We start from the raw sequence: 573,987 nt of genomic DNA, 5'->3' as shown, positions 1-573,987 counted from the left end.
CTCTCCATGGTAGTCACAAATTTTTGAAGTAAAGAGATCAATCAAGCAAGGTGCTCACTTGCCCCACTACTAAGTTGCAATTGGTTCACAGCGACTTTTGTTTGCACTCAAGGACAATGATGCAAAAGGGAAGAGTCAAGGAAGCTCTCTATCATGGACAAACAATTGTTGGCAAAATTATTCGTTCATGATTCTCTAATCTTCATAAAAACCAACTTCGAGATGCTAAGAAGAGCACTCAAGATTGTCACGATCTTTACAACTGCATCATGCTCTAAGTGTAACATCAAAAAATCAAGATTGTTTTCACTCATTGAAAATGACTCGTTTGATCTCACTAAATGGTCGGCTATCTCAAAATGCAAAGTGTTCAGACACCTCGGTGCTCCACTAGGGGTTGACAGCTTAGACAAACAAAGATTTATCCCGTGCATATCCTTTGTCGTGCCTATATTGAGAATGGCCAAATGCAACTAGAAAGAATGTTTGAAACCCATCAAGCAGTTCCTATGGAAAAATAACATGAATGACACAAACTCCATGGTAGTGGAGGAAATGGGAGACCCAGGGACCAAGGTGGCATTGGGATCCTCGAGCTAGCATTGCACGCAGAAGCCTTGTGTGTAAAGATAGAAGTCTCTCTAACAAATCAAAGGCAGGATTAGGTGGTCATGGCTTGGGATATGATTGAAAAAGTGGAGCTCTCCTTACAAGGAGCCTTTGGAAGGAGGCAAAAATATATGACAAAATTATAGCTCCAAGCTAGAGTTTTTTGAAGTAGGGCCTGCTGCATAGGGGAGATTACTAAGAAAATGCAATAAAATGGCTTCGTCTTTGGAATGGGGGAGACCTTGAGATACTTGAAGTGCTCCATCTTACACTCGTCGCCTTGTCTCTTCATTCAAAATGAGGTTCCTTGAGCCTTTTGGAGGGAAGCTGCTAGAAAGGTGAATAAAAAAGGGATTTCCAAGCTAGCATATTTTTGGGATGACACCAACTTCTGATGGACGAAGGTTGACCACTTGGTGGTGCTACATAGTTTGAATCTGAATAAAAGACTATTGATTAGTAGTAGACTTGGAGAAGTTCTAAGCAACGTTCCAATGCCTGCTAGCCAAGGGCAGCACTTGTGTTACCATATACATGTGGTAGTGATGTGTGTGAACACACTAGGACCGCCGGGGCATTTTTTCCCTCTTTAGGAGGTTTTTTTCCCCGAGCATTGTATATACGCCCATCACTCTAGGGCACTCTTCTTTCCATTACACAATAAGTAATACACTCTCTATTGTGTGCCTTGAGCTTCCTTCGTCTTCTCCAAGCTGTGTGCATTTCTCTGCAACCCAAATTCCAACAATTGGTAACAGAGCAGGTTACCTCCTCCCAGGCTTAGTCGCCAGCTACTCCAGCACACACCTACTCACTTTCTCCAATTACAGTGAGGTTTGGCGAGCGTTCGCAGGTCGACAACTATTTCGGGTGAGTACGTAGAGCTCAGTCTGCTCAGATTTTTGACTCGAGCTCATTTCGGCCTCCGTTTCCACTACAGGCAGGTCTACACACGCTATTTCCTCATTTTGTGCAGAATTTATGTCAGTGCAACAGGTGCAACATTTACTATGGCTGACGACAACAGTTTTCACATCAGGTGCAACATTTACTATGGCTGATGACAACACAGATTTGTTCAAGATGTTCGCTGCTGAGGACAGGTTGGATGGGGACAATTACCCTATGTGGGCTTATATGATGCAACACGTTCTTGTATCGAAGGGCGTCTGAGGATGTAGGCGATGTTGAGGATGTTGCAGGTCTTGCTACAAGCATTGCTGCTATTAGAGTTGTTTTGCCTACGGCAGAACAAGCTCGTTGGGATGTAAAGGATGCGCAGGCTCATGCATTGATTGCGTTGTCTATGAAGCGCACCATTGTTCCTCGCATCTGTTCAACAAAATCTACAAAACAGGCTTGGGATATTCTAGCAAGTCTTTAGGCAAGCAGCACTGAGGCTAAAATTGCTTTGCTGCGTAAAGAGCTGGAGTAGAAGATTATGCATGAGGAAGATGATATGGACACTTTTCTTGCTGGTGTCAAGGATATCAATGAGCAACTTACTTCTGCAGGTGAAGTCATTTCAGACAGTTCCCTTGTGCAGACTGTTCTTGATGCCTTACCAGATTCTTACCAGACTTTTGCTAGTACTTGGAGACTTATGACCCAAGGAAATCCATAAGTTGTCAAGTTTGATGCATTATGCACATTGCTGTTGCAAGAGTCACTTTCCAGAAAAAATAGGACTAGACAGCATGTGCAGTTGAACAGGCTTTTATTGCTTCTCAAAGAAAGGGTGGTAACAGCAATGCAGCCACTTCTTATGGTTTTGCTGCGAGTGGCAAAACTTCTGTTCCCAATGCTTCTGCTGGCAGCACTTCGTCTGGCAATTCTAGTGATAAGGGAAAAAAGAAGATGTGTTGCCATTATTATAAAGCTAATAATCACTTGATCAAGTCGTGTCCTAAGTTGAAGGCCAAAGAGGCTAAGAAGAAAGAGGGTGGTTCCACTGCAAATGTTGGTTCCACTACAAATGCAGCCATTGTTGAGTCTTCTGTAAAAGGAGACTGTAATGTTCATGTTGATGCAGAATGGGTTTTTAGCGCAGAGTGCACTTACAATCCTGCTGTCCATGATGCATGCTTGTCAGTTGCTGCACATTCACATGTGTGGTATTTCGACATTGGTGCTACAAAGCACATTACCTCACATCGTGAATTGTTCACCTCTCTCGAGTCTGTCCCTCATGGGAATTGAGTCACTTGTGCCAACATTGCCTCTTATCCGGTTCAAGGAGTTGGAAAGATTGTGCTTACTGCTGCTAATGGTAGTTCTTTCACACTTGTTGATGCACTTTATGTAGCTGGGATCAAGAAGAATCTCTTGTCTGTATCCGCACTTGCTAGACTTAAACTTGTAGTCAAATTTGTGGATGACAGATGTACAGTTCATGATCTCAGTTTTGGTGATGAAATTGTTGCATCTGGCCTTTTGTGCCGTGGGCTGTATAAGCTCACTTTGTATGACAAATGTTGACAAAAATTTTACAAATGTTGTTGTAGATTCAAGGGCTATTTCAGATGCAAAACTTTGGCATGCACGTTTTGGTCATCTGAATTTTGCCAGTTTTCTGTGTTTGCAAAAATCTGATATGGTTGCTTCTTTTCCGCCTCTTGAGGTACCTATCAAACATATTTGTGAAGGCTGTGTTTTGGGTAAGATGCAACGTTCTAAGTTTCCAAAGGATGGTGCACTTCGGGCCACATGCAGGTTGCTGCTTGTGCATAGTGATGTTTGTGGGCCCATGCAAACTCCGTCCTTGGGTAATTACCTTTACTTTGTGACTTTCATTGATGATTACTCCAGGCATGCATGGGTATTTCCGCTTAAAGCGAAGTCCGAAGTTTTTATGTGCTTCAAACAATTTCAAGCTATGGTTGAAAATGTCTCGAAATGTACTCGGGAATGTACTATGGGCACCCTCCGTTCCCATCGCGGGGGGCAGTATATGTCTCATGAATTTAATGCATTTATGGCTAGTCGTGGGATAAAACACCAATGTACATTGCCTTATACACCTCAGCAAAATGGTATTGCTGAGAGGAAAAACAGGTCACTTACGGAAATGGAACGATGTATGGTCAAAAGTCAAGCTTTGCCGCATTCTTTTTGGATTGAGGCCATCATGTGTGCCACTTATGTACTAAACAGATGTCCTACAAAATCTTTGCAGTCTATTACTCCATATGAAGCATGGGATGATAGAAAGACTTCTATTGAGCACATGCGTGTTTTTGGATGTTTGGCATATGCTTTGTTGCCACAAACGCCGCGCAGAAAATTGGATGATAAGGCTGTCAAATGTATTTTTGTTGGTTATAGTGATGAAAGCAAAGGTTACAGGTTGTAACATCCGCAAACAAAACGTATTCTGGTTTCACGGGATGTAGTCTTTGTGGAAGATTCTGCTCAGCCCTTGCTGTTATGTACTAGAGACAGTAATGTACGCTCATAGGACATTTATGACACTTTGTTGCCTCTTTTCGGTGGTGGAAATGCGAATGTAAGTTCCAATGGGGTTCCAATGAGGCAAATGTACAGCCTATGGGGGTTTCTGAAAATGTCGTAGATCAGCCTATTACTTGATGAGGAAAGGGCTGAAAATGAGCAGGCTAGAGGTATGCCAAAATGGCTGGTGCACACTTTGCGTGACAGTAAATTGGATGCACCTTTGTCTAGTCGTACTCGTTCAGGCTCTCGCCATGCATCTTATGCATCAGATTGTTATGCTTTGGCTGTGTCTAGCTTACATGATGTTGAGGAGCCTCTGACTTTTGATGAAGCACAAAATTCAGAAAATTGGATGGCTGCCATGCAATCAGAATATGATGCACTTATAGAAAATGACACATGGACTTTATGTGATTTTCCTCCTGGCAAAAAGGCCATTGGTACGAAGTGGGTTTACGAGTTGAAACGCAAGCCGAATGGTGAGATCGATCGCCATAAGGCTCGACTTGTTGCAAAGGGTTATGCACAGCAAAAAGGCATAGATTATGAAGAGACTTTTGCTCCCACTTGTCGTATGACTACTGTGCATTTTCTATGTGCATTGGCAGCTCATTTTGGTTGGGATGTACATCAATCAGACATTGTTACTGCTTTCTTGAATGGTGACATACTTGAGGAAGTTTATGTAACGCAGCCTCGCGGTTTTGTCATAAAAGGACAAGAGGACAGTGTGCAGATGGAAGAAGGCTTTGTATGGGTTGAAGCAATCTCCTCGTGCTTGGTATGAAAAAGCTGACACTCATTTAGTCAAACGAGGCTTTCGTAACAGTCCAACAGAAAGCACATTGTATGTAAAGCGTGAGGGTGATGTACTTCTTATTGTGGTTCTTTATGTCGATATTTTACTGATCACTAGACCAAATGAGAGAAATATTGCTGAATTTAAGGCTGATTTGAATGCTACTTTCAAGATGAAAGATTTGGGGTGGTTGCATCATTACTTGGTTATACAGTTTAAGTAGTGTGATGATGGTATTGCCCTGTGTCAGAAAAGTTACATAGAGACATTGCTATGTAAGTTTGGACTTGAGGATTGCAAACCTATTGCCACTCCCATGGAAACAAATTTGAAGTTGAGTCTATATGATGCTGGCGATCCTACTGATGTCACTCTTTATCAAACTGCTATTGGCTGCCTCATTTATGTATGCAACACGAGGTCGGATATTCAGTTTGCAGTCTCACAGGTCATCAGATTTATGCATAGCCCAGGGTCTAAGCATTGGTAGGTTGTCAAGAGGACTTAACGCTACCTTGTGGCACTTTACATCTTGGCTTGTTTTATCCCAAGGGGGGATCATTGCCGCTAGACTTACATGCTTTTTCGGACTCACATTGGGCTGGTTGTTTTGACATGCGAGTGTCCACAAGTGGTTTTGTTTCATGCTTGGAAGTTCATGTATATCATGGTTGAGCAAGAAGCAACCTACTGTGGCCACTTAGAGTTGTGAGGCTGAGTACAGGGCAGTCTTCACAGCTACGGTTGAGTGTGTATGGCTCAGACGCCTTATGGATGATTTGGGTGTTGGAGAGGACACTGCCAACACTATCTACACTGACAGTCAGAGCGCATTGGCAGTTGCGAGGAATGCACTTTTTCATGCTCGCAGAAAGCACATTGAGGTGCATTACCACTATGTCAGGGAGAGGCTCTCAGCAGGAGAGATCAGCTTGGCTTATGTGCCAACACAGGAAAACCTTGCAGATCTTTTCACAAAGGCATTGTCTCGTGAGAAGCTTGAAGCTTTCCGCAAAGCTTTGGGCTTACTCCCCTTTGTCGACTAATCATTTCCTCAAGGCATGGCACTTCCCTTTACTCATGTGCCAGCTCTCATTCACCGCATCACTCCAGGGAGGATTTGTTACCATATACATGTGGTAGTGATGTGTGTGAACACACTAGGACCGCCGGGGTATTTTTTCCCTCTTTAGGAGGTTTTTTCCCCCGAGCATTGTATATACGCCCATCACTCTATGGAAATCTATCTTTCCATTGCACACTAAGTAGTACACTCTCTATTGTGTCCCTTGAGCTTCCTTCGTCTTCTCCAAGCTGTGTGCGTTTCTCTGCAACCCTAATTCCAACAACTTGATTCGGAAGCTTGGCATTGACACAAAGACAATATTTTTGCACTTCCAAAAACAATGGTAGCTTATAACAAGCTGATGTACAAAGCGGATTGAGACACCCTACTCATCAAATTGTTGTGGGTGAATTTTTTCAGAAGAGAAGTTGCTAAAATTCACAAACAACATTTGGGAAGTGAAATGGCCAAGCACAATGAAGATATTTTCTTGGAAGGTTCTATGGGGTGTTATCCCCACAAGGAATGAGATTCTTGCTAGAGGAATGGGCATAAACACTTGCTCTGGGTGCAAAGTAGCTTCAGAGGATCCCTTGTCTTCTACCAAAATTTGAAAATGGGTGCAAAGGATGTGGAAGGTATTTTGTTTAGGAATGACTTGGTTCTGGAAGAGAGAAGATTTCAAAACCAAGCAATCCTAGAGTGACACAAACTACCAGATATTGCCACCGGAAGCAGATTTGGAAAGCACAAAACGTTGGAGTCTTTGAGAGAAGCTTTGTGGTAGTTGAGTTCTATGATATCGTGTGAAAGCACTATGCTTAAATATAGTTAGTAAGGTCAAGCATAGGCACAATTGTGTGAGCCCAAGAATGGAAACAGGACTAAGTTGCATCAGATACTCAAATTGTGTCCTTTAGGGGAAAGTAGATTGTGTCCTTTAGGGGAAAGTAGATTGTTGATCGTCCACTAGAGCTACTGGATAAGGATAAAACAAAGTCTTTTACTAATGAATTGTACAACCCATTTTAGAAATGTTGTCCCCTCAAGGTACACGTAGTGCTTGAGACGCATTGTACATTCTTTGCTTCGTTGACATATGATCTCCACTCACAATCGTAAGTATAAATTTAAAAAACAAAGATGGCTTCATAGTCAATTTACATTTTAAACAAGCCAATTTTAACGATGCATTATGAAATGGATGAAGTGATTAAAGGCGTCAACATTGAATTTGGAACAACGAACGGTGCACAACTATGGGCATGAAATGCAATTCCCTGTTACAAATACTCACGTTTGAAATACAGAACAGGGATTCGATCGGAACGAGGTGTTGGAATGGCAACGAGGAATGGAGACCTGAAAATGGCCATCCTATGTAACTATGATAAGAACATTTGCATCTTTCAAAAGCATATGATTGGTAGAACAAATTGGTCCTAAATAGGCAAATTTTGTCCAAAGCTTTCAAAACGAGATGTTGGAATGACAACGGGGAATGGAGACTGAAAATGGTCATCCCATGTAACTATCTAAACTAGCATAATATGGCGGAAGGGGGAGCCCTTTACATGTGTCGAAATCTGCGACATGAAGGCTAAACTCCAAAATTGAGAGAAGCCTATGTGCATGCGATAAAGAGAGAGAGAGAGAGAGAGAGGCCGCCCTTGCCTACATCTCACACAGGCATGGGAGGAGATCGGATCTACAGTGGGATGATTGAGGACCGTAGATCTTGGGCAATGTAAACTCGGGAAAAATGTAAACTCGGGTACTCGAGTTTACTTCGCCCCTTCCCCCCGCCCCCCGGGATTGAACCCACAACTTGGGGTTTGAGGGCCATGTGGCCTATCCATCTCGCCCGCGCACATCACCTGTGGAATGTACACGTTTCCATGGAGTTTTGATGTGCAAGAGTATCGAGTCGAGAGAAAGTAAACTCGGGTATTTTTGTAAACTCGGGCATCCGAGTTTACAAAAATACCCGAGTTTACTTATGCGACAAGATCTACGGCGCACGCCTTATGTCACGGCCCAAAAGTGATGGAGCCTTTGATCCCATCTCTCATGCCCGTGTTAGATACAGCTGAGGAGAGGCCGCCGTGCGAGGGCGGCCTATCGTACTAGTGATAAAAACATTTGCATCTTCCAAAAGCATATGATTGGTAGGACAAATTGGTCCTAAAAAAGCAAATTCTGTCCAAAGCTTAAACGAAGGTTAACGAACAGAATGCAGTTGAAAGAACACGGGCGCTCTCTCTCTCTCTCTCTCTCTCTGCGCCACCCAGGTTCGAATCCTCCTTATTGCCAACAGCTGAGATCGTCTCTCTGTCTCTTCTCTCTCTTTCAGCGCGACGCGCGTAGTAGCCGTGTACCATCTCGCGATGGGAGTTGGGCCAATGGGCTCTCTCGAGTCTCATGTGATCTCGAGCCATGGGGAGCGTTAATTTCAACAGAGGAAATAAGCGTGCTTCAAGTAGCTGCTGCAACCCCCATTAAATTCAGGGCCGCCTCATCTCTTTGTTGTATGTTGTAGAGCCCAAGTTCTTGACTTCTGAGTCTTGACCAATGACATCATATTTTATGACCCTATGATAACACAGGGGTAATCGCGCATGATTTGATTGGCCTGGTTAGTGCTCACACATCACATGCAAGGGAGGTGGAGGTCACTCATTAAACAATTATCCACCTTCCGTGTGGTACCCATCCTCACACAGAGGGGGGTAATCATAAAACAACCGATGAAGTGATGGATTTGATGTTATTGGCCTCACATACACACACAGAGGGGAAGGGGGTAAAAAAATTGTCATGCGACTGCATCTCTTTGGGCTAGGTCGCATAGTCCTGCTCTGCTGTTATCCAGTGAGAGCATCCGTTCATTATTGAGGTCAACCTCTTTATTAGCAATGATTTGACATGCAAAGAGAGAAGGCCAGTGAATGGTGATCGGGCAGCAGGTTGGATACCAAGGCCATCTTTTACACTTGTTGATGCACTCTATGTACCAGGGATCAAAAAGAGCCTTTTGTCTATATTTGCACTTGCTAGACTTGGTCTTGCTGTCAAATGTGGATAAGAGATGTACAATTCATGATCTCCATTTTGATGATGAAATAGTTGCATATGGAATTTTGTGTCGTGGGTTGTACAAGCTCACTTTGTATTACAAGTGTGGGTAGAATTTTGCAAATGCAATTGTGATTCAAAGGCTATTTGAGATGCAAAACTTTGGTATGTACATTTTGAACGTCTAAAATATGCTAGTTTGCTGCATTTGCAAAAATCTGATAAAATTGCTTCTTTGTCACCTCTTGAAGCACCTTCTAAGCATATTTGTGAAGGTTGTATTTTGGGTAAGATGCAACGTTCAAAGTTTCCAAAGGATAGTTCAGTACGGGCTACATGCAAGTTACAACTTGTGCATAGTGATGTTTGTGGGCCTATGCAAACTTCGTCCTTAGGCAATTATCTATACTTCATGAATTTCATTGGTGATTACTCCAAGAATGCGTGGGTATATCCGCTTAAACCTAAGTCCAAAGTGTTCAGGTGCTTCAAGCAATTTCTGGCTTTGGCTAAAAATATCTCTAAATGTACTATGGACACGTTCCGTTCATATCAAGCGGGGGGAGTATATGTCTCATGAATTTAATGCATTTCTACCTAACTGTGGAATAAAACACCAATATACAATGCCGTATACACCTCAGCAAAATGATGTTGTTGAAAGGAAAAACAGGCCGCTTACGAAAATGACACAATGTAGGGTCAAGAGTCAAGTTTTACCACATTCGTTTTGGCTTGAGGCTATCACGTGTGCTACTTATATACTTAACAGGTGTCCTACCAAAGCCCTGCATTCTATGTATCCTTATGAAGCATGGCATGATAAGAAGCCATCTATTGATCACATGCATGTTTTTGGTTGTTTAGCTTATGCTTTGGTGCCACAAACATAGCGCACAAGATTGGATGATAAGGCTGTTAAATGCATTTTCGTTGATTACATTACTAAAAGCAAAGGTTAGAGGTTATACCATTCGCAAAAAAAACGTATTTTGGTTTCACAAGATGTTGTGTTTGTCGAAGATTCTATTCAACCTTTGTTATCATATACGAGAGACATGAATGTAAGCTCATAGGACATTTATGATACCTTACTGCATCTTTTTAATGGTGACAACTTGACTGTAAATTCCAATGAGGCAAATGTACAACCTATGGGGGTTTCTAAAAATGCTATGGATCAATCTATTACTGATGCAGATGTACAGGATGTACTAGATGTGGAAAGGGTTGAGAATGAAGACGCTAGATGTATGCCAAAATGGTTGGTGCATACTTTGCATGATAGTAAATTGGATGCACCTATGAATCGTATTCGTTTAGGTTCTCGCCAAACATCTACGTCAGATTGTTGTGATAAGGAAGAACCTCTTTCTTTTGATGAAGCACAAAATACAAAAAATTGGATTTTCATCAAAATTCAAAAAATTGGATTGCTGTCACGCAATCAAAATGTGATGCACTTATAGAAAATGACACATGGACTTTATGTGATTTGCATCAGGGCAAAAAGATCATTGATATGAAGTGGGTTTACAAGCTGAAACGTAAGCCGGATAGTGAGATTGATCGGTACAAGACAAGACTTGTTGCAAAAGGCTATGCACAGCATGAAGGCATTGATTATGAAGAGACTTTTGCTCCCACTTGCCGTGTCTATGTGCATTGATAGCTCACTTTGGATGGAATTTATATCAATCAGACATCCGTAACTGCTTTCTTGAATGGTAATATATTTGAGGAAGTTTATGTAATGCAGCCTCGCAGTTTTGTCAAGAAAGGATAAGAATATAAAGTGTGAAAATGTAAGAAAGCTTTGTATGGGTTGAAGCAGTCTCCTCATGCTTGGTATGAGAAAGTTCATGCTCGGTATGAGCAAGCTGACAGTCATTTGGTTAAATGAGGCTTTCATAACAGGCCAAAAGAAAGCACTTTGTATGTCAAGTGTGAGGGTGATATATTGCTCATCATCGTTGTATATGTTGATGATTTTTTGATTACCACTCCGAATGAGACACACATTGTTGAATTTAAGGATGAATTGAATGCTACGTTCAAGATGAAAGACTTATGGGTTTTGCATCATTGCTTGGGCATACAGTTTAAGCAGTGTGATGGGGGTATTGCCTTGTGTCAAACAAGCTCCATAGAGACATTACTATGCAAGTTTGGCCTTGAGGACTATAAACCTATTGCTACTCCAATGGAAACACGCTTGAAAGTAATTCTTCATGATGTTGGTGGTGATCCTGCCAATGTCGCTCTTTATCAAACTGTTGTTGGATGCCTTATTTATGTATGCAATACGGAGACGGATATTTAGTTTGCAGTCTCACATGTTAGAAGATTTATGCATAGCCCAGGGTCTATGCATTGCCAAGCTGTTAAGAGGATCTTTCACTACTTGAGTGGCACTTTACCCCTTGGGTTGTTTTATCCCAAGGGGGATCATTGCTGCCAGATTTACATGCTTTTTTGGACTCATGTTGGGTTGTTTGTTATGACAATGAGTGTCCTCATGTGGTTTTTGTTTCATGCTAGGCAGTTCATGCATGTCATGGTTGAGAAAGAAGCAACCTATTGTGGCCAATTTCAATTGTAAAGTTGTCATGGTATTTTTTCCCTCACTAGGAGGGTTTTTCCCCATGCATTCTATATACGCCCATCATTCTAGGGATAACTTATCTTTCCATTATGCACTAAGCAATATAATCTTTGTTGTGTTCCTTGAGCTTCTTCATCTTCTCTAAGTTGTGTTTGTTTCCTTGCAACCTTAATTCCAACACGAAAGGCACAGACAAGCAACCACAAAGGAAAACTTACAACCATTGAATAAGTTTGATACAAGAAAAAATGGGGGGAAGGAAGGGGATGTGGGGGGGGGGGAGGTTTTTTTGCCAAACCCACGATTGCTAGTGGATGTATGAAATTACTCATCAAATACAGCTTGATGTTTAACTCTATGTGTGTGTGTGTGTGTGTGTGTGTGTGTGTGTGGGGTTTTGGTTGGGGGGGGGGGGGGGGGGGCGTGTTAAGTATGGAGCCTGATTTACCCTTGTAATTTTCTGTGGTAAAAGCGCACATTTGTAAGGCTCCCATTATGAGGAGAAGCCATCGTGCGTGAAGGAAAATCACTCACCGGAAACCAAAATTTTCACGGACAAGAATCAGGGGCAACTTTAAAGGCCTCGGGGAAGGAGGCCCCCGAGACTTTTTTTTCGCCGGAATATTATGGCCGGACGGCAGCCGGAAAGTGGTCGGAAAACAACCGATCGGTTGGCCGGTGGCCGGTAGTCAATGGCCGATGGCCGGTGGTCGAAAGTCAATGGTCGGTGGCCTGTGGTCGGAAGTCAATGGCCGGTGGCCGGTAGTCAATGGCCGATGGCCGGTGGTCGGAAGTCAATGGTCGGTGGCCTGTGGTCGGAAGTCAATGGCCGGTGGCCGAATTCAATGGCCGGTGGCCGAATTCAAAAGCGGACTTGTCTTCTCAAAGGCGGCCACACATGGGCGGATTGGAGGGTCCGATTTGGACTTATTCGCACAAGGGCGGCTACACATGGCTGTCTCTCATTAGAGAGGGCAGCCCTTTTGGCCTATAAAAGGAGGCCATTTCTACACACATTTCATAGTGTGAAGTTGATGCAACAAGGTGAGTGTGAGGTGGTGAGAGTGAAGCAAGGCGGGAGCTCCATTAAGGGTATAATCCCTTTGTAAACTACTTCTTGTTTTGAAGTACTAAAGCCATTGAGTGGCTGCTTTCCCGTGGATGTAGCCCACATTGGGTGAACCACGTATATCGTGTGTACTCTCTCTCTCTCTCTCTCTCTCTCTCTCTCTCTCTCTCTCTCTCTCTCTCTCTCTCTCTCTCTCTACTCTATAATCTCGTGTATATCAATCTGTCTCTCTCCATTAAGTAATCTACTCAATTATCTATTTAGCTACGTCTTATTTCCTTACAACTGGTATCAAAGCAAGGTTTTCTCGTAGCTAAATTATCTCAAGGAAAGGATTCCTTGAATTGAGTGAGAGTTATGGCGGAGGAAGGGAAGCTCAAGACTGAGAAGTTCAACGGCAAAAACTACCAACATTGGAAGATGCAGATTGAAGACTATCTCTACCAGAAGGACCTCTATTTGCCACTAGGCGGTCTTGCGAAGAATCCCGCAACAATGGCAGATGAAGCATGGATTGTCCTTGATCGAAAGGCACTGGGAACAATCCGGTTAAGCTTTGCGTCAACGGTGGCCTTCAATGTTTCGGAGATGAAGACCACAGAGGACTTGATGAAGTCACTTGACGACTTCTACGAGAAACCATCGACATCCAATAAGGTATTTCTTATGAAGCGCTTGTTCAATCTAAAGATGGCAGAGAATGGTTCAGTTGCAGAACACCTAAATGACTTTAACACAAACATATGTCAACTTCGATCAGTGAAAATCAATTTCGATGACGAAGTGCGAGCTCTCCTTATACTATCATCTCTACCAGATAGTTGGGACAGCCTTGTGATGGCTGTAAGTAATTCTATCTCTGGCACAAATACTCTTAAGTTTGATGATGTTGTGGGTATTCTCCTAAGCGAGGAAATGCGAAGGAGAAGCACAGGAGAATCATCAAGTGTTGCACTATCAGTGGAAACAAGAGGAAGGCTTAAGGAGAGGTTCAAAAACCAAAAGGGTCGTGATCGCTCAAGGCGGAGCAAGTCACGCACAAAGTCAGTTCTTGAATGTTGGAACTGCGGCAAGAAGGGCCACGTCAAGAAGGATTGCTGGTCCAAGAAGAAGAAGGAGACAGAGTCTCAAAACAACAAGCCAACATCGCAGGCCAATGTGGCAGGTAAAGTAGAGCAAGATGCTCTAGTTCTCTCATTAGACAATGTGTCTAATTCCTAGATAGTAGATTCCGGGGCTTCATTCCATGCGACACCACACAAGCAACATTTCCAAGACTACACCAAAGGTAATTTTGGGTATGTATACTTGGGAGATGATAAAGCTTGTGCGATTGTCGGCAAAGGTACAGTTTCTGTCAAAACTGCTAACGGAAATGAATGGAAGCTTAAAGATGTTAGGCATGTTCCTTCTCTTTGCAAAAATTTGATCTCTACAGGACAATTGGACGATGAAGGTCACAACATTGCATTCGGAAACAAACGGTGGAAGATCTCAAAGGGATCTTTGGTGGTTGCCAAGGGAGAAAAAGTCGGTACACTTTACTTGTGTACTGTTAGCACGCAACCTTCAGCTTGTGCAGAAACTACAAAAGTTGACAGTGCGGTGTGGCACTACCGACTTGGGCATATGAGTGCCAAAGGAATGCAAATCCTTCAAACAAAGAAGCTTCTACCAGGTTTGAAAGAAGTGGACTTAGAGTTCTGTGAAGATTGTGTTTATGGTAAACAAAAGAGGGTAAAATTTCAAAAATCAGGAAATGAAAGAAAAAATAAAAAACTTGAGTTGGTTCATTCTGATGTTTGGGGTCCTGCAAGTACACCATCACTTGGTGGCTCATTGTACTATGTAACATTCATAGACGATGCGACTAGAAAAACATGGGTTTATGTCATGAAGAATAAATCCGATGTATTTTCCATATTTCAAAGGTGGAAAGCCTTTGTGGAGAATGAAACAGGTACCAAGGTTAAATGCCTCAGATCCGACAATGGAGGCGAATATTGCAGCCAAGCTTTTGAAAGCTTTTGTGCTAGCAATGGCATTCGGAGGCAAAGGACAACCCCAAGGACACCTCAACAAAATGGGATTTCGAAAAGGAGGAACAGGACAATCATGGAACGAGCACGAAGCATGCAGCTACATGCAGGCCTACCGCTTGAGCTTTGGGCGGAAGCTGTAAGTACGTCTGTGTACTTAATCAATCGGTCACCCTCAACGGAAGTGGATGGGGGAGTTCCAGAAGAGACATGGACAGGTAAACCGGTGAATTATACATTTCTCAAAGTGTTTGGGTGTGAGGCTTTCATGCACATAGATAGAAGCCTAAGATCAAAGCTAGATGCAAAGTCCAAAAAGTGTTTCTTCATTGGCTATGGAGAAGGAGACTTTGGGTATCGCCTATGGAATCCTGAAGATGGTAAAATCTTAAGGAGTAGGGATGTAATTTTTAACGAACAAAATATGTACAAAGATTACTTGGAAAGAAAACAAACAAAAGAAACAGGTGATGAGTACATGGAGCTTGAGGACGGTGAAGACTCAAGGACTGCAAACGGTGACAATGTGCAACAACGTCAACCAAATGAGGAGCCTCAACCTATTCCCCGAAGATCTACAAGAGCAAGTAGACCTCCAGAAAGGTTTGTTCCTTCCTTCAACCATCTCTTGATCTCAAATTCTGGAGAGCCGGAATCATATGAAGAAGCTATGCAACATGAATCCAAAGAAGAATGGACGAAGAGCATGCAAGTGGAGATGGACTCACTACATCGCAACCAAACATGGGAGTTGGTTGAGTTGCCTAAAGGTAAGCGGACACTTCAAAACAAATGGGTGTACAAGCTGAAGGAAGAAGAAGGTGGGAAGAAAAGGTACAAGTCTAGGCTTGTGGTAAAAGGTTTTTCTCAAAAGAAAGGTATTGACTCCAATGAAATATTTTCTCCTGTTGTAAAAATGAACTCAATTAGGCTTGTCTTAACCCTTGTGGCTGCTCATGATCTAAATCTCGAGCAAACGGATGTAAATATGGCATTCTCTCACGGTGACTTAGAGGAGGAAATCTACATGCTTCAACCAAAGGGGTATGAAGTAAAAGGTAAGGAGAAAATGGTTTGCAGATTAAAGAAGAGCTTGTATGGTTTAAAGCAAGCATCAAGACAATGGTACTTGAAGTTTGATCGATGGATGTTGGATCATGGATTCACAAGATGCAACTTGGATCACTGCGTCTACACGGAGAATTTGGGAGATGGGAAATTCATCATCCTAATGTTGTATGTTGATGACATGTTGATTGCAAGTGCTAACATGCAGGACATCAAAGACCTAAAAGAGGAGCTGTCCAAATCTTTTTCAATGAAAGATTTAGGTGCTGCAAAGAGGATACTTGGTATGAAAATATCAAGGGACAGGACGAAGAAGACAATAAAGCTATCTCAAGAAGATTACATCAAGAAGGTACTAGAAAGGTTTGCAATGCAAAATGCAAAACCAGTTTCTACACCTTTGGCTGGTCATTTTAAACTAACGAAGGATATGTGTCCAAGAGATCAGTCTCCAAGTGGGAGATTGTTAAGTATGGAGCCTGATTTACCCTTGTAATTTTCTGTGGTAAAAGCGCACATTTGTAAGGCTCCCATTATGAGGAGAAGCCATCGTGCGTGAAGGAAAATCACTCACCGGAAACCAAAATTTTCACGGACAAGAATCAGGGGCAACTTTAAAGGCCTCGGGGACGGAGGCCCCCGAGACTTTTTTTTCACCGGAATATTCTTTTTCGGACGGCGACCGGAAAGTGGTCGGAAAACAACCGATCGATTGGCCGGTGGCCGGAAGTCAATGGCCGATGGCCGGTGGTCGGAAGTCAATGGCCAGTGGCCGGTGGCCGAATTCAAAAGCGGACTTGTCTTCTCAAGGGCGGCCACACATGGGCGGATTGGAGGGTCCGATTTGGACTTATTCGCACAAGGGCGGCTACACATGGCTGTCTCTCATTAGAGAGGGCAGCCCTTTTGGCCTATAAAAGGAGGCCATTTCTACACACATTTCATAGTGTGAAGTTGATGCAACAAGGTGAGTGTGAGGTGGTGAGAGTGAAGCAAGGCGGGAGCTCCATTAAGGGTATAATCCCTTTGTAAACTGCTTCTTGTTTTGAAGTACTAAAGCCATTGAGTGGCTGCTTTCCCATGGACGTAGCCCACATTGGGTGAACCACGTATATCGTGTGTACTCTCTCTCTCTCTCTCTCTCTCTCTCTCTCTCTCTCTCTCTCTCTCTCTCTACTCTATAATCTCGTGTATATAAATCTGTCTCTCTCCATTAAGTAATCTACTCAATTATCTATTTAGCTACGTCTTATTTCCTTACAGGGCGGGGGGGAGACGAAGTTCTAATGTTGTCAAAGCTCCATTCGCCAAGTCGGAGAGAGAGGAAGTTTTAACGTTGTCAAAGCTCTATTCGACGAGTCTTGAACGCAAGGACTAGTATGAGAGAGAGAGAGAGAGAGAGAGAGAGAGAGAGAGAGAGAGAGAGAGTTTTATCCACGTTAAGTCTCTTGCTGAAAGTTATTTCATTCATATGAACGTGATTATTATTTTTTTGGGGTGGAGAGAAAGAGAGAGAGAGAGAGAGAGAGAGAGAGAGAGAGAGAGACCAAGACCGATTGTGTATGTGTGTGTGTGTATGTGTGTGTGTGTGTGTGTCTGTGTGTGTGTGTGTGTGTGTGTGTGTGAGAGAGAGAGAGAGAGAGAGAGAGAGAGAGAGATTGGTTTGTGCTTGGTCTCCTATTGAAAGTTGTTACCGATGTGTGTGTGTGTGTGTGTGTGTGTGTGTGTGTGTGTGTGTGTGTGTGTGTGTGTGTGTGTGTGTGTGTGTGTGTGTGTGTGTGTGTGTGAGAGAGAGAGAGAGAGAGAGAGAGAGAGATTGGTGTATGTTTGGTCTCCTATTGAAAGTTGTTGCGAATGCGATTTATTTATTTGTTTTGTTTTGGGAGACCGGGGAGGGGTCATTACGATACTAGCGTTTAGCATCCATTACCTAAGGACAACAAGATGGCGGATTTTGCTGACGTGGCAGTCAATTTTTTGCCAACGGCACTATGTGCGCTCCACAAGGGAGAGATAGTGAGCACATGCACCAGATCCGCTCGGATGGATGGCCGCTCGCAAACGTTAGCGAACGAATGACCACTACCTCTTGAGCACAAGCATCTACTTTCGCTCACAAACATGTTGACGTAGGTTGTAGCTTCTGACAGAGTTCGTAGAGGGGTGTTGCAGAGCTTTTGCAACCTTTAGGAGACCCTCTTGCCGACACAATGAATGCAGACTATCAAGTGAACAAGTTTCTAAGAGGCTTGAGAACTCGTCCGCTCAAAACGGTAGTCGACTGTAGTAAGGCCAAAAATATGGTATATCTCCACACTTTTCGGACATCAAAATGAATGAACACCCTTCATGTGCGCATCAGTGCTCACATATCCCAGTTAGTAGTGTAAATTTCCCGGTTGGAAATGAAAAATACCCGGTTGAAATTTGATTGGACCTTGAATTTCAAGGTTAAAAATTTGGGCATTTTATTTATACTAGTGCAGCCTCTCTCTCTCTCTCTCTCTCTCTCTCTCTCTCTCTCTCTCTCTCTCTCTCTCTCTCTCTCTCTCTCTGCGTCACTGCTCCCGGAGCTGCAGGCCACACCCGCCGCTTGAAGGACATTCTGACTCGTGGCACGGAGGGGGAACTGGAATTCCCTCCCCCTTTATCCTTACTAGCTCGCGCGCCCCGCCTACCGGCGGGCCTCGCTCGCTCTTACCACCTCACTCTGTATGTGTTTGTGTGTATGTGCATCTTTATACATCTCTCCATGACACACACACACGATCGATACTCACACGATCGACACTTTCTGTCTTTGGCCCCTTTAGACTATTCCTGGTACATTTAACCCCTTTTGCAGAGAGAGAGAGAGAGAGAGAGAGAGAGAGAGAGAGAGAGAGAGAGATAATATCATAGGCTACAACTGGTTTTCAAGTCATCATGCACGCAATCAACAACTTCCACTTAGGGGCTACAAATGGTCTGTAATCGAACATGCCAATTAGCAACTCCCACTTAGTAGCTCTCTCTCTCTCTCTCTCTCTCTCTCTCTCTCTCTCTCTCTCTCTCTCTACGCATTGATGTAAAGACAGAATTTTTCTGTGTAATGGAAGGCTTTACTGTAACAACATCTCAGAACTGAAAAAATTGTCAAAACTTTGCGTTTTTGTTGCCGACTTGAAGGCAATGTCAGACAAAACTTGCAAGGGTGGAAAAGCCACACTCGCCATGGAGAATGATGCAAAATCTCCAAGGAATTTGGATGCTAATCCAACCACATCATCTACAACAACGGAAGCAATGATCATGGCTTACTTAATCTCGTTACAAGAAACCGTCAACAAACAAGGTGAAGAGTTGCGCGCACTTGCAATGGAGAATGGTACTTTAAGAGTTCTCGTTGTGGAGAATGAGCACCTCAAGAAGGTTCTTGAAATGCAAACAACACGCTTGATGCATCTTGAGACTGAAGTTCAAGAATGTAAACGCTCTCTTGTTGACATGAATGTATTGAAAGAGCGCTTGAGCAAAGTTGAGAGTGATCATGTATTGAAAGAGGAAACAATAGATACAATACGACATGATGTATGTGAGATGAGAAATGCATCCAAATCATGGGCTGATATATGTAAGGATAATGTGGTTTCTACATCTCCTATCACGCAAGCCGTTGTCCAAGCAAAGAATGTAGAGAATGTGGACACTCAAGAATTGCACGAACGACAAAAACGCTCAAAGAACATCGTCATTCGTGGAATCAAGGAGGAAAGCATGGAAACACCCCAATCTCTTGCAGTTGCTATTGAAGAGTTTTTTGCTACACACTTTGGCATGTCACAATTATGGTGCACATCGAGTTGAAAAACAAGGAGTCCCTCGCTCGGGAGAAAGACCTATTGTATGTACCATGGCTGATGAGGTAAAGAGAAAGATCATCCTTGACAATGGTTGGATCTACCTCAAAGGAACAGGTTGTAATGTATATGAGGATCGCACTCTTATGCAACAAAATGTACGTCGCAAAGCATATGAGGAAAGAAGCAAGAAGGTTAAGGTATCACCTCAAGAAGAAAAGCCACTTAAGGAGGATGCAAGTCCACCCAACAAATAGGGACACATGATCTATGAGACCAACTCACGCTTGCGAATAAGCTTTTGGAATTGTAACGGGTATCCATGGAATGCGGGAATTGGCATTGATGAGCTTACCAATGACTCCGATGTGATACTTCTTGTCGAAACATGGGAGCATGATGCGCAACGAATTCTTGGATTTGACAAATACGATGTGCAATCTTTGATGTGGGCCAAAAATGCAAAGCAATGAAGAGGCCAAGGAGGCGTAGCATGTATGACTAAAAAGGGTTTGAAAGATGTTTCCATTGTCAAAGAAGATAAGTATAAACGCTACTTATGGCTGAAAATCAGCCCACCAAATGGTCAAGTCATGTTTGTGGCCGGTTGCTACATTCCTCACTATGACTCCAACTTTTATGCTTGCTTGAATCTGGATAGAGATCAGCCCTTTGTTGAACTAGAGGAAGACATTGCTCATTACAAGGATCAAGGTGAAGTCATTGTTTTTGGAGACATGAATGCTCGCACAAATAGCTACAACACGACACACAACAAGTAGACATGCCGCATGTCTCAAGAAGAATGGATGACTCATACATGTATAATCGAAGTTCTAATGATGCAAAAGAAGTGGATCACTATGGAAAGTCACTTCTACATATGTGCAATAGTACCGGAATGCTCATTGCAAATGGTGTATCTCTATGGCAAGGCACCAATGACTTTACATGTAGAAAGCACCACGGTGCTAGCGTGATTGACTATATGTTGTTCTCGGAAGCCACTCTAGAATGCATACAAAGCTTTACACTTGGTGAATGGAATCCGGAATCGGATCATAGGATGTTATGTATTGACCTCAAGTGTGGTAAACGGCCCGAGCATGTAGCCTCCAATCATGATGTGAATCATTTGTACCTACGTCTAGACTTCAAACGAGCACTTATATATGCTGATATGGTGGACCAAATGTTAAGCATGATAGAGCATCAAGAGAGCCCAACATTAGAATGCAAGTGCAAAGTTTTCAAAGAAGTAATTTTATCTTGTGCGAAGGAATGCTTTTCGGTGAAACACATGTCTTGCAAAAGGTCTAAGAAGGGTAGCACCAAGAAGAAATGGTTTGACATGGAATGTAGTCAAGCCCGAAAACACTTGCTAAGATTGGATGCAATCAAAGACAAGGAAGTTTACTTGGAATGTTCACACACATACAAAGCACTTGTTCAAAAGAAGAGGAGAAGGTGGGAAGTCGAAAAACAACTTCTTTTAGCACAAGAGAAAGCACATGCATGTGGCAAGTTTTGGCAAAATCTAAAAGGCAAGCGCGTTGAGAGCTTTGGTGACTTGACTCTTGAGGATATGTATATGCATTGTAAGAATCTCTATGAGCAACCCAATGTTGATAAGATGGAGTGTTGTAGCTCCCTTCCGTTTATGTCTCCCTTCTTTACCATTGAAGATGTATGCCGTGCGCTTGAGAAACTTGCTACTCGTAAGGCAGGTGACCTTCAAGGTGTCAAGGCTGAAATGATTAAATGGACAAGCAAGAAAACACGATATTGGATATGCGATATGTTTAACCTTGCACTTCAGTATGGCATGCCTCATGATTGGAGTGCAAATTGGATCAAACCTTTACACAAAGGAGGAGATGTAAACAATGTGAACAACTATCACACTATAATGGTTGGTTCTTTAATGGCAAAGTTATTTGGATGTATCATGGAGATGAAGATAAGTGAATGGGCTGAAAAGAATGGCAAACGTGCACTTGGCCAAGCAGGTTTTCGAAAGCATCATAGCACTATTGATCACCTTGTCACTCTTCGAGTTCTTATGGAAGCGTCTCGATTGAAAGGAAAAAAGTTGTATTGTTGCTTTGTGGATTTCAAGAAAGCTTTTGACATGGTACCGCGAGGAAATCTTTGGAGACGTATGCAAAGCCTTCAAGTGCCGAGAAAATTTATGCATGCAGTCTTTCGCATCTACCAAAAAGTGATATGTCGATACCGTATGGGAGATGGAATTTCAGAATTTTTTGCAAGCACTATTGGTGTCAAACAAGGATGCCCACTTTCCCCAACCCTCTTTAGGCTACTCATTGATGAATTGGAATGCATGGTTCTTGACTTTATGCAGCAAGAAGGCATAGAAGAGGTTAAGATTGGAAATGCGGTGATCATGCTTTTGCTTTATGCCGATGATGTAGTGCTCTTGGCACATACCTTAGAAGATGCACAAAAGCTTATGAGTGTCTTGGAACGCTTTTGCCTACATAGCGGGCTGATCGTGAATGGATCCAAAACCAAGGTTATGCTTGTAAAGACCCTCAATGATGAAAATCCATGCATTGTATATAACAATGAGAAACTTGAAGTGGTAGATCACTTCAAGTACCTTGGCCTTGAGGTTCCATCCAATCATAAATGGGAGGATTGTGCAATGCGTCGCTTGGAAGCCGGAAAGAGGGCCTATTATGCATTTGAGAACATGTGCAATGCAGGAGAGATCAAGTATTGGGCTCTCAAAAAGTACCTCTTTGACACATTGGTGACACCGGTGCTTCTTTATGGAGTGGAGGTGTGGGGTGGAAGCATCGGGAAGTCTACTTGGAAAGAGTTTGAGAATGTCCAAAAGCGTTTTCTCACCAAATTTCTCCAAGTCAAGACACAAACACCCTACATGCTCTTACTTCTTGAGTCCAGATTGCTTCCCATTGAGGTCTTGGGCATGCAAAGGGTTGTGGAGTACATGCGTAAGACACAACGTAGCCCTTTGCATCGACTTCCTAGAATCGCATATGAAGCAAATCAAATGGTTCAAAAGACATGCAAGAGCAAAATACTAAGTTCGGGGTGGATGCTTGATATCAAGAAATGGTTTGGAAGATGGGATTCATGTCACTTGGTCAAGGATGCGTCGATCGACTCCCAAGTTAATGAGGCCTTCTTACAACGTCAATGTATCACGGCTTGGGAGAAATCCGGAGGTTCTCGCTTCAGCCATTACACCACACACGTTGCCCCAAACTACAAATCTCTCTTCTTCTCGGAACGAGGTAACCGAACCCATTCCTACATCCTTGAGCCCATCCCGTTGAGTGCGATCCGCACCATTGCCTCCATTCGTCTTAGCTCCCATTCTCTACGCTGCGAGACAGGACGTTGGGGCACTGGCGAGGAGTGTCATCGACTTTGCACCTTATGCGCTCGTCAAGTGCGAGAGAGTGAGTACCACACACTACTTGAGTGCTCAGCTTTTGACCACATTAGGTCCTCTTTTCCCCATATATTCAGCCATGATCTCTCCCTACATACCTTCCTCTCCCAACCACGATGTGGACTCTCTATTGCGACGCTCATTTCAGCCATTTTTGAGCATCGAGAGTCACTTATGAACTCCACTCACACCACGTGACATGTTCATTTGGTCCCATAGGTCATATTTGACCTCCCAGGACGATAATAGAACTATCTATCTATCTCTCTCTCTCTCTCTCTCTCTCTCTCTCTCTCTCTCTCTCTCTCTCTCACACACACACACACACACACACACACACACACACACACAAACACATTTTTAAGCTTCTAACTAAAGCTACCATGGCTTCAGTGTGACTATTGACTACCTTGGCCTTTCTAACAATGGCCCTGAGTTGACAACAATCTCAACTACCCCCCCCCCCCCCCCCCCCTTTCTCTCTCTATGTCGTCGCAAGCCTTGATGCTTGTGCTATGGGGAACAAATGAGTAAAAGTGAATCACCTTTGAGACAAAGGCTAGAGCAAGAGAATGTTTGTGTGAGCAAGTGCTCATAACTCACATATATGAGAGCGGACGATTGCCCCACGCTAGGCAATTATGGTTTTTTCGCTTGGAAGGAAAGTAGATTCAGATTTTGCCACCATCCGGCATTGTTGTGAACGTAGTTGTTGCATACGCAAGAGTCCTTCGGCTTGGAGCTCCACTTTGTGGCACTCTGCACAAAACTTTAGTGCCAAAAAATGGTGTTATGTTGTTGCTCCATAGCAGCGCAACAAAATATGGGAGATTGAGCGTTAAAAGAGAAGCTGAATAGGTGCAAACGGTGTTCAGAAAAAATGTGTCTCAATTTATTATCATGCCATTTTCAATTTCAAAAATTTCGATTAAGAGCAAGAAAAAAAGGAGAAATTTCGCCCTAAAATAGAGGAAAATAGTGAAAAAAACCCAAAAAAAAAACCTAATTTTCTAAAATTTACTCTTGGCAAATTCAAGGAAAGGAATTTTGCATGTTTGAAAAAATGCTTTTTCCCCAACATTGGGTGCAATTGTTCGAAGGGTGGGTTTTATAAGATTTTTTGGCAGTTGTTGTGGTGGCTTTTAGAAGAAAAGGGTTCGGGAAAAGTGTGTCTCGACTTAATATCATGTCGTTTTTTATTTCAAAAAATTATAGATGAGGACAAGTGTAAAAGGAGAAATTCCACCCCAAAATAGAGTAAAAAAGTGTTAAAAAAACTATTTTTAAAATTTTCGTCTTAGCATTTATAAAGAAAAGGAATTTTGTATGTTTGGGAAAATGGTTTTTCCCCAACATTGGGTGAAACTGTTCGAAGGGTGGGTATTATAAGAGTTGTTGAGACGGCTTTTAGAAGAAAAGGGAGGTTAAAGCATTATTCTGGAAAAGTGTGTTTCGGCTTAATATCATGCCGTTTTCTATTTCAAAAATTACAGATGAGGCCAACTGTAAAAGGAGAAATTCCGCCCCAAAATAGAGGAAAATAGTGTAAAAACTAAAAGAATAAACCTATTTTTAAGATTTTCCTCTTGGCATTTATAAGAAAAGGAATTTTGTATGTTTGGGAAAATGGTTTTTCCCAAAGTCTGGGTTGAAAATTGTGAGAACTTGCCTAACGGCACTGATGACGACGACTCACGTTTTCAATCGCGATCTACTAATCTCGAGACTCGCAACAGCAGAGAGAGACCTTGCGAGTCTCCACCTGGCCTACCTCTTGCCTTAAGTCCTGCGGACGTGCACTCACTATTGAAATTATCCTGCATGCACACACACATCGTGCAGTGCGTTTCTCTCTCTCTCTCTCTCTCTCTCTCTCTCTCTCTCTCTCTCTCTCACACACACACACACACACACACACACACACACACACACACGTGCACGCGCACACACATACACAAAGTAGCCATAGCCAGCATTGTTCGAAGTCCCCCGTCTTTGTTCTATCACAAACCATTTCCTAACATTGCCTTCAAGTGTTCACTGCTTCTAATTTAATTCCCTTCGCAATCTCTGTCGATGTGAAGATGGCAGCTATGGCCAACCAAAGGTTGCTCAAGCAAGTGGTGCCTAACAAAACAATCTCTCTCTCTCTCTCTCTCTCTCTCTCTCTCTCTCTCTCTCTCTCTCTCTCTCTCTCGTGTGACATCGGGGGAAGACGATGCATGGGAGTGGCTCCTTTCAAGGGCATTTCTCTGCAAGTGCCCGCCGCTCCAAGGCAGTGCACACTTACACGCTGTGTAGCAGCTCTAGACAAAGAGAGAGAGAAGTGTGTGCGGATGTCTGACAATAGCCAGCAAACCAACCCCCCGCAGTGCAATTTGTCGCACATGTCTCTCTCTCTCTCTCTCTCTCCAAGTTCAAGCTCGAAAATGCCGACACCTGTAAAGGGCTCCCCCGTCCGCCATATTATGTTAGTAGAGTATAGAAATCCCAGCAAATACCCTTAGTTTTGGCACTAGTTTGCCCTTAAGAAACATGGCCGAGAAAATGGTTTTTTTGAGCACTGGCGCGTGGGACAACGAGGCAGTGTCATCCAGCGAGCGATAGGCCAGTCTCGAACTGTAGATATCGAGTCGTTATATCAAAGCCTAAAGGTCCTTCGAGATGTGACAAGGCCCAAGGGGAAATGGCGGCCAGCCTGCCAAAATATTCTCATTCCCTCGCCTGAATTGCCTCCATTACCGACTCCTCGTTGTGCGCAAAAGCACGTGTACTGTGTGTGTTCTCTCTCTCTCTCTCTCATGCGGCCATGCCTTCTGCTGTCAAAGCTCGCACCCAAAAGAACCCATAGCACACCACACATCATAACAGCCTCCACCATCATCACCTTCCCAAAACTTGGGCTCTCCGTCCAAGCAATTATATGAAAAAATTTCCCCATGGAGACCCATCATTTGCCAATGTACATGCATACATCAAATGATCAAATTTTGACATAAAACCTCATCATACATGCATTGGTTCTTTACTACAAAAGGCTTCACATCACATGCATGCCATGTGCATGCATGCACGAATTTGAACACATCAAAGCTGTAACTGACTTGCCCACTATGGAGTGAGAAAATGATTTCATATCTTTATATTGTAAGAATTGTGTACAAAAAAGCAAGGTATAGATCCTGTAGAGTTAAGCTTTGTACATGTAAAAGTTTTGCTTGGAGATCATGGTGATGTTAGATTTGCAGATGAAGCTTGCTTGATGACAATGAGCATACTTGTCAGTACACTCTAGAGCACAGAAGCCGTCGCTTCCTTGCCATGCCGCACGATTATGTGACAAAGCAAATATGGCCATGGCCCTCATAGGCGCCTCCGCCACACGTATTGCTAATTAATTTTATCCTGAAAACCCATCCAAGAAGAAGCTGTAAGCCTCCTTGCTTTCGACTCGACATGTTCAATGGATGTCATATTAAAGTCATGGCATTCAGGGATAGAATGTACATATGGCATCTAGGGTTATTGCACTATATCTTGCCTAACAGCTTGAACGGTATATTCCTAGAGCTAAAGGGATTTTTCTAGTTGGTATTAGATGTATTGATGAGTAAATATTACATACAAGTTCCTATCCTCACATTTCTTTTTCCCTGATGTGGAAAAACTGGTAATTGGAGCTCTGGTACGCTCTCGAGCCGCCTTGATTCCGCATATAGAGCAAGTCACTATCTTTTGCGATGCGGCATCAACATTCTCTCTACGTGAAGGACTCCTTGCCTAACAAAGCTTTGGACAAACTATCATCAGAGCTCAGGCACCGGCTTTGCCTTTTCGCATAGTCGAGTTTATCGGCAGCTTCCCTCATGCTGGGTCTGTCAGACTATCACAATAACAAAGCAGACAAGAAACTTCAGCATAATTAAAGTCCCAAACAATAAAATCCTCTCTTGCACATAATACAGACATTATATAAACAGGATTAGCACAGAGTCAAAAAATTTACCGGTTGAGAACTTGTGCACTGTATTGCCAACTTCAATAACAACAGTACCTCCAGCCTCTCTGCTTCTGTTAGCTTTCCGATCCGCGGATCGACAATAGCTTTAAGATTGTCGCTTGATGCCAAGCAAGACCTCATCCAAGCAACCATGTCCACTCCCTCTGCAAAGCTTGGATCGATGGGAAATTTCCCTGATACTAACTCCATTAAGACCACTCCAAAGCTGTAAACATCACTTTTCTCTGTGGCCTTCATGCTGTACGCATACTCTGCAAGCAAAGAAAGAATGAAATAAATCAGACTTCTGTACAGTGCAAATCCTCATTAAAGCATGCAAAAATGAGACTAAAATGTATAAAATTAAGGCAAATTTGTGAGAGTTGTTCACTTACCAGGAGCAATGTAGCCATATGAGCCTGCAAAAACCATAGAAGCTGATTGCGTCACCCTTGATGCATCCACATGTTTCGCGAGCCCGAAATCTCCGACATGAGCTTCCCCTTCAGAATCGAGCAAGATATTGCTCGATTTTATGTCACGATGAATGATTTTGGGCCTGCAATCATGGTGCAAATACGCAATGCCCTCTGCAACACCGACCGCAATCTTGAACCTGTCCTCCCATGGCAGCTTCTTTGCTAGCTGCCCATGAAGCCTATCCCACAAGCTCCCATTTGGCATGAACTCATACACAAGCAAGTTGAGTCCTCTGTGCGAGCAAAACCCGATGAGTTTCACCAAATGCCTGTGCCTCACCTTTCCCAAGGTCTCCACTTCTCTCATGTAGCTCTTGTCGTATATCGAGTCTTCGTCTGCTATGCATGCCTTTTTCACAGCAAGGACTTGGCCAGATTTCATCACTGCCTTGTAGATGGTCCCAAATCCACCAGACCCAATGATGTTGTTGTCGCTAAGCTCATCAGTTGCCTCCATGATCTCATTGAAAGTCCACGTGAATCCCCTCTTGCTAGGGAAGCTCTGGTCCTCTATTATGAGAGGGGAGCTCAGTTGCCGCCGCCTCTTCCTCAGCTTGAGCATGGCTATGGCAAGCAGGACAACAGCAAGCATGAGAAGGCCGCCGGCAATCATAATGCCAGCAAGCTGCCCACTCGATAGACTCTCCCCATTTGTAGTGGGGGATGCATTACACTCTTGCAGCACAAGGGGTGCACCACAAAGCCCTGGATTTCCTGCAAATGAGCTAGTGGGAAAGCGCGAAACCGTGTCCGGAATAGCGCCGCTGAGAAGGTTGTTCGACACATTGAGGCTTATGAGGCTGGGAAGATTAGCAATCACTTCTCCAATGTCACCAATTAGCTCATTATTGGACAAGTTAAGCCCTTGCAAGACTCTGAGGTTGCGGAAAGAGTCGGGAACAGGGCCCGACAAGTGATTGAAACTGAGGTCAAGGATGACTTGCAAGCTAGAGAGCTCACCAAGCTCAGAAGGGATGGACCCTGACAACAGGTTTTGAGACAATCTAAGCTCTAAGAGCTTATCCAAGGACCCCAAGGATGGAGGTATGGGTCCAGTTAGTGCATTTGCTTCCAAGTCCAATATTGTAAGCTGAAATAGTTGGCCGAGCTGCGAAGGAATTGGCCCAGAAAGCTGGTTCTCATTCAGCTGTAAAAGCTCTAGCTTAGACAAGTTGCCAATTTCTGGAGGGATGGTACCATTGATCCCACCATTATATGAGAGATCAAGCCTTGTCAGCTCAGCAAGAAATTGAAAGCTTGGGGGAATTGGTCCGGAGAGCTGATTATGATCAAGAAAGAGCTGCATCAACTCTCCGCATTTCGAAAGCTCGGCCGGAATTTGCCCCGTCAAGCTATTGTAACTTAAATCCAAAAGACCCAACTCAGAAATGTTGCCCAATTCTGAAGGTATGCTACCATTAAGCTTGTTATGGCCAAGCCTTAGCCTGAAAATGCCACTTGACTCTCCTAGCTCTTTGGGTATTGGCCCTTCCAAAGAATTGTTTGTCAAATCCAGTAAAATAAAGCCGCCATGGGCGCCGAATGCGGGGATGCGCCCATTCAATTGATTATTGTAGAAATTCACCCTTTGCAAATTCTTGCATTTTTCTAGCTCTGATGGAATAGGTCCTGACAGATAATTCTCATATAACATCAAGATGTTGAGCTCAGTTAGCATTCCAAATGTGGTAGGAATATTCCCAGTGAGGGCATTTGATGCCAAATTTATCATGATTAAGCTTTCACAGTAACCAAGTGATGATGGAATTTCGCCAGAGAGATTGTTTAATCTCAAATGTAGCCACTTTAGAGCCTTCATTTGGCCAAATGTGGGTGGGATAGAACCAGAAAGATGATTGCTGAAGAAGTCTACCTCTTTCAATGAAATGCAGTTGCCAATTTCCGGAGGGATCGCGCCACTCAAGTTGTTGGAGTATAGATAGAAGAACTCAAGCTTGTTGAGTTGGCCAAGCTCTGCCGGGATGGACCCAGAAAGCTTGTTGCCATTTAGAGCGAGGCTTACAAGCTTCTTCAGCTTGCCCAATGAGGAAGGGATTTTTCCTGCTAATGAGTTGTTGTATAGAAGCAAATCGGTGAGGTTCGAGAGGAGGCCGAGCTCCGGCGGGATGCGACCACTGAGCTGATTGGTGTCTAGATCGATTTGAGTAAGAGACTTGCAATTGCTAAGCTCACTAGGTATGCTACCAGAAAGAGCATTATTAGAGAGAAAAAGATTTCTTAGAGATGACATGTTTGATAAGCTCTTTGGAATGGGCCCAGAGATGGTGTTATTTCTCAATACTAAGAAGATAAGCTTAGACAGGTTGCCAAGAGATGGCGGTATGCTACCTGAGAGATTATTTACAGAGAGGTCAAGGATAACAAGATTAGTTAAGCTGCCTAACTCCGGTGGGATTGAACCACTGAGCTTGTTTTCCTTGAGGTTGAGATTCGATAAGAAAGCAAGGTTAGCAAGCTGTGGTGGTATCGTCCCCGTGAGCGAGTTGGTGTAGAGAGAAAGGTCGGTGAGCCGGCTTAGCTTGCTTAGCTCCGCCGGTATCGGACCCGTGAGGTTATTGTTCTCGAGTTGAAGCACTGTGAGAGAGGACATTTGTGAAAGCTCGATCGGGATGGATCCCGATAGATGATTCCCATCCAACCTAAGAGTGGAGAGGTTTGTGAGTAAGCCGAGTTCTGCCGGGATCGGCCCTGAGAGGTTGCAATCAGCCAATCCTAGGACTCGAAGGCGCAAGAGGCGGGAAAGGGAGGCTGGGATTGCTCCGGAGAGTGGGTTGTCGCCGATGCGGAGGATTGTGAGTGACGAGGAGAGAGGGAGATGAGGTGGAAGTGGGCCAAAGAGGCGATTGGAGTAGAGAAAGAGGCTTCGGAGGGAAGGGAGGTGGAAGAGGGAAGGGGGGATGGGGCCAGAGAGAGAGTTGGAGGAGAGGTCAAGAAGAGTGAGAGAGAAGAGGGAGGAGAGAGAGGGTGGAATGGGCCCAGAGAGGCTCATGTTGGGGAGGGAAAGAGAGGTGACATGGGAGAGGGAAGCATCACAGGAGACTCCAAGCCAGTGGGTGCAGAGAGACGAAGGTTCGGCCCAGGAGGCAAGGTGGGAGCGGGGGTCGGAGAGGATGCGTTTTGCGGCGAGGAGGGCAACAGCATCGCGAGAGAGTGTGCTTTGAGGTGGCAGTGTTGCTGCGGCAAGAGCTGGAGAGGTGATGATGAAGGCAGCTATGAGTAGCAGCAGCAGCTGAAGCAGGGGAATGTGGGTGGTGGGCTGCTGCATATACCTGCTGCTGCTGCTGCTGAGGAATGTTCTGAAGCTGAGAGGTGGAAGCTTCATTTTTGTTTGTTCTGCAGATGCAGAAGCTTGAGCTTGTTGTACTCTCTCGAGTCTCTCTCTCACACAAAACACACACACGCTTAACGACAATAGGGGACTGCCGCAGAAGACGACGAGAGGGTGACGGGCCACACTCTAACTAACGGACAAATATAACTAGCGCGCAACTCTCACACTCTCTCTCTCTCTCTCCCCGCAGCCCCCAATATATTCAAAATTCCTTTCCCACACACTCGCTCTCTTCTCTCTCTAGAATCTCTTCTCTTCGCCTTTGAGTGCATTTGAAGGCTTGCCTCGGGAAGGAGGTTGTAGCAGGGTGCCAGGGGCTGCTCTCTGCTCCTGTTTTTGTAGCAACCCAAAGAAGAAGACAAGGGCCTGGTGGGGTCCAGTCCTGACTACCTCCAGGATCATGGGGCCCTCTCTGAAAGTGCTGTCCTAGCCCCGCTGCCCGCACACGGCACACCAGTGCGCTTTCGCATAGAAGGTTCTCTCTCTCTCTCTCTCTCTCTCTCTCTCTCTGTCTTAAAGCACGTCTTGAGTTCAAAACTGTTCTTGCCATCTTTGGCGGTTGTCAACTTGTGTGTTTTTGTGAGTCTCGGTAACAAAAGAACTAGAATAGTCTTTCTATCACCAAATTGTGCAGGTTGAGTGGTTATCCCTATTTCCTCTTGTAAAGATTTGTGTGTTTTTGTGAGTCTCGGTAACAAAGAACAGAACTAGAATAGTCTTTCTATGACCCAATTGTGGTTGAGTGGTTATCCCTATTTCCTCTTGTCAAAATACGATATGAGTTAAAGACTTGTCGAAGAGGTCTCTTCGGATTTCTCCCACAAAAGTAAAACCTGATGTACGAACAAGGAAAGGAGTAGTGCGAACAACTTTTTGCCAGCGGGAGGCCCTTTCCCGACTCAAGATGTATGATTCTTTCAACCCTATGATGTCGCACGTCATTAACTTTTGATCTCGACTGCCATCACTTCAGGGTGTTGAGGTAACCTATGCTCTTCTCCCCTTCGGGGAAAGAAGTCATAGCCCTGCATGAGACCCTGGGTTGTGGACCATATTAGGGCTCCATGTTTTGCTCCAACGAATGTCCTCTCCGCTCAGATTACTCAAATAGTGTCTCCGAAGTCTCCTCGAGCATCCTTTGCAGAAGTTCTAAACAATAATACAAACCCCATTCCTATTGGAGGACAAAGGCCTATTAGGTGCATGCAAGCCACGGGGTTAGCAATGCAAAGCTCTATCAAGCATTATCTAAGGATTGTGAGCCCGCTTATCCACTTTCCCTCTATGGGTACTCAGCCAAATGTGCAACCCAACTCAATTGGATTTCTGTCTTCCTCTGAGCTTCCACTTTCTCACTATGGTCCTTCCTTCATGCTTGATTCAGGTATGCTTCACCCTTTTAATTTTGTGATTAACAATGTTTGGATTAACTTTGAAGGGGCGGACAAGGCAAGGAGTTACTTTGAGGGGCCAAACAAAGATCTCACTCATCTAGTCAAGAAAGCTCCCTCCAGAGTCTATAACCCAAGGGATAAAGACAAAAGTGTTGATGTGGATATCTCCAATGATGTCCTAGTGTCCCCTCTTGAAGAAGGCTCCCCCCATGATGTCCAGTGCCCCTTCTTGAAGAAGGCTCTGTTACTATATGTCAAAATAAGCTAGAGCATTGGTTCAAGTGGCTTCAAGAGAGAGTAGTGATTAAGTGTATCCCATGGGGATCACATGCTTCCTTTGCCTCCTTGATGCCAATGTGTGAAATTACATCATCGCCAAGAGATTATGCAATAACTTGCCCAAGTTCTAGCTCGTCCAACATACATAGCTATCATCTTATTTGTTTTCTTATGCTTTTTCTTTTCTTTTTGCAATTTAACTCTTCCATATATTTTGAATTTACATCTACATTTTAATTTTCCTTTTGTTTGAATTAACCAACTATGACCACCTAAGATCCTCTTGTTATGGATCAAAAGATTGATGTTCATTTTGAAGAGCTTTAAAAAAAACTCATGGACGTACTCTCCTTCAACAAAAGCTTGAAAAGTTACAAAAGGAGAGTTCCCACAAGCGTAATCACAACGAAGAAAAGCGGCTTATCAAGGTGATTAAGCATACTTTGGATGCTCAAGCCACGACAAAAGAAAAAAAGATCTTTAAGAATGCATTTACTTTCATAATGTAAAGCATGTATGCACGTATGCTTCTATCTTGGTTATCATCCTTGGATGACTACTTTCAAGGAGAAAAGTTCAGAGAGAACGAGACAAAATCAAGTGTGCAACAAACCAAATGATGGAACATGCTTCTCTTTGGTGGAATGTGACTCACAATCAACCACAAACCTGAAAATTTTTACAAAGAATGGTAATGAAGTACTTTCTCCCTTCTCAATACAAAGAGAAAGCTAGACATGCATGCGATACTCTTCAATATAGGACATCAAAAACTGTTACACAGTACACAAATAGATTTTCGCAAATTCTACTTTCTCTTCGAATTCAAAATGTAGAAAAAGTTTCTTGCTCTATTTACAAACAAAAATATATTTCCAGCTTGGAGTATACTTTGCGTGTTGAGGTCAACATACATTGGAAAGAGCTTTTTTCTTTTAACTCATGATGCTAAAGTTGTGAAAGATAAAGATTCAACTCCAGAAGGGCAACGGATTTTTAAAAAAAGTTATCTTTTTCTTTTACCACCACAATGTACAAATCCTACCACTCTTCAACCAAGGACCAACAACACCAATGAATAACGATGGATGCAACATGACAAAAGAAGGTTTAGGGCAAAAGAAGGTAAATAACAATGGTGAAATAAGAAATGCTTTTAAATCTCTATCTTTTCCTTTTTTGAACTCACAAAATAAGGCTCCACATAGTCACAACAACAACAATAAAGAAAACAAGAATAATAGAAAAGTTGATGTAAAGATTGTTATATGCTACACTTGTCACAAGATGAAACATACAACTAATAAGTGACTTGAAAGCAAATGAGCACTGTCCTCACACTTTATTGAGGGAATTGAAAAAGATAATGACTTTCAAATACACAACATGGACATGGATATCAACATTGCCAACATTTTGAAAGAAAACAATCAAGAACCTGAAGGTAACTCAGACTACCAAGATCGCACAGGTACTCCTATTTCTCAGCTACATAGTCTTTTATGTATGCACGTTAAGATTGGTGATGATGCTTTTAAGTTATAACATGATGATGGGAGCATGCATTATTTCAATTCTACACATGTTACACAAAAGTTGAAATTGCATATGACTCTCACGAATTATAAAGTAAAAGCGGCTTTTCAAGAAACCAAAATAAATTGTGTGTATATGGTAAAAGATTTGCAATACCAATTAGGAGACTTCTTTGAATCACGAGATTTTTTAGTAACATCATTGCAAAACACGGATCTAATTTTGGGTATACTTTGGAGACATAATTTTAATCCAAAGATTGACTATGATAAGCATACACTCATTGTCACAATTAGTGTGGATCTTAAGAAGATGCAATGCATCAAGGAATGGGATATACCTCAATCTATTCATGAGATTCGTTCTTTTCTTGGTTTGTTATTCTAGAAAATTCATTCAAAATTTTTCATACTTGGCTTTATCCTCACAACCTTTTGAAAAAGAAAAGATCTTTCACTTGGAATGATCAACATCAAAAATCTTTTGAGACACTCAAATATGGACTCACACATGGTCCTCTCTTACAAATTTTTTATTTCAAAAGACCCTTCTTTTTTGTTACGATTGATGCTAGTGGGGGTGATATTGGTATTGTATCAATGCCAAATAATCATCTCATTGCATACGAAAGCAGAAAGTTGAAACTCAATGAGCTCAATTAGAGCACTTATGACAAAGAATTGCTAGTTGTTGTGAATGCTTTGAAATTGTGGAAACATGCTTTATGAGATCTCAATTCTTGATTTAAATTGATCAACAATTTACAAAGCATTTTTCATTTTCTTTCACAACCAACTATCCCTAATCGTCACATTAAGTGAGCATCATTCAATTAAAGGTCTCATCCACTCATTCAATATCAACCAGGGTATGAAAATAAGGTTGCAGATGCACTAAGTTGCATGCCATCGATTAATGACCTTTCTATCATGTCTGCTAAAACTTTTTAAAAATTGATTGATACTTATGCTCATGACTTTGACTTTGCTAACATTTATGCTTACTTTTATAACCATGTAGCTTTTGTGCATGCACAATACTCTTTTCATGATGGGTATATGTTCTTTGAAAAGCTATTGTGAGTAATCAACATTGCATTTCCTCAACTTGTCCTCAAAGAGTGCCATGAACCACCTTATAAAGGCCACCGTGGGATTGCCACAACTATTCACATAGTAGAATCTCAATTTTATTTCCCATCCCTTCGAAAAGACGTTGTTACATCACATGTTTTTTTTGTTAATGAATCAAGCGTCATCATGGTAAGCAATATGGTTTGTTGATGCCTATACCTCTTTTTTACTCTCCTTGGCAACACATTTCTATGGATTTTATATTGGATTGCCACAATCGTGTACAAAACGATATGATTTAGCAAGCATGCTTACTTTCTACCTTGGAAGAAGACAATCTCAGCTAAGCAAGCGGCTCAATTGTTTCTTAAGCATATTTTTGTTTTGCATGGAATGCCTATATCTATCATATCTGATTGAGATAGACGTTTTTTAAATTATTTTTGGGTGACACTTTTCAAAAACTTAGGTACTCAAATATACCACTTCTGCATTTCATCAGGAATCTAATGGATAAACCAAAGAGACCAATAGCACCATTCTAGATCTTTTACAAACATACACTCATGAGAGACGAGGAGCTTGATACACATACATCCACTTGCTTCAATTTGTATACAACAACACTCCTCATTCATCCATTGAAAATCACCATTTCAAATTGTATATGGGTACTCATTGCCTACTCCTTTGTCTCGCATTTCTCATAAAATACCACATGCTTATGAAATCACTCGACAACACACCCAAATCTTGGAGCAAACAAAACTAGAAATTCACAAAGCACATTATGCATACATCAAACAAGAAAATAAAAAGAGACAACCCATGGAACTCAAAGATGGAGATTTTGTCATGCTTCGCAATGAAAAGAGACGTCTAAAGATCATAGAGACCGATCCTGTTATCAAGCTAGCACCAGGTTCCTTTAAAATCACTAATTGTATTAATGTTAAGTCCTTTTGATTAGCTCTGCTTGACTCTTGAGAATTTCACAACACATTTCACATAAGTCTTCTTTGTCCTTTCAAAAATTCTCTACCATCACTTTTGATTATTGAGAATCCACTATTTTTAGAAGAAGATTCTAAAATCCTTGTGTGTGAGACCATCATAGACTATCAAGAGACTTTGACACACATTGGTATTTTGCATTGCAAGTATTTGGTTAAGCATAAGAATCATGGCCTTGAAAACGCCAAGTGGATGCCAGAAAGGTTTTTTTGCTCTCATTCTAGTATCCTGGAAGCATATCAAACTTCAAAAAGCTTTTTTTAAAAATTCTTTACCTGAGGTTTTCCCTTTGGATGATGACTGTGGTATTTCATACCTAAGATTTGCACTTTGAAAGTTCATTCAGTGGTAATTTAATGTTGATGTTCGCCCTTTGATTATTAATCTATGGTATTTGATACCTAAGGTTTTCCCTTTGACAGTTATTCAGTGCATCATTTAGAGCAATACTTGACTCTGGTTTTTCCCTTTGAACGATGTAAATGGTAACTGCTTTTCATTGTTTTCACGCTATTCTTGTCTTTGTTAGAGGACCTTCAGGCTTCCAGATTCCTAGTTTTTTCTAGTTTTTGCAATTGAGGGTAGCTACTTTCCTATTGGGGAGGACTGTTATCACTATTACTACTTTTGGACATTTTCTCAATTTTCCTTATGGGCATGCAATGGTGGTACAAAAAGGATTGTCCTTGACACAACATAGGCTTGGTGGTTCATTTGTGTATAAATTGAACCTTTTAATTGGAAATGGAGAGGGGCCATATATTTCTTTGTTTTAAGACGTTTCACTATTTGGAGGGGCCACTCCAAGAGAGGAGGTGGGGGGAGAGGGTTGGACCCACATTATGGTTATTGGCTTTCACGACACCGCCTCTCTCTCTCTCTCTCTCTCTCTCTCTCTCTCTCTCTCTCTCTCTCTCTCTCTCTCTCTCTCTCTCTCCACACACACAGTTGTGTTGCTCCTGTGGGATTAAGCCAACTAGAAAGCACTAGTACCTTGCATACAATGCTTCATAGTATCGAATTAAGAACCTAAAGTGACGATTGACAATTAGGAAGGCATTTCCCATGGTATTAAGAGAATATCTCTAATGTCTATCTTGGTCAAACTAGCTTAGTCAGACTGCTTGATTCATAAACATAGACAAGGGACTCTGAAAACACAAGGAATACCTCTAGGAGGCACATCAGTGGGAAGAGGCACCAATGTTTATTGAACATAATCAAAACAACATAAACAACCCTAACCTAAGTATTTGCACCCCCCTAGAGGGTCAAGGGAACAAGATATTGTATAGATGGACGGGTAGCCCTAAGTCTAAACCCCTATCCTCGTCATCGTCAAGAATAAAGTCACCATCAGTGAGATCATACTTGCCATCCGTGTAATCATGTAAATATTCATCATCATTAGATGCACATATATTCACTAAGAATGTCACTAGGCGTGTATAGTCATCTTGCTCAAAAGGGTAAGATTGTGCAATTGAAGAGACGTTCTCTACTAAATAGGAATTAGTCATGGTCAAGAGACGTATCATCCACTCTAATTCCTCAAAATTTTTCTCACATGCTAGTGTATCTACCAAATCCCATTCACAGTCAAGCAACAGGTAGACTATGTGGAACACTTGTGAGAAGTAAAGAGGGTACCTCTCACCCAAGGTAGGAGTGGATGACTCTAGCATACTAGCCATATTTGTACACACAGATAGATTTTGGTTAGTGTGCAAATATTATAAGGGTCATGTCGAAAGGTCGTGTCCTTGTGCATAATGTGTTATTATGATTTTTGGGTCATGTACTAGAATTTCTACGTTTCAAGCTTTTTGTTTGGTGGCTCTTGCTCTTTCACTTTTTAATTTTTATTTTCTTGAGTATAGGGCTATATATATACATTCCCTAAGATTGGGAGATTGAGAGGTCAGGGAGGAAGGTTAAGAGTGCAGCAAGTGAATGATGAATATCAACAAACACTCCCCCCCTTCCTTGGGTAGATCATACCTTTTGGAACGATGTCATCACCTTTTGAAACCCATTGTTCCAAATGTAATGGGTCAGGACTTTGACCAATAGTTTTTCATCACCCTAGGCATTTCATCTAGTTGTAAGGGTGGTAAGGTACTCTCCCATGATTTTACTTGAAACGTTATTTTAGGTTATGAATTTACAATGAGAGGTGCTATTCTTTCCTTGTTTGTCTGTACAATTTTGGTGGTAGGTGAAAGTTGTGAAGAAGTTTGTGCTTTTGTAGAAGAACTACATGAAGAGCAAGAAGATTCATTTGTTTTTTGTATGTTTGAGCCAAGTGATACAAGTCGTTCTTGCTTGGGTACCCAAACAGCTCCGGATCAGGTGTATAGTGTTATGTGATCTTTCCCTTCCCACGATCTTCAATTGGCTTTATCGTTACAGAATTTGACTCCCGTGGGTCTATAGGTGACAAGTAAGAACAAAATTTACATTTAAGCACCTAGATTTGATCATTCCCTTCATAGTAACCTTGGGCTTCCAGTAGTCTTTTAGAAATCCAATGCAACGGTTTCTTACATTTCTTGGAGTGAGTGGGGCGTCTCTTACAAGACTTCTGTTTCAGTGTTAGAAATCGCTAAAGATGCTTTAGGGATCCATTTGTATGTTTTCTTTGTTATATTACAATGAGTCTTGTCTGTCTCATGCTTTGTTTCAACTACAGAAGTTGAAGCTCTAGAGGGTTGGGCTATAGGTACATATGATTCAATCCCTTGGACATGCAATGTTTTGGGTTGTATTTCCTCAAGAGGTGATATCTGAGGGACTATCACTTGAGTGGCACGGCTTAGAGTTGGTTTCTGTGTTGTAGCACTCCCAATCTCCCAATCAATAGTGCATTTGGTGACTATCATCCACGTGCGTCCTAGGTTTATATTACCTTCCATAGTTCCAACAAGCATGACCAAAAAGTCTTGAGTTACGACACCGTTGTCATAACTGACAGAAGTGTGTCAGGTTCAAAAATCGTAGTTTTTTTCTTTTTGATATCCTTGACTTGGATTGTACTCTCATATAGAGATGGTTTTTCTAACTGACACCACACTCCATATAATAGCAGATTATATTTAGCATCCGTATCCAATAAGGTGTTATATAGCACTTTCCCAAACTCAATAGGGTATTGTAGAGGTGTGTCAGAGTCCAACCAATCATCCTCTATTTCCAACTTGAAATGCATGTGTAACTCCAAGGTTGGCCTCTCATTGGCGTTTAATACATTGTTGTTGCTCCTTAGCTTCAGCTTGAGCTTTTTTCAATTCTATTTTTTCCTTGGTTGCATTTTTTTTTTAATGGATGGCACATAGATCCTCTCGGCTTAAAGGATCATAGTATCTTTCAAATTTACACCCATTGAGAAATCCAATGGTTTCAACTCCATCAAGAGTTTCCACACGAACGGTACCTTGTGGGGTGATTTTGCATACTCTATATGGTCCTTTTCCCACATATTTTAACTTTTTCTTCTCGTTACAAAGTCCATACATAAGGACTTTATCCCCAACCTTGATATCTTTGTTCTTTAAATGACGGTCAAACCATTTCTTTCTCCTATTTTTCTCCAATTGTGTATTTTGTACAGCTAATTGTCTTTCTTCATCTAGCCTCCCAAGGATATATAAACACTCAACTAAAGGGTTACCATGCCAACCTTCTTGTGAACCTACCTGCAGACTAAGAATTACAAACTCCCATGGCATAACTACTTCTTGGCCATATACCATCTTGAATGGTGTACAATTAATAATCAATTTGTAAGCAGTATGATAAGCCCATAGAGCTGATGTCAGCTTCAAATCACATATCTTGTGCGGCACGATATCAATGTCTATAGGATCGCCTGATTACCTTCAAACTCATGACCCAGGTCATAGAGGTCGAATACTCAACCAATCAAGTCAGGTGCTTTTCACAAAGCTAGCTGCATAAGACCTTAATAAAGGGTTATAATTTTTCTTTTAAAAAGTGCTCAAAAGAGCTTGAATTATATTAACATTAGAAGGTTACAATCTGCCCTAGCATATCCTTTGCACAGGGTTCTCCAAAATAAAAATACATCAACGTGGTGAGAGCTCGCTTACATTGGATAAAGCTTGTTTATTAGTGCTACATGGCAACAAACTTTATTTTTGGCTTTCTAAAAGAAGTCGTAGAAAAGTGTTAGGTTAGCATACTTTCAATGTTTTTAGCAATGATTGAGACTTACCTTAAATCTTAAATGTTAGTTTGGTTTTAAAGTATTAAATGGATATTTTTATTCCCACCTTTCATTTCACTTAGTCACATGGCTTGACTTCTCTTGCATTCTATTCTTTTATAATGATAAAGTGAAGCTTCACCTTGCTTATACATGCATATACATATAGACATACACACACACACACATATATATATACACACACAATATAAATAAATAAATATATTATATATGTTAATGACTTTTTGGCTTTCTAAAAGAAAGCTTTAGTGTTGTGTTGGGTTAATGAGACTTTCATAGTTTTCAGTGCATGATGGAGACTTACCTTTCATTTCACATCCTGCACGGCTTTACTTTTCTTGCATTCTATTGTTTTAGAATGCTAAAGTGAAGCTTCACCTTGCATAACTTTAATAAGTTTCTCTCTCTCACTCACCACATAAGTTTTTTTTTTTGCAATCTATTGTTTTAGAATGCTAAAGTAAAGCTTCACCTTGCGTAATCTATATTAATAGATAAAGGGGGAGGGAATTCCGGTTCCCCCCCGACACGTGGCAATAGCTCCTTCAATCGGCCAGCTCCGAGGTGTGTGTGTGTGTGTGTGTGAGAGAGAGAGAGAGAGAGAGAGAGAGAGAGAGAAAGAGAGAGAGAGAGAGAGAGAAACTGTTGAGAGTTTCGTGTGTCACGTCGACCTTGCACGGCTCGCCTCAATTCAATTTTCTTTTGCACTTCGGAGTCCGGACGTTTCAATTCGAGCTCATCCCCCCCGCACGAGAGAGAGAGAGAGAGAGAGAGAGAGAGAGAGAGAGAGAGAGAGAGAGAGAGAGAGAGTCCACCTTCGACGTTGGGCTCAATCAGAGGCAGGCCATAACTTGGGATTCCATGCAAGAAAGAACAGGGGACCCTGTTGCCAGCAAAAGCGGGCGGGCACGCTGGGCGGCACGTGAGTCCGAAAGACAGTGCTCTTGAACTTCTTGCAGCGGCTCGCCCAATACTCTTTTGAAACCACCCAAGCAGGAAGCAGAAGGATTGCCGACATATCCAAGCTGGTACAAGGGTGCAGACCGCGCGCAAGCTGATGCTGACAAACATCCGAATGAGGAGTCATTTGGGTAGGTAGGGCTCCTCGCTGCAGAGCGTGAGGCTTGGCAAGTAAGGCTCCGAGCTACAGAGCATGCCAGCTAGGGTTCACCATGAGCGCGCGCAGGCAAGGCGGGCACAAAGGACTTTGATTACATTAAAACTTTTTTTTTGAAGGGAACAGGACTGCTGCAAGCCTCACAGGTAGAAAGAGAGGCAGAAGTCCAAGTGATCCTTGATGGCGCCCAGCACAGGAAGCCCATACCCACCCGGAATGTCGTGAAGGGTAGCTGCTTCTCTACATCAGGCGCGAGGGGGGGGGGGGGCAGGAGCAGGAGTAGAAGCAGGGGGAGGCGTAGCTGCCGTCGATGTGTAGCAAAGTACTCACTGCACAAGATAATAACTAGCCTATCACGCGGAGTAGAGTAGGAGAGAGCTCTAGATATCCGAGCAGAAGAGACTAAGTCACTGCCCATAACCAGCCGCGACCTTTCCACCCAGCCGTAACCAGCTGCGCGCGACCTTTCCACCCATTGGCGGTTCCGGGCGGTCACTTTCCAGAAGTGGGACTGCGGCTGTCACACAGGCCGGCCATGCATGTTGCATGAGTGTGTGTGTGTGTGTGTGTGTGTGTGTGTGTGTGTGTGTGTGTGTGTGTGTGTGTGTGTGTGTGTGTGTGTGTGTGTGTGTGTGTGTGTGTGTGTGTGTGTGTGTGAGAGAGAGAGAGAGAGAGAGAGAGAGAGAGAGATGAAATGTTATATTAACATCGTGAGAGAGAGAGAGAGGGAGGGAGAGGAAATGTTATATTAACGTCTTCAAAGATCAAACGACCTATGAGATTAATTTAAAAAACTCAGGGCAAGGTCTCTCTATCCCCCCCCCCCCCCCCCCTTCTCTCTCTCTCTCTCTCTCTCTCTCTCTCTCTCTCTCTCTCTCTCTCTTGGGATGGTTTCCTACGACGTTAAAACTTTCTTCTTCTAAGTAAATACTAGGGTGGCATTGATCGGATCAAGATAGGGTGGCTACCTAGCTAGCGGGACGTTGAATCAAGGTCGATAATATGAAGAGATTAGGGGACATTACAAGAGGTTGCACAACAAGTAGCTTATTACAAAATGGTCGATCGAGGGGAGCGGCCTTGATAGTGGCAAAAGTCGAGGTAGGATTATGTTGGTCATGTTGATCAGCATTGTTTATAGGGAGAGAGCGGCTTTGATAGCTCATGCTACCAGCTTCATAAATCATTGTAGTATACTTTGATCAGTCGAGCGCAATTCCATTGCAGCCAAGCCGGCAAATGGTGTGTGTGTTGAGAGAGAGAGAGAGAGAGAGAGAGAGAGAGAGAGAGAGAGAGAGGTTTTAACTTAGTAGGAACAATCCAAGAGACCTCAAAGATCTATCCAACGAGGAGTGAGGGAGAGGGAGGGACAGAGGGGGGTGGCGGAGGAGAAGGAGAAGAGAGTTTTAACATCATAAGAACTATCCCAAGACATCTCATAGATCTACACACACACACAAAGAGAGAGAGAGAGAGAGAGAGAGAGAGAGAGAGAGATGAAATGTTCTATTAACATCGTCAAAGGCCAAATGAAATGTTCACACACACACACACACACACACACACACACAGGGAGAGGAAAGAGGAGAAGAAGAAGAGACTTTTAACATCATAAGAACTATCCCAAGACATCTCATAGATCTACACACACACACACACACACACACACACAAAGAGAGAGAGAGAGAGAGAGAGAGAGAGAGAGAGAGTAGCCTTTATAGACTCACATTTTTTTTGCTTTAAAAGCTCTAGGTTGGGTGATATCCTGCGGGCAAGATAATGCACAGCTTTGGTGGCACTCAAAGACTGTAAAAGAGGTACAGGGTATAATATCATTAGATACAATTCCAAAGGGGGAATGGAGAATGTCCAAACAAAAGTATACATCTATATCTATACATATATAATGGGGGGAGGGATTCCGCCCCATTGCTCCTCAGACACATGGCAAGAGCTCCTTCCTCTGATCAGTGCACACTGCAGCTCCGACGACACAACAGGCGAGAGAGAGAGAGAGAGAGAGAGAGAGAGAGAGCCATGCCGTTGGGCCGCTTTGAATATGACTTTTCAAGCCATGCCGTAGGGCCGCATTGACTCGCAGCAATACAGTAATTGACGCATGTAGGGGAGAGAGAGAGAGAGAGAGAGAGAGAGAGAGAGAGAGAGAGAGAGAGAGAGACCTGCCGGTAGGGGTAGAGAGAAATAGAGATATGGATGAGAGAGAAATGAAGGGAAGGAGGGATAGATATGGTGATATAGGGAAAGAGAGAGAAAGAGAGAGAGAGAGAGAGAGAGAGAGAAGGTGAGTATGAGAAATAGAGAGGTAGATAGGAGAAAAAGAGATATACAGAGGGGGATTCCTGCCCCCTGACATGCGGCCCTCTTAGGAGCATTTGGTGAGTGGGACGATTTTGAACGACCGCATCGGGTGAGAGTAAGAGTTGCAACCGGCAAGTGAGAGAGAGGGAATTTATGGATAGAACTATGATGGGGGCGTTCAAATTTACTTCGGGCGAGTGCTGAGAGAGAGAGAGAGAGAGAGAGAGAGAGAGAGAGAGTACTTTTCTTGATCTACTTTTATGAAATTTGTCAAGGGCAAGGGGTTTGAGGGTAAGAGAGGCCATGCCGCTGCCGAAGGCGGCGCCGTTTTACTAGTTTTAATAAGTTCTTTAGACACACACATATTAACTAGTTCTTTTTATTTCACCTTTCATTTCACAACTTCACATGGCTTTACATTTCTTGTATTCTATAGCTTGATTCTAATCAATGTTGACGTTCGAGAAAGTCGCTTTTATTAAGCGGCTGTTGATCGAGTTTCCTCCTCACAAAGAAGAAAACCGGAAATACTAGCAAAATTTTTATATTTGTAAAACTTTTAGACAAATTTCTCACATATTTCATCCGTTTTTCTTCCGTTTACCATGGTTTACAGCTAGCTAGTCTCAATTTTCAATCGGTTCAAGACTAAGATGAGGCAATCCTTTTCCAAACACTGATACTAGTTCAATTCTACCTAACAATTTTATCACTTTCTTATTGTTTTTGAAAGCCGTCGTGACCCTTTCACTTGTTTTTATTATAAATATACATTTATTTATTTATATATATACACACACACACATATATCTAATGAATTTTTTTATTTATTTATACACATACACACACACATATATATATATATATATATATATATATAAGAAAACCATGATAAAGAGAAAAAAAACCGGTGCAATGATGTCAAAACTTAGTTCAAAAATCTTACAAATTTCAAAAAAATTGTTAGTATTTTTTGTTTGCTTCTTTGCAAGGAGGACACTCAATCGTTTAATAAAAAACACATTCCCGAACATTGCTTCGCCTTATATAATTCTAGTTAAACTCAATCTAATGATTTTATCAATTTCTTATTGTTTTAGAAAGCCACCAAGAGTCTTTCACTTGTTCATCATTTGTTGTAGGTTGTTTGGAGAGGGTGTTGACATTTGTGTATCCCCCTCTTAAAAAGGAACATTGAGTATATACTGGGTGACACCTCACTCTGTTTCACCTTTTTTTTTTCAAGGTTTGCTACAATGGTTCCAAGTGCTTTTTCAGTCATTATTTTTATGCTTTTGAAAGATAATAGTTCATTGTTACTTGTTTTCAAAAACATAATATTTTATTGTGATAACAAATATTTTAAAATATTAGTCTCTCTTTTTTATTTTCTGTCTCACAAATAAGGTGCTTATTTTCAAATTCCTCTCAATAGCTTTATGTACATCTTGTTTCAATCATTATTTTGCAATGATTTTGGAATATATAATAATCTAAATAGTTCATGTTACACTTGTTTTTAAAAAATATATAATCTTATATTATGATACCAAATGTTTTAAAATATCAGCTCATTTCTTGTTTTACGCTTCTTATTATAAAATTTCCGAGATAGCCTTATGTAGGCCATAGTGAACTTTCACCCCCTTTTTTTTTTGGGTTTTTTTTGTGTGTGTTTGGTTTTGGGGGGGGGGGGGGGGGCTCTTCTCCATTGGAACCATAGTTAACACTTAGCTAAGAGGATGTTCCCATATTTCCTAACATAATTTCCATGTACAAATGTGTTTATAAAAAATAATATTTTGATGCATCACCTAATTTCTTTGTGCAATAAAGGTTGGTTCAAACATCCTATCGAAGAAGTGGCACAGCCATTATTGCTCATTCTTGAAATCCTCTAACCAGGCGGTTGCCCAGTTTTAACTCAGTAGCATTGAGAAGCTACTTGTCAACAGGGTTGTAGAAAGCCTGGACCGTGTTGTGATGCCGATCTGTGAATCTACTTTTGAGTGGAAATCTTAGAAATGGCCCATGAGTAGCCGATTCTCTAAATCCCATACCAAGGGCATTTACCAAATGTTAATTCATGATGCTCATTGGTTCACCCCTTAGTGGAAGAAGCAATGGTCGGAGGCTCGATGTATAGAGGTCACGAAGAACATCTAGAATCCACAGTGGCCTCAGTTTATGAAGATATTTTTATGGAAGGTACTTTGGGGGGCAGATTGGCTAGCGAAGACGTCGGCCACCTTTTCATGGAATGCTCGGCTATTAGAGGCCATGCAAGAAAGATGTGCAAATGGATACAAAGGACATAAAAGATAGGGTTTTTCAAGAGTGATTTGTGCCTTGACGACAAACAGTTTCGAAGTTTTGCACTGTTAATTTGTACTCAAATTGTCAGATAATGTTTCTTCAGTAATATCTGTAAGGCCAGGAGTTGTCGTGTCTTTGATAGCGACCTCTCTGTGGCTAGCTTCTCAAAGATTGTACAAGAAAGCAAGGAGATAATATATGTGGTAAGCAAAAGGCATGGCTCGGATGATTGGTTTAGGGTATCCCTCGCCATCCAGTCGAGCCCTACACAATAGTAAGCTACTAGGTACTTGTAACTAAGCTCGGTTGTAACCCTCTATCTCTTAAGGCTCGACGTGAGCTTGAGGCTAATTTGTATATCCGTTGGTAACTCTATAATACAATCAATCACAATTGTGAGTTTTGTATTTAAAAAAGTTGGTTAGAACATCAATACGAGCATCACCATAAAACTTACTTGCAAGGTGGGATTATTTTGTTCAATTGTCGATGCACATATAGAATGTCAAAAGAACTTAGGGAGTGGTCACACACGATTGCTTTTCGAATACTTGTGTCTCTTTTGTGGTCACATGAGTCACTTGCTTGGTCACATGTGGAGTAGTTATCTAAACTAACATAATATGGCAGAAGGGGGAGCCATTTACACGTGTCGAAATTTGCGACATGAAGGCTAAACTCCAAAATTGAGTAAAGCCCATGTGCACGCGATAGAAAGGGGGGGGGGGAGAGAGAGAGAGAGAGAGAGAGAGAGAGAGAGAGAGAGAGACCGCCCAAGGCGGCTGGTTTTACTAGTTTGTCTTATATGCAACTATGCAAGCCTTCTTGTAAATATGTCGAGTTTAGCATAGTTGCACTGAGTGTAAGAAAAAAACCGAGGTCCAGTGTATTTTAACAGGCTGAAATCCTAAAATCCTGGCTAGAGTTTGAGCTTACCTTGAAGAAAACCGGGAAATTTTCACAAATTTTAGTGTAATTACCGGCAAAAGCTTCAAAATTTGATCTGAAAACTCAAGTTTGCCCTTATTTTCTTCGATCAGGAAAAATGTATTTTTCTAGTCCTAGTTGCACTAATTATATGCTACTCATGACTAATGAACACTTGACCATATCTTTAAACTACACTCTGACAAGCTGTTAGCCCCGACGTGGACTACCCTAGGACTGGGGGGGCAGTGCAAGAGAATTGGTAAGAAAATGCAATAGAGCAGTAGGAGTCTTAAAATGGGGGGGAAAAACCAGATACTTCAAGAACTCCATTTTGCATTGGTCCCCCTGGCTTCCCAAAGTTGTAGATCCGCCACAAATTCCCTATTGGATAGAGACAGCCAGGAAGTTGAATAACAAGGGTCTGAATCGACTGGGGCACTTATGGGACAGTGACAACAAGAGTTGGAAAACCATTGACCTTTTGGTTACCCAATACCAACTGAATAGCTTGGAGGTCTTGCTGGTCCACAAAGTGAGGAAAGAGCTTGACAATATAGTGATGCCTATCTGTGATTCGGAGTTTGACTGGAATGCCTGGAAATGGCCCGGAAGTAGTCTCTTATGGAAACCCCATCCTAAAGACATTTACCAGACAATGATGCATAAGAAGAATTGGTCTAGCCCCCTTAACAAGATATGGAAAAAACAATGGCCGGAGGAAAGGTGGGAGCAAGTAATGGAGAACATCTGGAAGCCAAAGGTTCCACAGCACATGAAGGTTTTTTTGTGGAAGGTAATTTGGGGTGCTCTACCGACGGGGGTGAAGATTCAGGAAAGAGAGATTGGGTCAGATCGATGCTTGGTGTGCAGGTTGGCTAGTGAAGATCTGGCTCACCTCTTCATGGATTGCCCAACTATCAAAGGCCTCGCAGGGAAAATATGTAAGGTGGTCCAAAGAACATGGAAAATTGGTTTTTACAAGATTGATCTTTCCTTGGAGGGAAGAATTCAGGTGGTCCTACCATTTTCATCAGCACTCAAATCGTCAGGTACGTCTTCTTACATAATGTATGGCAGACAAGGAACTGCCGTGTGTTTGAAGAAGGTCTTGAGGTGGCAAGCTTCGCAGAAATTATACAAGAAAACAAAGTGCTAATATGGACGCTCGGACGCAAGCAACACTCGGAGGATTGGTCTAGGACTACTTGTGCCTTGTTGAGAGCAGAGGGCATGCCTAGGACGGGAAAAAATATTGGCTATCGGTTATTAAAAGATCTAAGAAGAACATGATAAGGGACCCTATGTATCAAGGATAAGGGGGCGAGTTGGGTGGGATGGCTGCCGTGATAGCCGATGTAATTATGGTCCCTGGATGACGTCATGGCTCAACATGAGCATGACAAGACCTTGTAATTATTTGGGTTGATAAATATAGTTCACTCACAATTGTGAGTTTTGCTTTTTTTTTTTCTTTTTCAAAGAACGTGGTCATACAAGAGGACGAAGACAAATGGAGGAATTAGGGACGGATTGAAATCACTGCATTGAAGCACGCATTCAGCATCAATAGATAATTCATTATGACATCATGCATCGATCAGCGTCAAGCATTGAGGAGCCAACAAGTTTGATGGAGCCAAGAAGATAACATGATTTAACCTATCAACTTGGGTGGTAGAGCCAAAATGTGGATTTTGAACTTACTCTCAAGAATATTGAATAAACTAGGCACAAGGCATACAACATTCCTAGTTGGACATGGTGTAAACGGTCAATAAAGCTTAAAGAGGAAAATTGAGGGCACAATAGTCAGTGTTCGGGGAAAATGTGTCTCAGGTTAATATCGTGCCGTTCTCAATTTCAAAAATGCCGGTTGAGGGCAAGGGAAAAAGGAGAAATTCCACCCCAAAATAGAGAAGCATAGTGTAAAAACCTGCAAATGAACCTAATTTTCTAGAATTTCCTTTTGGCAAATTGAAGGAAAGGAATTTTATATGTTTGGAAAAATGATTTTTCCAGAAGTTCAAGTAGGGGGACCTCAAAGAGAGAGAGAGAGAGAGAGAGAGAGAGAGAGAGAGAGAGAGATTGAGCTGCCCACAAGTGGCCAATCACAAAAGGAGCTTGAGCTCACACTTCATACACAAAGTGCAAAGGATTAAGGAATATGTATGCGTTGAAATTTGAGCTTCCCGCAAGCTTTGCATTTTGTGAGGAGTTGGTATCACTCTCTCTCTCTCTCTCTCTCTCACACACACACACACACACATATTCTCCTCTCTCTCTCTCTCTCTCTCTCTCTCTCTCTCTCTCTCTCTCTCTCCCCATACATACAACACATTCTCCCTTTTGTCAGCTTTCATTTGGATGAATAAAGCCACTACACAGCTTTGAGGAGCATAGATACTGGAGACTATCTTTTTTGTATCCACATGGCTAGAATCTAGATGCCCTCCTTTTGGCCAATGTGGGGATAAGTAAGTGCTTTTATGTGGCACCACTAAGAATTGGGAATCTACCTCTAAAAGCTTACCACACACAAGTCTCACCTTTCACACTACTACATGGCCTTTTGGGTGCATCACTTGAAGTAAGAATCCACATCTAAGGCAAACCAACTTTTTGTGGACTCTCGCGGCTTAAAGCGGCACACTTCTCCATCTCACTGATCTCTTGTGTATAATAATAATAATATTAATAATAATAATAAGGTTAAGGATCACATTTGCGTTCTTAAACAAGAAATTGAGAAGGAATTTAGGTACGTTTTGCATAAGAGTAATTGAGGTGGTGGCTAATTCTTCTCTTCTATTTGAATTCTCAAGTGACTCTATACTTCGACACGTGGTGTGGAGAGAGAGAGAGAGAGAGAGAGAGAGAGAGAGAGAGAGAGAGAGAGAGAGCCTCTGTGTGTGTCTTTGTCTAATGTAGCAGCCACTTCAACATCACAAAAGAGAGAGAATGGCTTCATTGAGGCAATGGCTGAGTTACGAAGGGAAGGCATCATTGATGAGCTCCACTGGCAAAGTTGAACTATGTTATGTGAATGCACCCTTGTATAAGGCTATGAAATAAAGGGACCATTGACATACTAAAAGCCAAAGAAAAGAAAATTTGAATCCTTCACGTGCAAAGCTAGGTCCACTAAGTATAGAAAATATTAAATTTTCACATGTATGCCTATCTCTCTTCTTCACTAAGGCCGAGTTCACACGAGTCGATAGTGTGTGTGAGTCCAGGGTAGCAGTTTTCGATTGGACAAAAACAGCTGCGAGCGTCTCTGGATCCACCAGTTTTTGGGCGGCATTCCCCCCTCAAAATTGCACGTGTACCACTCTCCTTTTCAGTGTGGGATGTGGGCAATGTAGGCAGGGTGCTGCTAATTGGCTATTGATTGGCTGGCCCTTGTGAAGGAGAATGCTACCTCCAGTCCTTGTGAATAGACAGAGTGGAGGTAGAAAAGAAAGCTGCTCCTTTCAGTCGGGTTTGTGTGAACCCAGCCTAAGGCACTTGCCACCCTCCCTCAAAGACAACCAAGTATGAATCTAGTTCACATATTCGCAAAGGAAATTTGGTGAATAATTTAGTCTTTTAATTTTATGACATTGTGTGAGTGGATGACTTAAAATAAAACCAAAAAACTTCGTGGAAGTCTATGCTCAGGACGACCATGTATGCAACAAACCGCACCACACCAAACCAAACCAACAAATACAAAGTTTCGGTACCTACTCTTACAAATAGCAACAAAATAAACATGGCTAAGGGAGTCACCCTGCAAAGAATCAGTAGACAAGAACGAGGAGAGTATCGCCGATTAAGGCGAGCTCCATCACCATAGAAGAAGGACCATTATCGCATGCCACCCGGGAAGCGTACCATCCACACCAAAGTTAAGAATCAGCAAGCCGAAAAAGGTGAGCAAAGCACCATCGAAAGAAAGGGGCCTTCGACAATTGGTGCCACCAAGGGACGACTCCTGCTACAGTTTATGACTCCTCTTAAACTCCTTGAAGCTACAAATTGAAGCATGTCCCTACTTAAAAACAAACTACTATTTTAGCAATGCATCGTTAAAATTAGCTTCTTACCCTGATTTGTTTTGAAAAATTAGTACCTTTTTTGAAATAGTGTTTAATAGTTGATGTGGTATGTTAGTTAGTGTCACTTAATTTTCCAAGATCTTAAGACTTATGCTCCTTTGTAGCCCAATAAAGGTTTGCAACTTTTTTTGCTAAGCTTTTCATTAAAGCGTGATATCTTAAAAGTTTTGGGATAAGGAGCACCTAGAAGTATGGGCAAGTTGGTCGCTATCCTTAACATAGCAAAAGCAAAATATAGTATTGTAGATTAAACTTCTCCAAGCTCAAAAATTATGACAATGATACACTTTATTGACCCTTTATAAAGCAATGATCCTCTTAAAAGCACTACAAATACAAAAAGACACATTTGACTCTCAAAAGCACCCTCAAGTGTTGGGAGAAGAGTAGCAATAAGCATCTTAATATATCATTGCACTTTGTTGGAGACCTTCAAAGAGACTTTACTCATGTTAACTTCAGACCAAATCTTTAAAATACCAAAATTGTAAGATCCTCTACAACTGGTGGGAGACCTCTCAAACTGTCACATTCCTCACAAAAATCTAGTCTTGTTGTGCAAGTGTAGCCAACATTTAAGTAGTTATCCATTTCAAAACCTTTTAAAACCGCTAAAAGTACAAAAGACACATTTGACTCTCAAAAGTACCCTCAAGTTTTGGGATGAGAGTAGGAACAAACATCTTTTGAGCATTTCCACATACCAATGACTTAGGGTTTGTGGGAGTTGTCCCTTCGCGTGTTTGCAACCTGCGAGGATTAAGCAGGCGGGAAGGCCCTAGTCAGCCTGTGGCAAGGTGGGGGTGTGGTGGGATGAGCTAGTGGCAGTGTCGAACTTGGTGACCTTGTCCGTAGCAAGGCTAGGTGTCCCTAGGGGACAGGGCTCGACAGTTCCGACCAAGTTCTTACGTCTTCATCCGAGCCTACCTCTATATTTTTGGTTATGGTGGAAGCCGTCTCCCCAAGGACCTTTTGCAGGCTGAAATGATGGCCGGCGCTTCTTCGAATCAGGTTTTGTTCGGCCTGCGGCAAGGTGGTTGGAAGGGGTGGGCTTTGCATATGCAAGATAAGTCTTCCTTAGACCGAGCAAGACATCAAGAGTTTCATCAGGACCTCAAGACAAGCATATCCACCAATACAGACACACAGAGACAATGCATTGTTGCACCACGCCACACCCCCTATCACAAGGTGGACCCTGCCCATCCAAGACTCGATATCTCAAAAAACTAAACTTTACAATAGAGATCACAACCGGCTAGAAGGGAGCCACCCACCAATAAGCACCATCAACATACCTAGTAAAAGCCACATAAGGGGGGAGAGTGGAAGCTCCATCACCTTGGAGAATAGCTCCTCCCCCTACCGAACAAGTAGGAGAAGACGAGCCATAGAAAGCCACATCCACCAAGAGTAGCAATAAGCATCTTAATATATCATTGCACTTTGTTGGAGACCTTCAAAGAGGCTTTACTCATGCTAGCTTCAGATCAAATCTTTAAAATACCAAAATTGTAAGATCCTTTACAATTAGTGGAGGTCCTCTCAAACTATCACATTCTTCACTAAATTCTAGTCTTGTTGTACAAGTGTAGCTTTTTAGTGCCTTCAACATTCACTTAGTTAACCATTAAAAACCTTATGGAGCATGTAGAAATAGTAATTACATCCCTTCCTCCCCCCCCCCCCTTCTCTCTTCCCCTCCCTCCTCATAAAACACAAAAATGGAAAGAATCAATCATCTTGGTCATAATCTATATTGTTATAAAAGGGGGAGGGATTTCTACTCCCTCCCTCGGATACATGTCGCTCCCTCCTCACTCCGGCCAGTGTGGTCTGAAACTAGCACGCTGAGAGAGAGAGAGAGAGAGAGAGAGAGAGAGAGAGAGAGAGAGAGAGAGAGAGAGAGAGAGAGAGAGAGGCGGCCTTTGGCTGCTGTCAATACTAGTCATCATAAAAATTGAACGAAATGATGAAGTTTGATGCCAAACATGAAGAATGGGATCATGTGGTAAAGGAAAGTTAAGTTGGAGATTGAAAACACACAGAAAGAAGTGGGTGGATGTCAAAACACTACAACACAGCAGGAAAAGTTTCGAAGGAAGAGTGGGAGAGGCTAGATCCGGATGATGTTTGTGTACGAGTGGTGGTAGTTGCATAAGAGTAGCTGCGTTGCGGTGGAGTATGCTCTGCGAGAAGCTCTTCAAACGAGGCGTGTTTCTGGCCATCTTTGAGAGAGAGAGAGAGAGAGAGAGAGAGAGAGAGAGAGAGAGAGAGAGAGAGAGAGTCTCTGTGTGTAGCAATTAATGTGTAATAACCGCCTATATAATTCACAAACAATTTCAGCCCCTCTCTCTCTCTCTCTCTCTCTCTCTCTCTCTCTCTCTCTCTCTCTCTCTCTCTCAAATGGAGTTGTGGGTCATCCTTTGTCAGTGCAACATATATTCAAGACCACTAGCTTCAAGAGAGGCAACTACGCCTTGCAAGCCATAGTGGAGAGGAAAGAAAATCACACTCGGAGTTGAGAGAGGGACGAGGAGAGAGAGAGAGAGAAAGAGAGAGAAACTCCTTCACGCTTGTCTTTGCAGGGTAGGCCCCATGTGCAGGAGATGGATGCGAGCATGAAGAAGGCTATGACACGCTGCCTCTATCTGTGTTTTGGTGGGGGGATTCAAGGAATGTCATCATACTCGAGCTTGTGCCTCGGGGGTGGAGCGCTAATATTTTGATGTATTGCCTAACTTTCTTTATGCAATGAAGGTTATTTCAAACATCAATATGAAAAGCACCATAAAACTTGCTTGCAAGGTGGGGGTATTTTGTCAAATTGTCAATGCACATATAGCATGTCAAAAGAACTAAGGGAGTGGTCATGGTCACATGTGCATTAGTTATTTCTCTTATATGCAACTATACAAGCCCTCTTGTAAATATGTCGATGTTGGCATAGCTGCACCAGTTATATGTTATTTTTGACTCATGCAAACATGACCACATCCTTAAACTACACTCTGAGCACAATGCACCTCATAATTGGTTGTATGGTTTGCCAACTTAGAAATTCGTCATGCAAGACGATCGAGACAAATGGAGGAATTGTGGATGGATCGACATCGTTCAGTGAAGCATGCATTCAACATCAATAGAATTCATTGTGACATTATGCATATAGGCTACGAGAGGTTGTCAATCCCTCACAAAACCTTGTCACAACTTACTACTCTTAAGTGTCAATCTCTAGTGAGGGTCAGTCACCAAAAGCTAGTCTTTGAGCCACAAGCATGCATACGTGTTTCACTTAGCTAAAGTGCTTCAAAAGAACCAAACTTGCTAGAATTGTATACAAGACCAAATAGACCCTCTGTATGGTCTCAAATCTTTGATCCAACACTCAAACAAATCATGCCTAGTTTTAGGGGCCTATTTTAGCAGGTCAATTTTGATGTCTAGTACACTCAACTATGCTTGAATTTCAAATGGATGTATAAATCAAGAAAAATGAGAAAAAATAGGAAGACAATAGCCACACCAAAAACACAAAAACTTGCAAGAGACTTACATTGAATTAAAGATCTTTCATCTGTGATCACAATGTCAGTCAGGGATTTTCAATAGCACTTCACACGAGGGAGATACGAGCAAGAGAAGCAAGAGGGCAAATAGAGTACTCAAAACAATAGAGCGCTCACTTTTATTATCCAAAACTTAAGTTCAATTTACAAAGATTGGCCTTTATACTTTGCCAATGGTCAAAATTTGTTCCTCTAGCCAATATGGCTCATAAAAATTGGCAAACTAAGTGCCTTGGGTAATTTAGTACAAGGTGGAAGCCACCGACCCCAATCTACTCATTAAAAGCTCACTTATACAATCATAAAAATAAGAATTATAATTATGAATCCTGTTTTAGACACATGTGGTCCCGCTTCCACTGGCATGTGTTACCTTAGCTATTAGCATCACCCCCTTTCTATCTCGTGTCATCCCATGACACTACCAAATGTAGGTTGGTCCGCTGGCTAGTTGTCTTTGGTGAGAGAAGCGTCAAAAGTCCTTTGCAATTGAGCAGACTTGAGGTCAGCTATTTGTGCCTTTGAGTGATTTCTTCCTTGGGGTGTTTCTGCTAGTCCAGACATTGTTCTTGTAATGATTAGACTCCAAAAATCCAAAATTCAAAAATCAATGCTTGTTAATTGAACATAGTGATGCACAACAATTGGATATACATGATATTCAAGGCTATTTGGCAATTCTTGAAATGTTTGGACCTTTTAACGAGAAGTGAGGCCCAAAATTGGCTTTGAGGCTTACTATTTCACAGGCACTATTGGTTCACCCTTAGATAAGGTTGGCACAATTAATTCTATCACGTTCAATGTTGGTTTCTTGGATAGTTCTCTCAAAAGTGATGCCTCCCTCTCTTACCAAGTTTTGACTCTGCTCTCTACACTCATTCTTCCATTGATCATGGGCTCCATAATTATAACGACCCTCTACCCCTTGTTCTGGTTGAGACCCAATTGCACCCAAGTATATTGGATTCTCTTTGATAGTTATATGATGGGCTAGCTTTACCCTAGGTGGTGGCATATACCAATTTTCATTAATTGGCATGGGAGATGTACTTGCTGCATAGGACATGATAGAAACCATGGCTTGTTAGCTCACTTGTTCTTTAGGTTGCATCGATTGAAGGGAACCCTGATTCCCACTAAGTAGATAGTGTTTTTGTCCCTAAGCCTCCATGGGTATATATTATCCATCTCCAAGGTAGCTTGGCCTATAGTAACACTTGTGGGTTGCATGGTTTGTCTAGTTGCCTTCCTTGACACCCCATTAAGTTGTCCTCCATGAGCAATAAGTATTTCTTAAGGAGTCCTTTGTCCAGACATTTGCAACAAAATTTGTATATGAAGAGTATGCATTAATTGACTCATTTTCCTCACTGCTTCTTTGTACTTTTCCATAGTTAAATTTTTTGTTGAACCCGCTTGCATAGGCATAGTAGCTTTTGAGTTGACAATCCCTATATCTACCTCTTTGGCATCTTCCCCATAGATCCCACAATTGTTCCTTAGCTCAATAGCATCATGAATGCAAGCCTCCAATGTGGCACTGTCTCATTCTTTACAAGCTTGCATGTAATTCTTTATTTGACAAACCTTCCAAGAAGAGCAAAACAACTTTCTCTTGTCTAGGAAGTTCTCTCTGTGGACATCTCGCTATGTACTGTCACCTTGCTCATACAATCTCTAACGGTTTCCCAGTTCTCTCATTTAAAGTTGTAGATTTGTGCCAATGAATCAAAAATGTGCAGCTATTGCCAGCTCATTTGAAACTCGTGTGTTTAACTGCAAAGGATGGGTCTATGGGGTTTCCGATATTACGTAGAGGGTGATCCACACCCTCCAACATAAAGGGGCTATGGGGAAACGCTCTGAAACTCCTTGAAGCTACAAATTGAAGCATGTCCTTAAATAGAAACAAACTACTATTTTAGCAATGCATCATTAAACTTAGCTTCTTACCTTGATTTGTTTTTGCCACATTAGTACTTGTTTTGAGGTGGTATTTTAGTATTGATGTGGTATGGTAGATAGTGCCACTTAATTCTTCAAGAACTTAAGATTCTTTACTTATTCTCCAATCTCTCTTTAGAGAAAAAAGAAGAGAAGACAATTAAGTTTTGCCATTAAGGAATGTCCAAGGATATGTGGCATGGCAGGGAAGATTTGCAAATTGGTGCAAAAGACCTTTAAAATAGGATTCTTCAAGAACAATCCCTTCTTGGGAGGGAAGGCGTTCAAGAGCCAAGCAATGCTTATCTCGAACAAACCGTGAGATTCAACTACTTCAAACATATTTGGAAGGTAACGAACTATCGAATTTTCGAGAGCACCATGAAAACTACTAAGTTCACCAAGATAATTCAAAAAAATTGAGAGGCGATCATCACCACTAGAAAATAGAATAACTCTGATGAGTGGAAGAGTGCCTTGGGCGCCGTACCAAACGGCTTACAGGAATAAAGGTGTGGGCTCGTCCCTTATCATTGAGTACCTTGTTTGGATAAAAGTATGGGCTCGTCCCTTGTGATGGGGTGGCTCCCTAATCAGTCGATGTAACTAGCCACCCTTGAAGCTGGCATGGCTCGTCACGAGCATGGCAGAAGCTTGTAAATTGTTTGGTTACGGCAATATAATCTACTCACCATTGTGAGTTACGCCCAAAAAAAAAAAAAAAAAAACCATTTTTTGCTAGGCTTTTCATTGAAGCCTATGACGTCCCAAAATTTGGCGCTATCCTTATCACAGCAAAAGCAAAATACAGTATTGTAGATTAATCTTCTCAAGGTCAAAAATAAAGAGAATGATACACTACATATATTTTTTATCCTTTCTAATATATTCATCGTGATTTATTTATTTTTTGCGAGGGCCGGGGGGGGGGGGGGGGGGGGGGGGGGGATTCGTTACAAGCAAGGATCCTCTTAAAAGAACTACAAATACAAACAAAAGACACATTGGACTCTCAAAAGTACCCTCAAATTTTGGGATGAGAGGATAGTTTTATCTAACGTTAAAGAGTACTTTCTCATTGTATTTTCTCTCTTCTGAAGAGAGATTCAAACAAACTCCGAAATTTCTTTAGAGTAAAAAAGGATACACGGTATATGACAACCGTCACTTTGTAGGTTAAGGATGAGACAAAGCATACACTTTTACAAAGAAAGGGTTCTGTAAAGGGAAGTCCCCTACAACACCTCCACAGATGAAAATCTTTCTTGGATACAAAATGCTTAAGAGTCTTGGCAGCCACAATTGATAGTTGAGGCATCACTTGTTGGCAAGGCCATCAAATAGAGTCTATAGATGTGGGTCCAACATTACATTCACGCTCAAGAATTGCAACAGCTTGTTGTGGACAAGTCGAGAAACATTTGAGGAGACGATAAAAACAAGGATAATATGATCCTCATGGAGAGCAAGCTCAAAGTGAGGTCAATCCCAACAAAAGAAAACTAATCTCTTATTAAAAAGATTGAAGCTATGAAAATGCTTCTGAAAAACCTTGCTCAATAATATTAGCCTCTTAGCTTTTGAACATTAGTAAAAACTAAAATGAGCCTTTCAATTTCAGCACAGAGAGAGACAGAGAGCTGTAGTTCTCATATACAACTAAGGTTATTTATAGCAAAAGGATGTTGCTTCCTAATTTTGAACCACAATTACTTCTTCTCAAAAGCTTGATGCTTCCCTCCCACTCTTTCCACAAAGAACGCTTTGGCCTTACTTTCCAGGCTACGCTTGTCACTACCCTGTGGACCACATGCAAGCAGGAAAAAATTAATTATCGGCTCCAAAGTTCCGACTCAAAATAACAAGCAATAATTGCAATCAGCAAGCATAGACAAATACGCAGATTGGTATCATGGACTGTCAAGGATAGAAATACATGCTTAATGTTGATCTTGTATTTCTTTACTTCATGGATGCTACTTTCTGTAATCAAATACTTTCATCTTATGTATGTATGTGTGTGTGTGTATATGTACGCGCCCACATAAGCGTGTGTGTGTGTGTGTGTGCCTAATTAGTACTTTAAAATAAAAGTATTTAACAAATCTCAAGTAATTCCCATATTTTCTGAGTTAAAGTAATCCTACCAAAACTGCACCATCTCATCTTAAAAACTACTTTTTAAAGTAACCTTTTACTGTATCAAAAAATGTCAAACCAACCATAAGTCAACCAAAATTGTATACGAAACTTCAAAGTGATTTGAGAAGCTTTGTTTTGTAACTACAACCATGTTGTATGGACCAGAGTCAAGCCCTTCAAATAGAGAGACAAAAACTACTCAAATGGAGGGAGTATTCCTAAAATCAACTATGTCTAACAACAACAACTAAGAAAAGCCAAAGCGCAATATTGCAAATTGATGAGTAGGTAGACCATATCAGAGTCATAGAACCAGATTAAAAGCCAGACCAATCTAGTCAAGGTTAGAAAAATATCAGATTTCAGAGAAACAATTGACTACAAGTTCCTAGAAGTGAAGTTCCTCATCACATAAAGCTCTTTGAGAGTTAGTGCTATCAAAGTCACCATACCAAAAAGTAGATCAAAACCCGTCAAGGACGAATTGTCAGCCAGTACCAACAAATCCGAGCCAGCCAAAAAGAAACACTAGGCCAGGAATATCAGACTAAGAAATCCCAAATGAAGAATTCTATAGAATTAGAAGGCAGTATTATATCCTAGCATCAGATTGAAGAGACTAAAACAGTTCAGGTCAACCAATGCATACTCAGCACCCTTATCTCATTCCACCATTTATAGGAGTATTAAGAAAAAAACATCCAGCAGATCAATCAAACCAACCAATTGAAGCAGCCAACCAATCATGAGCCAATATAAATCCAAAAGCACCATAAAAACTCACTAGCACATCAATAAAAACAACTAAGAACCATGAATTCACTGTTTTTTAATTTTGAATTAGGTTTCATGCAACAACTTATGAAGAATAGGCATCCACCGCATAATCTATTACCTTCATAAGTTCAGAATAGTCTGAACTCACGAATTATAAGAGGGACTAAAGCACTCATAAAACTATAAAAGCAAGGGACACAAGAAAAGAAAAGAAAAAACGAAAACAAACAAACTAACTAACTAGAATACTTTGTTTGCTACAAAACAAAACTAGATAAAACAAAACATTATTAACTTAAAAAAGTTTTTAGAAAAGGCATGCGTAAAATAAGTTGACGCAACTTACTTGGCTTAAAAAGTACTCAACTTTAAGCAAAAAAGGATAAGACATCTTAAAAACTTAATCCTAGAAATCAAACTTCACACAACTACTTCTAAAGGAACACATTCTTAAGTCTTCAGGTAATCTATGTTGAGAATAGAGTGGAAAAGTTGAATGTCTTCAAACCTCAATAGAACACAATCCCCACACTTTGAAATTACTCACTCAACCACAGACTAAGTGAGGGATTGAAATCCCTCACCTTTAAATAGAAAGAGGCAATAGGACAAGTCATCATCCTCCTCCTTTCACAGCTAGTGATTATGTTAGGCCATAGGAGTAATCCCATCTGCTTCTGTAAATGTACCTGTAAGAATATTTCGAGCAGGATTCCAAGCAATAAATGATACCAACCAAAGGATCTGCAAGAGAATGCATGCCGATGTACTTACTACATGAGAGTGGGTGCATAAACCATCCAGGCACTCATTGAGGAAGTGCAAAGTAGCTACCCAAGGTAATCACCCACCAGACAATGAAGCCATCAGCTACATCAGTAGTTGAAGTATAAATGTGTGTGTAGCTAGATGTATCAATCACAAGCAGATGAAGTGACCAAGAGTGAGTGTGTGTGTGTCGCTAAGGGTGAAATCTAGACTTACATACACACACACACTTATATACAGAAATTCCGAAAATTCGTACAGTTAGCCACATCACTTGTCCGTACAGTGGTCACGTCAACAGTCCGCGGGCAATCATGCCACGTTATCATTTTGTGACAGATCAAGACAACAAGAAGCCTTTGACAGGCTAAAGTATTCATAAAGCCATGGTCCTATTTTGATAGTGCCAAACTTAAGGAAATCATTTGAGGTTCATTGCGATGTTTCAGGTGATTTCATCGATGTAGTGCTTAACGGAGAAGCCCATGTAGTGGCTTATGAAAGTAGGCGATAAAAAATGCAGAATTGCATGCCTCGATCTACGAGAAGGAACCTATGGCAGTGATTCACGCCTTGCCTACTTGAAAGCATTATGTCACGATTGTGACTCTGTTACAGTATTACACCTACTCCTAGTTGCAAATACGAAAAGTGCCATGCCAAGGAGGACCCCTATGCTTGGATGGTCACGACCCTTCGCTTAAGAGACATGCCTCTTGGCCAAAAGCCACACTCCTTCTACCCTTGGTCACACCCCTTTGCTCTACGGTTGCAACTCTTTGTTCAATGGTTGCAGCTCTTCGTCTTGAGTCTCAGTTTGATCTTAAGTATGAAGTTCTAAGTCTTATTTATAGAATTAGCACCACTAATCCTCATAGTGGTATCAGAGCAATTTTTTTCCCCAGACCCGAAGCATGTGAGCCTCTCACCCTCGTCGCTACACACTAACCCCTCTCTCGGAGTTGTATGGAAGCAAAAGAAAGATGGAATGCAAATTTTCTGCCGGCGATATAGTGTCCGGTCAGCCCCTAAAATTTTACCTCATGTGAAATATCTTATTAAGTGCACCTCTTGTAGTTTACCTTACGTAACATCAAAAAAGACAATGCTAGCCAGTAGCGATTTTAGATTTTTCACGCTGGTCTCTCTCCCTCACCCTCTGGCGCTGGCTCTATGTGTACCCCATGGCTGACAAAGTTTTCAATGTGCCCACCTCTTTTCGCTCGTACATAACCGTAGTTCCGACGCAGATTTTACCAGCAAATTACACGGGACGTGATCATTATTCCGAATACTTCTCGTCCCTAAAGTACCCAAAACCTGCTCCTACACCTGTTCGAGTTCCCTTTGAGGCGTAACCATGCCGATTTCTCAGGACAGAGAAGATCAATCTGAAGACGCCCTTAACTTATCAAGGATTAGATGGTCACACTTTCCAGAAGCCTTGCATCACTTCACACTTGCTTGGATAAGATGCAGAGGCAAAACACTTCTCGGAGTCGTCCTACGACTTCTCGGATGACTAATGGTGCTTCTTCCACACCTTCCGAAGCTTCAGTGGACAAACCAAATGAACCAGATCCAACTGATGAGGTAGACAATCGCGACTTCAATTACTTTATAAAATTTTTAATGTTGCACAAAAGAAGAAACTGGATGTTAAACTGTCTGTGTAACCGGCCTGTTAACTTCAAAAAGGGCGGTAGACTTTACTTCAAACCTTGATTTAGCTTTCACCCATTATTAGTCGTCTATTCTACTTGTGCTATAATGACACAAGAGAGGGGAATGGGATACAGATGCTAGAATGCATCTGTATGCGAGTCAAACACTAGATTGGCCCCTAAATAGGCGCCCCTTTCGGTATTTCTTTATTCTTTAAAAGAGGGAATAAAAGTTGTGGTTCCCTTTAAGCTGCCCCGCACAATCTTGGCTGAATTTCAACTGTTCTGGCCTGATTTCGACAGCATAACTGTACTAGGACCGTTCACAGTCAGTATTCCCACGCATTGGATGACTTTCCCGACGCATACGGACACTTTGCAAAACCTGGCGAGAATCTGCAGCACGCTGAATTCTCTGTTTCTGCCCCGAAAATGCGCCAAATCACCTGTACAGCGGTCCCCTTGCGTCCCCGAACCTCCTGGGGGTATTAGGGTCCGTTGAGGGCCGAAACCCTAAACGTGCAAAAATACACAGCAGGCTGTAATTCACTGTTTCCGGCTCCGTTTCGCGTGCCGGTCGCATCCGTAGCAAGTCCTCGAGCTCCCGCACCTGTAGGGCTACTTGCCCTTTGAATCGGACGGGATTTCGCACGTGAAACCTCTCCGAATTCACATGTACCTGCGGGGGATTAGCCGCTAGCTAATCCAGTACCTGTGCAAGAGGCTCTTGCCTCGGCAATCGCGCATGAACCCACATAACTGTACATTGGTCAAATGAAAAGCCCACTAGAGGGGCATAACCATAAAGAATAGGGGAGAGAGAGAGAGCAGTGAGAGGTGTGCAGGTCATGACATTCTGCACCTCACTGTACATAGAGGGTAAGCCAGCACTCCATTGAAGCTCTCCCACCTGTGACAGCACTCAAAAACGAGCTCACAGCTGAAAATCACGTTTTTGCCTTCTCTTTAAGTAGTAAACTCGCCTCAAAGTGCCAAGTGTCACTCATTTGTGCATTTTCCCGCTTTAGACCCTCGGGTCTAAAAAATCTCACCTGCAGCCTCTGTTGACTTGGCCACAGAGTAACAAAATAATCCCCATGTCAAACTGCACGTAATGACGTGAAGACATTTTGCCGTCCAAAAATAGCAATCCCTAAAATTTAGGAGCTTCTGCCATTACATTCTTCTAGGTCATCTAACCCTCTTTGTACATTGCAGCCACACCCAGAACTGAAATGTAGCCTATGTAGCAAAGGATTCCGCTTTGGCTGGCCAATGACCCACTTTGGCTAACCATAGTCCTTGTCCAACCTTAGTGCTCTTTAGCCCTCAGACCTGGACTCTCTCTGAACAGTTCCACACTGGCTATGCAATGCAGGGCAGTTAGATTTCCAGAGGGATGTTTCCAAAAGGTAAAACAAACGAAATTCCCCAAAAAAAGAGAAAATAAACAAAAATGGAATTGCCACTGGCTGGTGACAGTCTGAGCCGTATAATGGTCGTCGCGACAGGCGCGTGCTGGACCAATGGTTATTCAAAATGGAGGTCTACTTGTCCAACACGGACTTAGTAGAGAGTAAAAAAGTTGCACTTTCTAGTTCTCTGCTCAAGGACATAACATTTCTTTGGTGGCAACGACGGTTTGCTGATGGTAAGCACACACCTTCTTGGGCAAATTCCGGCGTGCTATTCGGAAGGCATTCGAACTTGCCAATGCGGATTTTCATCTTTTGTCCTCTCTTCGCCGCTAGAGCCAGACAAATTCCTTGGCTGTGTATATCATAGAGTTTCAAAGACCAACTTTGGAGATAGAGAATCTCAACTTCTTTGATAAACTACACAGTTTCATTGATGGGCTTGAACCAACCCTGAAGGACGATGTGCACAAATACAACCCTACCACTTTGGATGCTGGAATTGCCTATGTGGAGCGTCTCGGTGCCTACACGGAATTTCTCCATGGAGACAGATCTTCAAATAGCGCTCGCTTTTCACAGCGTGATCGCAGAGAGAGCTATAGCCAAAGTCAACAGCAACAGTCTCAGTTCAGACAGCAATCAACGGAGTCTTATTCAACTTCAAAGTTCTACTCTCAAGATCGACAATCTCAAAGCAGATCTTCTTCAAATGTTCCTTCACTTGATCGTGGTAAAGGACGTGATTTCTCTCAAGATCGGCGTTCCAATACTCAATAATGCTCGTTCTCAAATGCTTCTTCGACTCCAAAGAAGGATGATTTATGTACAATTTGTGGGGGTGACCATAGATGGTATCAATGTCCAAAGAGACCAATTCCGTTTAGTTTGAAAAGAAATTCCAACCCGGAAGCATCATCGAATAATGAACAACAGGCTTTTGCTAAAGACAAAGAAAAATCTGTGGTCAACACAATTCGTGTCTCAGAGGATACGCCTATTCTTATGAAGCATGCGTAATGCAATTCTTCAGTTTTGGAGCCTCTCTCAAAGCAAGTTTTGAGCCTTCTTGGAGCTCTCAATGGTCGCTCCTTCAATATTTTGGTGGACAGCGGATGCTCGAATAATTTCGTCAACACTCACATAGTTCGACAGCTTGGCTTATCAACCCAAAAGGCATCTCACTTATATGATGTGGAATTAGCAGATGGTCAATTTTAACTTGTGATGAGACAGTTTGAAAGTTGCAGTTCAATATTCAAGATTATGCTGATCAACTGGATTTTGAAGTCATGCCTTTATCATACTACGACATGATTCTTGGTCAGCATTGGTTATACCAATATGATCCAACAATTAGCTTTCGAGGGCATATTATCAATTTGTTCGAAGAAAGACGTGAACTCGTTCTACGCGGGCTTTATCATGCAAAATGAGTGATTCAAGCCTCACGTGTACAAGTCAAACAACATGATACAATGGATTATGAAGCGAATATGATCTCCAATGCAAATGCATAAATTATTATTGATGAATTTTTGAGTTCATTAACTTCTCTTGAATCAATTGATGAAGACAAAGATGATCTCGAGCAAGAAGTTTTTCCAAGTGATACTTCGTTACCAGACAAAGATAAAAATATAGTTGCAGATTCGAGTCTGAAGACGACTATGCTTTCTTTGATTCTTTGTTGGATGATGATATGCCAATTGCAAGTCATGAAGTTGCAGTTTCTAAAGATGATTTTGAAGAATTTTGGGATTCATTATTAGAAGATGACAGGAGTCTTAATCCAAAATCCTCTTCAGTGATTCGTAAAGATGAAGTTACCCTCTCTGAAGAATGTCTTGAGAAGATTTCCTTTTCACCAAATATTTCACAGTTATTACAAGATTTTGAACCAGGAATCTTACATCGCATGAAGGATTTTGAAGATCAATCTCTTGTTGAGTCAACCTGATTATGCCAAGTTCCTCTAAAAAGTCTTTCAATAATGCAATGACATGAGATTTAGCAGTCAAAGCAGAAGGGTTTCACAAGAAGCAAAAGTTCAAGACAAAGGTTTCAAATAACTCAAAGATTGAAGATTTCTGAAGATTCAATGCTTTTCCAGAGTTCTATCAACATCAGAAGTCATTCCTTTAACCGAAGCTCTCATTTTAAATGGGAGGAAATGTCACGATTGTGACTATGTTAGTGTATACTCCTAGTTGCAGATACGCAAAGTGCCATGCCAAGGAGGACCCCTATGCTTGGATGGTCACGACCCTTCGGCTCAAGAGACATGGCTCTTCGCCAAAAGCCACACTCCTTCGACTACTGGTCACACCCCTTCGCTCTACAGTTGCGACTCTTCGTCCAATTGTTGCAGCTCTTCGCTGAAAGGAGATGCAGAGGAAGTCGACTGTACTTTGCTTGAATTCATAAGTGCTGCGTAAAAAGGATTGGATTTCCCGGTAGGAGAGTCGGCCGCATCCTCATACCACTGTAACAGACTTGGACACTCCAAGTCAAGAATCTACCGTGACAAGACAAGAATTCACTTCAAAACAGTTCACAATTAGATTCGACACCGGCCCGGTGGAGTTCCGTGCCAAGAGGTATTGGCCCCAACCCTTCGGTTTTTCTTTTTGTATTAAATCTGTTGCCAAAGTACAAGGGAGTGGTTGGGTCTCACTCTCAGACTCTGCGTCCAGATGCTCTGCAGAGTGGAAGCCCAAACCACACTTATAAAGGTTTACAAGGGATGCCAAAAGCAGAGCCCCAAAAACTGAAAATCAAAAGCTCTTCCCAAAAAAATAAAGCAAGTCTTCTCACCAACCATTGCTTGATAAAAATAAAGCAATAAAGCTCTCTCTTTCTCTTGCATAGAATAAAGTAGGCCAAAAGTTGCAGGTCCGTACGTTGCTGCCACGTCATCAGTCCGTACAGCCTTCGCAAAACGTGCCGCAATTTCCGAGGATGTCCGTACGCAGCTGCCACGTGGCACTGCAGGAATTTTCGCGTTTTTCAGCACTGCTGCCTGCCATGAGAAAGTGTGTGTGTCCGGTTTGCATGTGTCTAGGGTTATGCCACGTCATTGGTTTGTGACATCTACCACCACCAAACAATTTGCATGGTGGTGCCATTGAGGAAGAAAATCATGGATGAAGCACATGCTTTGCCTTATGTAGGTCACCTGGATATTCTCCATACGACCTTAGCATGGAAAAATATTTCTTTTGGCCAAGCCTTAAAGCAGACATCCATCAATATGCTAGGGAATGTTTGGTTTGCCAAAAAAGCAGGAAGATCGACATGAGATGCCTGAGTTACTTAAACCTTTACCTATGCCTAATCTAACCTTGGGAGAGTATTGCCATGGATTTTCTTATGGATCTCCCAAAGACTCATTTTGGAAATGATGCGATTTGGACCATTGTGGACAGATTTAGCAAGCAAGCTTACTTTATTCCAGTCAAGAAAACGATCAAAGCAGATCATATGGCTAGGGTTTTTCTAGCATAGATTTTCAAGCATCATGGAATGTCCAAGTCTATTGTGAGAGATTAGATCCTGGCATGATAGGAAATTTTACATAAGAAAGCTGGGGACAAGCACAAAAGGAATTTGGACTTGAGAGTCATTATCAAGAGCGGCCACTAAAGTCGTGAAAGATTAAACGGAAGTATTTGGTAAAGTTCAAGAATTATTCTACTTTAGACACTCAGTGGATGATCCAGCAAGAATTGGCATCTTAATCTCAAGATTCTGGAAGGATATGTTCAAGCACTACAGTTGAAGACTATAACAAACTGCTGACGTGTCAAAGCCTAAAGAATGGAGCCAACTTGCAGATGTTGGCCGAGGGGCCTAAACCCTAAGAAGAACAAGTAACAAAAGAAGAAGTCCTACCAACTTATGGGGACCCCGTTCGATGGGGCCCCAGGTGACATAAAGGGATTAAAATAAAGCAGGACCCGCATGCACGCAAAAACTGATGACGTGGCCGATTTTCAAAAATTGCGCTGACATGATGACGTGGCAGGCTGTACGGATTTTCGTAAATTGCGCTGGCAGCTTTTTGGCTTTGCTTTTGGACCAAAAGCTTTTGAGTTTTAAAGGCTTTTTACTGTAACTGCTTTTCAGGCCAAGGGCCTTTAAATATGAGGCTAGGGCTCATTCTCTGGCATGCTTCCTGGAGAAGGTGCAGAGTCTGGAGTACCGGCTTGTACTTTATTGATGCAATATAACGAAATACCGAAAGGGGCGCCAAGGTTTGGGGCCAATACTCTCTGGGGTGGAATCCCGCCACTCTGTGTCGTGTGTCAATCTCTCTCTTTCAGTTTAGTTGTTATTGAAGTGTTAAAAGTCTGTTCAGTCTCTTCTTTTCTATTGGCGCGTGGTGCCTGCCTTGTGACAGTGGTATCGGAGCATCAGGCGTGTGCTTTTTTGAAAGCATACCGGTCCTACAAAAGAGCAGACAGAGCTATTGGAATTTTTTTTGAGGTATCTTGGCCCTCCATCCCGGACTTACTAGCCACTCCCACCCTTACTTCATCGCGCATCGGACGCGCTCCCGTCTTCACCGCTCATGTCTTACACGGCATAAGCCATTAAGATCACTTGCAAGAGAAGGATCCAAGATTTGTTTCGAGCTGTTGTTTTTCTCAGAGGCGCTGCCATGCAGATGTTGATAGCTACCAAGTAGCATACTCCAAGTACCTGGCAAGCTTTCAAGAAAATTTTTGCCCGAAGTTATATGGTTTCTGACATCTTCCTTCGGAGTGCAACCTCTGGCAGAGTAGGGTATCCTGAAATGCTTACCATGGAAACGCTAGCATATTATAACTTGAAATTTCTCGACATCTCTTAGTAGATGTCTCTTCACGAGCAGATGACCTTGGAGGTCAAGTGCGATTGCTATCTTGGGACTATCATCGCCGCCATAGAAAACATTGTCTGTCAAAGAGCTGATCGACCATGTGGTGCTTGGCTACGACCTCATGGAAGGAACCTAACCCTAATTTTTTGGTGCAAGTTTCAGGATGGAAAGTCAGTCGACTTTTCGAGCTTGGCTGATGTCGAGATTGCTTTTTAAGTTTGAAATCTGTTTGAGAACTTGTTTGGTGATTCTGTTTGAAATTTGTTTGAAATGGATGGTATCTGTTTTTAACCTGTTTTGGTGCCGATTTGAAATGTTTGACTCAGGTTTTAATAGTGGTTTCATTGATTGGAGAAGCGAGAAATACTATTTTGGTATTGTTTGAACCTCGGAACGACGCAAGCCGATGCCTTGGGAGTGTTTTGTTGTATGTTTGAAAACCTCGGAACGACGCAGGTTGATGCCTGGGGAGCGTTCTGTTGTATGCTAGAAAACCTCTGAACGACGCAAGCCGATGCCTGGGGAGCGTTTGGTTGTATGCTTGAACCTCCAAGAGACGCAGACTGTGGTCTGGGGAGCGTTTGGCTGTACAGTCCTCTGAGCTCATGGCCCGGACCTTTTAGATTATTTGCGGGGGGGAGTGACGAGGTAGTCGTTGAGTAGCATGATACCGCAAACCGTTTGTCTCGGGGGAGTGCTCAACGACGCTGTTTGTTGTGTCTTGTAACATGCATATGTGGAGCATTTGTGTTGCATTGTGGTGTGCCAACCACTGAATATTCTTAATTGGATGAGATTGCCTAGGTATGTAATTTTAGTGCATCAAGACACCCATGGAAGATCAGTACGGTCTGGGTTGTACGGCCTGTGTGTGATCGCTAATTTTACTACGCCTGAATATCAAGAGTTCCGATCTGGACGAAAGGAGAAGCTAACTCCTTGATCAAAAGAGCACAAAGAAGAAGCTAACTCCTTGATCAAAACAGCCGAAAGGAGAAGCTAACTCCTTGAGCAAAAGAGCACAAAGGAGAAGCTAACTCCTTAATAAAAAGAGCAAACTGATTGTCCCTCGGAAATTTTTGAGCTAACTTGAGTTGTTTTGCAGATATGCTGTAATCGTGGACGATTACTCTCTTTCAAGAAGGGGAGATGTCACAAACTGTTGACGTGTCAAAGCCTAAAGAATGGAGCCAACTTGCAGATGCTGGCAGAGCGGCCTAAACCCTAAGAAGAACAAGTAACAGCAGAAGAAGTCCTACCAACTTATGGGGACCCCGTTCGATGGGGCCCCAAGTGACATAAAGGGATTAAAATAAAGCAGGACCCGCACGCACGCAAAAACTGATGACGTGGTAGATTTTCGAAAATTGCGCTGACATGATGACGTGGCAGACTGTACGGATTCCACGTTTTGCGTTGGCTGATGACGTGGCAGGCTGTACGGATTTCTATAAATTGCGTTGGCAGCTTTTTGGCTTTGCTTTTGGACCAAAAGCTTTTGAGTTTTGAAGGTTTTTTACTGTAACTGCTTTTCAGGCCAAGGGCCTTTAAATATGAGGCTAGGGCTCATTCTCTGGCATGCTTCCTGGAGAAGGTGCAGAGTCTGGAGTATCGGCTTGTACTGTGTTGATGCAATATAAAGAAATATTGAAAAGGGTGCCAAGGTTTGGGGCCAATACTCTCTGGGGTGGAATCCCGCCAATCCGTGTCGCGCGTCGTCTCTCTCTTTCAGTTTAGTTGTTATTGAAGTGCTAAAAGTCTGTTGAGTCTGTTCTTTTCTATTGGCACGTGGTGCGCGCCTTTCCTACCAACTTATGGGGACCCCGGTCGATGGGACCCCGAGTGACATAAAGGGATTAAAATAAAGCAGGACCCGCACGCACGCAAAAACTGATGACGTGGCAGATTTCTGAAAATTGCACTAACATGATGACGTGGCATGCTGTACGGATTTCCGCGTTTTGCGTTGGCTGATGACGTGGCATGCTGTACAGATTTTCATAAATTGCATTGGCAGCTTCTTGGATTTGCTTTTGGACAAGAAGCTTTTGAGTTTTAAAGGCTTTTTACTATAACTGCTTTTCAGGCCAAGGGCCTTTAAATATGAGGCTAGGGCTCATTCTCTGGCATGCTTCCTGGAGAAGGTGCAGAGTCTGGAGTACCGGCTTGTACTGTGTTGATGCAATATAAAGAAATACCGAAAGGGGCGCCAAGGTTTGGGGCCAATACTCTCTGGGGTGGAATCCCGCCACTCTGTGTCGTGTGTCAGTCTCTCTCTTTCAGTTTAGTTGTTATCGAAGTGCTAAAAGTCTATTCATTCTGTTCTTTTCTATTGGCCCGTGGTGCCCGCCTTGTGACAAAGACAACTGTTTAGAAGCTAGAGGAATGTTGCTAAATGGACTATTTTCTTATTTTTTGAGTAATTTCTATTTACTGAAATTGGGATATTTAAATGTATACACTTTGAACTGTAAAAGTTAGGAATTACAGATCTACTAGAACTGTAGATCTACCATGTTTTCCTACTTGCTCTATTATTAAAAAATTCATATTATCATCAAGATTCGTGCCCCAACAACCTAAGGTCCCCTTCCCTGCCTAAAGTCCCTACACAAGGCTTTTGGTTGTCATTGCCATTGCTTCCTCGCCGATGCGCATCCTCTCGTGACTCGTCTCTCCACTCTCCAACAGCCCTCAACATGCAGCAACTCTAAACAGGCCTTCATCCAGTCCTCAACATCCTTTCATTCGTAGATCAGCGACCAGGGCACATGCTTCTTCAACGCTTCTTCAACACCTAATCTAAGCAATCAAGCACTGCTATGCACTCACGATAGGCAAGACAGAAAGATGCAGGCCTCCGTAGGCTGAGAGAGAGAGAGAGAGAGAGAGAGAGAGAGAGGAAGGAGAGCAACAAAGAGGAGGGCGTGCATGCTCTCCACGTCCCTCCGTTCTTCTCTCGATCCAATCCCAAATCAACCGCAATACCAAGCCTCCTTTTAGGTCAGCAGGAAGCAAGGTAGGGATGACATTGGTTCACCTCTGTCGCGCAAAGCCAAGGCGTATTGAACTATGAGACAAATGGTGGACACAATGAGAGAAAATGAGAGAAAACGTACGAGAGAGAGAACGTTTCACTAATTGCAAGATTTTGCATGCATGCTTGCAAAGGGGCATCTGTGAAGGCAAGTGCCCTTTTTCTTTTGATCTCTAGAGCAATATCCGCGAGATTCTGCTTATTCACCCTTTTTCGAAATGTGTACGACCTACTGGAATTGCTAAAAGCCATCAGGAACAGACAACTCTGATGTATCCAATGATGGGTGACATTAAGCATCACGAAGGAGTTGTATCGTTTGTTCAGTGAAAGAGACCGGGAAGTGGGTATTCCCGATGCCTCAGGGAAAGCAAATTCTTTCCCGCGAGGAATTTTTGTCTGCATTATCAAAGGTGGCAACGGAAGATGCAATGAAGACAAGAATTGACTCGTGATCCGGTGGGTACCTCGACTTCGATCTAGAACACTTGAAATGCAAGACACATGAACAAGGGACACTTGTGGAGAAGAAAGATCATTGAGGTAGAGAGAGAGAGAGAGAGAGAGAGAGAGAGAGAGAGAGAGATCTGGGGAAAGGCGATCCATGCTGATAACAATTTGCTCATACAAGTGAACAAGGGTGGTTCGGCATAGAATTGACATGCCCAATGGATAGACCCAAGATACACACAACCTTGAGATGCAATTAGTATAGAGAGAATTCCGACTTTGACAAAGAGATTGGCATGGACCACCTTCCTAGGGAGAGTGAATCTGGGATGGGCCAAACGAACACATTGGATCGATGCGTCTATGACTGAGACGCAGAAACCCTAACCCTAAAATCCATCACATCTTGTTGCCGTGTTTGTGTTTTGCACATGCTCCGTCTCGGAGAAGTGAGCAAGGAGGCTTCAGCCTACACTCGGGGATTCGAAAACGGAATCGGGATGGATCTGCAGAGCTTCCATTCTGTAAGTACAGATCAAAAGGAAACTGAGAAGAGAGCTTGCCTCTCGCATTCCCGAAAGGAAAGATATCATCAAGCCTATGAACTAGAACGGAGGGGTCACTCCGGTTCTTGTGTTTGTAAAAAGATTCTCCCTAGTGAAGATTCTCTTTGAGGGGGGGGGGGGGGGCAACCCATGTTCTGGTCTCCAATATTGTGTCGATCTCTCTCACGTCTCTTTTGGTTGAAACATTATTCATTTTCAGCTTATTGATTTTTAGTGTGTGCTCCCGTTTGTGACAATGTACCAACGAGCACTTGAAAGAAGGCTCCAAATACATGGACACGCAAACGCTAAGATCCGAGCAAAATCTGGAATTTTGGAAATATGCCAAAATTCAAGTAAGGGAAGGAGGATGTAGTTAGTTGGAATCTGCTCTATGGAAGTGTGAGTACATAGTAGGATTACTAATAGTTGTAATAATTACCACCGATAAATGTACGATCGCACAGTCGGTCAAAACCTAGTACGGACACCTATAAATAGCACCCGCTACTTCATTTTGGGGTGTGTATCGGTCTATCCATCGGTCTGTATCTTGTCGGCTACTCTTGAGCAGAGACCTGTTGTACTTATGAGCCTTTGAGGAACTCTTGTACTCCTTTGTAATCCAGCACTCCGTGCCAGTTGAGTTGTACTTCTGACTTAGCAATTGTACTTCTAGTTGTACGCGAGTTCAATTGTACTTCTGACTTAGCAATCTGAATATATCAATTCCAGTTGTCTTGTTGTCCACCATCTAATTCTACTCTTTCAGTTCAGTTGTCTTTTTGGTTTTCCTCGTGTTCATTTGAAGTCTCATTCTGCTCATCCTATCTGATTCGATCTGATATCTGACTCTGAAGTTCTAACCTGGAATAGCCGTCAAGTGACCTGCTCATTCCACACTTGGCCTCAGAAACAACTTTTAAATGATTATGTGGAAGACTGCTGAGCTTCATCTAGAGTATCGTGGACACGCTAGAATAGGGAGCAGCGTTGGTGAAGGCCAAGGGGCGGGTGACTGATGGGGGGAGGAGGCAGGATGGGCAAGAGCGAGGAGGGCGAAGCGGGCTATGAGAGTCCTACGGGGGATGTGGAAAACGGTCATGGTGATGGAAAGACTGTTAATCATGTTCCTTTGAATACATGTTCAAGGATCTGGGTTCTCATAGCTAGCTATTTGTGGTGCTCTATTAGGCATGCCTTGGTTTCTTAGTATTATATTTATTGTCCTACTTCAAGATCATCGAACCATCTTAAGACACACAAAAAAAAAAAAGAAATCCTACCCGAGTACATATATTTTCTAGTGTCTCATTCAGAGAAATGACCGGAGCTGTAAGGTGCAGCGGAATGAACGTTGAACTTTGCTCAAGATGAGTGCTCCGGACTGTGCTCAAGGATTCCTTTTACTTACAGAAGGGAGAGCCTTCCGTTCCTTTAATGAGAGAGTGCAATGGACACAAACAAAGTGAATGAACACTGTGAATGAAGGTGCTGAGACCGAGAGATAGAGAGAGAAGAATACGACACCAGACAAGTTGTCAAACCCTCCTCCGAAGGCCCCACTCTCTATGGCGAGAGCGGTCTACTATTGATTGCACAAATCTCTACAATGCTTAAACTTGCCGACAATGTCGACGACGATGAGGACGACGACGAGACGGGTTGAAATCTGAAAATGCTAATGGCTGAAATCTGCAAATCTTTATCTGCTGAATTCTAACTCTATGTCGATGGCGACGATGCGACGACGACACGCTGAAAACGTAGATGCTGAAATCTGCGTTTTCCGGGCTGAAACTATAAACCTTGCGGAAACTGACCATGCGGCGAGGAACTGCGGCGGGAAGGTGAGATCTGCGAGGTTCGGGGGTTCTTCTGCGGTGTCTAAAGGCTGAAAACTGAAAACGCTGGTGGTTCTTGATGTTCCGTCGCAATGATCTGCAAAAACGCTGAGGTTGTGATGCAAACCAAAAACGCTAGGGCTGAAATTGTCTTCTGCTGTCGCCGGATGTCCTGCAAATGCAAAACGCTAGGCTGATCTGCTGTGCCGTGTTGACGCCGGGCTGATCTGTTGTGCACAAATCGCCAAGGCTGGTCTTGTAGATGAAAAACGCTAGGGCCGTCCTGCTGATGCAGAGAACGCTAGGCCTCTTGGGTTCTGCTGAGAAGTTGCCTATTGAGCTTGTGCTCCTGCTGCCTCTTCTCCAGAAAGTGCTAGTGCTAGGTTTTTATTTATACAAACTTAGCAAAATTGCCCTACCTACTTTCCAACAAAAGTCGCTTAAAAATAATAAGTGAAAAATGTCAAAAATAGGGAAAATAGGCCTATGCACTGTAAAAATGCTACTGATTGGAATCTGATGGTCATGCTGTGTGCAACCAGAGGATATGCATCTAACTAAGTGTCTGGACATGCACGGTCTGCGAACAAACTCACAAAAGTGCCAGATCACTTCCTATTCTAGACTGACTTGACTGAACTGAACCCTGATCATGTTGTAGCTTGTCCACGCACACATAGGGTTGGATGTGGATGTGTCACGTGACATCCCCTCCTTTTCAAAGTGAGGTATTGGTACCGAACTGTATGGCGTCGATGGAGATCGCCAATAGCATCCGGAATCCTGGAAGGGACTCTTCGCTGGCCCACTCTGATGTGTGGATCGTGCAATACTTGAACTTCATAAAGGTTTGCAATGCCTTCTTCTTTGGGCCGCGTTGAAAGCGACAAAGTCATATGTGGCTCCTTCGATGCTTCAACTTCGTCTAGAGTCATGCTTTCTTCCGTCTTCAAGAATCTCCACGGCTGAAAATTCCTGAACCACTTCCAACACAAAAACATGAACATACCTATTCCATGTAAAGTGACTGGAAAAAATCTTGTCTTCCTCAAAGACTATGCATGCAATGTAGATGAACAAAGAGACGGATTGCCAAACCGTTCACCACACACACGCAAACAATGAGATCAAATCTTGTCGTGCTGATCTAAATCAATCAATTGTGGCAAAACACAATGAAAATGCTCACGCTTGATGCTCATACTTTCATGTGCTCTTTCTACAAATGTGTCATGCCAAGGAAGAGACATGGAATGTGACTTCCTTGAATGCATACTTTTCAGCTTTTCATGAACAATCCGCATACGAGTGAAACGTGCTCAACGTACAATATGTCATGCCTAGGAAAAGAATATCACATAAAGACGCTGACGAAAATACAGGAAACAATCACGAATGACACTCGTATAATGCGTGCTGACAAATCATTCGAACACATGGTACTTCTTGTAAGGGTTCTTTGGACCTAGGCTCGAGAGCCAAGATCGCTTCTTCCTGGTTGGTCGAATCGTCCTATGCGGGTTCCTTGGACCTCGACTCGAGAGCCAAGATCGGTTCTTTGTGATTGATAGTCTCTGCAATGAGGTTAGCTTCCCTAGAGAAAGTATCAACTAAACCATCAACCTTGTGAACAATCACATCATCTTCATGCAAATCATCATGCTTGTGAGAAATCACATCTTGATCATGCAAATCATCATGCTTGTCAGTGTCATCCAAATCATCATGCTCATCATTATCATGCTTTGGAGAATAAGAGACTGAGAGAGTCTCCTTTTCCCGAATCTCTTGCATTTGTGCCTGCACTTGAGAAAAGAGTCGCAACAACTCTTGCATGTGTCGCACTTGCTCATGCTCACGCTCTATGGCTGCCTTTCTTTCTGCTTCTCTTTCTGCTTTTCTTTCTGCGTGTCTGCGATCAAATTCTGCCATTCTTTCTACTCTTCTTGCTTCGCGTTCTAACTTCCTGTCCATAAACATCTGCTCCAACTCCTCCATAGGAGTTAGTGCAATCCTTGGCGTAGATGGAGAAGGGGGAGGGTCGGAAAAACCTCCTGTTGGGGAAAATTCTTCGCTTCTCTCATGCTCATCACTTCCAAGCGAAGTATCCATTCCGCTTCGAGTGATGACCATCCACTGAAGTCGTGGGTTCTTGTGGTCGTGGCATCTTAAGTTCACGAGGAACTTGGGTTCTTGGGGGTCATGGTTCTTGGGGTTCTTGAGTTCTTGAGGTTCTTGCGGGTCTTGAGGTTCTTGAGGTTCTTCATTAGCTTGCAATCTGTGTTAGAGAAGGATCTTCTCTTCACCCGAGTTCTGCTCTTTTTTGCGGGCGCACCCCTTGGCGGCCTGGCACTCACACCAAGGTTGCTTTTTTCCACCTCACGTCGATTGGCCGGCCGCTAAGTGCACGGTCCGCTCTCAATGAGTGAAAAGAGACACAAGGGGAGGCTGGACAAGCCCTTATTTCCTGGGATTCCTGTCACTCTTCAAAAACACGATTAGGAATCGACACACCCAAGCGAACTTGGTTTCGTGCGACCGCAACAAGCAAAAAAAATTATGTGGTTCTTGTGGTTCTTTCCTTGAGTGATACAGAACACTGTCAAAGCTCTGATACCAATGTAAGGTGCAGCGGAATGAATGTTGAACTTTGCTCAAGATGAGTGCTCCGGACTGTGCTCAAGGATTCCTTTTACTTACGATAGGGAGAGCCTTCCGTTCCTTTCGTGAGAGAGTGCAATGGACACAAACAAAGTGAATGAAGATGCTAAGACTGAGAGATAGAGAGAGAAGAATACGACACCAGACAAGTTGTCAAACCCTCCTCCGAAGGCCCCACTCTCTATGGCGAGAGCGGTCTACTATTGATTGCACAAATCTCTGCAATGCTTGGACTTGCCGACGATGTTTACGACGATGAGAACGACGACGAGACGGGTTGAAATCTGAAAATGCTAATGGCTGAAATCTGCAAAACTTTATCTGTTGAATTCTAACTCTATGTCAATGACGATGTCGATGGCGACGACGACACGCTGAAAACGCAGATGCTGAAATCTGCGTTTTCCGGGCTGAAATTGTAAACCTTGCGGAAAATGACCGTGAGTGAGGAATTGTGGCGGGAAGGTGAGATCTGCGAGGTTCGGGGGTTCTTCTGCGGTGTCTAAAGGCTGAAAACTGAAAACGCTGGTGGTTCTTAATGTTCCGTTGCGATGATCTGCAAAAACGCTGAGGTTGTGATGCAAACCAAAAACGCTAGGGCTGAAATTGTCTTCTGCTGTCGCCGGATGTCCTGCAAATGCAAAACGCTAGGCTGATCTGTTGTGTAGTGTTGACGCCGGGCTGATCTGCTGAGCACAAATCGCCAAGGCTGGTCTTGTAGATGAAAAACGCTAGGGCTGTTCTACTGATGCAGAAATCGCTAGGCCTCTTGGGTTCTGCTGAGAAGTTGCCTGTTGAGCTTGTGCTCCTGCTACCTCCTCTCCAGAAAGTGCTAGCGCTAGGTTTTTATTTATAAAAACTTAGCAAAATTGCCCTACCTACTTTCCAACAAAAGTCATTAAAAAATAATAAGTGAAAAATGTCAAAAATAGGGAAAATAGGCCTATGCACTGTAAAAATGCTACTAATGGGATCTGACTGGAATCTGATGGTCATGTTGTGTGCAACCAGAGGATATGCATCTAATCTAAGTGTTTGGACATGCACGGTCTGCAAACACTCACAAAAGTGCCAGATCACTTCCTATTCTAGACTGACTTGACTGAACTGAACCCTGATCATGTTGTAGCTTGTCCACGGACACATAGGGTTGGATGTGTCACGTCACAGGAGCACTAACGAGAATATTTGTAGGCTACCAAGAATCGGTACTTCAGATGCAACACATTGGATGGGTGATAGAGAGCATCAAGAAGAAGTATTCGACCATCTGGAAGAGACACATCTCTAATGTGTCATACTATCATGGGATGCGTGACCTAGAGCATCGCGAAAAAATTGTTCCATAAGTTTAGTGAGAAAAAGGACTTAAGTAATGGGTATTCCTGATGCATCACAGGCCGGGTGACGGGAGTATCGGATAGGGAATATTCCATAGTCAGGAGGTACTCCGAATTGAGTAGAGTTGTGCACAAGAGATGAGATAGGTACTTGAATGAAGAGTAAGCTTTGAGGAAATGCAGTTGCTTTTTGAAAAAGTGAGTTTAAGCAGATGCTTTTCTGTAAAGGAGTCTATATTTGCATTGCATCTGTGCATGAGTCTGCATTGAGGGACGCTTGCGTTTTGAGTGTGTAAGCATTGTTTTCAGCTTATAAGGTTTTACTGAGTTTTCAACAGATTAAGACCTTTTCTTAAAGAGTGTCCAGCCACCCACTGAATAAGTGGGCAAGCGATAAATAAGGCCGTCAAAAGTTGGGCACCCCTATCTCGCCTATCTCTGGCACCATCGACCTCCTCTCTCCTCTTTTGGTGCGAATACAAAAATGCAGGCTCTCTCTCTCTCTCTCTCTCTCTCTCTCTCTCTCTCTCTCTCTCTCTCTCTACCCTCCCCACCTCCCTCTGTTCCCGCAAAACCAGGGCAAAGTGTGTGTGTGTGTAAGCCCAAATTCACTCTTAATGACACACACACACATATATCACCATCGACATTGCCGTGCTGGCTAGTTGCTCCACAAAACACCATTGTATGTTGTTCGTGCAGATTGCGGACGTGCTCGGCCTACTCGAGACTATAGAATTAAATAACTCTAACGTGGTCCCCAACCACCTTCAGTCAGCTAAACAATTCGTTTCGCGCTACTTTTCTGTCAGCGAGTTAGCCACACGCGCAACTTTGAAGAGCATCTTACCAATATAGCCCTTTCTTCCTGCATCAAAAACTCCCACTGATATGTGTTGTTACCTAGTCCTCCTCCTCTTCTCCACAGAAGTTTTGTCCATTTCATTGTAAAGCAGTCATTGCATGCTACATTCAAAGTCTTCCCAACTCTCGTTTGCTTAGTTTTGTTCTTAATTCATCAACTTTTTGGCATACTCTTTACATCAAATCGTTTCAATGACTTACGCTCACTTAGAGTAACAAGATTTGTGCAAAACAAATAATAAGCCCTCTCTCTCTCTCTCTCTCTCTCTCTCTCTCTCTCTCTCTCTCTCTCTCTCTCTCTCCTTTCTACATTCTTCTTTACGGATGTATACTCTTGTTCAGTGCTTGCATGAGAACAAAACAGTATATACATTCCTGTATGTATGAGTGACTTCTACTCACTTAGGCTAACAAGATTTGTCACAAAAAAAAAAAGCGCACTCACTCTCTCTCTCTCTCTCTCTCTCTCTCTCTCTCTCTCTCTCTCTCTCTCTCAGCTTTCACTTCTATGTTCTTTGTACTAATGTATACTCTTCTTCAATGCTTTGATGAGAACAAAATAGTAATTACAATAGTACCCTAGCTCTAATGCAATCGCCTTGAAGGCTTGTACCGTTACACCAATTTGTTATCCACTTGCCGTTATGCAGGCTAACGAAGCACTCTAGTTTTTGTTTTATTTTTGAGACCTCTTTTTGAAGTAGCAAACGGTCGGACATTGTATGGCCATTGTGAACGGTAGTTTCACCCGTAGACGGGAAGTGGTCAGCACTGGAATTCGTATAGTAAGAGGATGTCTAGGCTCAGAGCAAGATCATGTAGGTCCCCTCGTCACACTGAGCAAGTTGGTGGATACTAGGAAGTGAACTCAATAAAGACATAAAGTCAAGGTAGGATCACCAACAGAAAGTATGGGCCACATTGCACTTTTGGATGCGGTCCCAATGAGGATAGATGGTCAGATGACCAGTGGGAGCCCAACGGAATCATTTCCTAAAATTTAGGAAACTGCTATTTTGGGCCGTGAAATGTGTTCGCGTCATTACCTCCGGTATGACTAGGGGAACATTTTACAACTCTGCCGCGAAGTCAACTAGGCAACCAGTCGGGAGATTTTTAAGCAGCAAACCTGAAACGGGAAAATGCTTGTAAATGCGCCAAGTGGCAAAATTTCATGTAGTTGCCTCATACAGAAAAGTTGGCGCTGAATTTTAAGCTGAGAGGAGCCTCATTTTGCATTTGTCACGGGCACAGTTGTTCTCGTCCGTCGGACGTAACGTCCCGTCCGGTCACGTCTGGTTTCGTCCTGTCCGACAGTGGCGTCCGTTCCGTCCGGCCCCTTTTTAGTCCGTTTGACCGGTTTTAAAACCGTTGACTGCACTTTGTTTGTGAGGATTTTTCGTGACTTTTTGGCATAGGATCCCCCCCCCCTCACCTCCCACATGCCTTGAGCCTCCTCTCTCTCTCTCCCTCTCACATTGCTTTGGATTCCATTAGCTCCTCTCTCTCCCTCTCCCTCTCTCATTACTTTGTCCTTTACCTTGGATTCCATTAGGGCCTAGGCTCCTCTCTCTCCGCTCTCTCTCTCTCTCTCTCTCTCTCATCTAACTCTCTTGTGTTCGAGGGCAAGTGTCTACACTCTAAATCTATATAAGGATGCCCTCTTTCTCTTCTTCTCCATTATGTTCCAACTCAAGGCTCAAGCTCATGAGTCATTCTCAAGCTCTCAAGCTCTCCATTCCTCCCTCATAGCTCTCCATTCCTCCATGAAGCTTTCCTCTTGAGTCTTCCTCTCTCACACCTCCTCTCTCCATTATCAAAAAATCTCAAGCTCTCGATTGCGTAACCCTCTCAAGTTTCAACTTTCAAGCTCTAAATCTCTCAACTTTCAAGTGTTCTATCATGCCTCCCCCTCTTCATGAAGCTTTTGAAAAGCATTGTTGTTCCTATGAGAGAGTGAGGGACAAACGAAACGTTTGTAGGTGGACATGCAAGTATTGTCCCAAGATCATGACCTCCTCCTCCACTCGACTCATCATCCACTTGATGAAGATGGGAGGTGAAGCTGATCCATGTCCCAATATACCCGACGACATTTTGGAAGAGTGCAAGAAGAAGTATCTCCCTTTGAAAACGCACAAGGTGGAGATGAAGAGAGCCCAAAAGGAGATAGTGGCGCCCGACATTGATGTTACCGACTCGGAGGAGGATACAACTACAAGCGGCCCTTCTCCCTCTACCTCCATTGCAAGCGGTGACGCGACGGCAAGCTCAATGGCTACCAATAAGAAGAAGGCATCGGCAAGTGCTAGTGGCCGTCCTCCAAAGCAAGCAAGGCAAGCCTCTCTCTCGCAATCGGTGGGTTTGAGCTCCGGTCCATTGTCTTTCCTCAAAGAGAGACAAAGGCTTGCGGACATTGAGATTGCACGCACCATCATTGAGTGTAATCTTGCTTTCAACATCCTTCGACTAGAGCGGTGGAAGAGGATGGTGAAAGCTATTGCGGCCGTCGGTCCATGTGAGGGGTGGACGGGTCCATCCTATGCGGACATGCGCACCAAGAAGCTCGACGAAGAGCGGACAAGAATCGACAAATCCCTTGAGCCCGTGAGAGCCGGATGGGCAAAATATAGGTGCTCCATTCTCTCCGATAGGTGGAGTGATCGTAAGAAGAGGGGCATCATTAACATACTCGTGTCATGCCCTCTTAAAACCTACTTCTTGAGAGCAGTTGATGCGGGAGCACGAGGCAAGAAGGTCACGGAAAATTCATCTACAAGCACATCAAGGCGGCAATAGAAGAGGTGAGAGTTTAAGTTGTCCCCTCTTCTTGTGCAATGTGCATTGTGCAATGTGTAGTATGTACTTGCTACTTTTTGCCCTCTTGATAAGTGTTCTAAATTTTTCTCTCTTTAATGTAGGTCGGGCCCGAAAATGTGGTGCAAGTGATCACCGATAATGCATCCAATTGCACTAGCATGAGCCGACTACTTGAGGCCGAATACAAGAACATTGTATGGACCCCTTGTGCCTCCCATTGCCTCGATCTTCTCATGGAAGACATAGGAGAACTAGAATGGGTGAAGGCCATTCTCACCCAAGCCCTCACTATCGTCAACTTCATCAATGCTAAGGTGAGAGTACTTGCAATTTTTCGCACATACTCCGACAAGGAGTTGAAGAAACCCTCGGCAACACGATTTGCCTCTATGTGGCTTCTTCTTGAGCGCCTCTACGATGTCCAAAACGAAGTGCAAAAAACCATGGTGTCCGATGAGTTCAAGCAATGGTGTGAAGGAGAGAACTCGGCAACCTCACAAGAGGCAAAGGCCATCCAACGGCTTTCCCTCAAAGAAGAATTTTGGGAAGAGGTGAAGGGTCTTGTGGTAGCCATCTTGCCCATCTACAAAGTGCTCCAAATGACCGACATGGAGGGATCGACCATAGGCCTTCTTCACCACTTCATGGATGAGGCATACAAAGAAATAGAGGCATCAACTATTCTTGATGGTCCACCCGATGGGACACGGTATGATGTATCTCCTTTGCTCTCCATTCTCAAGTTGACAATATGTTTTTAGCTAATTTGCACTATGCCTCACCTCTCTCTCTCTCTCTCTTTTTGTAGTGATGTGTTTGAAGATTCCCCCAAGAAAGATGATATCCTCTTTCTTTTCCAAAAGAGATGGGATTTTATAAAGAGGCCCATTCACCACTTTGCGGCTCTCTTGCATCCGGCCTACAAGAAGCCGGATCTTTTCACAAACCAAATGCTACAAGAAGAGAGCCGCAACTTCCTTCCCAAGGCCCTCTCGGAAGATCATCACGGCGCATTCCTTCAAGAGCTAATCAACTATGGAGACCAAAGAGGCACGGCTTTTACTTCCACCATATGTTGGAAGAGGGAGTCCTTGGTGAAGCCTCTTCTTTGGTGGGAGAGCTTCGGGTACCAATTACCTCACCTTCAAAGAGTTGCATTAAGGATTCTTGGACAAGTAAACCCTCTTAAGCCTCGGGCCTTGGCTCTCTCTCTCTCTCTCTCTCTCTCTCTCTCTCTCTCTCTCTCTCTCTCTCTCTCTCTCTCTCTCTCTCTCTCTCATGAATTATATTACATACATGATACTATCTTTTGAATATAATATAGGATTGCTCATCCGGTGCATGCGAGCGAAATTGGTCCGCATACTCGCTTATCCACACCAAAATTCGCAACAAACTGTCAACAAAGCAATTGGAGCAGCTCATCTATTGTCGCTACAATCTCCGAATGTTGCGCTCCATGCATGAGATGCCTATGGCTAGACAAGTAAACCCTCTTTCTACACACTTGCTTCTTGACTCCTATGGGCTATGGATTAGCATTCCAATTCACATGTGCTAGCTTTATCTTGAGTCTTGACTCTTTTGAACTTTTGTATAACTTGTCAAATAGGTCAATGTTGATGATTGCAAGCTCTCAATTGATACTCTCAAAAGTGTCAACAAAGAGTGTGATATGACGGAGGAGCAAATTTTCCGCGAGCTCTACTTGGAGCTAGAGGAGATTGACCGACGGGTTTCTCGCACACAATCACGCAAGAGGGTCATTGTGCGTGGAGTCCCTTCGGCTACAAGAGGTAGAGGTGCAAGAGCTTCCCATGCTCGTGGCCATGGCCGTGGCCGTGGGCGTGAGATGGATGCTACTACTCCTACAACCTATGTGCGGCGAGGCTCGGGAAGCGGCTCCATTGCGGCGGCCTCTGTTTTGGAGGATGTGCCTATTCGTAGATCCAACACTATGGACCCTAGAGAGCCGGAGTATGACGAGGAGGGAAATCTCCTTAGTGAGGGAGATTATGACACACCACAATCCGATTCATGTGAGGATGAAGATGACATCGATGAGCATAGCTCACAAGAGGAAGATGATGATGATGATGAGAGCGGAGGAAGCTCTTAGACTTTAGTGTCTCTCATATCTTTTTTTACCCTGCTTCCACTTTTTGCACGATTGAGGCTTAAAAGGCTTACTTTTTTGTATCATTTCGATTATCAAATCTCAACTTAGCTTTTTGATTTATGACATGTAATGCGAATCGCAGTTCATGCCCATTGTGTCTCATTGTCTTGATTCTCAACTCTTGAGTGTCGGCACTTGGCACTTGCAAGTTGCATTCTTGTCCAATGTGATAATCAATTGTCTATTTATCCTAAGTGTAAATTCTAGGGTTAAGAATTGCGTATTTTTATTTTTGAACGTACGTAACCATGTTGTACGACATAAAATTTTCTAGTTCGATGAGTACCGTACGTCTTCGTACGTGGACAAAACGTACGTGACCATACGAGACCACCCTGGGACTCATAGGTTAAGAGCTATGCAGTGCTTCCTTTCCCTCTTATGCACAGTGTGGTGCTAGGAGTGATGCCCTGCACGCTACACATTGCTCTCTCCCCCTTACGTGCAGTTATGTGATGCCCCACAAGAGGGTTTTTCATTTGACTGATGTACAGTTGTGTGGGTTCATGCGCGATTACCGAGGCAAGAGCCTCTTGCACAGGTACTGGGTTAGCTAGTGGCTAGTCCCCCGTAGGTACAGGTGAATTCAGAGAGGTTTCACGCGTGAAATCTCGTCCGATTCAAAGGGCAAGTAGCCCTACATGTGCGGGAGCTCAAGGACTTGCTACAGATGCGACCGGCACGCGAAACGGAGCCCAAAACAGGGAATTACAGCCTGCTGTGTATTTTTGCAGGTTTAGGGTTTCGGCCATCAACGGTCCCTAATAACCCCAGGAGGTTTGGGGACGCGAGGGGACCACTGTAGAGGTGATCTCGCGCATTTTCGGGGCAGAAAACAGAGAATTCAGCATGCTGCAGATTCTCGCCAGGTTTTGCAAAGTGTCCGTATGCGTCAGGAAAGTCATCTATTGCATGGGGATACTCACTGTGAAGCGTCCTAGTACAGTTATGCTACCGAAATCGGGCCAGAACAGGTGTATTTCAGCCCGGATTATGCAGGACAGCTCGTAGGAAATCACAGGTTATATACCCTTTGTTAAAGAATAAAGAAATACCGAAAGAGGCACCAATTTTGGGGCCTACAGGGTGTCAGCGTCTGCTTGGAGCATTTTAGCTTCCGAGCCGTGTGTGTACTTAAGTGTTAATTCCAGTCTCAAGTTTCCTTTGCACGTTCTCTCTGTGTGTGTCTAAAGTAAAGAATTTCGGGTGAAAGCCAACGCCTACCGCCCTACGGGCCGCCACGACCCCAGACATATTAGCGACTCCCACCCTTCATACATCGCGCATCAGGTGCGCTCCCGTCTTCATCACATTGTCTTACAGGGCATAAAGCCATAAAGAATCCCAGATTACACATGGGTTCTCCTGGAGAGTGTTTCCATACAGTTGCACTAGTACTCAGCCTAGGTATTTATTTACGTGTGAATCACCTGTTATTAGTAGTTCATCAATTTACTAATAAGTGATAGAAATCGTGGGAATTTTTTGTGGCATACGCGATACCTCGGTACCTCGGCACCAGCACCAAGTACACGCGATACCTCGGCACCTCTAGCGTTTTTGCACCAGAGCAGCCCATCAGCACCAACCTTTTCAGTTTTCAGCCATAACCTTGCCGCACCGTCACAAATCCAACCATCAATATTACCGTTTTCAGTTTTCAGCCCATCGCCGGCATGCAATAGCAGATCAGTCAATAGCCTCGTCACCATTGCACATCCCAGCCAAAATCCCTAGCAATTTTGCATTTCAGCCTTTAGCCTCGCAGATCTAAGCATCAGTAGCAAGATCACATCAGCACCTCAGCATCTAAAACCATTGTATCAGCATTTGTGCAATCTAAAGCAAATACCTCTCTAGCGATAGAGAGGGGGGGCCTTGGAGGGGGGTTTGGGACGGTGTCAATCTTCTCTCTCTCTCTCTCTCTCTCTCTCTCTCTCTCTCTCTCTCTCTCTCTCTCTCTCTCTCTCTCTCTCTCTCAACCTTCATTCACAACATCACTCTCTTCTCTCTCTAGTCTTCGCACATCTCTCATTCAGTAAAGGAACCTTGAGTACGCACTGAGCACTCATCCTGATCATTCACCATCAATCCCTTTTGTTGCACATTATAGTAAATGCATCTAATCACTTGCTTAATCAAACGCTTGATGAGGGTAGTGGCTCAATGGGCTAACACCGTGAACATATCCCACAATAATAGGCCAATTAAGAAAAAGAATAGGAAATGCTAATCATGCCAAAGCTCTGATACCACTTGTTGAAAGCGCATGCTCAACCCTAATCGCCAATGGTGTAGCGTTAGGCTATGGAAAATACAGTCTTAGCTTAACCATGGTGTTAGGGTTAGGGTTAGATAGATGGATATTAGGGTTAAGGTTACACCAAGAACAAGAGCATAAAGAGGGAGACTATAGACACAATTGATAGGACTCAAAAGTGCGATGATTCATTCAAAAAGGGTATCTCAAATAGGCTTGGTGCTTTACAATCATTGGCCAGTGCTATTGCACTCTCTTACTATAGGACCATGTCATAATTTCATCCTTCCTATGTGGCTAGTTGGCTTTCCAATAGAAGCCACAAGTTGGGCTTATCCCAACAAATATTGGGCACTAGCTCCGTCAAGATCGGCCAGAGAGGTGACAAACTCTTAACACTTTCGCGTCATTTGTCCGTGCCCTATGTTCTGTAGACACTTTGTGAAGATTGCACCATAACTCCAAATGGAGATTATGCAAGGAACTTGCTTCCAAGTTGGTTCTGCATCGACACCTCATGACACGTGATGTTCTCTTGTATGGTTTCCCCCTTAAGGAGTATCTCGTTGATGGGAAAGAATAATACAGGCAAGTGAACCAGAAGGTGGGGTAGATCCCTCTGAATCACAAGAAGCAGAAGCTCTCAACTGTGGAGAGTCTCAGCCCAATCTCAAGATGTGGCAACACTTGAAGCTTTCTTGGATTCTGAATTCCGATTCCAGAATCCCTCAAGTAGAAGTCGAAGCCTTATCAATCAAGAACAAGTTCCCCACTCCAAGGAATGATCATTGATGACATCCTGGAGAGACTACAAAGTTTCCCTTGCTTTAAGCGACCTCTTCAAAAAAGGAATGCCATCAAATCCAGTCCAGCAAGATGTACCCAAGACAACTTTGCAAACATCTTCTCGTCTCTATGAGTTTCTACTCAAGCCTTTTAGTTTGCCTAATACTCCGGCAGCTTTCAACTGGACAATAAATTGCATCTTCTCTGACGACATGATTGTTTCCTCCACTAATAAAATAACTACATTCGAGGCTTGAGAAATGGTAAGTGCAACACAAATCCTTTTTGCATGCTAAGATCAACTGAAACAACTGTATAAGTGGAACTAAATAACATTGGCTGGGACAAAGACTGCCATTTTCTCTCTCACTTTTGAAGCTGAATAAGAGAAGGCAGGAGACAGCTTCAATGATTGTGCAATATATGTCTAATTGGCAAATACATACGGAAACCAGCAGATACATTGCTAAGGCGATAGCAATTTCTTTGTGAAAATTTATTGCAGCTGATGAAAAAGCAGGCAGGGTAAAGCTGCAAAAAAAAAGCGTACCTGTGGAAGAGATCAAGCAGCTTCAGTCCCAACAGATGCAGCAGTGGCTGTAGTAACATCCTCAGTGGCAGCGGCTGCTGCGGCAGCAGCTTCTTCCTCTTCTTTCATACGCTTGAGTGCAACCTTCCGAGCCCAACTTTCAATGTTGGTGTCGGGCTTGGACGAGAGACCTATAGAGAGCATGAGGAACGCGATGACACCGGTTGCATAGACGGGAAGCTCCCAATCCTCCCATTTGCGTTTTTGGCCAGGAGGAGGGGGGGTCTCGTTGAAGAGGTAGCCTCCGGGATCGTTGTCCCCTGGGGCCCACCAACTCTTACTCTCGTGATTGTCGTGCCCTCCATCGCCGTGCCCATGAGGGTCCGCACTCCTCAATCGCTGTCTCCGCAGCACCTGTCTTACCGCTCCCCCTGCTGCAAACGACCTCAACATCGCTCACGCGCAACCTTGCTTAATGGGAGCGAATGAGACGCAGAGAGAAAAGAGGGGGGGGGGGGGGGGGGGGGGGGGGCCAAATTTGGGGGCACGAGGCGGCTCTGATCTCGACCGTCGGATCACACAGTGAAAAAATGGCGCCTCTAATTCACTCCTAATTCACCCCCGTAGTTCGCCCCTAGTTCACCCACGTCGCGGGGTGTGGGTCGAACCTGGAACATTTCAATTGCCACACGAATGTCCTACCACCACGTTAGCGCGCGTCGATGTCCATGTTGGTATAGCATATGATCATACTCTAGTTTAAGTGCCCCTAGTTCACCCTTAGTTCACCCACCCTTAGCTTACCCGCCCCTAGTTCACTATTAGTTCACCCCTAGTTCACTGCGTGATCTGACGGCTGAGATGGAAGCCGCCTCGCGCCCTCAAATTTGGGCCCTATATCCCTCTGACCCAGAGCCGTGCCATATAGTGTCGAAGGGGGGGGGGGGGGGGGGGGGGGGGGGGGGCTCACCACTAAAGGGCACGGGTAGAGAGAGATGGGATCGACGGTGGAGGTCGACTCAAGGAAAATTGAGGGTGGTAAAAAACGAGCGTCGTCAGGCACGGGGACTCGAACCCTCGCCACCGCCATGAGAGCCCAATGTACTAACCGTTGCGCCCGCGGGCAAGTTGACATGTGGGCAAAACATAAAATGATAAATAAACGTGGACAGGCCCTCTGCTTGTCCAAGTTTACTTTTTCGTGTTCTAGTTTACCCTGGCCATCCTACGGCTACGCGCGTCCCGATCCCCGTGTCCTAGCTTCACTGTCGTTGATCCCACCGCTTGGGCTTCATTACAGTGCCCGTGCCCTTTAGTGTTGAGGGGGGGGGCGGGGGCCTCGAGCACTATTTGACACGCTAACTGAATGAAGTGCAAGCGGTGGGATCCACGACGCTAAAGTGAAGCTCGTTTTTCGCAACGTTTGGATGTCTTCGATTTATCTTTGTTTATTTTTTTAGTCCGTTTTTACTTTCCCCCATGTCCGAGTTCACTTTATCAAAGAGTGGTTTTGCCTTGGGGACAAACAATCCCACGTGGTGTTTGGTTAGGACATTGGGTTGCCAACAGTGAGCTCCCAAGTTCAAGTTCCCGACAGGGGGGGCGTGGATCACACGCTGACTTTTTTCCAATTGTCTACCCTCCTCGAGATTCCCGCAGCAAGCCTACACTAGTCTTTCTTGGTGGACATTGCTATAGAAACTTGTTGATGCAGTTTAGTAGATGGGTTGTTGCAAGTCATAGATAGTATCTTTGCATATGGTAGATCATAGAATAGAGCAGTGGAAAAATGAATTGCATTACTTACTTGGTAATCGAGTAGGTGTCTCGTCTGAGTATATAAGGCAAATGACATTGTTTTGTCAAGCTACAATAAAACCATGGCACAACTAGTTAAACTTGTTGTTATGCAATGAGGAAATGACAGAAACTATAAACCATATCGTATACGCCATACAAAAGTGTCATACAAAAGTATGGTGGAGAGTCTGCATTGTGGTCTCCCCAAAAATTATAAGGAACGGAAGGCCTGTCATACCCCACCCCGTAGTCTTTATGTGTTGTTCAAGCAAACGCATAGGCATGGGGAATTGGATGCATATTACGAACCTTGCAATTTTGTTGAGGTGAAGTCATCCTTGTCTATTTGAAATATCCACTGTTCCAAATATATATGCCTTTTGTGGCACACATTAAACGTCGAATCACGCCTTTGATGCACCGAACCTCAATTTATTGATGATGGAGGAACATATACAATAGTGGTTTTGAGATTTTGAACTCAAACTCTCTCACTTGCAATGTGTAGCTTGAAAGCTTCTCTCACACTAAAAGTCAAGCTCACAAAGTGGTTGTTACGCCTAAGTCTCTCCTCACACATAGAGTGTTTGCGTGCTATGTGAGATATTGGGGATGATTTATGAGGAGAAAAGGGGCCTATTTATAGGTTGGAGACCTCTTATTAAGATTATTGAAAATCCTAATTTACAAGCTAACAAATCAAGATTATGATTTTTTCTGAATATCAAAACACTACGGGCCTTCTTTGTTTGCTTAAGTCATGGATGTGACTAAAAAGAGAGCAATATTGATGGTAGATAAGGTGAAAGTAGAGTTTTAAGGAAGGAGATAGAGGGAGGGAGAGAGTTACTATGCACATGTAGGCTTAAGGTGAGGTATCCTTTATGGTTAGGTCAATGGCTATTTTGTGTTAGTATGTTAGTGGTAGTAGTTTGTAGTTAGTAGGATGGTAAAATTACATGGCATATGCACTCAAGGTGCATTATATGCTTTATACAATGATGAAAAGTAAGAGAAGGATTAAAATATATACCAATTTGATGGAAACCACAAAATGGAAAGGGAATTTTTCACTTATCTCCTCTAGCGAATGAGCAATTGTAGAACTCTGTCGGTGTAGTTCTTGGGACTATGGAAAAGTTGAATTTTTCATGATCAAACTCCTCCTTTTGTAGAGCTTGAGCTTGGTTATTTGCTGATTTTTTCTCTTTTTGTGAAAGGATAAAGAGGTTATGGTAATATGAGTTTGATTTTAAAGAGAGAAATTGAGTTATATGTGTGTAGGGATGATAATTTTGAGCTATGGAGTAAACGAGATATGGGAATGGTGAAGAAGATGAAAGAAGCCATGAAAGTTGCAGGTTTAAGTGAGGGATGGAGAGGAATGAGTATGTGTGTGTGTGTGTGTGTCGAAGTAGGAAAGGAGGTGAGAGAAGACTATGGGTTACTTTGAGAAAAGTGGACAGACTAGGGTCTACTCAAAAAAATCATATCTCACCGGTGGAAGCTCCAAAAATTATCAAAATGTTTGAGGTGATTATTCAGCTCTTGGTCCACATTTTGTCTTCCAACCACCGCTTCAAATTCGGAGTGGAGATGGATATAAAAAATCCCACCAAAATCCCTATTTTCCTTCACAAAAAAAGTCTTCAGTGGCCCCCTTCTTGTTGCATTTGCATAAGACTCCAAAGGTGAGCCCCTCTTTGCATTAGAGCATGACGTAATTGATTCTTAGGGGTTTGAAAATATGCATGGTTGTGGATTATGCATAAATATAATATATGGATATGATGGAAAATAAAGCGTAGTATATATAAACAATCTATGGAATCTAAAATAGTGTGAGCTATATATACAAATTATATATAAGTGAAAATATACAGAATCAAATGAGGAGGGCCCTCATTTATTTTTATTGATGTATATTTATTTCCAAGAGGTAAGAAAATGTACCTGCTGAAGATAGGAATTTAGTGAAAGGCAATGACTAATGGTGGAAGGTTTTTTTTTTAAAGGTTTTTCCTTGGAGTGGATTCACAAAAAAAATAAGAGAAGCTTGCATGAAATGATTTTTTATAGAATACATAGGTAAGAAAAATCATGTTAATGGTGAGTAAATATACATACCATACTTAGGTAAATAACACACATCTATACATAAATATTTAAATAAATATCAAAATAATTATAATAAAAATCCCTATATTTAGGCCCTATATACAATGAAATACTTATACACAAAAGGGCCATAATATACTTTGGCTTATTTTTTTATTTTTATTTTTTTGGCTCAACTAGCCTAGTGACTAGTTAAGTGAGGGTTTTTAAGGAGATATGGAAAAAGTCCCCTAACTCGCATACGCCTATGTACAATGAAAAGGTAGGGATAGCCACAGTGTTTAAGTGATTTTGATAGGGTGAGGTAGCTCACTATGGCAATTACAGAGAGCCAAAAAACGGCTATTATGAGCCCTCCCCCAGGATGATAGTACATTCATATACCATCAAAAGGTATATTTTCCAGATAGAGTGGTTATGAGTCCTCTATAATATATGGTCCATTGACATGATTTTCATTGTGTGGCTTCTTGTCACACTCATGCTTCATGCCAAAACTTATAGGAGATAGTAGATCTTTGACAATTCTTTGGTGGAAGACGACTCAAGTAGGGCTTTAGCCGATACCCGTTTACCTTCCTAAAGTGCTCTTTACCATTCAAGTCCATGAGTTGGTAATAACTTGAATTGAAATCCTTTTTGACAATGTATGGTCTATGCCATCTAGTCTCAAACTTGGCATCAAAACGATTATCAAGTCGATTGTCATACCTTAGCACAAGATCTCCTTCCTTGATGCCTTTGTCCTTCAGTTTTTTGTCGATCTTTTCTTTTGCTTGTATAGATTTCCTCTTATAGCACTCGTAAGCTGCTTCTCTTTTCCACTCAAGTTCTACTAAGGTAAGAAGTCGATCCATCCATGCTTCTTGATTATCTTGTGTTGCTTTGCTATGAAGTCGCATTGTTGGAATGTTAAGCTCGATAGGCTGCAAGGCCTCTTGACCATACACCAAGTGAAATGGTGTGAACTCTGTGGCCTCCATGTATGTGATTCGATACGTCCACAAGGCACCATCCAAGAAGTCATCCCATAACTTTTTCTTATTTTACACCATCTTTCTAGTGATGCCTGCAATGACACCATTAGCCTTCTCCACCAAACCATTTGATTGTGGGTAGTAGGGTGTGCTATGACGATGTAGCATGTGAAGCTCTTCACAAACTTATATGAGTAAACCCTTCCTAAACCCTGGACCATTATAAAAAACAATCTCCAAAGGTGTGCCAAATCTACAACAAATATTAATGTAGACAAACCTGCTCACTGTTTTCCCATTTACCCTTGCCACACTTTGAGCCTCTACCCACCTAATCATGTAATCTACAACCACTAGAGTGTAGAGTTTATCATTTTTTGTTATAGGTAGAAGATCCATAGCATCAATGCTCCACTTTTCAAAGGGTCCATTTGCAAGCACTATTTGCCTAGGACCATGCACCAACCTTCTATTTCCATTTACGTGACAGTTGTGATAGCTTTCACACCAATGCTGGACATCCACATGTAGGCTTAGCCAAACATACCCTGTAAGCAAAATCTTCTTCACAGTTAACTCTTGGGCAAAATGACATCACATGCCTCTTCATGCAAACCTTTTAGAATGGTTGGAATTTCCTCGATAGTTGGTACTCTTCTGCACACTTGATCCTTCCCTCTTTGATACAGGGAGCCTTCTAGGAAGAGATAGAAACTTGCCTTCTTCATGAGTCTCCTCTTTTGAGCTTTTGTGAAGTCTTGTGGAAACTCGCCCTCCAAAATGTATCCAATAATGGGAGCCAATGACTCCAATCCCTGGTATCTTGGTTGCTTGACAGCTGCTGCCACCATCATGACTTGCACTTCTTTCTCAACACATGTAACTGCTTGTTGTGCAAGTAAATCAGCATCTTCATTATGTTTCCTAAGAATAGGATACAATTGCACTTCTTCAAATTGATTAAACAACCTACGGATGACATGAACCTTTGTCCTTAGGCTTTCATTCTTGCATGCCCAAATGCTTAAGATTTGCTTCACAATGAGAAGTGCATCCCCCTTTACCATGAGACATTGTATACATTGACTAATGCACATCTTCAAACCATGAAGTAATATGTCATACTCTGCTTCATTGTTGCTAGTTGAACCCGGTAGATTGACCTTCTCTTTCATGACCACCTCTCCACTTGGGTTGAGCAACACTAGCCCTTCCCCTGGTTTTCTTGTGGCTCGTCAAAATGCTCCATCAAAGAACAAGGTAAAAGAATTAGGAATACTTTTTGGTGGTGGCAATGATAGGGTCTTTACTTCAGGCACCTTAATCTCCTTTTCATGCACCCTATAGTGAGAATCCCTGCCAATTGTGCACGCACACTATCTTCTACCTTGAAAGAGTACTGAAACTCTTGCAACTCCATAATCCACTTTGAGATCTTAGTACTAAGATTCATTTGAGATGACACACAAGGAAACAAATTTTTCGCGGTGAGAATTACAAAAGGTATTTGTAGTAAGTAGGATCTAAACTTTCTCACCGCAAACATGAGAGAAAGCATCATGATTTCTGCCTCCGTGTAGCCTCTCTCCAAAAATTTCATGACCCTACTAGCAAAGTAGATGGGTCGCATCCTAGTACTGTGGAAATCTTGTTGTAGCAAAACAGAACCAATTGTTTCTTTCCCAACACTAGAGCTAACAAAGAATTTGTACTCCCAACAAGGAGGCATAAGTGGTGGTAGTTCTGACAGAATGACATTGATGTTACAAAAATATTCTTCAAGCTCAGCAGACCAAACAAAATCAACTTGTTGTGTCAATTTCTGCAAGGGGTGAGTAACTCCGAGGCTAAGTGAATGAATCGTGACATATACTTCACCTTTTGAATGAATGAGATGACCTCCTTAAGACTCTTGGGTGATGGTAACTCAATAAGAGTCTTTGCCTTTGAGGATCCACCTCAATACCTTTATATGAAACCTTGTGACCAAGCAAGATCACTTCATCCTCACCTATGTGGCATTTGTCGGGGTTGAGTTGACCTCCCATGTCGTAGAGTTTCTTCAAACCTTCTTCTACCCTTTGTAGATGTAATGATTTTGAGCTATAAATGAAAAAATCATCAATAAGAACCCTAATGGACTAGAATTCTTGAAACACCATGTTCATGAAGCGTTGGAAAGTTGCAGGAGCATTTGTCAGGCCAAATGGCATGACTCTGAAAGCATAACAACCCCACAGAGTGATGAAGGTTGTTCTCAATTGATCCTCTAATGCGATACCTATTTGAAGGTAGCCCGAGTAGCCATCACACACAGTGCACTTCTCATGACTAGCTACCTCATTTAGTATCTCATTCGAAAATGGGAGGGGAAAGTGGTCTCTTTTTATTGCCTCATTCAATGGACGGTAATCCACACACACCCTCCACTTGCCATTTTTCTTGGGAGTGACAACAACAGGAGAGACCCACTCTGAATTCTCCTCTAGATAAATGAAACTTGCTCTACGAGAAGCTTTCTTACCTCCTTAAGTAAAGCCTGCTCCTTGATGACTCCTAGCCTTCCTAGATTTTGAGCCTTAGGTGTGGCCTCTGACTTTAGCTCGATCTTGTGTTGAACATCATCTACTCCACGCATGTCGGTGTAGTCTTTAGCAAAAAGCTTAGGAAACTTTCTTAGCACACATTTGAACTCCTCTCTTTCATCTTTTGTAAATGTGGTAGACAACATACCTTCTAACATTCCATCTTCCACATTTTGGTTCTCTTAAGGACCTACCTCCTCCAAGCTAGGCAAGAGGTTTATTGGTTGCTTGGCTTAAAACTTTCCCCCATGACTTCAACGGAAGACTCCTCTTTTGTAGTGCTACCGCTACCTTCTTCTCCTGAAGTGCTATCAGTCCAGTCTTCCTCCGTCTCACTTTGCAAGGATTCTTCATGGAGCTCCTCTTGATGTTGCTCCTTCATGTCAAAGACAACCTTCTTATGATTGGCATTCTTGCAGATCAACTTTCCACTTTCCCAATCCTACAAAGCTCGCATTTTCATTAGCCATGGTCTTCCTAGGATAAATGGATAGCCACTTCCCTTGGTTGACGTAACATAAAAATCCACCTTCTTAATGCAAAAGGCATCCACAAAAATATTTTTACAAATGCCTACACACCTAGCCTTGCTATTGTTTGCCATCTTGACTTTGATTCAGGCGTCTCATGGATGTGCATGCCTAGTCTTTGCACGAGTCCCTCTCTCATTATGTAAATTTGTGCACCCCCATCCACTAGACCTTTCCTAACCAATGTTCCTTTGATGTAACAATCTAGCACATGTGTAATATCCTCATTCATTTCAACTCGTGCAATTTTTTACAATAGGCACACTCTCTTTTACCTTTCTCCTAGTGCTAACTGCCTTTGTTAAATCCCTCCTAACTTGTGGACATAATGCAAAAACTTAGGCCACGAGATATCAGGACCCTTACCTCTCATGTCTTCCAACAAGTTGTATGGAGCCATATCATGTCCAAGAGGAGTCCTCTTAGCTTCTTTGGTCTCCTTCGCCTTCTTTTCTCATCCATGGTCACTTTGTGATGTAACTCCTTCTTTCTCCTTACCTTTTCCTCGGCCATGCTAAATGTCATTTGCTTCCATGTCAACCTCTTTTGAATTTGTAACCTCTACCAGATGCACATTTGTGTTTGGCAAAGGTGGAACTCCTTCCACTCCTCGTGGAGGTGGTCTTGCCCCATTTGGTCTTTGCAAAAGCCGTGGTTCTTGGCTAGTTTCTTCACCTTCATTCATCACTGTGTAATTCAAGTTAGGTCTCCCTGGCTCCCCACGGGTTCAAGGACAATTACACATCCCATGTCTTGACTCTCCAATTCCAACATTGCAAAAGTCGCCTAGGTCATGGCTCTCGCTCTTCTGCTTTCTTTGTTTGTCCCTTGGGACCTATAGCTTGTGCAAGGTGAATTGACAAGCTACTTAAGGATTCATTTAACTTTTCAATTACCTCTGTTGTTACCTCAAGAATCTCTTTAGATGTTGATGCTTACAATTTTCCCTTAGGTCTAGGACCCTCTATTGGAACCTCTCCTCTTAGACACTTGAGTTTCCTATACTTCTCAACAGCCCTAGTTTCAGTTGCATCAAAGGTAGCAGGTGCACCCACCTCAACTTTTATTTTGAGTGTGGAAAAGAGAATGGCTATGAACCTCTCCTTCTTTAGGAACTCTTCACCATCACCAGGTTCGCAACATTTCTCACCCATACAGCCTAAAGACATAGAAACTCTTGTTTATACATTTAGTAGTCATCTTAGTTTTTTTATTTGTGAGAAACGATATCTTGCCATAACTTTTGAGTGTTTTGGGGGTCAAAGAAGTATCTCTTGAAATGATCAACGACTTCGTTATATTTTTCCTTAACCTCCTAAGATAGAGAGTCAAACCAAGTGCTAGCATCTTTCCTCAAATCTACCTCAAATATTTCTAAGCGTCCCTCATCTCCTATCACTCTTTTTATGCGGCAAGCCATTTTGAAATTTGCTAGAAATAGCTCGGCATCCTTGCCATCCTCGTCAGGCTCTCAAAAAAAAAGAGGATATCCAGACATTTGGCGTTGGGCCTCCATTGAATCAATTTCAAAGTGACAACACGTTTTTGTTTCTCTTTCTTAAAAAGATTTACACAATAATGTTTTCTAAACTACAATCTATTCTACAACAAAATAAAAATATGCACATCAAATGACCTATGATAGTCAACAAGAGGCAGGATGACAGGTTTTGGTGATGCAAGAATTTCTCCTACTCTTTGGGCACCAAACATGAACACCATATGTTGTTGAAAATGGATCTTTCTACTAATTGCAACATTTATTCTAATATGTGGAGTGAAACGGAAGGGGAAAACCTCTATTCCTGGGCCATTATCCATGGTCTATGCATGACCTAATGCTGAAAACAAAACCAAAATACAGACGTTCAAACTAAGGTCGTACCTAATGAGAGGCAAAATAAAAGGATTTACTGAAGAGTTTATCTTTGCCAACCTAACAGGCCCCAAAAATCTATGAATTACTCGTTGAAATTGTAATTTTGTGCTCACAATGATATGCACATTTTGCCTTGCAATGGGAACAAACGGATCATACAATTTTTTGTGATTCATGCACGCTACTTGATTACTCTAAAGGATGAGTATTCACAACAACATACACAAGCCCTCCTCAATTGGGGTACCAAAATTGAGGCGGGTCCGGGGCGGGCAACAAGAGAGTCGACCTCTAAACACCCCTCAAGGCTCCCGTGCTGCTCAATTGGGGTTGGGGCAGCCACAAGCACAACACAACAACAAAATCACAAACAAAACCAAACAGAATAGGGGTACCACCTAGTTATGAGATGCGATCTAAGACGCAAAAGAGATTTTGTCACAACCAAGAGGAGGTGCAACAAAACGCGCACAAGCAATCTCACACAAAGATACACACCAAATGGCGCAAGAGAGAGTTAGAGCAAAAGGAAGAAAGAGAGGAATGCAAGTTGCGTAATACCTTGTTTGTGACTTGCAAATGGAGATGGTTCGTTAATGATACTATCATAGAGCTTGTACAAAACTAACTCAATGATTAGTAAATGCTAAACATTGCCAACACACGCATATTGTCTTAGGGTGTGGGAGACCTCTCACCACAATACCCCATACAATGGACACAAAATTGGCAATGAAAACACACTAAAAAACTTTCTCAAACAAGCATATGATAGAAACTTAAAATACACAAGTCACCTTGAATTCACCAAACTTATTGCACAAGTGGAAGGATGAAGATTTAAATGTCGAATCACACCTTTGATGCACCGAACCTCAATTTATTGACGATGGAGGAACATATTCAATAGTGGTTTTGACATTTTGAACTCACACTATCTCACTTGCAATGTGTAGCTTGAAAGCTTCTCTCACACCAAAAGTGAAGCTCACAAAGTGGTTGTGACGCCTAAGTCTCTCCTTACGCATAGAGTGTTTGGGTGCTATGTGAGATATTAGGGATGATTTACAAGAAGGAGAGGGGTCTATTTATAGGTTAGAGACCTCTCATTTAAGATTATTGAAAATCCTAATTTACAAGCTAACAAATCAGGATTATGATTTTTTTTTTAATATCAAAACATTGCGGGTCTTCTTTGTCTGCTTAAGTCATGGATGTGGGCTAAAAAAGAGCATTATTGATGGTAGATAAAGTAAAAGTAGAGTTTTAAGGGAGGAGAGAGAGGGAGGGAAAGAGTTACTATGCACATGTAGGCTTGAGGTGACGTGTCTTTTATGGTTAGGTCAATGGCTATTTTGTGTTAGTATGTTAGTGGTGGTTAGTGTTAGTAGTTTGTAGTTAGTAGGATGGATAAATGTTAACCCTCGCGACTCACGGACACCCTATCACCTACGAGACGGACTTTGTAACCTACGGTGGACATTGTATTACTTATTTGGTAGAGTCAGGTATCGGGCTTGTCGGTCCAATAGGAAAAGGGTAAGAGTGATTGCCGATGAGAGGCGCACTCTAACTGGAACATTCAAGGGATTAGTTGGCTAAGCATGGGCGCCCAAGTGTGAATGGGGTAAGCTCATATAAAAGTCAACTAAACCTAAGATTCACTCATTCTCTCATTTGTGCAATAGAAGAGTGCTCTTGCTCCATCTCCATCTTCTTCTTCTTCATCTCCTTGTGTGTGTGTGTGTGTGAGAGAGAGAGAGAGTGTGCGATCGAGCATTGCGACGACGGCACAGCGGCGGTGAAGTGGTTGAGCGCGGAAAAGTGGCGGCTCCTTCTTCTTCGCGGCGAGGAATCCTCCACGAAGCAAGCGTAGAGCGGTGAGTGACACACCATCGCCTTCTTTGAGCTTACTAGTTTAGGCTTGTTGTGTGCTTGGAGCCATTTGTGGCTCGCACACGGTGTATCGGCAAGTTCCTTGCATTGACACGTGCGACATAAACGCACATTTTTGGCGCCGCTGCCGGGGACTGCCATACATTAAGCTCGAGTAGCACTTTGTGCTTCTCCGTGGTGCAATTTCTATTGTAGGAAAGGTAAGTAGGAGTGTGTGTGTGTTGAGAAGAGGGATTTGGTGTTATACTGTGTGGTTTTTTTGTTAATGGAGTTTTTAAAGGTGTTGTGTTTATTCTCTGTGTATTAAGGTAGTTAGTTTTCTGTGTACAGTAAGTAGGAAGTAGATCTAAGAGAGCTAATAGAGTGTGTTAGTGTGTAACAATAGGTGTATTAATTAGAAGTAGGTAGATAGAGTGTGTGTGTACTCTCGCGCAGGCCGCGGCGACCTTATCCTTTAAAAAAAAAAAAAAAGGTAGGACCGGGATCGGGAATATCTCCCAAACCCAAGCCCAGACCCAAGCCCAAGCTCACGCTCAGGCTTACGCCTCAGTCGCCTTTAAAAAAAAACGAATTTTAGCTTCACACATAGCTAAAAATCGATTTTTTGAGGACCAGCGGAACTTCAGATGGCACACAATGACCCTCTAAGTGATACACTCATTTTGAGCTATCACACACTTTAATTTTAAAAAAAACATTAAAAACGTAAAAAACACGAGTGAAAACGGACGCTTAAAAAAGGTAAGCGGTTAACCTTTGAGGTTATTTGCCGACGTATGTAGGGTGCCAAAGGCACATGCATCTGCGCTCTGGTCGGGTGCTAGAGACAGAGCAACTAGAGAGAATTTCGATTTACGCGAGTTCTCAATATCCACCTACTTTAGGTTTTGGACCCTCGACGGGGACCCAAGGCACTACAAACCAAGACCCGAACATAGCGGCTAGTGACTCTTCCTTTGACTACGACGTCATGGAGGGTTTCCCAATGCCTAATCCCGATAGCTCGAGCCAAGACATGCATGCCATGGGTCCTCGGTCCGGGCCGAGTGTGCTTAGCCGCCTGAAGGAAACCTTTAGTAGAGCCACTCGCTCCGAACATGGAGCTAATGATGTAAATGAGGGGGGTGCGGAAGTAAATTCTCCATTCGTGACAAACGTAGACCCTATACCGTTAGCTAATGTGCACGTGAATACTTCATTCACTGCACCTCCTGACTCTTCAGAGTTATTTCCCTTTGAGGTCATATTACCCGATGGTAGAAGACTTGCCGAAGTGCAAGAGGTTGAGCGATATATCCTTGCAGCGAGGGAAAAGGAAGTCGAGAGCTTACGTAAGGCGGAGCAACGAAGAGAGTTAAAAGCGAAAGCTCCTATGTCAATATCCTTGCTAAGAGAGCAATCAAGTGCTTCTGATTTAGCAACCGCTAAGGGCCAACCCCTAGAAAGCAACATTGCATCTAGCTCAAAGGACACCCCTAGCACCTCAATTCTAGATGGAGTGTTCTTAAATAAGAACTGGGAGTACGAATTACAAACAGAGACTCTGACCGACCTATACATAGGTCACACCTATCACGTGGGTTGGTTAGATGTCCTACAATCCACAATGGGTACTACTAGTGTGGAGGATCAACAACAAAGAGTTTGTGAGGTCATCCATAGGGTCATTGAGTTAGAGAGACAGAACAAGGGGATCAACATGCCTTCAACGGGTCTCATGAGATTATTGGATACAAGGAAGGCTAAACAACCGACCTTATCGTAAATGGAGACTCCCTCGGTAAGTCCAATGGATCCCCCATATGTTGTTTCTCCAGTGTTCTCAGTGCAATCTGAGCCCACAAGTGATAGCTTCACCTTTCCAAGTCTAGCTCATCTTTCCCTTGATGACACCACGGCTACCATGCCTACCCCAATGATGGGCATGCCGAGAAACACACCATGGACCTCATTTGTTAGTAAAGCACCACTACATGGTAGCTCAATGCCTGCAACATTACCTACAAGTGTGTACCAATTGTATGCACCTATGGGTCATCACACTCATGTAGTCCCTACCCCTCCCATTGTTTCAACTACCTATGCTCCACAACCACAATACACAAGTTCTTATTTCCATGGGACTATACCGGCTAGCATTAGCATGTCACATCCAACGTCTGCTATACCTAGGGCTACCCATATGAACTATGAACCACCACATGGCACAACATCATACCAAACGTGGAACCCAAGGGCTCCTATGCGCCAAGCCCAATGCCAATAGCTACTCCACATGTAGTCTCTGGAGAGTCTTCACCCACGGTGCCTGCTCACTTAGGTGACTTGGCAACATTTGCTCAAGCTATAGGTCAATCTATTACTGAGAATATGCGTAACGCGCCTGATAGAGAGCCTAGAAGTAAGGCGGTACAAATAGCCAAGCTCACACAAAAATTTAGTGGAGACGGGGATGTGAGAAAGCATATCGAAGTGTTTGAACAAATATGCGATTCTCTAGGAGAACACAATGACCTACATAAGAGCAATGCTTTAAGCTTAACCTTAAGTGGAAAGGCTGGGGATTGGTATAGAACCTATGGGTGGAAGAAAAAACGATTTATCCTACTCTTAGGAGACTGTTCTTGAAAGAATACATACGAGAGGGAGTACTTTGGGGTGTAGCCTCTCAACTCCAGAAAGCCCAACGAGAGGAAGGAGAGTCGGTGAGACACTTTATAAGTCGCTTGAAGCATTTGAATTCTCGTTGTAATCCAAATGAGCGCTTCAACAATAACCAATTGCTTGATAGATTCATTAGGGGATTACGACATGAGGATATCTACAATGGCCTAGTCATTAGAGGTATCACCACTTGGGAAGCATTCACCACCAATGCGATCCAATTGAAGGATAATTTAATGATTCAAGGAGAAAGAGTGTTTGTTGAGCCTGAATCTATTAGCTCACAAGCATCGAGGCATCAGCCAATGACCTTAAAGCCTATTGCTAAGGAGCCAAAGATATCTGAGATGACTTTAGCAGATCTCACCAAGGCTATTCAAGAGAGTCTTAGAGACAATCGTGCTCCGCAAAACAATCATATGTATCCAAGAAGGGAGCAACAATGGTGCTCAATATGCTATGGACCGCATAGCACCAGTGAATGCCCTACTTTTAGAGTAAAATTCAATGGGAATTGCAATGTATGTGGGATGGTCATCAAGCTAAGGATTGCATAGTATTTAAGTGCGCAATGGCCAATAGACCAACCTTAGCATGGACAGACACACCTCGAGTGCCTGCATTGATGCCGGCCCCACCTCTTGAACAAACAGCACAACACATGGTCCCTAGGGCCCAAAATGTTGTTCAAACAACACCCTTACCACCTCCAGTGCTAGGACCGCAACCACCACATCCGAGAATCACTTCTGTAAATCAAGTGGGTTGTGAGTCATCTATTTCTTGTTTGGAAGGCTGTGAGGAAGATATAGATCCTAATATCGCCTATGGGATGGATGTGCTTGAAGAAAGTCCACAATACTACATGGAGGACTATTGGGGACAAGTCAAACCTGTATATCAAGTAGCTGCTCTTGCAACAAGAGGCCAAAATATCAATTACACTGCTAAGAGACCACCTCTTCAATGCTATGAGTGTGGAGGTCCACATCGTGTAGCCGAGTGTCCTATTAGGCTACAAAAGAATGCCACACTAATGCAAACCAATCAAGCGAGCACGTCTACAATGCCGATACTCATGTGTAATCGATGTGGCATAGATCATTTGATTGCTCAATGTCCAAATAATCCAAGTGCACCGAAGATCACGCCATTAAACTTGATTGAAGTTACCGAGAGCCATCACCAAGTACACCCGTGGTACTAGTAAATGTACTCACACGATCGATGCTCCAAAAACAAAATTATATTCTTGAGGAAAGAGACACGGCATCAATTGCCCAATCTCAGAAAAAGAAGAAAACACGAAGAAAGAGATCGCAAAAAGCAGCGAAGTCAGACCCAAGTTCAAAGACCAACATAGGGACTGGTGACGACCCCGTATATATGAACGACGCTGAAGAAGATTCTGATTCAGGTGAAACCATGGAGACCAAAACAACCACTAACATAGAAACCAACAAGGAAGATCTTCATGAGCCACAATGGCCAGGATCCAAAAAGAAGATAGGAACTTACCCAAACCCTACAGAGGAGATTGAGCGAGTCAAGCAATTAAGGAGTTTGGTAGAAGATACCCAAAGGGATCTAGAACCAGCACCTAGGAAGATCCAGATTACAGACACCGTGTTCCCTACGCTGCAACAACCTCACCAAGTCCATGGACCCTTGGACATACCTAGTGTCATCCAAGAAGAAAGTGACTCAAAGTCATGGGAAAGTGGGCGTACTCACTTCTTGATGGAAAGAATGTTTACAGAGGGACTACCTGATCCTATCGAAGAAATGGAGATCCCATTTTCCCCACGTCAAGGGACTCAATGCCAAAAGGTGTCGTTAAACATTGCCAAATTGATGGATTTCATGTCTTTAGAAGTTAGAACCACCATCATGTCCAAACTATATAAACACCCCGAGCTAGTCTCAGCTCTTCGAGCCTTCCTCGATGGAGAACTGATGTTTGGGCTACCACAATTTGCACAGATGGATGGAGCTGGGGAGATGCCAATAGAGGAGGAACACTTAGATCCACAACCCAACCTAGATGAGAACCTTGTTATAGAAATACTTGTTAACAAGTTGGGACAATACTTTGAGGGTGATGAGTCCAATGCGACCATACCAATCACTACCAAGGGATTAACTGTGAAGGGAATCCTTGATGGTGGCATTGGGGTTAGCATCGTGACTAAAAATTGATGGGAGACTATGGGAAGACCTCACCTTGCGACCACAACCATAGTAGTGAAGATGGCCAATGGGTCTATTGTTAAACCTATTGGGATGCTAGAAGATCTCAAGATCAAGTTCTTTGGACATAAAATACAATTTACCTTCATTGTTATGGATTTCTCTAAACACACTATGGCATCGGAGATGATCTTAGGACGTCCTTTCATGAGGGAAGCAAAAATGGTGCATGACTGGTCTAAAAACCATGTCTACTTGCAGTTCCAAGATTCTGTCATTCGAGTGGATCTTGTGACAGGTCGAGCACATCCCCTAGGAAACAGGTTTATAATTGATCATAGATCTGACACCACAATTCACTCGGTCTAATTGCAGTATTGTTACACGTGTAAAGCGGACACTGATGTTGGGGGAGATTCTCCTTATATGGATGTTTTACCTGGGATGACTGAGTCAGGCAATGTGGATTGGGTCCACCTAGCAGCAACCATAAACACTTGGGGAAATAGGGGGATGACCTGGGTAACACAAGAGGGGGATGAAATGCCCGTACCCTTAAATATGCTACAAGTAATGCATATAGCTTCTGACAAGACTCATCCTAATATAATGAAGAAAACTTACAAGTGGGTCCCTAAAGCTTCTTTAGCGACCATAGCTAGTGCCCGGGGGATTCACCATGGAAAACTTACCGCACCACGTAAGTGCAGGGAAGGGGGGTTTTTTTACAAGTCACATAAGCTTATAAGTTGGGGACAGGCCCCAATAATTTATCTCCTAGGCTTAAAATAAGGGAGGGGGGTATCATATTTGGGTGGGGGGGGGGGGGCGAGGGGGGGGAAGTTTGAGGGGGGTGGAGTGAGGAAAGGAAAAATGAGAGGAAGGATTTGTGTTTCAAAATCTTGGCTTCCCAAAAGAGTTTACTCTCAAACTTATGTGTCAATAGCTACAAAGGTACATGTAAGAACTAACACTCTTTTGTATCAATCGCTTCTTCTTGGATTATAGTTCATATGTTGAGGGATGAAAGCTATAAAGAGTTTTTATAAATGCAAATTTACACGGAGAACCTAGCAGAACGTTATAACCGTGTTTTTTGAGTAATTTAGATGCGTCAAAACTGGACAAGTACCCAAAGTGCAGGCTCATCAAGCACATAGTTTGAAAGTCAAACTAAGACACATTGAGGGTACATCTAGTTATCAATAGAAGTGGTTCCTTAGAACATTGTTAGTCACTATGCTACACACTCCTTGACTAGTTTTACTCAATTAGATCATGTGAGACCTACATTTTATATATAAGATAGGGGTATGATAGTTTTTTTCATTGATTGTCGTATAAGCGTATAAAGGGGGGTCATATTCCCTAATATGAGTCGTATATAGGGGTTTTACCAATGTTATCCGCTCGCAGGTGGCGTCTCGTTTTGTATATAGAGTGAAGCCCCCGGGAGCTAGTGCTAAAAAACAAAATCCTTGTAAGTAATGTACCACTCGCTCCAAGAAAAGTAAGAAAATGTTGCGATGGATTCCTAAACGACTATTGGCAGCCCAAGGCTACTATCAAGGAAATGATCAAATCTGGGTGCCAAAACGTAGATTTCTTGGACGAGGCACCTAAGGTAATAGAAAACTACTGGCAAAAATCCCCACCTATTACCAACTGGAACAATCTCTCAACCTTCCTCCCTGACCTCTCAATCTCCCAATCTTCGGGAATGTATATATAAAGCCTTATACTCACAAAAAACAAAATAATAAAGAGCAAGAGCAATTAGCAAACAAGTATGCACATTGACCCAGACCTACACATTCACATCCGGTACACTGAAACAAAGACCTATGTCATCAAACACCTTTGATCCTCATCACTTGATGGAGGGTAGGTAGGATTAGTACGATAGGAGTGTTTTTGTTTTAGAGTTGAGTGATTAGCAAAGTTCTTTTTTCCCACTGATGTGCCTCCTAGAGGTATTCTTTGTGTTTCTTAGTGTGTACAGGAACGTGTTGCTGTTGTTAGGATTTGAACCTTCATGGAATCTTTATCTCGACTCACTCTTCAAATCAAGCACGACCATCAACACAAACAGGTGTTTCTTGTCCATTAGCATTGCCCCTTATCTTTTTTGCATCTATGATTGTCTGCTTTGATTATGATTAGTAGCATAATATCCAACACATTTGCTTAGTATCAAACATTAAATTCAATGTAATTTTTTGTCAAAATCACTTGTCTAGGTTTTAAAATCAAGCAGTCCGACTAAGCTAGTTTGACCAAGCTAGACGTTAGAGATCCTCTCTTAATACCATGGGGAATGCCTTCCTAATTATCAATGGTTACTTAGGTTCTTAATCCGATTTAGGCAGCATTGTGTGAAATGTACTAGGGCTTTCTAGTGGGCTTAGTCCCTGTTGACCTTTAGCTTAAGTATTATAAAGGGAGTTTACTAGTGTGATGAGCTTGGGGAGGGTAACAGTGTTATATGACCCCCCAAAGTTACAAAATTAAAATGCTGAAAATGAACAAACAAAAAATCAAAGTGCCACAATGTAAAATCTTAGGCTGGAAGAGAAATCTCAGCTTGATTGGGTACTTCACTCACATGTATCGCCTATGGTACTAGAGCCCTAGAGGTTCCCAGTGTGGGCGCTTTTCCTTGAAAAGCAAAAAACCCAAGGCATACAAAATAAGCACACACATCAAAATTGAATCACTGTGAAAAGACTTTGGGGGGTCAAAGAAAAAGTAATCAGTCAGCCAATGATTTCATGAGAAATTCCTTTTATCTTAGCTTAACTACAAGGTCTTCTAGGTATAGCCTCTAGTCAGCCCTTGAACATGAAATACTTGGCTCTCGCGATTAAACAACTTAATTGACCAGAGAAAATTAAGAAGCTTACCCATGGTATTAATAGTCGATCTCTAGTACCTTTCGACCATTAAATTAACGACCCCAGACTTGTTTAATTTTTTACCTTTACATTTGTTTATGCATTTGATTATATTGCAATTTAATGTTTATTGTTGACAAATGGTTTAAAATTCTGTTACAATCACCTTGTTTGCCTACAAGTGCATATGCTTTTTAATTCTATATGAGAATGCAATTACTGTGCCAATCTTGTTTGATTTTGCAGTGACTGAAGAAGGCTAAGGATATTCATCTCAAATGCTCTTCCACTTCGACGAACGAGCTTCAACTCAATAGCTTCCGAGGATGGAATCTACATCAGGAAGGGGGACATGTTAACCCTCACGGCTCACGGACACCCTATCACCTACGAGACGGACGTTGTAACCTATGGCGGACATTGTATTATTTATTTGGTAGAGTCAGGTACCGGGCTTGTCGGTCCAATAGGAAAAGGGTAAGAGTGATCGCCGATGAGAGGCGCACTCTAACTGGAACATTCAAGGGATTAGTTGGCTAGCATGGGCGCCCAAGTGTGAATGGAGTAAGCTCATATAAAAGTCAACTAAACCTAAAATTCACTCATTCTCTCATTTATGCAATAGAAGAGTGCTCTTGCTCCATCTCCATCTTCTTCTTCTTCATCTCCTTGTGTGTGTGTATGCGTGAGAGAGAGACACAGAGTGTGCGATCGAGCATTGCAATGACGGCACAGCGACGGCTCCTTCTTCTTCGCGACGAGGAATCCTCCACTAAGCAAGCGTAGAGCGGTGAGTGACACACCATCGCCTTCTTTGAGCTTACTAGTTTAGGCTTGTTGTGTGCTTGGAGCCATTTGTGGCTCGCACACGGTGTATCGGCAAGTTCCTTGCATTGACACGTGCGACATAAGCGCACAGTAAAATTACATGGCATATGTACTCAAGGTGCATTATATAATTTATAAAGTGATGAAAAGTAAGAGAAGGATTAGAATATACACCATTTTGATGGAAACCACAAGATGGAAAGAGAATTTTTCACCTTTCTCCTCCAGCGAATGAGCGATTGTAGAACTCTGTCGGTGTAGTTCTTGGTGACCATGGAAAAGTAGAATTTTCCATGATCAAACTCCTCCTTTTGTAGAACTTAAGCTTGGTTATTTGCTGATTTTTTCTCTTTTGTGAAAGAATAAAGAGGTTATGGTAATATGAGTTGATTCTAGAGAGAGAATTGACCTATATCTGTATAGGGATGATAATTTTGAGCTATGGAGTAAGGGAGAGATGGGAATGGCGAAGAAGATGAAAGAAGCCATGAAAGTTGCAGGTTTGAGTAAGGGATGGAGAGGAATGAGTGTGTGTGTGTGTGTGTGTGGAAGTAGGAAAGGAGGTCAGAGAAGACTATATATGGGTTACTTTGAGAAAAGTGGACAGATTGAGGTCCACTCAAAAAATCGTTTCTCACAGATGGTAGCTCCAAACATTATCAAAAATTTTGAGGTTATTATTCAGCTCTTTGTCCACATTTTGTCTTGGAACTACCGCTTCAAAATCAAAGTGGAGATGCATATAGGCTGATGTGTGTGAGTTAGAGCTAGGCATTGCTCTTGCCACACACAATTCAGGACAAACAAATGATCTTGGTGTGCATGTGACATGCGATGGACACGGGGATGGATTCCAGGGATCGGAGTTTGGGTGTCAGGGTGATTTCCATGAGTGGAGTTCTGGGCAAGATTTGACTGAGATGATCAGATTGGCAGATATTGCTAGGATTGCATCAGCATTAGAGAGTCTCATGTACGAGATACTCATCTCGAGACGCAAGATTGCATTTGCGATAGGTGCATTTGCAATGGGAGTAGTAAGTCGTGCAGTGACTGACGTTGGCCTTGAGCATAGGGTCACGTTGCAGCCTATGGTGAGATACCTGCAGGATGTGTGGGGCTTTGGTGAGGAGTATAGTGTCAATTGCTCTATACTTTCTCTACAATTAGAGCTGGATGCACACAGATTCAGTGAGCCAGTGGGCGTTGGCTGAGGTCATACTTGTGATGGCCTTGTACAAGTTTTGTACTGTTTTCTTTTCTCTCTCACGGCCACATTGGCCTTTACGTGGGAGGTTGTTGGGGTAAAGCCCCATGTGGCCGGTTAGGCCAGGTACCCGCCCACTATACTTATTCATTATGTACATAATAGAATAAAGGGGCTCACATACTGTGAGTGAGTTTTAACCTCTACAAACACAAGGTCTCCTCTCTTCTCCCTTGGCTGCACACACTCACACACGCTCCCGCTTGTGCACTTCACCTAGGAGTCTGATCAAAGCATTGTTGACCAACGTCTTGAAATAGTAATAAATGGTCGACGTTACCGAGTACCTTGAGTTTACAAATCATAGGCCTTGCCTGACTTGAGCTCATATTTGCTTTCGGTTATCTAGGTTGGTGGCAATCCAACAAGCGAGACATGCTTTTGAATGGTCTTGCAGCCCTAGAGCTTTAGACCTAAAAAGCCTTGCTTTTGCATAGAGTTGTAGACAGAAACCGCAAATATTATGAAAGCATTAACACAACATTGGACTACACAAGCCTTGCTCATTAGCACCCTTGTACGGAGCCTTGCTCCTTGCAATACCGGTCATAGCATGAATGACCATGACTGCTAGGCAACTTTGCCGCCCTGCATAAACTATGAGGGTAATCAATTGCTAAAAACAAAATTTAAAGTGGTTACCTTGTTTCGGTTCTCGTAGAAAATGTTCAAGCTCAGTTGGAATATGGTGTACTCGAAGGCGTGCTTCGCCAATCATGTGTTGAACTTGGGATATCGAAGTTGATCGAGCCTTGAGTTACAAAAGCTTCCACATTGAAGGCTCGAAACTGATCTTTTGTACCCCACTACCTACATGTCATGCCTTGCATAGCCTCCTTTGATGCATTGTGCAGCCATCCATGCCTTGCATGCAGTGCCTCGCCTTCAAAACAATCAACCTTGCTTGTGGGTCCTTGGTTTATTCCTGCAAACTCCGAATACCTTGTTGGTTGCATACTGTGCATGCGAGTTGCATGTGGCCTGTGCTTGAATAGTTTCATGGTCGAATTTTGCTTGGCTACTATGCACCGTAGGCCAAAGCCCTTAGTTAGGTAGGGCAAAAAAACAAAAAGAAATAAAAATACAAAGTTTTTGGCTACAGTAGTGATGACCGACTGCGCCATTGACGAAGGGAGATCTCCACACAACTGTGCTGCTCCAAACTGAGCTCGTCTTCAATGGAAGTTCCTCCTTAATCCCTTGCGCTCTCAACAAGCCCGGCTATGGCGATTTTCCCACATGTTGCCTTGCCTCGCTTCCCCCTCCTAGGGGTGCTTGTACACGGTCCTCAATCCCCGACCTTCGACCTCGTTTGCTAAGCGACCATGCCTGCACAGTTGAGCTGTGGCTACCTCTTCTCCCCCATGCAAAACATGCAAAAGCCCCCAATCTTGAGGACCACACCCTCCATGCAGAGAGAGAGAGAGAGAGAGAGAGAGAGAGAGAGAGAGAGAGAGAGAGAGAGAGAGAGAGAGAGAGAGAGAGAGAGAGAGAGAGAGAGAGAGAGAGTAAGGGATGCAACCAGCCATGCAAGGCCCCCTTCCTCCATAGCTCTCCCCCCTGAGTTCTGATACCAGTGAAAGGCAGAGGGGACTAGAACATGCTCATCACCACCTAGCCATGCCCTATATAAGCCCTTGGCTTGCTAAACATAGGGACCCCCTTGACTGCATGTCTGTCCTGGCCCTTGGCCCTGCCCGGTCCTACCCTTGGCATGACATCCATATTCGATTAAATGAAGATATTGACACTTTCTTACTTCCAACCTATTCCAAGGTCTTATTCACTTTTGTCCATATGTCTATTTTCTTGGTAGATGTCAAGGATGACAAATTGTGTTTTACGTGTTCCATCATGCATTGTGCGGCTTTTATGTGGCATTTTCTCCTGCATTCTTCTTAGCAAAGTCTCTAAGAATTGCTCTTCCCATCTCTGTGTGATCTCGACCCGCTATTATTGTCCCTTTGTTTTCACGCATTTCCCTCCTCATGCCTTGCTCAAATTAAGCTATGTACCTATAAAAAGACGTTCTTGGTATACCATGCATATCGTACCATGCTTTTCCACATAGAACCTTCCCGCTGCACACAAAGATGTACTTCCTTGTGCCGACACTATCAACTCAATCAGACAAATCAAATGTGTCATACACATAATTTGTACGTTCCTGCAGTTGCAAACCCCAAAAATATTTTTGCAAGTTGAGCAACGCTTCTCTATTTGAGATTTGGCAACATTTATGTGGACAACAATCAAAGGTTGCAATTTGTGAGACAGCTCTCATAGACATCCTAGCCTCTGAAGCTTTAGGAGCAAGAATCCTAGGCTTTCTATTGGCCATAAAATAAGTTCCCTTATGTACAAAAAGTGACATTGTCCCAACAACAAAACTTGTAGCCGCATCATCCACATTGTCCATCTCCTTGCATATGTCTTCATCCACAAATTCTTTGCCCAATGGTTTGGAAAGCAATGGTGATCCATCTTGGAAGGTAAGCCTCTTAATAGGCCATCGTACTATAAAGTAATGAAGTCTAAGCTATCACTTGCACTCGTCCTTGTTCCTTCATTGTAAGCTTTATTCACCACCACACCAAGATCTTCTTCTCCTAAAACCTCATAGTCAATCACTTAATATGGAAAAGATAGAAGTATAGCCTATGTCCCAATGCAATATTTCATCCCCAATGACCAAAGCAAGACAACGCGCTCATTTCAACTCTCTCGTAATTGATCTCCGTAGTCGACTTCCTGCGTGTGTTCTCCTTCAAGGGCCACATCCACTTCATCATGTGGCCTATTAACCATGCCACATTCCCTTGTAAGCTTGACCTTTTGTATCTCCCATTTTGCAAACCCACCAACCATTTCATTGACTACCGATGAATGAATTGTTGGAAAGCAAGCAAAAGAGTCGTGGCAATTATCAATAGACACTGACAAGTTCCCATCTCCAAGAAATTCACCATGGCAAAAAACACTAGGTTCGATTGAATATACACTCCCATGTGCAACCACCCTCTCTCCAATGAGGAGATCTACAAGGTCTCCATCTTGAATGACTTTTGTAAAGACACCTTAAAAAAATTTCAATTCAAGAGTAGTCTCAAGATTTGACCATGTAGCACAAACTTGAAACTCATGTTGAGGATTATTAGAAATATTAAAGGACCATGTCAAAGATATGGGTTTGCAATCATGGAATGTACCCTCCACTTACATTACACGCTATTATTCTTTTAATATCTATTGAGATGTACCCTCATAGTAGCCTCAAGATTTGACCACGTGGAAAAAACTTCATGTCCATGCCAAAGCGTATTAGACACGTTAAAGGGCCATGTCAAGGGTATGGGTTCCTAGTCATTCAATGGACCGAATCCCACTTTTATATACCTTATGTTTAGTCGGCTAATATCACTTCAGGTATACCTTCATAGTAGACTCATGAGTTGGCCACGTGACAGAAACTTTAGGCCTACGCGCGTGAAGGGTACAAGGAATGTGAAGGCTATGGGTCTGCAGTTATTCAATCTACCAAACCCCATTTCTATTACACCCTATGTTTACTTGGCTAGTATAACTTGGGGTCTATCATCACAGTGTGGCCTCAAGATTTGACCACGTGGCAAAAACTTGAGGTCCATGCTAAGGATCATCATACACATTCAAGGCCCATTTCAAGACTATGGGTTTGAAGCTATTCAATTTGTATGTTTACTTAGTTAAGATAACTTGGGTTGTACCAATAGCCTCAAGATTTGACCACGTGGCGAAAACTTGAGGTCCATGTCAAGGAGTATTAAAACAAAACCTACATCCCTATATGTACAGTAAGTACAAAATAGATGGCAAAAACTTGAGGTCCATGCCAAAGAGTATTAGACCAAAATCTACATCCCTATATGTAGAATAAGTATAAAATAGATATATGACATTTATATACACATAGGCATGTAAATACTCAGTTAATATCTATTGATATGTACCCTCATAGTAGCCTCAAGATTTGACCACGTGGCCAAAGCGTATTAGACATGTTAAAGGGCCATGTCAAGGGTATGGGTTCCTAGTCATTCAATATACCGGATCCCACTTTTATATACCTTATGTTTAGTCAGTTAATATCACTTCAGGTATACCTTTAGAGTAGACTCGGGAGTTGGCCACGTGACAGAAACTTTAGGCCTACGCCAAGGGTACAACTTCAAGGAATATCAAAGCTATGGGTGTGCAATTATTCAATCTACCAAACCCCACTTCTATTATACCCTATGTTTACTTGGCTAATATAACTTGGGGTGTACCATCATAGTGTGGCCTCAAGATTTGACCACGTGGCAAAAACTTGACATCCATGCTAAGGATCATCATACACATTCAAGGTCCATGTCAAGGCTATGGGTTTGAAGCTATTCAATCTGTATGTTTACTCAGTTAAGATAACTTGGATTGTACCAGTAGCCTTAAGGTTTGACCATGTGGCAAAATCTTGAGGTCCATGCCAAGGAGTATTAGACCAAAACCTACATCCCTATATGTACAATAAGTACAAAATAGATATATGACATTTATATACACATAAGCATGTAAATAAATATACATATATGGGCATAGATGCATTGACTAATGGAAGGATCTTTTTGAAGGAAATAAATAAATAAATATGGGTGCGTATATGTATGCAGACATATCGCACATATGTATACATACCCACACATATGTTCATGCATAGCATGCTAGACTATACAATATTAATATATATATATATATATATATATATATATATATATATATATATATATATATATATATAAACACACACACATGCACAAACACATTCATTTCTACAGTTATGCACATTTACATATGTATTTTAGATACACATATGTATAAATACACACTGCAGATGTGTGTGTGTCTGTATAATTATGTATATATGTATTCACATATATACATAATTATATATATATATATATATATATATATATGTATATATATATAAGCAAGTCCAAAGTAAATCGACACAATAGAAACAATTGTGAAATAAAATTATATGCCATGCATGTTATCTTAGTACCACAAATCTGTGAACCGATGGAGACAAATTTAGATTTTAGAACCATTCATAAAACATAATACTCGACACATAGCGTAATTCTAGGTGATCCTTGTGGTTTGAGGGTGGTGTTGGAATTTGAGCCCAAATTGTAATTTGTTCACATGCAGTGAGTGGGTGAAGAGTTGGCCACATTGCAGTAAAATCTTTGTAGGCCTTAAAGCATCAGAATTTGGTTGCCTCTTGCTGTTTTGACTTGCATTCCTAGCAAGTAAGCAATGCCAACCTTCTGCTCCTAAGCCAGCTCAAGAACAATTCCTTAAAAGCCTGGTTCGGTGTTGCAACCAGTCTGAGACGGTGCGGACTGGTTGCAGCACCGAACCAAGCTTTTAAGGAATTGTTCTTGAGCTGGCATAGGAGCAGAAGGTTGGTAGATTTGTTTTTTCAAAAGTTTAATGAAGCATGTTAATTTGTGCTACGTTACGTATTCTTAAGTATAATTGCACAATTTTAATTGCTAAGTTGGTTCACACGGATCATATCATCTCGCTTTATTTGATTGTAATTGCAAATATAATTCCTAGTGTTGCTCCCGGCAGTTGGTTCTACCCTTTCTCGGCATACTACCACACAAAAATGCCATCTCACCAACGTCAAACTTCCAAGTACGCCAAATTGAATACCATCAATATCTTATTGCAGCTAATGGGCGTTTAGTTTCAAAATGTTGTTATTTATTGGATTGTTTGATATTTGGTTTAACAATATTTAGTAACTGCATGATGAAAACTTTTAGAAAATATAGAGTCTTGACAACTGTCCAACTCCAAGAGCAAATCTCAATTTGTTATGATAATAATTTTTGACAATGTCTTTGTAAATGTAGAGTATATTATTGGTTATTTAGGACTGTTTGCTTCTTGATATTTTGTTTGAAACAGAGAGTCTCCAATTGATGTGGTAAGTATGTAATGACTTTGACATAAGAAAAACTATTGTAGCCCAAGTCAAGTAAAATAATCATTAGGGTAGATAATTTGAATATTTAGATTTTCATTCTAGCGAGTGGGACGTAGTATGCTGGGTCTGATTCTACATCAATTGAATCTAGCAACATGTAGAATTCTTTAATCGAGTAAAGTGTGACTCAATTTTGGGGTGTTATTGATCTATTGGTAATATGATTCATATGCTTGTTCGACCTTATTTCATTGTCTTCAATGTTAAAAAGAACCTGCTTCTGTTCTTGGTTTTAACCTAAACAAATAAAAGTTGATTGTGATGGATTACGTAAATGTTATTTTCAGACCAATGATAGAAGGGAATATTTAATTTGTGTTTGAAAATTTGTGGTAGTCCTGCAATTGGGAGACGTTCTCATTGAAAGGGGAAAGAGGCCATGTCTCTTGATCCTACATGCAGTGATCAGGTGAGCTCTGTGCAGTCAACAGAGGACTTCGATGACAATGATCTTATTGGCGATGAGAGTGAGAGTACCGACATTAGCTTAGGGTCAATGAATGAAGTTGATGCTCAAAAAGCTAGAGAAGAGGCAGCTTTGGAATTGGTTGCATTTCATATTGCCCCTAAAGTTGGGCCGTCTATTGATGATATGGATGGTGGTCATTTGCATATGGATAGAGGAGAGGACATTCTCAAAACCACAAGGGTTTTTAGTTGTTTTGAGTGCCCTCTAGTTCCTTTGTGTAGACTCATACCATATGCTTGTGTACGTGGCCCACTATGGGACCCACTATGGAAAGACATAAATAAAGAGTATGAAGAGGAGTTAGCATTGTAGCCACAACTAGAGTCACTGTTGGGTAGAATGTCCTATGTGTGGGAAAGCAATCATAGGATAGTAGCATCGCAAGCTGCATGTAGAGAAATGTTTTCAATAGCAGGGAGAAGCATTGTAGGGTCTTGTGTACTATCATCGACCCCACAAAGGTTTCTGAGATAGCATTATTGACGAGCTTGCAATGCATAAATTTGTGAGCAAGACTATACTCTTGTTTGTAGATAAACTTTATTTGATTGAAGGTTGACTAACTTACTAGTATTTTCATCAGTATGAACACCCATGCTTTAGTGTCTTCTCATCTACGAGATGAGTTGGTAAATTGTGCAAACATTTGCTCTTTGAATCATGAGGATTACCTTCGTACATTGCCGAAGAATGACCAAAAATTGATCGACACTTTGCACAAGCGAACCACAAAGGGAGAGGAGCCATGGCATCCTCTTACACGAAGATATCTAGCTAGACTTCTTTTTTATGTAAGTGTGTTTGACATTGGATCTCTTTTTTCTATGCTTTATCTGAAGCTTTTTGTTTTGAAAAGTATTAGTTTATTTTGAAGGTTCAAATGTCAAAAGAACAACACACTAAGCTAGAGAGCAAGAAATCGTTGCTTTCTAAAGAGGACTTGAAAAAAGAAGAGACTAAGATCATGAATCATCTTCATTATAAATATTCAGATCATGTAGGGAAGGTATATAACTATCTCTTGTTGGTGTTTTCTTTGATACATGGTAAGATGCAATTTTAATTGACTAATGTTCTTGTTTGGTAGATTGTGATGGCACCTCTTGCAGGTTAAAAAATCGGTCATAGATATTGATATTGTCATTAACATGTTTAATTTTAATCATTGATGGCTTTTATCCTTGTAGGAGACACAATCTTTTGGGTTGAGCGATTTTGCAGGGCATCGGAGTTGATTATTCATTGACGTGTGGTGGTTTTGCATCATGCACCTTATGTTATGTAGAGTCATATGACGAGCGACATGAGGTGATCCCTCTATTTATAATTTCATGGTAAGCAAGCGTGAATGTGCAGTTTTTAAAATTGATTTTTTGTTCCTTGTAGTGCAACACTTCTATTATGTTCTTGGTCCACAAACACAGACCACCCCCACCACTTTACATTGCAGAGAGTGCTTGTTTGTTTCATGCACTAGGGATGAGTGCCATCGATAGCACTATGCTCCACTATTTGCCAGATTTAGGTCGAGTCCTTATGGATTCTGGATTGCCATGGAGTGGGTCTGCACAGAAGAGCCGTACTTTTGTGGCATGTTTTATTGAGTTGTTGTGTTTTCCTAGGGGGTTATGCCTTGAGTTTGGATGTGGGACGGATCCTATTTTGACAGGTTGTTTGGCCTCTGGTCGTGCATGTGCATCTCTAGATTTTGATGAGGCACTTGTTTCCGCTTGCTTGCATCCCTTGCTTCGACCAAGGAAGCAAGTGAAAGAGGACGCGACCACATTCATAGATGTGGTGGACGACAAAGACCTACCCATGGGTGGGAACCCTTTTGATGATTTGTGAGATACCCATTCTCGACTTGCCACAAGACATTCATAGTGTTTTTCTTTTGTTTGGGTTATGTTAGCGGACATTTATGGTTGATTATCTTTCTGTTGTCTTCCTAAACATTGTATGATTCATCGATAAACATTGCTATTACCACTTGTAGGTTTTTTTGCATATGAATTTATGGGCCATGGATGTTTTGCTGAATTGAAATTTTGTGTGTATTTTGTTTTGTTAAAGTGCATAACCTGTATATGTCGAGGCGGAGGCGAGACGCATGACATTGGACCCACGTTACGATGGTCGTCCAAAAGATAGGCCTCAAAGATGGCATCTCTTCATAGATGATGAGTGTGCTTCAAGTTAATAATATGTATTTAACCAATGGTATAATATGGTTTAGACTATTAATCCAGAGTGGGTTTGGTAATGTTTTTTAGCATTTCTTTCTCCCAGTAAGTCCCACATATATTGGTACCTAGTCATGTCTATCTCTCATGTATACAAGGATGTCTCCACAATAGAGTGACTTTGTTTTTTTAGAGAGAGAGAGAGAGAGAGAGAGAGAGAGAGAGAGAGAGACCCTCATTGGGTTGGCACACAACCATCTAGTGCAACTACTTTTCAATTATCGAGAAAAAGAGTGTAAATTTAATTTCATTCGTTTTTTAAACCAGTTTTCTTCTTGAATTCTAGTTTGGCTTTTGACTTTTGAGCTAATATCTTAAAGATTATTTTTTCAAAAAGCTCTAGTACATAGCAATGGTCCAATATTATGACCCTAGGAGCCTTGGAGGAGAGTCATAGGGAATGTATGTGATGTTTGATTGTCGTAGCACCAAGAAAAATCAAGAAGAGGGAGTGGTAGTAAGTGGTGTGGCTACATTTGTGCTAGTAGAGTGACCTATTGTCAACTCATATGATAGAGTTTGAACAAAAGTTATTTAATTAAACCAGACACTCGATGTATTGCAACCATAGGTCCCTCCCCTAAACATGGACATAGGGTAGTGTTCAATTGCATTCTTTCTAGTGAATCTTGCTCGATTGTACCATTCGCTCGGTAAATTTCGTTCAGTGTATCGTATAATCAAATTGTATGGGTTAGGTCGCATGGGCCTGCCGTCATGCTTGCCCACTGATCACCTTCCACCCAACGCTGTCTCTTTAAATGTCTACATCAACGTGAACCAGTGTGCGCTTTTGTCTTCTTGCGAAATTTTTAGCACAAAAAACTTCTTGTTTGTGCTGCACGCCAAAAGCCTCCCGTTTTTGCACCAGAAAAACTACTTGGGAATGTCAAATCAATGCATTTATTGCACTTGCGAATTATTAGATCACTCATAGATCCATTTTTTTATCATGAGAAAGATAGGAGAGCATCGTGCACGCGACCTAGCCCTATGTTGAGTGGTGGAATCAAGTTTTAACAATCCCCTATCTTGTAATAGGACAACCATTGTATAAAGAGGTGTGTGTGTGTGTGTGTGTATGTGATTAATGAGGACTACACATCCTTGGGAATTGATGACTTTCAAATCCAGCTTGAGATGGGGGGGACTATGGGTCTTTTCACTTTTAATGAAACATGGAACATTTTTTTTTGAAATCAAATAAAAAACTCCCTCTCTCTCTCTACAGTGGATTCTCTCTCTCTCTCTCTCTCTCTCTCTCTCTCTCTCTCTCTCTCTCTCTCTCTCTCTCTCTCTCTCTCTCAGCCTTGAAGCTCGCTCAAATTTCAAGTTTAGTTGAAAAGTTTGATTTTATACAGAATTTTCCATCTTAAATATGACTTTCACCTTCTCTGAAAGGGGTGTAATGCTCTTGGAATCCAAAGTCGGTTCCACAAAATTCTCTCTCTCTCTCTCTCTCTCTCTCTCTCTCTCTCTCTCTCTCTCTACATTTCGGTCCTCATTCATATGCAATGGATCATAACACTAATATGACTGTCAGCAAAGTGTTTTGTATCCTTGGGCCCTGAGGAGATTCACATGCAATTGGGTGAAGAGAGACGCATACAATATTCACAAAATTTGGTAAATGCATTGAGAATAGTCTACAGAAGTGACTTGACAGAGATAACCTCACTAGGATATCAATGAGGTGCTAATTATACAATCCTTGATACCAACAAGAAAAGTGTCCATGTAATCTTCATCTTGCATAATCTTTGACTCCAACTCTTTACACAACAATGCAAATTTTGCCTCGTTGCGACTTGCATAAAGATCAACTAGAGTATCCCAAGCCCATTTTGATGATCTTACTGAGGGAATGTGAAGAGTAATAGTGCACTTCACAGATAATGCAATCAATGCATGAGCTTGTGCATCTCTTAGATCCCAACAAGATTGCTCAGTTGTCGGCAAAACAACTCTAGCAGCAACAGACTGCTAGACCCTTCAACACTCTCAACAGAGTCTCTAGCCAGAGAGATCATGAGTACATCAATGCCCTACTCTACATTCCAAACGCCCTTTGACACAAGAACAAGCATCATCATGTTAGCCCACATTGGGTAGTTATCCCTATCCAATTTGTCTCAGTAGCAAATATCTTGAAAACATTTGTCTTGTTGTCGCAATGGTGAGTGACTGCACCTGATGTGGAAAAATCTCTGAAAGAGGAAAAATAAAGTAGGACTAAAGTGTGCTATATCACACAACCCAAAGAGGATTGAAAAGGACCTATTCTGCAAAAAATTGCAATGATTGAAATTCTACACAAAAGGACAAAGTTTCATGCATAGTATTGCTTGTAATGGAAACAAAGGTCGAGATGAACCTGAATCAAAATTTCCAGCACATTGAGCTCTATAAGCTTTTCGAACGTAGTACTCAACTTGCTATTGACACTCACCAAAGGTCACCTTGTTAGGAGAAAGTTAGCAAGGGGGTGCTGAAAAACATTGGCAACTATGCTCGAGAGGACGCAACCTACTTTGATATCAATTGTTGAAATTAGGGTTGCAAGGATACACACACAAGTTGGAGAAGATAAAGAAGCTCAAGGCACAAAAATGAGAGAGTATTGCATAGTGCGCAAATAGAAAGCAAAGTTAGCCCTAGAGTGATGGGCATATATACGATGCATGGGGGAAAAATCTTCTAGTAAGTGAAAAAGTGCCCCGTCGATCCTAAGTGTGTTCACACACATCACTTCCATAGATATGGTAACAAATGAATCTACAATTCTTGGCTTCTAGATCTCATGTAGTCATCTCTATCTCTCTTTGATTACAATAACTTCTCCTTTTTTGCAACTCTCTTTCTCTCTTCAACAACCCTTGGTGCAATCGTAACACTTTTGACTATCTTTCTTGTCTGAATTTCTTTGGTTGCAGTAGATCTCTTTGCTTGGCATCTTCTAGTCCATCATGGGACTTTCCAGGATTTGTCAACTCCCGCATAGGTTGTTCTACCACTCTCTTTGTGTATTGACACGTATACCATTTATAAGGCCATGGAACACTAATGGCATCTTTTCATCTACCCTTGTATGATTCTATTTCTAATGTCGAAACATCCTTAAGTGTTTCCTTCAACTTCTAATACTTCATTTTTTGCTCTATCTTAATCATTTTAGGTTCTTGTTCAACCTCATCATTCTTCATTCGATTTATCTTCGACTTTGTTGCTGCTTTTCTTCATAATTCGAGGCTCTTTTCACTTTGAGACAAATAATATCCCATTATCTTGTCCTTGCCACAATATTATGTTTACTAACATGAGATAATGTGTTTCCCTTTTGGTGTTGACATAGTATGTTGCTTTGCCTTGTGTTTCTTCTAGTAGTGTTTCTCTAGATTGTGTCGTTGATTAGACACTTGAAAAATTTATCATCTCCATTCATAGCTAGCAATTGCATTCTCTTTTACTCCTTTTCAAAGTCCAATCCACTTGGAGTGAATGGGTCCTCTTCAATTTCATTTGTAGAATCATAAAATGCAACTTCTTCATCTCATTCAAATAAAGATTGCATATCCACCTTTATGGGTGGATGATCCAAACAAAACTCTTAAATGGAGCAAATCATGTGGGTCTCACTTTCATTATTTGCATCTCTAACAACATCCCATAGATGATTAAGCAAATCTTTTACCACACATGGAATTTCCTCCAAACCATCTTCTATATCTAACACTACTAGAGTTGGTTCTTTTACTGGTTATGTCTATTTGTTGTTCAATTTGTTCAATATTGTTTGGTTTCTGTTCTCTAGTTTCAACTAGTGTTGTTGGCCCTTGTTTTTGCATTTTCCACAAGTCCTTGAGGAATCTTTACCAATTTTTAGAATGCTTCAAGCTTCACAATTTCTAACCTAGGGTTTGGGTAATGTTGCCATTCCTTTTTCAAAATTTCTCATGCTTGTACGCCACCTTGATATGCCTCTATGATAGGATTGATTGGCTCAAAATTTTGTCTACCAACAAAGATCCTCTTGATTTCACTGTAGATTTGGACAAAAGTGGATTTGGATCGCTTTTCAAACAACTCTTTTGATTTCTCTATTGTGACAAAAGTGGATTTGGATCTCTTTTCAAACAACTGTTTTGATTTTTCTTCACTCTGTGCTTGTTATTTTCACCTTCTTTGCTTATGTCTATGAATTCGAGCTCTTCTCATGGCTTATGAAGACTTTTACTTGCATTTGAATCCTCAACATCATTTCGTTTCTAAAGCTTCGCATGAGCTCTCATTACAACTTTCACTCGCACTATTGCCATGAACTAGATGGGATCACTTCCATTATGTTGATTACAAATTTTCCCTTGTTGTTTGGATCCTTAGGATAATCATTTCGGAATTTCCTCCCTTTCTACCACACTCTAACAATACACCATAGGTGGCACTAAGTTTTTGGATTGGATCTTCATAGTTGTGACATCCTCATGTCCTTAGCCTTGGATATTGTTCAACCATGGGAATTCTTGCTCCAAGGTTTGCAATGAAATACATGAGTAGCTCTATTGGCACATAATATGTCAGTTCAACCTATTGGGGTAAAGGCAATGTGCCTCTTACCCCAACTCTCACATTGCTAGCACTCCACCCAGTTTGTGTCTTCTCTCTCTCTCTCTCTCTCTCTCCCTGTGTGTGTGTGTGTGTGTGTGTGTGTGTGTGTGTGTGTGTGTGTGTGTGTGTGTGTGCGTGCGTGCATGAGGATGGTGGTGAGCATGGTGGCTTCGAGAGCTCTGAGCTGATAGCTTGCTTACTCTTGGTGGCAGAGAGATCAAGAAAGCTTGGAAGCTTTGTGAGAATGCAATGGGAGCTTGTGACTTAGTTAAGAGTGTTGTATGCTATTGTGGCAGCTCAAAAGAGAGTGTGGAAAATAGTGTGTAGGTGAAGGTGCCCAACCAGTGTTCTATGCAACAACACTATTTTGGAGATCGATTTTCTCCTCATAGATTGCAGATCTAAAAATTCAATCCACTGTACCCCTCTGTTTTGATGTGTCTCCAACTTTGCAAAAGAAACTTTTTGCAAATTCCTCATATTTTTTTGATATTTTGCTTAGATTGACTGTATACAATCTTGAAATTTCAAATTTTGTGTTTGCACAGTGTGCAAGTATGATGCACTTTTGAGAGCACGACAGGTGCTCACAAGTTTGGTACATAAATTCTAAGATTGAAGATGCAATTTAACCTTCTGCAGAGCTTGAGGTTTGAGGTGTTTTGGTAGATTAGGGTAAAGAAGAAGCGGGTATATTTGGTGATTGTAGCATTTTGGAATGCGACATGGACTTCCCGATAGTGACATCTCTGTTTGGCTATAGAGGCACAAAATCGATGGTTCAAGATTGACATAGACACCATTATTTGTTGTACTCTCAAACACAAGTTAGAAGAGGTTTACACGCCCTCGTAGCGTAGTTCTCAACATTCACATTATAGGTGGAGCTTTTTTCATAGGTTTTGGCATACATGCTTCATAAGAGACGGACTTCGTGGTCGTGCCGATCTCAGAGATGTTGGCCTTGCAGTCATATAAGACACATTAGGCACCGTTGCTTTAGACGTATGAGGTACCTTAGAGATTTATGCATGATGCATTTGAGGTTTTGACACAGTCTAGAGAGGTGGGTTCATATTCGAGTGACGATGATGTCACATTTACCTCGTGTTCCTCTTGCTTATATGTCTAGCACAAGTGAAATTTCTTCCCACTGGTTGCTAGATTAGGATATATTCTTCCAATTGATGGTTCAACATTTGACATTGTAGAAGTGAGAGATGTATGTTTGTCATTACCTAGTGGTGCATTTTTTACACTACGTTAAGTGCGTTATGTTTTTGAGATTGCACAGAGTTCGATCTCAGTGAAACAACTAGCTGATTGTAGGTGTCATGTACTGCTTAGAAAGCAGTCATTTTAGATGTGTTGTGGATTGCTTATGATTGTGAAAGGAGCTAGATATGGCTTCTCCACTCCATTGGACATAACTAAGGTTTAAAATTTTTAGCCTTGATTGCATCATTAACATCTGGGATGCAAGAGACGAGACGTGTCTCATTTGTGAGTGAGATTCAATATGCTCAGGAGACATAGCATGTAGTTGTACAGGACATGTCACTTGACTTTATAGAGGTAGAGGTGGAGTGAGAGTGCTCTAGTGAGACACAATAGGTGTCGTTAGAGATTGTGCAGATAGAGGTAGAGTAGGTTTGCTCCCTTGAGAGATGGGAAGAGATGATGGACATGGATTTCTTTGATATGCTCATTTTTTAGGCTAATGAGTTGATGCAGGGACACATAGTTCCACCTATAAATGAGAGGACGTAGCCCCCAATGTTGATGATGATTCATTTATACATGATGAGTAGTCCTAAGTATGCATTCCATGTAGATAGCATTCAGGAGGCTAGTACAACCAGGTTTGCATAAATTTCATCAGTGTTCGGGCATCTCATGTACAACCTACTAGTGTTGAGGCCCAACCTAGAAGCTACAATGGGAGCATTTGTAGTAGGGATTGTCAGTCCTACAATGACTAACACTAGCATGATGTATTATGGAGATACAAAGATGTCTACGAGATTCACAGGTTGGCTTGAGCACATGGATGCACACGTTTGCGTATCGCTAGAGCCGATAGGTCTACTTGTAGACCGAGTGAGCGAGCCAGTGGGCATGGGGTGAGAGAGTCATTATAGGATACTTGCAGAGTATGCATTCTGGTTCTAGCGGGAACATACACCTTTGCACGTTGCTAGTAGGATATCTTGAAAAATATTATTTAGCTCTTATGCCAACATGTAGTCTATGCTCAAAAGAGTGTTGCAAGTTCATGCAATCCAAGGTTCAATATCTTGAACACATCATTTTAGCCGAGGGTCTCACAATTGATCGCTCACAACAAGGTTAGAGGCTATAATGAAGTGATTCTCCCAAAATTTAGAAGACATCTTTTTGGGTGGACGGCTATTATTACAAACATATTAAGAAGTATGCCAAGATAGTTGTGCCTATGATGGACCAGTTAAAGGTCCAAGCTTTACATTTTGTTTAGCAAGAGGAGCAACAAAAGTAGCTTTGAAAAGATTAAATAGTTTTATCTAATGCTCATATTTCAATTGTTGTGGATTCATGCAAACCTTTTCTTTTGGAGACTTATGCTAGTAACAATATGGTTTGTGTAATTCTACTTACACAATTGGCCTATATCTTGTGGGACTAAGCAATAGGATAGATCCATTCAGACTTACTCTCCTTATGCACAAGAATTGAATGCCATCATACAAGTGCTGCTTTATTAGTGGTATTATTTCCATGGAGCAAAATAGTATTCGATCCAAAGAGTTTTGAGTGGTTCACTACTTAGACTGATTTGAAGGGTTGCAAGGTGAGGTAGGCAAAGATTCTTCAAGATACAACATTGTAGCTTATCCATTAAGTTGTACGTTTGAGATCAATGTTCTTTCTTTCACAAAAATTAAAAGTAAGTTTTAAAATCTCTCCATTATACTTGTGAGCTTGATTTGTCTTATGCTACAATACAATGTCATGTGAGAACGAGGGATCCCTACCACTCCAAAGGGTGTGCTCTACACCCAATATCAAGTGATGATTTGCAATAATGGAAAATAAAAATATCAAACATGTTTACATGCTTCATAAGGGGAGAGCATGTGTAGCCTTGGACTTAAACACTAGGAACCAAATTATTTTTGAGTGTCACAAATAATCAAAGTGTCAATCATTTTGGTATCCCAACATGCACAATTTGATCAAGCATGCCTTCAATTGTCTTGTGAGCTGTTTTTTGCAAATGCCACCCTCTCATTGCAATAAATCTCTAATAGAGTATGTAACTCCTTTTGTATTGTTGCCTGCAACCACCTCTACAACATAACACCAAAGTGACTTATAATCAATCATTATCCCTTAAGAAGCAATCAAAAGATTTGATGTGAGAAAGCACACTAAATTACGAGAGGGGGCTTGTGTGTTATCTTGTAGATTTGTAACTCCAAACAAATTGAAATAGATGTCATCCTTGCTGCTCAAACATTTGCCTTGGAAATCGTGTGTGCACTGAGGATACATTTCCTCAATCTATTTTTCTTAGCCAAATTCACCTCTTGGTTCACGTGGTTGACGAGATCGCTATACGTGGAGAAGCGCATGCATGATGGATGCTTTCTCTAGAGAGGTTTTTAAAGACTCTTAAAGATTTGTGCGACTATGGTCCTAGCCAGAGGCATGCATGGCAGAAGGATGGATCGTACAAAAGGCATTTGTTTACATTTTAAAATTTTTGGTACAATTTGATCCCTCAATGCCTCACATCTGGTCAGATGAGGAGGATGCAAGCATGAATTTACACTTGCCAAGTGGAAAGGAAAAATTATTTAACATGGATATGGATCTATCCCAAGTGGTCAATAACTTTTACATCCTCAATGCAAAGGTTATGACCAAGTGGGTGGACTTGTGGACAATGGCAAAGGCAAGGTGTTTGCAAGAGAGGGAAGCATGGAAGTAAGCGCATGGAGGCAGGAGGGCACCCCTAGTGCCTCGACACCTTACATGTTTCCCATATCTTATTAGTGCCGAGTAAATTCATGAGAGAATGACCAAAGCAAAAGCACATAGAGAATACATCACCGACAAAGAATGGGAGAATGCACGAGGTTGCGTACCAAAAATAGAGTACTCATATACTTAAACCATATTGTATAGTCTTTTCTTGATTTTATCTTTGTAATTGATAAAAGACTTTTTTCAATTTTATAGTGCTTTCCTTTGACTCTATGTGGTCAAAAGGGTCAGCACTTTCAAACATGCCACATTGACGAGCGTCGAACCACTATGGATTGTGGTGTCATGGGCAACTTTGACACAGATGGTGATGAAGCTAGCTATTGTGGGACTATTGAAAGGATACTTAAGGTCAATTTTAGAACCTTTCATACCTTCATCTTCGAGTGCAAGTGGTTTGCAAATTTGTCTAGATGGCATGAGAATGGTCTTTACATGGTGGACTCTGGTGTGCATCACATGGGGAGGTATGACAATTTAGTTTTCCCATGCAATTGTGAGCAACTGAGTGATTACCTTCTTTACCCATATTTGCTTGTAATATATTAAACCAAAGTTACTCACTTTGAACTTCTCTTCTATAGATTATCTATATCCCATCAATCCACCAACCAAAACTTTGGTTTGTAGTTCTCGTAACATCTCGGGGGAGAACCATTTTTGCCACTAATGAAGTGGAGACCATATTCGACCCTCTCCCACCTACTACTTTGGTGGATGAGGGGGAGACAAAGGAGAGAGATATCAGTGATTCAAGTCCCACTGTCACCTATCTTAATTTCCATGATGACGATGAGATCGAGGATGACGAATTCGAAGATGATAAAGCCACCAAATCCACAAACGACAGTTCAGTTTCTTTCTTTACTAATTTAGGAGCCATGGGCTTAAAATTGGATGACGCTTCTTGTAGAGATCTTTTGGAAGATGATTTATAAACATTTTGTGTACTTTAAGTTATGAAAAGTTTTTGTCGTGTCATCCATTCATCTCTCTCTCTCTCTCTCTCATTTTGTGAAGCATGCTTAATTATGTTAATCAAGTAGAAGTGGTTAATTTAATTAATGACATAATATCTATAATTTTTTGGAACAACTATTTATAAAAAGTAACAAATGCTTTGTAAGTTTTATAGAAAACAGATAAACGTCTAGCATTTTGTGTTGTGTGTAGTGTGAGAGTGCTTCCATTACTTAGAACTGCTTTGAACAAGAGGTACTTTATTGTGCTCTTTGCTTAATAGATTTTCATGACAAGAGAGCTGTTTGGCACCACTATGTAAAGCCTTTCAGAATATGCAAAGAATGCATGGATGCAATCGCTCGATGAAATGTGTGCACTGTTCAAGGGAAGTGCGCGAGCTTCTTAATATGCGAAGAATGTGATGAATGCATGGACGCAGTCGCTCCAGTGAAATGTGGTTTGAGAGAGGGGTGCGAGCCTCTTTTGTTTTGTGCACGATGCGTGTATTACATACGGATCAACATTAGTGACATAACAATCACATGCTTTCTGTAATTTGATTTATTAAACTAACCATTGTTTCATGTTTCAATACTATTTTTGGTCAAATTTTCTATAAATAAAATTTATGTTCTTTATATTTTTGAAATAAACAAAATACATAGAAACATCCAAATTTGAATGTTTTAGCACCAAGTGAGGGTTCGATAATACGGGCGATAATAGTTGTGGTAATTACAACGATAATAAATGCAGTAATACTTGAACACCAAAAAAATTGGTTTCCCGCCCCCTTCTCTCTTCTTTAAAGAGCCCATTGGACTCTCTCTCTCTCTCTCTCTACAAAGTGCAGTAAACGTTTTCATAGTTTCATAAAGTATGTATGTCAAGCGTAGTGGACTTGACAGAGCATAAGATATCCTGGATGAGCTTCCTGTCCTCAGTGTTGTCTCATGGAGTGCATTGATTGCAAAATATGTCCAACAAGTTCACGGTTAGGAAGTTCTTGGATATTTTTAGTAATCACATACACTTGCAACTTGAAGGCATGTGGCATTACACAAGATTTCATATGGGTAAAAGAATTCACAATCAAATTGTTAGACTCGGCTTGTCAAAAGAAAACATCGTGCTTGGCACTACCTTCACTGACATTTACACCAAATGTGGTGCACTTCATGAGCACAAAAAGGGCTTGAGGAACTTCTTGTCTGGGATGTGCATTGGCTGTGGAATGTGCCCAACTTGGGCAGGGCCGATAAGTTCTAGGCTATTTTCTACGGATGCAAAGCGAGGGTGTCTCCCGAGATGCATTCACATACGCTTGTATCTTGAAGGCAAGGATCAAGTTCAAGAAGCTCCAGTTTGTTTTCAGAAAAAGCAAAGAGAGGACATCTCTCCAAATGCAATCACATACACTTGCACCTTGAAGGCATGTGTCATTACACAAGATACCGATATAGGAAAACGATATTGTTAGACTGGCATTGTTAAAACAAAACATCATGCTTGGCACAGCCTTGGTTGACATGGATGCCAAATGTGGTGCACTTCATAAAGCACGAGAAGTACTTAAGAAGCTTCTTGTCCAAGTCGTCGTCTCTTGAAATGCACTGATTGTGGGGTATGTCCAGCTTGGTTAAGGCCAAGAAGCTTTGGGCTATTTTTGGCAGATGCAGAGCAAAGATGCAATCTCTGGATATGAATCACGTACACTTGCACCTTGAAGGCATGTGGTATTACACAAGATGCTAATATGGGCAAAAGAATTTACAATGATATTGCTATACTAGGGTTTTGAGAAAAAAGGTGGTTCTTGGCATTGCCTAGGACGACATGTATGCCAAATGTGGTTCAATTCATAAAGCACAAAAAGTGTACGAGGAGCTTCTTGTTTTCGATGTCATCTCTTGAAATGCACTTATTGTGAGATGTGCCTACTTGGGCAAGGCCAAGAAGCTCTAGGCTATTTTCAGTGGATGCAAAGCAAAGATGCAATCTCTAGAAGCAATCACATATGCCGAAATCTTGAAGACAAGGGTCAAGGTCAGGAAGATTTGGGTTGTTTTTAGCAAACGCAAAGAGACGGCATCTCTCCAATGCAATCACATACACTTGCACCTTGAAGGCATGTGGCATTACACAAGAAGAAGTCAAGATGATATTGTTAGTGAGGGGTTGCTGAAAGAAAACATCGTGCTTGGTTGTGCCTTGGTCAACATGTGCGCCAAATGTGGTGCACTTCATAAAGCACAAAAATTTATTGAGGAGCTTCCTATATGGGACATCATCACGTGGAATGCACTAATTGCAGGATATGCCCCAACTTGGGCAGGGCCAAGAAGCTGTGGGCTGTTTCTGACGGTTGTGAAGAAAGGGCTCCGGATGCAATCACATATACTTGCATCTTGAAGGCAAGGGTCAAGGTCAAGAAACTTCGGGATGTTTTTAGCAGATGCGAAGAGAGTGAATCTCTCTAAATGCAATCATGTTCACTTACACATTGAAGGCGTGTGGTATTATGCAAGATGTTGACATGGGCAAAAGAATTCACAAGGGTATTGTTAGATCGGGGTAGTTATGCCGAACATGGTGTGCTTCATAAAGCACAAAAAGTGCTTAAGGAGATTCCTGTATGGGAGGTTATCTCTTGGAATGTAGTGATTGTGGGATATGCCCACAATTGGGCAGGGCCAAGAAGCTATGGGATGTTTTCAACGGATGAAAAGCGAGGGTGTCTCTCTAGATGCAATCACATACGCTTGCATCTTGAAGGCAAGGGTCAGGGTCAGGGTCAGGGTGATGGTCAAGAAGCTCTAGGCTATTTTCAGAAGATGTATAGAAAGGGCATCCCTCCAAATGCAATCATATACATTGGAACCTTGAAGGCATGTAGCATTACACAATATGCTCATATGGGCAAACGAATTCACGAGGATATTGTTAAATTGGGAATGTTCAAATAAAATGTCGTGCTTTGCTTGGTTGACATACATGCCAGATGTGGTGCATTTCATAAAGCACAAAAAATTCTTGAGGAGCTTCTTGTCTGGGATGTTGTCTCTTGGAATGCATGATTGTGGGATATGCCCAACTTGGGTAGGCCAAGAAGCTTTGGGCTGTTTTCAACAGATGTGAAGTGAGGGTATCTCTCCAGATGCAATCACATATGCTTGATGGTTAGGAATATTTGGGCTATTTGTATTCGATGCAGAGAGAGGGCATCTCTCTCGATGCAATCACATACACTTGCACATTGAGGGCATGTGCTATTACATAAGATGTTGTATGGGCAAAAGAATTCACGATGATATTGTTAGACTAGGGTTGTTTACAACAAGTGTTGTGCTTGGCATTGCCTTGGTCAACATGTAGGCCGATAGTGGTGCACTTCATAAAGCACAAAAAGTGCTTGAGGAACTTCCTATCCGGAATTTTGTCTCTTGGAATGCATTGATTACTTTGGCAGGGCCAAGAAGTTTGGGTTGTTTTTGGTAGATGCAAAGCGAGGGTGTCTCTCTAGATGCAATCACATATGCTTGCATCTTGAAGGCAAGGGTGAGGATAGGAAGCTATCGGCTATTTTCAACAAATGTTGAGAGAGGGCATCTCTCCAAATGCACTCACATACACTCGCACCTTGAAGGCATATGGCATTACAAAAGTTGATGATATGGGCAAAAAATTTCACGATGATATTGTTAGAATGGGGTTGTTGACAGAAAATGTCATGCTTGGCACCACCTTGGTGCTCTTCATGAAGCACAAAAAGTGCTCGAGGAGCTTCCTGTCCAGGATGTCATCTCTTGAAATGCATTGATTGTGGGATATGCCCAACTTGGACAAGGCCAAGAAGTTTGGGCTTTTTTTTGGTGGATGTGAAGCGAACGTGTGTCTCTAGATGTAATTACATACGCTTCCATCTTTATGGCAAAGGGTCAAGACAGGAAGATTGGGGTGTTTTTAGCACATGCAGAGAGAGGGCATCTCTCCAAATGCAATCACCTACAATTGCAACTTGAAGGCATGTGGCATTACACAAGATGTTGATATGGGCAAAATGATTCACAATGGTATTGTTAGACTGAGGTTGTTGAAAGAAAGTGTTGTGCTTGGCTCTGCCTTGGTCGACATCATACATGTATGCCAATTGTGGTGCATTTTATAAATCACAATAAGTGCTTGAGGAGCTTAATGTCCGGTATGTTGTCTCTTCAACTAATACACATCAATACAGATTTGCAATTTGAGCATGCATTTCAATGCCAACCCCATTGGGGGGGGGGAGAGAGAGAGAGAGAGAGAGAGAGAGAGAGAGAGAGAGAGAGAGAGAGAGAGAGAGAGAGAGAGAGAGAGAGAGAGATTCAAAATTCAATCAATAAGCAAACTTTCCACAAATAGGTGGATGTGCAAAACAACCATGACTGCCATGACAAGCGAGGAAAGCAAGTCTACAATACATGCAAGGCATCATACAAAGCATATCAATAGAAGAATGGCCATAAGATTTGAGTTTTTTTGAATTTTTTACTCCATATACAAGTTTATTTTGCAAGATGTCATGATGAGGTTTCTGAGGGTTAATTTTTTAAGTAATAATTATTGAGCACTTAATTATGTTAACCTCAGACATGGTGCTTCTATCTAAGAGCAAGAAAGGACTATAAATTGAGGGTCAAGTGTCTTTTTCTTGTCAAATTCAAGGGTAAATTTTTCTTGCCTGAGCTCTTGTGGGAGGGGGCCAAGGGCTGAAGGTCCCCAGGGGATATTTTGTTTACTATTTTCCTTATTAATACTACTTTCTAAGAATATAAAATCGATATTGAATGCATCCACTCAAATCATCGGAGATCTAAGGTTGCAAATGTGCCTACCTTGAAGACAAATAGTAAGGACTATTTATGCACAATGTTGACAAGCATTTCCAAAGCTTGAGCTATGCTATAATCATAAAAGCTTGAGCTATGCTATAATCATACAGGCTTGAGGGGTTTTGAAGGCTTAAACATGATCAATTCTAGGTATATATGACACCCTATATAATGAGTTGAGAGCTTGCCTATTATATCCAATCGATATGAATCAAGCCAAGAGGCTTACAAAGTACATGGGGAGGGTTCAAGGCATATTGAAATCCATGTCTATAAGCCTCAATACCATACAAAGATCAAGGCTCTCAAGACAATTTATCATAGCGGGGTTGGTACTTGCTAATACAACATAATCCAAAATTCATTTTCGAGGGAGCTTTTGTTTCTAGCATCTACCCAAAATGGCAAAGAATGGGTGACAAGGTTGGCAATTTCAAGTTTTTATCGCTTTTCATACAATTTTTAACCTTAATTTGGAAATAATCATAACTTGCAAAGCAAGGTGCTTTGAAGGCAAACATGAAAAGCAAAGATTCTACCATGTGCCAATGCCCTATTGATTAAGTTAGGATCACCACACACTAAAAAGTTGGCGTTATTGAGATACTCATTCACATTTATAATACATGCCATTATAGTCATATGATTATCCTTCTATTATTTATGTGTTTCATACATAGAGTGTTGTTTGGTGAACTTCGTTTCGCTTTTGTTAAACCGTAGTACACTCTGTCAAAGATAGTTTGATGATTGAGAAGGTTGATTCTACTTAAGATAGGCTCTATGCACAAGGTGAATCGACTGAACTAGCATGTGGGAATGTTGATCTCACTTCAAGTTGAGTCTATAGTTATGGCATGTTTCTCACTACATGTAGGGCATTATGGCATGTTCGTCACTACTTATTATTGTTATTTGTGACACTAATTATTGTCGATTTGAATTGCTTTGGTCATGGAGCTTCAATTCTATTCATGTTACAATGTTTGGGCACAGCTCACTTGATAAATGTAGCGTCACAATTGGGTCTACTTGCAAAGCATCATTCAAGTTACTAGTTTTGCCTTGGCTATGAGCTTTGTGAATGTGCACTAGTATTTTAACAAGGATAGATTCACAAGAGGTAAGACTCTCTCTAGTCCATTTTGTTCATTTTATAACATGAATCTTTCTATCCTTTTTGGTGATTGATTGCCATGCTTATCAAGTTCACTTCGTGCTCATAATTACTCAATTCCTATAGCAGAGAGCCTCAAGGTAGATAGTCTCTTGTTTTCATTATAGATTTATGGAATTGCAACCACACATTCTTGATTTAGAATGGCCCCTGGCCTCTAGACCCTTGGCCTGGCATTACTCCCCCTTTGGAGAAGTGTTTTGTCCTCAAAAACAATACTGGAAAATTTCTTATTAAGAACACTAATGTTTTTCCAACTGGCACCTCCTCAGGTCTGTCTTTCCACTTGACTAATGCTTGTGGACACACATGATGGCAAGTACATAAATCATGATAGTTGAGAACGCACTTAAGTTCAAAGCAGCTGGGTTGGAAGTTCATTGGATTAATCAACCAATATGTTGGTCAATGACATTGTTGTCCATATGCAAGCGTTTACATAAATGACATACATAAAAAACTGGATGAAGATGAGAATACCCATGTCACGAGAGTTTGTAAGCCATATCTCCAACTTGCTTGAGTATTTAAAAGGCCCCTAATATCTTGGAGATAATTTAGGTGTTGTCCCAAACTTCAAACTTTTTGAATGTTCTCACACACATAAAAATATCTCTTCCCCTTCCATGAAGACTACTTACCAACATTTCTCATCAGTATAACTTTTGTATCTATCTTGTGCTTGTCAAACATTTTGACGAGCCAATTTCAACATATCCATGTGGTCTTGGAGAAAATTCTTGACTTGTTAAAGTTTCTCAATTGTCAAACCCACCGTAGCTGGTGATCTAGGTTGAAAACCATACATAAGCATGAAGGGACTAAAACCAATCATCACATGCTTGACACTATTGTAAGCAATCTCTAGAATAGAGAGTTAATCTTTCTAATCAAATTGATTTTTGCTAACGTATGCTCTTAGCATATCCTCTAGCACTTGACTAATACATTTAGTTTGACCATCCATTTCTGGATGATGTGCAATACTGATGTTGAGTTGTATACCCAATTGTTTAAACATAGCCCTCCAAAAATGACTTTTCAACTTGGGATCATGATCATTCACAATATTGTTGGAATTAGGGTTGCAGAGAAACACACACAACTTGGAGAAGACGAAGGAAGCTCAAGGCACACAATAGAGAGTGTATTACTTGGTGTGCAATGGAAAGATAGATGGCCCTAGAGTGATGGGCGTATATACAATGCTCAGGGGAAAAAACCTACTAAAGAGGGAAAAAATGGCCCAGCGGTCCTAGTGTGTTCACACACATCACTACCACATGTATGTGGTAACAAATCCCCCATAAAGTGATGCGGTGAACGAGAGCTGGCACATGAGTAAAGGGAAGTGCCATGCCCTGAGGACGTGATCAATCCACAAAGGGGAGTAAGCCCAAAGCTTTGCGGAAAGCTTCAAGCTTCTCACAAGACAATGCCTTTGTGAAAAGATCTGCAAGGTTGTCCTGTGTTGGCACATAAGCCAAGCTGATGTCTCCTGCTGAGAGCCTCTCCCTGACATAATGGTAATGCACCTCAATGTGCTTTGTGCGAGCATGAAAAACTGGGTTCCTCGCAATTGCCAATGCGCTCTGACTGTCAATGTAGATAGTGTTGGCAGTGTCCTGTCCAACACCCAAATCAGCCATAAGGCGTCTGAGCCATACACACTCACAACCGTAGCTGTGAAGACTGCCTTGTACTCAGCCTCAGAACTCGAAGTGGCCACAGTAGGTTGCTTCTTGCTCAACCATGATATACATGAACTGCCAAGCATGAAACAAAAACCACTTGTGGACACTCGCGTGTCAAAACAACTAGCCCACTGAGTCCGAAAAAGCATGTAAGTCTGGCGGCAATGATCCCCCCTTGGGATAAAACAAGCCAAGATGTAAAGTGCCACTAAGGTAGCGGAAAATCCTCTTGACAGCCTGCCAATGCTTAGACCCTGGGCTATGCATAAATCTGATGACCTGTGAGACTGCAAATTGAATATCCGGCCTCGTGTTGCATACATAAATGAGGCAGCCAACAACAGTTTGGTAAAGAGTGACATCAGTAGGATCGCCAGCATCATGTAGACTCAACTTCAAACCTGTTTCCATGGGAGTGGCAATAGGTTTGCAATCCTCAAGTCCAAACTTACATAGCAATGTCTCTATGTAACTTTTCTGACACAAGGCAATACCACCATCACACTACTTAAACTGTATACCCAAGTAATGATGCAACATCCCAAAACCTTTCATCTTGAAAGTAGCATTCAAATCAGCCTTAAATTCAGCAATATGTCTCTCATTTGGTCCAGTGATCAGCAAATCATCAACATAAAGAACCACAATGAGAAGTACATCACCCTCACGCTTTACATACAATGTGCTTTCTGTTGGACTGTTACGAAATCCTCGTTTAACCAAATGAGTGTCAGCTTTCTCATACCAAGCACGAGGAGATTGCTTCAACCCATACAAAGCCTTCTTACATCTGCACACTTTGTCCTCTTGTCCTTTATGACAAATCCGCGAGGCTGCGTTACATAAACTTCCTCAAATATGTCACCATTCAAGAAAGTAGTGACAATGTCTAATTGATGTACATCCCAACCAAAATGAGCTGCCAATGCACATAGTAGTCATACGACAAGTGGGACCAAAAGTCTCTTCATAATCAATGCCCTTTTGCTGTGGATAACCCTTTGCAACAAGTCGAGCCTTATGGCGATCAATCTCACCATCCGACTTGCATTTCAACTTGTAAACCCACTTTGTACCAATGGCCTTTTTGCCAGGAGGCAAATCACATAAAGTCCATGTGTCATTTTCTATAAGTGCATCATATTCTGATTGCATGGCAGGCATCCAATTTTTTGAATTATGTGCTTCATCAAAAGAGAGAGGCTCCTCAACATCATGTAAGCTAGACACAGCCAAAGCATAACAATCTAATGCATAAGATGCATGGAGAGATCCTGAACGAGTACGACTAGACAAAGGTGCATCCAATTTACTGTCACGCAAAGTGTGCACTAGCCATTTTGGCATACCTCTAGCTTGCTCATTTTCAGCCGTTTCCTCATCAAGTACATCATGTACATCTGCATCAGTAATAGGCTAATCTGTAACATTTTCAGAAACCCCCATAGGTTGTACATTTGCCTCATTGGAACTTACATTCGTATTTCCACCACTGAAAAGAGGCAACAAAGTGTCATAAATGTCCTGTGACCTTACATTATTGTCTCTAGTACATGACAGCAAGGGCTAAACAGAATCTTCCACAAACACTACATCCCATGAAACCAGAATACGTTTTGTTTGCGGATGATACAACCTGTAACCTTTGCTTTCAGCACTATAACCAACAAAAATACATTTGACAGCCTTATCATCCAATTTTCTGCGCTGCACTTGTGGCACCAAAGAATATGCCAAACAGCCAAAAACACGCATGTGCTTAATAGAAGGCTTTCTATCATTCCATGCTTCATATGGAGTAATAGACTACAAAGCTTTTTTAGGACACACGTTAAGTACATAAGTGGCACACATGATGGCCTCAAGCCAAAAAGAATGCGGCAAAGCTTGACTTTTGACCATACATCGTGCCATTTTCGTCAGTGACCTATTTTTCCTCTCAGCAACACCATTTTGCTGAGGTGTATAAAGCACTGTACATTGGTGTTTTATCCCACGACTAGCCAGAAATGCATTAAATTCATGAGACATATACTCCCCCCCTCGATCGGAACGAAGGGTGTCCATAGTACATTTCGAGACATTTTCAGCCATAGCCAGAAATTGTTTGAAGCACATAAAAACTTCGGACTTCGCTTTAAGCCGAAATACCCATGCATGCCTGGAGTAATCATCAATGAAAGTCACGAAGTACAGGTAATTGCCCAAGGACGGAGTTTGCATGGGCCCACAAACATCACTAAGCACAAGCTTGTAATCTGCATGTGGCCTGAACTGAACCATCCTTTGGAAACTTAGAACGCTGCATCTTACCCAAAATACAGCCTTCGCAAATATGTTTGACACGTGCTTCAAGAGGCGGCAAAGAAGCAACCATATGAGATTTCTGCAAACTGGAAAAATTCAGATGACCAAAACGTGCATGCCAAAGTTTTGCATCTGAAATAGCCCTTGAATTTGCAACAGCATTTGGAAAATTTTGTCCACACTTGTCATACAAAGTGAGCTTATACAACGCACAACACAAAAGGCCAAATGCAACAATTTCATCAGCAAAACTGAGATCATGAACTGTACATCTGTCATCCACAAATTTGACTACAAGTCCAAGTCTAGCAAGTGCGGATACAAACAAGAGATTCTTCTTGATCCCAAGTACATAAAGTGCATCAACAAGTGTGAAAGAACTGCCATTAGCAGTAATAAGCACAATCTTTCCAACTCCCTGAACTGGATAAGAGGCATTGTTGGCACAAGTGACTGAATTCCCATAAGGGACAGACTCAAGAGAGGTAAACAATTCACGATGTGAGGTAATGTGCTTTGTAGCACCACCGTCGAAATACCACACATGTGAATCTGCAGCAACTGACAAGCATGCATCATGCACAACAGGATTGTAAGTGCACTCTGCGCTAAAGGCCCATTCTGCATCAACATCAGCATTACAGTCTCCTTTCACAGAAGACTCAACAATGGCTGCATTTGTAGTGGAACCAGCATTTGCAGTGGAACCACCCTCTTTCTTCTTAGCCTCTTTGGCCTTAAATTTAGGACACAACTTGATCAAGTGATCATTAGCTTTACAATAATGGCAACGCATCTTCTTTTTGCCCTTATCACCAGAATTGCCAGACGAAGTGTTGCCAACAAAAGCATTAGGAACAGAAGTTTTGCCACTCGCAGCAAAACCATAAGAAGTGGCTACATTCCTGTTACCACCCTTTCTTTGAGAAGCAATAAAAGCCTATTCAACTGCACGCTGTCTAGTCCTGTTTTTTCTGGAAAGTGACTCTTGCAACAACAATGTGCACAATGCATCAAACTTGACAAGTTCCGGATTTCCTTGGGTCATAAGTCTCCAAGTACTAGCAAAAGTCTGGTAAGAATCTGGTAAGGCATCAAGAATAGTCTGCACAAGGGAGCTGTCTGAAATGACTTCACCTGCAGAAATGAGTTGCTCATTGATATCCTTGACACTAGCAAGGAAAGTGCCCATATCATCTTCCTCATGCATAATCTTTGACTCCAACTCTTTACGCAGTAAAGCAATTTTAGCCTCATTGCGGCTTGCATAAAGACCTGCTAGAATATCCCAAGCCTGTTTTGCAGATTTTGCAGAACGAATGTGAGGAACAATGGTGCGCTTCATAGACAACGCAATCAATGCATGAGCCTGCGTATCCTTTGCATCCCAACGAGCTTGTTCTGCCGTAGGCAAAACAACTCTAACAGCAGCAATCCTTGCAGCAAGACCTGCAACATCCTCAAGATCGCCTACATCCTCAGAACCAGGACGTACATTAATGCCCTGCACAATGTTACAGATGCCCTTTGACACAAGAACATGTTGCATCATATAAGCCCACATAGGGTAGTTGTCCCCATCCAACCTGTCCTCAACAGCAAATATCTTGAACACATCTGTGTTGTTGTTGTCAGCCATAGTAAATGTTGCACCTGATGTGAAAACTGCCCGAAAATAGGAGAAATGGAGCGGGAACAACACGTGCTATATAGCACAAACCATAGAAGACTATAAGGCAACTGTTATGCAGAAAACGACACTTACAGAAACTTGCACAAAATGACGAAATAGCCGGTGCAGTACTGCCTGGAGTGGGAACGGAGGCCGAAATGAGCCCAAATCAAAAATCTGAGCAGACCGAGGTCTATGAGCTCTCCCAAAATATTTGTCGACCTACGAACGCTCACCAAAGCTCACTAAAATCGGAGAAAGTGAGCAGGCGTGTACTGGAGCAGCTGGCGACTAAGCTCGGGAGGATGCAACCTCCTCTGATACCAATTGTTGGAATTAGGGTTGTAGAGAAACGCACACAGCTTGGAGAAGACGAAGGAAGCTCAAGGCACACAATAGAGAGTGTATTACTTAGTGTGCAATGGAAAGATAGATGGCCCTAGAGTGATGGGCGTATACACAATGCTCGGGGGAAAAAACCTCCTAAAGAGGGAAATAACTTCGCTAATTCTAGAGTTCTAATTGTGGACTTGGTTGCAATAAATTTGCAATGTTTAGTCGACCAACTTACTACCACCCATACTGAGTCATGACCTTGTATAGTGTATGGTAAACCCACAATAAAATCCATAGAGATACTCTCCCATTTACCATCGGGAATCTCTGATGGATGCAAGAGACTTCTTGCTTTCAGGCCCTTTGCTTTATTAATTTGAAATTTTTAGCAATGCAAGACAAAGTCTTGAACATACCCATATAAACGTAGGCTAGTAAATTTTTTGTCGCACGAGTGCATAAGTTTTCTTTATGCTTTGGTGCCCTACATTGGGACTATCATGACATTCATAAAGAATTTAGCACCAAATGTATGCATCCGTCGGTACACAAACTCTCCTCTTATGGAGTAGGTACCCATCATCTATGGAAAAAATATTATATCTTTGCAAATCATCACTCGAATGAGGATAGCTAGGTGTGGAGGAAAAAGACACACTGCAAGCATCAGAATGAGAAGGATCCCTCATTTGCACATGGCTCCACACTTCGAGTATGTTTCATCATGCTCACTTTTGCCCTTTAAAGATTCCAAAAACTCACTTTGAAGCTTTGTAAAAGAAGAGGGTGGATTTTAAGCATATGGCTAAGAGCATCATCTACAACATTTGTATTGTCCTTTAGAGCTTTGCATGATACTCTTGAAGAATCTCAACCCACCTGACCTTTTGACCCTTCATATGTGTTTGTTGTGTAAACCATTTAATAATTTCTTGGTCAAACACAATCTCAAGTTGCACCCCATATAAATAATGTTACCACGTTTTCTTTTGTAAGCATAATAATTATGTTGTGTACAATCATGTTTCTTTCTTTCAAATGCAATTGGCCTTCTCACCTGTAGAAGGACCACTCCAATAGCACGATTACTAGCATTCATTTCTAACAAAAATGGTTTCATAGGATCCACAATAGCTAAAATAGGAGTTGTAGCTAATGCGATTTTAAGAGCATAATTGTTTTGCTATTGAGCTTCTCCCCATTGAAAGGTCTTCCCCTTGGCTTTTAGTTGGTCAGTCATCAAAACATCATTATGAGCATAGTTTTTAATGAATAGCCGGTAAAAACTTGCAAATCCCAAGAAAATTTAAAGGTCTTCTAGATTTTTGGGAGAAGGCCATCTCCTAATGGCATCCACTTGGATTTATCGATATGGTGTTTGATGGTAGAAATTACATGTCTCAAATAGTGAATTTCCTCCTTGAGAAAATCACACTTATATTATTGGCATATAACTTGTTTTACCATAGCAATTAAAAAACATACAGCATATGTTGTAAGTGCTCTTCCTCAGAGGCAATATACACTAGAATGTCATCAAGAAAAATGATGACAAACTTGTCCAAATATGGTTTCAAGACACTGCCCATAAGCATCATGAAAGTAGCTGGAACATTGGTCCACCGAAAGGGAATCACCAAAAACTCATAGTGTCCAACCCTTGTTCGGAAATTAGTTTTGGGTATATCAGTAAGCCTAATGCATAGTTGGTGATACTATGACCGTAAATATATCTTTGTAAAGATACAAGCATGGTTGAGATTATCAAATAACTCATACACTTTAGGCAACAGATACTTGTTCTTAACAGTAACCATGTCCAAGCCATATCAATCTACTCACATGCATATACTACCATCTTTTTTCTTCACCAACCATATGGGAGAGGCCCATGGTGAAGTATTGGGTTGAATGAACCCTCTACGGAGGTAGCCAACAAGTTTATATTCCACCTCAATAGCCTTAAAAATGACTCATTCTGTAGAGTGGTTTACTCATGGGCTTACTGTTTGCAACCATGTCTATGCCGTATTGCACAACACGTGTTGATGATAACTTTGGTGGAAAATCATCTAGAAACACATCCTTGAATTCCATGAATAATTATTTTAAGTTACTAGCAACATTTCCTTGTTCTGGTGAAGAGAAGTAGCCATAGATGGAAGCGAAGAGAGAGAACAAGGTGGCGTTGTCATTTAAAGCATTATCAACGTTTGACAAAAAAATGGCACAACGAGCAACATAGAAAGAGTTCTTATATTTCATCTTGAGAAGAGAGATTTTTGGTTGTACAAATAAGTGGCAAGGAAGGAATATCGTTCTCCCCCAATAGTAGCATGTGCATGCCATTTGTAAATTTGAACATCAAAGTATTATGCTCATAGCTATGCTTTAATGATGAACCTCACCCATATAACCACTCTCGACTAAGTACCACATCTACCCAATCCATATTCATGACTTGGAAATTCAAGGACGTATGATACCCTTGAATCTCTAGTGATATATCCTTTAATTGTGTATCCCACACCTCGGAATCATGGTTGTTAATGTTCGCTACCTTGTAGTGGTGGGAGCAAGGAGTCTCGGGAAAATTGAGTCATTTCACTGACTTATAGTTAATAAAATTGTGCGAAGCACCATCATCTACCAAGATTCTCATCTTGTAACCTTGGATAAACCCATGCATGCACACTAGCTTGTGTGGACCAAAGGTCGACTACCACATCGAGGCCGTAATACAGCAGTCATGCAACGCATCAGTGTGTGTTACTTCCACATTGGAAAAGTGAGAGGAGGACTCCAAACGGAGAAATTGCACCATGTGCACTACTTTCTCTATACCATGGTCATCAAATTTTCTCTTGGGACAATCCTTTTTGCCATGTCCACTCCCTAGATAGTTAAAACATAGCTTTTCCTTCTTTGCTTTCTCAAACTCTTCACTAGAAACATGGCCCCTAGGCCCCTTGGGCTTCTTGGATGCATCAGATGTAGCTACTATAAATTTTCTCTTATTATGTCCATGAGGTGTTCGTGCATTTGCATGTGCAATGTCACACACATGAGTGTTATGCAATTCTTTTTATCAAGATCATTATGTATATATGCCTGCATTATGGCTTTCTCAAGTGTCTTGGGGTCTTGGGTTTTAACGTGCTTCTTAAGCTCTTGTGTTAACCCACGGATGAACTTATTCACTTACTAAAAGTGATCTAGACCATCTATCTCGAGAATCACATCATGATAGTGCGAAATATATTCTTATGTTGATGCATACATCATTTGCCCATTTTGGTCTGCTTCATTTGTGGACAGATACTCCTTTCTGAACACATCCTCGAAGGTTGCCCAAGTTTGTGGTATGATGCCCTTCTCCTTGAGAACATCCACCATTTATAGACCTTACCTTCTAGTGCTAGACTTGTTTGTTGTGACTTGATTGCATCTGAGTGCGTCTAAGATCGTGAATACCATCCCATTTACTCATGAATATATTCACACTATCTTTGTTGTACTCCTTTTTCTCTCTTCAAAAAAGCGATGGATTGGTATTCTTTACAAGACATCCACCTCTTTTTGAAAGAGAAGGTCTCCAGATTGGAGCCTTACTCCTATAGACTAGGGGTGCTCCCGCTAGCCATGGAAGTTGCAAAAACCCTAGTATGATCATTAATTTGGCCCTTGGCCAACTGTTGCATGAAGTGCACAAGCATATCAGAAATCTTAGTGACATTCACGTTCAACTGTGCAAAATTGGACTCAAAAAATCATACGTGTTTGTAGTGCTCTAAACTCTTGGATGTCAAGCAATTCCATGCTATCATCCGGCCTCATTGTTGCAGGAGCACCCTCTATGAGAGTGGCCAACCGTGAGGTTGCAGAGCAGGCAAAGCTGGGGTAGGGTTCACAAAAATAAAAGTATGCTACATGTCACATCTAAATCCATGGCATATTGTGCTATACTAGCAAGAAAAGATAAGTACCTTGTTGCAAAAAATGTCTCGCAAAATCAAAGAGTAACTATTGATACGCAGCCACAAAAGAAATTGACTAGTCGTGCAATATTGAAGTTTTAAACCCAAATAAAGTGTCAATGTTGATTTGAACTGTTGAAACTCACAGTCTAACAAGAAGAAAAAACTTGCCAAATTTGCTTCTTATTTTAAGTACAATGTTTGAAAGCCGTTAATTTTTGTTCCTTGATGAATAAGGAGTAGAAGTTTTGGGTGCTCTACATGACAACATCAATTGAGCAAAGATGATTAGGAATCTTGAATTATGCTTTAATTTTGAAAGAGTAACTTGTTGGGATTCTCAAGCCCTGCCAAAGAGTTTTCAAAAATCACAAAGGTTGTACTTAAGTACAATTGTGATATCGATACCTTCTCGTTGAAGGAGCTTTTTCCCCCAAGCCCATTGCTCAATGGGTGTGCACGTGCCCTTGCACTTTAAAAATTTGGTGTGCCCAATCTTTGGGGCACCTTAGTGCAAAAGCAACAACTCTCAGCTATAGCGAGCTACGACACTAGCACAGGGGAAAGAAGCAAGCTTTACAACACTCGACACAGAGGTTGATGGGGGTCACTCAAGAAACAAAAAATACCCCTTGTGGTAGAGTGAATCCACCAAGCTCGTCTACGGGTGATTTGGTGATGGTCACTTTGGCCTCCTTTCACCCACAGGCCCTTGTGCCCATGCCATTACTCTGCTGATCATCTTCTCCTCCACGAATTCCCACATGAAAGCTTTTGATGATAATAGACCACGATCTATGTAAATACTTGTAAATGTTGAAGCATACCACATGAGTCTCCTTTATCCAAGACCAAAGATCCCTTTTGAATCTTCCAAGTGCCATTGCCAAATCATGTAGGATAGCCACAATCATCTAGCTTCCCAACAAAAATCGAGCTCTTAGTGGTAGTAGGCACGTTTCTCACATTCTTGAGCACAAATGGAGAACCATTAGCAAGCTTCAAATATATGTCACCCTTACTAGCAATATCATATGAAAAGTTATTGCCCAAATGTACATTTCCACTTCTGACATTATAGGTAGAAAACTACTCTCTATGAGGAGCAACATGAAAGGATACACCAAAATCCAAGATCCAATCTTGGCTAAATGTTTCTCGTCAAATAACATGCAAGTAAAGACGAAGCAAATAGGATGTCATCGCCATCACTACTGACAACATAAATCTCCTCTATCTTTGCTTTGATCTTGTTCTCTTTCTTGTCATCCTCATACTTTTCCTTGTTCTTCTCATCTTTCCACTTAAGGAAATTTTTCTTGATATGACCCTTCTTGCCATACTGATAGCATTCAAGATCCATCCTCATACTTTTCCTTGTTCTTCTCATCTTTCCACTTAAGGAAATTTTTCTTGATATGACCCTTCTTGCCATACTGATAGCATTCAAGATCCTTCTTATCTTGAGACTTGTCCATGAGATTTGTAGTGTTCATGGGACTTTCCTCTAAACTAGTTTCGTCCTCTATCAACACTGGGGATGTCACTTTGCATTATTTGATCCACCCACTTCCATCTTATCTCCGTAGAAAGCAAGTTGTCCACTACATTGTCAAACTTTAGGGAACTAGTAGCCAAAAATTTACATATGTATCCCATGAAAAAGACAATGAGCATAAAAGACATATGGCTTTGACTACCTTACCCAAGTTAAATTTTTGAGTTTGTTACTGGCTAAAAACAACCTTAAACTCATTCAAATGAGAAGCAATATACATGTTTTCTTTCATCCTCAATATGAAGAGTTTTTTCCCGAGATAGACTTTATTTGCAGCAATTTCCTTCTCATAAGTGCAGCACAACTTTGTCCATAAAGACACGATGGTTTTCTCAATGATACATCTAAGCATAGCCTTTTCAACACACGCTACAAAATTAGAAGCTCTTCCAACAAGCTTGCATGAAAAAATGTGCACACACAACTTGCTATCAAAGTTGGCCCAACTTCCATGTGTACTCTATAGCATCTTCAATTGCAAGCATCCTCAATAATCAGCGGCTTGGGTCCTCCACAATTAGTACCTTGACTCAATATGAACTACAATGCATTTTTTGACAACTTCAAGGTTAAAAAAAAGTGGAACGCTTGCTAACATACAAAAACAAAGTGGTGATATTGATCACATTGGGTAACCTAGCCTTCAAAACCCCACCACAATTGTCATAAAAAATTATGCACACTCAAGACTCAAGACTATTGCCATAGTTGCCAAAATTGGCACCATAGAAGGATACTTTGCAATATCCCCAAACTTTGTCCATAAAACATGAAAGATACCTCAAAATCTAATGGTAGTAGCAAATATGTGCATAAACAAGCCCCAAATCAAGCAAGCAACTCAAAAGTTGTCAATCTCCCACCTCAAAAAAATTCTTCCTCGCTCACACACAGAGAGGCATCAATAACTAAGAGTGTCAAATATTGCAAAAGGTGCATGAAATTTGCCACAAAGTTGGTAAAATACTATAGCATACAACTATCACAAGATAATAATAAAAATTAACCTAAATTGGTGGTAAATTCTATCAAAATCTCACTTGCATTCACATCAATACTCCAATCACCAAGAGCACCAACAAACTTACATCTAGTGGCCAATCCTCAAAGCATAATCATGTGCATAACATATATCTCCATCAATAGATCACAAATAACATTATTTGCAATCAATGCTCAGAGTATCTCATTAATTTTCATAAATCGGGAGGCTTGCCATTGATAACCAAAAGAGCATCAGATCGCCATATGCTCAGACAAATTGGAATAAATTGGCACCCAAAACAAAAGGAGAATCATCTCATGTGCAAGGCATAAAGAGATCACAATCATCATAAACATGTCATAAATCGGCATCAATGACCATAGCATAAAATTGCTATAATCTTGCAGAAAGAGAGCATGAACAAAAGCGAGTCAATGACAACTACCTTCACAACTACAAATAAGCAAAATCATTAGGAATATCCTTAAGAGATCATCACATTTCGCATCGGATAACCAAGAGAGAATCAAATTGCCACATGCTAACACAAAACAAAAAGAATCATCTCATGTCCGAGGCATAAACACACCAAAATCATCATAAACATGCCATAAACCAGCATAAATGACCATAACATCAAATTGCTATAATCTTGCATAAAGAGACCATGAACAAAATCCAAAGTCAATGGAAAATGCCTTCACAACCACAAATAAGCAAAATCAGTAGGAATTATCGCAAGAGAGCATCGCATCTTGCATCTCACTCTCGAGACTCTCATGCCCACAATCGGCATGGATATCCATAAGGCATCAAAGAATATGACAGGTTACATGTGCAAAAATTTATACACACCCTCTCTTTACTACCTCACTACTACAAACAATAGATTTGCAAATCAACAAAATAAAAAATATCTCTCCCTCCTGTAGGAGAAGGAATTGTCAGATGGGAAGACTAGTCCCAGGTAGGTGTGAGGCAAGATCACATGGTCACTATCCAATGCCAAATTAAATTACAAGTGGATGTTTGGAGCTAAATAAAACTGAAGGTCTTAAGGTAAGTTCGAGGTGAACTATTTGCTTGATGTGAACGTGTGTGGTATTAAGTGAAATCCAAATAAACCAAAATGGAACTACCCATGAGTGTAGTTTTTAGCTTAATTAATGCGTACTCAAATGTTACTCACACGTACACAAGAAGCGTGTGATAGTTCATCAATAAGACCTTAACCTTAAATCTGAGATGTTGAGGTTAAAAGGCCACTATGCCCAACCAGTCACGTCTAGATGCCCGCTAAATTTTATTAACTCACTTATTCTCATTACATAATACATGAATAAACTACTACAACAATATTTGATGGAGCAGTGAAGCTTTGCCCACAACCTATGTGCCCTCTTCTCTCTCTCTCTCTCTCTCTCTCTCTCTCTCTCTCTCTCTCTCTCTCTCTCTCTCTCTCTCTCTCTCTCTCTCTCTCTCTCTCTCTCTCCCTCTCTCCCCCTGTGTGTGTGTGTGTGTGTGTGTGTGCGTGCGCGCGCATACGCATACAGTAACCTTCAAGTGATATCAGAAGAAGCAAAGGTTTCCAGCTTGGGTGTGGAGAGCTTGCGGAAGCTCAACTTTAGGAATGCGAGAAATGGGGTTGTGAGGATCAATTGAGAGAGAAGCTCCATGATGTGGGTTGTGAAGCTATGGATGGCTTCAACCCCTTAGTCTACAGGAGCACCACGTTTTAGTGCCTATTCTGGTAATTTTTTGCAGAGATCTTTTTTCAAAAAAATTCCAAGAGAGGAATATTGGAAACAAAATTCTACAATTTTTTGCATCTCGCATGCATGTGCGAATTTCACATGCATGGTGCAAGGGGATCAAGGGTAGGCGTGATTTTGGGGATGGACGGTAAGATTAGGGCCATAGATTTTTAGTATGAGCAAGCCACTTGAAAGCTATTCCAAGTTAGACTTTAGAGTTAAATGTTAGATTGATCAAACATAACAAATATAATCAGACTTCAAATGAACATAAGGAAACCAAATAGAGAGCTGAATTGAAACAATAGAGTCAAAAATTGGACAGCCACATACTGGAACTCATATATTCAGATGTTAAAGCTAGAAGTAAAACTAAATGAACAGTGAGTGTGGGATTACAGTAGAGCTTAATTGACACTAGAGCAACAACTCAATGAATATACAAGCAACTACAAAGGGGCATACAAATGACCTACAAGTGAAACAGAACCCAAAATGAAAGGAGCAGGCCATATTTATAGGTACACATATTGGGTTCTGATCGATTGTTCACTGTACGGTTACAACCCGATTATTACTACTGGTATTGGTAATCTGACTATTGATGCTTCTATAGCACTAATTCCCACTATCTACATCCTCCTCCCCTTTCTTTGAGTTTTGGCATGTACCAAATTTCCAAATCTCGGTTTGATGTTAGCATTTGCGATTTTGTTTGTTTGGAGCCTTCTTCAAAGTGGCCTTTTGAACCATCTATGGTGATATATGAAGAACTCCTGGTTGGACATGACATGGAGCGTTGGAAGCAGTGTTCTCCTTCTACATAATTCTATATATGACTTCCTGCTTCAATTGCTCTCTATGCTTTGCTAGCATCTCAACTTCATAGGGTTTAAGAGTATTTTAGCTCTTGGTGTCGTGGTCATACAAAGTTTTGGCTCCTTTTGTCAACCTTGCCCAAGCCAACTTATGAAAGACATCCAAATGGTTGGCTTTGATATGTGCTTCAAAGAGAACTGCAACGATGTCTTTGAATTGCGGTTTAAAGTTGGCTTTGTTGGACAATTCTTTTGAGGAATCTTAGAAGCCTCGAGTGAGAGTAGAGTTGTAATGACTCATTCATATACTTGATCAATTGACTAATTTGGCTTCTTCATTGAGTGATCATTCCTATGAAATTCCACTAATAAAGAATAGATCAAGTGGAGAATCTTGAGATTCAGATGCTTCCTTTTGTCTTACTTATCCAATGCTAGAGGTTCTGCTAGTCTAGAAAAATATAACTTAATCTTTGCCCATTATAGACCCCGAGTAGCATCAGTCCAGACAAAGTCCTTCGATATAATTGTGCCATTAGAGAAAACATAGTCCTCCTCTTATGGTCCTACATGCTATCTTCATAGTCCTCCTCATATGGTCCTACGTGCTATCTTCAAATTGAGTTTCTTCGAGCCTAATTTGGACTCATATAGAAATACCAAGTCACCTTTTTTGAATCACCTTACCTTTAGTTTGCCATCATGCATCAAATTTTCCTTCATTGTTGTATTTCTTCTTGCTCTAACATTGCTCTATGTCTAATCTCATCCAAATTTAGTAGCTCATCCAATTTGTTCTTCAATGTTGAGTTGTAATCCATATCATGTTCTATAGACATTATGAGATCAAGGACCGCAAATTCCATAGGTACTACTGCTTCAGTTTCATACACCATTATGATTAGTGTCATACCAGCTATAATCTTTGAGATGTTTTGTATGCGCAGAGTGTTGTTTGAAGCTTGTCATCCCAAGTATGAGGCTTGTTTTGAACTATTCAAGTCAAAATGGTCTTGATAGTTTTGATGTTACTCTCAACCTATCCATTGCGTTTAGGATAATACGTCGTAGATTTTTGATGCTCGATCAAGAAGATTTCACTTAGAATCTAAATAGTGTCATTGATGAAATGAGTCCCCTGATCTGAAACTATCTCAATCGAACAACCATATCAACATATGATGTGTTCATATAAAAACCGTGTTGTGGACTTGACAGTATTATTAGGTAATGCTTTAGCTTCCACCCATTTGCTCATATAACATGTATCCATGAATATATACTTGTTCTTTCTGGTAGTAACCTATTTGAATGGCCCCATAAAATCTAGACTCCATTTCTTGAAGATTACTAATGGTGTATTGTGGTCAAAGGTATCATGTATGTTGCATTGGGTTTTCCCATTCTCTAGAAAATAGCACGTCTTACAAAAAGCTCTAACATATGATATCAAGCTTCTGCCCCCATAACCTTGCTTGGAAAATCTTCTTATAAGTAATATTAGTGGACAAAAAGTCCCATTCCCTTCAAAATATCACATGTCTTGCAAAAAGCTTTAACATCTGATATCACGCTCTGCCACCATAATTATTATAAGTAGTATCAGTGGAAGAAATGTCCTCCTAAGCTTGTATTTTGAGCCTCAATTATGACTTGCAATTTGCCTTGCATTGGCATACACCGTCTTAGAATTCCACCTATTCCTAGCTGGGTCCTTGAATTATCAGCATTTGGCTTACAAGCTCATGCAATTTTGAGCCATGGCCTTTCCGATAGCATACTATATGCTCCTTGCACATCTAATAGTAAGAAATTGGTTTTGAATTTTTCAAAGCCTACCTTGTTCTAAAGGTTTTCAACTAGACCACTAGCCTGGACTATCTGCCGCTGATTTGCCATTCAAATTTTGAAAGAAGCTAGTTTTATAGCTTGAATTCCCAACCTCTCTCTTACATGCTCCTCCAATATGTTTACACCAGCACCGCCATCCAATATTATCCCCGATAGTGGCTCCCACTGTTTCCTAATCTTATAATCAATTTGGATAACTCGTACTTCATCATATTTGATCTCAAATAGATCCTCGACCATTATATGTGATTCCTTCTTTTTTTGTTTTTTAATAGAACTCGTAGCGTCTAGCAAAGTCCTTCTGATATCGTCTAGTTCAATAGTAAGCCTCTAAATTCTTTCACAGACCTTGACATAGATATGGTCTAGTTCATTCTTAGAGCTACTATCTAAACTTGATGACCTCCCTTTTGGATAGCTATCCTTATAGTGCCATCCTCTGTTGGTCTCCTGCATCTTCTAGCTGATGGATCCTTTTGTGAGGAATGTTGCTTTTGAACATGTTTTGTCCCCAGATCCAATTTATCAGCCTAGGCCAAGCCTTCCTTGACTTGCCAGACATCCATCTCTAGATGCTCCTTTGGGCCCTTTGGTGGTCCTTTGTTTTCTTTTTGAGCATCTACCTTACCAGATTCTTTCTCTGCGAGTCCTTTCTCTAAAATTTTTGGAGCCTGTGGGCGAAAGCATTTGGATGGCTCTGGCCTCAAAGCATTCAGGCTTCTTTGGCATCTTCTTTGCCAAATCCTCCGTGATCTTGGCCGCCAACATCCTCTTCTTTTGCCATTCATCCACCTCCTTGGCCTTTCCTTTGGACTTCCAAACGGCTGTTTGTTTCTCCTACCTATGAGCCTTTTCAGTCTGCTTAGTTTGGTCGACCGGCTCATCACTCCTCAATGACAACCCCAACACTCCTGGTGATCACTCGCACCCCGGAACTAGGTCTGCCATTTTACCTTCAAGCACTTCAGCTTTAACATTATTTGGGCATTTGAGTTGCAAAGTGTCCATACTTTCCACATGTATAACAACCGAAATTACGCCTTGTAAAATTAGCTCTTCCCCAACCTCTATCAACGAAATTATGATATCTGCCTCTTCCGAACATGTTACTAGTATCAGCCCCATTATCCATACTTTTTGACATTCCCTCTTGCTTTGCCTGTTCAAGGTATGTCAGTGCTATCAAAGACACATCTTTGCCTTCTTTGAAACAATGCATTTTGATTTTGCAACAAATGTCCAAATGCTTTACAATAGGTACATTGGCAACACTTATAAGACATGTGCTCTTTCGATTTACACTTAGTACGCAAAGGTCTCGATTTTTCCAACTACATGTCTGATTTTTAGATATTCGCTTTAACATTGCCTCTATCTTCTTGGTCCACGATCCCTTCTTCCTACTCTTCGATTAGTCCATGACCCCTTCTTCTTACTCTTTGATTGGTCCTCTAAGTCACTTTCAGAAAACTAGAATTGGAATTGGGCTTCTCAATCGATGATTCACTGTCACTCAAATTATGGCACCAAGTCAATGAATTTCCTAGTCGGTGCTACTATCTCTTGTTCTTTGAATTTCTTACTTTTGAATCCACTCACAAACCATGAACGCATCCTCTTCTCTGAACGTGGTTTGTTCAGTTGTTTAGTTAGCTCCTTGATCTTTTTGGAAGACTTCAAATGAATATAAGGAAACGAGATAGATAGCTAAACCGAAAGAATAGAGTCAAATATTGGACAACCAGATACTAAAACTGATATATTCAAATGTTAAAGCCAAAAGTACAACTAAATGAGAAACGAGTGGTGGATTACAACAAAGCTTAATTGATACTGGAGCAACAACTCGTTGAATGTACAAGCAACTAAAATGGACCTACAAGTGACCCACAAGTGACAGAGAGCCCACAATGGAAGTAGCGAGTCCTATTAATAGGTACCCGTACTAGGTTATGACTGACTGTGCACTATATAGTTATTGCCGACCAATAATTATTAATGGTACAGGTAATCCGACTATGTATTGACGCTTTTATAGGGCCATTTTTCACTATCTCCAATTTTGGCGCCTTATATTTTCAAAATGACGTTGTAAATTTTCAAAAATGTCTAAATATAGTAAATTTTACATCATTAATGGGCATGGGTGAAGTGGTTAGGGCCCAAGGGTGATGTTAGACGGCGGGAGGGGAGACTCGACACTAATTGACACCTCCTTTTTTGGAGGGGATCTACAGTCCCACATCGTTGTTGATCGTGGAACGTGCAACCATTTGGAGGAAAAATATGGATTGGGTGGGGTTTGATCTCATGACTTCTCCGCCACACAGTGAATGTCTTACCTCTAGGTTGGTGCACATGTTTTGTTATGCAAAGAAAATGTAACATTATATTAAGTACGCCTGCGATCCTGCACTTTGGTGGTGTGAACTTAGTGTAAACCCGAAGCAAACTCGGTTTGAACTAGGTTGCCAACCGAATTAGATGAATTTATAGAAGCACATCGGACGCTCCCGAGTCCCAAGTCCCAAGTTCCAACCCTCCCACCAGGTGTTTAAACCCAAAACGTTGAATGGCCAGACTTTGGACTCAATGCTGCAGTCCCGTGACATGAGGTGTTCACCTCATGTTTGAGCTGTAGAAGGCGAGAGAGATGCCGACACTGCAGTCCTTGAAACTGCCGTCCCTTTCGAGCCCTGTGCTTGCCTTCTTCTCTCAGCTTGGCATCGTTTCCGGTGGGTTTTCTGCTGCTCTTCGAGTTTTACATATGCAATTAAGTAACATGCAGCGGAGACCATGAAGAGCAGGTACTTAGGTTAAGTGTACGGCATACCATGATGTCATTTGATAATCAACACCACCGTTTCCATGTCAGTAATTATTTGAGCGGTCAAGGGCCATGCACATTGAGAATAACACAGGTCTTCCTTGAGTGATCCATCACTCAAGTGTTCAAGGACAAGAAACCTACATGCAAACTCTCTTTTAGTGCATATTTGTATTTGATCCTATTATCATGTGATTATGAGGCACAAGCATTATCTCCTCTTTGAGGACAGATATTCTATGATTTTCATTTCATGCATTTAACTAAATCCATGGTCAGTAGATTGCATTCTCTGAGCAAAGAGCTACTGTTTTCCATGTTTGTTAGGGCCAATTTTAATGCGTTGCAGTCTACCTTCTTGAAAATGCTCTCTCAAGCCATTCCAAGATAACACTTTACTCAGGTAGAAGAAGCTTCCTTGATTCTACGTTTGCCCAAGCTCAGACTAGTGCGTGCGTGCATGCACATGAATTTTCTTTATTTTTGATGACCATCAAGGCTTGGTCCGGAGCTTTTATTTCCAATCTAGATGTACTTGTACGGACATATGTTTACTTGTTAAGATACATATTGTTTGTGTCATGATGTATGTGGCATCATCGGACCAGACATGTAAAACAACCTTAACATTAAAAGAGATATACAAAAGTGCCGAAATCAAGGAAAAACTGATATTCATATATACCTTGATGAGTTTAAGTATATGTTCTAGTTGTATAGCGGACATGCAGACTTCACACTGTGAAGTTTTTGTACGAGGTACGACGAGTTGATTTTGTGCTAATTCTTTCTATCTTTTGTGGTGCGTATGCCCTATCAACTACCTCATTTTTGTGCTATTAATGCTTTTTTTTAGTGCTAGGCTTCAGTACGACTGAGTCTGCCCTTGATCTCTAGAGTCATGACAAAAACTCAGCACGTTGAACTTTGTGTCAATGTATGCTCATGTGTGTGTGAGTGTGGTGTGTGTCACTGTGTTGTGTTGGGAGCATTTGCTAGTACCTAGTTCTACACCCACTATTGGGCATTGACAATGTTAGTGGGATGTCGTGCTATTTAGTCAATATTATGCATGATGGAGCTGATGGTTATATTTTCTTGTGGGTGACCAGGCTATCCTGGATTCATCTTATACCTTGCCTAGGAAAACCTACCAAAGCCTTTGCATTCCTACCAATGTAGATTTCCACGTTTACACACTTCTATTTTTTTGTAGTACTGTATATTATTGGAGGAACGCCGACAATGATTTCAATGTAAAAGGAGAGAGCCATACTATGATCAAAGGGGTCGGAGATGGGATGCAGCCAGAAACATTAAAAACAGAGCTTGTATGTCCATAGAGTTATCACACTAACATGAAGGCAAAAATGCAATCTCTGATAGAGAGAGGCCACAAAGCAATGATAGGGGTCCTTGGATTTTAAGGAAACATATGATGATTGATTTTTCAGATTCAAATGGACCAGAGGGGACTCATATGAAGGAAATGGAGACAAGGGTATGAAATGATCCCAAAAATCCAAAGCCACCTGGTTATACGGGCTTTTGGAAATCCTTCATGGAGCTATCTGCAGACGTGTAATAAGAGATTTTGAGATTGTGGGCAAGAGCAGAGCAAATGAGTATGGGTCTTTGGTGGAGGCTGACAACATTTAACAATACCTATCTTAATTTTCCCTAGGAGTTAAGCACCCAGTCACACATGCATTGGAGCCCTGCGCATAGGGAGTCAAGTGGACACATGCGTGCTTGTGCGCACACATGCACATTTTTTGGAGCCCTTCATATGGAGACGGCCTTTTGACATTTCAATCACCCCACCATGCTTTAGTAGATTGGGCACTTGGACTCTGCCTAATGGTGGACAGGGATTGAGAGGCCACAAAGTAGCTCTCAAGTATCATGTATAGCAAACCCTCCATTTGACATGATATTGTTAGACGAGCTAGGTACCACTATACACCACTATTGCTTCACTATGGTTTAGGGCATGCTTGTGTAGCTAGTGTCTCCTAGGCTGGCCACCCAGTGCATTTGCTGCATCTGGTCGTGGTCGAACACTTGCGGATTGCCTGTGTTTTGATCTTGCACCCACTGAGGCTATTCTATACCTTGCACTTTCCTTTAAAGGTGAATTTGGGCTTATTTTAGATTCATTTAGGTAATTTAGGTATATATATCTTATACAGGCCTTCCCGTTTATTTAATTATTGGACATTGCCGCCTAGTCCTAACCTAGTATACGCTGTATCTACTTTGTTGAGGTCATGATGATGACGGGGGTTGTTCGATACCCTCCTTTATAGCATTTTCTCTCTTTCTCTCTCTCATTTATGACATGGTACCATAGGCCATCTCTCTTGGCGATTTCCCCCCTCACGTCAGATCTTCTTTGGCAGCCAATATTTTCTCTATGCAACATATTAATAAACACTTAGGTTATGTTTTTAACAAAGGCTAAGGCAATGTTTTTAATTATGCGGAGGCCGTGTTTTCAATGAAAAAAGATTGATTTGGCCAATTTTTTTTTGGATCACTACAGGCCAGCGCTTTGGCCACCCCTCGCTCTTATTCCCTTCGATTGCCCAATGTTTTGTGAAAATGATGCTCCTTTCTCCTCTCAGGCTATGACCTCAGCAAGTCTCCTTAGGCGATCCTTCCTTTTGTTCCTACATGACATCAACAAGGCCATTGTCTAGTTCAACCTTTACGAGGGCAACATGGATCATATCTGGATTGTGGAGTGTGAGAGTGCACGTGTGCTGAAGCGTGAGAGAGAGAAGAAGAAGAAGAGAGTTTTAACGTCGTAGGAAACCATCCCAAGAGACCTTAAAGATCTAGCCGATGAGGAGTTGAACTCAAGACCTGGTATTCAAGAGGGAAATGGCATAACCAATCTACCACACTTGAGAGAGAGAGAGAGAGAGAGAGAGAGAGAGAGAGAGAGAGAGAGAGAGAGAGAGAGAGAGAGAGAGAGAGAGAGAGAGAGAGAGAAAAGAAGAAGAAGAAGAAGAAGAAGAAGAAGAAGAAAAGAATTTTAACGTCGTAGGAAACTATCCCAAGAGACCTCAAAGATCTATCCGACGAGAGTTGAACTCAACACTTGTTATTCAAGAGAGAGAGACACAACACCAAAACACTGATGTAGGGAAGAGGGGGGGATCAACCCCCCATTGACTACCAGAGCAGAAGACCCGTACAATGATCAAATGATGGAAGTGGGTACCCCCCTGGCCTCATAAATAGGTGTCCAAGGGGGGGTAGGGCAATGCCTTGGAAAAATCCCCCACAACCCATCAAGAAAATGATATATGGAAATATATGAGGGCACCCGGACAAAGTGGGCAGCCGGCCCCAAATTTGGGCGGCTAGACCAGGTACTGTCTATGTAAGGTGCAGCGGAAGTGAATGTTGAACTTTGCTCAAGATGAGTGCTCCGATCTGTGCTCAAGGGTTCCTTTTACTTACGGAAGGGAGAGCCTTCCGTTCCTTTAGTGAGAGAGTGCAAATGATCACAAACAAAGTGGAAGACACTGTGAATGAAGGTGCTGAGACTGAGAGATAGAGAGAGAAGAATACAACACCAGAATGTTGTAAAACCCTCCTCCGAAGGCGCCACTCTCTATGGCAAGAGCGGTCTGCTATTGATTGCACAAATCTCTACAATGCAATGGACTTGCTGACGATGAGGACGGCGACGGGCCAAAATCTAAAAATGCTAAGGGCTGAAATCTGCAAATTGTATCTGTTGAATTCTGACTTTGTGTCGGTGACGACGGCGATGATGATGATGCGACGACGATGCGCTGAAAACGCAGATGCTGAAATCTGTGAATAGCGGGCTGAATCTGCAAACAGTGGCTGATCTGACCGTGCGGCGAGGATCTACTGCGGGAAGGTGAGATCTGCGAGGTTTAGGGTTGCTCTGCGGTGTCTATATGTTGAAAACTGAAAACGCTGCAGCTAATGATGGTTCTGTCGCCGAGAAACTGCAAAACGCTAGAATGCTCGGCAAGTTGTAAAAACGCTAGGCTTGATCTGCTGTCTGCAAAAACGCCAGGCTGATCTGGGAGTTCTGCAAACGCTAGGTACTCTGTTGCAAAACGCCAATGTTGATCTGCTGCAGAAAACGCTAGCTTGGTCTTGATGGTTGAAAACGCTATGGAGTCCTGTCGGTCTTGCTAAGAAGGTGCACTGCAAGTGTGGTTCTTCTGCCTCTTCTGCCAGAAAGTGCTAGCGCTAGCTTTTCTTATATATTATCGTACCAGAATTTCCCTACCCAATTTCCCAACAAAGTCACTTATTAATAATAAGTGAAAAATGGCTAAAATAGGGAAAATGGGTTTTGTGCAGTGTAAAATGCTCCTGATGGGTATTGACTGTAATCTGATGATCATGTTGTGTGTAACCAGAGGAAATGCAACTACTCTAAGTGTCTGGACATACACGGCTTGCGAACAGACTCACAAAAGTGCCAGAACTCTCTCTAAGCTGAACTGAACCCTAGTCATGAAGTAGCTTGTCCACATGCACATAGGGTTAGATTTGCACGTGACATCCCCTCCTTTTAAAGTGAGGTATTGGTATCGAATTGTATGGCGTCGAGGGAGATCGCCAATAGTGTCTGGAATCCTGCGCAGGACTCTTTGTCAGCCCACTCTGATGCGTGGGTCATGTGATACTTGAACTTCATAAAGGTTTGGAATGCGTGCTTCTATGGGCCGCGCCGAAAGCAACAGTCATTTGAGGCTGCTTTAATGGTCCAACTGCGTCTATGGACGTAGGTCCACCTTCATCAAGAATCTTCGAGGATGAAAATTCTTGAATCCACTTCCAACACAAAAACATGAACATATCCATTCCATGTAAAGTGACTGGAAAAATTCTAGTCTTCTTTAAAGATTGTGCATGCAATGTAGATGAACATATAGACGAAGTGCCAAACCGTTCATCAAACACACGCAAACAATGGGGTCGAATCTCGACTTTCTGATCTAAATCAATCAATTGTGGCAAATCAAAGTGGAAATTTCGATGCGTGATGCTCAATCCTTCTTGTGCTCTTTCGGATACTGTGGCATGCCAAGGAAGAGAAGTGGAATGTGAATTCCTTGGGTGCAAACATTTCATCTTTTCATGAGTAATTCGCATACATCCGTGCTCATTCATGAGTAAATCGTGTTCATCGTACAATATGACATGCCTATGAAAAGGGATCACATAAAGACGGTGACTAAAATATAGGAAACCATCACGAATGAAACACTCGAACAATGCGTATTGACGCACACATAATACTTCTTGTGGGGGTTCATGGGACCTCGACTTGAGAGCCAAGATCGGTTCTTCGTGATTGATCGAATCTGCAATGAGGTTAGCTTCACTATACAAAGTATCAACTAAACCATCATCCTTGTGAACAATCATAACTTTATCATTCAAATCATGATGTTTGTGAATAATCGCATCTTTATCATGCAGTCATGTGTGTCGTGCTTTGGAGAAGACAAGACTGAGAGAGTTTTCTCCTGATTCTTTTCAATCTTTGCCTGCACATTAGAAATGAGAGATGAAGAATGAACAACTTCCTCCCCATGAATGATAATGGGAGAGTCACTTTTGGCATTGAAAGTGAAAGTATTGGTTGCCCAATCAATGAGAGGGGTATGCTCATGAAACCATCGAATGCCTTAAAGCATATCACATCCTGAAAGAGGAGATACTACAAAATTTTTGCGGAAGGACACTTGTTGAACCGTGAATAACACATCAAGGCATTGTCGTGTAATGAGAGAGTCCATACCGGGAGCAAAGCCCGACACCTCGAAAGAAGATGTCTTGCTAACCTCCAAGCGGGCTCTTTCGACAAGAGAGTCACTTATCACATCATGCATACTGCCTGGATCAAACAATATGACAAAACGATGACCCTTCACATGACCTTAACACTTAATGAGAGACTCATCAATGGGAGGATCATGAGAAACTTGGGTCACACTCGTATTCTCATTTATTGCATTAACAGAGGATGTGGGTTCTGTAGGTTCTTTAGATTGGCTAGAGTCAATCTTTGGACATGTTCTTTTTATGTGACCCTTGATGTGACAATGATAACATCGACCTTCCTTAGAATAAATGCTTTGTTCTTCTGACATGATGTATCCTCCTAAAATTCGTTCTGTTGCTTTTTCATCTAGGGTGAGCTTAGGTTTAGCAATTGTGTTAGCTTTACCCTTAGATTCATTTTGTGAGGTCTTTTCGGAGAGACTAGAGGAAGATTGGTTAGAAGAGTTACCATTCTTACCGTTCTTACCGTTTTGAGGGTTTTGAGAAGTCTGAGAGGTACTTTGTGAAGTCTTGTTCTCATTAGGCTTTCCCTTGTTGTGCTTCATCTCTTGGGAGAGAGCAATTGCTACCCGCCTTGTTGAGATCCACGGGGTTGAGGACTTCGACATCAAACCTGATATAGTCGTCCAACCCGAACATGAAAGCCTCTTTGCGCTTCGCATCCGATTTACGTAATTGGGTGTCCAAGTTGCAAAACACGGTTAGAAAAAGACATGACTGGAGTACCATTCTGCTTGAGATTTCGCCAATCTTCTTTTAACCGCGCTCTCTACTGAGGTGGCAAGAACCGCGCCTTGAGCTTGTCTTGGAAGTCGGCCCAACTGAAAGAAAGGGGCACGCCTACCTCGGCTTCCTCTAGGTGCGCGGCCAATTGCTCCTCTTGCCACGCTTGATACCAATTAATGGTATCACCGGCAAGATACATGGCTGCCGTTAAAACTTTGCTATTCCTTGTCTTCTTAGTTGTCACAAATTAAGCATTAAATTGATGCAACCAAGAATGAATAACATTAGCATCCATCTTACCGTCATACTCACTAAATGTCAACTTCTCGGTGATGGGGTTGTTGGAGTTCGAATCTCGGCTTGCGCCACTTGATGAACCACCAATATCTTTGACCGGCTCGGGTTTCGAGGTGAGTACCTGTAGGACCAACTCTTGTATGCTTTGGTCTCTGTGCGTCTCATGCTCCAACTCCAAGGCCGCTCGTCTTTCTTCGCGTTCGCGATCCAATTCTGCCTTTCTTTCTTCGGCCGCCAAGCGCGCTTGCTCGCGCTCACGCTCTAAGGCTGCCGTTCTTTCGTCGCACTTGTGCTCCAAGGTGGCGCGTTGCGCTTCTTGTCGTATTATCATGTCGTATCATCTTGTCTTGACCAAAGCCTCCATAGGATTTGGTGAAATCCTTGGCATATATGGGGAAGGGGGAGGGTCGGAAAAACCTCCTGGTGGGGAAAATTCTTCTTCGCCACCTCCATGCGAAGTATCCATTCCGCTTCGAGGAATGACCATACACTGAAGTCTTGGATTCTTTAGTTCACGAGAAACTTGGGTTCTTGTGGTTGTTGGGTTCTTGGGTTCTTTAGGGTCTTGAGTTCTTGAGTTTCTTTAGCTTGCAATCTGTGCTAGAGAAGGATCTCCTCTTACCCAAGCAACCTTAGAGGATCCTTCACACCAAGGTTGCTTTTTCCCGCCTCACGTCAATTGGTCGGCTGCTAAGTGTACGGTCCGCTCTCAATGAGTGAAAAGAGGAACAAGGGGAGGCCGGATAAGCCCTTCTTTCTTGGGTTTCCTGCCACTCTTCAAAAACACGATTAGGAATCGACACGGCCAAGAGGAATTGGGTTACGTGCGACCGCAACAAGCAAAAAAAAAATCTTGCGGTTCTTTCCTTTAGTGATACAGAACACTGCCAAAGCTCTAATACTAGTGTAAGGTGCAACGGAAGCGAATGTTGAACTTTGCTCAAGATGAGTGCTCCGAACTGTGCTCAAGGGTTCCTTTTACTTAGGGAAGGGAGAGCCTTCTGTTCCTTTAGTGAGAGAGTGCAAATGATCACAAACAAAGTGGAAGACTCTATGAATGAAGGTGTTGAGACTGAGAGAGAAGAATACGACACCAGAGTGTTGTCAAACCCTCCTTCGAAGGCCCCACTCTCTATGGCGAGAGCGGTCTACTATTGATCGCACAAATCTCTACAATGCAATGGACTTGCCGATGATGTCGACGACGATAAGGACGGTGACGAGACGGGCTGAAACTGAAAACGCTAAGGGCTGAAATCTACAAATCTTGTATCTGCTGAATTCCGACTCGAAGTCGGTGACGACGATGCACTGAAAATGTAGATGTTGAAATCTGCGAATAGCGGGCTGAATCTGCAAACGCTGGCTGATTTGACCGTGCGCGAGGATCTGTTGCGGGAAGGTGAGATTTGTGAGGTTTGGGGCCGCTCTGCGGTGTCTATATGCTGAAAACTGAAAACGCTGAAGCTAATGATGGTTTTGTTGTCGGGAATCTGCAAAACGCTAGAATGCTCTGCAAGTTGTAAAAACGCTACGCTTGATTTGCTGTCTGCAAAAACGCCAGGCTGATCTGGTAGTTCTACAATCGCTAGGTACTCTGCTGTAAAACGCCAATGCTGATCTGTTGCAGAAAACGCTAGCTTGGTCTTGATGGCTGAAAACGCTATGGAGTCCTGCCGGTCTTGTTGAGAAGGTGCACTGCAAGTGTGGTTCTTCTGCCTCTTCTGCCAGAAAGTGCTAGCGTTAGCTTTTCTTATATATTATCTTACCAGAATTGCCCTACCTAGTTTCCCAACAAAGTCACTTATTAATAATAAGTGATAAATGGTTAAAATAGGGATATGGGTTTTGTGCACTGTAAAAGGCTCTTGATGGGTACTGACTGTAATTTGATGATCATGTTGTGTGCAACCAGAGGAAATGCAACTACTCTTAAGTGTCTGGACATGCACGCCCTGCGAACAGACTCACAAAAGTGCCAGAACACTTCCTAACCTGAACTGAATCCTAGTCATGAAGTAGCTTGTCCACATGCACATAGGGTTAGATGTGCACGTGACAACCTAGACTATGGGTGGCCAGCCCGGAGACATACTAGCCGTACAAGTATGCCCTAGACTTGTGAAGCAGTAGAGTGGTGTAAGTCTTAACACCCCCTCCCAGCATCGGATGTTGAAAATCGCGTGAAGCCGAAGATGTGAGGCAAATGATGAAGATGTTTGTTGCAATGTCCACTGAAGGACACTACTCTGGTGCACTTCGCGAGTGTAGCAGCAGTCTGGGGTGTCCCAACGTTAAGAAATCTCTATGGTAAAGTGCCGTCACGAGCAGTGTAGCAAACTGTTGTACTCCGCCGATACAGGGTGAAGATACTGCGTGAAGGTCCCGAACTGAGTGTGAAAACAACTCCTTGTCGTGAAAGAAGTGCCATTAGACTTGCAAGTGTCTTGCCCAATAGGATTTGTGGTGTCTGTAGTCAAACCGTCTGGGGAAACTGGAGAAGCCCAGGAACCGTCATGAGAATGCACGGAAGCCTGTCAATGCATGAACCTGTAACCCAGTGTGGCCATGTGGCTAAGTTGTGAAAAACTCCAGGAAGGCCAGATGTAGAAATCTGCGCCATAAACATCCTCCAAATCAAGGAAATCTAGACTAAACAGTCTGCATTGTAGAAGCTACCGTAAGCTGCAGCAGTCACTCGGAGACCGCACGGACCACCATCGGATGGTGTCCTGTCAGTAGGTAGGGTAATCCAAGATGAGGGGAAAGTTAAACTCAACAGTCTACGTTGTGAAGGGCCTCTTAGAAGAGGTGTGGTCAGACCAAGCTGTCTGCATCGTAATCATCCTGTAGAAGTAGGGAAGCTAGACTAAGCAGTTTGCGCTGTGAAGAACCTCTGAGAAGAGGAAAGGCCAGACCAATCTGTCTGCGCCATCTTGCCTGTATCTCCTGCCTGCAATCCTCCGGTGTTAACCAAAACAAAATCCACGCCAACAATGCCACCAAACCGCATCTCGGTGTGGCTCTCAATGTGAATGAGCTGGGAGTGGCCTATTGCCTAGGTCGAGGGATAAGTATGCTGTAAGGTTACCGAGGGTGAGTGTAAGCAACTTTGACAGTAGCAATCCAAATGATCAGAAGTGTAGAAGAGCAATTGCATGACCATCCAAGCCAAGCTCTGGGTGACTCCGGCTGTAGTCGAGGAGTGCTTGATCTCCCGCATCTCGCGGGCAAACTCTCCATGAGAGTCCAAAGCACTGAAGTCCAACTCTAGTCTGTAGATCCCCCTAAGTCCATGTAGATGCTCCTGTGTAGGCAAGTGATCCGACGTGTCGAGGTCAAATGGTAAGTGCCGGCCCACCAAAGATGGTGGTGTCTTCTCTAGAAATGTCAGAATCCCATATGCCATGAGCATGGCCACTCGTGTGAACTCCTTTGATGACTGCATCGGTGTGTCCATAGCAAACCACAATTCACCACCCCCTTTGGAGTGCGCAACTGCCAAATGATGGTTGGAATGAATGGATCTCCCAAGGATCGTACGCCCGTAGATGATCAAGCCGATGTTGAAGATATCGTGTACTGCTGCAATCACCAAGAGACCGCATGGACCACCACCGGATGGTGTCCTGGCAGCAGGTAACTTCATCCTCCGTGAAAAACGCAAACCATGTGGCTGCTGTCCACCCAAAAAACGCAACTGTGAGGTGATGAAAACGCTGCTGTCCAGCGATTTTCAGTGTGCTCGTACGCTCCCGGCATGGTCCGGAGCGGTGTAGAGGGTGTAGGGAGGGCGGGGAATCAATGTCACTGCCCTAGGTGGGCTGAAAACAGAGAAAACAGCAGGTATGTATATGGCTGAAATCTGTCGATCTGAAGAGGAACAAGACCGGCAAGGCACCGGATGCCAAGGCCGGGTAAAATAGGCAAGATCTGTAGAGGGCTGATGCTGCCGCTGCCCCTTCTTATGCAAAAACGCTGCAGCCTGCCAAAAACGCAGATAGGTTGGGGTGGTTTTCCGCGACGAAAGAGCCCAAAAAGTGTAACGCTTGCTGCCAAAAGAAAAAACGCTGGCTTGATTTGCAAAAACGCAGGTGGAAGGGGGGGGTCCTCCGCGATGAAAAACTCCAAATTTCGCTGCTTGCCTGGCTTTTTGCAAAACGCTGGCAGATTTGTCTCCAATTGCAGAAATGCTGGCAGATCTGATCCTTGTGGAGAGGAACCTGACGTGGGTGATGCGCCTTGGACATGAAGAGCCTGAAGCTACTGATACCATGTGAGTGCGCGTGCGCGCGCGAGGAGAACAAAACACCAAAACACTGATGTAGGGAAGAGGGGGCGATCACCCCCCCCCCCCCCCCCCCCCCCCCCCCCCCCCCACTGACTACCAGAGCAGAAGACCCGTACATTGATTAGATGATGGAAGTGGGTATCCCCCTGGCCCCATAAATAGGTGCCCAAGGGGAGGTAGGGCAATGCCTTGAAAAATCCCCCACAACCCAACAAGAAAATGATATATGGAAATATATGAGGGTGCCCGGACAAAGTGGACGGCCGGCCCCAAACTCGGGCAGCCGGACTAGGTACAACCTAGACTATGGGTGGCCAACTCGGAGTTCAAGGTTTGGGGTGAGTGCATTTGGAAGAGGAAGTCCGCCGCTTCCTGTCAACTTCTCTCTCTCTCTCTCTCTCTCTCTCTCTCTATTCAGTTGAGTTTGTTGCAGTTTCTATTCGTATTGCTATTGATTTTTCGCTTGGGTGTCCAAGCACATATGTTATAGTTGTATCGGAGCTTAGACAATTCTTATCCTACGGAGTATCTGATCCGATTTTCTGTAACGCACATACGTTCCAGTAGTGAATCCGATAGAGAGGACAATATCCGACCTACTACAGTTTTTTGAGGAGGATGAAGTTCACTCGAATCTCAACGAAGAAACAAAGAGAATCAATGGAGACCGCAACGAGGGCAAGCCTTCTTTAGAGATGGGAGAGGACCATGGCAAGTGTTCATCCGGGGATCTTGATAGATCTGAATACAAGCGACAGCTTCACATGGACACTTGTGCTAGGCGCCTTGCTAGATACTCCAAGGACCCGAATTATGTGAAGTATCTGATGATTTTTGGTTTACAACAGATGGTGGAAGGTCGTCCACACTCCGACCAAGTTAGCAATGAAGACCAAGGCTAAGCTGGGTGTAGAGAAGCGGAAGCCGTATTCACAAGAAGAGTTTGATGAAGCTCTTGAACAAAAATTCAACAAGTTGATGAAAGCTAAGAGCACTCTCAGAAGGGTAGGAAGTCAAAGGATCATGCTGGCTATTTGGGTTGGAAATCTACTTTCGAGGAGGCAAGCGGATTGAAGAAGCGTGTCCGTTTTGAGGATGATCTTTGTTCGTCTTTGTCTTGTGAGAGTTATTCTTCTTCTATTTGTAGCAAGGATGAGAAGAGACGGAGGAAGTGAAGAAAAACAAGAAACTAATCAAAGAAAAAGTCTATAGAGCACAAAAAGCAGTCTAGCAGTTTTGAGGAGGAAACCTCTTTCATCTCTAACAAGTCTTAACATTGATTCACACACTTTTGGTCACATCATGGTAAGAGAAGAATCACTTGTTAGGAGCCACTTAGTACGAAGACTTGGAAAAGAAGAAGAAGTGAACAAAGGAGTTCAAGGATGGGGACCAAGGCGAAGAGTTTGATAAATTTTCAGGTCAGAAGGATGCCCGTCAAGTTCTCTCTTTCATACACTAGTTTGACACCGCTTTCTTTGGAGGCAACTTCTCGGAAGCATCTAAAGTATGAAAGGCGACATCTTCTTTGAAGAGGAATGCTCGAACATCGTGGCCGACTCTTTTTCCTCAAAGGAAAGCACCACACGAAGTGAGTGAAATTCAAGAAATTTTTCTTTACTATGATTGACACAACAGTACAAGGCTGACATGATCACAACATGGAACCATATGAGGATGCAAGAAGATGACACTTTGGTCATCTACAGTCAATGATTTTGGGATACCTTTATGTCGGTTACTTCTAAGCTCTTTTCGAAAAATCTATTTTTTGGAGCATTTGGAACGATATTGTTGTGGATTACCCAAAGAAATCCTCCGATACCTTTTGAAATAGAAGTCCAAGAGCATTCAACAGCTCATGAAACATGCTATGTATAGTTTCTCCATGCACTCATGCTTAACTTATGCAAACGGAGGAGAGGATGACCAAGTCATCTGAGAGGAGACTCTAAGGAGAAGGAGGGCAAGAAGCAAGAGTAGAAGAAATCCACAATGCCTAGATTGACAGTAGAGCAGCATGCAGGTTACTTCAAAGAGGGCTAATGTTATGGTTGTGGAGAAGTTGGGCACATCTTAGCAAAGTGTCCAAAGAAAGAATCAAAGGAGAAAGTAGAGGATAAACTAGAGAGCTCCAAAGTGGTAGAAGAGCGAGCAAAGAAAGGAAAGACAAAGGCAAGACTTGTTCCGGATTTCATGGGGGTGACCTTAGATCATGGGGATGAGAGTACCGAGCTCTACAGAGTGTGGGATAGGTCTTGGGCGGTAGACTTTACTTCAAACCTTGATTTAGCTTTCACCCATTATTAGTCGTCTATTATATCTGCGCTATAGTGACACAAGAGAGGGGAATGGGATACAGATGCTAGAATGCACCTGTATGAGAAGACCGACACCAGATTGGCCCCTAACTTAGGCGCCCCTTTCGATATTTCTTTATTCTTTAAAAGAGGGAATATATGCTGTGGATCCCTACAAGCTGCCCTGCACAAACTTGGCTGAATTTCAACTGTTCCGGCCTGATTTCGGCAGCATAACTGTACTAGGACCCTTCACAGACAGTATTCCCACGCATTGACCGACTTTCCCGACGCATACGGGCACTTTGCAAAACCTGGCGAGAATCTGCAGCACGCTGAATTCTCTGTTTTCAGCCCTGAAAATGCGCCATATCACCTGTACAACGGTCCCCTTGCGTCCCCGAACCTCCTGGGGGTATTAGGGTCCGTTTAGGGCCAAAACCCTAAACCTGCAAAAATACACAGCAGGCTGTAATTTACTGTTTCAGGCTCCGTTTCGCGTGCCGGTCGCATTCTTAGCAAGTCCTCGAGCTCCCGCACCTGTAGGGCTACTTGCCCTTTGAATCGGACGAGATTTCTGGCGTGAAACCTCTCTGAATTCACTTGTACCTGCGGGGGGATTAGCCGCTAGCTAATCCAGCACCTGTGCAAGAGGCTCTTGCCTCGGCAATCGCGCATGAACCCACACAACTGTACATTGGTCAAATGAAGAGCCCACTAGAGGGGCATAACATACTGCCAAAGGGGAGAGAGAGGGCAGTGCGTAGCGTGCAGGGCATCACTCCTGGCACCGCACTGTGCATAAGAGGGAAAGCAAGCACTCCATAGCTCTTAACCTGTGACAAAAACTGAAAACGAGGCTCTCCCCCTCCTAAATTCAGCGCCACTTCTTGTTGCATGAGGCAAGTGCACCAGAAGGTGCCACTTGGCACATTTATAAGCATTTTCCCGTTTCGGGGTTGCCGTCTAAAAATATCCCAACCGGTTGCCCAGTTGACTTCACGGCAGAGTAAGAAAATGTTCCCATTGTCATTCCGGAGGTAATGACGTCAACACATTTTCAGGTCCCAAAATAGCAGTTCCCTAATTTTTAGGAGATGCTGCCATTGTATCTTTCTAGGTCATCCGACCCTCTTTGTACACTGCGGCCACATCCAGAACTAAAATGTAGCCTCTGTAGCAAAGGATTCCACTTTGGCTAGTCAATGACCCCACTTGGCTAACCATAGTCCTTGTCCAACCTTAGTGCTCTCTTGCCCTCAGGCCTGGACTCCCTCTGGACAGTTCCACACTAGCTATGCAATGCAGGGCAGTTAGATTTCCCGAGGGGTGTTTCCAAAAAGTGAAAGTAAATAGATAATAAGAAAGAAATCAACAAAAAGGATAGATAGTAGTCACACGCTGGTGACATACCCCCCTCTTGAAATCTCAAACGTCCTCGTTTGCATCTATGTCGTACATGCTTACTGTCAACACTGATGTATTCAACACCTGTCAACACATATACAACACATACATGCTCATTGTCAACCCTGGTGTATTCAACACCTCGTCGACTCATGTATTGCCTGCTTGTGAACCCTGTCCCAATGACATAGTGGTAGCTTCGCACTCTGCCATTGCTTTGAGTCACTAACTTTCCAATGACAAAATGGTAGCTGCACATTTTGCCACTGTCTTATAGTACACGTTGGATCCCGTAACACTTTCGAGCATACCCAAACCGACAGTTCAAGAATGCAGTTACACATGTACTCTTCAATAGAAGCAATCACTGTATCCTTGACAAACTGACAAGAAATACTCACTTCTATAGCACTAATCAAACTTTTGGACATTCCATAAGAGCAATTGCCAAACTGACAATCTGTACAGCTCTAACATTCATGTAACAGGTATTTCATTTGAACTCACTTTAAATACCTTGTACATCATTTGTTTCAGAAGCCATTGTCACACTGACAATCCATGTAGCTTTGAAACTCAAGGGGTCAAGGTAGGTTGCAAATCGAAGGCTTCAAGGTAAAGTGATAACACAGTTGGTGACTCTGCAAGTTCACCTTCTTCCATCCACTTAGCATCCATTGGTGGATAGTTTCTGAACTTTACCAAGTAACGCCTAGTAACCTTGCCTTTCACTTTCCTTTCTTTGTGTGCCAAAATCTGTTCAGGGACCAAGATCTCGTCAAGTTCCTCGACTTCCGGCTGATCTTCAGCTGGCATATCTTCTGGCACATCACCCACATAGGGTCTGAGAAGACTCACATGAAACGCATTGTGAATCTTCCAATTGTCAGGCAATTTCAGCCTATATGCAACATCACTGATTATGTCGCACACTTGAAAAGGCCCATAGTAACGCATGCTGAGCTTTGGAAAGAGTCTTTCCTTGCCCTTCATCTTCTTTAACCTTGCCTTTTCAAAGCATAAAAGCACTCAATCACCAAGTGAATATACCACTTCACGACGGTGACGATCAGCTGCTTTTTTTTGCTTTGCCTGAGTCCTTTCTAAGGCCACTTTGACCTTCTTGTACATTTCATCCATGTCCTGAACATACTTATCTGCTTCAAATATCTTGTCCTTTGTATGCAGTATGGGAGGAACTTTCTTGCCACCTTCAACTATCTCAAAGGGTGCCTTGCCAGTTGATGAATGCACTGTATTATTGTATGCATACTCCACCAATGGCAAATACTGCTCCCACTTTCCTTTATGCTCTGACACATAACACTTCAGCAGATCTAGGACAGTAGAATTTGCCTCTTCTGACTGCCCATCTGTTTGAGGATGAAATGACGAAGAGAATTTGAGCGTGGTGCCCATATTCTCAAACAAGCCTCTCCAGAACAAACTTGTCATGCGTGGATCACGATCGCTAACAATCGACTGTGGCATGCCATGATACTTGAAAATATTGCTCATAAACAAGCGTGCCATCTGATCTGGCTTTTTCTTCTTCCTGACAGGAATAAAATGAGCCTGTTTGCTGAATCTGCAAATAATGGTCTAAATACCATCGTTTCCTGTCTGCGTTCTCGGAAGATCAAAGATAAAATCCATAGCAATACTTTCCCATGGTTTATCTGGAATAGGTAGTGGTTGCAATAATCCTGGTGCCTTTTGCCTGTCAAACTTGACCTTTTGGCATATTAGGCATTCTCGCACAAAGGCATCCACATCCCTTCTCAATGTAGGCCAATAGAAGAATGTCTCAACCGCTTTAACTGTAGCATCGATACCACGATGCCCTGCATACGGTGGGACATGACTCTCTTCCAGCACTTTGCGTCGCAATGGCTTTGTGACACACAATCTGCCATGCATCATCATGAACCCGTCTTTAAGAAGATAGTGTTCATGACGTTGTCCATCCATTAGTTGCTCGAAGACCCTTGCAAAATCTTCATCATTTGCATACTGTTCTCTCATATCATCAAGTTCATGATGATAAGGAATCGACACAGCTGAAATTTGTGGCTTCCTTGACAAGGCATCAGCCACAACGTTCTTCTTGCCTTCCACATGCACAATCTGAAAATGGAACATGGACAAAATATTTGCCCATCGCATATGCTTCTCAGATAACTTTGTTTGTGTCAAGAAGTATCGCAAGGTCTGATGGTCCGTTTGGACAACAAAGTCTGCACCTAGCAGGTAGTGTTTCCAACTTAAGAGCGCATGAATCACAGCCAGTAACTCTTTCTCATAGACATGCATGGTCATCTCTGGCCCTTGCAAAATTCTGCTCTCATAGGCTACTACCCTGCCATCTTGCATTAGCACTGCACCAATGCTACTACCGCAGGCGTCACACTGAACCACAAATGACTTCCTAAGATCTGGCAGCACAATGACTGGATCTGAAGTCATCTTTTCCTTTAAGAGATTAAAAGCTGAAATCTCTTTTTGTGTCCATCTAAAGGTGACTGCCTTCTTTTGAAGAGCATGTAAAGGTGAAGCAATCTCAGCGAAATTTCGGATAAACCTTCTGTAATAGGAGCATAGTCCCAAAAAGCTTTGGACATCATGCACCGTCTTCAAATTTGGCCATGACTTGATCGCTTCAACTTTTGCAGGATCCATTCTGACACCATCCTTTGAGACAATGTGTCCCAGAAAGTGAATCTCTTCCAGAAAAAACTCACTTTTCTTTGCATTGATGAGCAACCTATGACTGCGTAGCTCTTTGAACACAATGGCCAAGTGATGCCTATGCTCCTCTTCATTCTTTGAGTAGACTATCATGTCATCAAAGAATGTACCAACAAACTGCTGGTGTGGACGGAAAATTCTGTCCATCATCCTATTGAACGTAGCAGGAGCATTTGTGAGACCAAAGGGCATCACTAAAAATTCGTAAAGGCCAAACGTCGTTCTAAAAGCAGTCTTGTGTACATCCTCTGATCTAATGCGGATCTGATGGTACCCACTCTTTAGATCTATCCTGCTAAACATAGATGCTCCTTCTAATTTTTCCATAATATCATCAATTCTAGGTATAGGGAACCTATTCTTGATGGTATTCTTGTTCAGGGCACGGTAGTCGATGCACATACGCCATGAGCCATCCTTTTTCTGCACCAACAACACTGGAGAACAGAATGGAGATGAACTGGGCTGAATCAGCCCTTTTTCTAACAGCTCCTGTACTTGGCCCATTATCTCTTTCTGCTGAGCCGCACTAACCCTGTACGGAGGCTTATTTGGTGGGCTATTGCCTGGCACCAAATCTATCGCATGGTCCTCGGGTCTCTCTGGCGGTAATTGAGACGGTAATGAATCAGAAAAACAGTCACTATACTGTTGTAAAAACATTGACCTTTCTTTATCTAGCACAGATAAATTTGATTCATCACAATCTGACACTTCACGTGCAAAAACCAAGTACGCAGAAAGATGCTTTTTCATTACAGAAGTAATAGCAGAAGCTGATATAGTAGGAATAGACTCCCCTTTAAGCTTTACATCCAGAATATGAGTCTTTCCCCTACCCTGTACAGTGATCTTTGTGTTGTAGGTATCCATGATTCCCTGTACACGAAACAACCAAGGAATACCTAACAACACATCACATCCATCCAGTGGCATGATGTAAAATTCTTCAGCATCTACATAGGACTGGATATGTAGACGCAACTTTCCAATGATGGGTGTCACAGCCTCTGTATGGCCAGGACATGCCAAACCTGCCTCTGCTGTATACCCCATCTCTTCAGGTCTGATTTCCAACTTTGAAGCCAATTCTGGGGAAATGAAGTTGGCTTTGGCACCTGGATCAAAGAAGATAAGCACTGTTTGATCCCTGACCTTTCCCCATGCTCTGCAAAGCTCACTTGCATCTGAATTTGGCTTGTCGCCCACCATATCTGGCACTAGACCAGCCATGGGCTTCTTTCCTTTCCTGTCCTCCTTGTCTTCAGAATCAGCTGGCCTTTTCTTTGTAGGACAGTTGTAAGCAATGTGGCCAGGCTGCTCACATATAAAGCATTTGTTCTCTGTCCTCAGGACCTTCTTTTGCTCTTCTGACTTGCGAGGAAAACGTCTTTTCCATTTCTTCGCTGGTCCTTTTTCTGATTCAGTCGAAGCTTTGCCTTTCCCTGTGTTGGCCGACTCCTGAGTCCCTTTAGGAGCCTCATTGGGAACGTGCTTCTTGGCTGAATTTTTCTTGCCTGATCCTGCCTTGACGCCAGTGTTAAATTCACAATCTTCTCCCTTGAGCAAACCATTGCCAGTGTTTGCTACCTCGATGAGCTGCGTCAAAGTAGTGACTTTTGTCTTCGTGCAGTATTTTCTCAATCCTTTGGGTAGGCCACAACAGTATTTTTCAATCTGTTCTGTCAATGGCACAAACCTATAGGAAGTTACTGGAAGTAGAGCTTTCCAAAACTTCCGATTGTAATCATCCAGATTTCTGCAAGTGGCAGCATTTAGCTGGTGCCATTCTGTCATGACATCTGCTTCAAAGTCATCAGATAACCATGCTGCTGCAAAAATCTGCTTGAAGTAAATCCATGTGGACGGAGCTTGCCCTTGAAGCAATAAAGTTGTCCACCATTGTCCCGCATTCCCTGTCAAGAAAGTGGCTGCCTTGCGGACCTTTGAAGCCTTTGTAAAGTTTCCCCCTGCATAGGCCTTGTCAAACTGCTGGAGGAATGAAAGAGCCTTCTTCCTGTCATCAAACCCTGTAAAGGTCGTGAATGACACACCTTTGCCACCTTCTTTGTACGGAGTTGGCCTCTCCAGCGGCGTTAAATTGTCATATGGAAGTGACTGAAACATGGGAACACTATTAGGGTTCATCTGTGTTCCTTGGCCGCTATTAACTTGACCTGGAAATGCCATATTTGGCTGCTGCTTGTAATTCCAGCCATACCAAAATTTGCCTGTGGCATCCCAAATTGGCCCTAAGTGCTCTGAAACCTTGGTTGCATACCCATGACACTGTACATGGGGTTAGGCATCATCGTTTGAGCACCCCCAAACAGTGTTCCTGGCGTGTAAAACTGATTTCCAGGTGCATGACCAGCCATGCTCTGGAATACGGATCCACCTCCAAAATAGCCAGGGTGTACTGAAGGTGGTGGGAAGACCTGTTGCATAGCCTGTAGGTTGCTTCCCTGCCCATTAGAACCAGCTATAGGCTGCTGAAAGGTGGCGGGCTGAACTGGTACAGCTTGAAAGACTGGCATCTCAGCCACCTGTTCTTGCACCTTAGGCATAGGTTGTGGAGACTGCATGTTCTCCGTCAAGTGTACAGGTGTTTCCATTGACTGTGTGGTATGAATCACCTGTGCTCGAGCCTTAACAGGCTTTTGAATATGATCCAGTGACTCAACTTGCTGAGACGGAACAGGAGGTTGCAGAAAGGCTAAAAACCTCGGATTCTGCATTACTTGTGTGAACATAGCCACAGCAGTAGCCAACTGGGTCCTGAATATATCGTCATCTGTCTGTGGTGGTCTTGAGGACTCACCCACTTCATGTGTCTGTTGAACCTGTGAAGAGGAAACCTCTTCAGTCACATCATCTGGTCTGTCAGCCATAATTGCAATTCCCTGTGTCTGGTCTATGATCCCCTGTGTCTTCAAGCCCAAAACTGACCAAGGCTCACTTCTATGGGAAAAAGTGATTTAGTCCCGTCGATGGAACCATGAAACCGGCCTGTTCAATCCAAAAAGGGCGGTAGACTTTACTTCAAACCTTGATTTAGCTTTCACCCATTATTAGTCGTCTATTATATCTGCGCTATAGTGACACAAGAGAGGGGAATGGGATACAGATGCTAGAATGCACCTGTATGAGAAGACCGACACCAGATTGGCCCCTAACTTAGGCGCCCCTTTCGGTATTTCTTTATTCTTTAAAAGAGGGAATAAATGCTGTGGATCCCTACAAGCTGCCCTGCACAAACTTGGCTGAATTTCAACTGTTCCGGCCTGATTTCGGCAGCATAACTGTACTAGGACCCTTCACAGACAGTATTCCCACGCATTGACCGACTTTCCCGACGCATACGGGCACTTTGCAAAACCTGGCGAGAATCTGCAGCACGCTGAATTCTCTGTTTTCAGCCCTGAAAATGCGCCATATCACCTGTACAGCGGTCCCCTTGCGTCCCCGAACCTCCTGGGGGTATTAGGGTCCGTTTAGGGCCAAAACCCTAAACCTGCAAAAATACACAGCAGGCTGTAATTTACTGTTTCGGGCTCCGTTTCGCGTGCCGGTCGCATCCTTAGCAAGTCCTCGAGCTCCCGCACCTGTAGGGCTACTTGCCCTTTGAATCGGACGAGATTTCTGGCGTGAAACCTCTCCGAATTCACCTGTACCTTCGGGGGGATTAGCCGCTAGCTAATCCAGCTACTGTGCAAGAGGCTCTTGCCTCGGCAATCGCGCATGAACCCACACAACTGTACATTGGTCAAATGAAGAGCCCACTAGAGGGGCATAACATACTGCCAAAGGGGAGAGAGAGGGCAGTGCGTAGCGTGCAGGGCATCACTCCTGGCACCGCACTGTGCATAAGAGGGAAAGCAAGCACTCCATAGCTCTTAACCTGTGACAAAAACTGAAAACGAGGCTCTCCCCCTCCTAAATTCAGCGCCACTTCTTGTTGCATGAGGCAAGTGCACCAGAAGGTGCCACTTGGCACATTTATAAGCATTTTCCCGTTTCGGGGTTGCCGTCTAAAAATATCCCAACCGGTTGCCCAGTTGACTTCACGGCAGAGTAAGAAAATGTTCCCATTGTCATTCCGGAGGTAATGACGTCAACACATTTTCAGGTCCCAAAATAGCAGTTCCCTAATTTTTAGGAGATGCTGCCATTGTATCTTTCTAGGTCATCCGACCCTCTTTGTACACTGCGGCCACATCCAGAACTGAAATGTAGCCTCTGTAGCAAAGGATTCCACTTTGGCTAGTCAATGACCCCACTTGGCTAACCATAGTCCTTGTCCAACCTTAGTGCTCTCTTGCCCTCAGGCCTGGACTCCCTCTGGACAGTTCCACACTAGCTATGCAATGCAGGGCAGTTAGATTTCCCGAGGGGTGTTTCCAAAAAGTGAAAGTAAATAGATAATAAGAAAGAAATCAACAAAAAGGATAGATAGTAGTCACACGCATGTAAGTTTAAAAGAGCCTATGGGCCTCTCACTGTTCGGAGCATCTGGATGCAGATTCTGAGAGCAGAGGACCCTCGAGAGTTGTACCGTTGCATCATAATAATAAAGAAATACCGAAAGGGGTGCCAGTCTTTGGGGCCAGTGCATTTGGGCGTGGAACTCTGCAGTGCCAGTCTTTGGGGCCAGTGCATTTGGGCGTCGACTGTCTCTCTCGTGAGGTTTGGTAATTTTTCAATTTCTGTTTGCATGTTGCTATTGATTTCTCACTTGGAGTGTCCAAGGCTGTAACAATGGTATCAGAGGTTTAATCGAGTGCTTTTCTAAAAGCATACCGGTCCTTCAAGAGCACCCAAAGCAGTTAAGATTTTGTTTGTAGAAGAAGAATCTGTGTCCTTGCCCCGGACTTACTAGCCACTCTCACCCTTAGTCCATCGCACATCAGGCGCGCTCCCGTCTTCATCGCTTTGTCTTAAGGGGCATAAGTCATAAAGAACCCAACAGTGGGGGGGCACCTTGAAATGCAAGCCATGGATAAAATTCCGGCGGGGGAGTTTGACAGAGCGGAGTATAAGTGTCAACTGCAGGTTGACATGTGTGTGGACAGACTGATCAAGTATTGCAAGACATGAAATTTGCGAAACACCTGAAGAATTATCTGATTGATGAGATTCACTCGAGATGGTGTGGGACCATAGACTCTCCTCTCAAGTCGGAAAGAAAGCTGAAAGGACAGACAAGTGCAGAAGAGTAGAAATTGGACTCGCAGGAAGAGCTGGACAGAGCTCTTGAAAAGAAGATGAACTAGATAATGAAAGGCTTAAAGCACTCTTGGAAGAAGAGGAAATTGGCGGATCTCCCCAGTTATTAGGGCTGGTAATCAACTTTCGAGGTGACAAGCAAATCTAGGTTTTTCTTCGTCTTGAGTGAGTTCCGACAATTTGTCGTCCTCTATTTTCATTGAAGATGAGAAAAGGCGGAAGAAGTGGAGAAAAAGCAAGAAAAGTAGATTTTTGAAAAAGTCTAAAAGGTATGGGAGGCCATCTAGCAGTTTAGAGGAGGAGAGCTCGTTTTCTTTTGACTGTGAACAAATGAGCAAGAAGACCAAGGAGTTCAAGGGGTTCAGGCCGTCAGGTTTGAGACGTTTTCAAGCTACCAGGACACCTATCGAGCCCTTGAGTTCATACAGCAGTTTGATGTCGCCTTCTTTGGAGGTGGGTTCTCGGAACACTCAAAGGTGCGAAGGGCGGCATCTTACTTGAAAGGAAATGCACAGACATGGTGGTCTACTCTGTTGTTATGCAAAGTAGCACCTACGATGTGGGTAAAATTCAAGAAAATTTTGACACCAACTTGGATATCATACGAATATGAAAGAGATGGCATCCCGGCTTGGCATGATCACTAAGAAAGACACGTTGGATGAACATTGCCAGAGGTTTTGGGATAGTCACTTGCCCTCGTTTCATTAAGATTACTTTGAGGGACCGGATTGAGTTGTTTTGTTGTGGTTTGCCAAAAGATATTCGAGAGTATTGTTTAGAATAGAAGTCCGACTCTATTTAGAGACTTATGGGACATACTAAGCAAGGATTTAGGATGCATGCCGGCTCATTGACTTATCCTATGGATAGGATAGTATCCACCTCAGCAGGGCAAGAGCCTTCTTGTGAAGAGAATGAATAAGGGGAACCGGATGACAGCTCATCACAGGATTTCGAAGAAGTAAAAGAATCAGATGACATGGCGTACTCAACCGGAAAGGAATGACTGAAAGGACGAGAAATTGAACTCAGAAGATGGCTGATGGGGCCCTAAAGAATTAATGAACTAAAACTGAGGGCCTAAACCCAATTTATCAAAAGCTTGAATTTTGGCTGAAAGACCCGTAAATTGTGTTGACATGCTGACGTGGCAGAATCTTGAAAATTGTGGCGCTGAGTTGACATGGTAGGCTGTATGAATTTCCTGTAAAATCCGTTGGCAGATTTAAGCAGTTTTTACCTCAGCTTTTTGGGAGCAAATGCTTTTGAACTGAAGAGCTTTTGGGCTTTGCTTTTCGGCATCCTTAAAAGAGCCCTTAGGCCTATCACTCTGTGGAGCATCTAGACGCAGAGTCTGAGAGCAGAGGACCTTCGAGAGTTCTACGGTTGCGACATGATAATAAAGAAATATTGTAAGGGCCGCCCGTCTTTGGGGCTAGTGCATTTGGGCGCGGGAGTCCGCTGTGTCGTGTCGACTCTCTCTCTCATAAAGTTCAGTGATTTTGCAGCTTTTGTTCTTGTGATGCTATTGATTTCTCGCTTGGAGTGTCCAGGCCTATAACACCGTCGACATTTGGTCAAGTTTAGGAACTGTGTGGCTTGATGCATAGTGGATGGAGGAGGACGTAGCAGATTCTCCTCATTTACTACAGTTGTACCTTGAGGCTTTTAGTTGAGCTCCCACTATTCCAGAAGTGCACGTCAAATCAGCGGGGTGTTGCAGAAGAGGAGAGCCACTCCACTTCTTTATCATAGATTGCCTAGATGAAAGGAAGTCACTAATTTCTCTTTGAGATAATTGGGGTACTGACAGGCTGAAAATATTTTGCTAGGAATGACTCTATAAAAAGATGTACGTTGAATAGGAACCTCAAGAGAACTTGGTTCATGTGCTTTGTCATGTGTGCATGTTTGAACTTTGAGTATGTGCCAAAAAGAGGAAATGAGTGCAACATTTTATTTGTTTCATTTGACGTGTGATGTGATAATGATAGTAATGAGATTCAATAGATCAAGACATCCGTGAAAAGATTAGCGCAGTCTGGATGTGATTGTGAAATAAGCTACAATGATTATGATTTGTACGTGTGATCCTGACGTGAATAATGATGTGAATGTGATGATTGACTGTTCAATGACTAATATCTTTGTGCAAGTGCTAGATGTGTGGAGTCTAATGCATGGGTAATAAGAGTCAATGTCTCCTCAGTTAGTGTCTATCCTTTGTTTGTTTTGCAGGCATAATCAATGGCGATTACTCCTCTCTCAAGGGGGGGTATCTCAAAAACTTGATAACGTGGCATTGCTAAAAGGCCCAGAACATTAAAATAATGGACCAAGACATTAAAACTTGCCATATAAGTTTTCGGAATTTTCTTGCAATTGACATGTGATTCGTAGGCTGCCACATGGCATTGTTGTACGACAATTTTGGTTAGCTTTCGGCGAGAGCTTTTTGAAGAATTGTTTTTAGTGGCCAAAAGCATATGGGGTGCCCAGTTTAGGTCCCCTCTGCAACCTTTATAAGTAATGCCTTGGGGTGGCTCTAGCAGATCAGCTTGGAAGCCCATTGGGTGCTCTTACGTTCTGAGAAGGCACGCCTGAGAAAGAAAAAAGGAAAGGAGAGGCTTTTTCCAAAGCTTAGTATGCGATAATACGGACCTTTCCAGATCTCTGAAAAGATAAATGATGTCTCCTTCCGATTGAAACTGCCCGACACTTGGAGGATTCACAATGCATTTCATGTGAGTCTCTCGAAACCATAGTCATAGGGGACGCATTCCGGGACGGGGAACGGAGGACGGGGCTCAAATGGATTTTTAGTATAAAAAAGAGGGCGGGACGGCAAGTGGGGACGGGAAGCCCGAAAATGGGCGTCCCCTGTTACTATGCTTGAAAGCTTTCAAAGGTGATGTGCCTGATGATGGGGAGCTTGGTGAGCAATCCGAAGTGGAAGAAAACGAGGAGATCCTTGTTCCTGAAAAGCTTTTGGTACATAAGGATACGAAGAATAAAGGTAAAGTTCGAAGGCGGTTCTTGGTTAAGTTCAAGAACTCTCCTGCATTGGATGCGAAGTGGATGGAGGAGGAGGACCTAGTAGATACTCCTCAGATTGTGAAACTTTACGTCGAGGGTTTTGGTTTGGCATAGTCTACTCCAAATGGAACCCAGAATTCAGCTTGGCCGGAGATCTGGTGCAGTGGGATGCACAAGAGGGGAGTTACTCAGCTCCTTTGTCAACAGATGCCTCGATTTTGATACTAGAGTCACTGATGTCTCTTTGAGCTTGAGGGATACTGAGAGCTGACAGTATTCTGCTGTATGACTTTATGAAATAGAATTCCTGAATATGATACTGATTTGTTCTTGACTTCTTTTAAGTGCAGGAACTGATAGACGAAATGATTGCAGCATTTTGGTCTACTTGATCTCGTATAGACATGGTTGCAATAGGGGTTTAGTCAATCGGACATCGATGAGGTCCCGACTGGATCTAGATGCGATTGCTAGCTACATTGCCGATAAATCATGGTCTAAGATCCGAATGAATGCTGAATGTCGTGATGTCCTCTGATGTCTAGTGATGTGCTGTGATGTCGTGTGATGTGACTGTCGATTGGTACATGTGCTAGATGTGTGTTCCTAGTACGTAGGTGCTAAGTGTCTACTAAGACGGTTTATGGCCTCTGTTTTGCAGGCGTAACGAGGGCGATTACAATGCTTTCAAGAGGGGGGTATGTCACAAAGTGATGACTTGGCTGCCCGATTATTAGGGTTTTGATGACATGGTTGTACTGTTGAAACCCTCACCCTAATGGCCATAAATCCTAATCCTCAGAAACCCTAAATGTTGCCAAAAACCTTAACCCTAATTTTTACCAAACCCTAATTCTGCCCTAACCCTAACCCTAACCCTAAAGGCAATAGGGCTAGATCCCGAAAATCGCGTCGGAAATTGCAGAGGCTGGACTGTACGGTAGATTTTCGCTTTTTGCAATGGGAAAAGGTTTTATTCTACGCAATTTCAAAGAGAGAGAGAGAGAGAACTCTTTTGCTTTATTTTTGTAAGCTCAAGAGAGCTTGTGAGAGAAAGAGCATCTGCTTTATTTTTTAGGCTTTTGATTTTGAGCTTTTGGGGCTCTGATTTTGGCATCCCTTGTAAACAGATAAATACGTGGTTTGGGCTCACACTCTCCAGAGCATCTGGACGCAGAGTTTGATAGTGAGACCCAACCACTCTTGTACTTTGAACTCAGATTAATACAAAAAGAAATAACGAAAGGGGCACCAGTCTTTGGGGCCAATATCTCTAGGCACGGAACTTCGCCGGGCCAGGTGCAAATCTATTGTGAACTGTGAATTGTTTTGAAGTGGTTATCTGGTGTTGTCACGGTAGATACTTGACTTGGAGTGTCCAAGTTTGTTACAATATGATCATGATGGCTTAGTGGCTGAGCACTCCATGCATGCGAGAGATCTATTAGCATAGCTCCTAGCAGTTATGTTTAACCGTGCCATGTGTGAGGGCTTGCCTGATACTTGGAGCCTATCTACTATTGTACCTATCTTCAACTCAGGAGACCCTATGGAGCCTGGAAATTATCGCACTATCATGATCGGACACACATTGGCACGGTTGTACGCATCCATTCTTGAGTAGCAGTTGAGTTGATGGGCAGGGAGGGAAGGGACAGCCGGGCAGGCAGGACTCAGGAGAGGTTTTTCTACTCTTGACCATATCTTGACACTCAGAGCCATCATTGAGGAAGGCAGATCACATGGGAGACGGATCTATTGCAGCTTTGTGGGCTTCCGCAAAGCATTTGACACAATACCCAGAGCTAGATTGATGCGCAGATTACAGGAGATGGGAGTACCCACAAAGCTCATTTGGGGGGTCATGGCACTGTACAGGTGATTAGTGGGGCATGTACGCACCTCAGAGGGCCTATCCACAACAGTTTATTCCACTGTTGGGGTGAAGCAGGGTTGCCGGCTCTCTCCTACTCTGTCTGGTATGTATGTGGATGAGGTTTCTGACTACATTGAGAGAGATGGTGATAGAGGTGCACAACTGGCAGGAACATGGATCCCACTATGGTTATATGTTGATGATATTGTGTTGATTTCCGACTCTCCAGAGGGGATGCAACGTCGTCACTTGGATGCTTTGCATAGCTTTGCTCATGAAAGTGGTTTGTCTGTCAACCTTGGTAAAACCAAGGTCATGGTATTTAATACCACCCCACAGTCGATGAGGAGGTCAGTGCCCGCATTCACATACGGCCAGGAGACACTGGAGTATACAGATGCTTACACCTACCTTGGAGTGGTTTTTAGTGGGCTAGCATTTTCATTGAGAAGAGCAACAGAGACTAGATTGACCGGAGCCCATGCAGCATTGGGTAGATTGGAGAGGATGCGTTCACATGTTCAGTTTCAAGAGCCTCGGACGAAGCTCTGGCTCTTTGACGAAGCTCTGGCTCTTTGACACCCTTGTGGCTTCTGCATTGCTCTATGGAGCTGAGATTTGGGGACCTTCATTGGAGTCCTAGGACATGCCTCCTATGTGACCTGGAGCCTGAGACAGAGTTGCACTACACATGCCACTGCCCCGTCTACTACGAGATACACGGCCGCTTCCACTGCTTGTTCAGAGAGGGCTTTAGACCACTCTCTAGAGTCATGCGGTACGAGGATTAGAGATGCTTGGGTTTGTTTTTGCTCGAGCTGCGCAGACACAGAGAGAGCCTGATGAGGGGAGAGGCCAGACAGTCTCAGAGACGGATCACAAATTTCTTTAGAGCAGACACTAAACACTTGGAGGAGCTACTACCATAGGAGAGCTCGCCGCCTCACACCAGAGGCACACTGATCGACCGAGCAACCGAGCTAGGGAGATCCAGACGCCCACGACAACGGACTACACAGCATCGACGGAGGTTGCATCAGAGGATCCGGATCACTTTGGCCTGACATGCACGACGCCCGGCTATTGACCATGGAGGAGATTGATGAGATCTGCTAGCGACCGATGCTGGATCTTTTGTGATCTGTGATTTAGCTATCCCACCTAGCTGCTTAGATCACACCCAGCTTTTTCGGATTCCACAACATTTTATTCTGTCATTTTATTTTGTCATTTTTGTTACTCTGACTGTGTATCAGATCCACCACATTGTAACTTTTTGGTCTCAAAGGTCATTCTAGCCTTCTGAAGACGTTAATATAACATTTCATTTTATTTCATTTCTTTCTCTCTCTCTCTCTCTCTCTCTCTCTCTCTCTCTCTCTCTGTGTGTGTGTGTGTGTGCTTGTTCAAAGAGGGCTTTGGACCACTCTCCAGAGTCATGATGTACGAGGATCAGAGATGCCTGGGTTTGTTTTTGCTCGAGCTGCGCAGACACAGAGAGAGCCTGATGAGAGGAGAGGCTAGCCAGTCTCAGAGACACATCACGGAGTTCTTTAGAGCAGACACTGGACACCTAGAGGAGCTACTACCACAACAGATCTTGTCGCCTCACACGAGAGGCACATTGATTGATCGAGCGACTGAACTGGGGAGATTGAGACGCCCACGACTGCGGAGGACTACAGAGCATCGACGGAGGCTACATCAAAGGATTCGGATCACTTTGGCCCGACATGCACGACGCTCGGTCAGATTGCTGTCCATGGAGGAGATTGATGAGACCCGCCAGCGACCGATGCTGGATCTCTTGTGATGTGATTTAGCTACCCCCAGCTAGCTGCTTAGTTCACGCCTCTCTCTCTCTCTCTCTCTCTCTCTCTCTCTCTCTCTCTCTTTCGTTCAATTTTCTGTTCGTATGTTGCTATTGATTCCTAGCTTGGGTGGCCAAGCTTGTTATGTGTCCCCACTTGGCGAGTCATCACAAGGGGACTCCGGGGACACGTCTCGGGAACGAGATCAGCTGTGAGGATGGTTAGGGGGGACAGAAGAATTGTCATATGACTATTTTGAACAATCAATTTGGACTATCAACCTCCTGTTTATTTGAAGGTTTTAGCCCTTAAGGATGTGGTAGGTGCCGCAATATGCTTCAGCCACAGAGAGGTATGTGAGTGGCAAGTAGTGCTGCCAACACTTGATTTGGGCATGTGTGTTGGAGTTCTAGTCATTGGTTTTTGGAATTGTATTGTCGGAGTTCAACGCACGTTTCATCTTTCAAGGAACCAATGTGATGCAGAACATTCCTTGTTGTTGGCAGGATCATGGAAAGGAAGTGTTCCATTGTTCATTGTCGTGAAGAAGCTTGGATGCAATGTGTTCATGGTTCACCAATGGAGATTCTTGGACGCAAGGTTGAATCATTACTTAGGTACGGATCTTTTTCGTACCGTATGTACGATCTGTACGGATCCGTACGTACGGAAAGGATCCATATGCATGTTCAAGACAATCGGTTTTGAAATCGCACATACATTTTATGTGCAGGTTATGTTAATTCTATGTTTTAGATCTTAAGGAATAAAGAGAAGGTTCTAAAGGCCTAACTTTTAGGAAAGTGGGTGTTGCATACATGTCTGCATCGCCTCTTTAAACCTCCTTTCCTTTTAGCTCTCTTTGCCCCTGATCTTCGTCTTACAAGAACTTCTTCTTTTACTGTCTTCTGTCACTCGCTCTCTTGTCAGTTTATTGCAGTCTGTATCTGAAATTCTTAACAGTGAGCATTCTCAGTAGGCAAATGACTTGACTAGATATCTTATGCATAGTACTTTACGAAATGCCACTGGCTTAACATTAGGAGAGCTCTCCTAATGTTGTGTTGGTGGTGCGATAAAACTTGTTGAGGTTCGACAAAGAATATTCACTCACGTTCTCGAATTTTGTGCAGTGGAAGACTTTTTAGTGCATGACACATACAGCGTGGTTGCTTTGGCTGCACATCAAGTGGATGCTGAACAGTACAAGCAGGTGATTAAGAAGGTTGTTTCTCTCTTTATCATTCGCATGGTCTCTGCTGATGCGTTCAGAACACTTGAAAATGGCATGATATAGGCCGTGGCAGACATTCTGCTTTTTATAGAGGAGGAGCATGCAGTGTGGCTGGATGGAGTGGATGTGCTCGCCTTGATGCAACAAACCGTTTCCTTCCTTCCATCTGGTTGCAAAAGGTATCTGTGTTTAAGCACTCATTTCCTACTTCATGAAAACGCACTGAAAATTGAAGCTCTGCGTGCGTTCTAAAGCGTTTCTAAAGGGAATTGCTCAAGCCAGAATCTAGGAACTCTTAGCTTACAGTTCAATTTTGTTAACAGTTTTGATGACATTCTGTCAGGCGGTTTTCGAGATGGAACTGTTACAGAGCTATTTGGATCATCATCTGCTGGTAAAACACAAGTACGGCTTGAGACACAAGTTCTGTAAGGTTTATGTGCATGATCTTGAAAATTTGGCAGTGACCACCTGGCATCAATACTGCTAGTGCCAATTTTGTAAGTGTTGCACCTTATATCTTTGGAGTATTTGTGTTGGCATGATATTGCATACTGGATTTTGTTGGCTATATCCTTCCTACTCTTCCCTTTTCTTGGGACATATAAAGGGTCGCGTAACACATTCATGGGCTTTCTCTCTATTTGTTAAAACTTATGCTCTCAGCTTGAATATCAGACATACAGTGCTGAGATGCCATGAGACAAAGTCATCGATAACAAATCAGATTTGGTTGGGTCTTGTGCCATAGAGGCTATTGGTAGCATTTTACTAGTTTCTTGGACGGAGTATAGATCTCAGAACTACATTTAGATCTTTAGTACATTGTGATTGGCTGTCTTAAATTGGTGTAAATTATGAAAAAGACAATGCATTTTATTTTCTGGGTTGGGTCTTGTGCCCTAGAGGCTATTGGTAGCATTTTACCAGTTCTTGGATGGAGTCTAGGTCTCCGAACTACAGAGAGATCTTTAGTACATTGAGAGAATCTGCAAGGGACAACTGAGAGGTGGAGTTCCCCTAGAAGAGTATTGGCCCCCAAATAGGTGTCCCTTGTGGTATTTTCTTATCTGTATTAGTGCGTGCTTTGTTAGTGGACAGTCTTGTGTGCATGGTTATTAGCATCTCTGCATGTAGTTAGGGTCTACTGATCTTTTGTGCTATGTCGGTTTTGCAAGCGCAATTGAGGCGTTGTCCCCATAGTAACAGGGAATGGCCGTTTTCAGGTCTCTGTTCCCCGTTCCCATTCCAAGTTCCCGTTCAAACGTGAGTACCCGTAACAGGGAATGGCATTTTGTTCCGTGTTCCCGTTCTGGTTTCCCATTCCGGTTTCCCGTTCCTGGTAACTATGGTTGTCCCTTCTTTTGGGAAAGTGAAGCGTAATCGAGGCGGATCACGGCGGTTTAATCACTGCAACAACACTGAATTGAAATGAAAACAAAAGACTTGAAATAACCATGTAGACAAGACATATAGAGTGGTGGAGTTCTACTTTTCTGAGAGATGCTTGGGCCTGGCCCTCGCCCTCGGCTGGGCGGCTCTAGTGGTATTTTGTTATCATATTGATGAATTGTCACAGTTACAACCGTTCTGTGTGATCCCACTTGTTCAGAGTTCTAGGGCATCTAGGCCTCTTATTTACAGGTCCTTCACCCCAGAAGCCCCGAAACCAGCTTAGAATTTGTCTGGTGTTTGCAGTCGTGTCCCAAAAGCACATAAAACATCTGCTATGTACATAACTGCAAAAGTAGGCCTTTCGCCCATGTAGCGAAATTGGCCAAAAAATAATGTGTGAAGGATGCCGCACTAGTGGTCATCATACAGCCTGCATTTGCGGGCCATACAGTGCCATATCTGCACTTCCTCTTCTCAGCTCAGCTCTTGTTATCTGCCAATTGGGCTTGTACTGTGGATGTATGCCGCGTCATTATCTTTGTGACAATTACTACAAATTACTCGTGTTTTTGCTTGCATGGTTGTGACCTGTAACGGCATGGACTCCTCATCGGACAGAGAACCCCAAAAAAGAAATTTTCATGCAAAGAGCATCAAGTTGAAGAATATTCATCAGTCCCATTAGCCCTCCCCTCCCTCCAAATCCCATGGAAGTCGTGATTAAGATGATGGACATGATAATGCAGCAAGAAGAGTTGGGCGCGAGCAAAGACACGAGGCGGCGGATTGAGAGTAATGGCTCTAGGATTTTGAGTGTGAGCCCTTGGCTGCTGAGACGGCTAGGGAGGCTCCATGCTTGGGGGATGAGGTAAGACAACTAACGGCTAAGGTAGCGAAGGAGGCACGGTGCTTGGAGGCTGAGATGGAGGCACGCAAGTAAGACCATGAGGCTATGCGCGATCCCACTACTTCGTTCACCAATTGATCTGACGCAGCATTGGAGTTGGATTTTGAGAAGCTTGCCAAGACCATTGTAAAGGCCTCAAGCTACTAGGAAAAGATTCAACCAGTAAGTATGTTGGTAACATGGATGCTATTGTTGCTTATTCTTGGTTGTATCGGTTAAAATTTAAATGCCTATTTGTAAGTTGTGCCAAAGTCGAAAATATCAAGATTCTCCTTGTTTCTATAGAGTGATGCCTTTGTATGGAAAGAAGACTTGATGGAAAAGAAATCAGCCGCGTATAAGGTGACCTATCAAGCATCTTTCTTGGATATAAAGAAAGAATAAGGAAAAAACATAGACAAAAAAATGTGCATCTAATTTGGATGAGCATAGCCACCGTCCAAAAAGAAAATTTCACAAGACAATGAAGGAGGTAAACTTACCAAATATCAAGTCGCAGAGGACACAAAGGATGGTAGGCGTAAGTCTGGTAGTCAGGTAAATTGAATTGAAGGGGTTAGATGGTTCTAATCTCTCACCTTGTGCTTCTATCTATGCGGCTAGAATCTAGATGCTCGCCTATGGGCATTTGGGTTTTTTTTTCGCGAAATGGCCTACACTTGCACCGCCTCCATCCGTGGATCCGCTGTGGCTACCAGCTCTGCTACCATCACCAAAATATGTGTACTGATGAAATTAGTATGGATATCCCCCATATTAGTAGCCTACACTTGCACCGCCTCCATCAGTGGATCCGCTCGGCTACCACCTCGGCTACTATCACCAAAATATGTGTACTGATGAAATTATAATGGATATCCCCCATATTAGTAGCAACCACTACCTCGAGTTCGACTGCCAGAAGACTCTTCCACATACACCTGTTTTTGATACTTTGTTTCTATTTTCTCTAACTTTTAGACACTTCGTTTGAAAATCGTGTTTGAAATTGTCTAAACTTGTTTGATATTGATTGAGCTTGTTTGGATTTTATGGAATTTGTCCGAACTTATTTTGATCTTGTTTGAACTTTTTTGAATATATGAGACCTGCGTTTTAGCCGTTTAGACCTGCTATAACACTTGGACAAAGTCCCAGACCTGTTATAATGGTTGTTTGCACGGTTGGACAAAGTCCTCGACCTGTTATAACGGCTAACCTACACTAGGTTGGACACACGGCCATGACCAGTTATGATGGTTTTCTCTGAGCGGTTTGGGCACATGTCTCGAACCTGCTGTACAAAGTATATGTAGAGCACTACATATGTTTGTGAATTACATGGTATCTATGCCGCATCTTAATCAGCATGTGCATGGGCTATTGATATCCTGTGATATGGTAGTAAAGGCACGTGTAATCGAGGACAATTTCTTTTCTCAAAGTGGGGGTATGTCACAAACTAATTGCATGGCACTAAGCCGCCTGACTGACTCTAGGGAGCATATGCCAGAGGGTAGCAAAAGAAGACCCTGCCAGAGGGTAGCCGCAAAATCCTGGACCAGAGGGTAGGAGGAGAAGATTATTTCAGAGGACTGTACGGCCGCGTGTGATTTGTGGCACATATCAGGATGCAATTTGTGGGGAGAGTCGCAGGTCTGTATGGACGATGACACAGCAGTGTGTGGCTGATGATGTTGCATTGCTGATGTGGGATATTTTTCATATGGGCAGCTTTAGAGCGCCAATTTTATTAGCAGAATACTTTTAAGTGCTTTTAAGCATAGTTGTACATAGCAGATGATTTTTTAGTTGCTTTTAAAACCCAGAGCTTATAATTTAGAGGGCAACAATCAGTTGTAAACAGGTGGTTTTGTGTGTAGTCACACAAAGTAGTAACGGTGACAGTCTGCCAATAAAATAAGGAAATACCGCCAGGGGCACCTACTGGGGGTCAACACTTGCCGAAGGGGAACTGCGCCACTAGTGTCGTCTCTAAAGTGATAAGTGTAAAATTTGCAGTCTTTCCAGTTGTGTGAAGTCTGTTAGCAGTGATTTTCCCATTTGTACATGGTGCCGGTCAGTTACACATGCCCTTCTTCTTGCCTGCCCATAGAACTGCACAGCAACCAACTCAGTCCTCTCTTGTTGGATCCATCCCAAGCAGCAGTGTAAGCGATCTCCTCTCCTGAGGTTGGAGAGAGGGAAGAACGGATAGTGTTTGTTATGGACTTTGATGACAAGTTCTATCGTGTGAGATGAGAATTGTCAGCTTGGACGGAAATGTACACTCCATGGCGGCTGCTATCTATTATTTCCACACTCATTAATTAGTCATGGATAAGAGCTTTTGCTGGTTATTTCATTATATTAGGTATGAAAGAAAGGCTTCTAAAGCCTATATTTCGATTGTCAGGGGACTACTAATGCAAGCGATACTAGGACAAAAAAACCAAGTGGCATGCAGAACAGAAGAACTACCATGAACGTATGTCCATGTCGATCATAAATACAGGTATTTTGCAGAAGAAGGCCCATCATCCTTCACGTCCTTTGTTGGCGTGTCCTCAAGCTCGATATTGAGAAGAAACATTGAAACTTAACACTTGATACCACATCTTGACCAGGAGAATTGCAAATTATTCTTGGGAATAGCAAACAAAGTGATTTAAAGTTTTCATAAGCTTCTATTTATCACAGCCCTTGCTTTTAGGCGATTCTAGGAATTTTCTTGGCATGATCTTTATGAAGTTTGGGGAGTGGTGAGAGGCATTTTTGCAGTTGTGGTTGAGAAAAATCTGTACAGGCATTTGTTTCATTTCTGTTAATGAAAACTGCAAGGTGCTGTGGATCTGAAAACTAGATAGGTACCTTATGTGTGTACAGATTTGTATTCAAACAGCTGCGTATGCTGCTCTTCATGGCAGTGTGGTTGTTTACATAGATACCTGCAATTCCTTTTCACCATCACGATTGTGTGATGTTCTCTTAGGTCTGCTTGGGTCGAAGAGCAATGAGGTAAAGAGTAATACACTTCTTAGATTACTTGTAGTTAACGAAACTCTGGAATTGTTGCAGCTTATAACTTGGTGTAAAATTTGTTGCCACATGTTATGCAGACATGGAGTAACATAGCAGAAGCTTTAAAGCTTGTTATGTGCTACAGAGTGCATGATGTTTTCTCATTGTTGGAATTGCTTCACCAGATGGACAAAACCTTTGGTGCTGGAGTGCAGGTGGGCTTCACCTCTTTCTTAAAATTCTCGTGTGCAAAACATGTGCAGTTTGAAACAGGTGGAGAATAGTTGACCTTTTTCCATTTTTCTGGAGTGTAGAGGGTGTTTTTTTTTAGTACATAACTTAGATGGACTCCAATTGTCATGGAGCATCTGCTGGCTGCTCTACATTATTTGTAACCTGCTTGTGCCCTTAGGATTGGAAAGGTGTATATCAACTGTTGTCCCATCAATGAATTTAGAATGATTGTCAACAAGCTCATCATTGTCAACACACTGAACTTAATTAAGTTTAAGAACCTCACTGTTTAAACAAGTTTAGAGAAGCTAAGCTGTAAAATTACCAACCCCGCCCCTCCCCTCCCCCTTTCCTGTGCCATATGTAGAGGTCTCGTTTCCTTTCTTAAGGAGAGACAATCCTTGGTAGAAAAATACCTGTCATGGTAGGACAAGCAGAAGAGCTTGAGCGGCTCAGAGGCAACATATGACACAATTGCAAGCTGCTCTTGCTGAGCCAGAAGTGCCGAAAGTGCTTAGGACCTTTGAAAAAGGGAAAGCAAAGATGGTAGAAGAGCCACCTCAGAATCTTGCAGTACCAGCTCAGGGAATACCTAAAACTGGGGCCCCAACACGGCTTCAGAGAGACCCTACAGTAGGAACCTCCCGACAACATGAAGTAGAAGAAATCCCTTCGCCGACTCACTCGCCAAATTACACTTTCATGAAGAACCTGGATGATACCATTCTTGATGAGGAACTTGAGTTGCCCTCAGACGAGGCTGTAGATCAACCACCAAAAGCAGAAAAGCAAGACAGATTATAAGAAGAGTCGGCACAGAATTCCGGTGGATAAGGATTCCAAAGCCATCTCCAAGAAGCGGTCCCGACACCACAAAGAAGAAGAAGAAGACGTTCAAAGCTGGTGATAAAGATGTTAAATACGAATGTTATGATGGAAAGAGGATTGATACGAAAGCTCTCGCTTTTATTCGAGAGTTCAAGGTGGCTTTTGCAAAAGGTAATTTCTTAGAGTGCTCAAAACTATGCCATGTGAGCATATATCTGGAAGATTCGGTTAGCAATTGGTGGTTTACCACAATTTTGGAAAAACGCAAACCGAAATACCGGGAAGAGTTCAAAAAGGAGTTCTATGCTTAGTTCCTTCCCCCTGACTTTACTGATGATGTGAAGAAAGAATGGGAGTGGCTCTCCGAAAGAGAGAATGAAGTTGTTCGACTACGTCGACAAATTTTGGGCAGCTCTCCTTAAAGTTACTATGAAGAGAAGCTGCGCAAGTTTGAAGGTGGACTCCAGCCAGTTCTTCAGAAAAGTATGAAGCTCTACCCCCAAAACACTCTTCAAATTATGATGCAGTCCGCCCTCATAGCCGGAAACTTGCATTTGAAAGGAACTCCTCGAAATTAGAAGTCTAATACCTTTCATGCAAAGCAAAAAGCTCTCACTACTGAAGCATAAACCACTACACGAAAGAGGCCTTCAGATCAACCCAAAGGCCCTGAAAAGAAGCCAAAGGGAGCAAAGAAAAGTAAATTTCTCACTCCCTCTCAATTGAAGGCCTATATGGAAGAGGGAAAATGTTTCTATTGTGGCGAGAAAGGTCACTAGAAACTAAATTGCCCACAGCTTAAGAAAGATTCTCCTCCTCCTGCATCAAATTCTGTACTTGATGTACAAGTCCACACCAGGGAGGAGAAAGGAAAAAGGCAGCTACTCAAAAGGTGGGGCAGTCTGAATGGGCAAACTTTCTGATCTTGTTTGATCCAGGTTCCACCAACAATTTCATTTCGTTGGCTACCTCAAAATCTCTTGGAATTACTCCCAAGAGATAGGGAACTCCAATCAGTTCATGATGAGCCTTTGAAGGGTTGACTACGAATTCCACTCCAGTGCAAGCGCATTTGAATCTAAAGATTGGAAAGTACTCTAATTGAGAGTGTTTCCTAGCTGTTCCAATACAAGACTGCGATGTTATTTTGGGAATGCCTTGGCATTATAGAATCATCCTTTCCCAGATTATGTAAATAAGAAACAGTCCTTTATTTTCATAGGGCAGTAGTATGATGTAATGCAAGTGCTAGTGATTGGCCTATACCTATGGTGAGTCGCATCATTGTTAACAAGAAATAAAGAAGTGTCATTCTACTTACTTGATTTTTGTCAAAGATAGAGAGATGAGTGTTGACAATGTCTTGCCGAATTTAGATAAAGATCGGCTAACTTCCTGAAAGACCGGAAGATCATTGTATTGATCTAATTCCGGGTAGTTCGCCCCCAAATCAACCACCTTACTGAGTTAGTCTCTTACAACAAGAAAAAATCCTTAAACAAGTAAATAAACTTCTTGAGAAGTGTCACCAAGAGGTGTATTTTTCCTGTTGCCTTCCGTAAATAAGTACTAGATATTTTTATTTATTTTTATTTTTACTTGTCTTCCTCGGAACCCTTGAAAAGGTGCAAGTGGACATTGCATGGCCAGTGTGAAACGGCTGTGGCTGAATAGGTTTCTCACAGCGGGAGTCTGGGTCGGTCAGTCCGGGACTGGTCGGGCCAGTTAGCACTGAATTCTGATGAGTATGGAAGCTTGTGCGCGCCAAACGAAATCTGGGCCACTCGGAAAGTCACTTACAACTTTATAAGTGAGTGGGAACTAGAGAATTAACTCAAAGGGGCAAACTGGACACTTGGCAGGAGGAGGTCAGTCTGCAGGACACCTCAGCTGGAGGAGGGGCCCAATTTGAGAGAGGAGGCTGATTTTTGATCATAAGTGACCTACAATGTGTGTGTGTAAGTAGTGGGTGCAGGTCTACAGCTTTAATGGAAAGCTTGCCTTCTCCTCTGTCTCATGTAGCGTGATGATTTGCTCTCGTGCATCTCTCTCTCCCCTTTGGCACATATGGTAATGTCCCACTAGTTGGGCTACTCAGTTGAACATGTACAGTTATGGGGGTTTATGTGCGTTTGCCAAGGCAAGAGCCTTCTGAACAGGAACCGGATTAGCTAATTGCTAATCCCCCACATGTACGCACAGCTCCATCGCGAAAGATTGTGCGTGAAAACTCGTCCATTTCACAGGGGAACTGTCCCATTGCGTGCGGGAGCCCTTGGGACACGCGTAGGCGTGTTCGCTCCGCTAAAAACGATCCGAAACAGCGAATTACAGTCTGCTGTGTTTTTCTGTAGGTGTATTGCTTCGCACCTAAACTGCAAGGGAACACCGGCGGAGCCTCGTGAGAGCCTTGGGATGCGTGTACAGGCTTTTGGGCACCCGGGAGTGAAAAACAGGGAATTACAGCCCGCTGAATTTCTGTGACAGCTCACCAGAAAGCTTCCAGATAGCGAGGGAATCCGTCCTAGACAGGTGCTTTTGACCTACAGGGGTTTGTGCGCCGTTATGCTGCTAAAATCAGGTCGAAAACCTGCGTTTTTAGCCCTCGCCACGTTTGGACAGCTCTGTGAAAGCTTGTGCGAAGTGGTCGGATCGTCTACCTTAATTTGAATAAAGAAATACCGAAAGGGGCACCAGTCTTTGGGGCCTACAGGGTGTCGGTCTCGTGTGCGCAGTGACATTCTAGTTGCTGGACGCAACTGTGTTCTCTTCCCTTCTCAGTGCTCTGTGTAAAGTTAACAGGTAATTGAAATAGTACCGCCTTTTACGTTGTACAGGCCGGTTATAAGAAGGGTCTTGTTCGACCAGGTACTTCTCGTCACTATTCACCAGTTTTGCTTGTTCAGAAGAAAGACGACACGTTTTGAATGTGCATCGACTATCATAGCTCACAACAAGCACCCCTACATGATCTCACAAACAAAAAGATCAAGTTTATATGGGGATTCAGACAACCACAAGCCTTTCAAAGTGTTGCTCCTTGTGGAGGGCACGAACGGATTACTTCCACCATTCAAGCCCTAGCAACATACTTCTTTTGGCCTACACTCAGACATGACATAGATACATTTGTACAAGTGTGCAGTCTGCCAAAAGTGAGGCAACACACATCAAATTTCAGAATTCTCAGGCCAAATACCCACGATTTGTTTTGGGGGGGGGGGGGGTAAGAGTACTTTGCAGTGTGTGTGCGAGTTAAATTTGTAATAATTAAGGAGACTTAGACTCTCCGAATTAGAGTCTCGTGCTACCATACGCGGTAATGGAATGCACCAGGACCCGTGCGAGAACTCTTGGTAGGAGAGTGCATTAGGACCCTTGAAAGCTTAGAGCTTCCGATGGTTTGGAAGAGATTTAGCACTTAGTCTCTCGTGTGGAAGAAGTGCTCAGGAGAATCCTCTCTCTGTAGTAGAGGACGGAATTGTGCGTAGACTCTTTGGAGGGCTTGACAATTTATTTTTAATGAGTAGAGCACATACCTCTTGGGTCTAGGGTGCTCTAAAGCAGTTAGATCTAGGCATTGGCTCAGATCTAAATCAAGAAGGCCGCGTAAGTGGGACGTGCTATCTTTAGATCTCAAGAAAAGCATAAGAAAGCAGCTGACAAACATAATCGTGATCTCAAGCTCACTGAAAGACAATTTTTTCTCCTCAAGTTAGATAAAGCGCGACTTAGGAAACATGCCAATTAGAAAGGGAACATTGTAAAACTTTCCAACAGATATTATGGCCCGTTTAAGATTACAGAAAAATTTCAATGATGTAGCATTCAGATTGGATCTTCCAGAGGCTTGGAAAATCTTTGATGCTTTTCACATGAGCCTTCTACCACCTTTCGTTGGCGAACTTCCTGCAAAACCAGTTGTAGAAGATTCCCCTAAGATAGATGTAACTGAAGAAATAATTCTTCAAGAACAGATCATTCATCATGACGAATGCCAACTAAAGTCTGGAAGAACTCATCGTAAGAGCTTAGTAAAGTTAAAGAATTATTCCCCTCTAGATGCTCAGTGGATGACGAAATCAGAACTACAAGATTTCGTACACATCCTGCATAAGTATGCTAAGTCGATGACGTAATCAGAATTGCAAGATTTTGCACACATCTTGCATTAGTATTACGAAACCTGCATTAGTATCATGAATCCTTACAATTGAGGATAACTGTTTAGAAGCCAGAGGGATGTAATATTTTTAGCTACGACTGCCACAAATCGCTGACGTGTCAAGCCTCTGAAGAACGGAGCCAACCTTCAGATCCCGCCCAAGGGGCCAAAACCCTATGAAGAAGCAGCAGAAGAAGAAGAAGTTCTACAAACTTACAAAGTCTTGACGAGTGGCTGTCACGGGGACGTGGTAGTTATTAACTATGTCACAAGGATGTGGCAACTGCTAACCCTTAGTTGTTGGTTTCTTTCCAGTGGGTTTTGTTTTATTTTGTTTGAGACCCTCTTTTCGAAGTAGCAAACGGTCGGACATTGTTTGGCCAATGTGAACGGTAGTTTCATCCGCAGACGGGAAGTGGTCGGCACTGGAATTCGTATGGTAAGAGGATGTCTAGGCTCAGAGCAAGATCATATAGGTCCCCCCGTCGCACTTAGCAAGTTGGTGGATACTAGGAAGTGAACTCAATTAAGGCGTAAAGTCAAGGTGGGACTACCAACAAAAAGTATCCGACAGTTGGGCCACATTGCACTTTTGGATACGGTCCCAATGAGGATAGATGGTCAGAAGACCAGTGGGAGCCCAACGGAAGCATCTCCTAAAATTTAGGGAACTGCTATTTTGGGCCGTGAAATGTGTTCGCGTCATTACCTCCGGTATGACTAGGGGAACATTTTACAACTCTGCCGCGAAGTCAATTGGGCAACCGATCAGGATATTTTTAAGCGGCGAACCCTAAACGGGAAAATGCTTGTAAATGCGCCAAGTGGCAAATTTTCATGCACTTGCCTCTTCCAGAAAAATGGGCGCTGAAATTCAAGCTGGGAGGAGCTCCATTATGCATTTTGTCACAGGTTAAGAGCTATGGAGTGCTTCCTTTCCCTCTCATGTACAGTGTGGTGCTAGGAGTGATGCCGTGCACACTACACACTGCTCTCTCTCTCTCCCCTACGTGCAGTTATGTGATGCCCCACAAGAGGGCTCCTCATTTGACTGATGTACAGCTGTGTTGGTTCATGCTTTTGTGCTGAGGCAAGAGCCTCCTTGAGCAGGAACAGGGGTAGCTAGCTGCTACTCCAAAGCAGGCACTGGTGAGGGTTATAACCTCACCATACAGGTGCAAAATCAGCGCTGTGTATGCGCTGTAATTTTACTGTTTTTCAGCCATACGGACGCCAGAACCTTTGGGAATCGTGCCCCACTGGCAGAGGACAGTTAGGGGACTGTTTGGGGCTAAAAACAGGACAAAAACCAGTAATACAACGTGCTGAATTTATTGTTTTTGGGCAGGAATCAGAGGGTATACGCCAGTAGAAGCGAGCTCCAACAGGGGAATTGTTTTCGTGCAAGTTTAGGGGCTGTTATGTTGCCGAAATTTGGCCAAAATAGGCGGTATCTAGTGGGATACAGTGAAAGGATTCCCAGGACTCTTCTTTGTACTTTACCCTCCTAAAGAATAAAGAAATACCGAAAGGGGCGCCAATTTTGGGGCCTACAGGTTGCCGGTGTCTGCTCGGACCATTCTAGCTTCCGAGCCGTGTGTGTGATTAAGTGTTAATTCCCGTTACAGGTCTCCTTTGCAAAGTTCTCTGTGTGTGTGTCTAAAGTAAAGAATTTCGGGTGAAAGCCAACGTCTACCGCCGTACAGGCCGGTTTCAGTGGCCTACTTTTAAAGAAGTGTTCCCACCAACTTACCGAACCCCGTCCAATGGGGCCCAAAGTGACATAAATGATGAGCGCCCGGCGGTGTGTGCAAGTGATAGAGCACGCGAAGATGTGCAGGCCTTGAGGCTTGAAGCGGAGGCACTGTGCTGCAGAAGGGAAGCGCTAGCAGAACGAAGAGGGAGAGAGAGAGAGAGCTCACGTTTTTGGGGAAAACTCAATAAGCGAGTTTTCGGTTTTCCCACTTTTATTATAAGTGACCCTAAAAAAATGTGTCCAGGTTCATATTGAACTTGGACAAAGTATAAAAATATACAAAAGGGGGTTATTTAGGCCTTTAACCCAACAACTTCCCACTTAAAGGCATAAATGACGCCTTTAAGTTAACCAACTCCCACCAGCTGTATGCAATGCTCATGTTGAGCCTTAGCAAGACTCTTGGTGAGAACATCTGCAGGGTTATCCTATGTATGGATTTTAGTCAAGCTGACTAGACCATCCTCCAATACCTGTTGTATGAAGTGGTACCGCACATCTATGTGTTTGGTACGCGTATGAAACATGGCAGTTTTGGCTAAATAGACAGCACTCTGGCTATCACAACCCAACATGGGTGTATGAGCGGGCATGCCAAGTTCTTTTGCAAGTCTGCCCAACCAAATGGCCTCTTTTGAAGCCTCTGTGATTGAAATATATTTAGCCTCAGTAGTACTCAATGCCACAATTTTCTGTAACTTAGAACACCAAGAGACTGCACCACCAACAATGGCAAATACATATCCGTGACCTTCCATGTCTGCATCACAATATCCTTGCAACTTTAAGTCCCTTTTGCCATAACAGATACACTTTGATTGTGTACCTTTCAAATATCTCAGAATGCATTTGACAGCTTCCCAATGCGCTTTGCCAGGATTCGACATGTATCGACTAACAACTCCCACTGCATAAGCAATGTCGGGATGAGTGGCAACCATAGCATACATAAGAGAACCACAAGCTGATGCATAAGGGATTCCCTTCATTGGTTTCAATGCCACCTCATCCTTTGGGCAATCTGCTTTGCTAAGCTTAGTGTATGGAGGTAAAGGTACTCCAAGAGGCTTAGCATCAGCCATATTAAACCTGTCAAGTACTTTTGCAATGTACCTTTCTTGAGATAAAAACAACAATTTCAGCTTTCTCTCTCTTTTAATACGCATGCCCAAAATATTCTCTGCATCACCCAAAATCTTCATAGCAAATGTTGAATTTAGCTTACGTTTCAGAGCATCAAGACTAGTCTTATGTTTCCCGGCAAGCAGCATGTTATCAACATAGAGAATAAGTATGATGGGACTAGGATCTTCATCCCTTTTCGTATACAAACAATGATCTGCATGGCTGCGTTTAAAGCCTTGAGACAACATAAAAGTGTCAAACTTCTTATACCACTGCCGTGATGATTGTCTCAAACCATACAGAGCCCTTTTCAGTTTGCATACAAGTTTATCACGTGTAGGAACTACAAAACCTTCAGGTTGTTTCATGTATATGTCCTCTTCAATGTCACCGTGCAAAAACACTGTCTTTACATCCATTTGATTCAATTCCAAATCAAGCACCGCTACGAGAGCAAAAAGGACACGCAAAGTTGTAAGCTTTACAACGGGAGAAAAGATTTCTTGAAAATCAATTCCTTCTTTCTGTGCATATCTTTTTGCAACCAATATTGCCTTGTACTTTGGTTTTTCATCCACAATCTTAATCTTTTTTTTTCGAGAAAAAGATCCTTCTATTAGTTAATGAAAGCTGCCCATAGGGCTACATCCACCTCTGCAAGAGAGGGCTACAACAAACATGATGGGGAGACTCTCCCAATGAAAAAACAGCATAGATACAATGGGGCTAAATCAAGAGATGGGAGGAGGGAAAAGCCACACAGGTGGACAATAGTGCCATCTGAGCACCCCTTGGACCATGGAGTAAAACGGCCCAGGGCGCCAGAGACGAAGGAAAGCCTCGCGGCGCTCCCGCATGCGGTCGGAGCTGCCCTGTAGTCCCTCAAGCTGTCCTCTGAGAGTGTGGATCAGCTCTAGCCAAAAGTCACGAACAGTCTCCGCTGGTGGTACAGGGCGAACCTCAAAGATGCGGAAACAACGGGCCTGCCAGATGAACCAGAGAGCTAGGCCGCTGATGAGCTCCCAACACTCCGCTCTCTCACTGCTCCACTCCTGTGGAGTAAGGTATGTAGCAGGCTGGAGTGTAGGTCGACCCCCCTGTATCACTATCATCCTGCTGGTGGAAGATAGCTCAAACTGAAGTGCCGGGCCCGTGAGGGTGGACCAAGCCGCCGCCCCCCAAGTGTACTGTCAAGCCGTGGAGAGGGCAGGCATCAGCGGAAGAACTCGTAGCCACACCTGCTAGGCCGAGGGGCAGTCCCAAAGACAGTGTCGCTGACTCTCCACCAACTGGTCACAGGCTGTACATGCGGCCGAGAGACCACTATGTACAAGCCAGCTCCCTACTGCTGTGGCTCTGTGTGCAACCAACCACTGGAACAAGGTGACGCGCCTCGGCTGTCTGGAGTCCCACAGCCTCTGCCAAAAAGCTGCCAAGAACTCAACTGTGAGACCCTCCTCCTGCCATTGACGTGCTGCAGCGGGGCGGGCCTCTCTCTGTGCTGCAAGTATATGACGTCCAAGACGAACAGTGTACTGAAGAAGTGAATGGGTCCCTCCATAGCCACTCACCAGGATCCCACTGTACTCGTGCCAGTGGACAGCACTCCCAAGCCCATAGCCTCCAGTGTCCTGTCTCAAGAGCTGCTGGGTCAGGGTCTATGACGCAAGTCCTCCCACAGATGCCCACAACTCGGATCCTCTGGAAACAACACTCTGCTACCTGCGGGGCCTCTACTGCAACTCTCTGTAATCGTCCCCCACCCTGAAGCTCGAAGAACAGGGCTGGGACAGTCTCTGAGCAAGCCCTGACTGAAATGAGAACCTCCAGTCGTGTGAAGGCTCCCATCCACCGAGGTGCTACTGGCTCGAGAGGCGTGAGCCAATCAGCTGGAACTGACTCTGAGATGTCCTGACACATGCTCTGAACCCCTCTCATGCCCTGTAGCTGGACAACGTGCACCTCCTCTGACAAACCTGTGAACTCTAGCCAGTCACCTAGAGAGCGTGCTGGACCTGCTGCCATGGGACCCCAAGAAACATGAGGCCTACTCCCAACCAAGTGGCCTCTCTGAGTGCTAACCATGGGGTTCCAGACGAGGGGCTGCCGTAGGCGCTCCTCCGTGCACGTCGGCTGCCGCTGCTCTAGGCCACGCCGCAATAGCTTCCAAGAACGAAGCAAACTCACAGCGAATCGGTCCTCCAGTCTCCTGCTCAAACCAACTCGGCGCAACTCTGTAAAGATCCATCTGGTCGAAGGTTGCCAAGGGTCTCCTGACTGAGGCACCCTGGCACGAAGCCTCTGCAACAAGAACTCCTTCTAGGGCTCCTTGCCTGGAAGAAGTCCTCTGACGACGAACTTCCCAAGAAGGGCTCTGCTCTGCTGTGCTGGATCAATGATCCCAACCCCTCCCTGAGAAAAAGGAAGTGTGATGACTGACCAAGCCACCTTGGCTCGGGCAATCTGAGTGTCGCGACCAGACCAAAGGAAGTTCCTGATCAACCTCTCTACCTGGCTGATGCAAGAACTCGAGAAGATCCAGCAAGAAGTGATGTACCACATAGTCGCCAACAACACCTGGTTGGCAACTACTACTCTACCAGCCAGCGAAAGTCGTGCTGAGCTCCAATGTAACAGCTTTCTCCTGATGGACAGGAGAAGAGGAGCAATCTGTTGCTCGGGGGACAAATCCAAACCAACCTGACAACCCAAGTACCGAACTGCAGTCCCTGGAGGAATCCACCTGAAACCCTCTCCTGGCATCCAATCTGGCACAGGAGCACTACCAACTGAGAAAGCCACTGTCTTTCTCCAGTTGATCAGTGCGCCCGATGCACAGCAGAAGGTCTCCAAGGCCTGCCCACATCTGTGTAAATTGGTCTCCTGGCCCTCTAAGTACAAGGCTGAGTCGTCGGCAAACTCAGCGTCCAGAAGCTCATCTCCCCGTATAGGGAGTGCTAAGCCCCTCAAACCAACCTGCTGTGACACCAAAAATCTGCTCATCGCCTCCGCATAGAACAGAAAGAGAAAGGGGGCAAGAGGACAACCCTGTCTGACCGATCGTGTGAGCATGAAGCGCTCACCTCTAGCTCCTGCCAAAAGCACCTGACTGTGGGCCTGCCTGTACACAGCTGACACCCCTCTGATCCAAGCCTCTGAGAAGCCCATCCTACGAAGCGTGCCCTCTAGAAAGTCCCAGTCAACTCTGTCGTATGCCTTCTCAAAATCGAGAAGAAGAATCACAAGGTCCTCCCCACGGAGCCGTGCAAGGGCAGAAGCCTCCCAAAAAGTGAAGATGTTGTCAAAAATACTGCGTTCCTTGACAAAACCTGTCTGAGTCCCATGTATAAGGCTCTCCAAAAGTGGCTGAATCCTCAAACTCAGAGCCTTGGCAAGAATTTTGTAGGCTGAGTTGAGAATGGTGATGGGACGCCACTGTCGAATCTCATCCAAGGAGCCACCCTCCTTTGGAATGAGGTAAATCAGGCCCTCACTCATGCTATCCGGCATCACTCCTGTGTGTAGAATGTACTGGAAGGCACTACAAAGATCTGGGCTAAGCAGGTCCCAGTACTCCAAGAAGAAGGTGAAAGTCAGCCCATCCTCACCTGGACAGCTACCACGAGGGAGGGCCCTAAGGGCCGTGTGTAGCTCCTCAAGCTGAAGAGGTAACTCAAGTCTCTGCCGCATCTCCTCAGTCACAAGACAAGGCATCTGTGCCCAGACTTGCTCCCTGCATGCATCCTGTCTCTCTGACTCGGGCTCAGCCGACAGTAGCTCACGGTAAAAGTCAGTAGCAACTGCACGCATATCCTCTGGCTCACAAACAACTGACCCATCGGGTCTCCTCAACTGATTGACCTTGGCATGCGAGTGTCGAGGTCCCACTGTCTCAAAAAAGACACCTGTCACTCTGTCACCCACCTGAGTCCACTGAGATGCCTGTCGGTGGAAGGCAAACTCATGGCGCCTCTCCTCTGTGCAAGCAAGCTCCTGTCGAGCCTGCTGTAGCTGCTCCTCCAACTATGGACTGTCTGGATGCTGCTCCTGCATCCTCTGTAGTGAAGCAATGCCTCGTCTGAGACGCTGCTCCTCCTCTCTCGCTGCAGCCTGTCGAGCCAAAGACTCCTGGAGAAAGAAGTGGCTAGGCTGAGCTAGGCCTGAGGCCACTCTGTCTGCAGGTGGAGCCTGGCTGTCCATGCCCTCTGTCCATAGAGCCTCGACCCTCTCTCTGAGTGCTGAGTCCAACAAGACCCGCTCTGGGATGCGAAGCATCGTGCTCCCACTCCTCTGCCTGTCTGCCACTGTGAGGATCACTGGTGCATGGTCCGAGAAGGATGTCCCTGCCAGGATGCGCACTGATCCCCCCAAGTCACTGAAGTGGTCACTAGTGTAGAAGCGATCTATGCGCGATAGATTCACTCCTCCCACTCTGCGGTCCGATCTAGAGAAGGCAAGACTCTCTGGAGGCCTCACAAAGCCAGAATGCTGCTATGTATCCGAGACCCTCAACGTCATACAAAACCTCTCCCAAGCTGCTAACTCGACTCCATGCAAAGTAGCATGGCTGCCTCCGATCCTGTCAGAAGGGTCCTCCAACATGTTGAAGTCCCCTCCTACACACCACTGGTCAACCTGTGGCAAAGACTCAACAATCTGTGACCAAAACTCTGCACGAGCACTCGCCACATTGGGCGCATAGATGTTCAGGAAACCCACAAGGCTACCCTGAACCTGCATAGTAATCCACTGAGCCCTGCCTGGTACAATAATCCCACTGCCCGCAATGGCCTGCTGTAATGAGTCCGCAATAGTCATACATACCCCACCTTGGATGCCTCCAGGTCCAAAAGCAGCTGACCAAAAGGTATCATAGCGTCCACGCAAAATCTGACCACATCGCCGAATGCGGCTCTCAGACAAATGGTGCTCCTGAAGCATAAGGAGATCAATCTCCCCTCCCACAAGGCAACGCTGAAGCTCCTGACGCAATCGGCCCCGCTGTCGCTGAAACTGGGGCCCACCTAGTCCCTGCACGTTCCACGAGACGATCCTCATGGGGAGCGCGAGAGAACAGATGCTGCCGCAGCAGCAAGACGAGCTATCTTCGAAGCAGGCTTGGATGGGGAGTAATCCGCATCCGAGCGTCCTCTAGATAGGCGAGACTGCAGTGAGTGCCTGGTCCAAGCCCAACTAGAGCGAGCCGTGCGTAAAGCAACCTCCTCTGTCCAGGAGTCCTCATGAATGAATACATAGCAAGGCAGAGACTGTGTATCAGCAAAAAAGTACACCACAATGTGTCTACATCCTGCAGAATCTGGGGGTGTCACCGCAAACTTGGCCAGTGGCCACAAAGTCTGCAGCAAATCTGTAATGCCAAGTTCTCCCATGTGGTGAGAGAACTCGAGAACCTGTGTATGCAACCATCCCACCACTGAGTCGAGGGACCACTCTGTCTCAGTCCTGCCACATAGGGGGAAGGAGAAACCAACTGCTGAGTCCAAGGCCTCTGTCCCCCTAGCGGCGAGGAACAAAGCGTGGACTCTGAAGCAGGCTGCCTCGTGGTCTGCTGCGGAATCGCCAAGAAAACGAGTAAACCCGTAATCGAAGAAATCCCAGCGGCGTTGGAGGTCAAAGCTCGTCAAACCACGAGGGATAGCTGCAAGAGGAGAAGTCTGAATCTGCAGTGGGGGCCGCATGAAGGGCTGACCCTCTCTCGCTAGGCGACTCGTGGCGAAGGCGCTGCCAAGAGATCTCTTGGCCGCCGGCAAGGGTCCAGTCTCCTGAGCCGACTGTGGTACTGAAGCAAGAGGAGGGGGAGAAGGGGCTGGGGGGGGCGGGGGAGAGGAGAAGCGGGGTGGGGCGGCAGAGACATGGGGGGGGGGGTGAGGTGGGGAGTGAGCGGTAGCAGAGGGCGGGGAAGGGCATGAGGAGGAGGAGGGGAGATCGGAACGCGGGGCGGCTGGCGAGGGTGAAGCGGAGGTGGTGGCTGGCGTAGGGGGCTCCTCCTGCTCAAGAGGACCAAAGCGGTTCCCCGTGGGAACCCACTGCTGCTGAGTAGGCACCTGGGGGCCACTCTGAGTGCCAGGCTGTCGCTGTGGCCCCTGGCGTCGACAGTCACGGGCCTGCTGCCACCCCTCCTCCGCTGGAGCCCCAGGCTCGGAGGGTGGCGCTGAATCTGTGCTCTGTGTCGCTGGCTGTGGCTGCGGCCCAGCCTTGGCAGGCTGTGGCTGAGGCTGGGGTGCGGGTCGTGGTCTCCTCCTTGGACAGGCCTTCGTTGTCTGCAAATGAAGCACTGGTTCGGGAGACCCGAGTACTCCACACTCTGTGTAAACCAACCCCCACTCACCCGAGGCAGAAGGATGACCTTCGGGAGCGTGTGGGTATCTCTGACCAAAACTCGAACTGAAGGGATGCCAGCCGCCTTGGCAGCTACTGATGCTGCCGTGCGAGGTGTCTCCAGGACAGTTCCGATGGCGGAGCCAATCCTGGAGAGAAGTGGAAGGTACTCCCTCCGTAAACCCGGAAAGCAGACTGAGATGGGGATGTCCGCCTCCTCTACTAGCACATCCGAAGACGGGTCAAAACCATGTCGCCACTGTCGAAAGTGGGCGCGTGATGCTCGGATGGCCAATGGACTCATAGCTATGACCTTGGAGGGCATCTCGGAAGTCTCGAACTCAATCTGGCAGTACCCCCGTCCGAGAATCTGGACATCCAAGATCTTGCCCACCTCTGCGAGGAGGCGGGCCTGGAGAAGGTCTCGCAGCTCTCCTCTGCTGGGACGAGTGCCGAGAACCTTGCAGATGACAGAAGTCGCCTGCAAGCGTTCTACCTCTGTGGCAAGGCTCGCTTGCTCTGCCGGCGTAAGAGCAAGTCGAATGGTGGGCTCAGCGGGGACGGGCGAGGGAGCTTCATTGGAGTCCCTCTGCGGTGGAGCATGAGCCGCCATCTGTGTCTGCTACTGATAAAGAAAAGGCGGAGGATCGTCGACGAAAAAAGGGGGGGAAGACCTGCTAGACCGAGCACGTCAATGGTGCTGGCGACGCCCGTCAAGCAAGAATGGAGAGGGAGAAAGCTAACGGTAAAAAGCAAGCGAGGGGGGCGGACAGTGGGAGGGGGCGGGCTGGCGTGGTTGACTGCGGGAACTGCTTCGGGCTGGCTGGGCAGCAGGCAGCAACGGGGGGCAGCGCAAGGGGGGGGGGGGGAGCGGCAGGGAGAGCTGGCTGAGCTGGGCAGCTGCGGGCTGCCAGTGCAGCGTACAGCAGCAGGGGTAGCGCGAGGGGAAGGGGGCAGCGCGAGGTGGACAAGCGGGAGAGCAGCGCGAGGGAGTGAGGGAGGGCGATGGCGCAAGGGGGGAGAGGTGTGAGCAGCAGCGAGCCCGTTGCCGTTCTTGACTTAATTCTAGGATGCACATCCCACAATCTTAATCTTGTATACCCATTTGTTAGGAAGAGCCTTTCTCCCTTTAGGCAATGGCACAAGATCCGAAGTATCATTTGCATACAAGGATTTCATTTCCTCTTGCATTGCAAGCTCCCACTTACTGCTTGACTCACATGTCTTTGCCTCTTTATACATAAGAGGCTCTCCCTCATCTGTCAACATAATGTAATGCAAAGAGGGATCATATCTACTCACAGTCCGTCTTGGACGAGTAGACCGCCTCACCCAATGATCCACATTATTCGGTAATGGGTCTAAATCTGGTGGCATGATAAAATCATCAACAATGGGCTGTTGTACATCATTTTCAGCGCACATCGGGCACGCTCCCGTCTTCATCGCTCATGTCTTACATGGCGTAAGCCAAAAAGATCACTTGCAAGAGAAGAATCCAAGATTTGTTTTGAGTCACTGTTTTTCTCAAAAGCAGTGCCATGCAGGTGTTGATGTCTATAGCTACCAAGCCGCACACTCCAAGGACTTGACAAGCTTTCAAGAAAATTTTCGCCCAAAGTTGTATGGTTTTTGACATCTTCCTTCGGAGTGCAACTTCTGGCAGAGTGGGGTATTCAGAAATGCTTGCCACGGTAACCCTAGCAGATTACGACTTGAAATTTTTGAACATCTCTCACCAGGTGTCTCTTTTCAAGCTGATAACCTTGGAGGTCTAGTGTGATTGGTATATCTTGCGGCTTCCATCACCGCCACAGGAACACTGTCTGTCGAGGCTTGTTTCGACTATTTAAGCGTTGATGGACCATGCTGTGGTTGGCTACGACCTCATGGAAGGAACCTAACCCTAATTTTGGGTGCAGGTTTCAGGATGGAAAGTCAGTCGACTTTTCGAGCTCGGATGGTGTTGAGATTGCTTTTTAAGTTTGAGTTCTGTTTGAGAACTTGTTTGGTGATCCTGTTTGGAATTTGTTTGAAATGGATGGTATCTGTTTTAAACCTGTCTTGGTGCCGATTTGAATTGTTTGACTCTGGTTTTAATACTGGTTTCAGTGGTTGGTGATTTTACTCTCGGGTGGAGTAGTGAGAAATGATGTTTGAGAATGCTTGTTCATACTCATGGCCCGGACCCTTGTGGTTATTTGTTGGGGGAGTATTGAATGATTGAAAAGTGTTGTTTTTACTCATGGCCCAGACCCTTGTGGTTATTTACGGGGGGAGTATTGAGAAGTCTAAGCAGTGGTTACTCTCAACACCTCCAAACGACGCAGGTTTCGGTTTGGGGGACGCTTGGTTGTAAAAGGCATCTATATCTCATGCCCCGGACCTTTTTAGGTTATTTGCGGGAGGAGTGATGAGGGAGTCGTTGAACAGCTCATGGCTCGGACCTGGATGGTTATTTGCGGGGGGAGTGTTCATCGGCGGCTTTATGTTTCTATATCTTGTACCATGCATATGTGAGCATTTGTGTTGCATTGTGATGTGCCAGCCACTGAATATTCCTAATTGGATGAGATTGCCTGGGTAAGTAATTTTAGTGCATCGACACCCGTGGAAGATGAGTGCGGTCTAGGTGTGATGGCTAATTTTACTACGCCTCATTATCAAGAGTTCCGAACTGGACGAAAGGAGAAGCCAGTTCCTTAACTAAATAACCGAAAAGAGAAGCCAACTCCTTAACAGAAAAAGAGCAAACTGATTTTCCCTTGGAAATTTTTGAGCTAACTTGAGTTGTTTTGGAGATATGTTGTAATCGCGGACGATTACTTTCTTTCAAAAAGGGGGGATGTCACAAACTGTTGACGTGTCAAGCCACTGAAGAACGGAGCCAACCTTCAGATCCCGGCCAAGGGGCCAAAACCCTAAGAAGAAGAATAAGAAGAAGAAGAAGAAGTTTTACAGACTTACAAAGTCTTGACGAGTGACCTATTTTTAAAGAAGAGTTCCCACCGACTTACGGGACTCCGTTCGATGGGGCCAAAGTGACGTAAAGGCATTAAAAATAAAGCAGAACACACTCAGAAGACCTTGCACATCAAAATATGATGACGTGGCACTTGTACAGATGATCCGCAATTCTTCGCGGCAGATTTTTAGGAAAATCCCAAAATTTTAGGAAAGCTTTTTTTTGGGGTCAGCTTTTCATATTTGATGCTTTTAAGCTTGGGGCCTTTAAATATGAGCCTTGGGGGCCCTCTCTGGCACTCTTCAGCGCGCAGATTGCAGAGGAGGTGCTCCTCGGCTGTTGTACTTTGCGAATTAGCAATAATAAAGAAATACCGAAAGGGGCGCCAGCATTTGGGGCCAATGCTCTCTTGGGGTGGAACTTCGCCACTCAGCGTCTCGTGTCGTGCATCTGTTTTAGTTCAGTTGTTATTTGAAGGGCTTAAAGTTGTTCAATCTGTTCTTTTCTATTTGCACATGGTGCCCGTCTTGTGACAATGGCTACAGATAGATGAAAATGATTTTTGTGCACACAGAATGACTTTATAAATTTATTGGTGCCAATTATGAACGCGTAGATTTTTTGTTCCAATGCGCCATCTGGAAATTTATCCGTGACCGGATAGTATGATAAGTAGAATAGTGGCCTGTCTCGCAATGGAGAATGAAGCAGAAATCAACCAAGGAGAACTCGTGTGGGCATCCCCTACGCAAGCAGATATCAAAAGAAGCCTCTCCCGCGCTGAAAATCCTAGTACGAAGCAGACAGCCATTCTCGGCTACAAGTATTATTTTCAGCCAGTAGGCTTACGGAAACATGCATCTTTATGCATCAGACAAATATTCGGGACATGAATAGTAAATTTAGTTTCGGGTTCACGTGCTTGTAACAATTTAGAAAATTACTGAAAATCTCCTTCTAGGGGGGGATCAGCCCATCTTCCGGTCCCTAGTGTTGTGTCGATTTTCTGCATTGTTTTCTCAATTTTTGTTGTGCAGAGTCCTATTAAAAATAGCAAATAAGATTTAAAGTTGTAAGAGCACGCTTCCCTTTCTGTGACACCTTTGCTCTCCCTTGCACCTCGCGCTACCGCTGAGAAACTTGCACGTGTGCGGGAGAGCAGCTCGTTATGTGTGTGTTAGGGTTTACAAGGCGCGCCAGGGTTCGTGTGCAATGCAGTCTCCCCCTGCGTGTGTGTGCATGTCCTTTTTGTAGTCTTTTTCCCCCTTGTACAGAGTTTCTAGCAGCTCGTTCGCAATCTATGTGTGGTTATCTTGTGTGTATGTACGTGTGTATGCATAACGGAGAGGGTGTGTGACAAATCCAGATCTTGTGAAAATGAGCGTGCTCAGTATTCAGAATATCTCCTTTCTGTTGTGTGATGGATTCCACCTCGCCTACCATCTACTGGGAGGGTCACTTGTAAGGGGCTCATTCCAGCTCAAGCCCTCATGGACTCAGCGGTGCAGTATGCTCTCAATGCGGTTATTTTGTTCTTTCCGGACAAGATGCAAGACGTGGGCTAGTGGGTAGACTTCCTTCGAACAGAGAGTTAGAGGTGTTTACTTTGTTGCCAGAGGATCCTGTTGGTAGACACTGACGCCCACAATATGTTGCTTGAATTATCCCCATTTTTTTGGTACTCAAATGACACATGTATGGCCTTGGGCTCTTACCAAAGACTCCCAAAGCCTCATCCACCACAAGTGCCCGGTATGGGTGGAAATAGTTGACTTTTCATGCACTTGGCGACACTTTCTTCCTATTCTTGCTTCTCACTTGGGGAAAGTGTATGTTCTCCCAAACTTGATGCCAATACAAATTGGTTTTGTGTGCATTTGTGTCCCCACCCCGGAAGGCATTATGTTAACTTGGGGGACCCTCTCATTGGGAGCCCCTTAAACCTCAAATGTAGGAAATTTGCAAAATTCATGCTTTCGCTGTGGAAAGTTTGGACACATGCAATTTGAATGTCTTGAGCCTAATTTGCAACCTCCTATATCAGCTGTTCCAGACCTTGCTGTTTCCAATGAGAAAGAGGTCTCTATCCCTAGATCACCCTCCATTGGGGCCACTACCTTGCTTGTTACTCCACCTCTGGAAAAGGCAAAGTCAAATCGGCTAGTTCCCTAAACACTGTGAGTGAGGGAAAGCTCGCAATTGCACATGACACCAGGAATAAAGGAAAGATTGTGGATTCGGGGGAAGGATATCCTTGGGTGACTCACAAGAAGAACGTTAAATATCTCACAGCTTTCCTCTTGTAATTATGTACCTCCTGCTGTGAAATCTGCGGTGGAAAAAAATATTAACACGCGCTTTGGGGGTTCGTTACTTCTAGTTAAGTTCTTGAAGCTTTGGAAAATCTTTAGAGGCTTGGATTTTTTGTTTTGGAAGATGAAACAAGAATAACTTGAGTATGTTAAAGTAACTGAATACACGATTGCAATTATGTAAGTCTGTTAGATGTGAGCCACGGACCTTTCAATTTGCAAATTGTGAAATTTTTTTATGTGAGCCATGATGGAAGTAAAATTTCCAAAGCACGTAAAAATTCATTCCAACTTATGTGGAATACTAATTGTCCTCTGAAATGTATCTCTAAGGAAAGTGAAGGAGTTTGGCTCAGGGATACAAGACTCATTGTGCTAGATTCCATATCTTCTGTGGTCTCTCCTATCCTTGGCAGTAGTTATGTGCAAGGTATGCTTTGTTTACCTTGACTGAGAAAAGCACATCTTGTCATAGCCTCTGGCCACATCCACTTTTAATGTGTTCCTCTATGTGTCGTGTGGTTCCCCCCCTTTTTTTCTAAGAAACAAATTGTAGACATAAGGATGGCATGTACTCGATTTCATCTACCTTTCCTTTTATGTTTTGTTGTTGTAGGTCATGCTTTGATGATGAAATGTGGACAAACATTGAAGAAAATTGCAAGTGAAAACAGCCTTCGCATTCTGGTAAGACATGTCAAGTCTCAGTGGCAAACAACTGATCAAAGATTTTAGTCTATGTTACATAAGAGGTCTTTTCTCTCTCAGGATCGAGAATGCTACGCAGATATGATGGTGTGTTTTTGCACAATGAGACTTTTGTGTTTTTTGCTAATAACAAATGCTTTGCAATGATATAGCGTAGGTCCAGTTTAATAGTGAGCTGTTTTTATATCTTCTAAATTGTTTGACGAGGGTCAAGAGCTTTTTGCAAGATACACAGTGTCATTTTTCACTCTGAAGGCAAGATACAGTTTGGTTAGGCTCTGATTGTTTTAACGTATCAGACAATACAGTGAAAAGGGCCCTTGTCAAAGAAGTGGTCTTGCTCAAAACATGGAAGAAGAAAAAATTTCTTTGTTGATAACCTGAGTGGAGCACTATGAAAAGGTCCTTGCATAAGTGTTCAAGTATATAGGAGGGAAAGGCCTCCCCTGTAGAGGGGGATAACATATTTGCCTGACCTTTCCTACAATACCCCATGACCCATAAATGGGAAAATAAAAAGTTAAAAGCAAATAAATGGAAAATCTGTATTGATGCCTAGAACCTAGAAAACCTACACAAGGCCGTGGACAGCCAGAAAGAAGCCCTCATCCATTAGATCTAGATGGGAAACCTAGGAGAACCTACAATACTGACACCCCCTCTGAGAGCTTGGGGACATAACACAACCAAGGATCTTAGGGCCTCCAAGAAGGAATTTAACAAGTCCAATCCACCATTGTATCAAGCACACCACCTCTTTAGAGAGAACTGCAGGGCACTAGGATAGACGATCCTGTCCACCAATGGCAAATATGGGATTGCGGAACCACGATTAGTGTCTACCAGGCTTTGGTAGTGAGTGTCGGTTGTACAAAATCCAGATTAGAACTCCACCGCCTATACACCATACCGTATGTGTGTGCCATCGATAGATATAGGTTATAGGAAAAGTTGTGAAGGAGGCCGATCGAACCTTTACTGAGGTTGATCGAACCTTTACTGAGGTTGAAGGTTACAGGAAAAGTTGTGAAGGGGGCCGATGGAACCTTACTGAGGTTGAGCCATAGACAATTCACAATGCCAGAAGCCAACATAAGGTGAGTTTTTCGTAGGATCATGAAAATGAACAACCCTTGCCTCGCCCGTTACAAATGTCACAAAAAATTGAATAGGACCTCTGGGCTCAACCAAGCAAGCTAGAGTAACTCCTTGAACCTGTTGCAAAGAGAATACAAGAGGCTATCCACATCCAAGTCTCTAAGTGCAAGCGTGGAGTCCCCCTCTTGAACTTTGAAACCATCTAGGAAAAGTACCTTTGGATAGAAGTAGGAGATCATAGGGCTAACGGGCTTAAGATCATTTGCATCAAGCCGGTTCGGATAATGCTTCCGAACATAAACCTCCATGTCGGTAAACCTCCATCCGACATGGAGCATGTAGTCTTTCCATTTCACGAGATCAAGAAGAATCAGCAATGCTTTGTTAGTAGAAAACCTGCTTCTGTATCTAGATGTCACAAACTGCTGACGTGTCAAAGCCCTGAAGAATGGAGCCAACTTGCAGATCCCGGCCGAGGGGCCTAAACCCTAAGTGAAGAAGCAGAAGCAGCAAAAGATAAAGAAAGCCCACACACACATGAGCGGAGGAGATGACGTGGCAGACTGTACGGATTTCCGGGTTTGCGCTGACATCATGACGTGGCAGATTGTACTGATTTTCGCGTTTTGCGTTGGCAGATTTTCGGCATTGCTTTTAGACCAGAAGCTTTTGAGTTAAAAGTCTTTTCATGAAAAACTGCTTTTGGGGCCTAGGGCCTTTAAATATGAGGCTAGGGCTCATTCCCTAGCATGCTTCGTGGAGAAGGTGCAGAGTCTAGAGTACCGGCTTGTACTGTGTTGATGCAATATAAAGAAATATCGAAAGGGGTGCCAAGGTTTGGGGCCAATACTCTCTGGGGTGGAATTCTGCCACTCCGTGTCGCGTGTCGTCTCTCTCTCTCTCTCTCTCTCTCTCTCTCTCAATTCAGTTGTTATTGAAGTGCTAAAAGTGTGTTTAGTCTGCTCTTTTCTATTGGCACGTGGTGCCCGTCTTGTGACAGTGGTATTAGAGCATCAGATGTGTGCTTTTCTGAAAGCATATCAGTCCTACTAAAGAGCAGACACAACAAGATCGCACTTCCAAAGTTCATTGGAGGTTTTGGCTTCGTGCTCCGCCGACCCCGGACTAATTAGTCACTCCCACCCTTACTGCATCCCGCAGCAGGCGCGCTCCCGTCTTCACCGGTCATGTCTTACAGGGCATAAGCCATAAAGATCACTTGCAAGAGAAGGATCCAAGATTTGTTTCGAGCTGTTGTTCTTCTTAAAAGCAGTGCCATGTAGATGTTGATGTCTATAGCTACCAAGCAACACACTCCAAGGACTTGGGAAGCTTTCAAGAAAATTTTTGCCCGAAGTTGTATGGTTTCTGACATCTTCCTTCGGAGTGCAACTTCTGCCAGAGTGGGGTATCTTGAAATGCTTGCCATGGAAACCCTAGGAGATTATAACTTGAAATTTCTCGACATTTCCCAGTAGATATCTCTTCACGAGCAGATGACCTTGGAGGTCCAGTGCGATTGCTATCTTAGGACTACTATCACCGCCAGAGGAACATTGTCTGTCCAAGAGCTAATGGACTATGCTGTCGTCAGCTACGACCTTATGGAAGGAACCTAACCCTAATTTTTTTGGTGCAGGTTTCAGGATGGAAAGTCGGTCGACTTTTCGAGCTCGGGTGATGTCGAGATTGCTTTTTAAGTTTGAGTTCTGTTTGAGAACTTGTTTGGTGTTCTTGTTTGGAATTTGTTTGAAATGGATGGTATCTGTTTTGAACGTGTCTTGGTGCCGATTTGAATTGTTTGACTCTAGTTTTAATACTGGTTTCAATGATCGCTGATTTTACTCCCGGGTGGAGTAGTGAGGAATGATGTTTGAAAATGCTTGTTCATACTCATGGCTCGGACCCTTGTGGTTATTTGTGGGGGGGAGTATTGAATGATTGAAAAGTGTTGTTTTTACTCATGGCCCGGGGGGAGTATTGTTGTTGTTACTCCCGGCCCGGACGTGGATGGTTATGCGAGAGGAGTATTAAGAAGTCTGAGCAGTGGTTACTCTCAGCACCTCCAAACGACGCAGGCTGCGGTCAAGGGGGCGTTTGGTTGTAAAAGGCCTCTATATCTTCCGGCCCGGACCTTTTTAGGTTATGCAGGAGGAGTGATGAGGGAGTTGTTGAATATCTCCTTTCCCGGACCTTGTTAGGTTATGCGGGAGGAGTGTTCATCGGCGGCTTTATGTTCTATGTCTTGTAACATGCATATGTGAGCATTTGTGTTGCATTGTGATGTGCCAACCACTGAATATTCCTGATTGGATGAGATTGCTTGGGTATGTAATTTTAGTGCATCAAGATGCTTGTGGAAGATCAGTGCGGTCTTGGTGTGATGGCTACTTTTACTACGCCGGAATATCAAGAGTTCCGATCTGGACGAAAGGAGAAGCCAACTCCTTGATCAAAAGAGCCGAAAGGAGAAGCTAACTGCTTAACAAAAAGAGCGAATTGATTGTCCCTCGGAAATTTTTTGAGCTAAGTTGAGTTGTTTTGCAGATATGCTGTAATCGTGGATGATTACTTTCTTTCAAGAAGGGGGGATGTCACATACTGCTGACGTGTCAAAACCTTGAAGAATGGAGCCAACTTGTAGATCTCGGCCGAGAGGCCTAAACCCTAAGTGAAGAAGCAGAAGCAGCAGAAGATAAGAAAGCCCACACACACATGCGCGGAGGAGATGACGTGGTAGATTGTACTGATTTTCGGGTTTTGCGCTGATGGAGGCAGGTGATGGATTTACATAGATGGAGGCAGGTGATGGATTTAGCTTGTATTGGCTGAAGGTCTTATATAGCTACAATGAGATTTCGAGGTTTACTGCTAGAGTTTCATCTGGAGATTTTTAGTGGCCTAGGTGTTGTTTTGGGTGAGGGTGATGCACTGTGTGATGGTGTATACACTCCCACTCTCAGATATATTCTTCACCCCTCTCATATGAAGAATCCTCGGTTCATTTCTCTCCATGCTATCCATGGAGGTGACATACAACAGAGCATTTTCATTGGTTTACCAGGACACTTTTGTATATGGCAGAGCCGGTCACATGGTAATTGGATGCACTAGGAGGAAAGAGCATCCAGAGCAGGCACAACGAACACTGTTACAGGAGGGTCTGGAGGCATCTTCTAGATCTAGGAGGACGGGGGTTGAGAAAGCCAAAAGGAGAGAAGCAAAGAAGAGAAGGCGGCAACGGCAAAGGTAGAGAGAGGTGCCTCTAGTCAGACACGTTTACAAGGAGAGGGATCCACCAAGGGATCTACCTCTTTAGCCTTCATTTCCTTAGACAACAGAGTAACAAGAAACGGCGTTTTGGAGGCCCGAAAAGGAAACGCCATTTCCTCACCGTTTCGGACCGGAAGAAACTCCATTTCGGACCTTATTTTTTAAAAGGGTAAATTTGGGTGGAAAGGCACGATTCTTTTCCAAATTGTTGTTTTTGCGAGCAGTTTCATGGGCCAAAGCTGTAGGAGGGAACAAGTGTCTACACACATGAAAAGATAGGCTCTATAGCGTATGGACAATTTTGACTTGTGACATGTATGATATATCTTGTAAGCTGTACCTTGGTTTGACACTTGATAGTATTTGAAAATGGTCTATTAAGTTGTAACTTGTAGGGTTGTGATCTGGAAGTTTACGGTTTACTGTTTCTTTTTTGAAGCCTTAAGAATTTTCAAACTTATCAATCAGTTTTGTTATGTTCCGGTTAGAAATACGCCTATAGCCCCTCCTAGGTTATTTGCTCTATAAAATATATTGTTTATAATTTTATTTTTTTAGAAAAGTTGTTTCTTGACCGTTTCTACCTTGGACGAAACTCCGAAACGCCGGTTTTTCCATTTCCATCTCTACCGTTTCTGTTTCGGGTGGTGACTATGTTTGGTAGAGATGCCAACTACATTTCATGAACCTAGTAGGGTTCTTGAGGGTTCGATTGTGCCATCTTCTTTGGCGGTGATAGCATTTGCATTTTTTAAGCCCCTCGAGGTGATTAGTTTTTTTTTCTTGAGAAAAGGATCCTTTCATTAGCTAAGAAAAACCGCCCATAGGGATACGAACCACCTCTACTAGAGAGGGCGACATCAAAACCATGGGGAGACTCTCCTAGTGAGTAAACAAAATATGTACAATGAGGCTAAATCACAAAATGGGAGGAGCTCTGTCTCGGGCTCTATTTGGCACATTTGACAAATCCTGGACTCAGCAGGTACTCCTCTAAATCTTCCTGTCTCCATCTCTAGTTGATGTGAGGATGTGCGTATCTGACCAATAGCACATGGTATCCCGTGGGATAGTTGAGTATCCATGTATCCTGGTCTGATCACAAAACCATGCTCCGTAAGCTGGAGAAGATGCTCTCTATAGAAAGCCATCTTCGTACCCAACTCATGTGTAGGTTGTATCCATGTCCTCTTCGTATCCAATTGAATCAAGTCTTGTCTGGTGAGCCTGGTAATCTCTGCCCTAGTGAGGGAGATGGAGGGTGCATCCAAAGAGTACTGAAATGGTCCATACTAAAGCCATGTAACTGAAACCAAGATGCCATCTTTGCATACCAACATGATCTATCTCCTTGCTATGCCAGTTGTTGCGAAGACTCTAGTGCTAATCGAGCATATCTGTCTCTAGGGAGAGCCCAGGTGCTATGCATAAATGAAACTGATCGAGTGAGTGCCTCCACTACCAATGGAGAAGCAGCGAGCTCTGCCCTAACAATGTCATGCGGTACTGAGGCCTTGGCCCTAATCATTTGAGAAATCATAGACACCAAGGGCCTCTCCATACATCTCCATCCATCAATACTGCCAACTCTGCTATGATGATCAACTGAGGGGCCCATATCTCCACTCCGTACAGCATGGCCGAAGTGACCAGAGTGTCAAAGAGCCAAAGCTTTGTCCAAGGTTCTTGGAATTGAACCTGCGAACATATCCTCTCAATTCTCCCCAATGCTGCATAGTCTCTCGTCAATCTCGTATTTGCTGCATGCCTCGAGGGAAAATATTGGACCATTGAAAACTGGTTACCGCCCCAAGATAAGTATATGCATTTGCATACTCCACAGTCTCTCGACCATTTGTAAAACGTGGGGGCGGACCTCCTTACCCACTGCGCCATAGTGTTAAAGGACATTACCTTGGTCTTACCAAGGTTCACAGACAATCCATTGTCGTGTGCAAATACATGCAATGCATCCCCTCTGGAGAATCTGAGATCAGCACAATATCATCAACATATAATAGCAACGGAATCCATTTCCCTGCAAGCTGAGCACCTCTATCACCCTCTGTCTGTACATAATCTGAAAACTCATCTACATATATCCCAAAGAGAGTCGGAGATAGGGGACAACCGTGCTTCACCCCAATAGTGGAGTGAACCATGTCGGACATGTCTTGAGTAGTGCGTACCCGCCCTACCATTGTTCTGTATAAAGCTAAGATCCCCCAAGTCAGCTCTGTGGACACCCCCATGTCTTGCAATCTGTGTACGAGTCTGGCTCGTGGCACTATATTAACGTCTTTGAGGAAATCCACAAAGCTACAATAAATCCTCATGCCATGGTGTCTACCCTCCAGCTCTGAGTGTCAAAATCTGGTCAAGAGTGAAGAAACTTCTCTTGAACCCTGCCTGTCCTGTTGCCCGTATGCCCTCTCTCTCTGCCCATCTACTCAACTCATGCTCAAGAAGTGATGCATATTGCCTTGCCAGAGCGTGACCAACCATGATGGCCTTTGTGTAGTGTAAGGCTTAAGCTGTAGTCTGTCACAAGACGAGCACCACGTGCCAATAGAAAAGAACAGACGGAACAGACTTTTAGCACTTCAATAACAACTGAACTGAAAGAGAGAGACGACACGCGACACGGAGTGGCGGAATTCCATCCCAGAGAGTACTGCCGCAAACCTTGGAGCCCCTTTTGGTATTTCTTTATATTGCATCAACACAGTACAATGCCGGTACTCCAGACTCTGCACCTTCTCCAGGAATCTTGGATTCTTCTGTGTAGTTCCCTAAAGCATAGATGTTGTTGAATTGTTGTAGGGACTGCAATGCTTTCTTGCGATCTTTCACCCCGGAAAAAGTAAAAAATTTGACTGTCGTGCCGCCATCTTTGAAATCTTTGGGTTGGTTAGGCGCATATCCCGGGTATGGATAATAAGGGTATCCATATGGGCTCCAACCATTGTAGCCTGGTGGCGGTGGTGGTGGTGGAGGTGCGGGCAATGGCGGTGGCAAAGGCGGTTGCACTGGATTAGGTCAGATGGCTGTACTATATTCCTGAAAACTCCCTCGATCGGAAAAGACGGCTGAGAAATTTGCCAGTTGGAAGCTCTCGTACTTTCTTATGCCGGAGGAGGAGGTACCACCTGGGGCATCAGGGGGGGTAACATGTAGTTCAAAAATTGTTGAAAACTTTGCAGCATCGGAAGATTCTGCTGAGGATGCCGTGAAAGAATGTCGTGGAGTTTGTTGAGCAAAAACTGCAAATATTCTGTTGAATCCATGAATTCCAAGTCTTGGGTTCTTTATGGCTTTATGCCCTGTAAGACACAACGATGAAGACTGGAGCGCGTCCGATGCGCGATGAAATAAGGGTGGGAGTGGCTAATAAGGCCCGGGTCGGAGGGCTAATAAGTCCGGGGTCGGAGCGCGAAGATGCCTCAAATAAAATTCCAATAGCTTTGTCTGCTCTTTTGTAGGACCGGTATGCTTTCAGAAAAGCACACGCCTGATGCTCTGATACCACTGTCTCAAGATGGGCACAACGTGCCAATAGAAAAGAATAGATTGAACAGACTTTTAGCACTTCAATAACAATTGAACTGAAGAGAGAGACGACACGCGACACGAAGTGGCGGAATTTCACCCTAGAGAGTATTGGCCCCAAACCTTGGCGCCCTTTTGGTATTTCTTTATATTGCATCAACACAGTACAATGCCGGTACTCGCGCTCTGCACCTTCTCGTTGAAGCGTGCCAGAGAATGAGCCCTAACCTCATATTTAAAGGCCCTAGGCCCCAAAAGCAGTTTATAGTGAAAAGCCTTCAAACGCAAAAGCATCTGGTCCAAAAGCAATGTCAAAAAGCTGCCAGCGTAATTTACGGAAATTCGTATAGCATGCCACGTCATCAACCAACGCAAAACGTGGAAATCTGTACAGCCTGCCACGTCATCATGCCAGCGCAATTTTCAAAAATCTGCCGCAAGTCTCTTTTTGTGTGTGTGTGAGAGTCCTGCTTTATTTTAATCCTTTATGTCACTTGGGGCCCCATCGAACGGGGTCCCCATAAGTTGGTAGGACTTCTTCTTCTGCTACTTGTTCTTCTTAGGGTTTAGGCCCCTCGGCTGACATCTGCAAGTTGACTCCCTTCTTCAGGGCTTTGACATGTTAGCAGTTTGTGACAAGTCTGCAGTTGGTTTGTTTTGCTACTTGAAAATTGTAAGGTGCTACAGGTTGTAGCTCCTCCTTGAATAAGACTGCCACTCCTCCTGAACCTCGTCCTCTGTGATCTGATCGAGTCTCCTGTTTGCAAGCTGTCTCCCATCTGGATCCGCTCACATGTGGCATGGACTGCCCCAAGGCCTGATGCGTCTCAGAGTAGAAAATGATGTCCCTCTCTGTGAAACTGTCCTCAAAGGCCCCTACATCAAGGCGCAAAGATCCGTTACAATTCCATGTAGCCACTCTAAGTGTGGTCCCATAGGTCTCGCGCCGTCATGTGGAGCGCCTCTCCAAAATAACCACTTGTCCATTCCTGTAGAAGGCCACTTTCCCCTTCTCTCGAGCTGTCATTATCTCGGGCATTTCTTTCATATGAGCAAGTTGTGAGAGTGTGAAGTCATCTCCAAGGAATATGCCCGTTTTCTTTAGTGTAGGACGCCTCTTCAAGAAGTCCTTTGCCTCCATGGACGCTCTCTCCTTTGAAGTCTCCCCATTTCCTTGTGTCTTCTTCCCTACCTCCCATGATTTGTATGAGTAGCCTCACTACCCATCATGCGGATAAGTTCTTTGATTTCCCCTTCCACATCATCTCGGTCTTTTAGACCGGTTACTTGTACATGCAAAGCTCTAGTCTTCCTTCGTTGCTCTTCTTCTAAAGTCATGTTGATGATTGTAGGAGTGGGGATAGATGTGGTTTCTTTCTTTCCCTTTCCCTTTCCCTTGCTTAGCGACTTCTATCCATTTCTCGGCCTCATCGGCCTTCTTTAGTGTCTTCGTGATCACTTCCACCCACAAAGACGTCTTTGCTACATTCTGTTTCTCTTCCTCTTTGATCATCAGTACCTGTTCCTTGATGACCTTGATTTCCTCTATAACCGAGGGCTGTAATTCACCTTCCTCTAGTCCACTGCTTGCTCTATCAGCAAGCTCTCGCTTGAGGGCTGAGACCTCTTGCTTGTGAATCCACCTTAAGTGCTTGTATCTCTGCGTGCAGGTCCTCTTTCTCCTTCTTCCAATGCACGCCATCGTTGAGGAACATTTGAAGAAGTTTGGCCTTCTCCTTCCACCATCCTTCCATCTGTGCTTTCCATTCCTTCATCTCCCTTTCCACTTGTGTTACCCGCTTGTTTGTAAGCATGAAGGTTGCCTTCGTACGGGACTTGCAAACTGGTGAAGCACTCATGACCTCCATCATAACAGCCCCCGCAAGCCACCTGGGCAATTGAGTTGGTTACTTGCTTCAACTGACTTTGCCTGCAGTAACTTTGTAGCAAGGCACCTCCGGGGCTGATTTAAATGGCCGATTGGGCTGATTTCTGGCTGCTATCCAGCCCTCTGTAAAACGTAGGAACAGACTGAAAACTGAGAGTTCTCCACGATGGATTCGGTAGAAGAGAATGGGGCTGATGGTGGATCACCTTGGCAGCCTTGGGGCAGCCAGCAAACAGCACCAAAAGTGTGTGGGGCAACTGCTGCAGCAGTAGCTGGGCAGGCCAGGTGTGCAGTAGCGCAGTGCTTCAGTAGGGGGGCAGGAAGTGCGCGCAGCAAGCAGAAGACAGCAGGCTTGCAGCATGGCACAAGGGCAGCAGGCGCGCAGCAGGTAGCGAGGGGCAGCAAGTAGCGCGCAGGGGGAGCCCAGCAGGTCACGCACACACAGAGAGAGAGAGAGAGAGAGAGAGAGAGAGAGAGAGAGAGAGAGAGAGAGAGAGAGAGAGAGAGAGAGAGAGAGAGACCTTGTTTCACTAATCTGAATCAGATTGCAGTTACTATCAATTAGATTAACACTAGGAATTTGAATAGAATTGATTGCATGCTTCCTGGAGTGTTTTGGCACCGAAGCACTTGTTTCATAAATTTCTTCCGCTGGATTCAATCTAGCATGTTGGCTAGCCTGGGACGTCTTCAGGTTTAATGGATTGGGAAACAGTATTTTCAGCTGTATGTTTGTGTGGTTCGATCCTGTTTCATTTCTTGGGGCCATAGTCTCGCACAGTACACACTTTCAATAATGTCCAATTATGGGACATGAGCATGTGTAATTGGCATAGTTATGGGAAATGAGAGGAACGACGGAAACAGAACCGAAAACGCAAAAAGTTAAAGTTTTGTGGAGTTTCTAGTAACTTAAGTGAGCGAGGAGATTTGGAAATAGAAACTAAAAAGGGAACAGAACCCGAGAAAAAGATGGAGTTATGGGTAAACTATGTACTGATAAGCGACTGGAAGAGAGATTGCGCGATTGATACTGGCATAATGTGGTTGATTTCTTTTAAAAAAAATAAAATAAGAAGGAAACAATATTTCATGAAAGTTCTCTTTTGCATAATTTAGGGTAGAATTGTATATCATAAGGATATGACCATGTGGTGCATGCAGGTTACGAATCATATGGTAACGGGGGGAAATAGGATAGCAAAGCCGGCTCTTGGAGAAAGCTGGAAGGTGGTTCCAAATATTCGCTTGCACATATCTAGAGAGGCAGGAAGTGATCTTTGTTGTGTATCCTTGACGAAGCACAGCTCCATGGTAATTATGCGAATTTGACCCTAGGATTTATGTAGAGATGCATGTAGTCAGGTTGTAGTGGTATCAATTTTCATGTTTTCTGATGTGTGTTTTTTGGTTTTTTAAAACAAGCCTTAGTGAAGAAGGGAGTTTCGCCTACATTTGACTTCTGCGTGTGAAGCATTGAAGTTTTCTAATTTGTACATGGGTCCTTTCATTTAAGAGCCTCATATGTGTTTGCTTTTGGTATAGAATGCCAACGTTACCCGTCGCCTTGTTTAACCTTTGCAGAGTTGCAACAAGCAAGCTTTTTTCCGGTTAACCTCTGCAGGAATGGAGTCGCCATGAGTACGCTTATTGCATGATCTTTGCCTTGGCAAATTATGCTTGTATGTTAGACAAAATGCGCTACTTATGTACATCACAAAATGTGTAACATTGTCCCCTTGCCAACTTTGTCTTTGGTCGTGCTAGTGGTAAAGTGAAAAGGTGCCCTACTTGTAGGAACCATCAAAAGAAGGTAGTTCTATTCCAGAAAAAGGGTTTTACCAGAGGAAGGTTAGGAGGGCGAGTTACAATTATAGCACAAGAGGGAAGCTATTCTATTCCCATACTAACTTCGAGTGACCTTCCTTTTTCTAATTTGTGGAACTTCTATTGGGTACACGACAATGGCAATGGAATATTGCTTTGAGAATTTGTGGGGTACTTTGGGAATTTGTACAAATTTCAGGGATATTTTGGTAGATTTTGTATTGCTTTTAGTCATAAGACTTATAAATTGTAGTTGTCCTCCACTTTGCACCAAGAAAGCAGTCCCAAGGTCGATGTTCTCATAAGAAACGAGCTGTTGGCTTCGAGGTTCACTAATACTCGGTGGTGCAATCCCTGCCTTTGCCATTTCTTGCAATGCTTGAACTTATGTTTGCCCTCTTTTACCAAAAACACCCTGTCAAGAGGCAAGGAAAAACACATGGTTCAGACTTAAAATAAAATAAAGTTATTGAATACTGATGGCTTTCTTGCTTATGTTGCCCAGCCGTTTCTCTTTATGACATCCACACATTGTATCTTGCTTCTTTATTATGCACAACGAAAAACGGTTGAAGCGATTTGCATAAAGTATAGTGGTGATAGTTTTTTGTCTGAATGAAATGCATATACTGCAATGGCATATCAGATCTTCACGATTGTGCGAAGTCTAAATTGTTTCTGAAGTGAAACTTGTGAGGGAAAACTTTGTGCTGGTGTCCTAAACATTCAGAACTAGCTTTTGACTTTGGGGTGTGAATTAAGCTTCAGCTAAAATATATATGTGCGAAATATTTGCTTGTGGTGGTCTTCCAAGGTAGATACATTGTTGCATTGTGTCGTAATCAAAAGATAGATTGGATTAAGCCTCTACCTTGGTCATTCAAAACTTGTTGACTATCAAAGTAATTTTTAACAACATGTTGATTAAAGTTGAAAAGGAAGATATATGCACAAGAACTCAAAATATATATTTCGTTCTTTGCTATAAGAGCCAATAATGCCACTAGACATGTTTTAGTGACAAATTTCAGGCCTTCACATTCACAAGAAGATTTAGAGAAGTTTTCATGTAGGAAAGTAGTCTTTTTCTTTTTCATACAATGCGTAACATCATGAGCTTCTGCTCGAGAGGCACCGGATACCTAGCTAGGTACGAGGGGGGGAGAGGAACCGTCGGTCCCCCAACCGGGCCGATGGTCCCTTGCCCCCAATTGTACCTAGTTAGGTATACGGTGCCTCCCTCACATAAGCTAATGATGTTGAGGTATGTCACAATGTGGGAATTATTGTGAGAATTAATCCAAAACTTCTTGTGATTTCTACATTGGTGCTGTAAGGACCGAAGAATCCCACAATAATAGAAACGATGACTATATTCCAAAGTGCCAAATATGCATGGGTGTAGAAATTGCAAACGTTTATATGTGGGAATTATTGTGAGAATTAATCCAAAACTTATTGTGATTTCTACAATGGTACTGTAGGGACCAAAGAATCCCACAATAATAGAAACGATGACAATATTCCAAAGTGCCAAATATGCATGGGTGTAGAAATTGCATAGACGTTTATACTCGCGTTCATACCATTCACTTGTGATAGGAATATGCATGCATAATCTTGGAAAGAATGAAAAGGATCGAAGTGTAATTTAGCATAACACTTTGAGGTAAAAAAGTTGCCCATATGTAAAAATTGGCTTTTATAATTGGACCCTTCCATCCTCTTGGCTTTCATGACTTGATCTTACGAGGGCTTGAAAAAGTCTAACCATAGTGAGTTTGAAGTTGGTCAGGACATTTTGGTATGGTCTAGAGCTTGACTGTGCTTCTCATATCAGACTATCATATTTGAAGAGAATACATTCTTATCTTTAATCTAGGACAGTGTTGATTGAGAGGGTATAATACTTTAAATATAACTAAAGTAAAAGCAAAGTGGCTCTATGAAGTTCGTTCAAGACAAGGTAAGTTGTTATTTTTGAATGATAGTTTTTTACCTACCTCTTCAATCTTCATATATTGAGCACAATCGCATAAAAAGGAATGAAATTGTTATTGTAGTGCTTGACACGTATCAAGTTGCACAAATTTCCTTTTTGATTTATCATATTATTAATCTTGATTGTTTTTTGTTATCCCTAGATTATAAGGATTTGTAATCTCTTAAAAAATTATTGCATTTACTCGAGTGGAGGGTTGGACATTGCTAACCCCACATGATTTTTTTGGGGCTACATTAAGGATTCCTCTTTTTGTTTTGTGCTTACACTGCTTACACCGAAATTGATATGCTCAACATTGTCTATGTCATTAAGTTCAACAATAGTTATGTTGTGGCATTTGACAAATTTTTATTCTAAAGTCTTGTCAAGTATTGATTTTGGAAATCTTCCCCTCAATTGCTGAGAATCCACCACATTCGCTTTCGTTTCCTTTTTAAAAAAAAATTTCGGCATGTCTTTTTTATGATATAGTCAAGATTATGGTAGCAATGATCATAATCAACCCAAATCTTTGCCATACCTTCTGATAAGGCTTTGGAAGTACTGAAAACCAAGAACAATATGAGGATTGTTGGAAAAAGAATTGGTGTTGCAATCTTGCTGACCTAAAGCGTTGGGAGTGTGTTGATGCAGTTGTGTGGTCATGGACTCCAAGGGGTGGAAGACTGGCAGAAGCAATTAAAATCCCATCCAATGTTGTGGAGAAAGCAAAAGCTAACTTAGTAGGAGAAATCGAAGAGCATTTCATTTTCATAAACTGATTGCTTTCATTACAACAAGCAAAAGCACAAGAACAATGCAAACACAAAAATAGGCATATATGAAAGAGCACAACAAAGCAAGCATACCTTCAACAATGATTGCTATGAACGAATGAGGTGAGGAGGATGACACACACAAAAAAAGAGAGTTTCAATAAAGAATGTCATGAAAGCAATAACTCAATAATGCAAGAGAATGCTGAGATGACTTGATAAGTGAAAATGTGAGAAAAGGGATACTTGAAAGGGCCCAAAATTGATATGACTATACCCACATAGGGCCAAAAGCCTAAACATGGACGAAAATGAATATGCATGGCCAACGTGGCCATACAACCTGTTCGAATTAGGGTTGTAGAGAAACGCACACAGCTTGGAGAAGACGAAGGAAGCTCAAGGCACACAATTGAGAGTGTGTTACTTAGTGTGCAATGAAAAGATAGATAGCCCTAGAGCGATAGGCGTATAAACAATGCACGGGGGAAAAACCTCCTAAAGATGGAAAAAAATGCCCCGACAGTCCTAATGTGTTCACACACATCAGTACCACATCTTTATGGTAACAACCCCCCCCCCCCTCGGAGTGATGCAGTGAACGAGAGCTGGCACATGAGTAAACGGAAGTGCCATGCCCTGAGGACATGATCAGTCCACAAAGGGGAGCAAGCCCAAAGCTTTGTGGAAAGCTTCGAGCTTCTCACGAGACAATGCCTTTGTGAAAAGATCTGCAATGTTGTCCTGTGTTGGCACATAAACCAAGCTGATCTCTCCTGATCAGAGCCTCCCCCTGAAATACTGGTAATGCACGTCAATTGGCTTTTGTGAGCATCAAAAACTGGTTTCTTCGCAATTGCCAATGCGCTCTCACTGTTAGTGTAGATAGTGTTTGCAGTGTCCTGCCCAACACCCAAATCAGCCATAAGGCGTCTCACCCATACACACTCAACCGTACCTGTGAAGATTTCCCTATACTCAGCCTCACAATTAGAAGTGACCACAGTAGGTTGCTTCTTGCTCAACCATGATATACATGAACTGCCAAGCATGAAACAAAAACCACTAGTGGACACTCTCGTGTCAAAACAACCAGCCCAATCTGAGTCCGAAAAAGCATGTAAGTATGGAGGCAATGATCCCCCCTTGGGATAAAACAAGCCAAGATGTAAAGTGCCACTAAGGTAGCGGAAAATCCTCTTGACAGCATGCCAATGCTTAGATGCATAAATCTGCTGACCTTTGAGACTGCAAACTGAATATCTGGCCTCGTGTTGCATACATAAATGAGGAAGCCAACAACAGTTCGGTAAAGAGTGACATCAGCAGCATCACCAGCATCACCAGCATCATGAAGACTATACTTCAAACATGTTTCCATGGGAGTGGCAATAGGTTTGCAATCCTCAAGTCCAAATTTACATAGCAATGTCTCTATGTAACTTTTCTGACACAAGACAATACCACCATCACACTGCTTAAGCTTTATACCCAAGTAATGATGGAACAATCCCAAATATTTTATCTTGAAAGTAGCATTCAAATCAGCCTTAAATTCAGCAATATGTCTCTCATTTGGTCCAGTGATCAGCAAAATGAGAAGTACATCACCCTCACGCTTTACATACAATGTGATTTCTGTTGGACTGTTACAAAAGCCTTGTTTGACATATGAGAGATTGCTTCAACCCATACAAAGCCTTGTTACATCTGCACACTTTGCCCTCTTGTCCTTTTATGAAAAAACCGCAAGGTTGCGTTACATAAACTTCCTCAAATATGTCACCATTTAAGAAAGGGGTAACAATGTCTACTTGATGTACATCCCAACCAAAATGAGCTGCCAATGCACATAGAAAACGCACAGTAGTCATATGACAAGTGGGAGCAAAAGTCTGTTCATAATCAATGCTCTTTTGCTGTGGATAACCCTTTGCAACAAGTCGAGCCTTATGGCGATCAATCTCACCATCCGACTTGCATTTCAACTTGTAAACCCACTTTGTACCAATGGCCTTTTTGCCAGGAGGAAAATCACATAAAGTCTATGTGTCATTTTCTATAAGTGCATCATATTCTGATTGCATGGCAACCATCCAATTTTTTGAATTCTGTGCTTCATCAAAAGAGAGAGGCTCCTCAACATCATGTAAGCTAGACACAGCCAAAACATAACAATCTCATGCATAAGATGCATGGAGAGAGCCTGAACGAGTACGACTAGACAAAGGTGCATCCAATTTACTGTCACGCAAAGTGTGCACCAGCCATTTTGGCATACCTCTAGCCTGCTCATTTTCAACCCTTTCCTCATCAAGTACATCATGTACATCTGCATCAGTAAATAGTCTGATCTGTAACATTTTCAGAAACCCCCATAGGCTGTACATTTGCCTCATTGGAACTTACATTCATATTTCCACCACTGAAAAGAGGCAACAAAGTGTCATAAATGTCCTGTGACCTTACATTACTGTCTCTAGTACATGACAGCAGGGGCTGAACAAAATCTTCCACAAACACTACATCCCATGAAACCAAAATACGTTTTGTTTGCGGATGATACAACCTGTAACCTTTGCTTTCAGCACTATAACCAACAAAAATACATTTGACAGCCTTATCATCCAATTTTCTTCGCACTTGTGGCACCAAAGCATATGCGAAACAGCCAAAAACACGCATGTGCTCAATAGAAGGCTTTCAATAGAAGACAGCAGGGGCTGAACAGAATCTTCCACAAACATTACATCCCATGAAACCAGAATACGTTTTGTTTGCGGATGATACAACCTGTACCCTTTGCTTTCAGCACTATAACCAACAAAAATACATTTGACAGCCTTCTCATCCAACTTTCTGCGCACTTGTGGCACCAAAGCATATGCCAAACAACCAAAAACACGCATGTGCTCAATAGAAGGCTTTCTATCATGCCATGCTTCATATGGAGTAATAGACTGCAAAGCTTTCGTAGGACACATGTTAAGTACATAAGTGGCACACATGATGGCCTCAAGCCAAAAAGAATGCGCCAAAGCTTGACTTTTGACCATACATCGTGCCATTTTCATCAGTGAAGTATTTTTCCTCTCAGCAACACCATTTTGCTGAGGTGTATAAGGCACTGTACATTGGTGTTTTATCCCACGACTAGCCAGGAATGCATTAAATTCATGAGACATATACTCCCCCCCTCGTTCGGAACCGAGGGTGTCCATAGTACATTTTCGAGACATTTTCAGCCATAGCTAGAAATTGTTTGAAGCACATAAAAACTTCGGACTTCGCTTTAAGCGGAAATACCCATACATGCCTAGAGTAATCATCAATGAAAGTCACGAAGTACAGGTAATTGCCCAAAGACTTATAAACTTGTAAACTTATTTCGTACCAATGGCCTTTTTGCCAGGAGGCAAATCACATACAGTCCATGTGTCATTTTCTATAAGTGCATCATATTTTGATTGCATGGCAGCCATCCATTTTTGCATTCTGTGCTTCATCAAAAGACAAAGGTTCCTGAACATCATGTAAGCTAGACACATCCAAAGCATAACAATCTGATGCATAAGATGCATGGCCAGAGCCTGAACGAGTAAGGCTAGACAAAGGTGCATCCAATTTATTGTCACTAGCTCTAGCCTGCTCATTTTCTGCCCTTTCCTCACCAAGTATATCATGTATACCTGCATCAGTAATAGGCTGATCTGTAACATTTTCTGAGACCCCCATAGGCTGTACATTTGCCTCATTGGAATTTACATTCGAACTTTCACCACTGAGAAGAGGCAACAAAGTGTCATAAATGTCCTTTAAGCTTACATTACTATCTCTAGTACATGACATCAAGGGCTGAACAGAATCTTCCACAAACACTGTATCCTGTAAACCAGAATACGCTTTGTTTGCGGATGATACAACCTGTAACCTTTGCTTTCAACACTATAACCAACAAAAATACATTTGACATTATCATCCAATTTTATGCCTTGTGTTTGTGGCACCAAAGCATATGCCAAACAACCAAAAACACGCATGTGCCACAAGTGCAGTCTCTTCATAATCAATGCCCTTTTGCTGTGGATAACCCTTTGCAACAAGTCGAGCCTTATGGCGATCAATCTCACCATCCGACTTGCATTTCAACTTGTAAACCCACTTTGTACCAATGGCCTTTTTGCCAGGAGGCAAATCACATAAAGTCCATGTGTCATTTTCTATAAGTGCATCATATTCTGATTGCAGGACAGCCATCCAATATTTTGAATTATGTGCTTCATCAAAAGAGAGAGGCTCCTCAACATCATGTAAGCTAGACACAGCCAAAGCATAACAATCTAATGCATAAGATGCATGGAGAGATCCTGAACGAGTACGACTAGACAAAGGTGCATCCAATTTACTGTCACGCAAAGTGTGCACTAGCCATTTTGGCATACCTCTAGCTTGCTCATTTTCAGCCCTTTCCTCATCAAGTACATCATGTACATCTGCATCAGTAATAGGCTAATCTGTAACATTTTGAGAAACCCCCATAGGCTGTACATTTGCCTCATTGGAACTTACATTCGTATTTCCACCACTGAAAAGAGGCAACAAAGTGTCATAAATGTCCTGTGACCTTACATTATTGTCTCTAGTACATGACAGCAAGGGCTAAACAGAATCTTCCACAAACACTACATCCCATGAAACCAGAATACGTTTTGTTTGCGGATGATGCAACCTGTAACCTTTGCTTTCAGCACTATAACCAACAAAAATACATTTGACAGCCTTATCATCCAATTTTCTGCGCTGCACTTGTGGCACCAAAGAATATGCCAAACAGTCAAAAACACGCATGTGCTCAATAGAAGGCTTTCTATCATGCCATGCTTCATATGGAGTAATAGAATACAAAGCTTTCGTAGGACACATTTAAGTACATAAGTGGCACACATGATGGCCTCAAGCCAAAAAGAATGCGGCAAAGCTTGACTTTTGACCATACATCGTGCCATTTTCGTCAGTGACCTATTTTTCCTCTCAGCAACACCATTTTGCTGAGGTGTATAAGGCACTGTACATTGGTGTTTTATCCCACGACTAGCCAGAAATGCATTAAATTCATGAGACATATACTCCCCCCCTCGATCAGAACGGAGGGTGTCGATAGTACATTTCGATACATTTTCAGCCATAGACAGAAATTGTTTGCAGCACATAAAAACTTCGGACTTTGCTTTAAGCGGAAATACCCATGCATGTCTGGAGTAATCATCAATGAAAGTCATGAAGTAAAGGTAATTTCCCAAGGACGGAGTTTGCATGGGCCCACAAACATCACTATGCACAAGAGTAGCAACCTGCATATGTGGCCCTAACTGAACCATCCTTTGGAAACTTCGGATGATGCCTCTTACCCAAAATACAGTACTTTTGAGAACTAGAGCTATCCTCATTGGAGGTTCTATTGAAGATTTTTGTCTTGCTTTTGTCACGGTCTCATCTTGATCTAAATGTGTCTCTATGGAGGGTGGCTTAAGACTTTGTTTTCTAATATGACTTTCATCAGCAGATTTAATTGGCAATGTGTGGACCTTGGACTTTTTTTTGCTTCCTGGCTGTCTACAATATTTCTCTTCTTTACTTCGTATCTTGATGGCATTCTCTGCTCAATAGCTTTTGTGGTTGCTCTTTGCTCTGTTTGATCTGCACTTTTTGATGCCTTATCTACTTTAAGCTCTTCCAAGGTTAAGTCCGATGGAGATGAATCATTTTCAATAAGCTTTTACCATTTGCTTTAGTTGATGTTGACTCATATGACTATGATACCGCACCTTTTTCTTGCAATTGTTGAGCATTGTCTGCCTGCATTTGAGTAACTTTTGATCTTAGAAGCTCCACTATACTTTTTGACAAAATCTGTCTCTTCAGAGGAGATTTTGGTGGTGACCTTTGTGTAGCGTTCTAGACTTTAACTTTCATTGATTTTGACTTTTCTATCACTTGTCCTCGAAGCTTGAGGCTTTGCATCATCTTCAGATAGTCCTTGACTTCAGGTTTAGCATCCGTAGGGGCTTGTACAAGGTCCTAAACCTGCTGATAATCATTGCCGTTTGCATCTCGATATGTGTATGGGAGCTTGGCCCTATAAAATTGCTTGAATACTATGGGATTTGTTGGCTTTTGGCTTTGACTTGTGGAGATCAACTGAAACTTTTGTCACTCATGATCTTCATACAGAATTTTTTTTTGCAGATTTTGATGGGATCTGGGTCATTGGAAAACTTCCAAAACAACCATATGATCTTTCAATTCTTGAAGAGGGATGTTGGCTAGAAGTTCTAGGAGTTATAACTAATTTTTTGATTCCTAGTACATGAGGTGATTTTGATGAATTTACAGCGCCCCCCTTCCTAGCGTGATCACTATAGCCTGCTCCATTAAGAGATCTCAAAACTGTTTGGTTCTGGTTTAGTCTCACCTTTTGGGATTGTGAAGGCACACTTTTGGGTAGCATTGTTGATGTTTGGCATCTGTAAACCTTCTGCATAGTTTTCTATGTATCTCCATAAAACATGACAAATTTTTTCCCAAGTCAATCTATAGATAGCATTATCTTTGTCCTGATATTGTCTATCCCATGGGTCTCCTATGATATGAGCTTCTGTGGTTTCATGACCCAAGTCATCATAGATCTTAGACTCTTGTCTATATCTACCACTGTTTTGGTCAAAGTATATGCTCGTTTGGTCACAACGTTGAAGCTTAATTTTTGATGGAGGAGAGTTTGGCTCTGAACAAAGTTCTGGGTTCACTCGGGTAATATCCTTCAGCTCTAGAGAGGATGGGCTATAATAGATTTTATCCTCTGAAATGAACAATCCTTTTTGATCTATCACTGGACGCACTTCCATGAGCTGGGATGTGGGCCGTTCAAACACTGGTTGATCCTTTTTGTACATTTGCCCTTTTTGGTCCACATAGTGTGCATATGAATTATGTGTGCCATACAAAGCTAACATCACTCGCTTTGATGTGTCTCCTAATCTCATGAATGATTGCACACTTGTGGCATTGGATGCATAATCATTTGCAAACCTTACACTCTTTTTGACCTTCGATGATAAATTGGGATTCATGTTTCCAGTTTGCTCCATGCTTTGCTTGGTAGTCGATGTGTCCCCGTTGTCTAGATTTCTTGGACAATCTTCATGAAAATGTCCACTTTTTCTTCTACAATCTGAGCAATACGTCATGATTGGTGGTGTTTCATTTGGTTCTGTCATGTCAATCTCTAGATGAGAAGTTTCAACTTCTGTACTCACCAAGTTGTTGGCATCTTCTTTTAAAACATTGAGCATCAGGCTATAGACTGCTTCATCCTCACCTTTATAGTACCTTTGACTTGGTTCTCAAATTAAAATTACTTCTATTGTTGGCTAATCTGTGGATCTTCCATTACTGGCTCTCGACTTTAGATTTGACCAATGTAATCCATGTACAACGATCTTGATTGCATATGCACTAAATGGATGCTTTGCGGGTTTGTGCAGCTTTTTGGATAACCACTTGGATCCATCTTTTGCACTTCTATCTGCACTTTATCTTTGAGCTAGCAATACGTGGCTCCAATGAAGTCTGTGAACATCTGGGAGTTCTCTGAATCCGGCTTTACTGTGATAAATAGGATCGTGATTTCTATGCTGATTTTGCTAGTCATAAGATACCTATGGCCTTCCGAATCTGTATATAAAACCTTATCTCCAATGTAGCCATATAGTTGTAAAATTTGCTATGTTGCAGTTGTGCATGTGTTGCTACTGCTACTGCTTAGCTTTGGTTCTCGTGCATTTGAACTCTCGGCTCGACTTGACTCTATGTTGTCTTGGTCTCTAAGAAATATCTCTTAGCAGATCCTGGTGTTGATTAGCAAAATTACTCCTACTCGAGTTTGATTAGATTGCTTTTTCCAAAGTACTTTTGGCAGCTGATTGCTCTTAGACTCACAAGAGTTGATTAACTCTAGCTCGAAAGCGTCAAAATGTTAGGAAATAAGACGTAGCTAAATAGATAATTGAGTAGATTACTTAATGGAGAGAGACAAATTTATATACACGAGATGATAGAGTAGAGAGAGAGAGAGAGAGAGAGAGAGAGAGAGAGAGAGAGAGAGAGTATACACGATATACGTGGTTCACCCAATGTGGGCTACGTCCACGGGAAAGCAGCCACTCAATGGCTTTAGTACTTCAAAACAAGAAGTAGTTTACAAAGGGATTATACCCTTAATGGAGCTCCCGCCTTGCTTCACTCTCACCACCTCACACTCACCTTGTTGCATCAACTTCACACTATCAAATGTGTGTAGAAATGGCCTCCTTTTATAGGCCAAAAGGGCTGCCCTCTCTTATGAGAGACACCCATGTGTAGCCACCCTTGTGCGAATAAGTCCAAATCGGACCCTCCAATCCGCCCATGTGTGGCCGCCCTTGAGAAGACAAGTCCGCTTTTGAATTCGGCCACCGGCCACCGACCATTGACTTCCGACTACCGGCCACCAGCCATTGACTTCCGACCACCGGCCATCGGCCATTGACTACTGGCCAACGGCCAACCGACCGGTTGTTTTCCGACCACTTTCCGGCCGCCGTCCGGCCATAATATTCCGGCGAAAAAGAATATTCCGAGGCCTTTAAAGTTGCCCCTGATTCTTGTCCGTGAAAATTTTGGTTTCCGGTGAGTGATTTTCCTTCACGCACGATGGCTTCTCCTCATAATGGGGGCCTTACAAATGTGCGCTTTTACCAGAGAAAATTACAAGGGTAAATCAGGCTCCATACTTAACAATCTCCCACTTGGAGACTGATCTCCAAACCAAACCTGTGACTGCTTTCTATTCTGGCTTCTTATCCTTGAATGCCGATTGAAGATGAGCAAAAGCTCAACTTCTCCTTGTTGACCACCTTTGTAAACATGTCTGCAGGATTTTCGCTTGTATGCACCTTTCCTAGCTTTAGTTGTCCCTCTTCCAAAAGAGTGCGTATGAAGTGATATCTCACCTCAATGTGCTTTGTCCTTGAATGAAAGGCTGAGTCCTTCACAAGATGGATAGCGCTTTGGCTATCACTGTACAAGACACAGTTGTCTTGTTTGAATCCAAGCTCTTCTAAGAATCTGTGAAGCCACATAATTTCTTTGCTTGCCTCCGTCATTGATACATACTCTGCTTCTGTGGTAGAAAGTGAAACCACTTTTTGTAGCTTTGAAGCCCAGCTTACTGCTGTGCCTCCAACCGTGAATACATAGCCAGTAGTGCTCCTTCGAGTATCTTTGTCACCTGCCATATCTGCATCAGCATACCCTTCTAGAAAAATATCAGTTCCTCCAAAATACAAAGCATTTGTTGTTGTCCCTTTTAGATACCTAAATATCCACTTCACAGCTTGCCAATGCTCTTTACCTGGGTTGTCCATGAACCTACTCACAACTCCCACTGCATGTGCAATGTCTGGCCTTGTCCAGACCATAGCATACATTAGAGAACCTACCGCTGCAGCATATGGAACTTTAGACATATAGGCTATCTCCTCTTGCGTCTTTGGACACATATCCTTCGTTAGTTTAAAATGACCAGCCAAAGGTGTAGAAACTGGTTTTGCATTTTGCATTGCAAACCTTTCTAGTACCTTCTTGATGTAATCTTCTTGAGATAGCTTTATTGTCTTCTTCGTCCTGTCCCTTGATATTTTCATACCAAGTATCCTCTTTGCAGCACCTAAATCTTTCATTGAAAAAGATTTGGACAGCTCCTCTTTTAGGTCTTTGATGTCCTGCATGTTAGCACTTGCAATCAACATGTCATCAACATACAACATTAGAATGATGAATTTTCCATCTCCCAAATTCTTCGTGTAGACGCAGTGATCCGAGTTGCATCTTGTGAATCCATGATCCAACATCCATCGATCAAACTTCAAGTACCATTGTCTTGATGCTTGCTTTAAACCATACAAGCTCTTCTTTAATTTGCAAACCATTTTCTCCTTACCTTTTACTTCATACCCCTTTGGTTGAAGCATGTAGATTTCCTCCTCTAAGTCACCATGAGGGAATGCCGTATTTACATCCATTTGCTCGAGATTTAGATCATGAGCAGCCACAAGGCTTAAGACAAGCCTAATTGAGTTCATTTTTACAACAGGAGAAAATATTTCATTGAAGTCAATACCTTTCTTTTGAGAAAACCCTTTTACCACAAGCCTAGACTTGTACCTTTTCTTCCCACCTTCTTCTTCCTTTAGCTTGTACACCCATTTGTTTTGAAGTGCCCGCTTACCTTTAGGCAACTCAACCAACTCCCATGTTTGGTTGCGATGTAGTGAGTCCATCTCCACTTGCATGCTCTTCGTCCATTCTTCTTTGGATTCATGTTGCATAGCTTCTTCATATGATTCCGGCTCTCCAGAATCTGAGATCAAGAGATGGTTGAAGGAAGGGACAAACCTTTTTGGAGGTCTACTTGCTCTTGTAGATCTTCGGGGAATAGGTTGAGGCTCCTCATTTGGTTGACGTTGTTGCACATTGTCACCGTTTGCAGTCCTTGAGTCTTCACTGTCCTCAAGCTCCATGTACTCATCACCTGTTTCTTTTGTTTGTTTTCTTTCCAAGTAATCTTTGTACATATTTTGTTCGTTAAAAATTACATCCCTACTCCTTAAGATTTTACCATCTTCACGATTCCATAGGCGATACCCAAAGTCTCCTTTTCCATAGCCAATGAAGAAACACTTTTTGGACTTTGCATCTAACTTTGATCTTAGGCTTCTATCTATGTGCATGAAAGCCTCACACCCAAACACTTTGAGAAATGAATAATTCACCGGTTTACCTGTCCATGCCTCTTCTGGAACTCCCCCATCCAATGTTGTTGAGGGTGACCAATTGATTAAGTACACAGACGTACTTATAGCTTCCGCCCAAATCTCAAGCGGTAGGCCTGCATGTAGCCGCATGCTTCGTGCTCGTTCCATGATTTTCCTGTTCATCCTTTCCGAAATCCCATTTTGTTGAGGTGTCCTTGGGGTTGTCCTTTGCCTCCAAATTCCATTGCTAGCACAAAAGCTTTCAAAAGCTTGGCTACAATATTCACCTCCATTGTCGGATCTGAGGCATTTAACCTTGGTACCTGTTTCATTCTCCACAAAGGCTTTCCACCTTTGAAATATGGAAAATACATCGGATTTATTCTTCATGACATAAACCCATGTTTTTCTAGTCGCATCGTCTATGAATGTTACATAGTACAATGAGCCACCAAGTGATGGTGTACTTGCAGGACCCCAAACATCAGAATGAACCAACTCAAGTTTTTTATTTTTTCTTTCATTTCCTAATTTTTGAAATTTTACCCTCTTTTGTTTACCATAAACACAATCTTCACAGAACTCTAAGTCCACTTCTTTCAAACCTGGTAGAAGCTTCTTTGTTTGAAGGATTTGCATTCCTTTGGCACTCATATGCCCAAGTCGGTAGTGCCACACCGCACTGTCAACTTCTGTAGTTGCTGCACAAGCTGAAGGTTGCGTGCTAACAGTACACAAGTAAAGTGTACCAACTTTTTCACCCTTGGCAACCACCAAAGATCCCTTTGAGATCTTCCACCGTTTGTTTCCGAATGCAATGTTGTGACCTTCATCGTCCAATTGTCCTGTAGAGATCAAATTTTTGCGAAGAGAAGGAACATGCCTAACATCTTTAAGCTTCCATTCATTTCCGTTAGCAGTTTTGACAGAAACTGTACCTTTGCCGATAATCTCACAAGCTTCATCATCTCCCAAGTATACATACCCAAAATTACCTTTGGTGTAGTCTTGGAAATGTTGCTTGTGTGGTGTCGCATGGAATGAAGCCCCAGAATCTACTATCCAGGAATTAGACACATTGTCTAATGAGAGAATTAGAGCATCTTGCTCTACTTTACCTGCCACATTGGCCTCCGATGTTGGCTTGTTGTCTTGAGACTCAGTCTCCTTCTTCTTCTTGGACCAGCAATCCTTCTTGACGTGGCCCTTCTTGCCGCAGTTCCAACATTCAAGAACTGACTTTGTGCGTGACTTGCTCCGCCTTGAGCGATCACGACCCTTTTGGTTTTTGAACCTCTCCTTAGGCCTTCCTCTTGTTTCCACTGATAGTGCAGCACTTGATGATTCTCCTGTACTTCTCCTTCGCATTTCCTCGCTTAGAAGAACACCCACAACATCATCAAACTTAAGAGTATTTGTGCCAAAGATAGAATTACTTACAGCCATCACAAGGCTGTCCCAACTATCCGGTAGAGATGATAGTATAAGGAGAGCTCGCACTTCGTCATCGAAATTGATTTTCACTGATCGAAGTTGACTTATGTTTGTGTTAAAGTCATTTAGGTGTTCTGCAACTGAACCATTCTCTGCCATCTTTAGATTGAACAAGCGCTTCATAAGAAATACCTTATTGGATGCCGATGGTTTCTCGTAGAAGTCGTCAAGTGACTTCATCAAGTCCTCCGTGGTCTTCATCTCCGAAACATTGAAGGCCACCGTTGACGCCAAGCTTAACCGGATTGTTCCCAATGCCTTTCGATCAAGGACAATCCATGCTTCATCTGCCATTGTTGCGGGCTTCTTCGCAAGACCGCCTAGTGGCAAATAGAGGTCCTTCTGGTAGAGATAGTCTTCAATTTGCATCTTCCAATGTTGGTAGTTTTTGCCGTTGAACTTCTCAATCTTGAGCTTCCCTTCCTCCGCCATAACTCCCACTCAATTCAAGGAATCCTTTCCTTGAGATAATTTAGCTACGAGCAAACCTTGCTCTGATACCAGTTGTTAGGAAATAAGACGTAGCTAAATAGATAATTGAGTAGATTACTTAATGGAGAGAGACAAATTTATATACACGAGATGATAGAGTAGAGAGAGAGAGAGAGAGAGAGAGAGAGAGAGAGAGAGAGAGAGAGAGAGAGAGAGAGTACACACAATATACGTGGTTCACCCAATGTGGGCTACGTCCACGGGAAAGCAGCCACTCAATGGCTTTAGTACTTCAAAACAAGAAGTAGTTTACAAAGGGATTATACCCTTAATGGAGCTCCCGCCTTGCTTCACTCTCACCACCTCACACTCACCTTGTTGCATCAACTTCACACTATCAAATGTGTGTAGAAATGGACTCCTTTTATAGGCCAAAAGGGCTGCCCTCTCTTATGAGAGACACCCATGTGTAGCCACCCTTGTGCGAATAAGTCCAAATCGGACCCTCCAATCCGCCCATGTGTGGCCGCCCTTGAGAAGACAAGTCTGCTTTTGAATTCGGCCACCGGCCACCGACCATTGACTTCCGACTACCGGCCACCGGCCATTGACTTCCGACAACCGGCCATCGGCCATTGACTACTGGCCAACGGCCAACCGACCGGTTGTTTTCCGACCACTTTCCGGCCGCCGTCCGGCCATAATATTCCGGCGAAAAAGAATATTCCGAGGCCTTTAAAGTTGCCCCTGATTCTTGTCCGTGAAAATTTTGGTTTCCGGTGAGTGATTTTCCTTCACGCACGATGGCTTCTCCTCATAATGGGGGCCTTACAAATGTGCGCTTTTACCAGAGAAAATTACAAGGGTAAATCAGGCTCCATACTTAACACAAAAATGATTGGAGCCTTCGAAATGATGAAAATCTAGGCATTGAATAACTTAACATGCAATCCAATAGGATTTGTGCCCCGATTCGCAAGTTCCATGCCTGAAACTGTGCTAATGGCTTGATTTTACTAAAAATCCGTTTCAAAATGCACTTTTATATGCTTGATTCCATTTTGACAGGATTTTGATTGTTCGCTCAAACGGCTCAATTTTTTGCTAACTATTGTGATTGGTTTATGTATATCACTTCAATCTGAGCTAAGTGAGTGAGCAAATGAGGTTTCCAAATTCTATCCTTGGAAAGAGCTAAAGGACTAATCTGCAACCTAAAAACTGAGCTATCATGTATTAATTTTGATCCGATGGAACCCAAACTTGACTAGTGACCTTGTATTATGTTGCTCTAACACTGTACAAGCTCAAAAGTCCAAAAATCTTATCTCTGGGCTCAAAAGTACATAATTTGATTATTTACTTTTCTCAGTTTTTCTCACCTTTTAGAATTGTTTTACCATATATACAACTTGTTGAAGTCTCTGGACAAGTTTCACTAAGTTCAAACAAGATTTGTCCAAGTTATCAACTATTTAGTGTCCGCAGACTCAGTTTTTGAGAGTCTGGCTTAAGTCTCACTTTTGTGATCCAAATTTCACCAAACTTGATATGTGGAGTCTACTTGATATGCTTGACCTTGTGGCATACTCAGTTGTGCAAAAAATCTCAATTCTGGAGCAAATGTAAATAATTCAATTATTTACTTTTCTTACTTTTTGTCACTTTTTAGAATTGTTTTGCCATATAGACACCTTGTTGAAGTCTCTAGACAAGTTTCACTGAGTTTAAACAAGAATTTTCCAAGTTATCAACTGTTTAGTGTCCACAGACTCAGTTTTTGAGAATCTGGCTTAAGTCTCACTTTTGTCAAATTTCCCAAATTTGATATGTGGAATCTACTTGATATGCTTAACCATGTGGTATACTCAGTTGTGCAAAACTTATCAAATCTGGGACAAATGTAAATAATCCGATTATTTACTTTTTGGATTTTTTATTAACTTTTTACCAAAACTTTGATATAAACAGGTAGAGCAACTAAACTTAAGCTCCCTAGCCAAGTTTCATCAAGTTTGGATAAACTTTGCCGAATTTGTCAACAGTTTTGTGTCTGCAGACCGACTTTACAAATCTAGCCACAATTTTCACTTTAAAGATCCAAATCTTACCAAATTTGATGTGAGTGCTCAAAACAACAACATGATAGAACTTGTGGTATGCTCGGATGGCCAAAAAAGTTTCAAAATTGGACAAAGTAAATAATCATGATTATTTTTTAGTAAATTTTAGCATAATTGTGATCATTTGAGCATAGACACATGTTAAACACTTTAAACTAAGTCTCTAAGTCAAGTTTCATTAAAGTTGAGTAAGATTTATCACGTCAAACTCAATTTCTCGACAATCAGTACAACTTTCAATTTTTATTAAGTTTTTAGTTTGTTTTGTGATCCAAACCATATGAGCCTTCACAAAAGATGTTTGTAATCATGCATAGAGTCTTTGGTATCAACCTTGATCAGTTTTGAGCTAAAAGTAAATAATCATGATTATTTACTTTTGACCTCAAATGAATACTTTTTGCAAATTTTTGAATGGTCAGTCTTTTTGTGACATGTTTTAAGCCTCTGAGTCAAGTTTCACCAAATTTGAACAAGATTTATCAAGTCAAACTCAATTTCTCGACAATCAGTATATAAATTAGTTTTTACCAAGTTTTTGGTATGTTTTGTGATCCAAACTCTATGAGCCTTCCCAAAAGACGTTTGTAATTATGCATAGAGTCTCTCGTTGATATCAACGCGATTATTTACTTTTGACCTAAAATGAACACTTTTTGCAATTTTTTCAATGGTCAGTCTTTTTGTGACATGTTTTAAGCCTTTAAGTCAAGTCAAAACTTACTTTGGCCTAAATTCTCAAGAAAATATAAATAATATGAGTTTTTGCAAACTCTTGAAAATTTACCTTGAATGCATCCTTAAGCTTACCCACTGGTTCATACACTTTTTCTGAGCATAATTTCCAGCCGGATTTAGTGATTGATAGCCTTTTGGTGTTGTTTCAAGCCGTAGACGTGAAATTTTGCAACTTCACATAAACAACACACAGATGATTCTTTCGGAGTGAGCAATGATTTGAGATCCCACCTCGGATTCTACTTACCCTACTTCTAGGTTCTATTGCAATAGGGTTGTGGAAGGTATCCACAAACACTTGTTTTCTTGTTTTTTATGGTTTTCTGAGCTTTGATCTTAAGACTTATCATGTCCATCAATCATTCTCAAAATCCTAACCTAATCCTACAATCCTACAAGGTACAATCTACTTCCAAGCCAACTCTACACAGCAAAAGACAACACTCTTAAGCTATGCGATTTTAAAGAGAGATTTTTACTCGGTGATCCTAAAGGAAGTTAAAGGACAACTACATAAGACGCTCTTGTTTTTCCCTACTTTAGATCTATTCATCTCCGGCAACAACGTCAAATGTGGGTGGATTTTCTAACCTCACTCTTATCTTATTGCAAATATAGCAAGAACCACGAACATAATTGTCAATCCATGGGACGAAGCTGACTCGATTAGTGCATAGAGGCTACAAGAGGGTGTCAATCTCCTGGAAAACAACAGACAACTTGCATCTAACACAAGCTACACTCAAATGACCTAAGTCATCAAAAACTAATCACTAATCCACAAATAAAACATGACCGTTACAATATCAAACGACATCTGAATGTTACGAAACTTTTAGGACAAGTATATAAGACCTAAGCACACATGCTTATGGTTTCAAATATCTATTTTGATGAAGTGCAAAAAATGCGATTATTAATAGCAGAAGTGAGATTTTGACCTAGTCGTTTCTGACCTTGAATGCATCTAAATGCTTAGCAATTATGCCGCAATACCCCGCCTATGCTTATTTTATGATTTTGTAGCTTAAATTCCTACTTATGATGAAATTAGGCTACGGGTTGGCGATGCCAAAAGCTACGATTTACCATGATATGTTTACGTCAATGCGTAAAGCTCTTACCTGCAGTTGCAACGCAACAGACGACACTGCAATGTGACAACCGACAAGGGAGTAGGAAGCATGAGAAGGAGAGAAGTGGACGCGGTTAACTCGCGCTATGTATTTCTTATCCAAAACTTAATAAAATCTTTACAAAGTTGGCTTTTATACCTTAGCCAAGGTCTAAAATGTGTAATGTCTGGTGTCCAAGACCTTTGAGGCTCCACAACTTATTGTATCTGCAACTTAGGTACACTAACTGACCTATTCTTTACATCTTGGAACTCTTATTGAGCCCGTAACACATTACAATTATCACAGTGGCTAAATAAGTTGAAAAATTACAATACATGGCTATTTTGGAAAAATGTAAAAAGTGTATAACTCCAATCTTTATTGCTTCTTCATATTCATCTTTGATGTGCATCCATAAGGCTTCGATCTTTAGCAGCTCATGTTAACTGACACATTGTGAGCAGGCTTTCTTCTACAGTTCCCTAGATTCTCTCAGTCCATGGAGGCAAGTTGTGCTTGTCAATCCTTGAGGATGTCGGATATTTAACACCACCAAATAATCTTTGATCTCAAACGAGATAAGCCAAGGTATTCTTGTTGAGAATGAGAGGACTTATATACAAACCCATTCTCTGATAGAGTAGCACATGAAGACTACTCTAACAAAGAAAAGAGAGACCACTGAAACTGTTAGGAAATATGACGTAGCTAAGTAGATAATTGAGTAGATTACTTAATGAAGAGAGATAATTTTCACACACAAGAGATTATAGAGTAGAGAGAGAGAGAGAGAGAGAGAGAGAGAGAGAGAGAGTACACAAAATATACGTGGTTCACCCAATGTGGGCTACATCCACGGGAAAACAACCACTTAATGGGTTTAGTACTTCAAACAAGAAGTAGGTTACAAAGGGATTATACCCTTAATAGAACTCCCGCCTTGCTTCACTCTCACCACCTCACACCCACCTTATTGCATCAACTTCACACTATGAAATGTGTGTAGAAATGGCATCCTTTTATAGGCCAAAAGGGTTGCCCTCTCTCATGAGAGACAACCATGTGTAGTCGCCCTTGTGTAGATAAGGGAAAATCAGACCCTCCAATCCACCCACGTGTGGCCGCCCTTGAGAAGACAGTCCTCCTTTGAAATTGGCCATCGGCCATTGACTTCCGACCACCGACCACCAACCATTGACCACCGGCCACCGGCTAAACGATCGGCCGTTTTCTGACCACTTTCCGGCCACCGTCCGGCCATTATATTCCGGCAAAAAGGAATATTCGGCCGTGAAAATTTTGGTTTCCGGTGAGTGATTTTTCTTCACGCACGATGGCTTCTCCTCGTAATGGGGGCCTTACAAATGTGCGTTTTTAATACAAAAAATTACAAGGGGTAAATCAGGCTCCATACTTAACAAAAACAATGGAAGATGAAGTAGAATATCTTTCCTTAGAGTTGGACATTGAGCCTTTGAGAGAGCCTCTCTCTCTCTCTCTCTCTCTCTCAATGGAGACTTAACAACTGAAAAGATTCAAGAAGCAATAATGAAGGACAACAAAGAGATCAAATTGATCATTAATCTCTCCAAACAAGTTTGGTTGAACCCTTAAGACTACAATACTACAGAAGAGATTGAGCACTCAGATCCATCGGTAAGAACGTGCTCCCCTAATTTAAAAATTTTCATTGTTCTATTTAAACATTACTAACACCATGTGGGTTGGATGGGGAGTCTTGCGGTGATAGCCTGGCATGACTACTTGGGGTTTGACTCCCCATATTAGACTCGATTTGTTTTTTTAGAAAAGGCCTTCTCAACCTCTTCATCAAGTATTGAGTAGCCGATTTAAATTATGTTTCTATGGTGTTTCAAGCTCTTCAAGTACTAAGTATCTGTAGTTTCTATGATGGTTTCATGTTCCATTTTCTATTCATGTGTTGTAGCTAATTCTTCCTTGGGTGTCCATATTTTTACTTTCTATTATAGATCACATCGCTTGATTCATGAGAATAGTATGTAGCTGATTTCATACTTGCCTTCTCAGTATAACGTATCCATCCATGTTAGAGATATTGTATTTAATTTCATTCCAATTTCATTAGAGTTAGTCTCTTGAGTTCTCAAACGGGAAGAAAATGACCATTGAGAACTCTACTAGATTTCTTTCTATGCTTTCTAAATTTTTTCTTGGATCTTCTTTTCTTGCTTTTACTTTGCTTCTCACACTTTTTTTTGTCCTCATTGAAACTAAAGGAAGACAAAACGTTGGAACTCTCTGAAACAAAGTCATCCTTGAAACCAACACGCTTCTTGGATCTGCTAGCCACATGTCAATGTCACATCAATGTGTAGTTGGCATTTGTACTCCGATCTTTGGAGATTCCCCACCAAAAATTTACCAAAATCTCCCAATTCCTTAGAAAAAGGCTTACTCTTATTAGGCGCAATGGAAGGGTTTAAGGATTTCAACCCAGACCTAGTACTTTGCATAGACACAAGGTTACTTTACTTCACTTGAGAGAGAAACTAAATAAAACACAATGAAAGGAAGAGAGAGAAAAATGTTGGGCTGATTTGGTGCAAAAACACGACTGATCTGATACAAAACTTTGGGATAATTTTACGTAAACATGCTCACTAAATTGATCCAATAATGGTCAACCGATGTTGTTAAGCTAGCTTTATTTGAAGGAAATACAATTCTAAATGAATTATTGGATATATAAGTGAGAGAGTTTTCTCACAAGACATCCAAGTACATATATTTCTTGTGCGTCATTATAGAAATGATGGGAGCACTATGAATGGGAATATTTATAAGGCCACCAAGAATATATATTTTGATGCGGCACATCATCCGGATGGGTGATAGAGAGCATTAAGAGCAAAAAAGTGCCCTTGACCAAATTATTGGTGGACCTAGCTTATCTTTTTGTTTTCTCTTGTGCCCTGTGACTTGTTGGTAGTCGCATTGGCCTTCCCTATCAGATCCTCTATAGAAAAAGAATCGTATGAGCACTAATACCATTGTCACAAGATTGGACACTCCAAGCGAGAAATCAATAGCAACACATGAAAGAAAACTGCAAACAAATGAGCTAATTTTGAATAGAGAGAGAAGAGGAGAGATAATATGAAACAACGGAGTTCAGTCCTGAGATGCACTGGCCCCACAGGATGGAACCCCTTTAGGCATTTCTTTATTATTGCTTCACGAAGATACAACTCCTTGAGGGTTCAGATCTCTTTGAGACTCTGCATTCAGATGCTCTCATAAGAGTGATCCTCTGGGCACTTATAAACATACAAGGGATGCCCAAAAGCAGAGCCCCAAGAAAATACACCCTCATCCATTAGGGCTTATAAAGCCAATCAGGTACGTTGTAGGCCGGTCCCGAGAGCACTCGCTAATTGAGCATCCAAGTCCCCTCCTAAAGTAGCATTCTCGTGAGCTAGAAACCCAAAAGCTTTAGGGTATTTTCCAATGGGCTATTGCCCTAAGCCCTCAATCCCGCAGCCACACCTATAGTGTAATTGACTCTGCCAAGGGAACATTCCTAATAGCAAAAGCACTGAAAGGGGGCAGTTTCAAGAAGATCCAAGACTTGAAAACCCGCCAAATTTGAAGGCTTCCCAAAGCAAAGGATTATCAAAGGGTTTTTTAAGCTCTCTTCGAAAGAACTTCAAATCAAAGGAGCACATAATGTTCAAGGTCTCACCAAGAATAAAGGAAACTTTGGGCTCCAAGACTTCTTCAACAGATCTCTACGACTTCTTTGAACACACTAAGCAAGGCATTCAAAGAATCTTCAAAAGGGATTTTCAAGCTTCAAGTATTTCTTCTCCTTGAGCTTCAAAAATGAATTTCTCTCTCACTAAAAACCTTTGTAATCCAAAGTTAAATTTTGCATCCGTGCACAACAAAGCAATGTATGATCATTTAGGATATTAGCATGTGCATTTGTACGAAGTTCAAACACTGGCTTTGGTTTAAATATCCAGCTTCTAAGACCGCTCCATCAAGCACTATGAGAGAAAATAAAAAGCTATCTGCAAGGGAAGGACCACCATCAAACTGCATTGCATCTAGTTTTTCTTTTTCAAGCACCGCATTTGGTTTTGCACCGAATATAAGTGTTAAGAAATGCTACAAGCCCAGGAATTTAAAGGATTATTGGAAGATTAAAGCATGTAGCAATAGCACCGACATCTGGACAACCACACCGTACAAGAAATGGATATGAACCAGTGGTCCCTGACTTGTGGCCTTGATAGTGGTGACTTGTAGGCAAAATATGGGTGAGCCCCAGCCTAGAATCATCTTGGTGGACAGCTCGGTATGTGGTGGACAACTTGGTCCTATGAAACTCATGTTCAAGGGGAGGTGTATTTAGCTTTCGTGGCACCATAGCCCAAAGAATCGTTATAGCCTATGTGGTATGGTCTTCGTGACAATTGCCGTCTTTGTAGTTGGTCACTAGTCAAGTCCAAATTCCAAGGGGAGGTTTTTTGGGTTTGTGGCCTTTAGCCTAACACCGACAACTAGTGTGAGAACAATCTCTTGGTACAATTAGGAGACTAGTCAACAAGTAAGCATGTGAGGGCACATGGCTTAGCACATGTGGCAAGTGAGTTGCACAAGAGTCCAAATGCCATCCCAATCAGCATGGCTTTTTCACACTCTATGGAGCCACTCTTGAAATTTGGAGAGGTGCCCCTTGACCCTTGGGAAAGGTGCATTGTGACCCTTGAGAGGTGCACCTAGCTACTAGCAACTACTATATAAGTAGCTATTTTCTTGTACACATTTTCAACCTCAACTTCAACCCCAATTATCATTTTATGCATCTTGGTAGTTTATCATAATCAAGTTATATTTTGAGTCTACTCTCTCTCTCTCTCTCTCTCCCTCTCTCTCTCTCTCTCTCTCTCTAATTACTAGTGTAATTATCAATGCTACCAAGATGAATGCTAGTCACGTTGATCCACTCTAGCCCAACACAATATACATAAATGAATGTAGGTTTGGCCCATATTCACCTTGAAAGAAAAGTGCAAGGTATAGACTCATCGTAGTCATCCACAAGAGAATGTAATTTCACCTCCATCATGTATAATATTAACTAAATAATGCATCATCCACACCAACATTGTCAGTGTCCAATAGTGGGTGTAGAACTCGGTACTAATATATGATCCAAACACACACACACACACACACACACATTTTTTTTTGGTAAATCAGTTGTTATTGCTTTACAAATGGGAAACCTCGAAGTGAGGAAAACCCACCAAAAGACTCATGACACTACAACTTTATGTTCTACACAAGGGTAAGGCTTCAGAGAAAAGCATAACCCAAGTGTCTAAAAACACTAACAAAAAAGCTCCAGATGAGATGCGTCCAAATCATGTAGTTTGCAAGAGTCATATATAGACTGTTGCAATGAGCGGTGAAAGAAAACATAAATGTTAAAAATGTGCCGCATTAGTGAATGCCACATTCCTGCTCATCCAAATTGACCAAAATGCCTAGAATCTTACCCAATGCATAAATAGTATCCTGCAATGGATGTGGAAAGGAGTCCAAATATCCAAAAACATTTGCCAAATATTGTCGATGGAAACCTAGCTCGTAAATGACCCGAAAGCTTTATCAAGAAGTCTCTGGTTTCCATACATTGCCACAAACTCCAAAACAAATTGAAGATCGTGGAAAGAAAAAAATCACAGAATGCTACACACCTGCTCCAGAGCTAGTTTGGGTACCAAACAAAGAACGATTTGTTCCACCTAGCTCATGGACACGGAAATTAAATGAAGTTTCTTGCTCTTCATGTAGTTCCTATACGAAAATAGAAACTTGGACACAACCTCCACCTACCATTGTACATACCCATACAAGCAAGAAAGAGTCTGCACCTCCCGTTGTAAGTTCACCACCTACAACAATGTTGCAAATAAAATCATGGGAGAGTATCTTACCACCCTTGCAACTAGATGAAACGCATAGGGCAATCAAAAAATATTGGTTAAAGCCTTCACCCGTAACAACTTGGAACAATTGGTTTCAAAAGGTGACGACATCATTTCAAAAGGTATGATCTACCCAAGGAAGGGGGGAGTGTTTCTTGATATCCATCATTCACTTGCTTCCCTCTCAACCTTCCTCCCTGACCTCTCAATCTCCAATCTTACGGAATGTATATATAAAGCATTATACTCACAAAAAAAGATAAAAAAGTAAAAGAGCAAGAGCCATAACACAAAATCATAAAAACACATTATACACAAGAACACGACCCTTGTAATATTTGCATTGTAAGCATCATCTATTTGCATGTACATATATGGCTAGTACGCTAAAGTCATTCACTCCTTCCTTGGGTGAGAGGTACCCTCGTTACTTTTCACAAATTTTTCACATGGTCTTTCCATTGCTTGCCTGTGAATGGGATTTGGTAGGTACGCTAGCATGTGAGAGGAATTTCAAGAAGTTATAATGGCTGATACGACTCTTGACCACGACTGATCCATACTTAGTAGAGAGTGTATCTCTCATTGCACAAGCCTATCCTTTTGACCAAGATGACTATAGGCGTCTAGTGACCTTCTTAGTAAACATTGGTGTCTCTGAAGATGAAGAAGATTTACATAATTATACGGATGGCACATATGCTCACGGATGATGAATTTGTTTTTCTGGACGACGAGGATAGGGGTTTAGCCTTAGGGTTTCCCCCCAATCTCTACAATATCCTATTCCCTTGACTCTCTAGGGGGAGTGTAAACAATTAGGTTAGGGTTCCTTATGCTTTTTAATTATGTTCAATAAGTGTTGGTATCTTTTCCCACTGATGTGCCTCCTAGAGGTATTCTTTGTGTTTCCTAGTGTGTACAGGAACGTGTTGCTGGTGTTAGGATTTGGACCTTCATGGAATCTTTCTCTCGTTCACACTTCAAATCAAACGTGACCATCAACACAAACAGGTGTTTCTTGTCCATTAGCATGGCCCCTTATCTTTTTGCATCCATGTTTGTCTGCTTTAATTGTGATTGCTAGCATGATATCCAGCACATTTGCTTAGTATCAAACATTAAATTCAATGTAATTTTTTGTCAAAATCACTTGTCTAGGTTTTAAAATCAAGCAGTCCGACTAAGCTAGTTTGACCAAGCTAGGCGTTAGAGATCTTCTCTTAATACCATGGGGAATGCCTTCCTAATAATCAATGGTTACTTAGGTTCTTAATCCGATTTAGGCAGCATTGTGTGAAATGTACTAGGGCTTTCTAGTGTGCTTAGTCCCTGTTGACCTTTAGCTTAAGTATTATAAAGGGAGTTTACTAGTGTGATGAGCTTGGGGAGGGTAACAGTGTTATATGACCCCCTAAAGTTACAAAATTAAAATGCTGAAAACGAACAAATAAAAAATCAAAGTGCCACAATGTAAAATCTTAAGCTAGAAGAGAAACCTCAGCTTGATTTGGTACTCTACTCACATGTATCACCTATGGTACTAGAGCCCTAGATGTTCCCAGTGTGGGAGCTTTTCCTTGAAAAGCAAAAAACCCAAGGCATACAAAATAAGCGCACAAATCAAAATTGAATCTCTGTTAAAAGACTTTGGAGGGTCAAAGAAAAGGTAATCAGTCAGGCGATGATTTCATGAGAAATTCCTTTTATCTTAGCTTAACTACAAGGTCTTCTAGGTATAGCCTCTAGTCTGCCCTCGAACATGAAATACTTGGCTCTTGCGATTAAACAACTTAATTGACCAGAGAAAATTGAGAAGCTTGCCCACTGGTATTAATAGTCGATCTTTAGTGCCTTTCGACTGTTAAATTAGCGACCCCAGACTTGTTTAATTTTTTACCTTTACAAATGTTTATGCGTTTGATTATATGTTTATTGCTGACAAAATGGTTTAGAATTCTGCTACCAATCAATTTGTTTCCCTAAACTGTATATGCTTTTTAATTGTATATGAGAATGCAATTACTGTGCCAATGTTGTTTGATTTTGCAGTGATTGAAGAAGGCTAAGGACATTCATCTCAAATGCTCTTCCACCTCAACGAACGAGCTTCAACTCAATAGCTTCTGAGGACGGAATCTACATCAGGAAGGGGGGGCATGTTAACCCTCACGCACATTTCTATCAGCTACAACGGGCGCTGTATTATTTATTTGGTATAGTCAGGTACCGGGCTTGTCAGTCCAATAGAAAAAGGGTAAGAGTGATCGCCGATGAGAGGTGCATTCTAACCGGAACATTCAAGAGATTAGTTGGCTAAGCATGGGCGCCCAGTGTGAATGGGGCGAGCTCATATAAAAGTCAACTAAACCTAAAATTCACTTATTCTTTCATTTGTGCAATTGAAGAGTGCTCTTGCTCCATCTCCATCATCTTCTTCTTCACCTCTTTGTGTGTGTGTATGCGAGAGAGAGAGAGAGAGAGAGAGAGAGAGAGAGAGAGAGAGAGAGAGAGAATGCGATCGAGCATTACAACGACGGCACGGAGGCGGCGAAGCGGTTGAGTGCGGTGCAGTGGCGGCTCCTTCTTCTTCGCTGCGAGGAATCCTCCACGATCGCAAGCGTAGAGCGGTGAGTGACACACCATCACCATCTTTGAGCTTACTACTTTAGGCTAGTTGCGTGCTTGGAGCCATTTGTGGCTCGCACATAGTGTATCGGCAGGTTCCTTGCATTGATACATGCGACAGACGGCACAGAAACGGATGGTCAAAGTGAGATAGCCAATCTTACGATTCTTGATCTACTAAAGACCTATGTTACAGAAGTAGATCAATGCTCACAATGGGAAAAATACTTCCCACTTGTAGAGTATGCGTATAATAATACTATCCATACTTCTATGGGAAAAGCGCCTTTTGAAATTATAGAGGGAAGACCTAAAAGTCCCTTGCTATTTAAAGTACATGGGAGGATCTTCATTGTCGATGAGTATAGCCGTGACTTGCAAGCATCTTTTCAAAAGATTAAAGAGGCTATATCCATCTCCCAACTAAGGAAAAAAGCTTGCAGAAAAGCACAGAAAGGCCTTAACGTTCAAAGAAAATGATTGGGTCTTACTTAAGTTTCCTAAGGCTCAATTGAGGCAAACGACGGACAAAAATCCCTACGGGACATCAAAAGTATTATGCTAAACTAGCAAAAAGATACTATGGTCCTTTTCAAATTTTGAAGCCAATCAATGAGGTGGCTTATCAACTCAAGTTGCCTAACCATTGGCTCATACACATTGCTTTTCATGTGAGCCTACTCAAGCCCTACAAAGGAGAGCCTCCAAATGAACCAATTATTGAAGAGTCAAGACCCTCCCGAAATCAAAGATCAAGAAGAGGTATTACAACCTGAAGCTATCCTTTGGCATGAAGACAAGGTACTACGACATGGTAAGATTATCCGACGGTATCTTATTAAGTTCAAAAATTATCGTTCTGAAGATGCTAGATGGATGCAAGGAATCCAACTTAAGGATAGTATGAACCTTGTCAATGCTTACAATGCTACATTAGATTAAGCAAATCTACATGTTTCTTTTAAATGATCAATGTTTTTGTCTTATAAGACTAATTATCTCTTTATTGTGCACAAATTTAAGTAGTATGCATACTAAGAATCATGTTTGGGATGACGACGTCTCTCAAACACCATGTAGAATTTGTCACTCTACTTGGGAGGATGAAATGGATTAAAGATCAGACATGCTTGCGGCAGCTATGTCTCTCAAGCACCAAATGGATTAGTCATTCATCTTGGAATGATGTCGTAGGGTAAAAAGGGATCCTCTACCCGCTAAGACAAATTGATTAATGACTATGGCTTTATCTCTTTTACCTATGATTTTAAGAGAGAGGTAATGTCATTAAATCTAATATCTAACCAACCCAAATGATTTTCTCATATTAAACTGATCATTTAATGTGGGACAATAAACGAGAACAAGGGTTAGAATATAGACATGTGCTTACGGATCTATCTCAACACGGGGCCAATGGTAAAGGGGCCAAATGAGGGATGGTCTGTCAAAGAGAAAGGTTAACTAATGGAGCTTAAAAGACCTTAGGGTTAGCTTCATTAAAGACCTCCAATGGTTAGCGTTAAAAGTCTTTTGGGCTGAGCTTGAGGTGGGAAGTCCACCTAAAGTGCTTGCCATGCTTGAGGACTAAGGTACTTGAGGTACTTGTCATACTTAATGAGGAAGGTGCTTGAGTAAAAAGAGACCCTACAAAGACTCTCCCTAAGCTTAACCTCATGGTGTGCTTGAATGCTATTGGTTGGGCTAAAGAGGGGTCCAATGAGCTTCTAGTTCCATCCGACAAATATCTAAATATTTTCAAACTCTCTCTCTCTCTCTCTCTCTCTCTCTAAGGGGTAAGGAGGACACTTGTCAAAAGACTACCCATGTACTTGACTGCATGTTGCATGTGATTGGCTAGGGGGAGAGGGGTCCAATGAACTTGAAGCATGTGGAAAAGCCACAACTCGCCCCAAGCAAGCAAGGGGGGTGCTAGGGGGATATACACCACACACACACACTCATTTTGTGGATCATTCTCACTTGGTGAAAGTTGAGGAACTCCACCTCCTTCTCCAAGCTTGTGAGAAGTGAGAGCCTACACCAACACTCTTGGCTATAGCTTCCAACATATAGGACATAGTGGTTCTCACAACCTGAGTGTTTTGGTTTTGGGAGAGCATGGGTTATAATCCCACTCCAATGCTTCTTTGAGAAGGACCCTTGACATATTTGCTTAACTATGGAATATTTTTTCTACTAATCAAAATGACACTACTCAATAGAAGTCTCAAACCTTTAGGAAGAGGCAACAACTTTTAAAGATGTCCAAGACAAAGATGAGTAGATAGGTAGAAGAAGAAATTGGTTTAAAAGTAGAGATAGAGAAAGAGTAAAACATGAAAAAACTCTTTGGTTGTAAGAACGTTCACTAAGGGAAAAATGCCATGTGTTTATAACATGATTTTCACATGAATCTCTGTGTGTGTGTGTGTGTGTGTGTGTGTGTGTGTGTGTGTGTGTGTGTGTGTTTGTTCGTTTTTGTTTTGTTTCTCAGAGTTTTTTACGTGTCGCACCCAATTAATGTTTTTAGAACAGCTTGCCAAGTTTAAAAAAAGGGCTTGCTAGAAATTGCTTGATAAAAAATGTTATTTGAATGGTTTCCTTGGTCTAAAAAATATTTCATGGGCAATCAAAACAATAGATAATCTGCTCATAAATGAATCATACCGGCTTCTAATTTTGTAACCTTTGTTTTGATCCACGTTTAGACTTAACAAGTGTTTTGGGTGTCAACTTTTGGAATGGTCTCGTGCAGTTCGGGTTTAGGCTCATAAATACTTCTAGTGGCCTAATGGTGCCTAGTGGTATCTTCTTTAATTTAGTATGTCTTCATATGCCCTGAAAGCTATTACACTTCTCACAAAACCATTGAATATGTTTCTACTATCACCACAATATGTATGGTACTAGCTTTCTATAAGCTACGTATGCTAGGAATGTCCACGAGATTCATCAGCATGAGGTTGTTTGATTATCTCAAGTCTAGCACTAATTGAGGCACATCTTGAGAATACCAAGGAATCCATGTTTTTAACATACCATTGATTCCCTATTTTTATCATACCATCAGTTACCTATCTTTACTTTAGTCCGACAATGCTAGTATATTTTAGCCTTTGCGATATTATTGCTTTCTTCTCATCTTTAGTTGTCTCTTATCACTAGGTTGGTAATGAAACACTTCTACATCCCTAGACATTTAAGATGACACTTTTATGTCATATTAAGTGAGCAACTTTCTAGAATTATTAAAGGAGATGGTGAATGAGTCTTAAATCGTTTTATCCGCAAGTCTTTCTCAAAAAGTGAAAAAACTTGCCTTTTTTTCTACGGATTTGACCTTTCACCTTACAGTTGCAAGAGCTTTTGTTGTGCGGTCACAAATGCCTATTCAACAACATGCTACCCAGTCCTATTTCTTCTAGACCTAGCCTCTTGCAACTTCAAAAAGTGAGTGTTTTTTTGTGTGTTTTTGTTCATTTTTTATAATCTTGGAGCTAAGTCCTTTTTAACAGTTTTTTTAAAGAACATTAAAGTATCCCAAAACTAAATCTATTAGTTTTCACTATGTTTCCCTTTTTAATGGATAGGGGATGTGTGTACGTGAATTTGTGACTGTTTTTTAGACATTTGCTACTACAAACTTATTAACAAAAATTCCCATTTTTATAACTTTTTAGCCTCTCAAATACAATTAGATGCATGTTTCTTTTTTATGTGGAGTTCATGTTTATGCACAATTTTTTTAGCTTAGCTAACAATTCAACTTGGGACTAGTTTTCATTTATATCAAAGTCAAGTTTTGAGATATGACTATCATCTCTTCAATGTAGATGATTTGGCCAACAAGGTTGTGAAAGTATATATCATTGTGGAATCCTGTTTCTTGATGCATGTAGTTTTAGTGTTTCATGATTGTGCTACAATTATCATAGTGTGACACTTTTTGATGCTCTTAACACTTTCTATGGTAATATATGAATGTAGGAATTCAACTTTTATTAACAAATTTTATCCTTGCAAACCAACTGACTACTTAGTAGAACATCAACAACCCGCAAGCCTTCTAGTCACTAGAGTGGTTGAAGGTCTAAGTAATGTTCTAGTGCCTTTTAGTGAGGAAGAACTTGATTGGAAAGCCTGGCACTGGCACAAAAAAAGGAACTTTGATCTACTACAAACAAGGGGAACATATATCAAACTTATCTCTAGAGAAGATTGGTTCTCCTCCTAACAAACAATGGAGGCTGATGTGGCCTGAGCCAAAATGGTCAGTTGTTACAGGTAGGATCCTCCATGGCCTAGCATAATGAAGGTCTTCTTATTGAAGGTGATTTGGGGGGATTACCAATTTGGGATCAAAGTTAAAGTTAGATAGACAGGCACAGACCTCTCCTCAAAATGTAAAGTGGCATTTTAAGATTCCCATCATCTGCCCAACCACTAGAGGTCTTGTGGCATGGACCTCTCCTTAGAATGTAAGTGCCATTTTAAGATTCCCTTCATCTATTCAAAGACTGCCCAACCACTAGAGGTCTTGTGTGTAAAATCTACAAATGGGTACCAAAGACTTGGAAGATCCCCTTTTTCAAGAATGATATGATTCTACGAGGAAAGGTTTTAAAAAACCAAGCCATCTCGTTAGTACTCAGATTGTCTACTTCTACTACCTCAAGCAAACTTGGAAATCAAGAACCTTTGAGTTTTCAAACAAACCCTGCGGCGACCAAATCTGAAGAAATAATGCAGGAAAACACGGAATGGATTATTTTTCTTGAAAAAAACAAGGACTTTGATGAGTGGAAGCAAACATTCTCTAACATTAGATACACATATAGTGTTAAGTATAGGCTGTCCATTTTTAGTATTGTAGATGAGCCATCCCTCACCCTCACAAATTCACACATTAGCAGGATTATTAGATATGATCTCATTCAGCTGGATACTAGGAGGACTTGGCTATCTCCGTCATATGAGTTGGGGACAAAGATGGATTTTAATGGAGACCATATCACATTAGACATTCATGTGTAAGTGAGGAGTGTATGCCAAGAGAAAATCCAAATACCACAATGAGATCCACCAGAGTAGCTCCTAATCGTGCACTCTTCACAAGAGATTCACTAATCGCATCATGCATACTGCCAGAATAAAAAAAGACCACAATACGTTGACCATTCACATGACCAAAACACTACATGAGAGACTCATCTAGATGATCATTAGAAACTTGGGGAACACATTAGTTCTTTGTACCACAAATGATGGGTTTATCTCATGTTCCAGGTATATGGACACCCACCTATCTCGCGGCATTACAATGTTTGTGGTCAGCTACGCACCTCATCTCACCAATTGGAGATATAGAATGGCCAATGCACAAGTATACCCCCAGAGGAGAGATAATGCAAGGTGTGCCAGAGAGAGCCAGTGACAAAGGATCATTATATCTGCCAATGCACAACATACTATGAGATCTACACACATTTTCATTGCTTATACAAAGAGGATCTTGCATCATGCACTACTATGATTAGAGGTGCCTAGGTCTCTTCTTGTTGGAGATTGGTAGAATCCGAGAGAATAACCTTAGGAGAAGAGGACCTACACATAGAGGATCCATGCAGTCAGATCACTACTTTTTACAGTGGGACTACTTGGGATGGCCCCTTAGAGGAGAGATTATTCTAGGTTTTTTTGAGAGAGCCAGATCCTCAAAGGAGCATTATATATGTCAATGCACAACATATATGCCATCTCTCCCCTTAGAGGAGAGATTATGCCAGGTTTTCTTGAGAGAGAAAGAGCCTCAAAGGAGCATTATATATGCCATCTCTCCCCTTAGAGGAGAGATTATGCCAGGTTTGCTTGAGAGAGAAAGAGCCTCAAAGGAGCTTTATATATTACAATGCACAACATACTATGAGATCCATGGGCATATTCATTGTTATACAGAGAGGGCTTTGGCCCCTTATCCAGAATTATGAATAACTATGATTCGGGGTGCCTAGCTCTCTTCTTGATGCAGATCCGTAGACTTAGAGAGACTACCCTTAGGAGTAGAGGACCTACACATGGAGGATCCATGCAAAGTTAGATGGCTCCCCAATGGAGAGATTATGCGAGGTCTTCCAGAGAGAGCCAAAGACAGAGGAGCATTATATCTCCCAATGCACAACATATTATGAGATCCATGGGCATTTTCCTTGCTTATACAAAGAGAACCACACACCATGGATTACTATGATTAGAGGTGCCTAGGTCTCTTCTTGCTGGAGATCCGTAGACTAAAAAATACTACCCTTAGGACTAGAGGACCTACACATAGAGGATCCATGCAGAGTCAGATCACTACTTTTTTCAATAGCGGGGCTACTCGAGATGGCCTACCACAAGTTACCTAGTCACACCCTCATTGGGGTATCCTTCTTGATTGACCCATGTAGCTTGGTCGCTCACGATGTTTGTGGATACAAAATCGGAGGCCACCGAGTATCATTGACCGGCGCGAGCATGCCTCTCTTGAGAGCTAACCATGGAGGACATTGAGGCCATACTACAGAGATCCATGAGAGAGCTCATGGAATGATCATCATTGTATACTCGGGGGGGGGGGGTGTTCACCGTTCAGTACCCCCCCCCCTATATATAACGTGTGTTCGCGGGGTATTAAAAAATCCCTCTTTTGACATGTCTGAACGAATAAAACGACCCCTTATTTTAGGATTTTTTTCCAAATTTGAATATAAACACCCCTTATTTTAATGTATCTCTGTTAAATTGCCTAAAAATTTTGCATTTTAAAACCCCTCCTTTTGAACTGACATTATACATTAACATGATTACATAGTGCACCCCCCCCCCCCCCCCCCCCAAGATTGTATACTTTCTCCAATGTGCACCTCATTATCCCACTTATGATTGTACCCCTCCCCATATGCTTTAAGTTGATGTATTTTGTGATGAGGATGTTGATATGATGAGGATGTGGGTTGAAATTACATACCTATGCACTCTAGGTAACCTCGTTTATTTTTATTTTAATGTTACCTAGACATTGTACTAGAGTCGTGCACATGGATGTAACCTTGTGGTCTCATAGGTCATTTTGGCCTCTTGAAGATGTTAATATAACAATTCTATTCATCTCTCTCTCTCTCTCTCTCTCTCTCTCTCTCTCTCTCTCTCTCTCTCTCTCTAACATGGATAAAACCTTTTGGTCTCATAGGTAATTTTGGCCTCTTGAAGATGTTAATATAACATTTCATATCATTTCTCTCTCTCTCTCTCTCTCTCTCTCTCTCTCTCTCTATGCTTGTGTGTGTGTGTGTTGGGCGGGGGGGGCTTACCTTAGGACAGTCTTCTTCTCTTCTTTATAATTTCTCTTGCGGATTTTTCAAGAATGTTTTTCCAAATTGCAGGTGTCACTTAAGCAACACCAAGCAATTTGCAAACGTCGCTACAAACGCTACAAAAATTGCATCGCTTAGGTGATGCTATTTGCAATGCCCCTAATGAAGATATTAGCGATGTTTTTATGCATTTAGTTGGGAAATTATGGGCCATCTCATAAGCGACAACAAACAACAAACACTACTTTTTAAAGTGTCACAAGAACAAAGTGCCCCTTGTAGTGAATTCTCATGATAGAAAATATGACAATATGGACATTCCCATGCCTTGGGTATTGAATAGTTGGCTTGAATAATTTAGCTACTGCTCTTAAGGAATCTTTTGAATTGAAGATCTCACATGAAGCCATGTGTTTTAGGATATACTTCTTAGCATATTGCTCTATCTGACTATCATGCATGAGTTAAGAGATGGTATTTGCTACATGCACAACAATATGATTCCCTTGTTGACATTGAAATTTCATTTTCCACCAATGATGGACTACATTACCCAGGAAAATTTTGTTGCACATAAATAGTACTACATATCTTTCACATGAGGCTTTTCAACAAATGATTGAATCTATTTTTCTGCCGATTTTTTCTCATGATGTGTTTTCTAATAATGGACACACTCATCCATTTCCAGAGGCTTCTAGAAACTTTGGTTTGGCTTGCATTATAAATGACTTTGACACACGATCTTTGAAATATTGGTCACCTTATGCCGAATTCCTCCACTTTTAAGCGACGATAGATTGCAAAATTGACAGTTTCATGGTTTCATTGTTTCCCAATACCCATAAACTATTGTATGCAAAATTATAGCCACCTCCTTGGATTGCTGGGCATTGCAATGCACTTGGAACATGCATAACAGAGATATATGGTGACAGGATGTCGTCTTGGCCATTTGACAAAAAGGGCATCCTTTAAAGGACTATATTTTTTTTATGGAGATGTCTTATTGGTGTTTTGCATGTTGCTAGCATTCTTCATTCTTGATAATTGCAAGTTTTTGCTATTTGCAATGTACATTTACACTCGAGACTGTTCCCCATTTATTTAGAACTAAGCCTCTCAGGATTTCTCTATCTCTTCACACTTGTTCTCTTGGTGAAATTTTTGATGAGAAGCATTTCCTGTTGTTTGATGATGTCTTTTCATCTTTATGCCGGTTTACACCTTTCTTCACGTGGGCCAGACTATGGATGTTGGGGACAATTTATAGGTATGGTAACCTTTGCATGTTTTATCAAGTGGTTGCAGAAGATTGCTTTGGCATCTCCATGAGTTCTCTAGGTCAATAAGCTCACTTCAAGTTTGACTTGATGACCTCTCATTTTGAATTGTGAGGTTTACTTTGATTGCTTTTAAGTTTCACACTTTCCATAGTATTCTTCATGATGTAGTATTCTTCATGTGTTGTATTTGGGGTTTTCGTCAACAGATCTTGTGTGTGTATCTTGCATGGCCACCTTCATTTGCCTCGCTACGTGTGAACCACAAAAGGCAGTTCTGTAGTTCTGTGTAGTCGAATCTTGTGTGTGTGTGTGTGTGTGTGTGTGTGTGTGTGTGAGAGAGAGAGAGAGAGAGAGAGAGAGAGAGAGAGAGATGGCGTCCGAGAAGGAGGCTAGCAATATAGAGATATATTTGCGCATGCGGCCCATATCAGGAACTCCCGCTCACTATGAAATTGACAGAGACGAAAGTATGGTGCAATGGCACGTCCCTCGTCAGATCGCTGCTGGCATGGCCAACCATCAGAAGGAGCGCTATGACTTCTTCTTCAATGACATCTTCGACACTGATGCCAAGCAGGATGCCGTCTTTGAGAAAGTTGCACGAAAGGTTTGCCCCTTACACACACACACACAGAGAGAGAGAGAGAGAGAGAGAGAGAGAGAGAGAGAGAGAGAGAGAGAGAGAATGCAGGTAGTTTTGATTGAGCTTTACAGAAGTGCGAAGAAGGCATTTCCCATGAGCAGCATGATGATAGGATATAAGGACAGATGCATCCTCATAAGATTATCTCCTTTTTTTTTTCTTTAGGTGGTGGGGCTAGAGTCTTTTACATATGATACTTATCATTTTTCATATTGGTTTAGCCCACTTTGCCTAATCCTTTGGTTATTCTATTTGAAATTCACACAAGCTTTTTTAAGGGTATAAGTGGTTCTTGATCTTTTGTGTCTCAAGGGAGACAAACTTTGCCTAATCCATACTCATGACTTGGAAATTCAAGGACGTGTGATATCCTTGAATCTCCAGTGGTACATCCTTTACTTGTGTATCCCACACCTTGACATCATGGCCGTTAAACATCACTACCTTGTAACGTTGGGAACTAGGAGTCTAGGGCAAATTGAGCCGTTTCACTAAACTTATAGTTAATCAAATTGTGCGAAGCACCGTTGTCCACCAGGATTTCTACTTTGTGACCTTGGATAAACCCATGCATGCACACCAACTCGTGTGGACCAAAGGTCGAATGCCACATGTTGGAGCAACATGTGATAGGAAAAGATTGCGTGCTTGTTTGGCTTCTTGCGTAAGCGGGGGTGGAGCTTCGAAGCTCTTCCCAAAGTGAGCAACTAAAGTCTCTACTAACTCCTGTAGGGAAGACTTCTACTCTCGGAGGGAAGTTTGACTCTTTTAAATTTTTGTCTTGAGATTGACGAGAATGTTGCAAATGCTTGAAGAACTGCTTGGAGGCACAACCTTTATCAACAAAAGTGTGTTGTCTTGCAGGAATCTTCCATTTAGCCAATTTTCTCTCATCATTATGTTGTATAATAGTGCGAGCTAAAAGTAATGTAGTGAGTTTAGCCTCAAAGTGGGAAAGAATTAGACATATGCATTGATCGTTGACATGTATCCCTTGCATGCTGAACATTGCCTCATAGCTAAGATATATAGTACTTTCCATAATCATTGACAACACATTGGACACGCATAACAAAGCGAAACCACGCAACATCCATATCAATATGCATCTGGGAGATCAAGGGCAGGATTATATTAGTGTAATAGGGAACGAGCGGAACGCAACCCAAACGTTTTGAAACGGCATTATGGACGAGTCCCACTCGAAGCCGGGAACGGGGGGAACGTGGGCGGGACGGGCAAAAGTAGGTACTTGGGGGCAGATTTGGGGCTGTTTGGTGGACATATTTGGGGCTGCTTGGGGGACATATTTGGGGCAGTTTGAGGGCAGGTTTATGGGCAGTTTTGGGGCTGTTTAGGAGTTGATTTGGGACCAAGCTGAATGGAGGCAATTCAAGCCTTACTTTAGTCGATCGTCCCGGCCCCGTTCCCGTTCTCACCCCCCTTCTCCTCCCCATTCCCGTCCGGTTTTGGACCCTCCCATTCTCGTTTCAGGTAACTGTGGATTATATCCATAATCATATTACGGAAAACTTCATGCATCAAATATGCTTTATTGATATGCAAAAGTTGTTTTTTGGCAAAGAAGCAACATTTGGAGAGGGGCCAAAACGTAAAGTCAGACATATGGGAGCATGATCTGAAAGACATAAGGTATAATCAATCCTCAAATCACTTACAAAGGCATCATACTGCTGCCTATGAAAGAGATACCAGCAATCAAGGCGAGCTCGGTAGGAGGATCAAACATTGTGCTGGAAAGTGATTCCTGAATCTCCATCATGTAAAAGCGGCCATAAGTCCAATTCATTACAAGAAAGCATTATATGATCCCATGCGTGACTTTTCACATGCAACATGTGTGACTGGGCAGTGGTATTGTTCGCATGATTTGGCGCATTGTTAAAATCTTCACTTAGAAATGCATTAGAACGCCAACAATACGAGGAGATATCTTGCACAATTGCTAGAGGTTGTGAAGGCATATACCCCTCCAAATTCAAAGACTTCCCCATTAACAATACATTTAACCACCATCCACCTACCATCTGGGTCATTGAAAGCAAGAGTTGGCCGTAACTTATGCCAAACAAGCATAAGCTATCCAATATCCCGTAAAATAAGATGTGATTATGCTCTTGAAGAACTACCACACCTATCTTACATGCATGTACCTAGTGCTAGGTTAGCCTCCACTGAAATGCACCTCAAAAAACTATGCATACTATGTGGTATATATAAAGGACAAAGGCACACGAGAATTAAGTGTTGGTGCCCATCGGCACACCTTCATCTGTTGAAGAAGCAACTATATGTAAGTCATGACATGGGTTAGAAGACATGGCCGCAAGGGCACCCGGCAAGGAAGCTGGTTCACCTATAACCGCTTCCTTATACGAGCGCTCCACCTTATCCCATGCCTCTGCTAGAGACTTATTGTCATTATAGGGAAGTTTCGTTTGAGATGCAGTCTTTAATGGGGACACATAATTATAGGAAGCAGCTGGAGATGGAACATTAATTGTCGTTTTTGGAACGATCCAGGCATCCTTCGTTGCATCCTTGTCTTTGCCTTTTCCAATTTCTTTTTCTTTTTCTTTTGATATTGTGGAATGAGGTGTTGTGGACATCAATGCCTGCTTCCCTTTCCCTTTATCCACAAAAGAAGGTGTTGCAGAAGTCAAAGCACCATTGTGTCTAAGTTTCGAATGGAGCTTTGGGAGAGGGGAAGGTTGTGGAGGCTGTATAGCTGAAGGAGGAGATTGGAGATGCGGCTCCGGACATTCTAATTACATATGACTAAATTTACCACAACAAAAATATGAGTTGGCAAATTTGCCCCATTTCAGCTTAAATTGTCGTTTCCCTACCAAGAAGTCACCTGAGTTGATCGTTATACCTGCTCACGTGGAGATGTTTGTGTCCCACAAGATGCAGAATCTATTGGTATTCGCATCTAACCTTGGATAAAAAATCACTTTCTCCAACTAGGCAGCCAGTAGCAGACGAAAGTGATGCATGGTAGGATCAAAACGTACGTACGGATCCATTCCGTACCATACAGACGTACTGTACGATCCGTATGGTACAGATCGATCCGTATAGAGCACTTTTTAATTTTAGTTTTTTGGAAGATAAGCATGGCTGAGAGTTTTTAATGCATTTTTGCTGAGTTCTGGGCGACCAAACCAGTTCTCATTTGAGCTTTGATATGCTTGTTCAATCATCAATGTCGTCCAAACTTTGAAGTCTCTTGCAATAGTTACACAGTATGTAGTTGTCTTGAAAAACATGTCTTTAATGTCTCTAAAAGTTGTTGCCCTCTCTTGTTTTTTATCAGAAAAGTCCTAGAAAGTTTGGTAAATTGAGTATTTTTTACAAGAGTACGTATTTTTATGTACATAAAACTTTTTCCTGTACGGAACAACGTACAGTACGTACATATACGCCACGTACAGTACGTTTTGAACCACCTTGTTAGATGCCACGTGCGGGGAAAATCCACCACCTTGACCCATAGGGGGCATTATGTTGACTGATAATCCTTGGTAAGAGCCCATGGCAATACATGTGTCATTTGCGTGTTAAAGAACAACGATGACAATTCAAGCAAGGCATCTCCGCCATAGTTACCCGGAATGGAGAATCGGAACGGAGAACGGGAACGGCAACAGGCATGAAATGCCATTCCCTGTTACAGATACTCACGTCCGAAACACGGAACGGGGATTTGGAATGGGAACGGGGAACGCGGACCTCAAAATGGCCATTCCCTGTAACTATGATCTTCGGCCTCACTGTCTGCCAACAAGACCTCTTAGAATCCTCGGGCCCCAAAACAAACTCCTCAAACCACTTGACGCTTAAGCAAGAAATCCACCCATTGTCCCACATCCCATGTGTAGGCATTTTGCCAGGGAAGAAGAGTATAACTGCATTTAGCGCATATTGGGCGACAGGGTCCAACAGAAATGAGGACTCCTTTCTCAGGTTCAGGACCCTCCCACGCCCTACAAGCATCCTCAAAATCCTCGTGCAAGCATTCCTTAATGAGAGACTATAGCATCAACCGATGAAGAGTTCATCGTTTTCGGTCGCTTGTAGATGCAGGGGTTATCTGTCATGTAATTGCAAAACCCTTGCTCCTGTTCAAGTGGCTGGTGGCTTCAACAAAACTTCCACCTGCACTCCTGCTGTTGTTTGCCTAGTTGCTGCTATTTGGGGCTCTGTTGCTCTCGTTGAGTGTCACAAACTGCTGATGTGTCAAGCCACTGAAGACTTGAGCCAACCTGCACATCTTGGCCGAGGGGCGTAAACCCTAGAAGCAATAGAAGAAGAAGAGGTTCTCACCAACTTGCAATTCCTCGTTGAAAGGGGCATGTTTCTGCGTGGAAGTGTAAAGCAAAGGGTTCCGACGTTTTATTGAGTTGAAGCAATAAAAAGAAATACCGAAAGGAGTGCTAGGGTTTGGGGCTAGTGCTTTCTTGGGGTGGAACTCCGCCACTCCACGTCTCGTGTGTCGTGTGTGTGTCGTGCGTGTAATAGGCTTGAACCTCCAAGCGAGAAATCAATAGAAACATACAAACAGAAACTTCAAAATCACTGAACTATATATATGTGCTGGGGTAAAGGCGATGTGCCTCACCTCGGGCTGGGCGCCTAGTGCCTGGCCGCCCACTGACTGACCACTCACACTAACCCTCATCTTATTCTTATGTACATATAGAGAATAAGGGGCTAGAGGGTATTGCCTCTGAGAGCTCCACCACATATTGTCTCCCTTGCACCTCACCCTCTCACGCTTGCACTCACCTCTCTCACACACACACTTCGCGCACCACGCGCGCACTCTACAACGGGTATTATAGGGTAGACATGGAGAGGGAGAGCATACATATGCAGTAGCAGAAGCTTTGCAGGAGCTTGACCATGGCGGGGAGGTCATAGAATTGGAGCAGAGATCGAAGAGCTTGCGACCCAGTTTGTAGAGGCTTGTAGGAGGAGTGTATTTTGAGCTCCTTGTGTCCACAGATCAGCCCATACACACCACACAACAGACAGGTTTGCAGAAACAATGCATTTTTGGGCTTGAAAATCACTTTTTTGGGCATAAATCCCTCGTACGGACGTAGATCTGTGCAACCCAGGACTCTTTTCTGGGGTTTTGGCACGTTCCGGACGCAATGGCGATGTCCATTTGACGTAATTCTGATCACAGAATTTTCTGCAGCAGCTGTGTGTATTTTGGATTTTTTCACAGGTACGTGTTTCGAAGTTTAAATCAGGGCTTCAGATCAGGGTGATGGAAAGCTTTGAAGAGCTGAATCTTCAGCCCATTTACAGTGAATAAATGCATATGTGAAAGTGTGGGGCTGATTTGGTGAGACTCGAGCCGTGTCACCAAGGTAGAGTGCAGGTGGTTTACTCTTCAGGCGATCCCTTGGCAGTCATGTGCTCTACGTTTTGAGCAGGTTGTGGATCTATTTTGCTCACAGGTTTTGCCCCATCATGCGGATTATGTGGCACAACTGTTGTGCACATGAATGATTGTGTGGTCAAAGATTCAGAGAGGCTTTGCTATGTATGGCATGTGCAGATACAGTTAGAGCTAGTTAGAGCTCATAGGTGACAAATTCACGTGCATACAAGTGTTGGGCACTTTGTCCAGAGAGCTAGTCATGCAGGAGTGAGCTCAATTGCCATATGTTTGGTAGGTGATGTATGCATGATGTGGATTGTATTTTATGGTTGAGTTTTGATGTGATTTTTATCAATTTGTGGGGAAACTCTGGCGGATTTTTCCCAGGTTCTTGCCATGTAGCCATGGAATTACATGTGTATCTGCAGTGTTGTTCTCTGATGCTTTAGTGGTCAAGTGTGACTCCCACATAGTGGTCGATTTATTCCCACTCAGACAGTGATTGAGTGTTTACTCTCACTTGGGCACAGGTTTTGTGCAGGTGAGCTACCCTCGATAGCTCAGACATCACAGGTTCACAAGTGTACAGGTTACTCGGACAGGTACAAATTGTCCATGAGCCACTCGTTCAGGTCTGAGCACTTTGCCATGGTTCTCGCCTATGTATGCCTTATGTGGATCAGTTGTTGACAGGTTTATACGCTTTGTTATCACAGATATGTTGTCTTGCCTCTATCGTGTATGGGTGAAAGCATGTTAACCTGTCGCGCTTTTTGTGCTAGTTAGCAGTTTCAAGTTAGCACATCTTCAAAAAGTTGGGCGTCCGGTAAATTTTTTACAAATAATATCAAAATTTGTCAGAGGTTGTACATTTGGATTCCTTATTTCAAGTGCTTTCTATTGATATATCATATGTCATAGATCTTGGAGATGTAGCTCAAGTTATTGTACTAGTTAGCATATGTCAAAATTGTGCTAGTTAGCATTGTCCGGGACATGAAAAAGCATGACAGGTTAACATGCTTTCACCCGTATACAAAGCGTTTTGGTCAATCGACTTGATTTTCAACAGCTATGCAGTGACAGACTTGCAATCTGATTATGTGTATAGCCTCGCTTGGTTTCACTTGAGTTGGTATACTTTCGTGTTGCCGTTTATGGCTGAGATTTGACTTGAGATTTTGCTCAATTTACAGGGGAAACTTTACCGGATTTTCTCCAGGTTCTCGCTATTATATTGACAGTGATCGAGTTCTACTCTCACTTTGACAGGTTCTTGTCAGTTTTGGATACACTTCCTTGTTCTCATATTCACTCTCGCAGGAGTGAGGTTTTTGGTATGCTCGTAGTGGTTACAGGTTTTCTTTGATTTTGCCTAATGTTCTCACATCGACGCATATTCCGAGTGTGAGTCTATAGCATACAGGTTATAGGTGTTCACTATTGAGCTATTGGTTTGTTTATGCTTGATTAGCGTGGTGGTCGAGTGATCTTCCACTTTTGACGCTTATGCATTGACATGATGTGTGACACACTTGAGTCTGCAGCGACGGCTCATGAGAGACGAAGGTCTCGATCTTCCCGACATATGCGATGTTGGTATTGTGGTCATACAGGGCACATTAGGCGCTGTTGTTTTAGACGCATGAAACAACAGCGGAGACAGAGGCGTGATGCACAGACAGTTACGACACAGACTAGAGAGACGACTACATATGCCAGTGATGGTGATGTCACATTTACATCTAGTCTCCACCCACGATACATGTCTGACAAAGATGACACGTTCTCCCGATTGCTGCCAGATGAGTCTGCAGCATTTCATGTCACACCATGCTGTGACTGGTTCAGAACATTTGCTAGTGGGAGTTATGGTCGTGTTCATTTGGCCGATGGTTCAGCGTATGACATAGAGGGTGCAAGAGATATATGTCTATTACTACCCAATGGTGCATCTTATACGCTTACACGTGCGCTATGTTCCTGGGATTGCACAGAGTTTGATCTCAGTGACATGTTTGAGACAGCGTGGCTATCAGGTACTGCTCCGAGAGCGGTCATTCCCGTTGCAGTTGGGTCGCCTAGTCATTGCTCGAGGAGCTAGGTCTTCTGTGGTTTACCCACTGCATGTTTCTGATGTACGAGACGGTAGAGTCCCAGTTACTACACTGACGTGTGATGAGCGAGAGACTAGGCGAGTCTCATTCGCGAGTGAGCTCCAGAGACAGAGCATTTAGTTGTGCAGGACATGTCAGTAGACTCTGCAGCAGCAGAGGTAGAGCGGGTTTGCTCTAGTGAGTCACAACAGGAGTTATCTCATTTTATGCACAGAGAGAAATGAAATGAAATAAAATGTTATATTGATGTCTTCAAAAGGCCAAAGTGACCTATGAGACTAGAAAGTTACAATGTGGTGGATCTGATATAGAGTTAGAGTAACAAGATGACAAAATGACAAAATAAAATACTATGGAATCCGAAACTGCTAGGTGTGAACTAAGCAGCTAGCTGGGATAGCTAGATCACAAGAGATCCAGCATCGATCGCTGGCGGATCTCATCAATCTCCTCCATGATCAGTAGTCTGACCGGGCGTCGTGCATGTCGGGCCAAAGTGATCCGAATCCTCTGGTGCAGCCTCCGTTGATGCTGTGTAATCCTCCGCAGTCGTGGGCGTCTGGATTATCCTAGCTCGGTCGCTTGGTCGATCAGTGTGCCTCTGGTGTGAGGCGACGAGCTTTGCTGTGGTAGTAGCTCCTCCGTGTGTCCAGTGGCAGCTCTAAAGAAGTCTGTGGTCTGTCTCTGAGACTGGCTAGCCTCTCCTCTCATCAAGCTCTCTCTGTCTGCACAGCTCGAGCAAAAACAAACCCAGGCATCTCTGATCCTCGTACCGCATGACTCTGAAGAGTGGTCCAAAGCCCTCTCTGAACAAGCAATGGAAGCGGCCTCGTATCTTGTAGTAGACGGGGCAGTGGCATGTGTAGTGTCTCAGGCTCGATGTCACACAGGAGGCATGTCCTGGCCTCTGTTGGTACTCCGCTGTATCTCCCAGTCTCGATCCGCAGCTGGTGTGAAGATGTGCGTATCTGGCCAATAGCACATCGTATCCCACGAGACAAGTGGGTGTCCATGTATCTGGGCCTCGTCACAAAAATGTCCTCCGTAAGCCGGAGAAGATGCTCTCTGTAGAAAGCCATCTTCGTGCCCAGCTCCTGTGCTGGCTGTATCCATCATCTCCTGGTGTCTAGCTGAGTGAGGTCCTTGCGGATGAGCCTGTTGATCTCGGAGTGTGTAAGAGTCAGAGAGGGTGCATCCAGTAAGTACTGGAAGGGAGGCAATCTGTCTATGCTGAACCCATGCGCCTGAAACCATGATGTCATCTCCCCATACCAGCATGCTGTATCTCCCTGCATGGCTAAATGTCGAGAGGACTCAAGTGCAAGGTGGGCATATCTGTCTCTGGGAAGTTCCCACATGCGGTGTATGAAGGAGACAGATCTGGTGAGTGCCTCAACCACTAGTGGGGGGGCAGCTAGCTCTGCTTGGACAATAGCACGTGGTACTGAAGCCTTAGCTCTAATGAGCCGCGAGATCATAGAGACGAGAGGCTTCTCCATGGCGGCCTGTTCTCCCGTGATGATCCAATGAAGGTCCCCAAATCTCAGCTCCATAAAGCAATGCAGAAGCCACCAAAGTGTCAAAGAGCCAGAGCTTTGTCCGAGGCTCCTGAAACTGAAGCTGTGAACACGTCCTTTCCAATCTACCCAATGCTGCATGGGCTCTGGTCAATCTAGTCTCTGTTGCCCTCCTCAATGAAAATGCTGGCCCACTAAAAACCACTCCAAGGTAAGTGTAAGCATCCGTATACTCCACTGTCTCCTGGCCGTATGTGAATGCAGGCGCTGACCTCCTGATCTAGTGTGGGGTGGTATTAAATACCATGACCTTGGTTTTACCAAGGTTGACGGACAAACCACTTTCGTGGGGAAACCTATGCAAAGCATCCAAGTGACGTTGCATCCCCTCCGGAGAGTCGGAGATCAACACAATATCATCAGCATATAACAATAGTGGAATCCATGGCCCTGCCAGCTGTGCACCTCTATCACCATCCCTCTCAATGTAGTCAAAAACCTCATCCACATACATATCAAATAGAGTAGGAGAGAGCGGGCAACCGTGATTCACCCCAATAGTTGAGTGAACCGGTGTGGATAGACCCTCTGAGGTGCGTACATGTCCCACTACTGACCTGTATAATGCCACGACCCCCCAAATGAGCTCTGTGGGTACTCCCATCTGCTGTAATTTGCGCATCAATCTAGCTCTGGGTACTGTGTCAAATGCTTTGCGGAAATCTACAAAGCTACAATAGATCTGTCTCCCATGTGATCTGCCCTCCTCAATGATGGCTCTGAGTGTCAAGATATGGTCAAGAGTAGAAAAACCCCTCCTGAACCCTGCCTGCCCGGCTGCGTGTATCCCCTCCCTCTCTGCCCATCTACTCAGCTGCTGCTGCTCAAGAATAGATGCGTACAACGGTGCCAATGTTTGTCCAATCATGATAGTGTGATAATTCCCAGGCTCCATAGAGTCTCCCGACTTGAAGATAGGTACAATAGTAGATATGCTCCAAGTATCAGGCAAGCCTCCGCACATGGCACGGTTAAACATTACTAGTAGATCTCTGGCATGCGTGAAATGCTCAACCACTAAGCCATCATGATCATATGCTCTCCCAGTCCTCATCCTGTTAATGCCAAGTGGCCTTCCTCACCATCTTAGCGGTGAAAAAAGCACATGTGTGTGGGCATGGATCGGGGTGGTCGGGAAGGGGGGGCTGCTCAGGAATTGTGTACAAAGATGATGCGTACTGGCCCCAGGCCTCTATAGAAGTGATGGCAGGGGGGGGGGGAGTGCTCATGAAAGAGCCGCACTCAGTGTGTTCCCCATCTTGTGATAGTTTGGATAGGCCCGTCTCTGCAACATCCAGCTCTCTCAGCATCTCTTGTGAAGTATCATAAAATATTGTCTGATGATGGGCAGTCCTAGCATTGAAATCCCCTAGAATGATGATGTCACCATCTCTAGAGAACTCCCATATGTCATCATCCAAAATAGAAAAGGGGGACTGTCCTCTGGGTGGTACATAAACTGACGTACTCGGGGGGAAGTAGCAAATAGCAATGTAAAGATATCTGCCTATCTCTGCTCTCAATCTCACCCACATGTACCTAGCTTGCTCATCCCTACGGGCTATATGTATCAATGGCTACAACGTGAATAACATTGCCACTCCTCCTGAGCCCCGCCCTCTGTGCTCTGATCGTGTCTCCTGTCTACAGGCTGTCTCCCATCTATATCCACTAATGTCAGGCATAGACGGTCCAGGGGCCTGGTGTGTCTCAGAGTAGAAGACAATGTATCTTCCCTTAAAACTATAAAAGCACCCACATCAAGGCGCATAGATCCATTACAATTCGAGGTGGCAACTTTGAGTGTGGTCCCATAGGTCTCACACCGTCATGTGGAGCGCCGCTTTACAATCACCACCCGACCATCTCTCTAGAAGGCCGTCTTTCTCTTCTTCCTTGCCGCTTGAATCTCTGGCATTACCTCTCTCATATGTGCAAGCTGTGTGAGAGCGAGGTCATCTCCAAGGAATATGCCCGTTTTCTTTAGTGTAGGATGCCTTTTCAAGAAGTCCTTCTTTGCCTCCATGGATGGGAAACGGATGATTAAAGCTCTCTCTTTTGAAGTCTCCCCATTTCCTTGTGTCTTCTTTCCTACCCTCCATGCCTTTGTATGAGTAGCCTCACTACCCATGATGCGGAGAAGGTCTTTGACTTCCCCTTCCACATCATCTCGGTCTTTTAGACCGGTTACTCTTATATGCAAAGCTCTAGTTTTCTTCGCTGCTGTTCTTCTAGAGTCATGTTGATGATTGTAGGAGTGAGGACAGATGTGGTTTCTTTCCCTTTCCCTTTCTTAGCGACTTCTATCCATTTCTCGGCCTCATCCGCCTTCTTCTGTGTCTTCGTGATCACATCCATCCATGAAGACGTCTTTACCACATTCTGTTTCTCCTCCTCTTTGATTATCTGTACATGCTCCTTGATGACCTTGATTTCCTCTATCACCGAGGGCTGGAATTTCCCTTTCTCTAGTCCACTGCTTGCTCTATCAGCAAGCTCTCGCTTGAGGGTTGAGACCTCTTCTTCAAGTGCTTTTGAATCCGCCTTAAGTGTTTGTAGCTCTGCGTGCAAGTCCTCTTTCTCCTTCTTCCATTGCGCGCCTTCGTTGAGAAGCATTTGAAGAAGGTTGGCCTTCTCTTTCCACCATCCCTCCGTATCTGCTTTCCATTCTTTCATCTCCCTTTCCATTTGTGTTATCCGCTTGTTTGAAAGCACAAAGGTTGCCTTCATATGGGGCTTACACACTGGCGAAGCGCTCATGACCTCCATGAAAAACACAATGTACAGTTCTGCAAGAGAGGCCAACCCACTATATCCACATTATGCATACATCCGTGTCCCGCATAATGCATACATATGTTTTCCTCATATCAATCATACATTTTCTGATTTTCTGACTTTTCTTTTCTGCTAATTTCTGTCAATGCTGTTCTGTACTTACCTGCAGGTCTGCAACTCGTGAGAATTCTGAAAATTCTGAAAATGTATTTTCTGTATTTTGTAAATCTGTAGGTTTGAAAAAATCTGCAGCTCTGAAGCTGCGTTTCTGAGCTCTGAATTGCGTTCAAAATCTGTAAATATCTGAGTTTTGTTTTTTGCAAAATTTTGAGCTCTGAATTTTTGAACGTAGTGCAACTTCAATCGACGCAAATGATTTGAGACCTTGAGACCTTAATGTTACGCTATAATAAAAAGCTGACATGGCATACATGAGCGACCACGAGCAAGGTTCCAACAACGCAACAAGGCAGTTGCGGGCAGGTTACATGAGAGAGCAGGTTACGTAAGAGAGATTAAGAGAGAGAGAGAGAGAGAGAGAGAGAGAGAGAGAGAGAGAGAGAGAGAGAGTGTCGACACGGCCGGTGTAGTTCCGTGCCCAGAGGTATTGGCCCCAAAGTCTGGCACCCCTTTCGGTATTTCTTTATCGTTAATCATTGCCAAGTACAACTCCTGAGGGACCTCTACTTTCAGACTCTACGTGCAGATGCTCTTAGAGTGAGGCCCCAAGGGCTCTTATAAACTTACAAGGGATGCTCAAAAGCAGAGCCCCAAAAGCAATCAATTCAAAAGCTTCAAGTTTCAAAAGCATCTGGTCCAAAAATTGGCGCCAAAAGCTGGAGCTAGGCATCGCAAATTGCGGAATTTTGTACAGCTTCCACATCATCGGTCATGCAAATTGCAAAGCGTCTGTACAACTGCCACGTCAGTTGGTTCCAGGCGATTTTCTCTCTTTTTAATCTTCTAGTGTCCCTAGGGCCCCATCGGATGGGACCCTATAAGTTTCCCAACTTATAACTTTGGGTCATCAATTTGGGAGCCACATCATCATTTTGTGACATACCCCCCTCATGAAAGAATTGTAATCGCCCTAGATTACGCCTACAAAAACAGAAAAAAGCCATAAACCAGTTCAATAGACACTGACTCTAAGTACTTATGCACTAGATGACACAAATCTAGCACTTGCACAAAGACCCTGTTAACATTCACATCACATTCATGATTCAAATCATATAACTTACAAAATCCATCTAGATCTAGGACCATGATTCTGGCAACGTGTTTAGCAATCGCATCTAGATCCACACCGGACCTCACTGATGTCGGATTAGCTAATTGTGAAAATGGCAGTGGATTGTGCTATGGTGGTGCAATAGGTGTAGAGTTTTTCCAAAAGAGATGAAGCAGCCTTACTTATGGTAGAGGACCAAGATGATGCGGTAGAGAGCGAGTTTCTATCTTCTTTGACAGAGCATGACATAGCGATAGAAGAGGTACTTGTTGAAGGGCAGGCAAGTGAAGTGACAGATCAAGAGGTGATGAGCGACCTTGAAGGGCCAATTGAAGAAGGGCTTGCTGGTGCAAGAACGGAGTTCGAATAAGAGGTGAAAGAGACCGTGGAGCCTATGATGGAAGAGCTTCCTATGCAACATATATGCTCTATGGTGGATGAAAGAGAATCCCAGGTAGCGGTTTTGCCCAAGCTTTCAAAAAGTAACAACCACCATTCACTTTATCTTTTCGCTTTATTTTCCTGGTGAGCCAGTATCTGTTCCGGACGAGTATCTCCTCACTCTCTTCCACTTTAGGTTGCTCCTCAGGTTCCCTGTCGACTGGCACCTCACCCGTGAAAGGTTTCAATAGACTCACATGAGAAGCATTGTGAATCTTCCAAGTATTTGGAAACTTCAGTCCGAAGGATACAACATTTATCTTCTTTTGAATCTAGAAAGGGCCATAGTCCCGCATTCTTAGCTTTGGAAAAAGCCACTCCTTTCCCTTTCGTTTTCTTAGGCGTGCCTTCTCAAACCATAAGATTACCCAATCTTCTTCCTTCAGCTTCAAGTCTTTCTAATTTTGTCGGCTTCCTTCTTATGCCGTGCTTGAGACTTCTCAAGAGCCTCGTGCACCTTGGCAAAAGCAGTATCCAAATCTCTCGTATACCGATCCGCTTCAAAAATCTTATCCTGGGTCTCGGGAATTCTTTGATCTACCAGCTGATTCCCTTTTCCTTTCTTTCCTTGTGTCTTGGGACTTGTTGTGAGAGTACGCGTGTGCGAGAGAGAGAGAGAGAGAGAGAGAGAGAGAGAGAGAGAGAGAGAGAGAGAGGAAATAAAATGTTCTATTAACGTCTTCAAAAGGCCAAAAAGACCTATGAGACCACAAAGTTACAACCTGATGTATCTGATAAAATGTGTGAGTACCAAAATAAAAGGAGCTGAAAACTAAAAAGCTGAATGCTAAGTCTAAAGCTAAATGCGAGCTAATCAGGTAGCTAAGACTGGGTTGATACATTGTCTGATATAAATGATGATAGAAGAGCTGATACAAAACAGTCCTCATGTGGATCACAAGAGGTCCATCATCGGTCGCTAGCGGATCTTATCAATCTCCTCCATGGTCAGTAATCTGACTGGGCGTCGTGCATGTTGGGCCAAAGTGATCCGAATCCTTTAATATAGCCTCCGTCGATGATCTGTAATCCTCCTCAGTCGTGGACGTCTGGATCTCCCTAGCTCAGTCGCTCGATCAATCAACGTGTCTCTGGTGTGAGAAACATGTGAGCTCTGCTGTGGCTGCTCCTCCGCAGAGAGAGAGAGAGAGAGAGAGAGAGAGAGAGAGAGAGAGAGAGAGAGAGAGAGAGAGAGAGATGAAATGTTATATTAACGTCTTCAAAAGGCAAGAATGACCTATGAGACCAAACTGATACAAAAGTGGTGAATCTGTTACAATGTCTGGGTACCTTAGTACTAAAGTACTAAGTGTGAAAAGTGTGAAAATAAATGTGAAAAACTAAATACAAATTATTAAATAAACTTCTTAGGAGCATTCTGGGTGTCTGGCTATAATGCTTCTAATCCTTTGTTGTAGTCTCCTTCGGTGAAGTGTGCTTCTTCATCTCGGTCGTGGTCGTCTCGATTTCCTAAGCTCAATCGCCCTGTCAATGAGGGTGCCTTTGGTATGAATGTGGGTACTCCTTTGTGCTGGCTGCTGGCCTCTTGCTTCTCCTTCCACTCCTGCTTCTCTCGATCCGAAGAAATCTGTGATCTGCCTCTGAGGCTGTAGTGCTCTTTGTCTTCTCATTAGATTATCCCTGTGCCGATGTAGTTCCAGTAGGTACAAGCCTAAGCATCTTTGATCTTGGTATTGCATGACTCTATCTAGAGGTCCAAAGCCTTCTTTAAATAGGCAATGGAAACGCCCACGTATCTCATAGTATACGGTGCAATGGCATATGTAGTGTAATTCTGTCTCCGGCTCCATTCCGCATAACTTGCAAATTCTGCTCTCAGGTGGGATTCCCCTAAATCTGCCAAATTCAATTTCCAGCTGATGTGAGGATGTACGAATCTGACCAATGGCACATCTCAAACCATGAGACAGGTGGGTATCCATGTAGCTCGGGCAAATCACAAATCCATCTTCAGATAGCTGTAGGAAGGTGGGTATCCATGTAGCTCGGGCGAATCACAAATCCATCTTCAGATAGCTGTAGGAAGTTTTCTTTGTAGTCGGCCATCTTCATCACCAATTCTTGTGTAGGGTCTACCCATGTCCTCTTAGTATCCAACTGTATAAGATCCTGACCGATGATTTTATTAATCTCCGTTCGTGTAATTGCCAGTGATGGAGCCGCAAGAGAGTATTGGAAGGGGGGTAATCTTTCCATACTGAACCCGTGTCTCTGAAACCACGAGGACAGTTGCGCATACCAGCATGATGTATCCCCTTTCATTGCTAATTGTCGAGAAGATTCGAGGGCCAGTCTAGTATATCGGCAATTATTTGTATCCCACAAACCATGTATAAAGGACACTGATCTGGTAAGAGCTTCAATTTCTATCGGAGGGGTAACTAGTTCCGCTCGGGTAATTGTGTGTGGTAATCATTCGGGAAATCATAGATATGGTGAAGAGGGGGTGATCAGCCCCCCATGACTACCATGAGCAGAAGACCCTCAGTACAATCAATATGATCTCTGTGAGATGAGATGTGGAAGTGGGTACCCCCCCTGACCCCATATATAGATGCCCTACGGGAGGTAGGGCAAGGCTTGATAAAAATCCCCACGACCCAACAGAAAATGATGTATGGAAATATATGTGGGCGCTTGAACAAAAGTGGGCGGCCGGACATTGATGCTTCTTTCTGGTGACTCAAACCAGTTGAAACAATCTTCGAAGAGCAGTTGCATGTTTCTCTATTGTCATTTGAGTTTGCGATTCCTTACTGTTGGAAGTCTGGTCTTCAATAATAGCTTGTACCCGCTAGTCGAGAACTCCTCTGGAAATTTGCATTTGCAGAAGGACTTCTTTCAGTTGATTTCTGACCTCTTTCATACGTTTATATGTAGGCCTGTTCCCAAGCAGGAGCTCTAATTCAATGTCTAGGGAATGACAATCGGCTAGGGTTGGGTCTGGAAAACCCCAACCCGCCGGATATTCAGTGGCTTGACATGTCAGTAATTTGTGACATTACCCCTTCTAGAAAGAAGAGTAATCGTCAACAATTACCGTATATCTGCAAAACAACTCAAGTTAGATAAAAAAAAAATCTGAGGGACATTTCAAGGGACAATTTTCTCATTTCAGATCGGAGCTCTTGATATTTCGATGTAGTAAAATTAGCCATCACACCCAGACCCCGCTGATCTATAACAAGTGTCTTGATGCACTAAAATTACATACCCAGGCAATCTCACTCAATTAGAAATATTCAGTGGTTTGCACATAACAATGCAACAGAAATGCTCACATATGCATGATACAAGACAAAACAAACAGTGTAGCTAAGCACTCCCCCGAGACAGACGATCTGCGATATGAAGCTACTCAATGACTACCTCGTCACTTCTTCTGCAAATAACTTCAAAAGGTCCGGGCCATAAGCTCAGAGGACTAATACAACCAAACACTCCCCAGATCATAGCCTGCGTCGCTTGCAGGTTTCAAGCATACAACTAAACGCTCCCCAAACATCCCGTCTGTATTGTTCATCACAGGTTTTCCAGCATACAACGAAACGCTCTCCAGACATCCTGTCTACATCGTTCCGAGGTTTTCAAGCATACAGTGAAATGCTCCCCAAACATCTCGTCTGCGTCGTTCCGAGTTCAGGCATTATCAAACAACATTCTCAGTACTCCACCCGGCAATAAATCACCAATCATTTAAAACCTAGAATGAAACAATTTTAATCGACAACAAGACAGGTTCAAAACAAATACCTTCCATTTCAAAAACAAACTTCAAGTAGGACTTTCACAGACAAACCTCAGAAGTATCAAGCTAACATGGCTAAACACAACCCGGCAAGAGAAAACAACCTCACACTGGCCGCACACAGCCACACAAACATCCCTCACTCCCTAACACCTGTCCTTCAGAGGAACTGGAACCGACTAGACGAATCTAGAGTGTAAGGTGGCAGCGGAAGTGAATGTTGAACTTTGCTCAGATGAGGGCTTCGAACTGTGCTTAAGGTTCCTTTTACTTACGGAAGGCTTCCGTTCCTTTAGTGAGAGTGCAATGGATACAAACAAAGTGAATGGACACTGTGCGTGAAGGTGCATGAGTCTGAGAGATAGAGAGAGAAGAGAATACGACACTGGGAAGTTGTCAAACCCTCCTCCAAGGCCCTACTCTCTATGGAGAGAGCGGTCTACTTATGATTGCACAAATCTCTACAATGCTTTGGAATTGCCGACGATGTCGACGACGACGAGACCGGCTGAAATCTGAAAATGCTAAGGGCTGAAATCTGCAAATCCTTATCTTCTGAATTTTGACTCTATGTCGGTGACGATGTCGATGGCGAGGATGCGACGACGACGCGCTGAAAACGCAGATGTTGAAATCTGCGTTTTCCGGGCTGAAACTGCAAGCTTTGATGGATCTGACTGTGCGGCGAGGATCTGCTGCGGGAAGGTGAGATCTGCGAGGTTTGGGGGTTCTATTGTGGAGTCTGACTGCTGAAAATTGAAAACACTGGTGCTACTGCTGCTTCTATCGCGAAGATCTTCAAAAACGCTAGGTCTCTGGCTGATCCAAAAACGCTAGGCTAATTTGGGGTTCTACGGTGGAAATCTGCTAACGCTAGGGCTGACTTGCTGTTGTGGGGGAATCTGCTAACGCTAGGCTGATTTGCTGTCTACTGTCGCCGTAAGCATTGTCATGGATTTTATTTTTTCTTGATCTTCCCAAGACTCAAAGTGGGCCCACTTCATTCCGGTAAAGAAGACCGTCAAGACTGATTGTTTGGCGAGACTATTGGTTTTCCCAGATTTTTCGGTTATATGGCGTGTTTCTTGGCATGCCCATCATTGGGGTAGGCATGGCGAGTCCATTCTTTCGGACACAGATCCCCGGTTTACTAGTTTATTTTGAAGGGCAATCTGGGAGAACATTGGTATGCGATTGCAGTTCTCATCCTCGTTCCACCAGCAGACAGATGGCCAAATTGAGATAGCATGGTTTTGGATTTGTTAAAGTCTTATATTTCGGATCCGAAGACCTAGAGGGAAGTGTATTTGCCCTTGGTGGAGTTTTCCAACAACACCACACGGGGAAGACGCTATTAAAGTATTTGAGGGTGCTAAGAAGGTTCCTCAATTTCTACGCACCAAAGACAATATTTTTTTGAAGTGGATGTTTGAAAAAGTCTAGAAGGCATGGAAGGCTATCTAGCAGTTCAGCAGAAGAGAGCTCGTCCTCTTTTGGCAGTGACTAAATCAACAAGAAAACCAAGGAGTTCAAGGAAGGGAGCCAGGCCATCAGGTTTGACACGTTTCAGGCTACCGGGACGCCCATCCAGCCCTTAAGTTTGTACAACAGTTTGACATCACCTTCTCTGGAGGAGATTCAGAGAACACTCGAGGGTGCCAAAGGTGGCTTGTTACTTGAAAGGAACTGTATAGACATGGTGGTCTACTCTGCTGTTACGCAGAGAAGCACCTGCGACGTGATTAAAATTCAAGACAATTTTTACGTCAACTTGGTTATCAGATGGATATGCAAGAGATGTCATTCCGGCTTGGCATCACTTGAAAATAACTGAGAAAGATACATTGGATGACTACTGCCAGAGGTTTTGGGATACTTATTTGCCAGAGTCTTTGTTTCAGAAGGTTACTTTGAAACACCAGATTGAGCGGTTTTGCTGTGGTTTGCTAAAAGAGATTCAAGACTATTCAAAGACTTATGTAACATGCTAAGAAACGATTTGGAACACATGCCGGCTCATTCATTGACTTATCCTACAGACAAAATAGTATCCACCTCAACAAGAGAAGAGTCTGCCAATGAAAAGAATGGGAAAAATCAGATGGTAGCACATCCAAACGTTCCAACGAACTAAGGGAACGAGATGTAAGTTCATGATTCCGAGAGAAGGGGATCATATGATAGTGCATCTCAAGGTTCCGATGATTGAGACTGACATGTCAATAGGACAGGGGAAGCTAGCGAAGCTACCCACAGGTGTTAAGACTTACATCACTCTGCTGCTTCACAGGTCTAAGGCATGCATGTACGGCTAACAAACCCAACCTTTCATGGACAACTTAAGAACCTCTCTTCTTAAGCAAGAAAAGAGAAATCAATAGCTCTGATACCAATGTAATGGAAATGGCCTATGAATTTTAAGAATAGTGGAATTAAGAGAATTAGAGTGAGAATTTTTGTGAGACTACTTTGAGAACATAGAGGGTGAACTAATTAGCGTTAGCAACATAGCCATAGTACTTAATTAACTTGGCATGAACAATACTTTTGCAAGAGAGAGAGTTTAGAAAACTTGACAACAGTTGAAGACCAGATTTATGTGGAGCCGGTCCCTCCTCCAATAGGCTTTTGTATTATAGATTCTCCCATCAAGAGACTTGGTATAATACAATCTTTGTGTTCCTTGTGACCTAGGTGATGCAATGAAGATGGAAAGCTTCATGCATCACGAGCATAACATAGACTTTGTAGAAAGCATTAACCATCCCCGGCCTCAGTCCCAAGGCCTCAAACACCTTCAAAGGTGGAGAGAGCTAGCGGGGAATGAGGGTAGGGAAGAGGAAGAAGAAAACATTCATAGGAAAAAGAATTAGTTCCTTACTTATCATCACTCTTCTTGCTTAGCATACATAATAGCATAGTAATGAAGATGGAGAAGATAGCAAGCTTAAGCATTGGGGCATGGCTCCTTGTTGGATTTGCATTCCATAGCCAAGAGTGTTGATGTAGGCTCTCAACTTCTCAACAAGGTTGGAGAAGGAGATGGAGCTCTTGCACTTTGCACTTCACACAATGAGCTTGTGTGTGCGTGTGTGAGTGAGAGGGTATATGGGCAAGCACACCCCCTACTTGCTTGGGTCGATCCCCTCTTCTAGCACTACCCTGCATTTGATTGGGCCTCCTCAAGTCTGGCCAATCACATGCTTAGTGCATATCAAGCAACAAGGGTAGCATTAGGACAAGTGTCCTTACCCCTTTGAGAGAGAGGGCTTGAATAATGCTTTAAAAATTAATTAAATAAACTAATTTCTCATTGGACCCCTTGAGAGACCAACCAATAGGCTTTAGGCACCTTGTGAGGGCAACACGGAGAGGAGCTTGACATTTGTCATTGTTGCCTCCTTGGTCTAGGCTTGCCTTGTGTGAGGATGTGTGTGTTCTCTTTCATGCCCCCAGCTTGTAGGGCTTGCCCTCTCCTTGTAGGGATCCTTGTTGACTTTTTGACACCTCAAGCCCCTCAACCTTGGGCCCGGTTCCCACCACAAGCTCGGCCCTTAAGCCCTTCAAGCCTGGGCCGGGTTCCCACCTCAAGTACAGCCCTAGCATCTCAAGCACGACAAGCACCTCAAGCATCTTAGTCATCAAGCACCTCAAGCATCTCAATCATCAAGCACGACAAGCACCTCAAGCTTACACACTCACCCTAGGTAACCTTATAGCAAACTTATCTCCCAACCTGGGCAGCAAGCCACTCCCAACTCATTCACATTGAGAGCCACACCAAGATGCAGTTTGGTGGCGTTGTTGGTGTGGATTCTGTTTTGATTGACACCGGAGGATTGACGACAAGATATACATGCAAGACGATGCAGATAGATTGGTCTGGCCTTTCCTCTTCTCAGGGGTTATTCACAGCGCAGACTTCTCAGTTTTTTGGCTTGCCTTCTTCATACAGGATGATTACGGTGTAGTCTCACCACACCTCTTCTCAGAGGCCCTACACTGCGCAGACTGTTGAGTCTGGCTTTCCCCTCATCTTGGATTACCCTACCTACTGACAAGACACCATCCAGTGGTGGTCAATGCGGTCTCTCGGTGACTGCTGCACCTTACGGTAGCTTCTATAGGGCAGACTGTTTAGTTTGGATTTCCTTGGTTTGGAGGACGTTTACGGCACAGATTGCTACATCTGGCCTTCCCGGAGTTTTTCACAGCTTAGCCACTTGGGCATGCTGGGTTGCAGGTTCATGCCTTGACAGGCTTCCGGTCATTTTCATGACGGTTCATGGGCTTCTCCATTTTCTCCAGATGGTTTGACTACAAACACCACAGGTCCTATTGGGCAGGACACTTGCAGGTCTATTGGCACTTCTTTTACGAAAAGTAGTTGTTTTTTACACTCAGTTCGGCACCTTCACGCAAAATCTTCACCCCTTGTATCGGCAGAGTATAGGAGTTTGCTACACTGCTCGTGATGGCATCTTTCCACAAAGATTTCTTGGCAGTCGTGACACCCTAGACTAGTGCTACACTCATGGAGAATCCTTCATTGGACATTGCAGCAGACATCTTCATCATTTGCCTCACATCTTCGGCTTCACACGGTTTGTTCAACATCAGGTGCTGAGAGGGGATGTTAGACGTACACCACTCTGCTGCTTCACAGGTCTAGGGCATGCATATACGGCTAGTGTGTTTCCGGGCTGGCCACCCTTTGCATATGCATTTAGTCTCGCCGAGGGGCCTAAATCCTAGAGAAGAAGCAGTAGAAGAAGTTTTACCAACTTGCAAAGCCTTGCCGAGTGGCCTAAGTTTAAACAAGAGTTCCCACCAACTTGTGAGACCTCGTCCGACGGGGCCCCTAGTCACTAGGGCTAAAATAAAGCAGGATACACACTCAAACAACCTTGCGTAGCTATTCTGATGATGTGGCTGGCTTGTACGGATGCCCCCACGATTTGCGCTAACATGCTGACGTGAACTGTACGGACTGCCGCGATTTGTGCTGGTAGCTGCTACCGTGGCAGAATTGTGCTGAATCCCTTGAATTTGCGCTGGCTGATTTTGGGAGACCAGATGCTTTTTGGATCAAAGGCTTTTCATTGTAAACTTCTTTTTAGGCCTAGGGTCTTTAGATGTGTGCCTAGGGCCCACACTCTGGCAGTCTTCCGCGTGGAAGTGCAGAGTGAAGGGTTCCGACATCATACTGAGAAGCGATATAAAGAAATACCGAAATGGGTGCCAGGGTTTGGTGCCAATGCTCTCTTGGGGTAGAACTCCGCCACTCCCTGTCTTGTGTGTCGTGCATCTCTTTCAATTCAGTTTTTGTTTGAAGTGCATAAAGTTGTTCAATCTGTTCTTTTCCATTGGCACGTGGTGCCTTCACATTACAATTACAACTCAACAAAAGATCCTGTTAGCTACCTTGCTTACTGAGTTTATCCATGTGTAACAATGAGGATGTGTTGCATTGGCATAAAGTCATTCACTAATTGGACAACCTTGATGCACCAAGTGTCTCAAATTTCAAGACTGTGGAAGTCCCGGACCAAGACCGCATCGTGTTGTCTCACCTTCATAAAGCCAAAATAGATAACATTCCCCAACATCTCACACTCATTGGTGAGTAATCTCTACAAACATTCTTTCCAAGAAGCAAGAAGAATTTTATAACCGGCCGGAGGTACTCGCCAGGCGGTGGAAGACAATTCAGTGCATTAGAGAGAGAGAGAGAGAGAGAGAGAGAGAGAGAGAGAGAGAGAGAGAGAGAGAGAGAGAGAGAGACCAGAGTATTCAGCTAACAAATGAATGAAAAGAGACGGATAGCTCTCAGCTCATAGAATTACATAAGAGAGGAAGAGAGAATTCAGCTCATAGATACTATAGAGGAATTGGAGATTACAACATAGAATGAGAGAGAAAGAGGAATGGAGCAAAGAAGCTCCTCTCCTACAAAGCATTCACCCGTGAATAGGCGCCCTTGATGGTATTTCTTTATTATATTAAAATTCAGCAGTAATTCATAATGTTCTCAGAGAGAAATAGCACCAAGAAAGTGATGAAAAAGGCCCCATACAACCATTTAAATTCAGCAGTAATACATAGTGTCCTCAGAATAGGTGGCACCAGAAAGTGATGCTTCTCTGCTATGTTGAGAGTGCCCTTGTGTCCTTTCCATCCAAGGACCACATGTGGGTCCTCTCTCCATGCATGCACTACCTGCGTGTGTCCACTTTCCATGCATGCGCTGCCAGTGTGTCCATTTTCAATGCATGTGCTACCCGTGTGTCCACTTTCCATGAATACCCTGCCTATGTGTCAACTTTCCATGCGTAGCCTGCTAGTGTGTTACAAAAGTGATGATGTGGCAGCCTCAGTAGAAGAGGAGAGAGAGGATCGCTAGTGATGACGTGGCACTAATGTACAGACTGCTGACATGGAGCTTGTAAATCGCGGCATGAATTCTGGGTGATGACATTGCAGATCTGACGCAAGATAAAGAAGCTTTTGGGCATGCAATTTTTAGTAGTTGCTTTTGGATGCAACGCCAGCCTTTTGTCTCTATTGCTTTTTGGCCGAATGGGCAATATATTCCATGTTCATATAGATACAAGTGCCTACGCCATAGGGTGTATCCTAGATCAGCCAGAGCAACGTGTTGCATGAGTCATCACCTGCCATGCATTAGCTCCATTTGCCTTGCATGTGTCATCACTTGCCATGCATGAGCTCCGGTTGCCTTGTATGTGCCACAAGTCTCCACATTTTTTTGCATGCTTTGCCAGATAGGATTTCCTCGCCTCCAGATGTCCTCTCTCCTAGGAGCCCTGCAAAAATTGAGCTATCATGACATCTGCAGATGATCATGGGCCAAATCGGTGATAGGGGTCAAACCCAATCACTTTAGCAAAGATATTCTTTGCAAATACAGAAGGTGACTGGATGCTGATGATGATGTTTTTCTCACTCTTTTTCCCCTTTGAGGATTCTTTGGCAGGTTTCCACTGTTTACAATCTGTTGAGAAGTCAAATTTTGTTTTCAAGCTGAGGTCAAGAGCACGTAAAAGACCAGGTCCCTACAATGAGAAGCTCTACATATGTGCAGTCTTTTGCCTCTCAATTCAACATTTCAGAAATCGCTATAACTTTTCCAACTTAATAACCTATTTTTTCTCATAGTCACAGGGGACGCCCTTTTTCGGGCTTCCCGTCCCCACTTTTCCGTCCCGCCCTCTTTTTTACACTAAAATTCCATTTGAGCCCCGTCCCCCATCCCCCGTTCCCCGTCCCGGAATGTGTCCCTTGTGACTATGTCTTTTCTACCATATCTAAGTTATGACGAACTCGACTACATGCTTAAGTTTTCAACTGGCACATGGACAAACAAATCCTTTGGTGTTATTAGTTTAAAAACAAAAGTTTGGAACGTTGCCGTCCTTGTACAAGCTAAATTTCACTTGTGGTCCTATGGGTTGAAAACAGTGTTCATGATGATATACACATATGAGCAAGCTCAAGTGAAGAGCAGGGATGCTACCGAGTTGTCCCACTGCATATAGAAAGTGGCATGACTCACATTAAGCCCTACAAAAAGAAGGGTTTTGTAACTTTGCATAGCTCCAGAGTAGAATATTTAAGGCATAAATGAAATTTAGAGAGAGGGGAGAAAGGGGGGGTTGGGGGGGGCGGGTAACTCCACTAGGATCAGACTTATTTAAGAAAGTTGCCCATTTGAATGGAGGATATATTTGTTTCCCATGTCCCTCTTTTTCATGTTTGCAAGAGCATACCATTCTAATGCTTAACCATTTGGAAACAAGAACCCTGGTAAATTTTGCTAGTTTTTATAGCGGTGTTCTCTTAGCTCCTTTACTACTCAAAAATTATACTTTGTTGGAACAGTATGTAATAATGCTATCCTTTAATACTTGAGATATATATTGATAAATTTTTGTTGAACTTACTGTTTGCAGGTTGTATTGGGAGCTCTGGATGGATACCATGGGACTATATTTGCATATGGCCAGACAGGCTCTGGTAAAACCTTTAGTATCACTGGAGGAGCAGAGAGATATGTCGATAGAGGCATCATACCTCGAACAATATCCCTTATTTACAGTGAATTAGGAAAGCGAAGCGAGTACACTTACACAATTCATTTTTCATACTTAGAAATATACAATGAAAGTGGCATTGACTTGCTCAATCCTGATCATGAAACAAAAGCTTTGGAAGAGCTACCGAAGGTAATTTTCTTGGAGCCCCCTGCCCCCCGCCAAACAAACACACTCACAGACCCACCCACCAAATAAGACCCACTTTCTTTTTAGACTTAAAGATACCTGAAACTCCCCTTGGCTTGGAATTAGATATCTATGATAAACACCTTTGAACAGGAGTATGCCAGTCTAAATATTATCCTTAAGACTCGCATTTTATCATTAATCTCTTTGTTTGCTAAATATAGTGTTTTTTGTTCTCAACTATCTAAATTTTCTCATCTTTGTTCTTGTGAATCTGCTCTTGTTCTCCAATCGTGCCATCAAAAATCATGAGAAGCGTTTGTTTATTTTCAATGTTTCTTCTTTTGGAGTGTTCAACACAATTCGTAGTGCATTCAATGAAAGTGGGGAAAATCAGTTTGTTGGTTTTACAGAGTACGTTCTAACCATGGATGAACTCTGAACAAACTTGCACCTACTCTTGGGTACTGATGACATGAGTAGGGACGTCATAGCTGTTGTCTGCTGGGCTGTGCATGATAAAGGTGAGGATCCATTTTTTCCTATTTGGACAAGCAGTGGAGCTAAGGTCGCATGTTGTCAAGTTCTCTCTCTCTCTCTCTCTCTCTCTCTCTCTCTCTCTCTCTACACCGACATGGGGCTAGCACAGTGGATTATGTTATGGCCCATTCATGTCTCATTCCATCCTTTCAGGATTTCATAGTGGGCACTAGGCCAGTTGGAGTAGTAGTTGATCATGCTATCTTGTCTTTCACTCTCACATATTAATTCAGCATAGCTCCACTAGGAGAGGTCTCCACACACACTCGGTATACCTTCATGAGGGAGACAGATTCCGTGTACATGGATGAGATATACAGGCAGCTATGCAGTGTGCACTCAGGAGCCAAGACGGCCACTGGATGAGCTCACTCAGATACTGACAAAGACGCTCCATGATGCAGCATCAGAGGCATACCCCCATAGTCAGCCTACACGGAGACGATCTGGGAGCATGCCCTATTATAGTTGGTATGATGAAGAGTGTAGAGAGACGAGGATCAGATTGCAGAGGGAGGTGATCATGGGTATTACCACACATAGGCCATCACGAATTGTCTTTCGCTGGCTGGTGCGACGAAAGAAGAGGGCTTATATATCTCAGCTAGAGCGGGATCTGTATAAGCTGTTTATGAGTGAGAACTCAGGCGAGGCATGGAGACTATTCCATGAGCATTCACCACCACTAGCCATCACCTCCACAGAGACATGGGGGGAGTATACCACATCTCTCTACACAACATCAGGACAGCAACCTTTGCCGGACCCACCGGAGACATGCCCTGAGAGATGTACTTTCTTTATTGCTGAGAGGGTAAGGAAAGCCATTGACAGGATGAAGACGGGGAGAGCACATGATCATGAAGGTCTGGTAGCAGAGCACTTTATCCATGCCAGAGATATGCTTGCAGAGCTTCTTGCTACGTTGCTTAATCGAGCCATGTATGAGGGTTTTCCTGAGACTTGGAGTATGTCCACGATTGTGCTTATTTTCATGTTAGGCGATCCCATGATTCCCGAAAATTATCGCACCATCATGGTTGGTCGCACTTTTGCTAGGCTATATGCATCTATTCTTGAGGAGCTGATTAAATGGGTAGAGAGAAAGGGCATATGAGCATCAGGGCATGCAGAATTCAGGAAAGATTTCTCCACTCTTGACCAGATTCTGACACTCAGAGCTATGATTGAGGAGGGTAGACACCATGGCAGGAGGATCTACTGTAGCTTTGTGGATTTCCACAAAGCTTTTGACACAGTGCCAAGAGCCAGACTTATACGCAGACTACAGGACATTGGTGTGCCCACAGAGATGATCTGGGGGATCTTGGCTTTATACAGGATGATGGTAGGGCGGGTACACACTAATGAGGGTATGTCTGACATGGTTCACTCCACCCTTGGGGTGAAGCTGGGATGCCCCCTATCTCCGATTCTTTTTGGGATGTATGTGGATGAGTTTTCAAACTATGTAGAGCGAGAGGGAGACAGAGGTGTTCAACTAGCAGAGACATGGATTCCGATGTTTTACGCTGATGATATTGTGTTGATTTCCGACTCTCCGGAGGGGATGCAACGTCATTTGGATGCTTTGCACACATTTGCCCATGATAGTGGATTGTTTGTCAACCTTGGGAAAACCAAGGTTATGGTGTTCAACACCACATCATAGTAGGTCAGGAGGTCAGCACCCACATTTGCGTATGGCCAAGAGAAAGTGGAGTACATAGATGCATACACCTATCTTGGGGTAGTCTTCAGTGGACCGTTGAGGAGAGCAACAGAGACAAGACTTACAAGAGCCTATTCAGCTTTGGGAGGATTGTAGAGGATGTGTTCGCAGATTCAGTTTCAGGAACCGCGAACAAAGCTCTGGCTTTTTGACACTCTAGTGGCTTCAGCTATGCTTTACTGAGTTCAGATATGAGGACCCTCAGTAGACCACCGTGGCAGATCTAGCAACATGGATGGATGGAGATGTATGGAGAGGCCTCTAGTCTCTATGATTTCTCGGATGATTCAGGCTAAGGCCTTAGTGCCACATGAGATTGTCTGAGCCAAGCTAGCCACCCCACCCCTCGTGGTTGAGGAATTGACTAGATCAATATTCTTTATACATAATGTATGGGACCTCCCTAGAGACAGATACGCTCGGCTAGCCTTGGAGTCATCCCGACAACTAGCACTGTAGGGTGACACAGCATGTTGATATGGGCAGATTACTTCATGGTTTCAGTCACATGGTTTCAGCATGGATAGATTGCCTCCGTTCCAGTACTCCTTGGATGCACCCTCCCTACCTCTTACACGGACAGAGATCACCAAACTCCCACGTCAGGATCTGATTCAGCTAGATACTAGAAGCACATGGATATAGCCGCACAAGAGTTGGGCACAAAGATGGCTTTCTATAGAGAGCATCTCCTCCAACTCACGGAGGACGGTTTTGTGACTAGGCCTGCATACATAGATACACAGTTATCTCATGGGATACGGGTGCTATTGGGCATATACGCACATCCTCACATCAGCTTCAGATTGAGACTAACTGATTTCGAGGGGTACCAGCAGAGGCTAGGATATGTCATTTTTTTTAATTTTTAATTTTTTCCGAGAAAAAGATCCTTCTATTAGTTAATGAAACTGTCCATGGGGCTACAACCACCTCTACAAGAGAGGGCTACAACAATCATGATGCGGAGACTCTCCTAATGAAAAAACAACATATGTACAATGAAGCTAAGTCAAGAAATGGGAAGAGGGAAAAGCCACACAGGTGGACGGTAATTCCATCTGAGTACACCCTGGACCATGGTGAAAAAAGGCCCAAGACGCCAGAGTTGAAGGAAAGCCTCTCTGCGCTCCCGCATGCAGTCGGAGCTGCCCTGGAGTTTCTCTAGTTGTCCTCTGAGAGTATGGATCAACTCTAGCCAAAGATTGCGAACAGTCTCTGCTGGTGGTATAGGGCGAGCCTCGAAGATGCGGAAGCAGTGGGCCCGCCAGATGGACCAGAGTGTCAAACACTGATGAGCTCCCAGCACTTCTCTCTCTCACTGCACCACTCCTGTGGAGTAAGTTCTGTGGCAGGCTGGAGTGTAGGTCGACCCCCCTGCATCACTATCATCTTGTTGGTGGAAGATAGCTCAAACTGAAGTGCCAGGGCCGTGAGAGTGGACCAAGCAGCTGCCCCCCAAGTGTACTACCGAGCTGTGGAAAGAGCTGGCATCAGCCAAAGAACACGAAGCCACACCTACTGTGCCAAAGGACAGTCCCAAAGACAGTGACGCTGACTCTCCACAAGATGGTCACAAGCTGCACATGCGGCCGAGAGACCACTATGTAGACGCCAACTCCCAACTGCTGTAGCTCTGTGTGCAACCAGCCACTGGAACAAAGGGACTTGTCTCGGCTGTCCGGAGTCCCATAACCTCTCCCAAAAAGCTGCCAAGAACTCAGCCGTGAGACCCTCCTCCTGCTAATGAGGTGCTGCAGCAGGACGAGCCTCTCTCTGCGTTGCCAATATGTGACGTCCCAGTCGAATAGTGTATTGAAAGAAAGGGACACCTGGGTGGTCAGAGGAGAAAGGGTCCCTCCAGACCACTCTCCAGGATCCCACTGTACTTGTGCCAGTGGACAGCTCTCCCAAGCCCATAGTCTCCAATGGCCAGACTCAAGAACTGTTGGGTCGGGGGATCTATGACACAAGTCCTCCCACAGATGCCCACCACTCGGATCCCCTGAAAATTGTACTCTGCCACCTGCGGGGCCTCTACTGCAACTCGGTGTAAGCATCCCTCACCTTGTAGCTCGAAAAACAGGGAGGGTATAGTCTCTAAGGAAGCCCGAACTGAGATGAGAACCTTGAGTGGCGTGAAGGCTCCCATCCATCTGGGTGCTGTTGACTCGAGAGGTGTGAGCTACTCAGCTGGTACTGCCTCTGAGATGTCCTAATAGAGAAAGTTGTACGGAGCTCCAATGTAACAACTTCCTCTTGTTAGACAGGAGGAGGGGAGCAATCTGCTGCTTGGGAGACAAGTCCAAACCAACCTGACAACCCAAGTACCGAAGTGCAGTCCCTGGGGGAATCCACCTGAAAACCTCACCTGGCATCCAATCGGGCATAGGAGCACTACCAACCGAGAAAGGCACTGTCTTTCTCCAGTTGATCAATATACCAGATGCACAACAGAAAGTCTCAAGAGCCTGCTCACACCCGTGAAGGTTGGCCTCCTGGCCATCCAAGTACAAGGCGGAGTCGTCTGCAAACTTAGTGCCCGGTAGCTCATCTCCCCAAATAGGAAGTGCTAAGCCACGTAAACCAACCGGGTGTGAAACCAAAAACCTGCTCATCGCCTCAGCATAGAGCAGAAAGAGGAAGGGGGCAAGAGGGCAGCCCTGTTTGACCGAACGTGTGAGCATGAAACGATCACCTCTACCTCCTGACAAAAGTACCTGACTGTGTGCCCGTCTATACAAAGCTGACACCGCTTTGATCCAAGCATCTGAGAAGCCCATCCTACGTAGAGTGCCCTCGAGAAAGTCCCAGTCAACTCTGTTGTAGGCCTTCTCAAAATCGAGAAGAAGAATCACCAGATCCTCACCACGGAGCCGCGCTAGGACAGAAGCCTCCCAAAAAGTAAAGATGTTGTCAAGGATACTATGCTTCTTGACAAAACCTGTCTGAGTCCCATGTATAATGCTCTGTAGAAGTGGTTGAATCCTCAAACTAAGAGCCTTGGCAAGAATTATTAGGCTGAGTTGAGGATGGTGATGGGGCATCACTGTCGAATCTCATCCAAGGAGCCACCCTCCTTGGCAATGAGGTAGATTAGGCCCTCTCTCATGCTGTCAGACATCTCTCCTGTGTGCAGGATGTACAGGAATGCACTACACAGATATGAGCCAAGCAAGTCCCAGTACTCCAAGACAAAACTGAGTCAGGCCATCCTCACCTGGACAGCTACCACGGGGGAATGTGCTAAGAGCCGTGTGTAGCTCCTCTAACTGGAGAGGAAGCTCAAGCCTCTAGCGCATCTCCTCAGTCACAAGACAAGGCATCTGTGCCCACACCTGCTCTCTGCATGTATCCTGACGCTCTGACTGAGGCTCTGCAGACAATAGATCACGGTAGAAATTAGTGGCAACTGCACGCATGTCCTCTGGCTCTGAAGCAACTGGCCCGTCGAGCCTCCTCAACTGACTGACCTTGGCATGCGAATGCCTAGGTCCCACTGCCTCAAAGAAAGCGCCTGTCACTTTGTCACCCACCTGGGTCTACTTAGATGCCTGTCGATGGAAGGCAAACTCATGGCGCCTCTCCTCTGTGCTGACAAGCTCCTTGCGAGCCTGCTGTAACTGCTCCTCCAACCAAGGATTGTCTGGATGCTGCTCCTGCATCCTCTGCAAGAAAACAACGCCTCGTTGGATACGCTGCTCCTCCTCTCTCGCTATAGCCAGGCGAGCCGCAGACTCCTAGAGATAGAGTCGAGTAAGCTGAGAAAGTCCGGAGGCCACTCTGTCAGCAAGAGAGTCCTGCATGTCTAGCTCTCTGTTCAAAGAGCCTCCACTCGCTCTCTAAGCATGGAGTCCAACAAGACCCTCTTTGGGATGCGAAGCATCATGCTCCCCCTCCTCTGTCTATCGATCACTGTAAGGATCACTGGAGCATGGCCCGAAAAGGAAGTCCTTGCCAGAATGCCAACTGTCCCACCCAAGTCACAGAAGTGGTTACTAGTGTAGAAGCGATCTATCCGAGATAGATTCACGCCTCCCACTCTGCGGTCCGAACGAGAGAAGGCCATGCTGTCTGGGGGCCTCACAAAACTAGAATGCTGCCACACATCTGTAACCTGCAGTCATACAAAACCTCTCCCAAGCTGCCAGCTCAACTCCATGCACAATAGTATGGCTACCAAGAATCCTGTTAGAGGGTTCCTCCAACATGTTGAAGTCACCCCCTATGCACCATTGCTCTACATGCGGCAGAGACTCAACAATCTGAGACCAAAACTTTGCACGTGCACTCGCCACATTGGGTTCATAGATGTTCAGGAAGCCCACGAGACAACTCTGAACCTACATAGTGATCCGCTGAGCCCTGCCTGGCACAATAATCCCTCTGCCTACAACGGTCTGTTGCAAAGAATCCGCAATAGTCATACATACCCCACCCTAGATGCCTCCAGGTCCAAAAGCAACTGACCAAAAAGGCTCATACCGTCCACGCAAAAGCTGACCACAATGTCTGATCCGGCTTTGACACAGGTGATGCTCCTGTAACATAAGAAGGTCAATCTCTCCTCCCACGAGGCATCGCTGAAGCTCCTGACGCAGTCGGCCCCGCTGACGCTGAAACTGGGACCCACCTAGTCCCTGTACATTCTATGAGACGATCCTCATGGGGAGCGAGAGAGAACTGATGCTACCACAATAGCTAACCGTGCTATCTTCGAGGCAGGCTTGGATGGGGAGTAATACGCATCCGAGCATCCTCGAGATAGGCGTGACTGCAAAGAATGTCTAGTCCAAGCCCAAGTAGACCGAGCCGTGCGTAAAGCAACCTCCTTTGTCCAGGAGTCCTCATGTATGTGTACATAGCATGGCGGGCTCTACGTGCTAGCAAAAAAGTGAACCACAATGTGTCTACATCCTGCTCCGTTTGGAGGTGTCACAACAAACTTGGCCAATGGCCAGAGAGTCTGAAGCAAGTCTGTAACTCCTAGGTCTCCCATGTGATGAGAGAACTCTAGGGCCTGTGTCTGCAGCCACTCCAACACGGAGTCTATAGTCCACTCAGCCTGGTCCCCGCCGCATAGGGGAAAAGAGAAGCCAACCGATGAGTCCAAGGCCTCTATCCCCCTATCTACAAGGAATAGTACACGAACTCTGAAGCAGGCTGCCTCAAGGTCTGGTGAGGGGTCGCCGAGAAACCGTGTAAAGTCGTAGGTAAAGAAATCCCAAGGACGACGAATGTCGAAGCTCGTCAGACCACGAGGAATTGCTGCAAAAGGAGACGTCTGCACAAGAAGAGGAGGTCACAAGAAAGGCTGTCCCTCTCTCGCCAAACGACTCGTGGCAAAGGCGCTGCCAAGAGATCTCCTAGCAGTTGAAGAAGGCCATGTCCCCTGGGACGGCTGCGGGACTGGAGCGGAAGGAGGTGGGGAAGCAGGGGGAGAAGGGGGCGAGGGGGGGGGAGGGCATTCGGCAGAGGAGGGAGGGCGAGGTGTAGAGGCAGAGGGAGAAGCGAGAGGGGGGGAGCGGAAGCAGGGGGGAACTCGGGGGGAGGAGGGGGGGTTGTCGAGGGTGAGGCTGAGGTGGAGGCTGGAGCAGGGACCTCGTTCTGCTAAAGAGGGTCAAATCGATTCCCCGTGGGAACCCACTGATGCTGGGCAAGAGCCTGAGGACCACTCTGAGTGCTGGGATGGCGCGGTGGCCCCTGCCGACGTCAACCACAAACCTGCTGCTGCTAGCCCTCCTCTGCTTGAGTCCCAAGCTCGCAGGGTGCCTCTGCCTGTGTACTTTGTGGCTCTGCCTTCTGCTACTGCTGACCAGCCTTTGAGGGCTGGAGATGGGCCTGTGGTGTAGGTCGGGGTCTCCTCCGTGAACAGGCCTTCGCGAGATGGCCCATCTGTCGACAAATGAAACACTGATTCGAGAGGTTCGAATACTCCATGCTCTGTCGGAACAAACCCCCACTCACCCGAGGAAGTAAGATGACCTTCGTGAGAGTGTGGGTGTCCCTAACCAGAACGCGTACTGAGGGAATGCCGACCGCCTTGGCAACTACTGAGGCTGCCGTGCGAGGTGTCTCCAGGAAAGTCCCAATTGCTGAGCCTATCTTGGACAAAAGTGGTAGGTACTTCCTCTTCAAACCAAGAAAGCAGACGGAGATGGGCAGGTCTGCCTCCTCTACTAGAACATCTAAAGCTGGGTCAAAACCGTGTCTCCACTGTCGAAAGTGGGCGGGAATGGCTCGGACGGTCAAGGGACTCATGGATATGACCTTGGACGCCATCTCGGAGGTCTCAAACTCGATCTGATAGTAGCCTCGTCCGAGGAACTGAACGTCCAAGATCTTGCCTACCTCTGCAAGGAGGGCCTGGAGAAGATCACGCAGCTCTCCTCTGCTAGGTCTGGTACCGAGAATCTTGCAGATGACGGAAGTCGCCTGCAGGCTTTCTACCTCTGCGGCTAGGCTCGCTTGCTCTATCCGTGAGAGAGCAAGTCGAATGGTGGGCTCAGCGGGGTCGGGCGAGGGGGCTTCATTGGAGTCCCTCTGCAGTGGAGCATGAGCCTCCATCTGTGTCTGCTGCTGTGGAGAAGAAGCAAGGAGCGTCGACGAAAGGGAGACTCTTGCTGGACCGAGCACGTCGATGGTGCTGGCGAAGAACGTCAAGCAAGAAGGGAGAGGGAGAGGGCTAAAAGCAGAGTGCAGGCGCGGGGCAGGCAACGGGGAGGGCGACGGGCGGAGATGGACAGCAGGCAGCTGGCTGCGGGCTTGCTTAAGGAATTCGAGCCTTGGCTGGGAAGAGGGCAGCGTGGCGGGGGGCAGTGTGAGGGGCAGCGGCGCAGGGGGGGGCTGATGCAGGCTGGGTAGCAAGAGTGGTAGCGGGTGAGGCTGAGCGCGCTGGAGGCAGGCAGGGTGGGCTGCACGAGGAGGAGAGGGCGAGGGTGCAGCGCGAGGGCAGGGGGGAAGGCAGCGATGGCGAAAGGGGGGAGAGGGGTGGGATGCGGGTAGCAGCAGCACGCTATCTACTGTCCATTAGATGCCTTGGGTACTCGGCTAGGATATGTCATTTATGTCGCCTAGAGCCAGAGACAGAGCTACACTACACATCACTGCCCGGTGTACTATGAGATATGAGACTGCTTCCACTATCTGTTCAGAGAGGGTTTTGGACCATTTTCTAGAGTCATGAGATACGAGGATTAGAGATATCTTGGATTGTTTCTACTAGAGCTGCGGAGACACACACAGAGCTTGCTGAGGACATCAAGGGAGAGCCAGTCTCAGAGACAGATCACAGACTTCTTTACACCAGACACGGGACAGCCAGAGGAGCAGTCATCACAGCAGATCTCAGATCGCACTTACACCAGAGGTATGTTGATTGACCGAGCCATTAAGCTAGGCAGATCCAGGCACCCACGACCACGAGGGGCCTCACGTCATAGACGGAGGTGGCTGCAGAGGATCCAAATCATCCTAGCTCGACATGCGAGACGATCGGTCAGAGTATTGACCATGTAGGATATTGAAAAGATTTGGCAGCGAGCGATGAGGGATTTCCTCTGAGCTTGACCCGCCTACCTCTGATGATTTGTATCTCATTTGCATTTGTATCACTAGTGATGTGCATCCATTAGCTAACCCATTATATCATCCCTCACCCCCTCACCCCTCCCCACCTATTTTGTTTCAGCTTCCGTTTTTCAGCTTTTCGTACTTTTTGTACTCAGACATTTTATCAGATTCACCCATTGTAACTTTTTGGTCTCATAGGTCACTTTGGCCTCTTGAAGACGTTAATATAACATTACATTTCATTTCATTTCTCTCTCTCTCTCTCTCTCTCTCTCTCTCTCTCTCTCATCCAAGTGTCACCCAAGTGTGGTATATTGGTTATGCCATTTCCCTCTTGAATAACAAGTCTTGAGTTCAACTCTCCTCGTCGGATAGATCTTTAAGGGCTCTAAGGATAGTTTCCTACAGTGTTAAAATTCTCTTCTCTTCTTCTTCTTCTTCTTCTCTCTCTCTCTCTCTCTCTCTCTCTCTCTCTCTCTCTCTCTCTCTCTGCCTGCACGTCGTCTGCTGCACTCTCTCTCTGCCTGCGCGCAGCCCTACCTACACGTGGCCCTGCACACCAGCAGGCCATGACAGTGTGCTGCTCGCGCGGGACTCCATGAGTTGCCTGCTGCTCGCCACTGCTCCCGCCATACTCTTGTTACAGTCCTCAACAGCCCAGCACCCCTGCGCAACATTGCTGTGGAGCACACCTGCCGCCATTGCCCCCGCCAGCCCTGTTACACTGCGCAGAACTGCCGTGGACACCTGTGCGCAACACTGCAGCAAGGGTGATCCCCATATGAATGAGTGAACCAGTCAACCTGCGGGTTTCAAGAAGTGGTTTTTCCGTGCGATCGTCACCGACAAGAAACATGCCAAATGCAAAGGATAAACAAACACCCCCATCCAAGATGGATACAAGTACATGTACAAATACAGGGACAAGTAAAGACACAGGTGCAGGAACCGAGAAATCGGTGCTATGCTCGATGCAAGACATTTGGGGTTTTATCTCATCCTTAGAGGAAATGGTGATGAAGCAGGGTGAAGACATCAAAAATCTTGCACTAAAGAACCAAGAATTGGAGCACACAATCCAAATGCAGAATCTGAAAATGCAACATCAAGATGAGAAAATTCAAGCCCTGCAAGATGCATTAAACAAACAGGTCTCCAATGTGCAAGACGCTCTACCTACACACGACGAGAAGCTTGCACACATCAGTGATAATGCAATAGGAAATACGACCTCCTGGGCACATGTAGTAAGAAGTACTCCAAATGCCATTCCGCAGACACATGAGACATATGCAAATGTAGATGACACAGTATAATGAGCGAGAGAAACGCAGTATGAATATTGTGATCCGAGGCATACCCGAATCTGACAATGAGAAAGTACTCATGTTGAATGCGGAGGTCACGGACCTCCTTGCAAACACATTTGGCATGCATGATGTAGTGGTGTATGGGGCACACCGTGTGGGTAAGCAGAGACCTGAGAACAATCGCGCAATTGTATGCACAATGTTGGATGCACGTAAAAGAGCCATCATACTCGAAAATGCTCGCATTTATCTAAGGGACAACCCAATTTACATCAGTGAAGATAGGACACCCGCGAAACAAAAGGAAATAAGACAGGCATATGAAGAACGAATGAAAAAGAACACCACCCCCACAGGGGCAACACCACCAGAAGCATGACAGGGGGAAACCCATGGGACCATGAACATACACCTCACAAGTTGGAATTGCCGAGGTTTCCCTTGGCACAAAGGGGAAGGATTGACAGAGGTTTTACCACAAGCAGACATACTTTTTCTACTTGAAACGTGGGAACAGGATACATGTAGACTGCCAAGTATTCCAGGATATATTAGACACTCGGTTTGGTGGCCTGGTACTAAGATGCACGGGCAAGGGGGTGTTGCTATAATGTACAAGGAGGAAATGCAAAATCAGGTTAAGATATGCAAGATAGATGAACACAAACGATACATATGGGCTGAGATTTGTACATTTGGGAGATCGATGTTCATTGCGGGATGCTACATCCCACATCGGGAATCCCCGTTCTATGATTTGCATAATCTCTCCAAGAATGACCCTTTTACCGACCTATATACAGATATTGCAACCTGCACACCACAGGGGGGAGTGATGATACTCGGGGATCTTAATGCTCGCATAGCCAACATACAGGTTCAATTGGTTGACTACTCAACCCATCCCGCCGACAAAGATGGCGATCTTGTATTAGATGCAATATGGGATAGATGCTCATGCGATCACCTCATGAATGAACAAGGTTCGGCTTTGATATCCATGATGAATTCTATGCAACTTGTAGCCATGAATGGCACCAAGAAATTTGCAAGCTCCGGAACATACACATGCTATACATCAAACCATGGAAGAAGCACTAATGAATATGCGTTAGTTAGCCACAATGCATTGGATTTAATTGGACACTTTAAAATTGGGGCTCGGTCACCGAACTCGGACCATACTCCAATTCATGTATGTCTAGACCTCCCACACATGCCTACTCAACGCATCCAAAAGGCAACAAGTTGGGCATATCGAATGCAAGCCACAAAGAAATTCGATTATGCCACTTTTCTGGACGACCTATTGAGTAGCCAATGCATGTCCCAAAAAATTTCAGAAAATTGGGCTACCTTTCGTCAAGCAATAGAAGAGGCTGCAGAGGTCACTATGGGGCGATCTAAAAGAAATCACCAACAAGTGAAAGGTCTCCCTCATAACCCATGGTTTGATGCAGAATGTAAAGCAGCCAAACGCAAGTTAAAGTGCTTCAATAAGTCCACGAAGGAGTGGGAAAGTGCAGCCAAGGAAGACAAGATGCTGAAAAGGAAAAAGAGAAGGATGCATGAACTTTTGAAGGAGGAGCAAGAGGTGATCAGATTTAAGAAAGAGCCCAAGAAAGCATGGCGCAACATGAAAGGAAAAAAGGAGGATATAATGGGAAATTTCAGCATGGACGAAATGTATGTATATGCACAAACACTCTATGCTCCCACCGATGCTCAAATAATGATGAATGCTGAAATTCAGGTTGACACTAAGGAACCTATAACTTTTGCAGCGGCTTTGAGAGGTTTGAAAAAACTAGCCACTGGGAAAGCCTCTGACATTTTGCACTTCAACTCCGAAATGCTGAACTGGTAGGGCAATGAAGCCAAGAAATGGATACACTGCATGATGAATCAAGCTATCCACCAAGGCATGCCTGAAGATTGGCAAGAGAATTGGGTCAAAGCTTTGTTTAAAGGCGGAGACCGTAACCTACTCACAAATTACCGCACATCATGGTGGGCTCTTGCATGGCAAAACTTTTTGGGAGCCTGATAGAAAAGGATATTAGCACATGGGCTGAAAATAGTGGAAAGAGGGCTCTCGGTCAAGCAGGTTTTAGAGCAAAACATAGTACCATAGATCACTTGATTACAATCCGGATTATGATGGAAGAGGCGCGACTCAAAGGGGAAACTATGTACTGCTGTTTTGTGGACTTTAAGAAAGCGTTTGATACGGTACCTCGTCATGGGTTATGGTCCCGCATGGAGACCATTGGGGTTCCCATACACTTGAGGGTTGCGGTGGCACGCCTATAGCATGCGGTTCGATGTAAACTGAAAATGCAAACAGGCTTCTCCAAAGAGTTCTTTAGCACAATAGGGGTCAAACAAGGATGCCCTCTGTCCCCAACATTATTTGGGCTATGCATAGATGAGCTTGAGGACTTTATCTGCCAAACGACGCAAGATAATGGAGATGCACCAAACATAGGTCTCATTACTTTGCTACTACTCATTTATGCTGATGATGTGGTTCTTTTAGCGCATAGCATGTCTCTCTTGCAAAAACTTTTGGATGCAGTACATACTTTCTGCGAAGCCACAGGACTTCCAGTGAATGTCACGAAAACAAAATGTATGGCGATTTGTACACACAAATCAAAGGATCAGCCCGCCCTTATGTATGATGGGCAAGAGATTCAAGCAGTGGACAACCTTAAATACTTGGGCATCATTATGCCCTTGAATCATAGATGGGGGCAATGTGCAAAAACAAGAATTGAAGCAGGACAAGCAAGGTATTACGAGTTTGAAAACATGTGCAAACAAAGCGTCACTAGAAGGTGGGAAATAAAGTCCATGGCTTTCAATGCGTATGTGGTCCAAACGCTATTGTATGGGGTAGAGGTATGGGGACCAAGTATTCCGGCCAGCACATGGAATGACATTGAGAAAATTCAGAAAAAGTTCTTATGTAGACATATGGGGATAAAAACCACAACACCATACTCAGTGATGCTATTGGAGACTAGACAAAGACCATTGGAAATGCTTGCCTTGCAAAGAATGCATAGATATCTCTTGAAGGTGAAGCTGATACCTCATAACCATTTGCCTCACATAGCATGGGAGGTAGGATGAAGCCGCAAAAGAATCACAAAAGAAAGTTTCTCACCTCTAGCCTTGTTGAGGACATCAGGAAATGGTTCTCTAAATGGAATGTGGGAGCACATGTGGACATGCATGTAGAGGCATGTACCGAGCATGAGCACGAGCTGAATTTTGAACTACAATTACTTGAGGCCCTCCACAACAAATGGAAGAATGCAATGCACAGGTCCAAGTTTGAATACTATTTCAAGCACATAAACACGAGATACTGGGAAGAGTACAAGACCGGGGAAACCCAAATACATATCAGGACACCCATGTCTTACCGTGCGAGACGGGCCATCACCTTGATGCGGACAAGATCACACATGCTCAAAAGTGAAACGGGAGGATGGCTAAATATTGATGCAAACATGAGGAGATGCACTCAATGCAACTTGAACTCATTGGAAAATGAGGCACATGTAACCCTTGAATGTCCAGCATATGCACACATTCGGGTCGACTTTCCCCAACTTATTCAAGGATGTACTACATTTGAGGAGCTTCTCTCAAGAACACATCCCTCTCCAGTAGCACTAGGCATCTATCTTGCCAAAGTGCTAGAACATCACACCACACTCACAAACAAAATCACCACAGAATCATGACACGTCCACTCCTTCACATGGGAAGGGGGGAGTCTCATATATGAGATTTTGGGTCCCATGGGTCATTTTGGCCCCCCGAGGACGTAAGCAGATTATGTTTTTGGCCCCACATCACGTATACCACACATCAAGACTTATCAGTCTCGCCTAGACCTGTTGGAGTGGCTATTGATCGTGCTCAAATATCTTTTGCAGTAGATTTTACTTACACTATTGGTGGCTTTCATCATGCAGCACATCGCCATCCAATATATCACTTCTGCAGAGAGACAGATCAAGTGTATATAGATGGGTTGTATAGTCCTCTAGCATGGGAGAATCCCCACACACCCTTGTCAAAGTTCACTGAGATATTGACAGAGACGATACACACAGCAGGAGTCACAATTTCTCCCCATTGGGAGACCACGGTCTGGAACCACGCCTCAGAATAGTTGGTATGATGATGAGTGTCAAGAGACGAGAGCTCGACTACAAGAGAGGTGGCTTTGGGAGAGATCACACATGGGCAGTCGCACATACTCTTCCGCTGCCTTATACAGCGAAAGAAGAGAGCTTTCTTAGCTGAGCTTGAGAGAGATATTTATAAGATACTCTTGAGCGAGGACTCTAGGGAGGCTTGGCAACTCTTTAGAGAGCAGTCACCCTCTCCACTCATTACTTCTCGAGACGTGGACACAATATGCATCCTCTCTATATATAGTAGCAGAGTAGTTACCATTGCCAGACTGGTCGGAGCCATGCCCTCTTACTTCTACTTTCTTCACAGCACATATGGTGAGGCGAGCCATTGACAGATTGCACACAGGGAGGGCACAAGATCATGAGGGTATAGTGGCATAGCATTTTATACATGATAGAGATCATATTGATGGCTTGTTGGCCTTCATGTTCAACAAGCCCATGTGTGAGGGGCTACATGAGACTTGGAGTACATCTATGATTGTACCACTACTCAAGTCTGGAGATCCAACCCTGCCAACCAACCATCGCACTATCATGATTGGCCACTCATTGGCCAAGCTATTTACATCTATACTTGAGCATGAGTTGAGCAGATGGGCAAAGAGAGAGGGTGTACGAGCTTTGGTTCAGGCTGGATTCAGGAGGAGATTCTCTCACTTGATCACATCTTCACGCATAGAGCGATCATTGAGGAGGGAAGAGCACATGAGAGAAGGATTTATTGTAGCTTTGTGGATTTCCACAAAGCCTTTGACACAATCCTGAGAGCCAGGTTGATACAATGACTACATGACTTAGGAGTCCTATAAGAGCGTGTGTGGGGTATCATGGCATTGTATGAGACAGTTTTGTTTGGATTGTATATTGATGAGATTGCTGACTATATTGAGACTGCAGGGGGTAGATGAGCACAGCTATCAGGTACATGGATACCTCCATTGCTTTATGCAGATTATATCGTGCTTATTTCAGACTCTCTAGAGGGTATGTAGAGACATCTAGATGCATTAAATACTTATGCACATGATAATGGGCTCTCCATCAACCTTGGCAAAACCAAGTTGATGGTATTCAATACTACAACGCAGTGGGTCAGGAGATCAACACCTATTTTTACACATGGATAGGAGATGGTGGAGTATGTAAACTCTTATACATACCTTGGTGTTGTATTTAGTGGACCTACTTTTTCTATGAGAGGTGCTGCAGAGGCGAGACTGACGAGGATATATGCAATATTAGAAGGACTAGAGAGGATATGTTCACAGGTGCAGTTTCAAGAACCACGCTCTAAGCTATGGGGAAATGGGGGCATAGCCTGGATCATCATAGTAGATCAGGGCACACATATGATGGATGGAGATCCATGGAGAGACCACTTGTATCCATGATCCCCAGGCTGATCCGGGTGAAAGCCTCAGTGCCACATGAGATTATCAAAGCTGAGATGAGGCACCACCAATTGTAGTAGAGGCTCTTGCTAGATGAGCGTCTTTCATTCATAGCACATGGGAGCTACCACACAACAGATTTGCATGACTAGCGCTTGAGTCATCGTGCCAACTAGCCAGTGAGGGTGACACTTCTTGTTGGTTTGCACAAGTATCATCTTAGTTTGAGCTACATGGATTTAGTATGGACAGGCTGCCCCCTTTTTAGTATTCCGTGGATGCACCATCTGTTACGTCCCCAGACATCGGGATGGGCGTCTGCAGTTATGTCCGGCGAGTGTGAACCTGACCCTTTGGTTATGAAGTACTATAAATAGGACTTGTCTCATTTGTGAGTCATCTTGTGTGATCACCACACTTGGACTCTTGGCCCTTGGTAGCTCTGCCCGCACACCCGTGCTGGTATGGGTTTGGTGGTATTGGACACCGACCCTTGTGGCAGAGGCTAGCTCGATTGGCTGCCAGCTCCTAGACTCAGGGGTGAGCCCATATTGGCTTTATTGCTAGGAGGTGAGCCTGATGTCCGCTCACTACGTGTGTCTAGGTGTGAGTTTGGCTTGTGTCATGTCATGTGTGCAGGATGGATCCGGCAAGGGATTAACATTGGTATCAGAGCCCCCTTCCTGCTAGTATGCATGACATGGTGACATGCACAAAACAACTAGGGCTCATGGAGTCGTGATGGTCGAGCCTGACAGGCTCTTCCAACTCTCGTATAGGGTGGTATGGGATGCTACTAGTGAGAGAGGAGGGCAAGGGGGGCACATGCTAGCCGGTGGTGGGGATTTTGCGAGTTCTCTTTTCGTTTCGTGTGGATTCTCTTGTGTGCAATGTTGATTGCTGGAGGCACCCACATGGATGCATGGTGTGTCTTTTTGTTGGCCTCTTTGAAAGCTGTGTGTGCTTGGGGGTGTCCTCTCGAGCTGCCACTCCGAGGACATGGCAACACCCTTTGTAGGTACATCACAGTGAGAGTGCGTTGTTCGTTTTGGAGTATGTTTGGCTGAGAGGAATGAATTGTTTTAGCTTTGTGTCTGGCGAGGGATTGGTCGCGTTATGTTCAAATCTGTGTCGGGGAAGTCAACATAGGCAGCGTAGCGCAGGGGCGTCCGCACACGCCACTGCATAGGACCAACAACTCTGCAGTGGCGGCAGCGTGGTGACTGGACGGGCAATGCTGTGGTGGCGGCAGCCCTGCAATCAGCGGCGCTGCGTAGCCAGTCGACGGAACTCAGGTGGTGGATAAAGGGCGGTGTGGCAGAGCAATGACCCTGAGGCGGTGCTGCCATGTCAGTGCCGACACACGTTTGGGGGGGGGGGGGGGGGGGGGCGGTTAAGCTACGCGTAACGTTTAGACGGCGATCGTTCAACACGCAGGTCCTTTAAAAAAAAAAACTAAGGGTTTATTTTTACCCTCGTCGCCTGACACTAGAGGCACACTGATCGACTGAGTGACCGAGTTGGGGAGATCTAGACGCCCATGACTGCGGAGGACTACACAGCATCGACGGAGGCTACATCAGAGGATTCGGATCACTTTGGCCCGACATGCACGACGCTTGGTCAGACTACTAACCATGGAGGAGATTGATGAGATCCGCCAGTGACCGATGCTGGATCTCTTGTGATCTAGCTATCCGAGCTAGCTGCTTAGTTCACACCTAGCAGTTTAGGATTTCATAGTATTTTATTTTGTCATTTTGTCATCTTGTTACTTTGACTTTGTATCAGATCCACCACATTCTGACTTTCTGGTCTCATAGGTCACTTTGGCCTTTTGAAGACGTTAATATAACATTTCATTTCATTTCATTTCTCTCTCTCTCTCTCTCTCTCTCTCTCTCTCTCTCTCTCTCTGGGCCGAGGTTTTCTTTGGGGAGAGCAGCAGAGACTAGACTGACCAGAGCTTATGCGGCCTTGGGAGGCTTGGAGAGGATGTGTTCGCAGGTTCAGTTCCAGGAACCTCGGACAAAGTTATGGCTCTTTGATACTTTAGTAGCCTCAGCTATGATGTATGGGGTACAGGTTTGGGGACCTTCTGTAGGCCAGGATGGTTGGAGACGTATGGAGAGGCCCTTGGTATCTATGATCTCCCGATTGATTAGAGCCAAGGCCTCCGTACCTCACGCGATCATTCGAGCAGAGCTAGCTGCCCCCCCCATGGAGATTGAGGCGCTTACCAGATCAGTGTCCTTTGTGCATAGCCTATGGGATACTACTAGAGACAGATATGCTAGACTGGCCCTTGAGTCTTCCAGACAGTTAGCTCTACAGGGGGACACTTCATGCTGGTATGCACAGATGACTTCATGGTTTCAGACGCATGGCTTCACCATGGACAGGTTGCCCCCTTTCCAGTATTCTCTTCAGGCACCCTCGCTGTCTCTTACACGGGTGGAGATCACTAGACTCATTCGTCAGGACCTGATCCAGCTCGACACCAGGAGGACATGGATAGAGCCGCCTCAGGAGTTGAGCACGAAGATGGCTTTCTATAGAGAGCATCTTCTCCACCTTTCAGGAGATGGGTTTGTGATTCGACCCAGCTACATGGACACACATATGTCTCATGGTTTGCGTTGTGCCATTGGTCAGATACGCACATCCTCACATCAGCTCGAGATTGAGACTGGTAGATTCAGAGGGATACCAGCAGACAGCAGGATATGCCGATTATGCCAGAGAGAGCCAGAGACAGAGTTGCACTACATATGTCATTGCACAGTGTTCTATGAGATACGGGGGCGTTTCCACTGCTTATTCAGAGAGGGTTTTGGTCCTCTATCTAGGGTCATGAGTTATGAGGATCAGAGATGTCTTGGACTATATCTACTTGAGTTACACAGGTATAGAGACACTTTACTGGGGAGAGCTAGAGAGAGGCAGTCCCAGAGACACATTACAGATTTCTTTTCACTAGATATGGGACAACCAGAGGAGCAGCCACCACTGCAGAGCTCGTCCCACACTCATTCGACCACTACTGGCACTCTCATCGACCGAGCATTGGAGCTACAGAGATACAGACGACCGCGACTGAGGAGAGGAGCTACACAGCATCGACGGAGACTACAACAGAAGATTCGAGCCATACTCTCTCGACATCCAGAGTGCAGATGAGGATGGATCCTCACCATTTCTTCCATCTTTGTTTCACACACTGTTACATCCAGTTTACCGGGTACCTATTGTATCAGCTGCTACACCCACGTAGTTTTAGATTGTAGTAGTAGTAGTAGTATTTTGTTCCACTTCTAGTTCTTTTCTAGTTCTTTTGTACCCAGACATGGTATTAGATTCACTATTTTGTAACTGATTGGTCTCATAGGTCATTTTGGCCTTTTGAAGACGTTAATATAACATTTCATTTCATTTCATTTCTCTCTCTCTCTTGCTAATACTATTTTGCTTATTTACTTTACTTCTTGGGCGCTTTTCCCTAAGCGAGTCTCTACTACATACACCTGTATTTACCTGCATATCTAGGCGCCATGGCGTCACACGATGCTTCTCTGCACAAGAATGGAGCCGCTAGCACGCATCAACCTATGGAGGAGGCACCTCTTTCTCCTCCCAATTTCACACACATGTACGGGCTTCATTCTTCTTTCCCGCCATCTGCCTCCGACACATCTCTCGTTACTATGCTGCTGCAGCAGTTAGTAGAGATGCAGAGGAAACTCAGAGCTATGCTCTGCATATGTCCTATTTTTGCCCGCCGCCATGGATACCTTGCCTCTTCGGTTCTACCCCGACCCCTTCAAAGGGAAATGAAAGAGTTTGAAGAGACTGCTATAGACTTGTGGTTGGTGAAATGGACCGCCTTCTTCGATATGCATCATTTTACGGACGCCCAACGTCTTGGGCAAATCCCGTTCATGCTAAAGGAGAAGGCCTACTCTTGGTGGGCTGTGCTATGACCGCAACCCACAACTTGCAGAGATCTAGCCGATCTTTCGAGCCCGCTTTGTGCAGGTCAATAGGATCGAATACTTTAAGAAGCTTTTTCGTTGTGATATGGAAAAGGGAACTCTGGACGCTTACTCACAGGCCTTCAAGGATCTTCTCCATAAAACGAAGGCTCTTGATGATCCCAAGGTCATCGTGCAAATGCTGTACCTTTTTGGATTGCCGCTAGCATATCAAAATGAAGTATTATGCAACCCGATAACATCTATTGAGGACATCTGTAAGTTTACCAAGAATTATGATAATACCTTGGCAACTTCTGGAGGTGGTCCGACGGATGGGAAATTCCTCGCCATGGTCCCTTCACGTCAAAGTACAAGCGTTTGAACGCTTCGGTAGCCACAAGTTAGTCATCAGACCCCCCGCAAAAGAAATCGAAGAATGAAGGGAAATCAAAGGCAGCTCGTATGGAGGATCAAACGAAGAACCGTTGTTTCGACTACCACCAGACCGGCCACTTCCGCGGCGACAAGGCGTGTCCTAAGCAAAAGAGGAAGCCGTCTACCTCCGCATCGGCGACTACTTCGGTAAACATCGTCGACAGTCTTGGTACTTTGTCTTTTTTTTATTCATAGATTTTTCATGTAAATGCACATAGCTGCCTGGGTTGTCGCGTTAATAAGGCTGTATTTGGCCCGCACGATCTCCTCCGCATTAAAGGAGAGATCAATGGCCACGCTGTGACAATCCTTTTCTCGACAACGACTCTACTCATAATTTCATTTCTTCTCGTGTGGTACAGGCACTTAAGCTCAACACATCACCCACAGACCATCTGGATGTGGTTTGTTATGCAGAACGTAGGAGTAATCAATGGACTGAGGTTGTGCCACGACTCGACCTCCGAATTCAACGTTATCACCAAGTCTAGGACTTGTGTATCATGGACCTTGAGCATGAAGATGTTATTCTAGGCATGCCATGGTTTTACGATAAGACAGCTTCTTTGTCTACTATTGATTATGTATCGCATCTTGATGGTGTGTACCGTGTGGTCGAGGGATCTCCTTCTTCCTTGACCGCCAACTATGATGTAAATCTGCTTTCAACTAATGAATTCAATGCGTTGTTTCATGATTTTTGTATGCAATTTGCAGTTTGTTGGGTTTAAGATTTTATTGTTGATTTTCCATCTCAATGTCATTCTCTTTTTTCAAAAGTGATAATAATGCGTTGGAAACTTTTGACTTTTTGTTTGATCATGATGGACTATTAAGTGTTATTTGGATTCGGTTTTAGCTGAATTTGTGGACGTTTTTGTAGCAGGGCTACAACGTCACTGGTGCAAGACAGATAGTTAGTTCAGTTGGTCACAGTTGGCCAGGAGTTCACACTGAACGGACTCTTGCCTGGGCAGTGACACGTGGCAAGTGATACGGATGGTGGTCTAGTGACACTGGTGCAACTGACCCATGAGGTCTCCTCAACTGGCCCCAGAGTCTCAAAGAACTCCCCAGTAACTCTGTCGCCCACATGGGTCCACTGAGATGCTTGCCAATGAAAGGCAAACTCATGCTGCGGCTCGTCAATGCTAGTCAGCTCCTGCCAAGCCTGCTGCATCTGCTTCTCCAATCGAGGACTATCTAGGTGGTGCTCCTGCATCCGCTGCAAGGAAGCAATGCCCTGTCGAAGACGCCTCTCCTCCTCCCTGGCTGCAGCCAAGCGAGTTGCAGACTCCTGGACGACTAAGCTCAGCAAGTCTAGAGGCCACTCTACCAGGAGGGGTGCCTTGAGTGCCTAAACTCTCTATCCGAAGTGCCACCACCCGCTCTCTGAGCTCTAGATCCACCAAGATCCTCTCAGGGATGCGCAGCATTGTACTCCCACTCCTTTTTCTGTCTGTCATGGTAAGAATCAGTGGCGCATGATCCGAAAATGTAGTCCCTGCCAGAATGCGAACAGATCCTCCCATGTCATAGATGTGGTCACTGGCCTAGATTCACTCCTCTTACTCTGCGGTTAGAGCGAGAGAAAGATAAGTTGTCTGGGGCCCCACAAAGCTTGCATGCTGCCAAACATTAGAAACCCTCAAGGTCATACATAAACGCTCACAAGCTGCCATCCAGCCCCGTGCACAGTAGCATGGCTACCTTCAATCCTATCTAAGGGGTCCTCCAACATGTTGAAGTCTCCCCCGACATACCACTTCTCTGCATGTGGCAAGGACTCTATAATATGTGACCAAAACTCAGCTTGTGCACTTGCCACATTGGGCCCATAAATGTTTAGAAAGCCCATGAGGCAACCATGAACCTGCATAGTAATCCACTAGGCCCTACCTGGCACAATAATACCTCTGCCCACAATGGCGTGCTGCCATGAGTCCGCAATAGTCATACATACCCCTCCGGGAATGCCTCCAGGCCCAAAAGCAGCTGACCAAAATGTCTCATAGCGGCTACGTAAAATCTGACCACATCGCCGAATGCAGCTCTCACAAAGATGGTGCTCCCGAAGCATAAGAATATCAATCATACCACCCACAAGGCATCACTGAAGCTCCTGACGCAAGTGGCCCCTTTGACACTGAAAATGGGGTCCACATAATCCGTGCACATTCCATGAGACGATCGTCATGGAGTCAGTGAGAAAGAATTGATGCCCCCACAACAACCAACCTCGCTATCTTTGAGGCTGGCTTGGATAGGGAGTAATCCACATCGGAGCGACCCCGAGATATTCGTGACTGTAGAGTTTGTCCAACCCAGGCCTAAGAAGAGCGTGCCGTCCGCCGAGCTACATCCTGTGCCCAGGAGTCCTCATGTACATATACATAGCGTGGTGTACTCTGCGTGTTAGCAAAAAAGTGCACCACAATGTGCCTACATCCTGCTGTATCCGGTGGTGTCACAAAGAACTTGGCCAACGGCCACAGAGTTTGTATCAAATCTATCACCCCCACGTTTCCTGTGTGATGAGAGAACTTTGAGAGCTTGAGCTTGAAGCCAGTCCATCATTGAGTCCAGAGTCCACTTAGTCTGGTCCCTGCCACACAATGGGAAGGAGAAACCAACTGCTGTGTCCAGGGCTTCTGCCCCTCTAGCCACTAGAAACAATACGTGGACTCTGAAGCAAGCCGCCTCAAAGTTGGGAGAGGAATCACCGAGGAATCGTGTGAAGTGGTAAGCGGAGAAGTCCCACCGGCGACGACAGATGTCGAAACTAGTCAGTCCTTGAGGGACTGCTACAAAAGGTGATGTCTGCACTAACAGGGGCGTCCGTAAGAATGGTTGCTGCTCTCTCGCTACGTGGCTCATGGCACAAGCGGTGCCAAGAGACCTCCTAGCTGTCGATGAAGGTCCTATCCCTTGAGCTGGCCGTGAGGCAGGAAAGGGAGTAAATGACGGAGCAAGGGAGCTAGTGGGTGGAATGGGAGGGGAGGGGAGGGGATGGTAACAGGGGGAATGGAGGGAGGTGGAGGTGATGGAGGCAGGGGGTTCCGGGTGGTGGGCGGAGCGGGAGGAGGGGCTGTTGGTGGCAATGATGAGGTGGAAGGGGTATCTGTGGGCTCGTCCTACTGGAGGGGCTACTGGTTTGGTGTAGGTCGACCACTGGGGGCGTCGAACTGACGTGGTGGTCCTTGGCGACGTGACCACAGACCTGCTGCCAACCCTCTTCCGCTTGGGCACCAGTCTCGAAGGAAGAACTTTCGTGAGCTCCCTATGTCTCTGCATGTTGGGCCTGCTGGCCAGCCTTAGGAGGCTGGGTGTGGGTCTGTGTTGCAGGTCGGGGCCTCCTCCGTGGACAGGTCTTCGTGAGATGGCCCATCTGTCGACAAATGAAGCACTGATTGGGGAGGCCCGAATACTCCACATTCCGACGGAACCAACCGCCACTCACCCGAGGTAGTAAAACGACCTTCGAGAGGGTGTGGGTGTCTCAAACCAGAACGCGTGCTATAGGTATGTCTACTACCTCGGCAACAATAGACGCTGCCGTGCGAGGTGTCTTCAACACGGTCCCAATCTCAGAACCTATCCTGGAAAGGAGTGGGAGGTACTCTCCTCAGGCCAAGGAAGCAGACTGGGATGGGTAGGTTTGCCTCTTCGACAAGAGCATGGGTAGCTGGATCAAAGCCATGGAACCACTGTCGAAAATGAGCTCTAGCTGCTTGGATGGCCATGGGGCTCATCCCAATGACCTTGGATGCCATCTCGGAAGTCTCAAACTCAATCTGATAGTAGCCGCGCCTTAGAAGTTGAACATCGATGATCTTTCCCACCTCTGCTAAAAGGCGGGCATGGAGGAGATCACGCACCTCCCCTCTGCTAGGTCGGGTGCACGATCTTGCAGATAACAGAGGTGGCCTAAAGACGCGCCACCTCTGTCTCTAAGCTCGCTTGCTCTGTCGGCGAAAGAGCAAGTTAGATGGTGGGTTCCGCGGGGTCGGACGAGGGGGCTTCGGTCGAGTCCCTCTGAGGCGGAGCAGAATCCTCCATTTGTGTCTGCTGCTATGAAGGCGAGCGAGGGTGAATCGAGGCCGTCGATGAGGTCAATGTGGGGAGAATGGGTGAGTCGGTGTCGCTAGAGAGCAAGACCGAAGGCGACTAGGGGAGCTCGAAAGAATGAGAAGGGGGGGCGGGAGGAGGGCAACGCGAGGTGGGCAGTGCGAGGAGGGAGATGGGGGCGTGTGGGCAGGCTGAGTGGAACGCGTGGAGGGAAAGAGGGGCTGGCGGGCTGCTGAGGGCTGCGTGAGGTGGAAGAGAGGGGGGGGGGGGGGTCTCTGGCGGGCAGCTAAAGGTAGCGCACGGAGGGAAGGGGGGCTGGGGGCAGGCTGAGGGCAACGATAGCGAGAGATAGCGAGAGCAGCAGCGAGCGTAAACTTCCAGCTGGCCTCTTTCTTTGTGCACGATCTGCAACCCTGGGTATCGGATGGCTGGGAGATTTTATGCTCGCCAAATCACTACTTTTACAGAGGGACTACTCGGGATGGCCCACCACAGGTTACACAGTCACACCCTCATTGGGGCATTCTTCTTGATCAAGCCATCCAACTTGGCTGCTCACGACACCCAAGGATGTATGGATCTTCACACCGTAGACGAGGTTTACATTTGAGGCTACAGAGCATCATTGAGCGACATCAAGCGCCCCCCCCCCCCGCGCCGGCCGAGAGTTGACCATGGAGGACATTGAGGCCATACTGCAGAGACCCATGAGAGAGCTCATGGGATGATCGTTACTTTCCCCACTGTGCACCTCATTGGCCCTCATGTGATTGTACCCCTCCCTGATGTGTTATGTGATGAGGATGTTGATGATGATAAGGATGTATGTCGGGCTTAAGCCTTACATACCTATCCACTCTAGGTACCCTCATTTACTTTTATCCTTTATGTTCCCCTGACATTGTACTAGAGTCACACATGGATGTAACCTTTTGGTCTCATAGGTCATTTTGGGCTTTTCAAGACGTTAATATAACATTTCATTTCATCTCTCTCTCTCTCTCTCTCTCTCTCTCTCTCTCTCTCACACACACACACACACACACACACACACACACACACACACACACACACACACACACACACACACACGTGTGCACGTGCACAATACACGCTCACACACCCACACGCATAGCGCACACACGTGCACATAGCACACACATGCATCTTGGGAAGTAAAAGGTTCATCTATAATGTGCTAGGTGATTCTACTTGAAGACGAAGAGAACCTTATTCATTTGCGCAATCTATCTTCACACCTTGCAACGTAGGTCAGTCTTTTTGCCAAGTTATTTTGGTCCTTTTAAAATTTCATTCTTTAGAACGAAAATGTTTGCTAGGCAAACATCACACATGTAATTAGTTATGAATTTTGTCTACACTGTAGCACTCATAACATGATTTTATCATATGGCATTAAAAAGAATGAGAGTGTTTTTGAATTTTATCATCTGAATTTCGAACAATAAAATAAAAAAATCAGATGCTTTGTGAGTAAGTAAGGCTTACGAGAAAGATTTAGGCCTCAAATTTGATGACGAAGTAATCATCATATACTTTATCAAGCATCCAACCATGAAGTCAATGATCATAAATGTTAAGAAATTGTTTCTGTATGCCTGCAAACTTGTTTATGGGTATGGTACAATGTTCTTGTTGAACCTTTTCCGTTGACTTATGCATACCTATCAGAGGGGTGGACCCTTGGATTTGACTATATTTTCTAAATTTTATGTATGCATCGTTATGGGTTTAAGGAAGTCAGACACAAAATGGTGTAGCTCTCATCTCTTAGGGAAAGTATGTTGTGTAGTGTCACCTACTAAGGTAAAGGCAACATGATGCTAATCGAAGTGCTTGTGGATGCCTTATGGTGAAATTTCCTACTCTAAAGGTTATGTATGTGGGAGAAATCTTCAAAAATGGAAAGAATATGGCCAAACCATGATGGATCAAAATGATCCGTCAAGAAGGTTCTAGTTTTGGCTAAGATAAGGGGTTGCTTTCTTGGGTCATAAATCAACTACTCCTGCAAACTTTCACACACACACATTTTATGGAGTAGATGTTGTGGAGTAAGTGGGCTCGTACAGTGATCATACATAGTTGCTCATCAATATAAAAATAAGTATTTTCACGGAGGTCTGTTTAGGGGCCATCGCTTGTGAGAGGAAAACATGTGAAACGGTATGGCCACTTGAATAGGGGTACAAACATTGCAACAACACCAAATTGCATCGAAACAGCAAAAACAAAACACCTTACTGGGTAAAAGTATGTATTGGTGGTACCACTTTTTTTTGGCCTTTTGGTGGTATCCTTTACAAAAAGTGGGGACCGGTAAAATTTTTACAAACATGCTCAAAACTTGTTACATAAGACATGTCTAGCCATCACATCCAAGTCTAGTTACAAAATAGGCTTCCATGGACATTTTTCATCCCCTAGAATCAAGATCACCTCACTGATGCAATCGCAAGCTCTCCTAGTGTTTGCGGTTTAAAACGCTACCAGGCACCAAGCGTTGACGGTGGACGGCCACTTACCCCAACGCCCCTACCTGCAGTATTTTAGAACGCAGGTACCGGATTCTTCTGCCGCGCCGCCGCCTCCAGGCCAGCGTTTTGAAATGCTCCACCTTGGCAATCTTTTGGCGACATCAACCACAACACCTCCTCCTCTTTGGCTGCGGTGTCCACAACCACCCCCACCTTGTGACCCAGCATTTTAAAACGTTGTGAGCGAGCAAGGGGTGGGCGGTGTGTTGCTAGAGGAGGAACACAAGTGAGTTGAAATGTCATTTGGAAGCAGGGATTTTTGGAGCGGCTTTGGTAAGTTGACCTGCATAGGTATCGAAGTTTTGGGTGAATGGTTTGGAATTTGTGTGAGGCCTCTTTGGGAATTGTGTACGCGGCTTGGAAAAGACAGAGATTGAAGCTCAAGAGAGGGGTGTAATAGCACCTTTTGGCAGTGCAGCTTGACAGAAGCGAGGAGATTAGAGGCTACAAAGAGCCCTCTTTTGGCATGGCTCGAGGACGAGTTTGGAAAATTGCTTGCAGATTTTGGTGCGGCTTGGTGGAATTGTACGGCCCTTGGAGTGCCAGGAGCACAAGTATCCAGATCTCGTAACTTCAACATGGCCCCCCATTGCCCCAACATCGACCAAAACCAACAAATGGCTATGGACAACAGATCAACCATCCACTTAGTGGCCTATGCTCAACCATAATTCTCAAGGAAACCGGCAGATTGTTTGGTTCGACATTGTGAAGCCAAAAGCAAATGGACAAGTTCGCTAGAGGACAGAGGCATAGGCAAGCTTGACAAGGATGGCAGTACCGGTACTCAGTTAGTTGCCTCGGTACCCACGAGGCCCGACAACATTTGTTATATATGTGACATGACGCTTCGTTTGGCTTGGGAGTTTGAAGCCAAAGGCAAAAGCAGGAACTCACAGATAGACAAAGACAAAGGCAAGCTGGAGAGAGATTACGGTAATAAATATTTGACAGAGGAGATTGGCATGGCAGACATGGTGGCGACCACAGTAGCCACGACACGAGATTTCTAGTCAAAGAGTAGATGCCGCCTTTAGCTTCAGTTAGAGAGAGGCTTGTGAGTGACAGGGAGGGGCAAATAGTGCTCCGTATAATTAATTTGGACCCTCGTGTTGGAGTTCAAGCTATCGATGTTTGAACCGGTGGATCGGAGTTCAAGGCACATGCATCTGGCAAGGAACCAATCAGACGTATCTAAAACACTATGGATGAGTGCACCAATCCATTTTTGCTAGTCGGATTATGGACAGGATGTGTTTCAAAGTTCGTTGTCTGGAAAGTTTTGGACGTGATGTGTTCACAGTCTACAAATGGGAATTCTTGGACGTAGTGTGGTCTACAGTTCAATTTTTTAAAAGGCAACCGATGCTCAAGATGGCATTCTTCTAAGGAACAAAGTTGAGGGTAGCAAATCGAAGGTGTATTGAGTAGACGGATCCTCTACTAGGGGGCCATGGTAGCTTCTTCATTGACTTCCTCTCACTATTTATGTCCACTATGAGCTGCAGAGAGGGTGTGACTTTTGGCATCTCAAGTGAACTGCCCAATGTGATCCCATTATTTAGTTTGGCTTTTAGGTATTTATTTTACTTATTTGTCAGTCTGGGTAGGGCAATTTACTGAGGTTGCTATATAAGCAACCCTCAGTCCCCATTGTATTGTACATCAGTTATTCATTGCCAAGGTTGATTGGTTTAGGAGACTCTCTCTCTCTCTCTCTCTCTCTCTCTCTCTCTCTCTCTCTCTCTCTCTCTCTCTCTCGCTTTCTCCCCTAGGTCTCTACGTTTCCACATTGTCGACTTTGACACTTCTAGGAGTCATCACTCGCGGGCAGTCATGGATTGCTTCTCGGTGCTTGGTGCGATGGAAGAAGAGGGCGTTTCTAGCTCGATGAGAGCAGTATTTATACTAGCTAATTTTTAGCCAGGATTCAGGCGAGGCACCACCAATCATCACTTCTATGGAGGTATGGGGTCAGCATGCATCATCTCTTTACACAGTCTCGGGGCAGCCACCTCTTCCGGATCCGCCGGAGCCATGCCCACACACATGTGCTTTCTTTACCACCGAGATGGTAAAGAAGGCCATTGAGAAGATGAGGACCAAGAGAGCATATGGTCATGATGAGGACATGGATCCGACTATTGCAATATGCTGATGATATTGTGTTAAATTTTGACTCCTCGGAGGGCATGCAACGTCACTTGGATGCTTTGTACACATTTGCTCATGATAGTGGATTGTCTGTTAACCTGGGGAAAACCAAGGCTATGGTGTTTAACACCATACCACAGTGGGTCTGGAGATCAGCACCCACATTTACATATGGCCAGGAAACGGTGGAGTATACAGATGCATACACCTATCTTGGGGTAGTCTTCAGTGCACCGGTGTTTTCATTGAGGAGAGCAACATAGACTAGACTGACGAGAGCTTATGCAGCCTTAGGAAGATTGGAGAGGATGTGTTTGCAGGTTCAGTTTGAGGAACCTCGAACAAAGCTCTGGCCTTTTGACACTCTAGTGGCTTCAGCTATGCTTTACGAAGTTCAGATTACCATGGCAGATCTGGTAGCACTGATATGTGGAAATGTATGGAGAGGCCTTTAGTCTCTATGATCTCTCGGATGATTCGGGCTAAGGCCTTAGTGTCACATGAGATTATTCGAGCCGAGCTAGATGCCCCACCTCTCGTGGTCGAGGCACTTACTAGATCAGTATCCTTCATGCATAGTTTATGGGACCTCCTCAGAGATAGATATGCTCGGCTAGCCCTTGAGTAATCCCAACAGCTAGCGCTACAGGTAGATACAACATGCTGGTATGGGCAGATGACATCATGGTTTCAGTCACATGGTTTCAACATGGATAGACTGCCCCTGATCCAGTACTCCTTGGATTTCTCATAGGGATAGAGATCACTAGACTCATATGTCAGGATTTGATTCAGCTAGACACCAAGAGCACATGGATACAGCTGACCCAGAAGTTGGGCATGAAGATGGCTTTCTATAGAGAGCACCATCTCCAACTAACAGAGGACGGATATGTGATGAGACCGGTCTATATGGACACTCATTTATCCCATGGGATATGATGTGCTATTGGTCAGACGCGTGCATCATCGCATCAGTTAGAGATTGAAACCGACAGATTTAGGAGAGTACCAGCAGAGGCCAGGATTTTCTAGTTGTTTCATATAGAGCCAAAGATAGAGTTACATCACATTTGTCATTGTCAGATATACTATGAGATACTAGGCCGCTTTAAGGAGAGTTTTTCCCATAATGTCTTCTTGTACGTCCTTGATGATATTTTCTAGAACTCTAAACAGAATGCCCACGAGTGAGCCGCTTTCATTGTCTATTCAGAGAGGGATTTGGACCGTTGGCTAGAGTCATGAGATATCAAGATCAGAGATGCCTCCGGTTGTTTTTGCTAGAGCTACGCAGACACAAGGAGATTGTCTTGAGGAGATAAGGCAGTGGGAGACATTCACAAAGGGAGATCATTGACTTCTTTAGAGCAGGGACTCGGCAGTCAAATGAGCAAGCTTCACAACAAACTTTAGAGCCCGCCTATACCAGAGGTATATTAGTTGACAGAGCCATTGAGCTCGGGAGAGCTAGACGCCCACGTCTACGAGGGCGACCACGACATCGGCGGAGGCTCCATCAGAGGATCATGACTATTCTAGCAAGACATGGAAGACGTCCAATATGACTATTTATAGAGGCGGACATTGACGATGCTTTTTAGGGACCGATGCAATACTTTCTCGGACAACGCCTGATGCCAAGCATCCTCGGGCATTGATGATGATGGTGGTGATGATGATTTTAGTTTTTCACTTTACTTCATTTTTATTTTTGTACCCAGACATTGTATTAGATCTACCAAGATAGTATCAATTTGGTCTCAGGTCATTTTGGCCTTTTGAAGACGTTTAATATAACATTACATTTCATTTCATCTCTCTCTCTCTCTCTCAATGTTATAGGCTTGGAGACTCCAAGCGAGAAATCAATAGCAACACACGAATAGAAACTGCAAATAACCGAGCTTAACACACACACACACACACACACACACAGAGTCAACACGGAATAGCAGAGTTCCATTCCCAGATGCACTGACCCCAAAGATTGGCACCCCTTCCGGTATATCTTTATTGATTGCCGATCACAAAGGTACAACTCTCGAGGGTTCAACTCTACAAGACTCTGCATCCAGATGCTCTTAAACTGTACAAGGGATGCCTAAAAGCAAAGCCAAAAGCATCTCATCCAAAAGCATTATTCTGAGAAGCTACAGGATCCGAAAGCTAGTGCCCAAATTTCTGAAGTCTGTACGTTGCTGCCACGTCAGCATATATCTCACTTTTCTTGTCATTTTTTGGTAGTAGTCTTCTTCTTAGGGTTTTTACTCCCCTAGGCCAAGTTCTTCCAAGTTGGTAGAGGTTAGGTGTTTTAAAACCATAACCGCCTTTAGGCCCCTCATTTTATTGGGCATGCAGCGTCACAAACTTGTGACAATCTATATAGTGCCTCGCCATCAATTGCAGACAAAGACCTCATGAGTGCGTGTCTATGTTCATTCCTTTCAAAATCTCTCTTCAATGGCTTCCTTTTGTTTGAGTATTTTGATTTATGAGTTTTCTAAGGAACTCACATGATAAACTCTTGTTGTTTGAAACTTGCAGAAATGAAGAGGAGGCTTTGAACTTGTTATTTGTGGGGGACACAAATAGGATGATTAGCGCTACTCCGATGAACATGGCAAGTAGTAGATCTCATTGCATTTTTACAGCAACTATAGAAGCACGAAAATCTGGTGAGGACACTGTTCGCAAGTCAAAGCTACACCTTGTGGATCTTGCTGGATCTGAGCGTGTTAGCAAAACAGGTGTTGATGGTCAGGTAAACTTGTTCAGCTGTTGTGGTTCTTGAGGAATGGCAACCTTGTTCACAACATTTTTAAATGAAATTAACTTTTATGCTCCATGGTTTGAAGTGTGTAAATTGTCGATGTTAAGAAAGTATTATTTTTTAAAATGCAGATATTGAAGGAAGCCAAATACATCAATCTGTCCTTACATTTTCTAGAACAGGTTAGGATCGACAGGATACCTTTTGAATCGGTGGCTTGCCTTTTTGTGAGTGTGTGTGTGTTTTTTTGGGGGGGGATTAGGTTCTCTCTAAATGCTGATACTTTTGTTTTCATTACCATCCTTAATAAGTTTTTGAAGTAGTAACCTTATTTTTAAAATTACACTTTTCCTTGCCAATTTATTGCATGCCATAGCTATGTTTGCAAAGTACCCATTAGCAGCTACGTTTTTCTCCTCCAGTACCTTGGTGAAGGGGCGAAAGAAGCAAAGAAAGAAAGTGTCTTCTAGACGCCTAAGTCGGCCTATAAGATAGAACAATGTACATGTAATATCCCCTAGATATTGAAAAAAAAAGGGCAAAAGTGCTGAAAAAAACATGCGACAAAATGAAGTGGTATGAGGTGTAGTGTATGTGGGTGATGTGTACACTGTACTTGTGTATAGATGATGAGGGAAATATGGAAATGACTAGCTAGTTCCATCTAGTACCAAACTAGGAGTGTAGGATGTACTGCATAGGTGGGCACGAGTGAAGAGTACGTGCAGTATAGCAGCAGGTGCTGAGAAAGCCCATTGTATCTCCCTCTCCCTCTGTCTAGTCTACTCATGTCGTAAGTGGATCCCGTTGATCTCCCTCTGGTGTACTTTCTTTCTTGGCACGTTATCCTGGTACTGTAGGTCGTTTGCGGGCTCAAACAATATCTACCTGTTGTAGTGTGTCATCCCTCTTAGAGTGACGGTAGGGGTTACCAGAGCAGCTCTCTAAAAGAAGTTCATGATTGAGCTATGATTGTTCTCCTACAGTATGTGCAGGAAACTGGAGGAGAATCTCTCTTTGTCTCTGAATCTCTAGGAGGAAGCGATCAAGGTGTCTCTAGTATCTCCACTCCAGTAGTACTGTAATTGTGGGCTGTCTATGGGCAGAGTTGTGTATCAGCTTTGTAGGCTCTGTATGCTAGGCATCTACATACATAACGCTCCTTAATCTCCAGCCCCTGTCTACATACCTTGCAAATCCTGTGCTCCCTGTCAATGTGGGTTGCTTGCCCAACCTCAGTCTCTAATTTGTCAGATGCAACCTTGAATTGCGTGATCGACACTCTAGCATTGTGTGGCATGTTTGTGCCCGATAACATGGCCTCTAAATGAAGCCATCCTCTATTCTTACTTAATTGAACACTAGAGGTTGGAGTGCAGTGTAGACACAAACTTGATAAGTAGATCGATTCAAAGTGTGTACCAAAGAGGTTCATTATGTAGAGCTAGTGTAGGCATCTTATCTGACATCATAAGAAGCTTCAAATCAGCCCAAATCCACTTGTGAACTCGTGAGTGCTCATTAAGCCACTTTAGAGACCCTTTAACTAAGTCTAGGTGAGTCCACACCCTCTAGAAATGTGCCTCATGGGTACCTACGCCCTTTAGGTGTCTTTTCCACATCCTACAACATGATTCTATGTCACCTAGGCATCCTATAGACAAGAGGTTACACACAAGCATAGGATAAAGCCCATAAACCCAATACTTTGCTTTGGCTTGCCAAAACCAAGATGTTCCCAATAACAAGGGGTAAGCATCGATGATGTCTTCCATTCTTCAAACTACTGCACATGGCAGACAAGCTATCTTCACTTCGTGTCGCACGAGCCCAAGTGGCTGCACTCTTCTCTGATCAACCAACTTTACCGCAAAAGGTGCCGGTGTAAACTCTTTGATGCCAAACTATGCGCACAATGCTTCTGACATCACATTAACACCTCAACCTCCATCAAGCAGTATATTTGGCACAACTCCTCTGATGCCGATTGTAACTACCGGCATTTGCTCATCATAAACAATGGCTGGAACTAGTTCAGCATTGTTCACTTCCAACACTACTTCCTCCTTATCAGGTTTCTTTCAATTCTTCTTGGCATCCTAGTTTATCTCTTCAACTAATTGCTCTCTGAATGGTGGCTCCAATTCCAACAATTGTGCGATTATCATCGACAAGGGGTAAATTCTTTAATTGCTTCTGCAGAGCAGACTCCCCAATTTCTCTTTCCTTTTGGTTTTTCTTGGCCTGCTTAGTGTCTGCTACATGGGCCATCTCAGCTAACATCTCATCCTTGCACAAAGGGTACTGAAAATGAACTCTTCGCTTTGGGTTACTGGATTTGGCAGCCTGCTCCTGCATCTCCCATGCCTTGCTTTTTGACTAAGCCTCTTGCTATTCCTTGGACCAATGATCCATCTCAGTAGGTTTAACGCCACTTTTGTTTTTATCAAATAAAGCAGCATCAACAAGTACCTTATGAGTAGACTTGCTCGACTACTCCTCTGTCTTTTAGGCAAAGGTCTCCTCTTGCCGTGTGGGCACTACTGTTTCTCCTGCAGTTTGTGTTGCTTTAACCATCTTGGTGGCCTACTCCCTAACTATATGCTGCTCGGTCCACTTGATGTAACTGGCCTGTACACAGTAGACAGCGGTACTATTTCAATTACCTGTTAACTTTACACATAGCACTCAGAAGAAAGGAGAGCACACATGCATCTAGCGACTAGAATGTCACTGCGCACACAGAGACTGACACCCTAAAGGCCCCAAAGATTGGCACCCCTTTCGGTATTTCTTTATTCAATTAAGAACACGATCCGAACACAGATCAAAGTCATACAAAGCTGTCCAAACCTGGCAAGGGCTGAATTTGCAGGTTTTTGACCCAATTTCGGCAGCATAACGATGCCAAAACCCTTGTAGGTCAAGAGCACATGTCTCAGACAGATTCCCTCGCAATTTAGAAGCTTTTTGGTGGGCTGTAACAGAATTTCAGCGTGCTGTTATTCCCTGTTTTGTCACTGCCAGTGCCCGAAGCCCTGTCTAAGCATGCCAAGGCCTTCCCGATGCTTCCCTGTTGTTCTCTTGCAATTTAGATGCGAAACCCTATACCTGCAGAAAACCACAACAGGCTGTAATTCTCTGTTTTGAATCATTTTTAGCGGAGCGAACACGTCTATGCGTGTCCCAAGAGCTCCCATGGGCAATGGGACAGTCACCTCGTGATTTGGACGAGTTTTCAAGCAAGAAAACTCTCCGAATTCGCAATCTTTTGCGATGGAACTGTGCGTACCTGTGGGGATTAGCAATTAGCTAAGCCGGTTCCTGTTCAGAATGTTGGGGTATAAAGCCCAATGTGGTCGCCCAGGTAAGTGGGCGGGCCGCCAGGTATGTACACATATTCTTTTGTAAAAACCTAATAAGAACTCACTATGCTCTACACATTATAGTAGAGCGAGTTCACCATATCGTCGTGCTCTTCTTCTCGCACTCTCTCTCTCGCGTCGCACTTCCGCTCGTACTCCAACTGGTATCAGAGCTCAGATCGAGGCTCGGGGCAGCACTACAGGAGGCTAGAGTCACCAACTCAGATTGGAGTGAAATTCGACAGGCGAAGACACGGCCCCAAATCTCGTGGGAGAGCTCGAAGGGCATTGGTGTTGTCAGAATTTCATTCTGAGGTCATCTCGGCCACCGTTCGGCTTCGACAAAGGTCTGCGCAGGCCATTTTCGACTACGTGGTCTCGACGGGTGCAGATCCGACTCTGCAAATTTGGGGTTTTCGGCCTACGACTGCAGGTGTTGAGGATATCGACACTCCCAAAGTGTTGATTTGTGGCTGTCTACACATCGAAGGACGGCTCACAGTTCTTGGAGGCGTGTTACATACGACACGGGCGCATCTACACACAGACTGTAGGCGACATCCACTAGTTCATCAGGTAGCTTGTGTTCGCTGCTTGATATTCCAGATTTCATCCTGACATTGCAGGTACTTCCACATGGGATGTATTGTCAGAGATGATGTATGTCTGTTGAGGGTTTGCTGGCTGTGAGTCACGCAGCAAACAACCGCCGCAGCGGTTACAGCATACAGTGGGAAATTTGTGGATGTATGACTTTGTGGGAAGTCTATGTACTGTCAGATTTACTGCAGCCTTTGTTGAGAATCGAGTGAGGTTTTATTGAGTTGGGGGATTCTCGAATGTTGAGATCCTTTCGATGATACAGGTCTTGGAGCGATCCCTCGAGCACCCTTAGATAGGCAGCTAGGATGTATTGACTGTGAGTTAGACAGTTCGGATTGCATCTTTGCTTTACTGCCGTTGAGGCATTGTCGCAGTCTATGCTTACAGGACAGTGACAGGACAGTCAGAGACAGTACAGGTGCAGGACATGTTTACCCACAGCTTACAGTGTTAGAGAGACAGTGGTTTTTTGAGTTGTTTTTTGGTTTGTTTTTAGTACACCAGAGCCATTTTACAAAGGAGACTCTGCCAAAATTTCTGCAGAATCTGAAGCTTTCTTGGTTCATTTGACAGGTTGATATTGGTTCAGAGGTCAGTTTACAGGGGAAACTCTGCCGAATTTTTCCCAGGAAAGTAAACTACTGTGAAGCGTAGCTATGGCTGGATCACAGGACACTGCTCTTTACAATATCAAGAAGCTGGATGGAACCAATTTCCCATTGTGGAAGAAGCAGATTGGCACGTGTTGGCACAAAAGAAGCAGATAAAACCTATAAAGCTCAAGGGGATAAAACCAGAAGATATGGACGAAGATGAATGGAGCGAAATGGATGAATTGGCACTTTCTACCATTATGCTGACTTTGGCAGAAAGCGTTTACTTCAATGTAGCAGACGAGATGTCGGCTTATCAAGCATGGTTAAAGCTGAGTGATCTTTTTGAGAAGCAGAGTGCAGCTTCACAGGTATACTAGCTTAAGAAGTTTGTTGACTTGAAGATGAAAGAAGGGACGCCTATGTCCAATCATCTGAATGAATTCAACAAAATCTATAGTCAGTTGTCAGCTCAAGGTGTCAAGTTTGATGAACCTGTTAGAGCTATGTTCCTGTTGATCACATTGCCGGAAAGTTTGGACACTTTTCGCACAGCTTTGAGTAATTCTGCACCTCCAGATGGTTTGAACATAGCAGGTGTAGAAGGAAGTCTGCTTACTGAAGAAACCAATAGAAAGACAATGGACAAAGGCAAAGGAACAGCCTTAGTTGTCATGGGAAGGACCAAAGAAAAGTACAAAGGTGGAAAGAGGAATCAGTCTCGTAGCAAGTCCCGCAGTGCTAAAGGCAAGAGTGACATAGAATGCTACCATTGTGGCAAGAAGGGTCACATGAAAAGAGACTGCAGAGAATGGAAAGCAGAAAAAGGCAAAGAGAAAGCTGAAGACCATGGTAAGAAGAACAAGTCCTCAGTGAAGATTCAAGAAATAAATGTGACAAACACTGTTGCAGAGGATGACAATCTAGTGTCAGGAGACATCTACTTCTTGAAGAATACAATGGACTCAGCTCTTCTTACAGCATCTGATGGAAATGCATTGAGTGACTGGATTATAGACTCAGGGGCATCACTTCATGTGTCTCCAAACAAGGAGTGGTTTACTTCTTATGTGACCACTAAAGATCATGTTCGGCTAGGCAATGGGCAGACATGTGAGATCTTAGGTGTTGGAGATGTTCAATTGAAGTTTTAGAATGGCTCTTCTTTCACGTTGAAGAATGTGAGACATGTTCCCGCAATTACAAAGAGCTTGATCAGCACAGGTTTACTTGATGATACTGGCTACGTCACCACTTTTGGACAAAACATGTGGAAGATATCCAAGGGTTCTATGACAGTAGCACATGGAGTAAATTTTGGAGGACTTTACATGATTTATGTATCAAATGTCTCTAAAAATGTAATCAATGTAACCGAGCAGCCGAGCGTTTCTTTGTGGCATAGCCGGTTAGGACATATGTCCAAGAAGGGAATGGAAATCTTGTCTCGTTCTGGTTATTTGCCTGGCTTTTCATTTAATGATTTTGAATTCTGTGAACATTGTCTGTATGGTAAGCAAACACAGCAGCCACATAAGCATAGAAGCAATAGAAGAGATACACAATTGGCACTTGTTCATAGTAATTTGTGTGGACCTATGCCTAACCTATCTTTAGGGGGAGCTTCTTACTTTATGACATTTATAGATGATTACTCGAGGAAAGTATGGGTTTACTTTCTCAAGCACAAGGATGAAGCGTTTAGTGTTTTCAAAACGTTTGTGACACTTGTGGAGAATCAGAGTGGCAAGAAGCTTAAATGCTTACGCATTGACAATGGTGGAGAGTATGTTTCAAAGGCCTTTCAGGACTTTTGTGAGTCAAAAGGTATAAAACGTGAACTTACTGCTCCTTACAATCCTCCTCAAAATGGTGTTGCTGAGAGGATGAATAGGACCATACAAGAGAAGTTCAGAAGTATGTTGTTTAATGCACAGCTGCCAAATGGGTTTTGGACTGAAGCTGTATCAACAGCTGTTCATCTTGTAAATAGATCTCCTAGCAAGGTTTTGCAGAAGGATTCAGTGCCAGAGATGGTATGGTCAGGCAAAATGCCCTTATACAAGCATCTCAGAGTCTTTGGCTGTGAGGCATATACTCACGTTCCAAAGGAATTTAGGAACAAACTTGAGCCAAAGAGTAGAAAGTGCATCTTTCTAGGCTATGGTAATTCTGGTGAGATGGGGTACAGACTTTGGGATCCTGAATCCAGAAAGGTTGTCCGCAGCAATGATGTTCACTTTAATGAATCCAAATATCATTCTAAACCAGAGAGGGTTGAGGAGATTAGAAGAGTTGTCTTCCAAGAAGATGGACCTGCACATGCAAGACAAAATGTCAGGGCTCAAGAGGAGCAAGGACAGGATAGAGTGGAACCACAGGTTGTGGCTGAGCCTGAGCCACCTATTGTGCGTAGATCTGGACGTATCACGCGACCTCCTGATAGGTTTGTTCCATCTATGAACTATGTCATGTTGACTAATTGCAATGAGCCTTCATGTTACAAGGAAGCAGTGCAAATGAAGGACTCCGGGAATTGGCAATTGGCCATGCAGTCAAAGATGACAGCTCTGCATAAAAACAAGACATGGAAGCTAGTTAAATTACCACAGGGCAAAAAGGCTCTACCTTGTAAATGGGTTTACAGGTATAAGATCACCGCTCATGATAGTCAGCCAAAGTACAAAGCAAGGCTTGTTGCCAAGGGCTTTAAGCAAGAACAAGGCATTAACATTGATGAAGTCTTCTCTCCGGTGGTCAAGATGACTACATTGAGATGCTTTCTTGCATTGGTTGCCATATTAGATTTGGTGTTGCACCAAATGGATGTCAAGACAACGTTCTTGCATAGTGATTTAGATGTGGAAATTTACATGCAGCAGCCAGAAGGGTTTGTTGAGAAAGGCAAGGAAGATTGGGTATGCCAGTTGTTAAAGAGTCTTTATGGCTTAAAACAATCACCGAGGGCATGGTACCATAAATTCCACAAGTTTATGCTTTCTCAAGGCTACAAACGTAGTGAGTTCGATCACTGTCTATATACAAAGAAGGCTAAGGATGGTAGTTGGCTGATCCTTATTTTGTATGTGGATGACATGTTGATTGCTCGCAAGCACTTGGAAGAAATTTCAGCTTTGAAGTCAAAGATGGAAAAATCGTTTGACATGAAAGACATGGGTGAGGCAAGTCATATACTTGGTATGTGCATTGAGAGAGACAGATCAAAGAAGTTGATTTGATTATCTCAAACAGAGTATATTGACAAGGTTTTGCAACGTTTCAATATGGAGAAGGGAAAGGCACTGAGTGTTCCATTGCCACCATATGTGAAACTTAGCAAACAAGATTGTCCTGTGTCTGAGGAAGAACAGGCTGAAATGGATAAGATTCCATATACATCTGCAGTGGGTAGTTTGATGTATGCAATGATTGCTACTCGCCCAGACATTGCATTTGCAGTGGGAGTAGTAAGTCGATACATGTCAAACCCAGGCAAGAAACATTGGGAGGCAGTGAAAGGAATATTGAGATACCTGAAAGCTACAAAGAGTATGCGTATATGCTATGGGAGTCAGGAGCTAAGTGTAAAGGGTTTTACAGACTCAGATTATGCAGGTGACTTAGACAACCGAAGGTCTACGTCAGGGTATGTCTTTACATTGGCTGGTGGAGCAGTATCATGGCGTTCTAGATTACAAGATTGTGTTACTCAGTCTACTACAGAGGCTGAATATGTTGCAGCATCAGAGGCATGCAAAGAATCAATTTGGCTTAATCGACTAGTAACAGATTTGGGAATCAAAGAAGAGATGCCTGTGTTATATTGTGATAGTCAAAGTGCTATACAATTGGCTCGCAATCTAGTTTATCACTCAAAGACAAAGCATGTGGATGTGAAGTATCATTTCATCAGGGAAATGCTCGAGGATAAGCAACTTCAGCTTGTCAAAGTTCACACCACAGAAAATCCTGCTGATCTACTTACAAAAGGACTTCCCTCAGAGAGCTTTGCGCATTTTCGCAAGCAGATAGGTGTAGGGTAGTACATCACTTCTCTACATCTCTTGTATATTAGCTTGTATAGTAGCTTCTCTCACACTTAAAGTACCACATTGGACTTTAAGTGGGAGGTTGTTGGGGTATAAAGCCCAATGTGGTCACCCAAGGAAGTGGGCGGGCCGCCAGGTATGTACACATATTCTTTTGTAAAAACCTAATAAGAACTCACTATGCTCTACACATTACAGTAGAGCGAGTTCACCATATCGTCGTGCTCTTCTTCTCGCACTCTCTCTCTCGCGTCGCACTTCCTCTCGTACTCCTTCACAGAAGGCTCTTGCCAAACGCGCATAAAACCCCTAGAACTGTACATAGTCAAATGAGAAGCCCAACTAGTGGGGTATTACAATATGTGCAAAGGGGAGAGAGAGATGCGCAAGAGAAAATCATCGCGCTACATGAGACAAAGGAGAAGGCAAGCTTTTCATTAAAGCTGTGAATCTGCACCCACTACTCACACACACTCTGTAAATGCACTTACGAGAAAATCAGCCTTCTCTCTTGGTTTAGCGCCCCTCTTGGGATGAGAGTCTTGGGAGTGTGTGTTGACGTGCAGGTTGCTCTCCTACTGCTATGTGTCCAGTTTGCCTCTTTTGAGTTCATTCCCTAGTTCCCACCAACTTATATGGTTATAAGTGACTTGTCGAGTGGCCCAAATTCCATTTGGCGCACACAAGCTTCCATACTCATCAGAATTGAGTGCTAACTAGCCCGACGAGTCCCAAAGTGACTGACCTAGATTCTCGATGTGAGAAACCCATTCGGCTGCGGCCGTTTCACAGTCACCATGCAATGTCCTCTTGCACCTTTTCAAGGGTTTTGGAAAAAACAAGTAAAAATAAAATAAATAAAAATATGTTGTACATATTTAAAGAAGGCAACAAGAGAAATACACCTTTGGGACACACCCCACCCTTGAAATACTGCAAGCGACCTCGCTTGCATGCCAATAATACATGCTGATATCTACTGATATCACATATATTCTATGATGGGAATCAAGGATATACATGCTTTCGAAAATGTAATGTTGGATGATAAGACAATCCCACCAACCTGCATATATCAAGCATATGTAGCGAGGCTACAGTGTCACTTCACAGGACAGTTGGACAGTTGGTTACAGTTGGTTACAGTTGGTCTGGTTCACACTGGATGGACCCTCTGGGCTGGGGAGTGACACGTGGCAAGGTACCGACGGTGGTCTAGTGGACATCGTGGCCAGGTCACCACCACCACTCAGTTTGGAGATAGCCTTAGCTGATTGGACATTTATGAGCCGTTGGTGGCTCTTTATGGTTGTACATATGAGTAGTCGTTTTGGGCCATTAGTATGAGCTTCACGTAGTCGTTTAGAGTGAGTCTATACACAGAGCACTGATTCACCATCCCTGCACATCTGAGCCTCGACACCCCATTGTACCTGAGAGTCCTGGGTTGGAGCAGAGTGTGCTGCCACGCTAGAGTCTGTATGAGTTCTTTGAGATAGTCGAGTCATTTGTTGTGGTCTATTGTTGCTGTTGTGTCTCTGTGAGCTGAGTTGTTGTCTATTGTTTCCCTTCTTTTCAGTGTGTTTGAGTGAGATTGTCACGCACATTGTACTGAGGACCACCCACTGTAGAGAGAACGACACATTGTCCGCGCTACAGGTGCTCTCATTTTTGGCGATCACGGTGGGACCTCAACTGAAATCTCACTCTGTGAAGTACAAATCTTGAAGCTAGTTGGGTCTATCTAGCTTCACCTACCTTGCCTTGGACTGTTCTCCTCTCGCCTGGTCCAACTGGTCCTCCTTCGCCCTAGTCATCTCTCGCCATGGTCCAACCAGCCCTAGTCATCTCTCGCCCTAGTCCAACCATCCCTCGTCCTAGTCTAGTCCTCCTCGACCCTGGTCTAGTCCTCCTCGTCCCTGGTCCACCCTGGTCTAGTCACTAGCCTGGTCTAGTAGAGTCTAGACCAGTCTTCAGCTAGTTCAAGGTTTTCTTGCCCAAAGGTTGGTTGGATTGGTGGTCACTGTGTGACACATCCAAGGCGGTCAGTCGAGTGTCAAAGCGTACTATTGAGCCCTCTGAAGTACTATAACACAAGACGAACTTTGGTACCTAGTAGAAGTCCATCAACCTCATCACCTATACCTCCACATACATCACCCATTCCTTCATCTGGTTCCACATCTTCCAGATCACCTTGTCCAGTAAAGCTCTCTCCTATTTTGCTATAGCAGGCTACTGAGCAACAGGCTCAGCAAGGGGCCATGGAGCCGTTGCCTAGCGTTTTGGCTAAGGTAAACATCAAGTTCCCTTCATTCAAAGGACTCTCTTCAGAAGATGTTGACGACCATGCAAGGAGGTTTGTATCTCTCTGTAGGGGTCGTGGTCTTAACAAGGAAGATGCTTATTTGGTACTCTTTCCATCCACCTTGGATGGCTTAGCTGACAAATGGTACAGCTGTTCAACAACTCCCCTCACATAGAGACCCCCTCTGTGTTTTCGGAAAGTCGTGCTGATCCATTGACTTCTTTACGTAGAGAACTTGAAGCCCTAAAACTACAACGCGCTCTTCAAGAGGAGAAAAATAGCTCTTTTCGTCAAGAGAAACCCCCACATCTTGAGGCTTTGGATCAAATCAAGAGAGAGCTAGAAGAGCTTCGGTCTCAACAGGAGACTAAGGGTATAGTATGGTGCAGCTCGTGTCGCTCTCCAGGACATCCTCCACAAGAATGTCCCCTTCGAGCTTATTGCCACTTCTGCGAGAAATCTGGGCATGAAGACAAGGATTGCTACTATATCAAGGGATTACGACAGATACAGCAAAGTCTAGGTCCTTCTCTCCCACAAGGGCTAGCACCTGCATCAAACATGGTGTGACCATATAGCCATCAGAACCCGATGCCACCTCTGTTGACAACACCTCCTATGCAACGTATGCACAACAACTTTACATCCCCCAACTTTTATCATGCTAGTACTCCTTTAGTTCCCCAAAGCTTCTACACGTCAGCATCCGGTTCAATGCAGCAAGGGCCGAGACCACCTCGCCTCCCAAATAGGCCAATTTTGTGCTACAAGTGCGGGGAGTATGGACACTATCAGAGCAGCTTTCCCTTACCAGAAGGGTCCCCTCCTTGCCGACATTGCCCTGAAGCTAAGGATCACTATAGTAAGGATTGCCCAAAACAACGAGCGTCCACATCTGCAAGGACAAGCCAGTACCAGCAGGAGTTTACATTCCCAAAGCTTAACCTCATCACAATAAACTCCATTCCACATGCCCCGCCTTCCACTCTTGTAGTTGCCTCTCGAGATGGGTTGTAAGTAAGTGGAAGAGCCGGCTGGTGTTCTCACACAGGCACAGAGAGCTGCTCTTGGCCTCAGCCTCCTTGGCGGTCCAATCTTTCCATTTCCTGTCACACAAATGAGTCAAACTCCAGTAGTAGCTAACAAACCAGCAGGTAGTGTCAAGAGCCAACCTACCTCGCTTCTGTCAAATATTAATGGTGCTTTCATGGAAGCAATAGAGGACTTGCAGAAGCTTAAGATACCAGACCAAGATCTAATCAAACCATCGCTACCCTCTCCCCCCCCCCCCCCCCCCCCCCCCCCCACACGCTGCCCCTGCGCGCTAACCTCTCCCCCCCCCCCCCCCCCCCCAACCCGCTGCCGCTCGCCCGCTGCCCCCCCTGCTTTCGCGCTGCCCCAAAGGCTGCCCGCTGCCCTCCTCTCGCGTTCCCATCCCCACCCCATCCCCCCGCTCGCTGCCGCTTGTGCACCCGCACATTACCCGGCTGCCCTCTCCGTCCTCGCCGTCCCCCCATCCCCCCCCCCGGTCCTCTTTGCTCCCGAAGGTCTTCTGCACCTGGCTCGGCAACGCTTTCTCTTCGGACAAGTGCTTGGCGTACTCGTTCGTAGATTTTCTTCACCGCCCGCTTCTTCGACTCAGCAGTAGACACAGATGGAGGCTCCAGCTCCACCTCAGAGGGACTCGCCTGAAGCCACCTCGCCCGACCCCACTGAGCCCACCATTCGACTTGCTCTTACGCCGGTAGAGCAAGCAAGCCTTGCCACAGAGGTAGAACGCTTGCAGGCGACTTCTGTCATTTGCAAGGTTCTCGGCACTCGTCCCAGCAGAGGAGAGCTGCGAGACCTTCTCCAGGCCCGCCTCCTCGCAGAGGTGGGCAAGATCTTGGATGTCCAGATTCTCGGACGGGGGTACTGCCAGATTGAGTTCGAGACTTCCGAGATGGCCTCCAAGGTCATAGCTATGAGTCCATTGGCCATCCGAGCAGCACGCGCCCACTTTCGACAGTGGCGACATGGTTTTGACCCGTCTTCGGATGTGCTAGTAGAGGAGGCGGACATCCCCATCTCAGTCTGCTTTCCGGGTTTACGGAGGGAGTACCTTCCACTTCTCTCCAGGATTGGCTCCGCCATCGGAACTGTCTTGGAGACACCTCGTACGGCAACATCAGTAGCTGCCAAGGCGGCTGGCATCCCTTCAGTTCGAGTTTTGGTCAGAGATACCCACACGCTCCCGAAGGTCATCCTTCTGCCTCGGGTGAGTGGGGGTTGGTTTAGACAGAGTGTGGAGTACTCGGGTCTCCCGAACCAGTGTTTCATTTGCAGACAGATGGGCCACCTAGCGAAGGCCTGTCCACGGAGGAGACCACGACCCGCACCCCAGCCTCAGCCCCAGCCTGCCAAGGCTGGGCTGTAGCCACAGCCAGCGACACAGAGCACAGATTCAGCGCCACCCTCCGAGCCTGGGGCTCCAGCAGAGGAGGGGTGGCAGCAGGCCCGTGGCCGTCGACGCCAAGGGCCACAGCGACAGCCTGGCACTCAGAGTGGCCCCCAGGTGCCTACTCAGCAGCAGTGGGTTCCCACGGGGAACCGCTTTGGTCCTCTTGAGCAGGAGGAGCCCCCTACGCCAGCCTCCACCTCCGCTTCACCCTCGCCAGCCGCTCCGCCTTCCGATCTCCCCTCCTCCTCCTCATGCCCTTCCCCGCCCTCTGCTACCGCTCACTCCCCACCTTGCCCCCCCCATGTCTCTGCCGCCCCACCCCGCTTCTCCTCTCCCCCGCCCCCCCCAGCCCCTTCTCCCCCTCCTCCTGCTTCAGTACCACAGTCGGCTCAGGAGACTGGACCCTTGCCGGCGGTCAGGAGATCTCTTGGCAGCGCCTTCGCCACGAGTCGCCTAGCGAGAGAGGGTCAGCCCTTCATGCGGCCCCCACTGCAGATTCAGACATCTCCTCTTGCAGCTATCCCTCGTGGTTTGACGAGCTTTGACCTCCGACGCCGCTGGGATTTCTTCGATTACGGGTTTACTCGTTTTCTTGGCGATTCCACAGCAGACCACGAGGCAGCTTGCTTCAGAGTCCACGCTTTGTTCCTCGCCGCTAGGGGGACAGAGGCCTTGGACTCAGCAGTTGGTTTCTCCTTCCCCCTATGTGGCAGGACTGAGACAGAGTGGTCCCTCGACTCAGTGGTGGGATGGTTGCATACACAGGTTCTCGAGTTCTCTCACCACATGGGAGAACTTGGCGTTACAGATTTGCTGCAGACTTTGTGGCCACTGGCCAAGTTTGCGGTGACACCCCCAGATTCAGCAGGATGTAGACACATTGTGGTGTACTTTTTTGCTGATACGCAGTGTTTGCCTTGCTATGTATTCATTCATGAGGACTCCTGGACAGAGGAGGTTGCTTTACGCACGGCTCGCTCTACTTGGGCTTGGACCAGGCACTCACTGCAGTCTCACCTATCTAGAGGACGCTCGGATGCGGATTACTCCCCATCCAAGCCTGCTTCGAAGATAGCTCGTCTTGCTGCTGCGGCAGCATCTGTTCTCTATCGCTCCCCATGAGGATCGTCTCGTGGAACGTGCAGGGACTCGGTGGGCCCCAGTTTCAGCGCTAGCGGGGCCGATTGCGGCAGGAGCTTCAGCATCGCCTTGTGGGAGGAGAGATTGATCTCCTTATGCTTCAGGAGCACCATCTATCTGAGAGCCGCATTCGGTGAGGTGGTCATATTTGCGTGGACGATATGATACCTTTTCGTCAGCTGCTTTTGGACCTGGAGGCATCCAGGGTGGGGTATGTATGACTATTGCGGACTCATGGCAGCAGGCCATTGTGGGCAGAGGGATTATTGTGCTAGGCAAGGCTCAGTGGATTACTATGCAGGTTCAGGGTGGCCTTGTGGGCTTCCTGAACATCTATGCGCCCAATGTGGCGAGTGCTTGTGCAGCGTTTTGGTCACAGATTGTTGAGTCTTTGCCACAGGCTGACCATTGGTGTGTAGGAGGGGACTTCAACATGCTGGAGGACCCTTCTGACAGGATTGGAGGCAGCCATGCTACTGTACATGGACTCGAGTTAGCAGCTTGGGAGAGGTTGTGTATGACTTTGAGGGTCTCGGATGCTTGGCAGCACTCTGGATTCGTGAGGCCTCCAGATAGTCTTGCCTTCTCTAGATCGGAACGCAGGATGGGAGGAGTGAATCTATCGAGGATAGATCGCTTCTACACTAGTGACCACTTCAGTGACTTGGGGGGATCAGTGGGCATCCTGGCAGGGACATCCTTCTCGGACCATGCACCAGTGATCCTCACAGTGGCAGACAGACAGAGGAGTGGGAGCACGATGCTTCGCATCCCAGAGCGGGTCTTGCTGGACTCAGCACTCAGAGAGAGGGTCGAGGCTCTATGAACAGAGGGCATGGACAGCCAGGCTCCACCTGCAGACAGAGTGGCCTCAGGCCTAGCTCAGCTCAGCCACTTCTTTCTCCAGGAGTCTTTGGCTCGACAGGCTGCAGCGAGAGAGGAAGAGCAGCGTCTCAGACGAGGCATTGCTTCACTACAGAGGATGCAGGAGCAGCATCCAGACAGTCCATGGTTGGAGGAGCAGCTACAGCAGGCTCGACAGGAGCTTGCTTGCACAGAGGAGAGGCGCCATCAGTTTGCCTTCCACCGACAGGCATCTCAGTGGACTCAGGTGGGTGACAGAGTGACAGGTGCTTTTTTTGAGACAGTGGGACCTCGGCACTCGCATGCCAAGGTCAATCAGTTGAGGAGACCCGATGGGTCAGTTGTTTGCGAGCCAGAGGATATGTGTGCAGTTGCTACTGACTTTTACCGTGAGCTACTGTCGGCTGAGCCCGAGTCAGAGAGACAGGATGCATGCAGGGAGCAGGTTTGGGCACAGATGCCTTGTCTTGTGACTGAGGAGATGCGGCAGAGGCTTGAGTTACCTCTTCAGCTTGAGGAGCTGCACACGGCTCTTAGGGCCCTCCCTCGTGGTAGCTGTCCAGGTGAGGATGGACTGACTTTCAGCTTCTTCTTGGAGTACTGGGACCTGCTTGGCCCAGATCTTTGTAGTGCCTTTCAGTACATTCTGCTCACAGGAGTGATGCCGGATAGCATGAGTGAGGGCCTGATTTACCTCATTCCAAAGGAGGGTGGCTCCTTGGATGAGATTCGACAGTGGTGTCCCATCACCATTCTCAACTCAGCCTACAAAATTCTTGCCAAGGCTCTGAGTTTGAGGATTCAGCCACTTTTGGAGAGCCTTATACATGGGACTCAGACAGGTTTTGTCAAGGAACGCAGTATCCTTGACAACATCTTCACTTTTTGGGAGGCTTCCGCCCTTGCACGGCTCCGTGGGGAGGACCTTGTGATTCTTCTTCTCGATTTTGAGAAGGCATACGACAGAGTTGACTGGGACTTTCTAGAGGGCACGCTACGCAGGATGGGCTTCTCAGAGGCTTGGATCAGAGGGGTGTCAGCTTTGTACAGGCAGGCCCACAGTCAGGTGCTTTTGGCAGGAGGTAGAGGTTAGCGCTTCATGCTCACACGATCGGTCAGACAGGGTTGTCCTCTTGCCCCCTTTCTCTTTCTGTTCTATGCGGAGGCGATGAGCAGATTTTTGGTGTCACAGAAGGTTGGTTTGAGGGGCTTAGCACTCCCTATACGGGGAGATGAGCTTCTGGACGCTGAGTTTGCCGACGACTCAGCCTTGTACTTAGAGGGCCAGGAGGCCAATTTACACAAATGTGGGCAGGCTTTGGAGACCTTCTGCTGTGCATCGGGCGCACTGATCAACTGGAGAAAGACAGTGGCTTTCTCAGTTGGTAGTGCTTGGTAGTGCTCCTGTGCCAGATTGGATGCCAGGAGAGGGTTTCAGGTGGATTCCTCCAGGGACTGCAGTTCGGTACTTGGGTTGTCAGGTTGGTTTGGATTTGTCCCCCGAGCAGCAGATTGCTCCTCTTCTCCTGTCCATCAGGAGAAAGCTGTTACATTGGAGCTCAGCACGACTTTCGTTGGCTGGTAGAGTAGTAGTTGCCAACTAGGTGTTGTTGGCGACTATGTGGTACATCACTTCTTGCTGGATCTTCTCGAGTTCTTGCATCAGCCAGGTAGAGAGGCTGATCAGGAACTTCCTTTGGTCTGGTCGCGACACTCAGATTGCCCGAGCCAAGGTGGCTTGGTCGGTCATCACACTTCCTTGTTCTCAGGGAGGGCTTGGGATCATTGATCCAGCACAGCAGAGCAGAGCCCTTCTTGGGAAGTTCGTCGTCAGAGGACTTCTTCCAGGCGAGGAGCCCTGGAAGGAGTTCTTGTTGCAAAGGCTTCGTGCCAGGGTGCCTCAGGCAGGAGGCCCTTGGCAACCTTCGACCAGATGGATCTTTACAGAGTTGCGCCGAGTTGGTTTGAGCAGGAGACTGGAGGACCGATTCGCTGTGAGTTTGCTTCGGTCTTGGGAGCTATTGCGGCGTGGCCTAGAGCAGCGGCAGCCGACGTGCACGGAGGAGCGCCTACGGCAGCCCCTCGTCTGGAACCCCATAGTTAGCACTCAGAGAGGCCACTTGGTTGGGAGTAGGCCTCATGTGTCTTGGGGTCCCATGGCAGCAGGTCCAGCGCGCTCTCTAGGTGACTGGCTAGAGTTCACAGGTTTGTCAGAGGAGGTGCAGGTTGTCCAGCTACAGGGCATGAGAGGGGTTCACAGCATGTGTCAGGACATCTCAGAGTCAGTTCCAGCTGATTGGCTCACGCCTCTCGAGCCAGTAGCACCCTGGTGGATGGGAGCCTTCACACGACTGGAGGTTCTCATTTCAGTCAGGGCTTCACACGACTGGAGGTTCTCATTTCAGTCAGGGCTTCACACGACTGGAGGTTCTCATTTTAGTCAGGGCTTGCTCAGAGACTGTCCCAGCCCTGTTGTTCGAGCTTCAGGGTGGGGGACGATTACAGAGAGTTGCAGTAGAGGCCCCGCAGGTAGCAGAGTGTTGTTTCCAGAGGATCCGAGTTGTGGGCATCTGTGGGAGGACTTGCGTCATAGACCCTGACCCAGCAGCTCTTGAGACAGGACACTGCAGGCTATGGGCTTGGGAGTGCTGTCCACTGGCACGAGTACAGTGGGATCCTGGTGAGTGGCTATGGAGGGACCCATTCTCTTCTGCAGACCGCCCAGGAGTCCCTTTCTTTCAGTACACTGTTCGGCTTGGACGTCATATACTTGCAGCACAGAGAGAGGCCCGCCCCGCTGCAGCACGTCATTGGCAGGAAGAGGGTCTCATAGTTGAGTTCTTGGCAGCTTTTTGGCAGAGGCTGTGGGACTCCAGACAGCCGAGGCGCGTCACCTTGTTCCAGTGGTTGGTTGCACACAGAGCCACAGCAGTAGGGAGCTGGCTTGTACATTGTGGTCTCTCGGCCGCATGCACAGCCTGTGACCAGTTGGTGGAGAGTCAGCGACACTGTCTTTGGGATTGTCCCTCGGCCCAGCAGGTGTGGCTACGAGTTCTTCGGCTGATGCCTGCCCTCTCCACGGCTCGACAGTACACTTGGGGGGCGGCGGCTTGGTCCACCCTCACGGGCCCGGCACTTCAGTTTGAGCTATCTTCCACCAGCAGGATGATAGTGATACAGGGGGGTCGACCTACACTCCAGCCTGCTGCAGACCTTACTCCACAGGAGTGGAGCAGTGAGAGAGCGGAGTGTTGGGAGCTCATCAGCGGCCTAGCTCTCTGGTTCATCTGGCGGGCCCGTTTTTTCCGCATCTTTGAGGCTCGCCTTGTACCACCAGCAGAGACTGTTCGTGACTTTTGGCTAGAGCTGATCCATACTCTCAGAGGACAGCTTGAGGGACTACAGGGCAGCTCCGACCGCATGCGAGAGCGCCGCGAGGCTTTCCTTCGTCTCTGGCGCCCTGGGCCGTTTTACTCCATGGTCCCGGGGGTGCTCAGATGGCACTACTGTCCACCTGTGTGGCTTTTCCCTCCTCCCATCTCTTGATTTAGCCCCATTGTATATATGCTGTTTTTTCATTGGGAGAGTCTCCCCATCATGTTTGTTGTAGCCCTCTCTTGCAGAGGTGGATGTAGCCCTATGGGCAGCTTTCATTAACTAATAGAAGGATCTTTTTCTCGGAAAAAAAAAAGATCTAATCAAACGAAACAAGCCCACAATAGAGTCTATCTTGAAAAACACTTTTCAGCAAGTGTCACTATACGACATGCTTTGACTTGATGCAAATTTAAGAAGTGACACCCTTTCCATCATCCAGTCTCTGTACTCGGGTGCAGGGCCTAGTGGCGGGTACCTACCTGTGCAGCGCTTGGAGTCCTACATGATTTCATATCCAGCTGCTCCCCTCACCGACTACAAAAGTCTTCGTCTCACTGTGTCTATTCTTGGACATCAATTCTCAGGCGTCATAGTGGATGGTGGATCTGGGATCAATCTGATGCCATAATTTACTATGTTGGCCTTAGGTCTCGAGCCGACCCGCCCTGCTCCATTCACTGTTACATTGGCAGACCAGAGGACGGTCTACCCTGTGGGCATAGTAGAGAAGGTGCCTCTAATGGTACAAGACTTCACATTTAGCTTAGATTTTGTGGTGGTCAGTCTTCCTCAGGTGGAGGGAGGATTTCCTTTGCTGATTGGTAGACCATGGTTACGGCATACTAAGGCACTTTATGATTGGGGAAACGATGTAATGTGGATACATACTCTTGGCTCCCCCATTCAACCAATTCGGCTCGAAGGAGGTATGGATCTAGTGGTTCATCACAGCTCATTGTCAGTGTAGTCCAACCCCGACCTTGAGCAGCCCATCCCACCTGATGGGTCTGACGAAGACCTGCTGCAGTGGTTGGAAGCTACCGCCTCGATGCCATGCTATGTGGTCTCTATTCGAAACTCACCTGTGCCGGTAACACTCTCTCTCCCAACTCCTCAGGCAAACATAAATGTCCCAAGTCCTACAGCAGACAGTGGACCAGTCAAAGAAGTAAGTGTCTCAGCCCCAACCTGGCTACCACACATATATCAAGCATATGTAGCAGGGCTACAGTGTCACTTCACAGGACAGGCAGACAATTGGACAGTTGGTTACAGTTGGTCTGGTTCACACTGGACGGACCCTCTGGGCGAGGGAGTGACACATGGCAGGGTATCGACGGTGGTCTAGTGGACATCGTGGCCAGGTCACCACCACCACTCAGTTTGGAGATAGACTTAGCTGACTGGACATTTATGAGCCGTTGGTGGCTCTTTATGGTTGTACATATGAGTAGTCGTTTTGGGCCATTAGCATTATCTTCACGTAGTCGTTTAGAGTGAGTCTATACACAGAGCATGGATTCACGATCCCTGCACATCTGAGCCTCGACATCCCATTGTACCTGAGAGTCTACTGGGCTGGAGCAGAGTGTGCTGCCTCGCCAGAGTCTGTATCAGTTCTTTGAGATAGTCGAGTCATTTGTTGTGGTCTATTGTTGCTGTTGTGTCTTTGTGAGCTCAATTGTTGTCTGTTGTTTCCCTTCTTTTCAGTCTGTTTTGAGTGAGATTGTCACGCACATTGCACTGAGGACCACCCACTGTAGAGAGCACGACACATTGTCCGCGCTACAGGTGCTCTCATTTTGGCGACCACGATGGGATCTCAACTGAAATCTCACTCTGTGAAGTACGAATCTTGAAGCTAGTTGGGTCTATCTAGCTTCGCCTACCTTACCTAGCTTCGCCTCCCTTGCCTTGCACCGTTCTCCTCTCGCCTGGTCCAACTGGTCTAGTCCTCCTTTGCTCTAGTCATATCTCGCCCTGGTCCAACGAGCCCTAGTCATCTCTCGCCCTGGTCCAACCAGCCCTCGTCCTGGTCCAGTCCTCGTCGTCCCTGGTCCACCCTGGTCTAGTCACTAGCCTGGTCTAGTAGAGTCTAGACCAGTCTTCAGCCAGTTCAAAGTTTTCTTGCCCAAAGGTTGGTTGGATTGGTGGTCACTGCATGACACATACAAGGCGGTCAGTCGAGCGTCAAAGCGCACTACTGAGCCCTCTGAAGTACTATAACAGAAGACGACCTTTGGTACCTAGTAGAAGTCCATCAACCTCATCACCTATACCTCCACATACTATAACAGAAGACGACCTTTGATACCTAGTAGAAGTCCATCAACCTCATCACCTATACCTCCACATACATCACCCATTCCTTCATCTGGTTCCACATCTTCCAGATCACCTTCTCCAGTAAAGCTCTCTCCTATTCTGCTACAGCAGGCTACTAAGCAACAGGGTCAGCAAGGGGCCATGGAGCCGTTGGCTAGCGTTTTGTCTAAGGTAAACATCCAGTTCCCTACATTCAAAGGACTCTCTTCAGAAGATGCTGATGACCATGCAAGGAGGTTTGTATCTCTCTGTAGGGGTCGTGGTCTTAACAGGGAAGATGCTTATTTGGTACTCTTTCCATCCACCTAGGATGGCTTAGCAGACAAATGGTACAGCCAGTTTGCAGAGAACCATTTTGCAACCCGGGCAGCCTTAAGGCAACAGTTCTGTGCAGCTTTCAGGCTCAGTGACTACCAGGAGAAGGTGTTAAATGAGTTAGCCAACATGGTGCTCCAGCCAAAGGAGACTTTTGCAGAGCTTATCACAGCTGCTACTAGGATAGAGGGGACTAGGAAGCTGTTCAACAACTCCCCTCACATAGAGACCCCCTCTGTGTTTTCGGAAAGTCATGCTGATCCATTGACTTCTTTACGTACAGAACTTGAAGCCCTAAAACTACAACGCACTCTTGAAGAGAAAAAAATATCTCTCTTCGCCAGGAGAAACCCCCACATCTTGAGGCTTTGGATCAAATCAAGAGAGAGCTAGAAGAGCTTCGGTCTCAACAGGAGACTAAGGCTATGGTATGGTGCAGCTCGTGTCGCTCTCCAGGACATCCTCCACAGGACTGCCCCCTTTGGGCTTATTGCTCTGCGAGAAGTCTGGGCATGAAGACAAGGGTTGCTACTATATCAAGGGATTACGGCAGATACAGCAAAGTCTAGGTCCTTCTCTCCAACAAGGGCTAGCACCTGCATCAAACATGGTGTCACCATATAGCCATCAGAACCCGATGCCACCTCTGTTGACAACACCTCCTATGCAAGGTATGCACAACAACTTTACATCCCCCAGCTTTTATCATGCTAGTACTCCTTCAGTTCCCCAAAGCTTCTACACGTCAGCATCCGGTCCAATGCAGCAAGGGCCGAGACCACCTCGCCCCTCAAATAGGCTAATTTTGTGCTACAGGTGCGGGGAGTATGGACACTATCAGTGCAAATGTCCCTTACCAGAAGGATCCCCTCCTTGCCGACATTGGCCTGAAGCTAAGGATCACTATAGTAAGGATTGCCCAAAACAACGAGCGTCCACATCTTCAAGCACAAGCCAGAACGAGCAGGAGTTTACATTCCCAAACCTTAACCTCATCACAGTAAAGGCCCCGCCTTCCGCTCTTGTAGTTGCCTCTCGAGATGGGTTGAAGCAAGTGGAAGAGCCGGCTGGTGTGCTCACACGGGCACAGAGAGCTGCTCTTGGCCTCAGCCTCCTTGGCGGTCTAATCTTTCCATCTCCTGTCACACAAATGAGTCAAACTCCAGTAGTAGGTGATAAACCAGTAGGTAGTGTCAGTAGCCAACCTACGTCGCTTCTATCAGATATTGATGGTGCTTTCATGGAAGCAGTAGAGAACTTGCAGAAGCTTAAGATACCGGAGGAAGATCTAATCAAAGGAAACAAGCCCACAACAGAGTCTATCTTGAAAAACACTTTTCAGCAAGTGTCACTATACGACATGCTTCGACTTGATGCAAATTTAAGAAGTGACACCCTTTCCATCATCCAGTCTGTGTACCCGGGTGCAGGGCGTCCGGGTGCAGGGCGTAGTGGCGGGCACCTACCTGTGCAGCCCATGGAGTCCTACATGATTTCATATCCAGCTGCTCCCCTCACCGACTACAAAAGTCCTCATCTCACTGTGTCTATTCTTGGGCATCAATTCTCAGGCGTCATAGTGGATGGTGGATCTGGGATCAATCTGATGCCAGAATTTACTATGTTTGCCTTATGTCTGGAGTCTACCCGCCCTACTCCATTCGCTGTTACATCGGCAGACCAGAGGACAGTCTACCCTGTGGTCATAGTAGAGAAGGTGTCTCTGATGGTACAAGACTTCACGTTTAGCTTAGATTTTGTGGTGGTCAGTCTTCCTCAGGTGGAGGGAGGATTTCCTTTGCTGATTGGTAGACCATGGTTGCGACATACTAAGGCACTTCATGATTGGGGAAACGACGCAATGTGGATACATACTCCTGGCTCCCCCATGCAACCAATTCGGCTCGAAGGAGGTATGGATCCAGTGGTTCATCACAGCTCATTGTCAGTACAGTTCAACCCCGACCCTGAGCAACCCATCCCACCTGATGGGTCTGACGAAGACCTGCTGCTGCAGTGGTTGGAAGCTACCGCCTCGATGCCATGCTATGTGGGCTCTATTCAAAACTCACCTGTGCCGGTAACACTCTCTCTCCCAACTCCTCAGGCGGACATAAATGTCCCAAGTCCTACAGCAGACAGTGGACCAGTCGAAGAAGTAAGTGTGTCAGCCCCAAATTCTCTTGATTCAGATGATCCTCCTATGGAAGCCCTCGGCCTCGGTGAACCTATAACACTTTACCGAAGGGGGAAAAAATCTCCTCTGCATGAACCCGCCAATGATTCCCCCCTCCCTCTAAAATCTCCCAGGTTGGACGCCCCGCCCCCTCAAAAGCACTCGGTTATGCCTGTGTCTGAAGATTTACACTTCGAGGAGCTTCCACCAGGATGGTTCGAGAAGAGTATGCGGAGTTTCCAATCGATCAAACACCAGCACATGAAGTTTCGAAGCTCCAAGAGGCAACTCAGTTCTCAACTTCTGAAGTACCCTCGACAGTTACATCTCCTGACCCTGTCAAAAAGGTCAACCTGGGCGACCTTGACAACCCTCAGCACGTCCTCTTAGCAGCTTGGTTATAGGAGCATCCCGCATTACTTGATCAGGTAGTTTCTTTTATTCACTCTTTTAAGGATGTTTTTGCTTGGTCCTACAAGGATTTGGAAGCGATCCCACCAGAATTGGGTCTCCACACAATCCCTCTGGTTGAAGGGGCTAAGCCTGTTAGAGGCCGAGCTTATAAGCTCAACCCAAAGTATGCAGAGGCTGTCAAGTCAGAGCTCAAAAAAATGCAAGAGGCAAGGATCATTGTACCTATGGAGCACTCTGAGTGGTTATCACCCATGGTGATAGCGCCTAAGAAGCAGTCCAATAAAATTCGGGTGTGTGTAGATTACCGCGTGCTGAATAAGGTAACTATTCCAGATGGTTTCCCCACACCTTTCACTGAGCGTGTGCTCAAAGATGTAGCAGGGCATGTTTTGTACAGTTTCATGGATGGGTTTAGTGGGTACAATCAGTTGGGCATCCATCCAAGTGGTCAGCTGAAAACGGCTTTTGTGACTCCCTGGGGTATATTTATCTACACTAGAATGTCTTTTGGGTTGAAAAACGCTCCACCTTCCTTCAATCGGGTGGTATATCTCATCTTTTGTCCTTTGCTTACGGATCATCTTCGCATCTTCATGGACGATTTTTCGACCTTCTCAGGTGCTCAATGTTAAACCCCAATGGAAAATCTAGAGGAACACCTCGCTCAGCTCTCTGCTGTCTTCCTCAGGTGCAGAGAGGGACGGCTAAAACTCAATCCTAACAAATGTCACTTTTTGGTCACTAAGGGCACACTTCTAGGCCATGTGGTATCTGCCAAAGGTTTAGCACCTAACCAGAGAAGATCATGGCAATCTTGAAGTTACCACCTCCCATCAATCCGAAAGGTGTTCAGAGCTTTGTAGGCCACACAGGATATCATCGTAGGTTCATACGAATGTATGCACAGGTGGCTCAACCATTGACTTGACTCACTAGTGCTACAGTACCCTTTAAATGGTCAAAACTTGAGGCTGAAGCATTTGAATACCTCAAAAATCGCCTCACTGAAGCACCTATTTAGTGGCTCCGGATTGGTCTCTCCCTTTTCATGTGCATACGGATGCTAGTCAACTGGCTGTGGGGGCTGTGCTGACTCAGCCTAGTAAAGAGTACAACCTAGATCGCCCTGTTCACTATGCAAGTCGCTTGCTCACCAAAGAGGAGCGCAACTACAGCACCACAGAAAGGGAAGGTTTGGCTATGGTGTATTCTTCACTATCATCACAGATCATGCGCTACGCTATCTTCTGAATAAACCCCAAGTTGCAGGAAGAGTGTGGAGATGGCTACTCATATTCTAGGAGCTCGACTTCGAAGTAGTTCTTAGTCCAGGCAAGCGGCACATCATGGCCGACCATCTCTCTCGCATACACACAGGTGAGCCCAATACTGGGGTTGATGATGATTTTCTTGATAGTCATCTTTATAAGGTGGACACAACCCCAAAATGCTATGGAGATGTGTTACATCTGCTCTCTACTGGCCTATATCCTGAGAATGCTTCTCCCTTGCAAAAAAGAAGACTCTTGCTGAAGTCTAGACCGTTCTCTTTGATTGGCGGACAACTCTACAAATCTGGGCCAGATGGTGTGCTGCGCAGGTGCGTCTCCCCTCATGAAGTGGACCACATTCTGGAGGATGCACACAGTGGTCCTACAGGTGGCCACTACCCTTGTCACATCACGGAACAAAAAATCTTTCAGACAGGCTTATGGTGGCCCTATATATTTAGAGATACTATTGCTCATGTCAAGATTTGTGATGTCTGCCAGCGATGTGCGCCCAAGCCTAGCAAGCAATCAAATCGCCCTCTGCAGGTATCTATGGCGTGGTTGCACTTTGAGAGATGGGGCTTGGACTTTGTTGGTCCAGTTACTCCATCTGCTCAATCAGGCAATCGTAAGTATCTCTTGGTAGCAACAGATTATGCAACGAAATGGGCCGAAGTGGTGGCTACCATCGACTGTACAGCCGCCACTATCGCAAAATTTTTGTATGAAAATATTTTTTGCAGGTTTGGGTGTCCTCTGGAAGTCACCAGTGATCGAGGTAGTCATTTTGTCAACGACTTGATCTCCACTCTCCTCACGAATTACAAGATTTTTCATCGCAAATCTTGCTCTTACTATCCTCGAGCAAATGGGCAGGCTGAAAGCACTAACAAAGTGCTAATTGCGCTTCTCAAGAAAGCTTGTCATCTGCATCCAACATCTTGGGCTTAGGCTATCCTCGGCACAGTTTGGGCTTATCGCACCTCCTTCAAGGCAACCGCTAACTACACCCCATTCCAGCTAGCTTTTGGCTTAGAAGCAATTGCACCATATGAGTTCAACTCAGGTTCAACAAGAGTGAGAAGTGTTCGTGTCACAGCTGGGATTGCTTCAGCAAACCTCTCTCGTCTCTCAATGTTAGAAGAAAGCAGGAGGTTAGCTTCACATGCTCTCCAAGCCGAGCAGATTCGTCGCAAAGGGTGGCATGATCGCCATCTCCGAAGGCCGAAAATAACACAGGGTTCCCTGGTGCTACTCTATCAAGCTAAGTATCTAAAGAAAGCTAAGAAGCTGGTTCCAGCCTGGCAAGGGCCATTCAGGGTACAAGAAATTTTGCCACAAGGAGCAATCCAATTAGTAACTTTGGACGTTGTTCCATTGCCTCTGGTAAATGGCTCCAGAATCAAGTGCTATTACTCCTCTGAGTAAACGGTCTGCAACTATTACGCCATCTGTAGGTTCTATATCCCATCTCTCTCCTCCCCACTATCTTTCCACCAGAACGGGTGTTCTGTTACTGTCTTAGTTTCTGCTCTCCTCCCCACTATCTTTCCACCAGAACGGGTGTTCTCAGTTTCTGCTATGTCTATAGAAGTTTCCGCCTTTCCTCCTAAGGTATCTTTTCTTCACTCAGTCTCGGTAATTGGGTATTGTCTTGAACTTCTTCAGTCCAAACACTCTTTCTCTAATTGTTTCTATCTTCAGTGTTATTTGCCGTTAAGTACTAAGGTCTTTCCAGTTAAGCTTCTAGTCGGGAGTTTCCAAGGTCGTGGTTTTGTTCAGTTTGAACAAGTGGAATTTGCCCAGATGGCGATTGAGAAAGTGAATGATATGTAATCAAGGACTTGATGAGGCTCAAAATTCACTACTGTCTATGTGAAGAATATGGCAGAGTCTTTGTCAGATAAGAATTTAGGACCGTCTTTGAAACCTTTGGTCCCATTAGCAGTGCGGTTATTATTCGAGCTCCAAGAATGGGCCATTCGAGCTTCTTTATTGTTGTGCTCCAAAACTTGCTACGAGTTTCAATTGCTTGCGAGCCTTAATCTCCTAATACTTGCCTACCAGCTTTCTTTTCTCTAAGCTTCAACTTCCACAAGCTTGAATTCTCCCACTCTGCGAGCATCAACTTCTCTTCCCGGTGTATCTGCCCACTGCGTCCGATTCCCTACCCTCTCTCTACCTCGCCCTTAACCAATCCCACCCCTCACCTCTCACCCCCTCGCCCCTACTCTCTCCCTCGACCCTACCCTACCCACCCCCTCGCCCGTACTCTCTCCCTCGCCCCTACCCTCTCACCTCTCGCCCCTACCCTCTACCCAACCCCTCGCCCCTACTCTCCCCCTCACCCCTCGCCCCTACCCTCTCACCTCTCGGCCCTACCCTACCCACCCCCTCGCCCCTACTCTGTCCCTCGACTCTACTCTCTACCCACCCCCTCGCCCCTACTCTCTCCCTCTACCCAACCCCTCGCCCCTACCCTTCCCACCCCCTCGCCCCTACCCTCTACCCAACCCCTCGCCCCTACCCTACCCACCCCCTTGCCCCTACCCTCTACCCAACCCCTCGCCCCTACCCTCTCTCTCCCTGGCCCCTACCCTCTCTGCCCTTCGCACCTATCCACCCCTTACCCCTACCCCTACCTCACCCCCCGCCCTTATTTCCGTTGGCTTGTACTAACTTGTCCGAACCCTCGCACTTATTTTCTTTGGCTCGTACTAACTTGCCTGAACCCTCGCCCTCCTACACTCTGTGCCTTGCCCCTACTGGATCGCCCCAACTAACACTGCTCGACCCTACTAGAAATCTCAAAAAACGCGCCTATAGAATCTACTGCTCTTTACATCAACCTCTCGCTAGTGTTGGGATCTCGTACCTTAAACACTCTTCCAACTGTACTCACTATGGCAGGAGGTAGCAAGAAACGGACAGAAGGTGGTAGCAAGCAAAAAGAATTGTTGCGAAAGAAGAAAGCTGTGGCTGCAGAATCAGAGAGTGAGGATATGTCAGCAAGCAGTAGCCACGGCTTGGATGACATAACTTCCAACGACCCCAGTGATGAAAGCTAAAAAGCAGACTCTCTGTCTGATTCAGAAGCACACTCCGAGTCAGATGCTTCGAGTGATCAAGAGGACCGTACAAAATCAGCTCAAAAGAAAGGTAAACAGCCAATCATGAATCATATAATCAAGAGGCCTGCAACATCCAAAAATAGCACCACGTTCTCCTTGGATTTTTATTTACAGCAACCTCGACTATCTCTCAATGAGGTCTTTTCCAATGCTCAGCTGCAGACTCTGGGTCTCACAGCATTGACTGATGCGGATTTGCCTACATCTGTTCCTGTAGAGATGATACATCAACTGTTAAAAGACTTTCCAAAGGTAAGGGGCCACAAGTTGACTGCTACAAGGCTTGGCCATGCAATGGGTATGACTAGCTTTCCATCTGTGAAGCCGGCTACACGCACTTTTTCTAAGCTGTCCAAGGATGCAACAATTCAAGCATGTCAAGAACTACTAAGTTCGGATTACGCAAACTATGAAAGGAACAAACGAATTCTGGCAATCTTCAGGTATTACTTTCTCGCTAGAGAAGCCAAAGAAGATAAAGAAAAAGGTGATATTCCTACTATCTTCTCCCAATGGGACGGACTCTACTGTTTAATCCACACCATACCCTGTGGATTCCACCAGGTTCTCTTTACCTCTTTATAGTCTAGGGCTAAAAGATTTCGGGCCCAAGTGCAATCTGTGTAGTTAAGCTTCAAATGTTTTGCAGCACCTCTCTTGGCATGGGTCATAAATATATATGTTAGCCTCGACGAAGTGGATGATGATCCACAGGAAACCTCGAAAGGGAAAAGAAAATCTGTAAGTATTCACGCTGACCCTACATTTACCAAGAAAAAGAAGATAAAAGCAAAAGTGGCGAAGGATACAGTGCAGTCTTTACTCTCCTTGCCAGTTTTAGAGAGCCAACAGACGGGTGACGCGTCTTCCGAGTCACACTCCATCTACTTCTACTCCTAGTTCTACTGTGCGAGCAGCACCAGTGTCTACAGCACCAGTCTCTACTTCCGCCCTTCCTCAGGACAGGATGGCCGCTTCGCCCTTATAGGATCCTCTCCCTTCTTCTCCCATCTTCACTCATACTCCGGTCAACATATCTCACTCTCCATCTACAACAACAATCTCAGAGGTACCTACCACACCAGTTGTACCGACTCCTAGCTCGCCGGCTGTGCCACTTACGCGTCCTCCAGCATCCCATGCATCTGAGAGATCTTCAGGGATGCCCGACTCTGCTTCTCTGTTTCAGCTTTCTGAGAAGTTACTTCAAGACTCAAGGGCTGCTATTGCCACCATAGAACTAGGTACAGAGCAGCTAGTTGCCACGCACCAGCGTCACTTCGCCACATGTGCAGCTATGGAAGGATCTCTGAGAGTCGCCGAGAGTGCCATCGCAGATAGAGATGCTACGATTTTCACATTACGACAAGCATTGAAGATTAAGTCAAAGATCATTGATGACCTAAGAGCACAGCTGCCAGGATTTCAAGAGACGCTTTTGTATGGTAATAGGTCTACACAGGTTCCTGTGGAATACGGATGGATTGGGCCAGGGACACAGGTCCAGACTCAGGGCCAGACTCCTGCAGGGTATGGGTATGCAGGAGCAGCAGGTCCCTCTCAGCAGTTCTTGGGATCGTACACACAGCCAAGGACACATGTCCAGACACCTGCAGGGTGTGCATGAACATCAACAAATCCCTCTCAGCAGTTCTTGGGATCATACACACAGCCCCCATTCCAGTACTATACTTCGCAGGGGCCTCAAGGTCAGGTACCACAGGTGCAGAGCGTTCCTTGGTGTGACGGTGTTGCTGGTGCACACCGCCATGGTTGTGTCACTAGGCGTCCTGAGTACACTTTAGGGCAGGTGCTTCCATCCGCAGTGCAGCAGGTGGTTGCTCCACCCAGAGAGAGCCAGTTTGTTCAGAACATAGTCCAGCAGCCGTAGCGTTACACAATTGATTTGATGGCTCTCCTCGACGTTGAGACTTTTGGTGCAGCAGTGGCGACGGCACTTTCTCTTGGGTGACAGGACCGCACTACTTGCTACTCCTTTCATTGTACATATGGTTACTTTTTGCAGTTTTTCAGTGTTTGGCTCACCGAGACGGTGACCAATCTTGTGGCGGGCAACCTGGCAGGGCTATAGTGTCACTTCACAGGACAGGTAGACAGTTGGACAGTTGGTCTGGTTCACAATGGACGGACCCTCTAGGCTGGGGAGTGACACGTGGCAAGGTACCGACGGTGGCTTAGTTTGGAGATAGACTTAGCTGACTGGACATTTATGAGCCGTTGGTGGCTCTTTATGGTTGTACATATGAGTAGTCATTTTGGGCCATTAGCATGAGCTTCACGTAGTCGTTTAGAGTGAGTCTATACACAGAGCACTGATTAACCATCCCTGCACATCTGAGCCTCGACACCCCATTGTACCTGAGAGTCCTGGGCTGGAGCAGAGTGTGCTGCCACGCCAGAGTCTGTATGAGTTCTTTGAGATAGTCGAGTCATTTGTTGTGGTCTATTGTTGCTGTTGTGTGTTGCTGTTGTGTCTTTGTGAGCTCAGTTGTTGTCTGTTGTTTTCCTTCTTTTCAGTCTGTTTGAGTGAGATTGTCACGCACATTGCACTGAGGACCACCCATTGTAGAGAGCACGACACATTGTCCACGTTACAGCATAGAAGTCTTCTGGTGTACTCCTAAGCACAAAATTCTCTAGCCAAATTCCATATGGAAATAGTAGATACAATTGCTAAACTACTCATTTGAGCATCATGAACCATGCTCTCACCTGGCTCCAAAGAGCTACATCAAGTCATTGTGGGTTCCATCTGAAAGGCTTGAAGATGAAGTTGCAGTAACTAAGGTGAATCAACCAATTCGGACTCTTCCAGCATATTGACAAGATGTTTTCCCATTGCATGTGTTTCTCAGACAACTGCGTTTGTATGAGAAAGTATCGCAAGGTTTGATGATCTGTTTGGACAACAAAATCAGCCCCTAGCAGATAGTGTTTCCAACTAGTGAGAGCGTGAATTACTGCCAGCAATTCCTTCTCATAAACTTGCAAGTTCCTTTCGGTTTTCAAAAGAATTCTGCTCTCATATACGACTACTCGGCCATTCTGCATTAGAACTGCACCGAGGATGTGGCCACATGCATCACATTGAACCACAAAAGGTTTTGAAAGATCTGGCAAAATTATTACCGGATTTGAAGTCAGCTTCTCTTTCAAGTGTTTGAAGGCTAGAATTTCCTTGGCTGTCCACTTGAAAGTAACTCCTTTCCCTTGCAATGCATGGAGTGGAGAAGCAATCTCAACAAAATTTCGGATGAACCTCCTGTAGTAGGAACATAAGCCTAGAAAGCTTCGAATGTCATGTACAGACTTCAAGTCTGACCATGACCTGATTGCTTCCACTTTGGTGGGATCCATGCGTATCCTATCTGTTGAAACAATGTGCCCAAGGAAGTGAATCTCTTCCGAAAAGAATTCACTCTTTTTTGCATTAATGAGTAGCCTATTCCTACGTAGCTCATTGAAAATTGTGGTCAAGTGATCCCTATGCTCCAGTTCAGAATTTGAATGGACAATCATGTCATCAAAGAATGTACCCATGAAGTTTCTATGTGGTCTATATATTCTATCCATCATTCTATTGAACGTGGCGAGAGCATTTGTGAGACCGAATTGCATGACAAAAAACTCATAGAGGCCAAATGTTGTCCTGAACGCAGTCTTATGGACATCTCTGGCCTAATGCATATCTGGTGGTACCCACTCTTTAGGTCTATCTTGGTAAACAATGACACTCTCTCAAGCCGATCAATGATGCCATTTATCCTTGGTATGGGGAACCTGTTCTTGATGGTATTCTTATTCAAGGTGCGATAGTCAATGCACATGCGCCATGAACCATCCTTCTTCTGCACTAGGAGTACAGGCGAACAAAAAGGGGATGAACTTGGGCTATATCAGCCCCTTCTCTAAAAGCTCGTTGACCTGACTCATAATCTCTTTCTGTTGGGCTGCACTAACCCTGTACGGTGGACTAGAACCTGGCACAAGATCTATGGTACGATCCTCAGGTCTCTCAGGAGGTAACTCCCTTCGCAAAGAGTCCGAAAAAAAATCACTGAAACCACTTAGAAAAGTTGACCTATCTTTAACTAAGGTAGACAAATTAGATACAACTTCAGGTACTTCTTGGCAAAGATCAAGTACACAGAAAGATGATTCTTTATTACATATGAAATAGCAGTAGCAGAAACAACTGGAAAAGACTCGACTTTAAGCTTTACATCAAGGACATGAGTCTTTCCTCTATGTACAAGGGTAATCTTTCTTTGTAAGAATCCACCATAGCATGCAACCTGTAACACCATGGGATACCCAATAACACATCACAGCCCTCAAGTGGCATAATATGAAATTCTTCCGCATCCACATAGCTCTGAATGTGCAAACGAAGCTTCCCCATAATGGGAGTAACAGGTTGTGAATGACCTGGGCATGCCAAACCTGCTTCACCTGTCATACCCATCTCCTCTGCACGAATGCCCAACTTTAATGCCAATTCTGGTGATATGAAATTTGCACAGGCTCTTGGATCAAAGAAAACCAATACTGTCTAGTCTCTAACTTTGTCCCAACCTTTGCACAATTCCGTGTCCTCTATGTTTGGCTGGTCACCAACCAAATCTGGGACAAGTCCTGCATTGGGATTTGGCTTCTTTCCTATATGCTTTGACTTGTCATCCTGATCCTGTGACTTCTTCTGTGGGTATTCATTCGCAAAATGTCCCTCCTCTTCACAAATGTAGCATTTCTTAGCCTCTCTTAGAGCTTTCCTTTCTTCAAAACATTTGCCAGAAAAATGCCTTGTCCTCGCCCAGAAGAAGATTTAGACTGCTTCTTGGATTTGTCAGTTTCATCAGTGGAGGGTTTCTTTGTAGGAGGCACAGAATGCTTTGCTGCAGCATTGCCCTTGGCTGAAAACTTGGGACCCTCTCTTGTTGCTAATAAATCCATCGGAATCTCCCTTCGATAGATTGCTGGCCACTTTGGCATTCTCAATCAACTGCACCATATTCATGACAGTAGTCTTAATGCAGTAGTCCCTGATTGTTCTTGGGCAATCCGCAACAGTATTTCTCAATCTGCTCTGAAAATGGCACATACCTATAGGAGGTTATTGGTGACAGTGCGGCTCAAAACTGTTTATTGTACTCTTCAAGATTCGCACACTGTTTAGCATTAAACTCGTGCCATTCTGTCATCACATCCACTTCAAAAGTGTTTCTAAGCTATGTAGGTGCAAAATGCTGTTTGAACTGGAGTCACGCTGCAGGGGCTTGACATTGATTCAACAATGCGGTCCACCATTGAAGTGCATTTTCTTTCAAGGAAGTGGCAGCCTTGCGTATCTCTGAAGACTCTGTGAAGTTTCCTCGAGCATAAGCTGCATCAAACTGTTGTATGAGTCAAAGGCTTCAATTGATCCTCAGCTCCCCTAAAAGTTTCAAACTTCACTCCGTGCCCCCTTCCTTGTAATCCTTAGGTTGACTCAAAGGAGTCAAATTGTCATAAACAAGTGCCCGCAAAAGTAGTGCTCCAGAATTGTTCATTCTAGCACTCGCATCACGTGTTTTACCTGTCATATTTGCATTTTGGGCATATGGCTGCGAAAACCATCCATACCGAACGTAGCCAACTGTTAGGTGCAGCGATTGAAGAGTTCGCTGCTGCTATGCACTCCCCCCCTTGCCATCGCTGACCACTCCCCCCCCCCCCCCCGAAGGCCTCGCTTTGTTCAGCCCTGCTGTGGAGTTTCTCGCTGGGACTCTACTCGTCGGGTTCCGCAGGTGTTAGTCTTCAAGCCCCCCCCTTCTTACACAGCAGCAAACACAGATTGAGGCTCATGCTCCGCCCTAGAGGGACTCCTCAGAAGCCCCCTCGCCCTGCAGAGCCCACCATCTGACTTGCTCTTTCACCGACAGAGCAAGCGAGCCTTGCAGCAGAGGTGGAGTGCCTCCAGGCGACCTCCGTCATCTGCAAGATTCTCGGCACCAGACCCAGCAGAGGAGAGCTACGTGATCTTCTCCAGGCCCGCCTTCTCGTAGAGGTGAGCAAGATCTTGGATGTTCAGTTCCTCGGACGCGGCTATTATCAGATCGAGTTTGAGATCTTCGAGATGGCGTCCAAGGTCATCGCCATGAGCCCTTGACCATCCGAGCAGTTCGAGCCCACTTTCAACAGTGGAGACATGGTTTCGACCCTGCTTCAGATGTTTCGGTAGAGGAGGCAGACCTTTCCATCTCTGTCTGCTTTCGTGGTTTGAGGAGGGAGTACCTACCACTGTTGTCCAGGATAGGCTCAACGATTAGGATTGTCCTGGAGACACCTCGCATAGGAGTCTTAGTAGTAGCTGCCAAGGCGGCCGGCATTCCCTCGGTACGTTATCGTGCCGTGGCACGTTCATAATGTGAAATTACAATATCTACCTCACTCTCAATGCTTTTGTTATGTGAGACCAAATGTTATGTACATAGTGTGATATATGCGAAAACGGATTCCATGGTTGCATGCGTGTACATACCTTGCCAGGCAGCCGAGGCCAGGGACGTGGCATCGTTGCATGATTTACCACATTAAAGAATGTCTAATTTTCTTTAGGAATAAATGTCAAGTGTTCGAAGTGGCAAGCTGGTTTTGCCTAGAAAGTTCAATGTAGGCAATCTCGGCCAAAAATAGCAGGTTTCGTGTGCGGACGTAAAAGACGTGTCCAAAGTGCTTATCAAGTGGGAAAATGAGCTTCAACATGAAATTTGAGGCCGATGGGATTTTTCCAAGCTGGTTTGGGATTATTGCGGACAGAAAGGGATAGTTTTGGGCTAAAAATTACCTTAAAATGGTCAAAAATAGCCTGAAAATAGCTCAAAATAGTTAAAAATGTGACATCAACGACGGTGTCGTCGTTGCTCAAGTTGTGTGGAAAGTTTTAGAGCCAAGAAGGAGCTCATTTGGGCACATGAGCAAGGAGATACAACCATTCCTTTATAGGGTGCTGGTGCAGTCCTGTGCCGCTTCCACTACATGGTTGAGGCTGTGAGGCCTCCAATCAGGGTTTCCCCTCCTCAAATAACTACTTGGGCTTCTCCAATGAAGTACTGAAGCTTCCAAATGGTCACGACGAAGAATTGAAGCGTAAATATAGGGTTTTCAATAGGTCGAATGAGCACTGTATCTGTGCAATTGGGAGCGAGGCTACACCTAATCTTCACACACACAAGAGTTTTGAGCTAATCTTGGTTCCTTTTCAAAGTGGAGCTTTTATGGCTGGAGTTTTGTTCTTTTTTAGTTTGTTTTTGGCTTCAAATCGTCTACGTCTTGCTTGAATTTGCTACGAATCCTCACAGTCAGAGGCCCGGCGCTTTCCTAGTCGCACTGCGCACTTCTTGACACATTTTTGGTGAACCCGACACGAAGTAGGCTAGGGTGAGGGTTCAAAAGCTTCATTGAAGGTCTCAAAACAAAGGTTTAAAGCTATGGAGCAACAATAGCAAAAAGGGGTTCTATTTGATCCAGTCACAATGCAAACGTTTCACGCCTTTGCAGTGTTTATGCAGCAGCAGCAAGCTACGGAAAGGAGGGAGCTTTCCTGAACCAAAGCGCTTCAATCTGTGGTGAAGAAAATGGACCAATTTAAAGGTAAAGATGTAACAAAGTATCTTTGTGGATATGTAAAGGAGATGGAGCTTCACCGAGTGCCCGAAGTAGAGATGGTGCAAAGTTTTGAACTAGCTGTGGTCCCTGAGATCAGAGAGCATGTAAGAGGAATTAGAAATGGGCATGGGGCAACTTGGGAAGCATTCAAATTAGCCTGAAGGAAGAGTATTTCATGGAGGACTCCGAAAGGGTAACAAAGAGGACTTTTTTAGAGTGGGTAGTTCGTCCAAAAGAGGGACTTTCGCCTACCGAACTGCTAAGGAAATTTGAACGCCGCTATGATAAACTTTCAAGGACTGAGAAGGCTACCTTAAACTTAGAGACGACAGAGCTCTTTTTGCAAGCCGTAGGTAAAGAGATTCAAGAGAAGTTAGAGCTACTACTTGAGGATAAGAATGCGGAACAAGGCTTAAAGACTAATTGGAATGAAGTTGAAGACGCCATTTCGCTACTAACTAAGCGACAACAACAAAGAGACAAGATGATAGTCAACCCTACTCAAGTCCCAAGCCGAGAGTCCTATAAAGCCTGTTATTGTGGTTCCAAAAAGTGAGAAGTCCGTTCTAGATGATATTGTCAAGGGAATGCAAGAGCTCAAGTTAAAGCTTACAAGGCTAGAAGAAAAGGGGCAACCATCAGGACAATCTACAGGGCAAAGACTTCAAAAGAGAGAAGGCTTTGTAAGTAGATGCATATGGTGTGATAGTACTGACCATGGAAGGAGGGATTGTGAAAGTTTTAAAGACGCTTTGACAAAGGATCTTGTTTTCTTTAGAGATGGAAAAATTCACTTAAGTGAAACAGGTAAGCTCTTGGGGAAACTTTGGCAAAGGCTAGATGAAGAAACTAGTTGAGGACATGGCTACTAGCCATGCCATCTCAATGGTTGAGGCAGCCGCCTATGGGTTGATGGTGGATCCTATTAAGAAAAAGGGATCAGTCAAGGTTGGAGAAGAGGAATCTAATGGTATTGGAGAGCTATGGCCATGCGCTATAGGATCTGCTATGAAGGGTAGAATGACTACAGAGGTTTTACATAAAGCTGGAGACTGCATTCGGCTAGAAACAGGTTGGAACGACCCTGTAGATTCTTTGTTAGTGCATGCGTACATTGCCAAATGTCAAGCCAATGAAAAAAGCCATTTTCGAAGAGAAAGGCAGGCGTGAGAATGGGGATGAAGGGCCTTCAAAGCGGGCCACGAGGAGTGGAGGAAGAAATGACACAGTGCCTCCTAGATCACCTTCCCCGCAACAGATGCCTGTCCCTGAAGTGCCTATGCAAGAAGCCTCTAAAGAAAAGAAGAAGCAACAAAATCCAAAGCAAAGAGTCCCGCCTACAAACTTCAATCTGACATAGAAGCGGCAACCGATCTCAAAAAGGTTTTGGAAGAGAGGATTTTAAATAGTAAGGTGGAATTTACCTTGGGTGAGGTCCTTGGAATAGCAAAGAGGGAGTTTCATGAAGAAATAATTGATATCATAAAGAGGAAGCGGCAGTCTCTTACTGAATCTATCCATGAACAGGGTGAAGAAGAGACTTTAAATGCACAAGGAGTATAGGTCTATGGTGAGAAAGGTGATCAAACTATTGCTGGATACTACAAGTCTAGGGGAGGAGTAAAACACGTTCGCTTCCTGGATGATGAAGATGAAGATGAAGATGAGACCACTCACAAGAGTTACTACTTGAAGAGTCACTGGGCAAGAGCAACTACTGAGACCCTAATAAAAATGGGAGACTTAGAAGAGCCATACATTGCGTTGATAGATCATGGGTCAGAAATTAACCTCATGTCAAAAAGTCTTTATCAAAAAGGAAAATGGCCAATTGATATAAATCATGGATGGATGATTCGTGCAGCAAACAACTCATCAGGGTAGCTGTACATAGCTTGTCCAAATCTAAAGGTGACTATAGGGGATGTGAAAGATGACCATAATTTCTTTGTGCAGGAGATGTCTACATACCCTCTTATCCTTGGGCAGCCATACATCACTGCTACTCGCATCGAAACCAAGGTGATGGATGATGGGTCAGCTTATGCAAGGATAAGGAGCAGGGATGGGAAGCGTGCAGTACAGTTCCTTACCGTTTGTGTGGACCATGAAAGGAAGCGTGAAAGTCTTAGAGAGCAACCCTTGCCAAAGACAAACAAAGAATTCAAGGACTACAGGGATATGAGGGCTTTTGGCCATGTACCATTGTAGAGCGGGATTGCAGTGGTACAAGAAGAGAAAGGTTCTCGCATGATGTGTATGCAAAGGAAACATTTTTTACAGGTTTTGTAGGATTATCAGACTATGGATCTATTGCTTTTACAGAGTGTGAGGACTTAAAACGAGGTGAACGACAACACGTAAATAGTGTACAAAGAGGTTTGAAGATGAATGGTTTGCTGGAAGATGATGAATGCATTGCAGGTGTGTTTGATGAGTGTTTGTATGTGGATACTATGCAAGATTTGGAGTCTTTAGTGGATTGCAATTTGTGTATGGGAAGTGAGGTTGTGAAAGTATGCTCAATAGAAATGTACAAGGTCATTGAGGATTTAAAAAATGCTCAAGGTGTTGATGTACGAGTGGAGACTAAGTATGAGTCCGTGGCAAAGAAAGTGAAACCAGTGGCATTACTTCTACCAAAATATTGCACAAATAAGATGGAACAAGCTGCTTTGCAACCTTACCTTCATGACCCAAGCAAGATTGGACAAGTTCACACAGGATTCTTTGAAGGAGTTAAAGGTTGGTTGCGAGGATAGTTTGACAAAAGCTGAAAAGATATGCTTTGAAGACATGCTTGCCAAACACGGAAAAGCTTTTGCATTTGAGCCTTATGAGATAGGGTGTGTTGATCCATCGATTATTGCTTCTATGGTGATCTTCACTATCCCTCATGTACCTTGGAACTTGAGACCTATTCCTGTTCCAAAGACTCATTTGCCAAAACTCATTGAGTTGCTTAATGAAAAGATCAAGATGGGTATCTTGGAGCCTTCTTGTGCTCCGTATTCAAACAAGTGGTTCACAATTCCGAAGAAAAATGGTTCTTTACGCTTTATTCAGGATGTGCAACCTATAAATAAGGTGACGATCAGAAATGTGGGTACAGGCCAGTTGTAGATGAATTTGCAGAGACAGTTGCAGGAAGGGCAATATATTCTATAAGAGACTTGTACTCAGGGTATGATCAGTTCCAACCAGCAATGGAAAGCAGGGACCTGACTACCATGAGGACACCTTTGGGCCTGGTAAGGATGTGCACCTTACCTCAGGGAGCAACTAATTCAGTTGCGCATATAATGGATGGTATGAACAAAGTCCTACGTGACTTCATACCTCAAACTACAATGCCTTTCCTTGATGATGTGCCAATCAAAGGATGTGATGTAAGCGATATAGATGTGGCTCTAGACTCCAGGGGGTGCCGCAAGTATGTGGCAAACCATATCAATGATTGTGATGAGATCTTGTCAAGATTGGAAGAGGTGAACCTTACCTTGTCTGGCCAAAAGTCAGTGTTTGGTGTGAATGAAGTTCTTATTGTAGGACATATGTGCGGGCCATATGGTAGAAGGCCTTGTCCTGCAAAGATTAATGGAATTCAGAAAATGAAAGAGAAAAGTATAAATGTCACTGAGGATCGAAGTTCTTAGGTGCATGCGTGTTTTATGTTATCTGGATTCCGCATTATGCAAATGTAGCAGAACCTTTGTATCAACTTTTGAGAAAGAACCAAAAGTTTCAATGGGAAGAAATGCATACCCATGCCATGAGAAAGTTAAAGAAGTTGCTGCTTATGTCTCCAACTTTGATGAAAGCAAACTATGAATGTGGAAGATATGTAATTGTGACAGTGGATACTAGCCCCACAGGAATTGGATGGGCGATTAGGCAAGATGATGATGATGGCAAGCGATATTAGCCCCTACAGATTACCATAAGACTGCCTTTCACACAACCTTTGGACTTTATGAATTTTTTGTAATTCCTTTCGGCTCGTGCCACGTTCAATCGAATGATGGATCGAATTTTCAGCCCACACCAAGCTTTTATGGGAATGTTGTTTGACAACATACTTGTCTTTTCAAAGACTGAGGAGGAGCATCGGAAGCACTTGGATAGTGTTTCAGGAATTTCCTAAGTATGAATTGCATGTCAATGCAAAGAAAAGTGAGTTCTTTCTCATGGAGATATAATATCTCGGCCATATAGTCTCACACAACCAACTGAGTATGGATACCACAAAGATCCAAGTGGTACAAGATTAACCAACTCCCACTACGGTACATGATGTACGTTGCTTTTTGGGATCGTGTTCCTATTATCAGAGATTCATCTGAGGCTTTGCTCTAGTATAGCAGGACCACTTCATGACCTAACAAGGAAGAAGATTCCCTTTCGATGGGGATTGAGACAACAAGGCGCCTTTGACAGGCTAAAGTATTTAAGCCATGGACCTATTTTGATAGTGTCAGATTTAAGGAAACCATTGGAGGTTCGCTGTGATGCTTCAGATGATTGCATCGGTGCAGTGCTTAACCAAGAAGCTTATATAGAAAGTAGATGGCTTAAGGGTACATAATTGCATGCCTTGATCTACGAGAAGGAAATTATAGCTATGATTCATGCCTTGTCTACCTGGAAGCATTATCTTCTAGGAGCGGATTTTGTGATCAAAACCGATCATCAAAGTTTGCTGTATTTTCTTACGCAACGGAAATTATCTGAGAAAGAGATGAGATGAGTCAACTTTTGTCCTTCATACGGCTGGGAGTAAGAATGTGGCTACATACGCATTGTCTAGATGGCCTAGGGTGAATGTAGTTACTTCTATATATCACCAGGAACTAGAATCACTTTGAGATTTGTATCCGAACAACCCAAACTTCTCCTCCATTTGGAGCAAGTTACAAAACGGAGAGAATGAATATCCCTATTCCATTTGGGATGGTTACCTCTATCAACACCAAGCAATCTATGTGGCGGTGCCATTGAGGAAGAAAATCATGGAAGAAGCACATGCTTCGCCTTATGCGGGTCTTGGGGTATCCTCCCTACGACTTTAGCATTGGAAAGATATTTCTTTTGGCCAAGCCTTAAAGCGGACACTAATCGATATGTCAGGGAATGTTTGGTTTTCCGAAAGGTAAAGTACGATCTGCATAAGACGCCTGGGATACGCCAACCTTTGCATATGCCTGAGCAACCATGGGAGAGTATTGCCATGGATTTTATTATGGGTCTCCCAAAGACTCAGACTGCAAATATTGCGATCTGGACCATTGTGGACAGATTTAGCAAGCTCACTTTATTCCGGTTAGGAAAACGATCAAAGCGGATCATATGGCTAGGAGCATCATGGGATGCTCAAGTCTATTGTGAGTGATCGAGATCCTCGCACGACAAGAAATTTTTGGCGTGCTTTGTTTGATAACCTTGGCACGAAGTTGAATTTTTCTTTTGCATATCATCCTCAAACGGATGGGCAAAGTGAGATTGCCAATTCCACAATATTGGATATGTTGAAATCTTATGTGCCAAATAGACACTCTGATTGGGAGAAGTATTTGCCCCTTGTTGAGTACTCATATAACAATACCGTACATTTGTCTATAGGGAAAGCGCCCTTCCAGATTCTTTATGGTAAGCCTTCGCTTCCACTGATCTTTGTAACCAAGGATAAGATTTTGCAGCAAATGAGTTTGTTCGAGATATGGACATGGCCTACGAGCAAGTTAAGAGAGCAATTTTCTGCTCACAGTTTAGACATAAGAAAGCTACGGACAAGCACAGAAGGAATCTTGACTTAACAGTCGATCAATTAGTCTTACTCAAGTTTGAGAAGGCAAGATTAAAGAAACAAGTGACTCATAAACGGAAATAGGTAAAACTTTCCAATCGTTATTATGGGCTGTTTAAGATGATTGACCAAGTGAACGATGTGACATTCCGATTAGAACTACCATCTAATTGGAAGATCCACAATGCTTTCCATGTTAGTTTACTCCAGCCATACGTGGGACCGCCTCCAAGTCAGCCTATCGTTGAGGAACCTCTTGAGATGGAGGAAACGAAAGAAATACCCCAACCAGAGTAGATCATTCATCATCAGGAACGGCCACTCAAGGCCGGGAAGATTACACTGAAGTATTTGGTAAAGTTCAATAATTATTCTACTTTAGACGCTCAGTGGATGACCGAGCAAGAATTAGCATCTTATCCCGAGATTTTGCAAGGATATGTACAAGCACTACAGTTGAGGACAATTGTTTAAAAGCCAGAGAGATGTTTCTTTTTCAAAGTAATTTCGATTTATTGAAATTAGGATATCTAATTGTGCGCACTTAAACCGTAAAGGTAAGGAACTCTAGATCAACTGGAATTTATAAAATCCATCACGAACAGACAACTCTGATGTGTCATATGATGGGTGACATTAAGCATCCCAAAGGGGTTGTGCCATTAGTTCGGTAGGAGAGACTGGGAAGTGGATATTCCTGATGCGTCACACGATGGGCCACGGGAGTATTGGAAAGGGAATATTCCATTGGTCTGGCTGGAAATCCGAACTGGAAAAAGGAATACACGTATAGACGCAAGAACAAGAATAAAGATGGGTTCTGAGAAGCTTTTTCTAAAAAGCAGAATATTTTGAACTGTTTTCCGGGAAAAGCAGATGATTTCCCGCGAGGAATTTGTGTTTACATTGTATCTGTGCCTGAGAACTGCATCCACGGATGCCTAGAATGTGTCTGTGTAGCATCAATTTTCAGCTCATGAGTTTTTTGGAGTTTTGTCCAGGTTCACATATTTTTTTCATAAAGTGACCTGCTCCCCAGTCCATAAGTGGGCAACCCACTTAGCATAAAGGAAGAACCATTTAAAAAACCTGAACGAATCCTCCTTACGGCTGAAAATCAAACCAGTGCATACTCTCTCTCCTCTCTCTACAGGCTGCTGCCAACTCTCTCTCTCTCTCTCTTCGCCTTGCTTTTCTGTTGCCCCCACTCTCAGCTATTGTTGCCGGATAGTCACCAGTTATTCCTGCCAAGGCCAGGTGCCTATAAAAACAACCGACGCTCTCTCTGAGGCTCCCAGATTGGCCAGTGCTAGGAAAAAGAGAGTCTGCCGTCGAGAAACTGCAAGTGCTCGTGATTATCTCGCGGAGGGAGGTCGCTTTTCCGCACTCGGAGCAAGAGATACCAATTGTAAAATACACACTACGAGTAGTTGTTTTGTGTTTGAGTTTTCGCAGGGACTTTGACACGGAGAAAGAGTAAGAAGGCCTTAGCCTGCGCTCGGGGATTCAGGGAAAGGAATCCGAAATAGTCTGCGGAGCCTCGTGCTCTAAGTACAAACAAGAGCGGAATTGGGAGCTTGTCTCTCGGATTTCCCAAATGGGAAGGAATGACCATCGAGTCTGGGATTTAGAATGGGGGGGCGACACCGGTTCTTGTGCTTGTCAATAGATTCGCCCTAATAAAGATTCTCTTTAAGGGGTCCCAAATACTATGTTGATCTTCTCCCTCATCTCTTTTGAGTTGAAAGCTATTTCATTTTCAGCTTGTTGATTATTCGTGTGCGCTCCCGTTTGTGACAGAAAGTGTTTAAGTGCTCACTTCAGTCTCTGTGACATTGCTCACCTCGATGATAGCCCATCTACCTATCCCATTGTAAATCGGAGCATCAAACCTTTACTTTTGCCACCTCGCCACTCCATCCAATTTTGTCCACCAGCTGATCTTCAGATTTCATCTCACTGGAAGACAACGTAGAGAGTCCACCATTCCCCATAGCTCTCTGACAATATCTATGTGGCTTCTTGCTTATCCTCCACTCTTGTTGAGGAGTGCATCACAGACATTGTGCCCGACATCCTCGAGGACAATTGGCCCAAGTCTTGAGAGTTGCCTATGGTCTTCTTCAAAGCATCAAACCTCTACTTTTTCCACCTCGCCACTTCATCCAATTTCATCCACCAACGTATCTCCAGATTTCATCTCACTGCAACATCATCTCATACAAATGGCACCTATAGAAGAAATTTGTGCAGATGGCTCCATCGATAAATACAAAGCCAGTTTGTCGAACAATGTTTCTCTGAACGGCATGGTGTGGATTACAATGACACAAACTCCCCAGTCCTTGGAATATCGTCCTTTCGCTTGCTAGTGAGTTTAGTTGCCAAATTCAAATTGCCGCTATATCACATAAATATCAAGACTGCATCCCTACATGCATCGGCCTCCATATATCTCAATATCACCCATCCAATCTCCTAGGCAATGGTACCAAACATAGCTGAAAAACGGTTGAAGCGTAGCCATATTAGGTCTTTGTCGATAGGCAATGGTACCAACATGTGCATAATATAATATCTATAGCTGGAAAACAATCGAAGGTGTATCCATAATTGGTCTCTGTTGATGATATTCAATGGTACCAACGTATGCATAATTTTCTTATATGATGGGATTGGGGATGTCTTTCCAGAGTTATTGTAGCGCGGATAATGTGTCGTGCTCTCTACAGTGGGTGCTCCTCAGTGCAATGTGCGTGACAATCTCACTCAAACAGACTGAAAAAATAGGACAAATAGACAACAACTGAGCTCACAGAGACACAACAGCAGACCAGAACATATGACTCGACTATCTCAAAGAACTGATACAAGACTCTGGCGTGGCAGCACACTCAGCTCCAGCACAGGACTCACAGGTATAATGGGGGTGTCGAGGCTCAGATGTGCCGGGATGGTGAAGACGTGCTCTGTGTATGGACTCTATCAAGACGACTACGTGAAGATCACATGACCAACCCGCTACTCCTCATATATACAACCATAAAGAGCCACCAACAGCTCATAAATGACAACATCTAAGTCTATCTCCACTGAGTGGTGGTGATGACCTGGCCACGATGTCCACTAGACCACAGTATCCCTACCACGTGTCACTGCCCAGCGTGACCGTCCAGTGTGGACCGGCCAGACCCAAGACCAACTGTAAAAGTCCCAACTGTACTAACTGTCCTGTGAAAGTGACACTGTAGCCTGCTACAGGTTGCCCACCACAAGACCGCTCATCGTCTCAGTGAGAGAAAGACTGAAAAACTGTGAAAGAAAACCACTAGCTACTGCATGTTTACAATGGTGAGCTCCTGAATCTGTCATCCAAGAGATAGAGTGGTGGCCACTGCTGCACCCGAAGTATCAGCCTCTGGAGGTGGAGCCATCAGATCGATGGGAAAACTCTGTACTCTATGAGGGCTATCCTCAAACCGACTCTGAGCGAAAGGAGCAGCCACCTACTACTCAGCGGATGGGAGTACTTGACCTGAAGTGTACTGAGGCCTCCGACTCGCACACCCATGTCTATGTGCGTCTGCATAGCCATCAGAGGGAACCGTCTGGGAGGATGACATGTGCGGTACGGAGCGAAAGGTGCCTGGCTGCTGAAATCCCCGAGGGTAGTAGTCAAACTGCTGCTGTGAAGCTGTACCTTCCCCAAACTGTCGATGACTGTACTCAGCATATCCCATAGACGGCTGTATTGATCTAGCTGGACGAACCCACCCGTACCCCATGGTAGGCTGAGAACTGCATGTCCCCTTGGACTAGCATGTCCCGAAATCCTTGCATTTGAGCTCTGAGGTCATCAATAATCTGTGTCTTTACGTGCAGAGCCTGACGCAAGAAAAAAATTGTAGCATCTCTATCCGCTATGGCACTCTCTGCAACTCGCAAGCAGCCTTCCATGGCCGCATATGTGGCCGAGTGCTTCTGGTGGGTGGCTGCTAGTTTCTCTGCACCAAGTTCAATCATTGCTATGGAATTTCTTTACTCCTGTAGGTTTTCTTCAGAGATTTTGAACAAGGAAGAAGAGTCGCCTCCATTAGAGGAAGCAGTAGTAGCACCTGGAGGGGTAGTAGTAGCAGGGTTACCCGGAGGCACTGCAGTGGTCGGGGTGATAGGTGTGATCAGGGTGACGATGGTAGCAGGTTCAGTGGGTGAGCTCGAGATGGGAGAGAATGACGAGGGTACCACATCTGCTGCCGAGAATGGTGTGGTAACAGTGGGCAGGAGTGTAGATGGTAGCAGTGGGAAGAGATACTTGTGGAATAGAGACCGCCTCAGTAGAAGGAGTGGGCGTACTAAGAACATCGGAGCTCACAACGGCCTCCGGCACTGTAGAGACGGGAGCGGGGTTAGGAGAAGAACGTCTTGGAGGAACTGTCACCCTAGTCTGACTCTCTGAAAATGGCAGAGGTCGTAGTGTCTCTGTCGAATCTTTGACCACTTTGACTCTTTTCTTCTGTTTCTTCTTCTGATCATCTATGCCAAGAGACTTCCTTTTTACTTGCACTACTGTATCCTCATCCACTTCCAAAGGGTTGATACGACTGTTGATTACCCAGGCCAACAGTGGCGCGGCAAAACATTGGAAGCTGGATTGAGCTGACTTTACTTGTGCTCTAAATCTTTTTGCCCTTGTCTGCAATGATGTAAAAAGGATCTGATGAAACCCACAAGGGATGTTCTTGATTAAGCAATAAAGACCATCACATAGTGGGAACGTGGTAGGTACTTCTACTTTCCCCTGTGGTCCTTGCGCATCTCTCACCAAAAAGTAATATCTGAAAGCTGCTAAGAGAGCTTTGTGATGCTGCAGTTGAGGGTGATCGGGTTCGAATAATGCCTTACATGCCTTTATGGTATCCGCTTTGGGGAGCTTTGAGTAAGACCTGGTACTAGGCTGCAGTGAGGGAAAGTTGGTCATCCCCATTGCATGTCCTAGACGTGCAGCTGTCAAAGTGTGACCTCTAACTTTTGGAAAAATTTTCAACATCTGATGAACCATGCCCACGGGTATCTCATCAGGAAGGATAGCTTCAACTAGCGCTGACACCCAAGTTGTCCAATTGGGGCTGTGATAGCACATCTCTAAGAGATGGCTTGGGCTGCTGCATGTGAAAATTGAGTGAAAACTTCGTTTTGTGTTTAGAGTTTTCAGGCCTTGAAACTTCATGACTGATCATGTGACTTGTGACTTTCTTTTTCCCCTTTTTATCTTTATCTTGTGCACTTGAACTATCACTGTCTGAGCCGCTTCCACTGTCTGAGCCGGAGCTGTCATTTGCATCTGATGCCGAGGCCCTGTAACTTTCATCCGATGGAGCACTAGACGTCATGTCCGTGACCCCATGGCTGCTAGGTTCTGAATCCGCTTCAGTTTCATAATTTGCCTCTCTGTGTGGTTGAGGCTTTTTTCTCGGCAACAATTTTTTGCCTCCCGCCATAGCCACTGATTGACTACTATCTGTGAACACTTAGCAGTATGTTTTCCAAAAACCCCAGAAGCTTCAGTGAACTTAATGCTGCAGAGTATATACTGTTAGGCCCACAAAAGCATACATAGAAATCATCCCAAGATCATACATCTATCAGCACAATCACCTTGTGCCTCTACACAATCTCTCTGTGCTCTGTACTGCTGAACGGTGGTAGCTTGAAATTCTGGAAGCAGGCCGAGGTTGTAATCTTAAGAAGTCAAAAGATTTGTGCACATCAATCTGCAGTTGATAAAACGTTAATCACGCCATCATCCAAAGTCGATAGGTTCTTGAGTAGGTAGGCCTGCAGGATGGAAAGTGGTTAAGGCCAAACGATGGTTAGGGACGAACGAAGGCGTTGGGTAGACAGGCGTGTGAGGACGAGGGCGAGAGGTTCGATAGCTGTGGACAGGGTCGAGGGTTGGTCAGGGGGGAAGGGTAGATAAGTTGGGGTGAGGGCTGGGTAGATAGGTTGGGACGAGGACTGGGTACTGGCGAGGGTAGTTTAGGGGTAGAGGGCGGGCGAGGGGTGGATAGGTGGCGAGGACGAGAGCTATATAGGGGTTGGGGCGAGGGCTTGATAGGGGGGAGAGGGGGCGAGGGGTCAATAGGGGGGGGCGAGGGCGAGGGCTGGTTAGGGGGGGCGAGAGCTCGATACGTGGGGAGGGGGCGGGGGCGAGGGCGAGGGCGAGGGCTGGACAGGTGGGATAGGGCGAGGAGTCGACAGGGGGCGAGGGTTGGGGTAGGAACGAGAGGTCTATAGGGGGAGGAAAGTAGGAAATTAAGGGCGAGGGTGAGTAGTGGGTGAGGGATCCAGGGCTAGATAGGGAGAGGGTTACATTAGGGGCCAGGGTGGTAGGATAGGGTCGGGAAAGAGGGGGTTTTAAGAGGCCAGGGTCACAGCAAAGCAAAGGGACACACTAATGCAATTGGGAAGTGAACGAGAGAATTGAAAAAACAGAGATTGAGATTTAAAAGAGATCGAAACATAACAATTTTAGCTATTCTCCTGGAATAGGATTTTAGGCTTCTCATTAACCAGATGTGGGCTATGAGAAAGTTTATAGGAAATTCACATCCACGAGCAAAGTTGTTTTGCATGTGTGTGAGAGAGATGGAAAAGAGATCACCCAGAAAGGCAAATGGAGAGAAGTGAGTGTGTAAGAGCGCACCATCAGTTAGAGCAGGTTTAAATGTCGAACAATATCCAAAAATGAGAGATCTATCCGACGAGACTTGAACCGTGTATATTTAAGAAAATTATAAGAACAGAGAGGTAGTAAGACAGGCCAGCAGCAAAGTTGGAATATAGTAGGACTCCAAAAACCCACTTATCTCAATGAGATGAGAGCAAAATGATGCACACCTTGAAACAGGGGAAATTTTATAAGATAATAATGACTACATCTGAAATGAGAATTGTCATGAGAACTGCCAAGAGGAAGAGTGGAGAAGAGGGGAAAATGGTAAGCCAGAGACAGAGAGAGAGCTGAGAAGGGGATAATCATATGGTGGTGGGGTGGAAATCATCGTCAAAGTGCTATATAATCAGGGCGAGTGATAGGACTTAATTCTTGATCCATTTACCAGTGGTAAAGGACTGCCTGCCAGAGTGACTACTGGACAGCCCCCTGTGGCAAAAATTCGTGTACCATGAATGGCCCTTGCCAGGCCGGGACCAGCTTTTTAGCTTTTTTCAGATACTTCACCTGATATAGCAGCACCAAGGAACCCTGCGTTATTTTCGGCTTTCGGAGATGGCGATCATGCCACACTTTGCGACGAAGTTGCTCGGCCAAGAGAGCATGTGAAGCTAGCATCGTGCTTTCTTCTAACATTGAGAGACGAGAGAGGTTTGCTGAAGCAATCCCTGCTGTGACATGAATACTTCCCACTCTTGCTGAACCTGAGTTGAACTCATATGGTGCAACTGCTTCTAGACCGAAAGCTAGCTGGAATGGGGTGTAGTTAGTGGTTGCCTTGAAGGAGGTGCGATAAGCCCAAACTGTGCCGAGGATAGCCTGAGCCCAAGATGTTGGATACAGGTGACAAGCTTTGTTCAGAAGCGCGATTAGCACTTTGTTAGTGCTCTCAGCTTGCCCATTTGCTCTAGGATAGTGAGAGCAAGACTTGCGATGAAAAATCTTGTAATTTGTGAGGAGTGATGAGATTAGGTCGTTGACAAAATGACTACCTCGATCACAGGTGACTTCCAGAGGGCACCCAAACCTGCAAAAAGTATTTTCATACAAAAATTTTGCGACAGTAAAGGCTGTACAGTCAATGGTAGCCACCACTTCGGCCCACTTCGTTGCATAATCTATTGCTACCAAGAGATACTAACGATTGCCGGGTTGAGCAGATGGAGTAACTGGACCAACAAAGTTCAATCCCCATCGCTCATAGGGCAACCACGCCATAGATACCTGCAGAGGGCGATTGGATTGCTTGCTAGGCTTGGGTGCACGTCACTGACAGACATCACAAATTTTGACATGAGCAATAGCATCTCTAAATATATAGGGCCATCACAAGCCCGTCTGTAAGATTTTTTGCGCCATGATGTGACCGGGATAGTGGCCACCTGTAGGACCACTGTGTGCATCCTCTAGAATGTGGTCTACCTCATGAAGGGAGACGCACCTTCGCAGCACACCATCTGGCCCAGATTTATAGAGCTGTCCACCAATCAAGGAGAAAGGTCTAGAGTTCAGCAAGAGTCTTCTTTTTTGCAAGGGAGAAGCATTCTCAGGATATAGGCCAGTAGAAAGCAGATGTAACACATCTCCATACCATTCTGGGGTCGTGTCAACCTTAAAGAGATGACTATCAGGAAAGTCATCATCAACCCCAGTTTCGGGCTCACCTGAGTGTATGCGAGAGAGATGGTCGGTCACAACGTGCCGCTTGCCTGGACTAAGAACTACTTCGAAGTCGAACTCCTGGAATATCAGTAGCCACCTCGAGACTCTTCCTGCAACTTGGGGTTTATTAAGAAGATATCGTAGTGCATGATGATCAGTGATGATAGTGAAGTGAACCCCTAACAAGTAACGACGAAACTTTTGTAAAGAATACACCATAGCCAAACAAAGAAGGATGTGGTGCTGTACTTACGCTCTGCTTTGGTGAGCAGGTGACTTGCATAGTGAACAGAGCGATCTAGGTTGTACTCTTTACTAGGCTGAGTCAGCACAGCCCCCACAGCCAATTGACTGGCATTAGTATGCACATGAAAAGGTAGAGACCAATCTGGAGCCACTAAAATAGGTGCTTCAGTGAGGCGCTTTTTGAGGTATTCAAATGCTTCAGCCTCCGGTTTTGACCATTTAAAGGGTACTGTAGCACTAGTGAGTCGGGTTAATGGTTGAGCCACCTGTGCATACATACGTATAAACCTGCGATGATAGCTTGTGTGGCCTACGAAGCTTTGAACACCTTTCGGGTTGATGGGAGGTGGTAACTTCAAGATTGCCACGATCTTTTCTGAGTCAGGTGCTAAACCTTTGGCAGACACCACATGGCCTAGAAGTGTGCCCTCAGTGACCAAAAAGTGACATTTGTTAGGATTGAGTTTTAGCCGTGCCTCTCTGCACCTGAGGAAGACAGCAGAGAGCTGAGCGAGATGCTTCTCTAGATTTTCCACTGGGGTTGAACATTGGGCACCTGAGAAGGTCGAAAAACCGTCCATGAAGATGCGAAGATGATCCGTAAGTAAAGGAAAAAATATAAGATATACCGCTCGATCAAAGGAAGGTGGAGCGTTTTTCAACCCAAACAACATCCTAGTGTAGATAAAAATACCCCAGGGAGTCACAAAGGCCGTTTTCAGCTGATCGCCTAGATAAATGCCCAACTGATTGTATCCACTAAACCCATCCATGAAACTGTACAAAACATGCCCTGGTACATCTTCGAGCACCCGCTCAGTGAAAGGTGTGGGGAAACCATCTGGGATAGTTATCTTATTCAGAGCGCGGTAATCTACGCACACCCGAATTTTATTGGACTGCTTCTTAGGCGCTATCACCATGGGTGATAACCACTCAGAGTGCTCCACAGGTACAATGATCCCTACCTCTTCATTTTTTCGAGCTGACTTAACAGCCTTTGCATACTTTGGGTTGAGCTTATAGGCTCGGCTTGTGAGATAGGCTTAGCCCCTTCAACCAGAGGGATAGTGTGGAGACCCAATTCTCGTGGGATCCCTTCCAAATCCTTGTAAGACCACGCAAAAACGTCCTTAAAAGAGTGGATAAAAGAAACTACATGATCAAGTAATGCGGGATGCTCCCATAACCAAGCTGCTAAGAGGATGTGCTGAGGGTTGTCAGAGTCACCCAGGTTAACTTTTTTAACCGGGTCAGGGGGTGTAACTGTGGAGGGCACTTCAGACGTTGAGAACTGAGTTGCCTCTTGGAGCTTCGAGACATCATGTGCTGGTGTTTGATCGATTGGAAACTCTGCATACTCTTCTTGTAACCATCCTGGTGGAAGCTCCTCGAATGGTAAATCTTCAGACACAGACATAACAGAGTGTTCTTGAGGGGGCGGGGTGTCCGACCTGGGAGATGTTATAGGAAGGGAGGAATCCTTGGCGATTTCATGCAGAGGAGATTTCTTCCCCCTTCAGTGATGTGTTAAAGGTTCCCCGAGGCCGACGGCTTTTATTAGAGGAACATTTGAATCATAAGAATCAGGGACTACCACACTTACTTCTTCGACTGCTACACTATCTGCACATAGAGAGTGTTACCGGCACAGGTAAATTTTGAATAGCGACCACATAGCATGGCATCGAGGTGGTAGCTTCCAACCAGTGCAGCTGCAGGTCTTCGTCAGGCCCGTCAGGTGGGATGGGCTGCTCAGGGTCGGGATTGGATTGTACTGACAATGAGCTGTGATGAACCACTGGATCCATGCCTCCTTCGAGCCGAATTGGTTGCATGGGGAAGCCAGGAGTATGTATCCACATGGCATCGTTTCCCTAATCATGAAGTGCCTTAGTATGCCGCAACCATGGTCTACCAATCAGCAAAGGAAATCCTCCCTCCACTTGAGGAAGACTGACCACCACAAAATCCAAGCTAAATGTGAAGTCTTGTACCATCAGAGGCACCTTCTCTACTATGCCCACAGGGTAGACTGTCCTTTTGTTTGCTAATGTAACGGTAAATGGAGCAGGGCGGGTAGGCTGCAGACCTAAGGCCAACATAGTAAATTCTGGCATCAGATTGATCTCTGATCCACCATCCACTATGATGCCTGAGAATTGATGCCCAAGAATAGACACAGTGAGACGAGGACTTTTGTAGTCAGTGAGGGGAGCAGCTGGATATAAAATCATGTAGGACTCCAAGGGCTGCACAGGTAGGTGCCCGCCACTAGACCCTGCACCAGGGTACAAAGACTGGATGATGGAAAGAGTGTCACTTCTAAAATTTGCATCAAGTCGAAGCATATCATACAGTGACACTTGCTGAAAGGTGTTTTTCAAGATAGACTCTGCTGTGTGCTTGTCCCCTTTGATTAGATCTTGCTCTGGTATCTTAAGCTTCTGCAAGTCCTCTACTGCTTCCATGAAAGCACCATCAATATCTGATAGAAGCGAGGTAGGTTGGCTCTTGACACTGCCTGCTGGTTTGTCAGCTACTAAGGGAGTTTCACTCATTTGTGTGACAGGAGATGTAAAAATTGGGCCAGGGAGGCTGAGCCCAAGAGCAGCTCTCTGTGCTCGTGTGAGCACACCAGCCGACTCTTCCACTTGCTTCAACCCATCTCGAGAGGCAACTACAAGAGTGGAAGGCGGGGCCTGCGGAATGGTGCTGACTGTGATGAGGTTAAGCTTTGGGAATGTAAACTCCTGCTGGTTCTGGTTTGGGCTTGCATATGTGGATGCTCGTTGTTTTGGGCAGTTCTTGCTAAAGTGATCCTTAGCTTCAGGACAATGTCGGCAAGGAGGAGACCCTTCTAGCAATGAACATTTGCTCTGATAATGTCCATATTCCCCGCACTTGTAGCACAAAATTGGCCTATTGGAGGGGCGAGGTGGTCTCTGGCCTTGCTGCATGGGACCGGATGCTGACGTGTAGAAGCTTTGGGGGACTGAAGGAGTACTAGCATGATAAAAAACCTGGGAGATGCAAAGTTGTGCATACCTTGCTGCATATGAGGTGTTGTCAGCAGAGGTGGCAACGGGTTTTGATGGCCATAGGGTGAGACCATGTTGGATGCAGGTGCTAGCGCTTGTTGGAGAGGACCTAGACTTTGTTGAATTTGCCGCAATCCCTTGATATAGTAGCAATCCTTGTCTTCGTGCCCAGATTTTTCGCAGAAGTGGCAATAAGTCCGAAGGGGACAATCCTGTGGAGGATGCCCTGGACAGCGACAAGAGCTGCACCATACCATAGCTTTAGTCTCCTGCTGAGACCGAAGCTCTTCTAGCTCTCTCTTGATTTGATCCAAGGCCTCAAGATGTGGTGGTTTCTCTTGTCTAAGAGAGATTGATTTCTCTTCTTGGAGAGCGCGTTGTAGGTTTAGGGCTTCAAGTCTCTGCGCAAAGAAGTCAAAGGATCAGCCGAACTTTCCGAAAACACAGAGGGAGTCTCTGTGTGAGGGGAGTTGGTGAACAGCTTCCTAGCCCCTTCTATCCTAGTAGCAGCTGCGATGAACTCCTCCAGAGTGGCGTCGGGTCGGAGACTCTCTCGGAGTTTTTGCTGAGAAGTTTTGGGAAGCGCCTTCTCTACCCACTTCTTAACCATAAATTCACCGGGTTGCTGGGGAAGCTTGGCAACCAGAGACTTGGTTTTATTATAAGTTTTGCAAACGTCTCCTCTGGCTAGAGCACCATGTTGGCCAACTCATCCAAAACACTCTCCTGATAGTCACCTGGTTTGAATGCTGCACAGAACTATTGTCTTAAGGCTGCCCAAGTTGCAAAATGGTTCTTTGTAAACTGGCTGTACCATTTGTCTGCTAAGCCATCCAAGGTAGATGGAAAGAGTACCAAATAGGCATTCTCTCTATTAAGACCACGACCCCTACAGAGAGATACAAATCTCGTTGCATGGTCGTCAGCATCTTCTGAAGAGAGTCCTTTGAAGGTAGGAAACTTGATATTTACCTTGGCCAAAACACTTGCCAAAGCCTCCATGGCCCCTTGCTGAGATTGTTGCTCAATAGCCTGCTGTAGCAGAATAGGAGAGAGATTTACTGGAGAAGGTGATCTGGAAGATGTGGAACCTAATGAAGGAATGGGTGATGTATGTGGAGGTCTAGGTGATGAGGTTGATGGACTTCTACTAGGTACCAAAGGTCGTCTTCTGTTATAGTGCTTCAGAGGGCTAAGTAGTGCGCTTTGACGCTCGACTGACCGCCTTGTATGTGTCATGCAATGACCACCAATCCAACCAAGCTTTACCAAGCTTTGGGCAAGAAAACCTTGAACTGGCTGAAGACTGGTCTAGATTCTACTAGTCCAGGCAAGTGACTAGACCAGGCTGGACCAGGGACCGCCGACCAGGGACCAGGGACCGGGTCTAGACCAGGGTCCAGGAGAACTAGATAGGGACGAGGACTGGTTGGACCAGACAATGTAGGCGAAGCTCCGCAAGGTAGTCGAAGCTAGATAGACCCAACTAGCTTCAAGATTTGTACCTCACAGAGTGAGATTTCAGTTGAGGTCCCACCATGATCGCCAAAATGAGAGCACCTGTAGCGCGGATAATGTGTCGTGCTCTCTACAGTGGGTGCTCCTCAGTGAAATGTGCGTGAAAATCTCACTCAAACAGACTGAAAACAAAGGACAAATAGACAAAAACTGAGCTTACAGAGACACAACAGCAGACCAGAACATATGACTCGATTATCTCAAAGAATTGATACAAGACTCTGGCGTGGCAGCACACTCAGCTCCAGCACAGGACTCACAGGTACAATGGGGGTGTCGAGGCTCAGATGTGCCGGGATGGTGAAGACGTGCTCTGTGTATGGACTCTATCAAGACGACTACGTGAAGATCACATGACCAACCCGCTACTCCTCTTATATACAACCATAAAGAGCCACCATCAGCTCATAAATGACAACATCTAAGTCTATCTCCATTGAGTGGTGGTGATGACCCGGCCACGATGTCCACTAGACCACAGTATCCCTACCACGTGCCACTGCCCAGCGTGACCGTCCAGTGTGGACTGGCCACAGACCCAAGACCAACTTTAAAAGTCCCAACTGTACTAACTGTCCTGTGAAAGTGACACTGTAGCCTGCTACAGTTATAATATCTATATCTGGAAAACAATCGAAGGCATAGCAATAGTAGATTTCTTTTGATGATATCTTCTCATTTGGCACCGATAAGTTTATGATACTTCCGTGTACTCATCCTTTTGCATTTGAATATCCTATTCCTTATAAGGGACCCATCACCCACTTCTTGGACATTCAGATTATTGAGATTCCTAATGACCGTGAATCAAATTATGCCCACATCAATGAATAGAAACCATTCTAAAATCTATGGCATGCATACTTACACTAAAAGTGAGCTACTCCCATTTTTCTAGGCCAAAATATAGCCTCTGAATTCTATGTTTATCACCACAAAGAATATGACTGAGGCTGAGTATGTAGCTGCAGCACTTGATTTTGGAGAAGCACTTTGGCCCTCCCAGCTACTACATATGCTGTATTCACCCTACCCAATCTCTAGTGACACTTACCTTGTATACTGACAACCAACGTGTCATTTCTCTTGCTGAAGCTCATGCCCTAAGCTCCAAGTCAATGCACAATTGTATTAGTTACCACAAGAGCTTGTTGCTGATGGAATATTTTCGAAAAATAGGGATGCCCGCCCAAAATCGTGTGTATGTTGTTTGCTAAGGCATTTTGGTGGCTTGTGAAAAGGTAGCAAGTATAGTACTCTTATCAGGATGGAAAAATGCTACCACTAGATAGAGTCTTGGGCCACCAAAAAGTCACTTAACAATTTATGCGTGTTCACATACATTTTTTAATGTTCAAGTGGAGATAAAGGACTTAAATCTATTGGCCAAATTTAGAGTTTTAACATGTGGCAAGTCTAAAAGGACTTACCCATAAGAGAATTTGGGAGTTCGAGGCTCTAGCACACTTTTGGGGCTGAAAACTCAAATTTTGCAGCATTATTTTGCACTTTGAAGCTCTTTATAGCCATATCTGTCCCTTAGGGAAGCCTACTTACATTGCCCTACACCACGCTTCTTTATCTTTTGGTTGCTATACATAAAAACAGTCCATTGGCTAGCTAAATTCTCTGTTTTTCAGTGTTTCAATTTGAGCCACCCCTCTTTGGTCTAGATCATGAGGAAGCTCTCTCACGAATCTATATTTGCAACCAAAGATTTTTCTCGCAAACCCCTCTTTGGTCTAGATCATGAGAAACCTCTCTCATGAATCTATATTGGCAGCCAAAGATTTTTCTCGGAAATACTTACATCGGGATTGAAGATTTTAGCTATTCAAGATTTTTCATCGTGAAGACTTACATCGGAATTGAAGATTTTAGCTATTCAAGAGTTTTCATTGCAAAGACTTCTGTTCAATCTACTCTTGTGAGGCATTCTCATGTCCTACGTGCCGTCGTTTATTTTGAAACGGGTTTTTATGTGACTATGGACTAGGTGTTTTCTTTTTGGCTGGCAGGCAAGAGCTCATGTGATCGTCTATTACCTTTTATTATCTCTCAATAAGAATTAAATAGCTTCTTATGCTACCTAGTTCTATTTCCTTTCGTGTGCCTTATTGTATTCATGCAGATGCTTTGTTGAGATATGTTACTTTGGGGCAGCTCAGCTCAAATGAGGACGGGAATAATTTTTATAACTGGAACGCACCCCCCCCCCCCCCTTCCTTCCCGCAACCACCACCACCACCACCACCCCACCCCCCCTCTCTGGTTGACAGGGAAGAAAGTTCAATCTGGGAGTTGATTGGTTGGAGTGCATGCTTGCTATTGATGGGAGAGGTACTGGAGATAGTGAAACAGTGAGGGACATCTAAAGTGAAATTAGGGACGCACTTCAATAGACATGGGGAGCTCAGATAGCTTGCAGCAGAGGCACGCGGATTTTCTGGCCTTGTCATGCGTGGGAGCTCTCCATTTTGGCACTAATAGCCTCCTGATTGGCTTGGCCCTCTTCCAACGCCCTTGGAGACAGACTGGAGAACAAGTCTAATGTGTGTAGCTTGAGGATGCCTTTTCCTCCTCGTGTATCCATTGTGGGAGAGTTGTAGCATATTCCTAAATAATGGGAGGGTCTTTTCCCAGGAGAAAATAAGAATGTTGCAGGGATCTTTTAGAGGAGCATATGAACTCAAAAACCCGTCATTTTCTTAAGTATCTGGCTATGTTAAAGCATGCACAGATGGTCTTTAATTTATGCTTATTCAGGAGGTAGATAATTCAAATTATATTGCTGCAAACACCTTGGCAGAACCATTTTAATGCTGGTTGTTTGTTTATCACCTTATGGCATATCTTTGTAGGTCATCGTTGCTCTTCAAGAAAGAAGCCAAGGGAAACATCGTCACCATATTCCTTACAGAAACTCCATGATGACTTCAGTTCTTCGTGATTCAATTGGTGGAAATTGTCAAACGGTAATTGAGCTACCTTTCAATGGTCATGTTGAAATAAGATTCTAGCAGCAAAGGAGAATGTCATTGTTGGTAAATGAGGCATCTAACAGTAGTCACTTAGTTACAAGAAGGCACCTCTCAAATGGAACTGTTTACACGCAACTACGAAGTCCATGTTGTACCATAAGACTATCAACTGAAAGGGATAAATATCTGCTAAAAAGAAATTTTAAATTTGTGAATATCTTTGAGAAGGCTTCATAAAATTCTTTGCACATCCTGAAATATTAGGTAGCAGATGGATATCGAAAGTAGCTTGTGAGGACTGGTGGTCCTTTCCTCATAGGATGGTGCTGGATGACAAAGATGAGGGTGCGTTGCTTCTTGCAGCAACAGATGACGTATGGACCCTGTTCCGGGTACTGCATCTTGATGGAATGAAGACTGCATAGGTTCAAAGCAATGCTAAGCTTTATTGGTCTCCATATTTTGCTCAAAGATGAAGAACTTGGACCGTTTTTGGGATTGTGCAAAACACGTTGGTTTTGTTTTTTGACAATAACCCTGGTCTCTTCTAGATCTGCTTGCAACCATGCTGAAAGAGTTTTTGCAAATTTTTTGGATGGGAAAGGATGAGAAATGCAACCAAGGGTTTTATATTGTTTGAGAGGAGAAGGTTAGCGTTGTGCAGGATTGTAGGACATGAGATTTAGATTTTGGTCATAAAATTGTATCAATGTCTCTACCAACCAATATGGCCTATTAGATCAAAACATCATGTACAATAGCATGTATTGCTCATCAAACATAAATGGAAAATAGCCTAAATCTTGCAATACGTGGGCAATTCACCGAATCAAGGGATAATGCCTATCTTAAAGTACACCCATAATCCAAATTATACAAGAAATCACTGAAAAGGTATGTTGGTGCTGTATATTTCTCATGTGAGATGTATCTCTTTGTGATTGAGAGAACTCCTGAGTCACGCACTAACCGCTTTGGTCTCTCCAGAGTGTGGATGTCTAGGTGTCCTCCCAAGTGGGCATGGGCATCCCACTCACCTCAGTGTCACTGCTCTATCCAGCATGACAAACAATTCTAAAAGATGAAGCCTTTCGCCTTGTAGAGAAACAATTTTCAGTAAAGTCGTTTGTTAAATTTAGGAGGGAGAATGCACAAACCAAGAGATGCATGATATTCTTGGCATTTATGCTAATTGACAAGGTGAAAAAATTTATATGTTTTGCTAAGCTATACGTTTCGCAACATTTGATGAAGATTTAAAGGAATTAGAAGTTTATCAGTGCTGGCTTTCAGGTCATGTTAGCAACGGTTTCAATTGCACAAGATCAACTTGAAGAGACAATTTCAACATGCCGCTTTGCTCAGCGTGTTGCAACAATTTCAAATCGGGTGTGTACAATTTTTATCAGGATAAAAACTTGACCTCTTGCAATTATATTTATCAAACCACATGGGGTGGTTGGCAGGTCCTTTTGAATGAAGAGATAGACCCGAACCTTGTTATAAGGAGGCTCAAGCAAGAGATTAAAGACCTGAAGGTCAGAATCACGTAGATTTTGGTGCCCAAAATGTTCAAACAGGCAGACATTAACAAAATTTCAATGCAAAACTTTATCCGATTCTAGTATGTTTGCTAGTATGGCTTAATCTATCTTTGTATTCCTTTCTATCTTTATCCAGTTAATAAGTTTTCCAGTATGGCTTAATCTATCTTTGTATTCCTTTCCTTGCTGAAAATGGAAACTAACATTTTAGCCAAAATCTTGTATATCACCGGCATCAAAGTTATAGGCCGCCAATGAGAGAACTGCTCGCAAAGCGCTTGCTTGGGTAACAACTTAAGTAAGCCCTCTTTCCATGAAATTGGCAAATCCTGTTTTTCCCATGCCACATTTATCATGAAGATCAGGGGTTGTTTAAGGTCATCTCAAAACGAGAGGAAAAATTCCACAGTAAGTCCATCCCAACCAGGAGATCTCCACCGGCCCAATGCAAGCAAGGCACCATGCAATTCGGCAACAGAGAAAGGATCTTCAAGGCATTGTGTGTTCTGCGAAGACAGGATCGGACTAACATAAGAAAGCAACAATTCACGCGCTCTACAAGTTGCCGAAGAAGGCTGAGATGGGGCAGCAAACACCGTACGATAATGTGAAACCATAACATCAGCCAATTCTCGCTTCGAAGAAGTCCAGGCACCCGAAGGAAGCATAATACATTTAATCGACTGTGAGACTCTCGAATGATGCAACTGCTTAAAAAATTTATTCAAAGCACAACCTTTATCCATAAAGGCCTATTGTCGGGCACGCGTCTGCCACTTAGCAAGCTTCCTCTTATCATTTTGCTGAATAGACACTTGAGCTTCGCATAACTCCGTCATCTCAGAGCAAGACAATGGCCGAAAATCAACCAGCTGATGTAATCGTTGACTAACCTGTTTCGCATCACCGACAGTCTCCCGAATACGCTGCATATGCTGCCTACCATAGTCAGAAATCACAGTTTGTATTCTCATGACAAAACGATACCAAGCAGCATCCAAATCAATATGCATTTGAGCCAACAGCGGGGGAATAATATCGGCAACCATGTGACGAAAAGCTTCATGAGTAAGATAGGCATTATTAACATGCAACAAACGTTTCCTGTGAAGAGGCCGATCACAAAGAGACTGTCCAAAAGACAACGACAGCAAAAGAGGATAATGATCCGATAATTGCAGAGCATAATCTATCCTCATGTCACATACAAATTCATCATATTGTTTCCCATTAAGAAAATACCAACGATCTAATCGTGCTCTGTAAGAGGAATGAGCAGCATGCTGAAAGGTAAAACCAGAGGCATCAGGATGCAAAGAACGCCATATATCTATCATTTGAGCAGAGGCAGCTAGAAGATCCCAGTTATGCTTCTCCGTAAGCAACATATGCGAATGTCCTGTAGTATTGTCAAGTAAATCAGGAGTATTATTGAAATCTCCACACAAAAATGCATTCGATGTCCATGGGTGAGACGAGATTTCTCGCCACAAAGCAGCTCTTTGCCCAGAGACCGTATATGCATATGTACCTCCAAATTCATGAACTCGACCATTCAACAAACACTGTACAACCATCCACCGACCAAGCGGATCATTGTATAACATAACAGGCTGAAGCTCATGTCGAATCATCATCAATACACCAGAGAAATCTTGCAAGCCAGCATACACAATCCAATATCCAGCAAAATAGGAACATTGACCAGCAAACTCGTGCTGATTGTGCTCTTGCAATACAACTATGTCTACCCTACATGTATGTACATAGTGCCAGGTCAGCCGCCATTTGTCCAGGTTGCATAACCCACGCACATTGTATGAGATGCATTTAATATGACTCTGCATTCGAAACATATGTACATAAAGCAAGAAGTTTCAAAATCAAGTGGAGGTGCCTATAGACACGTCTCCATCCACTGCATCAGTGCGAGGACCCATCCTCTGAGTCAGGGCAGGAAACGTGTCCACAGTGTTCACATGCGATGTGGAAGCCTCACCAAGGAGTACAGCTTTGTAAGAGTGCATCGCTTTATCCCATGCATCAATCAGCGTGCGATTGTCATTGCATGGAAGTTACTTAAATGATGCATTCTTGTTAGCATTAACAGAAGGAACGTAATTACGAGCCGAAAGTGGCGTGTGAATCTTCAGTGCTCTTTTTGGCACCACCCATGTATTGAAATCATCAGGGCCAACTTTTTTGCCTTTAACAGCAGTCCCAAGATCAGTAACTTCTTGTACCTTGCCTTTCCCTTTGTCCACAGTCGAAGCCACTTTAGCAGTAGAAACTCCACTTGACTTGGCATCACTTGTGGGTTTTCCAGTAGGGAGAGAGGTGGACAAAGGAACAGCAGAGGGAGGGGGTTGCAAGACTGGCTCCGGACATTCGAATTGCATATGACCAAATTTGCCGCATCGAAAACAAGAATTCGCAAATTTTCCCCATTTAAGTTTAAAAGGGCGCTTGCCCACCCAAGGATCACTTGAGTCAACCATAATACCATCAGGGGTAATCTTATCCGTATCCCAAAGAATACAAAACCTGTTGGTATTCGCATCCAATTTTGGAGGACAGATAACCTTCCCAAGCTGCGCAGCCACCAACGGCAGGAAATGTCTCCACGTGCGAGGGAAATCAACAATTTCCACCCACACCGGACATTTGTGACGAATAAGACTCTGGTAGTCTTTAGTGAGTGCCCACAGGAGAACATGTGTCACCTGTGTATTAAAAAAGAGGGGAGACATCTCAAGCAAAAGATTTCGAGCTTCTATATCTACGAGCAAAACTTCATAAAATCCACGCGCCCCAAATTAGACACCACGGACAGCTTGACGCTTAAGGAGAAAATCGACCCATTGGCCGACATCTTGCGCAGTAGGCATTTTCCCCGGAAAAAACAGAATAACTGCATTCATAGCGTACTGCGCAACTGGGTCCATAAGATCCTGCACCGGAATACGCACCTCAAGAGCAGGCGCTTGACCATTCCATGCCTGTCGAGCCTCCTCAAAGTCCTCATACAAGCATGCCTTTATCTCAGAAGTTGCCTCCGACGTGGAATCCATTGCTTTCCGACGCTTAAAGACACACAGTGAATCGAACATAAATAAAAAAAACTCCTTCTGCAAACAAATCCTACTGGCGAGAAACTTTTGAGTCTACTGTTGAGAAAACCTTGCAAATAAGATGCGAACCACAGCTATGTACATGCTTCACCAAAAGCAACAACCAAAACCCACAACAATGTACATCTCCTAAATTCTGCCAAAAGAAATGGAGGTTGACTGAGACCTTACCGTGTATACAAACTGCTTTGTCATTCCTGCATAACAATACTCCAATTGGCGTGCAAAGCCTTCTGCAGCTATCACCAACAATCTGGTTTTGCAAAACTGCACCTGTCAACAGCAACGCACAGGAGGGTGCACTGCTTACTGCTGCTGCTGTGCGCACGGAATTGGTGCAGCAGTTGCTTCACGCGCTGTCTCACAGCAGTCCGCCTTCAGAGTCTACCCACACACACAACCTCACGCGCAGGCAGTCACCCACCCTTGCTGGCGCAGGCACAGCAGCGCGCAGGAATTTCAAGCGCAGGATTTTCACGCGTAGGAATTTTTCGAAAAATTACACCTCTCTCGCACACACACACCTCTCTCTCTGGCCATACTCATTCACATGGCTGCAGTGGCATTGCACCTTTTGATGGCTTCGAGAACAGGCCCAGACTATTGTCACTCAAGGCATGGAGGAGCCAGCTTTGTGGCTAAGAAGATTGAGGAGGTTATCCCCCAGTGGCAGCAGCTGCAGCCATGAAATACTTCATTCCCTTTGGCACTGCGGCATTGGAACCCTGGTGGGCTATGGCAGATCCTCTTGCCTCTTCTATTACTTTCTTAAAGTACAGCGCACCGCTGGGCAAGAAGGATATATACACGATTGGGTCGAGCCACATCCCAGCACTAGAACATGGACATTGTCAAAGATTGGCTTACGGCACACATAAGTAGGGGTTTGCATCCCCTTCTGGGCTGGCTGGACACTCGCTCCAACTGCAATGCTTCCTAGAGATGGAAAATTATTGCAAATGGGTATGCCCTAAAGTGCAGCATGCATAGTCATGTGAAACGGGGATGTACAAACTGTACGAAACTGCAATTGCCCCTCGTTTTCCCCTTTTCGTTCCCAGTTCTGTCCTACCTCCTTTATCCTTGTAGTTACCCGTGAAACCCCCCCCACCCCCCCCCCCCCCAAAAAAAAAAAAAAAAAAAAAAAACTTCAAATTATCTGTTTCTGCTTAGTCCCCCGAGCTCTCTTGTGACAATGTGCAAGGGCAACTGATGGTTTGAGTATTACACTTCTGTTTGAATTTTGCCTCCTCCAAGTCTAACAGAGGTATACGATAGAGCTTTGGGTGTGGCAAGTTTGGGGATCCTTGTCCCTCATTGCTCTTATGTGTCTCAGAAATGCAGCAAATGGAAGTTTTTATCAACTAATGGAAGGGTCTATTGCTCCCAAAAAACAAAGAGAAAAACTTAGACAACGTGGAAAAGTAGTCTCGGTTGAGAAACCCCTAGAGCTACACTTGTTATGTCCCAGGCAAACCTAAAACAGTTTTTGACCAGAGGTCAAGGCACTCTTGCCCGACAGCTTATCCTGAAAACACAGTCCATCAGAAACATTGTCCCAGATGCAAAGCTACTTGGGAGTCCATACAATCATCAAAGAGTTATCTTGAACTTTATCAGTAAGGATATTGCTGACGACATTCTCCAGTTAGAATTATGCTTCCCTTCTTCGTGACACTTCATGAGAAAAGATACCATCATCAATGTACCTTGTTTGGTCCGTGGGCCATTTTGACTTTTAAGAGACGCTTATTTATCTTTCTTTCTCTCAAGCATCTTGGATGTGCACCTATGGCATTGCCGAGTCCGTGCAGTCATGTCAGTATTCAGGCTTAGAAATAGCATTTATTGGTTCATTTGGAAGACATCTTGTATGATCGTGATGCTAGTTCTTTTTTTTTTTTGAGAAAAAGATCCTTCTATTAGTTAATGAAACTGCCCATAGGGCTACAACCACCTTTACAAGAGAGGGCTACAACAATCATGATGGGGAGACTTTCCCAATGAAAAAATAGCATATGTACAATGAGGCTAAATCAAGAAATGGGAGGGGGGAAAAGCCACACAGGTGGATGGTAATGCCATCTGAGTACACCCTGGACCATGGTGAAAAAAGGCCCAGGGCGCCAGAGTCGAAGGAAAGCCTCTCTTCGCTCCCGCATGCAGTCGGAGCTGCCCTGGAGTCTCTCGAGCTGTCCTCTGAGAGTATGGATCAGCTCTAGCCAAAGATCCCGAACAATCTCTGCTGGTAGTACAGGGCGAGCCTCAAAGATGCGGAAGCAACGGGCCCGTCAGATGCACCAGAGTGTCAGGCCATTGATGAGCTCCCAGCACTCCTCTCTCACTGCACCACTCCTGTGGAGTAAGCTCTTTGGCATTCTGGAGTGTAGGTCGCCCCCCCTGCATCACTATCATCTTGCTGGTGGAAGATAGCTCAAACTGAAGTGTCGGGCCCGTGAGAGTGGACCAAGCAGCTGCCCCCAAGGTGTACTGCCAAGCCGTGGAAAGAGCTGGCATCAGCCGAAGAACACGAAGCCACACCTGCTGTGCCAAAGGACAGTCCCAAAGACAGTGACGCTCTACAAGATGGTTACTAGCTGCACATACGGCCGAGAGACCACTATGTACAAGCGAGCTCCCAACTGCTGTAGCTCTGTGTGCGACCAGCCACTAGAACAAAGTGACTCGCCTCGGCTGTCTGGAGTCCCATAACCTCTCGCAAAAAGCTGCCAAGAACTCAGCTGTGAGACCCTCCTCCTGCCAATGAGGTGTTGCACTAGGGCGAGCCTCTCTCTGTACTGCCAGTATGTGACGTCCCAGTCGAACAGTGCACTGAAAGAAAGGGACACCTGGGTGGTCTGCAGAGGAGAAAGGGTCCCTCCAAATCCACTCTCGAGGATCCCACTCTACTCGTGCCAGTGGACAGCTCTCCCAAGCCCACAGTCTCCAGTGTCCAGTCTCAAGAGCTGCTCGGTCAGGATCGATGACACAAGTCCTCCCACAGATGCCCATCACTCGGATCCTCTAAAAGCAGTACTCTGCCACCTGCGGGGCCTCTACTGCAGCTCGGTGTAAGCGTCCCTCACCCTGTATCTCGAAAAACAGGGATGGAACAGTCTCTAAGCAAGCCCAAACTGAGATGAGAACCTCCAATTGCGTGAAGGCTCCCATCCATTTGGGCGCTGCTGACACAAGAGGTGTGAGCCACTTAGCTGGTACTGCCTTTGAGATGTCCTGACACATGCTCTGCACCCCTCTCATGCCTTGTAGCTGAAAGCCCTGAAGCTCCTCTGACAAGCCTGAAAACTGTAACCAGTCACCTAAAGAGCGTGCTGGACCCTCTGCCATGGGACCCTAGGAAACATGAGGCAGACTACCAACCAAGTGGCCTCTCTAAGTGCTAACCATGGGGTTCCAAACAAGGGGCTGTCTCAGGCGCTCCTCCGTGCAAGTAGGCTAACATTGCTCCAGGCCTCGCCGCAGATGCTCCCAAGATCGGAGCAAACTCACAGCGAAGCAATCCTCTAGTCTCCTGCTCAAGCCAACTCTGCGCATCTCTGTGAAAATCCATTTGGTCGAAGGTCGCCAGGGGCCTCCAGCCTGAGGCACCCTAGCATGAAGCCGCTGCATCAAGAACTCCTTCCAGGGCTCCTCACGTGGAAGAAGTCCTCTGACGATGAACTTCCCAAGAAGGCTCTGCTCTGCTATGTTGGGTCTATGATCCCAAGCCCTCCCTGAGAACAAGGAAGAGTGATGACCTGCCAAGCCACTTTGGCCCGGGCTATCTGAGTGTCACACCTTGACCAAAGGAAGTTCTTGATCAGCCTCTCTACCTGGCTGATACAAGAACTCGAGAAGATCCAACAAGAAGTGATGTACCACATAGTAGCCAACAACACTTGGTTGGCCACTACAACTTTGCCTGCCAGAGAGAAAGTCGTGCGGAGCTCCAATGTAACAACTTCCTCCTGATAGACAGGAGGAGGGGAGCAATCTGCTTCTCGGGAGACAAGTCCAAACCAACCTGACAGCCCAAGTATCGAACTACTGTCCCTGGAGGAATCCACCTGAAACCCTCACCTAGCATCCAATCAGGTATAGGAGCACTACCAACCGAGAAAGCCACTGTCTTTCTCCAATTGATCAATGCGCCAGATGCAAAACAGAAAGTCTCAAGGGCCATCCAAGTATAAGGGTGAGCCCACCTAATCCCTGTACGTTCCATGCGACGATCCTCATGGGGAGCGAGAGAGAATAGCTGCTGCCGCAGCAGCTAAACGTGCTATCTTTGAGGCTGGCTTGGATGGGGAGTAATCCGCATTAGAGCGTCCTTGAGATAAGCGTGACTGCAAAGAGTGCCTAGTATAGTCACAGGGGACGCCCTTTTTCGGGCTTCCCGTCCCCACTTTTCCGTCCCCACTTGCCATCCCGCCCTCTTTTTTACACTAAAAATCCATTTCAGCCCCGTCCCCAATCCCCCGTTTCCCGTCTCGGAATGCGTCCCTTGTGACTATGGTGCCTAGCCCAAGCCCAAGTAGACCGAGCCGTGCGTAAAGCAACCTCCTCTGTCCAGGAGTCCTCATGTATGTGTACATAGCATGGTGGGCATTGCATTTCAGCAAAAAAGTGAACCACAATGTGTCTACATCCTGCTACGTTTGGAGGCGTCACAGCAAACTTGGCCAATGGCCAAAGAGTCTGAAGCATGTCTATAATCCCGAGGTCTCCCATGTGATGAGAGAACTCTAGGGCTTGTGTCTGTAGCCACTCCAACACTGAGTCAAAAGTCCACTCAGTCTGGTCCCTGCCGCAAAGGGGAAAAGAGAAGCCAACCGTTGAGTCCAAGGCCTCTATCCCCCTAGCTGCAAGGAACAAAACATGAACCCTGAAGCAGGCTGCCTCAAGGTCTGGTGAGGAGTCGCCGAGAGATCATGTAAAGTCGTAGGCAAAGAAGTCCCACCGACGCCAAATGTCGAAGCTCGTCAGACCATGAGGGACTGCTGCAAAGGGAGACATCTGTACCAGAAGAGGGGGTCGCAAGAAAGGCTGTCCATCTCTCGCCAAGCGACTCGTGGCAAAGGCGTTGCCAAGGGATCTCCTAGCAGCCGAGGATGGCCCTGCCCCCTTCGTCGACTGTGGGACTGGAGTGGGAGGGGGGGTGCGGGAGCAGGGGGAGGGGGAGGGGGAGGAGAGGGGGGGCGAGGGGGATCGGCAAAGGTAGGAGGGTGAGGTGGAGAGGCGGAGGGAGCTGGAGGCAGGGAGGGAGGGGGGGGGGGGGGGGGGGGGGGGGGGGGGGGGGGGGGGGGGGGGGGGGGGGGGGGGGGGGGGGGGGGGGGGGGGGGGGGGGTCCTGCTGAAGAGGGCCGAATCTGTTCCCCGTGGGAACCCACTGCTGCTGGGCAGGCGCCTGAGGACCACTCTGGGTGGCAGGCTGTCGTTGAGGCCCTTGCCGTCGTCGACCACGAACCTGCTGCTATCCCTCCTCCGCTTGAGCCCCAGGCTCGGAGGGTGGCTCTGCCTGTGTGCTCTATGTCTCTACCTGCTGCTGGCCAGCCCTTGAAGGTTGGGGCTGGGCCTGTGGTGTAGGTCGGGGCCTCCTCCGTGGACAGGCCTTCGCAAGATGGTCCATCTGTCAATAAATGAAGCACTGATTCGGGAGGCCCGAACACTCCACGCTCTGTCTAAACCAACCCCCACTCACCCGAGGAAGTAGGATGACCTTCGGGAGAGTGTGGGTGTCCCTAACCAGAACACGAACTGAGGGAATGTCGGCCGCCTGCGTCAGTGGGACTTCTTTGCCTACGACTTTACACGAGGGACTGCTGCAAAGGGAGACATCTGTACCAGAAGAGGGGGTTGCAAGAAAGGCTGTCCCTCTCTCGCCAAGCGACTCGTGGCAAAGGCGTTGCCAAGAGATCTCCTAGCAAGCGAGGATGGCCCTGCCCCCTTGGTCGACTGTGGGACTGGAGCGGGGGGGGGGGGGGGGTGCGGGAGCAGAGTGAGGGGGAGGAGAGGGGGGACGAGGGGGATCGGCAAAGGTAGGAGGGTGAGGTGGAGAGGCGGAGGGAGCTGGAGGGGGGGGGGGGGGGGGGGGGGGGGGGGGGGGGGGGGGGAGGGGGGGGGAACTCGGGGGGGGGGGGGCTGTCGAGGGTGAGGCTGAGGTGGAGGCGGGAGTAGGGACCTCGTCCTGCTGAAGAGGGCCGAATCGGTTCCCCATAGGAACCCACTACGGCTGGGCAGGCGCCTGAGGACCACTCTGGGTGGCAGGCTGTCGTTGAGGCCCCTGCCGTCGTCGACCATGAATCTGCTGCCATCCCTCCTCCGCTTGGCTCGGAGGGTGGCTCTGCCTGTGTGCTCTGTGTCTCTGCCTGTTGCTGTTGGCCAGCCCTTGAAGGCTGGGGCTGGGCCTGTGGTGTAGGTCGGGGCCTCCTCCGTGGACAGGCCTTCGCAAGATGGCCCATCTGTCAACAAATGAAGTATTGATTCGGGAGGCGACGCTCTGTTTAAACCAACCCCCACTCACCCTAGGAAGTAGGATGACCTTCGGGAGAGTGTGGGTGTCCCTAACCAGAACACGAACTGAGGGAATGTCGGCCGCCTTGGAAGCTACTGAGGCTGCCGTGCGAGGTGTCTCCAAGACAATCCCAATTGCTGAGCCTATCCTGGACAAAAGTGGTAGGTACTCCCTCCTCAAACCAGGAAAACAAACGGAGATGGGAAGGTCTGCCTCCTCTACCAGAACATCTGAAGCTGGGTCAAAACCATGTCTCCACTGTCGGAAGTTGGCTCGAACTGCTCGGATAGTCACGAGACTCATTGCAATGACCTTGGACACCATCTCGGAGGTCTCGAGCTCTATCTGATAGTAACCGCGTCCGAGGAATTGGACGTCCAAGATCTTGCCCACCTCTGCGAGTAGGCGGGCCTCGAGAAGATCACGCAGCTCTCCTCTGTTGGGTCTGGTGCCGAGAATCTTGCAGATGACAGAGGTCGCCTCTGCAGGCGTTCCATCTCTGCGGCTAGGCTCGCTTGCTCTGTCAGTGAAAGAGAAAAAGTCGAATGGTGGGCTCACCGGGGTCAGGCGAGGGGACTTCAGTGGACTTCCTCTGTGGCGGAGCTTGAGCCTCCATTTGTGTTTGTTGCTGCGGAGAAGAGGCGAAAATTGAAGACGAAGGGGGAAGCTCCCACTGGACCAAACACGCAAGGTAATTGGCGAGGCTCGACAAGAAGAAAAGTTAAAAAATGAAGATGCAGGCGGGCAGGACGAAGGGCAAAAAAAACAAAAACTGCAAGTAGGCGGGCGGGCAGGCGAAAGGATGGTGGACGGACAGGGCAGCGGCGGGGGTGGCTGGGCGGGCAGGCTGAGCGGGCAGCGGAGGGAGGACAGGGCGCTGGGCAGCGGCCGGGGGGGGGGGGGGGGGGGGGGGGGCAGCGGGCTGGATTGAGTGCAGCGGGGGCGGCCAGGGGCTTGCGCGCAGGAGGTTACGCGAGGGCTGGGGTGGGGGGCAACGATGGCGAGGAGGGGAGGAGGGGGGGAAGCAGCGATGGCGAGGGGGAGGGAGCGGGCAGCAACAGCGAGCGCGTTCAGCGGGTCCTCGTGATGCCAGTTCTTTACACTCATTCTAAGTGCTTTTGTGGCTTTTGTTATGTTATATGAACTCAGTGACCGTGTTCTATGTGCTTCCACCAGCTTACTGGTTGAGAGGCCAGCTTAATGTCCATTCCTTGTGCAAAATTTGAACCTCGTTAGCTTCAAAAGAGATGCTTGAAAAGAAAGCGGATAAGACTTCAATCCTTGAAAAGAAAGCAGATAATACTTCTACCCTATTTTTGGATGTGCAAAATTTGCATCTCTTCTTCTTATCTCTCACACAACATACCTTCTCTATTTCAATGCAATGTTTTATTTTCAAGTATAGGAGCTCATCTTGCAATGTTGTGATGTGTAGATGGAGATTCAATTGCTGCGAGGAACTTCTCAAGAGGAGAACACTATCAGTGAAAGTGAACTGACGTCTTTACAAAATCAAATTCTGAATTACATTGATGACAAGTCATGCGAAGCAACCTTGAGCTTTGGAGGTTCAGACATACTTTTTACTTTGTCTTACTTTTCTAGTTGCATAATGTGGAGTTATACCTTTTGCAACCTAGTGTGTCTTTGCATACCTTCCTTTCTTGTAGATGACTTTTTTACCTAAACCAACATCCTTCCATGTCTCTTAATCTCTTTGCATATCCTCTCAACATATTGCTTGATTGCACATAAGAAAGCTACATAGATACGGATCACATCAGATTGGAGATGGACAGTGTGGAAATTAAGTGTCTTTCCATACATTTCTTTCTTGTAGAGCGCCACATGGGCAGCCCTTAGATGGAGGAGAAGATGCAACAAGCTCGGCAGGAGCTGATCATCATCGAGGAGCGGCGCCACGAATTTTCCTTTCATCGTTAGGATTCTTAGTGAACTCGGGTGGGTGACAAGGTTACTGGTGAGTTTTTTGAGATTGTGGGTCCTCGCCATGCGCATGCCAGTGTTGGCCAGCTGAGGAGGCCCAATGGGTCTGTTGCTACAGAGCCCAAGGATATGTGCACAATTGCTACTAACTTCTAACGTGAGTTGCTTTTAGCAGAGCCACAGTCAGAGCGTCGAGATGCATGCAGAGAGTAGGTCTAGGCACAGATCCCTTGTTCAGTCACTGAGGAGATGCGCCAGAGGCTTGAGAGCTCGCTCCAGCCAGAGGAGCTAGAGGAGGCCCTCAAGGTACTTCCCAGGGGAGAATGGTTTGACTCCCAATTTTTTCTTGGAGTATTGGGAGGTGCTTGGTCGAGACCTTTGTAGTGCTTACGAGCACATTATGCACACTGGGGTGATACCGGACAGGATGAGTGAGGGATTGATCTATCTTATCCCCAAGGAGGGAGGCTCCTTGGATGAGATTCGGCAGTGGCGATCCGTCACCATTCGCAACTCAGCCTACGAAATCTTACCAAAGGCTATGAGTTTGATAATTCAGCCTATTCGGGGAGAGGAGCTTTGGACGCCGAGTTTGTTGATGACTCGGGCATGTTTTTGGAGGCCCTGGAGGCCAACTTGCACAAGTGTGAGCAGGCTCTTGAGGTGTTCTGTGTTGTGCATCGGAAGTGTTGATCAACTGGTGGAGGACAATGGCTTTCTGGGTTGGTAGTGCTCTCGTGCCCGATTGGTCCTCTAGAGAGGGCTTTAGGTGCTCTAGGGACACAAGTACGCTATTTGGGCTGCTAGGTTGGTTTGGATCTGTCTCCAAAGTATTAGATTTCTCCCCTTCTCTCCATTAGAAGGAAACTCCTCCATTGGAGTACGGCACAACTTTCTCTTGCTGGCAGGGTTGTGGTGGTCAACCAAGTTTTATTGGCTACTATGTCGTACATCACGTCTTACTAGATTTTGAGTTCTTGCATCGGCGAGCTAGAGAGGCTGATCAAGAAAATCTTGTGGTTAGGGTGTGACTCAGTCGGCTCGGGCCAAGGTCTCCTGGCAAGTCATCACTTTACCTTGCTCTCAAGGAGGGTTGCGGATCATTGACCTACCACAGCAGAGTAGAGTCTTCCTTGGGAGGTTGTGGTCAGAGGACTTGTTCCAAGGGAGAAGCCTTGGAAGGAGCTGTTGCTACACCGGATTTGGGCCTGAGTCCCATAGACGGGCGGCCCATGGAGCCCTTCCACCTGCTGGATTTTCACACAGATGCGTAGAATTGGCATGAGCAGGAGATGGGAGGACTGCTTTGCTGCGAGCTTGCTTTGATCTTGGGGGCAGCTGCGGGGTGGCCTTGAGCAACACCAACCCACGTGCACTGAGGAGCGTTTGAGGCAACCACTCGCTTGGAACCCTATGGTCAGCACACAATGAGGTCACATGGTTGGTAGCAGACCTCATGTCTCATGGGTCCGATGGCTGAGGGTCCAGCCGGCTTTTATGGGGATTGTCTGCAGTTTACAGTACTTTCTGAGGAGATACAGAGCATTCAGCTACGAACCATGAGGGGGGTGCAGTTTTCAGTACTTTGTGAGGAGATACAGAGCATTCAGCTACGAGCCATGACAGGGGTGCAAAGCATGTGTAAGGACAGCTATACATGCAGTAGAGCTCCTTGCTGAATGGAGGCTTTCACGTGACTGGAGGTCCTCATTGCACTTAGGGCTTGCTCAGACGCTTGTTCTTTGAGGTTCATAGGGAGGGTCGCCTAAAAGAGTAACTACCGAGGCACCAGAGGTGGTTGAGTGTTGCTCTCAGCGGATCAAGAATTGTGGGCATCAGTGGCAGGACTTGTCATAGACCCGACCTGATAGATTTGGAGGCAGGACACTAGCCGCTCAGGGCTTGGGAAAGTCGCCCCCCCGGTGCGAGTGAAGTGGGACCCAGGGGAGTGGTTTTGGCGAGATCCCTTTACCCTAGCCAATCACCCGGGGACCCCTTATTTCCGGTACACAGCTCGGCTAGGTTGTCCTATACTCACAACGCAGAGAGAGGCTCGTCCTGCACGACGACTCATTGGCAGGAAGAGGGTCTCACAGCGGAGTTCTTGGAAGGATTCCTTGGAGCACTTCTAGGACAACAGACAGCCGAGGCGAGTTATGTAGCAGGGCTACAATGTCACTTGCATAGGACAGGCAGTTAGTGACACTTGGTTTGGAGTTCACATTGGATGGACTCTCATGTGGGCGATGACATGTGGCAGAGATACGGGTGGTGGTCTAGTGAACACCGTGGCTAGATCACCACCACCACAGTTTGGAGATAAATGTAGCTAGACTGGGATATTTTGCTATCCGTTGGTGGATCTTTATGATTGTATATATCTGTAGTTGGTTCTAGTTTTGGTATGCTTCATTTACTTTCAATGGTCTAGCGTCTTGAGTCTCATGTCTTGGGTATAGCACCGCACATCTGCACTCTCCTTGCACATTGGAGCCTCGATAGCCCCATTGTGCCTGTGAATCTTGGGCTTGGAGTTGAGTGTGCTGCCAGCCAAAGTCTGTACCAGTGCATGAGTTCATCCAGTTCCATTGCCTACTGAGTCTGTTGTGCCTTGAGTTGTTATTCCATTGCTCTATTGCGTTTTCTTTGTGCTGGTGTGAGGTTTCATGCATATTGCACTGAGGAGCACCCACAGTAGAGAGCACGACACACTTTTCTTGATGGAGATGCTCTCATTTTTTGGCACGCCCGGTGGGATCTCAACTGAAGTCTCACTCCACTCCATTGAGCATACATGGTTGAGGAGATAGTTGGTTCAGCCCCTGACTTGGTCTACTCTGTTGGTGTGGTCCAGCTTGGTCTAGACCAGCTTCGCCCTCGTCCAACTTGGTCGAGTCCATCTTTGCCTCGTCCAGCTTAGTCTAGCTGGTCTAGTCTCTCTCTCTCTCTGATGGCAGTGGAGGACAGTGGACTGTCGGTAAACTTGGGTAAAACCAAAGTTATGGTGTTTAACACCACACCGCAATGGGTTAGGAGATCGGCACCTACATTTGCATATGGCCAGGATACAGTAGAGTACACAGATGCATACACATACCTTGGGGTGGTATTTGCAGGACCGAAGTTTACTCTTAAGAAAGCAGCAGATGCTAGATTATCTAGAGCCTCTGCGGCCTTGGGAGGGTTGGAGAGAGTGTTATGCTTGATCCCTCTTTTTGAGAATTCCTCAGCGAATTCTTAGAGAAGTTGCTCAATACTTGGGAATTCTAAGTTGTTTAATGGTTGAAACCAAGTCAGGGCATTACCTTCCAATGTCAACCCAAATCCTTCATACTGAGTGTGGAAATCAGTCACTTGTTCCGCTCTCAATACTTGTTTGAAGGTTGAAACATGGGCATACGGATCACCAGATCCATTATACTTTTTGGGTAAGCATTTTTCCACACTTTTTGGGTAAGCATTTTTCCACTTGGGATGGTCGCATACGCCTGGCCTCTGCAACCATTCTAACGACTCCTGGTCCCCCTGCAAGTTATGCGGAATGGAGCCGGAGACAGAATTACACTACATATGCCACTGCACAGTATACTACGAGATACGTGGGCGTTTTCACTGCATCTTTAAAGAAGGCTTTGGACCTCTAGATAGAATCATGCAATACCAAGATCAAAGATGCTTAGGCTTGTACCTACTGGAACTACATCGGCACAGGGATAATCTAATGAGAAGACAAAGAGCACTACAGCCTCAAAGGCAGATCACAGATTTCTTCGGATCGAGTGAAGCAGGAGTGGAAGGGGAAGCAGGAGGCCAGCAGCCAACACAAAGGAGTACCCACATTCATACCAAAGGCACCCTAATTGACAGAGCGATTGAGCTTAGGAAATCGAGACGACCAAAACCAAGAGGCAGAAGCACACTTCACCGGAGGAGACTACAACAAAGGATTAAAAGCATTCTAGCCAGACACCCAGAATGCTCCTAAGAAGTTTATTTAATACTTTGTATTTAGTTTTTCACATTCACTTTCACACTTTTCACACCTAGTACTTTAGTACTAAGGTACCCAGACATTGTAACAGATTCACCACTTTGTATCAGTTTGGTCTCATAGGTCATTCTGGCCTTTTGAAGACGTTAATATAACATTTCATTTCTCCCCTGTCTAGCGGGAGTGGTCTAGCCTCGTCTAGTCCGGTCTGATCGAGTGAATCTAGACTATCCAGCAAGTTCAAGGGTCTTCGTGCCCAGAGCTTGGGTGGGTTTGTTGCTACTATATGACACATATAAGGCAGTCTAAAGATCAAAAAATCCCACTACTAATCCCTCTAAAGTACTACCATAGAAAGCGCCAATCTTTCGTGCAGAGTAGAAGTCCCCCAGCCCGGCTACCCCTACTCGCTTGGGCATCTACCTCCACTCCCTCAACCAATTCCTCACCTCCCAGGTCACCTTCCCCAGTACACTTCCCACCAACTATGTTACACTAGGCTCTTGAGCGACGGGCTCCTGAGCAAATAGCCATGGAGGAGCTAACAAGCATTCTGGCTAAGGTGAACCTAAAGTTTTCGACTGTAGCGCGGATAATGTGTCGTGCTCTCCACAGTGTGGGTGCTGCTCAGTGCAATGTGCGAGACAATCTCACTCAAACAGAATGGAACACGGAAACAATCGATAATAACAGAACAACAGAACACAACAGTGGACCAGAACATGTGGACTCGACTATCTCAAAGAACCATGTACAGACTCTGGCGTGGCAACACACTCAGCTCCAGCCCAGGACTCATAGGTACAAATGGGGTGTCGAGGCTCAGATGTGCAGGGATGGTGATAGTATGCTCTGTGTAAGACTCGCTACCAAGACGACGACTACTAGACCAACCATAAAAGATAATGATAATGACCCAATGGCTACTACTCATAGATACAATCATAAAGAGCCACCAACGGCCCATAAATGTCAGCCAGCTAAGTGTGACCTGGCCACATGTCCACTAGGCCACCACCAGTATCCCTACCACGTGTCACTGCCCAAGAGTGTCCGTCCAGTGTGAACAGACTAGACCAACTGTAGTAACTGTAACTGTGTCCTATGAAAGTGACATTGTAGCCTGCTAAGGTTGCCCGCCACAAGACTGGTCACCATCTCGGTAAGCCAAAACTGAATGAAACTGCAAAACTAACTATATGTACAATGAAAGGTGGGGCAAGAGCACAGTCCTTTCACCCAAGGGAAAGTGTCGTCGCCACTGTTGCCCCAGAAGTATCTGGATCGGGAGGAGCCATCAGATCGATTGTGTAACGATGTGATTGTTGGACTGTGCTTTGCATAACCTGGTTTCCTATGGTTGTAGCAGCCATCTGCTGCACAGCGGATGGAAGCACCTGCCCTGAAGTGAACTCCGGATGCCTAGTAACACAACCATGGCGGTGTGCACCAGCAACACCGTCACAGCAAGGAACACTCTGGCTCTGCATATGTGGCATCTGGACCTGAGACCCCTGCTGAGTAAAGTACTGGAACTGGGGCTGTGGGTAGTGTCCCATGAACTGCTGAGAGGGCTGAGAGGGACCTGCTGAGGATATATTGTAGCTTTGTGGATTTCTGCAAAGCCTTTGATACAGTGCCACGAGCTAGACTCATACGCAGATTGCAAGACATGGGGGTGCCCACAGAGCTGATCTGGGGGATCTTAGCTTTATACAAGACAGTGGTAGGACAGGTACGCACTACTCAGGGTATGTCCGACATGGTTCACTCCACCATTGGGGTGAAGCAGGGTTGTCCCCCTATCTCCGACTCTCTTTGGGATATATGTAGATGAGTTTTCAGATTATGTACATAAAGAGGGTGATAGAGGTGCTCAGCTTGCAGGGACATGGATTCCGTTGCTATTATATGCTGATGATATTGTGCTGATCTCCGATTCTCTAGAAGGGATTCAGCATCATTTGGATGCACTGCATGTATTTGCACGGGACAGTGGATTGTCTATGAACCTTGGTAAGACCAAGGTAATGGTGTTTAACACCACGGCGCAGTGGATAAGGAGGTCCGCCCCCAATTTTACATATGGTCGAGAGACTATGGAGTATGCAGAAACATACACTTATCTTGGGGCGGTTTTCAATGGTCCAATATTTTTCCTAAGGCGTGCAGCAGATACGCGAGCCTATGCAGCATTGGGGAGACTTGAGAGGATATGTTCGTAGGTTCAATTCCAGGAACCTCGGACAAAGCTTTGGCTCTTTGACACTTTAGTCACTTCGGCCATGCTGTAGGGAGTGGAGATATGGGGCCCCTCAGTTGATCATCATATAGTAGAGCTGGTAGTACTGACGGATGGAGATGTATGGAGAAGCCATTGGTGTCTATGATTTCTCGGATGATTAGGGCCAAGGCCTCAGTACCACATGACATTGTTAGGGCGGAGCTCGCTGCTCCTCCATTGGTAGTGGAGTCACTCACTCGATCAGTTCATTTATGCATAGCACTTGGGCTCTCCCTAGGGACAGATATGCTCGATTAGCACTAATATCTTCGCCACAATTAGTATTGCAGGGAGATAGATCATGTTGGTATGCAAAGATGGCATCTTGGTTTCAGTTACATGGCTTTAGTATGGACCGGTACCCCCATTTCAGTACTCTCTGGACCCTCCATCCCCCTCACAAGAGTAGAGATTACCAGGCTCATCAGACAGGACTTGATTCGGTTGGATACGAAGAGGACATGGATACAACTTACACATGAGCTAGGTACGAAGATGACTTTCTATAGAGAGCATCTTCTCCAACTCACAGAGGATGGTTTTGTGATCAGATCAGGATACATGGATACTCATCTGTCCCACAAGATACGATGTGCTATTGGTCAGATACGCACATCCTCACATCAGCTAGAGATCGAGACAGACAGATTTAGAGGAGTACCCGCTGAGTCCAGGATTTGTCAGATGTGCCAAATAGAGCCAGAGACAGAGCTACATTACATTTGTCACTGCCCAATATACTATGAGATACGAGGCCGCTATCATTGTCTATTCAGAGGGGGTTTTGGGCCACTTTCTATGGTCATGAGATACCAGGATCAGAGATGCCTCGGACTATACTTATTGGAGATTTGCAAACACAGAGAGGACCTCTTGAAGAGGGGCACAATGAGAGAGATCCAGTGACAGCGGAAGATCACAGTTTTCTTTCAGTCACAGACAAAGGAGTTCGAGCAGTTCCCACAGCATAACAACACCAGAGGCACCAGAGGCGTACTGCTTGATCGGGCGATAGAGTTGGGCGGTCCCGTCGCCCACGGATGAGAGGGCCCTCTCGATATTGATGCAGATTGCGACGACAGAGGATCCATACCATACTGGCGTGACATAGGAGCCGTCCCCGATACGTATATGATGCCTCGACTGTCAGAGAGCTCCATTGTATCAGCTCACCCTTTGTCTTCCCTTTGTATCAGCTTTCATCCCACCCCTACCCACTATTTTATTTTAAGTTCGTTGTACTTTTTGTACCCAGACCTGGTATTAGATTCACTACATGTAACCTTTTGGTCTCATAGGTCATTTTGGCCTTTTGAAGACGTTAATATTACATTTCATATTACACTTCTCTCTATCGCTCGTATGCTTGCCGAGCAAACACAAAAAAAAAACTATAACTCCAAAATGAATTAATCAATTGAAATTTTGTCTCCAGCGGATTTTTTTCTAAAATGCCCAAAAAAATTCTATGGTGCTAGATTTCTACCATATGACATACAATTTGGGCTACACCCCAATCTTAATCACCTTATCTTCTTGCTCTTTTCTCTCTCACACACACACTAGTAATTTTTCGCTCTTATCAATCCTCAAAAGAACGACCCCCTCTTCTTTTGCTACTAAACTCTCACCCATTGTGTCTTTCTTGCTGGATCTGTCCCTTTCTCTTGGCTGCAAAGGGGCAGAGGCCTATTTGACTTGAATACCAAGTGATGTGTCTTATCTCTCACTTTTTAAGTGCAATACCCTCTCTCTCTTTCTCCTTTTTGGTGGGCCCTCTTTCAATTTTCTGATGTTCTATCCTCTTTGCATTACTATTGGACCGAGCTACGGCTGATCCAGATTTAGCTGAATTTGTTGCTTTGCAGATTGAATATTTGGGTCTGCTATGACCAGTCGAGCCAGTTTATGACGCAGTTGCAGGGCAAGTTGTACGGGGTGCAATGGAGGGTGTAAATGGTAGGTTCAGTTACGGGTGCTTTTGTTTTTTTCCCTTTGAGAGTGCTGGTTTCAACCTAAACGTAGGTGCTATGACGCTTGCGAAGGATAAGCTTTTGGGTCTGGTTTCTATAATGGGATGTTTCAGGTATTGTGTTTGCATATGGAGGCACACATAGTGGGAAGACCGGCGTTACGCATGTAAGACACAACACCCAACACATAGTAGAGGTTTCATTATCGGTGGGGGGTGTAATGCATCCAAAGTTATTGCATGAAAGTCGTGCTTGCTTTGGCTGCTGGCAGGGTGATCAAAAGAGATAATTTCCTTAGGTTAATCATCTCCTACCAAGGGAGAAGCAATTTGCTTGTGAAGAGGTGCAAGAAATAATGAGCTTGATGTTTGTGACCTTGAAGAGGGGTAATTTGGAAATTTTGGAAAAATTTGAGTGTATTTTGGGATTGAATCTCGACCTAAAGTTGACCAGTTTTTTCAATTTCAATCGTGTTACGATAACTCTTGAGAGTTGTGAGAAATCCGGCAAAATAATCTTTTTTTGTGGAAGTTTACCATAAACTGACTACCTGCGGCATCTCTATTTTGTCTTAAAGAAATAATCCAGCTCATGGGTTGTAGGATAAAACAAAATTTCCAGCTAGTGGGAACTGCCTCCGCTAGAGATAATTTTTTATTTTTGCAGGGTGAAAGCGCTTTTAGTGTAGCGCTGGAGCCTGGAGGATGAGGGTACACTGCGAGTATAACCCCCGAATTCTGACGACTTGAGAGAGGCCACTCTAGTCCGTTTGCCATGCTGGAAGAGCACTACCTCCTCCACGCTGGAGGTAGTGCTCGAAATTTCATGTCAGGCTACAGAATGAGGTCCAGCTCCCTGCTGGTAGTGTAGCCGTCTAGCATGGTTGCAAAGCGAGAGGCCCCAATGGACGCAGCGTTAGGATGTCCTCCAGTGGTGAAGCGACCTTGCGATATTTGGCGGCCAGACAAATGGTGAAAGGTCCTTTTACGTTATATCTCTCGAGCGTCTCAAGCACCTGTCGCAAAACAAGTGGCCGCAGTTCCTCAGCACTGCCATAACTGCAGGCTTCGACATCACCTGTTCCCAGCAAATTGTGCAAAGAAAGCCTTTCATTATTCCCTCAAAGGGTCTACGCCGGCGCAAGCCCTTTGAGACCCTCCCCTTTAAGTGCCACGGGGTCCCAAAGCATGGGATCAATGGTCCCAATTGAAAGGCGGGATGGCGATCGATCTGGATCGTTGATCGATTAAATCTAAACTCGGGATCCCGAGTTTAGATTTCGAAAAACTAATCTCGGGAGGTCAGCCACATGGACCAGTGGAGATCTAATCTCGGGACGCCTCGCTTCCCCAGCCAGGTTTTGAACCCTCACCATCAGCTTGAGAGGCACACGCCTTGACCAACATGCCCGCGTGCACCTCGTTGAAATAGATATGATGTCACATCTATTTGAAGGTAAACTCGGGATCTCGACATAAAAATTAAACTCGCGATCCGAGTTTAGTTTTTGTGGACCCCACCATAAAAACTAAACTCAGGATCCCAAGTTTAGTTTTTACCCGCCAACGGCCGAGATCTACGCGCGCCTTTGATTTTGCACAAGAGCCATTGATCCCATGGTTGGGACCGCGTGGCACTTAAAGCTAAGGCTTTGAGACGGCGCTCAGCTATGAGACGGTGCAGATCCTTTGAGGAAATTTTTAAAAAAACTTTTTTTAACTCCCTCAAAGGGTCTGCGCGGGCGCAAGCTCTTTGAGGCAATTTTTTTTTTTAACTTTTCGTTTAGAAGACTCTTGAGGGCATACTGGAAAACTTTTAAAAAGATTATTACTTTTTGAGATTCCTCTGCGCCTCCTCTCCTACAGCGAGCCAAAATCACTACTCAATCATCGGAAGAAGATCACAGACATGAGATTGCTATGACAATGAAGTTATGCTCTGCCTTGAAACCCCTTCGAAATTGTGAGCCTTCTTTAGACAAGGGTGCAGTAAAAAGTATTCCCTCAAGGGATCTGCGCCGGCCCTTTTGTGTCACTGAACAGGCACCACGTGCCAATAGAAAAGAACAGACTGGACAGACTTTTAGCACTTCAATGACAACTGAACTCTGAGAGAGAGAGAGAGAGAGAGAGAGAGAGAGAGAGAGAGAGAGAGAGAGAGAGAGAGAGAGCACGTGACACGGAGTGGCGGAATTCCACCCCAAAGAGTACTAGCCCCAAACCTTGGCGCCCCTTTCGGTATTTCTTTATATTACTTGAATTGAGTACAATGGCGGTACTCGCGCTCTGCACCTTCACCTGGAAGAGTGCTAGAGATTGAGCATATTTAAAGGCCCTTGGCCTCAAAAGCACTTACATGAAAAGCAGTAAACTCAAAAGCAACTGGTCCAAAAGCTCTGCACCCAAAAAGCTGCCAGCACGTTTTACAGAAATACATACATGCTGCCATGTCAGCACAGTAAGCGTACATTGCAAAATTCCATACTGTTTGCCACATCAGCAGTCCAACGCAAATTGCAGAAATCCGTACAGCTGCCACATCATCAACTTTGACTGCAAGAAATCGTGTGCGTGCTGGTCTTACTTTATTTTGAGTCACTTGGGCCCCATCGGACGGGGTCCCATAAGTTGGTGGGAACTCCTGCTGCTTCTTCTTCTGCTAGTGCTTCTGCTTGTGCTTCTACTTTTTAGGGTTTAGGCCCCTCGGCTGGGATCTGAAGGTTGGCTTCGTTCTTCAATGACTTGACACGTCAGCAATTTGTGACACTTTGAGGGAATTCCTTAACTCCCTCAAAGGGTCTACGCCGGTGCAAGCCCTTTGAGACAGTTCTTTTTTTTAAACTTATTGTTTAGAAGACTTTTGGGGGAATACTGAAAATTCTATTACTTTTCGAGATTCCTCTGCGCCTCCTCCCCTGCATCGAGCGTGTCCCCCCTCCCCCCTTTCCTTTCCTCAGGGCATGAAGCTTGTTTAGGATGTGGCTTTAAGGAGGCAAATGTGAAGGGTTTAGAGGAGAAGACTGGAGGGAAGGAAGGGTTGATATGTGGTGCTTTCTTTTGCTGCTCTCTCGCTCTTCCCTCTAAAAGGCCTTCCCTTATTCGCATCTAATGAAACTGGCACCTGGCAAACCACACAAAATGGATGACGCTTACAGAATATTCATCAAGCACTATGTGTGTGTGTCTGTGTGTGTGTGTGTGTCTGTGTGTATAAGGAGTCTGACTGGCATAAGATATTGTGGCCTGGGGCGATTGTTCCTCCACATGTTCTGGTTCGCCATTTGGGTTATCCGTTGGGTTGGAATGTATCGGCTATGCAGAAACTAGATTGGATGCTCCAACGTCTACATTCCAAGTTGAATTATTGGAAACTGTCCACGTGGCCACTTCATGTACGTCTCAGGATTGTCCAATGCATGCATCCTTGTGGCTTATGTGCAGTTTTACTTGCCTTTGTTATCCTAGCCTCGGTTGCGCTTGCAGTCCCTCATGTCCAATATTTTAGAGCATTTTTGGCGGACCTCGTCTACCAAGAAGGGTCTTCGGCTTCTCTCTATGGACAAGCTGTGTTCTCCCAAGCGGCTTGGAGGGTTAAATATTTTGGACTCGCGACGTCATCTTTTGGCTCAAAAAGCTATGTTGTTGCCAGTTTTGGAGGAGCAGCAGCAACCCTGGGCTCTCATGGTCACACATTTGTGTACGCACATTGTCACCCCAGCTTTTGGTCATTGGCAACTGACTTATTGGGATGTTGTTTTTGGGAAGCTTGAAGGACACATTCGTGGATGTCCCTTTACTTCTTCTCTCATTGTTGATTGGAAAGTTGTCACTTCGCATTTGGCTTGGAATGGTCGACCATCCGCTGTGGGTAACTCTCTTTGTTTGGAGAGTTTGCATTGGAACAGGGCCTTCGCTTCAACTTTGGTTCAAGGTCTCCTCGCCAAGAATATTTTCTTGCCCAAAAAGGAATCTATCAAGTGCATCAGGTGCTTGATGACTCGGATTATGTTCTTTCGTTCGCTGATGCAGTGTCCCGCTTTCGGTTGGGTTTTCACTATTCTTCTCTCTGGCGGGAAATTCAAAGGATGCTTACTGATCACTCACCCATTCCTCCTTTGGATGTGGACTCTCGCTTCTCTGATTGGAATCTGGCTACTACTAGATTGGACTGCATCTCAGCTGCCAGTGTATATGCCATCCTTCAATCTGATATATGGATTGTGCATCATGGTAATCAGCTATGGTTGCTCTCCAAGTCATCCTTGTGGTGGCAACGCACAATGTCGCGTATTTGGGAGAGTCATCTACCTTTGAAGGAACGGGTCTTCTTGTGGCGCTGCTTGGTGGGAGCTCTACCTGTTGGTAGCGTGTTACATGCTCGGCATATTGCGTCTTCCCACTACTCCAGATGCCTTGAAGCTGAGGAGACCGTGCCACACTTACTATGGCGTTGTCGCCACTCCAGAGCCTTCATTCAGCAAGTGTCGACTGCTCTTCGGCTGCGTTTTCCTGCCGGCTCTTTTCATAGACGCTTTTGGCTTTTTGGGGTGCTTCAGTCATCGCATTCTCAGTTTGCGGTGTTCTTCACCTGGGTCAAATTTTGGACTCTGTGGGCCATCTGGCACCATAGGAACTCCTTAATGTTCCAAGGCACTTATGTTGACCCCTTCCCCTATTTCAAATCATCTCTTGGTCAAGCACTACATTTTGCTCATGACGTTCAAGACATCACTCTTGATGCCTATAGGATTTACTTTGACTGTTTCTAGCTTTCGGAGCTTCATAGTGCTCCCCTCTTTGTATCACTTTCTTTTCGTGGGTTTTCCTCGCTTTGAGGTTTCCCACTTGTAAAGTAATCAAAGCAGATTTACCACAAAAAAAAAAGTATGTGTGTGTGTGTGTATGGTGCGTGAGAGAGTGAGTCCCGTGTGTGTTAGAGAGATCTGACGAGGGAGAGGAACCCTGTCGTGCGCGAGCTCGAGTCTCTTAAGCGTTGCCCATTGGGCTCTGCGCCATCTGCCAGCGCCTCATTCCGTAGCCCCTGCGCCCTTCGGGTTCTGTGAGCTTCTTTCTTTGCGCGCTTCCTCGACTTGCTGGACCTGCTCTCTGTTTTGCGGCAGTGAGTCCTTAAGGCAGCAGCTTGTCTCTGCGCAGTCTGCTACTGTGTTTCAACAACACTTCAGCCCTTGGCAAAGCTTTCAGTCCCTGCGTAGACAGATCAGTGCTTTGTGCACCATTGCGACAATGGTCCTCCCCCATGCTAGTTTGCAGCTTTTGGTTATTTTCCAGCACAGATTTCCAAGCAGTGTCATTTTGCAGATGTATGCCCTCTGTGGGAGATGCATATACTTCTGAGGTCTCTGTAAATAGATTAAAAAAATCAAAAAAACAAACCAAGTCCTTTGTAGTGTAAATTCCGTCTGGTTCTTTCCTTAGTAGTGGTTTGATTGCTGCATGTCAAAGTTCCCGTGTGTTTTCAAGCGCCGTAAAGCCATGGACAATGCTTAAAGGATTGCCTCTAAAATCAAAAGCTGTCTGTATGACTTTGAAGAGGCCCAGAAAGCTTGGAATGGTCAAGCACCTGCCCTCGAGGTGCATATTCCAGTGCAAGACCTTATGGATCCGGTAGCGCAATATGCCATGAATGCAGTCATCTTGTTTTTCCTGGGCAAAATGCCCAATGCACAAGATGTCAGGCAATGGGTTGATTTCCTTCTCAAACGCTAGGCTATCCGAGGCGTTTACTTTTGTGCTTGTGGTTTCTATGAGGTTCTATTGGCAAATAGTGAAGCTAGAAACCTTCTGCTAGAAATGTCTCCCCTCTCTTTTGGCACGCAGATGACGGTTCCTCCGTGGGCACTCACGAAGGATTATCAAAGCCTTATTCATCACAAATGTCCTGTCTGGGTGGAAATTGTTGATTTCCCTCACATGTTGTTGGCCGCTCAGCTTGGTAAGGTGATTTGCCTCCTGAAACTGGATGCGAACACCAATAGGTTTTTATTCTTTGGGATACGGACAAGCATACCCCTAATGGAATTGTGGTGGATTCAGGGGACCCATGGGTGAGCAAGCGTCCTTTTAAACTCAAATGGGGCAAATTTGCAAACTCCTGTTTCCGATGTGGTAAATTCGGTCACATGCAATCCGAATGTCGTGAACCAGTTTTGCAGCCCCGGCCCCCCTCTCTCGGCTGTTCCTTCGTCTACCCCTGTCCCTACAGGCAAATCTGTTGGTGAAGCTAAACTGACTGCAGTTTCTACTATGAAGGTGGTTCCCAATGTGGATAAAGGGAAAAACAAGAATTTGCAGTCTGCTGATGCTAGGAATGGCAATGCTGGGAAATGCAAAAATGTTAGGTTAATTGATGTTAGCTCATGGGTGGTGCCTAAAAAGACAGTGAAAATTCGTACTCCACCCTCCTCCCGTAATTATGTTCTTTTGGTTAACTCCAATAAGAATGTATCGTTTAAGCAACTTCCCTACAATGACAATCCCACGTTGATTGATGCTTGGGAAAAAGCGATACACTCTTATAAGGATGTACTTTTGGGTGAGGCTTCCACCTCTCAGGCAGATTCTATGGACAAGTTTCTTGCTTTGACTCAGCGGATGGGTTCTAGTATGGATGTGGTGGATGGAGATGTTTACATGGGCACCTCGACTGAATCCCTGTGTTTCTTGCCTCTGTACATATGATTCCTGAAGCATTAAATGCATTTCATACAATGTGCGTGGGTTATGTAACCGTGATAAATGGTGGTTGACCTGGCACTATGTACATACATGTAGGGCAGACAGTTGTTTTTCAAGAACACAATCAGTATGACTTTGCTGGTCAGTGTTCTCATTTTGTTGGTTATTGGATTGCGTATGCTGGTTTACAAGATTATTCAGGTTTATTGATCCTGGTTCGACATAAGCTTCAGCCTGCTCTGTTGTATAATGATCTGCAGGGCCGCTGGATGGTGGTTCAATGCATGTTGAATGGTCATGTATATGAATTTGGAGGCATTTATGCACATACAACATCTGGGCAAAGGGCTACCTTATGGCAACACATCTCTTCTTGCTCATGGACTTTAAATGCATTCCTTTGCGGTGATTTTAATAACACACTTGGTATGGATAATAGTACCACAGGTAATTCACATATGTTGCTTGCGGAAAGGCAAGAATGGGATAATCTCTTTGCCTCTACTCCGATGCTTGATTTATGGCAGTATTTGCATCTAAATGTCTTTGGATTTATTTTTCAGCATGTTGCTCACTCTTCTTATTGAGCGCGGCTGGATAAATGGTATTTGCTTAATTTGCAACAATATGAGGATTTGGTATGTGACGTGAGCATGGATTACACTTGCAGTTATCGGATCATTACCCTATTTTGTTGAACTTGAGTTTTGGGAAGTCTCTTTGTGATCGGCCTCTTCCTAGGAAACGTCTGCTGCATATTAACAACGCTCATCTCGCTCACGAGGTTTTTCGTGACATGATTTCTGACATTATTTCCCCTCTGCTTGCTCACATGCATCTTCATCTTGATGCTTCCTGGTAACGCTTTGTTAAGAGGGTGCAAAGTGTTATTTATGACTATGGTACGCATTACATGCAGTGCACTCGGGGGGATGTCAAGGATGCGTAGCAAGCTTGTCAACGGCTGCAAGTATTGGCTGATTTGCGCCCTCTGAGATATCGAAGTTGTGTGAAGCTTGTGTGCGTATGATGCCACAGGAACACCATGGCATCTGCAAGCTCACGCTTCGAAGCTGTCCAAGCTCCTGGTCGAAACATAACCCGCTTAATAGTTTGAGAGGCCCTCGAATGATGCAAGTGCTTAACAAACTGCTTTGAGGCACATCCCTTGTCTACAAATGCTCGATGACGAGCACGAGTTTTCCATTTATCCAATTTTCGTTTGTCATTATGCAGCAGACACACCCGGGCTTGACAAAGGGCCGTGGATTCAGTTTCCGACATCAGACGTGTGTCAGCTAAGAGTTGGAGTTGTTGATACATATGCTTGGCATCCTCAACATCACCACGTAATTGAAACATGTAATGCTTGCCATAGTCCTGAATTACACTCTACACACGCACAACAAAGTGAACCAAGGCAACATCAGGATCAAGATGCATTTGAGCAACCAAAGGGGGAATAACCTCATAGATCATCTCACGAAATGCCTCGTGAGAAAGATATGCATTATTGATGTGCGACAAACGCTTCTTAAAAAGAGGCTGATCATAATGTAGTTGCCCAAAGCGCAGTAGCATCACAACAGGAGCATGATTAGATAAAAGCAAAAAACGGTCTATGTTCATTTCGCACACAAACTCTTCAAATTGTTGCATGCCAAGGACATACCACCGATCTAATCTTGCATGATATGCAGAAAAAGCATTATGTTGAAATGTATACCCCGAACATCAGGATGCAAGAGGGTCCACAGGTCCAACATCCGTGTACATGCCACAAGATCCGTCCAAGCTTGCAATTCAATGCTTAACATGTGCGAATGTCCTGTTGTGTTATCAGATGAAGCCGGCGCATTGTTGAAATCACCACAAAGCAATGCATTGGAAAGCCATCGATAAGAAGATATCTCACGCCACAAAATAACTCGCTGTTCCGAGGTCGTGTGCGCATAAACACCACCAAATTCATAAATTTGGCCATTGATCGTGCATTGGACCACCATCCAACGGCCCGTTGAATCATTATACGCAAGAATTGGATGCAACGCATGTCTAACCATAATCAAAACACCCGAAAAGCAGATTCAACCTCAGGAGGTGCATAATTACGAGAAGAAAGCTGCGAGCGCATCTGAACAGTCTTCTTGGGGGTTACCCAAGGAGATCCTTCCGCCGAGTCCACATTTTTCCCCTTGTTTTTGGTTTCCGAAGAAGAAAGTGACTTTCCTTTACCCGGAGGATTTGTGGAAGCAGCAGGTTTAACCTTGCCTTTCTCCAAAGGCATGACATTACGCAGTGCAGAAGCTACAACAGCGGCAGATCTGGGATTAGGTACTTCTCTCTCATTAGAGACTGCGAGCTGAGGGACAGCTGAAAGAGGGGGTTGCAAAACAGGCTCGGAACATTCAGATTACATATGTCCAAATTTCCCACAACGAAAGCATGAATTTGCAAATTTTTCCCATCTAAGCTTGAAAGGGCGTTTCCCAATGAGTGGGTCCCCCGAATTGACAGTAATACCCTCAGGGGTGGGAACATCTGTGTCCCAAAGCACACAAAAGCGATTTGTATTGGCATCAAGTTTGGGAGGACAAATCACTTTTCCGAAACGAGAGGCGAGCATAGGAAGGAAGTGGCGCCAAGTGCGTGGAGTTTTTTCTCTCTTTCTAGGAGCCTTTGAAAGAACCTTTACTCTATATGATGAACGCTGTGTAGTGAAATAGGATTTGCCAATGTCATGGAAAGAGGGTTTATTGAAGTTGCTACCTAAACAAGCACTTTGGGAGTAGTTCTCGCATTGGCGGCCAATTTCTCTTATACCGGTGATCTATAAAATCTTGGCTAAGATCATTGTGAATCGTATCAAGGAACCTCTTATGGCTGATATCCATTCCGCACAATATGGCTTTATTCCTCGTCGCCAGATTTTGGATAATCTGGCCAATGTATTAATTGGAATGGAATATGCCAAATATACCCAGCAGAATGTTATCGTAATGCAGGTAGACATTGAAAAGGCTTTCGATACGGTTTAATGGGATTTCATTGCTGCTATCATGCGGACCCTTGGCTTTGGCCCAAAGATGGTCAACGTCATTTACTTCTTGTATGCCCGCAGTACATGTTCTAGCCTCCTTGATGGAGAGCTGACAGAACCTTGGCCTCTTGGATGCTCTGTCAGACAGGGTTGCCCGCTTAGCGCCTTGTTGTATGCCATTGTCACTCACCCTCTCTTATTGTATTTGGATCACTTGACTTCGCTCAGTCGTCTTCATGGGCTAAAGTTACCCAATGGGAAAGACTTTGCAGGACAGGCCTATGCTGATGATTCGTTGTTCATGCCTCGTAACAACCAGGATGATGTGCGCGAAATTATGCAGGCATTGGACACATTTGGCTTGGCAGCAGGCCTCAAAGTTAACTTTTGAAAATCTAAACTCTTGCCTCTTGCTGTTTGTGATTGGTATCATCTTTTGTGGCCTGGCGAGATTCTTGATGGTCAGGCATTTAGGATATCCTATCAGCTGGCAGGTTACTAATATGCAACAAATCAATTGGGTCATGCAACGATTGAATGTCAAATTGCACTATTGGAAACTGTCTACATGGCCGCTGTACGTTCGACTTCGTATAGTGCAAAGTATCATGATGGCATCTGTTCAGTTTTACTTGCCATTGCTTTACGGGCCTCACTCCCGTCTCTCATTGCTTATGTCTACTATTGTATCTCACTTGTGGCGCACCAGTTCTGATAAGAAAGGCCTCTGTTTGTTAGCAAAGGAGAAACTTTGCACTCCAAAGCGTCTTGGCGGGCTGAATATCTTGGACCTTCGTCGCCATGCATTGGCAAGGAAGGCTATGTTATTGCCCACTCTTGCATTGCAATCTCAGCCATGGACAGTTATGGTTGCTGATATATGTCGACATGTTGCCACTCCTGCCTTTGGTCATTGGCAGACTTCCCTTTGGGAGACTGTGTTTGGCAGGATGGTCGGTAATATTCTTGGTTGCTTGATCACCTCTGGCTTGCTCTCCACTTGGAAAGTTGTTACGGATCATCTCTCTTGGCATGGCAGGCAGCAAGTAGATGGGAATTTGTTGCGTTTCATTGGAGCATGGCGTTTTCTTTTACCCTGGTTGATCAGTCGCCTCGTCAAGTCTACTTCCTCTCTGGTCATGGCATACGCACGGTGGATGATGTGGTGGATTCATCTGGGAATTTGCTTACCTTTTCTCAAGCGGCAGCACGCTTTGCGTTGGGCCTACATTATCGTCAGATTTGGAGCTTGCTTCGGCATATGGTGGATGTTTTTCTCCCGATTCCCTCGTTGGCCGGTGGATGCCATATGCAGGATTGGAAATTATGGAACTCTTCTTTGGATGCGATTTCTGTTCGCCATATCTATGTTTCTCTCATGCAGGACTCTTGGCTAGTTGATCATTGTAATGCGCTCTCCATTTACACAAATCCTATCAATGGTGGAGGAGGCGGGCTCTTACTGCAATCTGGAAATCTCGCTTGTCTCTTAAGGAGTGTTTGTTTCTTTGGTGTTGTTGCTGGGAGCTCTTCTAGTTGGAACACTCCTTGCGGCGCGTCGTATTAGCTCCTCTTGTTGCGTCGGTTGCTCCGCTGCTGATGAGACTGTCAGACATTTGCTTTGGGAATGTCATTGCACCAGGGCTTTCCTTCACCGCGTTTCTGCTTGTATGCACCTTCGAATTCCCTCAACGGTCTTCCACAAATGATTCTGGCTTTTTAGCATTCTCCCGAATTCCCTTCAGCAATTTGCCATTTTCTTCATGTGGGTCAGATTTTGGTCGCTATGGTCCTTGTGGCACCGCCGCAATCTCCGCATGTTTCACCAACATGATGCAGATCCTTTTCCATCGTTCAAGTTTTCGCTGAGGCAATCATTACATTTTGCCTTTGACATTGGGGACATCCTTGGAAATCTTGCATCTCTTCTATGTTTGCTTTTAGCGCTTTTGTATCACAGAGCACTTCAGTATTTTTCCCTTTGTATATGATCTTTTTGGTGGGTTTTCCTCGCCTTGAGGTTTCCCACAGGTAAATTAATCAAAACGGATTTACAACAAAAAAAAGTGTGTATTCAGCATAATGATAAGCAAAAAATTGCTAAATGGCAGACGCGTGCCCATCAACAGGTTTTTATGGATAAAGGTTGCGCTTCGAAGCAATTCTATAAGCATTTGCATCATACAAGGGTCTCACAAGCAATCATGTCACGTGCACATCTAACCCTATGTGTACGTGGACAAGCTACATCATGACATGGGTTCAGTTCAGTTAGAATAGGAAGTGTTCTGGCACTTTTGTGAGTCTATTCACAGATCGTGCATGTCTAGACACAGACACTTTAGATTAGATGCATATCTCTTGTTGCACACAGCATGATTATCAGATTCGATCAGAACCCATCAGGAGCATTCTTACAGTGCATAGACCTATTTTCCCTATTTTAGCCATTTTTCACTTATTATTTTTAAGTGACTTTTGTTGGGAACTAGGTAGGGCAATTTGACTAAGTGAATATATAAGCAAACCTAGCGCTAGCACTTATGGGCAGAAGAGGCAGCAGGAGCACCTTTGCTCAACAGGCACCTTCTCAACAGGACCCCCACCAGGACCCTAGCGTTTTGCACCATCTGCAACAAGCTAGCGTTTTTGCACCCAGATCAGCCGGCATTTTTGCACTTGCAGATTCCCGGCGACAGTAGAACTGCAGATCAGCCTAGCGTTTTGCATTTGCAAGACAACCGGCGATATCAAGACCCCAGACCCACTAGCGTTTTTGCAGAAGACTCCAAATCAGCCAGTGTTTTTGAGTTGCAGATCAGCCCCTAGCGTTTTGTAGTTTCATCGCGACAAGATCCACAGTAGACTCAGCATTTTCAGTTTTCAGCATCAAGACACCGCAGTAGAAGTCCCAAACCTTGCAGATCTCACTTTCCCGCAGTTGATCCTCGCCACACGGTCAAATCCAGCACAGTTTGCAGATTCAGCCCGGAAACCACAGATTTCAGCATCTGCGTTTTCAGCGCGTCGTCGTTGCGTCGTCGTCATCGGCATCGTCACCGACATAGAGTCAGAATTCAGCAAATACAAGATTTGCAGATTTCAGCCCTTAGCGTTTTCAGATTTCAGCCCGTCTCATCATCGTCCTCATCGTCGGCAAGTCCGAGATTTGTGCAATCAATAGTAGACCGCTCTCGCCATAGAGAGTGGGGCCTTCGGAGGAGGGTTTGACAACATTCTGGTGTCGTATTCTCTTCTCTCTATCTCTCAATCTTAGCACCTTCTTTCACAGCGTTCATCCACTTTGTTTGTGTCCATTGCACTCTCTCACTAAAGGAACGAAAGGCTCTCCCTTCCCTAAGTAAAAGGAACCTTGAGCACAGTTCAGAGCACTCATCTTGAGCAAAGTTCAACATTCACTTCCGCTGCACCTTACAAATCAAGCCGGGTATGCTTCCCTCGGGTGTTTGGACTTCTTCGAAGCAGAAACTTGCTGATGCCATGGTTTTGCATTATCGCCAGGTGGTTGCTGCTCCTTCTCAGGCATCTTCGGCTGCTTGCCACGCGCGTCAATTGATACTTTCTTTTTGTTCGTCCGATCATGTCTCTGCGAGATGCATGTTTCCTTGAGGAACCGTTCACTAACTCGGAATTGCATAGTGCGTTGCTTGCATTGGGCCGTTGGCGGTCTCCCATTTGGGATAGGCTTACTGTGGAATTTTTCCTCTCCTTCTGGGAGGCTCTTGAACAGTCCTTGCTTTTCATGATAAATGCAGCTTGGGAGAAACAAGATTTGCCTCTTTCTTGGTAAGAAGGTCTACTTGAATTGTTGCCTAAGCAAGCGCTTTGCGAGCGATTCTCTCACTGGCACCCTATTACTTTGATGCCAATGGTTTACAAGATATTGGTTAAGATGCTGGTGCACCGCATTAAGGACCATCTTTTTGCAAGACTCCATCAGTCTCAATATGGTTTCATTCCACGTCGCCAGATTATGGACAATCTGGCTAATGTTATGATTGGCATGGAGTATGCTAAGTACACTCAATAGGATGTACTGGTTATGCAAGTTGATATTGAAAAGGCCTCAGTGGGACTTCGTTGCAACCACGATGAGGTGCCTAGGGTTTGGTCCTAAATTGGCCAATGTGGTTTATTTCTTGTATGCTTACAGTAGGTCTTCGGGGATCCTGGAAGGTGAATTAACAGAATTTTGACCTCTTGGTTGTTCGGTCAGGCAAGGTTGCCCCCTTAGTGCTTTGTTGTATGCTATTGCCACTCACCCCCTGTTGATTTATCTTGATCACCTGACCTCAGTTGAGCGTCTTCATGGTTTGCAGCTACCCTCGGGTTGTACCTTCATTGGCGAGGCTTACACCAATGACTCGTTGTTGTTGGAGTGATTATGGAAGCCTTGGAGTTGTTTGGGATTGCAGCTGGACTTAGAGTCAAACTTTTGTAAATCAAAGCTTCTGCTTCTTCGTTCTTGTGATTGGCATAGTCTATTATGGCCAGGTGAGATTGTTTCTCCAAATGTGATTACTAGGCATTTGAGTTATCCAGTTGGATGGAATGTCTCTCACTCTCGGAAAGTGGATTGGGTTATGCAACGTTTGAATGTCAAATTGCATTACTGGAAGTTATCCACTTGGCCATTACATGTTCGTTTTCAAATTGTTCGGATTATCCTGAATCCTGATGGCATACGTTCAGTTCTTTTTGCCATTGATGCACTGGCCTTGTCGTTGTCTTGATTCTCTTATGTGGGACATTATGTCCCATTTGTGGCGGACCCATGCTCAGAAAAAAGGTTTGTGCTTGATGTCAATGGAGAAGCTTTGCACTCCTAAACGTCTTGGTGGCCTTAATATCTTGGACTTGCGCATGCATGTTCTTGCTAGGAAAGCTATGTTGTTGCCTACACTTGCGCAACAAATTCAGCCTTGGACTCTGATGTTTGCATACCTTGCTTCCACTTTGGTATCTGCCTGGAAAGAGGTTACGATTCATCTTTCATGGAATCCTCGGCAGGGAGGTGATTCGATTCGTTTGGAGAGTCTCCATTGGAGCTGGGCATTCTCTCTTACTTTGGTCGGCCGCTTTCGCCTCGCCAGGCCTCTGGTCATGACATTCATGTGGTTGAGGATGTAGTCAATGAGGCCGGATATACTTTTGAGTTTCCCTTCGCCGCTCGCCGTTTTTAATTGGGCATGCATTACCGTCAGTTTTGGAGAGAACTTCAACACATGTTGCTTGATTTTCTGTCCGTTACACCTTTGCCTGATGGTGATCGCATGTCTGATTGGGATCTTCAGGAAACGCCTTTTCGAGATATTTCTACCAATTGAATTTATGCTCTTCTTCTAACACAACCCTAGTTTGCTGATTATTGTAATGCCCTTTGATACATGCACAAATCTGATCCCTATTGGAGGAAGCTTTTCTCTGCCTTGTGGAAAAGCCATTTGCCTTTGAAGGAGCGACTATTTCTTTGGCATTGTTTTCTTGGAGTGCTCCTAATCAGCACTTTTCTTAGGGCGCGTCATACTCGCCCCTCTTCTTGTGTCCGTTGCTCAACCGCAGAAGAGAATGTCTGCATTTGTTGTGGGATTGCTGCATTACTAGAGATTTCCTTCGCTGTGCTGGCTCCGTTTTCTAGGGATTGTCTTCCACAAGAGGTTCTGGGTGTTTGGCATTTTCTCACCGAAACTACAACGTTTCGCGGTTTTCTTCATGTGGGTCAGATACTGGGCCTATTGGACCTTGTGGCGTCAGCGTAATGCTTACATGTTCCATCGTACTCATGCAGACCCATTTCCACTCTTCAAGCTTTCTCTTAGGCAGTCGTTAAGTTTGGCTTTGGAAGTTGGTGATATCACCGTAGAGATACATCAGCTTTCTTATGAATGTTTCTAGCTACGTTGTACAGCTGAGTAATTATGTGTTCTTCCCCTTGTATATGATCCTTTCAGGGTTTTCCTCACTTCGAGGTTTCCCACTAGTAAATTAATCAAATCGATTTGCAAAAAAAAAAGTGTGTGTGTGTGTGTGTGTGTTTGTGATGACACACACACACAATCAAGCTTTCCCTTAGTCAGTCTTTGCGGTTCGCCTTGGAAGTTGGTGATATCACGGCAGAGATACATCAGCTTTCTTATGAATGCTTTTAGCTATTTTGCACAGCCGAACACTTTTGTGTTCCTTTTCTTGTACATCTTTTTGGTGGGTTTTCCTGTCTTTGAGGTTTCCCATAGATAGATAAATCAAATTGATTTACAAAAAAAAAGTCTGTGAAGACACAAAACTACTGACACTTACAAGATACTCCATCAACCACTCTGTGTGTGTGTGTGTGTGGTGTGACTGGCATAAGATATTGTGGCCTGGGGAGATTGTTCCTCCACATGTTCTGGTTCGCCATTTGGGTTATCCGTTGGGTTGGAATGTCTCAGCTATGCAGAAACTGGATTGGGTGCTCCAACGTCTGCATTCCAAGTTAAATTGGAAATTGTCCACGTGGCCACTTCATGTGCGTCTCAGGATTGTCCAATGCATCCTTGTGGCTTATGTGCAGTTTACTTGCCTTTCTTATCCTGGCCTCGGTTGCGCTTGCAGTCCCTCATGTCCACTATTTTAGAGCATTTTTGGCGGACCTCGTCTAGCAAGAAGGGTCTTCGGCTTCTATCTATGGACAAGCTGTGTTCTCCCAAGCGGCTTGGAGGGTTAAATATTTTGGACTTGCGACTTCATCTTTTGGCTCGGAAAGCTATACTATTGCCAGTTTTGGTGGAGCAGCCGCAACCCTGGGCTCTCATGGTCACACATTTGTGTACACACATTGTCACCCCATCTTTTGGTCATTGGAAACCGACTTATTGGGATGTTTTTGGGAAGCTTGAAGGACACATTCCTGGATGTCCCTTTACTTCTTCCCTCACTGTTGATTGGAAGGTTGTCACTTTGCATTTGGCTTGGAATGGTCGACAATCCTCTGTGGGTAACTCTCTTCATTTGGAGAGTCTGCATTGGAGCAGGGCCTTCGCTTCGACTATGGTTCAACGGTCTCCTCGCCAAGCGTATTTTCTTTCCCAAAAAGGAATCTGTCAGGTGCATCAGGTGGTTGATGACTCGGGTTATGTTCTTTCGTTCGCTGATGCAGTGTCCCACTTTCAGTTGGGTCCTCACTATTCTCCTCTTTGGCGGGAAATTCAAAGGATGCTTGCTGATTCACTCACCTATTCCTCCTTTGGATGTGGACTCTCGCTTCTCTGATTGGAATCTAGCTACTACCAAATTGGACTGCATCTCAGCTGGCAGTGTCTATGCCATCCTTCAGTCTGATGTATGGATTGTGTATCACCGTAATCAGCTGTGTCGCTCTGAGTCATCCTTGTGGTGGCAATACACATTGTTTCGCATTTGGCAGAGTCATCTACCTTTGAAGGAACGTGTTTTCTTGTGGTGCTGCTTGGCGGGAGCTCTACCTGTTGGGCAGTGTGTTACATGCTTGGCATATTGCGCCTTCCCGTTGCCCCAGATGCCTTGAAGCTGAGGAGTCCGTGCCACACTTACTGTGGCATTTTCGCCACTCTAGAGCCTTCATTCGGCGTGTGTCGACTGCTCTTCGGCTGCGTTTTCCTTCTAGCTCTTTTCACAAACGCTTTTGGCTTTTTGGGGTGCTCCAGTCACCGTAATCTCAATTTGCGGTGTTCTTCACCTGGGTCAGATTTTGGACTCTGTGGGCCATCTGGCACCATAGGAACTCCTTAATGTTCGAAGGCACTTATGTTGACCCCTTTCCCTATTTCAAATTATCTCTTGGTCAAGCGTTGCATTTTGCTTATTACGCTGGAGACATCACTCTTGATACCTACAGGATTTACTTTGACTGTTTCTAGCCTTCGGAGCCTCATAGTGCTCCGTTTTTTGTATCCCTTTATTTTTGTGGGTTTTCCTCGCTTTGAGGTTTCCCACTTGTAAATTAATCAAAGCAGATTTACAAAAAAGTGTGTAATGAGAGAGAGAGAAATGAAATGAAATGAAATGATATATTAACATCTACAAAAGGCCAAAATGACCTATGAGACCAAACTGATTACAATGGTGATTCTAGTATCAAGTCTGGGTACAAACAAAGAAAACTACAAACTAGAAACTGAGATAGGAGTGCTACCGACTCCTATGGGTGGCTGGTAAGCTAAGCAATGGTATAATGCCACAAAGGTACAAAGCGGGGATAAGTGTCACCATGATACAATATAGCAGTAGCATGAAGCCTATCCTAATCGACACTCTGGGTGTCGTGCTAGAATCCTGTGGATCCTCTGCCGCAATCTCCGTCGGTGCTACGTGGCTCCCCTCCTCAATCGTGGTCATCTCGATCTCCCCAACTCTATAGCTCGGTTAATGAGAGTACCACTGGTGTGTGTATGGGTGGGAACCGAGCTCTGTGGTGGTGGTGGCCCCTCTACCTCTGTGGTACTCGGGCTGAAGAAATCTGATATGCGTCTTTGGGACTGTCTCTGTCTATGCCCTCTCAATAGAGAGTCTCTATGTCTCTGTATCTCAAGTAGAAATAATCCGAGACATCTCTGATCTTGATATCTCATGACTCTATCTAACGAGTCAAAACCATCTCTGAATAAACAGTGAAAGCGTCCCTGTATCTCATAGTAGACTGTGCAATACATATGTAGTGAAACTCTGTCTCTGGCTTTGCATGGCATAACTGACATATCCTACTGTCTGTTGGTATGCCTTTGAATCTTCTTGTCTCAATCCCAAGCTGGTGTGAAGATGTGCGTGAGAGAGTCATGCTTTGCATGCAAAAAACTATTAGCAATAAGCGAAGCAAGAGAGATAATATTTCAGCACCTTTCAAAATCATCCCTCAGAGGGACATGGAGACAGAGAATCTGTCACGAGCTTGGGCACCCCAAGTCGAGAATTGGACACAACACACGAGAGAATCACTTAAAATACTTCACAACTTTAAATCACACTTCAATTTAGTCTACACGGCCCAGCGTAGTTCCACGCCCAGAGAGATTGGCCCCAAAGATTGGTGCCCCTTTCGATATTACCTTTATATTAATGCTTGATCAAAGTACAACTCCCGTGGATCCTCGACTCTCAGACTCTGCGTCCAGATGCTCTGAAAAGTGAGGCCCTTGGGCTCCTTTTATTCTTACAAGGGATACCAGAAGCAGAGTCCCAAAAGCAATTAAACTCAAAAGCAAACTGCCCCAAAAGCAGCTGGTCATCAAAAGCTGCCAAAAAGCACCAGTACAATTTACAGAATTTTGTACAGCCCTCCCACTTCACAGCCAGTGTGAAACACGAAAATCTGTACAATCTGCCACATTAGTCTGCCAGCGCATTTTGCGGACGTCCGTATTGCTGCCACGTCATTAGACTGTCGTACTGTCTGTTCACGTCAATAGCTCTGTTGTGGGTGGTCATTTGCTGTTGTCTGGGTAGGATTGCCACGTCATGATTTTGGGACATACACCCATCTTGAAAGAATTGTAATCGCCCTAGATTATGCCTACAAAATCAGACATAAGCCATAAACCAGTTCAATAGACACTGACTCTAAGTACCGACGCATTAGACGACACAAACGTAGCACTTGTACAAAGACGACAGTCACGTCACATCACATCACAAGACAGATCAAATCAATCATAGAAAATTTATTTCAAATCTCAGACCATGACTGCCAGCAACGTATTTAGTAATGGCAACTAGATCCATCCCATACCTCATTGATGTTGAATTAACTAAACCTTATTACGATCATGTCTATAGAGATTTTCAAGACCAAAATGCTATAGTCATTTCGTCAATCATTCCACTCAAGCACTATCGTGTGCGAGTAATCATTTCCGGAAATCCCATTTCGAAGTATAGGACATCAATGGTTATCCCACTTACAGGAGAGGGGATCTAGTCTAACACCATCGAGATGGGCGTCCGGTGTCCGAGCGGACGTAGTGTGAACCCGGCCAGTGTGGCCGGCCACTTTTATAAAAGGGAGGCCAAGTCCTCATTTGTAGTTATTGATCCCACTGGCAGAGTGCTAGTGGTTAGCCCATGAGGCTAGGAGTGCGCAAGGTCACCTCGAGGAGGTGGGGCCGGACGGTATGGGACGCTCGATCTTACAGGTGCACGCCTACGTCCTTAGACGCTAGCCCCAACACAGGGGTGCTACCGGATGGTGGCTATGGTTGGGTGGTTTGTCCAACGCGTGTCTAAAGGCGGTCCGTGTAGCCAGGATATCCTCTCCATGTGTTCGTTTCACCATCTCTCGAAAATCACTGCCAAGTGGAATATTAGTAGACTCTCCCAGCTGATGAGTTGAAGCTCTTGAATTGTCCGGTGCCAGAGGAAGTAACACCTCAAGCATAACTAAGGGCAGCGTGAAATTCAAGAAGTGTTATAGATTCTTTAAATAAAGCAAGTTTTCTAGAGGATGCCTTGAAAACAAATATTATAACTCATGGACGAGAAACCCTAAATATTCTTCCGAATCCATAGCTTCCAGTTGTAAAGTGACGTAGAGTCGGTTTGCTTATCGGAAAAGCAAACAGTTGATGATGTCATACCACTACAACCGAAAGGGCACCATGTGCCAACGAAATATGACAATTGGAAAAAACTTTTAACACTTTAAGCACTTGGACTGAAAGAAAAGCTTCACAGTTGAGACAAGACACGGTGTGGCGGAGCTTCACTCCAAGATGCATTGGCCCCTCAACTAGTCGTCCCTCGGGGTGCTCCTAAAGATCCCGGCGTCCAATCTGCCACATCAGCAGCCTGCAATTCTTGCCATGAATCGCGCCACAATTCACGCATGCTCAGACTCAGATTTCGATCTGCTCTTTCAGTTATGCTCTTGCTTGGCTCATCCTCCTCTATTCCTGTCAGTTGCTAGCAGGCCACATCATCCGGTTGTGACATCAACCTCGATAAAAAAATAATGAGTTATTAGTTCAGGGCTTGTAGTAAAACTGGTATTATGTGTATTAGGTGATTAATCATTCCTATAGAGACTAAATGCTACACATCAACTTTAGCAAAGCTATAGAGATCGAATGATTGTTCAAGCAAAATTTATGTCTGCTTTGCCCTTGTATATTCATGTGATTGACAAATTCTCTTCTTCATCTTGTGATCAGCAAGCGTACAGCAGATAAGGACCATTTTTCAGCTATTCAAAGAAGTGATAATCAATGAGAGAAACAACAGCTCTAAGCTGCCAAATCCTGGAAGACCCCAACCAGAAGAGGAAAAGGCCATGTTAGCTCTTCATGAAACCATACGTGGCTTATCTCAACAGGTTAATCTCACGATTGCTACTGTTGCTTTCAAAACTTAATTTTTAATGACAATCAAAGCAAAAGTTGCAAAGCTTCTGTGAGGACAAGAAGCAGGGATACACCATTTACCATTTGGTTCATGATTTTTTGGAAGTGCATTGTAAATCTTTTGCTCAAATTTCAAAAGACATTTTTATTGGTTGGTTCATCTGAGCAAGCAAAACCAAGCTTGTAGCAAGTCATGAATCACTAAGAAGCATCAGGAATTTGAGAAAAAAGCTTGATCGAATGGATACATCCAACTCCATGTCCCAAGAATGGTTTATCGGAAGTGATGTAACTAAATAATTGAGATGTCTAGAGGAATTTGCTTTGCATGAAGTGAGCAGGCTATCGACAAATAGCACAGGTGATGTGCATGACCTTGCTAGCTCTATAGAACAATAAGTCCCTTATTTGATTAAATACAGACCTACAAATAGGTGCAATAGCGTCATTTCCTAAGCTTCCCATCCACATATTTTGAGATCTCAAATTCAGTTTTTCAAATGCCAATGTAGTTTAACAAACTCCCTATTCCTTCTGTCATTTTTGAGGGCCCACACCCATTGAGTGATAGTAGAATTCTATGCTCTAGAAGTATAATCAAAGAATTCCTGGTTGCAATCTCATCCTCTATGGGAGAAGGGTCTTTTGTTGAAGTTGCTACATATAAGCTGTATGACTCCTACAATCTCTCTTTTCCTCAAGGATCAGCTTCAAAGGGGCAAACATGGCTGAACTCTATCAAGTGTTAAGCAACCCCATCAACCTTTTAGAACCACCCTGCCTGTCAAATGAAGTTAATAGCACCCCTACTCAAAGTTCCAACCAAACGCACTTGAGAATGGCAAGGCCTTTTGCTTTGAATTCCATTGCTACAACTAACAAGATTTGTACTCTAACAGGCTTGGACACCCCAGCGAGAAATCAATAGCAACACACAAACAGAAACTGCAACAAATTGAACTAGAGAGAGATAGATAGATAGATTGAATTATCGTCCACGGAGGTCAGATATGACGCATGGGACCGAAATCGAAACATTACAAAGGGGTTCTTCTAGACGAGAGGATCATGAGATACATCTCAGTTAGGACTGAGGGTCCAAAGAGGGGTCAAAAAGAAAAGCTAAAATGAAAAAAACTAAGAACGGGAAGGTGTGCTTCTCGCATCTTCTATAGTTTCTTTGCCTTCTTTTGTTGGGGGGGGTGAGATCTTCTGCAAACCAAATTTTAGTATCCTTAAGAAGCCTTGATTGCTCAAGGAGTTTGATTCGATCTGCCTTGGTCTTGAGAGAGAGGATTGCGTGATTGGTGCGATGCTCGTGTGTAAGAGAGGTGATTGTTGTTGGATCCCATTGTACCAGGTGGGTTATAGCTTGGATATGGGAAAAACACTCGTGAAACTTGAGATCCCCCTCCCCTTTCCAGTCACTTGGGAGCCCGCTGATGCGGACATTGAGGGAGATGTCCTCTTGTCGTTGTCGCTCGCGTAGCGTGGATACCACACGGTCTTCGACCTTGCGAAAGATTACCTCCCGCACTTGAGTTTTGACCTCCTTTGTGAGGATGGTCTCCACTTCCGCCTTTGTTTTATTGAACTTGACTTCCATCTCTTCTTTCTTGCAGTTTTCCATTGCAGCAAGTCGTGCCTCTATAGTAGCAAGTCTTTGCTTCAGCTCATCGTTCTCCTTGCGAAGTTTTTCGAATTCCTTTTGAAAGCCGATGACATTGTCCTGTTTCGGGGGTGTTGCTACAACCCCTGCGAAGGTGGGCTTGCCACGGGATGATGCCCGAGTGGCCATGGCTACTGCTCAGAAGACCCATAGATGGGCTGTCAGTAATCTCGGGGTGGGAAAGACCTCTTGATAGGTAGTAATTTGACTCTGTGTGTGGGTAGGCTTGAAGGTTAGGAAAATAAAACTCAAGGTAGGCTAGCGAGTGACGAGGGCAAGCTCGGGAGTCGGGAGGGAACTCGTGACGAGGACGGAGGCCTATGCGAGGAGAGAGAGCAAGAAACGCCAGGTAGCCAGTGACGAGGACGGCAGGGTATGCGAGGAGAGAGAGCAGGGAAGCGGTGATGCAGAAAATGCCGGCTGGCTGGAAACGACAGCGTTGTGGCTTGCTGGTGCAAGGCGGCGCTGGCTAGACCTGGACCCCCCCGTAAGGCAGCCCCTTGCCCAGGGGCAGGTCGATGAAGCAGGAGACGGAGACGAAGGGGGGGGGGGGGAGAGAGAGAGAGAGAGAGAGAGAGAGAGAGAGAGAGAGAGAGACGAAGAAGGGGGGGGGGGGGGGGGGGGGGGAGAGAGAGAGAGAGAGAGAGAGAGATTGAAATGTAATATTAACGTCTTCAAAAGGCCAAAATGACCTATGAGACCAAAAGGTTTTATGTGGTGAATCTAATACCAGGTCTGGGTACAAAAAGTACAAAGAATTGAAAAGAAAAGTGGGTAGGGGTGGGGTGAAAGCTGATACAAAAGGGGGGGGTGTGGGTTGATACAATAGAGCTCTCTGACAGTAGAGACATCAATATCTAAAAGGTTGTAGAGGTTCAAGGTAAGCACTCTGTTGGGATAGCTCCTATGTCGTGCCAGTATGGTATGGATCCTCTGTCGCAATCTGCATCGATGTCGAGAGGGCCCCCTCATCCATGTGGGAGGGGACCGCCCCAACTCTTTCGTCCTCAAGCAATATGCCTGGTGCTCCTATGTTGTGGGGGCTGCTCGAACTCCTCGTCTGTGAGACTGAAAGAAATCTGTAATCTGCCGCTTTTGCTGGTTCTCTCTCATTGTGCCCCTCTTCAAGAGGTCCTCTCTGTGTCTGCAAATCTCCAGTAAGTATAATCCGAGGCATTTCTGATCCTGGTATATCATGACTCTAGAAAGTGGTCCAAAACCCTCTCTGAATAGACAGTGAAAGTGGCCTCGTATCTCATAGTATACTGGGCAATGACATATGTTATGTAGCTGTGTCTCGGGCTCTATCTGGCACACCTGACAAATCCTGGACTCAGCTGGTACTCCTCTAAATCTGCCTGTCTCGATCTCTAGCCGATGTGAGGATGTGCGTATCTGACCAATAGCACATCGTATCCGGTGGGGTAGATGGGTATCCATGTATCCTGGTCTGATCACAAAACCATCCTCCGTAAGCTGGAGAAGATGCTCTCTATAGAAAGCAATCTTCGTACCCAACTCATGTGTAGGCTGTATCCATGTCCTCTTCGTATCTAGTTGAATCAAGTTTTGTCTGATGAACCTAGTAATCTCTACCCTAGTGAGGGAGATGGAGGGTGCATCCAAAGAGTACTGAAATGGGAGTAGCCGATCCATACTTAAGCCATGTAATTGAAACCAAGATGCCATCTCTGCATACCAACATGATCTATCTCCCTGCAATGCCAAATGTCGTGAAGACTCTAGTGCTGGTCGAGCATAACTGTCTCTAGGGAGAGCCTAGGTGCTATGCATAAATGATATTGATCGAGTGAGTGCATCCACTACCAATGGAGGAGGAGCGAGCTCCGCCCTAACAATGTCATGTGGTACTGAGGCCTTGCTCCTAATCATGCGAGAAATCATAGACACCAAGGGCCTCTCCATACATCTCCATCCATCAGTATTGCCAGCTCTGCTATGATGATCAACTGAGGGGCCCCATATCTCCACTCCGTACAGCATGGCCAAAGTGACCAGAGTGTTAAAGAGCCAAAGCTTTGTCCGAGGTTCCTGGAACTGGACATGTGAACTTATCCTCTCAAGTCTCCCCAATGTTGCATAGGCTCTGGTCAATCTCGTATCTGTTGCACACCTGAGGTAAAATAATGGACCACTGAAAACCGCCCCAAGATAAGTATATGCATCTAACTGAGATAGGTAAGCCCTCTTCTTTCGTCGCACTAGGCGGCGAAAGATAATCCGTGACTGTCTATGTGTAGTAGTACCCATGAGCACCTCTCTATATAATCTGATCCTCGTCTCTCTACACTCCTCATCATACTAACTGTTTTGAGGCATGCTCCCAGATCGTCTGCGTGTAGGCTGTCTATGGGGATATGCCTCTGATGCTGCATCATGGAGCGTCTCTGTCAGAATTTGGGTAAGCTCATCTAGTGGTTGTCCTGGCTCCTGAGTGCGTAGCTGCATGTATATCTCAGCAATGTACACTAGATCCGTCTCCCTCGTGAAGGTATACCGAGTATGTGTGGAGACCTCTTTCAATGGAGTTGTGCTGAACTGGAACGATAGAGTGAAAGACAAGATAGCATGATCGACTACTACCCCAACCGGCCTAGTTCCCACCGTGAAATCCTGAAAGGAAGGAATGAGTCATGGCAGAGCCATAACATAATCCATTGTGCCATTCAAAATGGCCAATCCATGTCCAGTCCCCATATCAATTAAGTATCTGCCATACTCGGTGTGCTCCTCATCCTGTGATAATCTAGACAGGCCCATTTCTGTAATATCAAGCTCCTACATCAACTCCTCTGAGATATCATAGAATACTGTCTGGTGATGGGCAATCCTAGCATTGAAATCCCCCAAGATAATAATGTCACCATCCTTGGAAAACTCCAATATATCATCATCCAAAATAGAGAGAGAGAGAGAGAGAGAGAGAGAGAGAGAGAGATGAAATGAAATGAAATGTTTTATTAACGTCTTCAAAAGGCCAAAATGACCTATGAGACCAATCTGTTACAAAATGATGAATCTAATACCATGTCTAGGTACAGAAGAACTAGAACAAAGATACTACTACTAGAATCTATCCTCGTCTGCACTCTGGATATCGAGAGAGTATGGCTCGAATCCTCTGTTGTAGTCTCCGTCAATGCTATGTAGACCCTCTCCTCAATCGTGGCCGTCTGGATCTCTGTAGCTCCAGTGCTCGGTCAATGAGAGTGCGAGTAGTGGTCGAATGAGTGTGGGCCGAGCTCTGCAGTGATGGCTGCTCCTCTGGCTGTCCCATATCTAGTAAAAAGAAATCTATAATTTTTCTATGGGACTGTTATATTAAATGTCTTCAAAAGGCCAAAATGACCTATGAGACCAAATTGATACAATCATGGTGGATCTAGGTACAAATTAAAATGAAGCATAGTGAAGAACTAAAATCATTATCATCATCATCGATGCCGGATGATGCCCGGCGTGATGCGTTGTCCGAGAAAGTATTGCATCGGTCATTGAAGAGCATCGTCAATGTCCGCCTTTGTAAATAGTCATACTCGACGTCTCCCATGTCGTGCTAGAATAGTCTTGATCCTCTGATGGAGCCTCCGTCGATGTCGTGGTCGCCCTCATAGACGTGGGTGTCTAGCCCTCCCGAGCTCAATGGCTCTGTCAACTACCATACCGCTGGTATAGGTGGGCATGCTCTAAAGAAGTTAGTGATCTCCCTCTGTGAATGTCTTCCATTGCCTGATCTCCTCAAGAGACTCTCCCTGTGTGTGCGCAACTCTAGCAAAAACAACCGGAGGCATCTCTAATCTTGATATCTCATGACTCTAGCCAACGGTCCAAAGCCCTCTTTGAATAGACAATGAAAGCGGCCTCGTACCTCATAGCATACCGGACAATGACAAATGTGATGTAACTCTATCTCTGGCTCTATATGACACAACTAGCAAATCCTGGCCTGTGTTGGTACTCTCCTAAATCTGGCAGTCTCAATCTCTAACTGATGCAATGATGTGCGCATCTAACCACTAGCACATCGTATCCCATGGGATAAATGAGTCCAAAATCATCATCATCATCTATGTCCGAGGATGCCCGGCATCAGGCGTTGTCCGAGAAAAAATTGCATCGGTCGCTGAAGAGCTTCATCAATGTCCGCCTCTGTAAATAGTCGTACTAGGCGTCTCCCATGTCGTGCTAGAATAGTCATGATTCTCTGGTGGAGCCTCCGTCGATGTCGTGGTCGGCGGTCGCCCCCTTAGACGTGGGCGTCTAGCTCTCCCGAGCTCAATGGCTCTGTCCATTAATATACCTCTGGTAGTAGTGGGCTCTGAAGTCTGTTGTGAAGTAGGCTCATCTGGCTGCTGAGTCCTTGCTCTAAAGAAGTCAGTGATCTCCCTTTGTGAATGTCTCCCACTACCTAGTCTCCTCAAGAGACTTTCCCTCTATCTGCACAGCTGTAGCAAAAACAACCTGAGGCATCTCTAATCTTGATATCTCATAACTCTAGCCAACGGTCCAAAGCCCCCTTGCAATAGACAATGGAAGCGGCCTCGTATCTCATAGTATACCGGAAAATGACAAATGTGATGTAACTCTGTCTCTTGCTCTATATGGCATAACTGGCATATCCTAGCTTCTACTAGTACTCTCCTAAATCTGCCAGTCTCAATCTCTAGTTGATGCGATGGTGTGCGCATTTGAGCAATAGCACATCGTATCCCATAGGATAAATGAGTGTCCATATAGGCCCGTCTGATCATATATCCATCCTCTGTTAGTTGGAGAAGATGCTCTCTATAGAAAGCCATCTTCGTGCCCAACTCTTGTACCGGCTGTATCCATGTGCTTTTGGTATCTAGTTGAATCAAATCCTGACGTATAAGTCCAGTGGTCTATGTCCGTGTGAGAGAAAGGGAGGGTGCATCCAAGGAGTATTGGAATGGAGGCAGTCTATCCATGCTGAAGCCATGTGACCAAAAGCATGATGTCATTTGCCCACACCAACATGCTGTGTCCCCTTGTAGCGCTAGTTGTCGGGATGACTCAAGTGCTAGCCGAGCATATCTGTCTCTGGAAAGGTCCCATAAATTATGCATGAAGGAAACTGATTTAGTAAGGGTGTAATAGACTTGGACACTCCAAGTCAAGAATCAATCACGACAGCACCAAATAACCACTTCAAAATAGTTCACAGTTCACAATAGATTTGCACTGGCCCGACGGAGTTCCGTGCCTAGAGATATTGGCCCAAAGACTGGCGCCCCTTTCGGTATTTCTTTATGCATTAATCAGTTCAAAGTACAAGAGAGTGGTTCGGGTTTCACTCTCAAACTCTGCGTCCAAATGCTCTGCAGAGTGTGAGCCCTCATCACTTATTTAAATTACAAGGGATGCCAAAAGCAGAGCCCCAAAAGCTTCAGATCAAAAGCAAACTTTTTCTCTCTCACAAGCTCTCTTGAGCTTAGTCCAAAAATAAAGCAAAAGTATTTTCTCTCTCTAGCTTAATTGGCGTAGAGAAAAGCAGTTGCCGCCGCAGCCCTCATATTGCGCCGCAATTTACGGAAATTCTGCCACGTCATCATCACGGAAATCTGTTCTGTTGCACTAGGGTTAGGGTTAGGGTTTATGGAAGTTTTTAGGGTTAGGGTTAGGATTAGGGTTTTTGGTAGATTTTAGGGTTTGCAGGTTTTAGGGCTAGGGTTTCCAGAATTAGGGTTTTCAGCAACAGTCAGGGTTACAGTTTCCCGCATGCTCTCGGGCAGACACGTCATCACTTTGTGACATACCGCCCTCTTGAAAGCATTGTAATCGCCCTCAATTACGCCTGCAAAACAGACAAAGGCCATAAACCGTCTTAGCAGACACTGACTGTTAATACCCACGTACTAGGAACACACATCTAGCACATGCACCAATCAACAGTCACATCACACGACATCATAAGACATCACTAGACATCACAGGACATCACATGACACTCAACATTCATTCGGATCTTAGACCATGATTGATCAGCAATGTAGCTAGCAATCGCATCTAGATCCAATCGGGACCTCATCGATGTCCGATTGACTAACCCCTATTGCAACCATGTCTATTCGAGATCAATCAGACCATAATGTTGCAGTCATTTCGTCTATGAGTTCCTGCACTTAAAAGAAGTCAAGAACAAATCAGTATCATAATCAGGAATTCCATTTCATAAAGTCATACAGCAGAATACTGTCAGCTTTCAGTATCCCTGAAGCTCGAAGAGACATCAATGACTCTAGTATCTAAATCAAGGCATGTGTTGACAAAGGAGCGGAGTAGCTCCCCTCTTGTGCATCCTGTAACTTGGACACTCCAAGTCAAGAATCAATCGCGACAGCACCAAAAATAACCACTTCAAAACAATTCACAGATCACAATAGATTTGCACTGGCCCAGCGGAGTTCCGTGCCTAGAGATATTGGCCCCAAAGACTAGCGCCCCTTTCGGTATTTCTTTTTGTATTAATCAGTTCAAAGTACAAGAGAGTGGGTCGGGATTCACCCTCACACTCTGCGTCTAGATGCTGTGCGAAGTAAATGCCCAAACCACTTATTTAAAGTTACAAGGGATGCCCAAAAGCAGAGCCCCAAAAGCTTCTAAATCAAAAGCTAAAAGCTTCTCTCTCTCAAACCCTCTGTGGGCTTTTTTTAAAATAAAGCAATTGGACTCTCTCTCTCTCTCTTTCTCTGCCCAATTGCATAGCCCAAAAAGCAACTTTTGCAGCGCAAAATCTACCGCAATTTCAGGGATTTCTGTACGCTGGCCCACGTGGCAGATTTTTAGGGTTTCAACCAATTAGGGTTTCAGCCAGCAGTTAGGGTTTCCAAATCAGGGTTTCTGTAAAATTAGGGTTTGCAGAATTTTTAGGGTTTTTGGCAGAAATTAGGGTTTCTGTTGTCAGTAGCCACGTCATCACTTTGTGGCATAGCCCCCTCTTGAAAGCATTGTAATCGACCGCGATTACGCCTGCAAAACCGACGAAAGCCATAAACCGTCTTAGCAGACACTGACTGTTAATACCCACGTACTAGGAACACACATCTAGCACATGTACCAAATCAACAGTCACATCACACGACATCAAAGGACATCACCAGACATCACAGGACATCACATGACATTCAACATTCATTCGGATCTTAGAGCATGATTTATCGGCAATGTAGCTAGCAATCACATCTAGGTCCAATCGGGACCTCATCGATGTCCGATTGACTAACCCCTATTGCAACCATGTCTATTTGGGATCAATCAGACCAAAATGCTACAGTCATTTCGTCTATCAGTTTCTGCACTTAAAAGAAGTCAAGAACAAATCAGTATCATAATCAGGAATTCCATTTCATTAAAGTCATACAGCAAAATACTGTCAGCTTTCAGTATCCCTGAAGCTCAAAGAGACATCAGTGACTCTAGTATCTAAATCAAGGCATCTTTTGACAAAGGAGCGGAGCGACTCCCCTCTTGTGCATCCCACTGCACCAGATCTTCGGCCAAGCTGAATTTCCGGGTTCCGTTTGGAGTAAACTATGCTAAACCAAAACATTGAGGTAAAGTTTCACAATCTGAGGAGTATCTGCTAGGTCCTCCTCCTCCATCCACTTCGCATCAAATGCAGGAAAGTTCTTGAACTTAACCAAGAACCGCCTCCGGACTTTACCTTTAGTCTTCGTATCCTTATGTGCCAAAATCTGTTCAGGAACAAGGATCTCCTCGTTTTCTTCCACTTCGGGTTGCTCATCAGGCTCCCCATTATCAGGCACATCACCCTTAAAAGGTTTCAAGAGACTCACATGGAATGAATTGTGAATCCTCCAAGTATCTGGCAGTTTCAATCGAAAGGAGACATCATTTATCTTTTCAGTGATCTGGAAAGGTCCGTAGTATCGCATACTAAGCTTTGAAAAAAGCCTCTCCTTTCCCTTTTTCTTTCGTAGGCGTGTCTTCTCAAAACGTAAGAGCATCCAATCATCCTCCCTCAATTTCTAGTCACGACGATGGCGATCCACTGCCTTTTTCTGTCGTTCTTGAGACTCCTGCAAAGTCTTATGAACCTTGGCAAAAGCTATATCCAAATCTCGCGAATATTCATCCGCTTCAAATATCTAATCTTTCGTGCTCAGGAAGGATTGAACCTTTGCAGCACTTTCAACAATCTCGAATGGCGTCTTCCCCGTCGAAGAGTGTATCGTGTTATTGTAGGCAAATTCCACCAAAGGTAAGTTCTTTTCCCATTGAGTCTTCTGATCCGAGATACAAGACTTCAATATATCTAAAACCACTGAATTTGTCAATCTCAGATTGCCCGTCAGTCTGCAAGTGAAACGATGACGAGAACTGCAACCGCGTGCCAATGTTCTCCCAAATTGCCTTCCAAAACAAACTCATAAATATGGGTTCTCTGTCAGAGACAATCGTCTCAGACCTGCCATGTAATTGGAAAATCATCGTGATCATTCTGTGTTCTCGGGAGATCAAAAATGAAATCCATTTTAATACTTTCCCAGGGGCGGGCGGGTATGGGTAAAGGCTGTAACAATCCCTGTGCCTTGTGCCTGTCAAACTTGACCTTCTGGCATACTGCACACAACTCTTCCACATCCTTTTTCAGTCTCGGCCAAAAGAAGTATCTCTCTACCCCCTTCATGGTGGTAGCAATGCCGCAGTGACCCGTAAAAGGTGGACAGTGGCATTCAGTTATAACCTTTTCTCTCAACGGCTGTGTAACGCACAACATAGTCTTTCTCATCAAGTAGCCTTCCCGAAGGGAGTATCCAGCTACTGTCTCCCCATCCCGTATCCGTGTGAAAATATCTGCTAAATCTGTATCTGTGGCATACTGATCGACCATATCCTCGAAGCTCCTATGATGTATCGCAGAAATAGCCAGAACCAACGGCTTCCGAGACAAAGCATCTGCTACCACATTCTTCTGTCCCTGCACATGGACAATCGGGAAGTGAAACTGTGACAAGATGTTCATCCACCGCATCTACTTTTCCGAAAGATGCTTCTGTGACAAGAAGTAGCGCAAACTCTGATGGTCTGTAAAGACAATAAAATCCACTCCGAGTAGGTAATGCCACCACTGAGTAAGAGCATGGATAATCACCAAAAGCTCTTTCTCATAAATCTGTGCTGTCATCTCCGGCCTAGAGAACAATCGGCTCTCGTAAGCAATGACATGGACTTCTTGCATCAAGACTGCACCCAGACTACGATCTCAAGCATCACAAAATACTTCAAATGACTTCTGCAAGCCCGGCAAAGTTAAATCTGGTCCTGTAGTCAATTTCTCTTTCAATGTCTGAAAGGCAGTCACCTCTGTGAATCCCCACAAGAAAAGGGACTCCTTTCTGTATCAAGATATGCAAAAGGGAAGCAACCTTTGCAAACTTTCAAATGAACCGTCTGTAGTACGAACACAGTCCCAAGAAGCTTTCAACTTCATGGACATTCTTCAAATCGGGCCAATTACGGATAGCGTTATCTTGGCTGGATTCATTTGCACTCCTGCTGCTGGGACAAAGTGTCCCAAAAAGTTTATCTGTGAAGCAGATGATCTCTGTGTTCTGCCTCATTCTTGGAGATAACAATAATATCATCAAAGAAAGTGCCAACAAATAGCCTGTACTCTCGAAAAATCCTATCCATCATCCGCTTAAATGTCGCAGGAGCATTGGTTAAGCCAAAAGGTATCACCAAAAACTCAAATAACCCAAAAGTAGTCCGAAAGGCTGTCTTGTAGACGTCTTCCTGCGCGATTCGGATCTGATGATATCCACTCTTCAGGTCAATGCTAAAGCACGAGGATCCCTATAACCTGTTGAGTATATCATCGATCCTAGGAATCGGAAATCTGTTCTCGATGGTGATTTTGTTGAGAGCTCTATAATCGATGCACATTCTTCAAGATCCGTCCTTCTTCAAATCCAACAACAGTGGAGAGCAATACAGTGAAGTACTATGCTGGACAAGACCCTTTTCCAAGAGGTCTTTCACTGGGTTCATAATCTTTTCATTCTGTACTCGGCCCACACGGTAAGGTGGCCGGTTCGGTGGTGTGCTTCCAGGTATCAGATCAATGGTATGATCTTCAGGCCCTCTGAAAAGCAATCGGCATGAGTGTAGAGAAAAATCTTGGCGTTCTTTTGTTCAAGTCAAAACATATTCAACCTTCATCCATCGTTCAGGTCTCTACCATAAGAATGAGTAAAGAAAACTGAAGTTCATCAAGTACAATCTCTGAGCCCTTCATTTGTCAAAGTTGCTTTCTCGGCCCGGTAGTCAACCACGGCGTAGTTCTTGTGGTACCAAGGGATCTTGAGTAGAACGTCACTCGCCTGCCCTTAGAGTAGTTTTCGTACGATGTACGGAACGTCTCGTTCCGTACTGCAGGTCACGTACTGTCCCATTCGTTTAGAACGTTCTGTACGTTTTTTTTTTTTTTTTTTAATTAATTAAAAAAAAAGCAAAGCTCACAATTGTGAGTGGATTATACTGAGCAGCCCAAAAAAATTTAAATGGTTGTTTATAGCCATTGGCAGCTCTTGACTGTTGACTAAGGGCCATTGAGGGCAACTTTTGGGGCCGTTTTGGAGCGCCAATTCAAGCACTTAAGCCACATTCAAACATTGGATTCTATGTGCTAGGGCTCCACTTCTCTTATGCTCTCCCTCTCCCCCACGCTCTCCCTCTCTCATCAAGAGTCATCATCCATGCTCTCTCTCTCTCTCATGCTCTAGCCTCTTCCTATTTAAGCAATGCCTCTCCATCTTGTTCTCCAACACTTCCAAGCTCTCAATGCTCATTGCTCTCAAGCTCTCAATACTCTCACTGCTCAATGCTTCCATGTTCTAGCTCTCAAGTGACAAGCTCTAGAGACTAGAGTCTTGCCTCTCCATCTTCTCTCCATTGGGTCTCTCCCTCTCAAGCTCCCATTGAAGATCTCATAACGTCAAGTTTCTTTAAGTGTAAAGTTTAAACCCAAGGGCCTAAGCCTTAGACGTAAGAATTCTTTGTTTTTTTATTTTGAACGTACGTAACGTCGTCGTACATCTTAATATTTTTTAGTTCGTTTAGTACCGCACATCATCGTACGTGTACAAAACGTACGGGACCGTACGAGACCACTATGCCTTCCCTGAACACCCCTGTCATTGCAAACGAAGTTTGCCAATACTCGGTGTAATGGCAACATCCCGTCCGGGTGCCAGTCGAACTACCTCCGCCTGTGTTGTCAGTTTGTCGGGCATAATTCCAAATCGAGCCACCAATTCCAAGTGAAAAGAAGTTGGCCTTGGCTCCTTCAAAAGAGCTTCCTGATCCTTCACTTTGCCCCAAAAGCGGCAAAGTTTGTACTTTCATTCATTAGATTCGGTGCAGATCCCACGCCATGTGGTGCCAGTTCTGCTTTTCTATCTGCCTTTTCTACCACGTTCCTCAGCTGCTCTCGAACTCTTAGGCCTGTCATCGTCTTTATCATTCTGTTCTTTCTGTGCCTTTTTAGGGCACTTCGCGGAGATATGTCCCTGCTCCCCGCATCCAAAGCACTTCCCCTCTCTGATGAAGCGAGCTCTCTCCTCAGGAATAAGCTTGGGTCGTGCATCCTTTTTCTCTGGGTTACTCTTTTTCTTTCTACTTTCATTTCCAGAAGTCTGTTAGGCTCGTTGTGTCATGGACTCATCTGTGGGGTAGGTCAGACTACCAGAGTGAATGGCAAAGCCCCTCTTCGCATGACTCATCAACTCCTGAATAGAAGCTGACTTTTGTTCCAAGCAGTGATCTCGGATCTCTGTAGGTAGACCCAAGGTGAACCGCTCAATCTGTTCTCCGAACGAGATCTTCTTGAATGAAGAGGCGGGTAGAAAAGAGCTCCAGAATCTTTCACAATAAGCATTGATTGTATCTTTCTTGGTCATCCGAAGATGGTTCCAAGCAGCTCGTATATCTCGTTCATATTCTTGCGTCAACCAAGAAGAAATAAAAAGCTTTTAAATTTCAGCCATTTAATTGGCGCAGTCTTGTTTAAAAGAAGCGTGGACCACCAAGTACGAGCATTCCCCTTAAGGTAAGAGGTAGCTCTCTGAATCTTGGAGTGCTCTGAATAGCGTAATCCCGCGAAAGCAATGTCAAACTGTTGTATAAAAGACAAAGCCTTCGAAGCATCTGAGTATCCCGAAAAAGTATCAAACTTGATCGAGTGGCCACCTTCCTTAAACTCTCGGACTTTCTTGCTTTTATCTTCGAGAAAGTCATATTGGTTGGCTTTGTAAAAATTCTTCTTGTTCGCATAAAATTTTCCATCATCTGAATCTGGGCTGTCTGTAGCCGAGTCCTCAGTAGAATTATCAGGCTCTGAGCGAGATTTAGCCTTCTTTGCCTTTTTCTTGCCCTTTCCGAAGCTTTGTTTCTTGCTTCGCTTTTTACCTTTTCTGTCTTCTTCGCTCGAATCTGAAGAGCTAGAAGAACTGTCAGAAGAAGAAGAAGAAGAAGAACTGGGTATGAACACGCTTCTTCTGTTTCTTTGCCTTGTCAAATGTCGACTGACGACCCAAATATCCCGAGAAGTCGGTGCTTTTCTTCTGCTTTTTGCCGTGCTTTTTGGCTTTCTTTTGCGAGTCAAAAAGCTGAGCAATCCGTGCATCAACCACCTCTTGTAATTCCTTCTCAAAATACTGTTTGTGATCATAAGGTTTCTTGAGAGCGGGTTTCGGGGGTGGTGATGTGTTTTTCTGCCACTGCGCATGCACTTCCTGAAAAGAAGTCTCGCTCATATATTTTGCCAATTTCAAATCCTTCGCAAAACTGAGCATCATCTTTGTTGCATCGCCGATCAATTGACAACGCTTCATCTCTCTTTGCTCCGCCTGAGTAGGCCGAGGCGGGCCATACTCTCTGTCTGAATCTTCGTTGTGATCCCTGCCCGCATCTCCATATGTAGAGGGAGTCGACTGATCCTTGCGTGAAGCCATAGGTGTCGCGGAAAAAAAATTTGGGGATTGGATTTCCTATGGAAGAGAAATCAGCCGTGCTCTGATACCACTGTAACAGACTTGGACACTCCAAGTCAAGAATCAATCATGACAGCACCAAATAACCACTTCAAAACAATTCACAGATCACAATAGATTTGCACTGACCCGGCGGAGTTCCGTGCCTAGAGATATTGGCCCCAAAGACTGGCGCCCCTTTCGGTATTTCTTTCTGTATTAATCAGTTCAAAGTACAAGAGAGTGGGTCAGGATTCACCCTCAGACTCTGCGTCCAGATGCTCTGAGAAGTGAATGCCCAAACCACTTATTTAAAGTTACAAGGGATGCCCAAAAGCTTTTAAATCAAAAGCTAAAAGCTTCACTCTCTCAAACCCTCTGTGGGCTTTTTTTTAAATAAAGCAATTGGACTCTCTCTCTCTCTCTCTCTCTCTCTCTCTCTCTCTCTCTCTCTCTCTCTCTCTCTCTCTCTCTCTCTCTCTCTCTCTCTCTCTCTCTCTCTCTTTCTCTGCCCAATTGCGTAGCCCAAAAAGCAACTTTTGCAGTGCAAAATCCGCCGCAATTTCAGGGATTTCCGTATGCTGGCCCACGTGGCAGATTTTTAAGGTTTCAGCCAATTAGGGTTTCAGCCAGCAGTTAGGGTTTCCAAATTAGGGTTTCTATAAAATTAGGGCTTTTGTTAGAAATTAGGGTTTCTGGCAGAAATTAGGGTTTCTGCTGTCGGTAGCCACGTCATCACTTTGTGACACATCCCACTGCTCCGGCCAAGCTGAATTCTGGGTTCCATTTGGAGTAGACTATGCTAAACCAAAAGCATCGAGGTAAAGTTTCACAATCTGAGGAGTATCTGCTAGGTCCTCCTCCTCCATCCACTTCGCATCCAATGCAGGATAGTTCTTGAACTTAACCAAGAACCGCCTTTGGACTTTACCTTTATTCTTCGTATCCTTATGTGCCAAAATTTGTTCAGGAACAAGGATGTCCTCGTTCTCTTCCACTTCGGGTTGCTCATCAGGCTCCCCATCATCGGGCACATCACCTTTAAAAGGTTTCAAGAGACTCACATGGAATGCATTGTGAATCCTCCAAGTATCAGGCGGTTTCAATCGAAAGGAGACATCATTTATCTTTTCAGTGATCTGGAAAGGTCCGTAGTATCGCATACTAAGCTTTGGAAGAAGCCTCTCCTTTCCCTTTTTCTTTCTCAGGCGTGCCTTCTCAAAACGTAAGAGCACCCAATTATCCTCCTTCAATTACAAATCACGACGATGGCGATCCGCTGCCTTTTCCTATCGTTCTTGAGATTTCTGCAAAGTCTCGCGAACCTTGGCAAAAGCCATATCTAAGTCTCGCGTATATTCATCCGCTTCAAAAATCTTATCTTTCGTGCTTAGGAAGGGTGGAACCTTTGCAGCACCTTCAACAATCTCAAATGGCGCCTTCCCCGTTGAGGAGTGTATCGTATTATTGTAGGCGAATTCCACCAAAGGTAAGTACTTTTCCCATTGAGTCTTCTGATCCGAGATATAAGTCTTCAATAAATCTAGAACCACTGAATTTGCAATCTCAGATTGCCCATCAGTCTGCGGGTGGCAGTCTGTGGGTGGAACGATGATGAGAATTGCAACCACGTGCCAATGTTCTCCCAAATTGCCTTCCAAAACAAAATCGTAAATCTGGGGTCCCTGTCGGAGACAATCGTCTCAAGCATGCCATGTAATCTGAAGATCTCGGCCACAAACAGTCTCGCTAAGTGATCCGGCTTGACTGTTTTCTTCACTGGAATGAAATGAGCTTGTTTGCTAAATCTATCAATAACAGTCTAGATACCATCGTGACCACTCTGTGTTCTCGGGAGATTAAAAATGAAATCCATTGCAATACTTTCCGAGGGGTGGGTGGGTATGGGTAAAGACTGTAACAATCCCTATGCTTTATGCCTTTCAAACTTGACCTTCTGGCATACTAAGCAACTACGCACAAACTCTTCCGCATCCTTCTTGAATCTCAGCCAAAAGAAGTATCTCTCTACCCCTTTCATGGTGGTAGCAATTCCGCGGTGACCAGTAAAAGGTGGACAGTGGCATTCAGTCATAACCTTTTCCCTCAACGGCTGTGTAACGCACAACATGGTTTTTCTCATCAAGTAGCCATCCCGAATGGAATATCCCGCTACTGTCTCCCCATCCAGTATCCGTGTGAAAACATCTGCAAAATCTGTATCTGTGGCATACTGGTCAACCATATCCTCGAAGCTCCTCTGATGTATCACGGAAATAGCCAGAACCAACGGCTTCCGAGACACAGCATCTGCCACCACATTCTTTTTTCCCTGAACATGGACAATTTGGAAGTGAGACTGTGACAAGATGTTCGCCCACTCCATCTGCTTTTCCGAAAGCTGCTTCTGTGACAAGAAGTAGCGCAAACTCTGATGGTCTGTAAAGAGAGTAAAATCCGCTCCGAGTAGGTAATGCCGCCACTGAGTAAGAGCATGGATAACCGCCAAAAGCTCTTTCTCGTAAATCTGTGCTGTCATTTCCGGCCTTGAGAACAATCAGCTCTCGTAAGCAATGACATGGCCTTCTTGCATTAAGACCGCACCCAAACTACGACCACAAGCATCACAATATACTTCAAATGACTTGTGCAAGTCCGGCAAAGTCAAAACTGGTCCCATAGTCAATTTCTCTTTCAATGTCTGAAAGGCAGTCAACTCTGTGGGTCCCCACGACAAAGGGACTCCTTTCTATGTCAAGATATGCAAAGGGGAAGCGACCTCTGCAAACTTTCGAATGAACCGCCTGTAGTACGAACACAGTCCCAAGAAGCTTCTAACTTCATGGACATTCTGCAAATCGGGCCAATCACATATAGTCTCTATCTTGGTCGGATCCATTTGCACTCCTACTTGCTGAGACAATGTGTCTCAAAAAGTACATCTCTGGTAGGAAAAATTCACTTTTCTTTGCATTCATCACTAACTTGTGATCTCGTAATGCCTGAAAGACCTGAAGCAAATGATCTCTGTGTTCTGCCACATTCTTGGAGAAAACAATGATATCGTCAAAGAAAGTGCCAACAAATAGCCTGTACTCTCGAAAAATCCTGTCCATCATCCGGTTAAATGTCGCAAGAGCATTGGTTCAGCCAAAAGGCATCACCAAAAACTCAAATAACCCAAAAGTTGTCCGAAAAGCTGTCTTGTAGACGTCTCCCGGTGCAATTCTGATCTAGTGATATCCACTCTTCAAATCAATCCTGCTAAAGCACGAGGATCGATGTAACCTGTCGAGTATATCATCGATCCTAGGAATCGGAAATCTGTTCTTGATGGTGATTTTGTTGAGAGCTCTATAATCGATGCACATTCTCCAAGATCCGTCTTTCTTCAAAACCAACAACACTGGAGAGCAATACGGTGAAGTACTAGGCTAGACAAGACCCTTTTCCAAGAGGTCTTTCACTTGGTTCATAATCTCTTCATTCTGTGCTTGGCTCACACCGTAAGGTGGTCGGTTCGGTGGTGTGCTTCCAGGTATAAGATCAATGGTATGATCTTCAGGACGAGCAGGTGGTAACTTGCCTGGTAGGCCCTCTGAGAAGCAATTGGCGTGAGAGTGGAGAAAATTTTGGCGTTCTTTATCAAGTTTAGACATATTTGTCCTATCCTTATCGCTCAATTCTTTCATTAAGATCGAGTAAACAAACAGACTAGATTTCATTAATTTAGAAATGCCTGAAGCCGATACAATAGGGACAGACTCGCCCTTCAGTTTAATATCAAGTATAATGGTTCTGCCCTTCTCTATAGTCAATGTCGCTTTATAATCAACCACCGCGTTGTTCTTGTGGTACCAAGGAATTCCTAGGAGAACATCACAACCTTCCAAAGGCATTATGAAAAAGTCCTCATGCCCCAAATACCCCTGACAATGCAACCGAAGTTTGCCAATGACAAGTGTAATGGCTACGTCCTTGCCGGGTGCCGCTAGAACAGCCTCTGCAAGTGGTCCCATCCGATCGGGAGTGATCTCGAGCCGCGCCGTCAATTCTGATGAAATGAAGTTGGCCTTGGCTCCTCCATCAAAGAAGATCAGGGCCTCTTGGTCTTTCACTTTGCCCCAAGCTCGGCAAAGTTCTGTACTCTCGTCCATGGTGTTTGGATCGGTACCCACACAATCTGGAACCAATCGTGTTTTCATCTTGCCTTTTCTTCCACGTTCCTCAGCTGCTCTCGAACTCTTAGGCCTGTCGAGTCGTCCTTGTCATTCTGTTCTTTTTGTGCCTTTTTAGGGCACTTCGCGGAGATATGTCCATGTTCTCCGCATCCAAAGCACTTCCCCTCTCTGATGAAGCGAGCTCTCTCCTTAGGAGTAAGCTTGGGTCGTGCATCCTTCTTCTCTGGGTTGCTCTTTCTCTTTCTATTTTCATTCGCTGAAGTCTGTTCGGCTCGTTGTGTCATAATCTCATCGGTGGGGTAGGTCAGACTGCCAAAGTGAATGGCAAAGCCCCGTTTCGGATGACTCATCAACTCCTGAATAGAAGCTGACTTCTGTTCCAAGCAGTAATCTCGGATCTCTGTAGGCAGACCCAAGGTAAACCGCTCAATCTGTTCTCTGAACGAGATCTTCTTGAATGAAGAGGCGGGTAGAAAAGAGCTCTAGAATCTCTCGCAATAAGCATCCACTGTATCTCTCTTGGTCATCCGAAGATGGTTCCAAGCAGCTCGTATATCGCGTTCATACTCTTGCGTCAGCCAAGAAGAAATAAAAAGCTTCTTAAATTTCAGTCATTTAACTGGCGCAGTCTTGTTTAGAAGAAGCGTGGACCACCAAGTGCGAGCATTCCCCTTAAAATAAGAAGCAGCTCTCCGAATCTTGGAGTGCTCTGAGTAGCGTCCTCCCACGAAAGCGATGTAAAACTGTTGTATAAACGACAAAGCCTTCAAAGCATCTTTGTATCCTGAAAAAGTGTCAAATTTGATCGACTGTCCACCTTCCTTAAACTCTCGGACTTTCTTGCTTTTATCTTCCAAAAAGTCGTATTGGTTGGCTTTATAAAAATTCTTCTTGTTCACATAAAATTTTGCATCATCGAAGTCTGAATTGTCTGTAGACGAGTCCTTTGTAGAACTGTCACTCATTGGGCGAGATTTAGACTTCTTTGCCTTTTTCTTGCCCTTTCCGAAGCAATGTTTCTTGCTTCGCTTTTTGCCTTTTCGGTCTTCTTCGCTCGAGTCACATGAGCTAGAAGAACTGTCAGAAGAAGAAGAAGAAGAAGAAGAAGAAGAAGAAGAACTGGGTACTTCTTCAAATCGAACACGCTTCTTCTGTTTCTTTGCCTTTTCAAATGTCAACTGACGACCCATATAGCCCGGGAAGTCGGTGCCTTTCCTCTGCTTTTTGCCGCGCTTTTTAGCTTTGTTTTGCGCGTAAAAAAAGCTGAGCAATCCGTGCATCAACCACCTCTTCTAATTCCTTCTTTGAATATTGCTTGTGAGTAGAAGGTTTCTTGAGAGCGGGTTTCGGGGGTGGTGTTGGGGTCTTTTGTCGTTGCTCGTGCACTTCTTGAAAAGAAGTCTTGCTCATATATTTTGCCAATTTCGGGTCCTTCGCAAAACTGAGCATCATCTTTGTTCCATCGCCGATCAATTGACGACGCTTCATCTCTCGTTGCTCCGCTTGAGTAGGCTGAGGCGGGCCATACTCTTTGCCAGAATCTTCGTTGTGATCCCTGCCCGCATCTTTGGATGCAGAGGGAGTTGACTGATCCTTGCGTGAAGCCATAGGTGTCGCGGAAAAAAAATTGGAGATGGGATTTCCCGTAGAAGAGAAATTGGCCGCGCTCTGATACCACTGTAACAGACTTGTACACTCCAAGTCAAGAATCAATCACGACAGCACCAAATAACCACTTCAAAACAGTTCACAGTTCACAATAGATTTACACTGGCCAGCGGAGTTCCGTGCCTAGAGATATTGGCCCCAAAGACTGTCGCCCCTTTCGGTATTTCTTTATGTATTAATCAGTTCAAAGTACAAGAGATTGGTTTGGGTTTCACTCTCGGACTCTGCATCCAGATGCTCTGCAGAGTGTGAGTCCTCACCACTTATTTAAATTACAAGGGATGCCAAAAGCAGAGCCCCAAAAGCTTCAAATCAAAAGCAAACTTTTTCTCTCTCACAAGCTCTCTTGAGCTTTAGTTCAAAAAAAAAGCAAAAGTATTCTCTCTCTCTCTCTAGCTGGCGTGATGAGAGAGAGAGAGAGAGAGAGAGAGAGAGCCAACTTCCTGCAAGCCCTTCACTCTTCTTGTAGTCTGACTTCACCCACCGACTCTCCCATCCATCTGATGCATTAACTTCTCTCTCTCTCTTTCTCTCTCTCTCTCTCTCTCTCTCTCTCTCTCTCTCTCTCATCACGCCATCTGTCTCTCTCTTTACCATGCTTTCGTTTAGGGTTTGCTGCTGTATTTTAGGGTTCGCGACCTGTTTTTAGGGCTCGCGACCTGTATTTTAGGGTTCGCGACCTTTTTTTTTTTTTTTTTTTTTTTTTTTTTTTTTTTTTTGGGTTGCTGGACAGATCTGCGTTTTTAGGGTTTGCTGCATTTTCTGCACTTTAGAAACATCAATCCTCTCTTCTCTCTCTCTCTCTCTCTCTCTCTCTCTCTCATGTCATCCCCAACCTCACCTATGGCAACAAGCAAACTCAAATATATGCTTCACTCCAAACGAATTTCCATCATTGAATTGGAAATGAAAGCATGGAGAAAAGAGATGGAAGATTGGAGGAACGCGAAGACCGTTTTCCTCCGAGAAAATGAAGAAAAGGAGAAGAGGTGGAAGGACGAGAAGGATCATCTTCTCAACAAGATCGCCACGTTGGAGAATAGCATTTTGGACCTCCACAAAGAAGTGTTGGAAACATGGTCAAAAAATGGGCTTGAAGAGGGGAATTTCAGCCCTCTTTGAGGAAGAAATTGACAACATCAATGAGGAGAAGAAGTCATGGGCCGCGGTCATATCCGAAACGCAAAAGAAAGTAGAGGAGGCCGAAAAATGGATTGAGGTTGCCAAGAAAGGGAAAGGTAAGGAAGCTCCTTGTACACCCACTCTTATCAACATGACCCTCGAAGAGGAACAAAGAAGGAGGGTGCGGGCTCTACATGTGAGGGTAACCGGCCTCAAGGACATAAACAATGTGGAAAAAGAGGTCACAAGCCTCACATCAATGATGGGGGTGGAGAAGCCTTCACACACAAAGGCATGGAGAGTGGGCAAGAAGAGTGAGGGCCCCGGAGAATCTTCAAAGGAAAGAGCTCTCATACTACGCTTCCCTTCATTGGAAGAGAAGAAGGAATTCTTGAGGAAGAGACCTACTCTCAAGAAGACAGGTATTTTCTTAGGCGATGACCTCACTCTCTCACAACTTGCGCATATGAGAGAAGTAATGCCCGAGATTCAAGCGGCAAGGGAGAAGGGGAAGATGGCCTTTTACAGAGATGGTCGGGTGGTGATTGTAGAGCGGCGCTCTACATGACGGTGCGAGACCTATGGAACCACATTGAGGATGGCGACTTGGAATTGTAATGGGTCTATGAGGTTGGATGTTGGTGCCTTTGAGGACAGTTTCAGAGACAAGGACATTGTTTTCTTTTCAGAGACTCACCAGGCCCCTGGCCAACTGTTGCCACATGTGGTGGGATACAAATGGGAGACAGCCCACAGAACAGTCACGAGATCTGAGCATGGGAGTAGAGGTTCAGGAGGAGTAGCGGTGTTGTTTAGGGAGGAGCTACAGCCACTACTACATATTGTACGGAGAGATGATCAGGCTAGATACATGTGGGTGAGGCTGAGAGCTGACACAGGTCGATTTCTATATATTGCTATATGTTACTTCCCCCCCAGTACGTCAGTATATGCTGTATCCAGAGGGCAGTCGCCTTTCTCAATTCTAGATGATGATATATGGGAGTTTTCTAGGGATGGTGATATCATCCTCCTAGGAGACTTCAATGCTCGAACGGGCAACTGTCAGACAGTCTTCTACGACACCTCAGATGAGATGCTTAGAGAGTTGGATGTGGGTGAGCTGGGGTTTGACAGATGCTCACATGACAGAGAGCAGACTGAGTATGGGAGATACCTCACGGAGATGACGACTACACATGGGCTAGCCATACTTAATGGCTTACAGCGGTTTCCTGGAGCAGCAGGCTTCACATGCTTTCCACACAGACATGGGGCCAGTACAGTGGACTATGTTATGACACAGCCGAGCTTTATTCCTTGTATTCAAGATTTCACGGTGGGAGCCAGACCAGTGGGCGTAGCAGTGGATCATGCTCTCTTGACACTGTCCGTATCTTTTCAGTTTAGTACAGCCAGAAATCAGGAGGCAGGTCACACACCCGTTATACATTTACACCAGAGACTGACTCGGTTTTACAGAGGCGATCTGGGATCGTCTATGCACAGTTGCTCCAGGCCTCTCGGTAGAGGAGTGCACTACTTTATTGACTGAGACACTACATGATGCAGCATCAGAGGCATACCCACACACTCAACCGGATCGGAGGCGACATTCTGGGAGCATGCCCCAGAATAGTTGGTATGATGAGGAGTGCAGAGAGATGAGAGCCCAGCTTCAGAGGGATCTTCATTTAGGAGTCATCACCTACAGACAGTCGCGGATTGCTTTCCGGCGCCTTGTGCGAAAGAAGAAACGAGCTTACCTGGCCCAGATGGAGCGAGACTTGTATCAGTTGTTCTTGAGTAGAGACTCAGGCGAGGCATGGCGACTCTTCCATGAGCACTCCCCTCCCCAGTGATTACTTCTCTGATGTGTGGGGCCAGTATGCGACATCGTTATATACGGTTCCTGGGCAGGATCCCCTTCCAGATCCTACAGAGCCATGTCCACCTACGAGCACCTTCTTTACCACTGAGATGGTAAAGAGAGCCATTGACAGGATGAGGACCAGGAGGGCTTACGATCATGACGGTCTAGTAGCGGAGCACTTTATACATGCTAGGGATATGCTGATGGAGGTTCTTGCAGTGTTGTTCAATCGTGCCATGTGTGAGGGATTACCTGAGACTTGGAGGTTGTCTACTATTGTGCCTATATTCAAGGCAGGTGATCCTACAGAGCCTGGAAATTACCGCACTATTATGGTTGGACACACACTGGCACGATTGTATGCATCCATTATTGAGCAGCAGTTGAGTAACTGGGCAGAGGGTGAGGGTGTACGGGCAAAGGGACAGGCAGGTTTCAGGAGGGGTTTCTCCACTCTTGACCATATTCTGACACTCAGAGCTATCATTGAGGAGGGCAGGTCACATGGGAGACGGATTTATTGTAGCTTTGTGGATTTCCGCAAAGCATTTGACATGGTACCGAGAGCTCGACTGATGCGCAGACTGCAGGAGATGGGGGTGCCCACAGTGTTGATTTGGGGGATTATGGCTTTATACAGATCAGTGATGGGACATGTACGCACCCCAGAGGGGATATCTGACTTAGTTCACTCCACTATCGGGGTGAAACAGGGTTGCCCATTGTCTCCTACTCTATTTGGTATGTATGTTGATGAGGTGTCTGATTACATTGACAGAGAGGGTGATAGAGGTGCCCAGCTGGCAGGGACGTGGATCCCATTGTTGTTATATGCTGATGATATTGTCTTGATCTCTGACTCACCAGAGGGTATGCAGCGACAGTTGGATGCATTACACAGTTTTGCAGAGGATAGTGGATTGTCTGTAAACCTTGGTAAAACCAAGGTCATGGTGTTTAACACCACACCGCAGTGGATCAGGAGATCGGCACCGACCTTCACGTATGGTCAAGAGATTGTGGAGTATACAGATGCATACACTTACCTTGGGATAGTCTTCACTGGGCCGAGGTTTTCTTTGGGGAGAGCAGCAAAGACTAGACTGACCAGAGCTTATGCGGCCTTGGGAGGCTTGGAGAGGATGTGTTCGCAGGTTCAGTTCCAGGAACCTCGGACAAAGTTATGGCTCTTTGATACTTTAGTAGCCTCAGCTATGATGTATGGGGTACAGGTATGGGGACCTTCTGTAGGCCAGGATGGTTGGAGACGTATGGAGAGGCCCTTGGTATCTATGATCTCCCGATTGATTAGAGCCAAGGCCTCCGTACCTCACGCGATCATTCGAGCAGAGCTAGCTGCCCCCCCCATGGAGATTGAGGCGCTTACCAGATCAGTGTCCTTTGTGCACAGCCTATGGGATACTACTAGAGACAGATATGCTAGATTGGCCCTTGAGTCTTCCAGACAGTTAGCTCTACAGGGGGACACTTCATGCTGGTATGCACAGATGACTTCATGGTTTCAGACGCATGGCTTCACCATGGACAGGTTGCCCCCTTTCCAGTATTCTCTTCAGGCACCCTCGCTGTCTCTTACACGGGTGGAGATCACTAGACTCATTCGTCAGGACCTGATCCAGCTCGACACCAGGAGGACATGGATAGAGCCGCCTCAGGAGTTGAGCACGAAGATGGCTTTCTATAGAGAGCATCTTCTCCACCTCACAGGAGATGGTTTGTGATTCGACCCAGCTACATGGACACACATATGTCTCATGGTTTGCGTTGTGCCATTGGTCAGATACGCACATCCTCACATCAGCTCGAGATTGAGACCGGTAGATTCAGAGGGATACCAGCAGACAGCAGGATATGCCGATTATGCCAGAGAGAGCCAGAGACAGAGTTGCACTACATATGTCATTGCACAGTGTCTCTATGAGATACGGGGGCGTTTCCACTGCTTATTCAGAGAGGGTTTTGGTCCTCTATCTAGGGTCATGAGTTATGAGGATCAGAGATGTCTTGGACTATATCTACTTGAGTTACACAGGTATAGAGACACTTTACTGGGGAGAGCTAGAGAGAGGCAGTCCCAGAGACACATTACAGATTTCTTTTCACTAGATATGGGACAGCCAGAGGAGCAGCCACCACTGCAGAGCTCGTCCCACACTCATTCGACCACTACTGGCACTCTCATCGACCGAGCATTGGAGCTACAGAGATACAGACGACCGCGACTGAGGAGAGGAGCTACACAGCATCGACGGAGACTACAACAGAAGATTCGAGCCATACTCTCTCGACATCCAGAGTGCAGATGAGGATGGATCCTCACCATTTCTTCCATCTTTGTTTCACACACTGTTACATCCAGTTTACCGGGTACCTATTGTATCAGCTGCTACACCCACGTAGTTTTAGATTGTAGTAGTAGTAGTAGTATTTTGTTCCACTTCTAGTTCTTTTCTAGTTCTTTTGTACCCAGACATGGTATTAGATTCACTATTTTGTAACTGATTGGTCTCATAGGTCATTTTGGCCTTTTGAAGACGTTAATATAACATTTCATAACATTTCATTTCATTTCATTTCTAGCTCAATTTGCGTAGAGAAAAGCAGCTGCCGCGCAGCCCGCATATTGCGCTGCTATTTACGGAAATTCTGCCACGTCATCATCACGAAAATCTGTTCTGCTGTCCTAGGGTTAGGGTTAGGGTTTATGGCAGTTTTAAGGGTTAGGGTCTCTGGCAGATTTTAGGGTTTGCAGGATTTAGGGTTTCCAGAATTAGGGTTTTCAGCAGCAGTCAGGGTTAGGGTTTCCCTCATGCTCTCGGGCAGACATGTCATCACTTTGTGACAAAGGGCCTCAACTACGAGAGGAGGGGCAGCTAGCTCGGCGCGAATAATCTCATGTGGCACTGAGGCCTTAGCCCGAATCATCCGAGAGATCGTAGAGACTAGAGGTCTCTCCATACATCTTCATCCATCAGTGCTACCAGATCTGCCTTGGTGGTTCACTGAGGGCCCCCAAATCTGAACCCCATAGAGCATAGTTGAAGCCACTAGAGTGTCAAAAAGCCACAGCTTTGTTCAAGGTTCCTAAAACTGAACCTACGAACACATCTTCTCTAAACCTCCCAAGGCTGCATAAGCTCTCGTCAATCTAGTCTCTGCTGATCTCCTCAATGAAAATGCTGGTCCACTGAAGACTACCCCAAGATAGGTGTATGCATCTGTATACTCCACCGTCTCCTGGCCATATGTAAAAGTAGGTGTTGACCTCCTGACCCACTACGAGTGGTGTTAAACACCATAACCTTGGTTTTCCCCAGGTTAACAGACAATCCACTATCGTGGGCAAATGTGTACAAAGCATCTAATTGACGTTGCATCCCCTCCGAGGAGTCAGAAATCAGCATATAACAATAGTGGGATCCATGTCCCTGCCAACTGTGCTCCTCTATCACCATCCCTCGCAATGTAGTCAGTAACCTCATCCACATACATGCCGAATAGTGTAGGAGATAGCGGGCGGCTCTATTTCACCCCAATAGTGGAGTGAACCAAATCAGAAATCCCCTCTAGAGTGCGCACATGCCCCACTACTGACTTGTATAGAGCCATGATCCCCCAAATCAAATCTTTTGGAACCCCCATCTCTTGCAGTCCCTTTCTCCCTCGCCACCTTGATCTCTAGCATCAGCTCTTGCATATGTGCTACCTGTGTTAGAGTGAGGTCATCACCCAAAAATATCCTAGTTCGCTTGAGTGTTGGTCTCTTATGCAGGAATTCCTTCCTAGCTAGCTTTCAATGTAGGGAAACGTATAATGAGTGCTCTTTCCTTGGGCCTTCCTTTCTCATCACTTCCCTTCTTGCCAACTCTCCAAGCACCTGTGTGTGGGTTCAGAAATACCCATGCGCTTCAAGAGCTCTTGCACTTCTTCTTCTACTTTTCCCGTGTCTTTGAGACTTGTAACACGCACATGAAGGGCTCTAGTCTTTCTCTTTTGCTCCTCCTCAATTGTCATATTGATGATCGATGTCAGTGTGGCTTCAGGCATCTTATCTTTTCCTTTCTTTGTGTCCTCGATCCACTTTTCAGCTTTATCAACCTTCTCTTCTGTTTTGAATAGGTGCTCCGCCCACAAAGAGGTTGTTCGTGCCTTTTTCTCTTCCTCTCCTTGTAGAGTTTTCACCTGCTCCTTAATGCTTTCGAGCTCCTTGATCATTGAGGGTTGATTTTCTGCCTCCTTTGCGGGGGTGCTTTTGCAAGTTGCAAGGTCTCCCTTAAGTGCTTCAATCAGTGCATCCTTTTCATTCATGCGTTCTTCCATTTTTTATTTCCAGGATTCAAACATAGCGAGTGCATCCTCTAATCTTTTCAGCATCACACATTCCGTTACATTCACTTCTGCCCTCACAATCGTCTGCATTACGTCCTTCAATGATGTGTACATGTCGTCACGCTTACTAAGCATCTCTTTGTCCAATTGTTTCCTCATATCTGCATACATAGCTTTTTTGTAAGTTTTCTCGTTTGCATACATCTCTTTTTCGATGTCACCCCTCAAGAGGCTCAGCTCCGCCTTAATCATCACCTCTACCTTCTCATACATTAAATCGTTTTTGACTCTAGACAGTTTCTCTGCTCTCACAGAACATGGCGATAGTGTGCTCTCTCGAAACCTCCGCCTAAATGTCACTTTCGATTTAGGCGGGGTTCTATAAATGCTGTCATCCCTGACATTGACTGGTTGGTCCATACCCAAGCACCGGCACCCAAATAATTCCTTGCGATGGGATTGCTTGGGCCTGTGAAGAGAGAGAGTGAGGATCTGCTACTGTGTGCCGCCTTCGACAGCACACAAACCCCCCCACTGCACTGTTGTAAGGCTGCCTTGCCCAACTCTCTACGCATTGCCTTGAACTATTGATCGAAACTTACGTTGTTGCCGCGGGAAGGAGGGGGGGGGGAGGAAGAGAGAGAGAGAGAGAGAGAGAGAGAGAGAGAGAGAGAGAGGAAAGGTGATAGAAGACCTCATTGCAATAGAGACCTTATTGCGATAGAAGACTTTGCGATAGGGACCTTTATTGCGACAGAAGACTTTGCGATAGCGCTCTGCCCTGCCCACACGCTGCTTAGCTCATAGCACGGACGTTGCTGCTTGACCTGCAGTCTGCGTGCACTGTCCGCAACATCTTCTCTGTTCCAAGCACGCAGCTAGCAACCCTCCCTGGGTGCCTCTAATCTAAATGTGCAGCCTGCAGCAGAGTACACCTGCTCTGCTACATGTGTGTAGCCAGCAGCCCTCAGTCAGCACGGTTGTCTTGGGACCAACGAGCAAAGCCATCAGTTCGGAGGAGAGAGAGAGAGAGAGAGAGAGAGAGAGAGAAGTCAACACGAAGCGGTGGAGTTCCGCTTCCAGATGCACTGGCCCCAAAGTCTGGCACCCCTTTCAATACTTGTCTGTTCATTAATAATCACAAAGTACCGCTTCCAGATGCACTGGCCCCAAAGTCTGGCACCCCTTTCAATACTTGTCTGTTCATTAATAATCACAAAGTACAATAGCCGGGAGGTGAGCTCTGCAATGTGCAACCTACATGGTTTGCCAGGCTCACCCCTTGGGCATTCTTTTATAGTTACAAGAGGGCCCTAAAATTGGGCACCCCCAAAAGCATTCAACTACTAAAAACAGGCCTACCAAAAGCTCACGCAAAATCTCCAGCAGGCTGCCATATGGATTGCCACGTTGTAGGTTTGCAAATCACGGCGCAATTTACGGACAACGGTGCCACATCATCAGCTCGTTAAAAAGTTTCCACATCTTCAATTTATGTCTAGTCGGTCTTTTTAAGTCCATAGGAGTGCCATGTCATCAATTTTGTGCCTTTTAAGTTCATAGCAATGCCACGTCATCAAGTTTGTGACATACCCCCCCCCCCCCCCCCCCCCCCCCCCCCCCCCCCGCTTGAAAGAGGAGTAATCGCCCTCGATTACGAACGCAAAACAGACAAACAACAGAAACTAGCTCTATAGACACTGACTCTACGCACATGCACCAGACTTCACACATCTAGCACTCCCACAAAGAAACGAGTCACTGAACATCCATCATCATATTCACATCATTTATCCCTATGGAGATCTCTTATACGAATCATGATCATTATAACTTATTTAGCAATCACATCCCGACCACGCTGATCTTTTCACGGATGTCTCGATCTACTAAATCTCGTTACTATCATATTCACATCAACAGTCAGGTGAACTGATAAAATGCTGCAATCATTTCATCTTTTTGATGCATACTGAGACATACACGCATGAGAGAGCACGCGTAACAAGTTCTTTGTAGGAATTTCCATTTTCAATTTACTTTTTTTTGTAAAGTCATTCCATAGAATACTTTCAGCCTGTCAGTATCCCTAAAATCTAAGAGAGAAATTAGTGACTTCGCTCCTTCTAGGTAATCTGTAACAAAGGAGTGGTGTCGCTCCCATCTTGTGCAGCATGTACGGCACAAGATTCAACCTGCTGATTTCATGTGCACTTCTGGAATAGTCGGAGCTAAACCAAAAGCAATACACAACTCTAGTAATTGAGAAATATCTGCTAAGTCCTCCTCCTCCATCCACTTTGCATCAAGAGCCGGACTGAACTTGACCAAATATTGGGGGACCAGCTTACCTTTCACTTTCCTTTCCTTGTGTCCTAGGACGTGTTTGGGAACCATAATCTCTTCCACTTCTGGTTGCTGCTTTGGATCCCTATCCTTTGGCACCTCACCCTTGAAAGGTCTCAAGAGAGACACATAAAAAGCATTATGAATCCTCCAATTATCTAGCAACTTCAATCAAACAGATACATTGTTGATCTTTTCTTGGGCCATAGTGTCTCATACTAAGCTTTGGGAATAGCCTCTCCTTACTCTTCCTCTTCTATTGGCGTGCTTTCAACTGCAAGTCACGTCAATGCTTGTCTGCTGCCTTCTTATGCCGTACTTGAGACTTCTCCAAAGCCTCCTTTACCTTAGCAAAAGCAATCTCTAGATTTTGTATCTGCTTCAAAAATCTTGTCCTTGATGCACAAAATCGGTGGAACCTTTCTGACACCCTTGACGATATCAAATGGTACCTTCCTTGTAGATGTGTAAATAGTGTTGTTGTAAGAAAACTCCACCAATGGCAAATACTTCTTCCACTGAGTCTTGTTGTCAAAAATATAGGACTTCAATGGAAAATACTTCTCCCATTGAGTCTTGTTGTCAAAAATATAGGATTTCAACAAATCCAAAACCATTAAGTTGGCTATTTCTGATTTCCCATCTATCTGTGGATTTAACAACGAAGAGAATTAAGTTGTGTGCCTATATTCTCCCACACTGCTCTATCTGACACTACATGCCATGTAATCTGAAAATTGCGAGACAGATAGTTTACCCAAGTGATCGACCTTCATTGTCTTCTTTACCGGTACGAAGTGAGCCTGCTTGGTGAATCTATCGATTATGGTCCAATTACCATCATGCACGCTCTGAGTCCTCGGAAGATGAAAGATAAAATCCATTGCTATACTCTCCCAAGGTTGATCCAGAATAGGTAAAGGTCGTAGGAGTCCTACCGATTTGAACTTTATCTTCTGACATACTACACAAGTGCGCACAAACTCATCCGTGTCCTTCTTGAGTTGAGGCCCGTGGGAATACTTTTCCACACCCTTCAAGGTCGTCTCGATGCCCAACAAAAGGAGGATTGTAGCAGTTCATCAACACCTTTGCCTTAGTCCACATATCACACACAACATGGATTTGCACATCAAATAACCTTTCTTGAGAGAATATTTTGCAAAATGTCTCTATCTATAGCATACTACTAGAGCATCTCCTCAAAATACTAATGATGCACTACCGTGATAGTGGATATTTGTGGCTTGCGAGACAACACTGTAGCGCGGATAGTGTGTCGTGCTCTCTATAGTGGGTGCTCCTCAGTGCAATGTGCGTGACAATCTCACTCAAAAGAGACTGAAAACAAAGGAACAAATAGACAACAACTAAGCTCACAGAGACACAACAGCAAACCACAACATATGACTCGAGTATCTCAAAGAACTGATACAGACTCTGGCGTGGTAGCACACTCAGCTCCAGCCCAGGACTCACAAGTACAATGGGGTGTCGAGACTCAGATGTGGAGGGATGGTGAAGCGGTGTTGTGTGTATAGACTCGCTACTCTAGACGACGACGCTAGACCATATATCTAGAAGATGATCTCTATGACCCAACAGCTACTACTCATGTCCCACCATAAAGAGCCACCAACAGCTCATAAATGTCAGCCATCTAAGTCTATCTCCAAACTGAGTGGTGGTGGTGACCTGGCCACTATGTCCACTAGAACCACTGTCGTATCCTTGCCACATGTCGCTGCCCAACCCAAAGAGTCCGTGCAGTGTGAACCAGGCTAGACTGTAGCGCGGACAATATGTCGTGCTCTCTACATTGGGTGGTCCTCAATGCAATGTGCGTGACAATCTCACTCAAACAAACTGAAAAGAAGGGAAACAACAGAGAACAACTGAGCTCACAAAGACACAACAGCAACAGTAGACCACAACAAATGACTCGACTATCTCAAAGAACTAATACAGACTCTTGCGTGGCAGCACACTGTGCTCCAGCCCATGACTCTCAGGTACAATGGGATGTCGAGGCTCAGATGTGCAGGGATCGTGGATCCATGCTCTATGTATAGACCCACTCTAAACGACTACGTGAAGATAATGCTAATGGCCCAAAATGACTACTCATATATACAACCATAAAGAGCCACCAACGGCTCATAAATGTCCAGTCAGCTAAGTCTATCTCCAAACTGAGTGGTGGTGGTGACCTGGCCACGATGTCCACTAGACCACCATCGATACCCTGCCACGTGTCACTCCCCAACCCAGAGGGTCCGTCCTGTGTGAACCAGACCAACTGTCCAACTGTCTTGTGAAGTGACACTGTAGCCCTGCTACTACAAGTTGCCCGCCACAAGACTGGTCACCGTCTCGGTGAGCCAAACACTGAAAAAATGCAAAAAGTAACCATATGTACAATGAAAGGAGTAGCAAGTAGTGCGGTCCTATCACCCAAGAGAAAGTGTCGTCGCCACTGCTTCACTAGAAGTCTCGACGTCCGGAGGAGCCATCAAATTGATTGTGTAACGCTGCGGCTGTTGGACTATGTTCTGAACAGACTAGCTCCCTGTGGGTGGAGCAGCCACCTGCTGCACAGCGGATGGAAGCACCTGCCCTGAAGTGTACTCAGGACGCCTAGTGACACAACATGGCGGTGTGCACCAGCAACACCGTCACAGCAAGGAACGCTCTGCACCTGTGGTACCTGACCTTGAGGCCCCTGCGAAGTATAGTACTGGAATGGGGGCTGTGTGTACGATCCCAAGAACTGCTGAGAGGGATCTGCTGATGCTCATGCACACCCTACAGGTGTCTAGACCTGTGTCCCTGGCTGTGTGTACGATCCCAAGAACTGATGAGAGGGACCTGCTACTCCTGCATACCCATACCCTGCAGGAGTCTGGCCCTGAGTCTGGACCTGTGTCCCTGCCCAGTCCATCCGTATTCCACAGGAACCTATGTAGACCTATTACCATAAAAAAGCGTCTCTTGAAATCCTGACAGCTGTGCTCTTAGGTCGTCAATGATCTTTGACTTAATCTTCAATAGTGGTTGTAATCCGAAAATCGTAGCATCTCTATCTGCGATGGCACTCTCGGCGACTCTCAGTAGCTGCATATGTGGCGGAGTGACGCTGGCAGCTAGCTGCTCTGTACCTAGTTCTATGGTGGCAATAGCAGCCCTTGAGTCCTGAAGTAACTTCTTAGAAAGCTGAAACAGAGAAGTAGAGTCGGGCATCCCTGAAGATCCCTCAGATGCATGGGATGCTGGAGGACGCGTAAGTGGCACAGCCGGCGAGCTAGGAGTCGATACAACTGGTGTGGTAGGTACCTCTGAGATTGTTGTTGTAGATGGAGAGTGAGATATGTTGACTGGAGTATGAGTGAAGATGGGAGAGGATCCTGTAAGGGCGAAGCAGCCATCCTGTCCTGAGGAAAGGCGGAAGTAGAGACTTGTGCTGTAGACACTGGTGCTGCTGGCACAGTAGAACTAGGGGTAGAAGTAGATGGAGTGTGACTCGGAAGACGCATCACCCTAGTCTGCTGGCTCTCTGAAACTGGCAAGGAGAGTAAAGACTGCACTGTATCCTTCGCCACTTTTGCTTTTATCTTCTTTTTCTTGGTAATTGTAGGGTCAGCCTGAATACTTACAGATTTTCTTTTCCCTTTCGAGGTTTCCTGTGGATCCTCATCCACTTTGTCGAGGCTAACATATATATTTATGACCCATGCCAAGAGAGGTGCTGCAAAACATTTGAAGCTTAACTGCACAGATTGCACTTGGGCCCGAAATCTTTTAGCCCTAGACTATAAAGAGGTAAAGAGAATCTGGTGGAATCCACAGGGTATGGTGTGGATTAAACAGTAGAGGCCGTTGCATTGGGAGAAGATAGTGGGAATATCACCTTTTTCTTTATCTTCTTTGGCTTCTCTAGCGAGAAAGTAATACCTGAAGATTGCCAGAATTCGTTTGTTCCTTTCATAGTTTGGGTGATCCGAACTTAGCAGTTCTTGACATGCTTGAATTATTGCATCCTTGGACAGCTTAGAAAAAGTGCGTGTAGCCGGCTTCACAGATGGAAAGCTAGTCATACCCATTGCATGGCCAAGCCTTGTAGCAGTCAACTTGTGGCCCCTTACCTTTGGAAAGTCTTTTAACAGTTGATGTATCATCTCTGCAAGAACAGATGTAGGCAAATCGGCATCCGCCAATGCTGTGAGACCAGAGTCTGCAGCTTTCTTTTGAGCTGATTTTTTAAGGTCCTCTTGATCACTCGAACCATCTGACTCGGAGTGTGCTTCTGAATCAGACGGAGAGTCTGCTTTGTAGCTTTCATCGTTGGGGTCACTGGAAGTTATGTCATCCAAGCCATGGCTACTGCTTGCTGACATCTCCTCACTCTCTGATTCTGCAGCCACAGCTTTCTTTTTTTTTTCCAATTCTTTTTGCTTGCTACCAGCCTCTATCTGTCTCTTGCTACCTCCTGCCATAGTTAACGACACAAGAGGACTAGTAGTAGGCACCCAGTGGTCGGAGCGACGCAAGGGTTAGTGGCTAGCAACCGGAGACACACAGGGCGATAGTGAGGTAAGTGCAGGGCGCCAAAAGAAGACACAGTGGCAAGGGGTCACAGTGGCAAGGGGTGAAGGGGTGGATAGGGGCGGGAGGTTGGGGATTGGGTAGGGGTGAGGGAGAGAGCTGGTAGTGGCAGGGTATGGGCAGGGGGGTGGGTAGGGGCGAGGGACAGAGAGGGTAGGGGCGAGGGGGTGGGTAGGGGGCTATAGAGAGAGGGTAGGGGCGAGGGGGTGGGTATGGGCTAGGGGGAGAGGGTAGGTGCGAGGGGGTGGGTAGGGGCGAGGGAGAGAGAGGGTAGGTGCGAGGGGGTGGGTAGAGGGGCGAGATAGGGAGGATAGGGGCGAGGGGTGGGTATGGGTGAGGGAGAGAGGGTAGGGACGAGGGGGTGGGATTGGGTAGGGGCGAGGGGGTGAGAGAGGGTAGGGGCGAGGGAGAGAGAGGGTAGGTGCGAGGGGGTGGGTAGGGGCAAGATAGAGAGGGTAGGGGCAAGGGGGTGGGTATGGGCGAGGGAGAGAGGGTAGGGGCGAATTTTGTAGAGGGCGAATATGGAGGGAGGATCCAAATAGGACAAGAGAGAGGGGGACGAGATTGAAGAAGGTAGGGGGAATTTGATAGCAGGGCGAATTGGTAGGGAGGGGGGGACTATTTGGGAGGGCCGAATAGGTCACAATGGGAACAATGCCGTGCCATTCTTTATGAAAGCCAAGCAAAGTTAAGAATTTACTTGTTACAGGACAAACTTCTTAAATGTGGGAGACCTTGATCCCAATTCCAATGAAGCATAGCTGTATGACTTGATTACCAGGTCGGGCAAATGCTATCTACTAGGGTTGGCTGTGTTAACAAAGAGATCCCTTGGTTATGTCTATAGGAGAGTAGAGGTCGAATGGGTGATGCACTTGCAGGCGGTAGTCGGTTGGGATGAGACTGCAACCATAGCTCCTTGGAGTAAGTAGAGGTTAAGTTTGTCTCAAAGACAGCCGAGGATATGACCAATGCCAAGGCACTTGATTAGCTTTAGAGAGTAGAGATGGTAAGGGTTGACCATAGAGATAGACAACTCTATGCTACAGAGAGAAGCGTGTAAACTTAAAGAAATATCACAAAAGCGACTAGAAGCTTAACCGGAAATACCTTAGTGCTAAGGTCAAATAACACTGATGATAGAAACAATTAGAGAAAGAGTGATTGGATCGTAAGAAGTTCAAGACAATACCCAATTACCGAGACTGAGTGGAGAAAGGCTACTTTAGGCGGAAAGATGGAAACTTCTACAGAACTAGCAGAGATTGAGACAATAACAGAACACCCGTTCTGGTGGAAAGGTAGGAGGAGAGAGATGGGAAGGTACTTGGGGGGAGAGAGATAGGATATTAGAACCTACAGATGACGAAGTCGCTGCAGACTGCTTACTCAGAGTAATAGCACTTGATTCTGAAGCCATTTACTAGAGGCAATGGAACACCATCCAAAGTTACTAACTGGATTGCTCCTTGTGGCAAAATTTCCTAGACCCTGAATGGCCCTTGCCAGGTTGGAACCATCTTCTTAGCTTTCTTTAGATACTTAGCTTGATAGAGTAGCACCAGGGAACCTTGCTTTATTTTCGGCCTTCAGAGATGGCGGTCATGCCACGCGTTGCGACAAATTTGCTCGGCTTGGAGAGCATGTGAAGCTAACCTCCTGCTTTCTTCTAACATTGAGAGCCGAGAGATGTTTGCTGAAGAAATGCCGCTGTGACACAAACACTTCCCACTCTTGCTGAACCTGAGTTGAACTCATATGGTGCAATTGCTTCTAAGCCAAAAGCTAGTTGGAATGGGGTGTAGTTAGCGGTTGCCTTGAAGGAGGTGCGATAAGCCCAAACTGTGTCGAGGATAGCCTAAGCCCAAGATGTTGGATGCAGATGACAAGCTTTCTTGAGAAGCGCGATTAGCACTTTGTTAGTGCTTTCAGCCTGCCCATTTGCTCGAGGATAGTAAGAGCAAGATTTGCGATGAAAAATCTTGTAATTCGTGAGGAGAGTGGAGATCAAGTCGTTGACAAAATGACTACCTCGATCACTGGTGACTTCCAGAGGACACCCAAACCTGCAAAAAATATTTTCATACAAAAATTTTGCGATAGTGGCGGTTGTACAGTCGATGGTAGCCACCACTTCGGCCCATTTCGTTGCATAATCTGTTGCTACCAAGAGATACTTACGATTGCCTGATTGAGCAGATGGAGTAACTGGACCAACAAAGTCCAAGCCCCATCTCTCAAAGGGCAACCACGCCATAGATACCTGCAGAGGGCGATTTGATTGCTTGCTAGGCTTGGGCGCACATCGCTGGCAGACATCACAAATCTTGACATGAGCAATAGCATCTCTAAATATATAGGGCCACCATAAGCCTGTCTGAAAGATTTTTTGTGCCGTGATGTGACAAGGGTAGTGGCCACCTGTAGGACCACTGTGTGCATCCTCCATAATGTGGTCCACTTCATGAGGAGAGACGCACCTGCGCAACACACCATCTGGCCCAGATTTGTAGAGTTGTCCGCCAATCAAAGAGAACGGTCTAGACTTCAGCAAGAGTCTTCTTTTTTGCAAGGGAGAAGCATTCTCAGGATATAGGCCAGTAGAGAGCAGATGTAACACATCTCCATAGCATTTTGGGGTTGTGTCCACCTTAAAAAGATGACTATCAGGAAAATCATCATCAACCCTAGTATTGGGCTCACCTGTGTGTATGCGAGAGAGATGGTCGGCCATGACGGGCCGCTTGCCTGGACTAAGAACTACTTCGAAGTCGAACTCCTAGAATATGAGTAGCCATCTCCACACTCTTCCTGCAACTTGAGGTTTATTCAGAAGATAGCATAGCGCATGATCTGTGATGATAGTGAAGTGAACCCCTAACAAGTAATGACGAAACTTTTATAAAGAATACACCATAGCCAAACCTTCCCTTTCTGTGGTGCTGTAGTTGCGCTCCGCTTTGGTGAGCAAGCGACTTGCATAGTGAACAGGGCGATCCAGGTTGTACTCTTTACTAGGCTGAGTCAGCACAGCCCCCACAGCCAGTTGACTGGCATCCGTATGCACATGAAAAGGGAGAGACCAATCCGGAGCCACTAAATAGGTGCTTCAGTGAGGCGCTTTTTGAGGTATTCAAATGCTTCAGCCTCAAGTTTTGACCATTTAAAGGGTACTGTAGCACTAGTGAGTCAAGTCAATGGTTGAGCCACCTGTGCATACATTCGTATGAACCTACGATGATATCCTGTGTGGCCTACAAAGCTCTGAACACCTTTCGGATTGATGGGAGGTGGTAACTTCAAGATTGCCACGATCTTCTCTGGTCAGGTGCTAAACCTTTGGCAGATACCACATGGCCTAGAAGTGTGCCCTCAGTGACCAAAAAGTGACATTTGTTAGGATTGAGTTTTAGCCGTGCCTCTCTGCACCTGAGGAAGACAGCAGAGAGCTGAGCGAGGTGTTCCTCTAGATTTTCCATTGGGGTTGAACATTGAGCACCTGAGAAGGTCGAAAAATCGTCCATGAAGATGCGAAGATGATCCGTAAGCAGAGGACAAAAGATGAGATATACCGCCCGATTGAAGGAAGGTGGAGCGTTTTTCAACCCAAAAGACATTCTAGTGTAGATAAATATACCCCAGGGAGTCACAAAAGCCGTTTTCAGCTGATCACTTGGATGGATGCCCAACTGATTGTACCCACTAAACCCATCCATGAAACTGTACAAAACATGCCCTGCTACATCTTTGAGCACACGCTCAGTGAAAGGTGTGGGGAAACCATCTGGAATAGTTACCTTATTCAGCGCGCGGTAATCTACACACACCCGAATTTTATTGGACTGCTTCCTAGGCGCTATCACCATGGGTGATAACCACTCAGAGTGCTCCACAGGTACAATGATCCTTGCCTCTTGCATTTTTTCGAGCTCTGACTTGACAGCCTCTGCATACTTTAGGTTGAGCTTATAAGCTCGGCCTCTGACAGGCTTAGCCCCTTCAACCAGAGGGATTGTGTGGAGACCCAATTCTGGTGGGATCGCTTCCAAATCCTTGTAGGACCAAGCAAAAACATCCTTTAAAGAGTGAATAAAAGAAACTACCTGATCAAGTAATGCGGGATGCTCCCATAACCAAGCTGCTAAGAGGACGTGCTGAGGGTTGTCAGGGTCGCCCAGGTTGACCTTTTTGATAGGGTCAGGAGGTGTAACTGTCGAGGGTACTTCAGAAGTTGAGAACTGAGCTGCCTCTTGGAGCTTCGAAACTTCATGTGCTGGTGTTTGATCGATTGGAAACTCCGCATACTCTTCTCGAACCATCCTGGTGGAAGCTCCTCGAAGTGTAAATCTTCAGACACAGGCATAACCGAGTGCTTTTGAGGGGGCGGGGCGTCCGACCTGGGAGATTTTAGAGGGAGGGGGAAATCATTGGCGAGTTCATGCAGAGGAGATTTTTTCCCCCTTCGGTAAAGTGCTATAGATTCCCCGAGGCCGAGGGCTTCCATAGGAGGATCATCCGAATCAAGAGAATTTGGGGCTGACACACTTACTTCTTCGACTGGTCCACTGTCTGCTGTAGGACTTGGGACATTTATGTCCGCCTGAGGAGTTGGGAGAGAGAGTGTTACCGGCACAGGTGAGTTTTGAATAGAGCCCACATAGCATGGCATCGAGGCGGTAGCTTCCAACCACTGCAGCAGCAGGTCTTCGTCAGACCCATCAGGTGGGATGGGTTGCTCAGGGTCGGGGTTGAACTGTACTGACAATGAGCTGTGATGAACCACTAGATCCATACCTCCTTCGAGCCGAATTGGTTGCATGGGGGGGGAGCCAGCAGTATGTATCCACATTGCGTCGTTTCCCCAATCATGAAGTGCCTTAGTATGCCGCAACCATGGTCTACCAATCAGCAAAGGAAATCCTCCCTCCACCTGAGGAAGACTGACCACCACAAAATCTAAGCTAAACGTGAAGTCTTGTACCATCGAGACACCTTCTCTACTATGCCCACAGGGTAGACTGTCCTCTGGTCTGCCGATGTAACAGCGAATGGAGTAGGGCAGGTAGGCTGCAGACATAAGGCAAACATAGTAAATTCTGGCATCAGATTGATCCCAGATCCACCATCCACTATGACGCCTGAGAATTGATGCCCAAGAATAGACACAGTGAGATGAGGACTTTTGTAGTCGGTGAGGGGAGCAGCCGGATATGAAATCATGTAGGACTCCAAGGGCTGCACAGGTAGGTGCCCGCCATTACGCCCTGCACCCGGGTACACAGACTGGATGATGGAAAGGGTGTCACTTCTTAAATTTGCATCAAGTCGAAGCATGTCGTATAGTGACACTTGCTGAAAAGTGTTTTTCAAGATAGACTCTGTTGTGGGCTTGTTTCCTTTGATTAGATCTTCCTCCGGTATCTTAAGCTTCTGCAAGTTCTCTACTGCTTCCATGAAAGCACCATCAATATCTGATAGAAGCGACGTAGGTTGGCTATTGACACTACCTGCTAGTTTGTCAGCTACTACTGGAGTTTGACTCATTTGTGTGACAGGAGATGGAAAGATTGGACCGCCAGGGAGGCTGAGGCCAAGAGCAGCTCTCTGTGCCCGTGTGAGCACACCAGCCGGCTCTTCCACTTGCTTCAACCCATCTCGAGAGGCAACTACAAGAGCGGAAGGCGGGGCCTTTACTGTGATGAGATTAAGCTTTGGGAATGTAAACTCCTGCTGGTTCTGGCTTGTGCTTGAAGATGTGGACGCTCGTTGTTTTGGACAATCCTTACTATAGTGATCCTTAGCTTCAGGGCAATGTCGGCAAGGAGGGGACCCTTCTCGTAAGGGACATTTGCACTAATAGTGTCCATACTCCCCGCACCTGTAGCACAAAATTAGCCTATTTGAGGGGCGAGGTGGTCTCGGCCCTTGCTGCATTGGACCGGATGCTGACGTGTAGAAGCTTTGGGGAACTGAAGGAGTACTAGCATGATAAAAGCTGGGGGATGTAAAGTTGTTGTGCATACCTTGCATAGGAGGTGTTGTCAGCAGAGGTGGCATCGGGTTCTGATGGCTATATGGTGACACCATGTTTGATGCAGGTGCTAGCCCTTGTTGGAGAGAAGGACCTAGACTTTGCTGTATCTGCCGTAATCCCTTGATATAGTAGCAACCCTTGTCTTCATGCCCAGACTTCTCGCAGAAGTGGCAATAAGTCACATGGCAGTAGAAGAGCAACCTGCACGTCAACACACACTCCCAAGACTCTCATCCCAAGAGGGGCGCTAAACCAAGAGAGAAGGCTGATTTTCTCCTAAGTGCATTTACAGAGTGTGTGGGAGTAGTGGGTGCAGATTCACAGCTTTAATGAAAATCTTGCCTTCTCCTTTGTCTCATGTAGCGCGATGATTTTCTCTTGCGCATCTCTCTCTCCCCTTTGCACATATGGTAATACCCCACTAGTTGGGCTTCTCATTTGACTATGTACAGTTCTAGGGGTTTTATGCGCATTTGGCAAGAGCCTTCTGAACAGGAACCGGGTTAGCTAATTGCTAATCCCCACAGGTACGCACAGTTCCATCGCAAAAGATTGCGAATTCGGAGAGTTTTCTTGCTTGAAAACTCGTCCAAATCAGGAGGTGGCTGTCCCATTGCCCGCAGGAGCTCTTGGGACACGCATAGACGTGTTCGCTCCGCTAAAAACGATTCAAAACAGAGAATTACAGCCTGTTGTGGTTTTCTGTAGGTATAGGGTTTCGCATCTAAATTGCAAGAGAACACCAGGGAAGCATCGGGAAGGCCTTGGCATGCTAGACAGGGCTTCGAGCACCTGGCAGTGACAAAACAGGGAATTACAACGCGCTGAAATTTTGTTACAGCCCACCAAAAAGCTTCTAAATTGCGAGGGAATCTGTCTGAGGCATGTGCTCTTGACCTACAAGGGTTTTGGCGTCGTTATGCTGCCGAAATTGGGTCAAAAACATGCAAATTGAGCCCTTGCCAGATTTGGACAGCTTTGTAAGACTTTGATCTGTGTTCGGATCGTGTTCTTAATTGAATAAAGGAATACCGAAAGGGGCGCCAATCTTTGGGGCCTTTAGGGTGTCGGTCTTTGTGTGCGCAGTGACATTCTAGTCGCCAGATGCATGTGTGCTCTCCTTTCTTCTGAGTGCTATGTGTAAAGTTAACAGGTAATTGAAATAGTACCGCTGTCTACTATGTGCAGGCCGGTTACATCAAGTAGACCGAGCAGCATACAGTTAGGGAGTAGGCCACCAAGATGGTTAAAGCAACACAAACTGCAGGAGAAACAGTAGTGCCCACACGGCAAGAGGAGACCTTTGCCTAAAAGACAGAGGAGTAGTCGAGCAAGTCTACTCATAAGGTACTTGTTGATGCTGCTTTATTTGATACAAACAAAAGTGGCGTTAAACCTACTGAGATGGATCATTGGTCCAAGGAATAGCAATAGGCTTAGTCAAAAAGCAAGGCATGGGAGATGCAGGAGCAGGCTGCCAAATCAAGTAACCCAAAGCGAAGAGTTCATTTTCAGTACCCTTTGTGCAAGGATGAGATGTTAGCTGAGATGACCCATGTAGCAGACACTAAGCAGGCCAAGAAAAACCAAAAGGAAAGAGAAATTGGGGAGTCTGCTCTGTGGAAGCAATTAAAGAATTTACCCCTTGTCGATGATAATCGCACAATTGTTGGAATTGGAGCCACCATTCAGAGAGCAATTAGTTGAAGAGATAAACTAGGATGCCAAGAAGAATTGAAAGAAACCTGATAAGGAGGAAGTAGTGTTGGAAGTGAACAATGCTGAACTAGTTCCAGCCATTGTTTATGATGAGCAAATGCGGGTAGTTACAATCGGCATCAGAGGAGTTGTGCCAAATATACTGCTTGATGGAGGTTGAGGTGTTAATGTGATGTCAGAATCATTGTGCGCATAGTTTGGCATCAAAGAGTTTGAACCGGCACCTTTTGGGGTAAAGTTGGTTGATCAGAGAAGAGTGCAGCCACTTGGGCTCGTGCGACACGAAGTGAAGATAGCTTGTCTGCCATGTGCAGTAGTTTTAAGAATGGAAGACATCATCGATGCTTACCCCTTGTTATTGGGAACATCTTGGTTTTGGCAAGCCAAAGCAAAGTGTTGGGTTTATGGGCTTTATCCTATGCTTGTGTGTAACCTCTTGTCTATAGGATGCCTAGGTGGCATGGAATCATGTTGTAGGATGTGGAAAAGACACCTAAAGGGTGTAGGTACCCATGAGGCGCATTTCTAGAGGGTGTGGACTCACCTAGACTTAGTTAAAGGGTCTCTTAAGTGGCTTAATGAGCACTCACGAGTTCACAAGTGGATTTGGGCTGATTTGAAGCTTCTTATGATGTCAGATGAGATGCCTACACTAGCTCTACATAATGAACCTCTTTGGTACATACTTTGAATCGAACTACTTATCAAGTTTGTGTCTACACTGCACTCCAACCTCTAGTGTTCAATTAAGTAAGAATAGAGGATGGCTTCATTTAGAGGCCATGTTATCGGGCACAAACATGCCACACAATGCTAGAGTGTCGATCACGCATTTCAAGGTTGCATCTGACAAATTAGAGATTGAGGGTTTGCAGAAAATAAGACGACCCCAACGTGCGCTCGCTGCTGCTGTAAACTCCATGCTGCGCCATCGCCACTCCACACCCTCCCCCCCCCCCTCGCGCTGCCCCTATCCCAGTCCGTCCGCCTGCCCTCAGCCCCAGCTGCCGCCGCCCGCCCGCCCTCCCTCACCCCCAGCTTCTTTTTTCGCCGCCTGCCCGCTTGCCCCAGCTCGCTATTTCCCCCCCCCCCCCCCCCCCCCCCCCCCCCCCCGCCTCAGCCCGTTCGCTCGCGGGATTGGGTCCTCCTCCTCGGTTACTCCCTGCAGTTCGGCACTTTCGGCATTTGTTTCAACTCCTTGGAGCAGTGTTGGCGCGCCCAATTGCAGCACCCTCCCGTCGTCCCCTTCTTACGCCACAACAGTAGACACAGATGGAGGCTCCAGCTTCGCCACAGAGGGACTCGCCAGAAGCCCCTTCGCCCGACCCCGCTGAGCCCACCATTCGACTTGCTCTCTCGCCTACAGAGCAAGCGAGCCTTGCCGTAGAGGTAGAGCGATTGCATGCGACCTCGGTCATCTGCAAGATTCTCGGCACCCGACCTAGCAGAGGAGAGCTGCGAGACCTTCTCCAGGCCCGCCTTCTCGCAGAGGTGGGAAAGATTTTGGATGTCCAGATTCTCGGACGGGGTTACTATCAGATCGAGTTTGAGTCCTCCGAGATGGGGTCCAAGGTCATATCTATGAGTCGACTGGCCATCCGAGCTTCACGTGCCCACTTTCGACAGTGGCGACATGGCTTCGGATGTTCTAGTAGAGGAGGCAAACATCCCCATCTCAGTCTGCTTTCCGGGTTTACGGAGGGAGTACGAACCACTTCTTTCCAGGATCGGTTCCGCCATTGGGACTGTCCTGGAGACACCTCGCACGGCAGCATCAGTAGCTGCCAAGGCGGCTTACATTCCTTCAGTTCGAGTTTTGGTCAGAGATACCCACACGCTCCCAAAGGTTATCCTTTTACCTCGGGTGAGTGGGGGTTGGTTTCGACAGAGTGTGGAGTACTCGGGCCTCCCGAACCAGTGCTTCATTTGCCGACAGATGGGCCATCTAGCGAAGGCCTGTCCACGGAGGAGGCCGCGACCTGCACCATAGCCTTAGCCCCAGCCTGCCAAGGCTGGCCTGCAACCACAGCCAGTGGCACAGCGTACAGATGCAGAGCCACCCTCCGAGGCTGGGGCTCCAGCGGAGGAGGGGTGGCAGCAAGCCCGTGGCCGCCGACGCCAAGGGTCACAGCGTCAGCCTGGCACTCAAAGTGGCTCTCAGGTGCCTACTCAGCAGCAGTGGGTTCCCACGGGGAACCGTTTTTGTCCTCTTGAGCAGGAGGAGATCCCTGCACCAGCCCCCACCTCCGCTTCTCCATCGACAGCCGCTCCCCCCCCCCCGCAGAGTTCCCCCCCTTTGCCTCATCCTCCCCGCCTTCTGCTCTCATCGCCTCTCCACCTCGCCCCTCTACCTCTGTCGCCCCATCCCGCCCCTCTTCTCCTCCACTCTCCCCAGCTCCTTCTCCCCCCCCTCCTACTCCAGTTCCTCAGTCGGCTCAGGAGACTGGTCCCTCTCCAGCGGCTAGGAGATCTCTTGGCAGCGCCTTTGCCGCGAGTCGCCTAGCGAGAGAGGGTCAGCCCTTCTTGCGGCCCCCTCTGCAGATTCAGACATCCTCCCTTGCAGCCATCCCTCGTGGGCTGACGAGCATTTACATCCGACGCCGCTGGGACTTCTTCCACTACGGGTTCACTCGTTTTCTCGGCGATTCCGCGGCAGACCATGAGGCAGCCTGTTTCAAGGTCCATGTTTTGTTCCTCGCCGCTAGGGGGACAAAGGCCCTGGACTCCGCAGTTGGTTTCTCCTTCCCCCTCTGTGGTAGGGCCGAGACAGAGTGGTCCCTTGACTCAGTGGTGGGATGGTTGCATACACAGGTCTTAGAGTTCTCTCACCACATTGGAGAACTTGGAGTTACAGATATGCTGCAGACTTTGTGGCCATTGGCCAAGTTTGCGGTGACACCCCCAGATTCAGCAGGATGTAGGCACATTGTGGTGTACTTCTTTGCTGATACGTAGTGTTTGCCTTGCTATGTATACATTCATGAGGACTGCTGGGCAGAGGAGGTTGCTTTACGCACGGCTCGCTCTGCTTGGGCTAGGGCTAGGCACTCACTGCAGTCACGCCTATCTAGAGGACGCTCGGATGCGGATTACTCCCCATCCAAGCCTGCCTCGAAGATAGCCCGTCTTGCTGCTGCGGCAGCATCTGTTCTCTCTCGCTCCCCATGAGGATCGTCTCATGGAACGTGCAGGGACTAGGTGGGCCCCAGTTTCAGCGACAGCGGGGCCGATTGCGTCAGGAGCTTTAGCGTTTCCTTGTGGGAGGAGAGATTGATCTCCTTATGCTTCAGGAGCACCATCTGTGTGAGAGCCGCATTCGGTGATGTGGTCAGATTTTGCATGGACATTAGGATACCTTTTGGTCGGCTACTTTTGGACCTGGAGGCATCCATCCAGGGTGGGGTATGTATGACTATTGCGCACTCATTGCAGCAGGCCATTGTGGGCAGAGAGTTGGTCACAGATTGTTGAGTCTTTGCCGCAGGCCGATCATTGGTGTATAGGAGGGGACTTCAACATGTTGGAGGACCCTTCTGACAGGATTGGTCGCAGCCATGCTACTGTGCATGGAGTCAAGTTGGCAGCTTGGGAGAGGTTTTGTATGACTTTGAGGGTCTCGGATACATGGCAGCACTCTGGTTTTGTGAGGCCCTCAGACAGTCTTGCCTTCTCTAGATCGGACCGTAGAGTGGGAGGAGTGAATCTATCGCGGATAGATCGCTTCTACACTAGTGACCACTTCAGTGACTGGGGGGGTTCAGTGGGCATCCTGGCAGGGACTTCCTTCTCGGACCATGCACCAGTGATCCTCACGGTGGCAGACAGGCAGAGGATTGGGAGCACGATGCTTCGCATCCCAGAGAGGGTCTTGTTGGACTCAGCACTCAGAGAGAGGGTAGAGGCTCTCTGGACAGAGGGCATGGACAGCCAGGTCTCACCTGCAGACAGAGTGGCCTCAGGCCTAGCTCAACTTAGCCACTTTTTTCTTCAGGAGTCTCTGGCTCGCCGGGCTGCAGCGAGGGAGGCGGAGCAGCGTCTCAGACGAGGCATTGCTTCACACAGAGGATGCAGGAGCAGCATCCAGACAGTCCATGGTTGGAGGAGCAGTTACAGCAGGCTCGATAGGAGCTTGCTAGCACAGAGGAGAGGCGTCATGAGTTTGCCTTTCACCGACAGGCATCTCAGTGGACTCAGGTGGGTGACAGAGTGACTGGTGCCTTTTTTGAGACAGTGGGACCTCGGCACTCGCATGCCAAGGTCATTCAGTTGAGGAGGCCCGATGGGTCAGTTGCTTGTGAGCCAGAGGATATGCGTGCAATTGCTACTGACTTTTACCGTGAGTTATTGTCGGCTGAGCCTCAGTCAGAGCGGCAGGATGCATGCAGGGAGCAGGTTTGGGCACAGATGCCATGTCTTGTGACAGAGGAGATGCGCCAGAGGCTAGAGATGCCACTTCAGCTTGAGGAGCTGCACACAGCTCTGAGGGCCCTCCCTCGTGGTAGCTGTCCAGCTGAGAATGGATTGACTCCCAGCTTTTTCTTGGAGTACTGGGACCTGCTTGGACCAGATCTTTGTAGTGCTTTTCAGTACATTTTGCACACGGGAGTGATGCCTGACAGCATGAGTGAGGGCCTGATCTACCTCATTCCCAAGGAGGGTGGCTCCTTGGATGAGATTCGACAGTGGCGCCTCATCACCATCCTCAACTCAGCCTACAAAATTCTTGCCAAGGCTCTGAGTTTGAGGATTCAGCCACTTTTCAAGAGCCTTATACATGGGACTCAGACAGGTTTTGTCAAGGAACACAGTATCCTTGACAACATCTTTACTTTCTGGGAGGCTTCTGCCCTAGCACGGCTCCGTGGTGAGGACCTTGTGATTCTTCTTCTCGATTTTGAGAAGGCATACGACCGAGTTGACTGGGACTTTCTAGAGGGCACTCTCCGCAGGATGGGCTTCTCAGATGCTTGGATCAAAGGGGTGTCAGCTTTGTACAGACATGCTCACAGTCAGGTGCTTTTGGCAGGGGGGAGAGGTGAGCGCTTCATGCTCACACACTCGGTCAGACAGGGTTGTCCTCTTGCCCCCTTTCTCTTTCTGTTCTATGCGGAGGCGATGAGCAGATTTTTGGTGTCACAGCAGGTTGGTCTTCGGGGCTTAGCACTCCCTATTCGGGGAGAGGAGCTACTGGACACCGAGTTTGCCGATGACTCAGCCTTGTACTTAGATGGCTAGGAGGCCAATCTGCACAGATGTGAGCAGGCTCTTGAGACCTTCTGTTGTGCATCGGGCGCACTGATCAACTGGAGAAAGACAGTGGCTTTCTCGGTTGGTAGTGCTCCTGTGCCAGATTGGATGCCAGGAGAGGGTTTCAGGTGGATTCCCCCAAGGACTGCAGTTCGGTACTTGGGTTGTCAGGTTGGTTTGGACTTGTCTCCCGAGCAGCAAATTGCTCCTCTTCTCCTGTCCATGAGGAGAAAGTTGTTACATTGGAGCTCAGCACGTCTGTCGTCGCTGGCTGGTAGAGTAGTAGTTGCCAACCAGGTGCTGTTGGCGACTATGGGTACATCACTTCCTGCTGGATCTTCTCGAGTTCTTGTATCAGCCAGGTAGAGAGGCTGATCAGGAACTTCCTTTGGTCAGGACGTGACACTTAGATGGCCCGAGCCAAGGTGGCTTGGTCGGTCATCACGCTTCCTTGTTCTCAGGGAGGGCTTGGGATCATTGATCCAGCACAGCAGAGCAAAGCCCTTCTAGGGAAGTTCATAGTCAGAGGACTTCTTCCTGGTGAGGAGCCCTGGAAGGAGTTCTTGTTGCAGAGGCTTCGTGCCAGGGTGCCTCAGTCAGGAGGCCCTTGGCAACCTTCGACCAGATGGATCTTTACAGAGATGCGCCGAGTTGGTTTGAGCAGGAGACTGGAGGACCGTTTCGCTGTGAGTTTGCTTCGTTCTTGGGAGCTCTTACCGTGGCCTGGAGCAGCGACAGCCGATGTGCACGAAGGAGCGCCTACGGCAGCCCCTCGTCTAGAACCCCATGGTTAGCACTCAGAGAGGCCACTTGGTTGGTAGTCGACCTCATGTTTCCTAGGGTCCCATGGAAGCAAGTCCAGCGCGCCCTCTAGGTGACTAGCTAGAGTTCACAGGTTTGTCAGAGGAGGTGCAGGGTTTCCAGCTGCCTGCAGGGCATGAGAGGGGTGCATAGCATGTGTCAGGACATCTCAGAGTCAGTTCCAGCTGAGTGGCTCACGCCTCTCGAGCCAGTAGCACCCCGGTGGATGGGAGCCTTCACACCCCTGGAGGTTCTCATTTCAATCAGGGCCTGCTCAGAGACTATCCCAGCCCTGTTCTTCGAGCTTCAGGGTGGGGGACGATTACAGCGAGTTGCAATAGAGGCCCCGCAGGTAGCAGAGTGTTGTTTTCAGAGGATCCGAGTTGTGGGCATCTGTGGGAGGACTTGCGTCATAGACCCTGACCCAGCAGCTCTTGAGACTAGACACTGGAGGCTATGGGATTGGGAGTATTGTCCACTGGCACGAGTACAGTGGGATCCTGGTGAGTGGCTATGGAGGGACCCCTTCTCTTCTGCAGACCACCCAGGAGTCCCCTTCTTTTAGTACACTTCGTCTTGGACGTCATATACCTGCAGCACACACAGAGGCCCGCCCCGCTGCAGCACGTCATTGGCAGGAGGAGGGCCTCACAGTCGAGTTCTTGGCAACCTTTTGGCAGAGGCTATGGGACTCCAGACAACCAAGGCGCGTCACTTTGTTTCAGTGGCTGGTTGCACACAGAGCTACAGCGGTAGGGAGCTGGCTTGTGCATAGTGGTCTCTCGGCCGCATGTGCAGCCTGTGACCAGTTGGTGGAGAGTCAGCGTCATTGTCTTTGGGACTGTCCCTCGGCCCAGTAGGTGTGGCTACGAGTTCTTCGGCTGATGCCTACTCTCTCCACGGCTAGACAGTACACTTGGGGGGCAGCGGCTTGGTCCACTCTCACGGGTCCGGCACTTCAGTTTGAGCTATCTTCCACCAGCAGGATGATAGTGATACAGGGGGGGCGTCCTACACTCCAGCCGGCTACAGAGCTTACTCCACAAGAGTGGTGCAGTGAGAGAGAGGAGTGTTGGGAGCTCATCAATGGCCCGACACTATGGTTCATCTGGCGGGCCCGCTGTTTCGGCATTTTTGAGGCCCGCTCTGTGCCGCCAGCAGAGACTGTTCGTGACTTTTGGCTAGAGCTGATCCATACTCTCAGAGGACAGCTTGAGGGACTGTAGGGCAGCTCCGACCGCATGCGGGAGCACCGCGAGGCTTTTCTTCGACTCTGGCGCCATGGGCCTTTCTATACCATTGTCCAGGGTGTGCTCAGATGGCACTACCGACCACCTGTGTGGCTCTTCCCTCCTCCCATCCCTTGATTTAGCCTCATTGTATATATGTTGTTCTTTCATTGGGAGAGTCTCCCCGTCATGTTTGTTGTAGCCCTCTCTTGCAGAGGTGGTTGTAGCCCTACGGGCAGCTTTCATTAACTAATAGAAGGATCTTTTTCTCGGAAAAAAAAAAAATTAGAGATTGAGGTTGGGCGAGCAACCCACATTGACAGGGAGCACAGGATTTGCAAGGTATGTAGACAGGGGTTGGAGATTGAGTGTTATGTATGTAGATGCCTAGCATACAGAGCCTACAAAGCTGATACACAACTCTGCTCAAAGACAGCCCACAATTACAGTACTACTGGAGTGGAGATACTAGAGACACCTTGATCGTTTCCTCCTAGAGATTCAGAGACAAAGAGAGATTCTCCTCCAGTTTCCCACACATACTGTAGGAGAACAATCATAGCTCAATCATGAACTTCTTTTAGAGAGCTGCTCTAGTAACCCCTACCGTCACTCTAAGAGGGATGACACACTACAACAGGTAGATATTGTTTGAGCCCGCAAACAACCTACAGTACCAGGATAACGTGCCAAGAAAGAAAGTACATCAGAGGGAGATCAATGGGATCCACTTACGACATGAGTAGACTAGACAGAGGGAGAGGGAGATACAATGGGCTTTCTCAGCACCTGCTGCTATACTGCACGTACTCTTCACGCGTGCCCACCTATGCAGTACATCCTACACTCCTAGTTTGGTACTAGATGGAACTAGCGAGTCATTTCCATATTTCCCTCATCATCTATACACAAGTACAGTGTACACATCACCCACATACACTACACCTCATACCACTTCATTTTGTCGCATGTTTTTTTCAGCACTTTTGCCCTTTTTTTTTCTCAATATCTAGGGGATATTACATGTACATTGTTCTATCTTATAGGCCGACTTAGGCATCTAGAAGACTTTAATAAAGCTTTCTTTCTTTGCTTCTTTCGCCCCTTCACCAAGGTACTGGAGGAGAAAAACGTAGCTGCTAATGGGTACTTTGCAAACATAGCTATGGCATGCAAAAAATTGGCAAGGAAAAGTGTAATTTTAAAAATAAGGTTACTACTTCAAAAACTTATTAAGGATGGTAATGAAAACAAAAGTATCAGCATTTAGAGAGAACCTAATCCCCCCCCAAAAAAACACAATTTAGAGAACCTAATTTAGAGGGGTAGGTAGGGGGCGAGGTCTAGGTGGGTGGAGGGCAAGGGCGAGGCCTAGGTAGGGTGAGGGCTAGGTAAGGGGTAGGTAGGGGGCGAGGTCTAGATAGGGGGAGGGCGAGGGCGAGGGCGAGGCCTAGGTAGGGGGAGGGCGAGGGCGAGGGGTAGGTAGGGGGTAGGTAGGGGGCGAGGCCTAGGTAGGGTGAGGGCGAGGGGTAGGTAGAGGGCAAGGCCTAGGTAGGGGAAGGGCGAGGGCGAGGCCTAGGTAAGGTGAGGGCGAGGGGTAGGTAGGGGGTAGGTAGGGGGTGAGGCCTAGGTAGGGGGAGGGCGAGGGCGAGGCCTAGGTAGGGTGAGGGCGAGGGGTAGGTAGGGGGCGAGGCCTAGGTGGGGGGAGGCAAGGGCGAGGGAGGGGGTGGGTAGGGGCAAGTGAATGTGAGGGGGTGGGTATAGGTACTGTAAAGGTTGTTCATAGAGCATAGAGAAATTTCGATAAGCGAAAGCTAGATTGAGCAGAAGAAATACTGAGTAAAAGATAGCCGTACACGCACTGATCTTCCCCGAAGTTTGACACCCCGTGCTTTCAAAACCATCTGCTAATGAGTCTAATCTTACCCGCTGTGACACAAACCGTAGCAAATTTGATTGATCGCTCTGCATATGATCTAGCAGTGCCGGTGGGGCTTCAAAAACTACAAAGTTTGGTCCCTTTATGGGGTCTTGAGTGGGCACTGCTGAAGATTGCACTGTAGGTAAAGAATTTGCAGCGTTTGGTCGTAGAAAAGAGACGCCATTAGCTGGAGTGGCATCCACTTTGAAAGCGACATCTTCGTGTTGTAACTCGCCTTGAAGAAGCTTGGTGGGGGGTAGTATAGCAGACACAGAGGATAACTTTGGTTTGGTCGGAGAGTCAGACATAGACATAGATGGGTTTGAGTTTGAGGTGTGTCAGAACTCCTGTAGATCTTCTACATTGGCTGTTGGCTTCAGCGGCTCGTTGGGCTCATCTTCAACTGAAAATGTGGAGGAGTTTGTATCCTCGGGCAAAGGCAAAGGTTGAATAGAGACTCCATAACAAGGCATAGACTCGGTAGCTTCCAACCACTCTAGCAGATCTTCGTCTGACCCTTCAGGTGTAGTAGGCTGTTCTTGTTCATGGTTGGTTTCCATTGACAAAGAAACTTGCTGCACCACGGGATCCATACCTCCTTCTAAGAGAATGGGTTGCATCGGGGAGCCAAAAGTATGTATCCACATGGCATCGTTTCCCCAATCATGAAGTGCTTTAGTGTGTCGCAGCCATGGTCTTCCAATGAGCAAGGGAAATCCGCCCTCAACCTGGGGAAGACGAACCACAACAATATCCAAGTTAAAAGTAAAGTCTTGTACCTACAGAGGCACATTGTCCACTATGCCCACTGGGTAGACTGTCCGCTGGTCGGCCAATGTAACTGTGAAGGGAGCAGGGCGAGTAGGCTGTAGACCTAGAGCTAACATAGTGAACTCGGGCATCAGGTTGATGCCAGATCCACCATCCATTATCACTCCTGAGAATTGCCGACCCAAAACAGACACTATCAGGTGAGGGCTTCTATAATCAGTGAGTGGAGCAGCGGGATTGGATATCATATAGGACTCTGATGGTCGCACTAGGAGGTGCCTGCTACTAGGCCTTGCTCTAGGGTAAAGTGACTGAATAATAGCAAGGGTGTCACTTCGAAAACTCGCATCTAGTCGTAGCATGTCATAGAGGGACACTTGTTGAAAGGTGTTCTTCAAGATTGTCTCTGTTGTAAGCTTCTCTTTTTCTACCTGTTGTTTCTCTGGTACCTTGATCTTCTGTAGATCGGAAACTGCTTCTAAGAAAGCTTCATCAAGATCGGAGAGCAAAGATTTGGATTCTTGCTTGCCACTGGGTGATGGCTTGTCAGCAGCTGAAGGCAGGGTATCCACTGTTCGGAGAATGTGTGGGGGAGTTGAACGTGTTGGAATACTAAGACCGAGGGCAGATCTCTAGGCCCGAGTGAGGACACCCGATGGCTCCTCTACCAACTGCAGCTTATTTTGAGGGGTAACCACGTGGGTAGAAGGGGGCGGCTGAGGAACGGTGCTAACTGCTATCAGATTGAGCTTGGGAAAGGTAAACTCATTCTGGCTTTGACTTGGGTTCGAAGCTGTGGATGCACGAAGTTTAGGGCAATCCTTATTGTAGTGATCCTTCGTTTCAGGGCAATGACGGCAGGGAGGGGACCCTTCTGGCAGGGGGCATTTACTTTGGTAATGCCCATAATCCTCGCATCTGTACACAAAATGGCCGATTCAATGGGCGAGTCGAAGGGCGAGGTGGTCTTTGCTCCTGGTACATGGAGTTGGAGGTGGAAGCATAGAAGCTTTGAGGTGATGAGGGAGCATGGGTATGATAAAAGCTCTGAGAGGGAAAAGTGTTGCATACCTTGCATAGGAGGGGCTGTCAATAAAGGTGGCATGTGGTGTGAATGGCCACAAGGAGAAACCATGTTGGATGCCGATGCTGCCCCTTGTTGAAGAGTATGACCAAGACTTTGTTGTATTTGTCGCAATCCCTTGAGGTAGTAGCAATCCTTGTCTTCATTCCCCGATTTTTCGCAGAAGTGGCAGTAAGCCCGAAGGGAACAGTCCTATGGAGGGTGTCCTGGAGAGCGACACGAGCTGCACCATACCATAGCTTTAGTCTCCTGCTGAGACCGAAGCTCTTCTAGCTCTCTCTTGATTTGATCCAAAGCCTCGTGATGTGGGGACTTCTCTTATCTAAAAGAGATTGATTTCTCCTCTTGAAGAGCACGTTGTAGTTTTAGGGCTTCAAGTTCCCTACGTAAAGAAGTCAATGGATCAGAAGGACTTTCCGAAAACACTGAGGGGGTCTCTACCTGCGGGGAGTTGGTGAACAGCTTCCTCGCTCCCTCTATCCTAGTAACAGCCACGATAAACTCCTCCAGAGTGGCGTCAAGTCTGAGACTCTCTCGAAGTTTTTGCTGAGAAGTTTTGGGAAGAGCCTTCTCTACCCACTTTTTAACCATAAATTCACCCTGTTGCTGAGGAAGCTTTGCAACCAAAGACTTGGTTTTAGTCATGAGTTCTGCAAAAGTCTCCTCTGGCTGGAGCACCATGTTGGCCAACTCATCCAAAACCTTTTCTTGGTAGTCGCCTGGCCTGAACGCCGCACAGAACTGTTGTCTTAACGCTGCCCAAGTTGCAAAATGGTTCTCTGCAAACTGACTGTACCATTTGTCTGCTAAACCATCTAAGGTTGATGGAAATAGTACCAAATAAGCATCTTCCTTGTTAAGACCACGACCTCTACAGAAAGATACAAACCTCCTTGCATGGTCGTCTGCATCTTCTGAGGAGAGTCCCTTGAAGGTGGGAAACTTGATGTTTACCTTGGCCAACACGCTGGTCAACGCCTCCATGGCCTCTTGCTCAGAAGTCTGCTGCTCAATAGCTTGCAGTAACAAAATGTGGGAGAGCTTCACCGGGGAAGGTGACCTTGAAGATGTAGAACCGGATGGAGGAATGGATGAAGCTGTATGTGGAGGTATGGGTGATGAGGTTGGTGGACTTCTGCCAGGTACCGAGGGTTGACGCCTTCTGTTGTAGTACTTCAAAGAACTTAGTAGTGCGCTTTGATGCTCAAATGACCGCCTTGTATGTGTCATGCATAACCACAAACCCAACCAAAATTTGAGCAAGAAGACCTTTAACTGTGGCTGAATGAACACAGGTCTAGACCAAGACAAGTGACTAGACCACCTGGTCCAAGACTAGGGCAAGTGACTAGACCACCTAGCTGGACCAGGACGAGGAGGGACTAGACCAGGACGAGGAAGGACTAGACCAGGGACGAGGACTGGCTGGACCAGGGCGAGAGAGGACCAGACCAGCAGACTAACTACACAGTGCAAGGCAAAGTAGACGAAGCTAGGTAAAAACCAACTAGCTTCACGATTTGTATATCAACAGAGAGTAAGACTTCAGTTGAGGTCCCATTGTGATCGCCAAAATGCGAGCACCTGTAGTGCGGATAGTGTGTCGTGCTCTCTACAGTGGGTGCTCCTCAGTGCAATGTGCGTGACAATCTCACTCAAAACAGACTGAAAACAAAGGAACAAATAGACAACAACTGAGCTCACAGAGACACAACAGCAGACCACAACATATGACTCGACTATCTCAAAGAATTGATACAGACTCTGGCGTGGCAGCACACTCAGCTCCAGCCTAGGACTCACAAGTACAATGGGGTGTCGAGGCTCAGATGTGCAGGGATGGTAAAGCAGTGTTGTGTGTATAGACTCGCTACTCTAGACGACGACGCTGGACCATATATCTAGAAGATGATCTCTATGACCCAACAGCTACTACTCATGTCCCACCATAAAGAGCCACCAACGGCTCATAAATGTCAGCCATCTAAGTCTATCTCCAAACTGAGTGGTGGTGATGACCTTGCCACGATGTCCACTAGAACCACCGTTGTATCCTTGCCACGTGTCGCTGCCCAACCCAGAGAGTCGGTGCAGTGTGAACCAGGCGAGACCAACTGTGTGTCCTGTGAAGGTGACACTGTAGCCTGCTACAAACACATATGTCACCGTATTCCTCTTTCTCGTGAGGTAAATAATCTAGAAATGGAACTGTGACAATTTGTTTGCCATCTCATCTACTTATCTGAAAGTTGTTTTTGGGACAAGAAATACTTTAAATGTTGATGATCCGAAATCACAGTGAATCACTAATAAAATTTGCTCCAAGCAAGTAATGCCTCCACTGAGTCAGAGCATGAATCAGTGCTACTAACAACTTCTTCTCATAAATATGTGCAACCGTCTTTGGTCTAGAAAACATATGACTCTCTATAATTTATGACATGACCCTCCTGCATTAAGACCCCACCCTGACTGCTACCACAAGTAAACCTCAAAAGACTAGCAAAATCAAAACAAGACAAGTCGTCAACTTTTGCTAGAGTTTCTCAAATGATGCAATCTATGAAGGTCCCCAAGTGAATGGAACACCCCTCTAAGTCAAGGTAAATGGAACACCCTTCTGAGTTAGGGTATGCAAAGGCGAAGCAATCTCCAAATGAACCACCCGTAGTAGGAGAACGAACCCAAAAAGCTTCAACCTTAGGCACATTTTTTTGTTTTGGCCAATCCCCAATGGTAGCTACTTTCATTGGGTCCATCTGTACACCTACCCATACGTTGTGCCCCAAAAAGTGTATCTTTGGTAGGAAGAACTCACTCTTCTTCCCGTTGATGGCCAATCTGTGCTTCCGTAGTCCCTGAAAAACCTGTAAGAGATGTATGTGTTCCTCTTCATTCTTGGAGAATATGACGATATCGTCAAAGAAGTGCCCACAAATTGTCTATTCTCTTGCAAAATCTGGTCCATCATCCTGTTGAGCAACGCAGGAGCATTTGTGAGACCGAAAGGCATCACCAAATACTTGTACAATCTAGGATGTCCTGAACACGGTCTTGTACACATCTCCAAGAGCGATTCTGATTTGATGATAGCCACTTTTCATATCGATTGTGCTGAAGCACGAAGAACCTTTTAGTCTGCCAAGTATATCATTGATCCTAGGTATTGGAAACATGTTCTTGATGGTGATGTTGTTGAGAGCCGTGTAGTCAATGCACATTCTCCAAAGTACATCTTTCTTCAAAACAAGAAGCATTGGAGAACAAGAAAATGAAGTACTTGGTTGAATTAGACCCTTTTCTAAAAGTTGTTTCAGCTGGCTCATTATCTCTCCATCCTAGGCTTTGCTCACTCTGTAAGGTAGCCAATTTGGTGGCATACTACCAAGGATCAATTCAATCGCGTGATGCTCAGGTCTCTCAGGAGGTAGCTCCCTAGGTAAACCCCCAGAGAAACAATCCGCTTGAGCTTGCAAAAAGTTTTGGCGTTCTAATTCTAAATCCAATATATTCATGCTCTTCCAAATCTCTCAAAAAAATCGAGTAAGCAAAAAGATTGGATTTTGTTACATTAAAAAAAGGCCGAAGCCGATACAAGTGGGACAGACTCGCCAGCGTGATTTTTCTATCCTTATCATTTTTCAATGTGGCCTTTTTTGCCCGAGAATCAACCATGAAACTATTCTTGTGGTACCAAATTATCCCCAAAAGTACATCACACCTCTCAAGTTGCATTTTATGGAAGTCCTCATGCCCTAAATACCCCTAGCAATGCAACCAAAGTTTGCCGATGACAAGTGTAATGGCAACATCATGCCCAGGTGCTGCTAGCACTACTTCCATCTGTGGTCCCATTTCCTCAAGTGAAATTCCAAGTCCAGCCACCAATTCCGGTGAAATGAAGTTGAGTATGAGGACCTTCTAACCTTGTAGTTTCCCTTACGCTCTACAGAGCTCGGTACTCTCATCCCCATCGTCCAAGGTTGTCCCCATGAAATCCAGAACAAGTCTTGCCTTTATCTTTCCTTTCCTTGCTCGCTCCTCTATCACTTTGGAATCCTTTGGTTTATCCTATGTCTTCTCCTTTGATTCTTTCTTTGGACACTTGTGCCCAACTTCTTCACAGCCATAGCACTTGCCCTCTTTGAAGTATTTTGTACGCTACTCTACTCTCAATTTAGGCCCTATGGATTTCTTTTCTGGTTCTTGTCTTTCTTTTTCCCCTTGGAAGATTCTTTCTTAGATGACTTGGGCACCGGCTCCCATGAGCTGATGAATGCTCTTGGACTTTTGTTTCAAACAAATCCACAACAATACCGCTCCATCTGCTCCCAAAAAGAGAAGCAACCGGAAAAAAGGTATCCCAAAAACGTTTACCATAGGTGGCCAAAGTGTCATTTTTCTGCATCCTCAAATGGTTTTATGATGTGGTCACATCAGCCTTGTATTGTTGTGTCAACCACACTAAAGACTACTACTACTTAAAGTTCACCCACTTTATCGGTTCTTTGATATAATAAAGAAGAGCCAACCACCACGTGAGAGCATTCCTCTTCAGAAAAGATGCCACCTTTTGTACTCTAGAGTCTTCTGAGAAGTTGCCTCCAGAGAAAGCGGTGTCAAACTCTTGTACAAAACTATGTAGCCCGAAAAAGTATCAAACTTCACTGCTTGGCCACTGTCTTTGAACTCCTTTGTCCTCTTCTTCTTCTCCAAGTTGTCACATGGGGTGGCTCGTATCAGGTGTGGGTATCATTGTCTCAACTTTCAAAGGTTTCTTCCTCCAAACTGCTAGATTGCTTTTTATGCTTCCTAGACTTGCTTTTCTTTGATTTGCTTTTCTTGTGCTTTCTTTGCTTCGCCCATCTCTTCTCATCCTCGCTAGAACTAGAACTAGAGTTGGAAGAATACGAAGAAGAACTCGGATCGTCCTCAAATCAAACACGCTTCTTTGATCCCCTTGCCTTCTTGAAAGTAGATTTTTTGACTCAGATGCTCGGCATAATCCTTTGACCCCGGGCGCCCCCAAAAGCATTCCAACTGCCAAAATAGGCCCGCTGAAAAGCTTACGCAAAATCTCCAGCAGGCTGCTGCATGGATTGTCACGTGGCAGCTTCGCAAATCGCGGCGCGATTTACAAACAACAGTGCCACATCATCAACTCGTTAAAAAATTGCCATATCTTTAGTTTTATGTCCGATCGGCTTTTTTAAGTTTATAACAATGCCACATCATCAAGTTTGTGACTTTTAAGTCCATAGCAATGCAACATCATCAAGTTTGTGGCATATACCTTGCTCCTTGTCTTACGGACAGTGTTCTTTTCTTGGATCCCTCTTCCTTTTCACAAGATAATTTCTTATTACCGTGATATGAACCTCTTTCCTTTTATATTCGCTTTCCTCAAAATTCAATTTCTTTCTCCTGTTGTGACTTCATTTCTGTACCTTATTTCATAATATTCTCAAAATCTAGGTTAAATTACTAGTGTCCTTCAGTTCTCCTTGTTGTTCGGATATCACACAAGTCAATGACGTTTTTCTGAATAGAGACTCCATCTTTATACTTTTCTCGAATGGCAACCTCTTTACAATGGCCTTCAGCAACAGATCTTCACATTTGAAGAGTCGAAGATGGGCTTGTATTCTGATTAGCCCAAAAGAAAGCATGGTCACCAGAAAAGTGTGCTAAATCGATTGCCTTGTATTCATTCTCACAGCATTAATTCCTACTATGAATGTGAGGCAATCCTTTCTGTGAGCAGGTTCAAGAGAAAGATAATGAAATCAGCATTCTAGTCTCCTTCATACGAAAGCATAACCGGGCTAGCCTGCAAACAGAGGATTCACATCAAGAAATTGTGAAAGAGGTGGTCTGTAAGGGACAAATGGATGTTGAGTCATCATGTGACAAAAATTATACTGAAGGCATACAAAATATAGATCTTGGAAGATGTCATGAACCTGTGGAAGATGCAAATAATTCATTTAATGACGAAAAAGTAATTACTAGTATACCTTCCACAGAGACTTCCTACCATAAAGCAGGAGCTTTTGAAGTGTATGTATCTGCATTTCGACCTTTCAATATTTTTCCTTTTTCACCATCACATCCAAGGATGTTTTTTGGTTCTTCCTTAAAAAGAGGATTATTATGTAGGTTTCAAAGAAGCTATCCTTTTGGTCAAGCAATCCAAGACAATAGAGGTCTTCTTAAAGAGAAATATCAAGAAGCTAAGAGCATCACTGAGCATGTCAATAGAGCACGGGAGGTATTTTTTTCCTTTTTTGTCTTTCTGATTAAGGCTCAAAACATTTTGCTAAAAGATAAAACTTCTCTTGGCTAGAGTGTTTATGTGTTCCAAGAAAGGTACCTTATTTCCCGTTTGCTACTGCAATAAGTAGTTTTGCCATGTTAAGATGACATCTAAGGTACTTAGTGTATATGCCCATTTAAAGATACTGCAAAAACTCAAGAAATTCTAAGACATAATAGTGCATATAGAACATCGAGTGGTGAATATGGAGATAAGAGCAATAGGAATGGTGCATGCAACCATGAAGGTTTTTAAATTTTCATTTCCGGAAAAAAATGAATACGTGAACCAGGTATCGATGATGTCGTCTCTCCTATGCTCCCCTGCCTGTGGAGAGTGTGACAGAATAATATCGCTCTCCTCTCCCTTCTTTGTGTCGATAGTGATCCTCCGTATCTTTCCATAATGGTTGGGTATGTACTGGTCTCCTGTCACTTTGCACACCAAATGCAGCAACCAATAATACTGGGAAAATCTGCAAAGAACCTATGTATAGGCATTGACTCCTGATGTCCGTCTGAGCAGCGAGTGGAATGCCACTGTTATCCTCTAACGTTGAAGACCCGCATTGTGTTTGAAACGTGCTGCCTGCAATGTGAACCTCATGAGAGACATGTACTAATTCTAGTGAAGGCCAACCGGAAGCTCCCCATCCTGCCGATCTCAACAAGACCCCTTCAGGCTTATTTGGCACACTTTGCATAAGCCCAAGTCTATATGCAATTCCTGGGAATCTCAAAAGTATTGTGTTTTAACAGGGATTTAGCTATGATCAATCTGATATGGTAAATTCCCAATCTGGAAAGTATGATGCGCTATTCGCCACATTGATCTTCTTGGATTATTTAAACTCCACAAACTAACCCAGAATGTATGCAATAAGTCCTCCGAAATGGCCAGGAGCACTAACGTATTAATATGACAAAATAGAGTAGTGACATTCTTATTACCAAACCCACTCAGCTGGGACCCGCTTCCGTCTCCCGTATTCATAGGACATACTTTTTTATGGAATCACATTCTTGCCTTTGCTGAAAAGACTCCAAACCTACCAACATAAATTCTTAATATTCTAACAAGAAATGCCACCTTTGCCAACCAGTCCCCACATCACAAGCACTGGTACTCTGGTACTTGTGAACTGACACCTCCAAAAATTGTCATGTACAACCTCTCTCATCTCATCCAGCGGGAAAATCTTGTCTAGGGAAAGTGTCCTGATCTTGGGCTCTCTTCTCTATGACTCCGTGCAACAACACACCAACTTCCTTACAAGTGCTTCATTAGATACTTCATCACAGATTTTCCTGGTCCAGCATGCCATCTCCCCCAACAGCCATTGAGTCACACATGAACTCGTGAATTTCTATTCAAGGGATTCCCGATTGAAAGTCTTTCTATCGATCTCCTCTTGCGCAGAAGAGCTCCTTTGAGTCAAGCAATCATAAAGGGGAAACCACAGAAGCATCAACATTTCAAAAAAAAACTTGGCACATGTTCTCTTGTACTTAGGAAGAGAAACATGCAGCTGTGAATTTCAAACAGACACATGCCTTCTAGTTGGTTTGATTAAGGGGTTGTAATAGCATGTCCTGATTGATCTGCATTGCATTTAAAGTTTTATTGGATTCTTTTGGAATGCAGAACATCAATAACCTCAAGTCCCAAATACAAAAAGGTCGTATTGAGCAAGCAATGCAAGGGTTGCATGTTAGTGACACAAAAGAAGTGATGATTGAAGCTTCTCAGGAGGATCGTCTCATTTCACAAATAGAAATGGAAAAGGTTTTGAGAACAGGGCTTGAGCAAGATACTGAGTGTTGCTCATTTTAAAGTTCTTGAAGTTAATTCAATTTTATCTATTATGTAGCAAAGATTTATGTAGCAAAGATTTGAGTATGGTCATTCTATTCTTGATGGCAGAAGCTGTATAAAGAAGGTTTTAATAAGCTGAGAGACCTTAAGAGAGAGATTGAGCATTTGCATCACCTGCTGGAGCAGAACCACCTAAAACTTCAGGTAGGCCAATTTAGGGTTTTATGATCTTGGAAGACGTTGTAAGCAATGTCAAGTAAACCAAAGAATGAAGTGCATCCCATGTCATTGCAACCAATATCATGCCAATTGTATTCTTGTGCAGCATAGTGTATTTTCACCTGCTATAGGTTACCTTCCAGAGTTAGATATACCCTTCATATTTGATATTTTACATCAATTGGTCAAACATTTTTGTCAACATCAGTTGTGATAGCTTTTGTTCCTACTGGTCTCCCTTTCCAGCAAGCTGGCCTACCATCTAGCAGAATAATATGCGTCATTTCCTGGCATATTAGACACATTACAAGCTAGCATTTTCCCAAGGGTGACCAGAATATTGTTTCTGCAGGAGGACTTTGAAAAGTGGATCACTGTGATGGGAAAGGTAGCACTTTCTCCTTATTCATGTCTAGTCAAAAACCAATTTTTGATTGACATTGCTGATACTTCTGCCGACAGGTAGAGGGCACGTCAGAAGGCTTCATTTCAAGGCATCCAACCAATGTATGTGACAAAGTGGCATCTTTGAGTAGTATGACTTGCCAATCACAAAAAGGGGAGAAGATTTTGAAGAATGCAGGACAGGATTGCAAAACCGGAATAGCATCCCCAAGTGAGTAGTTGAAGATTTCTAGATTCATAGCTGTTAGAAAGCATCTGGGTTGGAACTAGTAAATATATAAGAGATTTTGTTTCTGATGCACCCCCAAGATAGGTCGTATGTCATAAAATCTAATATCTGACTAACCCAAATGATTTTCTCATATTGAACTGATCATTTAATGTGGGAGAATAAATGGGAACAAGAGTTAGAATATAGACATGTGCTTATGGATCTATCTTAGCACGGGACCAAAGTCAATGGGTCCAAATGGGAGATGGTCTGTCAAAGAGCAGTGCTAGCTAATGGAGCTTGAAAGACCTTCGGGTTAGCTTCATTAAAGACCTCCAAAGGTTAGTGTTAAAAGTCCTTAGACTTAGGACCTTAGGTTAAGCTAGGTTCATGTTTTAGGTGTTAATAATTAAGGTACTTGACATGCTTGATAGCTAAGGTCCTTGGCCAAGTTGGCCCTATGCTTGAGGTGTCCAAGTCCAAGTCAAAGTTGAGCCCTACAAAGAGGGGGGCGAGCCTACAAGCTAGGGATATGAGAGAGAGAGAGAGAGAGAGAGAGAGAGAGAGAGAGAGAGAGTCCATGCTCATACTAAGCCTTTGCATGTTGACTAAGGTGCTTGAGAAGCTTCCCCATGCTTGGAAGGTAACGGCTTGAGGAGCTTAAGTCAAAAAGCGTCCCTACAAAGGAGGGGGCAAGCCCCAAAGCTAGGGACATGCTTGATTTGACCTTCCACTCACCCAAAGGGCACCCCTTCCTTAAGGGGCACAAGGACACATGTCAGGTTCTCCCTATGCTTAGCCACATGGTGTGCTTGAATCCTATTGGCTAGGCTAAAGAGGAGTCCAATGAGCATTTAGATTAATTAAACAATTATCTAGATATTATCAAGCCCTCTCTCTCAAAGGAGTAAGGGGGACACTTGTCCAAAGCCTACCCATGTTGCTTGAATTGTACAAGGCATGTGATTGGCCAAGCTTTAGGGGGTCCAATCAAATCTCATGATGAGCTAGGAAGAGGGGTCGACCATGAGAAGCTAGGTTAGAAATTTGAGGCTTCATGTCCAAAGCTACATTGACAAAGAAGACTTTTTCATCTCTCCTCTCCTATATGAGGATGTTATCCTAAGGGCACCATGGTTCAACCGCATGGCTGCCAACATGCAGTTCCCTGAAAGGAGAATCTACTTCACCTACAGGGAAAAGAGCATGTATATAGATGCTAATGAGTCCGGTCGTACTATACCACTTGTAAATTCATCTGCTTTTGATAAGTCAATGAAAAGCTCAGTTTCCTTGTACATGATTTTTGTCAAAGAGTATTTAAATGATGCTAATGTTTTAACAAAACAAAGTGGTAGGAATCAAGAAGAATTAAACTTGTCTAATTTTCTAAATAGATTCCAAGATGTATTTATCGATGACATCCCTATGGAGTTACCTCCAAAACGAGGGGATGATGACCATATAATAGAGCTTCTACCCGGGAGCTCACCGCCTAATAAACCTCTTTATAGAGTTTCTCAAGCTCAACAAGAGGAGATTATGAGGCAAGCATGAGCTGGTAGACACGATGATAGTGAGGCCTAGCTCCTCTCCCTTTTGTTCTTTAGTCCTTTTAATTTAAAAGAAAGATGGTACATACCGCATGTGTGTGGACTATCGAGCACTAAATCGTATCACTATCAAAAATCAGATTTCCCGTACCGCGGGTAGAAGATTTGTTTGATAAGCTACAAGGCTCTACCTACTTCAGTAGGATTGACCTTAAAAGTGGCTATCATCAAATAAGGATAGTGAATGAAGATATCGTAAAGACCGCGTTTCGTACAACGTTTGGTCTTTATGAATATCTCGTCATGCCTTTTGGTTTGACAAATGCTCCAGCCACGTTCAATCGTTTAATGGAGAAAATTTTTAGACCCCACCGCAAGTTTACTGGAGTGTTCTTTGATGATATCATCATCTACTCCAAGTCCTTGGAGAAGCACAAGCAACATCTCCAAGCAATTTTTCAAGCTTTAAGAGAGAACAAGTTTTTAATCAATCAAAAGAAGTGTGACTTTTTCCTTCAAGAGATTCAATACTTAGGTCATATTATCTCTTTGGTATCCGTATGGATCCATAAAAGTTGGAGGTAATAAAAGCATGGCCTAATCCAAGGAATCTACATGAGCTACGAAGCTTTATTGGTATGGGTACATACTATAGACGCTTCATAGCAAAATTCTCTCAAATAGCACCATTACATGACTTAACAAAGAAAAACGTTAAGTACTCATGGATTGCTAAAGAACAAAATACCTTTAACAAGCTCAAAGAGAAGCTTACCTCCCAACCAGTACTTATGCTTCCGTATCTCTCAAAGCCATTCGAGGTCCAATGTGATGCTTGTGGTGATTTCCTTGGAGCAGTCTTGCTTCAAGAAGGGCATGCCATAGCATATGAGAGCCGAAGGCTCAATGTCGATGAACGGATCTTGGGCATATACGAAAAAGAGCTTTTAGTTGTTCTACATGCCCTAGACACATGGAAGCACTATGTATCCAACTTACCAAATGATGGCCGAAGGGCCCAAAACCTTTTAAGCATGGCAAGGATCCTAATCGCGTAAGAAGTGCTGACATGGCATTTCATATGGATCTGGCAGAAAAACGCGGAGAGGTGATGGCATGGCTGTATGGACGTCCTTGTTTTAAGGTATAGCCTCTTGAGTTCCAGCTTTTGGGGTAAGAGTTTTTGAGCTTTTCACAGGAGGTACTTTTCACAGGAGGTGCTTTTGGCCAGAGGCCACATGTAAAACGTTCATAAGTAGGGCCAGGTCCTCTTCTCTGGCATATTACCTTGGGAGCAACAGACAGAGGACCCTCGGACATTGTACCTTGTGAAGCATCAACAAGAAAGAAATACCGAAAGGGGCACTAGTCTTTGGGGCCAGTGCATCTGGCAGCGGAACTCTGTAGCTTCGTGTCGACTCTCACTATTCAAGTTCAGTTCAGCTGTTTGCAGTCTTCTCACATGTGTTGCTATAGATTTCAAGCTTGGAGTGCCCAAGCCTATTACATTGTCCATGTAGTATTTTCCTCGTGTTGTTTTATCACATTGGTCCACATCTTCCATCCGTTCTCTACATGTGACTTTAGCTCTTTTATTTCTTGTTGTAAATGCAGACCCATTGTACTGCTTTGAGTTTTCTCACTTGCATCAAGCTCTCTTACATACACTTGTTCTCTATTGAGATCTTCAATCACGGCATCTTTGTCCCTTATGCCCTTTTGCATTTTCAACTTCCAAGATGCAAAAGTAGCAAGTGCATCATCCACTTTCTTTAAGTTTGTGTTTTCAAATGGCGTGCATTTCCCCTTTAATGTTGCGTACATCTCAGCTCGAAATTCACATTTCTTTTTACAGGAATTCCTTGTGTGTGCATACATATCATTCTTGTGAGCTTCCATAGCCACATACATCTCTCTTTTCATTGCCTCCTTCATAAGGTTCAATTCAGCCATAATCACCATCTGCACTTGCTCATACATGAGTACATCTTTGGTTTTAGAAATCTTCCCCACTCTTAACAATCCCAATGAAAACATGCTTTCTCGCACCTTCCTCTAGAATTTGTGCTTTGTTTGATTCATCATCAAGGTTTACCAACCTGTCCGTTGTTGCTTTGAAATCTGGCTGTGTTTTTGTGCATAAGTCACGCAAGTGCCCTGCTTACATTCAAAATCAGCTCCTCTATTTCTGCAAAATTGTCTCAAGAAGTCAGCATATCGCTGTAGAAATTCCTCAACCAGTGTAGTGCATGATTCAAAAAAGAGAGGTCCAAATCCCTCCATCAGTAGGCAGTTGAATTGTTCTGGACCTCATAGTAAGTTGTGCAACGGCATATGTAATACTCCTCTGTCTCAAGCTCCTGCTGAGCGAGAGAGAAATGAAATGGAATGAAATGTTATATTAAACTTTCTCAAAAGGCCAAAATGACCTATGAATCTTAATAGAATCTGATACTCTGTCTTGAAAGCTATGAAAATGGAAAATGAACAGAAAATTTAAAATCTAGGTCTGTCATACATCGACGGGTAGGTGGGAGGGGTAATACAGTAAACATGATGGACAGGGGAGATGAGAGCTAGCGACTATCATATACATCCGTACATCAATGCACGGGAGGAGTGGGAGAATAGGGGGTAGAGGCTCAAGGTGTACAACCAAGAGATCAAGCATTGGTCTTTGTCGTAAGGGGTCAATATCCTCCATGCCGAGAAGCTTGACAGGTCATGCTCGATGTTGGTCGATGATGATCCTGATCCGTGTGTGTATGCATCTCCAATGATGTGAGATCCTCGTAGCCTGGGGTGTCTGGCTCGTCCTAGTTGGACAGCTCTATCAAGTGATGTCCCTTGTCTAGCAGGTAGTGTCTCCTCTCGGCCTGCTGTTTCTGAGTAGGGCTCTAAAGAAATCCATGATCTGTCTCTGTGTAGACCCTCTCTCAGTGGGGTGTCCACCTCTGAGGAGAGTCTCTCTAATTCTGCATATCTCTAAGAGATACAGCCCCAGATATCTCTGATCAAAATAATTGATGACCCTGGCCAATGGTCCAAAGCCCTCTTTGTACATGCAATCGAAGCGTCTCATAATAGGCGGTACATCGACGTATGTAGTGCTCCTTTGTCTCTGGCTCATGCTGGCATGTTTGTCAAATCCTCTCCTCTGGTGGTACTCTCTTGTATCTGCCTGTCTCTATCTCTAGCTGGTGTGGATCTGAGCAATGGCACACCTCAGGCTGTGTGATAGGTGTATGTCCATGTAGCTGGGTCGTACTATGAAATCATCATGTGTAGTATGAAGAAAATGTTCCCAGTAGAAAGCCATCTTCGTCATCAATGCATGTGAGGGCTCTAGCCATATCCTCCTAGTGTCCAGCTGGATGAGGTCCTATCTAATGACTAGTAATCTCCCGATGTTCAAGGTGAGGGAGGGTGCATCTTGAGAGTACTAAAAGGGGGGTAGCCTGTCTATGTTGAACTTATGAAGCTCGAAGCATGATATCATCTGTGCATACCGGCATGGTGTGTCTCCCTCCATGGTAAGCTGCCTAGACGACTTAAGAGCAAGTCGGGCATTTCTACCTTGGGGCAGTGCCCATATACTGTGGAGAAACGATACTGATCTAGATAAGGCCTCAAGCACGATCAATGGTGCTGCCATCTCTGCTTTGATGATCTCATGCGGGACTGAGGCTTTAGCCCTAATCATCGTAAAGATCATGGATATCGACAGTCGCTCCATCGATATCCATCCCTCATATGTCCATCTCGATTTACTGTGATGATCTAAGCTGGGGCCCCATTTCTGTACACCATTATGGCTGATGTGACCATAGTAGCAAAAAGCCATAGCTTGGTCTGTGGCTCCTGGAATTGCACTTGTGCACACATCCTCTCTAGTCCTCCCAATAATGCATATCCTGTAGTCAGCCTTGCCTCTGCTGCCCTTCTCAAGGAGAAAACGGGCCCACTAAAGACCACTCCAAGGTAGGTATAAGAATCTACATACTCTACAGTCTCCTATCCATATAAGAAGGTAGGCATTGATCTCCTGACCCACTGTGTTGTGGTGTTGAACACCATGGCCTTGGTTTTACCAAGTGTAGCAGGCTACAGTGTCACTTTCACAAGACACTCAGTTAGTACAGTTGGTCTGGTGTGAAGTACAGTTGGTCTGGTGTGAACCGTCGGGTCTGGTTCACACTGGACGGACTCTCTTGGGCTGGGCTCGGCAGTGACACGTGGCACGATACGGACGGTGGTCTAGTGGACATCGTGGCCAGGTCACCACCACCACTCACTTTGGAGATTGGCTTAGGTGGCTGACATTTATGGGCCGTTGGGTCATTATCATCATCGGCTTCACAGGATTATCTTGTACGTAGTCATCTAGAGCGAGTCTTACACAGAGCACTGCTTCACCATCCCTGCACATCTAAGCCTCGACACCCCATTTGTACCTGTGAGTCCTGGGCTGGAGCTGAGTGTGCTGCCACGCCAGAGTCTGTACATGGTTCTTTGAGCTAGTGGAGTCCACATGTTCTGGTCCACTGTTGTGTCTCTGTTGTTATCCATTGTTCCTGTGTTTCATTCTGTTTGAGAGAGTTTCCATTTGTTTGAGTGAGATTGTCACGCACATTGCACTGAGGGGCACCCACACTGTTGAGAGCACGACACATTATCCGCGCTACAGGTGCTCTCATTTTGGCAATCACGGTGGGACCTCAACTGAAGTCTCACTCTGTTGAGTAGCTGGTTTCTTCGCTTCGCCTGTGCAGCCTGTTGGTTTGGTCCAGTTTCACCCTTGACAGCTTAATCTAGCTGGTCTAGTCTCTCGTCTTGTTGGTCTGGTCCTCTCTCGCCCGGGTCCACCCAGTCCTCGTCCCGGTCTAGTCCTTCTCGTCCCTGGTCTAGTCCCTCCTCGTCCTGGTCCAAGCCAGGTGGTCTAGTCACTCGCCCTGGTCTAGTAGAGTCTAGACCAATGTTCAGCCAAGTGAAGGTTGTCTTGCCCAAGTGAAGGTCTTCTTGCCCAAAGCTTGGTGGGGTTGGCAGTTACTGCATGACACATACAAGGAGGTCTTTGGAGCGTCAAAGCGCACTACTGAGCCCTCGGAAGTACTATCACAAAAGACGACCTTTGACACCTTGTAGAAATCCTTCAACCTCATCACCTATACCTCCACATACCACATCAACCATTTCTTCATCAGGTTCCCCATCTTCCCGATCACCTTCTCCAGTAAAGCTCTCCTATTCTGATACAGCAAGCTATAGAGCAACAGGCTCAGCAAGGAATCATGGAGCCACTAGCTAGTGTTTTGGCCAAGGTAAACATCAAGTTCCCTACCTTCAAAGGGCTTTCTTCAGAAGATGCTGACGACCATGCAAGAAGATTTGTATCTCTCTGTAGGGGACGTGGTCTGAAGAGAGAAGACGCTTATTTGGTACTATTTCCATCTACCCTTGATGGCCTAGCAGATAAATGGTACAGTCAATTTGCAGAGAACCATTTTGCAACTTGGGCAACCTTAAGACAGCAGTTCTGTGCAGCTTTTAGGCCGGGTGACTACCAGGAGAAGGTGTTGGATGAGTTGGCCAACATGGTGCTCAAGCCTGAGGAGACTTTTGCATAGCTTATGACTAAAACTAAGTCGCTGGTGGCCAAGCTCCCCCAACAACCCGGTGAATTCATGGTTAAAAAGTGGGTGGAGAAGGCGCTTCCCAAAACTTCTCAACAAAAACTCCGAGAGAGTCTCCGACCCGACGCCACTCTCGAGGAGTTCATTGCAGCTGCTACTAGGATAGAGGGGACTAGGAAGCTGTTCAACAACTCTCCTCACATAGATACTCCCTCTGTGTTCTCGGAAGGTAGTCCTGCTGATCCTTTAACTTCTTTACGCAGGGAACTGGAAGCCCTAAAGTTACAGCGAGCTCTTCAAGAGGAGAGGTCCTTCTCTCTTAGACAAGAGAAGCCTCCAAATCATGAGGCATTGGAACAGATTAAGCGCGAGCTAGAAGAGCTCAAGTGTCAGCAAGAGACTATGGCTACGGTTTGGTGTAGCTCATGCCGCTCTCCAGGGCACCCTCCGCAGGAATGCCCCCTTCGGGTTTACTGCCACTTCTGTGAAAAATCTGGACATGAGGACAAGGATTGTTACTACCTAAAGGGATTGCACAAAATACAGCAAAGTCTTGGTCCTTCTCTCCAACAAGGGTTAGCACCATCATCCAACATGGTTTCCCACTACGGCCATCCCAACTACATGCCACCTTTGCTCAATAACCCTGCTATCCAAGGTATGTCAAGTACTTTCCCGACTCAAAGTTTTTATAATGCTAATGCCACCTCAACCCCTCAGAGCTTCTACACTTCAACCTCCAACTCCATGCAGCAACCACCTCGTCCCCCGTTTCCTCCTCCCAATCGGTCCATACTCTGCTACAGATGCGGAGAATATGGGCATTATCAAAGCAAATGCCCTCTGCCAGAAGGCTCTTCTCCGTGCCAACTTTGCCCTGAGGCTCAGGATCACTACACTAAGGATTGTCCAAAACAACACGCCTCTACCTCTGCGAGCCCAAGTCAGAGCCAACCTGAATTCACCTTTCCCAAGATCAATTTGATAGCAGTTAGTACCAACCCCAAGCCACCACTTTCTGCCCATATGATTGCCTCTCAAGACAAGTTGCAGCTGGTAGAGGAGCCAGCTCGTGTCCTCACACAAGCTCAGAGGGCAGCCCTCGGCCTCAATCTTCCAGCAGGTACAGCCCTTTCCTCCCCAATGCCTACACCTCCTCCAGCAGCTGACATGCCATCCCCTAGTGCTAAGAAAGGATCTTTTACTATGCTCTCCGATATTGATGGGGCTTTCTTAGAAGCAGTTGCTGACTTACAAAAGATCAAGGAAACTGAGAAGACACTGATCCCAAGAGAAAAACCTACAGCAGAGACTATATTAAAGAATACCTTTCACCAAGTGTCATTGTATGACATGCTTCGACTAGATGCGAGTTTCAGAAGTGACACCCTTGCAGTTATTCAGTCACTTTACCCTGGAGCAGGTCCTAGTGGCGGGCACCTCCCAGTGCGACAGTCAGAGTCCTATATGATATCCAATCCTGCTGCTCCACTCACTGATTATAGAAGCCCTCGCCTGACAGTGTCCGTTTTAGGTCGGCAATTCTCAGGAGTGATAGTGGATGGTGGATCTGGCATCAACCTGATGCCCGAGTTCACTATGTTAGCTCTAGGTCTACAGCCTACTCGCCCTACTCCCTTCACAGTTACATTGGCCGACCAGCGGACAGTCTACCCAGTGGGCATAGTGGATAATGTGCCTCTGCAGGTACAAGACTTTACTTTTAGCTTGGATTTTGTGGTGGTTCGTCTTCCCCAGGTTGAGGGCGGATTTCCCTTGCTTATTGGAAGACCATGGCTGCGACACACTAAAGCACTCCATGATTGGGGAAATGATGCAATGTGGATACATAATTCTGGCTCCTCGATGCAACCCATTCTCTTAGAAGGTGGTATGGATCCCGTGGTGCAACATAGTTCTTTGTCCTTAGCAACCAGCCTCGAATTGGAACAGCCTACTCCACCTGACGGGTCAGATGAGGATCTGTTGGAGTGGTTGGATGCTACCAAATCTATGCCCTGTTTTGGAGTTTCGATTCACTCTTTGACTGAAGGTACACCCTCTTCCAATGAGCCACCTGAGCCAGCTCAAAGGTCGAAGGTCATAGAAGCTACTCCTGATGTGCCCTTGGTGGAAGCCTTTGAATTTGGTGAGCCTATGAAGAATCATAGAAACGGGAAGAAATCCCCTAAAAAAGAGTTCAGCCCCCATCAAACATCAGCCCCATTGGTGTCTGCTTCTCCAACCAGAACGAAGCTAACCTCTGTGTCTAGCCAAATCCCTTCACAGAACAGGTCCTGCTTGATGAATTCCTTGCTCCTGATAGTCGTCTTGCTGAGAATAGTTGGCTCTGTCCTCAACCTGCACTTTCAAAATGGTCTGACACAATCTTGCCCCTACCCACCCCTTCTTTCTCTCGCCCCTACCCTCCCCCTCACACTCTCTCGCCCCTACCCTCCCCTACTCGCCCCTTCCCTACCCCCTACTCGCCCCTACCCACCCCTTCTTGCTCTCGCCCCTACCCTCCCCCTCACACTCTCTCGCCCCTACCCTCCCCTACTCGCCCCTACCCACCCCTTCTTGCTCTCGCCCCTACCCTCCCCCTCACACTCTCTCGCCCCTACCCTCCCCTACTCGCCCCTACCCTACCCCTACTCGCCCCTACCCACCCCTTCTTGCTCTCGCCCCTACCCTACCCCCTACTCGCCCCTACCCTCCCCTACCCACCCCCTTCTTGCTACTCGCCCCTACCCTTTCTTGCCCTCGCCCCTACCCTACCCTACTCGCCCCTACCCACCCCCTCCCTTCCCCTCGCCCTACCCACCCCCTCTCGCCCCTACCCTACCCTCCCCTTCCCTCCCCACCTCGCCCCTACCTACCCCTTGCCCCTATCTAGCCTTCCCCACCCTTCTCAGACTCAGGAAATTTTTCCCCCAACACCTGCATGATAAGATGGCTCGATGCATTCACTTGGTTGCGTCCTGTTGCTGTGAAGGCATTTCTGTTCTGCCATCATGATGGAGCTACCTATAGCTTAACCCTATTTGCGGTGTTACGCGGGCTTATGGTCATCCCTCCCTGCGAGAAGAGTATTGTTGCAAAAAATGTGGCAAGTTCGTCTGCAACTGCAAGCATGGACCAAGTCATTTTACTATCACTATGGTTAGGGCAAATAATGATGCACTAGAATCAAACTGAGCTTATCTCTTTGCTGTAGAACATTATTTTTTAGCAGTGCAGTGTGTTTAAACTCCACTTTTGGGCCTAGAACCTGCTTCATGAAGGATGTACAGATGCAGTACCTAATGGTTTTCTTTCACAGTTTTTTCAGTATTCCTCTCACCGGGACGGTGAGTGGTCTTGTGGCGGGCAATCTGTAGCAGGCTGCAATGTCACTTTCACAAGACACTCAGTTAGTACAGTTGGTCTGGTGTGAACCGTTGGGTCTGGTTCACACTGGACGGACTCTCTTGGGCTGGGCTCGGCAGTGACACGTGGCACGATACGGACGGTGGTCTAGTGGACATCGTGGCCAGGTCACCACCACCACTCACTTTGGAGATTGGCTTAGGTGGCTGACATTTATGGGCCGTTGGGTCATTATCATCATCGGCTTCACAAGATTATCTTGTACGTAGTCATCTAGAGCGAGTCTTACATAGAGCACTGCTTCACCATCCCTGCACATCTGAGCCTCGACACCCCATTTGTACCTGTGAGTCCTGGGCTGGAGCTGAGTGTGCTGCCACGCCAGAGTCTGTACATGGTTCTTTGAGCTAGTTGAGTCCACATGTTCTGGTCCACTGTTGTGTCTCTGTTGTTATCCATTGTTCCTGTGTTTCATTCTGTTTGAGAGAGTTTCCATTTGTTTGAGTGAGATTGTCACGCACATTGCACTAAGGGACACCCACACTGTTGAGAGCACAACACATTATCCGCGCTACACCAAGGTTCACTGACAAACCACTATCCAGCACAAGAGTGTGTGAGGCCTCAAGGTTCTGGTGCATACCCTCTTGGGAGTTTGCTATAAGCACAATACAGTAGGGATATCCAAGTGCTCGCCAACTGGGCTCCTCTGCGCCTTGAGATCCCAATGTAGTCGAAGATCTTGTCAATTTACAATCCAAAGAGGGTCAGTGAGAGTGGCATCCTTGTTTCACCCCTATATTGGAGTGAATTGGCTGTGATAAAACTTCTGAGGTCCATACTCGTCCAACCACAGTCTCATAGAGTGCCATAATACTCCATATCAGCTCACGGGATACTCCTAAAGCCTGCAGTCTATGCATCAATATGGTTCTCGGTATTGTGTCAAAGGCTTTGTGGAAATCCACAAAGCTGCAATGTATCCTTCTCCCATGTGCTCTACACCCCTCAATAATAGCTTTAAGAGTGTATATATGATCCAGAGTGGAAAATTTCCTTTGAACCCTGCCTATCCCAGGGCACGTATCCCCTCTCTCTGCTCAAATCATGTTCTAAGATTGAAGCATAGAGTTTGGCCAGTGAGTGACCATAATAGTGTGATAGTTTTCCTACAAATTGGGATCACCAGACTTGAGCGTGGACATACTCCAAGTGTCAAGAAATCCCTCACATGTAGCTCTATTAGACATGAGAGCTAGTAGATCTGCGACCGTGTCTTTGACATGTATGAAGTGCTCTACTACTAGTCCATCATGGTCCTGTGATCTCCTCGTACTCAGTTTGTCAATGGCTTTCTTTACCACTTCTATGGTAAAGAAGTACAAATGGGTGAGCATGTCTATGGGGGATCAGGAAAAGGGGCCCGATGTGGCATGGTGTATAGTGAGGTTGCATACTACCCCCAAGTCTCCAGAGAGGTAATAACGACAGGTGTGGAATGCTCCCGAAGCATCTCTAGGCCTCCCCCGAATCCTGGCTCAAGAAGAGCTGGTACATGTCTCTCTCAAGCTGGACCAAGAATGCTCGCTTCTTCCTTTGCACAAGGCGTCAGAAGAGGATACATGACTGTCTGTATCAACCTCAATAGCAACCTCTCTCTGTACCTGAGCTCTCATCTCTTTGCATTGCTTATCAGACCAAGTGTTCTGGGGCATGCTCCCCGAATGTCGTCCCGCTGTGGGCTGGCTATGCGGGAAAGATGTTTGTAGAGTCTCATTGAAGATCTGAGTGAGCTCTCCCTGTCACAAACTGCTAACGTGTCAAGTCACTGAAGACCCGGCCGAGGGGGCCTAAACCCTAAGTGAAGAAGCAAAAGCAGCAGATTGTACGGACGGCCGCAATTCCCGCCAACATGTTGATGTGGCAGTTGTACGGAATTCCGGATTTTTCGTTGACTGTTGACATGGCCGAATTGTACAGATTTCCGTGATTTATGCTGGCTGATTTTCAGCGCCAGCTTTTGGGCCAATTGCTTTTGAGTTTGAAGCTTTTCACTGTAACTGCTTTTCAGACCAAGGGCCTTTAAATATGAGGCTAGGGCTCATTCTTTGACACACTTCTGGGAGAAGATGCAGAGTCTGGAGTACCAGCTTGTACTGTGTTGATGCAATATAAAGAAATACCGAAAGGGGCGCCAAGGTTTGGGGCCAATACCCTCTGGGGTGGAATTTTGCCACTCCGTGTCACTTGTGCTCTCTCTCTTTCAGTTCAGTTGTTATTGAAGTGCTAAAAGTCTGTTCAGTCTGTTCTTTTCTATTGGCACGTGGTGCCCGTCTTGTGATAGTGGTATTAGAGCATCAGGCATGTGCTTTTCTGAAAGCATACCGGTCCTACAAAAGAGCAAACAGAGCTACTAGAACTTTACTTAAAGTATCTTCGGGGCCCGACCCCGGACTTATTAGCCAGTCCCACCCTTCATACATCGCAGCATCGGACGCGCTCCCGTTTTCATTGTTCATGTCTTACAGGGCATAAACCAAAAAGATCACTTGCAAGAGAAGGATCCAAGATTTGTTTCAAGTCACTGTTTTTCTCAAAAGCAGTGACATGCAGATGTTGATGTCTATAGCTACCAAGCCGCACACTCCAAGGACTTGGCAAGCTTTCAAGAAAATTTTTGCCCAATGTTGTATGGTTTCTGACATCTTCCTTTGGGGTGCAACTTCTAGCAGAGTGGGGTATCCTGAAATGCTTGCCATGGAAACCCTAGCAGATTTTAACTTGAAATTTCGACATCTCTTAGTAGATGTCTCTTCACGAGCTGATGACCTTGGAGGTCCGATGTGATTGCTATGGCTTGGGACTACCATCTCCGCAACAGGAACATTGTTTGTCCAAGAGTTGATGGACCATGTTGTGGTCGGCTACGACCTTATGGAAGGAACCTAACCCTAATTTTTGGTGCAGGTTTCAGGATGGAAAGTCAATCGACTTTTCAAGTTCGACTGATGTCGAGATTGCTTTTTAAGTTTGAGTTTTGTTTGAGAACTTGTTTGGGGATCCTGTTGGAAGTTTGTTTGAAATGGATGGTATCTGTTCTAAACTGTCTTGGTGCCGATTTGAACTGTTTGACTTTGGTTTTAATACTAGTTTCAATGATTGGTGATTTTACTCCCGGTGGAGTAGTGACAAATGATGTTTGAGAATGCTTGCTCATTCATACTCATGGCCCAGACCCTGGTGGTTATTTGCGGGGGGAGTATTGAATGATTGAAAAGTGCAGTTTTTACTCATGGCCTGGACCCTTGTGGTTATTTACGTGGAGAGTATTGTTGTTGTTACTCATGGCCCGGACCTGCATGGTTATTTACGGGTGGAGTATTAAGAAGTTTGAGGAGTGGTTACTCTCAGCACCTCCAAACGAAGCAGGCTGCAGTCTGGGAGGTGTTTGGTTGTTAAAGGCCTCTATATCTCATGGCCCGGACCTTTGTTAGGTTATTTGCGAGAGGAGTGATGAGGGAGTCGTTGAACAACTCGTGGCCCAGACCTGGATGGTTATTTGCGGGAGGAGTGTTCATCGGCGACTTTATGTTTATATGTCTTGTAACATGCATATGTGAGCATGTGTGGTGCATTGTGATGTGCCAACTACTAAATATTCCTAATTGGATGAGATTGCCTGGATATGTAATTTTAGTGCATCAAGACACCCGTGAAAGATCAATGCGGTCTCGATGTGATGGCTAATTTTACGACGCCGGAATATCAAGAGTTCCGATCTAGACGAAAGAAGAAGCAAACTCCTTGATCAAAAGAGCCGAAAGGAGAAGCCAACTCCTTAAACCAACAAAAAAAAAGCAGCAAACTGATTGTCTCTCGAATTGTCCCTCAGAATGACCCTCAAAAAATTTTGAGCTAACTTCAGTTGTTTTCCAGATATGCTGTAATCGTGAACGATTACTTTCTTTCAAGAAGGGGGGATGTCACAAACTGCTACGTGTCAAGTCACTGAAGACCCTGTCGAGGGGGCCTAAACCCTAAGTGAAGAAGCAAAAGCAACAGATTGTACGGACGCCCGCAATTCGCACCGACATGCTGACATGGCAGCTGTACAGAATTCGATATTTTTTGCTAACAGTTGACGTGGCAGAACTGTACGGATTTTTTGCGTTTTCTGCTGACTGTTGACGTGGCAGAACTGTATGGATTTCCGTGATTTACGCTGGCTGATTTTCAGCGCCAGCTTTTGGGCCAGTTGCTTTTGAGTTTGAAGCTTTTCACTGTAATTGCTTTTGAGGCCAAGGGCCTTTAAATACGAGGCTAGGGCTCATTCTCTGACACACTTCTGGGAGAAGGTGCAGAGTTATGAGTACCGGCTTGTATTGTGTTGATGCAATATAAAGAAATACAGAAAGGGGCGCCAAGGTTTGGGGCCAATACTCTCTGGGGTGGAATTCCGCCACTCCGTGTCGCGTGTGCTCTCTCCCTTTCAGTTTAGTTGTTATTGAAGTGCTAAAAGTCTGTTTAGTCTGTTCTTTTCTATTGGCACGTGGTGCCCGTCTTGTGACACTCCCAAAGGCCTCCATGGATCCTCCGTACTCACAAGTCTATATATCTCTGATGTGTAGACTCCATTCGTCTCTCTATAGAAAGTGTATCTTGGGAACAGGCCTATAGACCCCCGAGTATGGCTGCTGCTGTAGTGGAACTCCATCGAAAATGATATGACTGCATGATTTGCTGCTACCCCAATAGGACAAGGCCCCACTGTGAGATAGTGAACATGCAGGATGGAGCCTCTCTAGGCTACCACATAATCTATCGTGCTGGTTCCATGTCTAAGGAAAGCAAGTAAAACTGCTGGATGTCGGATATCTCCCTAGGCCATTTAGAATGGCTAGTCCATGTGCAATCCCCATCTCCAGTAGGTATCTCCCACACTTTGCGTACTCCTCCTCTTGTGAGCTGCGACTAAGTCCGAGCTCTATAGTATCTATCTCTAACAACCTCTCATCAGTCATATCAAAAAGGAAGATTTCTGCTGGGCTGCACTCGCATTATAGTCATCCACTGAGCAGGTAAACCCTCTACTAGTGCCTTGTTGAACAGGTGTGCAAGGAAGGGGACTAGTGGATCTGTTGCATGTATGAGGTGCCCGTCAATGCTGGAGGTGACGGATAGCTTCCTTTACTAACAAGTGGGTAAAGAAGCGAGCAGTAGGTCGGGGCTCCTGTGGCTCTAGTACAGGTGGCTGCTGCAAATGTGGTATAGACCTTCCGTTTATGTATACCATGTTTGTGGGTCAGCGATGGGCTTTTGTATGCAGGGCTCTCTGAATTGCCTCCATGAGATGGGGCTATCTCTGCTCATGAAGAAGTGAAAGATCTCCAGCTCCTCGGCCTCTGCAAAAGCTTGCCTTTTACGGCAAGTAAAACTCTACATCTCTCTCCTAGACTCCCGCTCTCTAGTGACCCCCCTGTATGCAGAGCGGTGAGTATAAGGCTCTGCATCATCATCGTAGTTGACATTGCTAAGGCCTTTGATACAGGGCCATTGGAATTTTTATTGCATTGTTATGAGAAGGATGATTTTGGGCCTAAACTCGGTGAGGCAGCACGATGTACTCATGGCCTAGAGCGTTCGAGTGTTGGTGTTTGGGATGCTATGTGTGGCATTTGGCTTTCAAGGTTGTCCTCTTAGTTCTGTGCTTTATGGAATTGCAACACACACTATTTTGCTATGGATGGAAACTTTCTAGGCAAGGCAGCAGCTTACAAGGCTTTTCCATTCAAGTTGCCTTGCATTTGCTGCTAAGGTTTATGCAGATGTTTTAGTAGCTTTTTCCCCACAGAATTCAACTGAGGACGTGCAAACTATTACGAATGCATTGTAAAATATATGGTCTTGCTATTGCTTTACATCTTAATTTTGTGAAGTTATGCCTTCTGCCCCTTTCTCATTATGGCTGGCATTCACACCTATTGCCCTAAGTGCTTTCCTCCATCAGGAAGATTGGCATCATATACCATGCAATAGACAGACTATCCTAGCCCTCCATCTCTCAGTGTAGGCTTTAGTTATGCCTCTATTACCTCTTTGTAGACTGAATCAATGTCAGTCATCATTTCATCTTTATAGAAGCTTGCCATTGGTTGATATTTGCCACCCACAAGTTGGTTGGAAACCAGAAGTGATTATCTATTCATTTAAACTGAAAGGGCGAGCTTTTCCTGTTTGCGCTTTGTATCATTAAAAGTTGTGCTTTAGCCTGAAAACTTTAAATGTGAAAAGGAAAACTCATCTTTAACCTTGCTACAGGGGAGTCAAGTTGCCAAACACCACCAGGTAGTTGCAAGCCTGATAGCATTGATGGTTCCAGAGCTTCAGCTCACCTTGAGAGAGAGTGTGCGATACCTATCACTGGGAATGCCAAAATGGATGCAGAGATTGCGGCATTCTATAAAGCACGCAACAAGATACTGAAGATAAGATCGGAACAATGTGGCTCTTAAGGTTCTCCGTTTGTTTGCCTCATCAACACCATCTTAGTTTGGCACCTATTGTAAGAAATCTCATATTTCCTTGTATGGGTTTAAGGTTTAGGATTTAGGGTTTAGGCTCTACGGTTGAGTGATTTGTGTTCCTTTAAAGTTGCAAAGAAGCATGTTGTAATGTAGATGGCATTCCGTTGTATATAACAGAACTCTCAATTGCCTCATCAACATCATCTCAGTTTGGCACCTGTTGTAAGAAATCTCATGTTTCCTTGTATGGGTTTAAGGTTTAGGATTTAGGGTTTAGGCTCTAGGGTTGAGTGATTTGCGTTCCTTTAAAGTTGCAAAGAAGCATGTTGTAATGTAGATGGCATTCTGTTGTTGTGTATAACAGAACTCTCAATTGCCTCATCAACATCACCTCAGTTTGGCACCTGTCATAAGAAATCTCATGTTTCCTTGTATGGGTTTAAGGTTTAGGATTTAGGGTAGAGGCTCTAGGGTTGAGTGATTTGCGTTCCTTTAAAGTTGCAAAGAAGCATAATGTAATGTAGATAGCATTCCATTGTTGTGTATAACAGAACTCTCAATTGCCTATATAAATCAACGTGCCAATCTTATTCAAAAAGGCCGGTGCTTGAGGGCATTTTCAGTTTTTTTTATCTTATTCGATGTTTTTTTATCTAATATAATTATATACCTACTTTAATGTGAGGATGCATGAGTTCCATGCCGCATCCAAAAGCAAGTCTTCACATTTTGCATGCATAGCTTCAACTACAAAGCTCTGACTTTCCCATTTTTGGAGCTGCTTTCCAAAGTTGGATGTGCTGACTTCTTACAAAATCAAATTGGTGGAGTTTGCAAGAAATTTCATCCTTAACACATAGTTTTGCATTGCTTGAATGCTGAAGATGGCGATGGAAATAGTGGTCAGCAGAGGTATCAAACCATTCTAGAGATTGAGCTTCAAGTTCACAACATAAGGTAAGAAAGCATTGTCCATAAGTAACTGTACTCCGTGAAACTTGGCGATGGGAATATTGACACAATATGGTTTAGCATACATTATATATCATTATCAATGTTGGTGTTTTTAAGCATTGAAACTTAGTGAAGTGATTATGACTTGATTGTTTGATTTTATTATGGAGTTATAGTTGTCAATGTTGGTGTTACTTTTAGGTCTCACCTATAATTCCTCTGAAAATTTGTAGCAATAAGATTTGAAACTTGGAGCTTCTTCACTACAAGAAAGTAAACTGATAAAATGCAGACAAAACAAGGTGAAGGGCATTCTAGAACAAGACAAACTGAATGGCCAACTATCTATTAGTGGATCCCTATTGAAGCTAAAACTACAACACAAACAAATGTAGGTCTATCTCTCTTTTTCTCTAAGACATGTTTTAGCATGCCAAAAAGTTGTGAAAACTTGTTGTGTTTCAACGTTCGAATGAACTGTCATGATTAAAAAAATATATGGGTTTTATAGAGGTAGTGATCGAACACTTTGTGTGCTTATTATTTTTCTTTTCAAAAAGAAATGTTCTTCCACTATGCAAGCAAGGAGCTAATGCTATTAAATCACATAAAGAAGGGTTATTATAGAAATCATTGACAAAGTTCACAAAAGAAACGAAGTGTGGATCATAGTCCCTAAAACTAATCTTAAATTCCAAGTGTGGATCACAATCCCTAAAATTGATCTTAAACTCCAAAGATATACCGCTAAATTTCTTTGTAAGATCTTGAGGATGTTGATTTTACGTATTCTTTCCATTTAGTCTAAAGTGCTAAACTACAAAGATATAAACAAAATGAGAGAGATCCAAAGCATCAATAAGGATGAATGTTTGAGTATTATTGGCTTATATTTGTTATAATTGGATGCTCGCAGAACTAAGATAGTCATTTTTGCATTACCTAAGCCTTGTGGTTCTCTCGTATCATTCTTTCTATTGACAAGCTTCTACCTATTCACAAGGCCCTCCAAAATTGAGTCCAAAATTATCCTTTCAAATTGTAGACTCAAGCTTGCCATTGCATCAACAAACACAATATGTGATCTTGTGGGCTCCTTTATACCACCTTGATACATAAATTGTAGCAAATGGGGTTTGAATTGGTCATAACCTACGCATTGAAATAGTTTGTGGAGTCTCTAAAGACCCAATGTTTAATTTTAGTCGCATCCAAAGATACACTTAATACATAAACAACAGGCACTACACATTTTCCATCATTTAAAGTCCAGATAGTGATGTCTTACGATAGTTCCTATGTGTTTCTTTTGAGGCTTTTTTTAAAATGACCATGTCTTCTAAGAAAGATATTTAATGCACAACCCGGAGAATAAGCAAGCATCTTGATCTTCAACCACACCTTAATGTGAAATAGATCATGCCTTTGCATGTTATTGGTTGCTTAGAATCAATACTTTGGTCGGATTGTAATGGATCCAAGAATAGAGTGCGCCTTGCCTCAAGCAAGCACCTCCTTATATTCCATACCAAATAGCTACATACACGGTTCAGATTACACCTTGTCAAGTCAAACACCAAACGCACCACATCTCCCCCTTTAGGGAGAAAAAGGACATATTTTTTGTGTTTTCGATTGAGAATGCACTTGATCTGGGATTGATTCAACATCTCATGTGGAATGATCATACAGCAGTGGACTCTAGAGCAAGAAAAGTGTGTTGTGCTCTCTAGTGTGGATGCTCCTCAATGTAATATGCGTGAAACCTCACTCCAACAAAAAGAAAACATAACACGGCAATAAAACAAGCAACTCAAAGACACAACAATAGACTTAGAATACCATGGAACTCAACGAACTCATGGAATCAGTATAGACTCTAGTTGGGAGCACACTCATCTCCAAGCCTATAACTCACAAGTACAATGGGGGTGTTGAGGCTCCAATGTGCAGGGAGAGTGCAAATGTGTAGTATTGGACACAAGACACGACACTCAAGACGCTAGACTATAGAAAGTAGATGAAGCATACGACGACTAGGAACCAATCACATATATACAATCATAAAGAGCCACCAATAGCTAGCAAAATATCCCAACCCAGCTACGTCTATCTCCAAATTGTGGTGGTGGTGATCTGGCCAGGTGTCCACTAGACCACCACTTGTAACACTTCCATGTGTCACAGCCCAGGTGAGAGTCCACACAACCCGGGCGAGAGTCCATTTAGTGTGAAGTCCATACCAACTATAGCTAATTGTTTGTCCTATGCAAGCGACATGGTAGCCCTCCTACGGACTCGGCTTTCGGACTAGACATCTTGGACCGAGTAAGGGGCTCGACTTAACAACAATAGAAGAGGTAGACCATCATGCTAAGTAGGATATAGCTAGAGTGGGGTGGCTAGGTCCACTTTGATACACCGCACTGGCTTATGCATCAACCAATAGGTCGCTATCCCACTCTAGATGGACGAGGTGAGGAACAAGAAAATAAGGGTTGTGTTATAGCAGCAGGACGCGATCTCTCATGATGTACATCCCTCCCACAAAGTATTTGGTGTGGTGCGGTCTTATTCAACGAGAAAAGTTGTCAAGAGAAGCTACTAGTAATTGTGAAATCTAAAATTGAAATTCAGAATGAAGAGAGCACGTGTACAACATTGATTACCTGTGTGGATGTTAAATGGGCACCATATTCATCATATTCTAGATGAAATAGACGTTCAAAAGATAATCTTGAAGCTTTGTTCCACTGCTCCTTCGAAGGCTATCGGGAATGCTCAAGTTTTTGGAAGCAATGGCGTTCAAGCCTACTATTGCAAAAGACGAATAAACGGCTTGTTGCTACAAGTATGCAATGACTTTGTTGCATGGGAAACCTCCTCTCACTATTGTACAAATTGGCCAATGTTGCGCCTTGTAGTGCTTCTTGCTTCATCATCGTCATCTCCTTTGTAAATCAAACTACCTTTATGATCTAGTGGCAATGATTCTATTGGAATTAGGTTGTAAGAATGCACACATAGCTTGAAGAAGATGAAGAAGCTCAAGGCACACAACAGAAAGGGTATCACAAATAGTAAGATAAGTTAGCCGTAAAGTGATAGGCGTATATATAATGCAGAGGGGGGAAAACCTCCTAATGAGGGTAAAAGTGTCCAAGTGATCCTAAGTGTGTTCACACACATCGCTTCTATGTATGATAACAAATCTCCCTGGGAGTGAGATTGCGTTACATATATTTCCTTAAATATATCACTATTCAAGAAAGAGGTAACAATGTCTTGTTGATGTACATTCCATCCAAAGTAAGTTGCCAATGCACAAAGAAAATGAGCAATAGTCATACTATAAGTGGAATCGCCATCCAACTTACGTTTCCACTTGTATACCCACTTTATACCAATGGCCTTTTTTCCATGAGGCAAATCACATAAAGTCTATGTTTCATTTTCTATAAGTGCATCAATTTTGATTACATTGCATCCATCCAATTTTTTGTATTATGTGCTTCAGCGTAAGACAAAGGTTCCTCTTCATCACATAAACTAGAAACAACCAAAGCATAACAATCTGACGCATATGATGCATGGTGAGAACTTGAACAAGCACAACTAGACATTGGTCTATCCAATTTATTGTCTTGCAAAGTATGAACCATACCCCTAGCCTCTTCATTCTCAACCCTTTCCACATCAAGTACATCATGGACAGCTGCATCAACAAGAGACTGACTTGTAGCATTTTTTAAAATCCCCATCAGCTATACATTTGCCTCATTGGAACTTCCATTCAAATTTTCACCATTAAAAAGAGGTAACAAAGTGTCATAAATATCTTGGAGCTTACATTACTACCTTTGGTACATGATAACAAAGGTTGAATAAAATTTTCCACAAATACAACGTCTCGTGAAACCAAGATACATTTTGTTTGTGTATGGTATAACATGTAACCTTTGCTTTTAGAACTTTAATCAACAAAAATGCATTCGACAACCTTATCATCCAATTTTCTATGCTACACTTGTGGTACCAAAGCATAAGTTAAACAACCAAAAGTGCGCATGTGATCGATTTATGGCTTCTTATCATGCCATGCTTCATAAGGAGTAATAGACTGCAACGCTTTGGTAGGACACTTTTTAAGTACATAAGTAGCACATATGAGAGCCTCAAGCCAAAACCAATGTGTTAAAGCTTGACTCTTGACCATACATCGTGCCATCTCCATAAGCAACCTTTTTTTCTTTCAATAATACCATTTTTTTGTGGTGTATATCGCACTGTACATTGTTGTTTTATCCCACGTTTAGCCAAAAATGCATTAAATTCATGAGACATATATTTTCCCTCTCAAGGGTGTCCATATTACATCTAGAGACGTTTTCAGCCATAACCAAAAATTGCTTGAAACACATGAACACTTCAAACTTAGCTTTAAGTGGATATGTCCATGCGTGCCTGGAGTAATCATCAATGAAAGTCATGAAGTACAAGTAATTACCCAAGTATGAAGTTTGCATAGGCCTAGAAACATCACTATGAACAAGTAACGTGTATGTAGCCCTTATTGAACCATCTTTTGGAAACCTTGAGCGCTCCATCTTACCCAAGATACAGCCTTCACAAACATACTATCAGACTTCTGCAAATGCAACAAACTCTCAAGATTCAGATTTCCAAAATGCGCATACCAAAGTTTGGCATATGAAATAGCCTTTGAATCCACAAGTACATTTGTATATTTTGCCCACACTTTCCATACAAAGTGAGCTTATACAGCCCACGGTACAAAATGCCAAATGCAACAATTTTACTGTCAAAATGAGATTATGAATTGAACAGTTGTCACACAAAATTAACAACAAGACCAAGTTGCAAATACAGATACAAACAAAAAGTTCTTTTTTATCCCTGATATATAAAGTCCATCAACAAGTGTGAAAAAATTGCTATTCTTAATAATGAGCACAATCTTTCCAACTCCATGACCGGATAAGAGGCATTGTTGATACAAATGACCATTTTCCCATGAGAGACTGCCTCAAGAGAGGCAAACAAGTCACGATGCAAAGTAATGTGTTCTGTAGCATTACTAACAAAGTATTAAACATGTGACTCTGCAGCAACTGGCATACATGCATCATGGACAGAAGGATCATAAAGTACACTCTACATTAAATGCCCACTTTGCATCTACATCAAAATCACAATCTCCATATTCCAAAGATTCTACAATAGCTTCACTAGACATAGATCCAACCTCTTTCTTCTTGGCTTCTTTTGCCTTCAACTTAGGATATCGCTTTAACAAGTGATCATTAGCCTTACAGTAATTTCAATGCATCTTCTTCTTGCCTTTTTAACTAGAATTCCCATATGAGTTGTTGCTAGAGCAGAAGCTCTAGACACACGTGATTTGCTACTCACAGAAGAACCACGAAAAGTTGTTGCATTGCTATTATCACCTCCTCTTGAACAACAACAAAAGCCTATTCAACTGCACATTTTTTAATCATGTTCTTTTTTGAAAGTGTCTCATGTAACAACAGTATGCATAATGCATCAATCTTGACAAGTTGAGGGTTTCCTTGGATCATAAGTCTCCAGGTACTAGCAAACGTTTGGTAAGAGTCTAGCAACGTATCAAGAACAATTTGTATAAGTGAAGTATCAGAAAGAAGAGAAATGAGTTGTTCATTGATTTCCTTGATACCAGCAAGAAAAGTGTCCATGTCATCTTTCTCTTGCATAATCTTTGACTCCAGCTCTTTGTGCAGCAATGATTTTTAGCCTCATTGTGACTTGCAAAAAGACCTGTCAGAGTATCCCAAGCCTTCTTTTTTTTTTTGAGTAAATGTGAGGAGTAATAGTGCACTTCATAGATAATGCAATCAATACATGAGCCTGCGCATCTCTAATATCCCAATGAGAGTGCTTAGTTATAGGCAAAACAACTCTAGCACTAATAGATCTGCTAGAACCTGCAACATAATCAACAGAGCCTGTAACCACAAAAGACCGGTGTACAATTACATGGAAGGTATATATATATTAGGCCTTGTCCAATCAAACACTACACACACACGCAATATGTTGTTTGCTAATTGAGGTGTTATAAGCCCTTGACACTAAGTGACACCAATTCTTAATGCGGGGAGGGGTAATGGGATCAACGGGCACGGCTAGGGGGCGGGATCTCGAGGCGCACTAAACCTGGCCATCGGGAAACATGAGGCGCACCCGGAGATTTGAACCCGAGACCGGGCTATCCAAGTTTAGGGTCACAGAGGCTAACCACCTCACCCGCGCATGCATTATGTACCCACATCCATTTTTACAACATTATATTGTAAGTTAACATGCATTACCCAGGCTGTCCAGGTTTAGTGTGTGTCCAGGTTTAGTTTTTTATTTGATTTTTACGGATGCAATCTTCTCGACTTTCGCGCGTGAGCTTCTCCGCCTTTGATCCCATTGCCTCCCCCTCTTAAATATGGGTGTTACTTAGTGTTGAGGGTTGTAAGCCTCCTTAGACATCATGTCATCATTTGTCATTTCATACCCATGTACTTTGAACTCAAAATACTCTTGTGTTGGCTTTACAATATAGTTAATATCATAGTCATGCAAAAGAATCCATTTTACATAGATCATTGTAAAAAGAATGATATTTGACAAGAAAGGTTGAAATCGAAGTAAGTGGAAGGCATCAAGCGTCACAAAAGTAAGATATGAAGTGTCAATTTATTGGAAAGTGTTTATATGAAGCAATTTTTGCTTTCTAAAAGAAACCTTACTGTTGTGTTGAGACTTTCATTGTTTTTAGCGCATTATGGAGACTTACTTTAAATGTTTATTTCACTTTCATTTCATATCCTTTTTTGTTTTTTGCAAAACTCACAATTTGTGAATGAATTATATTGAGCAGTCTAAAAAAATTTACAAGGTCATGCTCTTGTTGAGCCACGACTTCATCCAAAGACTATAATTACATCAGGGCAGCCACCCCCACCAACCCGCCGCCTCTTCCTCAATACACATGGTCCAAAAAATTGTCCTTTTGAGATCAACTTTCATTTCATATCCTGACATGTCTTGACTTTTTTTGCATTCTCTTGTTTTAGAATGTTAAAGTGAAACTTCACTTGCATAATTCTAGTAAATTCTATGGATAAACACACACACACACACATATATATATTAATGAATTTTTTTAATTTCACATTTCATTTCACAACCTCACATGGCTTGACTTTTCTTACATTCTATAACTTAATTCTAGTCAATATTTAGGAAAGTCTCTTTTATTAAGCGACTGTCCACTGAGTTCCCTTCCCACAAAGAAGGAAACCAAATATACTAGCATAAATTTAAAATTTGTAGGATTTTTGAATTATTTTTTCACATATTTCACCAGTTTTTCTTCCCTTTACCATGGTCTGCAACCAGGTAGTCTCCATTTTCAACCGACTCAAGGCTAAGCTGAGGCAATCTTTTCTTGAACACCGATTCTACTTAAACTCAACCTAATGCTTTTATCACTTTTTAATTATTTTAGAAATCCATCGTGATTCTTTCACTTATTATCCATGAGTTTTAGGAATTTTTCATTTGTCTCCTCTCGTACTTCATTTTAGTGAATGCCACTTAGGTAATATTTTAATGTAGTGTTGGCCATTAGGAAATCTAGATAGTTCTATTTGCATGCTTTTTTTTTCTCAATTTTTTCTAGATGAGCAAAGATGATCCAAAGAGAAAAAGAGCTAAACACCAAATATATCTTAGTGAGATGGATCAAGGATAAAGCTGATGTCCTAATTGAGCAAAAGTTTATTTTTATTTATTTTTTTATATCTACAACTTGAAATTACAACTCATACTCACGCTTCTATGAGGTGGAGCATCCCAACCAGATAAGGTAGGCCAACAATTTGGAGAACAGCCCTTAAGGGCCACATGTTAACAAGTGTTAGCTCAATTGATAGAGCAATGGAGCAAATGTTTGGTGTACGTACCTATGGAATTTTTTCTTCTATTAAATGCATGTGCATGCATGCCTGTTCAAGCTGATGTCCTAATGGAGCAAAATTTTGGTGTATGTACCTATGAAGGTTTTTCTACTATTAAACGTGTGTGCATGCATGCATGTTTGAACATTCTATATACATTGAGTGAACCACCTATGGAATTTTTTCTTCTATTAAATGCATGTGCACGCATGACTGTTCAAGCTGATGTCCTAATGGAGCAAAATTTTGTGTATGTACCTATGAAGGTTTTTCTACTATTAAACGTGTGTGCATGCATGCATGTTTGAACATTCTATATACATTGAGTGAACCACCAAAAAATGGTTGAATGTTCACCGTCCACCACATATGAAGGTCTTTCTACTATTAGATATGCATGTGCATGGATGCCTGTTTGAACATTCTATATACAATGAGTGAACCGCCAAAAAATGGTTGGATGCTCACCCCCACCACATGTCTCTCTCTCTCTCTCTCTCTTTCTCTCTCTCTCTCTCTCTCTCTCTCTCTCTCTCTCTCTCTCTCTCTCTCTCTCTCTCTCTCTCTCTCCACTGACAAGTCATGCACTCGTCTACATTATGGTAGGAGGATTGTGTTCCACATGGCAACATATCCGAGTACGGTGATTATTCATAGCTCTTCTTGAAGACTCTCTCCACTTATTGCATATTAGAGCTGAGCCACCCCAGCTTTAGTAGGGTTAACGACTTGCTAGTAGAAAGTTGGTCGCACCTACACATTGCTTCGTTTCTACAAAAATTTCGCTAAAAAGAGAAGCTACACATGAGGGGTTTGACAACCCACAAAGTAACCAGTAGAAGTCTCAAGACCACAAAGGAATCAGCACGCTCTCGCTCAACGAAGACCAGGCAGCTTAGCAAGCAAAAGCCCGTTGAGGACGCTTGCACAACACATAGCTGGTGTATAGATCTAACCAAAAACAAGCCCACAAAAACCTTGCAAAATTCAGCCCTACCATTGTGTATAACATGAACCGAATCGCAACCCACTACAGGTGACACATCACAAAGGGCTATGAGAGAGTATGCCTCTGCCCACCCAAACTTGCTCATAAAAACCTACGATAAATCAACCTTGCTGTTGGATTGTACTCAGCCCAAAAAAAGACAAGAATAAATCAAGAGTCAAGCTGCATCATTGTTGTCCAAAAAAATAGCTTATCCCCCTCCTTTTCCAAAGTGCTAGCAGCACTTGCCTCCACCTTCAACACTCCTGCATCCACTATAGGAATTACCAAATGTAGCGAACCCCACTTCCCCTGAGTGCAACCCAGCTCTTAGCTTTATCTACACCTCTCGTACAAATGCGCGATAGAAGCTTTATGTTGTACTTTGGGGAATGGTCAATCAGAACCCTGGCGGCAACACTTATAAATAGGATCCGCTACTTTTGTTTTGAAACTCTTATGACCCTTATGTCCTTAGCACTTAGAGCTCTTATGAACCTTATGCCCTTAGCACTTAGAACTCTTATGACCCTTATGCCCTTAGCACTTAGAAATCGTAGGCTCTTAGTTGATCATTTGTACCATTATAACACTATGAGCTAGAATCACTCCCAGTTGTTAATATAAGTCTTCATTGTACCACTGAGATTTATATTTGAGCCAAGTTACAGAGGTATAGGATGAACCTAAACTATTGCAAAAAGGTCAAAGCAAGAGATCAATAACCTTCTAAAGGCGGAATTTGTCACAAAGATAGCAAGCAGTGTCTAGTTGTTTCCGATCATAGTAGTAACAAAGAAGAATAGCAAGCTCAAAGTGTGTGTAGATTAACGAAATCTAAACTCTCAAACACTCAAAGACCCATTTCCACTATCCTTCATTGATATGATTCTCGATGAGATAGCTTAAGACGAGATGTACAACTTTCTAGGCGGATACAATAGATACAATCAATTAAAGATAGTGCCAGAGGATACAGTCAAAATGACCTTCATCATAGAATGGGGAGATTTTATGTATTATATTATGCCGTTTGGCTTATGCAACTACATTTCAAATATGTATGATGGAGATATTTAGAGAATTTCTACATAAATCTTTAGCTATATTCATGGACGACTTCACTATATTTTCATATGCATCTCTTATTTTTGGAAATGGTATCTAAGAGATGCATAGAAAAAATGAGTTGTTTGAACCCCATTAAATATGTGTTATGGTATGGAAGGGATAGTTGTTAGGCCACATAGTGTCCAAAAATTGAATTGAAATGGTTGAAGAGAAGATCAGAAGCGACAAAGTATTATGTCAGATGTTTGATCCTTCTACAACACATGTGATATTTGCCAAAGAATGGACAGATCCAATGCAGTAGATATGACACCATTGACCACCATTCGATCTTTAGAGATATTTATGAAGTGGTGATTAGATTTTATGGGACCTATTAAGAAGGTCGCATTCGAGAACAATAAGTATATAGTCATGGCAACATGTTATGTCAGTAAATAGGTGGAAGCTAAGCCACTCCCAAACAACACATGTTGATCCTTCTACAACACATGTGATATTTGCCAAAGAATGGACAGATCCAATGCAGTAGATATGACACCATTGACCACCATTCGATCTTTAGAGATATTTATGAAGTGGTGATTAGATTTTATGGGACCTATTAAGAAGGTCGCATTCGAGAACAATAAGTATATAGTCATGGCAACATGTTATGTCAGTAAATAGGTGGAAGCTAAGCCACTCCCAAACAACACATTATAGTTCATATATGTACATATTATATGGACATATCATATGTCAATATGCCTCTAGAATCATTTCAAAACAGGGAACTCATTTTGTTAATGACATTGTTCCAATCCTGACTGAGATATTCTCTATGAAGCATCAAAAATCAACACCTTATTACCCCTCATGCAATGGATAGGCTGACAGTAGTAACAAGACAATAAAGACCATTCTATCCAAGATTGTTCAAAAATAACCCCACAAAAGCTTCAAACAACGCTATGGGTATATAGAACAACCTATAAGATAACTAATGGAATGACACCATTTAAAATGGCGTATGGTATAGAGGTTGTAGTTCCATTAGAGCTTGCAGTTCTCAGTCTCAAAGTTGCAATTGAACATGATATGGAGTATAACACTGACATGAAAAAGAGATTGGATGATTTACTGAAGTCGGATAAGATCAGACAACGGGCAATGCTAGAACAGGAGCTGGTGCAACAACAGAGGAAACACTGGCATCATTTCAACAGGGGAATTTAGTTCTACTATATCAATCTAAGTTAGGGCCCAAAAAAACCCAATCTAAAGATTGCATGGTCTGGACCTTATGAGGTTGATTATGTATTTTCTAATGGTACCATTAAGCTCAAAAATTTGTCTCGATTGATGTTACTTGGCATTTATAATGGGTAGATCAAGCTGTCTTATTCAATACAAGAGGAACCCCTAGCAAAATCCACTGAACCATCAGTTACATTAGATTCTGACACTCGAGCATTGGATCTATTATTGGTAAGATATTGTATGAATCAAGGCAACCAGAGTTCTTAGACTTCAAATGGTCTGGAACCTATCAGATACATATTTCCACAACCAGAGAATTTGAAGACTCAACCAAATGTTTCGACAACATCCAAATCTATTAGACAACATAATATTTTTAATGGACAATGGCGATGCAATGAATGTCCACTTTATTGGGGCGCTAAGTTGATGACCATTATAAGGATCAACCAATGCATGTCCGCCACGTCAATAACGAATGTTCTTCCCTAAGGTGTGAATGGAGTGGGACATGCAAGGTTTGAATCAGAACTATGATGAGATGCATTTGTGACAATAAGTCATTTTTGTCGTCTACATACACGGCGCTATCTTCACAAGAGCTTCTACATGACCACTGTGCAAGAGATCGTGTTTGTTATTTCCATGCTTCCCGCTTCAAGCGAGTCTAGTGAGTCTTCTTTCTCCGCACAAGGTACGCCTCACACTTCAAAAGCTATGGGTAAGACAAAATCTTCCAAGGCTATGAGGAAGATCTTAGAAGAAGCAAAGCAGGAGATGGCTGCCATATCAGGCAATTGGAAAGTATGTATTCAAAGATGCAGAGAAGGAATTACTACTGAATTGGTGTATGAAGATGTTGATGGAGGTGGCCAAGATACCCATAAACATGGGCGTCATACAGCAGGTGGTAGACATCTTTGATGCACACATAGCTATTGTTACAATCAATACACAGGAGATACAGCTCACTACTACCCTCATTGCACACATAGCTATTGTTACAATCAATGCACTTGAGATACATCTCACTGCTACCCTCATTGCACATGCATTCAAAATTTCCTATAACAAGAAACCCACGGTTTCCACAACTGAAGAAATCGGCATGTTTCTGAAGGAAACACCAAAGTTGAAGACAAAAAAGAAATCTAGAGGACAGTGCATTCCAATGTCCGTCCTTGAACACAAAGCTGTTTTTAAGTTTGTTGTAGAAGGTTTAAGCCTAAAAGTATGTGTCTGACAAAGGGTTTAGTGTGTTGCTAGGTAGAGCTCTGAACAAGAATTGCCTCAAAGATGATCTTAGTTACCATCCTGTACAATAGTGTGGTGGCCCATAGGGGTAAAGTCAAAACATAGAATTTATTTAAGGCATGGTACGTCTAGCAATTTGTTTATTAGAAACTTGTGCATCCTTAGATCACAGCAACAAGATTGAAGCTACAAGACAAGAAGGCTAACTGAGCAATCTATACTAGTAACAAAGAAACACTGTTTGGAAGCTGACCAAGAAGGCCTATCTAAACCAGCAAGAAACAAAAGGTTTCTTGTTGACTAGAAGCTCTGAAATATGATCAAAGAGAAAGTAAATATTCCATTTGCGGAATCTAAAGATACGCAAATTGAAGGGTAGTTGCCTCGCAAGTTTTAGATAATACTCTACTATGATGCCCTTGTCGAGTAGCACACTGGAAAAAGCTATTAAATTGTATCAAGACCCCAGCATCAAGCCAGCCTAAACAAAAGCCACAAAGTCAACCAAAGCAGACCAAGAAGCACCCAACACCAACACAGCGCAGGTTGTGGTTCCAACCACTATTTACAAATGTCTTCATAATAGGTTGTAAGAGTTACAAAAACAACCACATGTGGGAAAGTTACCTCATTATAACTAGCTCTACCCCATGTTGCTCTTGTTATGAGATTTGACAATGACAGGTGGCTCCATAGCCACTATTCAAACCAGATGTAACACTATTGTTAATGCAATCGCTCAAATGATTGAAGTCAAGGAGTCTAATGAACTCATCTAGATTGAGAAGCATTTGGCACATGAGATAAGCACCAAAGCTCAATGGAAATAGGAAGTATTGAAGCTCCAAGGTTTACTAAAAGAAGAACAAGAAAATGGAGAGCAGTACAAGAAGTCCATTAAGGAACTGAACAATGTTTGGAAGCATTCAACTCCAATCTATTTGCTCAAAATAAGAATCTGGTAGTTTGATCTTCAAAAGAAGATTGTTGAATAAGAATCCATTCTCACCCAGAAGCAAGCAAGTATCAACAACTTGAAAGCAATAAACAGTGTTATAAAGCAAGCTATTCTAAACAAGTACATTCACCAGTCTCTAGTCAACATTATTGATTCTGAAGGGAATATAACTCGGAATCTAGAGGACTTGAGAGGTCTGGTGGAAAACATGAAGACTAACCTGGAAAACTTTGGGAGAGGTTTGGCAGATAACATGAAGACTGACTTGGAAAACTTTGCAGCATGGTATACTAATGCACTGGCCAATCAAACATTGATTGAACACCTACACATAGGGCAAGAAATAAAAAATATGCTTGATGAAGATGAAGACGATCAAGAGGACAAAGAGGATGAAGAGGATAAAAACGTTGATACTACAAAACCTGATCCGGATTCTCTCCCAAAATCAAACAATGATGATGATGATGATGACACAGACACCCGTGGTACAAGAGGGGAGTAGTCTACTTGAGTGAACTCCAAATGAAAGTAAAGACCAGCCTCAATCTACTCCAGCCACTCAACTTCATCAAACACCAAACATCGAGCAGACTTGACAGACATAGGACCAGTTACTTTTGGCACGGCTTAATTGAGAGAGTTGTTCAAATAGAGGACGACATAGATAATCAATCCAACTCCCTATTTTCCAAAGAGACTGAATAAGCATCTAAGACAAGAGAAAAAGCTCCACATCCATGCCTACTTGAGTGATGATGATGCTTTCTCGAATTTGGAGAGATTGAAATGCTTCATGTCGGAGCTAGGAGGATGGTCGCCAAATGGAAAACTAAGAAGTTTCATGATCGAAAAGAGTGTCACCTACCTTCTCACCACAATGTAATTCAACTTTTGGAGAGGATTCCAAAGTACAATCGGAGTCCCCAGATCATACGACTAATCAAAGCCTATTAGAAGTTCTATCAGGGCACCAATCTACTTTTAGGTGTATGAAGGTCATCATGAATGAAATGAAGTCAACACAACACACATTGCAGAAGAAGATCCTTGATGAAAGAGTGGCTATTGGAAAACAATACACCAAGCAGCAAAGGCCGGCTTACCAGAATGACAGTAGAAACAGGCTCTCAAGCTACTATTTCATCTAGTAAGAATTACCAGAATGATGCTAGTTGAAAACGACTTAGTGATGCACTACAATGCCAGATTCGCAAGTCCTCCTGTATGCTCTGTTCATGAAAGAGAATGAACTGCCAAGATTCCAACTATTTATTCTGTATACAATGAACCTTTGGATCATATGGTCTATGTGTAGATTTCCAATCGGCTTCAAGATTGGCATGAGCATACTACTGCTCTATGGGTAGCTTGGAAAACACTACTCGACGCCACTCAAAAGAAAGACACCGTCTTTGAACTCAAGGAAGGTTTGGTTAACTTCAGAGAAATGATGACCTAGTGGAAAGATCAGTTGGGATAGCTTGTCAAGCACACCAATGATCTACTTCAGTTGTCCATCCAAGCGCAGAGAAGGATCTTTCCGATAGGGTTAGTCATGAGCCTCAATTCATAGAAATGGCGGAGATTATATTCAAAAGAAATGCTACATTCCATAAAGGAGCAACTTGAGCAAGAGGCTATCTACATATTGAACATGAAGGACAATGCAATCGCCAAGAGTCCTCAGCATTAGATGGTGTCCAAACAAGTAAAAACCATTCAACAAATGTGTAGGCCACCAACTCTGTTCAATCAAATGCCACCTGTTTTGTCGTTCTCAGAGACCTGTAGTGAAGAAGATCTCATACAAGAGGAAGGGAAAACGAAAAAAATAAATCTCTATACAATTAAAATTTTGATATATCAAAATTCAAGAAAGGGGACAAGGAACGTAGATGGTGAGAACAATCTCTTATAAAGAACACTCTCATATGAAGATGTGGCAGTAGCTCTATACTATATGCTGGGAGTAGTAAATCAGAACCGCATCGACAACGCTTATAAATAGGGCCCGCTACTTTCATTTTGGGACTCTGATGACCTTAGCACTGAGAGCTCTTAGACTCTTAGTTGATCATTTGTACCATTGTATCACTCTTAGCTAGAACCACTCCCAGTTGTTGATCTAAGTCTTCATTGTACCACTAAGCTTTATATCTGAATTTGAACCATTTGTGCTCAGCTTTATCTGTTATTCAATGTCTCATAATTTGAACTAGTATATTCATTTCAATCTAATCATTCGTTTGAAATGTGATGCGAAGTCATCTAACTCTATCTATCCAATAGTCTTCTTTACACTTTGTCTAATTCTATGTCATCTAGTCATTTGACATCTGAAGTCTTAACTGTTCAGTCACTCTTAACTCTTAACTCTAGAATAGTTGCCAAGCTCCACGTCAATCCACACCCAATGACTACATAACCAAGAAACACATATTTTGGCAAGACCAAAGCAAGAAACGCCTGAATGTTTTAAGCTTGGCTGAAACGCCTAAAAATTTCCTATGAAAAATGTTTCTATTTGCAAATTGTACAGTTCAGGTCCTAGCTCACATGCATGCATGTTACACGATATTTGACTTGTAAACTTAACAAGATGCTTCCTAATTTCCCTTGATTTTCGTATATTGACGTTTTGAACAACTCTTACCTATGAAGTGCCAAAAAAATAGAAATTCTGCAATAATCACTCCAAAATATACAGCAATTTTGCAATGAGAAACATCCATCTAGACTTATCCTCTGTAACAATCAGGACCCAAAATTGTTATAAGACTGTCCTTACGTAGGGACCTTAAACAAAGAGGAGATGCAACTTTTACAGTCTGCAATAAATAGTCCCTCTCAAAATGTACTCACATAAGCAGAAAACCCTTCAAAACCCCATCCTTTTCCTACAATCTTGCGGCCTTGTCTCTAATTCAGCCTGCAATAAAACATAGTCCCTCTGGGCATGTACTCACACCTAAAAGCACAAAACCCATACAAACCCCCAACCTTTCGAATGGAATCTTGCAGCCTCACCGCTAATTCAACCTGCAATAAGTAGTCCCTCTGGGAATGTTTACACTCCAAATTCTGAGAGAGAGGTGAACTACTACAAGAAATAGAACTTGAACCCAAGCTGAGCAAAGAGCCTTTTTGTGCAATGGACAAATTAGACATCCTCTTAACATATAGAAAGAGAGCAGCGTAAACACCTCAAGATCAGGGTCATCGACAAAAATTGTCATCAGGTCCTACGATGTGCTTTGGAAATTTGCTGCTAGCTTTACATGCTCCTTAAGAGAGAATCTCTGTTGAGCCTCTTTAATACAAAGAGAAAGAATATTTAATCCTGCCTTTAGAAGTAAAGGGGGAAGAGAGTTCCCAAACAGCCTCAGTCGAACTTGACAGAAGCATATATGGTCCTGACAAACCAGAAACACGCGTAAAAGCCTATTGTGCCAGTCAGAACGAAGAACGAATAAGATATAATGATCATGTAACCGAAGTAGAGGATCCCTGATACCATCTTGGTAATGTCTAACTTTGTGAAGAAGTAGAAGGCCGCATAGAGGAAAAGATAGAGAGCTGACGACCCTGAGGTCAAATACGCGCGCCACCACCAATGATAATCCTCACTGCACAGCTGGAAATAGCATAAGACTATGGTTATCTCTGCACATGTCACCACCAGGATGAGGAACACAATGAACAAGAACCCAAAAATGTAGTAGAACTGATGAAGCCAGATCGATGTCAATATGAAGAAGAGCTCAATGAAGACTGCACCAAAAGGAAGGATTCCGCCGACAAAAATGGAAAAGGCCGGGCGCATATACCACGCCTGTTCGGGTATCTGCCTCGGTATTTTGTTTGTCCGCACCGGATCCTCTATAGGAGCCTTCTTGAATCCGAAATAGCTCCCAATAAATACAAGAGGCACTGATATTCCAAACCAGAGGAAAATAAGAGCAAACATTGTGCCAAATGGAACAGCACCAGAAGATTTCTCTCCCCAGATAAGGCAGTTCAGGAAGAAGAACAAACAAAAGACAACGCCAGGAAACACGCAAGCCGTCTTCAAGGTGTTTTTCTTCCACTCCGTACCCTTGAATATTTTGAAAAGACGGGCCGATGCATACCCTGCAACAATACCCATGAAGGCCCAAAGTAGCAGCATAGCTGTCATCAGACCACCTCGATTAGAAGGGGAAAGGAAGCCAAATACTGCAAAGATCATGGTGATAATTGTCATCCCCAAGAATTGAACTCCGGTACCGACATATACGCAAAGGAGACCAGAATGTGAAGGTGGCCTGAAAACATCAGCATGAACAAGTTTCCAACCAGTCTCCTCCTGAGCCTCTTCCTGAGTCTCTAGTTGATTGTATCGTGCAATGTCTTGGTACAGAGTGCGCATCATTATCATAGCCACCATTCCAGATAAGAATAGCACAATCATAAGAGAATTAATTATAGAAAACCAGTGAATTTGATCATCTGACATCAGCAAATATGTATCCCATCGTGACGCCCACTTGACATCGCTAGCCTGCAGCACCGCATGGTGGAAAAGAACAAGTAATTAGTATGTCATATACATACGCCTAGATAACTCCACAAGCAGACCGGATTTACCTATAAGTGGATTTGCAAATAAACAAGTCATTCCCTCATCCACAAACAGAACCATCATTTGCATCACACACAGTAATCACAACACAACATAGCACCCCATCACCATGTACGCTGTGCGGAAACACCAAAAACTACACATTATCCCAAAATATGGAACATACCTGGAACTTCACATCATAAGTAAAAATAATTTCTTCATCCACTTTCACTTCCAGTGGAGGTTGCTGGCCTGTGACTAGTTGTTTTGTTTCAGGATTGCAAGTCGAAAGTTGAGGCTTGTCGTTGTTGATTGGCTTTTCATGTTCGTGTTTTACACTGCCAGAGTCGTTGTTCATAAGTTAACAAGTCATCATTTAAATCAAACCTAAACCTACAAGGGCAACGAATACCTGAAAGGAATAACTTCAAAACCGACAATGCGAGCAGCCGTACTCTCGCTGTCCATGTGGAACAAAACCGTAAACGCCAGATGGTTAAAAACAAAATATTTCTCTTCACCTCCCTGTGGGCATTGTAACACACATGAGAATCGATATGAGCAAAACTCAGAAACCGGCATTCTGTTTTCAAACTTTACCTCACTAATTGGCAGCTTAACACCAACAGGATAACCACGTTGATAAGTTTTCCCCGTTTCTGTGCCCTCTTGTCTCTGCCTTGCTTCAGCCACGGGAAGATTATCTAATATCCTGTCACAAGTATCGAATGCGGAATTAAAACTAACAGATAACTGAACTTTGCTTACACAAGCTATGGAAAAAAAATAGATACTTAAAATTGCTCATTGCAAGTACACGCGCCCACACACACCCAAGCGCACACAAAGGTACCAATGCATTTGACAGAGTTGCAATGAGCAAAATAGCAAGCTATAATAGCGATCATAAATGGTCATACTGTCAAATGCCTTGTAACTCTGAGCTTTACTTACACAAGCTATGAAGTTAGAAAACAAAATGGCCCTTTACAAGTATACAACCATACAAGTTCCAATGCAGTTGACAGATTTGCGAAGAGGAATAGCAAGTTAGGATAAATGGGCATACTGTCAAATGCCTCATAAACTCCCTAACAAGGTTATCTTAGTTGTTTCCCACTTACAAAGGCTGTGTCAAGTTCATTTTGCAATACACCTCTGTTAAAAATAAGACAAGAGGCCCTGACTACAAATATTCCTAGATGGATCCAGGATAAGCCCAGATTCACCCTTAAAGGAAAGTGCAAGGTATAGACCCATGGCAGTCACGCACAAGACAATATAACCATCCATCCCCCCTAACGTTGTTAGTGGTGTAGAACTAGGTACTAACATATGCTCCCAAACACAAAACACACCATACACACACACACATGAGCATACATCAACACCAAAGTTCAGCGTACTGAGTTTCTGTCATGACTCCGGAGATCAAGGGCATACTCAGCCATAAAGAAGCAAACAAAGCATTATATCAGAAAAATTAGAAAAAAAATGAGGTAGTTGATAGGGCACATGCACCACAAAAGATGGAAAGAATTAGAACAATATCAACTGGTCGTAACTGCAAAGCCTATCTGCAAATACATTTAAGACTCTTCAAGACAATACTTGTACCAAAAACAAAGAGTGCCTCACATGTTTACTCGGTAATCATCATCTATCTTTTCTCTAAAAGCCTTTATTGTGGCAGCATCTAGCTTGTCAATTTTGCAAGCCACATTGCACAGCTTGTCCTCTTTCATTTGGAACTGCCATGCAAAAGCCAATGAATAAGAGTCAGGGTGCCAGTAAAAACTTCGGTTTGAGGTAAAACAACATTCACAAACCAGACCAAGGCTCTTCAGAACTTTACCACATATGGGGAGTTCTCAATACGATCACCCCTCAAGACCTCACCAAGATTCTCAGCACTATTAACAACCTTCGGAGGTCTGCAGTACCCCAGAGAATAATACTCGTACGGGAGCTGGGTCTTGATTGATGAAAGCTTGTTTACCTTCACTTGTAGCTCATCCCCCTACATGTGAACAGTGAAAACAGACCACATTACACATTATTTGATAGTACACCTTCCTCAAAAAGTGACAAGAATTTAACCCAGCAGATTCACCTGTAGTCACTCCCAAAAAGACATGCATAGAAATGACAATTAATGCAGTATGTGCTAAAACTACCAAGTCACAGACTCGCTCTCCCACATGTCTAAATTAGTGAACGTTCAGGTAGGTCATAACCACAGAATGTAAATGCACTTGCAAACGCAACCAGCACTATAAAGGAGAGAAAATGTCATGGGCTAATGTAGGCATTTCTTGTTAGATTTGTGACTGCCATACATGACCACCGAGCTGTGCTGAGCAGTGACGGCTCTACAAATATACATCTTTCAAGGCTGTTTCAAACCTTCAGATCTCTCCACAAATCCCACATGAGGAAAGTAAACTCTTTAAAAGCGTAGTGATCCCAAAGCAGAATGGCCATTCGCAGGTTTTTGTGCGTCAAAGGCAACAGAAATTGACAACTGATTCAACAGTGACTCCATCAATCTATGTCTCGGAGCAGTCTGTGCTTAGTAGAGAAGATGAAAATGTCGCAACCCAAGAAGCTCAAAAACGCAAATCCATGCAGATCTGCTCCGAGCCTAAATCGCAAGAGACTTCAAAGATCACAGAAAACTTCACATGGCTTCCTTACGGGTCGAAATTGCACCACCATTGGCGGCATTCATGGCTGGAAACACAACACAAAGAGAAATCTGAGGGAAGTAGAGTGCTCTGACCTCATTGAAGTCGCGAGGTGCAACACCAGGAAGGTAGAAAGCACGAACTGCCGGGTAGAATCCAGCAAGTATGATGCACATCCAGAAGAAGGTGAGCCTGGCGAGCGCCATCGCTGCTGTCACGAGCTACACGGCTTCAGCTTCTAAGCAGCCGGCACAGTAACCACCCAGCTCTGTGAAATGCTTAGATCCTCTTCATCTTGGGCGAGACGATCCCTGCACTGAGGCCTCGATGACAGAGCCCAATAGAGAATTGTTTAACGTCGCCATTTTCAAGCAATGAAATAGAGAGTGGTCGGGGTATGTGAAAGAATGACAAACGTCGTGTGAACAATCCCCAAGATTTAAGGTGAAATATAGATGTGGCAGGCACATGCAAGGCTACAGTTCAGCAAGGTGGGGATGTGAATGGCTTGAACGGGCTCATAGCCTTGCCTATTCGGCAAAGTTGTAACTTTGTAGAGTGTGCCAAAATCACTTTTGTTGCTTTGCTGAGTCTGCAAAGCTACAAAAGTGATTTCGGCTGCATTTAGATGGAGGTGACGACAATCCTATATCGTTTTCCCACTTCCACCATCGTTGTTCATAAGAAGAAGAGGTAAGTATTTTACATATTTTTATCAATTAATCAAGATCGTTAAAGTCGATGCGCCATTGGCTGATTAAGAGTAGTTTCTACTCGTGTCAAGCACCAAGCATATTCAAGCAGCATTTTCGACAGGGGACTTCTCTTGTCAAATGGATGCATGCATCAGTGCGGTCAACGGCATGCACACCTTTGAGCATCCTCGTGCCATAATGAACTAAAGAAGACGTAGCTGAACGGGATGAAACAAGGAGGCAGGGTCCACGATGTTTAGGACAATGAGGAGACCTTCAAGTTGCTGCCAATATAGTGGTGGGCCATGTGATCTTTTTAGCTGAACGGGGTCACAAATTGTTGCACGTAGCGATATGTACTCAAGACCTCTTGAACTCTTCGTCATGGGACCTAATCCCAACAAACCACGATTTTTTAAGTTTCTTCTTTCTTCGCAAAGGAAGTCTTAAAGCCTGACAAACGCCAATAGCCATGCCCAATCGAGAGGGGCATTGCTAGAATGAAGGCGAGCAGCAACAACAACAAAGTCAAGAGTTGTCCCCACGTCAATAGCAGTAGGGGGTATGGGATGGCACCACAAACAGAAGCACAACATCAACCTCTAACTAATAGGCTACGTACGACGGAGGGTGACAACAACCGACTCATGCATGGCATTTGCTTTTGCATGCAACCGACAAACCACCAGCCCGTAGGGTGGCACGGTTGTCCGTGACCAACAACCAATGGCCGTGGAAGACAACCTACCAACTATAGCCAACACTCAGTGAGCTGCAACCCCCACTATTCGACCATGCACCCATCAATTAACAACTACAAGTGAGCGGTGAGCAAGCTCTAAGGGCGCCCACTTTTTTTCAATGGGTATTATCTCTCTCTCTCTCTCTCTCTCAACAAAAAACGCAACCAATTTTTCACCTAGTAGATAGCAGTTCACTCTTTTGATCATAACTTCTTCATCCGAAACTCCGATTTGGGTGATCTATAGCCTCAATCTAAGAGCATGAAGCCCTTACGGATTGATGTAAAGACAGAAATTTTCAGAGTTATGGAAGTCGTTTCTGTAGCAACATTACCGAAGTGAACAGGTTCAAGAAAATTGACTCTCATCTCTTATTTTACATACAATGTCTTCCGGCACTTGCAAGGGTTCTTCTTCTTCAACAAGGTTCATAACATTTGTGGAAAATGATCCAAAATCTCCTAGGTCTGGAGATAGAAACACAACCACCCAACCAACGACATTGAAAACCATGATCACGACATACTTGGTATCATTACAAGAGATCGTAAACAAACAAGGCGAAGACTTACAAGCACTTGCAATGGAGAATGGCACACTAAGGGTACTTGTGGTTGAGAATGAGAATCTCAAGAGGACACTTGAGATGCAAACAACACATTTAATGCAACTTGAAGAGGAAGCCAAGTAATGTAAACACTCTCTTGTGGACTTGAATGCTTTGAAGGAGCGGATGAGCAAAGTAGAGCATGACCATGTATTGAAAGAGGAGAAATATGACACCATGAGCCGGGATATATGCGACATAAAAAATGTATGCACAAACAAGTCTTGGGATGATGTATGTGGTAGCAATGTGGTTTCTAATTTCTCACTCATGCAAGTTATGGTTCAAACAAAGAATGTTGAGAATGTGGATATGGAGGAGGTGAAGGAAGGGAGCGACGTTCCAAGAACATTGTTATTGTGGAATTTTCAAAGAGAAGTTAGAGACACCTCCTTCTCTTGCCATTGTTATCGAAGATTTCTTCCAAAGCCACTTTTGCATGTCCGAAATTATGGTCTATGGAGCACATAGAGTGGGGAAGCAAGGAGGTCCTCGCTCGGGAGAACGGCCAATTGTATGCACCATGCCAGATGAGACCAAGCGAAAGATTATCCTTGATAATAGTTGGATCTATTTGAGGGATACAAAATGTTTTGTATGTGAAGATCGCACTATTAAGCAACAAAATATGCGTCACAAGGCATATGAGGAAAAGAATAAGAAAAACAAGGAGATCTCTCATGTGCCCAAGGAGGAGGCAAGTCCCTCGAGCAAATAGGGATGTGTGACCTATGAGACCGAGTTACAATTGAAAATATGCTTTTGGAATTGTAATGGATACCCATGGAATGTGGGGGTTGGCATTGATGAACTAACAAGCAAAGCCGATGTCATAAAATATGATGTCTAACTTTACCCAAATGATTTTCTCATATTAAACTGATCATTTAATGTGGGAGAATAAACGAGAACAAGAGTTAGAATAGAGACATGTGCTTCTAAACCTATCTCAACAAGGGACCAAAATGAGAGATGGTTGCATCTCAATAGGGGTCCAAAAGGAGACGGTCTACCAAAGAGAAATGTGCAATAAGTGCTTCTAGACTTATCTCAACAAAGGACCAAGAGGAGAGATGGTTACATCTCAATACGAGTCCAAAAGGAGGTAGTCTATCAAAGAGAAACGTGCATCTAATGGAGCTTAAAAGACCTTAGGGTTAGCTTCGTTAAAGACCTCCCATAGTTAGTGTTAAAAGTCCTTTGACCTTAGGCAAGCTAGGGATGAGCTTGAGGTGGGAACCCGAACTAAGCTTGAGGTGCTTGTCATAAGGTGCTTGAGGTGCTTGTCGTGCTTGATGACTAAGGTGCTTGAGGTGCTTGTCGTGCTTAATGAGGAAGGTGCTTGAGAAGCTTCCCATGCATGGGGGGTAAGGTACTTGAGTCAAAAAGAGACCCTACAAAGGAGGGGGAATGTCCCAAAGTTAGGGGAATATTTGACTTAACCTCCCACTCACCCAAAGGGCACCCTTTTTCACAAGGGGCACATGGGACACATGTCAAACTCTCCCTATGCTTAGCCACATGGTGTGCTTGAATGCTATTGGTTGGGCTAAAGAGGGGTCCAATGAGCTTCTAGTTCCATCCAACAAATATCTAGATATTTTCAAGCTCTCTCTCTCTCTAAGGGGTAAGGAGGACACTTGTCCAAAGACTACCCATGTACTTGAATGCATGTTGCATGTGATTGGCTAGGGGGAGAGGGGTCCAATGAGTTTGAAGCATGTGGAAAGGCTAGAACTCACCCCAAGCAAGCAAGGGGGGTGCTGGGGGGGTATACACCACACACACACACTCATTTTGTGGTGTATATGATTCTCACTTGGTGAAAGTTAAGAAACTCCACCTCCTTCTCCAAGCTTGTGAGAAGTGAGAGCCTACACCAACGCTCTTGGCTATGGAATGCAAATTCAACCAAGAGCCATGCTTCAATGCTTAAGCTTGCCATCTTCTCCATCTTCATTACTATGCTATTACGTATGCTAACAAGAAGAGTGACGATAAGTGAGGAACTATTTCTTTCTCCTTCTGAATGTTTCTTCTTCCTCTTCCCTATTCTCATTCCCCGCTAGCTCTCTCCACCTTCGAAGGTGTTTGAGGCCTTGGGACTGAGGCTTGGGATAGTTAATGCTTTCTACAAAGTTTATGTTATGCTTGTGATGCATGAAGCTTTCCATCTTCATTGCATCACCAAGGTCACAAGGAACACAAAGATTGTATTGTACCAAGTCTCTCTTGATGGGAGAAACTATAATACAAATGCCTATTGGAGGGGGTACCGGCTCCGTATGAATTTGGTCCTCAATTGTTGTCATGTTCTCTAAACTCTCTCTCTTGCAAAAGTATTGTTCATGTCAAGTTAACTAAGTACTATGTTTATGTTGCTACCACCAATTAAGTTCACCCGCTATGCTCACAAAATAATCTCACAAAAGTGCTTCATCTAATTTACTGATTCCGCTACTCTCAAAGTTCATAGGCCATTTCCATTACATTGATATCAGAGCATTTGGTTTCTCTTTTCTTACTTAAGAAGAGAGGTCCTTAAGTAGCCTATTAATGGTTGATTTTGTTAATTATATTAGGGTAAGTGGGACTGGGATCTATTGTTGGTTTTGTTGAGCCCACTATGTGGGATATGGTGCACACCTCGGGAGCTTTGGTCTTAATAATGGAGTCTTTTTAGACTTGCCTACAGCTTTACCATTATTGAGCCATAAGAAGTCCGAAAGGAGCTATCCCTCAACAACTTCGCTATGTTAGACACTCCACTACTCTCTATAATTAACCAATTCAATCCGTGGGTGTAGATACTTAAGGCCTATTTTCAAAGGCTAAGAGGAGTAGCGACTAAGGTTTTGAAGGGCCAAAGCATACACTAAGTAGACACATAAGTTTAAGTAACGTGGCTGACAATAACCCAGAGAGTAGAATGAACATTGGTAGCTTTGATTTTGCACATGAAGGTGCTAATGATGATGCCCCCATGTTTGTTAATTATCTTGTCACTAGGTTGCAACAAGCTATGGGCAACCCAGCTTTGCAAGCCAAAGTTACTCAACAACTTCATGCTTATGGGATTTCCTTTCTTCTCCAAGAGGAGAGAGAGCTTACGAGGCCTCTTGATGAGACCCCCAAAAGAAGACTCTCTCCCATACTACGAGAGGAGGAATCCAAAGATTAAGAAAGTAATGAATCCCTAAATTCCTCCGGAGATGTGGCTCCACGAAGAAGGCGGACTAAACGATCGCCAACTCCTCCCAAGAGGAAATGGTTAACCCATAGTCCTTCTCCTCGTCACTCCAAAAGGGAAGAGAGGAAACAAAGGAAGAAATGGGCAAGAAAGAGGTCACCCTCTTCTCCTGCTTCTTCACCTTCCTTCTCTATCGATGAAAGCTATGGCTATTCTCCTAGAGAATACAAGAGGGAAGGACATCGCAAATCTTACCCTGCATGGCGAAGGTCACAAAAGCTAAAGAACTTCAAAGAGGGAGGAAAGAGTATCTCTTTTCTCACCTATGATGACACCTTTGGTGCTACCGACAAAGAATTGGCCTTCATCCATCAATTTGATGCGGCCGTTGGAGACGAGGGCTTCACGGAGTCCTCCAAGCTACACCATGTAGCTATGCACTTCCAAAAAATCAGCTCGTCAATAGTGGGCTAGCCTTCGTGGCAATGGTGAAGCCCCAAAGACATGGAAAACTCTACGAGTTTCCATCATGAAGCAATTCCTTGCAAGTGATGCAAAGGACAAAGTACTCACCAAATGGCAGAGTTTGAGGCTTCTCTCTCATGAGTCTATCCACAAATATGTGGACAATTTTTGGGCTTACATCTCAAGGCTATTGTTGTGCAAAAGAAACAATTCTGTGCAGGATTGTCCAAAGAGATGGCCGAGTATGTCAACTCTCAACGGCCTCATTCTATCACAGCAGTAATCCACCACACCATGGTTGCTTTGCGCATCAATTTCCAACAAGGGCTAGACGAAATGTCAAGCCCATGGAAAATAAAGACAAAAGTGATCCCAAGAGGAAACCCAATGCCCAAAATTCTTACCAAGGCTATTCCAACAACAACAACAATAAGTCCAAGGAGAAGGGAGTTTACGAAGGTAAATATAAATATTAAAAAAAATATAACTCATGGCGAGCGAAACTTGCTTCCGACACAAGGGTAATAGCAAAAGATGGGAGAAGGGAGAAAGGGGGGGGGGGGGCAGAAGAGGAACTACACAAGAGTCTACACCAAACGCGTTTTGCTATATTAGCTCATCAGTGGTGCAAACAAAAGGGAGGGAGGAAGGGGTATAAGTAGGGAGTCATGGTTCAAAAACCTATACAAAGTACCATAGTTAGGGAGGAGAGACTAGTTTGGAAGGTGAGTAATTCCTCTTTAAATGTAGGGGGTACATGCAAAAAAGGGTGGGAAAAGATTTTTAGGTGGGAAGTAAAAGAAGGGAGTACAAGTCACTTAGGGGCTATTTAAAGTTAATGAGGGCCTTGAAAAAAGGCTAGTCGATCAATGTTAAATGAGCCCTCTATGAAAAAAGGTTTGGAAGAGGTTTAGGGAAAATAAAATGGGTGGAGGAGTTTGTGGAGGAGAGGATATCAAGGTTAGGTTAGGTAGGGTCGGGTTTTAGGAAGAGGAGGGTGCCAAGGTTTGGAGCATTGAGCTAACACACGATAGGTTTGGAAAGGTGTGTGAGCTCGGGATCATTTTTGAGAAGCTTAGTGAGGGGTTTGTTGATGGTGCGGGAGAGGTTTAGAGTGCGGGTAAGGGGAGAGAAGGGAATTTTTACAATGGTTGGTGAACGCTTGGTTCTATGTATTTTATGAAGTAGAGATGGTCTTACTTTACTTCATAAGAAACAAAAAGGAAGCAAGCTTCCAAAAGGGAGGGGGGATAGCCTTTTGCTCTAAGCCTTGTATAGAAGAGGTTGCGAATAGTGATGAAGCCCGAAAGAGAGCTTTCCCGGACAATGTATCTTTTGAATTCTGAAAGGATGAAAGCAATTTTTTGGTGTGTTGGATGCCAAGACTGCCAAGGGATGTAGTTGTAGGAGTTGAGGCTTTTTTGGTGACATTGTGAATCAAGTATACCGAAGGTTGCAAATGAGGATCCTTTGAAGAAGTGGATATCCAAAATAAAAGCCTCTTGAGAGGAGATGGAAGAAGAGATTTTGATATGTTCTTGGAGAGGATGTCCATAGCTTTGAAGAAGCTTTTTTAAACAAGAAGCAAGTCCATCCCAAATGCCAAAGGCATCGTCAATGAAGCTTTTGAAATAAAGAAGGGAAGGGGAGGTGAGTAGCTTCATGCCTTCTTCCAGGGAACAAAGGAAAAGGCAAGCGTATACCACTGCAAAATTTGATCCCATTGTTGTGCCTTTGGTTTGATGCCAAACTTCTCCTTTGAAAGAGAGATAGTGATGATTGAGGATGAGAGAGGCTAGCACCCTACTCGCTCTGCGGCTGCGGCAAGTCCTGCTCGCTTTGCGGCGACAGCAAGTCAGCAAGGATACGCCCCGCCCTGCCCGCTCTACGGCTGCAGCAAGTACGCTAGTCAATACCTGCTCGCTTTATTGGCGGCAACAGCAAGTCAGCGATAGTCCGAGATGGCTACTCTCCCTCCTCTTTCCTCCACCTTGTCCTTGGCCGTTGTTCCCACGGCTATGGTCATGGACGAAACCTCCGACTTTCGTTCTGTGGATCTTGCACCCTCCCCCTTTGCAGTTTCCCAAAACCATAACACCCCACCCGTTGACGTGGCTTCCTTTCCTGGCTTCGTCTCGGCGACTAGCCCCATCAACCCTCCCTCTTCAAACCTAACCACTCCAATGCTAACCTCAACCCCCCCCCCCATTACCTCGTCTAAAAAGACTTTGTTTAATCCGGAGGAAATCTTGGGACTCACCGCTAATTTACCAATCGAGGATCTCGACCAACTCTCTATTCCTTCTACCAACAACCGCGGCAAAGATAACCCATCCCTTTTTACTCACCCGGTTTAGCTAGTTCTTCCAAGAATGTCTTTACGAGTTCCTCCTACCTACCCAAACCAAGGCGGTATACTCTCCAATTTTCCTCAAAGTGGCATCTTCACTAATCCCCCCCTTACCTTCCCCTCTTTCTTTGGATCTCTCTCCGCTAACTCTTCGAATCTTTCTCCCTATCCACCGTCCCTCCTTATCGTACCCGCCATAGAGAAACCCTTGGAATTCAACAAAATTGTATCCCTTTATTTGGAGGAATTTAAAGCCGTCAATCTCAAGCTTAACAAAGCCAAATCCCATCTCACGTACCTTCAAAACCTTCACGCTAACCAAAAGGCCCCTCATAGTCTTTGTATGAAAACCCCTCGTCTTGCCTTGGAAGGCATTCATGCACAAGCGCTTTTAAGCACTAAGCTAGAGGCACTAAACATACAATTTCAACTAGATTGCACTAAAGCATACATCCAAGCCCAAACTTTACTCATAAAAAATCTTCAGAAAAGCTTTGATGACTACCACGACATTGTGGAAGAGAGGCTTCTAGAACTCACTAAAAAACTTGCACCCATCTCCTTCCCTAGAGTGCTACCTTCGGCTTGGGCCAACCAACTCCTTTTTTGGAAACAAACTTCCCTCAACGAGTTTGATGCACTCCTACAAAATGAAATTCTTCAAACTCACTTGGCCTCTTCCTTGAGCATGGCGGCTCATAGTGCTAGGAAGAGATCACAAATCTCTCTTGTAGAAGAGGTGGAATCCCTACCTAAAGAGGAAACAGTGGGTGAATTGGTGCATCACGAGGTCACCACCCAAATGGAAAAGCTCCTCTCACCTCCTCTCAAACCCTCTTTTTCCAAGCGCCCTCACCATGCTACCCACCCAAAGCCTCCCTCCTTCCAATCCAAACCTTCCAAACCAAACCCTTACTTGGCAAAAAATTCCCATAAGGAATTCACTCGACAACCATTTAAGAAACCCAAAACCTCCCCGCCTACTTTTTACCCCCGCCACTCCTCCCCCTCTTGTAATCTCCACATTTTAAACACTCCAAAAATTCCCTCTCCCTCCTCTAGCAACCCTTCTCACTTACCCTCTCTTCTCCAAACTCCCAACTACCCGCTCAATTCTCCTTCCCCCATACCCTCCTGCTTGCCCCAAACCAAGCCTCTACATCCCAAGTTGAGCCTACGCAAAGGCTCAAAAAACTTGCAATGGAGGAGGACGAACTAGGGCTAGAGCACCCTACCTTTGGGTCCACTTGCTCTTCCCAAAACCCCCCCTTTTTCCTCACCTTTGGACCCCTCCTCCATGTACTTTCCCTCTCCTCCCCCATCCCTCCCACTTGGGAAAAAAGCGTCATAAATTTTGGCTTCCTCTAACTAATCCTCACCTCTTTAAAATTTTGGTTCTAAGCAATCTTTCTATCTTCACTCTTGAGCACAAAATTACAAACCTCTCTTCACACAATCTCTCAAGTCACTCCCTTTCTTCCTCCGAGCATAAACTCCTAGGTCTTGGGCTCAATTATATCCCTCCCTCTCCTCCACCCCCTCCGAATTCAATACTTAAAGGCTACTCTAATTTCAAAAGAAACTTCCATCTTAGATTGTTTTTTAAAAACTCTTCCCCTCCCTCTATCCTCTCTCTGTCTATTCCCAAACCCGCTTGGAATCCACCTTTGCCTTCCTCCACTCTAAACTTGGCATTCAAACATGTGTTCACTCTCCTCAATTCTCTTCTCTCTTTTTTTCCTCCTTTCCACACCAAACCTTTTTTCATGAATGCCCTATCTTCCTTAAGAAATAACCAAAACATTGTTATCAAACCCGTGGATAAAAACCTTGGTCCCATTGTCCTCTCCAAAGATTGGTATGAAAAAGAAGCCCTTCGTCACCTCATGGACCCCTCTACCTACTCCAAAATTTCTTCCCCTCCTCTAGCCTTTGTTGCCTACCTCCTCACCTCTATGATTTTGAACTACCCCCTTCTCCCTAGCAATGAAAGAGATTTCATCCTCTCCTCTTCTCTAGTTAAGCCATGTTAACCCTCACGGCTCACGGACACCATATCACCTACGATGGACGTTGTATTATTTACTTGGTAGAGTCAGGTACCAGGCTTGTCGGTCCAATAGGAAAAGAGTAAGAGTGATCGCCGATGAGAGGTGCACTCTAACTGGAACATTCAAGGGATTAGTTGGCTAAGCATGGGCGCCCAAGTGTGAATGGGGTGAGCTCATATAAAAGTCAACTAAACCTAAAATTCATTCATTCTCTCATTTGTGCAATTGAAGAGTGCTCTTGCTCTATCTCCATCTTCTTCTTCTTCATCTCCTTGTGTGTGTGTGTATACGAGAGAGAGAGAGAGAGAGAGAGAGAGAGAGAGAGAGAGAGAGTGCGATCGAGCATTGCGGCGGCATGACGACGGCGAGGCGGTTGAGCGCAACGTAGCGGCATCTCCCTCTTCTTCGCGACAAGGAATCCTCCATAAAACAACGGTAGAGCGGTGAGTGACACACCATCGTCATCTTTGAGCTTACTAGTTTAGGCTTGTTGTGTGCTTGGATCCATTTGTGGCTCGCACGCGGTGTATCGGCAAGTTCCTTGCATTGACACGTGCGACATACGCACACAAGCCAAAACCTTGCCCCTACTCAAAATCCATAAACCCTTCCTTGTAGGCCGCCCCATTTGTTCCTACAAGGGATATATTTTAGAAAATGCGTCCAAATGGCTCCACGCACAACTCTACCCTATCCTCTTATTCAAAAACGAACACCTAAAAGATTCCCACTCCCTTATGTTGGACCTCATATCCACCCCCTTTCCTCCCCATATTATCCTCTTCTCCTTTGATGTAGAGTCCCTCTATCCTAGCATCCCCATTATAGAGGGACTCTTAGCTCTCAAAAATTCCATCCAAGCACTTCATTATGTCCCTAGCCTCTCATCCTCAATCATCACTATCTCTCTTTCAAAGGAGAAGTTTGGCATCAAACCAAAGGCACATCAATGGGATCAAATTTTGCAGTGGTATACGCTTGCCTTTTCCTTTGTTCCCTGGAAGAAGGCATGAAGCTACTCACCTCCCCCTCCCTTCTCTATTTCAAAAGCTTCATCGACGATGCCTTTGGCATTTCGGATGGTCCTGCTTCCTGTTTAAAAAAGCTTCTTCAAGGCTATGGACATCCTCTCCAAGAACATATCAAAATCTCTTCTTCCATCTCCTCTCAAGAGGCTTTTATTTTGGATATCCACTTCTTCAAAGGACCCTCATTTGCCACCTTCGGTATACTTGATTCACACTGTCACCAAAAAAGCCTCAACTCCTACAACTACATCCCTTGGCAGTCTTGGCATCCAACACACCAAAAAATTGCTTTCATCCTTTCAGAATTCAAAAGATACATTGTCCGGGAAAGCTCTCTTTTGGGCTTCATCACTATCCGCAACCTCTTCTATACAAGGCTTAGAGCAAAAGGCTATCCCCCCTCCCTTTTGGAAGCTTGCTTCCTTTTTGTTTCTTGTGAAGTAAAGTAAGACCATCTCTACTTCATAAAATACATAAAACCAAGCGTTCACCAACCATTGTAAAAATTCCCTTCTCTCCCCTTACCCGCACTCTAAACCTCTCCCGCACCATCAACAAACCCCTCACTAAGCTTCTCAAAAATGATCCCGAGCTCACACACCTTCCCAAAACTATCGTGTGTTGGCTTAATGCTCCAAACCTTGGCGCCCTCCTCTCCCTAAAACCTGACCCTACCTAACCTAACCTTGCTATCCTCTCCTCCACAAACTCCTCCACCCCCTTTTATTTTCCCTAAACCTCTTCCAAACCTTTTTTCATAAAGGGCTCATTTAACTTTGATTGACTAGCCTTTTTTCAAGGCCTCATTAACTTTAAATAGCCCCTAAGTGACTTGTACTCCCTTCTTTTACTTCCCGCCTAAAAATCTTTTCCCACCCTCTCTGCATGTACCCCCTACATTTAAAGAGGAATTACTCACCTTCCAAACTAGCCTCTCCTCTCTAACTATGGTACTTTGTGCAGGTTTTTGAACCATGTCTCCTTACTTATACCCCTCCCTCCCTCCCTTTTGTTTGCACCACTGATGAGCTAATATAGCGAAACGCGTTTGGTGTAGACTCTTGTGTAGTTCCTCTTCTCCCCCCCCCGCTTCTCCCTTCTCCTATCTTTTTGCTATTACCCTTGTGTCGGAAGCAAGTTTCGCTCGCCATGAATTATATATATTTTAATACACTAAGTAGACACATAAGTTTAATTAACATGGCTGACAATAACCAAGAGAGTAGAATGAACATTGGTAACTTTGATTTTGCACATGAAGGTGCTAATGATGATGCTCCCATGTTTGTTAATTATCTTGTCACTAGGTTGCAACAAGCTATGGGCAACCCAGCTTTGCAAGCCAAAGTTACTCAACAACTTCGTGCTTATGGGATTTCCTTTCTTCTCCAAAAGGAGAGAGAGCTTAGGAGGCCTCTTGATGAGACCCCCAAAAGAAGACTCTCTCACATACGAGAGGAGGAATCCAAAGATTAAGAAAGTAATGAATCCCTAAATTCCTCCGAAGATGTGGCTCCAGAAGAAGGCGGACTAAACGATCGCCAACTCCTCCCAAGAGGAAATGGTTAACCCATAGTCCTTCTCCTTGTCACTCCAAAAGGGAAGAGAGGAAACAAAGGAAGAAATGGGCAAGAAAGAGGTCACCCTCTTCTCCTGCTTCTTCTCCTACCTTCTCTATCGATGAAAGCTATGGCTATTCTCCTAGAGAATACAAGAGGGAAGGACATTGCAAATCTTACCCTGCATGGCGAAGGTCACAAAAGCTAAAGAACTTTAAAGAGGGAGGAAAGAGTATCTCTTTTCTCACCTATGATGACACCTTTGGTGCTACCGACAAAGAATTGGCCTTCATCCAACAATTTGATGCGGCCTTTGGAGATGAGGGCTTCACTTGAGTCCTCCAAGCTACACCATGTAGCTATGCACTTCCAAAAAATCGGCTCGTCAATAGTTGGCTAGCCTTCGTGGCAATGGCGAAGCCTGTTAATTATGGAGCCTGATTTACCTTGTAATCTTCTGTGGTAAAATCGCACATTTGTAAGGCCCCCACTATGAGGAGAAGCCATCGTGCGTGAAGGTTAATCACTCGCCAGAAACCAAAATTTTCACGGCCAAAAATCAGGGGCAACTTTAGGGGCCTCGGGGGCGGAAGCCCCCGAGACCTTTTTTTCCCTTCGCAGAAATATTCCTTTTCGCTAGAATATTATGGCTGGACGGCGGCCGAAAAGTGGTCGGAAAACAACCGTTCGGTTGGCCGATGGGGCCGGTAGTCAATGGCCGGTGGTCGAAAGCCAATGGCCGATGGCCGGTGGCCGAATTCAGAAGCGGACTTGTCTTCTCAAGGGTGGCCACACATGGGCGGATTGAAGGGTCCGATTTGGACTTATCTACACAAGGGCGACTACACATGGCTGCTGCTCATGAGAGAGGGCAACCCTTTTGGCCTATAAAAAGAGGCCATTTCTACACACATTTCAGAGTGTGAAGTTGATGCAACAAGGTGAGTGTGAGGTGGTGAGAGTGAAGCATGGCGGGAGCTCCATTAAGGGTATAATCCCTTTGTAAACTACTTCTTGTTTTGAAGTACTAAAGCCATTGAGTGGCTGCTTTCCCGTGGACGTAGCCCACATTGGGTGAACCACATATATCGTGTGTACTCTCTCTCTCTCTACTCTGTAATCTCTTGTGTGTGAAATATATCTCTCTCCATTAAGTAATCTACTCAAATATCTATTTAGCTACGTCATATTTCCTAACAAAGCCCCAAAGACATGGAAAACTCTACGAGTTTCCATCATGAAGCAATTCCTGGCAAGCGATGCAAAGGACAAAGTACTCACCGAATGGCAGAGTTTGAGGCTTCTCTCTCATGAGTCTATCCACAAATATGTGGACAAGTTTTGGGCTTTACATCTCAAGGCTACTGTCGTGCAAAAGAAACAATTTTGTGCAGGATTATCCAAAGAGATGGCCGAGTATGTCAACTCTCAACGGCCTGGTTCTATCACCGAAGTAATCCACCACACCATGGTTGCTTTGCGCATCAATTTCCAACAAGGGGCTAGACGGAATGTCAAGCCCATGGAAAATAAAGACAAAAGTGATCCCAAGAGAAAAACCAATGCCCAAAATTCTTACCAAGGCTATTCCAACAACAACAACAATCGGTTCAAGGAGACGGGAGTTTACAAAGGTAAATATAAACTCTCTCCTAAAGAGCTAGAATCTTTTTGTAATGACCACAAATTTTTTAAGTGTGGGGATCAAGGCCATGGTTATCGTCCTTGCCCCAAGAGAATTGCATGCAATGAGACTCCTAGAGCCTCTATGTTTGAAGCTCCAAAAGAGGATGCTCATTGCCTAGGATTTCCCCTTTCTTATGCTTGGGGAAGATGGAAGAGCATGATGCCTTTATTTTGTTTGCCCTGGTTCAACTCACAACTTCATATCCACGGAGTTGACCACTAAGCTAGGCATACAAGCCCACGAGATGGGAGATGCATTGAAAGCCAATGGTGCTATCAAGGGACAAGACTTCTTAGTTACTTCCTTTAATTGGGAAATTAAGGCTTCATGTCCAAAGCTATGTGGACAAAAAAGATTCTTCACCCCTCTCAAACATGAGAATGTTATCATTGGGGCACCATGATTTAACCACATGGCTCCCAACATGAAGTTCCCTAAAAGGAGAATCTACTTCACCTTCAGGGAAAAGAGCATGTACATAGATGCTCATGAGTCGGGGAACACCATATCCCTGCAATAAAGGGAATCAAGAGGAATTAAGGTTGTTAAATTTCCTAAATGGATTCCGAGATGTTTTTGTTGATGACATTCCTAGTGAGCTACCTCTAAAATGAGGGATGATGACTATGCAATTAAGCTCCTACAAGGAAGCTCACTGCCTAACAAGCCTCCTTATTGAGTTTCACAAGCTCAACAAGAGGAGATCATGAGACAAGTGCATGAATTGGTGGAAAAAGGGATGGTGAGGTCTAGCTCCTCTCCATTTTGTTCACCATTACTTTTAATGCAAAAGAAATACGGCACATATCACATGTGTATTGACTATAGAGCACTAAATAAGATCACTATTAACAATAGATTTCTCGTAATGTGGGTAGAAGATCTATTTGATAAGTTACAAGTTTTGGCTTGACACATGCTCCAGATGCATTCAAACTCATGATGGACAAAAGTCTTTAGGCCATTCAAATTCTTGAGGACTACAAGCAGCACCTCCATGTAATCTTTCAAGTTGTGAGAGAGAATAAGCTTTTCATTAATTTTAAAAAATAGAATTTTTTCTACAAGAGATTCAATATTTAGGTCACATTATCTCTAAAGATGGCACCCATATGGATGCAACAAAATTAGAGATAATAAAAGGATGGCCTAATCCAAGGAATCTACAGGAGGTACGAAGCTTCATAAATATGTGTGCATACTATGGATGCTTCATAAATATGTGTGCATACTATGGATGCTTCATTAGAAAAAATTCTCGCTAATAGCAGGCCCATTACATGACAACAAAAAAAAGAACGTTAAGTATTCATGGACTGCAAAAGTGCAAGAAGATTTTGAGAAGCTTATCTCTCAATGTGTGCTCACACTACTAGATCTCTCAAAGCCATTTGAGGTCCAATGTGATGCTTGTGGTGATTGCCTTGGAGCTATTTTGCTTCAAGAAGGACATGCCATAGCATATGAGAGTCAAAGACTCAACTTCGATAAGTGAGTATTGGGTAAATACGTAAAAGAGCTATTAGCTATTCTATATTCCCTAAACACATGGAAACACTATCTCTTGGGGACTCCATTCATCCTACAAATGGATCACAAAGCCTCAAGAACTTCATGACACAAACCAAGCTCTCCGACAAACAAATGAGGTGGGCAAATTTTCTTTTTCAATTTAAATTTTATATTGCTCACATTGCTAACAAGCACAATCAAGTGGTCGATGCACTTTCACAACGACGAAGGGTAAATGTGGTGTCTATAGCAACTCACAATGATCTATCTTTTATGATAGAGGAGTATGCTACTGACTGAAACTTTAAGTACGTAATTACAACCTTTGCAATAGGGAAGAAAAAAATAACCATTTACCTTGAAGGATGGTTATCTTCCAAACGGCAATAGGCTATGTGTTACTCACCCATACAATAAGAAAGTCATGTATGAATCCCATACTTCTCCTTATGCGGGGCAAAGAGGGAATCTATAATCTACTCTTCAAGGAGTAGAAATGTATTTCTGTTGGTCTACCATGAAAAGTAAACATACAAGAGTATGTTTCAAAATGCGTGGTATACCAAAAGTTGAAATTTGATTGAGGGAAGCAACTTGGATTGTTTTAGTCAACATGCTTAACAAAAAAACACACTCTATACCTGTCAAAAAGACTATTAAGGCACATCAAATGGCAACCCTCTTCTGATCTCAAATTTTCAAGCATCATGGCTTTCCAACACCCATAGTGTTGGACAAAGATCGTAGAATGGCCAGTAAGTTCTAGAAGGTTCTCTTTGAGAATCTAGGAAGTAGATTAAATTTCTCTTTCGACCTATCATCCATAAACGGATGACCAAAGTGAAATAACTAATCTAACGATTCTTAATATACTAAAAGCCTATTTCATGGAAGTAGATCAATGTTCTCAATGATAGAACTACCTACCTCTTATAGAGTATGCGTACAATGATATTGTACGTACTTCTATGGGGAAAGTACCTTTTGAGGTTAAAGAAGGAAGATCCAGAAGTCCCTTACTATTTAAAGTACATGGAAAGATCTTCGTTGCTGTGATGAATATAGCCGAGACCTACAAGAATCTTTTCCAAAGATTAAAGGGGTTATATCCATCTCACATGAAAGGAAAAAAGGGCTGCTGATAATAAGCATAGAAGAGCCTTAGTCTTTAAGAAAAATGATTGGGTCTTGTTAAAGTTTCTCAAGGCTCATCTGAGGCATACTACGGGCAAGAGTCCTACACACCACCAAGAGTATGATGCTAATCTAGCAAAAAGATACTATGGTCCTTAAAATTCTTAAGCCAATCAATGAGATGGCTTATCAATTGAAGTTGCCCAACCATTGGCTCATGCACAATGTTTTCCATGAGAACCTACATAAGCCTTACAAAGGAGCACCATCAAAAGAAGCAATAGTTGCAGACCCTCCAAAAATGGAAGATCAAGAGGAAGTACTTCAATCTAAGTCCATCCTATGACATGAAGACAAGGTATTAGGAAATGGTAAGATTATCTGACGATATCTTATTAAGTTAAAGAATTATCCTTTTAAAGATGCTAAATGGATGCAAGGAACCTAGCTCAAGAATAATATGCACCTTGTCAATGCTTACAATGTTGCATTAGAGTAAGCATATAAAAATGCATTTTAAATGAACCATGTTTTGTCTTATAAGACTAGTTCTCTTTTTATTGTGCACAACTTTAAATAGTATGCATGCTTAGAATCATGTTTGTGGGGACGACGTCTCCCAAATACCAAGTAGAACTTGTCACTCTACTTTGGAAGTATGATTTGGACTAAAGAGCAAACATGCTTGCGGCAAATACGTCTCCCAAGCACCAAATGGACTAGTCATCCATCTTGGAATGATGTCGTAGGTTAAAAAGGGATCCTCTACCTGCTAAGAAACATGGACTAATGACTAGGCTTTATCTTCTCTACCTCATAGTCAAGGACAAGTATAATTTCAAGAGAGAGGTAATGTCATAAAATATAATGTCTAACTTTACCCAAATGATTTTCCCATATTAAACTGATCATTTAATGTGGGAGAATAAACGGGGACAAGAGTTAGAAAAGAGACATGTGCTTCTAGACCTATCTCAACAGGGGACCAAATGGAGAGATGGTTGCATCTCAATAGGGGTCCAAAAGGAGATGGTCTACCAAAGAGAAATGTGCAATAAGTGCTTCTAGACTTATCTCAACAGGAGACCAAGAAGAGAGATGGTTACATCTCAATACCGGTCCAAAAGGAGGTAGTCTATCAAAGAGAAACGTGCATCTAATGGAGCTTAAAAGACATTAGGATTAGATTCGTTAAAGACCTCCGATAGTTAGTGTTAAAAGTCCTTTGACCTTAGGCAAGCTAGGGCTGAGCTTGAGGTGGGAACCCGACCTAAGCTTGAGGTGCTTGATGACTAAGGTGATGTTGAAGCTTCTCCACTCATTACTCACTAAGCATAGTGCGTGAGTGTCTTTTGGATTCTCTTCTTCACTTTACCAAACTTAAAATACATAGACTTGGACTCTTATGCTCACCTATACTAGCATGAGTGACACAACATAAATATGCTCAACTCCTCCACCTTGAGCAGTACTTAGAATAGCTAAGACTCTTAGACCACAGAGAATATTACTTGAAGCTTTGGGACTAATGCCTTGCTCATTTAGTGGCTCAGCTTCCCGACTCTTGAATTTTATGCCATGTATTTTTAATGGCGACTTGGAATTACCTGTTCATGGCCTGAAACCCAATGCCATAAGTTCTTGAGATTAAGGCCTCTATCATTGCTTTGGTCTTTGGATGCCACCATCTTTTCAAGTAAGTTGGCATGCTTTGACTCCTTTAAGGGATGTTCCGTATGGGATGTTCCGTAAGGAGGCCGCATTGTTGTACCTTTACTTTTTCTTCTTTGTGAGGAGCCTGAGTTTTCAACAGTGGTTTTGGGACCCACTTTGTTCTTGCTTCATGAGTTGCTCCCTTGACTTGATGGACACTAGGCTTTTGTATCCATACTTGGCTATTACCATTGTAAAAGCCTTGCTTTTGTAGTAGAAGACGAGGGATCCATTTTGAGGTTGTTTCTCCCTTGGTTGTGCTTAGTCTCCATTGGCTCTTTGTTGTTGTTGATCGTCTTTGTGTGGGGTCCTTTGGTCTCATTTACCAGACTTTCCACTACAACAATCATGGACTCCTCGAGGCCAAGTGTTGCTTTCTCCTTCCGAGATCTTGAAGGCTGGGGTGGTAGCTTTTGAGTTGTGTGAGCTTTAGAACATTTGGGTTGTTTTGGAAGCTTCCTGGATAAATTCTCCATATTTTTTGTTGCCGGATTCCTCTATTCCTACCATTCATATACCACCTTCTCTTTACCCTTAGCCTTGCATACCGTTCTTTGTTGTTCTCATTTTTTGGCCTCAGTAGTTTGCTTGTTCTCTTCATCTAGAATCTCTTCAATCACTACACCCTTGCTTCTGGTAACCACCCTGACTGGGAGTGGCTCTGGTGGCTTTTGGTCAGATATATTTGGTTTTGGACCTTTTGGACATTGGGTAGTGAGGTGGCCATACTTGCCACAGCCATCGCAGTTCATGTTCTGTTTCTCAAAATTTTCCCTTCCTCTATCCCTTCCAACACCACCCTAATAACTCCCTATGCTAGCACCATTGCTTGTATTGGTGTTGTTCTCCTTGGACCCACTGGTCCCTTCTGTCTTGGGTGCTTCATGGCTGGTCATCGCAATCATCAACAAGTCTTTTCCCTTCTTAAAGTGGTGAACCACAGTTGTTTCAAACATGTCCAAAGGCCTTATAGTATGTGTATTGAGAATATTCATTAGACATGTGGTCCTTTGATCGACACTTGTGGTCTTTATTGAGGGTCTTGTTTTTGCTATATCAACTATCTGTTTGGACATCTCCTTTGTCTTTCTGGTCCAAAACCCCTTCTTCTTCCCCTTACCCTTATCATCTGACTCACTTTTAGATGAGCTAGAGCTAGAGCCGAGACTAGAGCTTTCAATAGTGCCCGACCCTGGCCCCACATCTGTCTCATTTCTAGGTTGCTGGTCAGTTTCATAGCCACACTCTAACTCTTCTAGAATTGGGCTGACACAAATGGGTTCCTCCATGAATCTAGTGGCTGGCCATTGACCTCGTCTAGGTGGCATGTCTGCTTTGTATTTGCTCTAACACCAATGGGAGATAGTTTCCCTATCTAGAGCAATTTAGCTCAAGCCACCGTGATTGCAAAAATGGAATGAGTTGGATGCATTCATACCGTTATTCCAGAGCGGTGTTAGAGCTAGTTGATATCATACTTAAGACGTCATATCAGACTTCAAAGTATCGGAGGACATAACTGAAACAGGAAATAAAACAACATTGGAAGCATGAAATGGAAATGGAAATGGAATTATATTATTCAGAGACTGAATAAAGTACACTGAAAACAACATTGAAAGAGCTTTAGCTCAATGAGATTACAAAGTATGTTGGCCAATGGCTCAAGATATGATTACAAGGCTTTGCGTTAGGTCTAGATTACAGAAAGAGATCTACTCCCGAAGCTAGAGATATTGAGAGACTCAAAATGAAATAGTGGGTCCTATTTATAGTCCCTCAAACTAGTGTTTGACTGACTTTGTAATGTCAGTTATCGTGGTAACTCTCTGGTTGTTGCCTCTGGAAGCTTTTGGCACACTCATCTGCCAGTCGCTTGCTAAGAGTTGTTTCCGCCTTCTCCACTTTGTGGTAGGATGTGTAGGGAGAGTGTTTTGATTAATTTGTTGGACAAAACTTCTATGCTACTCTTGGATTTTTCACTAGGGTATCCAGGTGGTGGCATAGTAGAGCCTGCTCTGTTAGTAGGATGTGTAGAGAGTGCGTTTTGATCAAGTTTGTAACATTTAATGGCCTAGTAACTTGTGTGTAGCGGAAAATAGCATGAACATAGTGAGCATTTCATTAGAATAGATTCCTAATGAGATTAACAAGAGTGCTTGGGTGGAGAAACAAACAAAAAGCATAATACCTAGTTAGATAGCATGAACAATACTTCAAAAGAGAGAGAAATTAAGAAATTGACAACGGTTGAGGACCGGATTTGCATGGAGCCGGTCTCCCCTCCAAAAGGCTTTGTATTATGGTTTCTCCCATCAACAGAGACATTTTACAATACAATTTCTTGTGTTCCTTGAATACTAGCTAGTGCAATGAAGATGGAAACTTAATGCACTAAGCTAAACATTTATCAAACACAACATCAATTCCCTCACGGTCTCAGACCCAAGACCTCACACACCTTCAAAGATGGTGAGAGCTAGCGGGGTATGAGAGTAGATTGAGAGGAAGAAGGAGTATTCTTATGAGAAAGATGTACGTCTCCTCACATAATCACTCATATTAGCATAGCTTAGCTTAGTAATTAGCATGGTAGAGGAGATGAGCATGCATTGAAGCTTGGCTCTTGGTTGGATTTGCATCACAAAGCCAAGATTTGTTGGTGTAGGCATCCCTTCGCACAAGCTTGGAGTAGGTGATAAGATTTCCATTAAAGCTTGAGAAGGAGAGAGAGTCTTCTTACTCCACACATGAGCTAGTGTGAGTGTGTAGGTGATAATGCCTTTGAAAATTCAGTCCCCCTCTCTCTTGGTCGACCCCTCTTGCTATTTGCTCTTGCTAGCATTCTATTGGACCTCCCCAGGCTTAGCCAATGGTAATTAAGCAGAATAAGTGATAGCCTTCTGACATGTGTCCCCCTTTCCCCTTTTGTGAGAGATTTAGGTAATTAATAAATGCAACTAAACCCTCATTGGACCCCTTTGACTCCTAGCCAATAGGAATCAGGCATGCCGTTGGGCTGCTGAATGCTCATTGGACCCCTTGGGAGACTGTCCAATAGTCTTCTAGAGAGATTAATTCCCAGTGGTTCTTTTATTAAGTGTTTTTAAATTAATTAAACTAGATTTACTCTAGCATAATTCTCATTGGTCCACCTCCAAGGCCATCCAACAGGATTTGAGTACACCTTGTGGGCATCTAGGCTAGGGAGCTGACATGTGTCCCTCATTCCCTTTGTGTAAAGGGAGCTTGTGTGTGTGTGTATGTGTGTTTCTCTCTCATCCCCTACTTGCAAGGCTCGCCCCCTCCTATGTAGGGATTGATAAAGACTTTTTGTGATACACACTAAGCATCCAATTTCCCTAGTGTTTGGCCTTTGGACACAACCTTTGAATTTTGGAACCTTAGCATTTTGGAAGTCTTAATGGGTTGAACCTTAGCTTCTTTTAAGCCCATTGTTGCACATTACTCTTTTGCAGATGGCCCCCCCTTTGGATCCCTATTTTCCCTCCTTTGGATCCCTACTGTGGCGGGTCTGCTAGCTTAACCAATATTCTATCTTTTTCTCCCCTGGCACTTCCCCATATTAAGTGATCAGTTTAACATGAGAAAATCATTTAGGAGAATTAGATGTTGATTATTATGACATTACCTCTCTCTTGAAATCATAGTCGTCCTCGACTATGGGGTAGAGAAGATAAAGCATATTCATTAGTCCTTTTTCCTAGCGGGTAAAGGATCCCTATGTTACCCTACGACATCCTTCCACAATGGTGACTAGTCCATTCGGCGCTTCAGAGCCTGAGGCTGCCGCAAGCATGTCTGCACATTAGTCCTATCATCTTCCATAGTAGAGTGACAAGATCTACTTGGTGTTCGGGAGACGTCGTCTCCGCAAACTTGATCTAAGCATGCATACTACTTCATTTTTGTGCACAATAAAGAAAAAGAGAGTCTTATAAGACAAAAATTATGTTCATTTTTAACATTTCTACATTTGCTTACTCTTGGGAAGCATTGTAAGCATTGATAAGGTTTAGTTTATCCTTTAATTGTATGCCTTGCATCCATCTAGCATCTTCAAAAGGATAATTCTTTAATCTTTGTTATGAGATTAAAGAAGCATCTCATAGCATCCTTAATTATCAAAAGCATCTCATAGCATCCTTAATCTTTGGAAAGATTCTTGTAGGTCTCGGCTATACTCATCTGCAGCGAAGATCTTCCCGTGTACCTTAAGTAGCAAGGGACTTTTTTATCTTCCCTCAATTACCTCAAAAGGTGCTTTTCCCGTGGAAGTATGTACAGTGTTATTGTAGGCATACTCCACCAAGGGTAAGTACTTCTCCCATTGGGATCTTTGATCTACTTCCGTTACATAGGCTTTTAGTAGATCGAGGATTGTTAGGTTAGCTATTTCACTTTGGCCATCCATTTGCGGGTGATAGGTCGAAGAGAAGTTTAGCCTTGTTCCTAAATTCTCAAAGAGACCCTTCCAGAAATTATGGTCATTCTAGGATCTCTATCCGACACTATGGACATTGGCAAGCCATGGTACTTGAAGATTTGTCAAATGAAGAGGGTTGCCATTTGATGGGCTTTGATAGTCTTTTTGACAGGTATAAAATGAGCTTGTTACTGAACCTGTATACTATCGTCCATATTCCCCTATTCCCATAGATAGACTTAGGCAATCCAAAGATAAAATCCATGGATATGCTCTCCCATGGTGAAATTAGTGATTGGCAAAGGTTGAAGCAATCCAAGTTGCTTCCCTCTATCAAACTTCGTCTTTGGCATACCACACAATTAGAAACATACTCTTGTATGTTTGCTTTCATGGTAGGCCAATAGAAATATGTTTCAATCCCCTTTATGGTAGACTGAATCCCTCTATGTCCTGCATAAGGAGGAGCATGAGATTCATACATTACTTTCTCACGTAGTGAGCTAGTAGCGCATAGTCTATTGCCATAGAGAAGATAACCATCTTGTAAAGTAAATGGTTCCTCTTTCTTCCCTAGTGCAAGGGCTGAAATCACATCTCTAAAATCGGGATCAATAGCATACTCATCTATCATAGAAGATAGATCATTGTGAGTTGCTATGGAAACCGCATTCACTCTCGGCCGTCTTGAGAGTGCATCGGCTACTTGATTATGCTTGCCAACAATGTGAGCAATATGAAAATGAAATTGCGAAAGAAAATTTTCCCACCTCATTTGTTTGTCAGAGAGCTTGGTCTACGTCATGAAGTTAAGACTTTGGTGATCCGTTTGCAGAATGAAAGGAGTCCCCAATAAATAGTGCTTCCATGAGTCTAAGGCATGTAGAACTGCAAGAAGTTCCTTTTCATATATGCCTAGAGCTTGCTCAACAGGGTCGAGCCTTCGACTTTCATAGCCTATGGCGTGCCCTTCTTGAAGCAAAACAACTCTAAGGCAATCACCACAAGCATTACATTGGACCATGTGTACCTAACGTTTTTCTTTGTTAGGTTATGTAATGGTCCTGCTATTAGTGAGAACTTTTCTATGAAGCATCTATAGTATGCGCACATACCTATAAATCTTCTTAACTCATGAAGATTCCTTGGTTTAGGCCATCCTTTTATTACCTCTAACTTTGATGGATCCACGTGGATGCCATCTTGAGAGATAATGTGACCTAAATACTGAATCTCTTGTAAGAAAAATTCACTTTTCTTTCGATTAACATAAAGTTTATTCTTTCTTAGAACTTGAAATATTACCTAGAGGTGTTGCTTGTGTTCGTCTAATGAATTAGAGTAGATGATGATATCATCAAATAACACTCCAGTAAAGGTTCGGTGAGGCGTGAATAGATTCTCCATCAAGTGGTTGAATGTGGTTGGTGCACTGGTCAAGCCAAAAGGCATGAAAATGTATTCGTAAAGACCAAACGTAGTGCGGAATGTGGTCTTTACAATGTCTTGATCAACTATCCTTATTTGATGATAGCCACCTTTTAGGTCAATCCTACTGAAGTAAGTGGACCCTTGTAGCTTATCAAATAGGTCTTCTACCCGTGGAACGAGAAACCTATTCTTGATAGTGATCCTATTTAGTGCTCTATAGTCGACACACATACAATATGTGCCATTTTTCTTTTGCACTAGTAGCACACGAGAACAAAATGGAGATGAGCTAGGCCTAACCATGCCCTTCTCAACTAACTCATGCACTTGCCACATAATCTCCTCTTGTTGAGCTTGAGAAAATCTATAAGGAGGTTTGTTAGGCGGTGAACTTCCTGGAAGAAGTTCAATTGCATGATCATCATTACCTCGTTTAGGAGGTAGCTCACAAGGGATGTCGTCAATAAAGACATCTTGAAACCCCTTGAGAAAATTGGATAACTCTAATTCCTTTTGATTGTGTATATTTTCTTTTGCTAAAATATTAGGTTCATTTTGAGAATCTTTAACAAAAATCATGTACACGGAAATAGAGCTCTTTATTGACTTGTTGAAAGCTTCTGTATATACAATGGGTATAGTGTTACCCATTTCCTTAGCATTTATATACATATCTTTTTCCCTGAACTTAAGGAGATTCTCCTTTCAGGGAATTTAACATTGGCAATCATGCGATCAAACCATGGTGACCTAGGATTACATCCTCATGCTTGAGAGGAGAGATAAAGAAGTCCTCTTTGTCCATATAGCTTTGGACATGGAGCCTCAATTTCCCGATTAAGGGAGTGATTGAAGCTTCTTGCCCCTTGAAAGCACCGCCTGTGCGCACGACATATCCCATCTCATAGGCTTGTATGCCTAGCTTGGTGGCCAACTCTATAGATATAAAATTGTGAGTAGAACCGGGGTCAAAGAGAATAAAAGCATCATGTTCTCTTACCTTTCCCCAAGCATGGCATAGAGGAGATCCTTTGTGGTGAGTTTCCTCCTCTTGGATTTCGACCAAGGTAGCTCTAGGAGGATCATGGCGGTTGTTCTTTTGGGGACAAGCGCGGTACGCATGCCCTTGTTTGCCGCACTTGAAACACCGGTTATCCTTGTGATAACGCTTAAGCTCTTCAACAGAGAGTTTATTTTTGCCTTTGTAAACTCCCTTCTCCTTAGCTTTGTTGGAGTTGCCCTTAGGAGACTTTTGGACATTGTCCTTCCCCTTAGGCTCATTGGACCCCTTGTTTTCAGGGGGCTTAGAATTCCTCTTAGCCCCTGTTTGGAAATTGATTTGAGAGGCCACCATAGTATGATGTATTACCGTCGATATGGTGTGTGGCCTTTGGGAGTCGACACATACTCCGCCATTAAGCCCGCACAAAATTGTTGCTTTTGCTCTCCAGAATCCAACTTTTTGAAGATAGTGGATTTGAGTTGTAGGTCCCAAAACTTGTCTACATATTTGTGGATGGATTTATAGAGAGAGAGCTTCAAGCTTCGCCAGTCGGTGAGTACTTTGTCTTTGGCATCGGTGGCAAAAAACTGCTTCATAATGGAAGCTCTTAAAGCTTTCCATGTTCGTGGAGCTTCACCATTGGCCCGTAGGCTAGACCACCATTTCCTGGCGGATTTTTGAAAGTGCATAGCTACATGGCATAGCTTAGAGGACTCCCTGAAGCCCTCATCTCCAAACGCCGCATCGAATTGTTGGATAAAGACCAAGACTTTGTCCATAGCACCAAAAGTGCCATCGTAGGTAAGGAAAAGAGATGCTCTTCCCTCCCTCTTTGAACTTCTTGAGCTTTGGATAACCTCTTCCACGCGGCATAGGATTTCCTATGGCCTCTTCTTTTTGATGGCTCAAAGGTTGCACCATCACTTTCTTCAGAAGATGAAGAATTTGAGGAAGATGGAGAAGAGGGTGACCTCTTTCTTGCCTTTTTCTTGCCTTGATCTTCGTTGTCTTCACCATCACTTTCATAAGAGGAAGAGGATGAAGAAGATGGAGAAGAGGGTGTCCTCTTTCTCGTCTTTTTCTTCTCTTGCTTTTTGTCATCCCTCTTTGAAGTATGGTGTGGAGAAGTATGCGATGGTCTTCTCCGTTTTGGAGGCGATGGAGAGAGTTTAGCCCGCCATCTTCGTGGAGCCATCTCTGTCGAGGTGGTGGGAGACTCACTTCTTTCTCGTTCCTTCAGTGGAGGCTCTTGAGTTCTCCTTTGAGAAGGAGATGCGTCATCAAGGAGCAAATTTCCGAGCCCTTCATAGGGATCCTCTTCTTCTTCTCGAATCGGAGAGAGACCTCTTTTGGAAGTCTCACAAGGAGGCTTCCTAGGTGTTCTCTCGTCATGGTGGGGAGCTTGGAGAATCCCATGAGCACGAAGCTGCCGTTGCACTTCACTTTGGAGGGATGGATTGCCCATGGCTTGTTGAAGCCTAGAAACAAGATAGTTAACAAGCATCAAGGATCATTAGTAGCTTGCTCATTAGCAAAATCAAAGTTATCAACATTAACTTCACTCTCTTTGCTATTGTCAGCCATTCTAATAACTTTTAGGTGTAAACTTTTTATGTGTGTACTTGGGCACTTCAAGCCCTAGTTTCTACTCCTCTTTACCCCTTTAGAAAAAGCACTCAAGCTATTGTACCCGTGGCTCGAATACCATTAATTGCAAGAAATAGAAGAGAGGGTCGTTCAACATCAAAACAGCACCGGCTCTTGTCAAGCTTCTAATAGCTCAATAGTGGTTAAGCTGTAGGCAAGCCCCGTAGGACTCCACTATTAAGACCATAGCTCTCAACGGTGATGCCCCGTTAACTGCACAAAGGCAGGCACACTGTAAGGCTGAAAAATCCCTATTCTACTTACTCACATGCAATTAATAGTACCAACCATTTATAGCTAGCTTGAGGACCTCCCTTCTTGAGCAAGAAAAGAGAAACCTTGTGCTCTGATACCAATGTAACATTTAATGGCCTTGTAACTTGTGTGTAGCGGAAAATAGCATGAACATAGTGAGCATTTCATTAGAATAGATTCCTAATGAGATTAACAAGAGTGCTTGGTTGGAGAAAGCAACAAAAAGCATAACACCTAGTTAGATAGCATGAACAATACTTCAAAAGAGAGGGAAATTAAGCAATTGACAACAATTGAAGACCGGATTTGCATGGAGCCGGTCCCCCCTCCAAAAGGCTTTGTATTATGGTTTCTCCCATCAAGAGAGACATTTTACAATACAATTTCTTGTGTTCCTTCATACTAGTTAGTGCAATGAAGATGGAAATTTCATGCACTAAGCAAAACACTTATGAAACACAACATCAATTCCCTCATGGTCTCAGACCCAAGACCTCACACACCTTCAAAGATGGTGAGAGCTAGCGGGGTAGAGGAAGAAGGGATATTCTTACGAGAAAGATGTACATCTCCTCACATAATCACTCATATTATCATAGCTTAGCTTAGTAATTAGCATGGTAGAGGAGATGAGCATGCATTGAAGCTTGGCTCTTGGTTGGATTTGCATCACAAAGCCAAGATTTGTTGGTGTAGGCCTCCCTTCTCACAAGCTTGGAGTAGGTGATAAGCTTTCCATTAAATCTTGAGAAGGAGAGAGAGTCTTCTTACTCCACACATGAGCTAGTGTGAGTGTGTAGGTGATAATGCCTTTGAAAAATCAGCCCCCTCTCTCTCTTGGTCGACCCCTCTTGCTATTTGCTCTTGCTAGCATCCTAGTGGACCTCCCCAGGCTTAGCCAATGGTAATTAAGCAGCATAAATGATAGCCTTCTGACATATGTCCCCCTTTCCCCTTTTGTGAGAGCTTTAGGTAATTAATAAATGCAACTAAACCCTCATTGAACCCCTTTGCCTCCTGGCCAATAGGAATCAGGCAAGCCATTAGGCTGTTGAATGCTCATTGGACCCCTTGGGAGACTGCCAATAGTCTTCTAGAGAGCTTAATTCCCATTGGTTCTTTTATTAAGTTTTTTTGAATTAATTAAACTAGATTTACTCTAGCCTAATTCTCATTGGTCCACCTCCAAGGCCATCCAATAGGATTTGAGTACCCTTGTGGGCATCTGGGCTAGGGAGCTGACATGTGTCCCTCATTCCCTTTGTGTAAAGGGAGCTTGTGTGTGTGTGTGTTTGTGTGTGTGTGTGTGTGTTTCTCTCTCATCCCCTACTTGCAAGGCTCGCCCCCTCCTATGTAGGGATGGATAAAGACTTTTTGTGACACACACTAAAGCATCCAATTTCCCTAGTGTTTGGCCTTTGGACACAACCTTTGAATTTTGGAACCTTAGCATTTTGGAAGTCTTAATGGGCTGAACCTTAGGTTCTTTTAAGCCCATTGTTGCACATTACTCTTTTGCAAATGGCCCCCCCTTTGGATCCCTATTTTCCCTCCTTTGGATCCCTACTGTGGCCGGTCTGCTAGCTTAACCAATATTCTATCTTTTTCTCCCCTGGCACTTCCCCATATTAAGTGATCAGTTTAACATGAGAAAATCATTTAGGAGAATTAGATGTTGATTATTATGACAAAGTTGATGGGCAAAGCTTCTACACTACTCTTGGATTTTTCACTAGAGTGCCAAGTGGCATAGTAGAGCTTGAACACTACAAGCTATCATATTACTATCAAGAAGTGAAGATAAAGGCTCACATCCACCTCTTCCCTACTCAGGTTTTCATTAGAGTGTAGAGAAAAAGATGTGGACATGCAAGTTTTAAAAAAGGATAGAGATCTAGACAAAGGGTGTTATAGATGTATGAAAAGTTGCATACAAAACACATTCCTATTTGAATGTATCTATCTTTATTACATTATTATTTTTGTGGGTTTTAGGTACTTTCTACATCTCATGTCTAAGCATCATATTGCCACCATTCTAGTTGTTGCAAAGTAGTGGGTTGTTGCTTCTAGTGGAGGTAGTTATATGTATACTAACATTATGCAACATATCACTAGGTGGGAGCATGAGCATTGCTTGTGGTGGTGGATAGATAGAGCAAGAATTGCATAGTGCTACGCATAGAGACAAGGTCAATGCTTGTCCTCCTACCACCATGAACAAAGGCCAACAATAGGCATTAACATAGAGTATAAGTTCTTTAATTTCTTGATTTTCTATTATAATCTTCAACATTGTGCTAAAAAAGGTTTATAACACCATGAATTTATCACAAGATGATGTGCCATTGCTTGCGGTAAGTAATCCATTGTTGGCATCAATTGAGCATTGATACATGAGCATATGGCATATGAAGTCAACATTGATACATGATCTTTTGGCATATGAAGTTAACATTGTAGAGTAATCACGATTTTCAGTCTCTTGCTTGGCTATGTACCCAAAGTCTTAGGAGACCATATTGCGTACATATGCTTCAAAGATTTTGGTCACTAATCCTAGCATACATGTAGAGGTCTAGAGCTATGTTCTAGCTCTTGATTATATGCTCATAGAAACTGGTTTTAGAGTAGGCATTCATTCTCCTACTTGGATTCCTGTCCATGAGCACCTTACACAAGCTCGCTCTCCGAGGGGATTCACTACACTTGTTGTGGGAGGTTTGTCTCTTGGGCTATAGGTTTTATATTCCTTGAGTTGCTATTTGGTGGATATTTGTTATGCCAACTTGGAATATTTGCACAAAGGAGAATGTGCAATCAGGAGTTCATCTTGCACATTTTGTCACTCTAGAGGGCTACTTGTTATAGCATCTATGGCAGGTGCATATGTTGTATGCTCTCCATGATATTGCACTTTCTCTATATTGATGTTTTATGAACTATTTGACCTTTCAATATAAACTATTGAAGATGGTATTGGATGGATCGAGAGGGTGTGTCTGGCTTCATAGAGGCTAGTGGCTTGCCGCATCATGGTGCAACATCACTCAACATAAGGCTTCATCAAGAGTACTAGAGGGTGCACTGAGGTATGGTTTTTCTTTAGGTTCTTCACAATGCTTACTTAACGTTCTTATCATGACTATGTTAGTTCTTATCGTAGTGCCATTGCTAAATGATAAAACTTGGATAATTAATTCGTGACATAAGAAAAATTCAAATTGTATATCTAATAATTCATTCATTCAATTGAATTTTCCTTCGCTCGAAAAATCTCGCTCACCACAGAGTAAGACTCCACTCTCTAGTGGGTTGCTCTCAGTGTCTAATCAAGCTCTACCATCATTGTAGGTGGTCTACATACACCTTTATAGGCTATGTGACATGTGGTCATCAATTCTCATTGCAGACTTATCAATGGATCCACATAAATATGTGCACCATGCTCATTCTTAGTGAAGTGCTCTAAATTGTTGTTAGCTTTCATACTTGAACTTCCTCCACTTGTGTGAGTCTTGATCCTTCCTGAAACCATGCTAGAGCTTGATTCAAAGTAAGTCTCATACACTTCCTTGTAAAACCACTCTAGCTAAGGTCCTTGTTTTACACTCGTTAGGGGGAGCCTTCCTCTTTGAGTCTTTATATTAGCTACCTTAATTCCCACTCTCTAACCATCTCTCATGTTCATTAATCTACAACCTATTCAATAAAATCTCAACCTATTACCTAGACTAAGAGTTGTTCTCCAAGAAACTTGTCAAGTCCAAATCCACTTCTACAAAACAATTGAGTAGTTTCCAACTCTTAGTCCCTTGAAACCAGGTGGTTAGTCAACTAGCTAAAAACTAAGTGTAATGGGAATCCTTGTTCCAAATTACATTGTAATCTTAATTTTAGTCCCTCTTACCTCACTTTCTTGGCAAGACACCTATACCAAAAGGTCTACTTTCAATGTGCTACCTTACTATGACAAAAAAGGTGATGGCTATGAAGGACTCTCCTTGGCACCATGTTTTGACACCACATCCCCATAGCCCTTAATTTGTTAGTGCTTTGACACTCCTTTTCAGGTCCACTCAATTTTGAGCTATTCCCCATTTATAGTTTGCTATCATGGTTTCAATGTGCTTTTTGGTTCGTAATATTTGGGCCTTCAAAAACTAGTAGGGTTTAATTTCACCAATCTCTCGAAGCCTTCAAGTACAAGAATTATGCATGGTTAACCACCAAATTTGACCTATTTTTTAATGTGGAATTAACAGTTTCCACATTAGGATGTTTGATGCCACTTTTTCTTTTTTTTTTTCCGGGGGGGGGGGGGGTGAAAGAATTATGTCTCCAATTCACTATGTCTCCAAATTACCAGATATGTGAAAAGCTTTGTGTAGTATAAATAGCCCCAAAAATTGTGAGTTTTGGGCAAGCCCAAAACATGATAATATATAAAACTTTGACTTTCCAAGATGCTAGAATATGCTTCTTATACCCATCATCAACTCTGAACCAACCTTAAAAAGGTACACTTTTTTTTTTGGGGAAGAGAAGGGGGCGGGGGGGGGGGGGGGGGGGGGGGGGGTGAAAGAATTATGTCTCCAAATTACCAGATATGTGAAAATATTTGTGTAGTATAAATAGCCCCAAAAATTGTGAGTTTTGGGCAAGCCCAAAACATGATAATTTATAAAACTTTGACTTTCCAAGATGCTAGATTATGCTTCTTATACCCATCATCAACTCTAAACCAACCTTAAAAAGGTACACTTAGGTGCATTAAGAGCCCAATTTCCTTTATTAAAAGGTACCCTATTTATTTGAAGTGGACTTTGTGAGCCAAATGTAATTTTTACTCGGGGGATTTTTGATGCCCATTATGAAGAGCCCCATAATTGAAAATTTTGGGCTCTTCCCAACTGTGATACTTTTCTCAATTCTAGTGGTACACACAGTGTATCTAGTGGTACACACAGTGTAGACAAGCACAAGCGAATACATTTGAGTCAAATCTGATGCTCTAACCTTAGTTCAATTTCCAAAATCAAGGTGCTTTCACTTTGCACTATTTAGTGCTAATTGGCCATAACCTAAATTTTGAACTAATTTAGGTTAGGACTTTGAACAACAACAACCATACAACTTAGATGTCTAGAAGTAGCATTAAAGATTTCTTTCAAACCTCAAATGGTACTAGAGTCTAGTATCAATACCTAAGTCCTACCTCGCTATGAAATGGATGAAAATGACTTTTGATGTATCTAGAGGATCTTGCAAATAATTTATAGTGGTCTCACTAGCCTAGCTATTTTTCCCAACAATGATGCTAGTGCTAGTGGTGTTGTGTCGACAACGAACGATGCAACATAGCTAGCCAAGCACTAGCATAATCTTGTTAATGCTCAAAGAGTAGAGCCTAACATAAGACAACCTTCCATACCACATTTGGCTTGTATGAATTATTTTATTATTCCCTTTGGGTCACGCATATAATTTCTTTGGTTAATATGTATGCCAAGTGTCTTTTATTCATTTAAAGGACAAAAAATGCTTGGACAGATTTAGGTCAAGAATGTTGAGATGCGCCCAAAACATAGGCAATGCCAAGAAGCATGGTTGTTTTTTGTGAAGAGATTCTTAATAATAGGGCATTTGATATCTTAAGTTTCCCACCCCTTCTGGTCAATATGGTTTTTTGGGATGAACGATCATTTTGGTCTTGTAGGATCATTTCCCATCGTATTGAAATGTTAGGTCTACCCATTCTTCTCTTATGGTGCACACATGGAGGCATTCAGGTACCATTTTGGTGGAAAATCAAGCATAGACACACCATTCCCTTCTACAGTTGCAATGGATGTGTGACTATCCCTTCCCCGCCTCCCTCCCCCCCACCCCAAAAAAAGAACATAAAAAATAGAAAACATACATTAATTTTATCTCGATGAGAATGCAGACATATCTTTGAGGCTTCTGCAAAAGAAGGATGCAAATGGTGCATGGAGTTCCAGCTTTCTTCATTTGCAACAATCAAGACTAGAAGCTAGAGCCAAGACCCACAAATGGCCTCTTTGCATATTGTTTTTTGACGAATTTTGAACTTGTGAGCCTTGAGGGCCCTCTTCTTGGACATTTTTGAGAATAAGAGCCTCACATGGAGCATTGGTGAGCCCTTGGGCCCCTACGGTCCAAACGACTTGGTGAAGCACTATAGGTGACATTTTACATTTTTCATGGGCGTTTGGTGTTGCGACTCCTCATGAGTGAGCCAACGGTGTGCCAATGGCTAGGATTTATATGTAGCTACCATGGTGCCTTGGTGGTTTCCAAGTTTATCCACCAAAAAAGGTACTTGGATAGAGGTAGTGTGCCTCTTTGAGCAATCCAAACATATGGAGTCAAGATCATTCACTGTCATTTAAGGAGGGTTGGCTGGTCAATACAGAGTGTGCCAAATGGCATGGCATGCATGTCAACACATGATGCACATGCGTGGTGACATATGGTGTAGGAGGTACGACACGTGGATGTTGACATAAGAGATGATGCAAAAATCCTCTAGAAGCTTCTAGTACAAGATTATAAAATCTCCTAGACTTTTTTGGGAGCTCACATCCATGCTCCATCCGCCGTGACACTAATGTAGAAAGTAAAAGATTAAACTCCTTAGACAAAGCATTTCCTTTTCCATTTGCTACATAGTATTGAGCTACACTTTGTTTCCCATCAAAAACTCTATCCCAATGCCTTCAATGGTACACCATGGATGCTCTAAAAAATAACTTTTGGGTGATATCAACCCAAATTCTTAAGAGCAAGGACCATAGTTACCACTTTCATATCCACCCATGGAGTTATTAAAAGAGAAATTGGTGATCGAGACATATCCATGTAAAGCTTTGGAGACTAATCTTGGTAGATAACTTGCTTCTAACCACCATAACGATGAAGATCAAAGAGTTACAAAGATTGTACACACAATCTTTCAGGATCAATAACCTATGTCAATTATTATTCATGCTCTGTACGTGGAAACTTATTCCATGGGTTTTACATTTTGACACAACTTATCATCTTAGATAGACACATAAAATGGATCTCTGTTGTTCAATCATTTAAATACTTGATCCAATATCAACCTAATGATTGATCAAAAATCAACCTTATCGTGAAAATGTTGCTACAAATGCACATATTACACATCTTTCAATCAATAATATTTTTGTCGTTAAGATTGCTTCTTTTGATCTTACGTGTGACTCTTATTATGTTGATGTTGATTTTGATTCAAGCATCACTATTTGCTCATCATTGTCCATCACTCATATCTGCCAATTTCAATCACACACATTAAGTAGCACACAAGGTTCCCAATGAAGTAGTGTATGATTATTCATGTCTAGAGCATCAATATAGGCAACATACTTTTGTCAAGTACCAAATCAGACAACACATATTTGTACTTTTATGTTCCCAAATTAGTTACAATATAATGTAGAGCACCAATTGAGGCAACACTCATTCTTGTGTACATCGTTGATTTAAGTAGTACGATCATTCCACATCATTGATTGAGGTAGTATGGTGTAGATCTTTGTATCACTGATTGAGGCAATACAATTGAAGACAATTTCTTCTAAACTTGGTGGAATGTTATGAAATTTGAATTAAATAACATTTTTAATGGAATATTTCATTAGTGATAAATATAATATATTGTGTGATTCATATGTGTTGGTAGATGAATAGATTACAAGGACTCGTTCACTTTGGGCGGTCTCTACTTCTACAAATAAAGATCAAGTTTTTCGTTTATAACAAATGCTACAGTCGAGAGCATAGCGTGCTTGCAAAATACACAAAATAGCATGCCATGAACTACAAATCCATAGCTTTGCATACTTTGCAAAGTACACACACACACAATCAAGAGTGGCACATGATATGAGAGAGATAGAGAACATAAGAAAGCGCGAAAATCCCTATATGCACACTTCCTAGAGTGGAGTACTACGCATGCCACGAGAGACAAGAGAGGAGAGGAGAGAAGAAGGACATAGAGCACTGAGTGCATTCTCCCTCCATGCAAGAGTAAGCATTTCCTCTTTCACGTAATTACTTATAGATTTCTTAAATGCTCAAAATGATCACAAATTGTTTGCCGAACATAAAGTGACCATAGCTCATAAAGAGCACTTTAATAATGAAATATCCATAAATTTGCTATCTTTTTGCATAGTCTATAATTCATTTATGCTTTTGCCACCTATCAATTGCAATAAATGAATATTTATCAATTTCCATTACATATCTCTCCATTAGGAAATCAATAGTCCTTAGTTGCTATGTTATTAATATGCAAATCATGCTTCCCAAAAACAATGCTTAAAATGATGCATCATAAAGATCGTATATAGAAATAAAAAGTCATAAACTTAAACAAAAAAAAAAATCTTATGTCTATTGTCATCCATATACTACATATTCTAGTGTCCCATATCGTAAGAATAAGCAATATATGTTATATCTGGATGTATTATGTCATAAAATATAATATCTAACTATACCAAATGATTTTCTCATGTTAAATTGATCATTTAACGTGGGAGAATAAATGGGAACAAGAGTTAGAATAGAGACATGTGCTTCTAGATCTATCTCAACACGGGACCAAAAGGAGAGACGGTTGCATCTCAATAGGGGTCCAAAAGGAGATGGTCTATCAAAGAGCAATGTGCCATAAGTGCTTCTAGACTTACCTCAACAGGGGACCAAGAGGAGAGATGGTTACATCTCAATAGGGGTCCAAAAGGAGGTAGTCTATCAAAGAGCAACGTGCATCTAATGGAGCTTAAAAGACCTTAGGGTTAGCTACATTAAAGACCTCCAATGGTTAGTGTTAAAAGTCCTTTGACCTTAGGCAGCTGAGGTGGGAACCCGACCTAAGCTTGAGGTGCTTGTCGTGCTTGATGATTAAGGTGCGTGCTTGATGACTAAGGTGCTTGTCATGCTTGATGACTAAGGTACGTGAGGTGCTTGTCATACTTAATGAGGAAGGTGCTTGAGAAGCTTCCCATGCATGGGGGATAAGGTGCTTGAGACAAAAAGAGACCCTACAAACTTAATGAGGAAGGTGCTTGAGAAGCTTCCCATGCATAGGGGGGTAAGGTGCTTGAGTCAAAAAGAGACCCTACAAACTTAATGAGGAAGGTGCTTGAGAAGCTTCCTATGCATGAAAGGCCAAAAGTTAGGGGAATCTTTAACTTAACCTTCCACTCACCCAAAGAGCACCTCTTTTCTCAAAGGATACATGGGACACATGTCAGACTCTCCCTATGCTTAACCACATGGTGTGCTTGAATGCTATTGGTTGGGCTAAAGAGGGGTCCAATGAGCTTCTAGTTCCACCCGACAAATATCTAGATATTTTCAAGCTCTCTCTCTCTCTCTCTCTCTCTAAGGAGTAAGGAGGACACTTGTCCAAAGATTACCCATGTACTTGAATGCGTGCTGCATGCGATTGGCTAGGGGGGAGAGGGGTCCAATGAGCTTGAAACATGTGTAAAAGCTACAACTCACCCCAAGCAAGCAAGGGGGGTGCTGGGGGGATATACACCACACACACACACACACTCATTTTGTGGATTCATTCTTACTTGGTGAAAGTAGAGGAACTCCACCTCCTTCTCCAAGCTTGTGAGAAGTGAGATCCTACACCAACACTCTTGGCTATGGAATGCATATCCAACCAAGAGCCAAGCTTCAATGCTTAAGCTTGCTATCTTGTGCTTCACCTAATTTCCCAATTCCGCTACTCTCAAAGTTCATAGGCCATTTCCATAACATTGGTATAAGAGCATTTGGTTTCTCTTTTCTTGCTTAAGAAGAGAGGTCCTTAAGTAGCCTATTAATGGTTGATTTTGTTAATTATATTAGGGTAAGTGGGACCGGGATCTATTATCGGTTTTGTTGAGCCCACTATGTGGGATCTGGTGCACACCTCGGGAGCTTTGGTTTTAATAATGGAGTTGCAAGACTCACTCCACTACTCTCTATAATTAACCAATTCGAGCCATGGGTGTAGATACTTAAGGCTTATTTTCAAAGGCTAAGAGGAGTAGCAAGTAAGGTTTCGAAGTGCCAAAGCATACACTAAGTAAACACATAAGTTTAATTAACATGGCTGACAATAACCAAGAGAGTAGAATGAACATTGATGATAACTTTGATTTGGCACATGAAGGTGCTAATGATGATGCTCCCATGTTTGTTAATTATCTTGTCACTAGGTTGCAACAAGCTATGGGCAACCCCGCTTTGCAAGCCGAAGTTACTCAACAACTTCGTGCTTATGGGATTTTCTTTCTTTCTCCAAGAGGAGAGAGACCTTAGGAGGCCTCTTGATGAGACCCCCAAAAGAAGACTCTCTCCCATACGAGAGGAGGAATCCAAAGATCAAGAAAATAATGAATTCCTAAATTCCTCCAAAGATGTGGCTCCACGAAGAAGGCTGACTGAACGATCGCCAACTCCTCCCAAGAGGAAATGGTTAACCCATAGTCCTTCTCCTTGTCACTCCAAAAGGGAAGAGAGGAAACAAAGGAAGAAAAGGGCAAGAAAGAGGTCACCCTCTTCTCCTTCTTCTTCACCTTCCTCCTCTACCGATGAAAGCTATGGATATTCTCCTAGAGATTACAAGAGGGGAGGACAAATCTTACCCTGCATGGCGAAGGTCACAAAAGCTAAAGAAGTTCAAAGAGGGAGGAAAGATTATCTCTTTTCTCACCTATGATGGCACCTTTGGTGCTACCGACAAAGTATTGGCCTTCATCCAACAATTTGATGCAGCCTTTGGAGACGAGGGCTTCACGGAGTCCTCCAAGCTACACCATGTAGCAATGCACTTCCAAAAATCGGCTCGTCAATGGTGGGCTAGCCTTCGTGGAAACGGCAAAGCCCCAAAGACATGGAAAACTCTACAAGTTTCCATCATGAAGCAATTCCTTGCAAGTGATGCAAAGGACAAAGTGTTTCCCAAATGGTGAAGTTTAAAGATTCTCTCTCATGAGTCTATCCACAAATATGTGGACAAGTTTTGGGATTTATATCTCAAGGCTATTGCCTTTCAAAAGATAGACTTCGTCGAGCAAAAGCAACAATTTTATGTGGAATTACCCAAAGAGATGGCCGAGTATATCAACTCTCAACGGCCTGGTTCTATCACCGAAGTAATCCACCACACCATGGTTGCTTTGTGCATCAATTTCCAACAAAGGGGCTAGACAGAATGTCAAGCCCATGGAAAATAAAGACAAAAGTGATGCCAAAAGAAACACCAATGCTCAAAATTCTTACCAAGGCTATTCCAAAAGCAACAACAATCGGTCCAACGAGAAGGGAGTTTAAAGGTAAATATAAACTCTCTCCTAAAGAGCTAGAAGCTTTTTGTAAGGACCACAAATGTTTTAAGTGTGGGAAGCAAGGCCATGGTTATCGTCCTTGCCCCAAGAGAATTACCCGCAATGAAACTCCTAGAGCCTCCATGTTTGAAGCTCCAAAAGAGGATACTCATTGCCAAGGATCTCTCCTTTCCTATGCTTAGGGAAAGATGTAAGAGAATGATGCCTTTATTTTGTTTGACCCTAGTTGAACTCACAACTTCATATCCACGGAGTTGACCACCAAGCTAGGCATACAAACCCATGAGATGAGAGATACATTAAAAGCCAATGGATCTATCAAGGGACAAGACATCTCAGTTACTCCCTTAATTGGAAAATTGAGGCTTCTGTCCAAAGCTATGTGGACAAAGAGGATTTATTCATCTCCCCTCTCAAACATGAGAATGTTATCGTTGGGGCACCATGGTTTAACCGCATGGCTTCCAACATGAAGTTCCTTGAAAGGAGAATCTACTTCACCTATAGGGAAAAGAGCATGTACATAGATGCTAATAAGTTGGGGAACACCATATCCCTGCAATAAAGGGAATCAAGAGGAATTAGAGTTGTCTAATTTCCTAAATGGATTCCAAGATGTTTTCATTGATGACATCCCTAGTGAGATACCTCTAAAATGAGGGATGATGAATGAACAATTGATCTCCTACCAAGAAGCTCACCGCCTAACAAGCCTCCTTATCGAGTTTCACAAGCTCAACATGAGGAGATCATGAGGCAAGTGCATGACTTGGTGGAAAAAGGGATGGTGAGGTCTAGCTCCTCTCCATTTTGTTCACCATTGCTTGTAGTGTAAAAGAAAGACGACACATATCACATGTGTGTCAACTATAGAGCGCTAAATAAGAGCACTATCAAAAGAGATTTCCCGTGCCGTGGGTAGAAGATCTATTTGATAAGTTACAAGTTTTGGCCTGACAAATGCTCCAGCCGCATTCAAACTCATGATGGACAAAAATCTTCAGGCCACTCAAATTCTCTTGAGGAGTAAAGCGACACCTCCAGGTAGTCTTATAAGTTGTGAGAGAGAATAAGCTTTTCATTGATAAAAAGAAAAGAGAATTTTTCCTACAAGAGATTCAATATTTAGGTCACATTATCTCTAAATATGGAACCCATATGGATGCAACAAAGTTAGACATAATAAAAGAATGGCCTAATCCAAGGAATCTACAGGAGGTACGAAGCTTCATAGGTATGTGTGCATACTATAGATGCTTCATTTATATAATAAAAAATATCGCTAATAGCAAGCCCATTACATGACTTAACAAAAAAGAATGTTAAATATTCATGGACTACAAAAGTGCAAGAAGCTTTTAAAGAAGCTTAAGCAGAGTCTTATCTCTCAACTTATGCTCACACTATTAGATCTCTCAATGACATTTGAGGTCCAATGTGATGCTTGTGGTGATTGCCTTCGAGCTATTTTGTTTCAAGAAGGGCATGCCATAGCATATGAGAGTCAAAGACTCCACTTCGATAAGTGAGTAATGGGCAAAAGAGCTAATAGCTATTCTATATGCCCTAAACACGTGGAAACACTATCTCTTGGGGACTCCATTCATCCTACAAATGGGTCATAAAGCCTCAAGAACGTCACGATGCAAACCAAGATCTCCAACAAACAAATGAGGTGGGCAAATTTTCTTGTTCAATTTAAATTTCATATTGCTCACATTGCTAACAAGCACAATCAAGTGGTCGATGCAATTTCACAACGACCAAGGGTAAATGTGGTGTCTATAGCAACTCACAATGATCTATCTTTTATGATAGATGAGTATGCTACTGACCGAGACTTTAAGTACGTAATTACAGCCTTTGCAATAGGGAATTAAAAAAACCATTCACCTTGAAGGATGGTTATCTTCCAAATGGCAATAGGCTATGTGTTAATCACCCATACAATAAGAAAGGCATGTATGAATCCTCCTTATGCGGGGAAAGAGGGATTCCATAGTCTACTCTTTGAGGAGTAGAAATGTATTTATGTTGGTCTATCATGAAAAGTAAGCATACAAGAGTATGTTTCAAAATGCGTGGTATACCAAAAGTTGAAATTGGATCGAGGGAAGCAACTTGGATTGTTTCAGTCGACAGGCTTAACAAGAAAACACACTCTATGCCTGTCAAAAAGACTACTAAGGCACATCAAATGGCAACCCTCTTTAGATCTCAAATTTTCAATTATCATGGCTTTCCAACATCCATAGTGTTGGACAAAGATCCTAGAATGACCAGTAATTTCTAGAAGGGTCTCTTTGAGAATCTAGGAAGTAGATTAAATTTCTCTTTTGGCCTATCATCCACAAACGGATGACCAACGTGAAATAACTAATCTAACGATTCTTGATCTACTAAAAGCCTGTGTCATGGAAGTAGATCAACGTTCTCAATAAGAGAGAAACCTACCTCTTATAGAGTATGTGTACAATGACATTGTACATACTTCTATGGGGAAAGCACCTTTCGAAGTTAAAGAGGGAAGATCCAAAAGTCCCTTACTACTTAAAGTACATGGGAAGATCTTTGCTACTAGTGAATATAGCCAAAATTCACAAGAATCTTTTCCAAAGATTAAAGAGGTTATATCTATCTCAAAGCAAAGGCAAAAAGGGATGCTGCTAATAAGCAACCTTTAAGTAAAATGATTGGGTCTTGCTAAAGTTTTTCAAGGCTCATCTAAGGCATACTACGGGCAAGAATCCTATGGGCCACCAAGAGTATTATGCTAAAATAGCAAAAAGATACTATGTTCCTTTTTAAATTCTTAAGCCAATCAATGAGATGGCTTATCAATTAAAGTTGTCCCAACCATTGGCTCATGCACCATGTTTTCCATGAGAGCCTATGTAAGCCTTACAAAGGAGCGCCATCAAAAGGAAAGATGGTTGCAGACCCTCCAAACATTGGAGATCAAGTACTTCAATTTGAGTCCATCCTATGACATGAAGACAAGGTATTAAGAAACGGTAAGATTATCTGACGATATCTTATTAAGTTTAAGAATTATTCTTTTAAAGATGTTAGATCGATGCAAAGAACGTAGCTTAAGGATAATATGAACCTTGTCAATGCTTCCAAAAATAAGCATATGAAAATGCATTTTAAATGAAAAATATTTTTGTCTTATAAGACTAGTTCTCTTTTTATTGTGCACAAATTTAAATAGTATGCATGCTTAGAATCATGTTTGTGGTGATGACGTCTCCCAAACACCAAGTAGAACTTGTCACTCTACTTTGGAAGTATGATATGGACTAAAGAGCAAACATGCTTGTGGCAGCTACGTCTCCCAAGCACCAAATGGACTAGTCATCCATCTTGGAATGATGTTGTAGGGTAAAAAGGGATCCTCTATCCGCTAAGAAAAATAGACTAATGACTAGGCTTTATCTTCTCAACCTCATAGTCGAGGACGACTATGATTTCAAGAGAGAGGTAATGTCATAAAATATAATATCTAACTATACCAAATGATTTTCTCATAATAAACTGATCATTTAATGTGGGAGAATAAATGGGAACAAGAGTTAGAATAAAGACATGAGCTTCTAGACCTATCTCAACACGGGACCAAAAGGAGAGATGGTTGCATCTCAGTAGGGGTCCAAAAGGAGATGGTCTATCAAAGAGCAATGTGCAATAAGTGATTCTAGACTTACCTCAATAGGGGACCAAGAGGAGAGATGGTTACATATCAAAAGGGGTCCAAAAGGAGGTAGTCTATCAAAGAGAAACATGCATCTAATGGAGCTTAAAAGACCTTAGGGTTAGCTTCATTAAAGACCTCCAATGGTTAGTGTTATAAGTCCTTTGACCTTAGGCAACAAGCTAGGGCTGAGCTTGAGGTGGGAACCCGACCTAAGCTTGAGGTGCTTGTCGTTCTTGATGACTAAGGTGCGTGCTTGATGACTAAGGTGCTTGAGGTGCTTGTCATGCTTAATGACTAAGGTGCGTGCTTGATGACTAAGATGCTTGAGGTGCTTGTCATGCTTGATGACTAAGGTACGTGAGGTGCTTGTCATACTTAATGAGGAAGTGCTTGAGAAGCTTCCCATGCATGGGGGGTAAGGTGCTTGAGTCAAAAAGAGACCCTACAAACTTAATGAGGAAGGTGCTTGAGAAGCTTCCTATGCATGAAAGCCCCCAAGTTAGGGGAATCTTTGACTTGACCTTCTACTCACCCAAAGGGCACCCCTTTTCTCAAAGGGCACATGGGACGCATGTCAGACTCTCCCTATGCTTAACCACATGGTGTGCATGAATGCTATTGATTGGGCTAAAGAGGGGTCCAATGAGCTTCTAGTTCCACCCAACAAATATTTAGATATTTTCAAGCTCTCTCTCTCTCTCTAAGGAGTAAGGAGGACACTTGTCCAAAGATTACCCATGTACTTGAATGCGTGCTGCATGTGATTGGCTAGGGGGGAGAGGGGTCCAATGAGCTTGAAACATGTGTAAAAGCTACAACTCACCCCAAGCAAGCAAGGGGGGTGCTGGGGGGATATACACCACACACACGCACACTCATTTTGTGGATTCATTCTTACTTGGTGAAAGTAGAGGAACTCCACCTCCTTCTCCAAGCTTGTGAGAAGTGAGATCCTACACCAACACTCTTGGCTATGGAATGCAAATCCAACCAAGAGCCATCCTTCAATGCTTAAGCTTGCCATCTTCATTACTATGCTATTATGTATGCTAGCAAGAAGAGTGATGATAAGTGAGGAACTATTTCTTTCTCATATGGAATGTTGCTTCTTCCTCTTCCCTACCCTCATTCCCCGCTAGCTCTCTCCACCTTCAAAGGGATTTACGGCCTTGGAACTGAGGCTTGGGATAGTTAATGCTTTCTACAAAGTTTATGTTATGCTTGTGATCCATGAAGCTTTCCATCTTCAGTGCATCACCTAGGTCACAAGGAACACAAAGATTGTACTGTACCAAGTCTCTCTTGATGGGAGAAACTATAATACAAATGCCTATTGGAGGGGGGACCGGATCTGTATGAATCGAGTCCTCAACTATTGTCATGTTCTCTAAACTCTATCTCTTGCAAAAGTATTGTTCATGTCAAGTTAACTAAGTACCATGTTTATGTTGCTACCATCAATTAAGTTCACCCGCTGTGCTCACAAAGTAATTTCACAAAAGTGCTTCACCTAATTTCCTAATTCCGCTACTCTCAAAGTTCATAGGCCATCTCCGAATATGATCTGTCATAGTCATCACTCAATAATAAATTCCTATTAATTCCAAGTCCAATTCAATAAACATTGTTGACATTGCATGATCACAATTCAAATCCAAATTCAAGTCATATTCATCATTCAATAATCAATTCCCACTATTTGCAAGTCCAATTCAATAAACATTGTTGACACTGCATGATCACAAACAAAATCCAAATCCAAGTCCAAATCTCTTCCATGATATACCCGGGTTAACAACGGTGGCCAACCATTATAACATGATTTTGTGATCATTGTTGCCTAAATCGACAAATCCACACCGATTGGGCGTGTGCCTAAGTCAATGAATTTGCATTTATGTTGCCTAAACTGGTGAATTTTCTTTGATACCATTTAAAGTAGCGAATCTATTGTTTGTTGGTGTGCTATTTACACTAGCAAATCTACATGGATACTTGATGTTGCCAAATTTGACAAATCTACACCAGGATGAGCATTTAGACACTACCTAAATCGGCAAATCTGTGCACGTGAACAATGGACTAAGCAAGGCATAAAAGACAAAACATTTACTATGTAGCAAGCAAAGATGCTACCCTAAACTTAAAATCTTGTTGTTAGTGTATTATCATTGGATTTTTCTCTATGAATTTGCAAAAATAAAAGAATCTAAAATGAGGAGAGAACTTACCTAACCGCTCTTGTGAATCATTAGACTTTAAAAAAGTTAGGAAAAATGAAGACCATCATCAAAATCATTTGATTAAGTTTACGCAACTGTATGTAAAATTTGTGTAAACGAAATAAAGATAATGATGTTAACCTTTTCTTTGAATGTAATTAACACCTAAAAGAAATATAACAATGAGTCATTTAAACAGAACAAAAGCATGAAAATCTCCACAAACTTGTAAATGCCAAAAATCATATGTTGTACAAATGCCTTCATAACATTTGAGAACATCAATCTATGGATGAGTCATACAAAATTCATGTGGGATAGCTTCCCATCAATTAGGAATTTCCAAAGCGGTCACAAGGACGAGCTTGTAAGAGGAAGGTTTGCAGATATGATCAAATAGCATTCTCTACTTGTCCTAATTAAAAGCATCAAGTATCTTTAAATATAATGATGATAAGGTTGTTAAAATGAGCAAAATATTTTTGTATATCGTGTTGCATACTCGTTAAAAAAACATCATAAAAATCATGCCCTAATAAAATCATTTTTTATAATTAAAATGATACTATGGAAGGGTCAAGAAGATCTTGCTAGAATTGCAGCATACGCTATCTGAGATAGTTGTAAAATTATTTGCCTTTCTCGGTACCCGATAATATTGTTTAATTTTGAATCCTTGCTCAAGGTTTCTACGTTGCTGAAAGTGTGGTGGATGTTAGAGCTTAACTGAGAACACCCTTTGGTCAACTGCTAAAAACTACAATAATTACACAGTATGTTGGAAAAACCTATAGAAAAAAAAGAGGCAAAGAGAGCGATATGATGAAGAGTTTATGCATAGCCATGAGTAAACAAATGTCAACAATGATGGCTTGTCTTTATAACAATGATGAGCATGATCCTTGAAATCAAATGTAAACACTTGCACAATCAACAATTTCAATGTCAGTTACAATGAGATACAATGGTTCAAAAGTCTATTCCTTGTATATTCATCATCTTTGTGATGGTATCCTTGTCATGTCATATCTTCTCTCGAGTCAATAATGACTACTCTGATCCCCATCATCATCTCTTGTGGGATTTTGGCCATCATGTCAATTGTTGTGTTAGCTTCTGCTATTAGGTCTACCATCATCGTTGCTTATGTGTTGCTTTCAATGTAGGATGTAGCACGGGCAAGGTATTTGGACACGAGAGTAATCAAATTGATCCCATTGTTTGATTATCCTCAAGTTCTGCCTGCTATTGTAGGTGCTTGACAAAAATGATTGGCATTTGAGCATGAAATAGAATGACATAAATGTAATGATGTAGCATAGGCATTAATGAATAATACTTATGCGGCTGCTTGCGGCACACCAAAAAACAGGATTTGATGATGCTTGGAAGTAACCAAGATGTAGCTGGTGGATTAATGTAAGTTGAAAGGTGCAAAGATTTGATGGTTTTGGAGATGATGGGATCTATAGGACGGCAAGTTTGAGAGTAGAGAGAGAGAGAGAGAGAGAGAGAGAGAGAGAGAGAGAGAGAGAGAGAGAGAGAGAGAGAGAGAGAGAGAGAGAGAGAGAGAGAGAGGGTCAATGTAGTATGGTTTCTCTAGATTCAAAAGTGTGTGTGTGTGTGTGTGTGGTGTTTGAGTCGTGAATTGGCATCATGCAACAATTGGAGCCAAAAAAGGAGTGTTATGGGGTTGTGGTGGCTACTGGTGGTGCACATGAGAATGGGCATGGTGGTGTGTGAGCATGTGTAGCAAAGGAGGAGGAGGAGAGAGAGAGAGAGAGAGAGAGAGAGAGAGAGAGAGAGAGAGAGAGAGAGAGAGAGAGAGAGAGAGAGAGAGAGAAAGAGAGAGAGAGAATAGGTGGTTGGAGGACTTTGCCAATTGAAGGGTGGAGAGAGAGATAGATAGATAGATAGATTTTATTATCGTCCTCAAAGGTCAAATATGACCTATGGGACCAAAGTAACATGTGATGTATTATGTGTATGGTTGATGAGCGACTCTTGATGCTAAAAATTTGGTGATGAGAGTCGCAATGGAGAGACCACACTATGGCTAGGAGAGGAAAGTGTGTAGGTTTAAGTGTGCGCGTCTCTCGCACGTGTCAATGCAAGGGACTTGCCCATACGCTGTGTGCGAGCCACAAATGGCTCCAAGCACACAACTAGACTAATCTAGCAAACTCAAGAGAGCAAGGGTGTCACTCACCACCCTACGCTCGCCTCTGTGGAGGATTCCTTGCCGCGAAGAAGAAGGAGCCGCCGCTGCGCCGCACTCAACCGCTTCACCGCCGCCATGCCGTCATCGCAATGCTCGATCACACACACCCTCTCTCTCTCTCTCACGCATACACACACACAAGAAGATGAAGAAGAAGAAGATGGAGATGGAGCAAGAGCACTCTTCAATTGCACAAATGAGAGAATATCTTATTTTTAGGTTTAGGTGACTTTTATATGAGCTCACCCCATTCACACTTGGGCGCCCATACTTAGCCAACTAACCCTTGAATGTTCCTGTTAGAGTGCGCCTCTCATCGGCGATCACTCTTACCCTTTTCCTATTGGACCAACAAGCCCAATACCTGACTCTACCAAATAAATAATACGGTGTCTATCGTAGGTGATAGGAATGTGCGTGAGGGTTAACGTGCCCCCCTTCTTGATGTAGATTCCATCCCCATAAGCTATCGAGTTGAAGCTCGTTTGTCGAGGTGGAAGAGCCTTTGAGATGAGTGTTCTTAGCCTTCTTCAGTCCGCAAAGTCAAACAACATTGGCACAGTAATTGCATTCTCATATACAATTAAAAAGCATATGCAGTTGTAAACAGATAATTTGATTGGTAACAGAATTTTAAACCATTTGTCAGCAATAAACATTAAATTGTAATATAATCCAACACATAACAATTGTAAAGGTTAAAAACTAAACAAGTCTAGGGTTGCTAATTTAACGATCGAAAGACACTAGAGATCAACTATTAATATCATGGGCAAGCTTCTCAATTTTCTCTGGTCAATTAAGTTGTTTAATCGCGAGAGCCAAGTATTTCATGTTCGAAGGCTGGCTAGAGGCTATACCTAGAAGACCTCGTAGTTAAGCTACGATAAAAGGAATTTCTCATGAAATCATCACCTGACTTATTTCCTTTTCTTTGACCCCCCAAAAGTCTTTTCTCATTGATTTACTTTTGATGTGTGTGCTTATTTTGTATGCCTTGGGTTTGTTGCTTTTCAAGGAAAAGAACCCACACTGGGAACCTCTAGGGCTCTAGTACCATAGCTGATACATGTGAGTGGAGTACCAAATCAAGCTGAGATTTCTCTTCCAGCTTAAGATTTTACATTGTGGCACTTTGATTTTTTTGTTTGTTCGTTTTCAGCATTTTAATTTTGTAACTTTGGGGGTCATATAACACTGTTACCCTCCCCAGGCTCATCACACTAGTAAACTCCCTTTATAATACTTAAGCTAAAGGTCAATAGAGACTAAGCCCACTAGAAAGCCCTAGTACATTGCACACAATGCTGCCTAAATCGTATTAAGAACCTAAGTAACCATAGATTATTAATAAGGCATTCCCCATGGTATTAAGAGAAGATCTCTAACGCCTAGCTTGGTCAAACTAGCTTAGTCAGATTGCTTGCTTTTTAAACCTAGACAAGTGATTATGACAAAAAATTGCATTGAATTTAATGTTTGGTACTAAGCAAATGCGCTGAATATTATGCTACCAATCACAATTAAAGCAGACAAACATAGATGCAAAAAAGATAAGGGACAATGCTAATGGGCAAGAAACACCTGTTTGTGTTGATGATCGCGCTTGGTTTGAAGAGTGAACGAGAGAAAGATTCCATGAAGGTCCAAATCCCAACAACAACAACACGTTCTTGTACACACTAGAAAACACAAATATTACCTCTAGGAGGCACATCAGTGGGAAGAAAGAACTTTGCTAATCACTAAACTCTAAAACAAAAACACTCCTATCGTACTAATCCTACCTACCCTCCATCACTTGAGTGATGAGGATCAAAGTTGTTTGATGACATAGGTTTCTATTTCAGTGTACCGGATGTGAATGTGTAGGTCTGGGTCAATGTTTTGACTTTTATTGCGCACACTCGTTTGCTAATTGCTCTTGCTCTTTACTATATTTTTTTTTGTGAGTATGAGGCTTTATATATACATTCCCTAAGATTGGTGATTGAGAGGTCAGGGAAAGAAGGTTCAGAGAGAAGCAAGTGAATGATGGATGTCAGCAAACACTCCCCCCTTCCTTGGGTAGATCATACTTTTTGGAAAGATGTCATCACCTTTTGAAACCAATTGTTCCAAGTTGTTATGGGTGAAGGCTTTAACCAATAGTTTTCGATCGCCCTATGCGTTTCATCTAGTTGCAAGTGTGGTAAGGTACTCTCCCATTATTTTATTTGCAATGTTGTTGTAGGTGGTGAACTTACAACAGGAGGTGCAAACTCTTTGTAGTTTGTATGGATATGTACAATGGTGGGTGGAGGTTGTCAAAGCTTCTATTTCCGTATAGGAACTACATGAAGAGCAAGAAGCTTCATTTGACTTCCCTGTTCTTGAGCTAGGTGGAACAAATCGTTCTTTCTTTGGTACCCAAACTAGCTCTGGAGCGGGTGTGTACCATTTCGTGATTTTTTCCTTTTTGCAATCTTCAATTCGTTTTGAAGCCACAAGATTGGGATCACATGGGCCAGGTGACAAGTAAGAGCACAGATTTGATCATTTCCTTCATAGTAGCCTTGGGCTTCCAATAGTTTTTTAGGAATTTAACGCAACGTTTCTTTACATTTCTTGGGGTGAGTGGACGTCTCTTACCAGGTTCCTTTCTTTTAGCACTAGCTATGGTCGCTAAAGAACCTTTAGGGACCCACTTGTATGTTTTCTTTGTTATATTAGGATGAGTCTTGTCAGAAGCTATATGCATTCCTTGTAGCATATTTAAGGGTACAGGCATTTCATCCCCCTCAGGTGTTACCCAGGTCGTCCCCCTGTTTCCCCAAGTGTCTATGGTTGCTGCTAGGTGGACCCAATCCACATTGTCCGACTCAATCATCCCAGGTAGTACATCCATATAAGGAGAATCTTTTCCAACATCAGTGTCCGCTTTACACATGTAACAATACTGCAATGGGGCCGAGTGAACTATCGTGTCAGATCTATGATCAATTATAAACCTGTTTCCTAGGGGATGTGCTCGACTAGTTACAAGATGCACTCGAATGACAGAATGTTGGAACTACAAGTAGACATGGTTTTTAGAGCAGTCATGCACCATTTTTGCTTCCCTCATGAAACAATGTCCTAAGATCATCTCAGATGCCATAGTGTGCTTGGAGAAATCCATAACAATAAAGGTAATTCTTATTTTTATGTCCAAAGACCTTGATCTTGAGATCTTCTAGCATCCCAATAGGTTTAACAATAGACCCATTGGCCATCTTCACTACTATGGTTGCGGTTGCAAGGTGAGGTCTTCCCATGTTTCCCAGCAATTTTTAATCACAATGCTAACCCCAGCGCCACCATCAAGGATTCCCTTCACGGTTAATCCCTTAGTAGTGATTGGTATGGTTGCATTGGATTCATCACCCTAAAGTATTGTCCCAACTTGTTAACATGTATTTCTACCACAAGGTTCTCATCTAGGTTGGGTTGTGGATCTAAGTGTTCCTCCTCTATTGGCATCTCCCCAGCTCCATCCATCTATGCAAATTGTGGTAGCCCAAACTTTAGTTCTCCATTGAGGAAGGCTCGAAGAGCTAAGACTAGCTCAGGGTCTTTATATAGTTTGGACATGATGGTGGTTCTAACTTCTGAAGACATGAAATCCATCAATTTGGCAATGTTTAACGGCACCTTTTGGGCTTCAGCCCCTTGACGTTGGAAAGATGGGATCTCCATTTCTTTGATAGGATCAGGTAGTCCCTCTATAAACATTCTTTCCATCAAGAAGTGAGTACACCCACTTTCCCATGACTTTAAGTCACTTTCTTCTTGGATGACACTAGGTATGGCTAAGGGTCTATGGACTTGGTGAGGTTGTTGTTGCATAGGGAACATGGTGTCTGTAATCTGGATCTGCCTAGGTGTTGGTTCTAGATCCCTTTGGGTATCTTCTACCAAACTCCTTACTTGCTTGACTCGCTCGATCTCCTCTGTAGGGTTTGGATAAGTTCCTACTTCTTCTTGGATCCTGGCCATTGTGGCTCATGAAGATCTTCCTTTTTGGTTTCTATCTTAGTGGTCGTTTTGGTCTCCATGGTTTCCCCTAAATCAGAATCCTCTTCAGTGTCATTCATATATATGGGGTCGTCACCAGTCCTATGTTGGTCTTTGAACTGGGGTCTGACTTCGCTGTTTTTTGTGATCTCTTCCTTTGTGTTTTCTTTTTTTTTTTAGATTGGGCAATTGATGCCGTGTCTCTTTCCTCAAGAATGTAATTTTGTTTTTGGAGCATCGATCGTGTGAGTACGTTTATTGGTACCACAAGTGTACTTTGTGATGGCTCCTCGATAACCTCAATCAAGTTTAATGGCGTGATCTTCGGTGCATTTGGATTATTTGGACATTGGGCAATCAAATGATCTATGCCACATCGATTACACATGAGTATCGGCATTGTAGACGTGCTTGCTTGATTGGTTTGCATTAGTGTGGCATTCTTTTGTAGCCTAATAGGACACTCGGCCACACGATATGGACCTCCACACTCATAGCATTGAAGAGGTGGTCTCTTAGCAGTGTAATTGATATTTTGGCCTCTTGCAGCAAGAGCAGCTACTTGATAGATAGGTTTGACTTGTCCCCAATAGTCCTCCATGTAGTATTGTGGGCTTTCTTCAAGTGCATCCATCCCATAGGCAATATTAGGGTCTTTATCTTCCTCACAGCCTTCCAAACAAGCATTAGATGACTCACAACCCACTTGATTCAGAGAAGTGATTCTTGGATGTGGTGGTTGCGGTCCTAGCACTGGAGGTGGTAAGGGTGTTGTTTGAACAACATTTTGGGCCCTAGGGACCATGTGTTGTGATGTTTGTTCAAGAGGTGGGGCCGGCATCAATGCAAGCACTCAAGGTGTGTCTGTCCATGCTAAGGTTGGTCTATTGGCCATCGCGCACTTAAATACTATGCAATCCTTAGCTTGATGACCATACCTCCCATAGGCATTGCAGTTTCCATTGAATTTTACTCTAAAAGTGTTAGTTTTAATGGCCATGTGGCCGACCGCCCATCACTAACTGCCGCTAACCCTAAGTGTATATCTATACACTTGTGTGAGCCACTAACAATAAGTACAATGTGTATTGTGCCTTAGTGCATAAGATAAGAGAAGAAAGAAAGGGGGCATATAGTACGTTGGCTCTCCCCCTTCAACCTGTTTGTGGCTATGGTGGTGTGTGCGTGCATATTCGTCCTCCGTTGTGCTCCTAGCTCCTCCCCATCATCTGGTATCAGAGCGGTTCCATTCCCGAAATCGTTTCCACGTGCGCGCACTTTCAAGAGTGCAAACAGGATTCCGATTTTGCCATTGGCAAGTTCAGCTTCCCGAGAGCGTTTCCACCAGGCGTCCTGTGCGTCCTGAGGTTTTACCCCCCTCTCGGAGCCATTCAAGCCATCAGAAACCCCATTCGAGCTACGATTCAAGAGCTGAAATTTTCAGCCGTCTTGTGGTAATTTGTGTTGTAGTGCTTCCATAGCCAGTTACAGGTACCTTTGTTGCAGTCTCTTCCATCTACGAGAGCCCACGGCTCATTTGGGAGTGTGTAGCCTCCTTCGGAGTGGCCTCATACACACACATAGAGTGGGAGCTTAACAGCATTGTCTTCTTCGACTACAGGTACAGGTACAGGTACAGGCTACAGGTTTTAGCGCTTGCGATATTATGGTTCCAGTGGGAGCAGCTGTTTATGCGTACATGCATATGTTGACACTTTTGACAGTGTTTGAGCTCTTTTGACAGCAAATTGACTCCCCGGAGGGATGTTTAGTTTCAGGCACATGCTTTTGATGCCTGTTTGAGCGTCTTGACAGACTTGTACGTCTTTGTGGATACTGCCATTGTACGCTTTTGTGGAGCCATATTTTGGCTAGTACGGCAGCCCCGGCCATTTTTGAGACTTGGTATGGAAGATAGCCATTTCTGAGACTTGGCTATACATTTTTTGTTGCATAACCTACGTTGTTCAGGGTCGATAGCATGAGGTTTCATTGAGCTGGGGTATTCTCAAATGTGGAGATACCTTCGGTGATACAGGTAGCTGGAGCATCCCTTACGAGGCCTCGCCATAGGATATGTATAGAGTGGTATAGGTGCTTTTGAAGCCAAGTTGGCGGTCTATGGTTAGTTTGACTGTTTATGCGCCTCAGTTGGTCTCTATACAGTGTGCTTTTGAGAGGCATTGCTCTCTTCTATGCTTTGTGAGTGACATACTTGGTCATTTTGTCTCGTATTTTGGTTGACATAGTCCCAAATACAAAGGAGACTCTGCCAAAATTTTCCCAAAATTTTTTGGTAGTTTTGTCACCATGTCTACTAGCAAAGACCGTGACATTTATGACATAAAGAAGTTTGATGGCACTAATTTTCAGCTTTGGAAGAATCAGATGCAAGATGTGCTTGTCCAAAAGAAACAGAAATTGCCTATTATTTATGCGACACAAATTGAAGAGATGAATTTGACTCAATTTCAATGGGAGGAGCTTGATGAGCTATGCAGATCTACTATTAGATTGCACCTTGCTGAGTCAGTGTACTTTTCAATGCTAGAATGTGAATCTGCCTATGCTTTATGGCAAAAGTTATGCAACACTTATGAGAAGGATACGGCAAGTAATAAGGTTTTCATGATGCGAAAACTGTTTAACCTTCGCATTAAGGAGTCAACCAGTGTTGCTAGTCATATTAATGACTTTGATTCTCTATTTGCCCAGATTCGTGCACAACGGATCAATATTGATGACGAGATGAAAGCAATCTTCTTACTTTGTTAGTTGCCACCCTCATGGGATATCTTTTGCACAGCTATCAGTAACTCTACTCCTAATGGTATGCTAGTGTACATTGATGTCACTAGTTCTCTTTTGTCAGAGGAAATGCGTCGCAAGGCTATGGATAGCTCGCATCATGGCGAAGCTCATTATATGCAAAAGGATGGAAAACAGCGTAAAGGTCGTTCTTGGAATCGTGAATCCAAGAAAGAGGGCAATAGAGATGCTTCAAAGGGTAGATCAAAGTCTCCTGGTCTTCGCAATGTTCAATGCCATTATTGTGATAGGTTTGGTCACATAAAGAAGGATTGTTATGCTTGGAAGCGTGACAAAGGTAAAGGCAAGGGCAAAGACAATGATGATAAAGAGGAGAAACCAAAGAGTTCGGTTAAGATTGAAGAACTGAACATAGTGCAAGATGATTGTGATGCACAAGACATCAATATGTTGACTGAAAATAATGATGTATTTTATGATGCACAAGAAACTCTATCTTTGCAGAGTTCTATGCCAGCAGAGCTACTTGTTAGTGGTAAGTGTCCCATACATGGATTCTTGATTCGGGCGCTTCATTGCATGTCACACCTCATAAGCATTGGTTTACTACAGATGAGGAAACCATTGGCACTGTTACGCTAGGTGACAACTACTCTTGTGACATTGTGGGCATAGGTGATATTGCTATGGTTATGGCAAATGGGG

At 44.2% G+C, this 573,987-nt stretch overlaps 6 protein-coding genes and 1 pseudogene across 14 annotated transcripts; 4 read left to right on the top strand and 3 right to left on the bottom strand.

The window, feature by feature from the left end:
- Positions 1–26,183: 26,183 nt before the first annotated feature.
- Positions 26,184–31,223, bottom strand: LOC147417739 (uncharacterized). The gene is made up of 3 exons (XM_086506647.1): positions 27,463–31,223; positions 27,074–27,339; positions 26,184–26,950 (listed from the first exon to the last, which is right to left on the bottom strand). Exons 1-3 carry the CDS (start codon positions 30,887–30,889, stop codon positions 26,828–26,830), a joined length of 3,816 nt encoding a protein of 1,271 aa, XP_086362773.1. The 5' UTR covers positions 30,890–31,223; the 3' UTR covers positions 26,184–26,827.
- Positions 31,224–58,235: 27,012 nt separating this feature from the next.
- LOC147417736 (uncharacterized) lies at positions 58,236–88,186 on the bottom strand. Its single transcript, XM_086507417.1, has 2 exons — positions 87,708–88,186; positions 58,236–58,540 (listed from the first exon to the last, which is right to left on the bottom strand). The coding sequence occupies exon 1, from the start codon at positions 88,137–88,139 to the stop codon at positions 87,720–87,722; it is 420 nt and encodes a 139-aa protein (XP_086363543.1). The 5' UTR covers positions 88,140–88,186; the 3' UTR covers positions 58,236–58,540; positions 87,708–87,719.
- LOC147417738 (uncharacterized) lies at positions 82,022–83,123 on the top strand (annotated as a pseudogene).
- On the top strand, positions 83,290–84,626 carry LOC147417737 (uncharacterized). The gene has a single exon (XM_086506807.1). The coding sequence runs from the start codon at positions 83,608–83,610 to the stop codon at positions 84,049–84,051; it is 444 nt and encodes a 147-aa protein (XP_086362933.1). The 5' UTR covers positions 83,290–83,607; the 3' UTR covers positions 84,052–84,626.
- A 65,028-nt stretch (positions 88,187–153,214) lies between the features above and the next one.
- Positions 153,215–222,196, top strand: LOC147417735 (DNA repair protein RAD51 homolog 4-like). Of its 4 annotated transcripts, none has more exons than XM_086506574.1 (11): positions 153,215–153,437; positions 183,607–183,717; positions 184,234–184,313; positions 184,398–184,513; positions 184,678–184,728; positions 189,483–189,633; positions 189,735–189,851; positions 209,694–209,790; positions 209,977–210,047; positions 221,041–221,190; positions 221,461–222,196. In XM_086506574.1, exons 1-11 carry the CDS (start codon positions 153,356–153,358, stop codon positions 221,515–221,517), a joined length of 1,083 nt encoding a protein of 360 aa, XP_086362700.1. In that variant the 5' UTR covers positions 153,215–153,355; the 3' UTR covers positions 221,518–222,196. The 4 variants fall into 4 exon arrangements, with proteins under 4 accessions (XP_086362700.1, XP_086362702.1, XP_086362699.1 ...); XM_086506573.1 differs by having other exon boundaries at positions 153,222–153,437; positions 184,658–184,739; positions 189,502–189,633; XM_086506576.1 differs by lacking the exon at positions 189,483–189,633 and having other exon boundaries at positions 184,658–184,739.
- A 36,469-nt stretch (positions 222,197–258,665) lies between these two features.
- On the top strand, positions 258,666–498,272 carry LOC147417734 (uncharacterized). Of its 6 annotated transcripts, XM_086506702.1 has the most exons (17): positions 258,666–259,078; positions 284,423–284,695; positions 311,140–311,204; positions 317,197–317,413; positions 317,554–317,604; positions 375,327–375,440; positions 376,740–376,835; positions 376,913–376,984; positions 388,070–388,202; positions 417,745–417,905; positions 477,352–477,647; positions 477,747–477,858; positions 479,548–479,688; positions 479,827–479,922; positions 480,290–480,325; positions 480,400–480,553; positions 497,427–498,271. In XM_086506702.1, the coding sequence occupies exons 1-17, from the start codon at positions 258,842–258,844 to the stop codon at positions 497,618–497,620; spliced, it is 2,448 nt and encodes an 815-aa protein (XP_086362828.1). In that variant the 5' UTR covers positions 258,666–258,841; the 3' UTR covers positions 497,621–498,271. The 6 variants fall into 6 exon arrangements, with proteins under 6 accessions (XP_086362828.1, XP_086362829.1, XP_086362830.1 ...); XM_086506703.1 differs by lacking the exon at positions 317,554–317,604 and having other exon boundaries at positions 497,427–498,272; XM_086506704.1 differs by lacking the exons at positions 376,740–376,835; positions 376,913–376,984.
- A 16,973-nt stretch (positions 498,273–515,245) lies between these two features.
- On the bottom strand, positions 515,246–519,807 carry LOC147417733 (transmembrane 9 superfamily member 7-like). The gene is made up of 7 exons (XM_086506449.1): positions 519,503–519,807; positions 518,576–518,740; positions 518,359–518,471; positions 517,321–517,432; positions 517,133–517,245; positions 516,905–517,058; positions 515,246–516,657 (listed from the first exon to the last, which is right to left on the bottom strand). The coding sequence occupies exons 1-7, from the start codon at positions 519,611–519,613 to the stop codon at positions 515,500–515,502; spliced, it is 1,926 nt and encodes a 641-aa protein (XP_086362575.1). The 5' UTR covers positions 519,614–519,807; the 3' UTR covers positions 515,246–515,499.
- Positions 519,808–573,987: the final 54,180 nt, after the last annotated feature.

Source organism: Adiantum capillus-veneris, chromosome 30 (assembly GCF_014529385.1).
Source record: "Adiantum capillus-veneris isolate H3 chromosome 30, ASM1452938v2, whole genome shotgun sequence".
Classification (NCBI taxonomy): Eukaryota; Viridiplantae; Streptophyta; class Polypodiopsida; order Polypodiales; family Pteridaceae; genus Adiantum; species Adiantum capillus-veneris.
This window is presented reverse-complemented; position numbering and strand designations above follow the sequence as displayed.

What these genes read in the sequence shown, in the direction of transcription:
- LOC147417739 (XM_086506647.1), bottom strand. Translation starts at nt 30,889, where the DNA reads ATGAAGCTTCCACCTCTCAGCTTCAGAACATTCCTCAGCAGCAGCAGC. An exon ending in ATATGGCTACATTGCTCCTG is followed by an intron (nt 27,340 to 27,462) that starts GTAAGTGAACAA and finishes CTTTGCTTGCAG; the next exon opens with AGTATGCGTACAGCATGAAG. An exon ending in AGTGCACAAGTTCTCAACCG is followed by an intron (nt 26,951 to 27,073) that starts GTAAATTTTTTG and finishes TTATTGTGATAG; the next exon opens with TCTGACAGACCCAGCATGAG.
- LOC147417737 (XM_086506807.1), top strand. Translation starts at nt 83,608, where the DNA reads ATGACGGAGGAGCAAATTTTCCGCGAGCTCTACTTGGAGCTAGAGGAG.
- LOC147417736 (XM_086507417.1), bottom strand. Translation starts at nt 88,139, where the DNA reads ATGTTGAGGTCGTTTGCAGCAGGGGGAGCGGTAAGACAGGTGCTGCGG.
- LOC147417735 (XM_086506573.1), top strand. Translation starts at nt 153,356, where the DNA reads ATGCCGACACTGCAGTCCTTGAAACTGCCGTCCCTTTCGAGCCCTGTG. An exon ending in ATGCTGAACAGTACAAGCAG is followed by an intron (nt 184,314 to 184,397) that starts GTGATTAAGAAG and finishes GGCATGATATAG; the next exon opens with GCCGTGGCAGACATTCTGCT. An exon ending in TTGGGTCGAAGAGCAATGAG is followed by an intron (nt 189,634 to 189,734) that starts GTAAAGAGTAAT and finishes CATGTTATGCAG; the next exon opens with ACATGGAGTAACATAGCAGA.
- LOC147417734 (XM_086506702.1), top strand. Translation starts at nt 258,842, where the DNA reads ATGGCGTCCGAGAAGGAGGCTAGCAATATAGAGATATATTTGCGCATG. An exon ending in TTGAGAAAGTTGCACGAAAG is followed by an intron (nt 259,079 to 284,422) that starts GTTTGCCCCTTA and finishes TACTGTTTGCAG; the next exon opens with GTTGTATTGGGAGCTCTGGA. An exon ending in AAACAGGTGTTGATGGTCAG is followed by an intron (nt 317,414 to 317,553) that starts GTAAACTTGTTC and finishes TTTAAAATGCAG; the next exon opens with ATATTGAAGGAAGCCAAATA.
- LOC147417733 (XM_086506449.1), bottom strand. Translation starts at nt 519,613, where the DNA reads ATGGCGCTCGCCAGGCTCACCTTCTTCTGGATGTGCATCATACTTGCT. An exon ending in GATGATTACCGAGTAAACAT is followed by an intron (nt 517,433 to 518,358) that starts GTGAGGCACTCT and finishes TACTTGTGACAG; the next exon opens with GATATTAGATAATCTTCCCG. An exon ending in TTAAGCTGCCAATTAGTGAG is followed by an intron (nt 517,246 to 517,320) that starts GTAAAGTTTGAA and finishes CAATGCCCACAG; the next exon opens with GGAGGTGAAGAGAAATATTT.